Here is a 576,716-nt window from a genome sequence, read left to right on the forward strand (position 1 = left end):
TTCCATTACACTAGCTTTAGTTTTCTTTTTCTATTCATAATTCTTTCTGCCATATTCCCTTTCTTTTCCCCTTTGGGAAGGGAGAGGGGTTACTGGACAGCATCCACACTTGCTTAGTGGCTGTCCCAGCCCTAAGGCTTGACAGTCATGTGTATTTTTCACTTTTATCTGAGCAGTTGCCTGTGCATCGAGAGATCAACCCTCACAGCACTTACCAATTTGCATCTTAACTGGGGAGGTGTGCTGGAGGAGGCTTATCAAGAGATTGTTTTGGAGGCGTTGAGTGGGAACTGTCATTAACATGAGGTTCCCTGGAAAGGACAGGGAAACAAACAAGTCTCAGTACCTCCCCACTGATGGGGAAGAACAGAGACCATGCATTTGATGACAGGTTTGTATTTGGAAAAGAGGTATTTATACACACACAAAAAAATAATCCAGTTTCAAACCCAAACCCATTCTACCCATTTAGGTTTCATAGGATCATAGGATATTAGGGGTTGGAAGGGACCCAAAGAGATCATTGAGTCCAACCCCGCTGCTGGAGCAGGACAATACAATCTAACACAGATCACAGAGGAACACATCCAGACAGGCCTTGAAAGGCTCCACAGAAGGAGACTCCACAACCTCTCTGGGGAGCCTGTTCCAGTGCTCTGTGATCCTTACAGTAAAGAAGTTCTCCCTTGTGTTGAGGTGGAACCTCTTTTGCAGCAACTTACACCCATTGCTCCTTGCCCTATCACAGGGAGCAAATGAGCAGAGCCTGTCCCCCCACTCCTGGCAGCCTTCAGATACTTATAAACATCTATCAAATCCCCTCTAAGTCTTCTTTTCTCCAGACTAAAAAGCCCCAGATCCCTTAGTCTCTCCTCATAAGCCATGCCCTCCTGTCCCCTAATCATCCTCATAGCCCTCCACAGGACCCTCTCCAGCAGATCCCTGTCCCTCTTAAACTGGGGAGCCCAAAACTGAACACAGTATTCAAGATGAGGTCTCACCAGGGAAGAATAGAGGGGGAGGAGGTTTCAAACTACAGAACAATCTGACAGACACCCTGATTTTAAGAGAAAATTAATCTATAGATGGCTAGGCATCCAAACAGCTTTGGATTGGGTGGGAGAAAAGACAGGAACCAGGCATTTTATATAGACACAAAAAAATATATGTTTATATCTATGTAATATATAAAATATTATAGAGTATCTTATATTATTAGAGAGGATCTAATAAATGTTTATAAATGCATGAGAGCTGGGTGTCAAGGGGCAATAGGCTCTTCTCAGTTGCACTCTGTAATAGTACAAGGGGCAATGGATATAAACTAAAGTATGGGAAGTTCCACCTCAGCATGAGGAGAAACTTCTTCATTGTAAGGATCATAGAGCACTGGAAGAGACTCTGCAGAAAGGTCATGGAGTCTCCTTCTCTGGAGAATTTCAAGACCCATCTGGATGTGTTCTTGCATCAGGAATGGTGTGGTCAGCAGGAGCAGGGAGGTCATTCTGCCCCTGTACTCTGCACTGGTTAGACCACACCTTGAGTATTGTGTTCAGTTCTGGGCCCCCCAGTTTAAAAGGAATGCTGAGATGCTTGAGCGTGTCCAGAGACGGGTGACGAGGCTGGTGAGAGGCCTTGAGCACAGCCCTATGAGGAGAGGCTGAGGGAGCTGGGATTGTTTAGCCTGGAGAAGAGGAGGCTCAGGGGTGACCTTATTGCTGTCTACAACTACCTGAGGGGTGGTTGTGGCCAGGAGGAGGTTGCTCTCTTCTCTCAGGTGGCCAGCGCCAGAACGAGAGGACACAGCCTCAGGCTGCGCCAGGGGAGATTTAGGCTGGAGGTGAGGAGAAAGTTCTTCACTGAGAGAGTCATTGGACACTGGAATGGGCTGCCCGGGGAGGTGGTGGAGTCGCTGTCCCTGGGACACTTCAACGCAAGGTTGGACGTGGCACTTGGTGCCATGGTCTAGCCTTGAGCTGTATGGTAAAGGGTTGGACTTGATGATCTGTGAGGTCTCTTCCAACCCTGATGATACTGTGATACTGTGTGTGACCTGGTCTAGTTGATTGGTTAGGGCTGGGTTGGACTGGATGATCTTGGAGGTCTCTTCCAACCTGGTTGATTCTATGATTCTATGATTCTATGACCTGCACTGGATTCTATGGTCCTGCACTAGCAGGGGGGTTGGACTTGATGATCAAGTTAACTATGGGACAGAAATGTGCCCTTCTGGCCAAGAAGGCCAATGAGATCTTGGGGTGTATTAAGAAGAGTGTGTCCAGCAGATCAAGGGAGGTTCTCCTTCCCCTCTATTTTGTCAAGAGTTTTTTTTTGTATCCACTACCCCAAAATTCTTTCACGCTCTACTGCAGCAGTAGGGCTATTTTTAGGCTTGATGAATTACTGCTTTTATAAGGTCTGATGCTATTCTTGTAAATAATGTATCGATATCTGTGTTCCTAACTATAGCCCAAGAATGAAAAACATCCTCTCTTGCCATTTCATAAAACATACTCAGTTTTTCTTTGCTATGAGATAAAATGCATTTATCAGCCTGATAGCAATCTTGACAGCAGAACCAAGTTTATGAGTGCGCTCTGAATCACCATAAAATTTCTATTTACTGCTTTTCAAAATTATCTGGATTACTTTTTCTTCCCCCCCCCCCCCCCCCCCCTCCACCATCTCCTAATTCATTCAGCTTCAGATGTTCAGTACGACAGCATTATAAATGGATTAAGATGCTATCTGATTTTTTTGCTATGATTTTTGTTTGGTTCTATTTTCACTCAGGAATAATGTTCTGTGAGTTGTTGCAAAGATTTTTTTTCAGCAAAATAAAAAAAGCCAAAATAAAACCAAAACCCAAAACCAAAACATCTGTTCATGCCACAGCAACAAAATACAGGCAAAATGACATCTCTCATTCAACTGCATGACTTTGTTCTGATGCTAGGCAAGAAGTGAGGAACTGCTTTGTACTTTGAGATCACTTTTTTTGGCTGAATGCATAAGCTGAAAATGCATAATAAACCCCAACAGCCCCAAAATACTGATTTTTGGGGTCTTGTGACTTAGTACTTTGGTGCACACACAAGATAAGTTTAAATTAGTATGCAAGGCCTGATCCAAAACCTCTTCTAAGAAAACAGAAGTTGATTTAAAAGTGCAGTGCTTGGGACTTTACTGAGGTGAGGAGAAAGTTCTTCACTGAGAGAGTCATTGGACACTGGAATGGGCTGCCCGGGGAGGTGATGGAGTCGCCGTCCCTGGAGCTGTTCAAGGCAGGATTGGAGGTGGCACTTGGTGCCATGGTCTAGCCTTGAGCTCTGTGGTAAAGGGTTGGACTTGATGATCTGTGAGGTCTCTTCCAACCTTGGTGATACTGTGATACTGTGAAAAAAGGGGCTACACACTGAATCTGATATACAACTCACTTTCAGTTATGGTTATGGGCTAAGGGAAACCACCATGAAATTATGCATATTCTTATGTCCTATATAGGATCTAGAATGGTTTGTGTTGGAAGGGACCTCCAAAGGTCATCTACTCCAACGCCCTGCAGATCATTCCCCTGTACTTGGCACTGGTGAGGCCACATCTTGGATACTCCAATCAGTTTTGAGCCTTTCACTCTAAGAAGGACATTGAGCTGCTAGAGCATGTCCAGAGGCAGGCAACAAAGTTGATGAAGGGTCTGTAGAACAAGCCTTACAAGGATCAACTGAGGGAACTGGGATTGCTCAGTCTGGAGAAGAGGAGGCTGAGTTGAGACCTCCTTGCTCTCTACCTGAAAACAGGTTGCAGTCAGGTGGGGAGCGGTTTCTTCAGCCTGGTATCAGTTAACATCATGAGATGAAATGATCTCAATTGTGTCAGGACAGGTTTAGATTGGATATTAGGAAAAATTTCTTCACAGAAAGAGTGGTCAGGCATTGGAGGAAGTTACCTGGGAAGGTGATGGAGTCACTGTCCCTGGAGGTGTTCAAAGAAACGTCTGAACATGACACTCCAAGACATGGTTTAATGGCCATGGCAGGTTTTGGTTGACAGTTGAACTCCATGATCTTAGAGGTCTTTTCCAACTGGGACAATTCTATGATTCACAACAAACTTGTTTAGAATGTTTGCATACAGTAATGCAAAAGGGCTTTAAAGATGGACAGCAAGATAAGTACTCTTGGGAACTTCACTATTTTCAAACAGACCTTTTCTGATAGTGCATAGTGTAAGAATTATGTCATGCTGGTAACAGACTAAGAGGAAAAGAAAGAGATGGGAAGTTACTGCTCCCTGCTCTGTTTACTTGAAATTTTCTACCAAAAAATAGCTTTTAAAAATTCTTCTTCATGCAAAAATATTTATTTTACAAGCTTAGCAAACTGCCTTACTGCATAACAAACATCCATGTCACCAAAAATATCTCCCTAATGCAACACACTGTCTAACAGGTAAGCTGTTACTACAAAAACTCTTCAGGCTTTTTTAGAATCATAGAATCAACCAGATTGGAAGAGACCTCCAAGATCATCCAGGACAACCTAGCACCCAGCCCTAGCCAGTCAACTAGACCATGGCACTAAGTGCCTCATCCAGGCTTTGCTTGAACACCTCCAGGGATGGTGCCTCCACCACCTCCCTGGGCAGCCCATTCCAATGCCAATCACTCTCTCTGGCAACAACTTCCTCCTAACATCCAGCCTAGACCTCTCCTGGCACAACTTGAGACTGCGTCCCCTTGTTCTGTTGCTGGTTGCCTGGGAGACCAACTCTCACCTGGCTACAACCTCCTTTCAGGTAGTTGTAGACAGCAATGAGGTTATCTCTGAGCCCCCTCTTTACACTAAATAACCCCAGCTAAGTTTCTTCTTTCAGCTGCATTATTTCACAGAACAGCCTTCCAATCTATAAAATGGGGATTTTTTTCTTTCTTTCTTGAAGTAAAGCAATCAGAGAAAACACAATACACAAATATTTTAAGACATTTAATTACATTAAACCTGATTCATATCACTGTGCTTAATTTCCAGGTATATATATCAAATTGTCCAAAAGACATTTCACAGGACAACTCGTTAAGAATTGAGGTTATTCTCCTGTTAGCATCAGTGTAGCATCTGAGCAATAAGGGCTATCCCCTGAGGATGGCAGGGAGTGCGAACAAAGGTTTTCAGTCATAGCCTTCCGAGAAACTGTGAGGTTTAAGCAGCATCTAGTGGCTGAACTGATGTAGGCAGCCCGCTCAATTTAGCTCCATTTACTAAATTAGGCATTTTGGTATTAAGGGCAGGAGTTTATACCATCACTTTCGGAAAAAAAAGAAGAAGAAAAAGAAGAAGAAAAAGAAGAAGAAAAAGAAGAAGAAAAAGAAAAAGAAAAAGAAAAAGAAAAAGAAAAAGAAAAAGAAAAAGAAAAAGAAAAAGAAAAAGAAAAAGAAAAAGAAAAAGAAAAAGAAAAAGAAAAAGAAAAAGAAAAAGAAAAAGAAAAAGAAAAAGAAAAAGAAAAAGAAAAAGAAAAAGAAAAAGAAAAAGAAAAAGAAAAAGAAAAAGAAAAAGAAAAAGAAAAAGAAAAAGAAAAAGAAAAAGAAAAAGAAAAAGAAAAAGAAAAAGAAAAAGTGTGTTTACTTTAAAAAAATCATTTATATCTCATTCACTTTAATGCAAAGTAAGAGGGGGAAAGCACTGTGGGCTACTAATCACACCCTAAAAACGAGAACAGATTTATTATAGGAGAAAGACTAGAGAATCTTCAGGCAAAAAAAATGTAGGAATCAAGTTTCAAGTGCATTTTGCAAGGCCGTTTGGGCTTTTTATGCAAAGCAATCTCATCTCTTTCCAGTAAGAGCGAGAATTGAGCACTCTGTTTCTATGGGTGTTAGTTATAGAAGGATCCTGCACTATGGTAACTTTCATGAATGCTGCACCTCAAGTCAGCTAAGTGATCTGCAAGCAAATTCCTGCAGATCATGAGTCACAGAATATATTCAGCTGGAGGAGACCTCCAAGGTCATCGTGTCCAACCTTTGACCCAGCACTGAAGGGTCAACATTAAAGCAAATCTCTAAGTGCCAGCTCCACATGTCACTTGAACACTCACAGCGATGGTGAGTTCACACCACTGTCCTGGGTAGATCATTCCAAAGCTTGACAAACCTTTCAGCAAAGAAGTACTTCCTAACATCCAGCCTAAACCTCCCCTGGCACAGCTTGTAACCATTCCCTCCAGCTGTGTCACTTGCCACCAAGGAGAAGAGGCTCCAATCTTGCTCCATGCTCCAACCTTCCTTCAGGTAATTGTAGAGAGTGATAAGGTCTCCTCTCAGCCTCCTTTTCTCCAGGCTGAACAACCCCAGGTCCCTCAGATGCTCCTTATAGAACATGTACTCCACAGTATCAGTATCACAGTATCACAGTATCATCAGGGTTGGAAGAGACCTCACAGATCATCAAGTCCAACCCTTTACCACAGAGCTCAAGGCTAGACCATGGCACCAAGTGCCACGTCCAGTCCTGCCTTGAACTGCCCCAGGGACGGCGACTCCACCACCTCCCCGGGCAGCCCATTCCAGTGTCCAATGACTCTCTCAGTGAAGAACTTTCTCCTCACCTCCAGCCTAAATCTCCCCTGGTGCAGCCTGAGGCTGTGTCCTCTTGTTCTTGTGCTGGCCACCCGAGAGAAGAGAGCAACCTCCTCCTGGCCACAACCTCCCTTCAGGTAGTTGTAGACAGCAATAAGGTCACCCCTGAGCCTCTTCTTCTCCAGGCTGCACACCCCCAGCTCCCTCAGCCTCTCCTCACAGGGTTTGTGTTCCAGGCCTCTCACCAGCCTTGTCACCCTTCTCTGGACACGTTCCAGCACCTCAACATCTCTCTTGAATTGAGGGGCCCAGAACTGGGTACAGTACTCAAGGTGTGGCCTGACCAGTGCTGAGTACAGGGCAAGAATAACCTCCCTTGCCCTGTTAGCAAAAATCTCTCCACACGAGCAGACAAATGTAAGAGGAAATTAACACACATGATTCTGCAGAAAAGTGATCTGTCATACCAAATGTTTTCCAAGACAAAAAGGTTTCCCAAGGCACATGTGTCAATGTAACTGATCTTCCAAGACACAGAAGTTGATGTACCTGGTGAAGGATAACTAGTGAATTTTTAACTGAAATAAAACTCACCTTGATCTGTTGATCCCAATAAGGTTTTCAGCATTCAGATCCACACAAACTGCTCAAAGTTACTACAAAAAGACAGAGAAGGAGAATGTAGAACTGGAGGTAAAAATCAACCAAGGCTACAAACTCAAATACAGGCAGAAGCCATAGAAGGAATACATCACATTCCTGGGACCCAACGTATAACAAAATGGTGCAAAGCAACTGTGACCTGGGTTTTTTTGGTCCAGTTTTGCCTTCTGCAATCCAAAGAAGTCACTATAAAACCATTCTTTTGCTTGTGCTTCTAAGACTTAGGGATTGATTACACAAACACTCACAAGTCCATGGGCTCTGGTGAGATGCACCCAAGGGTGCTGAGATAACTGGCTGGTACTATTGCTCTGCCACTCTCCTTCATTTCTGCCAAATCATGGCAGACAGGAGAGGTGCCTGAGGACTGAAGGAGAGCCAATATCATTCCAGTCTTCAAAAAGGGCAAGAAAAAGGTTCCAGGAGACTATCAAACAGTCAGCCTCACCTCCATACCTGCAAAAATGACGGAGTGGCTCGTTCTGGAGGGTATCTCAAGGCACTTGGAAGAGAAGAAGGTTATTAGGAGTAGTCAGCATGGATTTACTAAGGGGAAGTCATACTTGACTAACCTGATAACATTCTATGATGACATAACTGAATGAGTAGATCCAAGGAGACCAGTGGATGTAGTCGATCTTAGTAAGGCCTTTGACACCATCTCTCATGACATCCTAGTGATCAAGCTCAGGAAGTGTGAGATGGAAGAGCAGACAATGAGGTGGATTAGGAACTGGCTGCAAGACAGAGTTCAAAGAGTGGTAATCAATGGTGCCAAGTCCAGCTGGAGACCTGCAACCAGTGGAGTTCCCCAAGGATTAGTGCTGGGTCCAGTGCTGTTCAACATCTTCATCAATGACATTAATGAAGGGCCAGAGAGAGTCTGCTCAGCAGGTTTGCTGATGACACCAAACTGGGAGGCTTGGCTGATGCAGCTGAAGGCTGTGTGGCCATCCAGGGAGACTTGGACAGACTGGAGAGCTGGGCACAGAGGAACCAAATGAGGTTCAACAAAGACAAGTGCAGAGTCCTGCATCAGGGGAGGAAGAATAAGCTGCAGTACAGTCTGAGAGGTGATCTGCTGGAGAGCAGCCCTGTGGAGAGGGACATGGGAGTGCTGGTGGATAACAAGTTAACTATGGGACAGCATTGGCCAAGAAAGCCAATGGGATCCTGGGGTGTATTAAGAAGGGTGTGTCCAGAAGATCAACAGTTTCTCCTTGCCCTCTACTCTGCCCTGGTGAGACCTCATCTTGCAAACTGTGTTCAGTTTTAGGCTCCACAATTTAAGAGGGACAGGGATCTGCTGGAGAGGGTCCAGCAGAGGCCTACAAGGATGACTGGGGGACTGGAGCACTGCCTTATGAGAAGAAGCTGAGACGCCTGGGGCTTTTTATTCTGGAGAAGACTGAGAGGGGATTTAATAAATGTATAGAAATATCAGAGGGCTGGATGTCAGGAGGTGGGGGGGACAGGCTCTTCTCACGTGCTCCCTGTAACAGGACAAGGAGCAATGGGTGTAAGTTGCAGCACAAGAGGTTCCACCTCAACACAAGGGAGAACTCCTTTACTGTAAGGGTCACAGAGCACAGGCTCCCCAGAGCAGCTGTGGAGTCTCCTTCTCTGGAGACTTTCAAGGCTTGTCTGAATGCCTTCCTCTCTAGTTTGAGCTAGATTGTGTGGTCCTGCTCTGGCAGAGAGGTTGGACTTGATCTCTTTGGGTCCCTTCCAAACCCTGACATCCTGTAACTGACTTCTTGTACACAAAGACAATGCAGGTTTATCTTCAGTCTTTTGTGTTCTTCGGAAGCTGGAATGCCCATTTTCCAACTGACAATTAAAAACTAATTTATGCAAGCACTTTGAGAGTTAGAAAGCCTTAGCAGAAGAAAAATCTACAAACAAATCCTCTTATTCATCTGGTTTGTTTAGCACATCAGTGTCAGCAGTACTTAAACCCCCTTCAATCAAAACGTGAATTTGCCTTTACTCACCAGAAAGAGACACTGCAGAGAAACTGCCAGGAGCAGTCAGTTACAACAGTTACAGCATTACTATAATGAACATTTTAAAGGGTAAATGGCCAAATCCAGACTTGTTTTCTGTTTGAGCTAAGGTAAGGGGAAATGTCAATGACTCATATGCTAGTGAGTGACATACCTTCAAGGACAATTTCTAATATGTAAGAGCAGACAGACAGACAGAAAGCTCTGGCCACACGTTGAAACTTGAAACGTGCACCATGATCCAGCTGTGGCAATAGCATACAAGACTCCTGTGTCTTTACCTACTTTCCTGGGCCTAATCAATATGACTAACTGCTTATGGATGGGTTTTACGTTGTGCATCGTCACACGTCAGTTTAATCAAGCTGTTCGCTTCCTCAGGTTTGAGATCTAGCATCATTAACATAAAAATGAGCAAAGCCCTCCCTTAAACAGTGCTGGATCTCACCTTGAAGAGTACTCACAGGTGTGCCTCTAAGAAACCTCAACCACATGACATTCAGTACATCCCTCCAATTCTTTTCCCAGGAGTACCTCAAACACCTACCTCTTTCCACCCTATTTCTTGCCCCATTCCTCCTGCTTCTTCTGTGGGATCCAACAGAAGTAATTTTGTATCTCAACACTTTTTCCATGATTAAAACTAAAGGAACTACACATGACACAGGAGAAAAAAATCTTCTGTTGCAGCATTTTCAAGGGCACCAAGTGTTTCAGTAACGCAGTTGAAGGAACAAAAATTCCACAAACAGCTTAAAAAAGTTTTAAGAAAATAACAAACTTCAGTGTGAAAAGGAATTCACTGTGCCAGATGGAAGCTAGCTAGAATGTTTTGGTGAGAAGAACTAGATTACAGGCTGTGAAACAATGGTGATGTCTACTTCACTCATAGGCTTGCTGAGATGTACAAGAACAGAAACATAAATATAGATTAACAGAGTCGCTTTCTGTCTGGGCTTTGGGCTGAATTTCTCTCTCCAACCTAATCTGCCATCTGTGACTAATCCATCTGCTTCCTAACCCCCCTGGCCAACCCTCCAATGTTCCTTGGGCATAAGGAAAAGTCTTGGGTAAGGTAGAGGGGTGGGAAGAAGGTGGAAGGGTGGTTGAGAGCTCCTCCTGGGGACTCAGGTTTCTGTGAGGGCTGTTGTGTTTCTGTATTGCTTTTTAACTTGTATATTCCTGTCTACAGCTGTATATATTGTCAATATCTCCTTGTTTATTGTGCTAAGATGTAAATGTAAAGCTCCATTCAATTTACAGAGCCCCTGAGTCTAGACTGGGTGATTTTCCAAAGTGTGGGGGGGCAGCTAACACCCAAACCATCACATCCACCATGAATTCAGAGCTGCTGAATCCACTGAAGACCATTAAGAAACACCTAAATGCCTACACACAGGTTTTGTCAATTCAAATTCTCTTTAAGGAAACTTCCTTCATGTGCTGCAAATCTCTTTCAGGGAGTTGATCTGTAACGTGGTCAGTCACACACATTCCATGTCTGTCACATGGAAGCACCAGTTTTGACTTGCCATCAGCTTTAAAATCAGTGGCTTCAACAAACACACTGTCAATACGCATTAAGATGAGGCTAAGAACAATTCAGTAGTAGAAGATTGTATTATTCATTACTATGCTTCATGTAAAACATTAAGTGTTTTAAGAATGGGGCTCTTCCTCCTTCTAGGGGGACCAGAAACTTAGAGTCTTACTCTTTTCTGGCTTGTTTGGTAGGTTTTGATTCCTCCTCCCTTTATTTGTTTACTTCTGTTTGTTCAGTTGGTTGTGGGTAATGCAGGGGGGAAGATTGTTGGGTTTTGGGGGGGAGGTTCATTCTGAACTTCAATTCCTAAATGAAACACATTCTGCTGTGGAAAGATGAAGACTGACTGCTGAGAAAAATAAAACGAGATTTAACAATTGCAGCCACCATGACCAACAGCCAGAAGCATGTTGGTGTGGGTCCATAACTCCTCCTGATGTAGGGAGCAAACACAGCAATGACCAATGTCACTGGGAACCTCAGAAGCACCTCACTTGTGCACAGTGTATGTAAAGGAAAGAAGAACTTACGGTTAGCAGACCAAGACTGAAGTTCAGGTAACTTTCAAATCTAAGTGCTGATGTTAATTGGAGTCTAAAAAAGCCTGTTAAAGGCTTTATTAAATGCCACTGGATGAATCTTATGATTTGGGCTTTTTTCTTCTCTACAGGAAAATACCTGTATATATTATAATCTCATTGTAGAAACCAAACATATTTTCCTGTGATAAAGTAATTCGAAGCTCTAATCTGTTACAATTTGTTTACACCTCCAGATGTTTAACCTTGTGTCCTGCTTTTGAGCCATGAGCTGCCCAGGGCTAAAGGACAGAAAGGTGTTTTACCCCTTCCCCAAAGGAGCGAAATAAAAATGCTCCACACATGACTGGAAGCTTAGAGGGAAAGACTATTCCCAAATATACACACAAAATGCACAAATCCATATTGTTTTGGCCTCGGGCCAGTCCTCCCCCCACCAGGCCAAACACCAGGCCCTAATACCCTCTACCTGCTTCCCCCCTGCCCCTTTACTAGGGCCAAACTGTGCAGCTAAAAATTAGCTTTCCAGCCAAGGTCAGGAAAAGGCTGCTCCCCACAACAAACCAAGAGGCCAGGGGCAGGAAACAGAGGGAGAAAAGGGCAGAACAGACAGCAATGTCTGTTTATATAGGGATGATGCAGGCTGACAGGAAATGAAAGAACAAAGGTGACACTTTCCTGTGTCTACCTCCTTGTACCCTCTGGTTGGAAGGTAGGAGAGCCCTGCAGAGGGACCTGGACAGGCTGGATGGGTGGGCAGAGGCCAATGGGATGAGATTTAACAAGGCCAAGTGCAGGGTTCTGCACTTTGGCCACAACAACCCCAAGCAGCACTACAGGCTGGGGACAGAGTGGCTGGAGAGCAGCCAGGAGGAAAGGGACCTGGGGGTACTGGTAGATAGTAGCTGAAGATGAGTCAGCAGTGTGCCCAGGTGGCCAAGAGAGTCAATGGCATCCTGGCCTGCATCAGGAACAGTGTGGCCAGTAGGACAAGGGAGGTTATTCTTCCCCTGCACTCAGCACTGGTCAGACCACACCTTGAGCACTGTGTCCTGTTCCGGGCCCCTCAATTCAAGAGAGATGTTGAGGTGCTGGAACATGTCCAGAGAAGGGCAACAAAGCTGGTGAGGGGCCTGGAGCACAAATCCTATGAGGAGAGGCTGAGGGAGCTGGGGGTGTTTATCCTGGAGAAGAGGAGGCTCGGGGTGATCTTATTACTGTCTACAACTACCTGAAGGGGCATTGTAGCCAGGTGGGGGGTGGTCTCTCCTCCCAGGCAACCAGCAATAGAACAAGGGGACACAGTCTCAAGTTGTGCCAGGGTAGGTATAGGCTGGATATTAGGAAGAAGTTCTTCACAGAGAGAGTGATTTCCCATTGGAATGGGCTGCCCAGGGAGGTGGTGGAGGCACCGTCCCTGGGGGTCTTCAAGAAAAGACTGGCTAAGGCACTTAGTGCCATGGTCTAGTTGACTGTATAGGGCTGGGTGCTAGGTTGGACTGGATGAAGTTGGAGGTCTCTTCCAACCTGGTTGATTCTATGATTCTACTTTTGGAGGACTTCAGAACCTCTATGGTTCTTAACCCCACAACAGCTTGCCAGAAATCTAACCGCTAAATGTAATTAATAAAGTCTGCCTTCTCAGTGAGCAACACAGCATGAAGGATTAATATGAAATATGGATTTCTGAATAACCACTGAAAGAGTGATTGTTTTGACAAGATTTTATTGTGAAACATTGCATTTAGAAAAGGTACAAAATGTCAATGGTCGGATGTGTGCCAGTACAGTATTTCAACAGTCTATACAAGTGGACAGCTGAACAGCTTCACCGCAGAAGGCGTGGTTAGACAGACCATCTAAAAAGGGGCTGCAATATTCACAGGCTTAAAAATACATAAATAACTCGAGCCAAAATGGCCATTACTGCTCAGTGCTAATCGACATCTGGAAACAGGCTAAAAAAAGCACAATACAGTACAACAATCTCCTCGCAGATCCACATTTAAAGAACATCAGTTTATTATGTCAATCACCTACAGCTCCGGGACACTATTTTCAGTACTGTGATTCAGTTGGCTGATTTACAACTTAAAAAGAGAGTTCATGTTAAAAATGAGAATATAGAAGAAAACTTGCAGGTGTTTAATTAGGACTAAATATCATGAAGGCCCTAAAAATCTTTTAGATTTGGATTTATAAGGGCAGTTACTTCTAATATAAAACTTCAGCTTGTTCCTTTAAAATGTCCTTTACTGCAGCTTGAACAGGTATCATTAAGTGATCTCAGTTCAAGCATTTTAGCTTACTATGCACTTCCACATTTTAAAACCGATTTCACCAGAGTTTCCATTCAACTGAAAAATAAAAAGCATTATCAAAATGCTAACACTGAAGTAATGGAAGTTACAAATTTGTATAATTAAAAAAACCCAGCCAAAGTATCCTTAAAGGACAGCAGCACTCTCTATCCCAGGCTAGCAATTTTAAAGAGCATTTATAAACATACAAGTTGATTTTTAGGGTATAAAAATACACATATACCACAGGAAATAAGATAGCTTCATTTTTCTTCAAATTATTCAGTAGTGTCAGTGCTGAAACTGACACTGAACTACTGCAAAGGTGTTCACAGTTCAGTATGTGGGTGGACAGCCAAGGGACCTGAGATAGGGGTTGGACTAGATGACCTTTAGAGGTCCTCTCCAACTCAGACCATTCTACAACTCTAGTTCTTTAATTAAAAAGCTGTGTAGCTTATCCTACACAATTAATCTTACAAGCAGGTATCCTGTTACCAATCAGTACCCAGAGCAGAACTAACCCTTTTTACTTACTCAGATCTACTTTATGCCAACTTTTAACTTACTTCTGTGAAAACAGACCTTAGGGTATACTAACTTAGATTTAATGGAAATTCTGGATACCACTAATGTCCATAAGCAGCAGAGCTAAGCTTAAACTGATGTAGTTTAGAATCAAAATCTACCCAAAACATTAAAACAATTCACCCTCTGATACCACATCCACTTCCTTAATTAATTTCAAGACCATTAGTTTTGGCTACTCTTTTCTTATTGCGCATCTTTACTAGGGAATGAAAAATGCTGCAATTTATTAAAAAGAATCACCATTAATTTACAACTAAGTACAAAAATCAAGACAGTGGGGAATAATTTTGCAAAAAAAACCCAAAACGTTGAATGTGTATCACTAAGGATGTAACATTGGGAGTACAATGTTGTGTGTGTATCACTAAGGATGTAACATTGGGAGTACAATGTTGAGTGTGTATCACTAAGGATGTAACATTGGGAGTACAATGTTGAGTGTGTATCACTAAGGATGTAACATTGGGAGTACAATGTTGTGTGTGTATCACTAAGGATGTAACATTGGGAGTACAATGTCTGCCATGGAATTAAAATCAGCGCTGTGCCAAATGGGAGAAATACATGAACAAATCACTGAACCCTGGTGTGGCAAAAAACGTTTTGTTTTTTGCTCAGGAAGTGGTTGGCATGAGCAGCACTAAAAAAATTCTACACTTCACAGACACAAGCTACAAAGGTTATCTAAAGCCAATACTCACTGTCCATCCATTAGCTAGCTCTTAATGCTGCTTCAAGCACTGCACTAGCCACTTTGATCTTTGTTTCAGATTCCTCTGTACACACATTTATATTTACATAAAACATTTATTAAACATGATCTTAAAACATAAAAACCTTATGTACAAAATACCAACATTCCTATAAATAAACAGTTGGAGAAAGGCACTTGCAAGAAAAATCTACAGTAAATCTTACAAAAAACCACACTGCCTCTGTTACTGTACAATAGATAATCTCTCAGAAAATCCCTATCACAAGAATGTAAAACACTAATTACTGGTTATAACTAAGAATATAACCGTTACAGTTGTATTTACACATCCATATATGCCTTTTTGTTTTAAGTTTCATTGAGAGCACCATGATTTCCATTCCAAATTTGTATTCTGATACAAAGTACAATGACAGTTGCCAGAAATCAGTGTTTAGTGTCACTGCAAATTCATAAACTTTTAGCTGACATCAGTGTAGTTTAAAACAACTGGTTGCTGCTTTGTAAAAAGTACACCTAGTTTGTTATTGCATGTTGTCCTTTTAGAGAGAACACTGCTATGCTCTCTATGCAATTGTTTAATACTATTGCTGGCAAAAAGTTTCCAGTATCAAAAAAATAAAAACATTCTTCAAGCCAGTTGAAGTATTTCATCTGAACAGTAACTAAAAAAAGCTGCATATTAATTATAAAAACATGTAGGAAACATGCCAACTAATCTGGTGTGCAAAAATATTTTTTCCACTACACAGGATTTTAAGGGCTCCACAGAATTACTCAAATTTACATTGAGTTGCAAACCTTATCAACAAGAAGTTCCTCAAGGAGATGTCAGTATACTCCCACTTTTGTCAAACTTTTTACCCTTTGACAATGCTGCAACCTGTTTCAGCAGTTCTCTGTTTTTGGCCTGCAACATGGATAAAAATAAGTTTTATGAGTTAATAAAATGTTTCAGAGTGTCATGCACTAACTTCCCATGGCAGCTATGAAACAGATTCTCAAAACACCTTCACTGAGAGTATTCAAAGGAGGTTACAATCACTTTTCAAACCTTTTACATGATTTTTGGTATGCACATGCCCTCATCAACAGAAAAGGTAAACATATTTACTGTACTACAAAATTTAGCACCTGAAGTATTGCACTGAGTATCTGCTCAGCCTGCAATTTGTACAGCAACTAATTCAGGCTTTTTTCCTGATAAACATGCTTTAGCTGTCAATTATGCTAACACTCAGTCTTTGAATCCGGTTAACAGCACACTGACAACTGATTAAGTATCTGACAAGAGACACAAAAATATAACAACCTTTGAGAAAGTATGTCAGGTAAGCCTCTAGCTCCTAAAGTTAGAAAGCAATTCTTATAGTGAATTTAATTCATAGGGAGAACATTGACTGCAGAACTGCTGCATCTGAACTTGAACATAAGGCACTACACTCTTGCTGTGAGTGAAGAGCATGAGTACATCATTCCATCTGAAGTATTTCTCAAGTATTGGTAAGCAGCTACTCACCTGCAACTGTTCCACAGTTTCCTTGTGAGCTTTCTCCATACTGTTCATCTTTGTTCTCAAGTTAGACTCCTGGTACTGGAAGTCTGCCTTCAGTTCTGTCAACTGAAAACACAAAACCATACTATGAAGATTCCTTAGACTGTTACAGTAAGCCCCTTCTAACCAATCTGTGAAATCTTTATGGAAGCCTCAGGAAACACTATTTACTTACTACTGTAGTACTGACAGCTCAGCACTTGAGAAACAGTTCAAAAAGTACTTATGTCTGCTTTATATGGAGAAAACAACTGTACTTATCTAACCATACTGTTTGTTCAGGAGTTGGGATAAAGAAGGTTAACCCTCAACACAATAAAGAAATTCAAATGATTTATATATTCTTAGATGTTCTTTCAGCTGTGAGATACTTATCACAATCTTCAGTTATATGGTACAGTAACACACAAAACATCTTACATACAAAGACAAGAGAAAGGACTTGTGTTGTTTCACGCTACAGTTTGTCCTAAAAAGAAGTAATATATTCCAGAGTCCCACTGCTTCTCAATCCACAATAGCAAATCTAGGTGTTATTATAAGTGTGTAATTGAAGTGACTTACAATTTAGTTCTGAGTCTATGGTGTAGTGTTGCTGTCACTGGGTCTCTCCTGAGACAGGCAGAGATCCAGATGGCACACAGCAAGGCAGGTGTTTCTGAACATATATTATCCTATCCAAGCAGCCAGATGCTTCTTCTGAAAGTATGTGCAGCTGCTTGAACTAACAGCTTGTTGTATTGGACAGAAGTTTTATGATCCTCCCCTTTAAAATGTTTTGTTCCTCAAAATATCCCAGATTCACCTGGGATTCTGAACCCCTCTAGTCAGTTGTGGTGGTTTGGCCCTGGCTGGGGGCCAAATGCCCACCAAAGCCATTCTATCACTCCCCTTCTTAGATGGACAGGGGCGAGGGGAAAATAAAACAGAAGCCGGTTATAAGATAGATTTATCAGGAAGTGAAGAGTCTCTTTGCTAGCAAAGAAGCCTGCCTACAACAAGCCTACACCACACATTCCTAAAATGACTACCAACACTGCTATTACCAACTTTATGATGTCTCACATCACACGTAGTGAAACAAGGTAGTCAAAAGAACTGTCACATTATATGGTCCTAAATAATATGCAGGTATCTTGATACGAGGACATGTACCTCACTACACACAGCCTGCTGCTCAACATATGAACTTATGGTTATTGTACAGGATCTCCTGAAATTTACAAAACCACATACTACAAACTAAGCATTTAAAAAGGATTAGTGATAGTACTGCACCACAGTAAATTATGCAGCTGGATGAGTAAACACCACTGATGTGCATTCAGCAACTTGTGGTCCCTTCCTAACAATCAAGTCTCAGGGGCCCACAGTATATCTTGGTGTCTCACTAATATTTTGTCCAGAAAGTGAAACAAGTCTAATACTGCAAACAATAAGTACTGGTAATAACATGGCTGAGATTCTGACTCATAACAAAAAATGATGAATGAGGATTGTCTGTACAGCTGTTGTAGTGGTTTGTTTTTGTTACCATACATTACACATTTCCCAAGTTTTCCTTTGGAGCGCTCCAAAATGTTCCAATTCTGTCCATACACAACACCGGGAACAAGATCCTAACAGGAAAATCCCACAGGCCTGCCTCGGGCATCTGAGTACACTGTCTTCACTTTCACTATCTTGCAGGAAAAAAGAAGGTGCAGTACATTCATCTGTTGTACATTTTTGAGCTGTGCAAACACTGTACAATGGGCTCAGCTTTTCTTCCCCGTGTAACAGCTGAAGAAAGTAAGTGACATTCTGAAAATGAGTAATTAATGCCTGAAGAATCCTTTAAGTTCAAAGAATTTTGAGGTCAAATAAATATTTTTAGAAGTGGAGATATTAAAATTATTAGATGCTTTTCCTATGGAAACAGCACAAACCAAGTTACCACAGTGGTTATGCAGTAGGTGACGTTTCCTCACCTAACCCTTTTGTTAGCTTTGCCCAGGAGATCAGACACAAAGAGATGTGAATTTTATTCTGACTTGTGATCTTCTACTGGCTTTACTGTCTGTCCTTTGCAGAGAATACCTAAAGAGACTCCATGATAGACTGTTCAGCTCTTTTACATTAACCACTTAAAGGCATGAAATTCCAAGTATTTCCAACACAAAGCACATTTTAACAGTCATATAAATGAAAAAAAGTTCAATATTCTTTACACAACACATTTAAGAGTAGAAATGAAGATAGTGACCTATGATTTACAGACACACGATGTCAGGGGATGGAAAAGGACCATGAAAGATCGTATAGCCCAAGCCCTGCCTGTCAGAGTAGCACCAACTACACCAGATCACACAGAAACACATCCAGGTGGGTTTTGTATATCTCCAGAGAGAGACACTGCACAACCCCTCTGGGCAGAAGTTTCACTGATGCCATCTGGGTCTATTTTGCTTCAATTTTGTTGACTGCTATGGATAGGGCTGGAGGATAGGTTGGACCGGATGATCTTCGAGTCTCTTCCAGCCTGGTTGATTCTATGATTCTATAATCTACTCCAAGCTAATCTCTGGTCCTAGTAACAGTGAACCAGAGAGATAGCTTTTAGATGTCTGATCTGACTCAGAGCTAAAGTTATGGGCTGCCCGGGGAGGTGGTGGAGTCGCCGTCCCTGGGGCACTTCAAGGCAAGGTTGGACGTGGCACTTAGTGCCATGGTCTAACCTTGAGCTCTGTGGTAAAGGGTTGGACTTGATGATCTGTGAGGTCTCTTCCAACCCCGATGATACTGTGAAATACTGTGAATACATTCATGATCCAAGTCTCAGACTTGTCCTTTACATGGTAAGATCCACCAAGTCACTACATAAAATACAATTGTATCTGATTTTAGTGGGCTTTTTCTCACCATTTCAACATTGTTAGGAGTCTACAAAATAGAAAGCAAAATGATAAAGTTCTTACTAAGCAGAAGCAACTTTTACCTTTTTATCTTTTTCTAAAATAGTCTGATCTCTCTGCTGCAGAAGACGTTTAAGTGACATTACTTCTTCTTTCAGCTGACTTATGAGGACAAAGTTATCAGTTCCTCCACTGTCTGCTGACTGATTTATAGAGCTACTAAAAATAAAAGACAATAGTTAGTTTCGACATCAGTAGGAGACAAAAAAAAAATCTTAGAACATTTCAAAATGGATAATTAAGTCCACAAACATCCTTAAGGTCTAATGCAAAAAAGTATGTACCTGACAGAAACGGATGCAACTGGCAAATTACCTTACTAATGGCACACATTACATACACCTGCAGAAATATAATTAAGTATTAGCTTTGAGGGGGACAAATATCTTTTGACTGAAGCAGCCACTTTTACTTTTATTCCAACTTTTTGGCCAGAGAGAAAATAAAGATTCAGTCTCACACATTAAGGTTCACATGACTTCTCTAGATACTAGATCAGCTTGAAGTAGCAGGTTCAACCCTGTATTTAACTGGCAAAACATCCAGGTCAGGGAATTTAGTTTCTTTAGTAATTGTTGCCTGTTGTTTATTCAATTTGGGCCCAAACAGCTCAAAAGCAAGAAAAGGGTGCCAGTTTTTTGCAAATAACTTTTTTTACTGACAGCACTCAGATACCACCCAATAATCATGTCTGGCAAGGCAGTATTTTCACCTCCCTCATTCCTCAGATAGAAAAAAAAAAATATACAACTGGCCACAAATGAGAGTTCTAATTGGTTGAAATGGCTCAGCTTTATGAAAATGTAACTTTACCTATCTCCATTTGATGGCTTGGATTCCAGTTTGGGTTTTTTCTTTGGAGTTTCATTCTGAATAGCTGCAGAGGATTTATGGCTGAAATCAAACAAAATGTAAACCTAAAGCCTCATACTATATTTACTCTCTAATATCACCATTCGCTACATGTAAAAGAACTAACTCATGCTCCTAGCTGGAATGCTAGAGACTAACCAGAAATGCAAGGAAAAAAGGAAAGAAAAAAAAATACTCGAGTTATTTAAATGAAAATTTCAACATAAATTAAAGGGAAATTAATAAATGATATATTTACCTCTGTTTCCATAGTCCCTGATCTTGTTCTGGACTCAGATTGCTGATTCTGAAATACATGACATGTACTTGGTAAGTGACCAAATGCATCATTAAATCCACATTTACCTGAATGGTTTCTGTACTTGAGAAAATCCTACTCTCCTTTGTCTTTTGATAAACAAAGTTCACAATTGTGAACTTTCAACTGGACAGTTGTATTATCTGTTGTATTTGTGACCACTCTTTACTACATCAGCTATAAAAACATTTCTTGCTTAAATGTTCACAATATTGCAAGAGACAATGGACAGACTTCAAGACTGATGGTTAAACCCTTTTGCTGGTACCTCCCAATGTTGTGAATTTTGTATTGCTAATCTTGTACTCAGCAAGCTGGTCTAAAGCAGCAGTCCACAGACTCCCATATGGCCACATGAACATGCATGAAGTGCTTACGTGGTGCCATTAGACCAAATTTAAGTTTTGGATCCCAGGAAATAATTGCTTTTCAGGTTTAAATATTTCTTTTCAATAATTTCAAACACAACTAATAAATAACACTGATAAAGGAAGAGTAGAACTTAGATGATTGCAAGGAACAAAGCAATTAATTGAATTGGCATTTCTAACTCATTGTCTCATCTTAAGACTAATTGAAATAGACAGGGGAAAAGTGTTGTATTTATTGGATTAGAAGCAAGGGACCCATGGCTGCCTACAGAAAAAAAATGTGTAAAATCAGGAACACTGTGGTTTGTAAGATGCTTACTTTTATAAATCATAAGAAGCTCCACTCTGTAGTAAAGAATTAACTTTTTTATTTAATCTATACTATATCCCTGCTACAAGCACTGAATTATATCTAGCCTGTCACAACTCAGTTTTCAGCAGATTTGAAAGAACAAGACCAGTACAATAACTCTTTGCATGACAACAATTTTCTTCTTCAACTTGCTAAAACACCAAAATCTTATTTTTCTGGATTGTTTTTTGTGTTTTGGTTTGTTTTTAAAGGATATGCATTCTCTTTTAATTTCCAGTATCACTGCAGCTTATTTTACTTCCATCTTGAAGCCATACATAGCTGGGCAAAATTCAATCTAAATGGAAAATTATGAGCACCAAAAAAAAGAGGCTTAGAAAGAGTTTATGTCTGGGGCCAGGGTCATTATCATGGTGGCTGCAGTATTTGCTATAAAATACAGTAAGTTAAATAAGTAGTTCTAAAGCTATGCTGCCATAAGCCTACCAATAAAAATAAGAATTGGGACTACTACTACACTGGCACAAAACCCAAGTAAATTCTGAGATTTACAACTAAATAAACTGGGTATGAACTTCAAAGTAGGTACACTGCATATGCCATGGCTAGAGATGGCAGGCTGAGAAGTTGCAGATGATAGAAGAAAAAACGTTTGAAATGTTACTTGAGAACCAGTAACTGAACCAACTGTGTTATTCTCCTGTGTCTGTATCACAGCCACACACAAACTACCTATTCCAGTATGATCTGATTATAAAGGCTAGCAAAGCTACCCTAGACTGAGGGTAGTCCCACACCATTGCTTCTGCTTCTCCATTTAACCAAAAGTATGTGCACACAAACAAGTCAGGGTGAAGTAAGTTAGGGTGGGGATTCTGAGCATAGCAGTAGTTCTGCTGTCACTGTGCAGCTTTTAACCCACAATGCACACCCACAAGACAGCAGCTATCACACAGCACCTACTGCTTAGAAAACCAAATTCAACTTTATTGCTAAGTAACTTGTTTCTGTAGCCATGCCCTGACTTTCTTTTCTAGGCTTGCTACCAATTTTGACATTGACTAGTTTGCTGACTATCAAGAATTTATGCTTTTAGCAGACTTCTCTTCATCCAAGCTAAGAATACAAGGATGCTGACAGATGATGGAAGAAAAACATTCTACTGATGCTTCTGATGCCATGTTTTAAACAGCAATTATTTCCTTTGATAGATCTCAGTGCTCACAGAACACAGAAGTGCAACCAACAGCTACATCAATTTCTGAAATACTTACTTATGATGACTGCTGCTGTGACGGTGATGATGGTGGTGATGATGGTGGTGGTGTTTTGAATGATGCTGGTCTTTCTCAGTAAGAGATGAGGATGAGGAGTTAGAATGTGAAGATCCTAGGCTCTTCCTCTGTTCTTTTGTCTTCTGTAGCACTCTCTTGTAGGACAGTGTGCAGAGCCAACACAACAACTTTCCATCAACCTTTTGAGAAATAATTCATAGCAGGTTTTTCCAAGTACAAGTTGCAGTATAAAAAAGATGTACTTCAATATTTGTAAGAAATGTTTGTTTCATTTCACCTGCTATCTTTAGGAAAAATCCAGATGTCTCTGGTATGAAGCAGCATGACCATATAAAGTGCACACACTATCTTTTAGCAAAGTGAACCTTATTCCATTTGTTTTTGCAATTCAGAAAGTAAACATTGCACTTGCTCTGTATTACAGAAGTGACATTTTTTTCTACAGAGAAATAGCTTTTAGTTTAAATATCATGTACCCTCTCTCAAACCACCTATGCCAGACAGAATGAAGATATCCTGCCAGTGTGTGACTTTTATCAAGCAATATCTTCTGTAAAACTGGCATTATTTTCAGGTTCAGGCAAGAGGCTTTTAAGGTCATTTCCTCAGCACCTTCTGGAATGTCAAAGTGGCACTTACCAGAGCTATTTAAGAGAACAAAACAGAAAAGACTGCTCAGAGCAGTCTATCTCTCTGGTGCTATACTTTCAGGCAAGGCAGGCAAATCAGAAGAGATGAAGTGACAGATTCAAGTTACAGGCATACACAAGGTGCCACAGAAAGCAGAGGAAAAAACAACAATACCATCAAAGCACCAGGAACTGTTGAATTGCTTAACCTCTGTTCTTTGTAGCTAACATAACAGCAAAGCTATAAAGTTTAATTAAAACACTGTGAAGGCCAAAACAACTTTAGTATTAGTAAACTTTTGATACATTCCTGTGAATCACTCTCCTATGAAGGAGGAATGTTGTCTGTCCTCTGCAGCTGTGGACTAAAGCCTACCTTCCTTCTTCCCTCCTCTTTCCGATCAAAAGCACACTGCTGTTTGCACTGTTCACATGTCTGTGGTGCACCGTACTTCTTCTCCGAGTTGGTGCAACGCTGACACTTTGTGCCAATAAACGCTGCAATAATGTTACAATACTGACAAGGCTTGGGCTGAAAAACAAGAAAGTTAAACTGAAGTTAACACATTTACAGTTTTTTTAAAGAATACAGGTGCTTCAACTCACACAATGATGCTTCTTAAGTAAGAAAGCCTCAAGTGAACTACCTTAAAGAACCTTTTCCCTTTGGATCAGTCTTCAAGACTAAACCTTTTCCCTAAAATGACACTCCTTCAGTGGTCAAGGAGTCTGGACTTCCTATGACAACCCAGGTTACATACTCAATGAAACACAAACAATACTCACCTTTTTAAAAGTTATGATGACATTTTCTCTTTGTTTTACTACATTACTAAACAAATTACCTAGACTTTAAAAGAAGAGCAATTGAGTAAGTTTTTCGACTGGAAGTTTCTCCCTTGCAATACTCAGGGATTTGACAACGCCACAGCTCCAGGATTAGTGACCTAATCTCTGCAATACTGCACAACTTAACAACACAATGAGGTTTGGTTATCAACTTTTCTATCACTTAGCTAGAATAATATGCTGCTGCAAAATTGCTGGCAGCTTTCAAAGGTTAGAAATGGCTTTATTATTTTCAATTCCATTTTATGAACTACTGATAAAAAACATTTAGATTGCCTTGTGCTTCATTTAGCCAGATTTTAAACTTCTGAAAGATGTCCTTCATTCAGTTTACATTTACATTCAGAAAATGTCTGACTATATATCAACTCAAAGTGAGCGTCACCTAATACGGTTTATGTCAAGCATGTAAAAGATACACACTTTTGTTCCACAACATTATCTTGATACCCTCTATAAACTAGCATTACACAGTGTTCAGAGACAATGTGTATAACCATATACTAAAGCAAACAAAAAAATGTTCCTAACAGAACTGAAGGTGAAATTCAGGAAGAAAAAATGCAAAGTAACATGAATACAGCTAATACTCTCAAAATCTTTCCTACTTAACAGCCAAATCAACATGCATTTAATTTTTTTAAGACTTACATAACATATTGTGATATTATTAGATTTGTACACTTACTTCTCATTAAAAACAGACAGCTAACTGCTTTTCTGCTACTGAGCACACACTTCTGACAACATGCAACGAATAACTTTACATGCAGAATGTGAAATAACGTAGGTTTTGCTATTAATAGTCATATTGCAGTTAGTCATAACCGTTAAACTATGCTCAACCACAGTGGATGTCAATTTGAAAAGAGAAACCATAAGCCATAAAGCAAGCCAAGAGTTGCCAGCAATTTTCATCACCTTTCCAAAACATCTTTTCCTTTTATTTTTAATCCCTCCAAAAAGAAAATCAGAAGTTTAGCTGCAAACCAACTTGGTTCAAGTGAAATCGTAAGAGCTAAGAGCCTACTCACCGTTCCAAACTGCTTCACGTTTTGGGCACACTTCTTGCATATCGTATTAGTTTTGCTAAAGATAAAATTGCATAATGTTGAATTCAGCGACAAACACACACCTTGAAATTCTTTCCCATGCAATTACTGCAAAACACACATGCAAACACATGCTGTGGTAAAAGCGGTTAACGGTAAGAGAACAACAAATATTTTGCTGCATTTATGCGACACACTCGTGTCGCCGCAGCAGGCAGGTTCTGCCCTCTTTTAATGTCTCCGTCGGAGCGAATTTCCGCCGTTACGAGCGGTCATGCCTGCGGACCAGCTGTTCCTCTGCAGGTCCACGGACCGCCTGCGGCAGGACTTCAGCAGGTCACGCACAGGGCGAGGCGGAAGCCTCTCGTACCTCTCCTGCTGGAACTCCGACCGGCAATAAGTACATTTCACGATAGGGTGGGCGATCCGGCACTCCTGGGGGGAGGGAGGAGCAACGTTACTTCTCTTTGCCAGAGCCATGAAACCCTCAAACCCACGCCACCTCACACTCGCGAACGGTGCCTCGCAAGGCGCTGCTAAGAGGCGTCCCGCCGGGCTGTCTCCCCGTAATAAAGCCGCTGCCGCTACCTTCCTCTTCCCCCACGAGAAGCCAACAGATGCGAGCGCCCCGGCAAGCAGGGGCCCCGTCCCTGCGAGCGCTGCCGTGAGCCTCAGAACCGCCCGCCTCGCCTCAGCGCCGCCATACCTTGCACAGCTGCTGCCCCTGGGAGAGCTCCTCGAAGGGGTAACGCTGGTTGCACTTGGTGCAGGCATAAAGAGCCGGGGCGGCCGCCGTGGCCGCCGCCGCCATCCGCGACGCGGCCGGCGGGGCGGACACGGAGGGGGGACGAGGGAGGGGAAGAGGGAGGTGCCGGGGCGAGGAACGGAGCGGCCGTCCGGACCGCCACCAAGGAGCCGCCGCCCCCCTCTCCTGCCGCCGCGCCTAAGGAGCGCTCCCCGCCGCCGCCCTAGGCCCCGCGCAGAGCCCGCGCCGCCCAGCTGCGTCCCCCTTGTGTCGGTGTCGGCATCAGCGTCACCCCCGCGCCCCCCGCCCTTCCCTCCGCCCCGGGCTCGGGCTCTAGCAGCAGCCAATCACCGCCTCGCGCCAAACCTCCCTTCAAAACTCGCCGCCCAATCACCGCCCCCGCTTCCCCCGCCGCCACCAATCCTGCCGCGGGCGCCCTTCCCTGTGCTGAGTGATGATTGGGTGGCCTCGCGGCTGCAGTCGTAATTGGGTCGCCCATTCGATTTCTGCTTTCTGATTGGTTGTAATGCGCAGGCTCACTTTGACAAAGATCGTCCTCTTCCGCCGTCTGCTCTCCGCGCGGGCGCAGTAGGAGCCTTGCGCCACACGAATCCCACGGCCGCTCGCTCCTCCTTGCGCAAGTGATTGGCCGCCGGAGGCCGCTCCGTCTCTGTTGTCTTCTGCCCTTCGATTGGCTGAGAGGGGCCCTTTTTGTGATTTTATTGGGTGTCTTCAATGTCATTCAAACCTGAGTCTAAGACGCGCGCTTCTAGTCCTTCGGGGTGGGACTGACCGTCTGCTGCTCCCCTGCTATTGGCAAGCCAGGGTGTCAGTCAAGCGGGAACCGATCGGCGCCAAAGGCGTTCCGGCTGCAGGTCTGTCAGGCCTTAAAGGGATATGCAGTAGCGTGCGGTGCACTGGCCGATATGGCGGCGGCCGCCTGCAACAATCAGTGTGCGGTGAGGCTTGGTGGCGGGCTCTGAAGGGGTGGCGGTTCGGAGCCGGGGGGGTGGGGGAAAGGCTTACCTATGGTTAACCACATGAATATGGGCCGATGGAACCGCTGCAAGTGTACGGCGCTGCGCAGGCTGGACCCTTTCGGCCGCGCCTCAGCCCGCCGGTAGCTGCGGGGAAGGGTGGGCAGTCCGGCTGCAGGGTCCTGGCGAGAGCAAGGCCGTGGTGGGCATGGGGGGGCAGCGTAGGGCTGGCGGCCTGCCCGCCTCTGGCGTGCCGTCAGCAGCGCAGACGGTGGAAGCTATCTTGCCTTTTAAATGCAGTATGCGTATTAGATTCCTCGTAAGAAATGCAGGAAAGAAGAAAAGGTAGTGCTGCTTAAACTGTATCTTCTGCTGTCCTGATGCCAGTGTCTGGGGAGCATATTTGTAAGTGGATAGGAATAAAACGTTGTAATTCCCTTTATTTTCGGAAATAATTTAGGATCATGGCTTGGAAGTCGCCTTTTCCGAGGCCGGGTGAGGCTCACGTAAACGTTTGGTTGTGGAACTAACGGGTCAGTTAGGCTAGCGCAGCAGGCCGTTGTTTCCCATTGGGGAGATCGTGGTGCATTTAGCCTCTGGTTGTTCCTATGCGTACATTGAAAACGTTGCGTTAAACTCAGGTTTCACTGTGGCACGCAGCTGTATCCTTAGGCGTGCGTGTGAGCACCTGGCAGATCTGGGGGCAGTGTGTGGGTGGTTGCTTGCAGGGAACTGGAATGTCCTCGCTCGAGGTGAGAGAGGCTGGTAACAGGTGACAAAGAAATGGAGGCTGATAGAGGCTGCTCAGCCGGAGTGAGCACAGCGTGCTCTGATGAAGGCTACTTGCCTCCATCAGGTGGTCGTCTGTAACGAGCTTCTGGAGATTCTTATCGGATGTTTTGGCTTGTAGTTTCTATCTCACTGAAATCACTTGGCTTTTTGGATAATTTTCGGCTTTGGGGGCTTTTTTTTTTGCGGTAGTTGCATGTTTTGGAACGACAGAGATGGTGAAGACAGTGCAGCATAATGGTGTGCAAAACGCATATCGTGAGGGTTCGGGGTTTGAGACTTCACTAGCTGTATGGTGAGCACCCAGCTTGGTTCTCTTTGCTGTATATTTCCTCCTCTGCAGCGTGGTCCCATGTTTACACCTGTACCAGCAAGAGTTACCGCCAGAGTAGTTCGAGCCTTTTATACTTCCTTACTGTTAGTTTTTTTTTCTAGCACGCACAGAAAAGGGTATCACAAAATTAGTTTTAGTCTTAAGTAGATGAATGTAACCTGATTAACTAATTTAGTTCATAAACCAAAACTTTTAGGGAATAAAGCTGCTCACTGAATTTTGCATTTCTAGGGGAAAAAGGGGAGGAGGGGGGGAAATGAACTTTATGTACTTTCTGAACTTGGAAAATAGTTGCTTTTAATTCATCTGGCATGCTACAGAAACGTAAAAATAAACCCAAAAAATACCGTGTTGTGCCAACACTTATTCCTCCCCCATTTAATATAATTACTTCAGCGTGAACTTTTCAATGCCAGCTTTTAACTGAAGGTGTTACTTAAGCTTAAAGTGCTCTTGGCTCAATCTGTGTCAGCGAGGCACAGAAAGCGCTTCTGTTGACCTCTGGGTGATAGGGACTATTCTTCCTTCCCCACTCCTGCTGCTTCGGTTCTACACTTTGTTTATAAATCAGCATTATCTTTACTGTCTAGAAATCTACCCGAATTCTGGAGGATGAGAAAAATACAGTGTGTGTTGGGTTTTCTTTTTTTCCCTTGCCGAAAACGTTTGGTATACTGCTGAGATCGATAGTCTTCTGGGAAGATTTCCACAATGTGCCGTATTTCTTTGCTGCAACAGAGAAGTAACAGTGTTATGGTGGATCATTTTTACTATCTGCACGATTTGCTTGGTTTGGAGGTGGCATCTTTGCTCCAAGTTGCCAATTCTTATTTTAAAACTTTGCATATGAGAGTATGTTTTAGTTTTTCTTTTTCCTTTCTCCACTGATTTTAGCCTTTGGGAGCTTCAGGGTGTTACTGCAGGTGACTGGTGTGTTACAGTATCACTGCACTGGGTTTTTGATATGCTCTTTGGCGTGCTTGAGTGAGCAGGTGATACAAAATGGTAGCAACAGTGGATTTGGGAAGGCAGTGTCTGCAGACCTGTGAAGGTTAAATGTACTTGGCCTGCTACCATTACATAATGCTGTTGGTGGAACTGTTAAGCTTCTTCCTTTGCTATTATGAGGCTTTAGTGTGGTTTAAGGAAGGAAAGACTACAGGGAGTACCCAGAATGAGAGATGATCTAGTCAGCAAATGTGGCCTATCTGAGATTCAGAACAAATATAAAGAGTTCCTTGATTTTTTTTTTTTTCTCATACATAACAGGGTTTTCTCAAACATTGCAGCATGATGCTCCCTGTGAGAATTCCTGAGAGCAGAAATGGAGTACTGTTAGATATTCTATTATATTTATATTGCACAGAGATACATAATATTCATTCAGTTGGAGAGAAATTGAGAAGCTCAGAGAATTGGTGTGATATTTGAGCCTAGGATTTGTGATGGGGATTTCCTTGATACTGCTTCATCAAATTTCTTGAATTTTTCACTCTGCTTACTTAGAGGTTGCTATTTGTGACATGGAATGCAAACTAGTCTTTTGCTTAATAATACAAGGAAAATATACTTGGTAGCAAGAGATTCTTTAGACTGAAGCAAAGAATGGCTGCCTATACAATAATATGTCAGCATAGTTTTTCATTACTTCAAGCTGATATCCACCCTGACTATCTCACTGTTGAAACTAGTGCTTGTACACTGCATCTGGGTGCAATTTAGAAGACCTGCAACTGCTGGAAAGCCTGGATTTCTTTTGCTTTGTGTAACTTGGTGTTCAAATGTTTGAGCATGATAGCTTTTTCTTTCAGTTAGTCTGCAGTTGGCTCGGAAAAATATTCTTATGCCAGTAAAAAAACAAGAAAACCTCCCATAGCTTATGTTAATTGCTTTTAGTTCATAGGCAAAATTTTACAGGAGAAACACAAACGCATCTAGGAAAGTTGTGATGCTGGCAGCCCTACTTTGACTTCAAACCATTTCCTCTTTTATGTTGACCATTTCATGGGATACCTTTGATAGAAGTCAATAGCAGATAGTATATTGATATTTGAATTGTTATTGACTGTCACCAATACTGTGGTTTGGGTTGCTGAGGCTCACCTTGCTGCTATTCACAGAATCGCAGAATGTCAGGGGCTGGAAGGGACTTGAAATATCATCCAGTCCACCCCCCCTGCCAGAGCAGGATCACCTGGACCAGATCACACAAGAACACATCCAGGTCGGTTTTGAATATCTCCAGAGAGGGAGTTAGTAGTGGGTATACCATTAAAAATGAGCATTCATATTTTAATTCATGTGAATCGGAAATTAATATTTAATTAATGAATTGGAAAGCTTCATGTAGCCAGTTTTGAGTCAAAACACAATATACCAAGTACCATGGCCCCTTTGCTTAGAAGCACCTTGTTAGAAAGCTTATGGTTTGATGGTATCCTGATGGCACAGTGTGTTGACAAGGCAGGTGGTTCCCTCTAGTCATTGCAGCATCCAAAACCCAGGGAATGTTTGGAAAGTTGATGTAGACTGTCAGGAGATCTGAGGTCTCTGTGGCTGTGGTGAGAACACTCTTGTTGCAAGCTGTTCTAAGAGCTTATTGCTGCTCAGAGGCAGAGGTACCTTCCTAGCCGTGGTCTGCTGCTGCTTTTCTTGTGCTGGTACCATTGGTGTCATATAAAGTCATTTAGATGCGTCTGTTGGGGAGGTTCACTCTATACATGGAAGGGTAGGGAAGACAAGTTGAAGTCAGTGGAAACAATGGGGTTGGGACTATACAGCTGGAAGGTTGAGGTGAGAAGAGAGCATGCCCCATTTACAGTCAGTGAGCTGTTGTGTTAGATAAGTGGATGTAGAACTGTGGTTCTGGGTGTGCTTTATCAGGTTTGGCCACCTTAGTATAGCGTCTTGTGTGCGGTAAGTATAATTGGTAGTTAAGGAGTTGGCTATTTTCCAACCAATTGTGTGTTACCTTCTCACAGTATAGCAAGAGACAGTACAAGTAGAAAACAGATATAGAAATTGGAAACTAGTGTGGAAAAGATATTTTCTTCCTGATGCTGTTTTTAGTGAAGGAAAGTTGGGTGTAAAAATGATACAGCATAAGGCTGTAAGGGAGGAAATACAGCTTTTGAGATACTACAATCTCCTGCAGCAATACTTCTGCAAATCGTTTAATTGGATTCTATTTTTTTTCCATTGTTGTTGTGACAGAGAAACAAATGTGCTGAATAACAATTTTGTTTTGTTTTTCAGGATGATCTGCAGAAAACTCATAACTCCATGTCAGCCACAGATGAACTCTCTGCAACTTCATTTATAGAATATCCAAAGCACAAGCCATTTATTAATTCAGATTTACTGCGCTCCCCACAGAAACCAGTAATTCCATATCCTGAAAGCAACAGCAGAGGTAACAGTTCAGCAAAGTTGCCTTCTCACCTGTTTCCAAATTGTGGAGAAATACTGTGTGTCCACATCTACAAAGTCTGTTTTGTCCTTTTACCACTTTATAGTATGTGCAGGTCAGCTGTGCTTTACAGTTCTCTTTATGAAGAAAACCTGATGTAAAACATAACCTTGCATCTGTAGAAAGGTGTTCCTTTCCAGTAGTAGAGCTGTAAAGCTGGCTGAGTACGTTATGAAATTGTCCTCATGTGTTTTCTTTGTCCCTCCTTCAATCCACCTTGTTCATTCCTATTCTGGGTTCACAGGTGAATTTGAAAGGAGCCTTTGGTCCCCAGAATGGTTTGGAGGAAAGGAAGAGGTTAGGTCCTGTCAAAATAAGAATACTTTAATGGACAAGAGTGTGGAGAGAGTATTTATCATAACAGTGAAGCTTTAGAGAGTACAAAACAGAGTTCAGTGTAATGCTGAACTGAGACTTCACCACTCCCATTTATTCTTTGTTTCTAGTCCATTCTTTCTCCATCCTTTCCCACTGTGGTCCTGGTGCTCCTCTCCAGATAAACAGATTGGTCTTGCTTGACATGAACAAAAAGTACTCTTGACTTCATTTTCTACTGTTCTAGTGAATTGGCTTGTTGTGCAGTGAGTTATTCTCCAGAGCAGCCTGCTATGCCTGGAAGAGTTTCCTTACAAATACTCCTGATGCAGGAGTGTGTTTGTAGATTGTATTGCATTAGTGACAATTTTTCATCTTACGGGTTTTCCTTTGGCAACTTTTTCAAGCAGGGGGTCTGCCAGCTCTGAAATAAATGTCTTTATATTCAAAAAATGTTTAAGTACATATGAGTAGATACTGAAAATTAAATCCAGCAAGCAGATGATCCAATCTCTTAAAAATGCAAAAATCCCCTAGAGTATTTATTTTCATAAATTGAAGGCTATGAGAATTAACTGCAGATGGTAAAGCTGATTTGGTTGTTCTCGAGGGTCCTTATTGTTTCTTCCAATCCTCAGTTAAAAAAAAATAAAGATTGAAATATCTTGAAATTGATAATATTAAATTCAGTTTGTTTTGGTTTGAATTGATTTGTGGTGTTTGTCTCAACATACATAGTTGGTTTTAATATTCTAAAATAAGGATGTCTGAACAATATTTGGGCAACCTTTTGGGTTTCACTTTTATTCATTGCTTGAATTTACTTCATTACTGTATTGTTAGTCAGTATTGTAACCATGCAGAAATATTGAGTTTAGCTCTAAAATACAATAACAAAGCTGTGTGTAGTTTTAGCTATGCCTACTTCAACTTAATCCTGATAACAGTAATATAAAAAGGGAAGAGGGATAAAGTTGGTGATTGATCTTGCAAACAGGGCCAAGTTATCTCTAACTTTCCCTTAACTGTGACTTCTATCACCTACTTATTTACTTAACAAGTACCTTAAAGCAGGTGGTTTTTAGTAATGCAATGCTCTAATGTGCTGTTCTGCATCTAAAGAGTTAAGTTTTTGTGCTGGAAAACTAGCTTTGATGATAATTATTCCTTTATTTTTGTAGTAATCTCATGCTCAAACATGCAGTCCCGATGTCTCCTGTGCTCATGGCATCCTCTAGTAAAGATATATTCTTTCTCTAGAGTGGATTTAAGCACAAAAGAGTGACCTTGCAGATTAGTCTGCTATATGAGCTGTTTGTACAGATGTGCTTGTGTTTTATTTTAATACAAGAGTGTAGGGGGAGAGTCTGTGGTTCCCTTTGCAGAATTGAACAATGCAGCTAAGAGGCATAATATGTCAGATTACCAGCAGATGGTCTAATTACAAGGTGACATGGGTTCTATTAGGACTGCTTTTCTTTTTGTGGTGATGAATAAGAGATTTTGTTGAATAATTACTAAAGTAGGGAGTGGAACAGAAAGAGGAAAAGTTGTTCATCATAAAGGAGATGCATGTCTGGGACATGAGTGGCATAAGGAAACACAAGTGCAGAAATGAGGGTAAACAAGCTTTCCCTAAACACTTGTACAGCTTTATTCTGCTCTGACCATTCATAGGAACATTGGGTTTGTGTATTTATTGTGCTCCTAGAGGAATAATAACATGGAGAACTGCCACTCTTTTAACTATGTAGCTGTGGCTTTGCATTTCCTTTTGATAAAGAGTTAGAGGGCTTGCTGTGTGCACTGAGTCTACAGAATATTTACATGTATTGTTCTGGGAAGTGGATTTATCTTTCCAAATGCTTCATAGAATCATAGAATCAACCAGGTTGGAAGAGACCTCCAAGGTCATCCAGTCCAACCTAGCACCCAGCCCTATCCAATCAACTAGACCATGGCACTAAGTGCCTCATCCAGGCTTTTCTTGAAGACCCCCAGGGACGGTGCCTCCACCACCTCCCTGGGCAGCCCATTCCAATGGGAATTCACTCTCTCTGTGAAGAACTTCTTCCTAATATCCAGCCTATACCTACCCTGGCACAACTTGAGACTGTGTCCCCTTTCAGATGAAAGTGTGCACCAAGGGCACATCTTTCTTTGAGACTAGTCTTAGAATCAGTTACGGTTTAAAGGGAAGCAGGTGTTAATTCCTGGAAGGAGTCTTGGATCCTGGGAAAGAACACTCTGACTTGCTTTTATAACAATGTTTCAAGTTCAGTATTATTTTGAAGTGGTGATTTAATGACATCTAACAGAAGGTGCTTGTTCAATTGCAGCAATATTTTCTGCTCTGAAGAATCTCCAGGAAAAAATTCATCGTCTGGAGTTGGAACGGCTTCAGGCAGAGGAGAATGTAAAACACCTCAGCAGGGAAACAGCAGACTACAAGAAAGTGCTGAGTGAACAAATGCAGCACAAAGAGCGTGTCAAGACTGAAGTGTCAAAGAAAAATCAAGGTTGTTAGCAAACTTACATAGATACCACAGAACATTGATACTTGATTTTTTTTAATCGCTGCATAAAGTTGTTTTAATTTGTTCAGCACATTTTAGTTCAGTGACATAAAGTTACAAAGAAATAATTTTAAAAGCATACATTTAAGGATTTGCATGCATGCAACAGTTCATTAGACTCAATCTGTTGAGTTTCTTTTGATGGTCCTTTTCTTGTTTCTGTTGGATCTGCCACGCACACTTAGAAATCCCAGAATCACGATGTGTGATTTCACTCTTCTGCTTTCTTTTACTCCAGAATTGGCTTCTCAGTTGGCTGCTGCTGAGTCTCGGTGCAGCCTTCTAGAGAAACAGCTGGACTACATGAGAAAAATGATCCAGCATGCAGAAAATGAGAAGTCACATCTCTTGGAGAAACAGGTGTGTTATCAAGATTCTCTTGAGGCTTAAACTGTGTCATGACTTTTTGCAGCGACTGTAAATGTTGAGGTCTTTATATACTTAGATGCAAATAATTTGTGTACTTGCATTTGTTAAAGGAAGTATTTACATCTTCATGCCTTTGTGAACCTCTCTCTAAGGCAATACTGGGCTCTGATATTGATACTAATTGTTTGCTTATGTTTGATTGGCTTACTTCAGTAGCTCATCCTTATCCCTCAGTGCTGCTTGAAAAAACCTCCCTTCTGTGTTCACACCCTTCAGATACTTGAGGATTTTCTTTACTGGTATTGCTTTTATAAAACTGGGGCTGAGATACTGATTCCATAGAAAACATAGTGAGGTTTCTGTTTCTCCCCATCAGTGACTTGTAAAATCTGCTTTTTATGCCAAACGAGCTTGAATTTTGTTTTATAGGCATATGGCTCACCTAGAGCTCTCTATTCATTGGTCTCTGTGGCCGTTCTATTTCAATCTATTAAATAGTTGCTGGAAAAAAAACCCTATCTGATAGCTGAGTAATGAGGGGTTTTATCACATTGGTTTCAGAGGAAGGCACTCTAGAATTCTCTTAGCTGAGGCTGGTTGAGTGTGAGGTTCCCAACATTGGTGGACCAGTGGCACAGTTGCTCTGTAACTATAGCCCTGTCTAAAATTTCACAGAGGAAGTAGCAGTTCCTTTGGCCTGTTTATGGGCTTCTTCTGTGCTGCAAACACAAGCCTTACTGTAGATAGTCTCGGGGGTCTGGGCTTGTGCTTATAATGCTTTTTACTTCTCCTTTTAAGGGTTCATTGGAGAGAGATCGACTTCTTGATCATTCACATGTTCAGTCTAAACTGGAAAAGCTGGACATGCTGGAAAAAGAGTACAGCAGACTTACCACGATGCAATCCATAGCAGAGGTCTGTCATTTGTGCTGAATACTCTATCAGGTGTATCTTGTTTTGTTGTAAATGTCTCTTTATAGGTATGTGTCAGTAACAGAGTTGAGTGAAACTTCATGCTGTAGAAAAGGGCAGCAACTAAACGTCTTAAAGCTGCAGTGTTGTAAAACTTGAAGGTGTTGCTGAAAGTCTACATGGCTACATAGGCTTTAAGTCACCACACACAAGTGCTGGAAGCTTTGTTGAGCCTTGACAGTATCTGTTGTGTTCTTTTGTGCTTAGTTGGAGCCTAGGCACATAGAATAGTGGGCATTCCTGAGCTCTCAACTTCTGAGTTGCCTCACATGCTACTGAATGCTAACAGTTACATTCTGTTTTGACCCACATTTGACTTGATTTGTGTGGGCTTGGTGTGTTTTTAGCCACTCCTGCTTAAGAAATTCAATTAGAGTTTTTTGCTTGCAGAATTCTGAAGCCTGACATTGCTAGGCCTCTGGTGCTGACTGTCAGTGGGTTTGAACCAATCCACTTCTCCTGGATTCATTTAAAATCTGTAGCTTTTAAAAGTTCATCATGACCATATTTGATCATATGTGTGATATGCTTTCTGTGGTGTTGGCTTGTGAAACCTGATGCATAGTCTTTCTCCTTCTGCTTGCTGTAGAAATACTACAAGACTCCCAATCATAGGCTTAACTAGGGAGAGGCTTTCACCCACAAATGTCCTCCATGCAAAAGGACCAGATAGGATTGTGATAGTGAGAATAGCTCTGGACTCTTGCCAGCTGTGGGCTTGCCACCTGGCACACCAGCTCTTACTAGGTGCTGAAAAAGGTGGTGTTTATCAGTGACCTTTAGAGGCTGTACCTATTTTTTGGTGTCTTTGACCTAAGGCAGTTGTTTAAGATCTTGACACTTCATTTTGATAAACTGCATTTAGGGAGTAGAAGTGCCTGGATCACTTACCTGGGCCAGGCTTTTCCAAGCCTGTCTCTTGGACCTTGTTCGCTGAAAGTCACGGTAGGTTCCTCCAGGGTCAGAGCTGAAATGACTGGTTCAACAACAGGACTTCCTTTCTCAAGGGCTTTTAACAGATTTTACTGATAGCAGCTGGAGTGTAGTGAGACTGAGTTGGTTCTCTTTTTGTGCTTGGCTAGTGAACATTTTTGTTCATTTGGTGTGTTGTTTTGTTTGGGTTTTTTTTTCATTCTCTTGGGTTTTTTGTTGGTTGTTAGCAGTTGAGAGGATTTTTTTTGTTTGGGGATTTTTGGTGGGTTTGGGGTTTTTTTGGGCTGTGTTCTAATTTGGTCAGGTTTTGTTTTGTTGGTTGTGTTTTTTTCCCCCAGACCAAACTAAATGTCTTTGGTATCTATAGAAATTGGTCACAATTAAATCTACTTCAGTGGAAATGTTGTCAAAATCACAGAATTTCTAATCGATTCTAGGAACTGCAAGAAATCTGAATTCAGATCTGACTAAAGGTTAGGTCTTTTGATAGTTTTGCAGTCATGAGCCATTTTCTGATCAACAGGTCTATCTGCCTCTTGAGCACTTGCAGAATTCTGGTTCTATGTGATCATCCATGTGCTAAGTGTTATCTTATGATCCTGAAAGGGTCACTTCACTCAAAACCACACCTTGAGTACTGTGTCCAGTTCTGGGCCCCTCAATTCAAGAAGGATGTTGAGGTGCTAGAACATGTCCAGAGAAGGGCAACAAAGCTGGTGAGGGGCCTGGAGCACAAATCCTATGAGGAGAGGTTGAGGGAGCTGGGCCTGTTTAGCCTGGAGAAGAGGAGGCTCAGGGGGGATCTTATTACTGTCTACAACTACCTGAAGGGGCATTGTAGCCAGGTGGGGGTTGGCCTCTTCTCCCAGGTAACCAGCAACAAAACAAGGGGACACAGTCTCAAGTTGTGCCAGGGTAGGTATAGGCTGGATATTAGGAAGAAGTTCTTCACAGAGAGAGTGATTGGCATTGGAATGGGCTGCCCAGGGAGGTGGTGGAGGCACCATCCCTGGAGGTGTTCAAGAAAAGCCTGGATGAGGCACTTAGTGCCATGGTCTAGTGGATTGGCTAGGTCTGGGTGCTAGGTTGGACTGGATGATCTTGGAGGTCTCTTCCAACCTGGTTGATTCTATGATTCTATGAAACAAGTTCATCTCTTGTGATTTCAGTATCTGTTTTAGTTGTGGCTACACCACAGGAACATTTGCAAATTTGATTTGAGGCAAGAAATAGACTACTTCTGTACGTAGTGTGCTGAAATCACAGAATGTTAAAGGTTGGAAGGGACCTCCAGAGATCAAGTCCAACTGCCTTGACAAAGCAGGATCATCCAGGGCAGGCTACACAGTAACACAATGGATAGGAAGTGATTGCTCACTCATGAGTAGTCATGATTTAACTGCCCCAGATTTTGGACACTCTGGATCACAAGTTATATGTGGGTCTCACTGATGCCATTTATTTTCAGGAGAACTAGTACCTGACCCTATGAATATCACCTTCAAGCAGTTTGACAAAGGAAATGCTGAAACTGCTGTGCCATGCTCTTAATTGGCTTTTTCTGGTGTGTGGTTACTGCAACTGTAGTCTTGCACTGCAGTCTGTGGACCGAGAGACCTGAAGATCTCTGTCTAAGGACAGAGATAGGGGATGAGGTTGTACCCTAAAGTTTCGTTTTGGGCTCTAGTTTTTGTCTGTGACCACATGGCAAGAGTTTGAATGTAAGTGTAGATGGCACCTTTTGAAGTGCTGTAGTTGATAGTAATCAATCTTTTCTTAGTACTAACAAAGAGACTTCATAAAACCCCACCATTCCATGAACAGCAGAGGTAATGAATCCTCACAGACTGTTGTGGCCCTTTACTACCTACACCTCTAGTATTTACTCTAATTGCCAGGTGGTGAGGGGCAACACCTGCCTTATTCCAGCTGGCTACCTACTGAATACATGTGTACTGTCAAGCGGGTGCTAATTTGCAAGGTAGCCAAGCACAGGGGTAGAACCTTTCTCCTCTGGTGGAACTAAACTGGATGATTCTTCCTGCAGTCAGTTTTTAGGAAATCTAGACATTCTGTATCTTTGAGGCCTCATACCTTTCCTGTTTGGTTGAAGTTGTTTGAGGGATGAGATGTAATCCAGAAGGACCTGGACAAGCTTGACAAGTGGGCCCATGTGAATCTCATGAGGTTCAACAGGGCCAAAAACAGTGCCCTGCACCTCTGTCAGGGCAAGCCCTGGTATCAGTACTGGCAGAGGGATGAATGGTTTGAGAGAAGCCCTGGAGAGAAGGACCTGGGGGTGCTGGTGTGTATGAAAAGCTCGACATGAGCCAAAAAGGTGTGCTTGCAGCAAAGAAAGTCAGCCAGCAAGTCAACAGGGGAGGATTCTGCCCCTCCACTCTGGTGGTACCCCCCTTCAGTACCATTTCCATCTTGAGTCCTCAGAACAGAAGGACATGGATGTGTTGGGGTACGTCTAGAGCAGGACTACAAAAAATGGTCAGAAGAGTGAAACACTTCTATGAAGAAAGGCTGAGGGAGTTTGAGTTCTTGAGCATGGGGAAGAGAAGTCTCTGGGGAGACCTTGCTGCAATCATTCAATGCAAAAGAGGCCTATAAGAAGTGTGGGCACAGTCTCTTTAGCAGGGTCTGTTGTGACAGGACAAGAGCTAATGGGTTTAAACTAGAAGATTAGATACAGGGAAGTCATTTTTAATAATGAGGGTAGTGAAACATGGGCACAGGTTGCCCAGAGAGGTAGTAGATGCCCCATCCCTGGAAACATTCAAGGTCAGATTGGGCCCTGCTCAGAGCAACCTGATCGAGGTGAAGATGACCTTGCTGACTGCAGGGTGTTTGGACTAGGTGACCTTTGAAGGTCCCTTCCCACCCGAAGGTCCCAGTTCTCTCATTCTATGACGATGTGAGTCTCTGAGCGAGGTGATGTCATGAGATATAATTTTCCTTAGAAAACAGGCAAAAGTGGACTTTAAAATAGTTTTATGTTTTTTTCATTGACTTTGGTTTTGGTGGCAGCAGCTAATGGTGACTGAGCAGAGTGGTTTAGGTGGCCCAGTGCTGGCCTGCAGCGCACTTTTTTGTGCTATGCTACCTTACATGATGGGCAGTGTAGCTGGGGAGCATCTGTGTTAGCAATTAGCTAGCTCTTTAGCTTCTCCCTCTCAGTGATGAACCTGTATTCTACATGACACTTTTTCTTCTAAAAGCAAGAATAAAAATTTCTTTTGAGACTGGATAGGTAATTTCCAGCGATGTCTATCACTGATGACACAGTAAGATCCACTCTCGCTGTGCACTGCAGCTAAACAGGTAGTTTTAGTGCATGCTCTTTCATTTCAGTGTAACAGCTTTGTCCCAGCTTTATCAGTCTTCAGGTCAAATGGAAGATTTACTTCAGTATTTTCATCTAAAAATTCTATCACACTTAACAGATTAAGCAAAAATCTTTGTCAGACTGGCCACATGGCACAATTCTTGATTTCCACATGCTGTGAAGGGCAGAAGGTTATTTTCATTTACCTGGAATATATCTAATTTGGCTGGAAAAAGAAATAGTCAAAGGAGTTATTTCATGCAACAGGAAAAGTTGGTTCCTTTATATAATATGCCTTTGTCTTCAGTTTTGATTCAGCATTTTGCTATTTAACACCATTTGTATAATAGCTGCTTACATTCATCTTGCAGTTAATGCTTAAGTAAAGCAGAGTTACTATCTCAGTGTAGTGGGTTTACAAGCAAACAAGTGTACAAATAAAGCTGCCACTTTGAATTATGTGCTTTACTGGCCTAAGTTTGATTAGTGGCTCTGTGAATAATTAGTCTTTGGGGGAAGAAAAAGAGAATTGTTCTGTGTCCTGGAGGTCTGGATCACTTTTTCACTCTGCTGTATAAAATTGGAAAGTTATTTGATGATTTTCACATTGGCAGTTTAAGCAAATCCTGCTCAAACAAAGTTTCAATCCCCTCCATAGAATCAACCAGGTTGGAAGAGACCTCCAAGATCATCCAGTCCAACCTAGCACCCAGCCCTATCCAATCAACTAGACCATGGCACTAAGTGCCTCATCCAGTCTTTTCCTGAAGACCTCCAGGGACGGTGCCTCCACCACCTCCCTGGGCAGCCCATTCCAATGGGAAATCACTCTCTCTGTGAAGAACTTCTTCCTAATATCCAGCCTATACCTACCCTGGCACAACTTGAGACTGTGTCCCCTGTAGTTTACAGTATTCTGGAGTGTTTACAAAGAAGTATGTGCCTTCCACCTTAGCTCTTTTCTTTGAGGAGAGCTTTCAAAGGACTTCTTACATGAATCATAGAATCAACCAGGTTGGAAGAGACCTCCAAGATCATCCAGTCCAAACTAGCACCCAGCCCTAGCCAATCAACTAGACCATGGCACTAAGTGCCTCATCCAGGCTTTTCTGAACACTTCCAGGGACGGCAACTCCACCACCACCCTGGACAGCCCATTCCAATGGCAAATCACTCTCTCAACATGCTTTTACCATAAAAAGATTAAATCACTTCAGTTTTGCATAAAGATATCTCAGAGGCACCACACAAACTTTTCTCTCTCTTGTTTGTGTGGGGCATTGCTGTATGTTCAAAAATTCCTCTCTTCTAAGATATTAGCAAAAGTATTGTTAGTGGTTTAAATAAAACAAGTCTTCCCTCAGCTTACAGTGATACATGAGGCATCTTTGTTAGTCCTTTTGTAGTACAAAATCTTTCAGGATATTCCACACAAATGAACTTATTGGAACCAAAGAGACAGGTGTGTATTTTATTTCTTGTAGGCTGCCACTTAAATTCAGGTTCCAAGTGCAGAAACAAAAAGAGAAAAATCAGTTCCATTTTAAGCATGAGCACTTGACTGCTGGATTTGTAGACAGAACGCTGGCAATCATTCTAGTGCTCAAGTCTTCACTTAGCTTTAAGTTGTGAGTTGAACTGATAGGCTTTTTCTCAAGCTCATAGTATTGTAGGCTTCAGGGGCAGAAAAGGAAATGTTTCATTAATAATGCTATTATTTTTATTCAACTTTGCCTAGAAAAAAATGAAACAGTTGGAACAGAAGCTTCAGGAGGAAGAACATGCGAGGAAGCTTGTTCAGGAAAAAGCAGCTGAGGTAACTAACAAGAAATTTCTTTTGTACTGCAGTATGCACTGCAATTAACTCTTCCTTTCCATCAACTTTTCAACTATTTGTGTTTTTCACTGAATTTATTTTTGCAGCAACTACTGGAGAGTTGCAGCCTTTGCTTTCAGAATTCTTCTGTTTTTAATATCCTTGTTTTGCCATTCTCGGTGTACTTTGTCTCTGATTATCTATTAATACAATTCCAGTAACTTTTTTCCTTATTCCCTCAAAGCTTCAGACAGGCCTGGAAACTAACAGGCTACTGATCCAAGCAGCGTCACCATTGCTTTCTCCAAAAGGAAGAAAACCTAGGAAGAAAACTAAGCAGCCAGAGAAGGTAATGTGGGGGAAAGAGAAGGGCAATTACTGAGGAGTTAGATATGGTGGTGTGCATGCAGTCAGGAGGGTAGGATGTCTCTCTTATTAGAAAGCAAAGGGAAAATGGGTTTCCTGTCACGTCATCTTTGATAAACTTTTCTCTCTTCTTTCCCTCCAGAAATGCTCTGTTACAAGCCGTTTCACCACACAGCCCCATTACAGGCTGTGTCTGGGTGACGTACCCTTTGTAGCTGGGAAGGTGAGCTGCTCATTTCCAAAGATTCACGTTTAGTAGCTGCAGCGTTTTTAAGTGGCTTTGGCTTGGTGCACTCCTGACACCCAGCGGTCAGGTCATGTAATTTTTTTCTTCCAGTTGGTCTTCAGAAGGCTTGTTGGCTATCAGCAGCTTGCTGGACTAGCGTTTCCCAAAGTGGGTCCCTGCTATGCTGCTTGTCTAGTGCATATTTAGTCAAGCAAAAAGTACATTCCTGGCAGAAAATCAAAAGCAGCTGTTTTCCAAATGTTTTCCATGTTATCTGGTAGATTGGTGGCAGTGCTGTTTACAACAAACCTTCTGCTTTTACTTCCAGTCTACCAGTCCCAGTCATTCAGTTGGCGCCAACGTGCAGCACGTCCTACACCTGATGAAACAACACACAAAAGCCTTGTGTAACAGTCGAGTGGTAAATGATAATCTGCTAGCAAAACCCACCAGTGCTGGTCATCCTGCCAGCAAAAGCAGAAAGTCATCTCTGCCAAAAGAATCCTCCTCATCCCAGGAAGAGCTCTCTGAAGTGCTGCTGACTTTACAAGATGAATTTGGGCAGATGACTCTGTGAGTTTGGCCTGTTCTCTGTTGCAGATAATGAATGCAGATGCTTTATAATTTTCCCATTGGTGTGAAATTGGAAGGTTTTGCCTGAAAAAGGAGTTAGTTCTGGGAAGCCTCTAGCATATAATCTCTTCACTTTGCTGGCTGGGGAGTCTCATGAACACTCTGGGCTCCAAACCTGTGTTTATTTATACACAGCTGTACTGACTTCATAAGGGTAGGGGAGAAGTGTGGTAACAGCCCCTGGTACAAGACACTAAAGGACAGCTTTAGTACTCATTTTGCTCGTCCCAACTGACATCAGTTGCTCATCTACTGCACAACTGCAGTAGATGGAGAAACACAAAACAGTGACTGAATCCAGGGGTTTATGAGGTCATTTTGAATGTGTGATTTGAAGTTTGAAGCTGCTTAAGTTACTGAGACTTAATGTTGCAGCAGCCTACCACCAGGATGTGCTACTGTACTAATGCTGCTAACCAACAGAACTGTTCTTGCTGGTTCATTGTGGCACATTGGCCATGTCTGGCTATTGATGCTGTCATCTCCTAGAAGCATTATTTCTGAACTGAGTGTACAAGCCAAGAGGCCAAGGGGGTTTGACACATGCTTGGTTCTGTTTGAATTCTATGCTAGTGATCACCAACAGCTGTCAAAGCTTGTCCAAGAAGCTCCAACCATTGCAGTGAGGGAAGATCTGGAGCGAGAACTTGAGGCATTACTAAGAAAGATGGAAGCAAAGGCAGACCAGATCAGCAAAGTCCAGAGGCATCGATTGCAGGTGAGTTACCTTTTAACTGTGTTCATGGCTGTGCAGAGTTTGTCTTAAGTTTTCTTTATATTATATCCTAATCTAGCAGCAATCAAATAAAGCAAAACTACTGTAGAGAAATAGTGCCCAGCTCTAGCTTTGGTGTCCCAAAGTTACTCTGCATACTTCCATCTTTCTATACCTGCATTTGTGCAGGAGCATCCTTCCTGTCACCCTTGTGCCCACTCTTCATCCTGTCCTGGGCAAAGCTTTCACATCTGTTCTTATATGTTTTTTCACACGCCTGTCATCCTCTGACTCTTTTAACAGTTTTCCTTTCCTGGGAATGAATGACTTGTTTTTATTTTGATTTGCTTTTTATGAAATCTAGAGTATCTATTTCAGCCTAAAGCAACCTTCTGAATGTTTTTTTTATGGTGTAGCTCTAAACCCTATTGATTCTCTATTTTCTCTAATTTTCCTTCACTTCAGTGAATTTCTTTCAAAAAGCTTAACCTCCTCCACATGTTTAATCTGGTTCAGTTCACATAAACCAAGATTCACTCCTTATTTTATACACAAAATCCATGCTGACAGCACTACAGCTGACATCTAGAAGAAATGTGTGATGTTTTTAGTTGGAGGCATTGCTTTACTCACCCTAGTTCCCAGTAGTAATGACTCTGAATATGCTGAGACTTCAGATTAGCTATTAGCTAGTTTTAGGAGTCAAGACTTGGGAAAATTGCTGTGCTATAAACTAGGAGGGAACACCACTGCCTGAAGACAGAGGAACTGTAGAAGCCAACTGTTCTGTGTTTAAAGAGATGAATGTGCCCACACCTTGGGACTGCCCAGTTCCCCATCCAGGCATGTGTCAGCTCAATCCTTGCTGTTGAGTGCTGAGTCTTACCTGCTGTGGTTTAGAGTGTTGTGTGTGGATACCAGCTCTTCACCTCAGCAGAGTTTTGATGTTCTTTGTAAAGCTACATCTCTGACAGTGATTGGTTTATTCAAATCATTAATATATAGATAGAGAAAAATAGTTTGTGATCACTGGATACTAACAGTGACAGATCAACTTCTTGCCATATGTAACTTTCTCTATTAGATTCATGGTGGAGATGTTGCGCACAGTCCATTTTTAAAAAGATAATCAAGTAGTTCAGCACATAAGGTGGAAGAAGCAAACATAGAAATGCTGTGTAGGGAAAATGACTATTTGGCATGACTTGGAAGCATCAGTTTGCTTAGCTTGGTGAGGTATTTGAGCTGTTTAGAAGAATGACCTGACATAAACTGAAAGAAGATCACTGCTTAAGGTTTTTTCTTGGGGTTTCTCTTTCAGCTGGAGAGACTTAGGAGAGAATGCAAGTCCAAAAAGACTTCTGCCAAACAAACAAAAGACAACAGGTTCCCTGTCAGTGAGGTTAAAGTAACAACTACAGTAACCACCAAAGGGAAGAACGCTGGTCCCATCAAAGTGAAACCTGGAGAGAAGAGTCGGAAAAACCTTCAGTTGTTGAGAGACATGCAGACCATACAGACATCTCTGCAGAAGGATGATATCAGCTGGGACTACTGATGCTCTCAAACCATCCAGGTTAAACTTTCTCTTGTTCTGGGTATAAAACAGCTGTCATTCTTGGTATATGAAAGAGACTACTGTATGCTAAGTGCACTTTTGAAATATGGGGACCTTAATCCTCCATGTCTGAGTATGATTGTATGTATAATGGTCTGTCTCAAAACACATTCTATTTTTAAGGAACCTAGCCACAAAATCTAACCCTTGGCCTCTACCAGTTCCAGCAGTCCCTCCATTTCAGCATCCCAGGCACTATACACGTTTCTGTGGGTTGGTGTGTGTGGAATGCCGGCATGATTTCACACTGTTGTTGAGCTGTGCATTGGGAGGCTTCTCAAGGTACATCATTTGAAAATGATGCTGCAGCCTAAGGGCTTTTGTCAGCTCAGTTTTGTGTGCAACTGCACTGAAAGCAAAACAGGTAAAGCATTTTAAAGGTGTTTTGTGGAGCTTTCCTTGTCCTTCTGCTACATTGCATTAGTCAGCATTAATGGCAGTGGGTGTTTGAGTACTCAAAAAGAGCAGAACTTTTCCAAGTTACTTTGCTTTATGCTTGAATTATTTGCAAGTCTGAAGAGTGATATTTCTCTATGGCAATCCTAGTTTGAGACAGCTATAGGATAAGGGATAATATCCTGTCTTCTAATTTACAGCTTTAGGTGGTAAAGGAGCGAGATAAACCACAAGTGTTTTTAAACTGTAAGTGCCTCAATCATGCCGTTCAGTCCTGGCCTCTTGCTTTTAACTTGAAGTATGTGCTTTGACCTGTCTACTTTGGTAGTGGTGTGATTCATTTTGCACTCTGACTTGCACAACTGAGTAAATGTTATTTATTATGTTAATAATGTAAAGAATTTCCTATTAAGGGGCTGTATAGAAGGCCTGGATTACCTGTTTATACAGTTGAAAAATAATAAAGCCAGCTTGCCTGTTAAGTGGCTTGTGGGAAAGCTGTGCATCCTCTGAATTAACTCTGTTTGCTGCAGCACTGTGCCCCATCCAGTGTGCTTCCTGTAGTGATGTGACATCTCCTTGGACAGGATGATGAATATGAGCTGCTAGCAAGGGGCAGGTACAGGTAGGCACTTTGTCCACTCTTGCCTATAGCTGAACAGGCAGGGAACTTCAGAGGATCAACACAGGCAGAAGGGCTTTGAGTTTTAATTACCTGTAGGTGAACCTTCTTGCATCCAAGCCATGGATGTGTTAGCTTTGAAGGGCGAAGTCAGAAGCTGTTAACCAGACCTGGAGCCTTCCTCCTTAACTTTGTTTACATTAGGGGCATGGGCTTCAGGTAGCTGGAGTAATGGATTGGAGAGCAGCTTTGTCCTGGAGGCTGTGGAAAAGAGCAGCTGAAAGGACACAGTAATTTCTCTTGGGAAGGACAGGTTGCTCAAAGATCAGTTAACTTCAGCACTACCTCAGGTTGACCTTACTGATACATGCTGAAGTCCTCTGAGGGGTAAAAGGATCAAGAAGCAGACTTTGAGTTGATTCCAAATCAGCTCAGTGAATTTCAGCTTGAGCTAAGAGAAACCTAGCCAGAGATGGATGCAGGTTTCTTGTCATTCTAAATTTTAGGGCTTGAATATTAGCATCTTTCAAGACCATCAGCAGAAGAATGAGAGGGGCAGATTTAACACACCACAGTTTCAGTGCTCTTTTACTAACATCTGCATGTCCTAGCCCTCCTTTGGAGAGCCACATATTTGAAAGCAAGAGCACAGGAACTTTACCCATTTATCAACTTTTATTAGTGTTAAGGAAACCAAACAGCCTTCATCAACAAAATATACACACAGAGTCAATCTGCTAATACAGAATAATGCTATGAACCATCCTCTGTAGTGAATGTATGTAAGAGCAAATCAAAGTCCTTGAGAAGGTGTTTTGCAGGGGTTCTTTGCACCATTGAACAGTAACATTTCAGGCCATGCAGTGATGATCTTCAACCTGTTCCTCATTCTCTCAGAAGTGGCTGTGCAGCTCAAAGTACTGAGACACTGATTGCAGTAGAGCAGGCAGGAATGATGACTGCCAGGGGAACTCCTTGTTACTGCCTCAGAAGGAACATGGCTTTAGAAAGGCAATTTCTTTCATGCAAATTGGTCCACTCTTGTACTCCCTCAGAAAATACTTCTCTATTGCAGAAGAGAGGTGAAGAAGCATGCTGATGAGTTGTTTATTAAACAGATGACCACAGTATGGGATCCTACCGTAACAGAGCAACACTGGAACCCAAGCAGTGTCCCTCTTTCTTAGCACAAAGGTGAGGAGTAGCCTGGAATAAAGATCCTTGCATATACATGACTACTTTTGCTGTAATCTACAACCCACACTTCTCTGTTTGGAATAGCACTAGGGCAGCTTTAAGTGTTTGTTTGTTGTTTTGGGTTTTTTTCTCCACTACTACAATAAAATTTTGTATTAAAATTGAATTTGGACTTTAGTTGGGTGATGCTAATTCTTGAAGTATGCTGTGAGGAAAAAGACCTAAACATAAGGCTCAGAAATTGGCTAAGCTGTTCAGTCTACCAGAATAACCTTAAGCAGCAGTTGCAGTGCAGGCAGAAAGGCTTCTTTGGTTGATACACAGTTGTTCCATCAGTTAACAAAAAACTGAACTACCTTAAGCATGCCACTATGGTCCTGCACAGAAGTATTAACATCACAAAAATTGCTCACCCAAGCAAAATTAAATGACGGATCTCTGCAGCTCATGCATGCTCCTTGATATTCCACTACCTTTCCCCTGGTAGAGTATGAGGCACTGGAAGGCAGCGGAGCTGCAGAAAGCCCAGGGGAGCCATGCTCTGCTTCCCCTGCAGACATAAAGGTGCTGAAGTTGCATCCTGGCACACCCAGTGTAAACGGTAAGCGAGACTCTAAGTTGCGGAGGTGGAAGTAAACTTTGTCCTACATACTCAGATTGTGTAGGTTGCACTTCTACCCCCATGGTTTATTGGTAGAAGCTGCCCTTTCGTGAAATAATAAGGCATCATTTACATGGCTTCCTATGCTCAAGACTGATGTGGAGGGGAAGGCAAGAACAGTGATGTGTTTCAGCTGCTATCGCTGTTGTCTAAGTGCTGGCAAACGCTGTCAGTAGCACTGCTACGCAGCCATTCACAGGGGAGGGGTTTGTGACTTCACAGCTGCACTCTGGGCTCCTGTATGAAGGCAGGTTTGATGTCCCCTCTTTGCAGAGGGGACATTTTTCCTCAGCAGTACTTCATTCTAGTGCAGTGTCTCTTTAAAGCCAAGTGATTTCCAGCACATAAGTGAACGAAGAGCAAGCTCTAGGTTTTGTTTAGGTGGCAAGTGCAATTAGCTTGTATTACAATCTAGCCACTGAAAAGGTTAATTGCATAGGGGCCCTTGTTTGGTTGGTTCGTTTTGCTTAGGCTTCCTCTAGTGCTACAGTACTAATAAATTACCCTGGAGAGAAATAAATAAGTTGGCATCTCCCAGACACCACACTGGAAATCCAGAGGGTTTCAGAAAAGCTGCCCTCGTGGAACTGGGAAGGTACTTGGCAAAGTCAGGCTGTATTACACAACTGTCTGTACGGGAGCAACGCACTGTGCGGGAGAGCCAGCTCTCTCGGAGGATGAGGTGGAACGGTTAGTGATCTCTCTCTGCAGCTCCTCCACTTTCTTCTGCAGCTCAGCACGCTTAGCAAGAAGCTCCTTGTAGCGATTGTGGACGGGTTCCTGCAAGAAAACATGCTGCTGAGTGCTGGGAGACACAGCACACTGGCACACAACTATGAGGGAAGGAGATAAGGTATGTGGATGATGGCACCCCCAGCCCGGGGCTGTGCAGGTGCTCTGGCTTTTGGATGGTCCTTTTTTACCCACCTTGCACAGTGCAATGGCAGCTGAACAAACCAGTGTGTATACTTAAAGAGGACAGTTACAAAAGTCTAATCTCTGATATTTTGGGGGCACATAGGTCATAGCATTTCAGCCTAGACCTAATTTTAGGACTTTGGGGAAAAAAAAAAGCATATTTAGGTAAACATTTTCAGATAGTTGAACCTGGATTTTTGTATCTAATGCCCCAGATGTGCAAAGTTCTGTTAACTATAGTTGGATGTTTAGGCAGTTCAAGATTTTTTGCCCCTTATCATAAGCAATTCCAGCTTTAGGACTGTGTTCAGATGCCTGTCTCAGGGGCCTCCCTGGGCAAACCCATTCCCTTGCAGTCAGGGCTGCAGTTGGACCACTGTGTGCTTCAGGCAGCCAAAGCAGGCATGGGGTGCCTTCTGCCAGTAATCTAAATGCAGCCCCAAAGCTCAGATGTAGAATCCCCAAGTTTCCATACTGGTCCAGCTCTGTTCAGTATCTTTATCAGTGACCTGGATGAGGGCACTGAGTGTATCCTCAGCAAGTTTGCTGATAGAAAACTAGGGGGGGAAGCCAATAGCCCATTAGGCTGTGCTGCCATCTAATGATATCTGGACAGGCTGGAGAGCTGGATGAAGGCAAACCTTATGGAGTTCAATACAGTCAAGTTCAGGGTACTCCATCTGGGGAGGAATAACAACAGGCACCAGTACAGATTGGGGGGTGCCCTGCTGGAAGACAGTTCCTTGGAGAAAGACCTTGGAGTCTTAGTAGACAACAAGTTCTGCCAATAATGTGCCCTTGAGACCAAGAGAGCCAATGGCATCCTGGGGTGCATCAGGAAAAGTGACCAGCAGGTCTAGGGAGGTTCTTCTCCTCCTCTGCTCAGCCCTGGTGAGACCACACCTGGAATACTGTGTCCAGTTTTGGGCTCTGCAGATTAAGAGACAGGGACCTGCTGGAGAGAGTCCAGCGGAGAGCCACGAGGATGACTGGGAGACTTGAGCATTAGATCCCCTCTGAAGAGAGACTGAGAAACCTGGGGCTCTTTAGTCTGGAGAAGTCTGAGAGGAGATCTCATCAATGTATACAATGTCAAGTGGATGGGGCCAATCTCTTTTTGGTGGTGTTCAGCAATAAGACTAGGAGCAAGGACTACAAATTGGAACATAGAAGGTTTCACAGTCACAGTATCACAGTATCATCAGGGTTGGAAGAGACCTCACGGATCATCAAGTCCAACCCTTTACCACAGTGCTCAAGGCTAGACCATGGCACCAAGTGCCACCTCCAATCCTGCCTTGAACTGCCCCAGGGATGGCGACTCCACCACCTCCCCGGGCAGCCCATTCCAGTGTCCAATGACTCTCTCAGTGAAGAACTTTCTCCTCACCTCCAGCCTAAATCTCCCCTGGCGCAGCCTGAGGCTGTGTCCTCAACATGAGGAGAAACATCTTTACAGTGAGGGTGATGGAGCACTGGAGCAGGCTGCCCAGAGAGGTTGTGGGGTCTCCTTCTCTGGAGACTTTCAAAACCCACCTGGATGGATCCCTGTGTGAACTACCTTAGGGGAACCTGCCTTAGCAAGGAGGTAGGACTCAATGATCTCTGGAGGTCCCTTCCAACCTCTAAAAGTTCTGTGATTCTGTGATCCTGCCTCCAAATAAGTATTTGGGTTTTAGGCAGTTTAACAAACAAGTCAGAGGATTTTGCTCCTATCCTAAGTGAGATATTTTCCATACCATTGAGTATCTTAACTCCCACAGATTTCACAGGACAGCGACGTCCAGCGGAGCATTCAAGTCACACCAGTCAGCTGCATTGGATTTTAAGGCTTTTGAGTTTAAATTTAAGCACTTGGTACATTACTTCTCATGCTTCAAAAGCCTTGAACTCCAAAACGACAGCTCAACCAGTACTAGCAGAGAAGGAGATAAAAGCAGACTCTACGGCAGAGGTGTTACCTGCGGTTTCATCCTGGGGTTCCAGCGGATGTAGTAGCCAACCCACAGCTCGAGGTGGCGCATGCTGGCCACGGGATACAGGACGTGGTTGGAGTAGCTGACGTACAAGGGGTTAGTGAAGTCCTCCAGCTGGCTGTTGATGTAAGACCAAAGCGATACAGTCTTTTTTGGAAGGCTCTGTAAGGCAAGGGGGTGGAGGAGGCTTTATTTCACATACGAATGCCAGCATTTATCTCCAAAGTGTAACAGCACATACATATGCCTGCCATTAACACAGAGCTGGGTGCCTGGTTGTAGCTTAAAAAAAACCCACCCTCACTCTTTTGATGTGGTTATTGTAACCCAGCAGATGGATGCAGGCAGGCACACAAGCACCCTGGCATGGAAACATCCCCTCTTAGCCCCCCAGCTGCCAACAGGGACCAGAAATTGCTACTGGCACAAGGGTATGCTGGCACGTGAACCTGCAACGCTTTAGTTAAACTTCACCACTTTAAAGTGCTCCTGGAGGACTTGCTGGAGTATTTAACTGCAAAGGAAAAAAAGGAAACATTTGACTCAGGCCCTGATGTAGTGTAATAATTAGGCCTGTGAATAGTCCCAGTGAAATCAGTGCTGAAGTGCTTGCTAGATTAAGTACTTTGCTAGGCTTTAAAAAACCCCAAACCCAAAACTCACATGCAAACTGCACACAGGTTTTCTTCTCTGGAGATTACAATTCAGTCCCTGTGGGCTCCAGAGAAACGAGGACCCCTGCAGTGCAGTGCTATCACTCCTGTGTTACAGCAAGTCTTTTTATAGCTGCATCAGGGCCACACAGCACTGTCCTCGGTGTACCTCTGATGTGAGGAGGCAACCTTTTGGTGACGAAATGCTTCTTTAGGCAGGTAAAACAGAATGAGTGACAATGCTTTTCCTTCTGATTCCAGACTGGGTCTGAATGGACACATCTATAGGCTCCTCCCTTGGCAAATAACCCTCTACCAGACTGCAGGGCAGAGCTGGCTGGTGGCCAGCATCCTTCCTGATACTCCTTTGTCCTCTCCCAGAATAACGCAAGCACAGCAAGAGCACGCAGCAAGTAGCTGGTCTCAGTGCAACCTATGTGTGAAGAATGACAACACACACTTGGTAGTTACAGCAACCTGACAGGACCACCTCATGGAGAAGGGAGGACAAAAAGGTGCCACTTCCCACACAGAAGGTTACATTAAACTCAAGTTCAAAGCACATATGCAATTCCAGCTGCCTGGGAGACACCAGGGAGTAGCTGAAAGCCATGCAGTGGGGCTGGCAGAAGGAAATGTCATTGCTCTGAAATGTAAAGTCTCCAGCAGAGAGCAGTTTGTGCAGAGTGAAATACTCCATCTCCCTGCTCTCAAGAGGGGGCTGTGCCATTACCCAGAGTGCTGTAACAGCATCTCTGGCAACATCTGGCCAACTAAAGCAATCACAGTACCAGGCCTTGACTGTGAAGAGAAGCTGTCTTACCTCCTTCACTCTCTGCTGCTCACTGCTGCACAGGAAGGTCCCAAACAAACAGCTGTACAGGTGATCCAGAATGGTTATCAAGAAGTACTCATTGAACTCAAATGCTGTAGGAAACTTCAGACAGACCAGAAAATTAGATTGGGATTTTAGAACAGGAAACACAAACTTTCTTCCTCTCTGTGGTCTTGGTAAGGAATTGGATTATCTTCTTGATTTCTAAACCAGGATTTTTCCCTGTTCCTTGCCTGTCTGGATATTTAGGATCATATTTGCTCCTTCCAGATGCAAGAGTTTCTGTCTTGGAGAGCTTGGAGGAATTTTGAGCAAAAGCCAGAGGTCTGAAGGATTTGACCACTGTGTTTATACACACTTAGTGCTGGAAGCTTGCTCTGTTATGTGTGACCCCCATGACAGATCACGCAATAAGACCACAAACAAAAGGCTGAAGCACATGTGAGATCATGCATAAAAAGAAATGGCAATCTCCCCAGGCCAAATGGAAATAACCTGTGTGTGTAACACACACAGCATGTCCCAGAGGGAACAGCAGAGAGGAACCTTGCAACACAGGGCAGCAGCAGGAACAGGTGTTTTTGTAGGGGCTGTTTGCTGTTGCTGTTCCGTGCAGAAAAGATCAGAACTAAGAGTGGGAGAACTGAACTCCACAAAGGGTGAGTAAGAACACATGCAGTGAACTAGAGAGACATGCTGGGGCACTGGAGAGGACAGTGGGAGGCTTTCCTCCCTCACAAACCATTCTTCTCTTCCCAGGCTGCTTTGGCTGTAATATCCTGACCTCACCAGCTGCAGGTCAGGATGCCTGCTTGCAGGAGCACAATAAAAATTACTTCTGATGATGACAAAGCCTCTCTCTTTCTTTGCTGGTATGGTACAGCTTCATATATAGTGGTATCCTTCTTTTCCATTTCACCTATTTTAATCCATGAGCCTAATTTTTCCAGTGACCTGCCTGACCATTGCTGACACTTGCCATGTGACACATTTTGTGTCACAGCAGGGAAAAAACCCTTCTAGGTCCCACGTAACTAGGGAAGAGCCTTCTAACCACGGGGAATCTCTCCTGAACTGTGCCTCTGCCATGACTGGTCTCACAGTGACAAACAGATGAATCACATATGAATCATGAGCCTTCAGAAGTTCAAAAGGAGCAAACGCATGTCTTGCTGCAGGTTTGATTATGGGATCAGTTTGAGCAGAGGCAACAAGGATCTGTCTGCACCCACCACTAGAGACTCAAGTCACTTATGCTTCTGAAGGCATAGTGGGCAGTAGAGGATGGCTGGGCTGCCTGTTCCTGCCCATGGCAAGTGAGTCAGCTGTCCCCTCTTCTTTCAGGGTGATGCAAGCAGGCTCACCTCTATTATAGCAGCACACAGGTAAGCAGCATCCACAAACTAGCTAGTCTGATGCAGGCCAACATCGTGGCCTTCCTGTGCCCCTGAACATTCAGGCTCTTTGCTAAACAGACTACCAGGAAATTTCCTGCCCGTCAAGAAAAGAGTACAAGCCCAGCAAGAACTTGTGCAGGTCAGCTTGGAAAGGATTTCTGTGCCCAGACCTATGCCTCTACGGACATATGTGCCACCCGATGATTTACCTGTCTTGTCATTTGCCAGACACAGTCAATAAACTGGAGGAAGACAGGAGAGCGATCTGCATCTGCATGATTCTTGTCTCCGTGTCCAACTCTCTGAAACAGAGCAGAACAAAGACTGTGAATTGCATAGGGTTTCACAGGGAAACTGCTGGGGTCTCCTTTCAGTCACTCAAGGCTTTATCAGCAGCCTTAAGAAAGTTCAAATGAATACTGACTTTGCTTTGTCCATATCAGTGGGTAAGGGAGTGAAGGACAGTTACTCCCTTTGCCTTTGAAGTGAAATTTCTTTATGGTGATATTTTCATGCTAAATTAAAACAAGAGTTGTTAGAGTAGAGGCTCCAGATGCTATGCTGGCACTGGTTTCAGTTAATAGCTGAAGTTCAGAAGGGTAAAAAAAAGAAAATGCTTTTTCCTTCAGTTGCAGCTGTCACCCTGGCTACTTCAGTAGTAGAGTGTGCTAGATCCGAACGCTACCTACAGGCACGGCCTGTGGCGAGAACCATCACACAACACCTCACAGCTTCCAAGCGCTGTACAAACACTAACCCAGCCCATCTCCTGCCACCTCAAGAGAGGCAGTAATGAAAGCACCCCTAGAAGCAGGCTCCAACCCCGACCGTGCTGCGTGGCCAAGACATGCAAGGACTGATTCCTTGCAACTTGCACAGTCCATTAGTGGTTGTATATTACCCAGAAGCCCTAAGCAGTGTATAAAGGCAGAACATGTTTTTGCTGCAGCAGGACCTCAGTTGCTTAGTGCCTCATCTTCACAGAATCATAGAATCAACCAGGTTGGAAGAGACCTCCAAGATCATCCAGTCCAACCTAGCACCCAGCCCTATCCAATGAACTACACCATGGCACTAAGTGCCTCATCCAGTCTTTTCTTGAATGAGATCAGGTGGCTCAGAGACTAATCCAACCTGACCCTGAATGTTTTTTTTCTTTCTTTACACAAAGAGAAAAGTAATTACTCTTGTAGGAAATTTGAGCCCTGAACAGTGTATATATATACATGTATTTCACTATACAAAGGAGATTCTGTAACAAATTTGTCTGGAGAAGCTCTTCTAAATTAGTCTGGTCAGCACTATAATGCATTGGGGTGGTGATAGTTGTCATGGTAGGCCTGATATTTTCCCCACCTTCTTCAGAGCACTTGACTATGAAACACACCATGTTTACATGCACGTGCTGCAAAGAGACCTTGCTCTAGCCCTTGCCAAAATTAAACAGTCACAAAAGAACAGCTATGAGCAAAACACAGTGGGAACAAAGACTGAAAGGACACTGCTGAAAGGCTCTCAATTCCCATCAGCACAGACCGTAACAAACTGCTGGGTCACAAGTTCCCAAAGCTGCCTCTGCCACTGCAGGGACACAACTGTGAGCCAGCTACTCTTGGTGAACTCTCAAACGGATGATCTTTCACCTGAACAATTAAAAACCTTCCCAGAAATAAAACCTGTGCCTGAAGAAAATGTGAGGTCAAGGCCACAGCCAAATTGCCCAGCCTCTCCAGCACCAAGGCATTTGTCAGATGATGGCATTCAAGCAGTCTCAGCAAATGGACTGATCTGGAGAGAACTATTAAAAATACCTCAGTGGCTTCTGCCAAGTCCCAGCAGAAATGCCTATCCTGAACCCAAAGCACACTGATATTTTAAGCCTAAGCATGGGAACATGATGTATCAGTCAGGCACCCAAGAGATTTAATACCACCTGTTCCTTGTATCTGACTGCTACTGTCTCCAGGGAGGTTAAGAGAGGACTGGAATTATAGGCAGAAAACAATAGCAGCAGCATTCACCTTTCTTTTGCGAGTTCAGCTGGGAGACTTCTCACAGGAAAGGCTGAACTCCTTTGAAATCCTTCAAGGTGGACAATAACTTTTTGTTCAGTGCCTTCCAAGGGCTAGTGACTCACCAGCTGAAATCTGTGGCCAAAGCTCAGCCACTCCTTCTCCACTAGCACTTCGAAGCCCCTGATTGTTCGGTAGTAGCTGTCTAACATGAGCAGAGAGAGAGAGGTGAGCTGGGCTGTCCGGTCCCAGCCATCACTGCAGTGTACAACCACAGATGTCTTCCCCGACTCCACCTTGTCAGCGATCCGAAGGGCTCCAGCAAGAATCAGCTAGGGGGAGGGGAAAAAAAATATATTAAAACATTTACTAATTCTCATTGGAGAAGAAAAAACAGATGGTGACAACCCAGGACAAAACAAGTGCTCTGCCTGCCTCCAGAACAGTAAATCAGTCCAACTACTTTACAGCTAGGATAGTAGATTGGTCAACACCTTTTTTGTTCCGGCAAGACAACAACACATCTAAACCGTGGCTTAGCACAGGTCTAGAAGAGCCCTTGCATTAAGCTCAGTGCTTGGGCAGGTCACAATTCACACACAGGAGCATTCTGTGTCTGAACACGAACACAAAATAGCCATTGTCTTGTAAGTGCCTCAGGACCAGCTTTGCCCCTGTTTGCAGTAGCAGGCTGACAATGTAAGCTGCACATTTTTAGGTGAGAAAGAGCTTAATTTGAAAACATATGTAGCAGCTGAAGCATTTTGCCCCACTTACTCTGACTCTGCTTGGATTCCTAAAGGCTGGCAGGGAACATACTCCCTAGCCTAATCCAGGCAGTAATGCCAGGATGCTGAGGATTCCCAGATCAAGAGCTTGGAGAAGCTGGAAGTCCTGTGCTTTGATGAGGGCTTTCACCGTTACACAGTACCCAGGAATACACTTTACTTCCAAAGCACCATCTTCTAGCATTTCATTCCACCCTCCCTGTCCCTCTTCCCAACTCCTCAAAATTCCCCATTCCATGAAATTGTGGGTTTAGTTCTCTATAAACTGAAAACAAATCACCTTCCAGTTTCTCGTGAACTGAAAATCCAGCACTGGACTTAGTTCTGGATACGCTTCCCTGCAAACAGACTGGTTTGGACTTGGACTGAGCCACATGCAGTGGATGTAGGCAGGCTCACCTTGATATGCTCTAGCCAGTGAGTTGACTCCAAGTTAGACAGCCAGTGAGTCTCCTCGATGCTCGGATACACAATTTCCTTCAGCTTTCTCAGCGACTCTCTCATGACATGAATGTTGTGAATGTCCAGGAACACCAGTTCTGCATTCTGGTAGGCATCCTCACTCTCATAGCCCCCTCCTTTAGCCTGGAGAACAAAATCCACAGAGAAATCATTCAGCAAAAATGTATTCTATACTTCATCTGAATCCTTTGTCCAGAGCAAACCCCAGCTGACAAAATACCACTGTGGTTGGCCACAGCAGGCAGAGAAGACTGAATTTATCTTATGATGGGGAACAAACATGTACGCGCCTGCATTTTGTGTCTCTTCCCTGCAAGACTTATTGAATGCTTTATGTTTTACCACAGAATATCACATTACAAGCCTTCTTTTGCTCTGTAACTATCATTTCTCCCCATTCAAGCTACTGGCTCACTGTTTTGTCTTTCACAGATTTCCCATGCTGTTACAGGGCAGTATCTCCCCCACACAAATTGCCTCTCCCAAGCACTGGGGGGGAAGGCAGATTTTAAATAAAAGAATATTTTAAAAAATTAATCATCATCTGCAGTGCAACAAAGCAGAACTACCACTAAAACAAGGCTTAAGTGTGATGGCATGAGACTTAAGTTTAAAAAGGGTGGAAAGGAGGGCTCTGAGAGCTACCCATCTGTCAGCCTCACATCTGTGCCTGGAAAGATCAGGGAACAAGTCCTAGAAGCTATGCACACGTGCCTCCCAGAAGCACAGGGAGGACAGAAGGGCTTTGCCAAGGGCAAGTCCTGCCTGACAAACCTAGTGATCTTCTGTGGAGTGACTCCACCAGTGGTGTCTAATACCTTCATCAGTGACACAGGCAGTGGAATCAGGTGCACCCTCAGTAAGTTTGCAGATGACACCAAGCTGAGCAGTGGGGTTGACAGGATGCTACCCACAGGGGCCTCAGCAGGCTCAAAAACCAGGCCTGTGTGAATCTCATGTGTATCAACAAGGCCAAGTACAAGGTCCTGAACCTGGGTCAGCATAAATCCTGGCATCAATGCAGGGTGAGGAAATGATGTGATTGAGAACAGCTCTGCAGAGAAGGACTTGGGAGGGTTGTACATGAGCCAAGAAATGTGTACTCACAGCCCAGAAGGCCAACTGTATCCTGGGCTGCACCAAAAGAAACGTGATCAAGGGAAGTGGCTCTGGCACTCTACTCTGGGTGAGACCTGACCTGGGCTATTCTATGCAGCTGTGGAATTCTCAGCACAGAAAAGATGCTGACCTGTTGGTGCAGGTCCAGAGGAGGGCTACAAAAAAAAATATTAGAGAGGTGGAGCACCTCCTTCCCTACAAGGAAAAGCTAAGAGAGATGGGGTTGTTCAGCCTGCAGGAAAGGAGGCTTTGGGGAAACCTTACTGTGGTCTTTCAGTACTTCAAGGAGGTCTGTAAAAGAGATGGGGACACACTTTTTAGCAGGGCTTGCTGCAAGAGGACAAGGGGTATTGTTCTAAACTAGCAGCAGGTACGTGTAAGGGAGAAATCTTTTACAATGAGAGTGGTAAAAAAACTAACACAGACTGCCCAGAGAGGTGGCAATGCCACACCCCTGGCAACATTTAAAGTCAGGTTGGACAAGGTTTTAAGCAATCTGATCCAGCTGTAGATGTCCTTGCTTACTGCAGGGCAGTTGAACTAGTTATCTTTAAAGGTCTCTTCTAACCCAAACTATTCTATGTTTCCATAACAGGAAGAACACAGCAACATTCCTAAACATTAAAGATCTTCATGGTGTATTTTTAAATTAAAGATCATAATGCTTAATTTTAGGAAGTGCAGCAGGGTTAACAGGGACAGGTGCTCTTAGAGGAGGCATTCTTTCCACCATGTGAAGTTAAAAATGGTGCTAAAGCCTGACTTCAGAATTACTAGGAATTTTTTCCCCCCATTCCAATCTCATTTTCCATTGTAGATTAATTCAAACAGACCTTCAGTAGTCACTTTACAGGTACCACTAGAGGTGTAAAAGTCTCTCTAGAGCATTAGGTCACTGCACGTGATTCCCTTCCCAGTGGAAAACTGTTTGTGGTGTTCAGGAATAACTTGAAATGGTGGTGGCAAGTATGTTTTAAATATTAGATTCACAGCTTTAGACCAAAGAAGTACCTGACCTTATTGGCTACAGCATTCACACTAGGCCTTGCATCAAATATGAAGATTTTATGGGACTGAGCATTAGAATCCATGATGGCTTGAAGGTACTTTTCATCTTCCTTGCTTCGCTTACCACTCACTCCCACCATTGGCTGACTACAGCGAGTGATGGTTGCTTGACTTTCTGGGTGAATCCATGACAACACCTTCAGAAACAACGAGAAAAACAAAGGGAAAACGAGTTTCTTTAAGCTAATGAAGTGTTTTACCTGTAACAGCTTGCTCTGGGATCTCACCCTCTATTAACTGGTTTCAGAAGGCTGGATTTTATTAAATCAGGATTGAATAAAAGACAGAACTCCTCTGTCCTTACTCATTCAGTCTGGTGACATTCTCAAAGCCTGAACAAACAAGGGGTGACTGAATAAGTTCAAGTCTGAGTTTTAAGCATGATGCAGACTGTTTCCTCACTGCTGTGTGAGTCACAAACACCTTCTCTCTCTGCAGTCTTTGGACTATGGCTTACACTGTTACATCACATAAAAGTTAAGCACTTTAGGAAGAAATCTAATTTTCTATAGACTCAAGAAGTAAACCAGTACATTTTCTGCTACTGCTGAAAGAATCATCACAATAATGTGTTCTGGTTTAATCTCATTTAAGTATGTTCATCAAGATCATCATTAAATGTTTATCTTCAACATCAGATCAGACCAGATGATTGTAAACAACCAAACGGTGCTGCTTTGCATTCCCCAGGAAATGAACTAAGATTTGGCTCAGGTTGTGCCAAGTAATCTTATCTTCTCAGTTTAGTTTAGTCTACACCTCTCTTGCAACAGTAGTTCCAGCAGATAATTTTGCTTTCTAACTCCTCAAATGTGCTGCAGTCTTTTATTACTTACTGACCATTTACTGGCTCCTTGGAACATACTCAGCCTGGTCTTGGTATTATTTATGGCCCAAAGGTATGTAAGAAAACCATATCAAAGGGGCTTCTTTTGTCACACTTACTGGTATGCGTCCTCTTGATCTGAAAGATGCTACTCTCTTTAGTTCTTCATCAGGAATGCTTACAGGCACAGCTAGAATGGCAGGGTAGGTATCACACAGCTCATAGCGCTCATTAATCTTGGTCAGCCTCCAGCTCTCATTGGGAATTCCCTGAAGAGGAAACAATAGCAGGTTAGTAAATCAGTTGCTGTGAGACTCCAGATCTGAAATTCAAGGCAACTTTTGTTAATAAAGGACACTTTAGAGCTGGAGCCTGGGACTGCATTATCTTGGTAACTTGCACGCCATGCCCTTCCTCAGGGAGGCAGGGGTCTTGCTTAGGTCACTGAAAACAAGGCAAAACAAAAGACCACAGGCAAGCTCACCTATGGTAAAAGAACAGTGGGGGCTGCAGATACAGCATCTCCCTGAGAACATCTTTAACATACCTCCTAGACTCATCATGGTGCTTACAGGACAGTCAGGAGCAGGACAGAACAGGTGACCAAGAGTCCTCACTCCTCTGTTGGCACTTAGCACAAATGTGGTAGATGGAAACTGAGGATGGAAAATGGAGTTACTACACTGGATGGAGGGGAAGAGAAAAGTTTTGGGCCCTGTTCAGTGTTTGTGGCACAGCTGTGCAATGCCTAAAACCATAGAAAACCTGATTAATTTTACCTTTCTGTCTGTGTGACTGCATGTGATCTGGACAGCGAATGTACAGCTCCCACGTTCCTCTCACACTAAGCTCTCCAGCTGAACTAGTCTGACTTGGGCTGGGAGAGCAGGGAATCTGTACTCATCACGAAGCTCAGCATGTCCCAGCGGGCAAGCAACTCAACAGCTTCCTAGGTGACAACATCTGAAAGACAATGAGGATGATCCTGACAACCCACAGACTTGGTCTGGCTTACGTTGGTAGTTAACAAATCAAAAAGGTGTGGCTGCTACTGAATGCCCTCAAGGAGAGATTTAAACAGCCACTTGCTGCAACAGGGGTGAGCACTAACGCAAAGCACCTCTGTGGGGAAGACATCCACTGCAGTGAACATAGAAGCATAGAATGGTGTCCCAGGTTGGGGGAGTTGCCAAAAAGAGTCCTGTCCCGGGTTTGGGCTGATCCCTCCCCCGGGAAGAAATTCACAACACAAACCCCCCTACTTTTTTGAAAGTCAGGGAAAGATGAAATTGTATTTTCTTATAATATAAGTATAACAATGTAAAGAGAAATAATAACTAGAGAAGGAAGGAAGGGAAAAAAAAGAAAACAATACAATAACCTTAAGGGAGATGGGGAGGGGGTCAAGCGGCGGCGAAGCAGCAGAAGCAGCAGTAGCCAAAACAGCAGCCGGGGAAGATAGGCGAAGCTGCAGCAGCAGAAGCCAGCGGGAGAAGGGGGAGAACAAACTGTGCTTCTAGACATTAAGTTCTTGATGCTCCAATGAAATTATATTAATTTATCTATTGTTGCCATTTATGTGGCCTATCCCTGGAATGTTCATCTCTCCCCTATGTCTGAGCTAGAGGATCAGCTCAAACGGCCACAAATGGTTTAGGTTTGAAGGCACCTCAAAGATCATTCAGTTCCAACCCCCCGCTATAGGCAGGGACACCTCCCACTAGAACAGGTCGCTCAAGGCCTCATCCAACCTGGCCTTGAACACCTCCAGACTTGAGCACAGAATCTGGTTTGGGGGAACATGAGCTCTTAAAACAATACACCCTTCTGTTCCATTCAACAGTACTTCCCTTTAAGGATGGCGATGGGATACTGATTATCACTGTCATGGCTGCCACAGGAAATTAATGACAAATCCAACACAAGTCAGACAAGCTGTGGTAATTACAGCTGACCCACACAGACTGCAGCCAGTTCCCCATCACAGTGGTGAGTCATACTGTCAAAATAGGTCACACTTGGAAATATGAGGAGAGGACAGATCTTCTGCCTAACACCAGTCACACCCTGGTCCTGGGGCCTGCCCTGAGAAGGAAATGTTGCTACAAGGAATCAGCAGAGCTGCCAGGATCATGTGTACCCCAAAATGCTAAAGGAAAGCTATTTTTCGTGCTGCCTGAAGCCAAAGAAGTGGCAGAAATGGGCAAACAGTGTGCACACATAATCCAAACTTAGTGATGGGTAAGACATACTCAGGTCCACCTACTGCATACAGCAAGAATGGAACCTCCTGGGTCCACCAGCCCTGCTGTCAATGCTATCACAGGAAAGATATGGACGTGCTGGAGTGTGTCCAGAGAAGGGCCACCAGGATGATCAGAGGGCTGGAGCACCTCTCCTACGAAGACAGGCTGAGAGAGTTGGGGTTGTTCAGTCTGGAGAAGAGAAGGCTCCTGGGAGACCTTATTGTGGTCTTCCAGTATTTGAAAGGGGCCAAGAAAGCTGGTGAGGGACTTCTTAGGGTGCCAAGTAGTGACAGGAGTACGGGGGATTGATCCAAGCTAGAAAAGGGTAAATATAGATTAGATGTTAGGAAGAAGTTCTTCACCATGAAGGTGAGACACTGAAACAAGTTGCCCAAAGAGGTGGTGTAAGTCCCAGCCCTGGAAGTTTATAAGGCCAGGCTGGATGTAGCTCTGGGCAAGGTGAACTAGTGGAAAGTGTCTCTGTCCATGACAGGAGAGCTGGAACTAGATGATCTTTGAGGTCCCTTCCAACCCTGACAATTCTATGATTCTAAATAGCAAAACTCTTGCTCTTAGCTATTCGTCAGCCATGACCAAACTGGTTACTGTCTGAAAGTGAACTAATGGCAAGTGACTGAACTGTTCTCAGTCCTGTCCCAGTAAGCACCTGATTGCACTGCAGTGGACCCCTAAGTAATGCTTGAAGATTTCATCTCTCCCAAATCCAAAACTATGCTGTTGGGACATTCCTGCCAAGCAAAACAGAGGCTAAGAAGCAGTTACATGGAAGAAAAGCTCCTTCTTGTCCTACTCTGCAACTCTACCAGTTCTCATTAAGAAGACAAAGCAGTGGCTGGCACTGTAAGGCTCTCACTTCAGTGTCAGACAGAACGGCTTCAGCACACACTGCTTGGTCCAGAACCCACACCTCCAAACCTTTGAGCCTTGAATCACAGCATCACTCAAAGCAGACTTGGGATTCAGATTCTGACTTTCCCTAAGCATTTGACATAAAGAGAAATAAGTGAAGTGTCCTAGAAGAGAAGCAGAATTTGCAGTGATGCAGTGCAGCTTCTGCATTTATTCAGACTCCTTCAGATTTGTGCTTTCTCCATCTGCACTCAATAGAAAAAGCCAAATGTGGTATCAAGCACATTGGTATTTCCTCATATAAGATGCATTTCACTGGTAAGTTCTAAGCACCCAAAACCATACTGCTGAGCCAACCTTAACTGTTACAGATGCAACTCATGAAGCCCTGCAATCTCAAGACTGGCTTTGTGGACGTGCAGGAGAAGCTCAGACTCCCTTTGCTATCTGCTGGTGGGCTTGTTCCCACTGTTAAGGAACACGGCTGCCAGGTGCCCAAATTAGTGGCCAGCACTTGCTGCCCTGACTGGTGCACAAAGTCTGTCTGCTCCAGATAAACCAACGCTGCCAGGAGACCTCGATTTCAGGAGAATTCACATGTTCAGTTGCTTCTGGAGAGCAGACAGGAAGATGAGACAGACATATCTATAGCCAAAATTATACGTGCCCATGACTGTTCTGCCTGAGACCAGATGGCACAATGCACCTCACACCCAGAATATTACTCATTTGACCTCAAAACTAGGCCCTACTGGGGATCCTTGGCTTGTATCAGCTTATGTACTCTGCCTGGGTTTAGAAGCAGGTGAGCTGACCTTGCAACCCTCCTTCTTCTCTACTCCCCAAGGCCTGACTGCCTTCTCAGGTCCCAGGTCTGACATGGCTGAGCTGCACAACCAGACCTGGACTGCTAAGGACTGCAAAGCCATGCCAAAGAGCTGTGTACGAATCTACAGAAACACAAGAAAGACAAAAAACAGAGAGAGGAAAGGGATTGTTGAGACAAGGACTGCTGGCAGCTCAAGGTGTCGAGAGGGAAAAACAACATCATGAAATGGTACAAAATTGAAAAGTGAAAACTGCAGTTCTAGTAGGCAGTCAGTAGTAGTAGGTGAGGGCAAGCAACTGGGTCATGTGTGTGCTGATGAAGATGGCAACAACCACCCAACTGACGGAGATGAAGAGGCTGATCCTCCTCCTCCTCTTGCTGGTGCCTGCCTGTCCAGGAAAGTCTCTTCAGATGCCTTCTCTAAGATGATGAGTACTAATGCTCATGCTAGTAGCTGATTAAATCTCAGCTATCTTCTTTTGCATGTTAGCCAGCAAATAATTGCTTCATACTCTCAGCCTGCATACATCTTGCTGGAACAGTATCTTTGTGTATGGCTAAAGATTCTCAAACACACTCATTCCAGAGAGGAACCATAACACCCTGGACTGAAGCTGTGCTTGGAACTTGAAGTGAAAGTGTCCCAGTGTTTGAGAACACTCCTTAAGACTATCATCTAACCTTAGGGACACAGTCTTTGTGTCATCTCCACACACAAACCAGGATTGGTTTCCCTCTGGACAGGTCTTACTTCAATGGCCTGTACTTGGTCATCACTTGACCTACACATGAGAGTTTCTTCATTTACAAGGAAAAACTTCTGAAAACATAGAACCATGGCACTGAAATCACCACCTTGCAAAGCACATGTTTAAGCTTAAGCACATGAAAATCTTTCACTGGCAGGAAGAAATCGTTTCCTTGCTGTAACTACATGTGGTCACATCTGCCTGCAGGATCCACCAATCTGATTCTGAGCTTAGCCACACAGGTACAAGTTGAGCTGCAGCAGGCAAGGCAGGGAAGAGTTACATGCTAGCAGGGCCTCTCTCAGACTTGGTTTGAACCAAGAGACACCAAGAGACTGAACACATTAGCTGAGGTGCATCCCTACACTGACACAGGATACAGCTGCTGGAGCCACGCTGATTCCTCCACTATATACTCAGCCCAGGTTGTGCCCACGCAGCACAAGACAGCTGTGATTTCATTTTGCAGTAGAGACATACCTAGCATAAACAGAGCCTCACTATGAGACATTTAACAGTTCAATTCCCATGTTCCTCCCCTAAGTGACATCCGAAAATCCATTGCGCAATGCTGTTCTCATGCTCCACCTTTTTCACTCTGCATGTGTACTAATACTGGGCACTTCTTTTATCCTTCTCAATTATTAATCTCTGTATTGGGGTGACCTCATTGCTGTCTACAACTACCTGAAGGGACGTTGTAGCCAGGTGGGGGTTGGTCTCTTCTCCCAGGCAACCAGCAACAGAACAAGGGGACACAGTCTCAAGTTGTGTCAGGGGAAATACAGGCTGGATGTTAGGAGGAAGTTCTTGCCAGAGAGAGTGATTTGCCATTGGAATGGGCTGCCCAGGGAGGTGGTGGAGGCACCATCCCTGGAGGTGTTCAAGAAAAGCCTGGCTGAGGCACTTAGTGCCATGGTCTAGTTGACTGGCTAGGGCTGGGTGTTAGGTTGGACTGGATGATCTTGGAGGTGTCTTCCAACCTGGTTGATTCTATGATTCTATGATTCTGTCTCCGAAAGCACCACTGACAGCCTATGCTGTGGATCCCTCGTACACTTGACCAGAGCATGGGATTGGACAACCATCACTTCTGTAAGGAAACATCACACACTTCCAGCTTCACAGTCTCTTGTAATATTTTCCAAATGCTTCCCACCTTGTTAAGGAAAATGAAAGCTTTAAGTTACTCCAAAGGCATCTCAAGGCCTTTTAGTTACAACTGAGTCTTATTCACTTTGCATTTCTGTTTTATACTCTGCCAGCCTGAGTGTAATAAAAATCAGGGAGCAATTTCAGTTTTAAATTTCATTTGCCACATGTGATTCCATTTATCAACTAAATACCAAAACTCTCTGATTTCCTTTTGTTCTCTACAGGTTGTTTATTACTCCCCATAGTTTCACACAATCACAGATTTTTAATGAGTTACATATTTCCATCTTTCCCAACAATGAAAAACTCTGAGGATTACTGAATATCTTTCCTAAGTGCAACAAACTCTATCATATCAACAAGCTCACAATGGCCTGAAAATAAAGCTATAATAATTAAATCATTCCATATGCAAACTTACCAAGTCTACCAGTGTAGACATAGATCCTACCCATGGATCCTACTCTATTCTAGAGCTATGAAAGTGATGAAGGAAATGGAACATCTTCCTTACAAGGAGAGACTGAGGGAGCAGGGGCTCTTTAGTCTGGAGGAGACTGAGAGGTGACATCATTAATGGTTATAAATATGTAAAGGGTGAGTGTCAAGAGGATGGAGCCAGGCTCTGCTTGGTGACACCCAGCGACAGGACAAGGGGAAACTGGTGGAAGTTAAGGCATAGGAAGTTCTGTGGAAACACAAGGAAGAATTTTTTTCACTGTAAGGGTGACAGAACACTGACACAGACTGCTCAGTGGGGTTGTGGAGTCTCCCTCTCTGGAGATATTCAAAGCCTGCCTGGACACATTCCTATGTGATCTGGTCTAGGTGATCCTGCTCTGGCAGGGAGGTTGGACTAGATGATCTTTCGAGGTCCCTTCTAGACCCTAACCTTCCGTGATCCTACTACAAAAGTCTTTTATGGATGCCTGGTAGTTGGCTTCTACTTTTGCTCCATTCCACTTCCTCTATGTTTCTTATTCCCCTGGGAAATGGCTGACCTGGTCTAAAATACACCAAGTTAACATCTGGCCATACCAAGGGCTGCATCATGGCCTAGGCCAGCTCCTCTCTAATAGATTTTTAACCAGTTCCAAAAGGTCCTGCAGACAGTGCTTATGTCCTACTTTTCTGTTTCTGATCACAATTCACACAGTCAGAGACAGGTAACCCCATTATCCGATTTGATGATGCCAGTTTTGTTTCACTGTTAACAAATCCCTGCTGCCATCTCAGGACATAATGCTGATTTACTGGAGTATTTGTTATTGCTTGAACAGAACCTGGCAGGATTAAGAAAAAAGGCTAAGACATTCACACAGATAAAGTGAACATCCATAGTTATAAAAGATGAAATTAAGTAAACAGACTGAAATACCTAAAAGTTTTGGAGGGGACATAAAGCTTCATGCTGCATGATCTAAATCTAACTAAAGGGATGAAATTCTTCTCCTGGCCAGATCACAACATAAACATGTACTACAGTACAGTTTGCCTCTTCTTCAGCAGCTGGTGTTGGTCACTTTCAGAGATAAGCTACTGGAACAGATGGATTGTGTGATTTAGAATAGGAGTGACCGTAGCCCAACATGGGTAAAGTTCAGATAGGCCAATGCTGTAATTAAAGAATCCTTGCTTGGATTCACTTCTGCAGTTACTGATCTAAGCAAATAACTGGGGGGTCCAGCATGTGGCCATTCATTTGATTTCCTGACATAAAAGGAGCCAGGCTAAGCTTTTTCTGTCTGTCCAAGAATGATACGAAAGTGGATCACAACAAAAAGAAGTACATGCTGCAGCAGTGGCTCAACTGTGACATGCTTTGCACACAACAGGGCTACCTTTTGTGACCAGAAACACAGACATCATGGCCATAGTATCATTTTCTGAACAGAAAGGCTGTGAAGAGCTACAAGCCACATATATGTAAAAATATGTGTCATAGAATCAACCAGGTTAGAAGAGACCTCCAAGATCATGCAGTCCAACCTAGCACCCAGCCCTAGCCAGTCAGCCAGACCATGGCACCAAGTGCCTCATCCAGTCTTTCTCTGAACACTTCCAGGGACAGTGACTCCACCACCTCCCTGGGCAGCCCATTCCAACAGCAAATCACTCTCTCTGGCAACAACTTCCTTCTAACATCCAGCCTAGACCTCCCTTGGCACAACTTGAGACTGCATCCCCCTTGTTCTGTTGCTAGCTGCCTGGGAGAAGAGACCCCCACCTGGCTGCAGTTTCCCTTCAGGTAGTTGTAGACAGCAATGAGGTCACCCCTGAGCCTCCTCTTCTCCAGACTAAACACCCCCAGCTCCCTCAGCCTCTCCTCACAGGGCTGTGCTCCAGGTCCCTCACCAGCTTTGTTGCCCTTCTCTGGACACATTCCAGCATCTCAACATCTCTCTTGAATTGAGGGGCCCAGAACTGGACACAGCACTCAAGCTGTGGCCTGACCAGTGCTGAGGCAATTAAAAAGGAATTCAAGGCCCTGGGGAAATTGATAGATGGGGCAGGAGCACAAGTGGTGTTCTGCTCAGTTCCCCCTGTGGCAAGGGAGTTCACAGAGAGGAACAGCAGATCCTATGACATCAACAGCTGGCTCAAGGGATGGTATGAGAGGAGGCACTTTGGCTTCTTTGACCTTGGGGGAACTCTTACTGAGCCAGATCTGCTTGATCATGATGGGGTTCAGTTATCTAAGAGGGGCAGGAGAGTCCTGGCACTGGAGTTGGCAGGGCTCATTAGGCGGGCTTTAAACTAGGTCTGAAGGGGGTGGGTGAGGCAATTACTCTCTCTGAGAAGGAGAGAGTGGCAAGGAAACTAGGGACAATTGGGGAACCCAGAGCCCAGCTGAAGTGCATCTACACCAATGCACGCAGCTTGGGTAACAAGCAGGAGGAATTGGAAGTCCTGGTCCACCAGGGTGACTATGATATAGTTGCCGTTTCAGAAACTTGGTGGGATGACAGGCATGACTGGGCTGCTATACTGGGGGGATATAACCTCTTCAGGAGAGACAGGCAAGGGAGAAGAGGAGGAGGGGTGGCTCTGTATATTTGGGAGTCACTCCTTGCCACTGAGCTTGAGGTGAGGGATGAAGGGGTTGAGAGCTTGTGGGTTAAAATCAGAGGGAGGACAAACAAATCTGACATCCTGGTTGGAGTCTGTTATAGACCACCCAACCAGGATGAAGAAACAGATGAGATATTTTACAAACAGCTGGAGGCTGTCTCAAGATCATCAGATCTTGTCCTTGTGGGCGACTTTAACCTGCCAGATATCTGCTGGGAACTTAATTCAGCAGAAAGGAGGCAGTCCAGGAGATTTCTAGAGTGCATGGAGGACAGCTTCATGACCCAACTGTTAAGCGAGCCTACTAGGGGTCAAGCTCAGCTTGACCTGCTGCTGTCCAACAGAGAAGGGCTGGTAGGAGATGTGATAGTGGGAGGCTGCCTGGGGTGTAGTGATCACAAGTTAGTGGAGTTTTCAATATACAGGGAGGTAGGGAGGCACTTCAATAAAACCTACACCTTGGACTTTCGGAGGGCAAACTTCAGTTTGCTTAGGAAACTTATTTCCAATGTCCCCTGGGCAGCAGTCCTCGAGAACAAAGGGGTCCAGGATGGTTGGACCTACTTTAAACAGGAGCTCTTGAAGGCACAGGAACTGGCAGTTCCCACGTGCCGAAAGATGAGCCGCAGGGGGAGGCGACCAGCCTGGATGAGCAAACAGCTCCTGAAGGAATTGGGGGGAAAAAAGAGGGTGTATCGCCTCTGGAAGGAGGGGAAGGCTTCTCCTGACGTGTTTAAGGAGATAGCCAGACTATGCAGGAGAAAAATTAGAGAGGCCCAGCTAGAACTTAGGCTGCCACTTCCGTGAAAGATAACAAAAAGCACTTTTATAAATTTATCAACGCTAAAAGGGAGGGCAAGAAGAGCCTCCACTGCTTACTGGACCAGGAGGGGAACACTATAACTGATGACAAAGAAAAGGCTGAGGTCCTGAATGCCTTCTTTGCCTCAGTTTTCAACAGTAAGGAGGGAGGAGTTCAGGGCAAGTGGCCTCTTGAACTGGGGGATGGGGTCGGGGAGCAGTGTGTTCCCCTGGAAATTCATGAAGAATTAGTTCAGGACCTGCTGAGTCATCTGGACACCCACAAGTCCATGGGACCAGATGGCATCCATCCCAGGGTGCTGAGAGAGCTGGCAGCTGAGCTGGTCAAGCCACTCTCCATCATTTTCCAGCAGTCCTGGCTCACCGGAGAGGTCCCAGGAGACTGGAAAATGGCCAACGTGGTCCCCATCCACAAAAAGGGTCGGATGGAGGAACCTGGGAACTACAGACCTGTCAGCCTGACCTCAGTGCCAGGGAAACTGATGGAGCAGGTTCTCTTGGGGCCAATAACTGCGCACCTGAGGGATGGCAAAGAGCTCAGGTCCAGCCAGCATGGGTTTCAGAAAGGCAGAGCCTGCCTCTCCAACCTGATCTCCTTCTATGATCAGGTGACCTGTTTGGTGGATGTGGGGAGGCCTGTGGATGTGGTCTATCTGGACTTCAGCAAGGCCTTTGACACTGTCCCCCACAGCAAACTGCTGGCTAAGCTGTCAGCCCGTGGCTTGGATGGCAACACTCTGTGCTGGGTTAGGAACTGGCTGGAGGGCCGGACCCAGAGAGTGGTGGTGAATGGTGCCACATCCAGCTGGCGGCCAGTCACTAGTGGTGTCCCTCAGGGATCTGTGCTGGGCCCCATCCTCTTTAACATCTTCATAGATGATCTGGATGAGGGCATGGAGTCAGTCATCAGAAGTTTGCAGATGACACCAAGCTGGGGGCAGATGTGGCTGGGTTGGAGGGCAGAAGGGCTCTGCAGCGGGACCTTGACCGCCTGGACAGATGGGCAGAGTCCAATGGGATGGGGTTCAATAGCTCCAAGTGCAGGGTGCTGCACTTTGGCCACAACAACCCCATGCAGAGATACAGGCTGGGGTTGGAGTGGCTGGAGAGCAGCCAGACAGAGAGGGATCTGGGGGTACTGATTGATACCCGCCTGAACATGAGCCAGCAGTGTGCCCAGGTGGCCAAGAGAGCCAGTGGCATCCTGGCCTGCATCAGGAATGGTGTGGTCAGCAGGAGCAGGGAGATCATTCTGCCCCTGTACTCTGCACTGGTTACACCACACCTTGAGTGCTGTGCTCAGTTCTGGGCCCCCAACTTTAGGAGGGACATTGAGATGCTTGAGTGTGTCCAGAGAAGGGCGACGAGGCTGGGGAGAGGCCTTGAGCACAGCCCTACGAGGAGAGGCTGAGGGAGTTGGGATTGTTTAGCCTGGAGAAGAGGAGGCTCAGGGGTGACCTTATTGCTGTCTACAACTACCTGAGGGGTGGTTGTGGCCAGGGGGAGGTTGCTCTCTTCTCTCAGGTGGCCAGCACCAGAACAAGAGGACACAGCCTCAAGCTACGCCAGGGGAAACTTAGGCTGGAGGTGAGGAGAAAGTTCTTCACTGAGAGAGTCATTGGACACTGGAATGGGCTGCCCGGGGAGGTGGTGGAGTCACCGTCCCTGGAGCTGTTCAAGGCAAGGTTGGACGTGGCACTTGGTGCCATGGTCTAGCCTTGAGCTCTGTGGTAAAGGGTTGGACTTGATGATCTGTGAGGTCTCTTCCAACCCTGATGATACTGTGAGTACAGGGGACAAATAACCTCCCTTGTCCTACTGGCCACACTGTTCCTAACACAGGCCAGGATGCCCTTGGCTCTCTTGGCCACCTGGGCACACTGCTGGCTCATGCTCACCCTACTATTTAGCAGTACCTCCAGGTCCCTTTATGCCTGGCTGCTCTCCAGCCGCTCTGTTCCCAGCCCATAGCACTGCAACCAAGCTCCTGCCAAGTTTCAGGTACAGTCAACAATATAAAATCTAGTGGGACAGAAAAGTTTGTATTCTAAAACCAGACACACCAGGATTAAGAATCTCCAAATTCTCAAGGGTCACCCTTCCTTATTTCCAGGTATTGTAAGACTGTCTCGTGTACTTCATTTTCCTAACTGAAACTTGGCTAGGTGAAGGCTGTGCCTTCCACTGGAGATTATTTTGATAGCACAGATATTCTTTCATCTTTACTCCAGAGTTCCCAGCCCTATAAAGACACATCTTGCCCATACTTCTTGAGCTGCAGATCCCTTTTCATAAACAAATCTTTCCTTAAAATAGCTACCAAAAAAAGAGAGGTAAAATCTAAATGAAGTACTAATAACTCCATTATCTGTTCTTACTAGGCTAAGGCAACCTTAGCTACAGCGAGTATCTCTAACTACAAATGATCAGGTTGTCTCTACTAGGATTTCAGATAATTGTGTCTCATTGCAAAACACACACTTCCATGGAAGGAAGACAGCAGAGGTAACATACATCTCACTTTCCATTAGCAGCCTCACAGCCAGTGATGTATCTTAGGCAGATATTTTATGCAGGAACAAATCGCCCCCAACAGTGAAGCGCTCTCTTCCCATCTGTTAATGACAGGCCTAGATAGCCAATTTAGAAGACATGCTTAGCTTTTAGAAGACTAGAGCTAGGAAAACGAAATCCTTAGGTTTTGGATGCCATGAATCTGCATCTAGGCTAGCAGAGAGGTCTGGTACAGTTTTGTCTTATGGGAAATGCTCCAATAAGCCTTTAAATTACATAGCTTAAAATCTGTTCATTTTACAAATAAAAAATGGGTTTTTCCTGGCAGATAAAGAAATTTACTGTGTCCAGGGCAAATGTGTCACTAAATGGTGCTCTTTTCTCTAATTGAGAGTTTTATGACAAGAATGATTTCATTATGAGAAACTAAATTCTCCCACCAGTGAAGTTTTAACCACAGTATTCCAGACTGACAGCCTGCCACTTCAACATCATTAATACCTTTGAGCAGCTTGCTCACACTACAACTCTGTTCCAACCTACTGTGCTAGTTTGAAGCAGGCTAGAATGTTTTGGTGAGAAGAACTAGATTACAGGCTGTAAAAGGAAAACAAGGGTGATGTCTACCTCCCTCACAGGCTTGCTGAGATGTATAGGAACAAGAAATAAAAACATAGATAACCACTCTCACTTGGGCTGCTGGCTGAGCTGCATCTTACTCTCTAACCTCACCCTCCATTTTGGACTAATCCACTTTGCTTCCTAACCCCTTGGCTGAGCCTCCATTCTTCCTTGGGACTGGGGTAAGGTTGAGAGGGGTACGGGGAAGGTGAAGAGGCGGTAGAGAGCCCCTCCTGGGGACTCAGGTTTCTGGGAGGGGAAATGTGTTTCTGTATTACCTTTTACCTTGTATATTTCTGTCTATAACTGTATATACTGTAAATATCTGCTTGTATATTGTGCTAAGCTGTAAATATAAGCTTCATCCATATTTCCAGAGCCAGCTGAGTCTAGTCTGGGTGATTTCCAAAGTGTGAGGGGGCAGGGAACACCCAAACCATCACACCTACGATTAAACATCACACTCTCTAGGTTGAACCCTATGCTGACACCTCAAGAAAATGAAGGCATCTGACACTTTTTCCTTTCCAAGTTCCTGCTTGAGACAAGAAAAACTGGAAAAAACTGCACCAATACAAGCAAGAGCTGAGATGTCAACCTCAGAAATGGGATCCCTGTACCTGCCTGTACCTGCAGAATGCATCATCTGTTCCTCACTGCCAGCAGTGGCTGATAACTAAACCAAAGCAATATTTTTTTCCCTACCAAAGCCTAAAGTCAGCTCTCTGCAGCCTGAGTTACCTCCATCAGTGGATGCCACTACCTCTAAAGCTGTACTGCTGTCTTCAATCACCACAGTATGGAGAATGATGTCTGAATTCAGCGAGCATGACGTTTGCCAGCACTATCATTCTCTGCTCCATGTGCTGTGCAGATCCTCACTTCTGAAGCAAGACAGGATGTAGAAGTGCAAAGCACAATACCCACCTGTCTTCTGTACTCCCAAGTGGGATCGTACACCTTCCATCCATTTTCTGGGAAAACTTCTTTGTACTCAAATGCAAAAAGTGGCTGAAAGAAAGAAAATGTATCACTAAGAGCCCACTCAGAGCCCATTTCCAGGATGTTTGATACTTCAAGCAGCAATTCATGACCAGTCTTTCTATTTTCCCCACCACATAACTTTTCATTTAGGGCTCTGTGAAGATTAAGATACTTGCTGGAGCAGGTAACTAGTTCAACAACATACTTTCCTCTATACCCTGATCTTGCTTGTCTGCTACCTAGTACTTCATGGACAAAAGGAGTTTATCATTAAATAATGAAAGAAAAGACAGCTTGGGTAAGAACACTCTTAGCTATTATATCCTTTCACCCAGTACCTGAAGTAACAATTGCAGTGTTGCAACACAACAGATTAACTGCATTCCAGATTTGGGGCACTGCAGTCATCATTAGCTGTAAATCTCTGATGGATGTCACTGTGCTTTGAGTATTTTCCCTCTGTTATGAGGTGTATCAGTAAGTCATACTACTTGCAGGAAGGAATCCAGCCTTATGGTAGAGGACTTTTCCTGCTTTCTAGATGATCTAAATTCCTACGGAATTAATTCTAAAACAGATTTAAATCCCAACATTTTTCTCCCTTCAAGAAAACGCACCCCATGTGAACACTCTATCAAGCAGATGGAAGTGAACAAAGCAGCTTACTGCAATTCTGTGCCTTTGGCAACAATTAAAAACAAGATACTTACTAAATTATTTGAAACTGGGAAAGCATATTTCATTAGGTTCTCAAATATGGATCGTCTTGTTCTCCCTTCTGGCTTATGAGCAAATCGCAAGTTTCGGATATCCTAGGAGAAAGAGGAGGGAAATCTAACTGCAGATGCCTGAACCACTTCAAATTCTAAAGAAAATCCAAAAGGCATTCAGAACAGGATTACAGCACAATGCTTTTATTAGTGCTGATTTAGTATCATACTTTGAAAACTTTCACTGCAGCTCTGGGTTTGGTTCAGCCGTTGTCTGCAGCCTCAAAGCTTGGCACAAATGCAGAGGAGCAGGAGGAGTGCATATGTGCACCTGATTGCAGCATCTTGCCTTTCTACCTGCAGGTCTCTATCTGCTGAAAGTCTATCAGGAAGTCCTGTGCAGGGACAAGCTATCTCTGATAGTCAGGACTTTGTGAGACAGACCTCCTAGGCTGTCACACAGAGCTGTGCCAGAAGACAGCTAGAAGGGATTGCCTCACAACGCACCTTCATCACAGATCTACTGCGCACGGGAAGCCCAAGCCCAGACACTTTCATAGAATCAACCAGGTTGGAAGAGACCTCCAGTCCAACCTATCACCCAGCCCTAGCCAGTCAACTAGACCATGGCACTAAGTGCCTCAGCCAAGCTTTTCTTCAACATCTCCAGGGCCAGCAACTGCACCACTTCCCTGGGCAGCCCATTCCAATGCCAATCACTCTCTCTGGCAACAACTTCCTCCTAACATCGAGCCTAGACCTCCCCCAGCACAACTTGAGACTGTGTCTCCTTGTTCTGTTGATGGTTGTCTGGGAGAAGAGACCAACCCCCAGCTGGCTACAACCTCCCTTCAGGCAGCTGTAGATGAATGCCATCTCCCTTTAAACCTTCCACCTCTCAAGAACATTCAGGATGTTTTTAAATTGGTAATTCCTCAACTTTGCACAGCAGCAGAATTCTAACCCAGGATCTCCTTTCTGTACTCATCTACAAAATCAAATTCAGAAACTAAATAAAGCATCTGTAAGATGCAAAGACTTTCCAGCCAAGCCTACAACTCAAACATTTGTGGAGAACAGCTTAAAAGCTACCAGCAGGAAATGAGCTATGGAGTTCTAGCATATGAAGGCAGTACATCAAATCAGAGAATGAGATAAACAGCTGAAGACTTAGCTTTCTCACAAAACTAAGATTAGCAAATTGGTTTCAGACAGAGAACATTTCAGGATGCATAAGCTGTAGCTCTAAGATTCTGTTGTTACTGCAATAAACTCCCTTGCATATCCTGGGCCAAGCAGACTGGCACATATATATATAAATATATATATCTATATATATATATCTCATATATATATATATATCATATATATGTATATACACACACCTCATAGATATATATACTCATGCCTCATTTTATATATATAGATAGATATTTATATATACCTCACATATATATATTTGGGTGTGTATATATGTATATATATATGCACCTTGTAAATGAATATTTGTGCTGTACAGGGCCAAGATATTCATTGTATAGTTTATGCCTGGGCTTCCCACCCAGAGAATCAACACTGTTGATCCATCCTCAAAACCTGAGTATGTGTGCAAACCTGGATATAGGAAGAATGGCAGAACTTTGGGAATCCAGATAGAAACAGGGAACAAATTAAGCTTGCCAGCATGAGCACTCCTATGTTAGCTAGGGAGCATCGTGACTGCAATAGGACAAGGGAGCAGCTGGATGATCTGGTACAGATTTTATCAGCTGCTCTTGAGTCAGCTCACCCACATCACAAAATCACAGAGCAGTTTGAGACTAATTTTCATTTCTTCTCTACCTGCCCTTATCCAGCAACTGGCATCTTTTCATCTTAGAGAGGGCTCTGACAAGAGCTGTAAGCAGTCTATGACCTACAAGGGTCAGAACCCATTTCTCCCCACATGGCCACAAAGGGGTCATGACATGGAGGAAAGCAGAAGTAAGGATTCAGGACTGGAGATGGTGGCTTTACCTATTCTGTGAGTCTATAATAAGTAGACATTAGGAGGTAAACTGTGATATTTTTTTTTTGCATTTCCAATGGTTCCAAGGGCTTGAGAGACCTCAAAGAAATGAAGCCTGGAGGAAGACTGAAGGCTATTTGTCAGGCCCTTACTTTAAAGAACAGCAACAGATGGACACAGGCTTATGACTCAGGGGGAAAGGTGCCCTTTTCTCAGACTTGAAATGCAGGTGGAATAGCCTGGTGGGCAATCCTGAGAACTGCATGAGTAGGATGCAGGCCTGAGCTTCCACTATGAAGAAAAGATATCACCTAGCATAAAATCCTGAATAAAGGTTTGGTTCTCGCCTTGAATGACTGGAGCTGGACAATCCCCCAAATTACTTTTAAATTCAGATGTTTTTTCAAGCATGTGAAGTCACACTGATTGAAATGCTCTGCAGAACTTCCTATAGCACTACACAGAAGAACTCCTAAAACATACAGCCCCTTTCCCCTGTTGTAGAACAGTGAGAAGTTTACCTTGCATACGATCTCCAGCCCATACGAATTCTCACCACGACTGGAAGCACCTCCAATTTTCTCCACTCTGTTGATTACACCTAAAGATGCATCTAGGACAAAAGGAGGGTCCTGTAGACAGTTGAAATTTGTGAGTTTATAGAGGGGAGGGGGGAAAAAGAATCCCCAGCTCCTACTTTCTTATGGCTATATTCCCAAACATATGACTCACACAGAGTTACTCTCAAAGAACAGTTAGATCTAAAGACTGAATAGCCAACAAAAGCAGATGGTTTCAAAAGCTTACCCGTTCCATGCTTTTAAAATACAGTCTATAATTGGTAACAGTTAGTGTTCCTCTGATTGCTCCAGTGAAGGGGCAGATGTAAGTAACATCCTTAGCTTAAAAAAAGAGGGAAAAAAAGTTGTTACTTTCATGGTTAATTTATAGGAGTAAAATTATGACAGCAACAATGTTTAAGGGCTCTGCTTTTCAGATGATGAAGTGAAAACAAGCTGGATCTGGCTTCTCGTCTACAGCTACCACGCAGGTTTCAGTTGTGTGGAGAAGGTAAGAGTCAGGGTATAAACTGAACTCCATCAAAGTACCATCACTGTAATCCTACATGTGCACAGAACTTCTTCCCCTGTAAAAAAGCCACCATTTAGCTGCAAACTGTTCACTCTTGCTGAGCAATGGATACATACTTCTGAAGCTGACAACAACCTGCATAAAAGCTAAGGATTGTCCACAAGCTGGCCTGTGCCACCAAGCACTGGAGAAAACGAGTTCTACATGTGGCTTCTAGGATGCTTGGGTCCTCCTTTGCATGCAGAGTTAGCCCTGGGATGAAGGCCCTGGTGTTAAAAGCCAGTGGAACTGCAGCAATTTGCATCATAAAATCACAGAATCGGTTCAGTTGTAAAGGATCTGCAAGGTCATCGAATCCAACCATTATCTAAGTCTGCCAAGTCTGGTAGCACATCTATGCTTCTTTTAAACACCTCCTGGGATGAGGATTCGACCACCTTTCTGGGAAGCCCATTTCAGTATTTGATAACCCTTTCAGTTCATGTTTCTTCTAACATCCAATTTAAAACTCCACTGGTGCAACTTGAAGCCATTTTCTCTTGTCCTATCATTTATTAATAGGGAGAAGACATCAACGTCTGCCTCACTCGAAACTCCTCTCAGGTAGCTGTAAAGAGTAACAAGGTCTCACTCCAGCCTTCTTTTCTCCAGAGCAATCAATCTCAGCTTCCTCTCAGCTGCTCCTCAAAAGACTTACTCTCTAGACCCTTCACTGCTTTGTTGCCTTTCTCTGGACCCACTCCAGCACCTCATTATCTTCCTTCCCCAAAACTAAATTCAGTACTGAAGGTGTGGCCTCAGCAGTGCCGAGTACAGCAGGGAAGTGTAGCAGCCATGAATCTGCACAGCACCCAATTGCTGGTGATTTTAAGTCTGAAGTCAGTGATCAAGTTACTCTGCAACAATTGAAATAGTTTTGAGTCTGAGTGGTGGTGACTCAAAACAGTCCCCCTCCCTAAAAGGCCTCAAACATTTCTCACTTGTTCCAACAAAAGGCAAGAGGCCCTGCTGGCTTTCTATAGCAAACACCTTCCCTAACTGCCTTTCTGTTTTACATCAATTAAAAATGGCAACATTTAAGTCATTCCATTCCTCTCCCCCCCCCACCATCCAGCAGTGACCTATCACATTTTCTGCCACTGAAGCAGCTGTCTGTGCTGTGGCAGTGGCTCACACTATCACCAAAACAACACTTTGAACACAGATCCTTTCAGAAGGAGACTCGCTGACCAGAGCTGCCCACTCCATAGAAGAACTCCCTGGACCATCTTAACATACTCAAGCCTCCAAAATCTAATAGGTTCATTTTGCAAGGGCTGAGTGAAGTCGGGAGGACAGCATGCCTCCCATGCAGGTGACAGCCACCATGCATGAAATGTGAGACTACTGGCCTGGCAGGTTAGGGAACTGAATTTCTTCTACATTTATCCTATGAGATTTAGCCAGGAGGAAAGAAGAAAGAGACTGCCTTACTCAAGGGCACTGGCAACTTGTATAACTGTATCACCCTCAAATCAGTTCTGCTTCTGCAGTCTTCATTGACTCTCCAAGATTTGGATATGGAGAAGGACCCTTAAAATATCAGGAGTGACTAGTTCAGAGTAGCACACACACACTAGCATTTACGTTATTTATTTCTCTCACTTGATATGCATTTATTTGAAGGACAATTAAACACAAAATGGTTTAATTAGAACTGGCCAAAAGCAAGTGTTTCATTATTGCCCAATTACTAATTGCTGCTTTTCAAAGATTAGCTTGATAGAGGTTTGAAAGCAGACTCATGAAGAATAATAAGGGTAAGGGCAGCCTGCCTGATTTTTCCATTAGAGTTCCCATTATCCAAAATGCAATTTCAGAATGTTTGAAAAAAAAGAAATAAAGCCAAACAGATCTGCTAAGAAGAGCAGTGTGCATTTACATGTGAAAAGGAAAAGGATTTCTGATTAAAGAGAAAAGGTGCTATAAAAATGCTTTCCAGGTAAGAAATCTCAGGCACAATCTCAAACGCTGCCAGCCTGTAAACCACATCACCTTTGGCATTTGCATTTTATTAGCCTGGTTTCCTAAGGAAACAATTTTACTTGATTATGTTGCACATGTACACATGCACCTACACACATAACTTGTCTGACCTTAACCTTACCACAGTCATATGACTTCAGCAGTCTCTATCTGATAAATAGGGATTGCCAAAGCATTAAGTTGCTTTGTTGTTTGTGGGAATGGATGCCAGGTAAAATAGAGGTTGTATTACAGCTACTACCAAGGGAAAGTCTAATAAGCTCAGGTTTTGGTAGATACAGGAGAGAGAAAGATAGTGGAAAGCAGGATTTACTAATTCCTCTGCTCTTATAGGGCAAATCTTACCCTAGATTATTGGGCTGGTTGAAGTAACTTTTCTTCCATTCCCTGTAAAATAATAATTTAAAAAAAGGACTAACATTTTGCCCTTTTTGGCAGTTTTAACATGAAATAATTATTGTTGAGGAATAAAAAAAGTATTTCCTTTTTGCTACCTTTAACTTCTTTCTGGACCAGGCAGCTGCTGTCTGGCCTACTCCAAAAACCACCGAGTCTTACAGACTTTTATGTGGCTCCTCACATCATTTCCTATCAGATAAAACAGTGGTAACTTTGATCTCTTAAACAATTTCCCAGGGAGCCCTTCAAAACACAGTCCTGCTTTCAGGGCTAACTATGCCTGTACAGTGAGTTAGATGTCAGTAGGCAGCACATGGCTGGAGTATAAGTCCAGAGTCTCTAGGAAAGGAGTAGAGAAAAGGACAGAACACTGAGGCAGAAGGATTTTTGCTTGGTTTTACATCATTTGGGTTCTTCTGTTGTCAGGTGGGTTGTTTTTTTTCTGAGATATTTTCAGTTTGGGTTTGGTTTTGTTTTTACTTTTAGGACTGAAGTTGCACTTTTTCCGTATCATTTTAAGAAGGTATCAAGAGGTGATGCAAAAATCTTTCACTGGAAATTAATGAGGAGATTTCATTTTGGAGTGGATCAGCAATCCTGTTCCATGTCAGAATGTTTAGATGATAAAGAAAAAGCCTTGTGTCCACGTGACAGCAAGATCTCTGCAACAGCACTGTATCCTTTCCAGCAATCTCTGACAGAGATTTGACACACAGTTGTGTTATGTCAATCTAAGAAGGTACCCTGTGGTGAGTACAGCCAGAAACAGTCAATCTGTGTCCACTCAGGAGGCAGATGTACAACCTACCTCATCACTCATGCTATGGTATGTTGAATTGCCTTGTATTTGCTACATGCTAAGAGAAGACATACAAAGAAGACATGCAGTTACTTTGACTCATGTGACACACAAGAACTTGATTAATGAAACAACTTGATCATGCTTCTCAACACATCAGCAATTTGCTGATGTAGGCCAGTGATGACCAAGATATTTTACTCTATGTCTGTTATTTGGTCAGCAACAGTAAGGAATTTCCTCTTCACATACCCATGTCTTTAATGGTTTCTCCTGGTAGCAAAGGTGGCTCTTCCATTTCAGCCAATTTATTGGTCTCCCTCAGGACCTGGGAAAAATATAAAGGTAGAAAAAAAACAATCTGCATGTTTTCATAAAACAAGAAGTTTATGCTTATCTGTAACAGATCAACAGTATCAAAGACAACAAATATTCAAAGATTTTGAGGTACTTATTGCCTAATGTCTCAGCCTCTGAAAGGTCAACATGAAGAACCTTCACATAGTCCTTAGGTATATCATTGGGAGGCACAAAAGCGTTTAAGGAAGGGTACTGGCAGTGGAGAATCTGTTCAAAACAGGTTCTGTGCTTTGGCAGCACACTTCCCAGGTGGCTCTTTCATGCTCCAACCATCTCCACTCCAGTCTACCATCACGAGTTAAACAGTTTGTCCACACAGTTTACACACACAATCAAAGGGATACTCTTTCCTGGCTGAAGTGAACATCTGTTACCATGATGCCATAAACCACTAAGTAGAACAACCTTGAGGGAAGTTAAAAAGGACATCTTGTCACATCACTATCTTCAGTGAGGGTCTGATGACTGTGAAGACCAAGCCTGATTTGGCTCAGGACTTGTTACATTTTAGGAAAGCACAGCTGCAAGTGTGAAAGCACAACCTGAGGTGACCCAGGTTAAGCTTATGTGGCCAAATGCACATAGGTTTAATCACATTGCCGATGCCTCGAACTGGCCAAATAACCACAACCACAGCAGCACACCAGTAACAAAGAGCAGTTAGTTCAGACTCTGCCTCATGCTGTGGCAACCACAAGACCTTGGGTTTTGAGTTGGCATGTATCCCACCTGGTGGAGACAGGCAGAAAGAGCTCGTGTCTGCTCACAATTGAATGTGCACTCACCCAGATGCCTGCTTTATCTTAACGTGAGGAAACAGAAAGAAATGTTTTAATTTGATATCAGGAAGTCCCTGCAAAGAATATTCAAAGACATGGCCTGAAGTGGCTCCCCAGAACCTGACAGACACATCTGTGGTCAACTTTCATTTAAGATCAAGTCAAAAGGAGAGCCTCAGGGAAGAAAAATTCTCAAAGCTACATGGGGAAAAAAAAAAAACCAAAACCCAACAAAACCACCAAAGCCCAAAGAAACTCCATCTCACAATAAAAGCACATTCCAGCATTTTCACACAACAGACTGACGTAGAGATGAAAAGATTAACAAGATCAAAGCCCTCCTGAGAACAAGATGTACATTTGAAAAAAAGGCATTCAAAGGGCTCTTAAAAAAAAAGAAATGAAGAATGTAGTAAGCACAGTCCTGGCTTCCTACCAAAAACCTCACAACTGCACCCACTTGGGCCAGCTGCAACCAGGGAGGCTGCCAGAGCAGCCAGACAGGGGTCTACAGGATGGGTAAAGGGAGCTCACAGTGGCAATAATGAACTTGTCAAAAGCTTCTCCTCCCCTGCGTCAGCAATACCCATAAAAACAAGGGTTTGCTGGTGTAACTAGCAGCAGTCTATGCTGAGGACTTCTTGTCAGCACAGCTGTCTTGGCCAAAGATCACACATCTAATGAAAACTCTGACTGATGGCCTCCCCAGCAAAAAGCCTGTGATGTAGACCCACTCTCAACTCCACTACGTTGACTCTGGCATTTGAGTAGCAGCCTTGAAATGAGCAGGGTAAGACCTGGATTATGCCAAAGGAGATGGAGGCTTCTGGCTAATTAGTTCATCAGTGGTGGTCATCTTTGTGGCTTTTTATCTTGAAAAGATGCAAATAAAAATACACTCTGCATTCAGGACATGATCACAACTTCTTTGAGAAGATCTGCACCCCGAGCAAGCAGGAGCTGCTTCTAGGATCACTCTGGTCAACAGCTGGACTCGCTGCTCTCCTGCAGATGTCCATGGGAGCACATCCAGTGGTAAACACTGGAGAACTGAGCTTTATTTTAAGCCAAAATAAATGTGAAGATACACAGAAAGCATCTGGTATGGCAAACAGCTGCTATTAGCACTAGGTGGGCAGCACTCAGGTGGATTTTAAACACTGTACTGTAGGAAGAGGAAAGAAGAAGGGAAGAGGCAGGCAACATGAAAGACAAGACCTCCATGTCAATACCACTCTGTACAGGGACGGTCGAAAGCTCTTTCAGTTTAGAAGCTGGCACTAATAAAATCCACTTGCTCAACTACACTCTCTGAGATGTGAAATCCCCAGAGGTTTAAATGGGGGAAGACCAAGAATGAAACCACTTTCCCCTCCTGCTGTGGGCTTGAATGGGGAACTGCAAAAGGCACCCTTCTCCCACTCCCACACGCGCATCAGTGGTGGGAAAGCCGGCGCTGGAATCTGGAACTGTGACTGGCTGGATTCTTCATGCCTGCTGGACACATTGTCTTGGAAAGAATTTAAACAGAGTGACCACAAAGTGCACGTGGGTCCATTGGGTACATTTTGATCCATTAGAGAGATTTCTCTGCAGCACCTGGCCCCAGCTCCTCCTCAGACTGGTGCATCCTGGCTTCCTGCTCCGTACCCTGTGCTGGAACGACCCTGCCTCTGCCATAAACCACTGCTGTTTGTAGGAGCACACCAGCAGTGCAGCTGCTCCTGAGCTGCCAAGGCAGTGCTGCTCCATGAGATCGGTCTTGTGGAAGCTGTGTCTACAGACCCTTTGACTTTGGTAGGTTCCATTTGCATTGGACTTCTACTGCGTGGTTCCACATTTGGACTGTAACTCGCAGTTTCCAGAGGCTGACACAAAGGAGATCCAGGGACTGTCTCCAGATCTCTACTCTGCCCTCATGCGTAAATCCCATGCTCTCTCAGCCTCTTCCCAGAGCTCTGGTCTGCCTCTGATTTCTAAGTGGGGTAAAGCTATCTTGTGGCTTAGCCTTTTTCATTTTCCAACTCCTAAATTACCAAAACTACCCATTCACATCCTTGTGAAAAATCCCGATCAAATTAGAACGTGTAAATAAAACATAACTAGTTTCCTGTAGAGTTTCAGGGTGGGGCTTCTTGGGAAAATTAAAATAACTGTATTTTTATAATTCCTGCCTCCTCAAATTAGTCTCAATCAAACAGGCAGTGGTCAGATGGCTTCCTGGAAGCACAGCATTTCAAGGTCGACAGCTTCTGCTCTGTTGCCTTCCACCACACTCCCTCCTATTTTTAAAAATGTCTTCTTTTTTTTGGTGCAGAGTTGAGAACTAAACTGATTTTAACCATTCCTCAACTGACCTCAGACACATGACCTACCTCTGGTAACAGCACCAACTACCTCCATGGCAATTTCAAAGTTGGCACAAGCACATCTCCCTTGGGTAACTATCATCATTCCCAAGAGGCTGATACAGACATGGTCAGAAACCCCAGAAGAAATACTCCTCTGGTGTGCTGGTCTTTGCAGCATTTGCTCAGCTCTAGATCTTGAGAGATCCTCCATCCTCCTAGTTAGAATGTGAGCACATGAAATCCATCCTGGCAGAAAGTGAGAAATGAATGGTGGGCATTTTCCTGAAACTCATCTCCATCAATGGCTCCTTAAAATTGATTCAGGGAAATGCAATCTGTCTGCAGCTGACAACACATGCAGCATGCACAGAAGACATCTGGGAGAGTGCTAAAGGACAGGGGTAGCAAGAGAGAGTAAAAGTGGGTGGACAAGGAAAGGAGAGTTTTGGAAACAGATCAAGGGGTAAGAATAGCATAGGGCAATGCACACAGAGCTCTGGGAGGAAGCCAGCACCACAGATGGACCCTCTGGCCCTTATACGACTAAAGTCTTTCCTATTTTACTGCCAACTCCCCCTCCTCCTCCTCAAATCCCAAAATGGTTCATGAAACTGTGAGAAAAAGCTTTTTTTGTGCATTAGCCTATTTTCAAAACTCTAAAAATAACACCCCTGGGCCCAGGTTTAGCCCTTTGCTAATCTTGCAAAATGAAATTATGAGCTCCATTGAGGCAAGGAGGCAGGTAGGGAGCCAGGGACACAACTGTGACAGCCTGGCTGGCAGGAAAGTGACGTCTGGCTACTGATGCATTAACGCTATATATATATATCTGTAACTGAAATCTTCCACCTCTGTGTGCCTCAGACTTTCAAATTGCTTGGTGGGAACAAAAAGCAAAAAGTGCTTAGAGATCTGCAGTGAAGGTCACAGCCAATGCTGAGCAGAATCTGCGTTACTTAGGTTAGGACCACGCTGACACAGAGCCACGCACTGGCTGTATCTATCTGCCACAACCACCACCAAGATGGGCTCTCTAAGAAACAAATGCAACCACCAAAAATCAACAGACTGCTTTGCCTTCTAAGCCAGACAAGGTCTTTCTTATCTTTTTCCTGTAAAACGTTGCATTCAGTAACTGAATCCTTTGGGAATTAAGAGTTTAGCTACACAACAGAACAGGTTTGGGTTTTTTCTGTCTTCTTTTACTGAGTGACATCATCTACCCATTCCAACCATTAGCAGCTCTGTCTCTAGATAAAACAGTTATCTGGGAGTACCTTAGCACCTAAATACAAGTCCTGCCTCAGCTCAGAGAGGGTGTGAGGACTGCATGTCACCACCTACCTTTGTTCTCTGCTCAAGCAGTGACTTGGCAGAGCAAACCCACACTTGGCTATATTTAACAACTGCTTCTCTTACTCCAGGTTCCACCTTGTGTTAGCTCCAGCCCACTTAGCCATGGCAGAAAGCACACAGCTCTCTCACACTCTCCCACCTTCTGCACCCAGGGCAGGGCAACCCTCATGCTCTATTACTGAAAACCCCCGGATCTGAGCAACAAAATGATCATCTCCTTCGTCTGCACGTATGGTGTCAGGAAGAGTTTAGATCCTGCTAAAACCGTACTGCTCCCTGCCTCATCCTTTACCTCCTCACACTGTGATTCAGGGTACTGCAGTTCTGCCAAGCCTCTTCATCCATGTGTGCACACTAAGTCCCAACACAGCAGCCAGCATGCTGCTCCAAAAATCCCACTCCTGATCCATGTCCCTGCATGACTCACGCACATACCTCATCCCAAGCAGCTACAGCCAACTCAGGCCAGTAGAGAGATGTGCTGTACCCCAAGTACATGGTCTCAGAGGTCTGTGCATTGCTGAACACCATCCAGAAGGACACACGAGGGTTCATGAAATTCTTTGTTCAGGGTTTGCTTTTGTGTGTGATGTAGTATATTTACCTTCTGTATTGCCTGTGAGGTGTTTGCCTGCCAACAGAGCTACACAGCCAGGATAACAACACACATCCTGCGCTGGCTGAGACCAAGCCAGGACTGCCTCCTCCTACCCACTGTACCAGTGTTGCAATTGCTCCTGCACCTTCTTCAGTCAAGATGCCTGCAGTCACTTCATGTCTCTAATTGATATTTTCTCATAACATGGATCATTTCTCCAGGACTGGCTTAGGGTGTGACTCCATGAATGAAGGTGTGGAAATCCAGGCCAAGGGAGGGAGAACAGTTGGGACTGACTAGAGACCATGACTTTGTCCCTGTCCCTGAACAATGTCTGCAGTTCAAGCCTTCAAATAGCAAAGAGGCATGAAGACAGCACCTGAGATCACTTCTAGCCATTTTTGCAGTTATCCTGTTCTACCTTCTCCAGAATATTTGAGACCTGAAACTAACAAAGTCAGAATTGTTTGCCTTTCTCCAACTTGAAGGGAGACTACAAGTTCGTGTTATTCAATCGCTGTGTAAATTTTCCCAAGTCTGCAAGAGAGTCTTCTATTGTGAAACACAAGCAGAATGAGCTGAAGACAGGGCCTGGGTTTAGACAAAGTTAAAAAGTACCCTTTTTGTGACTTTTCTTTTTCCTCCTCTGAGTTAATCCCTCCTTGATAACCTCCTACACACTCCAAATCATTCTGTGCATTCCAAACAGATCTGTTACGCATAAAGGCATAGTACTGGTGCAATATGTCCAACCTGACACTGTGACCACCTTGATCCTGCATTATCCCTTTCCCCAAACCCACATCTGCCCCATCTATTCAAAAAATGAGCTCTCCAGGCTTGCAGCTGCTTTTATTCCAGCTACACACAGTCCTGTTTTGAGTCTCTTTCAGCAGGAAGCCAGTCTCTTAACTGCTCTCTTGACATAAACATATATAATCTGTCCGTACAGACAAACTTCACACACACACAAAATCCCTTTGCAGCTGCAAGCCTCTGAACTCATAGGTTTGGCAATGGTCAGTAGCAACAGGCAGGGACAAGAGCATGCACGTTGTACATGTGTGTGTGCAAGAATACACATATAGAATTAGCAGCACTTAAAGATGTGTAGCTTTCCAAATTATGGCTGAAATAAGGATTTGAAAACCAACAGCTGAGTGAAAGATTTTATCTTCTACAGGAAAATATTATACTTCCAATTTTAATGGACTACCAGGGAATGTTCTGCTTGTAGTTAATATAGCCAAACTTTCCTTCCTCCTACACACCATTAAAGAAAAAAAGAAAAGCTTTTTCTCTCAAGGACTAGGACATGATTAAATGCACTCCTGAATCAGCACTCTTGCCACTGTGCCAGCAGGGTAGTCAGTAAAGTGCAGGAATATCTATTTCATTTCATCTGAGCTAGGCACTCTGTTCAGTCAGTGGAAAGAAAACCCAGAAGACCTTTAGGATGAGTGCTCATCTCCCCATCAAAGGCTGAGAACTACAGTAAGTAACTCTGATGTAGATATCCACACCTGGTAAGGCAAACTCCATTTCCAGTGCTTCACTGTGGCCAGTGCAGCAGTGCCTAATCTCCTGGACATTCCAATACAACCAAGTAGTCACAACCTGTACTTTGCAGAGAGATCAAAATTTTGTGCAGAGAGGCAGGGGGAGTATGAGCCAGTTCAGACTAAAGAAACAGCACAAACTTCATTAAAACAGGCATGACTCAAAAGTCTGCGGGACAAGTCTCAGCAGCTGAGTTACCAGAGACAGCTTTTAGGTTAGAGCTAGCTTCTTACTGCTGGAGAATCACAAGAGGAAAGTCATCTTTTATGGAAAGGCTAAGCTCTAGCATTATCTTTACAATTACTGAATCACAGAATGGTTAGGGGTTGGAAGGGACCTCTGGAGATCACTGAGTTCAAACCCCATGCAAGTGCAGGATCACCTAAAGCAGATCACATAGGAACACATCCAGCCAGACCTTGAAAGTCTCCAGAAACAGAGACTCTACCTCCTCTCTAAGCAGCCCATTCCAGTGTTCTGCCACCTACAAAGTAAAGAAGTTTCTCCTCATGTTTAGATGGAACTTCCTATGTTCAAGTTTATATCCATTACCTCTTGTCCCACCACTGGGGATCACTGAGAAGAGTCTGGCCCCTTTTTCATGACACCCACACCGTAAACATCTGCAAGCATTAGTAAGATCCACCCTCAGCCTCCTCTTCTCCAAGCTGAACAGACCCAGCTCTATCAGCCTTAATAAGGTATTTTATTTGCAAACCAAGAGCAAAACATCTACACTTAGATAACCAATCTTTTTCTCCTTTCAAATGCCTTTTGCTAGTCTCAGACCATGCTCACTTATTCCCTCTCCTGAATTACCATTGCCACCATCCCTTTTCTTTTTCACAGTTGTTGCTGTGAGAGTCAAAAGGACATTGCCACTATGGCAGGTGTATCAAGATGGATCAATAACTCCTCAACAGTGTAAAAACCTTTAAAACAAAACAGATAGAGATGATCTTTCCGTTCATCTCAAAAATAAACCCACAAAGTCTAATTCTGTCCAGCTGATGTCCACAGAAACTACACAAGTAGCATGAATATGTGCAGAATCAAGACCCATTTGCTTATTTGGGATAATTTTTCGTTAAGTACACTGGTTTCTTCTCTAACTATTTCTGACAACAAAAAAAGGGCACATTTTTCCTAGCATTTTGCTGCTTATATGCTGCTGCTGCCTTCTGGGTGCTCAATTAGGACTGCAAAACATTAGTTGTGTTTACGTGACAAATCCTCCTGTAGACTGCAAACACAGTACTGTTTTGGAGAGATTTTTCAGCTGCCATTTAGAGCTATTTGAAGTGTACTTTGAGAAAATTTATCTGTTATCAATCCTACTGAAAATGCAGTAATACACAAATCTAGCAAGTTAATGGATTTTGCTGGTGGTTTTTGAGTCATTAAGAATACCTCACCAAAATTACTACGGAAGAGGAGGACTGAGGCATGGTTTTTTTTCTGAGGACTATGATTTCTGAGGATGAAAAACTATATTCAGACCAGTGAAATATTAATTGCAGGGAAATGCTTTTGTGTCTTACTCTTTTAGGATATTAGAAGTTCAAAGGGGGAAAGACAAAGCACCGTGGGCGCATAAATCATTTCAGAATAGCACACAGAGAATTAAGTGTACTGTTCAAAGACCACATCAAACCCATCCAACTTCTAAGAGAGCACTCAGCCAAAGAAGGCTTCCTAGCTTGGTTAAAAAAAAAAACCAACATAATGCAAGAGGCACTGACTTCCCAAGAAAACGTTCTTATAACAGACCATCTATTCCACTGAAGATAATAACCACATAGAATGTACACTGCAATTGCCTTTTAACTGTGCTTTCCTGACACAACTAAAACAACAAATCACAAACTGTGATCTCTACTCACCATATACACTTTGTGAAAGTATAACCACAAACTGTGATCTCTACTCACCATATACACTTTGTGAAAGTATAACCACAAACTGTGATCTCTACTCACCATATACACTTTGTGAAAGTAGAATCTCAAACTGTGATCTCTACTCACCATATACACTTTGTGAAAGTAGAATCTCAAACTGTGATCTCTACTCACCATATACACTTTGTGAAAGTAGAATCACAAACTGTGATCTCTACTCACCATATACACTTTGTGAAAGTAGAATCACAAACTGTGATCTCTACTCACCATATACACTTTGTGAAAGTATAACCACAAACTGTGATCTCTACTCACCATATACACTTTGTGAAAGTATAACCACAAACTGTGATCTCTACTCACCATATACACTTTGTGAAAGTATAACCACAAACTGTGATCTCTACTCACCATATACACTTTGTGAAAGTAGAATCACAAACTGTGATCTCTACTCACCATATACACTTTGTGAAAGTAGAATCACAAACTGATCTCTACTCACCATATACACTCTGTGAAAGTATAACCACAAACTGTGATCTCTACTCACCATATACACTTTGTGAAAGTAGAATCACAAACTGATCTCTACTCACCATATACACTCTGTGAAAGTAGAATCACAAACTGATCTCTACTCACCATATACACTTTGTGAAAGTATAAAGAGGCTTGAAAAATCACTTTTTTTACTTACCACTGTCTTGAAAATCCTTTAGAAGAATCTGAAGACTAGTGTATTTAAAAGAAAAGCACTACAGACAGCAGGGTGACATGAAGGAACTGGCCTGCAGAAGAAAGTAGCCACCATGCAGTGTTTCCCTGCATTTTTCTACTTCTGTTTCTCACACAAAGTACTTCGCCTCTCAAACCCCAGTGTCCAGTGATGAAGAACAGTCTCTGTGGGCTGATGAATCTCCTGGGCCCTCACTGCACATGCACAAGGCAAAGCTCAGAAGCTCAAAGGAACACATTGTTGAGGGCCACTTGTTCAACCACGGCTGGCTTGTCTCTTCAAGTTTGTATGGCTTGGTGCCGCAAGACAATTCCCTCATTAGGCTCCAACAGAAAGTCGTCACTGACTCAACACAGCAACGTTCCCTGGCACAGAAGGTTGCAGATATTATCTATTCAGGCAAGTCCAACATTTTTTAATACAGGACTTTCTTCAGTGCCAAGGGTTCCACATACATCTTGAATGATAAGAGCTCTGTTTCATTCCCCAATGACTGCTCAAAGCTTCGGACAGCACACTAGCCTGCCTGACTTTGGGGTTTGTTTTTTTGTTTAGCAAACAATTAAGAAAATAGATGAAAGCTTTCAAGGAAAACATTAAACCAGTTCAGTGAAGTTCATATCAGCAGTCTTAAGTAACAGAAAAAAAACTATAATCAAAGAGAGTTATAAATCCTACCAACGAAAATAAGATTCTATGATTCTAAGTCACAGAAAACTCTCTGCCACCAAGAATTTCACTTTGAAGTTCAGTGATATGTTAGATAAGGATTCAAGATACAAGTAATTAGACATTTACAATGAGTAAACAAGCATGCATACAAAGATGGTAAAATTCAGTGCAAAAACATCTACAGAAAATCAAATCTTGGCAGGTACTGCATGCAGTCACAAACCTGCATGCTCTTTTTAAATACCATGCTTGTTCATTCCTGCCTGATTTGTGCTTCAATCTACAGAACCATGACTAGGTGGGGGGAAGTCACCTCTTACCCAGTTTCACTCAGCAAAAGAAGAATCCTTGCACTTCGTGGCTAGGAGAAATACGGCAGTCAATTAGGAAGAGCTGAAAATATTTTTGAGGAACATATGAAGGCCATTTGCTTATTCTCCTCTAGTTTTCCATGCCTAATAGATGGCAATCATAAATGCTTCCAGAGATTTCTTTCACTGTACAGCACTCGGGTACCTCTATACAAAAGAATTAGCAATGCTTGCTGTCTTTGCTCTCTTCTAAGCAGATGAGCACTTAGGGAGTATTATTTCCATGTAGAGGAGACAGAAAACTGACTGCATCTGGCTTTCCCTCCCCATCTAATTTGCATGAAATCAATATTTTGTAACTCAAAGGTTGGCTACTCTGTGGTTTTGTTTCCTTGAAAGGGGGAGGTGCAGAAAAGGGACCAAGATTTTCTACCTCTTAGGACAGTTTAAAAGACAAAGATTGCAATTCCCATGAAATATACAGCATTTACAATCATGGAAACTGGAGCCCTAGAAAAACACAGCAATGGCAGGGGCTAAATTCCAGTCACTCATGGGGCTGTCCTGGAATGACCATGCTCATGGACAAGGGCATCATTCATTCTCCAGAACCAGTCCATTATGCCTTTGTTCATCGACAGCTTAATGCTCCAGAGAGGAAAGGACATCCATTTCCAACACATAAGCAAGCAATTTGTAAGACCAAAATCAGAATTTTGAGAAGCTGAAAATGTTTTTCCCCTTAAGATTTTTCCTGCTTTTTCTCTGTCACTCCTTAAGTCTCTCTGCTTGATACTTTTGGTAATAGAAAGCATCACCTCTCCTTGGATTTGACCCCTGCTTCATCCCTGTGTGCAAGGGACCTGTGGAAATACTACATGCAGATCACATAATGACTACTACTGCCTGTACCAAATAAAACTGCACTCCTGTACACCCAACAAAAACATGAGGTGCATCTCTTTGTAAGAATACAACTGAGTCCAAAGTGACGATGCAGACAAGCATATGTAGCCAAGTCTTCACACAGTGACAGTAAAGAGATTAACTGTTTATTTAATGTCACTGCTGTATCACCAGTTCACATCTATCCAAGTCTTCTGTGACCACAGGTCAATTATATTCACCATCTGGTGGCTTGTGCAATATGGTCTGTAATTTAATAGCAGTCACAGTCCAGTGCTCTGGGAAGGAAAGCTTGCACCACACAAGACATGCATTTGCTGTGAACTAGTCTTCTTACAGGCAATCCCACATGAAGAGTCAAGAGCCAGTCCAAAACAGGAATACTTATCCCCATACATCATTAAGTGAGGGACAGAGCTGATTGGCAGGACAGGGAGTCTTCAACTGCCCTGGAGGTGCTCAAGCAGAGGGTTTTTTTTTCCCATGATTTAGTGCTTCCAAGCTAGCATAATTCACTAACTAATAAGCCCCTTAAAAGCAAAACTAAAAAAAACATTGCTTAAACAAGTGCTTAAAGTTCAAAAAGTGATAGGACTCTCTAAGCCCAGCTCTTGTTGAACATGTGTTACACATAACCAAAGCCTGACACACTTCCTGCGTTGGCAGGGAGATAGCAGTGGGAATGCTCACTAAGGCTACTTTTAGTGATTTACAGCATACTGGAGGAAAGGAGGGGGGATCACATCTTTCTTCAACATGTTTTTCTACTAACAATATATATGTTTTACATAAAACTCGTCTAAGTCACTTTGCACTAAGGCTAGAATAAAGCAACACAAAGGTGGTAAAGTCAGTGACTGGCATTTCAGTTAATCCTGCCCTACGTAACTGGAGGGACAGGATTTACCTCAATTTTAGGTCTACATCTGGAGGAATTACCATGAACTCCTCTCACAGTCAGAGGTGGCAAACACAGCAGATTTTCAAATGAGACAACACTGCACTGCACTCGAACACAGCTAAATCTGAGATCCACTCTAATAACTCCTGACCCTCAAATACAGTTCACAACATCCTGCAGCAAGGACCTCCCTATCTCACCTATATGATGTTCTCACCTAGTGTAGGCATTTCCTTAAAGTCAAGATAAATCAGATCACAAACAACCTGTTTCTTTCCATCAGCTGCAAAAGAATTGGGGTTGTCTAGCTTGAATGCAGAATTTCTCAAGCAGACTTCATCCAGAAGACCTAAGGAGACAGAGGTGCCTTAGAAGCAGAAGGCTCTTTCATAGACCTTTCGTTATGTATCAGTTAAGTAACTTACAAAATAAACTACACAGACTTGTCCACAATCTCCAACCATACACACCATGGATAACAAATTAAAGTTATGAAAGCAACTCTCTTCCCTTTTCTAACCTTCAAGTTCTGAGTATATTATGATAATGTTCTTTCATCTCAAATAGACCCATTACAAATCCACTAATTCCCTGTAAATCAAAGGAAAAAAATTATTATGGAAGGAGTACAGAATCAGGAAGGATGTACACATGCTTGTAAAATACTTTGCTGGACCTCAGAGAAATACTTTTGCCCTCAGAGAGAAGAGTAGTTTAGAGGTCATCAACAGCAATGCCAAGAGCAGTGATTTGAACACCTTTTCTAAAACTCACACAACTAAGCAGGTGACAAATGGGTCTGCTGAACTAATTTCCTTTGTCCACAGAATGGACTAGAAGCAAGAAGCAACATAAGAAAGTCAGCATAGGAGTTTCCATCCTCTGGTTCAGGCTTTTGCTGTTTACAATCCAAAACACAAACACAAAGGACCTTAACTCATTTTCAGGCAAAGGTACTGCTCTGAAGGGAAGTAGCAGCAGGCTTCGCTGGCCTCATCCACTGCTTCTTAATTGCAGATGGAAAAGACTCAACCCTCTTATGAGAGCTACTCCAAAGCTTTGCACACTGTAAACTTTAAGCATTATGCTATAAACCAACAGCTAAAAGTGAAAGTCTCTACTGATAAAAGCTAGAGCACTAGCAAGAAGACTTAACTATAAAATGCAGAGACACATCTGCCTAAGAGCACAGGAGAAAATACCAGCTACAGGACTTTGGAGCAGGAATCTCATTCTATGTTAATATTCACCAAGTTTCCAGATCTTTGAGATATATTTACACTCCTCAATCACGTTGGCAACGTTGATTTTAAGATGATTTAATATCTCACCCCAAATTACAAAGTATCTATGAATTTCCATCTTCCAGCTACTTGGGTTCTGTTCTGGCCTGATCTGTAACTTATGTTAAAAACATATGGAAGTGTATTTGCTAAAAATTGCCTCCAAAAGTGCATTCCCTAAATCCATTTTAAACAGCTTCAGATATGAGACCAGGATGGGGGTGGACAGGAGAATCTAACAGTGCTTTGTTGTTCTTCTTTTGGGGTTTGGGGGAGTTCTGCCTTTTTTTTTTCCCCTTATGAAGTTAACTAAATCAGCCAAAAGTTAAATTTATGAAGTGAAAATTCTATAAATTGTAGAGGAAAGGCAATTTATCTTAGTTCTAGATACTGAAACGTTCAATATACATAAGAAACAAATGACAAATCCTTCATAAAGGTGATCATTAAATACTTTGTGGAGAAAGATTTAGGAAAAATACTGCATATGCATTCAGTAGGAATCCCCAGTGGTTATCTCATTTACCTCATTACACACATACGTGCACACACAGGGAGTGTTAATTGCACTCCAAAAGAAAACTGCGGGCACAGACTGCAAGAAATGATGTGGGTCCTTCCCCTGGTTCCTTCCTCCTGATGAATGCCTACTATTCTCCTAAAAACCCCCTCCAGAGCCAGAGAGTGCTAATTGTAGCTATAACAAAGTGGTTTTGCCGTTGTTACAGAAATCTAATTTCTAAATCTGCCTCAATCCACAAGCAGAGGCAGAGACCAAGCAGAGGTAGGAGTGATGACAGAGCCACGTAGCAATTCATTCTAGCAGGGAAAAATTAAATACATATCAAGACCATAATCCCATAATTGGCAGATCCACTTAAAAAAAATCTTGAAAAGCATATTTGCAGCTTCTTACAGCTAACTGATGCAACACCTTCCTGTGAGAACACCATGTAGCACTTGTCTCCCAAACCACAGAGTTAACACAAAACGTATTAGTTCCACTTCAGGGCTTATTCTCTTACAGTTTTCCAGGAAGAATGTAAGGCTTCTTTTTGTTCTCAGGAGTGATAAGGTGCTTAGCTTAAAACTCAGTACCTGTTAAGACTTGGGGGCTCATTCTGTCTTGCGCCATTCAAAGCTGCACAAGATGCTCAGGCATGTAAGGAAAGGGCTAAAAGAGAAAACATGCTTAAGCTACTGTATCAGTTAATGGTATGACCTCATCTGCAGTATCAAAGGCAAGGCCACATCTCATAAGAATAAAAGGAAATACTAAAAACAATCAGGACCTTGAAAAATCTTTTACAGAACTGACTTTAAAGTAACCCTACAGAACTGTCACACGACAGAGATGTTAATTTGGAGAAAACTGGACAATGAATGATAAGCCCAGAGATAGGACATCTGTTCTCCTTGACTCAAGATCTGAAAGAAATTACTGCTAGCTCATCAGCACTCAATAGATCTTCCATTTAGGGGCCAGCACGAGGCTCCAAGAGCAAGCCTGGAGAGCAAATGGTAATGCATTAGCACTGACAGTGACTGATTAGAGAACAGGTTACAGGGACTGTAGCTGCACTGGCAATACCAAAACAAGAGGCTGTTCACAGGTAGAGGACAGATCTTCATCTGACCTCCCAGGCTTCTTTTCCAGCATGTTCACTCTCAGGAATGAAGAGGAAACTGCTAATGCATTAACTCCTCCAGGAGAGATAAAGTCAGCTTTTACTAGCAGATGCTGCTCCTTTCTTCCTCTACCCTAATACAAGCAGGACCACACAAACACATTTTTTCTAGGTCTTCTTGCCACTGACAATTGGTCACTCAAGTGTAAAGGTAAGAACTAACTTAAACCTACACACAAGTGGATTGCAGCCACTCACATCAACTCTGCAGGAGTGAGTTTCAGGTGAAGCATGCCAGGCTTATGCTGAATTCAGACCCCATAGAGCTGATGCAGGTTAAGAGCAAGAAGCATTCTGGCAATAGAGGCACGTGCTCACACTTGGCCTGCAGTGCTTTATGATAAATCAATAATTCTCTGCTTTACCATCTCTCCTTTAAACACTACTCTAAAAGGAAAGGGAAGCAGCGTTCATACCAACCATGACAAAACATTAGTCTGACTGGAAATGCTCAAAAAGGAAACAAAAGAAAAAAGAAAAGAAAGGGGGGGGGGGGGGGGGAAAGAGAAGAAAATCATACCAGGTTGGAAGAGACCTCCAAGATCATCCAGACCAACCTAGCAGTCAGCCCTAGCCAATCAAGTAGACCATGACACTAAGTGCCTCAGCCAGGCTCTTCTTGAACACCTCCAGGGACGGTGACTCCACCACCACCCTGGGCAGCCCATTCCAATGCCAATCACTCTCTCTGGCAACAACTTCCTCCTAATATCCAGCCTATACTCGCCCTGGCACAATTTGAGATTGTGTCCCCTTGTTCTGTTGCTGGTTGCCTGGCAGAAGAGACCAATCCCCAACTGGCTACAACCTTCAGGTAGTTGTAGACAGCAATGAGGTCACCCCTGAGCCTCCTCTTCTCCAGGCTGCACACCCTCAGCTCCCTCAGCCTCTCCTCATAGGGTTTGTGTTCCAGGCCTTTCACCAGCTTTGTTGCCCTTCTCTGGACACATTCCGAGATCTCTCTTGAATTGAGAGGCCCAGATCTGGACACAGAGGAGGGCAGACTGTGAAGAAATCATTCTGCAAATTACAGTATGGGCTTCTAATGGCCTCCAGTAAGCAATAAATATGCATCTTCTGCCTAAAAAAAACCATCTGTCATACAGCTAAGTGAACACTCCCCTGTAGACAGTATTTTGGATTGCCAGTAGGTATAGAGGCCCTGTTGGATGGGGAGCCAGACAAGCCCAGAAGAGCTGGAATCCCTGCCCAGACAGCTTACAATTCACACAGATACAGCAACAAAGGGCGGAAAGAGTGACAAGATGCAATCAGGGTTACAAGGAAAACACACTGAGTCAACTTCATCCCCAAGAAAGACAGACAATCTCAATTCTAGAAAAGAAATGTAGCTGCATTCTCTATTTCTTGGCAATTTCCAAGTGGCACAAAAATTGTGAAAAGACAGTTGTGTTGTGCATCAACACTGGAAAAAGAAACACACTTAAGTAAACAACAGTAAAAAAAAATTAAGTCTGTGTAACTTTTTTTTTATATATTTTTACAAACAGTTAGAGCCACAGCAGTATTTGCAGTCTTATGTACATTTACATATGCATCAATGAATCTCTTAGCCTGAAAACTATGGTGAAGCAACCAAACATGCCAATTTCACAGGGGAAAAATTCTTCAGGCACATTACAAACTTCCCTATGCATGTTCTGAAGACTACTTTTTGTGTCCACAGGTAAAAGATGTAAAATACCATTAGATTAAACACAAACTACTGATTAATTTTCAAATCACAGAATCATAGAATCAACCAGGTTGGAAGAGACCTCCAAGATCATCCAGTCCAACCTATAAGCCAGCCCTAGCCAGTCAACTAGACCATGGCACTAAGTGCCTCAGCCAGGCTTTTCTTGAACACCTCCAGGGACAGTGACTCCACCACCTCCCTGGGCAGCCCATTCCAATGGGAAATCACTCTCTCTGGCAACAACTTCCTCCTAACATCCAGCCTATACTTCCCCTGGCACAACCTGAGACAGTGTCCCCTTGTTCTGTTGTTGATTGCCTGGGAGAAGAGACTAACCCCACCTGGCTACAGCCTCCTTTCAGGTAGTTGTAGTTACACTAATGTTGGGCAATAAGCTACCTTTAGAAAGAAACACTCATATTCTTGCCATCTGTGAACAGGTGGACTTTCTGTTATTAAGTATGGACTATTAATTATGGGACACTGTAAGAAGGAATAATTGGTATGTGGCTGATTGGACTTAGGGCAACAGGCCAATAGTTGCCAGGTTACCAGAGATAAGACCTGAGAAGAACAGGGTCTGCGAGCTCTCAAGTGATAAAACTGAGGAAAAGAGAGCCTGCAAGTACCATCCCTGTAACCAAAGGCCGGAATGTGGTGTTGACTAAACAGCATGTGGAGCCAGCAATGACCTTGAAAGGCTCCCCAGAGGACAACCAGCTGCAGAGGGAGCTGAAGATGGTGAAGGATGCCCTCGCTAGGGCGCCACGCAACCACCAAAGCCAACAATGCACATGGGCAGCAGGGAAAGTCGTTATGTAACAAAATGTGAAATAAGGGAGAAGTTTGGTTCTCCTTGGTTAGGCCTTCTGGGACATACTGGCCACACATCACAGAATTCTGAGCACATATAAACCAAGAGCATAGGTGGCTGAGCAGTGAGCAGCACCAGTCTCAGCAGCGTCACAGGGGCTGGTCCATGGTGGGGACACCTGCCTTTTGAGATGGCAGCTGACCAGCTCTGCTATCTATGCATCTCAGGAGCTTTGCTGGCCAGTGGGATAGGGTGAGTATAGCCTGCCCTTTGAGCAATAGAGCTACTCAGGATTGTTTGTCATACCTTATTCAGCACTGTAGTTTCTCACATGTACCCTTCCCTCTATAGCTGTAGCATGTGAGCTGTAAGTATTGTGGTTTCCAGTATACCTTTCTCCTCATGGTTTTAGTGTTTAAGCTGTAATAAAGTATTGAAACTGTACCCTGAGGGGGGTACCCACGTGTGAGTGCATTCCCTAGCCCCAGAGAACTCATTGGAACAGACACAGAACTCATCATGGTTGTCAAAAGAACTTGCTTTGAATTTAGAAAATTTTGTGTAATTTTACTGTTTAGATTTTACAAAGACAATCACAGCTGCAAAGTGCTAAAAATCATTACTATCATGTACCAATAGCAACAGTTTTATACTTAGGGACATGTTTTTAAAGCACAGGTGTATCAGCAAAACCCTTGATTTCATAAGAGGAACATAAGATAGCTTTCAAACCTCCATTGGCACTGAACTATAACTCTGAATTTATAATTAACTGCTCTAATAATAAACTCAAAAGATTCTTGTTTGGACCTTTTTATATCAGAGCAATTTATTGTGACAGAAGATTATTTTTATCAGCTTGGAGATAGCAATCTCTCTCTGAAAGAAGATACTTCCAAGGACTTGGTGTTTACAAACCAGCAGGAGACCTCAATGAAGAACATCTCCTGTATACACACACGCAACAGGGGAATAAAATGATATACAACTGAGAGGTTGAGGATTTCACTTACTTAAAGCACTTAAAAGAAAATGGAGTTCCTTTGAAAATTCATCTCCACATGTGGGCTGTAGAGTCATCTTTTTGAAGATTAGACAACATTACAAAGAATAAAATAATATGGCAGATATTAAACTTCAGTTCTACCTGTTTGAATCCTCTTGTGCTCTGGCTACATAAAATCTGGCATTAGCCTGAAAGCTCACATCATTTTACCATATCCAAACTCACAGGAGTAAGAAATGTCCTCTGACAGAGGTCATAATGTATGTGTATTTCTAAGACAAAACGTACATACCCTTAAATCTGGGGAGAAGTTGTCTGCTGAGGTGGAGACCGAGTCAGATGATACAGCAGACACAGATTTGGTGTGAGTAGAATGGTCCGACTGAGAAGTGGAAGCACTAAAAAGAGAAACACCAGAGTCTGTCAAAGCCATGCTCAGAAGGCAGTAAGTAGAGCCCCTCTCCGGACACAGCCCTATCAGGCTTTTTTCACTATTTCCACCCTTGCCATTTGCAGCTATTTAGCCCTCAGCAGTGGCTTAAAAGAACCTGGTTCACTCACTGTTGCCATGGATTACCAAAGTGCATGCAATTCATTACTCACACTGAGCCAACGTTATCATGATCACACACTTGATTAAATCCTAAATCACAAAAACCAAGGGCCTCCATTTCAGGCTTTCAGATGGGAGATATTAGCGTGCTGCAAGGGGATGGAAACAGACAGACTCCTGAATGAATGCCAGCACAGCTCTAACCACAGCTTTACAATGGTGGAAGAAACTCAGAATAAAAACTCTTTCCATCACACATAACTTTCCTCTTTCAGGTATAAGTACAGCCCTCAAGAGACTTAAAAAGACTCTCTCAGCATACCTCTCTGGTGATATAAAGTGCAATTTGCTAAACAGCAATGCAAAACAGTTCTTTTACTTTTCTATACAGTTTTTCTAGTACATCTGTAAGCAATTAAAATAAGCTTATTTTGTAGTATTTTTATGCTGTAACCTCTCCTACAACCATAATTGCTTAAAATTAGCATTTGCTAATAATGCTCTTAAAACCCTTGATGACTGTAAAGGAAGTTCCTCCCTGGTACAATGCCACCCCCTGAAGCCATAGTAGAGCAGTGAAAAGTACCTGTGGCAATTAATTTCCACATTCTTACCGACCCCAGAAAGGTTTTATGTGGGTATAAAGACACTCTTAAGGATCAGCTATCAGTCTTGCAAGCCTAGTACTGGCCAAAGCAGAATACCAGCAGGAGCGTTACTGTTACTGCTTGTATTAATTAGACATGCGACAACTTAGAACCTGCTGTATCTGAGCTTCCAAAGAGTCTGGAGATCTGTTAATTATCTGAAAATTGTATGCTGCTGGTTAACAGCCACCAAAAGGCCAAAATGTTCCATTTCTATTCTTCAGAGTTTGGCAAAGTATTGCACAGGCAGTGTTAAAAACATGAAGGACTACGGCAAAATTGAGCTCTTGCTGGGAACTAGACCTTTCTCTCCAAGGGGTACTGGTGCCCATGTATCAGAAATTGAGACATGGAACCTTAGGGAACAGTAAAAAATTATTTAAAATAAAAGAAACTGGCGTGCCAGTTGAACAGCACAGTTCCACTGAATGCATTTGTTGTCTGCAGTTCAACAGCTAATCACTCAGCTTCTCACTTGCTCAATTATCACAGTATCACAGTATCACCAAGGTTGGAAGAGACCTCACAGATCATCAAGTCCAACCCTTTACCACAGAGCTCAAGGCTAGACCATGGCACCAAGTGCCACATCCAATCGTGCATTGAACAACTCCAGGGACGGTGACTCCACCACCTTCCTGGGCAGCCCATTCCAGTGTCCAATGACTCTCTCAGTGAAGAACTTTCTCCTCACCTCCAGCCTAAATTTCCTCTGGCGCAGCTTGAGGCATGGCCAGGTAGACACACGTGAATTTGGAAAGACAGACACAATGCTGCTAACACTGCAGCAGCCCCAGAATCTCCACCCCAGGAAGAAAATAATCTTACACTGCAATAACAAAAACTGAATCTGTAAAGCTTCCTGTTTCTAGACATCAAAGGCATCACATATACATGGAATCTGTGTACAGTTTCACATTGCAACAAAACTGATATGAAGTGTATGCTGCTGCTGAATGGGCTGCTCATGTTCCCTTCCTTTCCTCCTCTCAACCTGGGCTGCACTCTGCTGCCATCTCCATTGTGTTGGACGAGCATCATGGAATGCATAGTTCAATATGCTGATCTTCCAGGGCAGTAAACTATTAATAAACATGAAATGAGCCTTCTGTTGGATAACAGGGCTGCTTGGATTCATTACATGGCTGTGTAATCATCAGATGCAGCACAGGGAGAGGGAGGGAATTTGTATCTGGAGATGACTGGGAAGGCTGAGAGCACTTCTGTGTGCAGCAGCCTGCAGGCATGTTAAATTAGGCTTAACACTAAACCACATTTTTACATTACTTAAACGAGCTAAGACCCCTGGATGTGTTCCCTTGTAACTCCTTTCAGCCTGGTTTCTGCACAGTCAGCCCTTACTTTCCAAACTTTCACCTTCATGTTTGCAACTGTTGATTTGACTCTTTTTTTTTTAAAGGGAGGAGTTGGGGGAGAAAAAAAAATATTGAGTCACAGTTTAGTTGTTCCACAAAGCAGCCCAATTTACTACATGACAACCCATAAAAAGATAGTACCAACAAAGAGCAAGCAGATATTATAGAAGCCCTTACTGCTGGGTGATAACCTGCACTCATGTCCCTCATCTCCAGCGCTGTCACCTTCCCCTAGCACCGACTCCAGCCGGGGGAGCCAAAGGCTTAGAGTAAGCCTCCAGAGCCATGCCTTCTAGCTCCCTCCCTTGAAAGAGCTCAGAATTTTGTGTATTTAAATCCATTTCTTAGGTCTACAACTCTGCTGAGGACTAAACAACTAAGCAAGGGACATAGCAGCAGCTACCCTGGCCTGTGTGCACCACGAAGGACAGTGTACCCACCAAGTGACCACCCCTAAATCACCGAGCACAGTAATCTACTGGCAGAAAAGTCTGCATCAAGAGTTTCACATCCTTCAGTCATAGAAAGGGAAGCTGAAAAGGCTGGAAGTTTAATGGAGAATGCTAGATTCTCTGCCCCCAGGCTATGACAAACTACACCCAAACAACTTTCAACACCCGTCTAACCTGTTCTTACCAAACCCCAGTGCTAACAAAATGATCAAAATGTGACCGGTATTTCTACTTACACTTCTCTACCCTAATACATCCCAGTGGCTACCTAACACACAGGCAGAAATTATCTAATTATTCACTGTAGACCAACGATTTTTTATTAAATGAATTCATTTCACTTCCACAGGCTAAGAGACAAACTGCTCATGCACTAAAAAGAGAGAACCATACCCACAGCATGCCTGAGCTGTGGAAGTCTTGTGTTTGTTAATCATATTTGGCTTCAAATGGGTTCTAGTGAAGGAAAATATTTGCATTTTAGAAGTGAATTTTTGAGAGATCCCTGCACCAGTGTCCCTCTCCTTCCACAGAGGCCACTGTCGAAGCTTCTCTTCAGCAACAGCATCAGGAGCTTCTGGGAAGCGCCACCTGCACATGCAGCAAACAAAGGCGCTTGGGTTACGCAGCGCTGCGCAACGTGCACAGGTTGTGTGTCCTCGGCTCACTGCCTCTGCTCTCTACATCCATCACGTTCAGGGAGCTGAGATGGAATGGAGGAGCAGACAACCGAAACTCCCTCTTCTTACCGTTGCCAGGCAGTTGCACAGCTACAGCTCCACTGCTTAGCAAACTAATTAACCTAATGTCCCTGCACGCACATGAGAAGTTTATTAGCTTCAGCAGTTTAGTTATCTTGAACTCTCCTCTGTTGCCAATGCAAAGGGAAAAATCCTCAAACCACTATGGTTTCATATACCTTTGGATGGGGAAGACCAGAAGAGTATCACAGTATTATCAGGGTTGGAAGAGACCTCACAGATCATCAAGTCCAAGCCTTTACCATAGAGCTCAAGGCTAGACCATGGCACCAAGTACCACGTCCAATCCTGCCTTGAACAGCCCCAGGGACGGCGACTCCACCACCTCCCCGGGCAGCCCATTCCAGTGTCCAATGACTCTCTCAGTGAAGAACTTTCTCCTCACCTCCAGCCTAAATCTCCCCTGGCGTAGCTTGAGGCTGTGTCCTCTCATTCTGGCGCTGGCCACCTGAGAGAAGAGAGCAACCTCCTCCTGGCCACAACCTCCCCTCAGGTAGTTGTAGACAGCAATAAGGTCACCCCTGAGCCTCCTCTTCTCCAGGCTAAACAATCCTAACTCCCTCAGCCTCTCCTCGTAGGGCTGTGCTCAAGGCCTCTCACCAGCCTTGTTGCCCTTCTCTGGACACGTTCAAGCATCTCAATGTCCCTCCTAAACTGGGGGGCCCAGAACTGAACACAGTACTCAAGGTGCGGTCTAACCATATCCTAGAGTAGACAGGCAAACTCAGTGAGGAGATCTGCTCTTTTCCACCAGTCCTTCTGCATCACCTTGGGCGAATCATTTACACCTGCTTCTGTCGCAGCTTTTGCACATTATCCCATTTTTTGCCAATGTAGTTAAAGCTGTCTTGTAAAATACTTTTAGCAGCATGATGGGGTAACTTCTGGTATCAGTCTAAATTCCTGAGGGCTCCATCAAGGATGTTGTGCTCTCCTAAGGATATAGCCCCAACAGCTGTTTCAGTAAGACAACACAGAGCAAATCTGACAGATAGCATGGGCATAACAGAGAGACCTAACTGCTGTGTTCAAGGGCACCTGACATATACTTGGGAACACAAGTTTGGCTAGACTTCAGCAAGGGTTAAAAATCACTGGAGCTGTCCCAGCCACTGCTAGCTGAAGGTCTGGTTCAATACAACTCAATAAACATGTAATACAATGACATTATCTCTGAACCTCATTAAGGTTCTAGGAAATAACATACACTCAAGGTTCACAATACACTTTTGAGCAGGTCCTACAGGAAAGAGAGTGAGTGCAGATGTTCGTGTGAGGAACCTGTGAAGACTAAAGACCTCTTCCCATGCTTCAGGCTCAGGTAGCTTTACACTGTCCCTGCTGATGGATATCAGTGCTAAGTACCAAAACAGATTTCTACAACAGTTCAAAAGCACCTTCAAAGAAAACACATTATTCCTGTCATCCTCATTTTTGCTCTCCTTCCTTTCTTCCCATGCAGATGCAGGAAACAGGTTTAGGATGCAATTAACACTGATCTATGCCTTTCATTTTAGTGATTACTTTTATTATTTAAATGTGTTTCTTATGCCCAGATTTGGAATGATAAATGAGTCCAAATGAGGGCTGTTGGCACAATAGTCTTGTACAGCATCAACCCCTTGGCTATATGGAATACATATACGCAGCTAATAAGAGAACTATGGAAACCAAGCACAATGACTCAACTCCAGATAAAGTGTTCATTGTTATTATTAGGACTATCCCACAACATGCCAGATGGTTTTCAAACATAATTCAGACTCAGACAGATGCCCTCCAGTGATTCTTGTTCAGACAACTGAAAGGTATTACTGCATCCGTGGCAGAACTGAAGGTATGCCAGTGCACTTAGCTTAAACTGTCAACAAAGATGTGAAGAAGCTGCTAACAGAAGTGTTGGAGACATGCAAACCTATCCTCTTAAAATATGATAGTGTGGGGGAAAGCAGTGATAAAATCTTCAGCTACTCCAAAAAGTGCAATTAAATGGCATCTGCCAAAGCTGCCTGAGACAATGTCTCTACCTTCTGACCCCTGCAATATAAAAGGGAGCGTATGAGAAAGCCGAAGAAAAGAAATAAACACTTGCAGTTGTAATTTGTTTTGCCAACTGTTAGAGAAATAATTTTAAATTATTGCTTTTCTAGAAGAACAGATAAGCAACAGCTTTCCCAGGAAGGAGAAAGCACAAATACAGCTCCTGAACAGGGCAATTTCACAGTATCACCAAGGTTGGAAGGGACCTCACAGATCATCAAGTCCAACCCTTTACCACAGAGCTCAAGGCTAGACCATGGCACCAAGTGCCACGTCCAATCCTGCCTTGAACAGTCCCAGGGACAGCGACTCCACCACCTCCCCGGGCAGCCCATTCCAGTGTCCAATGACTCTCTCAGTGAAGAACTTTCTCCTCACCTCAAGCCTAAATTTCCCCTGGTGCAGCCTGAGGCTGTGTCCTCTCGTTCTGGTGCTGGCCACCTGAGAGAAGAGAGCAACCTCCTCCTGGCCACAACCACCCCTCAGGTAGTTGTAGACAGCAATAAGGTCACCCCTGAGCCTCCTCTTCTCCAGGCTAAACAAAATCCCAGCTCCCTCAGCCTCTCCTCGTAGGGCTGTGCTCAAGGCCTCTCACCAGCCTCGTTGCCCTTCTCTGGACACGCTCAAGCATCTCATGTGGGCCCGAGCACAATAAGGTGAACTCAGGTCAGGTAGACATATGCCTAGAGATGCAAAGGGCCCAAACCAAACTGTGAAACTCCACAGCTTTAACTTGATGCAAACAAATGCACCTTACCTCTGCCATGAGAAAATTAATGCAAGACTCTTTGTACCTCAAAAAGAGGATATTCTCCTTCCCTTTTCCTACCCTCTACAGGAGGAAGAACTCCAAGGAGATCTCTATGAAAAGCTTTCTGTGAACTAAAGATCACTCTATACAACCTCTTCTTTTAGGCCATGTGACCCAAGAATAAAGTCAATACAGCTAATTTTATGTATCACATAAAACTTCACAACTTCTGGCAAAACTTGAGACAAAGATCACAACATTACTTTAATGGATGGTCTGGCCAAATCACCCCAGCTTATAATTGCTGAGAAGGATCATTTCCAAGCAAGCTTCTTAAAAGGTGTGCCTCTTTCAGTTCAGCCAGAACATACAAAGTGTACATACATAGGCCTTGCTAAAGATAACAATCCTATGCAGAAAGCAATTGGATACCATGAGGGTGGTGAGACAGTAGAAGAGGATGCCCTGTTACAGGAATTGTCCAAGGACAGGTTGCATGGGCATTTGAGCAACCTGATCTAGTGAAAGATGTCTCTGACCATGGCAGATCAGCTAGGCTAGATGATTTTTCAACCCAAAACACGGGTAGCAACTCCCTGAGAAACTACTGCTCTTGTTATGAAGGCACTTGTTCAGACTCTGAACACTGAGACAGAGACTTCTGTCTTGCACAAAATAAAAACAGACAACAAAAGAAGGAAGGAAAAAAACCATGAAAATCCATGACTGGGAACCTGTGTCTGAGTTTAACACCCACAACTCTGCAAAAAAAAAAACAAACAACCAGATGGGACAGGAAGAAAACACATCTCTGGAAAACATGCCTTTTTTTTCCTGGTACCAACAACTTAAAATACTAGTCTGGCTCACTTTCATAAATAACACAACCAAAAAGCAGTCAGTGATGATAAAGCTCTCCAGCACCTTTATGAATATTCCTTTCCTGCCAGAACAAGTAGCTGCTTCACTGCTTGCAGAGGTGTGCCAATGACTCAGACAGTAATTGGCATGGCCTGCTCACATCATTTCTCCTGTATCAGACTGGAATGTTTTGTTTCAGTAGGCACTGAACTGACATGGAAAACAGGTGATAAAACCACTGCTGGGCAATACTCAGCCACAGATGTCATAAATGAGAAAAACACTGCAGAGGGCAAATTTCCATTTCCTCTGTTTTCCCTTTGTAGTAGTTCAGGGTTGGCTTAAGTTTCTCATTACACAATCAAGGTGAAAACCACAGTCTAATGGACTAGTGGAAAATGCAATTTAATTTGGAAGCCTCAGATACCAAAAGACCAGGATCCTCTTGGTTCAGATTTACAGCAGAGCCATGAACAGGAGCACCTGTGCCACTTAGGCACCTCTCTTCAAAGGGTAATGACAGACATATTAAGCACTCCCTACTCGCTTTCCAAATTCAGGCTGAGAGCTCTCCCTCCTCAATACTTTCAGCACTCCTGTTTCTTTCAGAGAAAGAAAAAGAAATACTGGAAAAACCTTCTGGGCCACAACAGAGCACAGGGGGACAAGTCAGTGTTTGTTCCCCATGCATATGACTTTGTCTTAGGAAATACTGATTGAACTGGCCTGGGAAATCCAGCAGCTGCCCACATCAGTCTCTCCCATTAAGAGCAGCTCTCTGTGGATCTGTGTTAAGTGGTCCACATAGTCCTTATCTGTATACATATACTCCTAAGGGTACTCAGAAGTCCTTACATGTCCCTCTTCAGGTACGCACTTGAAAGCACGGCTGGTATCTGACTGAACCAGGGTCCTGTGGCAGGAGCTGCGCACTCTGTGCTGGCTTTTACTCCACCACGGGGCTGTAACAGGCTCTGCTGCTGTAAATTAAGTTTTAGAAGCTTAACACCATCTCTCCTAAGGCATGGATCCCACAGTGCTTGGCACCACACATGCCCATAACAGGCAACCTCTCTCTCAAACAGCTTACACTGACAGACAAAGGACTATTATCTCCAGCAAACAGCAACTCAACTTTAATTTTTCAGAGTGAAACAGAAAATCAAAACATTCTTATTCTACTTAGACAACATGTACCAAAGGCAACGACCTATAACAAGCATGAGATGCACTCTTACTCTCTCCAAATATTCAGTGTCCTCTCTTTAGCCACACACAACACAGACAATTGCTACATTTCAGAAGTACACCAACTCACGACCCTTCTAAACATTTAAAGAGCCCACTTTAACCTCTGCTTGACCTGTAATAATCTCAGAGGGGAAAAAGGAAAAAAAAAAAAATCACAAAAACAGCAACAAAAACCCCAAACATAAACAAATATGCTTTTGAAGGAAAGAAAAGCACCAACTGCCAGGCTTCCTCTGGCATTCAGAGGCAGCAGACAGTTGTATAATATAATCATGCATCCTCTCCATTCAAAAGGGCTGGCAATGTCAAAGCTTAACAACATCTTAAAAAGAAGCCATTTCAGCAAACAAATCATTGTGCATGTGTGTGACAGACCTAAAATAGCCCCCCCACACCACTTGCCTGAATGAAAAAGATTCACTTCTGCTGCCAAGCACAGACGGGTCTCAGTCTGACTTCAATCTTCCAAGGAAGGAAAATGTCATGTTTAAAAAGTTGATCCTTCTAAGTAGCATCCTGAGCTGAATATATAGTACATGTTTTCCCACGAGCCATGAAGAGAATGTCCTATATTTTGACCGTGAACAAGCTTTTCTAGGAATTCAAATTTTGCTCTCAGTAGTTACACAATGGACTGCAGTGTCACAAGCACCGATCGTGCTCCATTAGTCATTCTTTTCTTAGTTTTGTAAAACAGAAATGACAAAAGGCCTACAGAGTGTGTAGAGCACTTGCTAAACAATAGGCTGATTGTTGAAAAGATTTGCAAGGTTCCGAGAATAGAAGGCCAACACCCAAAGACAAACCAGTGCGCAGCACATAATTAATACCAGCGAGCAGCCCACAGTATCGTGCTTTGATATGTCAAACAATCCAGAAGGTAAAAAACAGGAAGAACAGCTACTGCCAGAGGCCTCAACCAATGTCCTCTGATCAGCACATGGAAGATAACTACAAAATGGTCTGTATTCACCAGAGGAACAAAAGGAGAGTTAGGTTTCTAACAAGCTCCAGGCTGGTATGGGAGGTTGCTCAGCTACAAGAAGGAAAACAGGACGAGGTAAAAAAAAGAAATGAAGTATTTTTCAAGAAGTTATAAGGCTTCTGGAAGGAACTGACATTTTACCTCTGATTCACCAAGAGAATTTCAGAATCCAAAACTAGTTGCTACCTCCTGAAACAGTCAAGCAACCCACCTCCTCCAGGTGAGACATGATGGAAAGGCAAGCCAGTAATTCTGCTTCTGCCCTACTGCTTAGAAGTGTGGACACGGTGTGCTCCTCTGGGTCTGTGCTTCAGAGCTTTGGAATTTCCAATTACCAGGACAGACCATTAGTACTGGAAATAAACAAAGGCTATAAGGTGAAGAGTGGCTCAAAAGAACGTTGCTTACCATCAACGCAAACAAGGCTGCCTGCTGGAACACTGCTCTCATCTTCTCGTCTCTGTGCCCTCCTACACATTACATTATTATTATGCTTTTTTGGACCAAGGTTGTTTCCAAATGCAAGATATTGCAAAGGGCAGAACAAAACCTGGGGGTCAGTCTCTTCTGCCAGGCAACCAGCAATAGAACAAGGGGACACAGTCTCAAGTTGTGCTGAGGCAGGTCTAGACTGGATGTTAGGAGGAAGTTCTTCACAGAGAGAGTGATTTGCCATTGGAATGGGCTGCCCAGGGAGGTGGTGGAGGCACCATCCCTGGAAGTGTTCAAGAAAAGCCTGGCTGAGGCACTTAGTGCTATAGTCTAGATGACTGGATAGGGCTGGGTGCTAGCTTGGACTGGATGATATTAGAGGTCTCTTCTAACCTGGTTGATTCTATGATTCTAAATCAGTAGTGAAGAAAATGCCCCTCTCTGAGAAAACAGTATTTCTACATAAAAAAAAACATGGCTCAAGGAGAGAAGTTCCAGCACCTCAGGCTTCAGATGGCTGAAGAGGTGCTGCAGAGAGACAAATTCATTAGGGACGTCATTGACTGATGGGACACATGGCAAGTGACAAATCAGAACATGTCATGACCTGCAGTTTTCTCCCCTGGCAGACCACAGCCAAGAAGCAGTCCATGCAGCATGACTTCCTCTAGCAGGAAAAAAAAAAAGCCAAACAACCCAAGAATACAAATCAAAGTGTTTCATTGTGCTAAAAGACCATCTGTGCCTCTAAGCTTCATCTCTGGAAGATGGTGATTTTAAAGCTCAGGACATTTTGTAGCTTTGAGAGGCTAGGGCAGAAAGCTATCTCCTACATCACAGAGCAACTTGGAATTTACTGCTACATCTCACAGGAGAAGAAGGGCTGGAAACATCCACAGATGTCTACATGTACTTTGAACACAGAAAAAACTCAAGATGGAAATCCTGCATATAGTTCAGTATCACTCTTGCAGTTTACCAATACTTGTATTTACCACATATATTCCCATTCCTTTAAGATATATTACACCAGAGAGAAACATACAAGTAAAAAGTTACCATGATTTGTATGCAAATTCAGACAGTCCCATGATAACTGCAGTAGTAACTTCAGTATCTGAGAGCAAGATGGAGCAGAAAAAAAACAGAAACCAACATCACAGGATATCAAACCTTCTGCCTGTTAATATTTGTTTGGGGGATTTTTTTTCTGTTAAATAAAAAATATGAAGGTGATCAAGAAGAAAAACAGAAGTAAGACCTAAATTACTAAGTACTCACCTTAGGAGAGAGAGGAGAACTGGATCAAAAGACAGATAGAAGAGAACTTACACTTCTCTGTTCTGACAAGAGCCTTAGTTTCTAGTTACATACTAAGAACCAGTTACGTGTAGTTTCACCAAAAAAATGTATACTTCCCACAGCTCATGTGCTGTCTCAATTTTCCTTTAGATTCCTACCTACCTTTGTATTTAAAAAACATCTCATTTAGAATGTAACACACATAAACATTCTGATTCTTTTAAAAACACACCATACAACCCCCTCACCTCGATAAATCAAACACCCACAGGAATTATAATCACCAGCAATTTATTCATCAATGACATTACCTGTTCCATCCTCAGAAAAAGCAAAAGGAGGAGGAAAGAATAGATAAGTACAGCCAAACTGGAGAGTCCTGTATCACTTAGCAAAACTGATGTGGTGCACCAAATTGATAAGCTTCCACAAACACTACACAGCTATGTGCTCTGCCAGACTTAGCTCAAAAAAAATCACTGGACCTGCTGGCAGCCCATGCTCCTGCATGCAGTTGGTTCCTAGCAGAGTGTCAAGGCTGAAGTCAAGTGTTCAATAATTTGGGAGCTTTATTTCCAGAAGTTCAAGCTACTGCCACACATTTTCAGAAATGCTGAGCACCTGCACCTTGTCACAGTATCCAGAGAGCTCAGCATCTCCAAAGATTGTGGTCCATCAGTTAAAGACCCCAGGTTCAGCAATCCTACTTGGGCCCAGGTCTCCCTACAAATGCAATCCTGTTTATTGTCTAAACATAAAACCCAGTTTCCAAAGTGCTCAGCAGACATTGATTTCTATATGGCCCAGATTTGCCAAAGGGCTCTGTGCACTCATTCACCCTACTGGTGTTAGGGCACAAAACCAAAGCTCTTTCCAATACTTCCACCTTACAATGACATGAGGCACATCATATTTTCAAGCTCATCTGAATATTTCATCTCATGCATCTGGAATGAGAACTGATGTTCTAAGATGATCACCACAGACACTTCTGCTTCCTGAAGCAGAACTCAGTGTATGAGAAAAACAAAGTTAACTCAAAGAGGAGCAGGATCAATGAGGGCTGGATATCCTCAGTGGTAGATACAAGGTGTCTATACTCTCTCTTCTTCAATGGAAGCCCAGGCAATGGGAGAGTGAATTCAGCACTTCCACATTGGACACTTTTCTTTGTCAGGCTGATTCATTTGTGGAGTGTATTGACTCCTCTGAGGATAGTGAAATTTTACACATATGGCAATCTCAACTAGATCCTGCCCTGGTTTCAAGAAGATGAGTATCTTGTTGCAGGAGTTTATATTTGCCTTTTGTTTTCAACTGAACATGGCCTTTTACAGACACCAGAGAATCACAGGAAAATTAGTAAATGCAAAAAGAGGATATATAATATATTCATATAATACATTTTCAAGGCCTCAGGACTGAGGTTTGTTAATTTTTGCTTTCTCTGAACTTTTCTTGGCCTTTCTACAGCTTTATTTTATTTGCTTTAGTTGCCTATCTCTAACTGGCCAGCTGTCTGTATCTGCTTTGTTTGTGTGTGTAGTACAGCTACAGTTGTGCATGTTGGCAGTAACAAGCAGTTATCCTATACAGAAGCAGATATTTACTACTAATGTAATGACTTTGCACAGGGAAATACAAGAGCTGGGTATGATAGCAGAGGTCTGGAGAAATGGAGACAGGATGCAGCATAGTAGGTTACAGGCAAAGGATGAGAAGAGATAGGGCACAGGCTTGGTACTGGAGGTCATGGCTATAAACTCACCAATGGTCAGTTAAAGAAACGTAGTCCTGGAGCTGTACAAAACTGGTTTCAGGAGTAACACAGAGAACAAAGAAATACTATCTAATACCCATAAAAACAGCTACTTATAGCAAAAATCAGATATAATGTGGAATTGTAGACCAGTGAAGGCAAGGTGGGGATTGGTTTCCTCTCATGTGCAACAAGAGGCAGAACAAGAAGAAACAGGCTCAAGTTGTACCTGGGAGGTTCACATTGGGTATTATGAAAGATTTCTTCACAAAAAGCATTATCAAGCACTGGAACAGGCTGCCCAAGGAGGTGGTGCAATCACCAAAGATGCATAGATGTGGTGGCTAGGGATGTGGTTTAGTGGTAGTGGCTTTGTGAGTCATGGCATTGCAAGCTCTAGGTAAGCAGTTGAACTTCATGGCATTGCAACCTCTAGGTGAGCAGTTGGACTTCATGATCTTGAAGGTCTCTTCCAACCTCAACAGTTCAATGATTCTATGAAGACAGAGATACACAGGAATAAAGTTGTTTAATCAAATACACCAAAGCAATCTCAGATGGATCCTACAGTAGGGAAAGAAACCACCAACATGAACATCATAATTCTCTCATCAAGAGACTCCAGCTGCTGACAACTTGCTGTAACAGGTACCACCAAGGGAATAAACCTGCAACTCTGGGACCCAGAGAAGCAACAGAGGGGTGAGTATAAAGCCAGGAAGAGGGGTAGGAGCCAACAACTGTATGTATGACAGTTTTAACTGCATTACTATTCTTTCTTTCCTGTAATAATTGCCTTTAGACTTTCAAAGTTTCAGTAACACTAACAACAAATTCTTTGTTATAAAGCTGCACTGCATTTTTAGCAGCCATTGAACACAATTTTGAGCTTTGTACAGGCATGTAAGTCTCTTCCCATCACAGTAAATAAATCCAGATAAAAATATTAAAATGTTGTTTTATTCCAAGCAGGTTGTCAATCTTCCCAGAATAAAGAAAGAAAAAAAACAAACCCACAAACTCACATGTTTTCTGACTAGTCCTGCAGAAATATGATCACACACCTAAACCTGACCCAGATCAAATTTGAACCATTGAGTGACCTAACAATAGAGATGCTGGAGCCACATTCAGAGGACTATAGAAAGGCCAGACATCTGAAGTGGAAGCATTTGTACAGAGATGAAAAAATGACCAGAATAGCACCTTGAAGGGGTTATATACTAGAAAACTGCTACCATTGTCTCTTCATCAGATATATCAGGGTTTAGAAAGCAATGGAAAAGAATTCATGGAGCAGAAAGGCAAGAGACAACCAAAGAAAAGAGCTACCTTGAAAATCACTGGAAAATTACTGAGTGAGAACATTGTCTGGCAAAAGAAACTGCAGATGGTAAGAAAAGGAAAAATAAATACTTGAAAAGTTCTACCTTTTTTGTCAATGTTTTTCACCATTTTTTTCCTTCAATCAGCTCCTAGTTACTGGGGCTATAAAAAAGTTAGGTGGTTTTTAGTTAAAAGTGAAAATAGGGCTAATTATTGTGATGGTTACTCTTCTGTGTTCACTTGCCTGGGTTACCTGAAACACCTCCACAAACCAAGCACTTCATTACATCCCCGTCACCCTCTTCTTCATAGTGGAATATGCTTCCCATGGACAAATAACAAGACCACTTTTTCCATGTCCTGTTTCACAACGCCATCTTCTATGTAACAACTTACCAGAGTGACCTCTGGAAAGTTTCCAATGCACTTCTAATGTATGCTTGCTGTCTTTTTCCTCAACTAAACTGTCTGGTAATGTAAGACTTTTGGTGGATGCAGCAGGTCTCTTCTTACATTATCTGATACTCTCAGCAATAAAAAACCTGTAACAGTAAAGCAGGCCATCAGGAAAAGATTAATGAAAAAAGAGATGTGGATTATTGATTCTGCTGAGCTATTCAAGAGGTGTTATGACCTTTCCAAATACAGTTCTTGCCTTTGTACATGAGCTATAAAACAATTAGCAGAGGAATAGAGGCAGTAAAACATCAGAAATTGATAACATAATACATTCAAGACAGGTGTTAACCTATAACTGAAGTCATCGCAGGAATACAACCGTGTAACAGAAATTGTGCAATTCGACATCCAATCATCCTCAGCCTTTAAAAGTCAGGTTCTGTAACTGTGTCTCTGTTGTAAATACTCTGTAGTTAAAGAACTATGTGCACAACTCAAAACTGTCTAACAGATAGACTGTTAGCCACAACACTACCATCTCTCTTCAGAAAACTCAATGCTTGATGGGACCCAAGGGAGTCGTGTTCTGAGCCTAGCTTTACTCTTCACCAGCTGTCAGATCTTGCCTCATCTATCCACAGCAGTTTTTCATCTCATCCTTAGACTTTCTTACTCTTTGTCCAACCTCTCAGCAAGGAGTCTCAGCACTCGACCGCACATCCAAGAGCTTAGTGAAATTACCCATCAGGCATCAGTAAAAACAGAAGAGCTGGTCCCTGGCTCTTCAATGCAGAAATCATTGCCTTCCGTATCTGTATAGCAGTTAGAACCATGGCATCCCAAATTCCTCTGAGGTTTTTAAAGAGCAATATAACATTAATTACAATACAAGAAAAATTTAACTGCCAATTGTATTTTATATTCTCAAACTGAACATACACTCTCTCTTCACAGAGAGAGTGATTTCCCATAGGAATGTGCTGCCCAGGGAGGTGGTGGAGGCACCGTCCCTTGAGGTCTTCAAGAAAAGACTGGGTGAGGCACTTAGTGCCATGGTCTAGTTGACTGGACAGGGCTGGGTGCTAGGTTGGACTGGATGATCTTGGAGGTCTCTTCCAACCTGGTTGATTCTATGAAACAAACAAACAAACAAACAGCACACTTTTGCTGAATGGCCAGAACCTGGACAAAGAGATGTGCATGTACTTGACAAAGGAAAACTAACGCTGAAGGTCGCACGGTCCGAGAAGGAAGAATGGTTTCTGCTGAGTGCAGGAGCAGAAATGTGCATATCAAAGATTGCTATTAAAAACAATTCCTGAGTTCTTCAAAGACAATGGTTTCACAAGTGTACTGTGTAAATTAAAAGCTCCTAAGTCTTTTCAAATGAATGTTATTTTCATTATTTTCTGCCCCAAATCCTCAGACTCTACTAAAAGATTCTCATCACTTTGCAAACATACATGTAGGCAAAACTGCTCTTTTTCTTCACAATTTACAGTACATAAAAAAAAAAAAAAACACCAAACTGTCTCAGAATGGACTTTGGTTGCAAGTAAGTGTTATAAATTATCATTCACATATTAAAATTAATGATAATGAGCCCATCTGGAGTTGCTAATTGGTTCTAGGCATAGTGTTAAGTTGCTTATATGCAAAAACCCAATTCATTATCAACACTCAGACAGCAATGTATTTGTCTTTAACAGCAACAACTCTTGAGAAATCCTGCTTCACACATATAAGAAATCAAATGCATGAAGCACTCTCAAAGCCCATGAGGAAAATGACAGCTACTCACATTTCACTGAACACCACAACTGGCAAAAAACTTTCCTTTTAAACTCTAACTTCAATGAGTCATCACAAAACAACTCAATCAGCAAAGCTCATACATCTGGTAGCAATGTGGTGCTAGCAAACCCTCCTGAACCAAGAGCTTAAAGACACAACTCCTTCCAGCATCACCCTCACTCCGGGGAAAGAATTCCTTCAGCATAGCCTTAAATCAGACCAGGTATTGACAGAAGCTTATTTGACGTGAAGCTCATGGAGCTATTGCTTCAACAGAGCTTGCTGCACTGATTTACACAGAGTTTTTGTTAGCAGAGTTATCCCTGTGAACATAAAGACAAGGAGCATGATTACTCTCATATGCTTCAGTAAAAGTGCAATGTATAGGATCCACTGTGTCTGCAGATTTCTGTGGATGATAACCACCAGTGGAGAGGTGGTAACAAGCAACTAGAAAGCGACAACATCAAGCATTGCTACATTTATGCTGGCAGGAAACATCTGCCCACTGCCTCAAGTCTTTCCTTTTATACTGAGGCTGAGATATTGATGACATCTCCCAAAACAGTTTCCTTACTGCACTATCACCTCCACACTTTTGCACAGGCAATAAAAATTTACCTTCAGCAGAGCTAACAGAAAGCCTCTCAGATATCTTATCAGACTGCTGTTCAGAGTGGACTGTAATATGCTTTTTCAGATAACATCTCCGAGGAATAAAAAGATATACATTCAGAAACTATGGCACATAACTGCACAGACTGCAAGACTAAAATGCCTCATCAATTCAATTAAAGGTGACTGCCACCTTTCTCCTAAAATCACGTGTTCTGCTAAAGTCATAGATGACTTTATCTGGGTTTCCCTTCACAGAAGGAAAGATTGTTATAGAATTTTGTTGGCTGTTAAGTCAAAGGCAAGACTGTCCATATGCAATAAAACAAAAAACAAACAACCAACAAAAAAATCCAACCAAAAAAAACCCCACAAAGCACAAAACCCACCCACAACTCTACCTATAATTTTTAAGAGTGGTCTTTGAAGAAGTCTAACTAGTGCAGCTGAAATGTTCTTCTCACCCACTCAGCCAGGATCTCTAGGCAATTTTACAGGTACAAAAACAGTATATAACACTGAGTAAGGCTTGCTCTTCTGGACTTAACCATGCTGTAGCTCATCAAATGTTAGAATTAGTGGTTTACCTCACTCCTTTTTCTGTCTCATGAGTTGTTCTGGCCTCACCCTGCAGACACTCAAGCGCTCCTTGCAAGCTGCTAGTTAAATTACCAACACAACTGTTTTCAAGAGTAGTTGGCTCACGGTCATCCGACTTCCACAGAAACAGGATGCGAGAGGAAATTCCATCCTAAATACTGACCTTTGGTAACGACAGAGATCTGCAGAACTCAGTGCTGTGCCACCCAAAACTAGCACTGGGTGAAACAGCTTAGACTTCAAAAGCAGAACAGCTGTTTCAGCACAACTATAAGGGCAGCTGAGCTAATTAGCTGTGACTTGCTCATTTGAAACTAATTCAATAGTTCCAAGCAGAGCTGGGGATTTTTTGCCATGTACAAACAGCAATGCAGATTCACACACTGCATTGGGTTGGAAGGGACCCTCAAAAGTCATCTTGTCCAACTCTCCCTGCAGTGAGTGGGGACACCTCCAACTAGATCCAACTCAATTCTATTAGTCTCAAATAGTTTATCAATTATTTTTTCTAGCTGGGTCAGAAAGGAAGAAGCACTTTTTAGTTTTTCCTGTGTCTTCCTCAGGCAGCACAGATACTGCAGGTTACTGGAATCTACTAAAACAATTTTCACTGTTAAATTTCACTATGGAGATATCTCACATGCATTGCTGACAGATAAATAAACACATATATGTTAAGGCACTTATTCATGTCAGCAACTTACAAACAAGTAAATTATCAAGCTTGTCTTGCAGAGAAGATAGAGCTCAAGGATCTCTAGAAATATGAAACTCACTTGGAGATGGAGTTGAAACAATCCAAAGATGCCTTGCTGTATGTATTTAATATTAGCACCTTACCAAGTCTTCTAAATCTTACATAAAACAATCCTGTTTAACTGTAACTCAGTAAGGCTTCTCATTGCCAGGCAACAGAATCTGGGATGAGTGACATTCTACTTACTTTTTTTGCTGTTGTTGCTTTTACATAAAAAGGTTTATAAAACCTGGTAACAGCACTCTCGTGATTCATTGTGCTCCTCACATCACCCCCAAAGCTCACTTTTTCTGGTTAAGCAAAATCACATTGCCAAAATGCATCACATCTCTATAGTCACAGGTTAACAATTCAAAGTTGATCTAGATATTAGACTACACAGAGATGACATCTTTCAATGCATACAAATAGATCCATTAGCTTTAAAGAGATTGTTCTGGTGTATAAAGTTAGGCTGCAGTGCAGCTTTAATTATATATATATAAAAAATATTTAATTCTTCACACTAAAAATGGATCTGCAGCTTAATCCCTGGGAAGAAATATTTACTTAGAATCATAGAATCAACCAGGTTGGAAGGGACCTCCAAGATCATCCAGTCCAACCTATAACCCAGCACTAGCCAGTCAACTAGACCATGGCACTAAGTGCCTCATCCGGGCTCTTCTTGAACACCTCCAGGGACAGTGACTCCACCACCTCCCTGGGCAGCCCATTCCAATGGCAAAATCACTTTCTCTAGGAAGAACTTCCTCCTAATATCCAGCCTATACTTCCCCTGGCACAACTTGAGACTGTGTCCCCTTGTTCTGTTGCTGGTTGCCTGGGAGAAGAGACCAACCCCCATCTGGCTACAACTTCCCTTCAGGTAGTTGTAGACAGCAATGAGGTACGAAATTTAGGCTTGAGGTGAGGAGAAAGTTCTTCACTGAGAGAGTCATTGGACACTGGAATGGGCTGCCCGGGGAGGTGGTGGAGTCGCCGTCCCTGGGGCTGTTCAAGGCAGGATTGGACGTGGCACTTGGTGCCATGGTCTAGCCTTGAGCTCTGTGGTAAAGGTTGGACTTGATGATCTGTGAGGTCTCTTCCAACCTTGGTGATACTGTGGTACTGTGATACTGTGATTCTGCGGGTCACTAGGCATCTCTCATCACCAGAGCACTGCTTTACTTTTAATTTTGCACTAATCTTAACCAAGCTTCAAAGCACACACCAACTGTAGTTAAAGGAGGTTTTATTAATAACTGCAGATGAAAAAGACTTACCTATTTTCAACACCCAGCAAGGGAAAGATCTATTTTATTTGGTGTATGTAAAATAAGTAAATAAAATTGGCTAGTCTTCTTCTGTGAGTTCTAGATTTTGGAGCAGAGATATGACATTCTGAAAGCTTTTGGTTTTTTTATATCCTAAGAAATCTATTCAAGACTTGGTCTTTTCAGTACTTGGAGGACACAGCTTTGTGCATGCCCAGCAGAAACAAATTAATAATCTTGATCCCAATGGTTACACCTGTGCAGGGCATGCTGCTAAAGGATAAACAGGAGCTTCATTGTAGCCACTAGCTCTTCACAATTAAGCTCTCTTTTGTGTCCACAGGCCTGTGTCTCTTACAGTGACTGGCCTCCAGATGGGTCCCAGTTGCCTGAGCTGATGCAGAGGGGAAAAGAGTATATTGGGTCAGCAAGGTAAGGGAGGAAATAGGCCTGTAGGCATCTGGCAGGACGCAGGTAAACTACACAAGCAAACTAGTACAGAAAACAACAGAACATTTTGATGGAGGAGTCGTGAAGAACTCAAGAAGGAAGGAATTTGGGTGCAAGCTGGGCACTGCCTGCCTGGGGAGCATCTCTGCAGGAAAGGCCTTGGGGGTCTTGCGATGGAAAAACTAAACATGGGACTAAAGATGCTAGCAGCAAAGAGGCCACCAGTACCCTGAGCTGTAAAGGAGGCAGAGTCAAGGGTATCCAGAGAAGTATCCCACTCTACTTCGTGCTCATTAGAGTGCTTCTGGAATATCACATTCAGTTTAGTCCTCCAGTGTAGGAAAGACATTGATAAGCTGGAGGGAGTTCAAAGAGGCAGTGCTGAGATGTTCCTCTGAGGAGTGTCTGGGAGAGCCTGTAACACAGATTGCTTCAGACCAAAGAGCAACCCCCTATGTGGAAGGTATCCAGGAGATGCCCAGAATGGTAGTGCAGTCTCCATCTTTGTAGGTTTTCAAGGTCAGACTGGGTAAAACCCATGAGCAACCTAATCAGATCTCAGAGCTGTCCCTGCTGCAAGCAGGTGGCTAGACTGAGGGACACTGAGATCCTTTCATCTTGAGCTATACTGTGATCCTACAACCTGGGCATAACAAGACCAGCCCAGAATGGAATAGAATAAACTTCAGCCATCAGGTTATCCTGATCTCAGGTTCCATCATGAAACCCAAGGCCACCTATGCCACCACCCCTATCCATCAGTCAACATCCTCCCTTGCTATCTTTGAATCATAATCAACCAGGTTGGAAGAGACCTCCAAGATCATCCAGACCAACCTAGCAGTCAGCCCTAGCCAATCAACTAGACCATGGCACTTTTCTTGAACACCTTCAGGGAGGGCGACTCCACCACCTCCCTGGGCAGCCCATTCCAATGCCAATCACTCTCTCTGGCAACAACTTCCTCCTAACATCCAGCCTATACTTCCACCGGCACAACTTGAGACTGTGTCCCCTTGTTCTGTTGCTGGTTGCCTGGGAGAAGAGACCAACCCCCACCTGGCTACAATGCCCTTTCAGGTAGTTGTAGACAGCAATGAGGTCCCCCCTGAGCCTCCTCTTCTCCAGGCTGCACACTCCCAGCTCCCTCAGCCTCTCCTCATAGGTCTGTGTTCCAAGTTATTCACCAACTTCATCATCCTTCTCTAGACACGTTCCAGTACCTCAACATCTCTCTTGAATTGAGGAGCCCAGAACTGGACACAGCACTCAAGCTGTGGCCTGACCAGTGTTGAATACAGGGGCAGAATAACCTCCCTTGTCCTGCTGGCCACACTGCTCCCAATCCAGGCCACACTCTTACACGAAACACACATCTCAAGTGAGAAATGCTTAGAAATCAGAGAGTTTACACTGCACCCACAGTCTGTAGAAGGTGAGACAAACAGGAAAGTCTCCTTTCAGCTTCTGTGGCCTAAAGACTTTGGTAATTACCCACAGAGCATCGAAAGTCCTTCAGATCACAAGCCCTCATAAAAAACCCCTGCAAGGACACCACCAGAAATGTTCAAGCCTCTGTTACTGCAGAAGCACAGGATGAGGCCTTGCCTGGGCACAGCAGTCTGCAGGAAAGCACCTAATGAACCTGGTGCCCTGCTCTGTCTTTCCAGCAAAATCCCACCTCTGCTGCTGGATTCCTAGATCCATTCATTGCAAGCAGTGCAGCTTTGGGTATTCGGAGAGGCTCTATCAAGAGGCTGCTGGCGGTGGCACCGCCTGCTCTGACTCAAACACATGTGGAATAAGCCAGCCCGGCCGCAGTCGAGCAGCACCCACGCCGGGCAGCGTGAACCGTGGCCCCGAAGCCGCCCCGAGCACAGGGACCTCCCGGCACGACACACCGGCGGGCAAGACCCGGCGGCGGACAAACGCCAGCGCCTCCTTCCCACGGAGGGGGGAAATCGCACCAGCTCCATCCCCTAGGTTTCCTTTTCTCTACCGACCCTTCTTGGCCTTCTTCCTCTCCCCCACGCCCCGCCGTGGCTCTTGATTGACATGGGGTCCCTCAAGCCGCCCAGCCCCACGGCCATGAGGCCGCGACAGCCCGGCCCTGGCTCCCGGCGGAGCGGGGCGATGGCGCGGCGGCCGTTACCTGGAGAGGGAGTCGCCGCTGGGCGGCCGCGCCGCCGCCGCCCGCCCAGCGCCGAGGCTCTCGCAGCTGGAGCTCTCCTCCATGGCGGCCGGCGGGGCGGCCCCGGGGCGGGCGGCAGTCTGTCAGCCAAGCGGCGGGGACGCGGCGGGGCGGCAGGCAGCCATGTTGGCGCGGCGTGCCGCGCGGGCGGGGCGGCGTGAGGCGGGGCGGCGGAGGGGCTGAGCTCGCCGCCTGCGGGGAGCGGAGGCTGGGGAGGCTCCGCTGCCGCCGGGTCCTGTCCTTCAGGCGGCCGTCCCGGCGGGGAGGCAGAGCGGCAGGGGCGCTATGCGGCTCCGACGCTTTGCTGGGCGGGAGGACGCAGGGGAAGGCCGCTCCCCGAGCTCGGCCACCTGCGGCAGGGGAAGGGAGTCACGCTCGGCTCCCCCTCGCCACACCCCCGCCGCCCTCCTGCGCAGGAGCCTGGGGGCTCCTCATCCCTCGGGTCACAGAGCGGGCGACAGGAGGTGGTACACAGGGAAGCCAGGCGGCGTTTGTTCGTATGGGTACAGGATTGGCCAGGTTCTCCCTTTTCTGGCCTCCTGAAGACCAAAGAAAGGCAGCAGGTCCCGAGTTCCCACCCTGGTGCACCCTGGTCGCTGCTAAGAGCAAAGAGCTGGTCTCTCATGGGTGCACCTCGAAGTCATCTTGTTTGTGCTAGGCTGGGCCGCTCCAGAGACCCTACTCTTGTCCTGAATGTGTACCCGTAATGAAGAACAGCTGTGTCCCTAAAGGTTTTCAATCCACGTGTCTGCTCAGGAGTCCCCATTGAGATTATCAACTGGATGGGCCAGGAGCCCTGGAGCACTTGGGTCAGAATCGCAGCAGCCTGCAGGGCGCTGGCGTGGCTCGCCCGTGTGCTTGCAGGGAGTGAAGTGGCTGGCAGCCGCTGTGCATACGTGACAAGTTGTGCCCAGGAGACTTTGTAGCTTGGTGTCAGATGTTCTCCAGGATAAACCGTGGTATGTGCAGACCCTTGGATCAATTTCGTGAGCAAGAGAAAAGCTCTTGGCGCGGCTGATGAAGGCTGGGGTACTGCGTCTTAAGCCTCCCATACCCAGCACGAAGGTGTCTTCCAGTTACACAGCTGTTCTGGAAGAGAATCCATGAGACAAAGAAACCCTGGGGACATTAGTATTAGGCAGGTGGATTTCCAGTAAGGCCTGCTTGTTGGTAAAGAGCGTGCCAGATGTCAGGAGCATCAGTCCAAATGGACCTTCTGGACTGAAAATCTTTTAAGACCAGCATAAATTCTCAATCTTGTAAATAGCCTGAGTACTCCGTGGCTGTAAACTGCCTACTGAAACATCATCCCCCTCCCTGTGTTCCAAACAGTGAATTACTTGATTTATCTCTTTCTGTTGTTTCCCGTTTTGTTCCTGTCAGCAGAATGTTACTCCAGAGCAGTTTAAATCATGCAGAAGCCTGCAAACACAAGCAGGGTTGTAGTAACCCTGCCTGGGACTGCACAATGGAGCTGTGAAATTGCCTCTGTTGCTCTTTCCTTTAGTGTCTGTTGGCTGCTGTTAACACAAAGTTGACGTGGGATGGTTTTGAAGCTGGTTTAAACTTGAAAACACAGCTTTGTCTAAGCATGGTGAGGGTTTTTTTTTCCCTGTATTTTTTATTCAATCTTCTGAGCAAAACGTTTTCTAAATTGGCAAACGAGTTTGCCTAGTAGTGGGGAGCTTTTTTCTGTTTAGAACATTGAGTTTATGGAGGCTTTTCTGAACTGAAAGCTCTCTTTTCTGGTTAGAAGAGTTTTGTTTTTAAAACTGAGGTACTTGCTAGTGATTTATTGTGGTGTTAAAATCCAAACAAAATGCTTTGGGGTTATTACACTGAAAAGATGGTGCACCTGTGCTGGTTTTCTACCAGCTGCAATTCTCTTTTGAGCCTTGATTTTTAGTTGTATTTTGAGCCTTGATTTTTAGTTGTATTTCTCTGGTTAGGGGCAACAAAACTTTGATAAGTACCATTTCACAGATGGAAAGTTAGATACTAATGTGATATTCTGTCATCTTCTCTTTAGCCCCATCCTTCTGCTGATGGGGGAAGCAAGGGCGGGAGGAAAACAAAGGCTTGGACCATTATGTCCCCTCCCAAAGTGATGAGCAGGTACCCACAGGTGTTTAAGCACTTGTGAGTGTCTTGCCCAAATAAGAGTAAGCAAGCCTTGGTTTGGCAAAGTGGCATTCTGGTTGGTGAATCTCTGTGGACAAAGGAGCCATTACACTTAGGCAAACAATATAAATGGAGCTAAGTTGCAAGCAGTCCGTGCTCTGCTCAGACAACATGCTCTGCTTCATGCTTCAGACCGGCTTAGCCCTGATGTTTTGGAGCTGAACTACCTGGAAACTTAAGTGCCTCAAATTTACCCAGAGAAGGCATTAAGTGCCTCACGATGTGGTGACAAGTGCCACCAGCATCATGCCCTCTGCACACCTGCAAGAGTGCACCTGTGCTGAATTTCCACCAGCTGCAATTATCTTTTGAGCTTTGATTTTTAGTTGTATTTCTCTGGTTAGGGGCATCAAAACTTTCATAAGTACCATTTCAGTGATGGAAAGTTAGATACTAATGTGATATTCTGTCTTCTTCTCTTTAGCTTTCCATCCCCACCTATGTTTGGGTGAGCAGCCGGTGTCTTCTCTAGGACAAGTGGACAGGGGGTGCTTTAGAAACAGTAGTTTTGCATTCCTGATAAGCACTCACCCAGTTTTTAGTGGCCTTTTCCTCCTAGTGGCTGCTTTCCCAGCCTTTCTGAGGATGGAGTTCCTGACAGTAGTAATCCATAGGAGATACCAGTGCTGTAGAATTAGCATGGAGCAGTGCACTTCTCCTTTTTATATCTTGTCAAATAACCTGTGGTGTTGCCTCTACTCCCTCTGCCAAGCATAGTTTGACAGGGGTGCAGTTTTTAAACTTAAAAAAGTCAAGCAGGATAAGAACAATACATAAACTTCCTTGACTATTTGAAAGTATTAGAGTGCTCTCCCTTCTTCCTAATTTGCCAGTGGTGTGGCATCTCTAAGTAGTTTATTGATGAAGTGCTCTATTTGCTTTTCACTGCCCTGTTTTGTTCTTGGCCTCATCCTCAGGGCCTGCGAATCTCTTTAGAAATTCCCACTGGTGCTTTGTAAATGAGAACAAAGCTAATCACCTCCTGCATCTCTCCTGCTGCTGAAAGTAACTAGCAGTCTGCTCAGTGAGTCTTTCTGCTCAACAATACCACATTTTCAAAGTCAGTCGGAATTGTATGTCTCTGAAGTGACTTACCTCAGGGCTCTTACAAGCAATGGAGAATTAAATAAAGGCCTTGACATAACCAAACCCAATTAGGGACAATTCACAAGACTGTTTTATAGCTGATGCAAAATAAGTGCAGTTCAGTCTGTTAGTAACCTACTTTTGCTTGCCGCGTCCCTTATCGTTATCTTACAAGTAGCATCATTTCTGTGAGGGAATGTTCTGCTGGTTTATGATTTAAACACAGGCAGTAATGGAAAGTTAATGTAATAGATAAATAATAAAATAATCTCTGATCATCTTTAATGGCATGTGGCTGACAAAGCTGAGGTAAATAATATCCCCAAAAAAAGAGAATGACAGTAACAGAAGTGTGGAAGATTACTTCTAAGTAACTCCAATACTTATTGAAATAGTACTTGGTTACAATTTTTATTTCTAGCATATAAGAAGTTTGAAATACATAGCCTGGCTTTCTTTGGTCTGTAGAGGCTGTCAGAGCTTTGGTGAAGACAGCACAAAGAGGATGCCATGGAAGGTTAATAGGCCTAAAACATGTCCTCACCCTTCTGATGAGGGAGGCAAGGGCAGAAGGAAAACAAAGGCTTGGACCATTATGTCCCCTCCCAAAGTGATGAGCAGGTACCCACAGGTGTTTAAGCACTTGTGAGTGTCTTGCCCAAATAAGAGTAAGCAAGCCTTGGTTTTACCTAATATAGTTGGTTTGGCAAAGTGGCATTCTGGTTGGTGAATCTCTGTGGACAAAGGAGCCATTGCACTTAGGCAAACAATATAAATGGAGCTAAGTTGCAAGCAGTCTGTGCTCTGCTCAGACAACATGCTCTGCCTCATGCTTCAGACCGGCTTAGCCCCGATGTTTTGGACTTGAACTACCTGGAAACTTAAGTGCCTCACATTTACCAAGAGAAGGCATTAAGTGCCTCACGATGTGGTGACAAGTGCCACCGGCATCGTGCCCTCTGCACACCTGCAGGAGATCCTGCCTGCGCTTCTGCACACCTCCCGTGCCAAGAGGAACCAGGATCATCTGCCTCTTTTCCAGTACCCTGTTAGAGCCTGGGAAGATCTAGAAGCTGCTCAACAGCTATCAAGACACTGACAGAATTCCCATTAAGTGTTTGGGTGCTGTCTGGAAACTGTAGTTAGCCCCAGGAATCCAGAGATAATACTTTGTGAGTAAATATTTGTAAGCCTCTCTAGAACTGAATTCTGTTGTGCTTTCTGCCTTAGCAGAAAGGAGCCTCTTGGGTCTTCCTCGAGGGTGAGCTGCATATTGGCTGCAAGATTCTCTTTTCTAAATAGATTAATGGTTTTATATTATTGCTAGTATTTTAGAGTCCCTGTTTATTTCCCTCTATGTAATACTTTCCATGACTGTGCAAAGAACTGTTATTAAAAACTATGGTCTGTGGTGAGATTGCTAAATACCAAAATTAACAAACTGTATTAATTTGGGAATAGAGCCTGCCCATACCATTACAGAGGATAATTTTATGTATCATAAAACATGATTGAGAGGAAGCAAAACTTCTGCCTCAGTCCTTGGGTATGAAAGAGGAATAGTATTTTGTGTCATAATTAAACTACATGTCTGTTGAGTAGGGGGCTCTTTAGCTCTGTATGTAGTTGTGCTAGTTTGAAGCTATCTGGAATATTTTGGTGAGAAGGATTAGATTATAGGCTGTGACAAGGAAACAGTGGTGATGTCTACTTCACTCATAGGCTTGCTGAGATCTATAAAAACAAGAACACAAATATAGATAACACAGTTACTCTCTGGCTCTGGCTGCCTGCCTTTTTCTCCCTAACCTGCAGTCTGTGTAACTAATCCTTCTGCTTTCTAACCCCCCTGGCCGATTCTCCAGACTCACTTTGAACATAAGGCAAAGTCTGGGATAAGGTAGAGGGGTGGAAAGGAGGTGGAAGGGTGGTCGGGAGCCCTTCCTGGGGACTCAGGTTTCTGGAGGGCTGTTGTGTTTCTGTATTACTTTTTAACTTGTGTATTTCTGTCTATAGCTGTATATATGGTAAATACCTGCTTGTGTATTGTGCTAAACTGTAAATACAAAGCTTCATTGCAATTTCCAGATCAGATGAGTCTAATCTAGGTAATTTCATAAGAGTGTGAGGGGTGGGTAGCACCCAAATCATCACAGGAGTCCATAGATCTGGTGTACAATAGATGAATATGACAGACATTACAAATCCAGGTGTTCTCATCCCTAGAACTCCCTGGATTTGCTGCTGCACAGCTAAACACAGGCCTGTCATGTCTCACACTGAGCACAGTACTTCCAAAGCTGGGGACATGCCAGGCATCCTGGCGCAGCCTTCTCACAGGGGTCTTATGGGGGTGTTCAATTTTGGTCTGTGACACCTTGATTAATCATACCTGGAGCATCTGGTGCTGGAACAGAGGAGGAACCCTGCTTCTGCTGTGGTCAAAGGGTGAACTATGAAGCAGGATCATGTGCTCCAACGATTCTTTCTAAGAAAGCATGCTCCCCTGCAGCAGTCTGTTGTAAACTGCCCTTACATGGTACAGCTTATCCGACATTCCCCTCCCTCCTCCTTTTCCCTGTCACACAACCCAGTGTGGTTATTTAAAAGGACTATAACAAGGGAGTGAGAGCCATAATCCCTTCTTGAAGTTGCTTTGTCTCCTTCACTCCAGACCCAACATTAAAATCCATACATGCCCTAAAACTAGCTCTCCTTCCTAGAGCTCAGTGGATCTCCCATATTTTCCCCACTATTCTCCTCTATCCCTTTGCCTTGTTAGCCAGCAAATTAAATAATACATGACAACAGCAGCTTCACACACTGTGCCTTCCTCTAGTAGTCCACATCAGTTAGTCCAACACGTTTGCAGCATGACTCTGTCCCATAATTGTTCTGAAAGCCACACAACCAGGGACACCCTTGTTTATCCCTTTGATTCACTGAAATGGTTCTCAGATTTATTACATTTTCTTGTCTTCTTGATGTACAGCTTAAGGGCAGTGGGCAGCCGATGAAAGATTCTCAGTGCCCCGGGAAGGATGGATTGTCACTGGTGAGATTCTACTGTGATGTACAATCATCAAATCACACTGGAAGTGGCATGTGTTCCCTTTGTCAAGCTCCATCAGCTGATAAAGTATGAGGTCAGAAACAGCAAGAGCTTTGGCACATGTGAAGAGGCTGATGAAGAACAACGTGCTGTGGCTGTGATTTGAAGCTAGAGCTGCCTGTGGTTGCAAGAACATCTGTTACAAGATGGTCATGAGGCATATGCATGGGTTCAGTCCTGCTGATGCATAATGCCTGTGCTGTCAAAGCTGGAAACTAATCAAAACCAAGAGAGGGACTTAAAACTGCACTAAAATTGTCACCATGTCCCCCAGATGCCTGTACATAAGGTTAACTTGATTAGAGTGGTCAGCCTAGCTCACTCATGATGTGGTTCTTTGCTGGCTATGATGGCATCCTTATAGTGCCTTTACCTTGTGCCACTCGTGTCTGATAGAAACAGAAGCTAATGGTCAATTTAGCCTCTGATATTTTTTTGTCACTTGATTGCTTTTTTTAATGCATATATTAGTGCTGGGTGTTACAGATATGGAGTTCAGAGCTTGACCCAATCCTGCATGCTATGGCTTGCTACTTGTTACAAAGCACTTCAGATGGACAGAAGATATATTCTGCATGTTGGTTTGCCCCCCTGTAGTGCTTTCCTGTCCTCACTCCCATCACCAGCCCATGGCTGATCACAGAGCAGTGAGGCATTCAATAGCAGACAGGATCCTGAGCATGTCAGGATCCCAGCGTGCACAGATGACTGCTGGGAGTTGGGAGTTTCACCCAGCTCTTCTTTGCCTTATGCTTTTAATTTTTAATGGCCTCTACAGATGCTGATTTATTGCACTGTGCTGAAGCATGCCTTTGCTTGTAGCTAAGCAATGATACCAGTGCAGCCCAAAGATGACAAGGGAAGTACTTTAGAGCTGGAGCAGACTCTGAAGGCTGAAGGTGCAGGCATCCTGTTTTGGAGGATGCATGGCTGCCTCATCTGTTGTGTGCAGTGTTCCTTGTGCTTTAGGGATAGGACTTCTAGTACACACTGCAAAACAGTCTAGAACAATTTTTACATCACTTCAAACAAAGTAGCATAGTATTTTTCTCATGCAGTACCAAATACATCACAGGAGCTGTCTGGCTGTCTACAGGTTTGCGCTGCAACACTTGAGCAGCTCCTTGCCATCTGTGTAATGCACTCCAATCTGGCAAACATGAAGTAAGAATTACAGGAGTTGCATTTGAAGTTTCTGGGGCTTGTTAAACTACCACTGAACTGGGTTTGAATATTCCCAGCCATTAGAAGGGTCATTTTCTGAGGTTTCAGCACTTGGCACTGAGCAGTCATATTAAGATGGGGATAGGTGTTCATATGCAAGGTCTCTGTACCTCTTGGGTCTCCAGTATTTATTTTACAGTCCTAATTTATACAGCAATTTCCAAGTAAATGTTTTAAAGAGAGATAATTTTACATCTACATTGTCTGTCTGTGTCTATATGTCTATATGTATGTGCACAGTGAGCTCTTCATCTGCAGCTGCTCTGTTTAGTAGCTACAATCAGGGAAATGTTTAAGAATACTTGATTTTATCTATTTTATACTTGAGTTTCCTATTAAGGGAGATGGGCATTTGTGATAGTGGTTTAATAAAACACAATAAAATGATGATGTTAACATCTGGGGATGGTAGCAAAGATGAAAAGGACACATCTAGCATATAAACCAATAAGAATTAATTGTGGTTGTCCTTTTATCGGGTCAAATTTCCACGTGGAAAGATCATACATTTGTCTGATTTTCTTTTAGAGGCAATAAGGTGTTCAGCCCTAATAACAGAAGGGCTGGGGAGGCACAGGGTTTACAGTGAGGGCACTAAAAATGAAGTATTCGAGAGAGGTTCTATGTAAGTAACCTGTCTGCAGTGAGTGAGCTGTGGAAAACATTCAGGAAGCAACTGAAGACATATTAAGCCCTTGGATACAGTGAAGGAGGAAGCTTTCTGCCATCACCAACAGTACCATAATTTGGATGCTGTGGATTATGAGGTTGTCAATAATGCCAAATAAAAGTCACAAGGAACAGTATTAAGTGGTGGAGCCTTGGTTAATTACATAAGTTACCTGGAATTGGAAGACTGCTTCAGTCTGTTGCCTTCAGGGCAGCTGCATTGCCTCTGGATTTAACACTGGGTAAACTACATTTGAAATGATGCTTACCTCGGAGATGGTTCTCAAAAGGTGTTGTGCGATGGGACTGTGCCAGGTTTGGCTTCCTCTGGCAGAAATTTTGACTCATGGCCAGCATGTCTCCCTGGTCACTTTGTATTTAGCAATGTCAACCTACCCAGAGAGTTCTTTCTTATTGCCTCCAAGGCCATCATGCACCTGGACACTGGTCAATGCTTCTAGAAGCACCAGACAGCTGGAAATGGACTGTGTGCTTCTCCCAAGAGGGTGGCAATGAGTGTCTGATCAGGGAGTTAAAACGACTGCAGGGGTGTGCAGTGTCTTGCAAGTAGCCTCAGACTTAAACATGTTGGCATGAGCTAAAAGGTCTGATCCCTATTACTATTCTTTTAGATGTCACACTCCTATCAAAGCTATATTTAGATCGTGGAAGTAGCAGCCACCTTGTGCCTATCCTGCCACTTGTTTTGTGGTCAAGACTTTGTAGTCAAATTTACGTTGCGTTCAGCACACCAATGCATGAAAGAAGCATGTAGGTTGTGATGCCATGTCTACCAAAGGATGGGAAGCAACTGGTTTAGATTTTGCTCTGTGGGAAAATGGAGTCCCTCTGGAGTCCTCACTACAGGAAGGACATGGACCTGTTGGAGCAAGTCCAGAGGAGTGCCATAAAAATGATTAGAGGAATGGAATACCTATCACATGAGGAAATGATAAGAGAATTCAGCCTTGAGGAGAGAAGGCTTCTGGGAGACCTTATTGCAACTGTTCAGTACTTCAAGGAGGCTTACAGAAAAGATGAGGACAAACTTTTTAGCAGGGTCTGTTGTGATAGGACAAGGGATGGGTAGTTTAAAACTAACAGAGAGTAGATTTGGACTAGATATACAGAAGAAACTTATAATGATAAGAGTGGTGAGACACTGGAACAGGTTTCCCAGAGAGGTGGGCAACCTGGATGAACCTGCTTTAGCAGGGGTGTTGAACTAGATCATCTTCAGAGGTCCTTTACAACCCCTGCTCTTCTCTAATTCTGCCGTAGATACCCATCCCTGGAAACATTCAAGGTCTGGTTGGACAGGACTCTGAGCAAACTGATCTAGTAGAAGATGTCCCAGCTTACTGCAGGGAGGGCTGGACTAGATGGCTTTTAAAGGTCACTTCCGATGCAAATTATTCTGTGATTCTATGATACAACCCAAGTGGATCCCATTCAGACATTCCATCTGTGTGCTGGATGCAGTGAGGGGTCAGGACAAAAAGCGTGATGGAGCCCTGTAGTTAAAGTCAGCCTGCACATAAGCGTGGCTGAAGTCAGGTTTCACAAGTGGTTCCAAAAATGCCCCTCCTGACCATATTCCAGCATTTGGATGTCAGCTTTTCTATCCCACCAAGACTCTGATGCAGTACTCATATGTAAACTCCATCAATTTGTGAAGGCCAAAACTAAGCATTAACTCTCTTATGCAAATGTAATGTCACCTTACTATCATCTGCAGTCAGTGATCCCTGAGCCTTCAGTACTGTAAGTCTGTGACTGTGATGATCCTGATACCCTCAGTCCTCTGTGCATGTCCATGTGATTTGGGTCTGGGATGTTTAAAAGGATCACTGTCTTGTGTGTTTGGTTCAAAAGATAAAAAGAAGGAGTACAATCCCGTGTCCTCTTTCCTGCCCTTGAAGGGCAAGGAACTCACGTCTCTGCAATTTGTTGAAGAGATTGAGCAGGACATACACTGCTGTTGGGGAGATTATGGGTGGAAGGTGATAGCCTCATTTTTCAGCTAGCAAATTCTTGCCTCTGAAAATGAAGAGGAAGGATGAGAAGTAAGTTTAGTGCTGGATCTGTTTGTGTTACTGTGGAGGGAGAAGAAAGAAGCCTAAGGCAACCTCTTTTTTTTATCCTGCTTGGTGATACATCATAGGGGGCCCAGAGTGGTGCGATGAGACTGTGACATGAAGTGCAGAACTCCACCATCTCCCAGCTGCAGCTGCTCTGGCAGCTTAGCAATGTCTCAAGGCAATGTCTGCTGCTGCTCTGCCAACAGATTCAGCCCATCCTCAGCATGCTGATAGACAAGCTTGGGTGGTTCAGGGCGGGAGGCAGGTTGGAGGCTGATGCTTTGTCTGGGACATATTTACTTTGGCCAACTCTGTTACATAGAGGGGAGATGCTTGTGGGGTTGGCAGTGCCTCAAGGCAGCAGGAATTCAGAATGAGCCCTGGCTTGAACCATCCACGTGTGCCCCACAGCCCCCTCAGACATTGCTGTTGTGATGGAATGTTGCTAGCATGCTGAGAAGTGAAGTAACATAGGTTTAACATTAAATGTCCCAACCACAGCAGAGTGGAATTTCCCAAGGCAGAGATACATCTTTAGCCTGAGAGCATTACCTGTGCCGAGTATAAATACCTGCTTCCAAAAAATGGAAGTGTGATCCCTTCCCAGAGAAGGGTCACGAGAATGCTTTGTAAAGGTGAGAGTTCAGTGATGTTAATGTAGGGTGGATCAGTGGCCTCAATAAGAAACATTAATTCACTTTTAGAAGGGAAAAGAATGACAGGAAAGAAATGTCCTTGTTCTGCTCAAACATTTCTTCATGGACAAGATTTAAAGCCATTGGCTGTATGAATGTCTGTTAGCTCAGTGCCATTGTGAAAATGCCAGGATAATATTCTATAGAGCACATTCACACTCTGCTTAAGCCTAACACAATACTGAACACATTTCAGATTTATACTGTGGTGACAGTGAAGATGAACAAAGTTATTTCCTTCCCTGTAAGTTCTGTGAAGTCACAAGTAATGCAGCTGTGTTAGGTGATGGGCAGCTTAGGAAATCAGGACTCTGTTTGCTCAGAGCATTTGCTGTTACAAAGGATTTCTTCTTCATTCTCTAAGGAAGATTTCAATTTCTATTTGTCCAAATCAACTGCTTCGGTGATAACATCTTTCAGAGAGATAGGCTGGAGCAGGAGATGGGAAAGATATAATGAGCAAGGTTTTCACCTTTCCTCTACCCCTTCTATAATGAATAAAAGAAGAAGAGCTCCAAATGCAGCTGGAAGAGATGTTCTTTTGTGTAGAAACCAGCCATCGGTCTGCCTTCTAAAGAGGCTTTCAGAAGCACTGGTCCTGGTATTTTGAGAAGATGTTGCTGGAGGCAGAAAAGCCCCAGAGCAAGAGCTCAGCCATGTGCAAACCAGAACTCTGGTGTCCGGAGGGTAGTTGCAGTGGGGTGTGTGCCACAACTTTGCCAACGTCCTCAGTCATCTAAGATATGCAAAACTGGAATCAGGAACATGCCAAGTTAGTTTACGACCACTTTAGCTGTATTAGAGGAATTGCAATTTTCTCAGCTCAGTACAAATCTGATGTAAAGCCATGACTTCCCTGAGGAAGATGTCTCTTTAGACTTTCATTCCTTTGCAAGCTAAGACACTGGGTTTACTTGATCCTTGCTAAACCTTCCTCCCAGAAAGCACCTACTGACCTCAGGACCTCATCAAGTGTATGTCTGTCTCAGAGTTGCTTTTTCCTAAAAGATTATAGATGAAGTTCCCTGTTTGGAAACTTAAGAGCTCTGATTCTAGGTGCAAGGCAGATTTAACAGCAGCAGCCAAAGTGGTGACCAGGAGAACTGCTTCTAGGAGGGACCATGGGCTCTCTGCTGCTGGCCTCGCAGCCCAGTGCAGCTGGAGAAACTGAAACCACCAGCCAGGATGCTTGTCTTTCCTGGAGAAGAATTTCGATCTGCCTTTTTCTGTCTGTGCTGGGGACTGTTTACTGGTATTTACCATTTTGAACTTTATATCACCATTTTACTCTGCACTCGTGTCCTTCACCCATCTGATAAGAATCATCCAGCATCTCTGTGTACAGATCTCTTAGGTCACGCCTGCATTTCCCAGCTATTGTCTTAGGAATCCCTTCCCGGTATTTAAGAAAGGGAAATGTCTCATTTCATAGCATCTTCCATCTCTGTAGCTGTGCTGAACAACGAAGATAGATAAACATTCAATTCTCCCTTAATCCTTTAGATATCCTTACAAGCACATGGTGTTCACAGACTGTTAACCCTGTCTCCTGCAGCAGCTCCACATCTTTTAACTCTGCCTTTAAAGCCTGCAGCTTCAACTGGGGTGGAACAGGAGCCCTCGGTACTTCATCCCTTGGTGGCTGTCTTTCTGGGTGGTATGGAGAGGGATGGTTTTCCATAATAAAGCCATTATCTGGATTGAATTGCAGATATCTAATCCTCACACAAGCTACTCCTGTTTGGTTTTGTGAAGTGAACAAAGACATCAACTTAGACATGCTTCGGGCTGGATTCAGGTATCTCTGGAACCTTCTGATCATTCCAGCGATTAGCAAGCTTGCCTTGGTAACTGTAACACAAAAGAGCAAGCAGAGAATAAAAACCTTTTGCTAGAGGAAAGAGGCTCAAATGGAAGATTTCCTTCACTTCACTCCGCAGGAAAACAGACTGAAGGGGCAGACAAGAAAGTTGGGACAAACTCAACTCTCTCAGGACTCCTGCTGTGTTTTTATGGTATGGGAACGGGTGATTTGAGTAGCTGCATTACCAGATAGGGGTGGGTGTGGGTGAGGTTGATGTGAATTGGTGAGTATTCATTGACTTGAGGTACAAAAAAAAAAAATCTATTTAGTGGCTCTTTTATTTTTCTTTCACTACACAGAAACCTTCTGCTTGTTTTGTACAGTTTTTCTGCCTTCCTGTGAGCACCCATGCAGACATCTATTCTATTCCCCTGGCTGTAGACAGATAAAATGCACCAGTATAATTTCTGACGGGAGCCTAACCATGTCTTGAGGACCTTCAGATGCCATACCCTCTTCAGGAAGTCCATCCTCATCCTTTCTGTTAAACACTTCCATCTGGCAGCTATCATGAACCTGTCATTTCTTAGCCTGCGTCAATCGATGTAGAGGCTCCTATTCTTTTCCCCTGGCCGCAACAATTTATCTATTCAGGGGCTCTTTATTCTGCTCCCACTCAAACCATTTTTTTTCCTGGCTAAACAACTTCAATTCTTTTCTATGTATTTTCTAGTCTTCTGATCATGTACATTGTTTATTTCTGCCCAGAATACATCACGTTACTGAAGTGCCCCTATTCTGCAAGCAATTGTGAGGCTAAAATCCGAGGGCGTTTTGATCAGTGTGGGCATGGGAGCCAGACTTTGGGCTCCTTTATGAAAGTCTTGCCTTTTATCAAAGGCTGTCAGAGCTTGGTGTAAGCATTCTCTGATGAAAGCTTGGACAGTTTAATATAAAGTAGCATTTCTGAAGCTAATCTGCCATCCAAATGCACAGCTATACAGTGTCGCAGTGTTGGTGGTCATTGGGAGGCTTTTCTTTATTGCGTACTCTTGCTTAGCGAAAGCAAAACCCCATCTAATAGCAGGAGGCTCTGGAGGCACAGCAAAGTGCACGAGGAGGACACTATTGCATTTCTTTAGAAAGACAAAACAAGAAAAAATGAAAAAGAAAACCAAAATAGACCACTACTGAGGCTTAAAAACCTGGTGTGACAAAAGGACATGTCTAAGGTTTTGCCCTGTTTTGTCACTTGCCGAAAAAAAAACCACCAAACTAAAACCTACTCAGAGCTGAGAAGGTAATGAAATGTTCATTACCTTTTACTTTTTTTTTTTTCTTTTTTTAATGTTTTTCTTCTTTAAGAGGCACTAACTGGTTGGCATTTCAAGGCTTCTCTTTGTAACAGCCTGCAAAACTCCAGATATTCTCTACAAGAAGGTTTTAAACCCCGGTATAAACAGATGTTCTGTTGATACTTGTATGTCAGAAAACAGCAGATTATATTGTAAACCAGGGTGGACTAAATTTGGGGGTTAAAGTTAGTAAGATTACCAAGTGATGGCTTTACAATAGTGAGATCCACACAATTTATCAAGACTGTTGTGGCACGTTATCATATAAAGGTGCAGTGTAAATATAGGGAAACTCCTGTGATTAGTGGATTTGTTTGTTAAATGAAGAGAAAGGTTGGCTTTGAGGGAGCATTAGGCATTAAATGCTGATTTTTAGCTGTACTAATGCAGTTAGCTTGATGCTGACATAAGCAGTGACACTACAGAGCCCTGCTTCTTTGATCAGCCTTTTGGGAACACCCATGCTGTTCCTGCCTCTGCTGTAGACTTCCTGTGAATCTGGTTAGCCAACACAGCAAGGTTAACAGGTTCACACAAAGGAAACTGCAGGAGAGAGTACATAATCTTCCATCCGAGCCCTCTTCCTCAAGTAGAAAGTTTTTATTCAATGTTTGTTCTTTGTGTTAAAGTTACCAAGGCAAACTTGTTAGTCGCTGGAATGATCAGAGGGCCCCAGAGATAGATTTCAGCTACTCTTAGAGCAGTAAATACATGCCAGCTAGAGTTCTTCCTGGAGGACAAGTGACATGGGAAAAAAAGCAGGATCCTTAAGAGGAAAAAAATGAACTCAAGAAAGGAGTAAAAAGTAATTCCACTAGATGGATAAAGAGCTGGCTGGATGGCTGCACCCAAAGAGTGGCTGTCAACAGGTCCATGTCCAAGTGGAGGCCAGTGACAAGTGGAGTCCCTCAGGGATCAGTCCTGAAACCAGCCTTGTTCAGCATCTTTGTCAGTGACATAGACAGAGGCACTGAGTGCACCCTCAGCAAGTCTGCTGATGACACCAAGCTGTGTGGTGCAGCAGACATGCTGGAGGGTAGGGATGCCGTCCAGAGGGACCTGGACAGGCTGGAGAGGTGGGCACAAGCCAACCTCATGAGGTTCAACAAGACCAAGTGCAAGATCCTGCATCTGGGTCGAGGCAATCCCAAGCACAAATCCAGGCTGGGCAGTGAGTGGCTGGAGAGCAGCCCTGAGGAGAGGGACTTGGGGGTGCTGGTGGATGAGAAGCTCAACAGGAGCCAGCAGTGTGCACTTTGAGCCCCGAGGGCCAACCAGATCCTGGGGTGCATCAGGAGAAGTGTGGCCAGCAGGGCCAGGGAGGTGATTTTTCCCCTCTACTCTGCTCTGGTGAGACCCCACCTGGAGTACTGCATCCAGTTCTGCAGCCCCTATTACAAGAGGGATGTGGACATGCTGGAGTGTGTCCAGAGAAGGGCCATGAGGATGATCAGAGGGCTGGAGCAGCTCTGCTTTGAGGACAGACTGAAAGAGTTGGGGCTGTTCAGTCTGGAGAAGAGGAGGTTCCAAGGTGACCTTCTTGTGGTCTTCCAGTATCTGAAAGGGGACTACAAAAAAGCTGGGGAAGGACTTCTTAGGCTATCAGGTGGTGACAGGGCTGGGGAGAATGGAGCAAAACTGGAGATGGGTAGGTTCAGACTGGATGTGAGGAGGAAGTTCTTCAGCATGAGAGTGGTGAGAGCCTGGAATGGGTTGCCCAGAGAGGTGGCTGAGGCCCCATGCCTGGAGATGTTTAAGGCCAGGCTGGATGAGGCTGTGGGCAGCCTGATGTAGGGTAGGGTGTCCCTACCCATGGCAGGGGGTTTGGAACTAGATGATCCTTGTGGTCCCTTCCAACCCTGAGTGATTCTATGAAATCCAGTCCTCAAATAACAGGAGTGCAGCAATGTTTAATGAAGATCACCAGTCAGCTGGTACTCTGGAGCCCTAATGAGTGCACTAATTTCATTTATTTTTTTAAGTTTTCCAGGCCTCTAGATTTGGAATTCTCTGTTGCACTCAGCGACCAGGTCAGCACAAAAAGCAATTTGAATGCATTCCCTGGTTTTATTTTCAGCATGTCACTTCAGCATAATGATGTCCAGGGCAAACTGAGCCTGTGTGGTATCTAATAACCTTCACAACAACCAAGGGCCTTTCCTTTCATGTCAGATAGGTACTGGGGGATAGATTTTGTCATCATATCAGTTAACCTGGATGTGAACAGCATGTGTGCACCAACACTCAGAATTGCACCCAACCTGAACAGCGCCACTCAATTTCCCCAACGTTTAGGGGCATGAAGGCTAACACAGAGCAAGAGTGTCCTGTAGAACAAGGCACTCCAGTCAGCCTGAGCTGAAAACATCACAGGCAGCTCTCCAAAAACACATTGATAGAGCATCTTTGTTGTCTCAGGCCATGCAGAGGAATGCAAAACATGTCTGGAGAGAGAGAGCTGCACACCAGGTATATGCCAGCACATCAAGTGAGGCTTTAACTGTGCTGCTCCAGGAGACATGGACTGGCTCTGCTGTTGCACATCCTGAGGATGATTGAGGAGCTCATCTGAAGGGTATATCCAGGTCTCTTCAGCCTGGAGAAGTCTTCAAGGAGACCTTATAGTAACCTTACAGATCTGAAGGGGGCCTACAGGAAGGCTGGGGAAGGATTATTTACAAGGTCTTGTAATGACTGGGCAAGGGGTAGTGAGTTTAAACTGACCGAGGGGAGATTCAAACTAGATGTTAGGAAGTTCTTTCCGGTGAGGGTGGTGAGACACTGGCACAGGTTGCCCAGGGAGGTTGTGGAGCACAGAATCACCCAACGTGATCTTTGATCACGTTGGGTGATTCTGTGCTCCACAACCTCCCTTGAGGTGTTCGGGACCAGGTTGGATGAGGCCTTGAACAACCTGCTCTAGTGGGAGGTGTCCCTGCCTATGGCTGGGGGGTGGAAGTGGATGATCCTTGAGGTCCCTTCCGACCTAAACCATTCTATGCTTCTATGACTGTGCTCTCCAGCAACTGCAGTGGCTTGCTTGTTGGTGGCAGCTTGCCTTACCTGTTGTGTAGCATAAGGATCTGTATTTCATGGGGTCAGTCCTCCAGTAAGACAGTAGCAGGTGGCCGAGCTAGTTTAGCACTAATTTGTGAACTAGAAAGAAAGAAAAGGAAATGAATTTTGTATTTTGTTTAAACGGATACTTGGGATATGATTTGGAACCCTCTTAAAGGGTTCTTGCAGCTGCCGGACCTCTGTGCCGCCATGGGAGGGAGCAGTGCTCTTGGCTGTGCTGCCTCTCTGAGCTCGGTAGTGCTTCCCGCCAGGCGATTCGGATGCGCTGGGAAAGGTCAGACCCCGCCTGGACCGGGTGCGCTTTCTGCTGTGCTGCATCTGGCTGGGTAGGGGTAGTACCAGCTGCCACCCCTACCTCCAGCCCTCCTATGTGGTCTTGCTGGCTGCATCTCCCTGGGCACAGGAGACAGATTTTCTGGTCACACGGAACAGGGTGACTCATGTCCGTATTATTATACCCTTTTATTCTTCATCCAAAGTGGGAATGGCTCTTGGTCGTGTGACCTGTTTGGGACGGTGGTCGTTGTACCCACGCTCTACCACTGGGGGTATCTGACTGCAGATACTACCACTGGGGGTATCTGACTGCATCTCACTGGGGGTCTCTGACAGTATGGGGATAGGGGCTCATATCTCCAGGACATGATCCAGGGCAGGGCATGGGACCTGGCCAGCCCTTTTAGGATAGCTTGGTCATGGGGTACCCATCTCTGTTTTAACATCAGTGGGATCCCAGAGCAAATTACTGTGCCTGGAGACTACACCCACACATTCACCAGGAGCTAAAATACCACATGTCGTTTGTTAACCCTTGCTAGTAAAGAAACCACATCTTCAGTCAGTAGGAAACCATCATAGCTCTCTTGCAAAGAAGCAGTCTGAGCTCCCAGAATCTGCCAGATGCACATTTTTCTCACCCCCTGTTAAATTATCGCTGTGATTTTAATTTACTCAGATGAATGAGCAGTTGACTAAACAGACATTCATTATAAAACTTCATTTTAAGAAAAGAGACACTTGGGATAATTTTGATTGATTTACTTGGCAGAGTTTTGATAGCTACTGAAAAAAACATACTAGTCATGTTTAGGTGAAAAATAAATGGAGTCAAATAAGTGTCACTGCATAGTACTAGGAGGTTTATACAGCCACATGTAAAAATGCATAAACACAAACATTTCTGTACAGCAACTTTTCCTTTCAGTCTGTATAGAGAAACACTGGTTTATAATATGGGGAAAATATAAAGCAGACATACATGCAACGAGGACATGACAATTACATAGGTCCCACCTGCTTCCCAAGGGTTACAATAATAATAACAAGAATAAGAAAAGCCTTTTTCAGGGAAAGGAAAAAAAAATAAAATTGAAACCTGGAATGTTTTCATGTTGAGGTTTCCAGAAAGCTTCAGATGTCAAACATATCTGAAGGTAATTTAAAGGCTTCATTCAAAGCCCTGTGAAGGCAGCGGAAAGACTCCATTGGTTTCAGTGAGCTTGGGGTCAGACCCAGCTGTTTAACCACGCTCCCATTCTGCCCTCCCCCAAAACCCGAAGGTGAAGTCCGCAGATAAAAATAAACAATCATCTCATACAAAACTTTGTATATAGAATACAAAAGGTAACCATTGACTTGTTTTGTTTTGTTTTTTGTTTTTTGTATAAAATACAACTTTTGGATAGCATATTTATTTCACATATGTATAAATATAACCCAAATAACATGATGCTTATTATTCCTACCAAAATATTATTACTTTTTGGTTTGTTTTTGTTGGTTTTTTTTAATGATTTTTTTCCCTTTTTAGTTTTTTTTTTTTTTTTAGTTTTGTTTTTTTTTTTACAAAAGTTTACAAAACAGAGAATTCTTTATATTTACAACCCAATACTGCCAAGAGTGCCTGGTCAAGGATGAAAAATAGACTATTCAGGTAGTGCACTTAGCCGTTGCAAAGAAAGAGGAAAAAGACATTAGCTCTATTCTGCTAGAAGTGTTCAGATGAAATGAGACTGGATTCAAGTTTCGGTTGCGAGAGTCTTTCACAAGCTCACATTTCAAATGTGTCAGGCACATCTTTACAGGGCTGCAAATGGCCTCTACCTTTGTGGAATTTACTTAAGAATGCAATTTTGAGCCTGGGGATGACACTCACAGCCCAGTATCTTCTTCTCCATTTCAAGGTGAGACCAATGGGCGAAAGCTCAAGATTGAATCCACCAGGGATGATATCCTGAAGTCTTGGGACCAGCTCCTCAGCTCACTAATTTGATTTTTGTTTTACATCACTTGAGGATTTGGAAAACAATCTGGTCTTAAAATAGAAACCGGGGGGGGGCTTTTTCAATGGTGTGTTAGTGCCGAGTGCTCATCGTGACACTAACTCAGTCTCAGCCTTAGTGGCATCACAGTCATCTGCTGACCTGCTCATGGATGAAGTGTGTGCCTGTGTGTGAGACAGATGAACCCATCTTCTATCTGCTTTAAAGTTAGACAGGTACTATTTCACTCTAGTTTTGCACAATTTATAGGGGACTCCTTCACTAAGCTGCAATTCTGTCTTTCCAAACACAGAAGGGATGCCAATGACCTGGGCTGAAAAGCTCTTTAAAGACCTGAAAAATTTTGTACTGGCATATCAAAGGGACTGCAGGTACCCCAGCCAAAAATGAAGAGAAGAAGGAGCTTTCTGGGCAGCTGAGCCACCACATTACAGAATGCAGGACTGAGCAAATATCACTAGCTAGGGCAGCAGAACGAACTCTTCAGCAGGCTTTCTCAATTCTCTTGTGAAAAATGTCTGGGAATGGATCATCCCACCTCAACTGGCATATCTAGCGAAATGCCCACATGACACCTTTGCTGGAGGTGTTGGTGCTCGGTTTTGTGACGATGCTTCTTTAAACATCATGAGACATTGTGCCCACACGACACGGCAGGGTGAAATGACAGGAAAAGCCTTATTAAAAACTCTCTTGAGAAATAGGTCAGGGAAGTGCAGAGGCTATTGTCAGGTAGTCTACTCATCCCAGTGCCACTAACAAGGATGACTAAAGCACTTGCATGGGGCAGAGCAATGCCTCTTGGCACCGAGTGAATGTAGGCATTGTATTCTTTTGCCACATCTAGTTTTAGCTAATTCAGAGGAGGCTGTGAAACATGTTGCACCACATCGTTCTGGAGAACAGCATTCTGATTTGAATTACAAGATATGTTCCCTTCCCTGAATCCTGCTTGACTCCTTCTGATGCTCTCCCAGACCCAGTCTGTAGAAGAAAATTTAACATGGTAAAGACTATTCCCAAGCACCAAGGTCATGCAGTGTGGAACGACTTGTATCCTTATGGCTTTGGTCTATTAGTCTCCAAGGCAGGGTGGCTGCAAACTATGGGAATAGTGCTTGCCAGAGGTTAATTCCCTAGTGATGCACAGAGATTGCACAGGACAGTGTTAGCTGGGCTATCTCCAAGGCCAGAATGAATATTGTATGCATTGCACAGAAATATTCCCCAAAACTATTTTATTTACAAGCACATATATGGGTGGAGCTTCCTACTGTGGTTATAACTGATCTGCATACTAGTTTCAGGGGAAGAGCCTCTTGCACTGTGCCTGGAGGCTTTGGGGATCTGGACCATCCCTGGCCTTCTGTCAACTTCTGCCATATGGCAAAGGAAAGCAGGATGGAGCCAAAATGCTATGCAATCCAAATGGTAGCCTCTTCTCAAACAATGATGTTGGGAGGTGGTGGAGGCACCGTCCCTGGAGGTCTTCAAGAAAAGACTGGATGAGGCACTTAGTGCCATGGTCTAGTTGATTGGATAGGGCAGGGGGATAGGTTGGACTGGATGATCTTCGAGGTCTCTTCCAGCCTGGTTTATTCTATGATTCTATGATTCTGTGATGTTGGCATTTCTGCTGGCGTAAAGAGGACTGGGTTCAACTACCCAACACTCACTGTGGGTTAAGGTGAAAATGAGGACAGTGACTTAGCTGAGCCACTTCATGCATTTGACCTTCTCTAGGCTGGACTGGGAAAGTAGTTGATGAAGGTCAAATTGTAAGCACCCTTCTCACTTAAGTTGTCCATTAAGTCACTGGAGTCCCTGGGGCAGGGCAAGGTGGCAAGATGAGGATCCTGAGCTTTGGTGTAGCTCATCTCCTGTTTCCCTCAATGCCCAAAATGATTGTGCTGCTGGTAGGACAGTAGTGTCCTGTGATACTCACTGCAAACACTGCTGACAGGGAGAATGTGAATTCTAGAACACACTGAGCAACTTGATATGTTTCTTTCTTCCCTTTGAGGAGATTGCTTACCCTTTGTGTGCTATGAAACATGAAGGATTTAAAACAGAATAATTGGGAAAGCAAATGTGAGCTTTGTACTGTTTAGAAGTAAACAGTTTTTGTAATGCAATGAGATTTACACAGTGCCTGATGCTGTCAGGGCTGAGTAGTCCCGAGGAAGTTAAGGACTGCAAACATGATGACTGAAGAGCTCTGAATCACCTGGGCTCTTATTTGCACTCAGAGAAGTTATGTTCCACAACCTATACCACAGTCCGGTGCTGGTGTGTGGGGGAAGCTAAGCAGGCTTTTCCTCACAGCCCTTGTGAGAAGAACTGGTAGGTTTGCAATGCATTGCCCACTGGTGTGGGGAACAGACCCTTCACTCGTTCTCACTTCTTTGTGGCTGGCATGAATATTGCTTATCCTATCATTTCATAAGGGGAGACTTCAGTTTTGGCCCTAGAGCAGCTCTTCAAACAGGGCAGTCACCCTACATGGTATTTCAAAGGACAGCCCACTTACTTGGAGTGTATCAAAAGCAGGTTGCTGGCATCTAAAGAGAAAGCTAATGTCCTTACTGCTTCTTCATCTGGTTCACTGTCACTTATGAGTGGTTCCCCAAAATTTCATCAAGGTTGATGTCTTTCATCCAGTCATCATTACCAGGTTCTGTTTTCAGTAAAGAATCTATAAAGTCTGAGTCAGTGTTGAGCGCAGGTCCTATACTGTCACCTTGCTGGTTCAGAAAGTCAAATGCTAGGTCATTACCATGGTCACTTCCTTGGTAAACTCGAGAGTTTTGGTTGGTAGATGTGAAACTGGTTGATGGCAGAGATGATGGAGGTGTCATACTTGTTCCTGGCTGATTCACGGTAGGCACAGTCTGTCCTCTGAGCTGGTTAGGTCTTATGCTGAGACCTCGTAGTGAGCCAGCAGATTGTCCATTTAGAGTCTGGTTCATCTGGTTTAGAGGAGGCCTCATTTGGACTCCTGCTGTTAACTGATTAGGAGGTGCCACTGCACGCTGAGGAAAATGCTGGTTGCCCACACTGCGTTGCAAAGACTGGTTAGGATACGGAGTGCCAGTGGGGAAACGGACCCCTGCCGCTTTCAGAGTGTCCTGCTGCTTCACTGCAGCTTCTTGTGGGGCCCAGTTCTGAGCTGTGGCAGCGGCTGTGATCATCACGTTGGCCGGCCTTTGTGAAGGGACACCTGTGGCTCCGTGGTTCAAGCCTGGCCTTACTTGCTGCGAGGTGACCACTGATCCCGTCCCAAAAGCCGCTGCATTGTTTCCTTGTGGCATGGTTTGCTGTCGAGACATCATGGGGTTGTTCTGACTGGGCAGGACTTGATTTTGGTTTCTGTGTGGCTGCATTTGGTTCATTCCTGAAGTTACATTGTATGCATTTGGTTGGCTGCAGGGAAGGTTCCCATAACAGCCCAAATTCCTAGTGGCAGGAGTAGAAGGCATTCGGGTTCCAGCAGAGGTGGACATGAGGCTGGAGCTCTGGGGCATGATACTGTGAGTTGAAATAGGGTTGGATAAGGACATGTTGCTGGAGCTAATACTCACAGCTGGTGAACTACCTGGAAAGGAGAAAATGGAATTGTTAAAACAAACGTGATCACGTCAGTGTGTGGTGCCATTCAAATACCAGCTTAAATATCCAACTCTCTACCAGCAAAATTGCTTGAAAAAGAAATTTTAAGAGGACTTGCATGAATTTGCTAAAGACCTTAGAGATGCCTATCACCCAAAAGATGGTTTTGTACATATGAAGCCATTGATGGTCTTTCCATCCCTTCAGAGGACATCTGATAAGCTGAAATCAGTGCTCATTGTAAGGTAAGTATTGGAGCAGGAGTAGGGAACAGACAGAACCACTGGGCAAGAAAGAAGATTTTTCTGCTTTTTCACAGAACCACTAGACACCTCAGACAGGACAAAACTTGTCTAGATGAGCAGAGGCAGAAGACATCAAGAACTTTTCTTCCTTAGAGGGCATGGCTCATCCTAGCTCACTCTAGAGACAATGAGGAGTGACAGGCACCGTCACCAGGCCCCTTTTCCACCCTTGTTAGACACCTGCATTAGTGGTATCTATTCTTCCTGGAAAGGTCTGTCCCAGGTGATCGCAGGAGCCAAGACTGCATATCACACATATACAGCAGCCAGGTGCTGGAAGGGCAGCTCAGCCCAGCCTATGCTATGTTCCCAGCTGGGCTGTAGCCAGTTGCCCCTGCAGAAGCAGACTCACCCATGAGGGAGCGGAACAGTAGCAGATATGCAGGCACCTACTGCACATGAACATCACTTTTTGTGTATCAGGTAGCCAGAAGTTATGACTTGGCACAAATCTATCACTTGTGGCTAATTCTGCACAGTGGAGGATTTTCCTGTACCTGACATCCTCCATTGGATCACAAGCCTCCAATCCTTGACACAAGCTTACTTCTGTGGCAGATTAGTGGCTACATGGTCTCTGTTTTGAAGCCATAGTATGTCACTTATGCGATGTAGTCTGATTACTTTATGGAACGAAAGGCTGAGAATGAATCCCTGAGCGTCTGGCTGAAGAAGACCAAAGATTTTTGAAATGTGACCAGTGTAGCTAGCACTGTGGAGTATACAAACAGTTGCTCCACAGCTCAATTCCTTTTCCTACAGTGGTTTCCAGCCCAAGTCCCACAAGAAGTGCAGCTAGGTTCAAGATAACCAAAAGGATTTATTCTTCACACAACATGTGGGTCAGCCAGGGAATTCTTTGTGACACGGCACAGCACAAGCCACACCTTGGTGGCTCCCAAGGTGTGAGAGAAGCTGTAGAGTGGGCTTGCCTCCAAGGTACCACCACATTTCAGGAATTTCTTGAGGCTCTCCCAGAGGAGGAAGAGAGGCATGTACAGATCCAGACCTTTTGCTGTTTCATAAGTAGTAACTAGTAGCAATTGTTGGAAGTGGGGCGCTGCCTTGGTTTGATCCTTCATACATACACAAAACCCAGACTGAATTTGACTAAATTTGACTTCTTCATTGAATCTTACTGTGTGGTTAATTTTATGAGTTGGATGATCATAAACTCCTTCTCACAGCATAAGTGCTTCCAGACTGTGAGCAGGCCTGCAGCCTTCTCTAGATACATCAGTCTCAATGTGTGATTTTCCAGTCCTTTGGTCCTTCCAAGTTCTTTCCAGAACTTGACAATTTTCAGCATTCTATTTCAAGGCTGCACATCACAGCTGGTCACAGTAATAGCTCTTGCACATCTCCAACACAGATGTAAAGTGAGCTGATTTCTTTGTCTTCAGCATCATCTCAGGATGCATTTGTCCTTTTGGTTGCAATGGCACAGCCCATTTGCAGTGATGTCTGGAGACCTACCAGCTATTTCCTTATGTGCTATGTTAATGTTGTGTTACTCTGGTTTCTTAACCATAACTGACACTATAAAGTCAGACGCTTTAAAGGACATTACCTGACCTTTATGTAGCAGGTTTGAAAAGATTCTTTTACATCAGCCCATGTTGCCTGGTATTAATCACATTCCCTTCATAATTGTATTATTATTCAGTCTGTATCAGTTCCAAGTAGTTTTGCTGAGCTCCACATTATGTCATGAGGTATGCAATTACCTACTTACTCTTATTTTTTGTCATGGCATTAAGTATTCTTTCTTGGCGTTTCAAGACCAAATGAAAAGTGACATTAAAAATCTGGAGAGCCTCACAGCCAGCACTTTTAAAACCCTTGAAGACAAATCATGCAAATATCTATTTTAAAAGTCTATGTCTAGGAACAGCTGTTTAATATACTGTTCCTGTTGAAATTTCACCATAATGATGTTCAGTTCTCTCAGACTGTAGCCAAACTAAAAATTATCATATATTTCTGTCTTTTTCTGCATTATTTTTAGACATATGTAATTTCCATTTAGCAACAGATGTAAATAATTCCTTTCTTTCCCCTTAAGTACTTAAAATGACTCTCGTTCCAAATCATTATTGACACTGAGCATGACTCAACAACCAGAGCTGCCTGTTCCAAATCAATATAAACACAGATACCTAAACTGAGCTCACATTACCCTGCAAGGCAGGCTTTTCCACAGACTGGCTCTAAGCAAGAGACACTTGATTATAGAGTATCTTATTATTGTCCTAACAGTTACATTATCCTGACTTAAGCACCTAAATTCAGTCCCTGTGCTGGGCAGTCATAGAATCATAGAATCACAGAATCAACCAGGTTGGAAGAGACCTCCAAGATCATCCAATCTAACCTATCCCCCAGCCCTATCTACTCAACTAGACCATGGCACTAAGTGCCTCATCCAGTCTTTTCTTGAACACCTCCAGGGACGGTGAGCCCCTAAGCACCCATTTCAATGGCAAATCACTCTCTCTGTGAAAAACTTCCTCCTAACATCCAGTCTATACTTCCCCAGGACAGGAGATGCTATGAGGAATATACCTCATTTTAGCCCTATAGGGACAATCACATTCTTCTACATGTCCCCTCAGGGAGCCCCTTCACCGAATTTAGGTCTGGAAACAAGAGGAGAAAATCAGTGCTCAGCAGGCAACTTGGAGACTAGCCCCACCTTTGGCTTTGTGAGTTGTCCATTGCTCACTGCTTTTTGGAAATGCTGTAAAATCTATTTTGCAGGGGTGATAAAGGTGGAGGACATTGTTCTTCGCTCCCTTATGCAGGCACTAAAGAGGAGGACTGGCACAGAAATTGGTGGCATTTCAAAACACCTGGAACAGCCATCTGATCTACAAGTGGACGGGACATGGGTTGCACTTGTTGTGCAAAAGACAAAGCTTCCTCTTTCTCTGTATTGCTATTTTTATCCTTTTATTTTTTAATTCAAGTATTTTTCCAATCTGATTTCTTCCAGATGGGAAGAAATGCCTTCTCTGGCAGCGCTGTGTACAGCTGCTGGGCACCCCAGGCTGTGGCCATTTGGAGAAATGCTTTCACTGCCCAATTCACCTGTTCTTCTCTGGGGGTTTCCTGCCATGCCATGGCACTATGGGGAAAAGCATAGAGACATAAAATGTTAAACTGTGTGTCTCCAAGTCTCTATATTGTTTTATATAACTTTTATTTTTTTTAATTCCCTGACCTGAGCAAAGCTATTCCCAGAAAAAAGGAACAGATTCCCTGCTGTTTCTGCCTTATGCAAGAGTTTCCTAATCGCTCCATCTGGTAGCTTTGTCCCGAGCTCCCAGCCCAGCCCTTTTCTCCCAGGCTTGCCTGAAAAGCTGTTCTCCTCCCCTGACTTGCTCAGCAGGGACCTGAGATTTGGATGGACAAGTGCTACCAATCCCACATGTTTCAAAGCAAGAATATGGGACTCCAAGTACCACAAGACTGGCAAAGAGTCCATCACATTAAGAACAAGAAAAGTCACATAACAGTGGTGATCTGCTTATTTTGGAGCCTTTCACAGATGTGGCTGCAGTCATTTCCATTTTCTCTCTTGGGCTAGAAATGTATTGTTCTAAAGTAAAAGCCAGGAATCTCAGTTAATCATTTCATTCCAAGAATGAGCCTTTAAACAACATACCAAATCACAAACTGCTGAGGTTGCCAAAGCATTTGTTTTATGGGCACAGGAGATATGAAGGCAGCACACAAGCCTCTCTTTGCCCTGTCGCACTGCCCTCACTAGGGGTTATTATGCTGGCATCAGTGATGCTTATGCATATTTACTGAAGATAACAAACAGGCCCATTAGAAAGCATCACTTTCTAAACAGCAGCAAGCTTATCACTGCTACAACTTGTAAACAAATCAAAAGGGGTACCTTAACATTGCCTGAGCAGCTCTTCTACACAAAGCAGGGCTGTTGGTGCCATGGCCAGCAGGTAGCAAGGGAGCAAGCTACACCTGGAACCTTGTTAAAATTGTAATACAAACTGAAAATGTTTTGCTACAAAGGACAGGTAGGAAGGAATGACTCGGGTCCCTTACTGAATTTTTTGACCCAACAGTTACAGAAAACCAAACAACTCCAAACATTTTTTACTTCCTCAGTGTGTTGAACACAAAGATATACTAGAAGGCAAAGAGTCCTTTTGATACTTAAATGTACAGATGCTTTGCACTGTAAAGAATATCCTTTGATCCCATCTGCTACATTTCCCCCAATACCTCTCTCTCCCCAGATTTAGATTGGCTATTAGGAATGAGATCTTTACCATAAGAGTGCACTAAAACATGTTACCCAGGGAAGGAACTGAGGCCCCATCAAGGTCAGGCTTGATAAGGCTCTGGGCACCTGATCTAGTGGAGGATGTCCCTACTGACTGCAGGGGGGTTGGACCAGATGACCTTTGGAGGTCAACTCAAACTATTCTATGATTCTATAATTCTGTGATCTTTTCCTTATTCTATCCTTGGTCTTAGAGCAGGCTCCATCTAACTAGCAAGGTGAAGAGCAGGAAAAGCCAAACAGGCAGTACTATGGTCCCCAAACTGGACTCTTCATAAGGTGAGGGCACAAGAGATGAAACAGAGGACTAGTCCTGAAGTCTTGGGCATTTTCTGCCCTGGGCAGTTCTGGCAGAAAGGAAGGGCTTTTACCCTACTGCTTGACTGATCTGTTGAAATGCTGCTTTTAGAGCAGCAATGAGGCCATGACTGTAGCATATTTAAGATGCCAAAAATTGAGATGGTAGCTCTGGTTGTCTATGATGGTATTATGTGAGGAGATTAGTATGAGGGTCCTCATGTTGTACATGAGCTGCCATTCATAGGCAAGGATGGTTCTTATCTTAGACTTTGAAGCAAGATGTACCACCTACTTGAGAGCAGCATCTGGATGGAGAGATGTTGTGTGATCAAGAGACACTTCTGTATCAACTATTTGGGTGCCCATCTGCCTCAGGCAGTGCTACCGAGGCAGATGGTACTAGGCCCTTTTTCCCCTTGTCTGAGAGATGCAGCATCAGCCTGGATGAAGTACCACCTGATTCTCCAGATCATACAATAGCACTTCCCAATGACAGAAGACAGTATGGTAAATAGCAGATGAGGGCACCACTTTGTGGTGATATAAGTGGATACTCAGAAAACCAGACCCTGGTCATCAATGGATGCATGGCTCTCCTGAGTGGTCTTCCAGATGGAAGGAAAGAAACAGTTTAATTTAGTCCATAGGCACCTACCAGGATATTGGTTCGCTTGTTGCATGTTGACCACGTTCCTTCTTTGGTCTTTGTAATCTGGTGGTGGTCTTGTCAAGTGCCTGTTCAGTTGATCTTGTGGAGTTATTTTCTCCTAGAAGATTAGAGTAGAAACATATTAATTTGCTTTTCTTTCTGGTTCCCTGGGTCTGTGTTTTGCCTAAATATTTCCTTTCTTATTATGCACAAAGCTGAAGTGTTCCTTCCTTCCACTTTGTCTCGTCCACAAGGACATATGTGATGCTGTGCCATCACCCACTTAAGTCTGCGTGGAAGCCTTTCTGCTGTTTGCATTGTGTTTGTGTCTGGCCTAAGTTTCCTTAAAACCATGGTCAGTTTCTCAGCCTCTGAGAACACTGTCTATATCTTCCTATGTTCACACTACCAGGGACTGTTTATTGGACAGACGGACCTGGTGGTTCCTCATGGCTCCCTCCCTGGCTATGCAGCTGGCTTTGCTTTCTGAAAGAGCACAGGGATAGAGCAAACACCCAAGTCTAACAAACTCAAACACACAGCCAGGATGCAGCTGGGGAGCAGCGAGGGTCCAGACATACATCCCCTAGACTGCATCAATGATCATCAGTCCGTTTCACCCATACGGGACTCTCAGTGTCCACAACTGGCAAAGACAATTTCAGCTTGCCATCCCCATCTGCAGCAATGTACATCCCTAACTCTCTCCTTCCTCCAGTACCATAGGTGATCTCACAAAAATCAGCAAAATCTTTGCTTTGTCCTCCCCTGTGTCTCTCCACACCAGGGATGCCAGCAGGAGGCAATGAGGAACAACTTCTCAGGATATGTGACCCATGGTAGGAAAACATGTGTCTGACCACCTTAGACATTGCTAAGTCACTACTGGTGCACACGCAGAGTTGTGCTTACTGGGCAGCTGCTGGCAGGCCTCACCCCTTCTCTGCAATGTGCTCGAGGTTTGTATTAGCTGCCAGAGAGGCAAATTGGCTTCTCAGTGTGAGTCAGGCCTTGGTTGGTGATGGATCTTCTGTCTGAAAAGAGCATTCAAATGGACCTTCTCATGAAAAATGTGGGTTGTTTTGTTTTTTTCTTTTCCAGTACCACTTTAAAGCACTGGATAAAGAGCTTTTCGTGTGACATTTAGGCACTTCCATAATGCACTCTGGGAGTGAGGAGTCTGATTAAGATTTATGAGGCTCATTTTACTGCATCACTCAACCTGAATCCTTGTGAAGAAGAAAGACAAGTTACCTCCCAGGAAATCCCTGTAACACATGTGAAAACTGTGGGCAGGCTTTGTGTGTATTTCTATGCACATGATATAAAGCAAAGGCAAGCTGATCAAGACCTCACATTTGTTCAGTGACTTTAATTTCTATTTTATTCATTTTTAAGAAGAGCTATTTAGGCAATTAACTTTTTGTTCTGCTAAAAATTGTAACAGAAAATGGCAGCTTGTAGAGTTAGCTCAAAACTCCAGGTTTCTTCTACATAAATTAAAAAGACAACAAATATTTCCCTTACAGAACAAAGGAAATCTTTAAATTCAAACTCAAGCTTTCCAACTGTATTTTTGGAATGAAAATAAATTTGTAAACAAAAACATATTCTCTGTAAAAAAAGCATGAATGCTTTTCCACTTCTATGTTGTTCTTTAGTTATCAAATGGCATGCACTAAAATGTTTCAGCATTTCTGAGTCTACATCTTTAGAGAGAGAAGAAAGTTTTGAATTCAAAATATCAGGCCAGCATGAATGGGTCTGCCCTGTAAGCTGAGAGTTTCAGGCTGAGATAAATAGAACCACAGAATTTTCTGAGCTGGAAGGGACCTCAAGGATCATCTAGTTCCAACCTCCCTGCCAGGGGCAGGGACACCTCACACTAGATCAGATTGCTCAGAGCCTCATCCAGACTGGCCTTAAAGACCTCCAGGGATGGGGCTTCCACCACCTCCCTGGGCAACCTGATCCAGTGTCTTACCACCCCTCATGGTGAAGAACTTCTTCCTAACATCCAATCTGAATCTACCCACTCCTAGTTTCACTCCATTCTCCCTAGTCCTGTCACTACCTGACATTCTAAAAAGTGCCTCACGAGATTTCCTGTAGGCCCCCTTCAGATACTGCAAGGCCATAATAAGCTCTCTTTGGAGCTTTCTCCTCTCCAGACTGAGCAGCCCCAACTCTCTCTGTCTGTCTCCATAGGAGAGGAGCTCCTGCCCTCTGATCATCCTCATGGCCCTTTTCTGGACACATCCCAGCATGTCCATATCCTTCTTGTAATAGGGGCTCCAGAACTGGGTGCAGTAGTCTAGGTGGGGGTCTCACCAGAGCAGAGTAGAGGGGGAGAATCACCTGCCTCGACCTGCTGGCCACACTTCTTTTGATGCACCCCAGGAAATGGTTGGCTTTCTGGGCTCAAAGTGCACATTGGTGGCTCATGTTGAGCTCATTAATAAGTTACAGTCCTAGAGTCTGCTGTCACTGCAACCTAGAAAATGCAAATGAGTTGGTTCTGTCTCCTCCATTCTTCTCCTGAATCATCCCTGCAGCCCTTTCCTAGTTGCTACAGGAAACACACATTGTTTTCTCTCTGTCTCAAGAACATGCCAAACTCAACTCATCTTCTAGAATTTTTCTCTTTGCTGTGCTTTTGCAAGGAGGACTACCAAGGAACAGTGAATACAGGGATGCTCTGGGCAGCTGTGACTCCCTCTCACTGCACTGGCCATGGGAGATGGGCCATGAAGCACCTTCAGGTGGCTCACTTCATGCAATATCAATGGCAATGCCAGTTTACTGTAACTTTACTAGTGCCATTTAGCACTTAACACTGCCAACAAGGCCACAACCTCCATAGCTCATAAAATGATGAGAAGCTACCAACTGGTCTCTAATTTACCAAGGGAGAGAGAAGAAATGGTCACAAATATCTGGAAGTGCAAAAAGAAAAACAGAAAGAATGACATATGAATTCTCCCAGCCAAGCACACAAACTTGTACTGAACACTAAATTAGTGTACTTGATCCTCATTTACACACAAGTGCTTTATACTTTGCTGCCTAGGTCACAAAGCCTGGAAGTCAACTCTCCCCTGTGGCTGAAGTAGCATAGCAGTGAACTTCAGCTTATTTTACAAAGAAAACCCACAACAATATTCATATGCCTCAAATTAAGCATGTTCTTAGATTGTTCTCCTAGCAAAACCACAGTAGCTTGGATTCTTGAGTTGTTTTGTATAAACTGACGAAGGTTTCAAAAGAGCTTAGCAAAGTGCTGAAAAACAGGGGGCACACTCTAGAAGGTCTAGGCATTGCCAAAATGACCTCAAAGTTTTGGAGGCTTTCCTCCCCAATACTTAGCTTTCTTTTCTATTGTTTCTGTGATAATCTTTTCCCTGTAAAATAAGGAATTAGAAAACTCACAGCTTCCACCAACATCTGCTGCTGTAGAAGGAGTTGTTTTTGCTCCATCATTTGCCGCTGCAGAGCCTGTTTCTTTTCCATCAGTTGCTGATTCAACATTGATTGCTGGGATGAGTTCATGTAACCACTTCCAGTGTTTGGATTTGAGCAAGAACTGGAGTTTGGAGCAGGGCCAGCTCCCTGGCCTACCACAGAGTGTTGATCCTGAAACAGAAGAAATGGCTCGTGAAGGATGAAAATAATAACAAGCATCAAGAAAAGGAAATAATCCTTTTTAACCAATTAGCTCAAGCCGAGGACACAGCCCAGAGACTTTCAGAACAAGTGACCTGTACAAAGGCTTTGACAAAATAAGAGGATTGGGTAACTTCATCACTCATGGAAGAGTCTGAAAATGTGCCAGGTGGTTCCAGTGGAAAACCTCGATGTGGTACCAGAGGCTTGGGAAATGTTAACAGAAGTAACAGAGCTGTCCTGGGGATCTCTCAGGAAGCTTGCATCAGGCCACGCAGCAGTTTGCTTGACCACACGGGAACAAACTCAGCATCTGCTGGTTCCTACCATCTGGCAAGCAGCAGTGAGAAGTTACAGACTCATTGCTAGAAGTGGCATCTATTCTTAGAAAATACAGAAGTGGTAAATTGTTACTTCGCAGTGGGATGAATGTTGCCATTTTCATTCACCTCATCACCTCCCTGACAGGAGCAATCTCAGAGATTGCTGTTTGACTCCTATTAGTAACAGGATTAAATAGGCTTAGAGTTTATCAAATCCCTTGGTAGAACAAGTGTGTAACTAGACAGGACTTGGAAAAGTGCTTTAGGATTTCCCTGGTCTTCCCTTTGTGCAGCTTCAACATGAAGGGATGGCAAAAAACAGTAATCTCAGTAGGCAATGGGGAAGGTACTTGGGAATTCAAACTAGGTACATACAGGATGAGAATGAACACGGGATAGCAATGGTTTCCCTCATCAGCAATGTGTTTTCTGTTTACTTGCTCCATTAACACTTGGCATTCGGTCCCTTTAACGACTCTGTGAAATCTCTTTCTCAGTCCACACACAGAAATACTCAGCCTATGCTGGATCACTTGATAGTCAGGTATTCCTTAGCCACTGTGATGGTTTGGGTGTTCCCCGCCCCCCCACACTTTAGAAATCACCCAGACTAGACTCAGTCGGCTCTGGGAATATAAATGAAGCTATTTATTTACAGCAGCACAAGCAGATATTTACAATATATACAGTTATAGACAGGAATATACAAGGTAAAAGGTAATACAGAAACACAACAGCCCTCCCAGAAACCTGAGTCCCCAGGAGGGGCTCTCAACCACCCCTGCACCTTCCTCCTGCCCCTCTCAACCTTACCCCAGTCTTAAAGAAGAATAGAGGTTTGGCCAAGAGGTTAAGAAGCAAAGTGGGTTAGGCCAAATGGAAGGTTAGGTTAGGGAGTAAGATGTTGCTCAGCCAGCAGCCCAAGCGAGAGTGAGAGAGTTATCTAATGTTTTCATTTCTCCTTCCCATACTCCTTAGCAAGATGGTGAGTGAAGTAGACATCACCATTGTTTTCCTTTCACAGCCTGTAATCTACTTCTTCTCACCAAAACATTCTAGCTAGCTTCAAACTAGCACAGCCACCCAGCTACAGAGAAAAGAGGATACACTGTAGAGGTCACAACATTCACGAAAAACATCAGTTCTGACTTCACTTTGTTGCAGTTCACCATAGGAGCCTAATCACATAATTCTGTATACCTAACATGAAGCAACCGTTTTGCCCCACAACACGAGTCCACAGCTGGAGTCTGATGCTCCCTGTTGCAGCAGTTCATAGAATCATAGAATCATAGAATCAACCAGGTTGGAAGAGACCTCCAAGATCATCCAGTCCAACCTAGACCCCAGCCCTATCCAATCAACTAGACCATGGCACTAAGTGCCTCATCCAGGCTTTTCTTGAAGACCCCCAGGGACGGTGCCTCCACCACCTCCCTGGGCAGCCCATTCCAATGGGAAATCACTCTCTCTGTGAAGAACTTCTTCCTAATATCCAGCCTATACCTACCCTGGCACAACTTGAGACTGTGTCCCCTTGTTCTATTGCTGGTTGCCTGGGAGAAGAGGCCACCCCCCACCTGGCTACAATGCCCCTTCAGGTAGTTGTAGACAGTAATAAGATCACCCCTGAGTTCTCCCAATACTGGGCTGTACTGGTAAAGCTCTGCTCCACAGCCATTGCCTCCCATGGAAACTACTGGCCCATAGTGAAAGAAGGACTGGCCAAGTGTAGCCTACCCATGCTCTGAAGGCCATGGAGCACTGATGCTCACCACTTTGCAGACTCTAGGGAAGCTCATTTCTGTGCCTTAGCTTTTGCACAGACACATCCCCCAAATCACACACACACACAATACAAGCTAATCTAACTTATCTTTTCCACCATCTGGCATGGGAGAAACACAATGATTGCTATGAGTATTTCTATTTTTAAATAGTTCTGTGGCTTTTAGATGGGACTACACGAGTGAGTAGCTAGCTAAAGTATTTGATGACTTTTACTGAAATAAACCCCACGCTTTTCTTCTGGAGCCACCTGCAGCCCCCAAGGCAGTGTTACAAACCGCCCTTCAAAATTTATTGGGCTCTTACACAATTATATCCTGCACACTTTCTTTCAGTTCCAGAAGGAATTTGGGATTGCTCGGCACTGCCACATTTTTCAGCCCTTATGTTAGCTGCAAGATAGAAAATACCTCCTCTCGACAGGCCTGCTTGCCAAGTTGTTGCGCAAACTTTTTTGTCTTTCTTAAAATATTTTGAAAAGAAAAATATGTTAACAATAAATTGGCTTTGACTTCTACATTCAAAAGACATCTCTAGCTTGAACCCAGCCACATGTTACATCCATTAATAGAAGTCATCTGTTATGCTTTTTGCACAGATAATAATACAGGCTCCCTGCAATGTGCTTTCACGGTCCTGCATAAAACCCTAAACAACAAAGCCCAACTTTTTGTCTCTCTCCTCCTCTGCCTGCCCATGTAAGCTGTGGGGAGGGGGTGGTTTGTTTTAGGATAAACTCTGTAGTGTCCATTCGTGATACCTATCAAAGAAAGCTCTTCTGTAGTATCAATTGGCACAAAACACCAGCTGCTTGGCAAACAGGACCTGAGAAAACAGTGTAAATCAGCAGCTTGGAGCCAGTTTGGTTTTTTCCCCTTTGGTTCTTTCTCTGCTGTTCATGAAATGTCAGTGTGAGTCTATGAATCTACGATGTATTACTTCTCCTGCCTGCTGATCTTCCACTGGCAGTGATGCAATGGCAATAGGAACAACAGTTGCCTAATAAATCAGGGGATTAGCTCTGCAGCAGTTTGACCCTTCGTGAGCCACTGTTATTGAGCCTTACTCTCCCTTGCACTTGCATCACTGAAAATCAGAAGGGCTACACCACTGCAAGGGACATTGGGGCTCTGCTCCTGCACTTGCACAAATCACATTCTTTGACATCCCTGCCAAGGAAAGGCAGATTTGAGTTGGAGCTACCCTGCTTTCATTGCACTGTTTCCCACCATGTGCTAGTTTGAAGCTATCTAGAATGTTTTTTTGTGAGAAGAACTAGATTACAGGCTGTGAAAGGGAAACAATGGTGATGTCTACTTCACTCATAGGCTTGCTGAGACGTATAAGAACAAGAATATAAATATAGATAACACTGATGCTCTCTGCCTGGGCTTTGGGATGCAACTCTCTCTAACCTAACCTGCCATCTCTGTGATTAATCCACCTGCTTCCTAACCCCTCTGGTTGACCCTCCAATCTTTCTTGGGCATAAGGCAAGATCTGGGGTAAGAGAGAGAGGGGAGGGAGAAAGGTGGAAGGGTGGTTGAGAGCCCTCCTGGGGACTCAGGTTTCTGGGAGGGCTGTTGTGTTTCTGTATTACCTTTTACCTTGTATATTTTGTATATAACTGTATATACTGTAAATATCTGCTTGTATATTGTGCTAAGCTGTGAATATAAAGCTTCATTCAATTTCCAGAGCTGCTGAGTCTAGTCTGGGTGATTTTCCAAAGTGTGTAGGGGAGTGGGTAACACCCAAACCATCACACCCTGCTCTAAGCGTGGCTTTACTGCAGCTCTACTATGATTCCACTTATCTGAGGTTGCCAATGGCCTTTTGAACTTCATTCCTGGATTCCCATTCTTGTAGTTTATGCTCTTCACCTTTAGAAACCTTGACCAAAAAAAGCCTACAGTGGGACATGCATGTTTCCTCACCCACTGATGACTCTGCAGTGTTCCTCCAGCCAAAGATGCCTATATGCATGCCTGCACGGTGACACCATGTTGCTTCCTTGCATGGCCAAGGTGTCTTTCTTTCCACTTTGTCTCTAAGGAGGTGATGCAACCAGGAGTACATCCCTGCAGCCAGCTAGGTGTCAGGGACAGGCTGGAAGCATTACACCTCCAACAGCCACGAGTAACCATCCATGTTCTCCCCAACTCTTGCTCCACTTGCTGGCTCTGTTTGTGCATGCTGCATCCTTCCAGCCCTGCAAATGAGCTCTTTGCAGGGCTGTAACCCCTGCCAGCTAGGGCAGGGGTACCAGTTAAGGGCTGAGCTAGTGTTCACCAAGTACCACAAACCCTCATCTGCTCTGCTGGTGCCAAAGCTCCAGCACAACAGGGCTCTGGGTGCAAAGCAGGTTTTACCCCATTCTCTGATATTACAGTAAAATATGAAACCAACAAAAAGCAGAAAGAGAGGCAGAATCAGTGGAAGCTCCTCAGAGATGGCAGCACAACTGGAGTTTTGCTCATAAGCATTGCAAAGAATATTCTACTCAAATGCTTAAATCAACAGTAAATCAAAACATTGAAGTCTGCCTTTCACTATCCCTGCCACAGCTGAATTTTCCCACCTTTCTGTTCCTCTGTGAGGCAGCTCATTTTATGGCCAGTGTCAGGTCAAGAATGGCAGCACTGACTTCTGCTCTCCTTTTGTGCTAGTTCTGGCTTAAAGAAAAAAAGAAGTACAGGAAAAAAGGAAAAGGCTTCAGATCAGAGCAGGGAAGCCTGGTCAGTGATGGATGCCTGCCTTAACCAAAAACCTCTTCTGGAGGAAGAGCTGTGCAAAGTCACCACATCTGTGCATGATGTTCCCACTCAAGATGTTTGAGTTAGTTGTGTTAATTGGCATCACTGACTACTCACAGTGAGGGTGGTAGATATCAAGGCACCTCTGTGGATTTCTTCAAGGACCAGAGGCTGTGCTGACCCTATGAGTTTCTCAAGGGCATTATTTTTTGGCTGCAAACCACTTTGGACACCTCCTTGGAGGAGAAGGACTCCAAGGAACAGCTCAGTGAAGTCCTGTAACTTTGTTTCTCAGGGTGCTGCAAGGCTGGTGGCAAAGCCCAGACCCCCATGACCTCCTGGTATGAACTTCCAGTGCCTCAGCTGGCCTGCTGTTTTAAACAACCAGAAATTGAGGATCTCGATCAGCCCCCCGGTGCCAAGCACAGGGTAGTGCCAGGCTTACTGAGAAAAGCCAATCACTTGCAACTTGAATAAGCCTCAGGGGACAATGTGCTCCATCATAGCACCTGCAAGCCCCCTTTTGAGCTGCCTGTTTTCTACTACATCTAATGCAAGCAGAAACACCCCTTTCTGCTAAACACTGAGATTTCCATGGACATCTGAACTCCACTCACTGCCTGCTTGTACCCTTGCCTCAGACAGGAAAAGAAAATTACAAGACCATTTCAGAGTGACTGTTGGGTAAGAACTCATTTAGCTATAGTGAAAGTTAAAGAGTTTTCTTATTTTTAGGAATAACTCCCACTCTTGACTGGAGCGTAGAGAGCTGCTTTCTGTGCCAGTGTACACTGCAAGAGTCTCAACTAGTTCCTGTGGTTATGCTGATCTGCAACAGCTGAGGATCTGATCTACGTATGAGAGCTGGAAATATCACAGACTGGGCAGAAACAGAGCCAGACTGATTCCTCCTTTCTTTATTGCTTGTTCAGACCAATGAGACGGAAAAGTGCCACCTTCCTGAGCACCTCAAAGTCATTCAACCTTTTTTCATATCTGAAACATACAGCATAGAAGTGAATCTCTAAGTTCAGGTTTCTACTTAAAACCCTGGATCAGATTCTCTCTAAACTGCCTGCTGGAGCTCTCCCTTCACTATACTGAGGGATGAGGCCGCATAATTAGGCTTTAGATGCCTAATTTAGACAATTAAGTTACGAGCTCAGATTAGATGATAGGAACATTCTCTTACACTTCTCATTTTAGATGCTTCTAGTCACACTTGAGTAAGATGCCTGGGGGAGTGTGAACACTCCTTGATGTGCCAAGCACTAGCGGGCCACTTTCTAAGGATGTTGTATAGAGAGATCTAAAAGCTTCTCAAGTTAATCATGCAGAAGATACTGCTACACAGTTGAATTTCTCATTGCTGGAGAATAGTTTTATGCATTCCAGCACAATCACTTTCATATGTATAAACAGCATTTGAAAAATTTGACTCCAAGACCTGTATTTTCTGTGTCTAGTATCCAGAGACACAGCTGGGTGAAAACTGCAAAATATTTCCCTTCAGTAATCTTATAGAGTGTTTGTAAGGAGTTGGCTTAGCTGTAGGGAACTACCTTCTGTATTCTTCTCCTGTGAATATCTGAGCTCTCAAAAAAAAAAAATTCAGGGCCAGTCATGTTTCCAAGGCACATAGACAAGGAATCATGGACACTAACATTTGTAACTTCACAAGCCCAGGCTGTCTGACAAAAATAATTGTGCCTTCATCCAAGCAGAGAAGGGAAACAAATGCTGTGTCACTCCTCCAACTGAGTGACAGAGCTTGAAGAGGAAACACAGATGAATCCCTCCAAATGGAAATCATCATGACAGTAGGGAGCACACACCTGACTTCTGCAGCCTTCTGCCTGTGAGTCACTCATTGGAATGGCAGGTTTGGATATCAAATGCTGCAGCAGATAGTCAGTATGCAGAGGGTAAGTATTTCAGCACACTCAACTGCTGCGACTCTCACTGGGAAGTCCAAGGAGGCCAGACTTTTTAAAAGGTCAAAGTTTCTTTGACACACTGAAATTTAAGTCGACCCCAGAACCTTTTTCAGAAATAGGTAATTCTCCAGATGTTGCAAAAGTTGATACATAAAAATAGTAGAAAAAGACACTGTGTAGAATATCCTGGGTAAAGGAGATGAGTGATGAAAGGGTCCAGTCCTCAAAGTATCCAATCTCCATAACTGGTGCAAACCCACAAACAACAGACTTTGGCTCATAGTTAGTTGTGTAGTTCTTAACAGAAACCTTTTATAGCACTTTGCCTTTTAAGTAGCAACAGGGAAGATGCTCAGTTCTCAGATCATAGAGTCATAGAATGGTTCAGGTTGGAAGGGACCTCAAAGATCATCAAGTTCCAAGCCCCTGCTATAGGCAGGGACACCTCCCACTAGGACAAGTGGCTCAAGGCCTCATCCAACACGGCCTTCAACACCTCCAGGGAGGGAGCATGCACAACCTCTCTGGGCAACCTCTTCCAGTGTCTCACGACCCTCACTGTGAACTGCTTTGCAGTCATTAGTGGTTTATTTGTAGCCTCACCGTAGTCCCTTGGCAGAAAGATGCCTATCCCTAGAGCCACTAGCGGGCACTCTTCTAACAACGTTCCCACCCCAACTCCTTAAACTTGGGCAAAGAGGGAGCTGCATCTTGCAGGGCGCAAGGCTCAGATTCAGTGCTTGCACAATCACATAGCAACAGACCCAGGAACAGTGCCTCATTACGAGCCTTGTCCAACAATCAAGTCTTTAACGAGAACAAAGGTTGACAGTGATTAATCATTAAGACATTTCTTGTTCCTTGCTGCACGTGTTGGAGCAGCCTCCTGCCGAGGCAGTCTGGCAGATTTCCTGTCTGTGCTATAGCAGGGCCCGTGTCCGGACACACAGTGGCGTCTTTTCCCAAAGGCAAGCGCACAGATGAGCGTCTTGTCTCCATTCCTGAGCACGGCAAATTCGGAATGCGTGTGCGTGCTGCAAAAATAATAAACCCTCAGCTGTACAGCTGATTGCTGTGGATTCAGGCAAGACATCCTAAAGGGGATTTGTTCATGTCAGAATTTTTCCCAGAGACTTCAGGGATGGATTATTAGTATTTTACCAAGTGCACCGTGATGAACTTTTAATGTGATGCTCTGGCATAATGTATCTGTGAGGTTCTTCGTTTGAGAAGGAGTTTGTTTATTTGTAATGAAAGTAACATGCACACGTTGAAAGTTCAACAGAGGAGGTTATTGTGAAACTTCTGCATCAGAACAGGAATGTTGGCTCCATCCGAGTTGATGGCAAAACTCCAGTTGACTTCAGCGGGGTTAGAATTTCCTCTCAGGTCTCCATCCAGCCACATGGGCACAGGGGCACTTTTGACTTGGAGCAACCTCAACTTACACCTTCTGGACAGATATTTACCTGGTTCAGAGAGAGGCACCAGTGAAGAGCCTCCACTTAATGTACCTGGGCAAAAATTATTCTGAGGTCCATAGGGAGCTCTTGTTTTAAATGCCTCATGTGCTCTAACTTACATTGAAATAAGTATGTCAATAAGCATGAATGGTGAAGACCAGGGTTTGGACAAGATCACACATATAATGGTTTGTTCTACTTTGGCATTATCATTTGCAATAGCTGTAATGTGCAATGCCCACGTTGCAACAGGCCCTTAAGTTTCTCATCACACAACTGCAGGAAACTGAATTAGGGAGGTTTAAGAAACTGCTGCTCTTCTAGCTAGAACAAGAGCCGATGTGAGTGGAGGCTGGATGTTAGGAAGTTCTTCACAGAGAGAGTGATTTCCCATTGGAATGGGCTGCCCAGGGAGGTGGTGGAGGCACCGTCCCTGGAGGTCTTCAAGAAAAGACTGGGTGAGGCACTTAGTGCCATGGTCTAGTTGATTGGATAGGGCTGAGTGATAGGTTGGACTAGATGATCTTGGAGGTCTTTTCCAACCTGGTTGATTCTATGATTCTATGATTCTATGACAAGGTGTGTGCATGCTCTGTGCTTCCTCCAAGAAACAGCAATTTCCAGCTAAGGCAGCAAAAACTTTCTAAGCTCATTGAATGGAACACTTGTGATTGTCTATCTGCATCTTTATGTAGGCGTGATTAAATGTGTCTTCTTCATGTAAATGTTCTTGCCTCATTGCCTGGATGTGTTCCTGTGTGACCTACTCTAGGTGGTCCTGCTCTGGCATGGGGGTTGGACTCAATCTTTGACATTTCTTCCAACCCCTAACATTCTGTGATTGCCACACATTTATTTTATTTCCCCTGAGGTTGACACAGAGGTTGGAAGATTTCAGCCTGCTAGAAAATCTGTAGGCAATCAAACCCAGGGTCTTGCAATAGGAAGCACTGGGTGAATTCAGTAATTGGTAGCACCCTCATACCTACATGCTTGCAACATAATTTTTAGCTTGTGCTACAAATGACACTAAAGTCTTACATAGAACAGGTTTACATATAACATGTATCTTTTTTGGCATGTTACCCTGCTGCCTTCTAGTCGTGTTTCTGCCGATGCAGTAACTCTGACAATCCCACTGACCCAAGGGCATATAGGCACCATACAGGGCAGTGTGGTCCAGAGGTCCCTGAGGTTGTGGAGATCAGGGCTGCTAAGATTGCATAGAGTAGTGCCAAGTGAACTACCTAAGTGTGGAACATTTATTGTCAAAGGCCACTACTTATTCTCAAAACAAACCTAACATGCTGAGGGACATCTTACTGAAGGACATTGAGCTTAGGAGGATGCTGTATGAATGCAGCCATCTTCCAGACCTGAACCTGCCTAACATTGTCATGGTAAGGTCAGGACAACACTGGTGCTGTGTTTGCAAAGCTATTACTTTTGAATAGATCAAATGGAAATAAAATAAAACAGTCTGTACCTTTTCTTCTTAACTATTAACACTGAAGTAAAATTCTATAGGATATTACTACATGATTTTCTTATCTTCTTGATATTCAGGGTATTTTCTCTTTTCCTCAGCTTTTCCCACTGGCACTTATCTAGGTTTTCTTTGCACTTTCCATATCCCTCCTCATAGGATCCACTCTCCCTATTAATGATCTGAGTTTAAACAAATTTAGGCCACTTCCGAATAACAACCTCAGAAAATAAAAAAAAGAAAAGATGATGACATAATGTGAAAACTTTGCTCAAGCAGTAAAACCAAGCAAAGCAAGCATCATGAAGCTCCAGTTGTAATGTGCTAGTTTTTCTGCAGGATGATATGAGGGAGTAGGCAACCTGAACAAAATACTTCATGAAGAAAGAAAAAAGCAATGAAACACAAGAACAATAGCTACAGAAAACCCGCACCAAAGAGACCAAACACTTGAATACAAATGGGCACAACATAGGTGACATGACTGTCAGAGAGGCATATATTAAGATCAAAGCCCTCCTGCTGAGAATACACAACAGGAACATGAGTATTCTCAAACTGAAGCCTCCTGAGATGTACTTTCTAAACCAACAGCTCTGAACTCTGATGGAAAACATGCAGAATACTGAAAAACAATATGTGAAGAATGGGTCTGACCTGTTTCTCATGTACACTGATTAAACTCAAGAGAGATGTTGAGATACTGGAACATGTCTAGAGAGGAGCGACTGAGCTGGTGAGAGGCCTGGAACACAGCCCTGTGAAGAGAAGCTGAAGGAGCTGGGGTTGCTTGGCCTCAGAAGAGGAGGCTCAGGGGTGGCCTCATTGCTGTCTACAACTACCTGAAGGGGCATTGTAGCCAGGTGGGGGTTGGTCTCTTCTGCCAGGCAACCAGCAACAGAACAAGGGGACACAGTCTCAAGTTGTGCCGGGGTAGGTATAGGCTGGATGTTAGGAGGAAGTTCTTCAGAGAGAGTGATTGGCATTGGAATGGGCTGCCCAGGGAGGTGGTGGAGTCGCCGTCCCTGGAGGTGTTGAAGAAAAGCCTGGGACAGGCACTTAGTGCCATGGTCTAGTTGATTGGACAGGACTGGGTGCTAGGCTGGACTGGATGATCATCCAACCTAGTTGATTCTATTATTCTAAAGCCTCCAGTAGGATACTTGGTGGGGCTGGACCTCTTTGTTCCAAGTTATCCATCCCCAGACAACAACTGATGCTAACCAAAATCAGCATTTGTAATTGAGGCCAAGTGTCAGTGGGCACAGAAGGGGTGGGAGGGGACAAGAAATAATTTCCCTGTTGGGGCAGCCATTGGCACTGGTGTAAGCGCACAACACAACATTCAACAGAGCAGATATGACTGCCCATCTACTTGGATTTTTATTGAATCCCTAGCACGCAACTGCAGCCTTCCCTCTTCTTGCTGGGAAAAGACCTTCCTCTTTCTTTACAATTATCATTGCCTTTGTTATAAAATAACTTAATTTGCAGGAACTGACATAAAACTTGCCATCCTTTCTCACTCTCTTGATAAGCGTGATAAAATGGTGCTGGTAGCTGCAGCAGCCTGAGGGTTTGACAAATCTGCCTATCCTTCATCTGTCTGTGCCAACAGCAGTTTCATTAAAATGTGAAAACAGCAGGTTTCCTGAACAGCACTCCTGGGGTTTGCCTCATTTTTCACTAGGAATTCACAATGTAGGAAGCAATGTGGTGTTATCAGGATCACAGCAGCTCTGACTATTTCTCTGAGTCAGGCAAAGACTAAAGTCAGTACCTTGAATTTTAGGAAGGGAAAATTCTAGCTCTTCAAGGAGTTAGTCATTAGGATCTCCCTGGGAAATGGCCCTTAAGGACAAGGGAGCAGAACAGAGCTGTCAGATATTTAAGGTTGCTTTCCATAGAGCACAAGAGCTCTGATCCCCAGGTACAAGAAATCAGGCAAGAAAGGCAAGAGAACCACATGTCTGAGTCAGGGATTGCTGATAGACCTAAAGAGAATGAAAGAAATGCACAGGCTATGGAAGTAGGGACAAGATGCTGCCCAGTTGTGTGGGGATGGGATCAGGAAGGCCAAGGCACAGCTGGAGCTGACCTTGGCAAGGGATGCAAAGAATAATAACAAGGGCTTCTATAGCTATGTCAGCCAGAAAAAGCCAAAGAGCATACCACCCCTGCTGGTAACAACAGATGAGGAGAAAGCTAAGGCACTCCAAAACTTCATAACCTCAGTCTTCACCAGCAACCTCTTTCCTACCTCTCAAGTAGATAGATTTAGTGGGGGAAGCAAAGTCCTCCCACTAAAAGAGCAGATCACTTTGTGACTATCTGAGGAACCTGAACATACATAAATCTATGGGATGTGATGAGATACACCTCAGAGTCTTGAGGGAATTGATTGATGTATTTGCCATGCCACTCTCAATGATATTTGAGAAGTTATGCAGCCAGCTAAGTCCCTGGTGACTGGACAAAGGGGGCACATTGCACCTATTTTTTAGAAGGTTAGAAAGGAGTACCCTAGAAACTACTTACCTGCCAGCCTCACATCTGTGGCTGGGAAGATCGTGGAATAGGTCCCTCTGGAAGATATGCTAAAGCACATGGAGGGTAGGAAGGTGATTCAAGACAGCCAGCATGGTTTCTCCAAGGGCAAGGATTGCCTGACCAACATAGGGAGTGGCCTTCTAAGACAGAGCAACTACATCAGTGAACAAAGGAGGAGCCCTGTTTTCTGTCTGGGCTTCTATGAGTCTTTGAAGTGTTAGGGCTAGACAGAGCTTGCCTACTCCTTTCAGCCCTGCAGAATTTAGGTCTTTGCCCAGCCTTGAGAGTTTGTCTGCTGCCCCACTGCCTCTCTGGTAGCATTACTGGACAAGGCAATGCTACAGAATTGTTACTTTTTTAGTCTGGCTTCAGAAAAAACAGTGAATCAAAGGTGACAGAGGGTCACTACCACACTGTAATGGCACAGGCCCTTGAAGGACACCCTGGCATCTCAGTGAGCTCAAAGAAAAGTGCAACAGTACTTGGACGTAGTGAGCTGTTTCCTCTGTTCTTTAACCTTTAGAAAGCTGAAATGGAGCCAGCTACAGAGGTCAGAATAGCTCGATCTACCAGGGACTGCTCTTGCCTCGGACAGCACGCCTGAGAGGAATTATCTGACAAAAGGTTTCATATGAAGCGAAAAAGAATTACACTTGTGGCATTTGTTTAAGCTATTTACTGCCCAAATCTTGCAGTGTGGGAAAGAATAACAGGCTATCCAGGACCTGATCTATTCCAGCTATCAGATAACGTGCCACTCTAGAGAATGGGAAAGCTGGTGCCAACAAAAACCTTCTTGGACTTCTTTTGCTCATTTTGCAGTATTCTTGTGCAAGAGCAGTGAAAACCTGTTTTGCATCTCTGTTTTCAAGTAGAGCTTACTCATGTATGAAAAAGACCAGGTGGGCAGAGTATTACTATGCTGTTTTCTTTCTCTGAGAAGGGGAAATGCAATTGCCTATGTCTACAATTCATCCTCAAATTATGCTATGGCATTTCCTACATTTGGGAAATAACAAAAGTCAGTACTACATCATGCAAGGACTATGGGTCTCTAGTTTGCCTGTTCCACTCGTGCTGTCTCTGTCTGATAAGCACTGGGCTTTGCTGACACAAACACAGCATTGTCTTCTGGCAAGGCCTTTGACAAGGCATCAGGAAGACTCAAGTCTTGTTTCTATCTTCACATGGAGGAGTATCTTGGTCCATAGTTTGAAGAGTAAGCTGATCTCTCTTTCTCTTTTCCTTTAGTCAATTACAACTTCTTAATTAAGTTACAAGTGATAGAGAGCACATCCTGGCAACAACCAGTTCTCTTTTCTGCTGCTAGATGTGGCCATAGCTAAAAGTTTTGTTTCAGTTTTCCATGTTTTTGCTGTTCTGTCTGAAGAGATCCTTGGATCTTTGTTTCATGTGCAGATGAAGAGAACTTCATTATGAGCTATGGCTTTGACTTGCTGTCAGCCTCTAAAATGTCCGTGGGGAGGAATTATGTCAACACCCTTCTCACTGCTGTTGTGTTCCCTACACAAGTCCTTTTCTTCTTAGTCTTGTTGAGCACTCTATAGTAATTTCTTTAGAAGCAACTAATACAGAAATCCTTTGTCAACATCACATTGCTTAGTTTTGTTCCACCGTATATAATCCATGAATATAATCCACAAGTAAGAGCAAGAAGGCTTGAGACTGAAGATGTTCAGCACCCTGATGGTCACTGCCATACAATGTACCAAACACAAAAAAGGACTCAATTTATTAGTATCAGGCTTTCCAGGGGACAGAGAGTATCCTTCTCACAGTTTAGTGGCAGAGATGAGGACATAAAAGTACAGTATGGAGCCTTTCATAGGTATCCGCAGTGCCTGCTGAGATGTGTTGAAGCAGACAGCTCAGACAAAATACTGAAGTAGAGACATCCAGCTGGCCACTTAACTGTGCTCACTGCAAGAGAAAGCAAAAGGAGGAACTGCCTGAACTACATGGGCTTGTAACACATTCCATAAACACTTGGTTAGACAACACAGAGGTGAAAAAAAAAATTATTTGGCTTCGTTTGATTTGGTTTGGCCTGTAGAGGTCATCCCTTCCCTGTCCTGAAGAGTATCAAAACAGAGGGAAGTTTTCATTTATTGGAAGCTTGGGGGTTAGATACTCTAAACCTGCATATTTGCTCTACAGAAGAAATACCTTGATCTGTGACATCGTTTTCCCTGTCATAAAAAGCCATAGAGAGCACATGCCTCCTTTAACTTCAAAAATAAAGTTTAAATGGGATTTGCTTGGCTCACTGGTTTGTACTATTGTGCACAGAAATACACTTTACCCAAAAGCTGCTTCGCAGGCTTCTCCTGTAAGCGACCTTCCCTCTGGGCCACAAACAAAATCTGCTAAGTTTTTCAGATGTTGCAGGCAAGAGAAGAATGCCAAGTTGGAGGCTGTGTGGAATCAAACAAGAGGAGAGGACTCTGACACAGGATTCACCTGCATTTGTTAATCAGGGTAAGACATAAATCTTGTAATGTATTGAGCTGCAGGTCCAGAATATTCAGAATACGATGATGTGGATGTGAGGAAGGCTGCGGATGTAGTCTGGGCCCAATCCTGGTTAATATCTTTATTGATGACCTGGGATTGAGTCCACTATTAGTAAATTTGCAGATAACAGCAAGTTGAGAGCAAGTGTTGATCTGTTAGAGGGTAGGAGTACTCTGCAGAAGGACCTTTACAGGCTGGATAGATGGGCAGAGCCCAATGGCATAAGATTCAACAAGGCCAAGTGCAGGGTTCTGCACTTTGGCCACAACAACCCCATGCAGTGCTACAGGCTGGGGACGGAGTGGCTGGAGAGCAACCAAGCAGAGAGGGACCTGGGGGTCCTGGTCGACAGCAGCTAAACGTAAGCCAGCAGTGTGCCCAGGTAGTCAAGAAGGCCAATGGCATCCTGGCCTGCATCAGGAACAGTGTGGCCAGCTGGACCAGGGAAGCCATTCTGCCTCTGTACTCAGCACTGGTCAGACCACACACCTTGAGTACTGTGTCCAGTTCTGGGCCCCTCAATTTAAGAAAGATGTTGAGTTGCTGGAACATATCCAGAGAAGGGAACCAAGTCTGGTGAGGGAGCTGTAGCACAGCCCTGTGAGGAGAGGCTGAGGGAGCTGGGGCTGTTTAGCCTGGAGAAGAGGGGGCCCCATGGGAGACCTTATTGTTCCCTACAACTACCTGAAAGGGGGTTGTGGCCATGTGGGGGTTGGTCTCTTCTCCCAGGCAACCAGTGACAGAATGAGGGGACATAGTCTTAAGCTGTGCCAGGGAAAGTTTAGGCTGGATGTTAGGAAGAAGTTCTTCACAGAAAGAGTGATTGGCCATTGGAATGGGCTGCCAGTGAGGTGGTGGAGTCACCATCCCTGGAAGTGTTTAATAAAAGACTGTAATCCTATAATAAAGGTTTGATACTGAGCAGCAAGAAGTTCTGAAGTGACTTTTGTAGGGTTTGACACCAAAGCTCTTGATAAATTGTCCTCGGAGTCTTGATAAAACATCTCTGCTGTGCCCCTCTTTTCATAACAATGTGACATGATATGATACATGATATGACGTGACATGATAAGATATGATGAGATGCGGTGTGATGGGAAATAATGTGAGTTTTAACCAACATAAAATACTTCAAGTGTGTCTTGAATTATGCATGATTATGTATACTAGATCACTTGGGATGTGATCCTACAAAGGGCAGGTTTACAAAGTAATTGCTTGACATGGTAAAGAACTCTTTCCAAGTTCACATTGTTCCCAGACCAAAGGATTTTTAATTCCAGAGGATAGCCCCTTCCTAGGTAAGGTCTTTCTGTCAAAATGCTTCCTTGATTTTAATATTAGGAAAGTTAGCTGTACTTCTTAACCTTTGCCATACGTCTCTGTAATAATTTTTGTGTGACTAATCAGAGCTGAACCTAAGGAAAAGAAAGTGTTAATTAAGCTTTATCTAATCTCAATCTAATCTGACAGCAGCAACCCACATCTGCTGCTCTGCTGTGCACTCCTATTCGGACCACCTACGATACACGGATAATTGGATGTCGCAATTGTTATGGCATCTAAATTCAAGAGAGTGCTCAGTGATTCAGACAGCCATCTTAATAGCCAGGCCTACCAGTCTCTGCCTTGCTACACACAGAATAGACTGGAGTTACTGTATTGTTCCAAGAATCAGAAACTGATTCATTTCATGTTATTAGAGAGTCAGGTATCTGTTTTAATCCCCTCCCTGTTCCCCGTTTTGGGGCGCCAAGGTAGCTGTAGTTATCTCCCTAAAACGGAGAGCCATTTGATGAGACGAATGAGGCACAAACCCTGGTGCTGCTCTAGCAACAGAATCCCAGAAATGCAGAGGGCAGGGAATCTCAGAAGTCTTCTCAGTAGTCCTTCATTACAGCATTGATGAATCTCTAGCATTACAGTCTCAGAGTCCTACTTACAGACAAAGCAACTAACAGAGTCCCTTGCAGAAGTCCAGAAGCCTTTAACAGAAGTAGCAGCTAACAGAAGTAGAAGTCCCGAGAAGCATCCTGCGGTGGGTTAGGAACTTCCACCCCTGCTTTCCTCACACTACTGAAACTTACCAGACTAGCTGAGGTGGTTTGGAAGTAAGACAAAGCTATATTTACAGCAAAGCAAAATGTACAAGTATATATACGCAATATATTTACAGCTATTCACAATTACACAGAAATAAGTAATCAAACAGGAATCCAAACTCCCTCCTGGACAAAGAAACTACCCAGAAGGGGCTCAAAGCTACCCACTCTTTCTCCTTCTCTATCTCCCTTCCCAGCCAGAAAAAAAAAACCATCAAAGCTTACATTGTTTTCTGTTAGCTGAGATTAGTGGAAAGATATTAGAGTGGAGCTAAGAGGAAGTGAATAGATGCAGCGACATGGAACAGAGTGGGAGCGATTATTTACATTTTGGTTTTTTATTCCTCCCAGCAAACCAATGAATGAAACAGACTTCATCATGATTTTCTTTTCACAACCAATGATCCAATTTCTCTCATTATTCTAATTAGCCTCAAACCAGCACACATCCCTACACCAAAGTCCTAACTGAAGATCCCTAACTGAAAAACGACTGCCCAAAGTACCTGATTTTTATATATGTTCTTATATTACACCCAACCAGTAAAACCCAACCACATATATAAACTGAAGCATGCTCCCAATGAATAGCATTAGTATGGCAGAAGAGTTGGCTCTGCAGCATGCTCCAATCAAAAGGACACATGGAATGTTGTTCTTGGCACACATGGAATGTTACTGGTTTTGTCTTCACAGCGTGCAATTGGTCAGCTAAGGAATCATGCACTCTGCATGCATCCAGCAGCTGTTCACAGAACAGTGGCTGCAGCAGGTATCGAGCTCAGTTATCCAGGCTTTCCCTGTTGTTCCTAGTGTAAAGGCAACTCATTGATTCCAGAGGATTGCTGGTCAAGTCTAACCTCTGAAACTGATGGGGTGAGTCCAAAGGCATCTGTGTTCTGCTGAGTGAAGGAGCATGGAGGGCTAACTTGGACATTAGACTATACATTGAAATGAGACAATTCTTACCTGATGGTAAGAAACCTGAGTAAGAAATTGCACAGTCACTAAGGCTGTAGTAACAGATCTAGGACCCAAATGCAGATGCATTGGAAAAATCCCACTGGACATTGGACCAGGCTTTTTCATAAAGACAAGGCCAAGACTGCTCAGGCCACACCTTGAGTACTGTGCCCAGTTCTGGGCTCCTCAATTCAAGAGAGATGTTGAGATACTGGAACATGTCCAGAGAAGGGTGACAAAGCTGGTGAAAGGCCTGGAATACAAACCCTATGAGGAGAAGCTGAGGGAGCTGGGGTTGTTTAGCCTGGAGAAGAGGATGCTCAGGGGTGACCTCATTGCTGTCTACAACTACCTGAAGGGAGGTTGTCGCCAGGTGGGGTTGGTTTCTTCTCCTAGACAAGCAGCAACAGAACAAGGGGACACAGTCTCAAGTTGTGCCAAGGGTGGTCTAGGCTGGATGTTAGGAGGAAGTTGTTGCCAGAGAGAGTGATTGGCATTGGAATGGGCTGCCCAGGGAGGGAGTGGAATCGCCCTCCCTGAAGGTGTTCAAGAAAAGCCTGGCTGAGGCACTTAGTGCCATGGTCTGGTTGACTGGCTAGGGCTGGATGCTAGGCTGGACTGGACGATCTTGGAGGTCTCTTCCAACCTGGCTGATTCTATGATTCTATCTGCTATTATATGCTTGAGGAGAAGCAGGTCAAAAGATGAACAAAAACACTGCACACCTTCTCTTGAAATAAAGAAGGAAACAAACTGTAATACAGAGAATAAACACTCTGTAGTACTACCCTTACTTGCATTATCCTTTCTTTCAAAACTTCTTTGTCCTGATATTCCTTCATTTGAGCTTTGCTAGAAAAAGATACTATAATGTTATAGTATTGATTAGAAAAAAGAAGGGTTTGTCTTTAAAAAAAAACAAAGTAAAATAGCACTTTGTTACTCTGCTCCCACACATATCAAAGGTAGCAATCAAGAACACGATCCAACAAGGTATTGTTTAATTTCCTCATCCTGATGCCAGAGGTATATCACTGCAATGCAAAGAGCTCATTGTGGTTACACTTAAAATACAAATTTTCACAGTTCTGAGTATTTGCAGTGTGTTTACATAAAGATATTCCCACTGTTTGTGGTAAAGTCCTTTTCCCAGCTCTGAGGAGAAACTTAAGTTCATTCTGTTTGAGATGGTCTGATTGAAAGCTGGTTCATCTTCAGAAGGGAGGAAGACTATTGGATGATCTCAGAGGTCTCTTCCAATCTGTCTGATTCTATGATTTTATGAATCTGGGCTGAAATGTCACCTTTTCTGCCTTTGATTCATGGAATCACAGAATGGTAGGTGTTGTGGTTTTTAAGAGATAACCAACAGAAATGAAGCTCTCCAATGAAATTGGAGAAAAATATTTGGAGAGAGACACAGAGAAGACATTACAAAGCAATAACTGCATCCCTGGCAAACCCCCTTGAATTTTTCCCCAACCCAAAAAACTAAATCTATACTCCCCAGTGCTCACATCCTCCCCCCACTCCAATGCCTCCACCATCCAAGAGGCCTAAACAAGCCTCTGGAGGCCCCAGATCAGGCCTACTGCTTACAAGTTCTTCCCAATAAAGTGGCTCCCGCCAGACACAGGGCAGGAGGAGGAGGAAAGGAGAAGGAGCTGGTCTTGCTGTGAGTTTATAAAGAGATAGCAGAACTATGAGATTGAATAACAATCTTCTAGTCCCCAGAAGATTTTTTAACCCTGTAATTCCCAACCTGGGACAGTAGGTTTGTAAAGGACCCCTGGAGATTGTCTAGTTCAATTCCCTTGCCAAAGCAGGTTCATCTAGATCAGAATGCACAGGAATGCTTTCAGGCACATTTTGAAAGTCTTCAGAGAAGAAGACTCCACAACCTCTCTGGACAACATGGTCCAGTGCTCTGTGACTCTCAAAGTAAAGACCTTTTCCCTTATGTTTAGGTGGAACTTGCTATGTTCCAGTTTCTGCCTGTTGTCCCTTGTTCTATCACTTGGTATCATTGAAAAGAGACTGGCTCCATCCTCTTGACATTTGCCCTTTAGACACTGATGAAGACTGATAACATCCCATCTCAGTTTTCTCTTTTTGAGGCTGAAGAGGCCCAGGTGTCTTAGTCATTCTTCATAAGAGAGATGCATCAATCCCCTTACCATCTTTCTAGTCCTCTTGAACTACTGTCCAATAGTTCCTTGTCTTTGTTCAACAGGGGAGCACATAATTTGGCACAGTACTACTGATGTAGTCTGATTAGGGCAGAGTAGAGGGGGAGGACAACCTCCCCTGACATCATCATACTCTTCTTAATGCATTCCAGCATACCACTGGTCTTCTTGGCCACAAGAGAATGCTGCTGGCTCATGGTTAGCTTGTCCATGAGAACTGCCAGATCCTTCTTCGTGGAGCTGCTTTCATGGAGATCAACCTCCAACCTGTACTGGTGCATGGATTCCTATGGGCCCCATATAGACAACATCATTACCAGACAGGTGGGCTGAGCAGTGATTATGAGTCATCAGAATACAATTTTCCACCCCTTCTGCTTTTGAAAATATTAACTTGTTAGTAGGAAAACAAATGCATCCCTAATAGCTTTGTTTAGCCTGCAGAAACTCTGGTGCTGGCAACCAATTTTGGGCTCTAGAGACAGATGTAGACAGGCTGGATTGATGGAGAGAGGCCAGTTGTATGAGATTCAGCAAGGTCAAGTGCCCAGTCCTGCACTTGGGTCACAACAACTCCATTAAATGATACAGACTTGGAGAAGAGTGTCTGGAAAGCTGTCTGATGGAAAAGAACCTGGGATTGGTTGATAGTTGGCTGACCATGAGTCAGCAGTGTGCTCCAGTGGCCAAGAAGGCCAGCAGCATCCTGGCTTTTATCAAGAACTGTGTGGCTGGCAGGAGGAGGGAAGTGATCTTACTCCTGTACTCAGCACTGGTGAGCTCATACCTCAAACACTGTGTCCACTTTAGGGCCCCTCACTACAAGGACACTGAGTTGACAGAGTACATCCAGAGAGGGGCAATGAAGCTGGTGACCTCCAAATCCTAACACCGTCACAGAGAGATGTGTTTGCTTCTGGTCTGCGTCTCCTGAGCACTTCTCAGGGAGTTACTTCTACTAATGTCCATCTTGTACCCACAGCTATTTTAAAAGGATAAGGGATGATCCAATGTATTTTCCTTCCTTGCTCAAATCAGACTTATCTAGTCTTTGTCAAAACCACGCTGCATGACCTGATTTTCCTCTCTGAGATAAGTCTTCCTAAGCTGCTAAAAGCTGGTCTGAAAAGCTAGCTCAGAGGTCAAGTGGACAAGATTACATGATTTCACTGGTCTACCAGCATTACACATAAGATGGGCACAATGAAATCTTGCAGTGCTCAGTCTACTGGTGGAAAGCACATCTGCCTTGAGATACTAGTGGTCTACTAGCCAGGGCAGCTATGAGTTTAGGTAAATAAAAACAAATTAAAAAGAAAGAAAAAAAAAACATTTAAAAAGTCCTAAGGGCCAGTCTAACACCTTACAATCTGGTGTAAGCAGAGGTTTCCGGAGAGTCACCACGAAGACTTTACCATTTTTTTTTTTGGGTGATCTCTGGTAGGGAGAAATTCTCTGCTGAAATTAGGGGTAAAACTCCCCCCATCTTAAATGAGGCCTCCCCAAGAGTTTGCACAGCTCTGCATGTGTAGCAATCCCCAGCCTCTGCAAGTGTAGCAATCCCCAGCCTCTGCAAGGAGCAGACGTTTAAAAGCATGGCATACTGAAAATATGTGGCATAAATGGCACAATGGCTTTATAGATAAGCAGACAGCAGCTGATATATTCCTTCCTAACAAAGAAGGACAGCCCTCTTTACAGCTGAGAGCCCTATCAGCATCTTTGATATCATTGTTCTTGGGGGAACTGTTGAATAAAGGGCCTCTGTCTTCTTGAGCATAATTGCAACTGATTTTTTTCTCCTGATAAAGAATGTAGTCATTGAGCCATAATGACATTATTTGATGACTTAAATTCATCCTCTAATCCCTCCAAAATGGTATAAATTATTGAATAAATCACTCAACCCTATGAAAACACTTTAAAAACATTTTGTTCAGTACAATAATGATCAGAAGGAATGTAGCAAGACTTACAGTAAATTAGACTCATGCTCTGAGCTGGCTGCCACTCAATATACTCAATGCTAAATTCTCACCTACTGAGTAAGACACTCTGCCATGGATAAATTAAGACATAGTTGGTTCTAAAGTGTGATGGCAAGGACCTTTAGCTCCTTCCCATTTTTAACAGAGCACATCCATATGATTTCTTGAGGTACTATCAGAGCTGCATGATGTTTGCCTTGGACTAGATGTTGTGGTACCCCTGAGCAAGCTCAGTAACAAGAAAAATCAGTTTGGTTAAAGCTAATGTTTCCAGCAAACCACTTCCAACATGTAAATTAATTTCTCAGACACTCCCACTTTCTTTGCTGCCAGCTTCAAGAAGTGCCATATGTTAACCCTAAGTTGCCTACACTTGATACAGAGGTGAATCTCCCTACTTAGGAAACCATGTCCTCCAGCATCAGAGCCACTCCTGCTCGTTCTTATGCTGTGAGATAAGACTTTATCCTCAAATCCAAGATCACCAGCAATGAAAACCTTGCTGCATGCACCCTGTCTCATCCTATCACTTCACATCTCTTATATGGTGATGCCACAGTAAGGCAAGACCTTGTGATTTTGTGATTACTGAGACAGCAAAGTGGGATCTTCATCTCAGCTAAGATCTCTCACAAAAAGGGTATAATTTATGATTGATGATAAAATAACAACTTTAAATACTCAGTTGAGAGCATGGTTTGACAGCACTAGTAATCACACAAAATTGGTTAGTTTCCATTACTAGTATGTGACAAAATTATTCATGATGCTCCTTAACACAAGACATGTTGGAGTGTTACCTGTGATGACAATAGATCATGTGTAGCAATAATTACAACAATGCTGCTGTAATTTCTACATTTCTCTGAATTGCTGATAGGTAGCTGACAACTTTATAATGCCAAAATGCCTTCACTAAGTGTCACCATGTGATTCCCTTTACTACTGCCTAGTAGAGTTGCTATAACCCTTAGACTTGAGGCATAGTCAAAGACTAGGAGATACTTCTGAATCCTGTCCATTATGAGGAATTTGACCTGTCTTATATAACACTGCCTAGGTTTGTTCCTGTGCTGGAATAGAGAGACAGTATGCTTGGAAGTCAAAGCCAAAGCACTAATTCTGCCTAGTTGCCAATGTATTCTGGGAAATTTCTGCCCACAATCTAAACTTTGGCTTGTTTCTCTTCATCGTAACTGATGCCTCAGCAGAAACTCTGGCCTGACCTCCCCTGCTGCCCTTAATACTGAGCAAAACTCAGGGATGCATCCACAATTCAGCAAGTTCCAATACAAATTTCCCATACAAGTTATAGTTGGTTGTAACAGCTTTCAGTATTCTATTCTATATAAAAAAGCATAAGAAGTTGCAAACATCATCAGTTACCCAAGTATCCTACAGCAGGTGGTAATAAATGCCTGGAGTACAGGGAACGGAGTACAAAGAGTGCCTCTCCATTATTTTCCATATCATTCATAGCTGTATGTCTCTGTCAGGTCTTCTCAGATTGCTCATGTTCAAGCTGAAGAGTGCTGTACTCTTTAATCTCTTTCCAACTAGAGACCATTCATACCTTAATCAACTTTGCTGCCTTTCTCTGGATCCTTTTCTAGGCAGAATGGAACTGCAATGCAGCAGTCAAAATATGGGTGAATAATGGTTGAAACATTGGGATAATGATGTTTTGTAGCCTGCTTTTTGTTCCATTTCTAATACTTTGTGCAGGCTGTTTGCCTTTCTGATAACTGTCAAGTCTGGTATTTTCAGAGAACTACTCATGATAACTCAATATATCTCTCCTGAACAGTGACAGCTAAGTCAAAGCTCATTATTTTGTACATATACACAGAATTGTTTCTTCTAACTGTCTCTCACTCTGTATTTATAGGCATTCACCATGTCGTATAGTCATTTGGTTTTCAGAAACCTTTTCTCCAGTTTTGCAGATGGCTTTTGGTTTTACATTGAATAATTTGTGTTATGAGCAAACTTTAGCATTCTGTTAGCACATCTTCTAGAACTATGTGTTGGTTGCACATCAAAGATCAGCCTTAACCCCAATAATAAAACTCCTCTATTAAGAACCTGACCACTGATCTCCACAATATACTTCCTGACTTGATCCAATTTTCTCTTTTAGCTCACTGATAGTCTGAACCTTGTCAGATCTCCAAATCTCCTTATTTACATAACAGAACTGAAAGGAAGTGGAAATTCCTTTCAAGCAAGATGGGGAATAGAAAATAGGTATCTGTTAAAACAGACCCAAAATCCATCCACAGTGGAACTCATAACTACATTCTTGGCTGTACTTTTTGTAACCAAACAGAAGATCTCCAGTTCCAAAACCAAGGATAAAACCTAAGATTTCCCATACCCTGCATTCTGCCTTTTAGAAATGCCAAAACAATTCTACATATGAGCTAAAGCATCCTGAAGTCTGTTCTAATCTAGGCCAGCTAGAACAGTCCTGCAGGGACTACTGTCTCTGGCCAAGGTCTCCTTGCATGACCCCATCCATGAAATGGTCCCTGTGCCTGCAAAGCAATGGAAAGCCTAAGTCTGGTTATGATGGTTTTCTGCCTGTACCTGAAAAAACTCATCTGCTCTTTGAGGACAAATGTCCACAGTTTTTATAGCACTGGAGTTACACATTCAATAATCTCTGTCCTCACCTTCTGCCTTAGAAACCAACATGAGAAAATCTGATACAATGGGCACAATCCCAATGTTCCTATCTTGGGAAGAAATAAAGCTACCATATTTGGATTACTGCCTTATGATTTGGATTGTTACTTTATGAGTCCTTACTACCACAGGCATGTTTTAAGAAGTGAGGGTAGTACAAGGATCATTGAGAAGCTCTTATCATCATGGCCTCTCCCACACTGTCCTGGAGCCTAGAACTAGCATGTAGCTGTTATCTATCAAGGAAAGATACAGACTGGAAACTGAATCAGGATCACTTCTGTGAGCTCTTATATGGACTTTTTTCCTTCCTGAATAGCTCAGGCTGGAGCATCTGCTTACCAAAGAGGGGGCTGGACTGTATGACTTTTAGAAGCCCCTTCAACCCAGACTATTCTATGATTCTATGATCACTATTTTAGAGGAAGAGGTGAAAAAAGAGAGTGCAGATTTGTAGGAGATATGGAAGATCTGGATTCAGAAAAAGCATCCAGTGACAGTAATAACAGAGGAAACTTTCTGATTTGCTTTCTAAGACCTCCCTGAGCTTTTTCTCAGAAAACAGACTTCCATATTTCAATAACATCACAAGATCAAGCAGCATCATTCCACACAAGGCCAGGGTTAACCTGACAAACACTTCTGCCAGATATGGCTAGCACAACAGTCTGTGTGACCATTAAGCCTTCCTGCTTGTTGCCAGAGAGCTTCAGACAGATTTGCCAAATGGATTTGCCCAACTCTGTAATCAGCAACATGAGCCATCAGATGGCAGCCCAGAAAGCAAATCATGTCCTGGGCTGCATCAAAAGATGTGTTGCCAGCAGATTCAGTGAGGTGATTCTGCCTCACCTGGAGTACTGTGTTCAGGTCTGGAGCCCTCAATACAGGAAGGACGTGTACCTTATGGAGGGGGTCCAGGGAGGGGCCATGAAAGTGACCAGGGGGTTGGAGCACCTCTGCTACAAAGACAGGCTGAGGGAGCTGGGGTTGTTCAGCCTGGAGAAGAAGAGGCTTTGGGGAGATCTAATAGTGACCTTACAGTACCTGAAAGGGACCTATAAGAAGGAAGGAGAGAGACTGTTTACAAAAGCCTGTAGTCATAAGACGAGGGTCAATGGCTTCAATCTAGAGAAGTGTAGATTTGGATTGGATGTTAGGAGCAAATTCTTTACCAGGAATGTGGTAGAGAGCTTGAACAGCTTGCCTAAGGAAGGAGTTGAGGCCCCATCCCAGGACATATTCAAGGTGAGGCTCAACAGGGTTGTGGGTGACCTGATCTAGTGGAGGATGCCTCTGCTGACTGCAAAGGGGGTTGGACTAGATAACCTTTGGAGGTCCCTTCCAACCCAGACCATTCTATGATTCTATGATTCTATACTTTTCCTCTTCCATGGCTTTTCCTGGAGTTGTGTTGTCTCTGGCTGATGTTTTTGAGCTGGCAAGTAACAAACTCTCTTTTCATTCCTTCTCTGATCTTTTGAGATACCCATCAGTAATGCTGAGAGAGGGAAGTGTGAATCATGTGAAGCAGGGACGGAAAACTGGCTGAAAGTTCTCTTTTGAAGACAGAAGTCAGCTGACCTGTTGTGCTCATCACTGCTTTCCATCTCATATCCTTTCCCTGACAAGTTGTGAATATTCATCACATTTAGATGGCAGAGGATATGTCTGGTGGGATATTCCCTGAAAACTGAGCTTTGCTAAAGTCCTCTGTGCAATAGCAGCACTCCCTCCCTTTCGAAATGACTCAGAAGAGTAGGCCCAATGACTCAGTGGTTTGGACAGCTTAAATATCAAGGGAGTATTGAACAATAGCCTTCCCTAACTTCAATAAGGATTACCAATCTCAGTGCTTTGGGACTGAAAGATTCCCTCAGCACCTTCCCAGCTCTTTAAGTTGTTTGTACCCTCCCTCCCCTGCATTGAAAAGGTATAATCGGGTGGCACTGATGAGAAAATGGAAATAAAACTTCTTTCTTTCCTGTGGCTGGGATCTTCAGGGAACAGAGTCAGCATAAAGAGATCAGCATTATGCCATAGTTTTTGACCTCATGAGACCCAGACGTTCTTTAGCATTTTCTCAAATTGCACCTTCTCTGCCACTTTTCTCCAAGAAAAAGGAATATAAGCACCTAAGATTGTTGCCATATTTCCACTAAAATGCAAAGGACTCAATTGCTGGAAAGCCTCTGGCCTAACCAGCAATGGACATTTGAGGGCTGCAGATGAGAGCAGCATGCCCTTGTCACCATGCCAAGTCCTCCCTCCTGTCCTCCACAAGGAATGCACCTGGCAGCAGTAGGTTGTGCTAGCAAAGAGAAGGCAAGAGAAAAACAGACATTTCCAGGAGCTGAAACAGTCTGAAAAACACAAAATGGGAGAAGAGAGACAGAGCAAAAAGAGAGAGGCTGCTAAATGGATGAGCACCCAAAATAAAACATTTTTTCCTGAAGATTTTTTATTGATTTGCCTGAATGTCCCTTTCCACATACACATAGGAAGCACTTAGAACCACAGTGACCAAAACAAAGATGCTATCCAGATAAATATGTGTTTACACATTTGCTTTGATGTAGGTTAACAATAAGGAGTGGAGGGGATAAAAACATTCTCAAATAATCATACTCTTAAAAGATTATGTTAAGCTTTGATACATCCAGACAGGAAGAAAAGATTATTTAAACTGAATGTGATTTTTACATATGTAAGTAATTTTATTTGTGCACATTTTTGGTTCTGTTTTCTCAGGGAAGGAAAATGTGATGCACTGTGAGTGCCTAAAAACTTCATTTGACATTTATCTCATTCGTTGAAAACAGATCCCTCTGAGTTGATTCAATAAAATCTCCAAGTGCCAAGTTTCCTTCTTGGAGTAATCATTTTAAACAATAAATTAAGGTATCTTGGTACCCTTCTCCCTGTTTTGCTCCAACTTCACAAAACCACCATTTTTTTAAAACTTCCAAACGTTCAATCTTTCCATTATTTCTTAAAATATTTTCAAGTTGACCATGAAATTGTGGCTAATTTTTGTTTTGTCCTAAATCTTGTCCATTCCTTCTCCTGCCAAATTTATAAGGAACCAAGTGAAGATAGGAAAGAATTAATACCAAACTTGTTTGGAGATACTTAGCTTTTTGGCAGTGTGTATGTGTTTAAACACATTAAAAGTAAACAAAACATTTGTTGTACATAATGGCAAAAAGCTACCAAGTTTTATGACATTAAGAAGGCAGCTGTCTAACTGCTCCCTTGGTGCTCCAGATAGGATTTGAGAGCTTTAGGACTGACTCAAGCATCATTTGACACATTTTGGATTGGGACAGCATTCCCTATTTTTCGTTAAGGAGATGATGAAGACTTGCATGTCTGAGAACAGCAACACTGCTCATAGGTTCTCAGTACACACAGAATTCTTGAAATGGTAGGATGTGCAACTTCCTTTCATCCTCTCACTACCATTATTATTGGTGTTGTTTTTAGTATTGTACAAGTTTAACTAAATTACATTGGGTGTATGATTATATTCTGACAGAGAAGTTCTCACACAAAGAAAACTTTTCAGATAGAAGAACTACATTCATGAAGCTTGGAGAGCTTTGAATTTCAGCAGTTGTTGAACATGAAAAGATACAAGTTTGTCCTTCCTCCTCTTACCAGAAAGCCATTTTGGGAGCAATCACCCAAATGATGTCTCCTTGTTTCTCAAAGGAGCCATCAATGACGTTTCCAATACCACGGATATCCTCTGGAGAAGCATGTCCATCTGCTCACCCCAATCAGAGAAGTAGGTGAGCCCAAGCCTAAGGGTGGGGTGCTTCATGGAATGACACCTTATAGAAACCAGCATAAGAGCTGCAACTAACTGCAGATCCTTCAGTGGCCAGTTTCAGGATCCAGGTGAGGGAGATAAGATCTGAACTTTGAAGCAAAAGTCACTTTGATAAATCCCTGGAAAGCTGCTCAACTGATTGGCCAACTACACACCCATCTACACAGCTACTTATGTGACTGCTTATTATTTTCCCATCACCATTATGTCTTATATCCTCAAGATCTTTGAGATATGATCTTTGAAGAACTTTGAAGATTAAACCTTATGAGTCTCTAACAATTTACAGGTTTCCAAGTCATAACTATAAGCTATTGATTGTTGACTGTGAAAGGAAGACATGGAACTATCAAACTGAATTAAGCTGACAACACAAAACAGATATATGATGCATCTACATTTTTGTTCTCTCTTTTCTCTGTTTGTGTGCTCTCTCCCATGCTTCTCTTCTTCACCCTGGCCATTTTCTTGCTATTTCTCACCTCCAAGACCCACTGCAGTATGATGCTAAGGCCTCCTGCCACTAAGATCCATGTTTCATGGTTCCCAATGGGCTTACCATCAGCCTTAGAGTCTGAGTGAGCATTTACTGGTACTTGCCAATTCCCATCCACTCAGAAGCAGAATTATGCTGAACCTATCAATTTTCAAATGCCTCCCTGCAAGACTCTGAGATAAATCTCAGGTAGCAAATGAAAGCAGAGCCCCGCAGCAACTGATATTTGCATATGTTCTATCTCTAAAGAAGGATGCTTGAGACTATCATTTAAAATTCCTACCAGTATGCACTATGAGGTAGCACTTCTCCTTTTCCATGTCAAACTGACACAGGTATCTTTGTTACTGTCAGCTCATCCAACTCCACTTTACAGAGAACTTCCCTCGTGACTGCTGCTCAATGAATCTGATTCAGATAGGCTCCCATCTGTGTTGTGCTTGTTTCCTTTCATTTTTTTAATCATCTAGCATAGCCCCAGATATTTCCTGATAAATCATGTCTAATGGCTGCCTTGCTGTTGTCTGATATGAACAACAACAACAAAATAAAAATTCAAAGTGGTAAAAAGCAATATTAAAAACGCATTCAGTGCAATCACACACTAGAGGCACATGAAGAAGGCACTAAGCTCTACCTACTTCTCTACAACCACCTTCAAAGTTTCAAAGTTACCTTGAAAACACAGTGAGTTGTAAAATAAAGCAGTAATGAGAATCAGAGGAGTAAATTAAAAAAATAAAACAAAACAAAACTAAACCCCAATTTTATTCTTGCTATGCTGTTTCCTGCTTTTAACTTAATTTTATCTTGATCACTTGGGCATTTGCATGAGTGCTTAACTAAGATGTCAGTGAAGTTGAACTCAGTGAAGTTGAACATATTGCTGGATTAGAGACACACATTTATCAGTCTCCATTGCTGACAATTATTGTTATTGCAGTTGCTGCTATTAAAAGCTTTCTCTTCCAAGGGAGCTTCTCTAGGCTCTTTTTTGCTTCCTGCTTACATTTTTAACCTCGTATTCGCCTTTATACTCACTCCTGGTGATTGTCCTAAATCTTTCTATTTGACCTTTTAATCTCTTCCCCTCCACATGTTCCTTCTCAGCCTCAAGCAACAGCAAAGAGCAGTGGTGGCTGCGATTCAGCAGCTGCTTGGCCATCAAGAGCTGGACAACCAGCCCACAGGGACAGGAGCAGCAGCTTAGCACTCCAAGCTGCGGAGAAAGCAGTAGGTGGGATTCAGCCCTAGCTAGTGTCTGCTCATGAATGCAGAGTAGTAAATGCAATCATCTGTATCAATGGGTCACAGCTGCTTTCAGCTCTGCTTCCCCTTTTGACAATGTCCAAACTTTCCAGCAGATGGCATCTCCTCCTAACTTCTACCGAAGCTCACCATGTGCCCTAAGACGGGCTGAAACCACTTTCTTCTAACACAACCGACTCTGCATTCTATCTGTGCAGGAAATGTGCTGAGGGAAAGCACAAGTAGGAATGTCTCTACATCATTCCGCGTTAATTTTGCAGCTTTAGTTAATGTGCTTCTCTCAATGTTCAGACAATTATGGGGTTTTCACTGCTGGAGCAGAACCAATGTTCATTTGTGACTATTATGAAATGAACTCTAAAATGGAGTATAATCTATTACTTAATGAAGCCAAATGGAAGCAACAATAACAAAACCTTCCCTTCTTAAGCAACAGTTGCAGAGCTGGAGCAGTTGCAACTCAACCATCAGCTGGATACTGCATGAACACATGCAGTAGGAGAACATTCCCTTGTGCCCTTCTGTGTAGCTGCATACCGTCTTTTCTTTTCACCTCTGAGAACAGTGTGAGCCTGACTCACTGACATTCAAGAACTTTGTGATTTGATAAATTTAGATAAGGAGGATTTGGATCAAGCTTTACCTAGCACAGCCACAGCAGCACTGTCAAGACTACACATTTGTGAGTCCATCTCCAGATGCTTCTCAGAGGCCGATTCCTTTGTAAGTCATGAGAGAAACAGGGAGGGAGAGGGGACAGAAAGTTGAGGACAATATCTCTTCTTGGAACACCATACTGGCTAAGTCCAGCTCTATTCTATCTCCAGTTGGGCCTGCTTCGCTGACCAGTGAAAACCAGTATACTAGAAGGGTACAAGTCTTTTTTACTTTTCAATCTTTGCTGTTATGGCTACAAAATGAACAAAGAGCAATAATGCTGCTGGGCTGTTGTGACCATGTATAATTAACTACCACAAATCTACAGTGAAACACTAATAGAATTCTTCAGGAACAGTCCAAAGTTTGAAATGTGCCTCCAGATGAAATAAAACAATGTAACTACGTAACTATCAGCAATCTGCATCAATGCCCTACAAACAGAAAATGAGAGTAAGCATGTAGAGTAAATGAGTCACTTTTCAGGTCTTACTTTTGACAAGATGGTCTTTGTGAATTCAATCTGCTGAGAATACCATTGAGTCATGATCATAATTGAAGAAGGACATAAACCAACAATCACAGAAGCTATAGTAAACAAGAGAAGCTGCATCAAAGCCTTCTTTTTGACCTTCATTAAGGCTAAAAAAGTGTGTTCATATGAAACATGATTAGCACTGGCACACTCCTCATGTTTGTTTTATCTATGACTGTTGTTGAATTGCACCATTTGTGTGCACTGTGCTGCAAAGATGATGATTTTAAAGTGTTTTCAGCTGCAAGTTGACCTAAGGCTTTTATAATCTGAAGCCTCCCTGTAGAAATGACAAAGTCAAGTCAGAAACTAAAGCTGAAAAACAACAAAAAAAAAAGAGTATATATAATTTAATTCAAAATCCAGTGTAACCAAAACCTGAATGGCTACAACGTGCTTGCTGGTACTCTGCTCTGTCACATTTCTAGATTGAGATTTCTAGAGTGAGATTTACTAAAAGCTTTCAGCCAGAACTTGTTCCTGTTGAGATCACTAATCACTTTTTTAGTTGAAGAGTGGCACATAAACTTAGGTTGTTTATTTCTGAAATAACCACTCTGTCATTTAACTACAGTGGTCATTTCCCTTAACATTTTGGACATGAATTCCATTCCCAAAGAGAGAGCAGCTCAGTGGCAAAAGCCGCTAATGCAACATGTGCCAGTATCACAGTGTCGTGCAGCAGTGCACTTAAAGTGGCTGACTAAAGGCCCCTGAATTTCTGGGAAAGCTGTTTTGGTGGGGACTGTTAAAACAGGACCTAAATTATTACTTCAGTTACACCGTGCCTTTTTCTCTCCTTTAAATGTCTTGTTTGAATTTTAATTGCTTCCACACATCTGATTTCAAGCACATAGTAAATAGGCAAGAAGACATTTGCTGGGCAGTTCCCCCCCAACCCCCCCTCGGGGTAGTTGTGTGCCTTAGGAAAAAGTCAGAGGGGAAGATTAGTGCACCACGGGATCCTTTTTGATCCTCCAGCAGCACAGCAGGAGGTGGTGACCTGGTGCCTGGGTCCCTGAAGGGACCCCAAGCTGTAGCAGGGACCTTCGGGAAGAGAGACCTCGGGTAGGTTTAATATAGAAGGTTACAGTCCCCAAGAAGACTCCGTGAAAAAATCACAGATTTCAATCAGCTCTTGGTCAGGGCTTTTATAGGACACGGAGAAGATTCCTTCCCTGGACTGGCATTGGGCTGAGCAGCTCATGCAAGAGATAGGGTAGCTGGAGTCTCCAAATCCAAGGGATGCCAAAGTCAAGCCAGGGGCTCAAATGAGACAGCAGCTGCTGAGCAAAGGATGATAGATAGGGCCGAACTGGAGTCCTCGCTGCTATTTATGCAAATATGTGGGTCCACAGGATGCTCTCAGTTCCTTACCGAGAGAACAACTGAAAGCAGGGCGACACAGAGGCATGTGGGGGTGTGTGTGTGCTGCACCAGAACAAACTCTGCATCTACCCCTCTCTAAGAGGGGTTAGGAAAGATCTGAAGGGCTTGAGAAGGAAGGATCACCGCAGAATCTTAGGGTTGTTTTCTTTTTTTTTTCCTTCACCAATCACTGGCTAAAATCCAAAGACACGGCTTTGCTTTCACTCACAGATGTGGTGGAGACCATGAGGATTTTCAGTCTTTGACAACCAAGATACTCTTCTGCCCATTCACTGAGTACAGGCTGCTCTGAGAAATGCCTTTGTGCTGGGCTTGCAAGGGACAGCCTTAATTATTCCCATTCCTCTTAAATCGTCTCTTTGTGCAGTGTGCTCAGTCGTGATGATTTTTCATTTGAGAGGATTGCATCGCATCAGACATGGGGGGGCCATAAATCCCCCAGAACGAGCAGACGAGTGACAGTGCTGGCCTGTTTTACAGCAGGGAAGTGTAAAGTTTGTCATTTTCAGAAGTGAAGTGATTTTAAAATTACATAACCTTAAAGAAAATAATAAAGACATACTAAAAGCAACACTGCAGAATGTCTTACCCAAACAAAGTGACCAGGCTATGGGAAAGGGTGGGAGTGGGTGTGTTGGTAGAAATGGCCAGAGATGAATGAAAACAGGAAAGGAGAGCAGCTCTGATGTGGCTGTGATAGCCTGCACACCTTAACCCTTTGGTGTCCCTTTCTGACACTTGTGTGGGTTTGAGCTGCCTTGACTCAAAACACAATCTGACCATCATGTGTGTGCTCCATCACAGACGGGCTCAATCATCCTGGGGCACATGGCTCTCAGGCTGTCCCTTTCCTGGGCACAGAAGAGAGCCAAGAGGCCCTGGAATCACACTTTACTTTGAAGAAACATTTGTAAAGAACATACTGAGATTTGGAGGGAGGGACAGCAAAGAACAGTTGAAAGATTTGGCTTGGCTTTGTGCTGGTGCAGTGTTTCAGATATATGGGGGAGGATTTTTCCCATGTGCTCTGCACTGGCCTTGTGCTGTTCCTCTGAAGCCAGCAGCACCCACTCCACACTGTGAGTTTTGAAAGCTTCAACCTGGGGTTTTTTGTTTTGGTTTTTCCCAGCCACACTGGATGGAAGCACCTCTGCTGTCATGTGGGATTTACTGAGTTACCAAAGTGGGAAAAGAAGTGCCCCAAAGAAAGGCAGGAGACAGAAAGAGGAACTGAGCCTTGGTCTGCATGTCCCAGTGTCACCTTTAGCAGGGAAATTATATGCTTATCCGGAAAATGATGCAAAGGCTCCCTCCTGCTCCTACAAAATTTGTGTTCAGCATTCAAAGCTCCTTTGTGATCATAATGCCAGAGCAAAGCAGACTGAATGTTTCTAAGGAGTGGCCAGAAAATGCAGACTGGCAGCCCTGGAGGACAGCACATAGGTCAGTCTGAATTAGTGAAACAAGGCTGGGAGGTCTGCAGGGTGCCCTGCAGCTCAAAGTCTCCCGAGCAGTATTTGAAGATAATGATGGTTATCAAAAAAGAGCCTGTACTTTGTATGTCTGGAGAGATGGAGCTCTGCACAGAAGTATTCCCAGACTCTACTTTCAGCCCATGCCCACTGAGCACATAACTGGTGTGCTTTTGTAAATCAGGCTCCTTACTTGGTGCCGTTCTGTCACTTAGCAATACATCCCAAACCCGAGCAGTCTCCAGTTTGCAACTGTTGGGTTAAATTTTCAATTCAAAAGTACCTACAAATTCAGGTCCCTTCTCCACAGTGCCAGCCCCAGTGCCTCCCAAAGCTATGGCATCTAGTGAGCCTAACAAAAGGCAGTGTATGTCTTCCTCAAAATGCCTGACTTCCACACTCAGTGTTTCAGTAAGTTACAAGGGGCATTTCTGTTCAGACAAATGCATTTCTGCAGCCAGCTGCAAATCCATCTAACAGTAATGTTTCTATTTCAGTAGGCAAGTCTATTATGTCAGAAACTGTCTAGCCACAATCGTTCAGAGCACAAAAGCAATCACATAATCCCCTTACTCTGTGTGAGATAAGCAAGGCTCCAATAAATGGAGCACTTCTTCTCCTGAGGATTTAATCCCCATTTGAGGGTTTTTTATTGTTATTATTATTCTTTCTAATCACCTAGGAGTAAGCAAGGATCTCAAATGAAGACTGCACCTAAAGGTTTCCACCTTTATGTACACATACATATATGTAACAAATATGCATGCATGCACACACACACACATACATGGAATTTTGTGTATATATTTCACTGAGTGCATTTGTAAGATTCACAAGGACTTTTATTCTTATTCCACAAGTGGGATCCCTTCCCAGCAGAAATATGAAGTGCTGCAGCTCTGTGCCAGTGGTTTCAAGTTGCAAGCTTTAAGCTTTCTTTGACCTTTGTACAGAATTTTAATTCTTTCTCCTCTTCCTTGCATTTCTAGCTTGAGGGTGATGAAGGAGACCTATTGCCTCAAAGGAGTCACATCACCCCAAAGAGTAACTGAAAAGAACAAAAAGTTGTGAGCGTCACAGGACTCTTCACCCAGCCAGCAAGGTAAGTAAGAAACTTTATGGAAAATATTGAATGAGATTTATCTTCTGTTTTGACAGTAAAAGGGGAAAACAGATCCTTTAGTAACAAGGCATCTGCAACTGGGAAAAGACATCACCTTCCCAGTTTGAATCAGGCTGTGGGCTTGAACAGCATCTGTTGAGACTCTGCATCTGACACTCAGTAGAAAACTGCTGGACTTGGTTGTCCTGCCCATAGGCCTGGGAGAAGGAAAAAGCAGCTTCATACCATTTCCTTTGGACTAGAAAGAACTTCTTTTTAAGGATAAGTAGCTGACTGTTACTTCAGATGAGGAGTGAGATAGAAGAATAAAAAGTCTGGAGATGAAAAAATGAATCAAGTTTACAAGAAACCTCTTGGTCATGAATGATGAAGTGAAAAGATTTTTCTTCTGTGTACTAATGTCTCACAATTAATGCAGCATTTAAAGGATACTTAAGAGAGTATATATATAAATCAGCTCTTACTGGGAATGCTTTGTCCTGGGCTCAGCCTTAAACCCTGACATAGCTTTGCTTATGCATGAGATGTCTGGCAGGAAGACCCTGCTTGCTGATCAGAGCAGAAGTATCAAAGAGCCAAAGTCCAAATCAAAAAAAGGGCAAAACACTAAAAGCTGTAGAGTGCCCAGGGCCATTTCTGGTACTAAAAGCAGGAGCATAAAATGAGGATAGTCAAAACTAAGTTATTCATTCTCTTACATGAAGGTTGGGACATGCTCAGATACATGAGAGGGCATGGCAACAGCTGGGAAGTATCCTGCAAGGGCTTCCGCTCAGGTCACAGACAGATAGTAGCAAGGGATCAGCTTGGCAGTGTTTAAGAAATTATTGTCCTCTCAGCTGGGTGCCATCTGAGCACTGGCTTTAATGAAGTGATTTTATCTCGCACTGCAGACTCCCAGCAGAGATCCTGGGCTCGTGCAGTTACTAAATACCAGCTAAGAGATCAGGTTGACGAAGTAAAAATACTATTTCAAAACTGAAAAATATCAACTTCCAAATTTGAAAGCTGCTGAGGAGCAATCTTTGAAATTGTTCTGACTCATCTTACAGCTTTGTATAGGTAATAATAGCAACTTTTCTTGGATACACAACAAAAATGCCTTTGGGACACTTCTCACTAAAGCAATGTATGGATGAGTAGATCTAGTTATTACTACTATTATTATTGTACACACACAAAATATCACAATAATGTGTCACAATTTGCAAATGAGTCAAAGCACATGCATGAATTGTAGTGCACAGGCTGCAGTTTGCTTTACTGTTGAGTGCACTGAGGACATGTCTGTGATCTTGCTTGCCTTTATCTGCTTTTGCAACAGAAGTATCACAGGATCACAGTATCACCAAGGTTGGAAGAGACCTCACAGATCATCAAGTCCAACCCTTTACCACAGAGCCCAAGTGTGGCATAACCTCCAACAATTACTTCTAGTTATATTGCAAATGAAAAAATTATGATAGTAGTTATTCTTAGGAGTAAAATCAGGCAAATGTAGAACTATTAGCATGAAGGTATTATATCACAAGCTTCCAGCCTATGTGCACTGATCCCTAATTCACCTATGTCAATGGGAGAGATGAGTGTCTTGCCAGATTCTGGGCTGCTACAAAAATAAAAGTCCTGCTGCTGTAGGAGTGAGGGTGCACATTTTGAAACGTTCATGTCTGCTAGTTTGAGCCTAGCTAGAATGTTTTGGTGAGAAGAACTAGACTAAAGGCTGTGAAAAGGAAACAATGGTGATGTCTACTTCATTCATAGGCTTGCCGAGATGTATATGGACAAGAACATAAACAGAGTCGCTCTCTGGGCTTTGTGGGCTGCACCTCTCTCTCTAACCTAACCGTCTGTGTGACTAATCCATCTGCTTCCTGAGGGTCTGGCTGACCCTCAAAACTACCTTAAATATAAGGCAAGATCTAGGGTAAGGTAGAGGTGTGGGAGGAAGGTGAAAGGGCAGTCGGGAGCCCCTCTTGAGGACTCAAATTTCTGGGAGGGCTGTTGTGTTTCTGTATTACCTTTTACCTTGTCTATTTGTATATATAACAGCATATACTGTAAATATCTGCTTGTATGTTGTGCCAAGCTGTAAATAAAAAGCTTCATTCAGTTTCCAGAGCCACTAAAGTCTAGTCTGGGTGATTTTACAAAGTGGTGGTGGGGGGCAACTAGCACTCAAACCATCACATCAAGCATATTGTTTTCAAAGCATCAGTGCTTTGTAGAGACATTGCCATTTCACAATGTTTTGGGGGTTTTATTGGCTTTTATTATTGTTGTTGAGGGGTTTGTTTTAGTAGTTTTGGAGGGAAATCCCTAGTTTAAATTAAATATTTAACATTGAAATGAAGAAAAATTACAGAGTGAGATCTTAATTTCTCATTCAGATAGGAAGAAAATTTTTGTTTATCTCTGCTACATGTTAAAGTTGCCTCCGCATTCGATAAACCTTAGGAGAGATCAGACTTCATTGGATGTTTCATTTTGCTGGATGACAGAATGAAGTCCTTCACTGAAACACGACTTTTGAAAGATATAGTTAGAATTACCCTTAAATTCCAGAACCAAGCCATGTTCTCCCTGTGCTAGAAATCTTTACTATAACTAAACAAATTGAATAAATACAACAACAAGAAATTACAGAGCCAGAGTCCTTGAAGTCACTGGAAGCGTTCCCACTGACTCCAGTAGGTCAGTAAGATAATACTGCAGATTTCAGTGCATTTAATTGAATAAATTAAAACCTTCCCATTAAACTAAACTAAATCATTCACAAGATAAAGCCTGCCCTTCAAAGGGACTTACCTAAAGAGTAGGAGATTTGCCTGAGGTTCACTTCTAACTGATTTTTCAAGGAGCTACTGGAAGCCTTTTCCCTCAAACCGTTAATTCAATGGATGCACAGCATGAATCCTCCCATCCCTCCTCACTCCACTGCCAGAGGTCTGGCATTAGCTGAGGAGGAACCACGAGACAATAATAGTGACAGGAAATGATAAATGCCTTTTGTCTTCATCCCTCTGTTTGCCTCAAGGGCAAGACTTTTTATTGCAGCCTGGTAGTTTCACCTCTGCTATGTGCTGGCAGCCTGCTCGAGAGCAATCTACATTGGGAGTGTATCCTAGCGAGTGTAAATAAGTAAAGCATGCACATGAACAGCCCTGTGAAAACTGGAGGGAAAAAAGATTGCTGGCACCAGTATCCATTCACATACAACAAACTTATGGAAAGCTGAAATGATAGAGGTAGGAAAATGAGTACAAGCATAAAGTTCATGCAAGACTGGCAATGACTACACCAGTTTACTGCTCTGGTTAAATGGAATCTGTTTTGGTCAGGAAGAAATATGAAACAGATTAGACAGTGTGAAATACATTGCCAATGCCCCCATTTAGCTAGTCTATTTGGTTAAATCTTGTTTTCCAACACTGGAAACAGACTGGAGTGTTTGGCCCTCAGGCTGTTAATGCAGAGTCACGCCACAAGTAGGAGATCGAACAGGCCTTTTTTGGCATGAACTTCCTCAGCTAACAAATCAACCAAGCAGTTACTTTATAACACGGCCCAAGTCTAGCTAAGGAGATTTTCTTGGGGAGAGGGAAGAAGACAGCCTCCCATACCATGTCCCAGCTGGTGCGATGAATGGACACCTGGTTTGGGGACAGTAAAATTCCCCGGTTTTCATGTGGTCTCCTCTTTTGCCCCACTGCCTTCTCTTTCAGCTTGTGGGTGAGTTTCTGTATACTCAAGATCACACCTCTGTCCTCAAAAAAGGGCATGGAGTAGGGTTTACTATGGGTAAGATCTGTCCCTCAGTTTCTTATTTCAAGCAGTTTTCTGATCTGTCCGTGAGGTTTTATACAACCATGCTTTTGTGTGGTGTCTGCTGTGAACACGGGCACTCAGTGGGCCAAGTGCATGCTTTCTTTCCATTGTAAAACCCCTCATTTGTGTCTTCTGTCTGCCAGGTCTGGGAACACTAACACTACCTGAGGCCTGAATGTCAGGCTGTGCATTATCACAGCAATAAAAATGTAGTTAACTTTTCTGTCAATGATCTGAGAGTCAGAGCTGTCAGTGCTATATGTTGCTAATAGGAAGGGAAAAAAAGAGTAAAAACTTGTTTCTGTTAGTGAAATAAGCAGATATGACTCACAGTGCACACCAGGGACTGAGCAGTTGAGTAAGAGGGTATCTTTCTCATTCCTCTCCTTTCCATCCATAAAAAGTGACACTTTGGCCTCAGAATGATTATTGCAATAGCACTAGATATAGTCAAGAGCTCAGTTTAGGTTTTTTTTTTCTTTTTCAAAGAAGTTGAAAGGCAAATGGATATTTAGACAAGACAGATAACATTTTTTTTTCTCCTGTTCCTTTATTTTATCTACTTCCTATGCTTCCAACAGATCAGAGTCTAACTACAAAGTTGTTCCTCCTTCCAGAGGTGACTGCATTGGGTTTTGCTAGAGAATTGCTGCCAAGGGCTGGAATAAAATGGTGGTTTAGATTCAAAATTCCTGTCAGCTAGGATCATGGAACTTTTCTAGCCTATAGGACAAACCCCTCTCTGAGGCGACTTAAGTGAGGTCTAAACTAAGCTAAGTGCTTAGGCAGTAGCAAGTATTCTGTAGCCAAACACCTCTGTAGCAGTTCTCAGTTACATGAACTAATCATTCCTCCACCCTTTCAAACCATAGGTACTCAGCATCAGATCTGGAATGACAGACACCAGCAGCACTGTATCAGCTTTTCAAAATCCCTCATTTTTGACTTTTGGCAACAATGTCTTTGAAGAGGTGGATATGGCAGGTACAGGCTTGACTGCTAAAATCAAATTACATAAATCTGAGAGACAGCTGTCAAGTGAAGAGCTCTAGAAAGCTCCAGCATGCCTAAGCATCTTTATAAAAAAAACCATGCTGGCTGAGTTCCCACTTTTGCAACCTTTCAACACACAATGACTCTCGTGTCTTGCTCCTTTCACCATTAGATAGCTCTACAGAGCTGAGTCACACAGGACTCATCTGGTGTAGTGGTCACACGCCTGAGTCACATGGAAGGAGATGGCTCATAGCAGCAACCCCAGCCACAGACATAGCTGACAGCACCAACCCTGGCCATGGAGACAGTTCACTGCAGCAGCCTACTCCACACAGATGCCTATAGAGTCAACCCAAGCCATAGAGATGGTTCATAGCACCAATTTATGCTCTGCCATGGCCTCTGGCCCAGCTATTGGAGCAGATAAGCACATAGCAAACCTATAGTGTGTTGCTTGCCATCAGCAGAGCTTCCCCATGGCTTCATTTCTGCATCAAACCCTCTGGCCCACAGTATACATAGTTCTAGAGGAATCACAAATCCATTTGTGAAGCTTTGCCAGGCATGGGCTCTCTTGAAATGTGGTAGAAGTCAGCCCACTGCCTGAAATGGAAGCCTGCTTCCAAGGAAATGTGACACAGAAGCTCATGAGACTTGTGAGGGCTGATTTTGGGCGTGTCTGTGACTCTGATAAGATGCTGCAAGTGCTGTGAACCAGCTGCCTGTATAACTCCAGAAAAGAGTCCTGTAGTCCTGAACTGGATTGGGTCCTAAGAAGGTATTTAGCAGCTCCATTGCATGGAATCATAAGCTGCTCAGTATTTCTGCCATGCTTTGGCTGAGTTAGATTTATGCTAAGGTAACTTCAAAACTCTGTGTTGTGTAAAGGAGACTTTACATAGGGTATGGTACAACCAAGCAGTGCTATAAAGCTCCTTCAGGATAGCAGAAGATCCAGGCCTGTTAACACCAGGATGTTTCCTTCACAGCAGACAGACCAGCATAGTCCTCAGCAGAGATGCACCATATGCTGACACAAGTCCTCCTGCTGGCAGCTTTACTGCTGCTGAATGATATAAACTAAGATAATAACACATATCTGTAAGCATAGCTGTATCCAGCACAGTGCTGCAGCCAGCACTGTGACCAGCAACGAGAAGGGATGATGTTAGACACCCACTTCTGCAGTTGGCATTGCTGTGCTGTCCCTGTTGAGCTGGAGGTAAGGCCACTGTGTAGTTGAATTTCATGTTGCTGGACTTTATATACACTGTAGCATTTTCCTATCATTCTGAGAGCACCAAGAAATTTAATAGGAGTGACTGATTTCTACAACCAGCTTAATGTCCTTGTACGTAGCCACTACAGCAACATCAGTGAGGACCCAGTCAGGCACATTCATGAATGAGTCATAGAATCATAGAATCATAGAATCAACCAGTTGGAAGAGACCTCCAAGATCATCCAGTCCAACCTAGCACCCAGCCCTAGCTAATCAACTAGACCATGGCACTAAGTGCCTCATCCAGGCTTTTCTTGAACACCTCCAGGGATGGCAACTCCACCACCTCCCTGGGCAGCCCATTCCAATGCCAATCACTCTCTCTGCCAAGAACTTCCTCCTAACATCCAGCCTAGACCTCCCCTGGCACAACTTGAGACTGTGTCCCCTTGTTCTATTTCTGGTTGCCTGGGAGAAGAGACCAACCCCCACCTGGCTACAATGTCCCTTCAGGTAGTTGTAGACAGTAATAAGATCACCCCTGAGCCTCCTCTTCTCCAGGCTAACACCCCCAGCTCCCTCAGCCTCTCCTCATAGGGTTTGTGTTCCAGGCCCCTCACCAGCTTTGTTGCCCTTCTCTGCACACATTCCAGCACCTCAACATCTCTCTTGAATTGAGGGGCCCAGAACTGGACACAGTACTCAAGGTGTGGCCTGACCAGTGCTGAGTACAGGGGAAGAATAACCTCCCTTGTCCTACTGGCCACACTGTTCCTGATGCAGGCCAGGATGCCATTGGCTCTCCTGGCCACCTGGGCACACTGCTGGCTCATCTTCAGCCTACTATCTATCAGTAACCCCAGGTCCCTTTCCTCCTGGCTGCTCTCCAGCCACTCAGTCCCCAGCCTGTAGCACTGATTGGGGTTGTTGTGGGCAAAGTGCAGAACCCTGCACTTGGCCTTGTTGAATCTCATCCCATTGGCCTCTGACCACCCATCCAGCCTGGCCAGGTCCCTCTGCAGGGCTCTCCTACCTTCCAACAGATCAATGCCTGCTCCTAGCTTGGTGTCATTTGCAAACTCACTGATGCAGGACTCATGTCTATATGTCATGCCACTAAGAAGTTTGGATCACCTATAAAAGGTTCTCAAGTTGCAGCTAGTAATGAGATGAGCAAGAACAAATTCTCATCCTCCCTCTCTGTTTATGATAAGGAAAATATGCCTTTTCTCCAGTAAAAAGTGGAATTTTCCACTAGGAAGATAGTTTGTGTATGTCTGACTATTTCACACGGCTTTACTTGTCATCAACTGTACAAGCTGACGAAACTCACCTTCAAAGTGAAGATTACTTCTTAATTGCATAAGAATTATACATTTACATGATAAATCATACTGCAAAAGAGACCAAACCTTCCAACCACTATTTCGTATCTCATCCTGCTCCAGTATCTATTTCTTGTGTCTTCCATGAACCTAAGCTCTTCAATTTTCCTCCAAACACATGGTCACTGGGCTGCAAATGGGACCTGGTGCAGCTCCAGCTGGCCTCCTGCCATCTACATCTATGGGAGCAGAAACAGCCCTGTCCATGACCATGTTTCAATGCAAGAGATACAGTATAGTATAATTAGAAAAGATTAACACATCACTCAATCCTAAAGTGTCATATAATCATTCAGGACATGGGAACAGTGTTGGTTCCTGATTTAGAGGCCTCAGTTACGGATGTGACATGCTAGCTGTAAAGTAGCAGGCAAAAAATTCACAGTGCAATCTATCTTGCCTTCTGAACCAGAACTGCCAGTACTTACACAGTGAAATGTCCACCAGAACATGTAAAATAAATGTTCACCAGACCATACCAGGGTCCAGTGCTTTGACTGTGCTGTGGTTTCATTTCAGTTATCTGAAACAATACAGCCAAAGGCCACCCCAACTGCTGTTACACCAATACTGAACTAAGGGCTACAATAAGGATTTTTCCCATACCCTGCAAACGAGGTAAGGACTTTTTTTCCCTCTCCAAAGACAATGTGGTCAGAGGAATGTTTACAAGACCTATCATTTTCTGGCAGATGTACCCTTTCTCCTTCAGACCTCTTAAATCCATAGTTTTCAGTGTAAAGTCAGATGCCTGGGAGTCCACACATTATTTCTAAGGGTCAAAAGGTAACTAAAGAAAGCAAGGATTTTTGCTCTACAGGATCTGTGAATTTCCTTGGAATAATGTGGGTTCACCGGCTGGAAGAGGTTGAAGAGCAGCACATAGAACAGCCTGTTGCAAAGCCAGAAGCTGGAGGAAAGTCAGGGAATGTCCTCATTCACAGTAGTATGTGCACCACCAAGCTAAATGCTAGAAAATGCATCTTTTCAGGATGTTCTTTTGCCATGAAATAGGCAAAGAGAAATTTCCCTCACTCCTCATATCCAGTCCATAGAAACTCACAGTGAATCATAAACGAAGTGGGTGGTAAAGGAAAGAAGACAGAAAGAGAAAAGAAGGAAAAGTAACAGTCTGCATTGGATCTGTTATCTGTGAGTAATAAGGGCAGTTAAAGAGAGAAAAATGTTCATGCCTTGCAATTGCTAAGTGTACCTTTCATCTTGATCACAAAACTTTGGTAATGAGATTATGCCATTTGGCTGTGAAAAACATCGTTTTAGCTCTACTGTATCCTCTCTCTGTGGATTTGTGCAAACATTACCTCAAACTTCAAACACACATGTTTTAATGAACTGTATTACTCTGCCTTATATTAAATTACAGTTCAGAACACCAGTGTTAATGAGTTCTCCCCATTTCCCATAGACATAACTAGGAAAAAAAATGCTTTTTTGCTGACAGGGGGTTTGAAATGATTTGTATTTAACAAGTCAAACAAAGCTGGTCTTATTTTCATATTCATTTTCACTGTATGGCTTGGGGGATGAAGCTCAGTGCTGTCATCAGTGAAGCCTTCCTGTTTTTCCAGTAGAGACCATCTGCTGTGCTGTGCTGTCTTGTGTGTGCAGGTCAGACTCTTACGTATCATCGCCCCCTGCAAAGTGCAAGTTGATTTCAGTGCAATTACTTTGGATTTGCACCCAGGTGTAAGTGAAAGCAACACCCAAACATTGGAAGGAGCAAGCAGCAGTTGGAGGCAAATCTGCTGAGGTTCAAGGGCAGGGACACCCAGGCAGATCTGCAGGCCTCACCTCAAGCAATGCTTGCTGCATCATCCGGCAAGTGCCAAGCTGCTCCTTCATCCTTACAAAGAGGCTGCCACAAATGCATGATCAGTCCTGCTGTCTGCTCTGACTGCTCACAGCAGCTTCCTCTGTTCCATCCAAACTAGAATGCAGTCCCATGGGGGAGCTGAGGCATCTTGGTTTTGGCAAAGAACCTCATTCCCATGAAAGAAAGTGCAGCTTTTACACCACTGTTTAATAACATGGCAACATTCTCATGCATTAGACTCATTTCCTCACTGCCATGACTTGAGAAATAAATACTGCTGTAAAGCAGCCTTCTAGAGAGCAAAGCAGTTTCTCAAGCTTGCCTTCTCCTCTGAGACAATGTTTTAAATAGTACTCAAACATACTTTTGTCCACACTGTTTAGCATCATTGCAAACTTTGGACCCTCCCACAGTATACACCAGACAATGTTAAACAGCTTATCTAGAGAGGAAAGATTTCTGAAAAGCAGCTCTGGTTAGCATGAGTCTGCCCGAGGCTGCAGGACTGCAGGCACATTCACTGAGCCTTGGCTGAAGCAGAAGTGGATAGGAACAAGTGAGCAAGGCTGTTCAACAGCATAGCTGTAGGACACGAAGCAGTGTGCAAAGTTTTGTCCTGGTCAAAGGACACAGCCAACAGTGGGAAGAGTTCATGTGCACAGAGAGGAACCAGATTGCAGGAGACTAACCTGGGCTTAAAAGACTGCTCTTGCTGGTCTGAGCTGCAGTTTGAAAGCAGCCTGGGAAATGTGTGTATGTGGAGATGTGTATAAGTATTGGAGGGGTGGGTGTCAAGTGGATGGGGCCAATCTACGATCCAAGACTTTGGGTGTGCAGACTTTGATTGCTTCAGGAATCTGCTAGCCAAAGTATCATGGGATGAAGCCCTAGAGGGAAGAGGGGCCCAGGATAGCTAGCCAGTATTCAAGGATCACCTCCTCTGTGTCCAGGAACAATGTATACTAACAAAGAGGAAATCAGGGAAGAATTCTAGGAGGCCTGCCTGACTGAGCAAGATACTCCTGGATGTGCTGTCACACAAAAAGAAACTCTATAAGGAGTGGAAGAAAGGACATCTAGAATGGAGTGTATATCAGGAAGCTGCCTGGGCAGCTAGAGATCCAGTTAGGAAACCCAAGGCACAGTTTGAATTGAATCTAGCCAGGGAATACCAACAATTTCTACAGGTATACTAATGGTAAAAAGAAGACTTGGACTTGATGATCTGTGAGGTCTCTTCCAACCTTGGTGTTACTGTGATACTGTGATACTACGGAAGGTGTGGGCCCCCTCAGAAAGGAAACAGGTGAAATGGTCACAAGTGACATGGAAAAGGCTGAGGTTCTCAATGACTTCTTTAACTCAGTATTCACTGCAAAGGCCTCCAGCCACACTCCTGGAGCCATGAAAGATAATGGTAGGGACTGGAAGAAAGAACTGCTCATCATAAGTGAAGATCAGGGTCATGATCACCTGAAGAACCTGAAAGTGTTAAAAGTCCATGGGACCCGACAGGATACACCCACAGGTGCTGAGAGAACTGGTGGATGAGGTTGCTAAACCCCTCTTTATTGTATTCCAAAAGTCATGGCAGTCTGGTGAAGTCCCTGCTGACTGGAAAAGGGGAAACATAACTCTCATTTTCAAAAAGGGTAGGAAGGAGGAGCTGGGGAACTACAGAACAGGCAGTCTCACCTCCATGCCCCGTAAAATCATGGAGCAGATCCTCCTGGAGGCGCTACTGAGAGAAGAGAATAGTGAATAGTGACTGGCTGGAGAGCAGCCCTGGGGAGAGAGTCTTGTGGGTGCTGGTGGATGAGAAGCTCAACATGAACCAGCAGTGTGCACTTGCAGCCTAGAAAGCCAACCAGATCCTGGGCTGCATCAGGAGAAGTGTGGCCAGCAGGTCGAGGGAGGTGATTCTCCCCCTCTATTCCATTCTGGTGATACCTCACCTGGAGTACTGCATCCAGTTCTGGAGCCCCCATTACAAGAGGGATGAGGACATACTGGAGCGTGTCCAGGGAAGGGCCACAAGGATGATCAGAGGCCTGGAGCAGCTCTGCTATGAGGACAGACTGAAAGAGTTGGGGCTATTCAGTCTGGAGAAGAGGAGGCTCCAAGGTGACCTTCTTGTGGCCTTTCATTATCTGAAGAGGGCCTACAAAAAAGCTGGAGAGGGACTTTTTAGGATATTAGGTAGTGACAGGACTAGGGGGAATGGAGCAAAGCTGGAGGTGGGGAGATTGAGACTGGAAGTGAGGAGGAAGTTGTTCAGCATGAGAGTGGTGAAAGCCTAGAATGGGTTGCCCAGAGAAGTGGTTGAGGCCCCATCTCTGGAGGTGTTTAAGGCCAGACTGGATGAGGCAGTGTGCAGTCCATGGCAGGGGAGTTGGAACTAGATGACCCTTGTGATCCCTTTCAACCCTGAGTGATTCTGTCTTTTTGGTGGTCTGCAGCAGTAAGACAAGGAACGATGACTACTAACTCAGTATGATTTCAACATGATTTCACCTCAACAATGAGGAGAAATGTTTTTACAATGAGGGTGATAGAGCACTGGAACAGGCTGCCCAGAGTGTTTGTGGAGACTTTCAAAACCCACCTGGATGTGTTCCTGTGCAGACTACCCTAGGTGATCCTGCCTTGGCAGGGGGGTTGTACTCAACGATCTCTGGAGGTCCGTTCCAACCTCTAATATTCTATGATTCTGTGAAACACCAAGATGTGGTGGTTACACAGTCTATGCTGGCTGCCCAGGTCTAAATTTAAGCTTCACCTTTGTCAGAACAGGATGGTTTGAGACCAAACTCTCAGTGTTCATTGATGGTTGCTGGTTGTCAGGCCTGTACTGAGTGACAAAGAACTGGAGACTCCTAAAACAAATCAGAATCACCAGCAGAGTAGGAAAAGGAAAGAAGCAGCATATGAGACCAGGCAAGGAAAAGGCAATCCTAGAGGACATAAAACTAGTGATACTCATTGTGGGTTGCTGAAAGGCCAGGCTTGTGGTCACAGCCTGGCCCCACAGCTGAGCTCATGCCTGCCTGTATACCACCCTGATGGGGCCATTCACCTCACATGCCTCCAGCTCTCCAGATCAAGGTGAGCCATGGCATCATTGCCCCCCTACCTCCGCTACCACCACACTTTACATCACCTCTCTTGGGCACCTTCCAGGGACAGAGTAGTTCATTCCCAGGAGGTCCTTGTCTCCATTGACTGCTGAGGTAATGAGGTTCACAAGCATAAGCAAAACCCATAATTTTATGATAACTATAGTCCAGTGAGGCAGCTGGGAAATGAAATGATTAGTAGGTAAAATTCTTCCTTCAGGCTTTTTATATCATATTCTCTGAAATGCAGGAAATGCCACAAGAGACCTTCACTTGTGGAGATGAAAAAGCACTGCATAAAGGTTCCTGCAGCATCAGACCTTTCTGTCAGCATTACAGTGTATTAACAAGTTTTAGTGATTTTTATATGTATGGGATATAAAATTAACAAACATAATTTATTACCCTCTCACACTGGAGCTGGATGTTTTACACAGAGGACCTATTCATCACTCTGCAACTAATGCAAACAAACAGGGTTCCAGAGTGTTGACTGATGGATATATCAGGTTTCTTTACTGCTGCTGCTGGTCATGCTGCTCTTGAATTAATAACTTAGAGTTTGCTTTGCACATTGTTGTCTCTCTTTTTATAAAGAGCATTTGGAACACCTAAAACCTGATTCTTATTAACACTAAACCCCTGTTACACCAAAGTGGCCTGAATTAATTTTTTTCTTCTATTAAGGGCTCCTTCCTATGGTCACAATGATATAAACACAATTTTTTTTTTGCTTAGGAACTCGTAATAGCAGGGAAGAGTAAAGAAGTTTCATTGTCAGTATTTTCCACAGATCACCTCAGTCATTGGCAGAAGTCTTTCAAACATAATGTAAAAAACAGGCATTAAATGTAAATTAAAACCAGTGTATGTTTCTCCTTGAAAGGGATCCTGCAATAATTAGTTTAGAAATCTAATTTCCTCTGGGTTTTTTTTTGTAAGAAACTTCTGGAAGTGAGCAAGGCTAGTACCTTAACACTATTGCTTTTGGCTCCTCCACAAAATGCCATTCCAGTTTGGATCAGTTATAAATGGCTGAAAATCACCATTTCCCTTTCATTTCTTGTGTTTCTAGGACATTTCTGCCACCCTGTGAAAGCAATTATTAAACTTGTCTTAAAGGCAGCAAACAGAAGAAGCACATACACCAGCAGAAACTGCTACAGGGTGCTAAACTCTCCTACAGCTGCCATCTTTAGAGAAACCTATTCCAAGAGGCATGTCTCACTATCATATTGCTTCTCTTACAGCTGAAAGGCAAACAGTAGATCCACCTTCACAAAGCCTGGGGCTGCTGAGTCAGAATGGGCCAGGTCATCAACAGAACAATTGGCAAAAATACTGCCACAATGAGGGGCTGGTAGTCTAGGTGATCCTATAACTCTTTGGGATTCTGCTGGAGAGAGTACAGCAGAGAGCCTTGAGGACAACTGAAAAGACTTGAGCATCTCCCCCATAAGGAGAGACTGTCTAGTTGGGGGAAGAGAAGACTGAGAGGAGATCTCATCAATGTCTATAAATACCTGAGAGGTGGGTGTTAAGAGGATGGGGCCAATCTCTTTTTGATGGTCTGCAGCAATAAGACAAGGAACCATGGCTACAAACTAGAACACAGAAAGTTTCATCTCAACATGAGGAGAAACTTCTTTACAGTGAGGGTGACAGAGCACTGGAACAGGCTGCCCAGAGAGGTTGTGGAGTCTCCTTCTCTGGAGGCTTTCAAAACCCACCTGGACGTATCCCTGTGTGAGCTGCCCTAGGTGATCCTGCTTTTGGCAGGGAGGTAGAACTCAATGGTCTCTGGAGGTCCCTTCCAACCTCTAAAATCCTGTGATTCTGTGACTTGGGCAAGGCACAGCTAAGGGGAATTTCTCCAAACCAGGAATAATTTCTGGCATTCTTTGTATTAATACCCTTTTCTGCTAGCAGCATTATTTCTGTGGCTCCAAACAGAACTCTGTGCTACAGTGGTCATGTCCTGAGTGACCAAGGGGAGACACTCAGAAATGGACTACAGGAAGAGAATCATTATATGCTGGGGCTGCATCCACTTTATCTTCCACCTGCTGCCATTTAGCAATTTCGAGTGTGACTTTGCACCTACACCTTGCTATCTGGCTGCATGTGGTAATTATTTCTTCCAAATTTGCCAAATTCCAGTTGGAATTTTGGTAGCCACCATGCTGGGCAGTAAAGAGGCCTACAAAAAAATGTTCCCTGGTGTTAGGATGCCTTCCTCTTGCTTGTTTTGCTGCCTGATAATTCAATAGGTGCCTACAACTTTCCCGCTAGAATTAGTGATTAATTCTTCCCTGTTTGGCTTTCTCCATGTCACTCATGTTCTCTATCTCTATTTCTTTTCTCATACCTTCTCATAGTCTGAAAACCCTCAGATGAATTACAAGGAGGGTGTTTCTTCCCTTGCATATGTTGCCCAAGAAGGATGTACACATTGCAGGTGATGTTTGGTATGCAAACACCTAGTGGTATAGTGGCATTATGCCATATGCAAATATATGTATGTGCGTAGGTGCTGCCCACTTTCACCACAGGCACTCCTAGCATTCGTTTTGCCATTCTGGACAAACTTGGTGAGAGTATTTCAGGTCAGTGCAGACATTCACTACTAAGCCTTGTCTTTCTCACAAGACCTCAGTAGCATTCTGAACTGATGAGCAAGACTTGAATCTCACTAAGGAGCAAAAAGATGCTTTCCCCAATCACTGAGAGCACTGTTTGGAAAATTTGAATATTTAATTTAAAAAAATGTTTATATAACCTAGCAATTATGAACAATATTGCCATTTCAATAACAACAGAGTTGCCCTCTGCATCATCATACCTGAAAATAGATTTACCTTTTCACAGACTCATAGAATCAACCAGGTTGGAAGAGACCTCGAAGATTGTCCAGTCCAACCTAGCACCCAGCCCTAGCTAATCAACTAGACCATGGCACTAAATGCCTCATCCAGGCTTTTCTTCAACACCTCCAGGGATAGCAACTCCACCACCTCCCTGGGCAGCCCATTCCAATACCAATCACTCTCTCTGCCAAGAACTTCTCCTAACATCCAGCCTATACCTCCCCTGGCAAAACTTGAGACAGTGTCCCCTTGTTCTGTTGCTGGTTGCCTGGGAGAAGAGACCAATCCCCAACTGGCTACAGCCTCCCTTTATGTAGTTGTAGACAGCAATGAGGTCTTCCCTGAGCCTCCTCTTCCCCAGGCTAAACACCCCCAGCTCCCTCAGCCTCTCCTCATAGGGTTTGTGTTCCAGGCCCCTCACCAGCTTTGTTGCCCTTCTCTGGACACATTCCAGTATGTCAACATCTCTCTTGAATTGAGCCCAGAACTGGACACAGTACTCAAGGTGTGGCCTGACCAGTGCTGAGTACAGGGGAAGAATAACCTCCCTTGTCCTACTGGCCACACTGTTCCTGATGCAGGCCAGGATGCCACTGGCTCTCTTGGCCACCTGGGCACACTGCTGGCTCATCTTCAGCTACTATCTACCAGTACCTCCATGTCCTTTTCTTCCTGGCTGCTCTGCAGCCACTCAGTCCCCAGCCTGTAGTGCTGCTTGGGGTTATTGTGGCCAAAGTGCAGAACCCTGCACTTGGCCTTGTTAAATCTCATCCCACTGGCCTCTGCCCACCCATCCAGCCTGTCCAGGTCCCTCTGCAGGGCTCTCCTACATTCCAACATATCAACACCTGCTCCTAGCTTGGTGTCATTTGCAAACTCACTGATGCTGGACTCAATCCCCTCATCCAGATCATTAATAAAGATATTGAACAGGACTGGGCCCAGCACTGATCCTTGGGGAACACCACTTGTGACTGGCTGCCAACTGGATGTAGCATCATTCACCACCACTCTCTGGGCCCAGCCCTCCAGACAGGGCCCAGTTCTCGACCCTTATCAGAGTGAATCTGTCCAAGCCATGAGTTGCCAGCTTTGCCAGGAGCTTGTGGCAGATGGTGTCAAAGGGTTTGCTGAAGTCCAGGTAGACTACATCCATAGCCTGTTCCTTTTGCATAAATGGACATGGAATCATTGACTCATAGAATTCTCAGGGCTGGAAGGGACCTCAAGGTTCATCTAGCTCTAACATTCCTGCCATGGGCAGGGATGCCTCACACTAGATCAGTTTGCTCAGAGCCCCATCCAGCCTGGCCTTAAAGACCTCCAGGGATGAGGCTTCCACCACCACCACCCCAAGCAACTTGTTCCAGTGTCTCACCACCCTCATGGTGAAGAACTTCTTCCTAACATCCAATCTGAATCTACCCACTCTTAGTTTTACTCCATTTCCCCTAGTCCTGTCACTACCTGGCATCCTAAAACATTTGCCAGCTTTCCTATAGGACCCCGTCAGATACTGCAAGGCTACAATGAGGTCTCCTTGGAGCTTTCTCTTCTCCAGACTAAGCAGCCCCAACTCTCTCAGTCTGTCTCCATAGGAGAGGAGCTCCTGCCCTCTGATCATCTTCATGGCCCTTTTCTAGACATATTCCAGCATGTCCATATTCTTCTTGTAATAGGGGCTCCAGAACTGGATGCAGTAGTCCAGGTGGGGCCTCATTAGGGTAGAATAGAGGGGGGGAAATCACCTCCCTTGACCTGTTGGCCACGCTTATCTTTATGCAGCCCAGGATCTGATTGGCTTTCTGGGCTGCAAGTGCTCTCCAGTCGCTCATGTTGAGCTTCTCATCCAAATCCCTTTCCTCAGGGCTGTTCTTAAGCCAGTCACTATAGTTGAGATACAAATTCAAAAGCCCTGGTGTGAAATAAATTCCTTCTGTGATCTGCATTTGGAAGTGCAGATCTTACCTTGCATCTATTTGCCATTTTGTGAAGTGTTAAGATGCTACACTAGCATATGTGAGGTGATTTTGATCACACATGAGTATTCACACATACAGCATGCCTCAGTATGGAATGTAAACTTCTGAGTTTTTAAACTGGCTTAAGCAACATATATTTAAATATTAAATAAAATTCTGTCTGGTTTGATTGCTGAAACCTGTAAGTCTTTAAAAGAAGTTTCCTGAAAATACTCATTGACATTTGTAGGATTCTTTGCCTATCTGAATTTTTGATGGGGAAAGTGCTTGGCCAAAAAATTTTGATTTGGAAAATTTGTAAGAAGTGCAACATTTACACTAACTCTTAATCCAACCCTGTTTTGGAAACTGAAATTAAAGCTACACTTATGCATCTAAATAAATAGCCTGGTTTCAAGAGAGCTGATCTATTTCATCTCTCCTTGACTCAGCCACTTGGCACCAAGACATCTATTTAGATGCACCCCATGTATTTCTAATGCTTTAACTCTACCAGCTGTGATAGAAAAAAAAAATGTTAATCTCACCATCTCAATTTTTAACCTTTACAGAGAACAGTTAACAGTTACTCAGTTCCCAGGAGCTTTATGGGTGAATTAATGTGTAGGAAACAATTAGCATATGTTACATAATTTCATTACTTCTGCTATCGATGCTATCTCAGTGTCCCTACTGATATTTGTGTGTGAATTTAATTTGGTTTAGTCTTTGCTTGTAGCATTCGTGTGGCTAAAATAATACATTAAATGGGCATTCTACATCATAGAATCATAGAATCATAGAATCAACCAGGTTGGAAGAGACCTTCAAGATCATCCAGTCCAACCTATCACCCAGCCCTATTCAGCATCATTTTTGCTCACTAAAATTTGCAGCCTAATTCCAGCTCCTGTATTGTTTTGTTGCCATAAAATACTAGAGATGTAAGAAAAACTTAGGAAAAACACAATAAAGACTGTCCCAAGTTTTCACCCTTGGGGATGCAAGAGACCAAGAGGCACCTTGAAAACGTCATTCATGAGGACAGAGGGCAGCAGCCATTCTCTTGCTTCTTGCCCTGAGAATAACATACTATGTTGCCCAGATCTATAGACACAAATGCAAATGCCAAGGCAAAGTCATCTAATTAGCAGGCTCACAACTGCCTCTGGGTTTTGTATGTTGTTTTTGCCAGGCCTGATTTTGCATAGTACTGTCCTGTGTCTGAAAGACTATAATGAAGGTGATTAAAATGATTCATTAACATTGTGCCCACTTGAGCAAACAGTCCAAACATTTCTATATTCCCTGCTACAAGCGCAGTGATCTTCACACAAATGTCCAAAGGTCTTTTAGCCTTTCTTCTTTTTTCCATGGCTGGACTTTAATTAATGATTCATGTGCACATATATATACAATTACTGTACCAACCGACTAGCTTTCGATTTGCTTTGGATTCTCTGGGAGGAAAAAAGGGAGAATATCCTCAGAGCTTGTGACAACAGCACACCATATATTTAAAGGAATGCTACAGTTAAATGTCTGTACATCTGTCTAGTTTCCCTACCCATGCCTTCTACTCTACTTTGCTTAGTAATGGCCTATACAGCTCCCCACTTGGTTCCTTCAAAGAAAGGGCCCCATGAGGTGGAAGCTAGAGGAATAGTTTGTATTTATATGAAAGCTAAGAGATCTTATTTCTAAACTCAATGCCTTGATAGGACATATAATTTAGTATTTAGTCTAAAGTTTAGCTTTAAAGCAGATAGGTTTTTTGGCCACCAGCACTCTTCTTGGGAAAGCCAAACAATTTCTTCAATTGCTGGAAATGTGCTGCTAATTTACAGCCTAAATCTACTTATGGCCAATTTAAAAGCTGCTTACTAGGTGTACTGGTTGGAAAACTTGTCAGAAGAATAACAGGAGTGGTTATGTTAAAGTTGTGTGGTTTTTGGACTGACATCCTCTAGATCTGCATAAAAAATTTGGCTACAGACACATTAAGTCCTGCTTTGCAGCTTTAAAAAGCTCAGGCTTAATAAGGAGATGAATGATTGTATCTCCACAACCCAAATTTCATTAGTATTTTCAGGTGGTGAGTCCATCATTCCAGAAAGCATTTCAGAAGGATTAAAAATCTGAAGATACCTTTTTAAGTGCAGTGTATATATATATATATATATATATATATACACACACACATGGCTATGGAAAATTCTTCTGAAGAACTGCTCCGATGCTTCCTGAAGCCCTGGAGCTTGTCCCACAGAGAAGTGCTGCTTCTGAAAAAGGCCACTCTTGATAGAACTTTGAATATCAAGCAAGCTATTGACAACACAGTTTTACTTAGCCCTTGAAGTAGTGTTCATGTTTTCTAAACAGACCTATGATTTGTGGATCAAGAGTTATTAACTTCTTTTTAAAATAAAATCCTGCAGTGAAAACTCTGTGTGAAGAAGAGAAGATGCCAAAATCATGGACTGTGACACATTTGGGGATCCTGGATTGGTGTGATGGATGCCATTGTGTTCAGCAGCCCATGTGGCAATGAGATATTTTCCCCTGCAGTTGGGTGCTAAAGAGAAACCAGGGCTGAGAAGGGACAGTTACTGGGGTGGAAGTATAAAAGGAGGGCTACAGCATTAGAAATAATCATAGAAATCACAGAATCACAGAAACATTCTGCTTGGAAAAGACCCCCAAGATCATCAAGTCTAACCATTATCCCTGCTCTACAAAGTTCACCCTTAAACCACATCCTCAAATGCCACATCCAAACGACTTTTAAACATATCCAGGGTTGGACTCAACTGCCTCCCTGGGCAGCCCATTCCAATGCCTGACCACACTTGGTGTGAAAAAATATTTCTTAATGTCCAGTCTAAACCCACTCAGTCACAGCCTAAGGCCATTCCCTCTTGTTCTATCACTGTTTACCTGTGAGAAGAGATCAACAGCAGCCTCTCCACAACATCCTTTCAGGTAGCTGTAGACAGCCATAAGGTCTCCCCTCAGCCTCCTCTTCTTCAAACTAAACAGCCCCAGTTCCTCAGTCGTTCTTTTTAAGATCTATTCTCTGAGCCCTAATGATACAGCTGATAGGAAGGCAGCACTCTCCTTGTGCCATAAGGCATGTAAGACTCTGCACCCTACTTCTGCCATAGGGCTGGCACTGCACAACAGGCCAAAATGGAAGAGGAATTTGAGTATCAAATGCTTTTGGCTTTTTTCGTTAAATCCTAGCCAAAGACAAAAAAAATAAAGTCAGTCTGTATGCTATTGGTAGGAATATGTTAATAAAACAAGTGAGCTGGTCATGCAAACAATTTGTTTGACAGAAAGCAAACAGAGTGGAGAAGGTCATGCAAAGTACAACAGCTATGACTGGAAATGAGGCACTCAGATTGTTTTGAATTTGCTCTGGTTCAGTCCATGTAGCAGATTAACAGTTAATGCAGCCATTACAGAACAAATGCAGCAATCAAAAACCAACAGGAAAAGGCCATCACTTGCCATGATGTGAGTGAAAGTACTACACAGAATGTCTTCCCTGCTGGGAAGTGGCAATAGCAGATAAAGCAAGAGGAAAAAAGGAGTATTTTGGAAAACTCTCCCTGCCCCAAACTTGTCTCTTCCTGATGGAAATTTTGGAAGTCCAGTTATTACTGTTTAGCCAGGTTTGTTCACAGGAAAAAAACAAAACAGAGGATGATGCAGCTGAAGGAAAGCTCAGTTCTCATTCTGAGAAATGCTCATAATACTCATTTTAGAGTTTGTGGATCACATGGACCCCATAGGGTAAAACTCTGGAGACAGAAGGGCAGGTTCATCGCTGGCATGCGGCAGAAAGGGTTAAAAAGGGTCAGTTCATCACTCTTCTGCGTGGTGCTTTGGGAGTTGTCACAACACCAGATGTGTGGGGAAAAAGAGGAAAAAAAAAAGAAGCAAGCAAGCAAAGAGAACACTAGTAGACATCCTGGTGCCCTGGAAGCAGTTAAATTAACACCCAGCAGGGACAAATTTGCAGCTTTGGGAACAAGCTTAAAGTTAGTCTGTTTTCATTCCTGGAGTGAATTTGCAAGTGTATGACAGCGAAGTATGGCCTGAGAAGGAGCAGGCAGCTTTGGATTAAGGACAGATAGCTAGAACTTGCTCCCATCATCCCTCCTCCCACTCTGTTTCACACTTCTGCTAATCCCTAAGTCTTCCCACGTCTTTTACCAGTGTAAATAGGGGGAAAAAAGAAGTCTATTCTTCTCTCTTCTTTTTTTCCCATTCTAGCTCGAACCAGTCAACATTGGAGTCTCCCCATCATAGCCTGCTTCAGCTGGGATTGCACTTCACAGCCATTTGGAGAAAACTAGTTCTGTAACGGATAAAGTTGGATGCTTTTATAACCAGAACCAAAGCACTAAATCCTTTAGTAATTCATCCCTCTCTTGGAGTCAGGCTGTGGCCCGGCATGCAACCACTGCAAATCATAGAAAGCACTGGAAAAAGAGGAGACTGGGAGAGTACATCTAAAGTACCTTCACAGAACTACAGAAAACCCTCAGAGTATCTCTCCCTCTTACAGGTTACAGAACAAAGTGACTCCACAGAAATACCTGCTTTCTTCATTTTCACACCTTTGCCTTTGCAACTACTTTGGTATCAGTCAGTCATGGGGAAATTCTGACCAAGTTAGACTACACAGCTTCTTAGGAAGGCCCAAGAGGACCATTCAATCTCCATCCTTATTCCTCATGTGCATCATTTTCAAGTCAAGATGAAACTTCAAACCCTGCAACAGGCTTCCTAGACAGGCAGCCAACACTCCAAGCCTGAGGGTGTTTAAGAGGTATTTGGAAAATGTCCTTAATAACATGATTTAACTTTTGGTTGACCTTGAAGTAGTTGGGCAGTTGGACTGGACAAGCATTGTAGATCTCTTCCAATGGTAATGTTTTCTATTATTCTATTCTGTTCTGTTCTGTCCTGTTCTATACATATTGGGTAGTCAATGGCTACACTTGCATCAGGAGATGGTAAAAGAGCTGCAGGGACCTCTGAAAGGAAGAAAATCAGAGAATGAGATTTATTCACTTTATTCCAGTGAGACAAATATGCTGCTCATTCTGTCCCTGTGATCGATGGAGACTGGCAAGATGAATATCTACTGAAATATCTACTGTGCCTTTTTAGTTGACAATTAGAACTGCTCAGAGTGAGGCAGGTCTGGAAAGTTGCATTTTCTGCCCTGTCCTAAAGACTTTCCACAGAATCTCTGGACATCAAGGCCCTTATGCCCCTTCACTTATTCCTGGCGTAGGACACAGAAACAGTCAGCTTTTAAGTGCTACCAGTCTTCCATTCTTCTCCTTTGCAAAGACCATAGGTGCCTGACCCCTGCACGTCAGTAGTTTTTGTTCCACCCCATGTCCTCCCACACTATCACCCACTCTTGGATACCCTGTCCTCATCTGCCTGCATTCCTACTCATTCTCAGCTTCCTCCTTCTGAGATTCCAATCATTCTCCCTCATTTCCCCCTCACCCAACCCAAATTTCCACTTTATCACTGCCTTCCAGACTTCTTTTTAACCTCAAATCCTCACTCTTCCTGCAATTTACTCCACCACTTCCTCTCCCAGTCTCTGTCTGCCCCATCACATTTGTCTTACTCTGGATCCAGAGTAGGCATCAAAAACAACAAAACAAGAGGCATCAAACACAGTTGCAACTGTTTCTAAGGTCTTCCCTGAGGAACTGCCCAGTCTGTGAAGGATAAGAACTGTGGATGTTTGGTCTATAGAGAAGACTCTCAGAGTAAGGAGCAAAGGGCAGTCAGGTCAAGATAAGCAGATGTGACTTGATAGGTTCAGGCACTATGCTAGGACACAAGAACAGTGCCACTGAGACTGACGCAGAGTCTGGTTCAACTCCACACTCTGTCAGAGAATTCCCCTGTGACAGTAAATGTGTCCTTATGGGACAGCTCCATTGGATTGATTGTAATGACTTTGAACAAGAACTTATTTCTCTCTTTCCCAAAGTACATAATAATATATAAACCATACAGTAACATTTCATCTTCTCAAAGTTTGATATTGTTTGCTTGTTTAGATTATAGGTTGTTCAGGGCAAAAGCTGTCTCCTGCCCTGTGTGTGTGCACTACCTGAAAGAAGCATGCAGCAGAAGAAGCAGGCAGATGGTTCTGCAATAGTTCTGTTGGAGCATCTGGCTAATTTTCTGGATCAGCATCACATGGAAATGGTAAATTCACCCATGAAAGCTCATGTTAAAGGAACATTACTAGGTCTGTTGCTGTCTTAATGATATTCATCTGTGGCCTGGGGTAGGTTTCTACCATAAAACACCAGCAGCTGAAGTGGCTGAGTGAAGGAATAAATATTTGTCATTAAAATATTCCATCATTTTGAGCCCCTAGACAGACAAATCACTGGAACTTGCTCTTGAGGACTTTGGGGAATTGAAGTAATAGGAAGAGAAATGGGAATTGGTGTTTGTTATGTTTTTTTCCTTGATTTCTTAAGGTATTCATAAATTGCCTACAAACAAGCAAACACTTACAGGAAAGAGAGTTTCATCATGCCAGCTCCAAATGGCTGTGGAATTATTGTTTTTCCAGACTGCTTTTCCAAAATCCCTGCAGGAAGTTGACTCAGGGCTTGACTCTGGCCTCAGATGTACACACAGCATTAGCAGAAATCCTCACTTCCACCAGGTAAGAAGCCCTTGCAGATATCCCATCTTTACTGGTGAAATCACAGGTCACACTAACTTGTTTAGTAGCAGAAAACCAGACCTGAAGCATCCCTGACCCCTTTCCTCCCAGTCCATCCCTTTCCCCTTCCTACAGTTCCTTATCTCAATCTCGTTCTGTTACACCTCCTTTCCAGTTAATCTAATAAGCACAAACTTATGTCTGGCCTTTGGTGATGGTTCCCTGCTTTACCCCATCACCCCAAGCCTGTTAACCACAATCTCTGCCACCTGCACTGCAGATAGACCTACTCACCTGCTATCTCCTCCTTGCAGCCACCATCATCTTCTCTTATGTACACACCAGGTACCTTGGCTGTCCTGCTGCTTTCCTAACCTAGCCCATGTTGTTCAGGTGGCAGTGCAGTAAAATCAGAAGACTGAAGCAGATAACTTCTGTGCCTCCTGTCTCAAATGGCCAAGACAAATGACTGGTTCATGAAGTGCCTTCTGGATGACTGCAGCCTTCAAATCAATATCTGTACATGCAGGTGGGTAGATGCTAGTATTCTTCAAATTCCTTCTGTAAAACTCATCCTTCCTTTGATTCTTACAGAAGCTAGCTCAACATTGTCCCTTTGAGACAGATGCTGTTTTTAGTCCCACTTCATACAGTTCTTCACAGAATAACATTTTGACCTACCAGTGGATCTCCAAGGCACTTTAATAATGCTAATAAATAATACATAGGTATGCTGACATTAGTAAATAAATCATCCAGGCAAGTGCAATGATAGTTTTTATTGGTATCTTCATGGAAGTACCTTCAAAAAGCAGTCTAAATTAAACAAAAGGGACTATCTCAGCTACATCCCAGATTTCCAAACCCAGAAGGATTTGGCTTAAGTGGCCAATATTCGGCTATTCTGCCAGTGCAGGTGCTTCATGCAAAGAGTATGAGAAACCTGACAGAATTGCCAGTATCTCTGAGCCTTTGAACTACAGTGCCCTGAGGGATTGACATACACAGTGTGATTGTCTATGTAAGTCATTCAGCAAACTGAGCATGAATGATATAAAGCGCTACCAAGACAACTGTCAGCTATGACAACAGAGGAACTTATCACATTTTCTTTCTGGTTTTGTGTTCATCAATCAGCTATGACTCTGAAATTAATGGCAGTTTTCAGAACATATTCATTTTTTTATGCAGAATATTTAATTCAGAAGCCATTGCATGAAGGAATGAGACCAATAGAGCTATCACGATATGGGCAGTGACTGGCTGGAGAGCAGCCCTGAGGAGAGGGACTTGGGGGTGCTGGTGGACAAGAAGCTCAACATGAGCCAGCAGTGTGCACTTGCAGCCTAGAGGGCCAAGCGGATCATGAGCTGCATCAGGAGGAGTGTGGCCAGCAGGTCGAGGGAGGTGATTCTCTCCCTCTCTTCTGCTCTGCTGAGACCCCACCTCCAGTACTGCATCCAGTTCTGGAGCCCCTACTACAAGAGGGATGTAGACATGCTGGAGCGTGTCCAGAGAACGGCCATGAGGATGATCAGAGGGCTGGAGCAGCTCTGCTATGAGGACAGACTGAAAGAGTTGGGGCTGTTCAGTCTGGAGAAGAGGAGGCTCTGAGGTGACCTTCTTGTGGCCTTTCATTATCTGAAGAGGGCCTACAAAAAAGCTGGGGAAAGACTTTTCAGGCTGTCAGGTAGTGACAGGACTAGGGGGAATGGAGCAAAGCTGTAGATGGGTAGGTTCAGGCTGGACATGAGGAGGAAGTTGTTCAGCATGAGAATGGTGAGAGCCTGGAATGGGTTACCCAGGGAGGTAGTTGAGGTCCCGTCCCTGGATGTGTTTAAGGTCAGGCTGGATGAGGCTCTGGGCAGGCTGACCTAGGGTAGAGTGTCCCTGCCCGTGGCAGGGGGTTTAGAACTAGATGACCCTTCCAACCCTGACTGATTCTATGATTCTAAAAACTGTCATCCAAACATTATTTTTATAACAAGCATTGAAAGAAAAGTCACACTGTTATTTTCTTATACCATGGAGCACATTCTGCTCCTGCAGATTCCAAAAGCTTGGAATCATTGTTATTTATGATCTAAGTAAAATTTAAGTTCTGGTTTCTACCAATTACTGCAATCCATTCTAGGTTTTCTCTTTTCATTTTACAAATACTTGCAAAATAATTCCTCCACACTGGAAAACAGAGAGCTTGCCTCAGCTGAAATGTGCTTTTCTTTTCTGCTTTAGTTGTAAACAGAAAGATCTAGGAAGATATTGGTTTTTGTATAAATCACCTTTCTTTGAGGAATTTCAGAGGCTAAATTACAGGTGTAAGTTATCTCTCAGCAGTGAACCATCACAAGAGTTTTTATATCTGCACTTTCAAAGAAGCCATTCAATCTTTTGCTCCTGGTGCTTCCTCCTCACATAGCACTCTAACAATCTGACAGTTTAACATACACTTCTTATTAAATTGGTATGGTGCCCATGCTTAAAAAAAAAGGCAGAAAGACATATTTTGCTGCTTTCTATGCTGCTGTAAGTCCAATTACACTCTCCTGAAAATAAAAGGAAATTACCCTGGGTTTACAGTGGGAAAAATGAGAGGTGAATCTGTCTCAGCACCTCTGCAGAGATGCCAGATTAGTTCAAACACCATCTCTATCCCTTGGAAATATTTAAGAGTGATGCAGGAGTGCACCATCAACAAGTTTGCAGGTGACACCCATCTGAGTGCTGTTGTCAATATGCCAATGTCATCCAGATGGACCTGGACAAGCTGGAGGGGTGGGCCCAGATGAACCTCAGGAGCTTCAACAAAAGCAAGTGCAGGGCTGGAACAATCCTTGCTGTTGATGCAGACTGCAGGATGAGATGAGAGTAAGCAGCCCTGTGGAAAATTACTTGGGGGTGCTGATGGATGAGAAGATGGACATGAGCAGACAGTGTGAGCTTGCAGCCCAGAAGGTCAATGGCATCCTGGGCTGCATCAAAAGATGTGTTGCCAGCAGATGCAGGGAGGTGATTCTGCCACTTTGCCCTGCTCTGGTGAGACCTCTCCTGGAGTACTGCATCCGGGTCTGGAGCCCTCAATATAGGAAGGACATGGACCTGATGGAGGGGGTCCAGAGGAAGGCCACAAAATTGTTCAGGAGGTTGGAGCACTTCTGCTACAATGACAGGCTGAGGGAGCTGGGGTTGTGCAGCCTTATGCAGAAGAGGAGACTCAGAGAACACCTAATAGCAGTCTTCTAGTACCTGAAGTGAGCCTAAAAGAAAGATGCAGAGAGACTGTTTAAAAGGCCTGTTGTGACAGGACAAGGGACAATGGCTTCAAACTAGAGAAAAACAGATCTAGATTGGATGTTAGGATCAGGTTCTTTGCTATGAGGGTGGTGGAACACTGGAACAGATTTCCCAGGGAGGTGATTGTGGCCCCATCCCTGGAGATATTGAAGGTGAAGCTTGACAGGGCTCTGGGCAACCTGATCTAGTTGAGGATGCCCCTGCTGACTGAAGCAGGGGTTGTACTGGATGAGTTTTGGAGATGTCTTCCAGCCCAGGCCATTCTATATAGGAGTTAAGCACTGATTTTCTGGGCATTCAAAGGGCTTCTGTAATGTAGGGTGCCTGCAAAGTGGAGGCCACCTCAGCATTCCTCTCTTATGAGCACAAACTCCTCACTGATGGGTCTTCCCCTGGCACAGAGTTGCACTGTGTCCTTCCTCCAGCCAAATGCAGCCATGCTGTGCCCCTGGGTTATGAAGCACCTGAAAGATTGTTGGCCACATGACACAATATACAAAGACTTCTTGTGGGATGGAATGAAGCAAGAGGCATGTTTGGGACACTCATGTTTGGAACAGGTACCAGAGAAGAGACTGTTCAGTATTCAGTAGGATGGGAAACTGTTTGGATTTGAAAGAAACTTGCTAGGCACCTGGTGAAGAAAATTAGCTAACTAGGAAAAGCAAAGGCAAAAAAAGGTCCAAGCTGCAACTAATTGCACTGCAGGGTTCTTGGGAAAAAAAAAAAAAAAAGGAGAGAGAGAGAAAAGAAAAAAAAAAACTGGACAGGATGCTCCCATCCTCAAAGAGACCACATAAGAATAGGGACTTATAGGGCTCTGATGAATATATGCATATTTCCTTATATGCATAAGGAAACACTTCTGTAGGTTGTAACTACACAGACAACAACAACACTTCCAGAACCTTAAAACTAAGAGTGACTGTTTGGGTAAAGTGGAGGCTGAAGATCTAATGATCCCTTGTGTATCTTTGCATCCAAAGCCAAGACTAAACAGAGCATGTGCCCACATGGAACAAATAACCTTACCCTACTACAGTTCCCATTATTATGAGCTTAGCCTCCTTTTTCCCGTTCTCTTCAGTGGGTGAAGTTAAATAAAACAAAATCTGGAGAAAAAAATGAGCTTGGAAACTTTTGAGTTTAATTTGACTTTAGGTCATAGAATCATAAGATAGATGCTAGGAAATACTTCTTCACTGAAAGGGTTGTCAAACAGTGGAATGGTCTGCCCAGGGCAGTGGAGCAATCACTATCCCTGGGGGTGTTCAAGCGGCATGTGGACCTGGCACTTAGAGACATGGCTTAGTGCTGATCCTTCAGTGCTGAGCTGAGTGCTGGACTGGGTGACCTCCAATCAAATACACTCTGTGAGATATTATTAGACTAGTTAATTGTTGGTTGGTTTGTTTTTTGTGAAAAAGCCTTATTTCAGAAGCATCTTCCACTGAGAGGACTACATTTTTTCACAAGGGAAACTTCAAACTTATACCCAAATCCAGTTAGGGATTTTCCCCTCACCAGCCCAGGTCCTGTATAAGTCTTGCAACCATGATTAAAACTGTGCAGATTTTGGAGCCTCTAATTATTCCCTAAACAATTCAACAAAAGTTGATTTTCTAAGAGTTTTTTCACGACTGTGCAAGTGTTGCATCCTGTTAGATAATGGAAAGGTGAATCCCACAACAATGGAAAAAAACAGATCAGTCTTCCAGGAAACCAGGATGATTTCCATCATTTTTATGACTATTCCCTGGAGGCAAAAGAGATCTAATTAGCAAATCCCACTCCAAGTTTGTTGTAGTTTGACACAAAGTGAATGTGACAAGCAGAGAAATGACAAGCTTTACATTCCCAGTTAGCAAGCCTGGGCTGATAAAACAAGTTCTAATATTATTTGGGGATCTTGAAGCTTGAGGAGGAAAAATCCAGAGGGTGAGCTGGTTCAGCTAAAAATATGAATTTATGATGTTGCAGTCAGTATTATCTGAGAGCAATGTCACAGCAGCCCTTCATAAATGTGCATTCAGATTTCCATCTACAAAACATTCCAGCCACGTATTAGATGGTTCTTACAGTCCACAATTATAATGATCTGAGGAGGAGGTGAATGATATCAAGCAGAATTAAACCTTGATACCTCCTGAGGAAACAGAGCATGAGTAAAATAAATATTATCAATGAAGTTAATTAGTAAATGCTGATGATTAATAATGCATTACTGTCAGTGATGTGCAAGAATCTTTAGAGCTGGGAGATGGTCCTCCAGAAATAAAGACCATGCAGCCTAAATGAGATGATAGCTGCCCAGGGTGGTGGAAGAGTTTTCATCCCTGGAGGTGTTCAAGAAGCATATAGATGGGGGAGCTTCAGGTTATAGCATAGTGAACATGGTAGCTGTGTTACAACTACACTTGATGATTTTAAAGGTCTTCTCCAAACTTAATGATTCTATGTCCCCATTGATAAATCAGTGGGAGTTGACCCTTGAGGTTGCTTTGCCCTTTGCTGTTTTCACAGGAAGAGAATATTAGCAGTGTCTCCTCCCATTCAGTCTGGATGTAAGAGTCAAGAAGGCCCTGCCCAAGAGGTTGGTGGGTTCTTATAGCTATGCAGGCTGGCTCTAAAGGAGTCCATAGAATGCATAAATGCTGCCAGGTGAACAGTTATGTTAAAACCTTTCCAATACTCTGTGATTTATGAGCCAATTGTAGTTGTAAGTATAATTCCAGCACCTATAGAATACTCTACTGAGAATGACATATCTGATTTTCTAAATTTCAGAACTTTGGGACAACTGCTAAGAATCTCTGAAAAAATCCAGTTATCTCTTCAAAGTGTAGAAAAAAACAGCACTCTTGCTGCAAAAGCCCCATAATCTGCACCTACAAACCTTCTAACCTTCTCAGCTGTGCCTTGCATCGAGTGGCCACATCCTGCTGACCTAACTTCAGAAAGTGGTCAGATGTCAAGAAACATTGGAAAGTCATTTCCGGAAGCCTGTGATGACAGGCAAAACTCCCTCCTTGGTGCAGTATCTAAAACTTAGCACAAAGTTCATCTAGGGCAAGTTTCCTGAGTCAAAAGATCTGATAGCTGCACAGGTGAGAGATCTTGTTACACTTGTGATAAATCTTGCATGTGCTACTACAGCCAAGTTGCCAAGCACCATTGCATTGGCTTGCCTCCCTGAGCAGCAGCCCCAGAGGACACAAAGTAAGGAGCTCAAATTGCCTCTAGAAGAGATGCTCTCAGTGTTTTTATTCCTTTCCAGAATGTGACCTTGCATATTTTTTCTCAGAAAAAGAGTGTTTTCCAAAGTCCTGCATGTCTCCCCTGTGCTGACAGATTGCTGGAAGCTTCACCATGGCTCAATGAAGGAACTGTTAAAATTCATCTGTCTGCCAGTCTATTAAGAGAGAGGGGAAACACACCCAAAAGGAGAGCACATGGTGGCCCAAGCAGAGAACAGCCAGCTAAGACTTCCTATAAAACAGCAAAGTTGAACTTGCTGCCTACCAACAGTTGTTCTCCAGCATCTTCCAACAAAGCAAAGTCTCCCCACCCGATGCTACCCAGAGGTTTCACCTGGTACCTTTTGCTAAGAGATTTTCTGTTGGAGAAAGTGATGGTTAGTCAGTCAGGGGATTTAAAAGAGTTAAAAGGAGAAAGCTGTCCATGCTTACAACTATAATTCCTTTTTTATAAAACATCACAGTGTTCACCCAAACTGTTTGGCAACAAAATTCCAGCTCCGAATGATGCATTTGTGATGCTGCTTCTCTGGGATTTTGTGGAAGACTTAGACTTTCACTTTGCAGTAGCTTCTCACAGTTGTTTTGCACATCCACCAATTATCTCTACACCTATTTTGCCATTCCATACCTTCAAATGTGTTAAGCTCCAGTCCCACCAAAACTTCCCAGAGTGATTTAAACAGTTCCCTTGTTTTGTACCTAGTTTCCACTCTCCAGGGAAGGCTGCATATTCAAACTTTGACTGGCAGGCCTGAAGATTGCAGTCCTGGTGAGCAGTGACTTGGCATAGCGTAACTGAGTTATAACAACTGCTTTTGTCTGAGCACTGTCTTATGATGAGATAGTGGGAGCTGGCCACATGGTATAAAATTGTAGACATATCTGTGGCAACCTTCACCTTTATATCTAAGCACACATTTTATCCACAGAATATTCCCAGAAGTGTGATAGGTGTTTATAAAGCTCATAGATATGTCTTAGCTTTCCTTTGCCAAACAGATAACAAATGTGCAAACGGTATTTCTGTCACGTCAGTCAAAAGATATCTAAACCTAGAACTTCCTAACCCTGCCTCCCTGAGGAAAATGTTAGTTGTAAAATACATTATCTAAGATAACATAGGAATTCATTAATATTTTGCCTTTCAAAAGAGCCATTTTTTTAAAGCTAGACAGTGGTCCAAAATAAGATTGTATGTCCTGCTAGCTCACCTTCCTGACAAGTATCTACATGATATATAGCAGTGACATATTCACTCCATTGCATTAAGGAAAAAAATCACATCTTTCCTGAAATTCTTGTAAATGTCTACATCCATAATACATGTGAATAGGTCCTAAACATGCCATGACCAGCTTTGCAGAAGTATATGCTGAAATGGACATTATCTAACACCAGTAAACATCTCCTGGAGGAACAAGGCTGGGCTGGAAAAGCCTTTTTACTATTCAAACCTGAAAGAGACTGTAACAAATGAGGAGAAATTTGCCTTACCTGTCTGTGCTGCTGCTGGGAGACAGGATACTGCAAACCTGAGATTTGCTGGCTTTGCTGCATTTTCTGAAGCAACATTTTTTGCTGCATTGCTAGGGGTATACTAGGTGGCCTTTGCAGAGATTGGTTTGGGAGAGGCTGAGCAGGCTGCGGCTGTGGCTGTTGTTGCTGCTGTTGCTGTGGCTGTTGCACGGGAGCCGAACCCTGTGCCTGCTGAGTGTAGTGCAGAAGGGCAGGCTTGTTTTGGGAACCCAAACCTGAAGGCATCTGCTGGTTTGTTTGCTCTGAGTTGAAGTGAAACAAAGGCTTTGTGTTGTTGTGATGCTGCTCTAGTGGTGGCTGAGCACTGTTGATAAAGTTTCTGTTGAGGTCCTGAGGCTTCTGTTGCATGATTATGTCCATGGGATTGCTCTGGGGAGTGGTTGCTTTATAAACATAGTTGTTCATCCCTTTTGACTGGTTTCCGTTCACCGGTACCCCAAGCATTGCTGAGCTCTGCGGGCTGAATTGCTGCTGGCGAAAAGAAGGACTAGGGATTTTCTCTTGCACAAAGGGTCCAGGGGAAGGTCCTGATGGGGACAGAGTGGTCCAGTTGGCTGTCTGGTTCTGCTGCTGTTGTTGCTGCTGAATCAAGGCATGTTGCTGCCGGTTGGCTGCAATCTGTTTGAGCTGCTGTGCATGAGACACCTCTTGCCAGTTAGGCAATGGCCGACTGGACGCAGAAGAAACTTGTGATACCTGTGTTTGACTCTGAGGCACAGAAGGGATGGGTGAAGAGGTGGACATGGCAGTGGTGGCCATAGTGAAGGCTGGGCCTGTAGAAGAAGGCCTCATCTGTGGGGAGCCCACAGGAGCCTGATTCATGCTTGGTGTATATTCACTTTTTATCACCATCTTATCCATCTGCAGAGATCTCACAGGACCCCTCTGGCTCTGCTGCCCAAGGTCAATGTTGAATGGCTCATCTTGTTTTATTGTGGCATTTATCATATTCTCTAGCTCAAGATCACTCATTGGCGGCACTGATATATTAGTGAGTTCATTAAACAGTTCCTGGAGCTCCAGATCCATCATTTGTTCCCATGAATCTTCCCCATATCTGTTAGGGAACATGTTCTCATGGGTTGTCTGGCCATCTAAGTGTTTGCTGCAGGACATTGTTTCTCCTGGTTCTTTCTTTACCTCTTTCAAAGTCATATTAAACATGCCATTTCCACTAGCATGTGTATTGTTTGCTAAGTTGCTTGCCTTTCTTTGTGGTCCTTGCCCCACAGACATAGTTCCTGACATTGACTGGCTTTGGCAATTGTTAACATGTTGTCCACTTTGTCCCACTGAGATATCACCAACTCTTATTCTCTTAATGTCAAGGAAAGAGCTTTCAGAAATACCATTTGGTCTCTTGTTGTTGACAGGCGACAGATTTACCACCAACTTTCTCTTCAAGGAGCCCTGGAGCTGAAAGAAGTGGAAACCAAAGAAACCCACATTAGGTGACACCAAAAAAATCAATCTGTAGTCTCTTTGCTAGAAGGACCTCAAAAGGCAATAGGCAAGTAAGCATTGCTTAGTACAGGAAGCTACTCTGGGCTTTCTCAGCCAATTGCAGAATCACGGAAACATTTTGGTTGAAAAAGACCTTTAAGATCATTGAGTCCAACCATTTTCTTACTCTACCAAGTCTGATGCTAAACTTCATCCCTTAGCACCAGATCTGTGCATCTCTGTGAATTCCCAACATAGATGGGGATTCAACAGTGTCCCTGTGAAGCCTATTCTGGTGTTTGATAACCCTTTCAGTAAAAACATTTCTTCAGATATCCAATCTCAGCCTCCTCTGGTGAAACTCGAGGCCATTTCCCATCCTCCTATCACTTAATGCTGGGGAGAAGACACCAACACACACCTCACCACAACCTCCTTCCAGGTAGCTGAAGAAAGCAAGATGGTCTCCCATCAGCCTCCTTTTCTCCAGACTAAACAACCTCATTTTCCTCAGCTGCTCCTTGTAAGACATGCTTCATTAACTTTCTTTGAACACATTCCAGCACCTCAATGTCTTATACTGAGGGGGCCTAAAACAGAACACAGCACTCAAGATGTGGTCTCACCAGTGCTGAGTACTAGGGAACAATAACTTTCCTGGTTGTGCTTGTCACACTGTTCCTGATACAGGTCAGGATGTTGTTGGCCTTCTCGGCCATCTGGGTACACTGCTTGCTCATGTTCTGCTGGCTGTTGATCAACATCCCCAGGTATTTCTCTACTGGGCACCTTTCCAGCCACTCTTTCCTGAGCCTGTTGCACCGGGTTGTGACATGGCACTTTGCTGAATCTCATACAACTGACCTCAGCCCATCAATCCAGTCTGTTCAGGTCCCTCTGGAGAGCCTTCCTACCTTCAAGCAGATCAGCATAGCTTCCCAGCTCAGTATTATCTGCCAACTGAAGGTGTATTCAATCCCTTCATCAGGATCATTGATAAAGATATTAAAGAGAACAATGAAACTATGAAGAACTGTAGGAAAACACGCTGTGAAAATCTCTCTGCCATGACCACCTCTGTCCTTGTAGCCATGGGTGCTTTTTGAGCACCACTGGCTTGTTTGGATCAGAAATCTTCCTCACCCATGGCTCTGAGTAGAGGGAGGTGACCAGAGTTGTAGCTGGCATAACTGCCTCAGATTTGCTCCCATTCAACTATGTTAGCTAGATCTGAAGTATTTTTAGATAGTAGTAATGAAATCTGCCCTTGTGCCTATCCAGTGTTCTAGGATTTCACTCTCACAACTTTGGCATATGATCCAATGTTGTAGGAGACATTTTAATAGCACACACAAGATCCAGGCATCCCCATCTCACATAGGCTTATACTGGCCAGAGACATGTATAATTAAAGCTGTCAGATATTAACTTGTTCAGAACTGAAAACGAAACCACTGGAGTCACATCAGGCCATGTCAGCCAAGGGTCTGGCCCATGATGTACTGCCAGATTATTTTTCAGAGGTGTATATTAATACATTAAGCCCAAATTGTTTATATCCTGAAACATCTGCTCTAAAGCACACTGTACACACAGCACTGCTCTGAGAACTGTAACTCTGTTTCCTTTTCCTTGAATATTTACGGTGATACTTTCATCTACTTATGAGCCCTGTGTGCTGACAGAAGGAAAAGAGGTTCACAGCTCTGTTCATCTGATCTACACTCATCTGCTGTGGCTGTACAGACAAATTCCCAACTCGTGCACACAAAAGAAAGATGTAGTCATATGAGCTGAACATTTCAGACTTGCTGCATATGCGCTCAAGTAAGGTGCAGATACCCTCAAATGGGGTATCTTTGAACACAGTTCATAAAATGATAGAGGCTGTGGCATCACTGCTTGGGTACATTAAAGGTGCACACACTGAGCAGTGAACAAGCACACAGTCACTCCTTGCACAGTCAGCACACACACAGCTGAGCAATGCCAGAGGACTCTGCAGGGAAACGTGGCCCATCATCTCCCTTGCTGCACCTGGGCTCAAGTGCATCGGTCTCTTAGGCAACAGGGTAATATCTGCTGACAAATACCCGTGTGTGCCAGTGAGAAAACAGCACCCATACAAACTGTGATGCCTTGGGAGGCTATGATGGGCAGAGAGAACATGGTGCACTCTAATGTTCCATTTAAGTGAGGAAAGATGACCTACAAGATACTCCAGTCGCATTATTTGTGCTGTACCATCTCTTGTACAGATGCCCATCAGCGTGTAATACTTTATTGTGACCTCTCTTCCCATTGGCCTTATCTACAGGTAAGAGCTCTTCCCAGATACCTCCAGTTGTGAAAACTTTTATTCTGGTGTGAATACCAGTGAATTGTCTGGGAAAAGCTCAACTGAGAAATACATATTTCCTCCATACCCATCTATCCTTCCATTGCATCAGCAGGTCATTGAGTTTAGCCCTTGAAAATAAAGCTTGCAATTTCTCTCTCTGACATAGTACATCTTGTATCTCAAGTTCAGTTTCCAGCATAGCTTTTGAATCACAGATTCAGGTTTTCATTTCATAAGGACAGATGTGTTGATGCCCAGTCATACAAGTCTGAAGGCCTTGTGTCTTCAAGAGTAACAAATTGCCTTTGGATGTCCCCGGGAGGGCCATCCAGCCAGCGCATGGACTGTCTTTGGTTAGCATGTTCCTTCTGACACATGAGTCACTGTACTTTCCTTTGCAGTAAGCTGCACTTCCTTTTACCATCACCTTTGCTGTCAATGTGTTAGAAATTCTAATGCCCCTGAATTCATCTTCCTGGGAAATGGGGAAGTCCCCAGGTCATCAGAATACATTACTTGGCAGCATGTTTCGCTTTCAGATGTGCTGTTGACAGAAAGGCTGAACAGAAAATTAATAAATATCCTCTGCATATGTATATGCTTTATGTGCTTAACCTGCCTTTCTGAGTTAATATTGCTTTTTGTTTGACACTCTGAGGCAGAGGGAGCTGTTTAAAATGTCTTCACATTTTCAGAGCACCTGGACCAGGCTTTTTGATACAATTAAAATGCAGGTGTTGCACTGTGCTGTTTTCTTCTGCTTTTGAACTAGCTGCTAGGAGGTAAGGGTGAGCTGTGAAGCGTTTTGCCTGGTGATGCACACAAGCCAGCAGCAGAGCCAGGGAGAACACCACCATCTCCAGACACATCCCTTAGCTAAATGCTCTGTGCCTCAACATGATCTGGAGGACTCCAGGTTTCATAACATCTGCTTTTCTAAAGTGCCTACCAAAAGCGGTACTATGCGTTTCTAAAGATGGGGTAACACTACTGGCTCGCCACTTCTCCCCAAAACCTTGCAAACACTGCCCTCGGAATGCTGATTATACCTTGGTCAACCTTAAAGCAGAGGCTACAAAGGTGCAGGGTACTCTCAGGGAACTTCACTGAGGCTGTTGGAATGACTCTGATTCCACATACCCCATGAGTCCGGGATGTGGAAGGAGAGGGCATGCAAAGGATATGAGCACTCCACAGGTATGAAGCCTCCTCCTCCTCCTGGTGCCAAGCTGTTGTCAATTATATGTCAGGGCTGTTTGCAGAGGGCTGGTCTGTGCTTGTTCAGCAGTGTCCATCACAGGCTTCTCTGTCTTGCCTTCTACAGAGCACTGCTGCCCAAGTGTTATTCCTGTTTTGTTTACAGAGGGGAGCAGACTAGGGTTCGATCACTCAAATCTTTGCAGTTTTCTAGCACATTTTTCAGTTACTGAGTGAAAGCCAGTACTTGAGCCCTTTTCCCCCAAGCAAAGCACAAGCTCTGAAGAGAATTTTGCCAGATTTCAAGCTCCATCTCCTCCAGTTTTCAAGGCAGGATTGTTTTGGGTCAGTGAAAGTAAAGCAAAAGTTGCTATAACACACAGCCACAGTCCTCAGATCAAATGGGCTCATGATTACACATCTCAAACCTGTGTAATACTGAAAGGCTCTGTGATGGGAAATAAGTGACATGACAGTAAGTGGGAGAGGAGGAAACCCTCCATGCACAGCTCCATCCCACAGGTAGGTGGGCAGCACTGTATGAACCATCAAATAGTACAATATTTCCTGGCAGCCTGTGTTATTGTAAGACCTTTTGCTGTGCAGGCTCTGGTGAGTCAGCATGCATTCACACACTTACAGCAAGGGAGTGCTGGATACATTCATTTCCTGAAGTTAAAACTGCTCAGGCTAAGCCTCTGGAGATCACGTTGGCAAGGTAATGCAGTGCTGTATCTGACTAAACTGCTCAATAATATTAACAGCAGAGGGAAAAACTCTAGAGATGACTTGGTCTAAATGACCTGGTCTAAACATCATGACCTGTACAGAGGGACAATTAATTTCTACTTAAAACTTATTCTCAGTCTTAAATGAATTTAAGAGAGGCAGTTACTTCTCTAAGGCTCCCTGACATCAGGCCAAATCAGCAGGAGTTTCACTAAAATAATAATTAGAGCTCACCAAAATCCAGTATCAAATAATTTCTCTTTTGGCAAATAAAACACCCAACAAACAACCCCAAAAGGCTTTTGCTTCACCTTTCTTCTGGTTGAAGTTTTTAAACAAGTATAAAATGATAAGATTTTGCTGAAAATGTATTCATTTTGTTCTGACTAAAAAGCTTTTCCAGAAAATGGAAACAAACACTTCTTTGATGCAGTACAAGTCCTCAATGAGAAATTTTTAGAGTTTGCTTTCTCAAAAATATCCATATTCAACAATATTTTAGTCAGATCTCTGATCCTTTTCTGACACTGCCCATGTGCATTCACTTTGTATTCCCTTCCACAGGAACTGTCCAATATGGCCAAGAAAGTAATTTGTCTGTGGCAGCAAGAAATGATAACGAGCATCTGGTTTAGCTTTCATTGAAAGCCTTGGGTTTTGTGTGCAATATGCAGCTCCTTCACTTGGACTTGCTTTAGAATTTGCTTTTTACTTTAATTTAACAATGTGTAGGATCACAGTGTTTGACAGAAGTCCTAAGTTAGCTATGCAAAAACCTTGAGCTTCACAGCTCTCAGGACAACTGAAACAGCCTGTCCCTCTGACTTGCCCAAGTATTTCACTCTGTGCAGAGCTCCAAAAATGCCAAATTCATTTCCCAGTGCAGCCCATCTTTGGTCTTGTACAGAGATGTTAGTAACACATCTGACTGTCATCTCAAAATGTTTATAGACAGACAGTTAAGACTGGACCAAAACATCAAAATGCTGCAAGTGAAATACAGAGAAAATAAGAGAGTGTGACAGTTTGAAGTCTCCATCAATCCTTACTAAGCAAAGACACAAAGCAAAGATCTGCTACCAGTTCTGTTCTCCTATCTCCCATATTATCCTGCTAAAGTGTGCAGTTTTTCTTAGTTTGTGTGGTGGAGCAACAGGGACAAAACTTGTAGCATGCTGCTAACTTAAAACCCAAGTGATTATCACACTTGGTGAAGCAGGCAGCATGGCTATGTTAGCGATTCATCTGAAGTAATACTTTTGATGCTAAAAAAGCAGCTTTGGATTTTATGCTTGTAATATAGAAACAGCAAGCAAATCCACTTTAAATGGATCCCTTTTGGATTTCCTAGACTTTCTCACAGTATGTGCTGACTGTATCTATGGCTGCACTGTAAACAAAAGCCTTCATGTGTCTGTGGAGGGGAAAGGGTAAAGGAATTACATGAAAAATAGGGAAAATATTCAAACAATGAAGTGGTTAAAAAAAAATCCAAAGGAGAGGAAAATGCTGACTGCTGCTTCTTATTTATGCTGTGAAAGCACCTTTGTACCCTAGGGCTGGACCCAGCGAGCCACTTCTGGGACTTAGGGTCTGATAACAAATGACAGCAGCTCTCATTTTTGAAACTAGTTTGCAGCATTTGCTGCCACCCTTCCGGACTGCCATCTCCTGCAGTGTCCTGAGCTGATCTGAGCAGGGGAGTACCTCTCCAGGAAGTCTGGGGTTCTCCAGAACCAACTTGTTGCAGGCATCTCACCAGGATGCAGAAGGCCCCTCTCCTTGTTTTGTTACCACCTCAACGACTGTGTGAGTTGTAGTGACTCACACCAAGTCCAGCTGCAGAGCCACTGAGGTGCCCCAGGGCTGACACAAAGACAAGGAGGGGTCACTGTTCTGAACTGCTACCTCTGAAATCTTCACTGGTCCTCATTCATTGATCACACATGCACCCTCATGGCCCGTTTCTGACTACAGACACAGATTTTAGAAACAAGGAAAAGGGCTCCCATTACCACTTCTGTATATGTCCTGAAATCTGGTGGCTCTGCTCCCATTACCACTTCTGTATATGTCCTGAAATCTGGTGGCTCTGGTGTTCCCTCTCTTCCCTGTACCCAGAGCATAACACTTCTCATGAAGATCTCAATAGCATGGTCCTCTTCTGAGCACCTCTCCCCAGCCCCTCTGCCTTGCACTTCCTCTGCACAGCAAGAAGGTATTTATTTTTAATCTTTTGTCTCCATTTGCAACTCCAACATGGCTGAGAGTGCAAGCATGACAGCTGTCTTCAGAGAGATTTTAGCACTCCAAGTTCAGAAGATCCAATCTGCTGCATGATGCTGATCTAGGAAACACCATTAATTTTTCATACAGGACTGACAAAAGAGAGGCTTTGGGCACACTGCACAGCGAGGAGCAGTGCTGAGAGCTGGCATGTCCTCACAGCACCACACAGCACCGAGCTGGAGTCAAAACACTCCTACCATGACTGCAAAGAGCTGTGCAAGAGCAGCAAATGCTGTTTCCCAGTCCAGCCTGGTTTGCACAGGCTCAGTTCCAGGTGACTCCTGCCACCCTTTCTGTGCTCGCAGAGAAGAGATTAACCACTCTCTCTGAGCAGTGAGGAGAAGGAGGTGCAGGTGCCTTCAGCCTCACACTGAGAGTGAGCATGGCAGCTCAAGCCAGTACACCTCCACTCTGTCTCATGCCTCTCCCATTTAGCTAATCATCTCCTGAGACACCACTCTGATCACAAGAAGCAAGATCTGCTGACATGGTATTTTTGTTATACACATCCTAACCCTTCCCACTGCCCATCCCTGTCTTTCTGAAGCCACACATGGTCAATACAGGGCTCCTTGCACTGGCACCCTAGCTCTGGATGATCCTGAAGCATAAGAACCACTGTAATTAACAATGCTGATGGAGAGTTAACACAAGGCTTTCTCCCTGTTACTGTAGTAAGTGCCAGTATGACTGAATTTATAGTAACAAAGAGTGATGCTCCGTGACTGACATGTATCCACTTAATTCTCATTAGCTGGAAACAAGGCTGGAATAGTAATCAGTATGTCAAAAATCCCACAATTTACCTTCATTTATGGAAAACTGCATGCCTTGCCAACTGAACATACCAGCCTAAGAATGCATCATATTGTTCACAGTGTACTGCCTAGAAATATAACATTGGGGCTTTGGTCCAAGTTGCTGAAGCAAAATAATTATATTTCTAATGCAGGTTTTAAATCTGATGGATTATAAAATACCATGTCTAGCCACAGTCTTTTAAAAGAATAGGAACACAGAGAAACAATAGCACTTTAACTAGGTCAAGATTGCTAATCAGAATCTATCAGTCATTACTGTGTGCAAAACAAACAGGCATGAAAGATCTGTATTTTTCATCCTGCAAGCTGTGTATTTGTCTTCTGGAGAAGACTTTCCTGTTGGCTTTTTTCTTCCCCCCTTCCTATCTCTCTCTTTTTTGGGCTTTTTTTTTTTTTTTTTTTTTTTTTTTTTTTTTTTTTAATCCTTTTCAGCTATGAATAAATTAACAATCACTTTATGTGAAATCTACAGAAATATATGTCAATGTTGATTACCATGAAATGTGGAACAAAGTATAATGCAACCTGAGCTGTGGGGAATGCGACTGCTTAACTGATTCCATCCTGATGAGAAGGAAATATCAAATGCATTATAAATGTTGACAGGATGATCAGGCATGTAAAAGAGGTCATCCAACACCATCCTCCACATTGTTTACCAGTTTCATAAGTCAGCTTAAAGTATTAAAAACACATACTGCCTTGCATAGGAAGCTCCTAATCCTTAAAACTGTGGCTGCTGTTATTTGATTTGCCTTTTAGAGATAATAACATGGCAGACTGAACCTAGGGAAAGACTGCTGAGACCAGTCTGGACCTCGTCTTCTGCCGGTGGAGCACCTGGGTGAAATGACTCTTTGTTCACCAATATACATCCTGGCCTGCATCAGGAATGGTGTGGTCAGCAGGAGCAGGGAGGTCATTCTGCCCCTGTACTCTGCACTGGTTAGACCACACCTAGAGTCCTGTGTTCAGTTCTGGGCCCCCCAGTTTAGGAGGGACATTGAGATGCTTGAGTGTGTCCAGAGAAGGGTGACGAGGCTGGTGAGAGGCCTTGAGCACAGCCCTACGAGGAGAGGCTGAGGGAGCTGGGATTGTTTAGCCTGGAGAAGAGGAGGCTCAGGGGTGACCTTATTGCTGTCTACAACTACCTGAGGGATGGTTGTGGCCAGGAGGAGGTTGCTCTCTTCTCTCAGGTGGCCAGCACCAGAACGAGAGGACACAGCCTCAGGCTATGCCAGGGGAAATTTAGGCTGGAGGTGAGGAGAAAGTTCTTCACTGAGAGAGTCACTGGACACTGGAATGGGCTGCCCGGGGAGGTGGTGGAGTCGCCGTCCCTGGGGCTGTTCAAGGCAGGATTGGACGTGGCACTTGGTGCCATGGTCTAGCCTTGAGCTCTATGGTAAAGGGTTGGCCTTGATGATCTGTGAGGTCTCTTCCAACCTTGGTGATACTGTGATATGGTTAGATGGTCATAGTCTGCTTTATTTCCATGATGCAGAGACTTATATGCTCTCTTGCAAGAGGCGTGCTCCACCAAGATCGGTTACATATAGAGGGTACAGGGTTACATGTGAGGCATGGATAGGGTAATACACCATAACAATCTGAGGGTCAGCCTCTGGGGCTGGCTAACTCTGCCCACATGCAGCTGGCACTGCACCCCCTGCAGCTGCATGTGGGGGGTGCCACCCAGCGCCTGGTATCTTAACTCCCAGGATGGGCCCAAGGACACTTCCCAGCGCGGGCTGCTCATGTTTATCATTTCATGTCCTGCCAGCAAGATATTCTCCAACAGCTTTCTGACCAGCACTGCATCCAAACTGGCTGTGTGAAGTCTGTGTAGCTTCGTTAGAGGACATATCCATGGCATCTTTTATTACCTAACGTCGTAGTTTGAGGGGTCTCAAGTTCCCCTAAGAAAACGACAGGGACCAAGACCCACCCCAGGGGACAGGTCAGGGTGTCCCGGGACGTTGTAACGTTGTTATTCCATTCTGTTTTCTGGTATCACAGCTTACAAGCCAGTGGCTGGTTGATCTCGCTCTCTTTCCCTCCCTGCCCCTCCTCACCTTGCCTCTGCTCCCCGGGAGCTGCTCCGAACCTGAGGGTCAGTGTGGGGCAGCTGCTGCTCGCTGACAGGGAATCTGCAGCTGCCTCATGCGGCCTGCTGAGGCCCTGCAGGCCCGCGGTGGGGGAGGAGCAGCCGTGGCCTACTCTCAGGCCTGTCAGGAGTGGACTGGAGATGGTTTTAGTCAAATAGACTGGGCTCAGCTTGTGGCTGTACTGTAGTCGAATAGACTGGGCTCAGCTTGTGGCTGTATTGTAGTCGAATAGACTGGGCTCAGCTTGTGGCTGTATTGTAGTCGAATAGACTGGGCTCAGCTTGTGGCTGTATTGTAGTCGAATAGACTGGGCTCAGCTTGTGGCTGTATTGTAGTCAAATAGACTGGGCTCAGCTTGTGGCTATATTGTAGTCAAATAGACTGGGCTCAGCTTGTGGCTGTATTGTAGTCGAATAGACTGGGCTCAGCTTGTGGCTGTATTGTAGTCAAATAGACTGGGCTCAGCTTGTGGCTATATTGTAGTCAAATAGACTGGGCTCAGCTTGTGGCTGTATTGTAGTCGAATAGACTGGGCTCAGCTTGTGGCTGTATTGTAGTCGAATAGACTGGGCTTAGCTTGTGGCTGTATTGTAGTCAAATAGACTGGGCTCAGCTTGTGGCTGTATTGTAGTCGAATAGACTGGGCTCAGCTTGTGGCTGTATTGTAGTCGAATAGACTGGGCTCAGCTTGTGGCTGTATTGTAGTCAAATAGACTGGGCTCAGCTTGTGGCTATATTGTAGTCAAATAGACTGGGCTCAGCTTGTGGCTATATTGTAGTCAAATAGACTGGGCTCAGCTTGTGGCTGTACTGTAGTCAAATAGACTGGGCTCAGCTTGTGGCTGTATTGTAGTCGAATAGACTGGGCTTAGCTTGTGGCTGTATTGCAGTCAAATAGACTGGGCTCAGCTTGTGGCTATATTGTAGTTGAATAGACTGGGCTCAGCTTGTGGCTGTATTGTAGTCAAATAGACTGGGCTGAGCTTGTGGCTATATTGTAGTTGAATAGACTGGGCTCAGCTTGTGGCTGTATTGTAGTCAAATAGACTGGGCTCAGCTTGTGGCTATATTGTAGTTGAATAGACTGGGCTCAGCTTGTGGCTGTATTGTAGTCAAATAGACTGGGCTCAGCTTGTGGCTATATTGTAGTTGAATAGACTGGGCTCAGCTTGTGGATGTACATCATTTCACATGATTGCCTTTTGCATATGTGCGCTGGTGAGGGGCCTGGAGCACAGCCCTGTGAGGAGAGGCTGAGGGAGCTGGGGGTGTGCAGCCTGCAGAAGAGGAGGCTCAGGGGGGACCTCATTGCTGTCTACAACTACCTGAAGGGACATTGTAGCCAGGTGGGGGTTGGTCTCTTCTCCCAGGCAACCAGCAACAGAACAAGGGGACACAGTCTCAAGTTGTGCTGGGGGAAGTATAGGCTGGGTGTTAGGAGGAAGTTCTTCACAGAGAGAGTGATTGGCATTGGAATGGGCTGCCCAGGGAGGTGGTGGAGGCACCGTCCCTGGAGGTGTTCAAGAAAAGCCTGGATGAGGCACTTAGTGCCATGGTCTGGTTGACTGGACAGGGCTGGGTGCTAGGTTGGACTGGATGATCCTGGAGGTCTCTTCCCATCTGTTTGATTCTATGATTCTGTGTTTCTAAATAGCATATCTCTTTAAACTTCCAATCAGTGTGCAGTGTTTTCATTCTTACTCTCTAGAAGGAGTAAGAGTCACTCCTGTTGTCCAGTCCTGGGTTGCTCATGGCCTCAAACTATGACACCTAAGCATCTCTCTCCTTTGCAGCAGCCAGCTAGCCAGCCAGCCTTGAAAGGTAGGAAATATTTGGACTGTTTACTCTATCTGCAGACCAATGCATCACACAGGACACTCATGCTAACTGTTTGGCCCTGAGGTCTTCTGCAAGGTAAGCTACAGTTCACAGGAGATATAGTCAGCACTTGCAGATTGGAACAAAAGATCCCTTCAGCACATTACCCACTCATGCTTCCATCATCAGACTCTGACAGCAAGAACAAGGTGGTTCTATTTCAAAAAGAGCTGCCTTCCATCACTGCATCAACTAAAACTCTAGGCAAGCACCTGGCAATATGGCTTCTTCTTAGGTGGGAGAACTCCTGATCCTCTGCCAGACACTTCAGCAAAGTGATGTTTAGGATCAAATCCAGGACCACAGCAAGAGAACATTTCTAGCAATGTTGTTGCACTTTCTTAATGGCCGGGTTTGACCTGTATTAGCATCTTCCTTCTGCCTCTAACCATGATGCACACTCACTCCATTAAGAAGGACATAGAGTAAAAGCAGTACTTAATAGCCATTTTCAAAACCTTCAGTTTAAACATGCAGTGTCAGGCCAGGCCAGGCGTACCTCAACAACTTGACCACTATGAGCAAGCAGGCAAAATTTTACAGGGTTATGGAGACAATTAACAACAATTATGTAAGAGCTTTGAAGATACTCCTATAAAAAGACTGGACAGAACAATGGACAAGTAGAAGATCAAGAAGGTACAAGCCCTGTGAGGAGAGGCTGAGGGAGCTGGGGTTGCTTAGCCTGGAGAAGAGGAGGCTCAGGGGGGACCTCATTGATGTCTACAACTACCTGAAGGGACATTGTAGCCAGGTGGGGGTTGGTCTCTTCTCCCAGGCAACCAGCAACAGAACAAGGGGACACAGTCTCAAGTTGTGCTGGGGGAGGTATAGGATGGATATTAGGAGGAAGTTCTTCAGAGAGAGTGACTGGCATTGGTGTGGGCTGCTCAGGGAAGTGGTGGAGTCGCTGTCCCTGGAAGTGTTGAAGAAAAGCCTGGCTGAGGCATTTAGTGCCATGGTCTGGTTGATTGGATAGGGCTGGGCGATAGGTTGGACTGGATGATCTTGGAGGTCTCTTCCAACCTGGTTGATTCTATGATTCTATGATTTACTAAACTTGAATGGCAGTAAGTTCAATCCCAATGAAAGGATAATTTGTTTCTTCCAAGGTAGAAAGAATCTGAGGAACTACATGATGGATCTAGAGTTCAACAAAATATAGAGAGGGACTCAGCATTTGTATGGACATGGGAAGATACTGAATTATGATAAGTGATGATAAACTATTTAGAAGAGGATTTGAAATATTAAACTTCAAAGTTCAAACTAGTTCATGGGGACTGGCCACAGTTATCAGCAGTAAGGGGTAGGAGTGCTGTTTTTTATAGGCCTATCAAGATGATCATGTATCTTCCCCTGCTGTATTTGTCATTGCTATCAATGAGATGCTGCAAGGGTTTGGAAAGGACACATATTTGGCAATGTCTCATAACTTCTGTGTAACCAGCAGTTTAGAAGTCTGAAAGAAATCTGTAATAGGAGTAATTTGAGGAGTGTCTAGTTTACTACTAATTGCACTCCCAAGTTTCAATTTTAGCCTGATAACACAGGGTCATAGAAATGTTTCTGAGACAATGGAATTTCATTAGAAGGTTACAGGACCCCCAGATGTGTTGTTGGTTTCAAATATCACATGTTATTGTTCATGATAGTACAGAGCATCTAGCAAAAGCTTGTCTTCTGCAAAAAATACTTGCTTTGATGAAAGCAGATGACATTACAGCAGGGTACCTCTGTCTCAAGAACTGTTGATTCTGCATCAAATGACATAATCACATGTCATTTGTGACTCTGAACGGCATTACACTAGTCACTGAATAGGTAGGAAAAGTACATGAAGACCAAATCTGGTGCAGGGAAGTGATAGAAGAGGGAAGGAAAATGTGAGAGCCATGCCTTGTCCTGTCTATGGAAGACAGCAGCCCTCAGATGGATTAAGGAGAAGCTCAAGAAGAATGCAGGAAGGCAGGACTTGCAAACGTCCTCAGTAATGAGGTGACATGGTTTGCACACTGCAGCCTTTCAGCTCCTCTCTTGTGCCCCTCTGAGGCAAAGTCCTGCTGTTGAGCACACACTGTGGTTTGTGGCTTGGAGCAGCAATGCCACTGACTAAGACTGTCAGTGCAAGCTCCTGCTGTGGACTCTCACATCTCTGCAGCCGTCAAGTTTCCAAGAAGTCTTTATCCTGAATGCCTTTATCCGAACTTCAGCTTTCTTGAAGGAGATCATTCCTTCTAGACTCATCAGTGAGTGCCATGAGACACAGTGTGATGCTAAGCAGCTGATGAAGATGCTCTTGGTAGTTCTGGACAGGAATCCATTCCCACCACCTATGCATTCCATCCTCTGTGGTGGTAAACCACAAAGGGTCACCACAAAACTTTCAAGTATTTTTGGCCACTGTGGTAATTTTCAGTGACTGGGACAGAAATGGATTTTACTACAGCTGATGAATCCTCTATTTCCTATGTTCAATGTGCACCAACCACTTGTTGAGAGAATTAATGTCATAGAAATAGCACTGAGGATAACTGCAATCTCAGAGTTACATTTACTACAAGAGCAGACTAGAGTCTGTTTCTACAGCAAATGGTGATGGATGGCTTTGAATATGCAAAATGAGAAGAATTTCCTATTTGGTAGAATGAGTGGAATGGCATCTTCTCCTGACTCAACACATTATGACAAGGGGACACACTCCTGCCAGACTCGACACAGGTACCACAACCATCACAAGAAGCAGCATTCTTTCAGCTACACAGTAAAAATGACTCAGCCAAAGACTCTAAGTAAGCAAGCCAAGGACTACAGCTGAGCTTCGTTGCATCAGTGCTACATGGCTTCTGTAGCCTATGCATCAATGATGCACCAGGTGTGGCCAGAAGCAGAACTCTTCAGCTTCTCTGCTAACTTGGTTAAAGGAGTCCAGGCATGTAGAGTAAGACTTCACCAAGAGTCATGTGGTGAAAACCCTCTGCAGCCACATGGCTCCAGGACTGAGTCTCTAAAATTCTGTCTCTGCAGACCACAAACACAGTAGAAAGAGAGTTCATCTGCTACTTGTCCATTTATCATGCTGTTCACAGAAAGAAAAGCATTGTGGCAAGGGTCCTAGTGAAGAGTTCATCAGAAGATCTTTAAGATCACAGTATCACAGTATCATCAAGGTTGGAAGAGACCTCATAGATCATCAAGTCCAACCCTTTACCACAGAGCTCAAGGCTAGACCATGGCACAAAATAGCATAGCTGTGAGGATACCTCTGGTGATCACGTGGTCCAGGCCCTGCTGAAATTAAAGCTACTGAATTGAAAGTCACATCAGATTGCTTAAGACATTTTTCAGACAAGGATGAAGACTCCACAACTTCTCTGGACCCCATTCCAGCTCCTTACTGTTTCCTTATGTCTAGTTAGCAACTTGGGTTCCTTGACACTCACCCTTTTGATGTTCACATCTAAGACATATCTGGTATGTAACGGAAAACTTTGTAGAGCAAATGGAGGAAATGTATAAATTTGACTTGTCTCCAAGTCAACGATATATATGATGAGAGAGGAGGAGGAGATGAAAGTCATAAATGACAACGCACTTGAGAAATGTCAGTCTCTGTTTCTATGCAGATTCCTTCAAGGAAAGCATCAGATCAGTAGCTTTTCAGTGACATAAAAATCCAAGGTTTGACCAAGCAAACTCATTCTGTGTCAGATGAATGTGAGTTGCTAAATGATGCTTCTCTCTAAGCCCAATTTGAAGCCCATTGACTTACCTAAGACTTTAAATGGACCTTGCTGGACTTTGTTTCTCTCTCCTTGATTATAAGATTCCATGACAAGGACTTTATCTCTCTCTGTTTTTCTGAAAAACAGTCTTCATGCATGTAGACACTGTCAAACACATTAATGATGTGCCCTGCTTTCCAGCTAAATTTGCAAAGACACTGATGCGCATTCAGCACCTCTGAAAAGGAGAGAGCTATTTGGGGGTCAAAATATGGATCCAAAACATTAGACTGGATAAAAAATAGTTTTCCATTTTGAGAACTAGCCTGAGCCTTTTCACCTTCACAGCACCAGTTAATTGCTGATAGAAATCATTATAGTTGAAAGGCTGCACAGCAAACAGCTGTATGTGAAACTCTGGATGAAGCAGGGTGGTTCCTACTGGTGAATTGACTGCATCATTCTTGGTGCTGATTATTTCCTTTCACTCTTTGTATGCTCCTCTTTATTTCAGAAGCTGTATCTAGGAAGCTGTGGGTCAATGTGCTCAGAGAGCACTCGCCAACTTTACATTTTCAGAAAGACTGACCAAAAACTCAGGGTTATCAAAGCACTTCAGCGAAACTTTGCTAGTGTATCACCTAGATTAGACTTGCTTTGGTAGATATGTGTTTATTCTTATTTATGGTATGGGGATACACTTTTCACAGCCTATTAAAATACCTGCAAAAAAACCAGAGACCTCTCTCTAGAAAAAGAGTCCATTTGCACTCAAGATTTCTGCCTGTGGTGGTCTGTACTTAAAAGAAGTCTTTGGAAAGGTAGACCATGAGGTCTTACTTCTGACATGGACCAAATCTGAGCAGTCTCCAGGGCAACTGTTGTTCTGGAAGGCATGGATAAGTTAAGTCTTTAAGCCATCAATCAAGCACCTTTCATAAACACTTCAAAAAGCAGAGGTGGGAAAGTATTTTGCCATGTTCCCAAAGCAGAATTCAAATTCCAGGGACTTTATATACGCTGATACTTGTCTCCATACATGTCCCTGTTTGTGAATCTGTACCAAAGCACACTGCAACAGTGAGCCAAATTTTCTATTGCTGTAAACAAATGCAGCTACTCTGACCTGTATCAGTGTTCTATTAACAACCAGCCCTGGAGCCTGAAATCTGGATTCCGAACCAGCGTTTACTGGAAGTGCAGATTGCAGCAGGAACTTTTGTTGGATGTCTATTGCAACAGACTCTTTGCTTCTTTTTAAAGTGCCTCTAGTGTTGCAGGCTTTTTACTAAGGGAACACAATGGAGCTGGCAGGAAAGCAACAGCTCTTCACCATCCGAGAAGAGCGAAAAAACCCAGCAGTCCTTAAGGATACAGCACTGCTAGGTAACTGGGACAATGAATTAACAAGGGCTGACTTTTCCCTCCCTCTGTTTTCAAGGATAGTAAGTAACAAAATCTGGCAGGCTGAAAAGCTCCGGCTGGAAGGAGAGAGACAAAGAGGCAGGGCTGAAATTCATCGTGTCAGTTTAAAAAGGCAGAGTTTTGCATTTACACAATATGCCCATTCTTGTTCTTGACTCATGGAAAAATATTGAACATCAGACAAGAATGTAGGAATGTGTCTGGTGTCTGATCTCCACAAAAATCTAAATGCCGTTTGCATTCATGTAAGAAATAGAGAGCGGCTGTGCAGCCTCCCTTCATGTGTTAAGAAAACAGCAGCAGTGATAGCAATATCGTTGTAATAACAGCAGTAATATGATTTTTTAAACTGGCTGTGTAACTAGCACAAATAAAGCACAAGCCTGGACGCTCCTAGCCCTTCATTCCACACACAGCTCAGCAGAGCTCGCTAAACCATTTGCCTCTCACAAGCGTCTCCACCGACGGCATCTGAAGCCACTGTTTGTTTCCCCGAATAGCAGAGGTTAAAGATTTTATTGGGTTGGTTTTTTTTTTTACTTTAGATGCTATAATAGTTGCAGTGCCTATATTACCATCTATGGCAGACAGCCTGTGTGTCTGCCAACTGTCAGGCAGCCTATTCATCTCCAGTTGCCTTTTGCCTACAGAGAGCAGCAGAAGAATTTCCCTCCATTTGATTTCATGTGCTGGAGTCCTGTTCCTGCCAACATTTCTGCTGCTCATTTTTAAACACGGCCTGACTTCAGGCCTTGGGGGTAGGGGAGCCCACAGCCCCAGAGAACCTGTGGCTCCTATGTCACATGCAGCTTGCTAACCAGCCTGCTATGGCTCTGGGGCTGGGTAACATCTTATAATTGGCAGCATGCAACTAGGGGTTGCTGGATAAATCAAATCCTTGACTGGAGGAAGAAGCAAGCAGTGGAATCACCATGATCCATCGGTGCAGGATTCCTCAAAATGCACTCCTCCTTCTTGTCCCATGACATTGCTGTGGAATCTGGCTACTCATCCTCTGCCTAAAACCTTCTCTCCTTTCAACTATCCTTCTCATTTGTCCAAGGCACGTGGTCTGTGTGGTGAAGATATTGGTACACGTCAAGTTTGGCCACTCCTGACCCAGGTGTTCATTTGGAATGGAAATTCCCTCAAGTACCTGCCAAACATCTGTTACTGTGGTATTTTACCAAAGCTCACTTAGCAAGTAGGACTATGTAGGAAAATAGGATTGGCAGGGCATAAGGTCCAGACCCTATCCTGTGCTATATCATCCTTTTGCTAAACAAATCATGCTCCTGCTTAAGAGAGCCCCTGAAATGAAGAGAGGCAGTTCTGATATTTGCTGGTTGCCTCTTTGTCCTCCCCAGCATGCTAATGATCTGAAAACCTGCAGACCTCCATATTTCTTGACTCATGGCACAAGTTAGTGACTTAAAGGAGGTGGAGGGAGGATGAAGAGCTGTGCCAGACCATGTGACACAGGTGAAAGAGATCACTGACTTGCATGAGGCTTGTCAAAGTGATGTGTTTATTTTATTGTTTTACTAAGTGTGACCTAGCTCATGGCCTCCTTACCCAGGCTGTGAGAAGCCTCTTCAGATTGCGCTTAAAATCCTAACCCAAGAGGATCAATCTCATAGGTCACAATTATCAAGCTCTGAGTCATGGGTTGCTCTTCCTGCCATTACTGTGGTATGAAATTTCCTACAGAAAAGAAACAGCACCTTAAAATCCTCCCTCACACGCCTCAGCCAGGAAGCCCACAGACAGAGGCATTTGCCTACCTTCCTCTCCTCCCAGAGCAGCAGAGGTCTGCAGCTTCCGAAGTCAACAGAAAGACTGTTGTAGACATCAGTGTGTCTTGGATCAGGCCCCAGCTACCCAAGAGAAGAGATAGGCTTTGCAGCCCATCCAGATGGTTAACAGCTTTACCATACAACCACTGCCTTATTAAATCTACAGTAATTAAATGAACACTTAAAGACACTCAACTGAAAGTGATGTTGACTACGGTAATTAAATCAAAATCCCCAATTATCCACACCAGAATAGGAAACAAATATATCACGAGGCACCACTCTGAAGAGTCTGAGCCAGTAAGTTTTTGTCTATGCCTTAACTTGGGCTGAAATAATTTTAAAAGGAAGTTTATGATTATTTAGACACATATTTATATAGCATATGCATATATATGTCTCTATATGTGTCTCTGTGTACACACACACACACACACACACACACATATATTACGCTATTATGTTTAAGCCTTCTGTCTGGGCTCTTAGTCTTGCACTGGCAAAGTCATACTTTTAATTCCAGGTCAGTCACCATCTTCCAAGATAAACTTGCACATTATTAAAACATCTAAATCAGAAGGATTACAGATGTCCCGTAATAGACTTTTTTTTCCCCTTTATTAAGAACATTTACATGAAGGTGTCTGCGGTTTCAAAGCCATTTCAGACTGAGGCTGAAGTGAATGCTTTGCAAAAGCTAAAAAAAAAAAAAAAAAGAAAAAAGAAAAAGAAAAAGAAAAAAGTGAGTCCCTTTTTTCTCTCTGTTTAGCCTGTGCTGTCAGGTCTCTGCCTGCTGTTCTAACCACAGTAACCCCAAAGCGAAAGTTTGTCTTTAATTAAGACATCTAAGAGTCAGGATTCTTAGCCTCTGGACCGCTCTCTCTTTCCTCCTTCCCTTTTTTATCAATCAGAAGTGGAAACTTTATCTCACTTACAAAGGTACAGTTTGCCCAGCTGCTGATAGATTGCAGTGATAAGCCTTCACTTCCTCACTCCAGGCAAGTTTACTGCTGCCCCCAACACATGGCTGCTTTGGGGCTGCCTCAGCTCGGAGAGGACCCAGGCAAGGCCATAGCATGCTGTTCTCCCAGAGATGTGCATGACGCTTGGATTTGGCCTTTGTTTGGAGGGGAATTTGCTTTCCACAAGTCAGCCTTGTAACAGCAGCACTCAGAATGACAAAAGGCCAAATTGGGTTACAGTCACTCAGTTATTTGGGTAATGGCAAGTGTCTACAAGCCTACAGTCCTTAACCTTCAGTAAAGAAAACTTACAGTCCTCAGGATGCAGTAGATCCTGAGGGAAAAGAGATGCGAAGGGGTAGAAGATGTCTTCCAAATTTGGAGGTTTGAGTAAGGAGCACATTTCCATCCATTTTTACAGCCACTTCAGTCATCCTGGCATTGCCCCTGGCTTGCCTTGGTGTGATAACCAGGTCCTGTTCCTGCCTGGCTCTCCCAATGGCTCCAGTGTCTTGACACCTAACGGACAAAGCTGAAGCAAATAGCTCTCGCTGATGAAGTGGGAGCCTGCATCCCTATGGGATCATGTTCAGAGGGTCTGAGCTACTGTCCTGAATTCAGGCTGTGGAACTGGGGAAGGCAGAGGTCACCCTCTCTTCTGTAGTGTTTTGGAGAGGCCATGCAGGTACTGTTTCTGTAGATCTTCTCTTTGCTATGGTCATGCCTCCATTTTGGACACTTCCATATGTTTTCTGGACCAAACTGATCTCTTATTGTTTCTGTCCTCCTAAGTGGAATTGCAGCCCCCGTGGCCCTCTGCCACTGTTTATGCTGGCGAAGACCAGTGGATATTGGCAGAGAAACTTGGATGGGATTCACATAGTGAGAGGGCAGGGAGGGAAGAAAGGGCACACTGTGGCCCTCAGTGCCTTTGCTTGCCTTTCAGAGAGCATGCCCATAGCATATGGAAAGGAGGTGACAGATGGGATGAGAGCTCTCCTCATTGGTCAGGAGACCAGGCAAGTTTTAAAATTCTTAGATCTGAAGGGTACCTTAGATCTTGTCAGACATCTTTAAGATCTATTCCCTCTCTGTGGAAGTTGCTAAGTTGGCCCCAGAAGCTTTCTTCTATCTGTCTGATCATGCTTCTAAATACATCATACTGCCCACCCTACCTTGTGAAAGAGAGGTCATAGAGCCATGTACACAAAATGGTGGAACAAATATGCCTCAGGTTTCAGGCTTGAGTAGCAGAGTGAATTAGCACTGCGTGGCCTTTCCTCCTTCACGCTGCTGCAGAGAGAGGCAGGAGAAATGAGGCTACCATTGACCAAGGTGGACCACCCTTATGTGTGTGAGATGCCCAATTAAACAAACTCTGTCTGGAACCAAGAGAAAACTCATATTGGGCCCCAAGGCCAGTCCTTGCTGCATCAGAGCTTAAAAGAAGAAAATGGGCCAGACTGCCTGGCTACTATTCAAAACAGCTCTTAGTTATAAAGAACAAATTGTAAGTTCTCATGTAATGTCCCTGGCAGAATCAAACCTTATAAAAGAAAAGCCTGTAAACATCATTCCCACTCAGGAACTGTATGGTGCTATTTTCTGACCCCGATGCACTTTGACATATCACAGAACTACACAGGTCGAATCTTACCCTGCCAGTCCCAAACGACACATTTCCAAAGGCTTCTCCCCTTTTCTTTGCCTCACTGTCTAACACAAAGAAACATCTCATTTCGATCATGTGGAGCAAAAAGAGATGACACAGAGCTTAGAAACTGCTTCAAGTGCAAGGGGGAGATTACGAGCAGAAGCAGTTGACGAGCTCCGACTCTGCATTTACCTGCTGGGAAGCCAGCAGAGAGGAGCGGATCTCAGCCCTGCGGCTGTGTGCGAGGCATCTGTTTACATGCAGGAGGAACAAAGTCATGTCATGGAAACTCTGCAAACGGCATTGCTGAATTTTACTTGTGCATTTTCTACCTCTTAGTTGAAAGGAAGCACAGTGTCTCCAAACCTGAATTCTCCTCTGCTGGTGGATTATTTATTAAACACCGATAGTAGGCTGAAGCTGTTTTCACTTAAGAACAGTTCGTACAAAGCCTAATGGAGAAGTAGAGTTGCCATAGCTACCTGAGCAAGCCCTCAGCACAGCACAGTCCCTTCCTACAACCCAAGAGTTTAAAACAACTCGAAAGTTTGTCAGATAAAGCTTAATGCTTTGCTATAGCACGCAAGTGACTTGCATTTATCAAGCTAGAAGGTGACGTGCAAACCACCGACAGGATTGCCCCACACCTTTTTTTTCTTTTCTGCTGGTCCAAGAGGCCTGTGGGGTTCACACCAGCTGGAAATTCTGCAGGGCATCCGTACAGCTGGGGAGGAATTTGGAGTAAAAACACATTTAGATCTTGGCACTAGGTTTGGCCTCCCAATCCAGCCCATCATTAACAGCTTCTGTACAGCACTACTCTTCCTCTAGGGGCTGTAAAAATGAACAAAACCTTTGTTCGACCTAAACTTCCTTTCCTTGTCTGCTGTTCCTGCAGACTTTCCATTCTAGTGGTCCTATTGTTTCACTTGGAAATGTCAGAGGGCTGCACAGCATGCCCATTTTATAAGGAGCATGTTCCATTTTAGGAGGCCAAAATCATACACCATGTTGTTCCACAATTAATTTACTTGAAATTTGCTTGGGCACACTATGGCTTGTCTCAAATAGCCTAAAGAAGGTCCTTCCTTCCTTCCTTCCTTCCTTCCTTCCTTCCTTCCTTCCTTCCTTCCTTCCTTCCTTCCTTCCTTCCTTCCTTCCTTCCTCTTTCCTCTCTTTCCTCTCTTTCCTCTCCTTCCTCCCTCTCTTCCTTCCCTTCCTCCCTTTCTTCCTTCCTCATTCCCTCTCTTCCTTCATTTCCTTCCCTTCCTCCCTCTCTTCCTTCCCTTCCTCCCTTTCTTCCTTCCTCACTCTCTTCTTCCTTCATTTCCTCCCTCTTTCTATCTTTCTCTCTGCTTTTCCCCCCTTTTTTTCTTCTTGTTTAAGGTCTTTGTATCTGCATTTAGATTGGCGGCTACTGCAGCTTTGCACCTGAACAAATAGGATTGCTGAGAACAAGATTAGCTCCTTTGTGCTGGTCGAAATGGACACTGGGCATCTCAATGAATGGGCATTTTGCTTTTGAACATCCCTTACTGGAAGCATTAAAAAAAAGAGTAAATACTCTGATTGTATCATCTGTTAAGTGGGTCATTTCAACAAAGGGGACTGGAAAATCTGCCTTCCTACTCAGTTTCCTTCAGTTCTCCTTGCTGCAGCTTTGGGGAGAGCAAAAGGGAGAAGAATATGCACAGAGACTTAACTCTCCTGAGAAGCTGGTGAAGTTGGGCAGTCCTATATCACCCCAAAGCCTAGGTTTCCGTATTGCTCTGTCCTTTCCCCTTTTGGCTTCTTTCTCTATTAGTTTTTTATCACCATTTTCCTATCAATCAGCACAAGTGCAATTTAATTAGTAAGCACTTGATATGAGAACAGAAAAAACAGCCACACACCCTGGCCAGTTCTATCACTAACAGCATAAGTTTTGTAAGACTACATTGGTGGGTCTTGCTAAGGGACTGTGATGTGGGATGGATAATGTTGCTGACTTAAGACTAGTCTCAGAGGGATTTAAACCCCCAAATACTGCCAAAAATCAATGAGGATTATGTGTCAACTGAGCAGCTGTCTAAACTCCCCTGGAAGATCTGAGGGTAAGTTATAAGATGCCCACTCGAGCACTCCACTTCCAGAGAGAAGAGTACCAACCAAAAAATGAATGACAAAGCAGGAGATAAGGATGAGAAGGAAACAGGATGGGTAGAAAAGCAGAAAGAAAACAGAAGGTGATGGAAGGTGGGACACTGAAGGAAAATTAATGTTGAAAGGACATGAAAAAAGCAGGGAATGACCCACCTGAGAGAATGAGGAAGGGAAGAATGACAGTGTATGAGAACAGAAAACTTTGAAGAAAGAGATCTCCAGCAAGATCCCAGAGAACTAAAGAAAAAAAACCAAACCACCAGAGTGAAGGAAGCAAAGGAATGAAGGATGGCAGGCTCAGGAGGTTGTTTCTCTGTACTGCAGAGGCAGGTCTTCACTGCCCTAAAGTTTTAAGGGAAGGCCAAATGTGAAGTAGTTTGTCATTAGTGAACCTTTGCAGGACACTCCCATGTTTTGATCTGCTTTTAAGTATGACTGTTATATTAAAATAGTGTGTTCCTAGCTGGATGGTTGGCACAGGGGACATTTACTTGCCAGAGACAATAAGGATGAGAGAGAACCACACCACTGAAGTTTTTGTTGCATAGTGTCTTTGCTTTTCCCTTCTCTCCCTGTCAACATTGAGCCAATTCCAGGCAGATCTGACAGACTGGCAGGAGACACAGAGAAGCAAAGCTCTTACACATTGCATAAAAACTAGCAGCTGGGATGAGAACTTCCAACCCAGGGTGCAGACAAGGGAGGCTCTGGTCGAACCCAGCCATATTTGTTCAGCAGAGGCTAGCACAGTTACAAGTTGACCCAGATGGCACCCAAACATCTTTTGCCTGGTGAGGATGTTATATGACATAGGAGAAAGAGCTGCGTACATTGTGGTTGGTAAAAGAAGGGAATGCAAAGGCACAATGACTCAAATCTGTCTTTTTCTGTTTCTTTACCATTTTCAGAGGTAAATTACCCTGGATGATTTCGGCCATAAAAGCTTTTGAGTCATTTCACTATTTAGCTGTGAAAGATGAGATAGTTCAGTTCAGATCACTCATCTAAATCCATGTTAAATAATTAACAGTATATGGTCTGCAATGCTATTTACCATCCCATGGGGCTGCTAGTCCTCTGACCTTGTAGCAGCCTTGTTTCATAAACAATGCTCTGCAGGATTGCACGCTGACAGAACTTCTTAAAATAAGGAACTGTAATTCAATATCAGCCTGATCAATATACGTGGTGGAGCAGGTAGTTTGTGCTGGCTCTTTTGGGCCTCAAGTAAATAGAGTGAGTTAAACAATAGGCAAAAGTGCAGTGGAAAGAAAGGGAACGCAGCATACACCAGTGCCAAAGTCTGAATATATTCATACCATGTAGTAAACTAAGGTCACTGCCTTTGTTAAGAAAATCCTGGCAAATTGCATCTGCTGTAGAGGTCAGGCAATTATGTTCAGAAGGAAACACAAACTTGCACTTTATTTAATGTTTCCAGCCTCTGTAGTGCAGCCCTAAGTCAGTTTAAATATACAACGTCCCCGATGAGTAACAGATACTGCTGAACATGCTGCTTTCTTACAAGCTCAGTTCGAACACTTACAGCAAAGCAGCCTTCTCACTGTGAAAAGAGCAACCTCTGAAATGGAAAAATGTTGAGAATGACTCAAAGAAAAATGGAGTGCTTTATTTTGCCTCTTTCCAAGTTTTCTGTTTTATGCCAGTCTTTATTTAACTTTGCTTCAGGTTTACTGCTCGCTTTTTTGTGTGCATGGTTTCATTTCAGGTTGCGCAATGCTCTTAGCACAGGTCAGTCTCTGTGCCAAGTGTCCTTTATCACAGTATTTGTCAAAGAGCAAAAAGATAAACTTGCAGATAATCACTAAATGTTATAGGCTGACATTAGCAGCAACACAAAATGCCAGGTCATTCAGAATCTTGCAAAACTAAAATATTTTTCAGGGGAAAAAAAAAATGTCCTACTGTTATTCCAATTCAGCTTCACTGCTAAACACAGTGTGCAGCTTTGGGCTGAAAAAGATCTCGGCATCAGAAAGCTGGAAGGTGGCAAACAGGGCAGCGCTTCTTTTTTTCTAGGGGAAATGCAGATACCAGGCAGAAAGTATATATTAAACAACTGTAAAGCTTTAGGTGACACCTGGGTAAATAGGACATACTAGAGAAGTTCAGCTCAGCTTTTGCAAAGGAAAGTTGTGCTTCACAACTCGAGTAAGGTTTTTTGGAAGCAGATAACAAGCATGGTAACAAGAGGAATTCATTTGACACAGCTTAACCGGAAAGTTTGTGCCCAAAGGCGCTCAGCAAGATCATTTGTTAGAGATGCTTAAAGAAATTAAGCTGGTGTGGGGTAAGAGGGAAGCTCTTCAAATTGCTTAAAAGGCAGAATGGAAGGGTAAAAGCAGATTATCAGTTCTCTCCATAAAGGGATATTACCAGCAACTAGGTGATAGAAAAGAATGTGAAATTCTGCATAGACAAATATAAAATCCAGTACATAAGAAGCAGTTCTTACTCTACGTACTGTGCTGGGCCCTAAACTCAGTCTTATTGCTTGGGAATGAGATCCCAAAGTCAGAACAGACAGTGCTATAAACAGCATCTCAGTACTCAGAAGCACAAGCGCTCAGACAGCAAGCTGAATGCCAGCAAAGGAATAGAGAGCAAAGCAAAGACACATCATGCTGGCTCTATTTAAATTCAGCTCCTGTCTCAAAAAGAACCAAGGAGAAAGAAAAATATGCAGAGAAGGGCAAAAAAGACACTCAAAGCGAAAGACAAACTTCCACAGAGGAACCAGTTAAATAGAGATTTTTCATCCCAGGAAAGGAAAAATTGAGGGGGGAATATGATGCAAATGTATAAAACATATTTCATGGAGTAGGTGAACAGAGATTGATGAATCTTCCAATGCAAGAGCTGGAGGACACCATGTAAAATGAGCACATGGCAAGGTAAAAGCAGACAAGGAGGTCCTTATGTGAGGCACAGCTACGGAACTATTTTTAGCAAGATGTCATACATGCTCAAAGTTTAATTGGTCTCAGAAAGCTACTGGATAAATTCATTGAAGAAAAGTTCATTCAGACTATGAAATGTAAATACACCATTTACTGATGCTTAGCCAAAGAGGGTTGGTGGCTTTGACATCGTCCCAGAAAAGGCTCATGTATGCTTATCTGGTTATTGTGCTCTTCCAGTAGTAACCACTAAGAGTGACCACTTACCGAACCAGACAAACATCTAGTCTTTAACTCATCCAGGCTTCTTATTTGTGCTTGCTCTGAGATTTAAATCACAACATTTTTATGTGTGTATGAAATTAAATGAAAAATTGCCCTTTTTTTGGATAGCTCTGTTCACCTCAAACTGCTCCCCGTTTGGGGGTGAGCATTTAAAATCCACAAGAAACTTTTAAAGGTCTCATGCCTTCTGGCCTGCAAATGTCATTTGTGTATATATATATATATATATTCTTGTAACAGCCAGGAAAATGGAGCTTTCATGTGGGAGAAATCATTGGGTGCTAGTGTAATATAACAAACACTACCGAATGCTAAGGAAGGGATCTGTTTCTGCAGACACAAGTGATTCTGTTCCATACCATTTAAAAGCAAGCTTCCAAACTTCTCTCTCCAAATTTATTCATCACAGCACTGAAAAAAGACACTAGGAAACGTAAGCACTGGCTTGTGAGAAGCATCTCCCTGCACAGCTCCAAGGCTGAATCCACAGTGCTGCAGTCTTTGACTTACAGAGATCAGCTCAGCTATGACTTTCAGAAAAAGCTGGAATGTCCTTGATCTGGTGAAATGGGTGGGTATGTTGTTACTGGATATCCCAGGGGGACTAAGATTTTTCCTTCCAGTGCTTAAGCTTTGAGAAGACCGAATGCTTTAGTTGTAGTTGTGTAATCTTGAACTGGAATCAAGGGATGGATGATCTAAGTACAGGTTTGTCATCTCTAGTCAGAAAGAACTAAGAGGTTAAGCATGAAGCCTGGGGAAAACATATTAGTGCTCTGCACTAAAAATGACCAAGTAGATTGACTAGGAGGGTGATCCAGCCTGACCCAGTCCTTGGATCTCCCATGGTTTTTCTAGCCTCAGTCCCTCCTCTTGCCTCATGTTTTCATCCTTTGCATTCCCTGTTTCTCCTGATAAAGTTAACAATGCCATAGTTGTTTTGCTCTTTGCTGCTGCCGAGGCCTCTATTTTTAATTGCAATTACTGCATGGGCCAAAACAAAGCAAAACTTATCTCTCGCCGGCATTGTTTGCAAAGGGGTTGTTTAGTCTGAGGTCACAGGGCAAACCTCTTGCCAGGCCATGCTGCAGCCTCCTCAGAAGTCAAGCAATGCTCAGGGCCTGCCTGACTCCTGCCAGTGAAAGCCACTTTGCAGGTTTGTTTCATACACTATGATTTTTTTATCATTTGAGGCCTTCTGAATATTCTCTGCAGCCTGATGCCCTCTGTGCAAGTGTGTGGCATGGTGTGGATGGATGCTGGGAAGATAGCACTGTTTCTTGGACTGTCTGCCACTGCTGTGACCTTTCTGGGCACCTTGAGTGCTGTGTCCAGTTCTGGGCTCCTCAATTCAAGACAGATGTTGAGGTGCTGGAACGTGTCCAGAGAAGGGCAACGAAGCTGGTGAGGGGCCTGGAACACAAACCCTATGAGGAGAGGTTGAGGGAGCTGGGGTTGTGCAGCCTGGAGAAGAGGAGGCTCAGGGGTGACCTCATTGCTGTCTACAACTACCTGAAGGGACATTGTAGCCAGGTGGGGCACAGTCTCAAGTTGTACAGGGGAAAGTATAGGCTCGATGTTAGGAGGAAGTTCTTGCCAGAGAGAGTGATTGGCATTGGAATGGGCTGCCCAGGGAGGTGGTGGAGGCACCGTCCCTGGAGGTGTTCAGGAAAAGCCTGGCTGAGGCACTTAGTGCCATGGTCTAGTTGACTGGGTGCTAGGTTGGACTGGAGGTCTCTTCCAACCTGGTTGATTCTATGATTCTATGGTTCATCTGAGAGGAAGGATGCCTTACATAGACCATGGAAGTTTCTCTCCTGACCACGGGTTACCTGGGCCAGAATCATGCTATCTTGACCAACAAGAACTTCATGTCCCTGACCAAAAGGGATGAAGATGGTTTACCTGAAGCAACAACTAATGTATTATGGTGCCTAAAAACAACAGCTGATGGTTCTGAGAGTCCCTTTCCTTGTGTACCAAAGGCTTATGAATAAGCCTCAAAGCATCACAGCATATACAGTGAAGCAGAAATCTCAACATCATTGCAGCTTAGGAGGAGCTTCAACTTTCTCCAATTCAGTGTGTAGCTCCTTTTGGTTATTGTGTTTAAGCCTTTCTTATCTACCTGAACAGTTTTGAATGTAATAAAAGAAATGGCCTACCCACAGCCAATGTCCTTCACAGTCCTTCAGTTCACCATGCAGGCTGGTGGCTTTGGTGCTGCACCACCTGAGCAGGCAGCTGCAGTATGCCCTATGGTGATCTCGGGAGAATCATATTATTTTCTTTGGAACTTTTCTTTAGGGTTAATTCCTAAACTGCTCATTTATCTAATTTACAGGAATTGGTTACCTTCCAATTTTGCACACAATGAACTAAAAAAAAAACTTAATTTCAAAAGACCTTGCTTATCAAATGCATTTGTCATAGACAAGATATTTGTTAAGCATTAGTGTATCAAGCTGGTTTTCCGTGCCTGTGCCAAGAGCCACTTTTCCCTGAAGAATCAAATGCATTTGAAATATTTTGAACCCTCACTTTTTTGCTTCACTTGCTAAATAATTTCACATTTCCTCCAAAAGCTGATCTTCTTTCATCAGATAACAATTCCTATTATTATGACCTCTTGGAAAAGAGGAATGCTACTGACAGAATGAACATTTAAATACAGAAGTAATTTCATTTTTTGCTTATTTTACTCCAGGAAAATGCTAAATATGCACATTTCTAACCAGCATATGTGTAGATGTACTCTTTGCTCAAGCTGTCCAAATGAGGCTAGGTTCTACAAGCTTGCTTAACTAGTCCACTAGTCCTCAGGGTTATTTTTTCCTATTTGCTTCCAACGTACCAACAATTCAACTGAAGCTTTTGCAAACGTCCATGCATTCAGGTAACCACATGTAGATTTGAAAGGCATGTAAAAATGCAGAAGGGAAATGTTATTAGAGAGTGTCTAGATTATTAACTACTTGCAGCTTTCCTATTAAGAAACAACATTATCAGACCGAGAAATACCCAAGCTGGTTACTAAAATGGCAAGGGACTAAAGCTGTCTGCTTAGTTTAAGTATATATTTTGTTTGAGCAAATGAAGTGAATAAGCATGTGTGCAAATGACCTGACATATTGATTTGTGTGTGATTACTTAAGTGAAAAGTTTAATTTGCATAACTGGATGCAAATTAGGTCCAGAACTGCAGGCTAATGTGAAGCATGCCATTTGGCGCCTGACAGTTTCAAAAATCAGACTCAGAACCTCCATGCTCAGTGTAACTAAACCAGAGCAGTGGAATTCAGCACAGCAGATATCTATCACTTGATTCTGCTTATGATGATTTGCCAGGAAGGCAGGATGACATGTAAACAAGCAGCAGAACTAGGAATCTGCTTCACTTTCTATCTCTCACAGAAAAAAACTGCTATTCTGAACTTCTAGCATACTCTCTCATGCTTCATATTCAAAGAAAAATCTCTGATGAGGGAAAACCTACAACTGTAAGAGGATATGTAAGGACTCCCTTAGAATAGCTGCTTGGTAGTTGTTTTGGAAGTGGAAGTTTTCCACTGTACGTGGTCCTCAAATTATTTTTAGCTTTGTTTGTTTAGAGTCTGGAATGACATATTCAATGTGATTTGATGTTTCCTAGTATTCTTGATCCACTCTTTTCCAAGGGAAGCTCTGGAAACTCTATGATGTAGTAAACTGAATGCAAGACCTCATAAGAGGAAAATACATGTAGAGAACAATCTGATGAGGACCAGGAGCTGAACTGGATGATCTAACGGGCATGAAATTGATGGAGTCTAATGATTCAGAGTTGCAAAACAGCAAAATGGCAATTCTAATACTATTTAAGAGCACAATAGGGGGTTTTGGTGTATTTGAAAAACTGTCTGACTGTAACATACAAGAAAGCACACAAACTTGGCTCAGGATGTCTTTTTATAGTGTGCATAGGTTGATTATAAACCCAAACATTTCATAAACCAGTCTTGGAAGAAGAAAAATAGTCAGAACATCAAACTGTGGGTTGAAGAAATCATAAGATTACACATATAACCCATGTGAACTTACAGTCCAGCTGAGACTGCTGTTGAATGTGGAACTACTGCCTGTTTAAACTGGGAACTTAGAAAGAAATGCACCCAAAGTTCCTACAATCTCAGAGGCAAAAGATACAGTTAAAAACCACAATGGCTCCAAGAGCCCCAAAACTACCTGATTTTGCAGGGCTAGTTAATGGTTTATGAGTGACTGAGGTTGGCAACTCAGAAGAACTGCCTCATGAAGACTTTGGTTTCTCCATCAAGGGAGAAAGCAGCTGAGGGAAATGTCAGAATTGCCCCTTGGCTGTCTTCCACACAGCAGGAAGAGCCCAATGCAATCCTGCAGTTTGGTGCATAGGGGACCAGGAATGAAGCATCCCCATGGAAAGCACCAGTCTTGCAGCACACACTTGGCCTTGAAGACCTGCCAGTTCACTGCCTACGTGGAAACTCAAGGTCTTTGCATGTGCCTTGTCCAGATGATGGCTCTGGCTGTGCAACCACTAGAGGAGCAAACATGAAGGACCTTCAGACAAAGGCATTCTCATTTTGCCTGCTAGGCTATCTCAAGTCCTGCGTATTAATCTTCTGAGAAAAAACACAAACTCTGAAAACAGAGATGAGCTCTATTTATTCAAACACACCAAAAGTACCTTTTGCTATGCCATGCAAAATGTAAAACATTTAAAAGAGACACAAGCATTAATGATGTGTGATGGACAAGTAGAAGAAAAGTTTTCATATTGACCATGCAGAAGCATTTCTGGAAACACACTGTAAGTTAGCCTGCAAATCCCCCTGCTTACCCTGGTGAAACACTACTAATATCAAGGGCAAGCATTGTTTTTCAAAGTGAACATAGCTAGATAGTCTGTTCCTAAAGAATAAAGATTATTAACAACTGTGATAGTGATGCAGATATGTAAGGGAGAAGATTAAGTTAGTGGAATCACACTTCATTATAATTCAACTAAGAATTTGACTCTATGTTGATACAAGATCAGTAGTAGATTCATAAGGACCAATACATGTTTACACATACACCACACTTGACCTCCAGACTGATTTGTCTGAGTTCAGCTTCCAGCCATTAAAGCCCATTCCAGTTCTGTCTGTGTGGCTGTGGGGCTTTCTACTCATCTGTGGTAGCTCAGGCAGCCAGACAAAGATGAACAAAGTCAGTCCTTGCCCTCCTCTTTCATAAAAGAAACAGACTTTCAACTCAGGAGCAGTTGTTTCAATTTGGTAAGACCTAGCACAGATATGCTGGTTCCCCTCTGGTAGAACATGTCCATATGAGTTCAGACTCAATTCAGATTGACATGTTGGCATCTGTCTGCTCAGTCATAGCAACTCAGGCAGTGTGTGTTCATGTGTTTCCATGTGTTCATCATCCCTAGCAAATGGGATGTAACTCAAGTAATCTTAAACTAAATTATACTTCATTGAGAGTGGGTTATGCTAAGTCAGACTTCAATGTATCTGCCAGGAACTGAGAGTAGGCACATGGACAGCTACCACTGGTAATCAGAGGAGCACAGTTACTGCAGCTGTGGTAAGCTAATCGAGAAGCTGAACTCTATCTATGTACACACCAGGCTGCAGAAGAGGCATTGGTTGACACAGGTCAGGTTTCCCTACCTTTCCTTGATAACTACTTCATTCCTTTTTTAGTGGTACTACGTAAGTCTTCCACAGTTGCCGAATTCCAGCAGCAACTGTAACCCTACTTACAGAAAAAGACAAAACTATTTCATCCAGGAACTGATAACTGAAAGAGCTCAACAGTTTTGATATTCTTAGTTAGGATTTATAATCCTAAGGGAAAACCACAATCAGGATTTGCAGCACAATGTAAGTACATAAAAAGGCAAGTAGATACAGGAGGGAACTTTTGCAGACTGGACCTGCTGAAGTGCTGACAGCTGCAGGGACTTGCAGGCAAGAGGCTTACAGAAGAGCATGAAGAATATAAGCTGTTCAGGTGGGAACTGACAGACAGCCTAGGACACTTAGAAAGAGCAGGCATTTTCAAGTCTTAGGTTGTAGCTCTGTAGGGAAAGTATTCCTATTTAAACAATAGCCACCACTGAAAATGATCCTGCTCCTCCCACACTGCACTGGCATTTTTCTGGCCTCAGATGAGCTGGGTTAGAGATCTAAGCCAGCTGACAGCACTCTGCTCATTCCTGTAGGTTTAGTTTTCTGCTGATTTAGCTTTCTGAACAGGTTTGCTGGTGGGGACAGAAAATTATCAGTGCCAGCAGAAGGGGAGCAGCGGGGGGCACTGGCAGGGGAGGGGAAAGAAGCAGAGCTGTCCTTAGCTGCAGCAGCTTTGCATTAAGTCCATTTAGTGTCATTAAAGTATGACACTGTTAGCACTTCTGTCACAAAAGGAAAAACAAGTGATTCAACTTTAATTCTTAGGGCTTTGAATCTGATTTTTCTAGCAACTCTTTTATTTAATGATAAGACAGTTTTACTGCAATAAGCTTAATGCAAGTAGCATTGGCAGATGATGCTAACATGGGACAGTGTTTTGAATCTTTCTTCTCCCTGAATCCTCACAAACACAAACTGTCCCTGCCCGTATTTGTGTAAGCCCTCTGGAAACAGGGTGTTGTAGGGGAGAGACCAGCAGCCAGTCCTACATATGGAAGCATTTGCATGCCCAGGGCTTTGCTGCCTCTCTGAGATAAATTCACAATAGCCCAGACCACCACAGAGAATGATGAGGAAGCAAAGGAGGACACAGGGAAGGAGAGGGATGGGGCCATGGGACTGTGATAAGAACTCAGGCATCCTGACTGTTGGACAGTGTGTCCTAAGGCTGCAGTGTAGACAAATGCAAAGGAGCTGCACTGCAGACCTGCCATCTCACAGCAACGGTGTCCCCAGAAAGCAGCTTGTGTGAAGTCTGAGCCAGTCAGTCCAAACACTGTTTTACACAGGTCCAGAAAGCATGGGAAGTGGGCCAAAACTAACCAAAACCAATCAGGTGGTAACCATCATTCAACTCTTCCTCAAGCTAAATGAATGTAAATGCTTTCTAATTAAATTTCCAGACACCTAATACTAAATAAACATAAAAAGCAGCTTCAGAAACATAAAGGCTGCAAATGACACAAGGCATCTGGAGGTTGGGTTTATGCTGCTCTCTTCCCTGTGCTGCCATACTGTCCTGGTCTGACCCCAATGTGCACACAGTAACTTCAGAGGTGACAAGACTAATCCATTAGTGCTGCACAACGTTTGTGGAGCGGTTACAACAGGGTGAACTAAGAGAACATAAGTCATCCCTGACACAGCACCTAATTAAACCAAGGAGAGCAAAACAGCCTCAATGATGAAATGTAAGAACAACCTAGTCTCATTTTGACGCTCCAGGCTTGTGAGGTCTTCTCAGCTTCTGAAAGCCTCCGCATCACAACAGATTTTACACAGAGCAAATGGCACATCAGTGCCCACACATCCAACAAACATAAAAATGGAGAACTGAAAGGTCCCAAATCCCCAGTCTGCACTTTTATCCTCCCTCTATTGCCCATCTCTCAGGCTTTAATACTACTTTTTGTTATCATCTAGTAATTTGCTGACCTCTCCCTTCTTCCTAACAGCTGCAGCTTACAGACTTTGTCTAACATTATTCCAATGAAAATTTAATGAGATCTTTGCTTTAAATAACCTAATGAAATAAGGGTACCAATTAATCCCTTTGGGCCAAAGTCAGTTCCTCTTTATTTCTGTTCTCTAAAAGAGGCTGTAAAAGTCCCTCCTGCAGAGGGGTGAAGATTAACCCATGAGGTTCAACTGAAACTGTGTGGTGGAGAGTTGGAAATTTTCAGTCAAAACCGATTTTCCATTGCAGAAATGTTGATCTGTCAAAACCAATATATTTTGTGCGAAGTATTTCCATAGAAAAAGCATTGCAGAATCTCAGTGCTACAAGAAACCTAAAATAGTCTTCTGAAGTAAAACAAAGCCAAATGTTAAAATATCAAAATTCACCATTGCATGGAAATTTTGAGTTTCAGCTGGTTGAGCTGAAACTTTCAGCTCTACGACTGGCTCAGTCTCCTCGAGTACTTGTCAACATGTCCTCAACAGCATCCACCTAACTCAGCTACAAAGAACTCCTGAAGCCAGAAGGTGATCTTAATGTAAGATCTATGTCTGTGAGCAAAGTGAGACACAGCATGCCACTCACTAGCTTGCTGAGATGCTGCAATATTAGCTATGCCTGCTCTTGAGGACTCTGACATGTGCTATGCCTCTGATGCAGATTTCAGGTCAAGCACTGGGATATTCGGTGTAGTTAAATGCTTTCTGGACAGCTGGGAATGGCTGAGCTGCAGCGGCATACACCACTGGGCAGGCTGAGTACTATCAATCTGGGATCTCCCTGCCACTGCTGTTGGATGGCTTTTATTCTGTGAATTACCTCATTTAATGTTCATGTATCTCAACATTGTGCTGTAATCTGCAGTGTAGACAGAACATTATTTCTAATCTAAATTTATCTAGCTTCATTTTTCAGCCACTGGATTCTGTTATGTCTCTGTCTATCCATTCTAAAAACCTTCTATTATTAGAAATAAGCTACAGAGTTGAAGAGATCACATCCATCATTGCTTTATGATCCTCCCACTATTTTCCTCACTTCTAAACCACAATTTCCATTCTTTGCATTTGGTCTCCTTTCCTCAGGCTCTGTTTTACAGTAGAAACAAGTACAAGGTTGCAAGCGTGGATGTGGCTCTCACAGGAAGAGGGCAAAGAAGACTTGCAAGAGCATCTGTTGTATTGCAGGGTACAGCAGCACCACAGGCATGCTTGCATTATGTCAGTGTCTTACATAGTTGGTGGTGCCTGAAAGAGTATTCTGGCTTTGGCTTGATTTCTCCCGGATAGGTGTTCAGCTTCTGTTATGCCTGCTTTGTTCTAACAGTTATATGCCAATAAAACTATCTTCTTTTCTCCTTCCAACTCTCCCCCAAACCTTCAAGTAAAGAAAGCATGCTGCATAAAACAGCCTCCATCATTCACAGGGCTGTCAAATCACGATTGCTTTTGGGGAGAGCTCAGATATGGATCTCATCGTGCGAGATCAGGTTCACCCACAGCGACAAGGAGAATCCTTTGTCTGCAAAAAAGCAGTTTGCAAAGTTCAGTGCAAGTTCCCTGCACGGTCCTGACGTTATTGCTCTGCCCACACAAACGAACTGAGCAGTGGACTGTGGGAAACATTCCTCTGCCACTCTCGCCGAGCTGCCAGAGCGGGATGCAAAGCTAGGATTTATGGAGTTAAGAATTACACAAGGTTATACGGCTACATAAAATGCAATTAAGATGCAAAGAGTATTTTATAGCCTGACTGCATCAGTGTCATAGAATTTCATAGCTGGCTGTGTGTTTTTCCATTTCCTAGAGCACTCTTTAAAAGCTGAAGGAAATGTATTAAAAGCCAACGAGATTAAATTATACATAGTTCCTATTACTTCGCTCTTATAAAAGGACCTCACATGGACACCTCAACCTGCAACGCAGGAATGATGAGGTTATTTTTGCCATAAGCCAAACATATGTCTTTTAAGGTTCTGTAAGAAATACTTGTGGTCCTCAACGATGTTGTCAGAATGTACATCACATATTAGATTCCCAAGCACACAGAAATAACCCTGCCATTAAAGCTAAACAAAAGGGGTCTAACGGGTTGGACTAATGAATTTCAGGAACTGATTATCCATGGCAGTATGATACTGGCTGACGTGTTAAAAACAGTGAAATAACATAGGGCCTTGCCTAAATAAGATTTATACATAGTGCCAGCTAGCTGGTAAAAAATAGCAATAACCTTTTAAAACATTAATTTAGGCTTTTATTAGAATACAAAGAACCTCCAGTTTTTGAAAGCAGGCATTGTCTTCCCTTTTAATTTCAACAGCACCATGGCTTGAATACAACACAGCAGGGTGTGTGTTTTCTAAAGTTGGGTTATTATCAGAGTGCTCAATGCAGTTTGCCAATAAGCCTTTATTTGGCAAAGCTTAAAACTGCTGACAAATGAGATTCTTCCTACAGCAGTAAAACAAGGCACAGTTAAATATGCCTAATCACAAAAGCACACCGAGAACCACTGTGAGGTATGTACATAGCTGAAAAATCAAATGATCTCTGCATCACAACCGAGTGGCTGGCATCCCAACTCCATCAAACCACCTAGGTTAAAATATATGTAAATCCAAGAGATCTGGGGATATGCTCCTGCCTGGCTTATGCCTGATGCAACACCATCACAGCCAACCGACCCTTGTCCTGCCCTCACTCAGACTGCAGTGAGCAGCTTCCATTAGGCACGCTGCTTCTGCTCCTGCAGTCATGCTGGCTTTAAGAGCCTTCTAACAGCAAAATCAGTGTTCCCTAAGATCAGAAGAAAGTTCAAGCATGCAGAGGGAGAAAACTGAAAAGAAATTTCCCTTGCTGAACCCTAGTGTCAGGTTCATTGAACACTGTCTACAAACAAACTATTTCTCTGCTTATTCTTCTGGACCTCTGCTACTTTCTCTCCATAGATGTGAATGCTCCCATGGAGATAAGACTGAACACTTGAGACTAAAGAATCCCACATCTATTTAAAGTGCGGTAGATCTTCATATCTTTGTCCAAGGTAAGACTGCAGTACTAACAAACTTTTGTTTTTTCCCCTCTAATAGTATAGGGTAAGGTGTACTTTGAGTTCAGATGTGAATCTTACTTCAAGACACTTACACATAACACTGATGAACCCTTCTAACTCCAAAGGAATTGTACTGTTTTGCAGGAGCCTAATTTGCCCACTTGGGCTACAGGTTGTTTCTAATGCATCTTTTGAGTAATGCACCTTTCATCCAACAGCATTTCAGCAGCTACCTGTACTCAACACTGGTCAGGCCACACCTTGAGTGCTGTGTCCATTTCTGGGCTTCTCAATTCAAGACAGATGTTGAGGTGCTGGAACATGTCCAGAGAAGGGCAATGAAGCTGGTGAGAGGCCTGGAGCACAGCTCTGTGAGGAGAGGCTGAGGGAGTTGGGGGTGTGCAGCCTGGAGAAGAGGAGGCTCAGGAGTGACCTCCTTGCTGTCGGCAACTACCTGATGGGAGGCTGTGCTAGTTTGAAGCAAGCTGGAATGTTTTGGTAACAGAACTAGATAATAGGCAGTGAAATGAAAAACAATTGTGTCTACTTCTCTCACAGTCACGCTGAGAACTCTGGGAAGAAGAAAGACTTATTCTCCATTTTTGTTTCTCACTCTTGCTTTTGCCTTAGACCTGGTCACATCTCATTAACCCTGCTCCTACTAACCTTGCTCCCTAACCTCTTGGCTGCACCTCTTTTCGTCCTGAGAACTGGGGTAAGGTTGAGAGGGCCGGGGGGAGGTGTTGGGGTGGTTTGAGAGCCCCTCCTGGGGACTCAGGTTTCTGGGAGGGGAGTTGTGCTTTTGTATTGTTTATCCTTTGTATATTTCTGTATATAATTGTATATAACTGTATATATTGTAAATAGCTGCTTGTAAATTCTGCTAGCTGTAAATAAATTGCTTCATCTATATTCCCAGGGTCCGTCTGAGTTAGCTGGGGCAAATACAAAGTGTGGGAGGGGCGGGGTAACCCCCAAACCTTCACATTTTTAATTGGCTTTCCCAACGTGGGGCTAGATATTTCAGTGAGTGGAAATTAGCTCTGGGAATTAAGATGAAGCTAATCAAGCAGCTATTGTATTTGGTTGGTGCATTGCTCTGGTCTGGTTTTGTTTTCTTGGTATTTAGTTGGTTAAAAGCTCAAATTGTTGCTTATTTCATTGATCTGGCTTATAATAAGGCTAAAGCTAAGGTTTCAGATATGTTCTGGAGCTGGGGTGATTTTATTCTTGGTTATGCTGGTTTTAATATCTCTGAGAATATTACCAAGGACATTACAGGAGCTCTGGTCAATAATGTGACAATCAATGGAAATTCTGCTTTAAATATGGCTCTAATGAGAGTTATTCAGCCTAAGACAGGAATTCCAACTGTTTGCCTAGGTACATGCTCGTGTAAAACTGTTTTTCTTCTCACAGTTTTTAATATTTGCCTCATGATTTTAATATTCATATTAATTTTGGCATTATTGGTGAAAAATTCAAAACCAGCTTCTGTAAGAGCTAGGAAAATTTCTGTGTCTCAGAAGCAGTCTCTTTCACAGCAAAACAAGGGAACACAGTTATCGGCTTCCCCCTTGCCAGCCTCTCCACCCTCCTCTATAGGTTCTGGGAACACAGCCAGTGTTCCCACCACTAACGTAAACACTGATAACAAAAACAACAACGCCACAGAGTCCAGACAGGAATCGAACTTGGGACCTTTTGCACGGCAGGCAAGCACTCTACCCCAGAGCTACCTATAGAGGAGGGTGGAGAGGCTGGCAAGGGGGAAGCCGATAACTGTGTTCCCTTGTTTTGCTGTGAAAGAGACTGCTTCTGAGACACAGAAATTTTCCTAGCTCTTACAGAAGCTGGTTTTGAATTTTTCACCAATAATGCCAAAATTAATATGAATATTAAAATCATGAGGCAAATATTAAAAACTGTGAGAAGAAAAACAGTTTTACACGAGCATGTACCTAGGCAAACAGTTGGAATTCCTGTCTTAGGCTGAATAACTCTCATTAGAGCCATATTTAAAGCAGAATTTCCATTGATTGTCACATTATTGACCAGAGCTCCTGTAATGTCCTTGGTAATATTCTCAGAGATATTAAAACCAGCATAACCAAGAATAAAATCACCCCAGCTCCAGAACATATCTGAAACCTTAGCTTTAGCCTTATTATAAGCCAGATCAATGAAATAAGCAACAATTTGAGCTTTTAACCAACTAAATACCAAGAAAACAAAACCAGACCAGAGCAATGCACCAACCAAATACAATAGCTGCTTGATTAGCTTCATCTTAATTCCCAGAGCTAATTTCCACTCACTGAAATATCTAGCCCCACGTTGGGAAAGCCAATTAAAAATGTGAAGGTTTGGGGGTTACCCCGCCCCTCCCACACTTTGTATTTGCCCCAGCTAACTCAGACGGACCCTGGGAATATAGATGAAGCAATTTATTTACAGCTAGCAGAATTTACAAGCAGCTATTTACAATATATACAGTTATATACAATTATATACAGAAATATACAAAGGATAAACAATACAAAAGCACAACTCCCCTCCCAGAAACCTGAGTCCCCAGGAGGGGCTCTCAAACCACCCCAACACCTCCCCCCGGCCCTCTCAACCTTACCCCAGTTCTCAGGACGAAAAGAGGTGCAGCCAAGAGGTTAGGGAGCAAGGTTAGTAGGAGCAGGGTTAATGAGATGTGACCAGGTCTAAGGCAAAAGCAAGAGTGAGAAACAAAAATGGAGAATAAGTCTTTCTTCTTCCCAGAGTTCTCAGCGTGACTGTGAGAGAAGTAGACACAATTGTTTTTCATTTCACTGCCTATTATCTAGTTCTGTTACCAAAACATTCCAGCTTGCTTCAAACTAGCACAGAGGCTGTAGCCAGGTGGGGGTTGGTCTCTTCTGCCAGGCACCCAGCAACAGAACAAGGGGACACAGTCTCAAGTTGTGCTGGGGGAGGTCTAGGTTTGATATTTGGAGGAAGTTCTTCCCAGAGAGAGTGATTGGCATTGGAATGGGCTGCCCAGGGTGGTGGTGGAGTCACCATCCTTGCAGGTGTTCAAGCAAAGACTGGATGAGGCAGGTAGTGCCATGGTCTAGTTGATTGGCTAGGGCTGGGTGATAAGTTGGACTGGATGATCTTGGAGGTCTCTTCCAACCTGGTTGATTCTGTGATTCTATGATTCTATTTGAAAGCAACATTCTCTGATGAGAGAATATAAGCAATGAGGAACCATGGTGAAAATATCTGAGGAACAGAAAATGATTAACAACTGTAAGGACTGAGGAACAGAGCCTATTTAGTTGACATAGCAGTAAACTTTCAAGTACAAAACTCTCTTGACCTCAATTTCAGAATGTTTAATAGTATTCCCAGGCAGAACTCAAGACAAACAGGAATTAATCAGTACAGTTAGAAGTAAAATTGATGTTTCGTGTCTATGCTGTATTTTTTGCCTCTTTTAAAGACTCCATATTTACTAGAAATACTTAGAAAAGCACATTAGGAACCACAAAGAGAAACAGTCTGTTACAGTACAGGCAAGTAGTCAGTAAAAATGCCAGAGCCTCACATAAAATGTCCTGTAATGTAATGGAGTGTCTCACTTGTTACCATGTCCTGTGGATTCCTTCAGCTACAGAGTGTCCCTGAGTAAGAATTTACAGCAGCTGCCACAGTGTGTTTCAGTCACTTAGACTGAGACTCATATTTAAAGTAGAATTTAAGGGTTTTGTGCTTATTCTCACTACTTTCAGGACCAAATCATCTCAGTTTCCAGCATAATTTCTCTGAGCATTCCATCCCCAAACTCAAATTCTAATTTGAAAATTAAACTTGGCACTTTCTCATTTCTTCAGTGCAAGTGGAGGCCTGACACATTTGCTCCTAAAGAGCATCAGAAATCTTGTTAGAAATGCCTGAAATACCTAAGGAATATCAACTTCCCTTTCAAAAGCATTTAAATCGTAAGGGAGATAGAGAACCAGTTCATTTAGGCTCCCAAACTCACCAAGTCATAGAGTCATAGAATAGTTTTGGTTGGAAAAGACCTGTAAGATGATCAAGTCTTTTAAATACTTCTAGAGATGGGGATGCAACCACCTCCCCTGAAAGCCTCTTACAGTGTTTGATAAAATTTCATGAAGAAGTTTCTTCTAATATCCAATCTAAACCTGCCCTGGCACAATGTGAGACCATTTCCTCTCATCCTATCACATCTTACCAGGAAAAAGAGACCAACACCCACCTCACTACAGTCTCTTCTCAAGTGGTGAGGTTTCCCTTCAGCCTCCTTTTCTCCATACAGGTCATGTAAGCTCCTTTGAAAACTTTACATGCCAGCTCAAATTCACCTTAATTGTATCAATAATATGGTTCAGGCTGAAATAGGATTCCTGGGAATGAAATGCAACCAAAAAAAAACCCAAGATCCCAATTTCATTGTGAGATCCAATGTTAGGCTTGCAGAGCTGGCAGGGCAAAGAGAGGAGATCATATATGATCTGTAGATAATTGAGACCTAACAACAGAGTTCTAGATGTGTATCTTTCTGAACAGGGCAGTTGTTAAAGGGATGGGGGGAAATGTCAGGAGAACAATACACAGTATATATGTCTGGAAATTAACAGCTGCCCTTAGTGGAATCAATATTAGACTCGTGGAAAATGCACTGTTTGGGTCTATCAAAGCTACACTTGGACCTAAACTAAACTCCTGCTTGTGACGTGCTCGTAAAAAGCTGCGATGTGAGCACATGGAGCAGTGTGCTGAGGTCCCCAGCGCCAGAGGAACTGGGAAACTGCAGGAAATTCAGAAGGCAGTAGCAAAAGAGGTAAGACAGATGGTTACCTGATCAGATCATGGTTCACAGGATCACAGGATATAAAGGGTTGGAAGGGACCCAAGGAGATCTTTGACTCCATCCTCCCTGCCAGAGCAGGACCACACAATCTAGCACAGATCACACAGGAACACATCCAGACAGGCCTTCAAAGTCTCCAGAGAAGGAGACTCCACAACCTCTCTGGGCAGCCTGTGCCAGTGCTCTGACCCTTACAGTGAAGAAGTTCCCCCTTGTGTTGAGGCAGAACCTCTTGTCCTGCAACTTACACCCATTGCTCCTTGTCCTATCATAGGGAGCAAGTGAGCAGAGCCTGTCCCCCCACTCCTGACCAGCTCTCAGATGTTTATATGCATTTATTTCTTCTCCAGACTAAAAAGCCCCAGGTCCCTCAGCTTCTCCTCATAAGGTATGCCCTCCAGTCCCCTAATCACATTAACTATGTACAGCTTGCCTGAGCCCTGAATTAAAATGCACGGATAATATGTCTTGGAAGATGATTTATTATTTACAGAGGTGTTCTAAACCAGATAACATCAAAGATGGACTTAAAAACTTGGACACATGCAATACATACTCCACTTGGCAAGCTAATGTGTGTCAGCAGAGCCACAGTGATTGTTTACCTGTGCACATGTAACCCAAAAGCTCATTTTACCCTGAACTGCCCTGATATAGGTTAGAGAGAAACTGCATTTGTTGTGTGCTAGGACAAGGCATACAGATAGCACCAGAGCTGAGCTTAGCTGGGATAACTTGTTTATGAGATGAAGTGTTAAGAAGAAAACTACAGAAAAAGTCTTCTGGATATCAGCCAGAAAAAAAGAATTCCTGACTCTGAGATCTACTGGCTGCTGCTGTTGTGTCTCTGGGAAGAAGCAGAAAGCTTACTGCTTGAGTTGTTTGAAATACAGGACAAAATAAAAGACAGTGTGCTACAAGAAATAACTCTGAACCAGCAAGGATATTAGAAGTCTCAATTGTCTGCTCAGCTTTCTACATCTGTTATTTCTGTCACTTTCAGATGACTTTCTCTAGCGTATTGGGTGAGTCTAAACAGACCAAAAGCCTCTCAACTTGCCTTTTGTTCTAGGATTCACTTCACTGGACCATGTTTTTAATTTCTCTGATGTTAGAATAGAAGTTTTCCCACTTGCTGCCTGAAACTGGGATTGACAAAATGCCCCAAGAAGAGATGTTCTCATAGCATTTCCAGTTGAGACAAGATGTAAAATTTGCCCAAAATTTCACGAGGAAGTTTATTATCAAGAGATTTCTGACTCCATCTTTCAAGGCTCTGCTCAGGGCTATGATATTGACAAAACTGATTACAAGTACTGCTTCCCTTGAAAGCTGTCCATCACTTCCAGCTGCAACATTAGGCACAATTACATCTGCAAGCAGTGTTAGTGTGGGCATGGGCAAGTATTCCCCAGAAAGCAACAGTGAGGCTGGTGAGAGGAACAAGCAAGTTGGGAAACCCTACAGTCCTCCTAGAATTGAAGCCCATGGTTTAGCCCATGCCATTGCACAAAACCTGATCCCAAGCGAAACATCTCTTAATGCATATAGATGTAGACTGAGGGTTCTTGGCACCCACAGAACCCCTCAGTTTCACCACATCTCTTGCTAATCCTTGCTAGTAGTCTGATCATTTGCATTTCTGTGCATGCAAGCACTTCAGTGATGCTACCCAGTTCTGCCTTACTTCACAGACTTTAATGAATCATAGAATCAACCAAATTGGAAGAGACCTCCAAGATCATCCAGTCCAACCTAGCACCCAGCCCCAGCCAATCAACTAGACCGTGGCACTAAGTGCTTCAATCCAGGCTTTTCTTGACCACTTCCAGGGATGGTGACTCCACCACCTCCCTGGGCAGCCCATTCCAACAGCAAATCACTCTCTCTGGGAAGAACTTCCTCCTAACATCCAGCCTAAAATATAGTCCTAAAGGTCACCTTCATGGCAAGTGCCTTGAGTTCTTCAAACAAAAGACAGCCTGAAAAAATATCACATAAAAGCTGCAATTAGTACTGAAATGACTTAGGAGCCTGGGAGTATCTCCCCTCCATGATACTCCTTACAAGTACGTGTGTAAGCCTGGAGGAGGCTCAGGGGTGATCTTATTGCTGTCTACAACTACCTGAGGGGTGGTTGTGGCCAGGAGGAGGTTGCTCTCTTCTCTCAGGTGGCCAGCACCAGAACAAGAGGACACAGCCTCAGGCTGCGCCAGGGGAGATTTAGGCTGGAGGTGAGGAGAAAGTTCTTCACTGAGAGAGTCATTGGACACTGGAATGGGCTGCCCGGGGAGGTGGTGGAGTCGCCGTCCCTGGGGCTGTTCAAGGCAAGGTTGGACGTGGCACTTGGTGCCATGGTCTAGCCTTGAGCTCTGTGGTAAAGGGTTGGACTTGATGATTTGTGAGGTCTCTTCCAACCTTGGTGATACTGTGATATATATATATGTACAAACACAGACACACACACACACACACATATATATAAAATATGTTAATCCAAAAGGCAACTATTATCTCCCAATTGTTTTCATGTTTAGTAGAATAATAAATCTCCTTTTTTTTTTTTCAACATTAAATGGAAAAGCTTTTGGTCTTCACGGGTTTCTTCTCACACCTCTTTCTCAGAGATAACATAGGGAAAAAAAAACGAGAAGAGAAGAGAAGAGAAGAGAAGAGAAGAGAAGAGAAGAGAAGAGAAGAGAAGAGAAGAGAAGAGAAGAGAAGAGAAGAGAAGAGAAGAGAAGAGAAGAGAAGAGAAGAGAAGAGAAGAGAAGAGAAGAGAGGAGAGAAAGGGGAAAAAATAGGTGGATGAAGAAAGTTCATTTATCAACTTCAGATTTTTCACTTTTTATCTAAATAGAAAATGTAAACAAGCTTTTTTGATAAGATTTTCACTCTTGCAAAAGGCCTTTTTTCTTAAAAGATTTGCATATACATTAAAAAAAACAAACAGCTACATACAACACACATCCAAGGCCTTGGCCTTGGGGCTCGATAGGTTTTAGTTTACAAGCTTGAGAAGTTTAAACACAGGACTGTAAATGTCCTTTGATACTGAACTGATTGGAAAAATCCCCAAAGCCTTGAAGTGAAGAGGAAAGATGTACAGTTAGAATTAGCAAGGAAAACAGTAATTAAATAAACAATAATTAAACTATTGCAACGTAAAGACCATGATGTTGAAATCTTGCATCCACTAAAAATCATATGAAGAGTGCTTTATTTTTTTTTGACAAGCCCACAATGCTCAGGATATGACTGAAGTCAGACAGGATGATGTAGAAGAAGACTGTTTTATACCCATATTATTCTAACTTCATGATGGTGCAGTGATTTAGTTATAACTGATTTAGCTGGAAATGTACTGGCTTAAAGCTATGAGCGTGGTAAATGAGAACCTTTTAGGTTTTATCTCCTGATAAAAGTCTGATGGGCCTCATCCCTGGCTCTATGGGTTTATTCTGACTTAAACCACCTGCAAACCCTGTCCACTGTATTTTTTATCACTTTACTTTAGTCTGAGGCTGAAAAAAATGATGATCTATGTGACTGAGACAGACAGTTACCTGTAGAAAAATCTGAGAAAAAAAATAAACCTTCCCAATTCTATTTGAACTTAGAATTTTAGCAAACAAAAGTAGATTTTCTTGGCTCTGGGCCAAGCAGTCTTTGATTGCCAGCTATGGGAATGTGCAGGTGTTGAATCACCCACAGCAGGGCTGCCCCATGGCTCCCTTCAGGCAATCTCCTGCTCTTTGATCCCTCCCCTGATCTCAATGGGAGTTCCTCCCTCCTCGGGTCCAGGCGGGCCACAGGAACTGGAAATGTTCTTTCTGAAGATGAAATCTGCCTTACAGATACTGTGTCTCAGCACCACCTCTTCACATGAGTGAACTGGAGAGTGCAGAACAAGGACTTTCCCCTGTTTTCCAGAGGTGAAACATGGCATCTGCCCAAATGCTTGAAGACTGGTGTGCCATGGATGGGCAGCGGGAAGGACATGCCTAGATTACCTGTGTAGTACGGGTCAGGACAGCTGAGGATATAAATTGCCACACTCCCACTGTGGGCTTCATTTTGTAGGTCATACACACCTTTTGTAACTGTTCTTCCCTAAAATGATACCTACATTTGAAAAGTTTGGACATAATTTTTGATTTGATGGATTCTCCTAATACATACAGACAAGTTCCCATGCTCACTGAAGGGCAGTGTTGATTAGGAAGGTATCTTGCAAGACTACATAGCAACTTTATTGGAGCCTTTGAAAGAGCCCACATCCAACTCCTTGGAAGGCTTGTGCAGATCACTACAGAGCTCAGACTCACACTTCTGAACTATTCATTCACACTATACTACAAGTCAAATTAAGACTGCCTTTACAGTACATCTATTTGAAGAAATTCAGGAGTTACCACACTTGCTACTGTATTAAGTTGTCAAGAGATGTGGGCCTAATATGTCCACACAAGAGTCAGGAAAAAGAGTGCAAAAAAGGATGCATCTTAAGCTTTTACAGAGACCAAAACATCAACAGACTCAGCCTGTACAAAGTGCTCAATGGATGTGGATCAGAAACACAGAAAGGTCACTGACCAGTAGTCAGTATGGAAGACACAGGTGTCTATGGAAAAGGTAAGACCTGTATATGCCAGATAAAGGATGCAGTATGAGAATGGCCAAGTCGATAGCTCAACACAAGGGGGAACTTCTTTACTGTAAGGGTCACAGAGCACTGGAATAGGCTGCCCAGAGAGGTTGTGGGGTCTCCTTCTCTGGAGACTTTCAAAGCCTGTCTGGATGTGTTCCTCTGTGATCTGTGTTAGATAGTATTGTCCTGCTCTGGCAGGGGGGTTGGACTCAATGATCTTCTTGGGTCCCTTCCAACCCCTAACATCCTGTGATCCTGTGATGGGCTGGGCTCTCTGGAACCTCTCAAGATCTGCACTTTGTCTTGTTTCTTTTTCATATAATAGCAGTGCACCAATAGCTGCAAAAGTGTCTCCAAAACGTCTGAAATAACTCCATGCTCAAGGATGAAAACAATCACCTATGCAATGGGCTATTGCCATTACCTTGAGTGCTCAGAGGACTACAAGACAATACAGCATGAAAAGATGAAATGAAGTCAAGGAAACTGAGAAGGAGAGCGAGGAGGAAAAACATTTTCACATACTTTGGAGACATTAAAATTATGCCCATTTTTGCACTGATAATTTGGAGATGAATGCAGGCATATATTGACAGCCCATGAGATGGAAAAGAAGTCAGGAATATCAGCATCAGTACTCATCAGTGCTCTTTAAATAAGTTTGATGGTCATCACAGAACAGGAATACCAAATGTCGACACATATCCATTCTCAGACCATGTTTTAGTTCTTATCTTTCAATTGTCGTTCCTCTGGATTGGAAAGAAGAACTGATCCAGTCTTCTATCCCTGAATGTAACATCTTTCATGGCAAGTGATTCAGGGGCTTAATTCTGCTTGTGACACTACGATGTGAATGAATGCAGGTACCTGTTGCAGCATCCAATGCAAGGTACCGTTTGGCAGGCTCACTCATAACAGTCTACCCTGAAGGTTATTGGGTTTGTTTGTTTGTGCCTTTTCCTGTAATACTTTCAACAATCACTGTCACAGAGAGGATGTTTCGGTAAATGACTGCTCCCCTGAATTAGTAGGCTAATTTCTAGGCAGTAGGAAATGTTCTGATGAGTGTTCAGTCATCACCACAGCACTAGCAAACAGCAGCAAAAAAAAGCCTGATAAACTACACAGCCAAAGACCCTGGAGTATTTTAGAAGTACGTTGAAAACCTCCTGGGCCAGATCCTCCTTTCTCATTTACATTCACACAGCAAACCACATCCTGTCATTGAGAACTTGGTGAAAGAGAAAGTTCAGCAAGCAGAAGAGCTGCGTGCAATCTTTAACAGCTCCAAGCAGTGACCTTACGTGGCTCCTGCCTGAGCTGGAGAAGGGAGAATCATAGAATCATAGAATCAACCAGGTTGGAAGAGACCTCCAACATCATCCAGTCCAACCTAGCACCCTGCCCTATCCAATCAACTAGACCATGGCACTAAGTGCCTCAGCCAGTCTCCTCTTGAACACCTCCACCACCTCCCTGGGCAGCCCATTCCAATGCCAATCACTCCCTCTGGCAAGAACTTCCTCCTAATATCCAGCCTGTACTTCCCCCAGCACAACTTGAGACTGTGTCCCCTTGTTTTATTGCTGGTTGCCTGGGAGAAGAGGCCACCCCCCACCTGACTACAATGTCCTTTCAGGTAGTTGTAGACAGTAATAAGATCACCCCTGAGCCCCCTCTTCTCCAGGCTAAATATACCATGCATGAGACAGGTTACAGGATGCTACTGTGAGAGCAAAGCTGCCCTGGGGTACATATAGTTTGAATGTGGGAAAAGACAAGAAATGCCTTTTTTTTTTTTTGATACTTCAAAACACAGAAATGCCTTTTTTGATATCATAGAATCATAGAATCAACCAGGTTGGAAGAGACCTCCAAGATCACCCAGTGCAACCTCGCACCCAGCCCTATCCAGTCAACTAGACCATGGCACTAAGTGCCTCAGCCAGGCTTTTCTTGAACACCACCAGGGACGGCGACTCCACCACCTCCCTGGGCAGCCCATTCCAATGCCAATCACTCTCTCTGTGAAGAACTTCCTCCTAACATCCAGCCTATATCTCCCCCAGCACAACTCGAGACTGTGTCTCCTTGTTCTGTTGCTTGTTGGAACCCATCCTCATCTGGGAATACCATAGAAATAGCCATGCAAACCAGAGGCAAAGGGATTGATATGCAGTGGTACAAACTGACCAGGTTGCAAGAACCCAGCTGACTGATGCTTTGCAGATACCCATTTATATTTTTTCTGAGAAATTTAACACTCATTATCACATAGTTTAGTGAGGAAATTTTCCTGCCTTCCTCTTCCTTCTCTAGCGAATCAGACCTGGACTACACACAAAGGGTTTGTACACACAGGAAACTAAGTCAAATTACAGATGTGAATTTAAAGTAGATTAGTTAAAGCCCATTAAATCCTTATATGGAAGGTTTCATTCAGAAATAAAGTAACTGTAATTTGCTTTAGGAATGAATCAAGCAAACTAAAGGCTCCTTTATGTCTGAATAAAAGCATCCACCCAGGGGTTTAATAGGTTTTACCTCAAGCACTTTAAATTCACATTTTAGTTATTTCACTCTATCTTGCCTGAAGATAAGTCCAAACAGTACCACTTTAACTGAGGTTTTGTTTCAGGTGCTAGCATCCACTCTTAAACCAAAATATGGGCATCTATACAAGGCTTTGCACTAGCTTTCCTAAACTGGTTTGCAATATAAACCTAAATCAGCTTCTGTGTAGAGATAAGGCCTCGACATCGGAAAGAATGGGATTTATAGATAAACGCAGAGGGATGCCATAAAAGCTCCATTGATTTCTGGCTGTGCTTCTGTTCTAAATCCCATTCTCTCCTAGTCTGCTGCCTCTGTTGAAGGCTGTTGAATCTGTCTTTTTCTCTTTAAAACTTCAGCTGAGTTTCAACTTGCTTCACCAGACTGACAATGAAGACTTAATCCCTCTTGGAATGTGCAAGATGTAAAAGGCTGTGAGTTAGTCCGGCTTGACAGGGCTCTGATGGGGAAATTGCATGCACTGTTTGCTGGTACAGGTTGTTCCCATTTAGCAGAGCCATCCCCATCTTCAGCCAGTATTCTGCAGATCCAAAGTCGTTAAAAACTGGGGTGATAGTGCCTGGGGCAACAAGATCCTTCCCCTTTGCATATGAATCCCATCTCCCTTCAGCTTCTGGTTAGAACATGGCCACAATTTCACCTCCACGGTTTGCATACTCTGTACTTTTCAGGAAACTACTCCAGATTGACAGCACAGAAGCTTGGTTTGTTTTTAATCAGTAGAATAAAAACACTAGGAGAAAACAGTCTGATCCCCATTCAGATGCTTTGGTCAGGCTTGGTAGAGATGAAGTTCTCACTGGGAACGACATTGCGTCTGGTGAAGCATTTAGGAGATGCTAGCGGCTAACAACAGTGACAAATACCTTTCAGGAGGTCGTAATATGCAATCAACTAAGGCAAATATTTATACATGCCACTATCACTTCCTGGTGGGATTATTGTAATCCATTATTTGCAGGCCTCCCTGCTACCGTACTTCCTTCAGGGATTTGAATTTCTGCAGAACTGTGGCTCCAAAATGCTCATCCCAGCCAAGATTCATTACTCACATTACAGGGAAAGCTCCACTGACTTCCTCTGCACCACAGAACTGACTTCAAAGATTTCTTGCTTACACAGAGAATAAACTGGTCATTAATTTATCATAGCTACAGTGCAAAACTGGTTTGGGTCTGGATTGCAAAGGTAGGCCATAGATCCCTGTCGTCTTACAGAGCATCTGAAGTTTGACTCACAATCTAAGCATATTATGGACCAAAATCAGTGTTGGCAACACAGAAGTGGTTTCACTAGCTGTGACTGTAACCCCACCTGGAGTACTGTGTGCAGTTCTGGAGCCCCCAACACAAGAAGGACATGGAACTGTTAGAGCGAGTCTAGAGGAGGGCCATGAGATGCTCAGAGGGCTGCAGCAGCTCTGCTATGAGGACAGGCTACAAGAGATGAGGCTCTGCAGCCTGGAGAAGAGAAGGCTTCGAGGAGACCTTATAGTGGCCTTCCAGTATCTGAAGGGGACCTACAGGAAGACTGGGGAGGAACTATTTACAAGGTCTTGTAATGACAGGACAAGGGGTAATGGGTTTAAACTGGCAGAGGGGAGATTTAAACTAGATATAATGAAGAAGTTCTTCCCAGTGAGGGTGGTGAAACACTGGAACAGGTTGCCTAGAGAGGTTGTGGAAGCTCCCTCCCTGGAGGTGCTTAAGGCCAGGTTCGATGAGGCCTTGAGTGACCTGTTCTAGTGGGAAGTGTCCCTACCTATGGCAGGGGGTTGGAACTGGATGATCCTTGAGGTCTCTTCCAACCTAAACCATTCTGTGATTCTATGATTCGATGACTGTAAAAAGTGTCCAGAGCCCTCTCAGGGACTTGATTAACTCAGAAGTAATTGCACTCTGAAAATTGGTGAGTAATTTCACATTGGTGCCATTTGGAGACTGGCCTCTGTTCTCATTTGCTTTAGTGCAGACAAATGCTAAGCTCACAAGTTTCCACAGATGTCAGAGGTTGCTGCTCAGCACTCTGCAAGACCACACTACTCCCCGAGGTGCAGTTGTGTGCAGCTTCAGAGCCATGAGGCTTTGAGTCACAGCCACTCAGCACACAGTAGCAGGAGTTGCAAGATATTGCCACCCAGCTTTTCTTATTCCTCAGCCACAAACTACTGCCTCCATGACAAAGCTGGCAGACAAGTTCACAGGAGGGATGTTCAGCCAGAAGGAGAGATGAAAGCTGGTCTTACCCAACTACTGAATGGTGCACTGCAAAGACTGAACCAGAGGCTCCATCCTGCCAGTACTGATCTGGGGCCAGGGCAGGAGTCAGCAAAGAGCTGCAAGTGAGAGATGCTTTAATTTTTGCAGCAAACTTCATCAGGGTTTTGTCTGTCAATACCTTGATTTCTGCAAAACTCACCCTACTGGAATAGCTGATGTTGGGTAAAACAGTCCTGATTTTTCATTCTCCTTGGCACAGGCCTACCAAGCCCCACTGTACCACCTCACTGCCTCCCAGAAGAGTCTTTGACAAGGCATGCTGCAAGCTAAACACAGAGGGGTTAACTTCCAGGCAACCTCCAGAGACAAATATGAAACTGTCATCAGCTCAGTGCTAAGCAGACGACTCTGAACACATTAAAACGAAGACACATTTCTGCAACAGTAGCAGTGGGATAATAGCAGTAAGGGATCACCTTTAAACTGTAAAGCATACATGACAAACATAACAATTTTTGGAACATCCTTGCTGACATTTGCTAAATTGGGATGAAAACAACATCACTCATTATAACAAATTTTGACTGACAGTCCCAAACTTCATTGCTCCTGAAGAACATGTAATTTTGAGGCTGTGTAATCATTAGTTGCACAACAGTGTGATAAACAAAGTTCTTAGTGCAGTCACTGCTGCCAGCTCTGCACCACAGAGTAGCTTTGCATGGAGTGCAGGTCTGAGGGTAAAAAAGAGTCCTTTTGACAACTTTATTCCTCTGAAGGATGCAGTTCCTTACGCAAGCACATCTCAGCAAGAGACAGTGCTTACTCCAGGTCCAGTCCATCGTGTGGCACAAGCACTCCCAGCAACTATCGAGTATCACAGACCTCACCACATTCTGCTCCATGAGCAGGATGCCATTCTTCAACCTAATCTTGGATGGATGTTTAATGCCCATGCTGGTATGCACATTAAACAAACATAAGTAAAGTCCTTTACAAGCTCTCAATCACAGATACTTCTCCTGGAAGAGGCTGGCAGAATAAGTAGCATGTATCATAGAATCATAGAATCAACCAGATTGGAAGAGACCTCCAAGATCATCCAGTCCAACCTAGCACCCAGCCCCAGCCAATTAACTGGACCATGGCACTAAGTGCCTCATCCAGGCTTTTCTTGAACACCTCCAGGGACAGTGACTCCACCACCTCCATTCCAATGGCAAATCACTCTCTCTGGGAAGAACCTCCTCCTAACATCCAGCCTATACCTCCCCCAGCACAACTTGAGACTGAGTCCCCTTGTTCTACTGCTGGTTGTCTGGTTGTCCTATTTACACTACACAGTACCCAAAGGTGGTCAGACTTGATGAGAATGAGCACACGACTGGTAAGACCTGCGTAGAGGCAGAGATGGAGCTTAACTGATTTGTGAGTAGTAGTCATGTTCTGAAGTTTACCAAAGTCTAGCTTAAGTCCATCTCTTTCTTCAGAAAAAGACAAAAAAGGGAGACAGACCAAGACACCCAAGGGCTACTGCTACTCAGTAAGAAAGATGAAGCCGTAATCAAGCTGACTCTAGCAGCATGGAGAGCTGCATAGCTGCCTCTGTTTTCTACACAGACAGGAAAGGTCAGATTTCTAGCTACTAATCAGTAGCTAGAAAGCAGCCTCAGGATTTGGTCTTGGCATCATTTCTGGAAAAGGTTAAGAAGTCAAAGTTTATTATTGTGACATCCTCAAATCATTAACTTATGAACACAGCACGTTTTTTTATCAAGTGTAAGCTTAAAAGGCATCTTCTTGTGCACTCAGCAATCCAGGAGCCATAGAAGAGTCTGGGAAGTAGTTTCCTCTGCTTTGGTCTAGCAATATGAGACTGAGAACATAAGGAAAGGGAAAGAGGCAAGGTCTCTTCTGATACCTGGTGAAATAAAGTACTGGAAGCTTAAAAAAAAGATAAATCCCTCTCTAGAAAAGCGGAGACACTTTGCAGACACCTTTTTTTCCCTGAATAAGGCAATGCTACAGGCACTAGTGAGAAATGAGTCCTCTTTCAAAGGTGAATAAGACATCAAACTTTTATTCCCAAGGGAGTGCAACTTTGTCTCATACTTAGAGGAGCTAAGTAGCCTGCAATGGAGAAAGGACACCATACAGAGTGGCAAATCTTAGCTCAAACAGCATGAAAGAAATCAGTGGCTGTAAGAGGAATTTGGTATATTGCTTTGAGCCGTTTTTGCAGCCCTAAAGGCTTCCTCTGCGTTCCTAGGAGCAAGTTGGAAGACTGCTATCTTGTATTTCACTAAATACAGCATTTCCTCTTTCTTTCAAAAGCATAGCTCGTGTATTGTGTGCATCTTAAGGCAGAATTCAGCCAATGGGCTTGGGGTAAATAAGATCTGAAAGTGTTTTCATAAGCCTGTTTCACCCATGACTATCTGGCACAATGATGACAAGGAGGTCTTTAATCATTACTTCTGGTTGCTGTCATTGCTGTAGTCAGTGACTCAAATCTTCTCCTAGGTGAAACTTGACAGCAAAGCAAGTTGGAGGATGATTTTTCTGTGGAAAACAGCAGGGGGGCATAGAGTAAGGTTGTGTATCACATAACATTAAATCATCTCCTGGTGGCAGACAGTGACTCTGTCTCATGTAATAACAGTCTGTTTGGTCTTAAATCTTGATGAAGCAGTCAGCTGTGCTGACAGAAAAAAAAAAAACCAACAAAAAAACCCAAGAGGGCAGGTGGAGCAGAGCAAAAATGTCTCAGGCTGCCTGAAAATGAAGCCCATGCTTCATGAAAGCAACACGAACAGTCAACACACAGCATCGCTTCCTTCTCCCTGTTGCTCTTGACCTGGTAGCCAAAAAACACAGCACACATGTGGTGAATTTGATCTCTAGATAACTGCGCTCAGTAGAATTGTAACAGTGCATTAGCATGAAAAATAACATACTGCACAGCTGGGTGAAAGTGGATCTGGTGCTTGTCACATATATTTTAATAGAAGATGCCTAGAAGGTGATCTCAGCACAAACATGTGCAAAAGAAGGAAAGGAGAAAAAATACCCCCAAATCTCTCTATGTTCTTAAAAGGGTTTTGACATACAAAGTGCAGGTTTACAAGAGCTGAAATAAAATTGTTTCAAGCTAGAAATCCTTTTTACTCAGTGAACCTCAGGCACTGAGGGCTTTGACAGATGGGCTCTGGTGAATCTTGCTGGCGTAGTACAAGGGAAGAATCTCACTGGCACCCCATCCCTTCTCTCTATCAGACAATGGATGGAAATGTGGGTCGTTGCCTCGCCATCCACCTCACAATCTGGTATCAGGGGCTGAGCTCACTCTTGTTGAGGAACAGGGGGCAGGAGGTAGGAGAAAAACAATTTCTTCTGTAGGCAGGACAGTCTTTCCAGGGTGGTGGTGAGGATGGCTGAGGTGGCAACAACTTACCCTCCCAGCAAGATTCACCAGACTATTAACAGCCTTAGGGAAACAAGCCCACTGGACTAACCTTGGCTTAGACTAATCTAATCAGAGCCATTTATGTAGGAGCTTTTATTTCAAATTCTTACAAAGTGATTCCTCCCTTGTAAGAGAAAGAGGAATGGTAACTACGTGTAAATAATAAATATTGCCCTGGCTGCTTATCTGTGGAAGGTTTCAACCCCAGCCACCTCCAAGGTCTTCCCAGCAAATATGTTAGAGCTGTATCTTTCCTGCAAAACCTTGCATTCCTGAGCTGTTTATTGTTCATGTGTTGATAACCTTGACAGTCTGTTTTAACAAGGTCTCAGCTAAAATTTGGAGTGAGGTTGGAGATCCATGTGAGCTTCCCAAAACTGTTGTTTTCCACACTCATCCATTTTACAGCATCACAAATCCCTGGTTCTTCAAAAATCCCTTGTCATTAGTATTTTGGCATGTTTCACCCCAAGAAGAAGCCAAGCTGAGAAATCTCAGTGATGACACTATTAAGCTAGACAGGGAGCACCTGAGGATTCCAGCTCATTTGCAGTATTAGGAGAGGGTTTATTTTATTGAATGCCACCAGAGTATTAGAATGAATACTTCTGTTTGCATCCCAGAAAGCTCCCTTGACTACCAGACTATTGGATAAAACAAAAGCTTTACCCAGCAACTTTAACTCAAGTCCCAGTAAATATTTTTCATGGATAGAAAACTAAGTGTAAATGACAGATTTAGCTCAGGGGAGTTATGGTCAGGCCTGAACTGTACTGACAGAGCTCTTCTAAGAAGCCTGAATGCTGCCTGTGTATAGCCAATGTAATCAGCCTTGTGACCTTCTCAGTTCCTAGCATCTGACAAAGAGAAGAAAGGACTGTATGAAAAGCAAAGGTCTAAAATCCAATCCATTTTGCTTTCCTTAGGGTGCATGTGCATATGCCCTTCCTAGGCTGATGTGGTAGGATATCAACCTTCCCATATGGTTTCTCCCAGGGATGCACAGATACTGGGGTGCTGAGTGGCCTCTTTATTGAAAAAAATCAAAACAATAATCCCCAAATCTGAAGTAATTCACCCCATTTTTCAGTGTTTCCTGAAAGGGCCTGATCATCTCCTTTTGCTCAGGGAGATGGACAGGAAAGGAAGCTCTTCCCAGGAGCAGAGATCCCTTGCAGAAGACATGATGGGGAAGTGTCCTTCTGTCCCTAGCCCTTCCTTTTTTTCCACAAAGAGAGGCTGCATTCACTGATATTTCCACGGGAAGAGCAAAAAGACCTCCAGAGCAGTGTTTGTGAGGGAGAAAGAGGAATTGGTAAGAGACAATGTGAGGGGAGGAAGGAGGCAGCATCTCCTGCCTGTACCTGTAGTTGCCCCCCTTTGGGGAGGTCCAGCCCCCTGTCAGACTGTCAGCATGACTAGAGCTGTCATGCTGGTTCTGTGAGAGCCGGCAGCTCTGAGCAGCATGCAAGTCCTGCCAAACCTATGCCCCTCTAGGGCATGAAGTCTTTGAGAGCTGGACCGAGCTCACATGCCGGACTGGAAAGGCCCCATCCTGCGTGATGTGGAGCTGGGTAGCCTTAGGGAGGGTTTTGCTCTTTGGAAATTGGACTACCATGATGAATTTGGAAGGAAAGCCTACACTTTTCAAAATGCTGCAGGAGAGGGAGTGCAGCCAGGCTGTGGTACTGGCTGGGATCCATGGCCTTGGATAGCCCAGGAGAGTTGGCTCTGCTGGGGACACTGGCACAGCTGGAGAATGAAAAGGGAGAAGGCAGGGAATTCACCACACTCCAGCAGAACCATGCCAAAATCAAAGCCTCTTCACAGGACTGCTCATGTTCACTGAGCAAGCAAAGTTCAGCAGACAAGCACCATTTCTTGTGTTTGCTTCTGACCCAGCCCAGTGCTGAGCTCCCTCACCCCGAAAGAAGTAGAATAATTGAATCATAGAATGTCAGGGGCTGGAAGGGACCTCGAAAGATCATCTGGTCCAGCTCCACTGCCAGAGCAGGATCACCTAGAGCAGATCACACTGGAACACATCCAGATGGTTCTTGAATATCTCCAGAGAGAGAGACTCCACAACCTTCCATGGCAGCCTGTTCCAGTGCTGTCACCCTCACAGTGAAAAAAATTCTTCCTCAGGTTCACATGGAACCTCCTATGCCTCAACTTCCACCCATTGCCCCTTGTCCTGTCACTGGGCATCACCAAGAAGAGGCTGGCTCCATACATGAATGAGGCCACTCCTTAGTCTCCTCCTCTCCAAGGTAAAAAGCCCCAGCTCCCTCAGTCTCTCCTCATAAAGAAGATGTTCAACTTCCTCAACCATTTTCATGGCTCTGTGCTGGGCTCTCTCAATCAGGAAAGTGTCACTTGTGCCCTGGACCATGGAACAGTGCAGAAAAACAACCAGGGGACAGTGTGGGAAGATAAGAGCAAAGGCATTGACAAAAGAGCTGGTACGGAGGTAAAACCAAAGAGAAGATATGAGTGGTACTCCTGGAAAATCAGACTACTGAAGGCCTTGATTATTCACATGCTTATCCCTTCCTTACACAAGGAATGAATATGGTGCCAACAACCACCACAAGTTGTCCAAGTGAGAAAAATGTATCATAAAATGAACAGCAAAATCACAGCATGGCAATAAGTGTGGCTGTGCAGGGGAACCTTGTACTCCATCTGAAAACTTAGGATGGGATCATCTTTGAGAGCTGGAGGACCAATTTTCCACAGCAGTATAACATGACAGCAGATATCCATGGTGCCGATCCTCCTGGCAACTTGGACTCTTAGTGAACCTCCTGGCAACTTGGACTCTTATTGTAATCATAAACAATATCACAGTATCACAGTATCACAGTATCACAGTATCACCAAGGTTGGAAGAGACCTCACAGATCATCAAGTCCTGGCACACTGCTGGCTAATGTTCAGGCGGGTATCAATCAGCACCCCCAGATCCCTCTCTGTCTGGTTGCTCTCCAGCCACTCCGACCCCAGCCTGTATCTCTGCATGGGGTTGTTGTGGCCAAAGTGCAGCACCCTGCACTTGGAGCTATTGAATGCCATCCCATTGGACTCTGCCCATCTGTCCAGGTGGTCAAGGTCCCGCTGCAGAGCCCTTCTGCCCTCCAACCCAGCCACATCTGCCCCCAGCTTGGTGTCATCTGCAAACTTGCTGATGACTGACTCCATGCCCTCATCCAGATTATCTATCACAGTATCATCAGGGTTGGAAGAGACCTCACAGATCATCAAGTCCAACCCTTTACCACAGAGCTCAAGGCTAGACCATGGCACCAAGTGCCACGTCCAACCTTGCCTTGAACAGCCCCAGGGATGGCGACTCCACCACCTCCCCGGGCAGCCCATTCCAGTGTCCAATGACTCTCTCAGTGAAGAACTTTCTCCTCACCTCCAGCCTAAATCTCCCCTGGCGCAGCCTGAGGCTGTGTCCTCTCGTTCTGGTGCTGGCCACCTGAGAGAAGAGAGCAACCTCCTCCTGGCCACAACCACCCCTCAGGTAGTTGTAGACAGCAATAAGATCACCCCTGAGCCTCCTCTTCTCCAGGCTAAACAATCCCAGCTCCCTCAGCCTCTCCTCGTAGGGCTGTGCTCAAGGCCTCTCACCAGCCTCGTTGCCCTTCTCTGGACACGCTCAAGCATCTCAATGTCCCTCCTAAACTGGGGGGCCCAGAACTGAACACAGTACTCAAGGTGTGGTCTAACCAGTGCAGAGTACAGGGGCAGAATGACCTCCCTGCTCCTGCTGACCACACCATTCCTGATGCAGGCCAGGATGCCACTGGCTCTCTTGGCCACCTGGGCACACTGCTGGCTTCATCTATGAAGATGTTAAAGAGGATGGGGCCCAGCACAGATCCCTGAGGGACACCACTAGTCACTGGCTGCCAGCTGGATGTGGCACCATTCACCACCACTCTCTGGGCTCGGCCCTCCAGCCAGTTCCTAACCCAGCATATATCTTATCCTCCAAAACTGAACCTAAGCTACTGCACAGTAAGAGTTATTCTACAACTTAAAGTATTCATATCATTGCCTTGTGCCTCCTGCCTTCCATTTAAATGCCCTGATTTCTTTCTAGAAGGCATCAGGGAATCCTTGCTAGATGTGTATGTGGTGACATGCTGTATATGCGTGCTGGCACTGGGTTCGTTTAGAAAACAGGGATGATTTCAAAATCAGGCTTCACATTAAGCAATAGCACTGATGAAGGACAAAATGTGGGAGAAGGGGTCAGATCTGTGTTTGCTGAGCACACCAGCTAAAGCTATGTTTGCTGAGAAGCTCAAAGCTTGCACTCAGTTCTGCTAAAGTTCATTCCTGCTCCACTTAAACAGAAGAAGGTGTCAGGAGCCCCGCAAGAGCATGTCTAGCTGTCTGCACAAAGTGGGACATGTCCCTGCGTTGTACATGCACTTTTGGAAGTGTGCCACCTCACAAAGCACGTGGAGCCCAGCCCTGCAGACAGTACTCAGGCCAGGAATTGCTCACAGCTCAGCAGCACTCTGTCTCATAGAGAAAATTTCGCAGAAGCAGGTCCTGCAGAACAAAGTGGCATCTAAAACTATCGTGCAGCTGTAACACAGCAGAGTAACAAATAATTTCATTTCAGAATAAATGCAGAAACTGTTTCTGGAAAGCTCAGGCACATATCCTGGTGTAGGACATGCCACTGACCTCAGTGGGAGAAGGATCATGCCCTTCTGAACATTTATTCCCACCCCAAAGTGTACAAGCAGGCAGTGTCAGCCCCAAGAGATGATGGCTTTTGCAGTTCTTCCTCCCATCAGGAGTCTCCTTCTCTGGAGATATTCAAGACCTGCCTGGATGCTTTACAGTGTGATCCTGCTCTGTCAGGGGGGTTGGACTTTTGAAGTCCTTTCCAGCCCCTAACTTTCTGTGATTCTTTGACTCTGTGATCAGTGCCTGCTGCCCCATCTCTGCACAGCAGGAGCATCTACTTAGCTGTAGGCAGCACAGGCAGCATCAGCCTTCATCACTACAGGCTAAGTGTTACTGTGCTCAGTGCAAGGCTTACCAAAGTCATCTCACAAAATCTCATTAAGCTCTGCTCAGTTTACTTTAAAAATGAGGAACTGACTGTGGAGACTTTCAGATCCTTCAGACAGCACAAATCAGACCCTGACTCAAACAAGCTGGAGGTCTGTCTCACAGATTTTCAGGAGGCTAAGCACAAAAGGCAGCAAAGCCCAAGTAGAAATTGGTTGAAGGATGCCATGGTACCATTGCCTCAAGAACACGTGGATAAGCAAGCAGTTGCTGACTACTGGGCTGCACACCAACACAACCACCCAGGTTAGAAGGGCTGCTGGGACTAACAGCAGCTCTGCTAGGCCCATGAAGATCGGCATAGACTTGTCTCCTCAGCAGCCAGACAGCCCCACAGGTTAGCACATAGCTATCCCAGCCACCTGAATGGTCCCCCCTCAGGTCATGCCCAGATAGCCTTTTCCTGCCACAGACAGAAATAGTTTTTATTTAAACAAAGGTGGATTGCAATGATTTCTGAGACAAAATAGAGAATAAGTGCAACACAGCACCCAGCTCCAAAGTAAATCTAAGTCACTCCATCTGCTTCTCGTTCAGAGAAGTTTAAAGTGGGGCTGCATTTTAAAGTTATTCTGTAATTAGTAATAAATTTGTAAGTGACCCAGAAAAATGGAGAAGTTAATCTCTTCTCTTGAAGTGTGGGAGGAGGGTATCAAGTTCTGGGATTTTCACATTTTCTCCTCACCTTATTGCATTCAAAAGCGACAGCTTTAAAACACAACAGTGAAAAAGTTGTGCTGTTCTGGTGTCTTCTAAAATAAATTTCACATGAAATACAGTATGTGTTAAAGGCATTTGGATTCCCAGGGTGTGTGGGTATACATTTCACTTGTCCTGTTACAACTTCCTATGAATTTACTCAGCTGGCTTCAATTAAAAAAAAAAAAAAAAGAGAGAGAAAGAAAGAAAGAAAATAAAAAAGGAAAAATCTGTGGGAATCTTTCTTTGTGTACATTACGAAGCTACTAGGCCTTTACAGTGATAATTTAACACCAGCTAAGCACATGTGCACAGATGGGAAAATCTGAGTAACGTGGTTTCACGTGCTCTCCAGCTTCTTCTGCAGAGATGGACTCTGAGCCCTGCCTGAACGCTGAACTCCCAAGTGCATCTGGCAGCCTCTTTCCAGGGACTTAGTGCTCGCAGAAGACAAAGCTAGGCTGTGGGTGTGAGTAGAACTGTACACTCCCATGACAGGACTCTTCTAGGTAAGGAATCCACAGGTTGAAAACTAAGGTTTATTTCTTTAAGTGATCAGCTAGATGCCTGGCACAGGTGCACCATAGAGTCACGTCCCCAACAGTGCTCACCAGCAGTGTTTTGCTTTTGCTCTCGGATGAGTTTTCCAGTGAGGCAGCTGTTGGTGCTTGCTGTGATGGGGAGCATCCCTGCCTGCCTACTCTGGCAGGAAGCTAACACGAGTAAGGCCCCTTTTCTGAGACCCAGCTGACTGGCCTAACGCTACAAAAGCTGCTGAGTGATGAGGTCTCATTTGCAAAAGGACTTTTCAGTTTTGACTCATAAACTCTGCTAATGCATGCAGAGCTACTTTAGCACAGCTAGCTGTCTGCATGGCCCTTGAGTCAGCAGCCATGGCTCTGGAGCAGCACTGGTGTGCATGCCATTTGACCAGCCCAGGCTCAGCCCAGGGGTTTCAACTACTCCCTTTATACTAACCTATGGGCAGTGAGCTGGTGATGCTGATGCATGCTCAAGGTTGAGTTTAGCCTGAACAGCTGAAGGGGTGACAGTGCCCAGCTTCACTGTTGCTGCTCTCCAACCATGTCCACTAAGTCACATAGGCATCACGAATTGCATCACTTAGGCATATAGAGTCAGACTTAAAAAAGATGCAAGGACCTGGAATGTAAATAGGCAATGCCTTATTCTTCTTGTCTGGTGTCCATGTCTCATTGGCTTCAACAGACTTAGTCTTTACAAAAGCTGCTTGCCTGCTGGCACTCAAATTCCCTTGGTGTCAACATGATTTGGCTGAAGACCTCTTAATCCTAGTTACTCTCTACACTTTTGGGAAACTGAACCTCACTGCAGATCTAGGCTGGAGGAGGTTAAATCTTACTGAGGGGGTGTTGAACTGGCTGTGGAGCTGATGTGGCAAGGACACACCAAATTCTGTGGCTGGTGGCAGGCCCAAGTGCTGTGGTTAACATCATGTTGAGTGGCAGCTGATTCTATGCTCCTAATAAGGAGGTGCAGCTGGGTTAATTGGAGGCAGCTTTCAGCACTGAACAATGCTTGAACGTGCTCCATGATAGCTGCAGTGAGACAGCAAAACTGCTCCGCCCCATGCCATACTCTGCGTGGGAGAGAGGGGTTACTAATATCAACGTGAGGAAAAATGGTCAGCCTACTACAGGGCTTGGTGGTGAGGGTTCCTGTGGCAGCTGCCACCTTGCCAGCACACTGAGAACCACAGACGTCCAGAGATGAAAGTGGGAGACAGCAGTTGTGTGAGACATCAGACTGAGTGTCTTTTTGTGGTGGCAGCAACTTCATATGGGAAACTAGAGTGTGCACCGTCCTGGCAGCAGGCTGGTGGTGTTCTGAAATGACCTCTAGTAATATGTTTGCAAAGGGAGAAAGCACATCTGCAAAGTGGCCTGGTTCTGTGCTGTGGTCCAAAACAAGCTGTTCAGCACCTGGAGCTCTTGAAGAATCACATAACCAGGTACTAAGCTCTCATTTAATAATTCTTCATGCCGTAAAAACCAATTTATAGGTCTCCCATTTACCAAATGCATCATTTCATTACATAGCAGGATGTCCACTTGGTCATTCTCAGCCAGCTCTTTTGACCTGCACAACTGTTTCTTCAGTCCTAACCTTTATGTAAGCTTGAACAGAGGGGAAGATCATTCCACTTCCTCTGATATTTGTTGCAACATTCATGAAGTCTCTACTCTTTTTGGGCCTTACCTTCCATTCTGGGAGATCCCTGAGGCTGTGCTTTTGGAGATAGCACTACTGCTTCTTGAGACGATACAAAAAATCAGCTTGTGAACCTCATCACATTTTTCTAGCATCTTAGTGAATCACATGCGAGGCTTATGCTGACTTTCTGACTAAGTATTGTATACGTTAGGAAGACAATCTCACATGCTACAGAACTGTAGGGGTTGGAAGGGACCTCTGAAGATCACCTGCCACAGCAGGTTCAACTAGTGCAGGCTGCACAGGTCTGCATCCATATGGGTTTTGGATGACTCCAGAGATGGAGACTCCATGACCTTTCTGGGCAGCCTGTTCCAGCGCTCTACCACCCACAAAGTGAAGAAGTTACTCCTTATGTTCAGGTGGAACTTCCTATGTTCAAGTCTGCACCTGGCTCCAAAGTAAAAGCATGTCCCAAAGGAAATGATTCCCAAATCTTCAGATCTGACAAATTCTGAAAAAAAAGCTTCTTCTCTCTTTTTAAACAAGGAACATCTCAAGAGAAGAGTAAGAGCCTTTTCCTTAAACAATAATAGAAAGAAATACAAAAGAATATTTACTGTCCATAAAGCATGGTTCTGAAAAAGACACAACAAACAGTATGCAATGTGCAGCCCCTTTTAACACCTTACAGAAACAACAGGAACTAAGTCTTCCCTACATCTCTGTCTTTCTGAAGTCCTTACAGTGCTGTTTTAGTTGTTTGCTGAATTGAAAAAAGCAGGCTTTGACCAGGGGCTGGGTGGTGTCACTTGTCTGGTTTCAGATGTCACAGCAGGAGCCAGATTTTCACTGCATTACCACAACAGGGTTCAAACTGCATCTAATTAGTGGGCACCAAATACTGCTGCCTGGCATCTCTTAAAAGCCCAGGAAAGAGCTATGGGTAAACATTTCACCAAAGTAACACATGATGAAGTTAAGTTCTCATCAGCTACCTCAGCTGATCCCTGCACCTACACCTGGGCCAGCTGCACACTTGTTGCTGGGGCAAGAGCCACGGTGGCCACGCTGAACATGATGGGTAGGAGCCAAGCAGGTGACTCAACAATTTTGTCTTTCACAGCTTTCTGAGAGACAGAGACTTCCCTCCTCACTATGTCAGAGAATAAAGAAGCTAAGGGGGCAACCTCCATATGTTTGCTGTTCTCATCTTTCCATGAACACCAGGCAGTCCCTGCTGTCTCCAGGCTCCCAGGGGAACCTGTCTACATCAAATTGCTAGCACTTCTAGGGGCTTATGAAATGTAAGTTATGAAGACAGTGACCTGAAGCTTTGTAGAGGAGTGAGCAGTGTTCAACCACATTATGCTAAGTGTGTTAACAAGTTCAGCCATTATATATGATCCCCCTCCCTCAACTGCAAGAAGTGGTGTTGTGTGAAACCTTCCAGCAGAAGAGCCAAAACAGAACCATGGATAACTTTTGAAAGGTAACACCTCTCTACTCTGGGAAGCCACCCCCTTCACCCACATGTGGAGAGAGCAAGAGCAACAAGGCAGACAAAGAGATGGAAAGGAAGGAAACTGGTGGTTTTCAGTTTTCCTCATGGAAAAAAGGCCTGGGGGTATGTCTGCCAACAGTATCCACAAATTGGCTTGAGGAAGGCAGGACAGGTACAATTTCTGGTATGTTGGGGTTTGGTAACATAGTGCTGGAGCTATAAGGCTGGTAACCTTAAAGATGTATCTTCGTACAAATAAAACCCTAAAAGCAGTAGCAAGAGTTTCTCTGCGGCTTAACAACTGCTGAAGCCTCATCCACAGTGTCCAGTGAAGCCTCATCCAAAGTGTCTCACTACCAGCTAAATCTTCTGGAGCTGTTTCTGCAGGCCCCTGTGAGCACTTCTCTCTGTGCTGCCACCCTCCCCCTTCAGGAGGTGCAGCCTTCCTCAGCCACCCCTCCAGCCATGTCCTGCACACCTTCCTGCGACTGTCAGTTCTCACAGAAGTCCTGTCCCTAAAAGAAAAGCTCTCCTCTTGAGAGACTTCTTAACAGCAAACTTCCACTTTGGGTCCATGCTAAGTAGGAGAAGGAGTCCTCCAAGTAATCATCACCAGCTACAGATCTGACACAACTGGAAAGCTGCTTTCACTCCTATCCAGTGCAGCCATTGGAGGATGTGTCCTCAATTTCCTGAGAACACAGCTGATGATTTCCTGAAGAGAAGTCCATTCAACCCCAGGCTTACTGACACAGGAGGGCTGGGGGTTAGTCTGAGAGCCGTAAGCAAAATAACAGCAGATGTTGGCAGAGGATATTGAAGCAGTTTCTTGGGTAAATCTGAAATTCTGTAGTAACCACGAGAGGGCTGAATCCTCCTCTGAACACCTTCTGGTCAAAATCCAGAGATACTTCAAACAGCACCAGGTAGGGAAAAAGAAGAACTTCATATATTCCTAATCAGAACCTGCTTTCCTGTAAGTCTGAGGTTTTCCAATGACAGCAGCACAGTAGTAATTCCAGATAACTGAATGTACTGCCCTGCAGTCATGTACAGGGTGCTACAGCAAGCACAGCTATACTCACGCTATAGTATCAGCAGATGTTTCATAGCAATCAATGATTAGAAAATCTGCCTCCCAGGGCTGTTGCAAGCCTTAATGTAACCCTTTAAAACCTCAGAGGAGAGAGGTTTTACAGTGCTGTCATCCCTTTAGACAAAGTGTGAAATAAACCCCCAAGTAGTGAGGTCATCACCTAATATTTTTATCTGGAAGTGAAACCATTTGGATTTTTTTCTGTCATGCATGTGCAAGAAAAAAACCAGTATGCACATGTACAGTCCCTTAATAAACCCACAAGCCACCTTAGAATGCTCATGATCTACCCTGTGGCCATGACACTACAAAATGTCACAGTAAAGAGATATATCAGCCATATTCATGAGAAATAAAACCAAGCAACAGTGCACAATGTGGGTCTGATTATTCAGTTAATCTGTCTGCAATTGACCAATTTTCTGCCCCTGAACAAGAAACATACAACTATTTTTAGGTCAAACATTAACAATTGGGGCTACCTTATATTATGGGTGGGAAGACAACAGACCAGCTTTTAAGTGGAGAAAATAAGAAACTCATGTTTCAGTCACATTGTGAATCAAAGCCAAGAGAAGCCAAAAAACTCAAGAATATTGGCTAGCTTGCACAAAACTGCTTGAAAAGCCAACTTTTGGGCCCAAGTGAATTTCTTCAGTGAGTTATAAGTCCCTAAACTTGGCTTGTAAATGTTACTTGCTGACACAATCACGATGCTGCAAAAGCTGTGTATACATAACAATAATGTTAAACAAAAGGTTTCTAGTGCTCAGAACTTTTCAGGACTCACACAGACACCCAGATCTGAAATCAAATATTTAGGGAGGAACAATTTAACTTGGATATGGTGACCAGAGGTAGTACATGCAGCAGTTGTTCTGTCTGCATATTGAATAAAAAAAGTCAAAGATCAAAATCTGCAGAGTAACAACTTAGAGAGTCATAGAATCAACCAGGTTGGAAGAGACCTCCAAGATCATCCAGTCCAACCTAGCACCCAGCCCTAGCCAATCAACTACGCCATGGCAGACTCAGTTCTGATGAGACAAATCACAGAATCAGTCAGGGTTGGAAGGGACCACAAGGATCATCTAGTTCCAACCCCCCTGCCATGGCCAGGGACACCCTACCCTACAGCAGGCTGGCCACAGCCTCACCCAGCCTGGCCTTAAACATCTCCAGGGATGGGGCCTGAACCACCTCCCTGGGCAACCCATTCCAGGCTCTCACCACGCTCATGCTCAAGAACTTCCTCCTCATGTCCAGGCTGAATCTCCCCACCTCCAGCTTTGCTCCATTCCCCCTAGTCCTGCCACTCCCCGATAGACTAAAAAGTCCCTCCCCAGCTCTTTTGTAGGCGTCCTTCAGATACTGGAAGGCCACAGTAAGGTCAAATGTCTGCCCACCTCCAAAGTTCTGTCAGTTAAGTGCTAGTGCTCAGAGCAGGACCCATCTAGCAAAATGTTTAGGGTCTTTCTCAGTTTCATACAGTTCTGTTTCCAGTGCTGGAAATAATTATCAAATGCTCTGAAAGCTCTGCTTTAAAGGTCTGAGGCACAAAGCATTACTGGGATAGACTGACACTTTTTAAAAGCTTAAGAGATTTCCCCGGAACAAATAGACTGTCAGGACAGGATTTTCTTCCCTCCTGAACAGGACTGAAAAACCTGCACTCTGTTACAGTGACACTCTGCCACTGACAGAGCTGGGATTTGCATGGTCATACAACCAGGGAGAGACTTTGCACCTCAGTGTGGATGCTTTTCTGTAACAGAGCAAGGGGGCACAGTCTCAGGTTGTGCTGGGGGGGGTATAGGCTGGATGTTAGGAAGAAGTTCTTCACAGAGAGAGTGATTGGCATTGGAATGGGCTGCCCAGGGAGGTGGTGGAGTCACTGTCCCTGGAGGTGTTCAAGAAAAGCCTGGATGAGGCACTTAGTGCCATGGTCTAGTTGACTGGCTAGGGCTGGGTGCTAGGTTGGACTGGATGATCTTGAAGGTTTCTTCCAACCTGGTTGATTCTATGATTCTATGATTCTGAGCACTCTCAGACTCCTGGGACTTCACTTGGGTCCCAGTGCCCAAATACTTCTGACAATCAGGCTTCTTTTTAATTGTACTGTTGCACAAAACCATGGGAAAAGCAAGAGCTGACAAAAAAAGCAACAACTTTTTCTCTTTTCACTCTCTCGCACATTGTTTGGATAAAAAAGGTTTAAAGCTAAAATAAACTTCTCTGCAGCAACGTGCAGTTCCCAGACAATGGTAGCAGCTGCAGATAGCAGAGGTTCATTCCTGTTTATTATATTCATTAAAATTGAAGGCAGAACTGTGGCAGCATCATCTTAATGGTCATCTGAACATAATTATTAAAAAAACATTGTTCTTTGGGAAGAAGCAAAGTGTCAGACGGAACTGCACGCCCTTGTCATAAAAACCTCACTTATTTCCTACCATTAATTGGAGAAAATGGGCATTGTAGGATCAGAGGTGGAGGGAAATGGGTTAATGAGCATGTGTAGGAGGCAAATGACACTGGAAACTCAGTCATCTACAGAGAGTGGGCAGAGGAAACAAAATCAGATGTGAGCGAATTTCTGGAAGGGAATGGAGTTGAGAAAACTCATGAGACAGCACTTTGTGTTCTGATCATCCTTGAACAGTATGAAAAGCAAAACTCTGGCCAGTTTGCACATGTGTTTCAAACAACAAGCTGAGAGAGAAACAAAACCAGCCATGAATCAACGGCCTGTATCGACAGCCACAAAGAGAATTCCTTTTGGAACCCTGCCACATCCTTGCACACTACAGTGTGCATCGTGCAGGCGTTCACTTCTGCTACCATGAAACTCCTCCTTCCACCTGGCTTAAAGCTGGGGCATGTCCTCTCCATAGGCCCCAGCAGGCCCCTTCAGGGTTATCTGTCAGTTTGTCTTTGCTTTAGTTGCCCTTCTCTTTTCCAGATCAGACAACCTTGCAATGGTTGTCTGATACTAAATGTAGACTCAGTTCTAGCTGCTCCCCATAAGCAGGCTTTGATGCCAAGAGCAGCATGTGGGCTGGGCCCCATCCCCTCGACATGCAGGTTGTGGGCAGAGCTGCTCTTCAGGCTGTCTGGGGTTGGTGTGAAAGCCTTTGTGGCTGCCCCTGAAACCTGGGTGTCCTTCCGCAGGCAGGCACAGATGGTAACCAATTCTGCAGCCTGTAGGCCACCTCTCAGGTTTTCCACTGGAAAGCACTTTCCAAAGGGTATGGTGGGTGCATCTACAGGGCAAGCAGTGTGCAAATGCACCTCCAGACCAAGTGCAACACCACTAGTCTGTGCAGACCATCACATCCCACCCTCCATGGTTCAAGATCTGTGCATGAACTATGAAGTCCATTCCACACCCTTACCAGCCCAAGTGCAGATCTGCAGCACCTTACGTGCCAGAACATTGAATGGAGCCACAAGCTCAACCAGGAATTCTGCTCCCTTTGCAGCCAGGACCCCCACTGATTTCTGTGATTGTTTTACTCTTCAGGGGAGGAACTGTTGAGCTGTTCCTAGGCTGTAAAACTTATTTTCCTTAACTGCTAAAAGAAAATGGTCTTCAGACTTGAGCCAGCCAACCCCCATTCCATAGCTATTCCCAGTGTTCATTGATATATAACTGCAAAAGCAAATTATTGCACCCTTTGGAAAGAAAAATACATTCTACCTTTCAGCAGAAAGAACATCAGTGTTTTAACAAAGTGTACTCCCTTTCTCTGAGGCCAACCTTTCTTTGTACACAGCTGTGAGTCTTTTCCTGTAAATACCAGGATTTTTTGATACAAGCATAATTGCTCTCTCTTTTATTCTTACATTAGCCATTAATTTACTTTTTGCTTAAATTTACTCCTATTAGTCCTCAGCATAATCAGTTTGTGCACCTATGTCAAAGACATCTGAAACTCACTTCTCCAGCCTGGTCTCCCACTGGAATAACATCTGTGTGACTGTGCTGCCCATCTGCCTGTCTAAATGCCTTTTCATCCCATCTAGGAGCTTCAGAGCAGCTGGTTGATTTCAGTTTAACTGGTGGAAGTCTCAAAGGTCATGGCCAAAGATCTATGAGGGCTTCTAAGCCCCTCTGAATGACCACTGTGGTTCCTCCTTACACTGCACTGAGATAAAAACCTACGCATGCATCATTCCCCACTTTGCTGATGATCCCTGAGCTCTGCTGCAAGGCCAACAGGCTGTCCCCAAACAAGTCCCCACCAGAAGGTTACAGAGCCAGGACCACAAGATGGTTACTTAGGTGCTTTAGAAAACATGATCAAACATAACTTTTGAATCTACATTTGACTTTATCTCATCCAGCAGTTCACATTGCAGGGACAAAACTGTTTGCCCCAGCAATCCAAGGGAGGAGGATGCAATCCTCCACTCAGCTGGAGTTACAAGGAACCTAGCTGGAGTCGCTACTTTTGGCCTTCTCACTGGATCTCAGGAAGTCATTACATGTTATACAAGTAATTAACTGTGCTACAAATGCCGAGTGATTCCTAATTCCTTGCTGTCTTTTGCTTACTGAGTTGGGTGTTGACAGTACTTGGAGAAAGAGAGCCACACATAGAGCGTAAAACTAAACCAAAAGCTCTGGTTGAGGTTCAGATCTGAGGAAATTTTAAATTGCAGCCCAACATTTTGTGCTCTGAGCTGCTCTGCAGTCTGTGTTTCACAGTGCAGGGTAATAAGAGTTTTGCCATTGTTCTTTCATACACGAAGAAGTGGGAAATTCACCCCTCGGTCCTTACGAAAGCACACTCTGTGCTCAACACACCAATTAGTGCCTCTGAAGGCAGCAATAATGCAGGAAAATTGCCAGTAAGGTTCAGAGAAGGGCATCACCTGTAAAACAATTTCACAGAATTACAGAATGTCAGGGGCTGGAAGGGACCTTGAAAGATCATCCTAGATGCTAGAGGAAGATCCCACCAGAGCAGGATCACCTATATCAGATCACACAGGAACACATCCAGGAGGGTTTTTAGTATCTGCAGAGAGGAAGACTTCACAACACCCCTGGGCAGCCTGTTCCAGTGATCTTGGAGGTCTCTTCCAAACTGTCTGATTTTATGATCCCATGATTTGTGTACCTTTTTTATCCTTCTCTTTATTCACATAATGCTGCTGTTCGAGTCCAGTTTAAATCTCTTTTGTTTTTCTTTAGGACTAAATCTATTTTACATGATATTTACATTTTGGACATATTTCACATAATAACTAACCAATCTACTTCTGTAGTTTAAATTGAACACAAAGAGTATTCAGGCAGTGCATGCTGTTACTGAAGTGTTAAGAAAATAAAACAACAGGCTTTGGGGAAGTCACTTGCTGAGCACCTGGAACAAGAATTTGCCGAAGTGATGAAACAGCTCTTGACAGCTGCAACTTGTTCTGCAGGTGCAGAAAGCACTTCTTCCTCTCAGCTCTCTCAGCTTAGCTCAGTTCAATAATTACTTCACTCAATGCTAAGACCCCACTTGAGAATTAACAAGAAGAAAAAAAGAAAGGCAAAGCAGACCAAGTTTCGCTCCCTAGTCTAGGAATAAAAACTGCATGCAAGAAATTTTCACCCACTAGTTCAAAGCTGAAGGAGTTGATGATCTGAAATAATTCATCCAATCTCATTTTTAGAGATAGTTTTGCTGTTGTTTAATAGCTCAATTAGGCTTTCAAACAATAGATGAGCTTTGACATCCTCATTCTCGAAGTATCTAGTGTATTCATTTAGTAACAAGCAACTTCATGGCATGAACTTCCAATTTAGTTTTGTATTCCGACTCTGCACACAGGCAATTGGATCCGAATTACCACAAGTATCTTGACAATGAAAATGGCTTTATTTTACATCACAATAGGTGATGATAAAGGTTGAATATATAGGTGCTCAAGTACGCTATGCCTTTGATGTGTATGTATTATATACTCTCTAAATGGTTAAACTCACCTCAATTTTAGTGTAAAACCCATTTATAGTTGCAATTTGATATATTTTAGTTGTTGTGAAGCAATGCATTCAACTTTTCCTTTAGAAAATTCATCTAAATTATACAATGCAAAGCAAGACTTAAAAGGATTATTTAAAGTTATTTACTTGCTGATTTAAAGCACAATTTTGACCAGCACTTTAACTCATTCTGTCTGTATGCACACATTAATCAAAGCATACCTTCAGCTCATAAATGAGCCCAGATTTCCAGTACAGCCAATAATGAAATTTACTAAGAAAACAATAAAATGAGCTTGGAATTGTTGTGCCTTTCTACCACTAGTTACAAAATGATTTTGTAAGGTATTAATTTATGCTAATAATGGAAAATATATGAAGAATAAAAATTAAATGATTGATTCTATGTCAAAGTTTCAAAAAAAATCATATGCAGAACAAGGGGGAAATAATGATTCATATATATTTGGGGAAGGTGGGGATGCTGCTGCAAGGAAAAAAAAGCCTCTGCGTGGAATCTGCTTCTGTTGCACAGTATTGAGAGTCAGCTCACACAGGAAGAGAAGGTGGGGACTTCAAAAATGATTCTCCACTAACAAGCTTTATAACCTAGAAATGTGCTCATAAGAATTTGAAGCTGCTACACCTTTTGCTTTCACTGTTTCATAAATTACTTGGCTCTGATCTCACAAATATTTCTTGCTTCCTTACAACTTGCAGCACATTATTTTTTTTTTCTCTAGTGCAGCTGCAAAATCTCTAATGCCAAAGTCATCGAGGAGCTGCACTTTGAGGGGCGAGGGGGAGGAGGGAAGAGGAATCCGTTTGCTTTGAAGCCCTGTGCTCCAGAGGATGTCATCCCAGTTCCTCGCTGGCCTATCTCTTAAGCCTGTTAAAGGGTACTAAAAGAACTGTCAAAACTCCCGTGCAGTGTGGCAGCACTTCTTCCAAATCCCATGAAAGTAACTGGTCTGGTGTGATAAAACGAGCTAGAAAAGAAATGCTCTTAGTTAAATCGAGCTGAGGTTGATGACGCTTCACGCTGGCCCCTTTCCAGGCCACAAACATGACAGCCTTTCCTGCAAGTACTGGTGATTATGAAGACAGCTCTCGAATCACCTAGTTTGATCTTCTGGTTTATCATTGCCCAGATCCTCCTACAATGACCCCAGTTCTCTGGGGTCCTCAGAGAAAGATCTGCGTGTGCCTCCGGTGGAGATCAGAAGGAAGTTGGATGCTGCTTTCAGTGACTCCTAAAATGACACTTCCCTCGTGACTGCATGATTCAAAAAGCCACTTGCACCCTCTCAGGATTGAGCATCAGATCTGAATACCATGGTATCGTTTTCACACATCTCTTTTTCTCTGTTACCATGTCACATATGCCAGTTTGCAAAGTGGTCTCTATAGCACTCGGCAGGTACATTTATCTAGCACACAGCTTAGCATTAGAAATAAAGCATTGCATCATGAACAAGCAGCATCTAGCAGCAAGGTGGGGAAATCCATTGCAAGGGAAAAGTTGCATGGGTTAAAAGTGGGAATATACTTCCTCTTCCAAACACATATGCAGAAGTGCCCATCAGGAATGCAGAAAAGGAAATGCATGGGCAGATGCAAGCATTCACAAGGCAAAGGATAAAGCCTCAAAACTCAGAAAAATTCATAGGAAAACAAAGGTGGCTGCAGCACAACCAGCTTAGAATCTTTTTACTGGCCTCCTGGGATAAATTTGCACAAAGATCAAGTTTAGGTCATGTTTTGCCTCCTCTTAATTTTCTCAAAACTTCTAACTGCAGTGATGGACAGGAATCAAAAGCCTCGTGGCATACTCTGTACATGCATGTTTCAGTTCTGATTTAGAGTCAGGATTTTGTAGGTTCCCTTTGCTCTTCACACCTCCCTGTGGCACCTCCAGATTAGATAACAGCAGACTATGCCAACATGAGGCTAACTTAAAGGCAATGTGAAGATGAAGCATTGCCTGCATTCCAACACTCAATGCAGCATGATGAGCAGTTCAGTATGTTTTGGGATTTCAAAGCCTCAGTTTCTCATGGAATTACCCTAGGGATTGGAGCAAAATGCTACAGGCTTTAGGATTAAATCCCAAGTGCTGACAACACCAGCATCTGACCTCACTTAGGAGTGTCTGCCAGAGGAGCATGCAGGTCCTCAGAAAGCCATAGATGACCACTGCTTTACTTTAGTAGCATGTAGCTGTGTTTCAGCCCCCCCATGAATAACTAAAAGCAATTATATGCTCTCCATAGCATAGTATCATGTTGGTGTTCCTCCTCACATTAGATAACATTTTAGGCAATAAACATTCAATGTTTGCTAGCTGCTGGATGGCAGACTTCCACCTTGATCAGCAGGCAGCAAGACACTCTTGGGGATGCAGCAGGCCACACCTCAGCACAGCGAGACTTGGGGTTGTAAAGTGACATTAAATTAACTAATTAAGGAGGTGCTTTGTTTCATTTCATGGAAATTTAGCAGGGACCTTATCTTTCTGCAAAGCTGGAAATATGCTCAAAAAAGAGATAGTGCTGGTATCCCTGTATTAAATAGCAGATTGGCCATAAAACAAAGAAATCAACGAATCCTCCACCTTTTTATAGGGGAAGCAGAAGTCTCTTAAAAGTGCAGTTAAGAGTTGTGGGGAGGGAAAAAGGGTGGGTTTACCACTGATGTCATTGCCAGCATAAGCCTTTTATGGTCACGACTTAATAGTTGTCTCTCTGCTTCAAAATCAACAAAGAGCACAGAAAAAAGACTCGCTTCCTCCTTGGGAAATGGTGTACGTTCAGGGAGGAAGCTGTCTTCCTGTTTTCTCCATAATTGCAGCTTTGCATGGTTTTAGCAAGTTCCACGACTTTAAGCCTCTTCCATATGGAACATGTTCCTCTAAACATCTGGCTCTTTTTTTATTGCAGTGATAAAACAGATTTATTTTCTACAAGCCACATAAAGTATTACTTTCTCAGTGTATGATCTACTGTGCCTTTAAAAGTAAAACATATACAAAGAGATCAATAGACTTGCATGCTTTTTTTTCTTTTGCTAGTGACAAAATGCTTTCCTAAACACAACTCATGGATTAATTCTGAAAGTGAAAGTTTGAACACCTATATCTTATTAACTCTGTGTTCTTTGATGCAAACCAATGATACAAACTTCTATCTAAAATGAACTATAAACCCTGACAAAATGCATCGCTTAGATCCAGGTCAAATTCAAGAGTGTAAGATTGTTTTGTAGCCTATCATACATATCTCCTTTTGACTACCACTGGAAGAGAAAAAAAACTGCCTTGGTTAGTTTAAAAGCCATCTTTCTAATATGCCTGGATGATATTAGAAAAGAATAGCCCATGCCAAGAAATTCAGAGGGCTGCACTAACCAGGAGAAGAACATTCACCGATTATCTAATGGCAGTCTGGCTGCAAAGTCGAATTTCAGTGGGCAGGGCACTCAAGCAATAAACCAGGAAAAAGCCATTATAAATCAACAGATCATCTTGGCTCCCCATTCCATTAGCTGTTATTTTTAGATGTACTGCATGCATGGCTAAGCCACAGTGCTGCAGAGTGCTCCTCCAGAAGTTTTAATCTTTTTCTCTCTTGAGCATTTCACCTGCTATTGCCTGAAATGATGCAAGTGTTCACTGTCTGCAACAAGCCTAAAACTGAGCTATAAACAAGATTGTGAAAGAGCTGGCCAGCGTTCACTACAGGGATGTAGTTCAACAGTAGCTTCTTTAGAGAAGTAGAAAAACAAAAGAAATGAGTCATTTTCGAGACGCTTTGACAAATCCTAAACTGAGCAAAGTCTGGCTTCGTGCATCAAAAAATGGTGATGCTTTATACCTCTGCTTACAGCTTTATGCTACTACCATTTCCAGCTTTTTGCTGCCTGCAAAACCCATCTGCCCCTGTGGGAAATGCCCAACAAGTGGAAAAGTGACTAGAGGTGGGGGTTACACATTTGCCAGAGGGGTGGCACTGAGAAATAGTGAGAAAAAGGGGAAAGGCTTCCTAAGACACAAAAGCCATATGAACAGTGCTGTTTGAAGGTCCTTGTGGTGTGTCTCTGTGCCAGACCTACACAGCCTAAATCAGGACAATCAACCCAGTTGGTTTACCTCACCATACCACACATGCTAAACATGCTTCTGCAAGTAGGAGGGCCAGGTCTTGAATGGCTCTCACAAGCAGGACAACATGTGGATGGGAGGATCCTGTCAGTGCCCTTTCAAGGTCCATCTGCCCTAGCAATCCACCATTTCCTAACACAAAGTTTGCTGCAATGTGTTAGTGACAGAGAACATGGGTCTTAATTTAAATGAAGCCTTTATCCTTGAACATGCAAAGGTTAAATTTGCATCTTGTGAGTCTACAAAGTCAGATTTGGGCCACCTAGAGACTGACTGAGAGATGAAGTGAAATAAACTGCTCTGTACAGTTGCTCAACTCAAGAGAAGAGTAGAGTAATCCTAAAGCAGCTCAGGAAGAGCTAAAGAGAGCCTGTAGTCAGGTGGGAGTTGGTCTCTTCTGCCAGACAACCAGCAACAGAACAAGGGGACACAGTCTCAAGTTGTGCTGGGGGAAGTATAGGCTGGATGTTAGGAGGAAGTTGTTGCCAGAGAGAGTGATTGGCATTGGAATGGGCTGCCCAGGGAGGTGGTGGAGGCACCGTCCCTGGAGGTGTTGAAGAAAAGCCTGGCTGAGGCACTTAGTGCCATGGTCTAGTTGACTGGCTAGGGCTGGGTGCTAGGTTGGACTGGATGATCTTGGAGGTCTATTCCAATCTGGCTGATTCTACGATTCTAAATCCCATGTGAGAGGCACAAGTCTCATCACTGCAGCTGAACCAAGCATCTGTCTTCATATCAGATGAGAATCTGTACATTTTTAGGGCCCAATGGTGGCACAGCCATGTCACCAATGCTCCTTGAGCTTCCCTATTCTTACTGCCCTAGTGAAGGGAGGAGACAGCAGAGACTCAGCTTTGTTCACACACCATCATGTGCCAAAGAAGATCCCTAATGACAGATGACAAACTTGTGGCCACTTATGCCCCTACCTGGAGGTATCTAAGCCTCCTTCCTGTATTTCTGACCAATAACTAACTCCAAATCAAACACAACATAATGATTTATTTTGGTGAATACTCTTCTTTTTTCTTCTTTTTTTTTTTTTTTTTTGGTATCTAATAGCAACATAATGTGAAAAGTAATCCACTTGAGGTAGACTTCTCCTAGAAAATGGCATTTGCTACTTTCTCCATATAACTGTCTACCAAACTGAATGCATATATTGCATGAAAAACTTACTGAAAACTATTAGATGACCTCTTACTAAACACACTCATATTAAAAACTACCTCAAATTTACTTAATTTCTGAGTACAATTTAGGAAGCTGCTGGGAGAAAATCACCAGATATGGAGAGATCTCATCATGATTTTTGCACCTATATTTATTGTAATCATTTTAGATGTCCACCATATCTTCTGATAAAGGTAAATGCACGATACCCAGAAAAAAAACACCCTTATGGTTTAATGGTTTAAAGGCTTAGAGCCTTGTTTCCATGTAAAATAAATGACTGAGTAAAACCACTCATAAGATTACTCTCTGAAATGCAATATCCTATAATTTCTTTGAATCTGGTCCCAAGCCACCAAAGATGGAAATTTATTAAGTGCCACAGGATAGGCTGCTGTCAGAGGAAGTCAGAGGATGAGCAATCTCATTGTTGGGAGATTTGCAGGAACAGGCTGTATAATTAACTGGTTCAGAAGTTGATGATCCTGTCCTGATATAAGATGGGAGAAGCTGGACTTGAGTCTTCTTTTGAGGTCCTGTCCAACACTATCTATTATTCTGAGTGAGCAGCTCTGTTTAGGTTGATAAAGCCCACATGCCACATGTCACAGCTAAAAGCATATGTCTAAGCACTTTGCCAGAGTGATGCACAAGTGCAAAGCAGATATTGTAGCTCCCATGGCTTTAGAATACACCCTTTGGTTTTCTAACATTCAGACTCTCCCACAGCAGTAAGGAGGCACAAGTCCAAACAAGCATGGCTGTTGGAAGAGCAGCGTCCTTGCACTCGCTACCCCTCGCTGGAGAGACAGTGGGCTGAGAGAGATTTCCATCTGCTGCACCGAGCATACAGCTTTCTCAAAACCTGACTCAGAAACCTTCACTTTGATCAGAAAGGAATCACCTGGGTTAATGTCTGTTTTGGGTTAGACTGCACAATTTTAACTGGCAACTGGACCAAAGAGGTAGCACCCATGCTCCTGACTCGCTCTCAAAAGCGGATGTGCATGCTCCATTTAATTAACAAGAGGTATAGATTTAACTCCTGAACTTCCCCTTCTCAAACCAGGGAATTTCCTGAAGTGATACAAATCATTTCCTATCTGACACGGAGCTTAGATCCCAAGAGAAAGCCCAAGTCTTCTTTTTTCCTCTCCTTTGTCCTCAAAGCCCAGAATGACTCCTAAGGTGGTTTACACATTGCAGATGCAAAACTATATGTTTTAATCTGAGAAGAAACCCAAGAAACAGCTTGTCTTGGCATTGCAGTTGCTAGATACAACTGCAAAAGATTTGATCAAGTAGATTAAAAATTATTTGCCTAAACATTAGTAGTATTACCACAAAACCCCAACCAATCAACCAAAACCCAACCAGTAAAACTAATGCAGAGTAATATTTCTGTGTCTAGTTGTGTTACTTCAGTTGAGGCAGTTTCCAACAACTGTGGACAAGATAGGTGGCATTTACAACTCAATCCAGCTTGCACAGGGTGAATGTGGGCAGGCCTTTTAGGTTCTCCATGTCTCATTTTACATTTTGGCAACCTTGTGCAGAAAGGTGTCACTCTGATTATCCCATTAACATTAGCAGAGAGCTTTGTATTCCTTGGATAAGATGACTAGAGAAGTGGGAGGATGCCATTATGTGCTAGTTTGAAGCTAGCTAGAATGTTTTGGTGAGAACTAGATTACAGGCTGTGAAAGGGAAACAATGGTGATGTCTACTTCACTGATAGGCTTGCTGAGAGGTATAAGAGCAAGAGTAAAAACATAGATAAGGCATTCAGGCACTGCCTGGGCTCTGGGATGCATTTCTCTCTAACCTCACCTACCGTCTCTCTGATTAATCCACTTGCTTCCTAACCTCCCTGGCTGACCCTCCATTCTTCCTTGGGGCACAAGGCAACATCTGGGGTAAGGCAGAGGGGTGGGAGAAGGTGGAAGGTCGGTTGGGAGTCCCTCCTGGGGACTCAGGTTTCTGGGAGGGGAGTTGTGTTTCTATATTACCTTTTACCTTGTATATTTCTGTATATAACTGTATATACTGTAACTATCTGCTTGTATATTGTGCTAAGCTGTAAATGAAAGCTTCATTCACATTTCCAGAGATGGCTGAGTCTAGTCTGGGTGATTTCCAAAGTGTGTGGGGGGGGGGGGCAGGTAAAACCCAAACCACCACATCCTTTTATTTCTCTGGGTAATGAATAGACAGTCCTCAGCTGGTGTCAGCGGTAGAGATGAACTGGTATGTGTAGAGCATCCCGTATATAAGCCAGATCTCAGAAGCCTGTAGAGTCAGATGATAGAAATCACTTCACTATATTTGAGAATTCTATTTCAATTTGTGTTCAGTGAAATGCGGGTAAGGAATTCATTCTCAAATGCTGGATCCTGAGTCTTTGCTGTAAATGCAAGAGAAAAAGCAAGTATTTGTGGAATGAAGCCCTCCACTTTGCTCGTGCTTCATGCTTCCATAGAAGCAGAAATGGTGAACTGGGTTTTAAACTCAAGTGAAGCAACTTCCTGAGACTGATTACTGATTATGTAGGAGAGTTTTGATGGACTACGAGTGGAAACTCAACTTGTGAGACACTACTGAGTTGCCCAAGTAACCACGATATTACTGCATGGAAGAGGTCTTTGAGACCTGTCACAACCTTTGCCTGCTCTAGGATCAGCATTGCCCAAGCTCCTTTTGCAAAGCAGATCATGGGGGAAGAGACAGATTAGCACTACTTCAGGAGGAGTGGTCGATATGGGTCTCTCTGTAATACAAGGAGGAGTAGGAGTCAGATTTAAGGATACATGCTCCAAAAATTTTTGAGAGGGCTACAGAGAAGGTGTCAGTGGGGAGGCTTGTGTCAAGCTTTGTCATCTTGGTGTCCTTCTTTGCTGCTTCTCAGTTCTGTTTTCCATAATTAAATAGCCCTGTAGGGTGTGCCAGGATCTTGCATGAGATTCAGCCTCCATTCTTGCCCTAGGACTACAGTCCTTCACTCAGTGAGGAGAGAAGCATCCCCACTCAAAGGCACTTTTTGAACAAGTATAACTCTTTTCCACTGGCTGCAGACAGTCTAGATAAGCAGCTGTGCCAAATGGCCTAAGTTTCTAATCACTAAAATGAAGCAAATGCCACTTCCTAGAGATGCTGAGTGAAAAATCTGGCTTCACTGAAGTTCATGCAGTTGCAATGGACAGGGATTGCTTTCATCTCTGTCTGCCACTCCAAATTTCATTGCTGTTAGAGTTTGACTTAAATCAAATGAGCTGTATTCTGTGCTATTGCAGGAAATGACTTACTACAGTTTTACCAATTTCTTTCCCTAGCAGACCAAAAGCTTTTATCCAAAGTGCTAAATCCCTCCTCAAATCAGCTCATTTGGTGAGGAAAAAAAAAACAAACCAAATGAAAACCAAACCCAAAAAAGCCTTTTTAAAAAGACAGTCTAGCATTTTATAAATGTAATCAAATTAAGGCACCTCAGCAACGAAGCCTGCAGAGTCTACAGGAAGCTGGGAAGCCAAAGTGTCACACACTGAAAAGTTGTGTTGTTCAGTTTTTTTCTGAACCACTTTTCTAGTTAATCTTCCTGAGAACTGACTGATATTTACTCACTCCACGAAAAGAGTGGAGTTGTCAGGAATCCAAATGATACTAAGGGATAAGGTTTAAGGAATTCTACCGTTAGTCATCAAATGGGAGGAAGTGGCACAGTTCTTTGGTGATGGGCTGTGGATTTCTGCTCTTGTAGATGTTATCTGAATTTCTTCATGTTAAATAGGGAAATGTTATTAACTGTTTGGGAGGGAAATGAATGACAAGCTCAAAGAATGATTCCCCCATCATTAAGACCTAGATGGCCATCATGGTGCCAAAGAAAATTACAATGTTCTATTTGAAAAACATCATTTTCTATTTTTCTGTTAGAAAAATAATGCATGGAAAGGGACAAACATCACATTTTCCATACTATCTTCCCCTGATGTTCTCATGGCTTTCAGCTGGCTCCAAATATTACTTCATGCTGTTCCATGGAGATTCACCAATACAGATCTCCAACAGCCTGGGCACCACTGCCTTGTACCTTTCTCACAGGGGAGGAAATTCTGTGGCTTTTTCCATCTTGCTACAAGTTATGCTTTGTTTCCTTCTCATCTACTTGCCCAGGTATGTTAAACTGCTATTAAAGAAAGGGTTTAGATAGCACAAGATCCGAGTTAATTTCCTTGCTCTGCCCTAACTCTATGTGCAATTATACAGACAATCCATATACCCACGTCTCTACTAGGACATTAAATACCCCTGGGGTCATTCTCTGATGCTCAGAACCAATTACACACCACAGACCACATCCAAACCATTACACTCTTCTAACTTACGGAGTAGGGTCTGACACATTTAAATGATGTGTTGGGAATGGTGAGCTGTGCCAGCTCAGTGCCTGAGTTGGTTTCAGGCAGAGATCAGCCACAGGCCATTTAAACAGGTAATCACATCTGTAGGGACTTGATTGTGTCACCACTTCTTGTGTTGTTGGGACTGTGACACTCTGCACTCTGTCTACCAGGGAAGGATTGTAGCAGTTCTTTCCCTGTGATACGGAATTAAGATGTCATTTCTCTGTGTCATAAATAACCACAGGAAAGATCAATACGAGTGTAATCTTATTAAATGCTGTATTCCTCCAACATGCCTCTGATTTATTCTATCCACTGAGTCAACAAAGGCTGCTATGCATGCTGCAGTTTTGATGCCAGAGGTGCAGAGCACTGATAGTACCCAGCCCTTTGGAAGCAGCTCAAATGAAAATAAGAGTGCTCTGACACAGTACTTCACATCTCACTGTCTCAGGGTATTTGATACCCTTATCCAGGATGTATATAGTCTTGTTCCATAAATGGTCCCCGTGGAAGTCAAGTGACATGCCACACATCATGAACAGGCAGCTCAGAGTTTCATCAGGCTTTAACATGCACAATATGCTGAGATGGATGAACAGAACCCTATTCATATATAGGAAAAGGCAGTGCTTGACCAGCTGCATTGCTCACAGGACTCTACCAATTGCATTGCCTAGGTCTCCATTGAGTAAGGAAGGAGTCTAGACACCACAATGATGTGTCTGCAACCTGGAGCTGGCCACACACGCCATCTGAGCCATGGGATATTCACCTTGCACATCCATGTGAGGACTGCAGCAAGCTATGCTGTCCTAGTTTAGCCTGTAATTATCTGAGGCTGAAATAAGTCTTTCACATTGGCTCCAGGCTAAGAGTGTGCATATGCAAATGGGGAACTCCACATCTCAGCTTAGATGTTGTGGCCTCAATCATGGCAGGGCCTAAATATGATCATAGCATCTTTCAAACTAGATTCAAGTAGAAATGGCCTTGCATAATGGGTAAAGTTTTTTCCCTAAGTACTGTGGAAAATAAATGAGACTTGCATTGATATGTTTCATGCTCACCAAGATTTATCCTGCTTATTACCATTTCATTGCCTTCCACAGAATTATTAATTCACTGTAGCGTGTCAGAGAAAAATCGAGAGTGCTGCCTTCCTCTAACAGTTCCCAGCTGCTAAATAATTGATTTTAAACTCAGAAAGGTAAGAAGTAGAGAAAATAACTGCTCTGTGAAGAATAATCTCCTTGAGGATATCCATGTTTCATAGTCCCATTGAATTTTAAGCGAACCTCGAGTAAACCAAGATAAAGCACCCATTTAAGTCATGAATGTAGTCCAGTCTGTATGAAGCCTGTGACAATTCAGGCAGCTCAGTCAGTCTTTTTTGGTACTCTTGTTGCATGTGTATGCGATGCTCTTCCACAGGTCTTTGCTAAAGCCAAACAGTGTTTTTGGGCATGCATATAAGGCTGTGTGAAGTGAGGCCTCTCCAAACAGGGTGGATGGGAGCCAGCTCTAGTCCAGAATTACACTTTCAGCTAATGCATCCTGCTGATCTGCTGACAGCAAGGAGGAAATAAATAGGAGGTGAAAAAGAGAAGACCAACAGAGCAAGGAGGCACTGGAGAAGGAATTCAACCTTTGAGGCTGGTTACACTTACAAGTTGCCCCTCAAGCCAAACCAACCACCTGGACAGAGCTCATCGACTTCCACACACCTATGCTTGTCTAGTGCTCTTGAAGAGGCAAATAACAACATGGTAATGAGGTATGCAAACAAGAGTACTGGATTCTGCTTTTCCATAGCACAGCTGTGGAGACATTTCCTCTGCACACAAAATCAGCCAAGGTTCCCTTTGGAGAGAGAAGGGAGAAACCCCCATCACACTGACACGCACAAGGTCTACAATGCAGGCAACAGCCACCTTTTTAATGCACACATCAATACTCAGATCCTTGGTCAGAGGGATGGACAAGAAGTGCACACCAAACTGTGTGGTACAGTGGGAAGTCCAACATAGGGACACAGTGAGGCTGCCACCTTGTTAACTTCACACAGCAAGGTAAAACAAGTAAGTCTTGCTGCCAAATGTATACAGAGGCATCCTTGGCTCATGAAACCACAACACAGCGTGATCATTTTCCTCTTAGCACTCTTGACATCACCCCACACCAGGGTTACCAAAAGCACCCACTCTCTGCACTCCACAGGTCTATTTAGAAAGGAGCCCAGGGATTCATCTCAGAGCATCACGACATGGTAAACAACTGTTACTGACTCTGAATACACTGTGGTGGAGCTTGACATTGTCTTTTCCAACTGTCTTGTCTTCTTTTCCTCTATTTCAGTGAAGGCAACCAGCTCAACCTCATAATGATGAGTACATCACACTGATGACATCATCACACTGATTACATCACCACACTGACAAATAGAGTTATCCTTACAATCTTCTGTCAGAGTCACTGCTTGTCCCACCACACAAAGTGGACTCTGCATGAACATCAACAAGTGCTTGGAACAGGTTTTCCCTGCACAGCTTGGCTTTCATACAGCTGTGGAGAAAGAATTTCTGTGGTCCCTTGCAGGGAAGCAGTGTTCTTCCAAAATAAACAAAAACCTCAAACCAAATGAAACCAAAAAGATGGTGTTTTTTTCCTCTAAGTAAACCCCAAACTGCAAACTTACATTGTCATAAAACAAGTGCTGACTGGTTCCCAAGCAGGTAACAAAAATGTTTATCCTCTGGTAAGCTGGATCATTTTGATCGCAGAGCAACACAGCACAGCGTGAAGTTGTTCTCAAGGTCAGGTCCTTCCCTCCAGCATATTTCTGCTCATAACAGGCCCCTAAAATTTCCAAGCTATCTGAATGCAATGGAAAGGCAAATACTTCCTCATGCTGGGGTCTGTCTGGCAACTGGCATGTTAAATGAGAGGCGTGGTCCTGCAGAGCATCAGCCACCTCCCTGCAGCTTCCCACACCAGGGACACACAGCTCTCCTGGATGCACGGGAAGACTAGATTCAGCTTCTCAGCTTGCCTCTGGCACCCCTTGGAGCAGGCCGTCAAGGATGCAAAGGTTCTCAGCTCTGTGTCCCATTTTCCCCGCCACGTACAGCCCTGACTCCGCTGTGCATCAGCCTGGGCGCTGCGGCAGCCGGTCAGGCGGCTTGCATTGTAAGGGCTGTCAGCGCTGCAACCAGTTCCAGCGACTCTCTTTTTGATTTACATTTTCTACATCCTTTCTGAGAAAACTCAATTGTCTATTTAATCCCTTAGCACTGGAGCAAAAGCATTCAGCTCTGCAACCAGTATAGCAGGCGCAAATTTGATACCCATTAAGGCTGAGGAGTTACCAAGCATAAAAACCCATATGGGGACAGTATAATCCCTGGTGTAATTCCATTCATTTTCATGTACTAGCAATGAATCTGACACAGAAACTGGGATTTCCATCTCACACCAGCTTCCCACACCCCTCTAGCATGTTTAGAATGAGCAATTCCAGCTTGCATTTACATAGGTGTGAGATGAATTAGGTTTATTGTGCTGGTGTTCTCTCTACAAATTTTTTCATACCAAATAGATCCCTTTGCAACCACAGCATTTTTAACTCCACTTGATTTCAGAGCGAGACAAGAGCTGGGTTTAAGGGCAGGCACCCAGGGCAATGGCATGAAACGCTGAACAGCTCAACCTCGGTGAATGAGTCAAGCACCACTCTGAAAGGAGCAGAAATGTGCTTCAAAGGACTGTCACAAAGTAGCTACAAAGATGACACCACGGGTCTTACGGTTTGTAAGACATCACTGGGTGCAACTGAGTGTGTGTGTGTGTGTCTTACAACGTTTCATTGTCCAGCTAACAAATTACACATCAGGATGCATGAAAGTCAGAAGCATTATAGCCTCACTTTATAGGCCTGGCATTAATGTATGTATCTGGGTTTAAAGTACTTTCTGGCAAGTTAAAACCCATCCCTGTTAAGAATTGGTGTAATTCAACACTTCCTTTGAAAAACCTCCCATAGGAAGATTAGAACAATCTTGGTGATTACAGTCTATCTGGGGTCCGCAGATGCCAGTAATCTATGGAAATTGTGAACTCGAAGGATTTATGTCTCAATGTGATTTAAAATCCACTCCCAAATCTCCATCGTGGTGGGCTGCGGGTTTTTTTTTTTTTTTTAGTATTTCTTTCTCCTCTCTCTCTTCCTTTTTCCTCCCTCAGACTGAATTTCTGTAAGTGGCTGTGATGTTTGTCTCAAAGGCAAACGGGCACAAGCCAAACAAGCCCCTGCCTCCTTTGTTGCAGCTGCTGCCTGTGGTGTGCAAGCAGCGTCCTCCACGGTAGTTGCCGCAATTGCCCCAGACGGAGGCTCGGTGCTGGGGTCTGTCTGCAGCCATCTCCCTGATGAAAGGCAGCTGTGGACGGCTTCAGTTTATTCCGTTTAAAGATCTATCACGGACTCCCACGTGAATGGGAATGTAAAGAGAAGTCACAAATCAAACCTGAACCGTGCAGTCCACTTAGGCGGATGCTATTTGTGCCATATGTTTTGCAGGTTCGTTTTGTTGGAATAGTAAATTAGTCTGAAATTGGGGCCAGATTTTGGAAGGTAGCACCAAAGATGTGTCCACCGAGCATGCATGCATAGGTCACTCCCAGGCTGCAAAGAGGCAGGGTAAATGGCCACTTATATGCAGGACACAGGAATGGGCATATCCTGAGGCCTTTGAGCGTGAGGTGTTTGTGTGCAGCTCTTCCAGGTGATTCCTTCCTCAGTGCCTGTTCTCAGGACTCTGACCCTGACACCAGCACTTCCCTGTGTGGACACAGTTTTTGCTTTCCAGCACTGGGTACTTCACATACTTAGGTGGATATATATCCACAGATCTTTAGTGTAAGCTTTCCAATTACAAGGCTCTCAAATAACAATAACCTTGTCTTCCTAGTCTGTTCAAATAAACCGTAGCAGATTAAGGGCCTGAGTTTTGGTCAAGTTTAAACAAATACGTAGAGCATGAGAGCTCTGCGGTATTACATTCCCGTGACAGCCAACTCCCAGCAGCTCTCCAAGCCACAGCCACACATCGATAGGACTGCTTGCCCACCAGCTCACTTCTCACCAGTACAGAAGATGCAAATCCAGAGGGTCCTTAATCCAAACCAGGGTTTTGGTTTTACAGCTCTGGAATAAGGAGCTTTTGCTTACCCCAAACCTGGCTTCAATTTTATCTCATTTCCATAAATAGCACTAGGAACCTTTGCCACATTTTCAAGTGGAGGACAGGGAAAGACTTGAGGCCAGTGCTATATAAGGGTATCTGAACAGTTTCTCCTGCCTCTTTGCACCCAAGAGTCTCCCAAGCCTCCTGCCCATATGTTTTATCCTCTTCTGTTTTTTCAGACCGTATTTTCGAACTGTCATTCCCCTGTGTTTCACCTAATTTCCTCCCAGTTTCCACCTCCATTTTGTCACTTAATCATGTGGGTCTCTGTAGCTTCTCATTTGCTTGTGGTAAATCTGGCATCTCTATTAAATCCAGACTCTTTCACTCAGGGGGCACATTTACAGGTAAATCTCCTTATAAGCAGCCACCTCTGACTCAGTAGTACATTTAATCCTGCAGCTGTCAAGCAAAAGGTGACAAATCATCTACTTCTGATCAAATAAATCCCTCCTCTTTTTGTTCAACCATGGCACTTCTCCCATATTACTGAGGACAGGGTGTCGGCTTCAAGCTACAGACTGAATTTTTCAATGCTTAAAGATCAGGTCCCTTGTCTCAGCAACATCTAAACTATTTGTTTAGTTTGTGTAGAATTGGGTCCTGGAGAAAGGTTTGGTTTGTTTTTCCCTTGGGTGGGTTGTTTGTTTGTTTGTTTGTTTCATTTGTTTGTTTGGGGGAGTGGGAGATTGAGGAGTTTGGGGAAGTTTGGAGGGTTTATGAGTATTTGGAAGTGGAGGGGTTATATTTGTTGGTTGGCTGTGTCCTGATGCTGGAAGAATGAAAACAAACCTAAAAAGCACGTTTGGCTCAAATGTCTGCTGTAGACTAGGAAAGGGTTAAAGGCAGCCCGTCTCCATCCTAGGGAGTGAATCAGGAGGCTGCTCGGCCTGGGCAGCCCCTGCCTCCATACAAAGCCCCATTGAGCAGGGCAGGAGCAGGGCAGGAGGGGTTTGCAGAGCAGTTGTAACTCCACAAGCCCGCTCCTTTCACTGCAAAGACCCAGCAAGGCCCGTTGGCAGCTCCCGCCAAGTTTGCAAGCTCTGCCAGCCAACTGCTCCCTGTTTGTTCCTTTTTCTTAAAACAACAAGGCACACAGGGAAAATAAATACAAAAAGGCCCTGGTATGTGTGCAGCATTAAGCTGCAAGAGCCACTGCTCCAGCCCAAGGATTTCAAAAACCTGGGGTTTCTTCCACCCTGCTAATTTGATCGTGTTGCACCTGCAAAGTATTTTTTATTCCAGCAGCCTTCTGAAACACAGATGTACATGCTGAGCAAGAAGCCTTCTGAAGTGCTTTGTGTTGACTTAACTCTTTCCCTCTGGGCTCCAGCAACTTCAGCAAGATGACTTCACAGTATCACAGTATCACAGTATTATCAGGGTTGGAAGAGACCTCATAGATCATCAAGGCCAACCCTTTACCACAGAGCTCAAGGCTAGACCATGGCACCAAGTGCCATGTCCAACCTTGCCTTGAAGTGCCCCAGGGACGGCGACTCCACCACCTCCCCGGGCAGCCCATTCCAGTGTCCAATGACTCTCTCAGGGAAGAACTTTCTCCTCACCTCCAGCCTAAATCTCCCCTGGCGCAGCTTGAGGCTGTGTCCTCTCGTTCTGGTGCTGGCCACCTGAGAGAAGAGAGCAACCTCCTCCTGGCCACAACCTCCCCTCAGGTAGTTGTAGACAGCAATAAGGTCACCCCTGAGCCTCCTCTTCTCCAGGCTAAACAATCCCAGCTCCCTCAGCCTCTCCTCGTAGGGCTGTGCTCAAGGCCTCTCACCAGCCTCATCGCCCTTCTCTGGACACACTCAAGCATCTCAGTGTCCCTCCTAAACTGGGGGGCCCAGAACTGAACACAGGACTCAAGGTGAGGTCTAACCAGTGCAGAGTACAGGGGCAGAATGACCTCCCTGCTCCTGCTGACCACACCACTCCTGATGCAGGCCAGGATGCCACTGGCTCTCTTGGCCACCTGGGCACACTGCTGGCTCATGTTCAGGCGGGTATCAATCAGCACCCCCAGATCCCTCTCTGTCTGGCTGCTCTCCAGCCAGAGGCTGAAAGCTTTGAAAACCCCTGCTCTCAGGTGCATGGCCTACATGCTCCAATTTGTGTGCCTACACTTCAGCTACCTTTATCTACCTTTTGACTTCCAAATATAGTTTGAACTGTGCAGCCCATAAGTCCCTTGACTTCAATAAGGCTGTTTGGTACTTAGAAAAAATCAGGCCACTTGTTTTGAAGTGCCCAGACATGGATTTAGGCCCTGTATGCTCAAAAACTACAGCTTAAATTTAGATATCTGCATCTGTACCACTGGCAAAGTGTTTTTATTTTTGGAAGCACTGAGCCCCAGCAGCTCCTGTTAATTTCAGCAAGAGTTGCTGGGAGCAGAGAGACTTGGAAACCTCTTCTGGGGAAGCTGTGCTAACATTAGACTCTTGTTTTCAGAAGCACTGACTTGAAAAGAAATCAGGAGGAAGGAAAATATTTGTTTAGCCTTCTTATTTAATAAAGTTGTTCTATGAGCAGTGGATCTGGTAAACTCCACTTTCTTGAGGGCTGGTGTTCAGTGCACTCAAAGTTTGACCATCAAACAGCAGTTCACTCAACTCTCTGTCACGTTCCCTGCCTGTCTGGAGGGGCAAACTGCTGTAGTCAGGTCCTGCTGGCTGGCTCGGATGTTGGTTGCTGCCACTGAAAACTGAGTGACAGCTACCTTTCCTCCAGTGCCAGCTTAATTTCTTCCTCTTTCTTCTAATGACACCTATTTTCATGGAATCTGCAGGAACTTATGTGCTGCACACCCTTAACCTTCTATCAGATTTGGCTGAAAAATTGCTCAGAAGTTACTATGGACACGAAACACGATCATATGAAATTTGTTTCCTTAGGAGTCTAAGTTAAAAAGAAAAAAATAAGGAGATACTTGGGGATATCTGAAAAAAAAAAAAAAAAAAAAAAAAAAAAAAAAAAAACCAGGCTAGGGAACTGAGTAAAAAAAAAAAATATAAAAGACAAAGCCAAAACCATTTACAAGGCAGTGAGACCTCTAAAGACAACCAGAAGTCTAAATGCAGGGACAAAGCGGAAAAATGCATACAACAGACAATGTGTGGCATCTTCTTCCATTTTCACAGTATCACAGTATCACCAAGGTTGGAAGAGACCTCACAGATCATCAAGTCCAACCCTTTACCACAGAGCTCAAGGCTAGACCATGGCACCAAGTGCCATGTCCAATTCTGCCTTGAACAGCTCAGGGGTGACCTTATTGCTGTCTACAACTACCTGAGGGGTGGTTGTGGCCAGGGGGAGGTTGCTCTCTTCTCTCAGGTGGCCAGCACCAGAACGAGAGGACACAGCCTCAGGCTGCGCCAGGGGAGATTTAGGCTGGAGATGAGGAGAAAGTTCTTCACTGAGAGAGTCATTGGACACTGGAATGGGCTGCCCGGGGAGGTGGTGGAGTCGCCGTCCCTGGAGGTAGTTGTAGACAGCAATAAGGTCACCCCTGAGCCTCCTCTTCTCCAGGCTAAACAATCCCAGCTCCCTCAGCCTCTCCTTGTAGGGCTGTGCTCAAGGTCTCTCACCAGCCTTGTCGCCCTTCTCTGGACACGCTCAAGCATCTCAATGTCCCTCCTAAACTGGGGGGCCCAGAACTGAACACAGTACTCAAGGTGTGGTCTAACCAGTGCAGAGTACAGGGGCAGAATGACCTCCCTGCTCCTGCTGGCCACACCATTCCTGATGCAGGCCAGGATGCCATTGGCTCTCTTGGCCACCTGGGCACACTGCTGGCTCATGTTCAGGCGGGTATCAATCAGCACTCCCAGATCCCTCTCTGTCTGGCTGCTCTCCAGCCACTCTGACCCCAGCCTGTATCTCTGCATGGGGTTGTTGTGGCCAAAGTGCAGCACCCTGCACTTGGAGCTATTGAACCCCATCCCATTGGACTCTGCCCATCTGTCCAGGCAGTCAAGGTCCCGCTGCAGAGCCCTTCTGCCCTCCAACCCAGCCACATCTGCCCCCAGCTTGGTGTCATCTGCAAACTTGCTGATGACTGACTCGATGCCCTCATCCAGATCATCTATGAAGATGTTAAAGAGGATGGGGCCCAGCACAGATCCCTGAGGGACACCACTAGTGACAGCTGCCAGCTGGATGTGGCACCATTCACCACCACTCTCTGGGCTCGGCCCTCCAGCCAGTTCCTAACCCAGCACAGAGTGTTGCCATCCATTTTGACTTACCCATGTGTGAGATGGGCAAGAGCAGTGGTATGTGTGGTTCATTTAATATGGAAAGCACATGGCTCACATGAAGCATATGGCTCACATGAAGCATATGACTAAGTGTCACACGCAGGTAAATCCCTGAGCAACATACAGAAGTGTCTACAGCTATAAAAGCAATTAATTCACATCAAGTCAAGGATCCCTGCCTCATGTGCCACAGCAGCCACAAAATGTGAGGTGCCTGGGGAAGAAGCAGCCTAACAGGAGTTTTTGTAGATGACATTTGCCATGCTTTTACAACAGCTATAAATACAAGCCAAAAAGCCATAAATTCCATCTGTGCTCACAGCTGAAGGAGACACCAGTAACTCGGTCTCCTCTTCTGTGAGACAGGAGAAAATGTCAAGAATGAACACTGTGATTTTCTAGAAAGTAAGATAATGTGGAAGAGAAGCCAGAGAATCATAGAATCATTTGGGTTGGTAAAGATCTCTAGGATCACTGAGTCCAACTGTCAACCTGACACCACTGTAGGCATTAAATCATGTCCCAAAGTGCCATGTCTACAAGTGTTTTCAATACCTCTAGGGATGGTGACTCCACCACCTCAGCAGGAAGCCTTTTCCAATACCTGAGCACTCTTTCAGGAAAGAATTTTTTCTTAGTATCCAATCTAAACCCACCCCTGCCACAACCTGAGGCCATTTCCTCTCATTCTATCACTTGATGCTAAGAAGAGACCAACACCCACCTCACTTCAACTCTCCTTTCAGGTAGTTGTAGAGAGCAAAAAAGCCTCCTCTCGATTTCTTCTCCAGGCTAAACAACCCCAGTTCCCTCAGCCACTCCTCATAAAGCTTGTTCTCTAGACTCTTCATCATCTCTCTGGATGTGCTCCAGCACTCAATGTCCTTCCTGTAGTGCGTGGCTCAAAACTGAACACAGTACTTGAGGTGTGCCCTCACCAATGCAGAGTACAGAGAGACAATCACTTCCCTACTCCTGCTGGCCACACTGTTCCAGATAGAGGCCAGGATGCTGTTGGCCTTCTTGACCAGCTGGACACTGCTGGCTCATGTTCAGCTGTCTGTCAGTCAGCACCCCAAGGTTCTTTTCTGCCAGGTAGCCTTCCAGCCACTCTTCCTCAAGCCTGTAGTTTACCTGTGGTTGTTGTGACAAAAGTTTAGGACCCAGCACTTGGTCTTGTTAAAACTCATACAGTTGAATTCAGCCCATTGATCCAGCTCGTCCAGTTCCCTCTGCAGAGCCTTCCTACCCTCAAGCAGATCAGTACTCCCTCCCAGGTTGGATGATGCACACAGTCTCCTCATCCAGATCTTTAGATAAAGATATTAAAGAGAACTGGCCCCAGCACTGAGCCCTGGGAAACACCACTTGCGACCATCTGCCAACTGGATTTAACTTTCACTATCCCTCTTCAGCCCCATACATCCAGCCAGCCTTCTAGCCAATGAAGAATCCACCCACCCAAGTCACAAGCAGCCAGTTTCTTCAAGAGGATGCTGTGGGTTTGCCTCATCTCTGCCCACATTACTCACCAGGCTGCATTTTAGGGAGAGACTGTGGATAGCCTCCCAAGCTTTAACACTCCCTGAAACCTTTCGTTCTGCCCAATGAACTGTTAGGATATGGCAAAAGGCAGCCTGGGAGTGCTGGCTCCCACAGCCAGGGCTCCCTACTCGAGTAAGAGGTTGTCCCATCTGCAGGAAGCCAGCAAACTCTCCACCACTGCCAACCAGATGTCTTTCCTAATATCCTCTTATGCTCAGTGCTGTCCTGGTTTTGCTGGGAGAGAATCACAGGCTGCCCATGGGCTGCAGGCCGTTAGTGGTTCTGAGTCAGCCAACCTCACAGGTCCATGAGCACCATTCTTAGAATAAGAAGGAATTTTGCTGAGGAGAGGGGGAAGCCTTGCTCTCACCCTCTTCTAGAGGACTGCCTTCCTGTTTAGCATGACTGCTGCACCTGACTATAATTTTATGTGTCTTGTACTGACATTAGTATTAATTTGGCTCTTTCATGAAATCCATTTTCATTTCAACCTGTGGGTCTCCTCTCCTTTCCCTGATTCCCCTTCTCTGCTGTGGAGTGGCCATGGGGTGATAGAGTAACTGCTGTAGTGTAGCCCCAGATACATGCTAAATGTAGATAAGTGCTTGAACTGACAGTAAGCCCCCAGCAGATCTCCATCCTTCAGTTTCAGCAGCTGGCATCTCCAAGTTTTAGGTTGGCAAATTTCACTGGAAAGCAGGTAAGGACACTTTCCCCCCTGCCATCTTCTCAAGGCGGTGGTGGTGGTAGACAACTAAGGGAGATCTGTCCCCCTGAGTTTTCCTACCTGCTTGTGTTTGATGGCTACATGGATCAAGCTATGGCCAGTCTCAAGTGACTCACTAGATTGCCAAGAGCTGTTCTAAGAAAATAAATGAAGGAGGAGACAACAGGAAAGCATTCTAACTATGGCAGTGGATTAATTCTGAGATGGGTGCTGACGTATCTCAAAGTAGAAAAAGGACTCTACAGTGATAACACATGGCAGTGAATCGTAGAGGTTTTACCTCATTCTGCTTCTGTAGGCTGTTCTCAGAAATGCCTAAGGTAGGGTTAACAAAGAGCACTCTAATACAGGCTGATCCCTTCTCTTGCTGGAGGCCTGCACCCTCCCCTTCTGACTTGTTCCTTATTCACAGAGTGAAATATCTCCTTTCAGAAGGAAATATATCAGATCAAGGACTGGAGATTTTCAGTATGTGTATTCTGCACACTTCTGAACACTAACAACAATGCTGCAACTCTGTAAGGATATACACATTTAAACCAGCATCAAAACTCCTTTTTATGGCCAAGATTTAAAATGTTGAATGCATTAGAGGAGAGAAACATTTGCACTGTGTTTCTTATTGTTGGTTGGTCTTTCTGTAAGTGCTTTCAACACCACCAAATTAGTCCAGAAGTGGTTCAAAGCAGCTAAAGGGGGCTTTGGAGGACTTGGTGTCAGCTGGCATTCTAATGAGAATTAGACAATCGGAAATAGACAGCTCTGAGGCCAAACAATTAGCCAGACAATTAAAAGGCTCTACTGTACAGGGTTTTATGTGGGATAGGATAATGCATCCGCAATATTTGTGCTAATAAGGTAGACGGATAAGAATGAAGTTAATTTCCCTTCTCAGCAGCTAAATGAACAGATCACTCCATTTTAGTCAAGCCCAAAAGGATGTGATTTTCTTTCCCTGATTGGGGGAAAATGAAGGTAAAAGTAAGAAATGGAAATGGCAGTCTCTGGCTTTGGAAATAAAGCTGGATATTCAATGGATATGTGACCTGCAGAAGTCCAGTGATGCCTTGCTCTGCCTTGTCTCCTGCCTTCTGCAAATGCCACTTTCACGTGTATTGTGGCTAACTCTCTTCTCATTCTCAGTTTGGATTTTTTCCTATGTACAGGATAAGACCATTATACCAATTTATTTTAGTGTTTTTGATAATATGTTGCTCACTGTGGGTCAGAGGTATGAGAATTTAACGTAGAAAATGAAACCAGGGAAGAATGTAGACATGAACTGTCACTAGTGCAAAATACACAGGTAATTTTCCTGCATTTGGAGAAAATGTATGATTCAGCACACCATGCAGTGTAGAGGGTGAGCCTGACCCTGGAAAGAAACCCTTCCTGACCAGAGTGTCCCCCTGAGAATGAAGTACAGTGAACTATGGAAGAGACACAGGCTGGAGGCCAGAGTGATCCCAGAAACGTGCCCAACTCCAGAAGGCTTATTTTCCCCCTATATTCTGAAATCCTATACCTCTCTAACCCTACAGCAGAGCCATGCCATGCCAAGAGGCAGACAAAGATCCAAATCCCATTACCCATTCAGTTTTGCATGGGGCTGGCTCTGCAGCATCTTGTACTAGTGCTTGCAGTCTCCCTTATGGCAAAACCCTTTGAACTTTAACATCCACCTGGGCTATGCAGAAATGTACCCAAGCCCCACAGCAAAAAGCAGATGCTACCAAATTGGTGCAGTGGACATGGTTCATTCACCTGGACGTGGCCTTGGGCAGCTGGCTATAGATGACCCTGCTTGTGCAAGGGGGCTGGACCAAATGACATACCGAGGCCCCTTTCAGCCTTGACCACCACATTAGTGTGTGGCTCTGTGATGTGATATGCAACACTGTGATGTAAATCAGTGGCTTCAAAAAGGCTTCAAACACTTTCACCTCTGGGAGGAAGGGAGGGCTTCGAGCTTGCAGAGATGTGCCTAAAAGCCCCATTCAAAACACACACACACACACACAGAGCCATTTGAGGTTTCTGGTTCCCTGTACTATCTTCTCCTCTCCTTCAGACAGCACAGCTTGCTGCCAGAGCCTGCTGTCACGCTTTACATTAGGTTACTGGCTTCTGCGGTGTACCAGCAGTCATGTGTTGCTATTTAGCAGAGAGCACCACCAAACCAGTGAAAATGTGCTATTTTGGTTTGGTGTCTACTTGCAGTTACAGAAAAACAGAAGGAAGTTGTCATACATTGAATGCTCAGGAAAACAAGCCACATGGAAAATGAGCCACTGGCCCATTTTACAGTGGAGCACACTTTTTTTTGCTGTGATTGTAGGGAGTTTTGTATCCTTAAGGTTCATCATCTATGCATGGGATGGGTCAGACATGGTCATCTTTCCATGCTGCCCCTTTGTCTCCTCCCTCTTGCCCAAAAAAGCCACCTGAGTGGACTCAGTATCAGACATTCAGAGGCAAATGCATTTGCAACACATCGGCATGGCTCAGTTCAGTCTATAATTACCACATTATGGCTTCACCCAAGCTATTTCTCCCGTAACGCCCAGATGTACCAATTACTTCTCCTCTACAATGAAAATAGATGGGAAACAGGTGACAAGCCCTGTTTGTAGTAGAGGGAAGAAAAGAAGGTTTGGGCTAATCAGAAAATGGCCCTGACAAGAAGCCTGTATCAGAACAGCGTGATGAAGGTGCCTGGCAGTCTCCACTGTCTGGCAGGTCTGACGAAGAAGATCACAGAGCTGACTATCAATTTGATATACTGCATCAGGCATCCTTACTATTAACCAAAAGATCTTCTTGGCCACTGGAAACTGGAAGCATGTGTCTGAGGCTGTATTTCCATCTTGCCAGCCCTGGCACCATGAACTGTGGCCAAGTTCTTCTCTATCAAGTGCCTCACTTTCCAGAGCAACCCTGAGCAGGAGGCCCCTTTGGAGGATCAGGTGTACACTGGAGTCCTTACCCTTCCCTACTCTGTTTTTAATAAGGCTTTTTTTTTTTTTTTTTTATGTTTGCTCCCTGTTTCTTGCTCATTCTCTGAGCAAGCACATGTGGAGCTGAGGATCTCCATGGTGCAAAGATGACTATTCAATGGGAGCCTTAGGGGCTCAGCTGCCTCTTTCTTGGGCACACAGAGACCAGGGCAGAAATGAAAGATGTAAGTAGCATCTCTCTGGATGATGGGAAATTGCATTTTTGACCAAAAAAAGCCTTTTCCAATGACTGCTGTATCCGAATTGGGTAGGTGAACAGTTCTGTTCAAAAATTCCTGACTGTGCCAAAACCCCATGGAGAGCAGGCAATGTTTTCCTCCATTTGAAATAATTCTGCACTCACAAGCAGCAAATAGGGAAAATTTTACCAGGTTGGCATGCAGAAGGCTGATATTAGTACTAGCATTGCTGCTTACAAGCTGCAGCACTAGTTACACACAGCTACATCAAAGGGCTTCAAGGATGCATTCACCCTACCTGACATACAACTGAAAGCCACGTAATTTTGTGCTTTGTGTACATAGCATCCTCACTAACAAGAATGAAGCAGACTGTCAGTGCAGTGGTGGGAAGGTTAACAGAGTTACAGTCATAAAATCACAAAACTGTCAGAGCTGGAAGGGACCTCAAGGATCATCTTGTTCCAGCCCCCCTGCCGTGGGCAGGGACACCTCACACTAGATCATGTTGCTCAGAGCCCCATCCAGCCTGGCCTTAAAGACCTTCAGGGATGGAGCTTCCACCACCTCCCTGGGCAACCTGCTACTACATAAAAGAACACATTCTTAAGCCCCATGTGCAAAAGCCACTGCCTCACAGCAAATACATTTAAATGTGAGGGCTTTTTCTGCTGTGGCATCATTACCATTATGAATGATGCTGTAGCACTTCTACTAGTATGTGGAGAAGTGTCACTCACATATGACTAACAGACAGCTGTTAATCATTTACACGATTAACATGTTGGTGCATCCCCCACAGTGACTCAGTCACATTTGTCAACTTGCATTTGTTTGTTTTATTTTAAGCAGCTCTAGCAACAAGATGCATGAAGCCTCGCTGTGAGTTAGCAGTGCAGTTATCCAAAGGACTGAATCATGAGTCCTCTGTGAGCATCTCTGAAGGATTCACTGGAAACGTGGCTGAAGAGCTCACACAATCAGCAGTGGTTTCTGGATGGGTTTTGACATGCTGCCTGTAACCAGATGAGACCCAAGTCCTCCTGAAATCAGTGGAAAAGCCTAAATGGTCATAATTTTACCCAGTAAGATCCAAAAATGCCTACTACTCAAGGATATTTACTACAAAGAGGGCCAAGCTCCCCAGCTTTTGTTTTCCCTTAAATTTAGCTATCATTGCCTAGGTTTCCCCATTGTGTGGCTTTGGCTTCTGAGCCCATCTGCTACACTTCAGGGTATGTTTTCATTGTGGTGCGTGGGCTCTTGGCTCATTAATGTGGTGTTAATGGAATATGGCAGCTAGAGCCTTCCTCCACTCACTGATAAGATGTGCCTTCCGCAAGGAGGTTTGCCCACAGCAGATTCAGCAGCCGAAGCATTTATCTGCCGTGAAGTGTGTTAATAACCATTGGGTTATAATTACCAAATCTCAATATTTACAAAAAACCAGCCTCTCTATTGTGCAGCTAATAGCACAGTCTTGAATGTACAAAATGCCAATTTGCTATGAATGAAGAGCTGCTTGCTAAAATTCAAAAGCAATTAAACTGTAAGCAGTAGCTGACATTTAACAATTATAACTGTTTACCAAGGAGCTGCCACTTACTGGGCACAGTTCTGGTGGTAAAGATGCTCTGTAGGACAAAAGGACATTGGGAGCCTCCCCCCACCTACAGAGAGGATTAGGGCATGCCGTGCCTCAGTTGGAAGACAAACAATTTTCAATCCTCTAGCTATAAGGAGGATTTTTTTTATGATGAGAGTGGTGAAACACTGGCAAAGGTTGCCCAGAAAGGTAGTAGACGTCCCATCCCTGGAAACACTCAAGTCATGTTGGATGTGGGTCTGAATCATAGAATCAACCAGGTTAGAAGAGACCTCCAAGATCATCCAGCCCAACCTATCCCCCAGCCCTATCCAGTCAACTGGACCAATGCATGAAGTGCCTCATCCAGTCTTTTCTTGAACACCTCCAGGGACGGTGGCTCCACCACCTGATGTGGTTAAAGCTATCCCTGCTCATTGCAGGGGGTTGGACTAGATGATCTTTAAAGGTTTCTCCCAACCCAAACTATTCTACAGTTTTATGATTTGAGTTGTCTCAAACAACTGTCTGGCAGCAGATCCCATCTCATCTTCTTCAGCTGCTCTGATATGGGATCAGGTTGTGTGCTGAACAGAGGAGATGGCTCCTCTCTTTTCTACAACTAAAGAGAGGGAAGGCACTCAAAATGTTTAATGTGCACATCATTTAATGTGTTATGTGTCTTTACTGCAAAAGTAAGAGATTTGTCCCTCCAAAATTGATATGCTACCTCACAGCAGTAATTCTAATTACTATTTACCCAAATAAACAGAAATGGGCAAAGATACTTTTTTTATTGTTACTCCTTAGAAAGCTTTGGTGTTGATGACCCAAAGTTCCATTTTTTTTTTTGTCATCCTCAAAGAAATAAAAAGTTCTACTCAACTTGGGTCAAATAGAAAGTTCTTCATTCAACTTAAACTGAAACATTTTTGTTTTCCTAGAAGGACTCTTCTTTCTTACTGTTCTTTACCATTACAAAACTGAGACAAATTTCAACCCCAAACTTTTGTTTCCTAGTAACAAAACCAAGCACTTCAGTGATTTAAAAAATGTCAAGATGTGTCTGCTCTGCCACCACCAAACTCATTTGTTACATTTCATGAGAATTAGTAAAAAGCTTTCATTGATCCAAAAGTGGCAGCAAGGATTCTTGTGCCTTGGAATTTCATGTCAGCCTCCAGAAAGAAGCCTTAATCTGCCTTATCCCAGAGCACTCTGGAAAAGGTGGCTGTAAGGCTTCCCCCAGTGGATTTATATAATGGGATGGTCACCTGTAGAAACTTTACACTGAATTAAATGCATGAGCAAAAGGTGTCCTGGCTACCATGGCAGACCTATGGATATTGTTCTTACCCCAAAGATCTGCACAGGAGACACTTGGTGCAGGATGGGACCCAGACCCATCCAGCAGCCAAACCACGCTGACTATACAGAAGAGGAAACCTGGCAACCTTTAGGCCCTCACCTTTCCTCCAAAAGCCTCCCCAACTGGGATGTAGTGCCATGGGTATCTCTGCATACAGCTTATCCTGATTATTGTTTCTCTGCTTCAGTCAGATCCTGCATTTGCCCTGAGAAGTGCAAATCCAGGACTATGCCTTTGGGCTTTAGGCAGCTTTTGAAGCCCTTCTTTTTCCATTTTCCCTACTCCCATATAGCCTGCAGCACAGTGCTGTGTCCCAGGAGCACAGCCCAGCATCTGACCTTTGCTGACAAGCAGTGGTGTGAGCATAAGCTGTTCAAGACAGTTCCGGTGCCTACTCTAAGTTTTTGGATAGGAAAAAATCCACTTTTGTTAATAGTCATTACAGCTAGGGATTAAGTTCTCTATCTCTCGGCACATTTGGTAACTATCTACTTAACAAAATGGTGAAAAAGAGAAGCCTCAATTCTCCAGAGTTGCCTCCCTCAGCTTGTTTATCACTGTGTTGCAATGGCTCTGTGGTTGTGAAATCTCAAGCCGAAAACTCGAAAGGAAATTTCTAGTGACAAGCTTTCCTTGAGGCTGTAAGCAAAGAGAATTCACTAGGAGGAGGAAGGAAGAGAAGCAGAAAACGTCAAAATTAACACGTGTGGCTTGTGCATACACTCACACTCACACACACAAACCACTCACACACGCACACACGCTGCTCTTACAGAGCTGTGCTGAGGGAAAAAAAAGGGGGGGCAACAAAAAAAGCCCCAGGGATTTTTTTGCATGGATAACCATCTTGATCTAATGCTCCCTACAGTCAGGAGTTTTCTCAGACTGCAACAGAAGTCAGATTGTACTTTTATGCAGTCCATTTCATCTGCTGTGCCCTGAAAATTCTTTACCCTTTCTACACCTGCTTGTGCAAACTCCAAAACATGGCTCTCTAGGAGTTCTCAGATGTTTGCTAATAGGCAACATATTCGCTTAAAAGAAAAAGAATGAATAATGAATTTAAAAGAAACCTCCGAGCCAACCGTACTAATGGCTTTTTACCTGTAGCACCAAGAGCTTGTATATTCTGGCTTCGTGTTAAAAAGCATGCTGATTAAACCATAATATTATGTTTTGATCTAGCCCACAGCTGAATGAATTACTGGCAGGAAACGCAGCTCATGAATTCAATCAAAAATCCTTTCATTTGTCACAGCCGCTTCCTGTCCGTCTTTCAAACATCTGCTTCTCTTGTTCGCAACAGAAAAAGTCTTTGTTAAAATAATAAGTATTCGCCAATCCCTTCCTCAAATAAAGTGAGCAGTTTCTCAATGAAACATGAGTTCCTCCCCAATTCGAGTTTGTTTTACCTATCTTTAATAGCTTCCTCGTACCCCTCTCTTTCTTTCCGCTTTGAAATTCTGGCAAATCTCAAGCTGACAGAAGAAGGCACTTCCAAAGCATGAGCTCAGGCTCCCCTCGGCCTTTCTGCCAACAGGACCCAGCGTTTGGGATACTTGGTTGCAATCCCTGCCAAGAACCTCTCCAGCTCCTTAAATGGAGTCTACTTCCTCCCCGAGGAGGCCAAGCAGCCATCCAGCATCCCAGGGCAGAGGTTTTTCTCCCGTGCACAAGAAACTGCAGCTGGATGAGCATGCACTTGTGTAAATGTCACCAGCTCTTTTTCATCAGCCTTGGAGCAATGCATGTAGCTTCTCCTGGTCAGACATCTGGGCTAGGAGAGAAACCAAGAACTTCTTTCTTAACTCTCAATTCTAGTCATTGCAATGACCGCTGGGTGGTATCTCGGATCTAGGCTACTCAGTCAGCTATTTGTGCAAGTGATAGATATCAGCTGTCCTTAGATGTCTCACAAATCCACAATCAACACCCTGGTGTTTATGTGCATGTTTGGTGCTATCAGCAACTCCACATTTCTTTACAATCTTCTGCAGAGAAGAAAAACAGTCTTCCAGTGCATTTTTAAATCCCTGCTTTGAAGTAAACCCCTTTCTTTGCTATATACTTCTTAAGAGGTGATTGATTATTTGCTCTCTGTAACTCTTCTGAAAGCACTCAGTGTTTCTAATACTTGACAATCCATTCCCCAGCATCAACAAGCAGCTAACTCGAGGATGAAGTCTAATAGTTACCTAATAAACCTTCATAGCAAACAGAAAACCCACCAGTGCAGGTTTTAGGCTGGCAAGTTTAGGGCCGGAGAAGAAGCAGCTGCATTAGAAAGAACCAGTAGTACCTCCATGGGTCTGCCTGCAAGATTGTTCACAACGTGTGCCAACCCTGTACCTCTTCCCAAAGCTATTGTAGTAGTTTAAGGCTTATTGGAATCACAGAATCACAGAATGTTGGACACTGGAACGGGCTGCCTGAGGAGGTGGTGGAGTCGCCATCCCTGGGGCTGTTCAAGGCAAGGTTGGACGTGGCACTTGGTGCCATGGTCTAGCCATGAGCTCTGTGGTAAAGGGTTGGACTTGATGATCTGTGAGGTCTCTTCCAATCCTAATAATACTGTGATACTGTGAAAACTCTAGGAAGAGAGATCAGAACTTTCCTGAAAGTTCAGTGCAGAATGTCAATAAATGATAGCATTGGTTGTCTGTATCATCCATTGGTTTGCCAATTGGTATAAAAAGCCAATATACAAATCATTTTGCTCTCTTGGCTTTTGGGCACTGGCTCTGCTGCTGTTCTTTTGCCTCTCTGACTCCTCCACACCACGTACTAACCCTTTTCCAGATAACATGTGAGCTTTGCAGGTTTTTTGTCTGTGGGGGAGAGATGAAGATGGCATTGGCTCCTTCTGGGCTTTCTTTGTCCAGGGGAGAAGACTGGGATTCTCTATTATTTCTAAATTGCATATAATTGAAATTCCATGTGCATATATTTTATATATATATATATATATATATATATATAAATATATATATATATATATATATATGCTTGTACATTTTGCTTTGAGGTAAATCTAGCTTTATCTTACTGCCAAGCCATCTGAGCTGGTCTGGTAAATTTTATTGGGAGTGGGGGTGAAATTTCCCAACCCATCACACATCCTGAGTGACTGAAGTGGGCAGAGCAGGGCCAGACAGCTATTTTGTGAGAAGCAGAGCTGAAGTATTCTTCCACATTTTGAGGAAGCGGAAAAAACAAGCCAGCCCAATTAGCACTTTCTCATGGTGTTTTGCATCATGTGAACTTTCAAAACGTGAGACACTGCTTGCAAGTGACTGAAAGCTAAGACTGCATGTGAAATAGTCTGACAGCAGACAGGAGCAGAAAATGTTTAGGGATACTTGGATGATCATCTTCTAGTATTCCGATGACTACTCTTTTGCTTTCTAATTTTCCACTGTGTGCTTTTTAAAGAAACAAAAAGTAATTGTTTTTGAAATAGAGATTACTTTTCTTGCTGGAGAACCTTTTACTTTATTGATGACCTGGATGAGGGGATTGAGTCCAGCATCAGTAAGTTTGCAGATGACACCAAGCTAGGAGCTTGATCTGTTGGAAGGTAGGAGAGCCCTGCAGAGGGACCTGGACAGCCTGGATGGGTGGGCAGAGGCCAATGGGATGACATATAACAAAGCCAAGTGCAGGGTTCTGCACTTTGGCCACAACAACCCCAAGCAGCACTACAGGCTGGGGACAGAGTGGCTGAAGAGCAGCCAAGAGGAGAGAGACCTGGGGGTACTGGTAGATAGTAGCTGAAGATGAGCCAGCAGTGTACTCAGGTGGCCAAGAGAGCCAATGGCATCCTGGCCTGCATCAGGAACAGTGTGGCCAGTAGGACAAGGGAGGTTATTCTGCCCCTGTACTCAGCACTGGTCAGGCCACACTTTGAGTATTGTGTCCAGTTCTGGGCTCCTCAATTCAAGAGAGATGTTGAGGTGCTGGAATGTGTCCAGAGAAGGGCAACAAGGCTGGTGAGAGGCCTGGAACATAAACCCTATGAGGAGAGGCTGAAGGATCTGGGGGTGTTTAGCCTGGAGAAGAGGAGGCTCAGGGGTGACCTCATTGCTGTCTACAAATACCTGAAGGGACATTGTAGCTAGGTGGGGGTTGGTCTCTTCTCCCAGGCAGCCAGCAACAGAACAAGGGGACACAGTCTCAAGTTGTGCCGGGGGAAGTATAGGCTGGCTGGACGTTAGGAGGAAGTTCTTGCCAGAGAGAGTGATTGGCATTGGAATGGGCTGCCCAGGGAGGTGGTGGAGTCACTGTCCCTGGAGGTGTTCAAGAAAAGCCTGGATGAGGCACTTAGTGCCATGGTCTAGTTGACTGGATAGGGCTGGGTGATAGGTTGGACTGGATGATCTTGGAGGTCTCTTCCAACCTGGTTGATTCTATGATTCTGTACTATGATACTGCTTCACCTCACTGTGTCTAAATAGAAGTGATGTAAATAAGGATTATCCCAAACTCTAAGAATTCCTACAATGAATCAGCCAAAAAGGTTTCAGTGTCCCATCTCCAGCCTGCACTGACAACAGTGGGGGACAGGATGGGAACGGGGTAAACATATAGGTGTATTTTTTCCCTGTATTTTCCACCAACTGCCAGCTGTTTGTAGCTTAGGAATCTTCACAGAGCTGGGGTATTTGCACTTCATGGCTATCAATGTATTTTTCTTCCTGAGATACATTTAACTCTTTTTTTTTCACCTTGCAGATTTTTAGCATCACACAGCGAAAAGTCCCCTGGTGTGGCTGCCTGTCTGAAGCCTGGCACCACCTCATCATGTTGAATGCCTCGTGGGTCTTGTATTGAAAGAAAGAGCCTAAACTGCTTCCTGCTGACTCATGAGAGGGCTCATGGTTTTCAGCATCTCTGTTGTGTTTTCTCATTTATTCCCTTTTCTGACAAAGACATCTCAAACATCTAGACTTTGTCCTATTCTTTGGGTTATCCTTGAAGCTTTTGTACATTTTCATTTCTAATACGTCCTTTCTGAGAAGGAAAGACAGAAATAGTGAATTTGTATGGCTCTGGTTTGCTTCTTTTTTTCCTAGTAAGTCCCAGTGTTTGATAAGGCCTACAAAGTGTGGCTGAGGGAGCTGGGGTTGTTCAGCCTGGAGAAGAGGAGGCTCAAGGGAGAACTCATTGCTCTCTAGAACTACCTGAAACAGGGTTGTAGCCAGTCAGGTCTCTTCTCCCAGGCACCCAGTGACAGAACATGAGGACAGTCTCAAACTGCACCAGGGCAGATTTAGGCTGGACATTAGGAAGAAATTATTCACGGAAAGAGTGATTGCCCATTGGAATGGGCTGCCTGGGGAGGTGGTGGAATCACTATCCCTGGAGGTATTTAAAAGGAGGCTGGATGAGGCACTTAGTGCCACAGTTTAGTTAATTAGAAGGGTTAGGTGATAGGTTGGATTCAATGATCCTAGAGGTCTTTTCCAACCGGGTTAATTCTGTGATTCTGTGACTGGGTTTTCAGGAACAAGTTGCTGTTTTCCCAGAGCTATTACAGTTCTGAGATCTCATTCCTGAACAGACACAGCTAACTCAGTCTATCAGCTGGCATCTACACTTAGTAGTTTTTCCCATGCACAACACTTCACATTTATCTAAATTAATCTCGTCTGCTCTTTTATTGCCTCACTCCTAACTCTAGTGAGTGCCTTCTGCAAGTCTTCACAGTCAACTTTCAGTTTTATTACCCTTAACAGCTTACTATCAATAGCAAACATTGCCACTTCACTATCCATCCTCTTTCCCAGATCACTGAGAGACAGGAGACTGCTCCAGTCCTGCGCCCATTTCTCCCCTCACCCCAGTCACAGCGATGAGCCCATGCTTCTACTGGTAGGACTTGTTCTGCTTGTGGAAAGAGGTTTCCCAGTACTGGTACAGTTTCACCAGATGTGTCCACATTGGGAGTACTTTGCCAGATTAATCTGTTGGTATATTATAATAATAATAATAAATTTCTATATTATCTCATATGGTTTACAAGCATTCATTTGACATAGGATGAAACATGGGGTTGGAGTGCATGCTCAAAAAAGTAGCAGGGCAGTTTAAGTAGGGGGACATCAAAGTAATACGTAACTGTGGATATTTAACCTTGGAGTCTACATTTCTACTAGTTGATGAGAAAAGAACTCCTCCAGGGTTATAAATTAAGAAAGAAAAAAAAGAGCTGACAGTGAACATATGAGCATAAATTTTTTTCTGTAAGTAAATAAGCAGTCAGTTACTGTTGGAGCTCCTGCTGCACACCCTCATACAGACACATTAAGATTTCTGTGGTGGCCCATGCAACTGTAGTAGTAAATTTTAATAGGCTTCTCAAAACCAGTTACTTAAGATCTAGAGTATCATTCTGTTCCAGCTGACCCAAGCTGAGACGCTTCTTGAGCATCTCATCTTCCTGCCCTCTGCTTTATTGGGCCTTCAAGGGGTGCAGGGCAACTGACTGTGTGCAAATACATGCACATGAAAAAACACCAGCCAATATCAACTTAACTAGAAGCTAGAAAAAAACAGTGAGAGACAGGATGGACCAGGATGAGATCCAGAGTTGCTGCTCATTCATTTGCTGAACTGCAAAAGAGGTCTTGGGTCGGGGGGGGAGGGGTCTGGTGATGTTTGCCTGCTGGATGCTGCCTGTGAGAAGATCACAGTTCACCAGATAGTGTCAGGGCAGGAGGCTGAGTCAGGCAGTAAATATGCAAGGTCAAGCATGAGCCAGCTGCATATGCCTTGCACTCAGGCACCTGTGATGTGGCAGGTTTGGAGCCTCCTACACCTTCAGTTTTTTTTTTCCCCAAAAAGGTCTTTTTATTAAAAAAAAAAAAGGTGAGGGGAAGTGTGTGTGTGTGCACATTAAATGCAGTTATCAGGCAGCAAGTTTCATGCAAACCAAAGGAAGCAATTTTCCATCCAGTGGAAATTAAACAGTGGAGCTTACTTCCATCAGCTGTTGCAGAACCCAGAATTTAAAACAGCAATTAGCCAGCCTTGTGTAGAAAAAGCTGGCTGAAATTGGTAAACACACAGATATTCTTTCTGCCTCAGGAACTCTGTGATTGTGCTAGGAAAAGGACTATGATGCCTCCAGCATCCACTCCTGGCCAGAACTACGACAGGATCCTGGGAATAGAGCAGAACAGAATAGAACAGAAGGGGCAACAATCATCTAACTGAACTGCCTGACCACTTCAGAGTCAACCAAAAGTTAAATCTTGTTATTAAGAGCACTTTCCAAATGCCTCTTAAATATGAACAAGCACGGGTCATCAACTACCTCTCTAGGATGTCTTTTCCAGTGTTTGACCACACTCTTGGTAAAGAAATATTTCCTAATGTTCAGTTTGAACCTTTCCTGGAGCAGCTTTGAACCATTCTCATCTGACATATCCCCTTCAGACCCAGTGTGGTTGTTCCTCACCCATATGCAAAAGTCCTGAAGCTCATTTTAGAACAGTATTTTAATTACTCCAAGATCTGCCTTTTGGTTTTGAAGGCTCAGCTAATACACAAAGGCAAAGTAAGCTCCACAAAATCTGATCTGTCTAATGTACAAGTTCCTAGATATATCTGTCCTGCCAGCATTTCTTCCTCCTAACTGTTCCTTTGCTGAGCTATCACCTGATTGAGAAAGGCAACGCAATCCACCAGATTGAGCACAGTGCAGCACTGGAGCAAACATGGGAGATTTAGGACATACAAGAGCCTGGCCTTTAGAGGTGACTATTAAGACTAAAGAATTAACTTCTCTGGTCTCTCTGCTGAACAACCCTTTTTGCCTCACACATCGTTAAGTGGCAGAAACTAGTTTTAAATGATCTTTAATATCATGTGGTTTTAAAAAGACTGTGAAGCTCCTACGCTTTAGAATTGCAACCTGACACCCAATTCCCATCTGTCTCCTATTAACAAAAACAACCCAGATAATCTACAGTCTCATGTGGAAAGAGAAAAATCTGATGAAGATGATACAGTGTGGACCACCAAGTAGGCAATACTGTACTCATCTCAGCCACTGGCTAGCTTGAGGAATGAGTGAATGAAGAGGAGATAAAATGAATGGATAGTGCTGACTATGAACATTGACAAAGTGAAACTCCATTTAGTAAGGTGGAAAGGGTGACTTGCTTCAGTTCAAGGCTATTTCAAAACTTCCTATCTTTATACAAGGCATGAGCAGTCTTGGCCCCAGATGCTTATCCTAAATGCCTGAATTAAAAGACAGAAGTTGTGCCAGGAACAGTTTGGAGGAGAGAGGACATGTGTACGTGATAGGTGCAGACTGGCCTATCATATGCACTGCTGCCGTGCAAGTCTGCGTTCTGGCAGGGAATTCAGGTGAGCTTTATCAATGAAGCAAATGTGAGCAGCTCCTAGGATTTCCTACAGCCCTGAGCTTATATGGTCTGGGGGCTGTAAGTGCAGGTAGACTGCAGCTCAATGGCTGGGTCGCCTCAGAAGTAACCCTGAAGGGTAGTTGCTGTGGGCTTGGATGACAACCAGGGATGTGGTAGAAAAGGCCTGAAGTCAAAAGGCTCAGTGACTTTCAACTGCCCAACTGACTTCAGGCAACTGGAAAAAGCTTTTGCACTCCTAGAAGGGCTCCTACCATCATGTGTCCACACAACCCAACACAGAATTTGTAGAATCATAGAATTCTACGAATTCTGTGTTGGGTTGCCCACAGAGCTTTGCAATGCCCTTCCCTACAGGCATCATGATACACTGACTGCTGAGGGGGAGAACGAGAAACCTGTACAGATGAATAAGTAAAGGCTGGATTTCTGCTCTGCAGCTCCCAGAAGAAATGGGACAGAGAGGGAAACCAACCACAAACAAAAGCTGCTGCTGAAGCGCAGCACCTTGCAATATTTTCCATCAGGAACTGTGGAGCTCACTTTGCTGTTGCTAGGGCCCAGGGTGCCTGCTGCTGCTGTTGCTTCTATAAATAAAGTTTCCATTCCAGGATAAACTAAGCAAGCAGTGGTAGCTTTTTAGGGAAATCTCTCCTTCATTCCCTGAACACACAGAAGGACAAAGGACCTCTACATTCACTCGCCACTCGGCTGGCCCAAAATCAGTGAGAGATTCTGTATGGTGGAAGGCAAGCAATGAAGAGCTAGCTCCTTAGCAGCAGGCAGGGACCATCCTTTGATACAACCTGAGGCTGCCTGTCATCAGAGAAAGTAGCAGCTTTCTGTAGGCAGCCAGAATGTTCCTCACATTGGAACAATCATGTGGATTTTGTGTTTGGAGAATTCTACTGTGTATAATTATTCCTTTGATCATGCTAGAAGAGCAGCCACCATGTGCTTTAATTGTGGCTTTGCTGTGAATTAGCAACTTGGACAGGGAAAGGAGACTGTGAGAACAGTCAGTCCAAGGAAAGGGCCTCTCTGACAAGTTCCTCTTTTAATCTTCTTCTTCTTTTTTTTTTTTCTTTTTTAATTTGTACATATTTCAACCAATCTGTGCTGTTGTCAGGACAAGTAAATGATTTCAGGAACTGCTTTCATTATCGTTAGTAAAGTGGAAGTCCTGTGCAGTGTTTGCTTTGGGTCCAGGCAGCTGCCCAAAGACTGTACTTCAAAGGTTTCTCCTCACATCACATCACAGCACCATCCTGGTTTCCCAGCCACAGTATCCTCCAGCCTGAGACCTGCTTCTCCTTTGGTTTAGGCTCACCAAACGTAAGATGGCTCAGTCATGTGCAAATATCTTGCAGCAGAAAACAAAATGTCTAAGGCAGCTGATTTTCATTACCTCACTGAGTCATTAATCCAAGTGGCAAGAATTGGGTTTTACAGAAAGAAAAGATGGACTTTACTGGAGAATAAGGAAAGCTGCCTTCTGGGGGTATTGTCTGATGTCCAAAAGACTCAAAGTCAGACAAAGGTCAAATGCTCTGCATCCAACCTAGACAGAAGTCCCTAAGTCCTATCACCACCTCATGCTGTGATCTACTCCAAGGAGAAACTGAGACAGACAAAGATGAGCCTGGCTTTGGTCTGCAGTGTTGCATCCCACACCAAACCACACTATCCATCTATGAGAAAGAGAAGTCAGTGGCTCTAGTTCTTAGGGCATACCTGGTAACCTCATAACTGATGTTTGTATTACCAAAACTTTCCTCTGACACACTGACACTCACTGCACCCACACAATGGACAAGACTAAACCAGAGGTATGCGAATATTTCAGCTTCAGCATGCCCAAATGCTGAGCTCAGATGGGTCTAACAAAGTAGCACAGGCTTCATCAAGTTATGCCAGGGGGTTCAGAGGCTGCCTTCACTTTTTGCTGCCTACTGACCCCACCACTGTGGGACATGAATCTGCTTTGTGCCCTTGTTTGAGCACTTGGCATCCCAAATGTCAGGCAGTCCCCTTGGGCTCATGAGTACATGAGATATAAAGTCACTATGGTCTCTGCTACAGTCAGATCACTACAGACACTGCTGTGCCAGCTCCCAGCTTATACTGACTGCAATAATTAATTGCTTTTCCTATTTTTAAATCTGAAAAGGCTTCTGTTTGGCTGTCAAGTGCAGTTATCACAGGCATGAAAGAGCCAGTTTTCAGCTGAAATTTAGCCAGAGGTTTGTTTGGGACTTGCAGAGGAGATCTAGCAGCTACATTTCTCTCCTGATCACACAGTTCCTCTGGGGTTTCATGTAGATTTGCCAAGTCTCATACAACTCCAACCTTCTTTTCCGTTTAGGGCTGGGAGGGAGTGGCTGCAGCCTTGAGTGATACCTTGGCTTGGGCTAGCTGCAGTGCTCTTGCTGGCCTTGAAAGGTGGATCCTCCCTATTCATAAATCACATCTGCTGGAAGGGGCAAAGTAGGTGCATTTCCTCTCTTTGTGCCAAACTCCACTTGAGGGTCATGAAGGCATCACGCTCCTGATCTGGGAAATGTCTCAGCCATGGGGAAGCAGCACAGGTCCCAGCTGATGTCACAGCAATACCTGGTTGTCTTAACTAAAATAGGATCACAGCTGCCTCTAGGGACAGAGGTTTAAACTGGGTTTGGTTGTTTGTTGTTTATTTTTTTTAGTGAAATATTGAAGTAATAGTATTAGTGAGGCTAGGCTTCCAGGGCAGTGTAGGAGCAAGGTAAAGCCTTCATAGCATCTCCCTCATTGTTGCTGTTTATTGACAGTGCTACTCAGCAACTGGGTAACCACAGAATCACAGATTGATAGGGGTTAGAAGGGACTTCTGGAGATCACCTATTCGAATTCCCCTGCCAGAGCACGTTCACCTAAAGCAGGTTGCTTTAGTGTGTCCAGGAGTGTTCAGGAGGGCTTTGAATGACTCCAGAGATGGAGACTCCATCCCCTCTCTGGACAGCCTTTCCAGTGCTCTGTCACCTTCAAAGAAAAGAAGTTCCTCTTCACGTTTAGATGGAAATTCCTATGTTCAAGTTCATGCCAACTACCTCTTGCCTGGTCACTGGGCACCACTGAAAAAAGACTGGTCCCATGCTGACACACACTCTTTAAGTATCTGTAATCATTGATAAGACCCCTCTTCTCTTCTTAAGGCTAAAAAAGACTCAAGTCCTTCAGCCTTTCTAGTTAAATGTATTTCTGTCCTGTATGTTAAAACACTAGCAAGCCTTACCTAATTTTTCAGTTGATCTTGACTTCCAAAGTGAGCTGACTGTAGACTAGCAGGCTGTTTTCCCAGGCTAGTGACAAGCTGAGTATCTTTGCCAGGATGAAAGCTGACCTCGCTGTGCTGCTGCACAGGAGCACACTGGCTACAGCCACAGGATACTGCCCTCTGAGCCATGGGGTTGGCAGAAGCCACGGTGCTTGATAGGTTAGAAACCATCAGCTGATGGTTCATGTATCTGAATCTGCTTGGGTCACATCAAAACTAGCAAGTACTCTTTATCAGGCTGTTATGCTATGTCTCACTGTAGTGACAAAACCAGCTTCCACTGGCAAGGTTTTGTAGTACTAGCCAGGTCACTCTATGGACTTCCATCTGACACCACCTTTCAGCTGGTGGTGTTCTCTCCCACCCATTCATTAGCTAACATGTCTTTCTGGAAGCAGCTGCAAGTGACTACCTACACCAAGGCAAAGGCTGAGGTTCAATGAGGTTTGCTCAGTGAGGTTTGCCTAGCTCATGCTAGCCAAACTTGAGGGAAGACTGACTCACTTTTGGCAAACAGTTGTGCTTGTTTAAGGTATATAACCACCCTGGGCATTTCACTCTATCAGAATCACAGCCCATGTGGCTGGAGAAAACAAGTGAATGTGCCTTGGGCTACCCAGATCACTGCCTGGCATCTTAGCAGTGAAGCTGCCTCCACATGTTCATCTCAGCTCCAGGCTGTGGCTTGGGTACATGTTGCATTCTGAGAGGCTGGAGAATAATCTAGCAGAAAAAGAAAGATGGATAGCTTTGCAGCATCTGGAGCCAGACTTTCACAGTGAGTATAATAGTTGAAGGGCAACTCAAGACACCTTCACTCAGCCTAGTGTTAGGGAGGAAAACAGGCATCAAAGCCACAGTTGAGCTATCAGAAGGTCACAGGACTATCCATGGTCTGCACAGGTACTCCCCATTTGTGTGTGTGCCATTATGATTCCCCAGAGCAGACCCAATGTCTCACATTGACCAGAGGAGGTTCCAAGACTCTCTCAAGGCTTCTGCAATATAGAAGGGGAGAAATCCTCCTTCCTTTCTGGGAAACCTGGCAGCAGGGATAGGACTCAGACGTGCCATGAAATTAGCAGCCACGTAGTTTTCTTAATCAGGACTTGCTTAGTAAGAGCTTCTGCAGGCTCCTAGATTTACTGACTGTTTTAAGGGGCTGGTATCAGTGTTGCTCTGGAACCTGGAAAGAACACCCAGTAAGTAAGATGGGTGCATATATGCTTCAGTTACGTGCAACACAGAGGGTGTCTCCAGTGTCACACTGTGTGGTACCTCGCTCTACCTCTGCACAAACCATGTGAGACTCCCATACCTGGCAGAGAAGACTCACAGGCTCTCATTTGCTCTTTGCCTCACTCCGTCTAATGAGATGAAGCAGGCATTGAGATAGAAGTCCTTACATTTTTTCATTGAGCTGAACACTTCCTTTCCAAGACACTTAAGCATCAGCTCCTACAGAAGCCAAAGCCAACAGTGTAGTAATACCTGTGTAGCAGTGCTCAGCAAAAGGTCAAAATCAGGCTCACCATATTACTCATGCTCTCTGTCTGAGGAACTGAAGGTAGTCTTAGAGATTATGTTAAGGCTTTTGAAGATTTATGATATAATTCCAGGCTGTCTGTGGGCTTTCCCTCCACCTTGCCTAGCTGCCTACAAATTACAAAGAATTGGAAGCACTGAATGTCTGGATATTTGATATCCAGCATCCCTGACACAGCAATGTCCCATGTTAGGAGTTTCAGCTCTCCAAGTGAGTAATGTCAATGTGTGTGACTGTGGTCCATGTGTCATTGTGCCAAAGACCCAGTTACAGTGACTGGGGACAAGAATATACTAAACCCCAAAGTTTTGATCTTGGATGCATTTCTCTACTCCAATTTCACAACGTTATGCTATTGTAAAACAGGAGAGCTCGCTCTAAGGCCTGGAGCCTGTGATTCTGTTATTGATCTGCTCCTCCCTCTCCCCTCATTGGATTTTTTACTGGAAACATTACCAGAGTTTTGTGAGGTTTATAAGCTATGTATTTTATGAACCAAGTCATGCACTGTGCTCTGCTGTCAGCTGCACCACAGTCATTCTGGAGTGCTTCAATTTCTTATTCAGAGAAAGGGCAGAGAAACCACAGAATCACAGAATATATCAGGTTGGAAGGGACCCTTGAAGATCATCTTGTCCAGCCCCTGTGCAGGCACAACTCCAGCTAGATTCGATTGCCCAGGGCCCATCGCATCACTGCAATCTCTGGAATTTGGTTCTACCTTTAGAGCTGCAGCATGGTGGATTTCACAAGTAAGAGGGCTGCACCTAACACAAATGTGAACTCTGGTGAGAGAATTCAACCAACTAAACAAATTCCCAGCAATTGATGAGGACTGTGAGGTATCAGCATGTGAAAAAACTACCGTGCTCCCACACAAACAAGAGTGATATATTCAAACATGATAGCTGCATCTGAAGTTAACAAAAACAAAACACAAAAAACCAAGAAACCAACAACCTCAGCAGCAGCAGCAGCACAAAACATCCTTTGTTGCCGGACGTGAGAAAAACACTACAGTTCTAAAAAAAGCCATAGGAAGGAAGTGGAAGAACCTCAGAGGCGAGTGGGAGTGCGAAAGGAATGCGGCTGCATTTTTCCCCTTCCCTGCATGTAAGCTCGCTGCTCGCAGGCGAAGGGAGAGCTGCCGGGGGAGTTCTACTGTTTGGAAACTTCACCGTTGAGAACCGCAGGGCATGTTAAGGCAATTGACTCTTCCATGTTCTCTTTCTAGACTAAAACCCCAACACTCTAAAGGACTAGCAGGTTTAGCATCCAAGTTTTGTTCTTGGTTCTACTTCTGTAAGCTCAAAAGGATCTAATTTCTGAAGGTTACTTTTATTCTTGCACTGAGTTTTACCATCCCAATTCCTCTACACTTCGAGACTCCTTGGTGCATCCACAACCAATAACACATGGGAAGGAGCAAGCATTGACAACTTTGGCACTGAAACAGTCAGGGAAGATCTGACTTAGATTCCTTGTAGCTCCCAAGCTCCTGAGATTGCAAAAAAACAAGTAGAAGAAAACAGAAGAGTCATTTGAAAACAATGTCATGAAAAGGAAATCAATTTCGTATGCATTTCCAAGATTAATGACCTGCATAAAAGAGAAAGAATGTGTGGACTGCAGTCTTAGGAGGTCTTCATGTCACGCTATGGCAGAGACTTACAGGCAGATTAACATGTACTCTCTACCTGCAATTTTAGAATATTTAAATGGACCACAGGACCAGGGCTCAGTGGCCCTGAATAATGAATTACTTGCTAAGCCACTGCCACTGCTGATAGTGCATCTCCAAGAGCCACACATTTGCTGAGCAGTGCTATATGGGCCACACTTGCTCAACCTGAGAAAACACCTTATCTCCTCAGCACAAACGTGAATGCTCTGGAGAGCCAGCAGTAAGAAAGAAAATGAGAGACTCTGAAGAGAATAAGACAGTAAAAATCTCAATATATAAGACATCTCTTTGTTAATTTGTTAGTGATATTTGTCTTCCCACTGCCTGACTAAACCTGTAACTATGAAATAGCCTAAACATTGTTTTATGGGGGAGTGATGTAAACTCTGGAATGCTTCACCTCTCACACTCCCTCTTTGCATTGGTGCAGTGCATTCCCTCTCTTCCCAGTCAGAAGCATCATTTATATTTAGCATTTCCCTTCATTTATCTCCATTATTAATGAGGTTTGCACAAGAACATACTTTCTGTTTTGTTTTAGAGCTTGTTTGCTCTTCTGCACCTGCAGATGCTGTGCATCTCCTTACACTGCTGCAGAGTCAAGGAGCAGGGGAAGCACAAGGAGTAGTAGTGATGATGCTCCTGACAAGCCAGGCTAGCCAAGGTCTGTCTCTCCCTTTCAAGGAAGGTGAAGGGGAAGGCAATTTTCCTTCTTCATAAAAGATGTGATAGAGCCCCTATATAACCCATAGCTACTGTGACAGCCATGCCTCACATTCCTTGTTGCTGGAGACTTACTGTTATCTCAGTGTTAATGTGGAGGAGCTTATCGCTGTGTCCAGCACTTCCTGTGGGAAAGCACGGACCTGACTGCTGCTTCGTATTTAGCAGAACTCCTTATGCCAGTGCAAAACAGGTGGAAAATTATGTCCTGCTAAAAGACTTCTTAGCCGCCTTTGTACAACAGTGGGGAATGGGAATATCATGTTTTTTTCTTGTCATGGGCTTCCTTCCAAGTACAGAGACCAAGGAGGGGTCCCAAAGATGGCTTGCTCCAGAGGACACAGCCTCAGGCTGCGCCAGGGGAGATTTAGGCTTGAGGTGAGGAGAAAGTTCTTCACTGAGAGAGTCATTGGACACTGGAATGGGCTGCCCGGGGAGGTGGTGGAGTCGCCGTCCCTGAGGCACTTCAAGGCAAGGTTGGACGTGGCACTTGGTGCCATGATCTAGCCTTGAGCTCTGTGGTAAAGGGTTGGGCTTGATGATCTGTGAGGTCTCTTCCAACCCTGATGATACTGTGATACTGTGATACTGTGTGATACTGTGAATATTTTAAAGTTACTTGCATGAGCAACTATGAGAGCCCCTGCAAATTGGAATGAGACATCTCTCTTATGAGGTAATGCCTCCATTTTACACAGGGGGACAGCAGATAAAGAGAGCCAAAAGATGTGTCTAAAGCACATGTGGGAAGTCTGTGGCAGACCAAAAGATGCTATGATTCTCAGACTTGCAGGATAAGCCCTCTCCAACACAGACCCTTAATCTCATCCCCGTAACAAAGGTCTGACTCAGGCTCTTGGCTCCAGGTGCTCTGCACTGACCCACTCTTCACCCAGACTTTTCTCCAAGGGCAGTCAGAGCTGTTAAATTTTTGTGTGGACGTCTCAGTGCTGATAGCTGACAGCAGGTCAGGGCATATCAGATGCCAGAGTGATGAATGCCCTCAGAACATGCCAATAGACAGTTCCTGTGGTTCTACTTTTTTGTTCATGCATGCAAACCAGTGCTGATGACTCTTCTTCAGCTCCTTCTGCAAGGAGGAACATCTGGAGCCCTGATGGCCAAGGAGAGCCACGGGAGGACAATCCTGGTGGCACACAACTGAGCTGTGATTGAGGAGCTTGGTACTCAATCCTCTCTTCATCTGAATAAACCTCAATGGAATTGATCCACAGCCCCTATGTTCCCTCTGGTTGCCTTCAAAATATACCAGGTCAGGATTCAGGTTTCTCTAAGGCTATGGGCCACAGTCCTGACCACTGCATTCCATCACCAAATGCAAGAGGAGATGCAGACTGTCTGCAGATAGACTGTTGGTCACCATACCATTAATGAAGACAGACTGTCTTGACAACTAACAAGCATTTCTAGTGTGCAACCTGAACGTTGCCTTCAGTGCCCAGCTTGATGTACAGAGCAGCTCTTTCTCCTCAGTTCTGCAGCTCTTCGAGGTAGGATCTGTCTGCTACAGACTGCAGTACAGCAGGGACTCCCTCTGGGGCGGGGGCCTACCATTCCTGTTGCAGTAGTGAAGGTCTTAACAGGACACCGGCTCTGTGGTGGGAGGCAACACCCACACCCGCAAGGAATGATGCTGGGAAAATTCCTCAGCACTCCTCCCACGGCCCATGTGCCCCAGCTCTGCCAGCAGCTATCTGCAAGGGGGCCCTGAGCCTTCTGTGCACTGCCTTCCCTGTAGCCCCTCTTCTCCCACCGCTCCCTCCATCATGCATCAAGACCAGTGCGAAGTGATGATGAGGATGCCACTACGATGGCACAAGGGCTGCTCTGCATTGCCTGCTCTTGTAGGCTTGACAGCAACCAGTCGGGACAAGACTGTTCCCAGAGATCATTCTGCTCTCACACTAATGAGATCACGTTTTATGAAACAGTGTGAAAAGCTAGATCAGATGTGTTTTCCTCTGTGAGAGAATTGCTATTTGTCATTCACAGGATGACAGTGCTTAGAGCTGCATGCACTCTTCCCCTTCACTTTCTGTCTCCACGCTTGGGTGAATGGGATGTTTTCCTCGTGCCTTCCACCACCACCACCAGAGTTTATTTTTAACCTACTGACTGTCACTGTGTCTGTCTGGTGACTTCTACTGCTAACAACAGCTTGGAATTGGCTGTTGCAAAGCTGATACTCGAGTTAGTACCACTCAGTTTTTGGTTCCTGCTCAGCAGTGGTGAGCAAGGTGAGAGTGCTGCAACCCATTACCCAGCCCCTGAGTCAGCCCAGGCCAATTTTTTTCCTGTTTGTTTTCTTTACAGCAGTCTCTTGAGTGGTTGCAGAAATGCAAACAGAAAGCGCTCCTAAGAGATTGAAAACAATTAGGAACATCTCGGAGTCACTGGAGCAGAGATTTTGTTATGATAATAAAGAATGTTCTTTGCTGGTGTATTATTTTTAAAGGAGAAAATTAAGAAGAAATATATCATGAAGGAGCTGACAGTGCTCAAAACCCACATCCTGTTGTTATTCATGGGCCTGGTACTACATATCGCTGGCAGCTGTGAGATGAACTTTCCCATTAGGCCCCTTCCAAATCCTTAACCCTGACCCAAAGGGACCTTCTTTCCCTATTTTAAAGGGAGAGAGAGAAATCAATCTCCCTGCTGATTCAGCTGCGGGCCTCTTATGTCCAAAGAATATTAGCACTGAAAAAAGAAGGGGGGTGAGGGGGGGAAGTGCAGATTGAGATTTTTTTAATGATGTGGATCAGTGATATTTATGGACTAAGGTTCCTATCCCTGGGACCCATTTGATGCAATCAAGTTACTTTCATAAAGCATCAAAGACTCAGATTTTAAAGTGAAAACCCTTGTTTGCTCTTAATTCCTTCCAGCATACTTAGAACTAATAATTTTTGAGACCAGATTAAAGGCATGGGTACTACTACTCGTAGCTCTTGTAAACTTCCTCCTGCAGGACTGTCTTGCTTGAGAACCACAGACACTTTTCTCAGGATTTTTAACAGCTACACACATGTCTTTTTAATTTCCTAAGACAAGGCTCATTCCTTTCAAGATGTTTCTCTGGCTCACTGCTATTACTGTCAAAACTTGCTTGCTCTCTGTCTTTTGTCTGTTTTTTCTCTGCTTACAGGTTTGTAGGAATACATTGAGCTCTATTATTTAAAGCAGCAGTGTTTCCTTCTTCTTAGCTGCTTTGTTTGAAAAGAAAAAGAGAGAGAAGAGCTCAGAAAGAAAAAGGAGTGTGAGAAAGGGAAAGAAAATGAAAAAGAAAAGAAAATTAAAGACAAGAAAATTATGAGAAAGAAAAGAAAAGGAAAAAAAGAAAAGGAAAGGAAAAGGAAAGAAAAAAGAGAAAGGGAAAGGAAAATAAAAAAGAAGAGGAAAAGGAAATGGAAAAGAAGAAGGAAGACTCCATAACACTTAACCCTGAAGTGCAAATCTTTCCAATCTTAGTGAAAATCTAACAGTGCCTCATTCAGAGACAGAAGTAAAAAGTTCACCAGAAATGCCCCCATCTGGAAACATTTACTGGCTTAAGGTATCTCTGTCTTTTGCCATGTTTCTGTGAAGTCACATTTACCAGCTAAGCCAGCCTTTCTGCTCACATAGTCAGGATACAGAGGCAACGTAAACTTTAGCCTAGAGCATGAGGAATACTCATACAGCCCTGCAATATGCCACTGTCCAAAAACTCGTCTCAGGGTAGCACTGTCTGCAAGACATGCTCTGATAGAGGAGAACATAAGACATTTCAGGAGATCTCAAACCCAGCCAGAGGTCTGTGTCTTGTCCTACAGACCCACAGTGTCTCCTCTGAAGCTATGGAGAACACGTTTCAATGGTACCTTATCTTCCCCCAGGATGAGCTGGGGTAGGTTCAGGAAGAGAAGCTGGAGATGCACAAATGGGGACAGCTCTCTGGAGAGTTCCAAATAAGATAAGAAGCCGTGACCGTTCAGGGAACATCAGCAGGCTAGCAAAATCTCAGGGTTGTCACACAGATGGATCAAGGAGTCTCTGTTCACAGCTCTTGTCCCTACCATGGTGCCCAAGTAACTCAGTTAACTTTGGCAGGTTTCACATGGGTCCCCACTGTCCTTACTGTGCCCAAGCTATTGTTTTGGTTTGTAGCTTCATGGTAACTCTCACATCTCTGTGTACAGATGGTGTCCATGGACAGGGCCAGCTTCTTCAGGAGCTCTGAGAGGCAGGAGTGCAAGCCTAACAGAAAATGTCTCTGGAGCTGAAGGTACTGAAGGCTCCAGTATCTCTAATTCTTTTGCCACAGTCCTGGACACAGAATAGAAGGAAGGACAGAGAATGCTACTATCCTGTGTGGTGAGAAGCCCTCCCTTCGGTAGAAAATATCTACGCAGCCTCCTCTTAAGCCTTTCATGGATAATTCTAGTGGTGGCAAAGGAGGTGTCTGGTTGGTGTTACCAGATTAGAAGTAAGCTACTGAATTCATCAGTCTGGTTAAATACAAAATGAATCCAGGCAATTCTCTGTTACTGTGACAGTAGAAGGATGGATATGCTTTAGACCTGCTATATTTTTTATGTTATTTCTAGCTTTGGTATCTAACATAAAGTATCCAGGTTGGAAAAAGCTAACCTAAAGGTTTTCTCCATTTCATCTGTGAATCAATTCAGCAAAGGTTTTCCTGGCTTGGATATAAAGTGGTGAAATTTAACTCATTCATATGCCAAAACCACTTTAAGATCCTTGGTGATGAAGCATTATGGAAGAGCTGAGTGTTCAGAAAGTGTGACTCAGCTTTTCCTCTCTCCTGTCTCACCCCCAAAACTTACAATCACAAATTGGCTCAAACAGTGCTAATTATTAATATATTTTCAAAAATAATTAGTAATGGAGGACTCCCAGGCTTGAAGTCACTACTCATCTTTCCAAGCTCTTCTCCGCTCCTGAAAAAGATAACTCTGAGTATTCTTCCTCTTGGTGCACGCAGATCTAGATATCACATACAGGATGTGACCTAGGAGGAGCCACAGCAGCTCCAGCAGCTGGATAAGGGATGTACAGTCTGTGTCTCCTAAAGTACTTTCTCCCTCAGCAATGCAGCTTCATTTCTTTTCTGTGAGCACTGAGTGTACCACAGACCAGGGGTGAGCTGAGTCTGATGCAGGGACCTCAGAGAGCAAGTGAGGCTGTGGAGGTCCAGCTGTAGAATGGAATGGGACATGGTGGGAGACCTAAACCTCTGACTCCAAGGTCCCTGGGACCTGGAGATTGAAGAGAGACCGCCCCCCAAGGGAAGACTGCTACTGCAGTTAGATGAGCACGCAAGTCGGCAATGATAAGCTGTTATCGTCATTCTAATTAGCTACTGAGCTATGATCTCTGATTTCATCATTTTGTGGAGCACACAAAGAGGACTCCAGAGGGAAAAAGCCTTACCACAATGTGCACTTTCAACTCAAAAACTGAGCTGCCAGGATCACATCATCTATTGGCTTACAGACTTACGCAGTGGAGGATAGGAATGTGCTGAAAAAGGAAAGCCCTCTCTACTTCTGAGTAGCCCATAAGGCTAGGGATGGGACAGAAGCTTTGAAGGGATGAAAATTTAAAATAACTAGCTATTTGTTAAAAAAAAAAGGGGGAGGAGAGGAAGAAAAAAATATAAACATGTATAATCACCTAATTGTGTGTCTAGTTTTCTGTTGCCATCAGAGATAGAATTTATGAAGAGGAGACTTCCATGTATCACAAGCCTAACAAAAACTATTATAGGGAATTGGAAGAACAGGTTTCTGTAGGCTTCACATTTAGAGAGAGGAGACCTAGAAGAGAGAGCGAGGAGCTGGTGATAGCAAGGGCAGTCAGAGTTGGAAGTTACAGCCATGAAATGTTGAGACCTTTCAGGCCTTAGATTTCAAATGAACCTTAGCAAAACAATACTCTGTCCAGAAGGCCAGGCATGTTAGTAATAGGGTCATGTCACATGAAACATGAGAAAACTCAATGTCAGATGAATAGGAAGCAGTGAACTCTGTGGCTGGCCTCATCAGCACAGCTTCCCACCCTAGGACAAGCTCTGGTGTCTGTCACCACCTCCTCAGACCTACGTTCTTGTTCATGGGCACTCACAGTTCCGGCATGGATTCAGAGACATTTGCTCCTCTCTTTTGCACTTTCTTGCCTTGTCTTAAGTATAACCCATGTCTGTAAAATAAAACATTAGCATAATCCATATTCTCTAGAGATTGTCTTGGGAGGAAAATTAATTTTCTGGAGTTATGCAGATCTATCATCTTATAGGTCGTTATGTACCCAGTAGAGCTTTTTAACCCTATGTGTCTTTCCTCCAGAAATCCTAGCGGTGGCTCCACAGAGACAGAGGCACAGGGAATACCTAAACTGGAGTTGTCTGCTGCTCTACCTCATAGTTGCCAGAGGCTGAAGAAGGAGTCTTACAAGAAGCTCTTGCTACCACGTAGAATCAGCTATTGTAATCACCAGCAGCTGTTTAACACCAAAGCTACAGGTAGCTCTTATAAAGTGCTTGGGAATAACAACCCTTTCAGTGGGGAAACTGAGGGATGGAGAGGCAGAGAGCTGTCCCTGGACACACAGACAGCAAGTGACCAGACTCCAAGCTCCTCCATTGATGTCAGCTGTGACTACCTCCCCAGGCTATGCTGCCTGCTACCAGGAGAAAACAAGCAGCAGGTCTGCTCTCTGGCTGCTTACAAGACTATAAATATAGTTCAAGGTTGTGATGATACAATAATAATCCACAGGAGTGAAACCTGAGCCATTTATGTGTGTATAACCATGGCTGGGAGATGTGTTTATTCCACTGCTCAGAGATTTCCTCTCTATTATACTTTGAGCAAACACATACTGTGATGAAGACAAAATACTCCATTTGTCTGTGTTTTCTTGGTCTTTTCTTATCTTCCAGATACAAGTTTTTTCCTTTCCCTCCTTGCCACTTGCTTTTATCCTTGCCACCAAAATCCTTCCTTCCTTCTGCTCCTGCCTTCCTACTTGCCTGGGACAACAGGAGCAGAAAGTCAGCAGGTTTGCCCAGCTGGTAGTAGCGCAGACAGAGTCCTCTCTTGCAGAATCAGTAGCCTGATACAGAGGAGTAATAGCAAGTGTAAAAGAAAAGAAAAAGCTAAAAGCACTAAAGCATAGTCTGGCTTCCAGAATGCTGCCTGTGAAGTCTCTAAATTGTATGGCTGATGTACAGGTGTACACCAAACCATAACCAAGAACATGGAGTAAAGATGAGGACTTGGAAACTGGACCCTTGTCTCTGAAGGTCTCTTAGCTTTTCCACACCCGTTGGCTCAGCTCCTTTCCTTCCCAGCCCACCAGCAGTTCTGGGAACAGCAGCTACACCTTGATCGCTGGCAGGAATTGACCCAAACTGCTTTGTGCCCCTCCAAAGTATGGTCTAGTTTGGGATGTGTTCGTGTTCTATATCCTCATATGTCCTCCCAGAGGTGCTGGGCAACTCAGGGCAAAGCCAGTGGGCACCAAAGTGGCTTAGCATCCTTAGAAATATGGGAAACACCAACTGAGTAGCACCCCATCTGAGGGGACAGATTAGTCTGTAAAGTCTTACTTAGCTCCATAGGGAATCAGCTGAAATCTTTAAGTGAAGGTCATAACTGGTCACAGTCATGTTGAATAAGTGACTCCCACAAGCACAGTTTGCACCAACTGATTCAAATGCATCACATTCCTACTCTAATCACTGATTAAAGGCAAAGAAACTGCACATAAATTCTGTTATTGCATAGGCTGGACTTAAACTCCTATCAGTTCAGATCTGGTTGCAACCATAAATCTTCTTCAGTGACAGCAAGCTTTTATCAAGAAGTAACCATATTTTCCTAATGCCTGGCATCTGGCCTAAAATCCATAGTTTATAAAACCTCTTTGAAAATAAGCTGTTATATTTGTTACATATATTTCTGTAAAGCCATAGGGTTTACAATGCAAGAACTGGATGACAAAGTCATGAGACTGGCTAAAACTCCCTGACAATCCAGGAGATTTAAGAAAGAAAATAATGAAAAGAATCAAACATTTATTCACTAGCAACTTTTGGAGGCTATAATACACACTGACTAGAGGCTCACAACATTATTTTCCCCACAGTCATGATGGGGTCAAAAGTTTTTGAACAAATTTGAGATCACTACTTTCTTTCAGGGGCTGCTGCTTTTCTATGCTGCATGAATTCACTGCACAGACCAAACCAGGCTGGGCATTATGGAGCAAAGCTATGTGCTAGCAATGACACTGACTATGATGGAATCATGCCAGAATTCTGATGCCATTTTGGTTAAACTTAAAACATGACATTGTCCCAGGGATACTAGCAGACATTCAAATAAGCTGTCATAGTTGGCAGTAAAGCAAGACCTGCCCAATCCAATACATTCCTCAGCTGACGAAATGGACCAAAATGATACAATGGGATTTTCATGGGCATTAGAAGAAGTTGGAAAGGGTGAGGCAATTTGGCAGGTGTAGAAATGAGATTGGGAAAAAACAAGATAAATATTTTCCCTGTGAATAATTGTCCACAAAATGGCAAATGAGACAATAAACCCAAGCTTACTGGAATAACTCCAGCCTGTGAAAGAAAAGGTTTTGGTGAAGATGATGCAGAACGCTAAGAGCAAAGGAGCACACTTTACAAACACAGATGTGAGGCAGCAATGTGTGAAGGCAGGATGGCTTTGGGAACACCAGTGTCTGGCTAACTCACATATCCTGTTGAGTTGTGGAAGTGGAATAGTGCAGCCAACAGCTTCTACTGGTTCCTCCAAGAAAGGCAGCAATTTCTGGTGTTTGTACATGGTGTTCCCATTACAAAGGGTACTCATCTTTTAGGAACATTTTGGACTGTAGTGAGACCACCTACCCTGGGTATCTAATGCAGCACCCTACCACTTTGGTACCTAAGTTTAAAAAGGGGGCTTGTGTTGTTTGCTATACACATTGCCTGGTTCTTGGCACAATCATCTGTTCACATGGTAGCTTCTAGCTGAGCTAAGAAATCCACCTGCAGTGATAAAGCTTTGGTTGGATGGTTCAAGGACTTGAGTGTAGAAAAAAGCCATCTAGGAATCATCTGGACACTAAAATAGGCACAAATCACAAATGGTCTCTTGTTATCCTACTCTTTCACTCTGCAGACTGTACAAAGAGCTGGAGCAAGCCAACCATACCAAGCAGGTTGTTTGAAGTATCACTAAAACAATGCCTGCCTGTAGTCAGCCTGAAGATTACCATTTTATTATCTGCTTGTTAAATGATTCTAATTATTTTCATGTCAAAACAGATTAGCAAGTGCCCACACACCTCTGCTACAACTGGCATCTCAAGATGGATAAAGGGGGAAAAGGGACATACTTTTTTTGAGAAATACTGACTTGTGTACTTGCAGTTATATCAGTGTAACTTCTGAGCATCATTTGGCCTTAAGTGGCTGGCTGGGGCTTGAAATAGTTGTTAAAAAATGCACTAAAACAATCCAAATTGTGAGATGACAGTTGTGTAGCTCCCCTGAGGATGCTGCAGCCCTGTAATCAACACAGCCTTTGTAAGCTTTTCTGGAAAGGTTGAAGCCCAAGCAGAAGGAGAGTCTGGCCCAGGTCTATCTGGAGTAGATGTGCTCACTCCTGAGCAAGCAGGAGTTCTCATCTCAAAGAAGGGAGCACTATCCTCCAAGGGCAGTTCTGTGGAGTCCTGCACATCTTCCCCACTCTGCTGTGTAATGTCACAAAGGCACACAAGCAAAAGTAAGGATTTAGATCCTACAGGAAGCCTTGAAACCTGTACTGGAAGTGTTTCCTGAAGATGACACAGTTATGAACAAACATATTGCAGGAAGCACATAAAGAGAGTATTATTGCCTAGTTAACTACAAAGGATCTGGGACTCTCTTGATTTCACAAGGTATGGAAATGTTTACTTTACCCAGTGTATGACGACAGAGGATTTGGATACTTGGCCATATTTAAACTGCTTTACTTTTGTAAATAATTGATCAGAGAAGAGGAGAAAATTGCTTTATAAAAGGTTCTGGTCAACACCAATGGTCCCCTCTGCACATTCAAACAACAAAAGAAGAGAAATTTATAGAATGCTGCTGCACCATGAAGCTAGCCTAAACATCTCCTTTGCCACATGTAGATGAAGGAGGTCACTTGCAAATTTTGATTCCCAAAACAATAAAACAACCCAAACTCTCTGCCCAGAGACACTGATAAGCACGCCATGGAGTGCCTGCATGTACACAGATGGGAGAGGTTCCTCATCCAAGCTTCTGGTCCAGCTGTGCCTTGTGGTGGAAGGAACAGTCTGAGCATGCTCTCCTACTGTTCAGGGCTTGGGAAGGGGATGGATAAGTGCTGCCTTGTTACGTGATGGAAGCTGTGAGACTCTCGTGGGTTTAAAGCAAAGAATTTCTCAGGGAGCAGAGATAGCAGGGTACATGACTCTACTACGTAAGACTGCTCTGAACACCATCTCAATTGATGGCTAAAATTTTGTTACATCCTCTTGGACACTGGTAAGGGCTCCTGGAAATGCTGGATTTGAGTCAAATGCTAATTATCAAGGTTTATCCTGCCCTCTTCTCACAGGGAAGCTGTTGAAATTAAATTGTGGGTGTGGGAGGTGGTAATGCAGTCACATCTTTCCTCATCTTCCCCTATCTCGGCCCCTCTTTCAGAGCTTTGTTTTGATGGATGTGCCTTGAATTTCCTCTGCTCTTTGGGAGAAAAGAAAGAAAGAAAGAAAGAAAGAAAGAAAGAAAGAAAGAAAGAAAGAAAGAAAGAAAGAAAGAAAGAAAGAAAGAAAGAAAGAAAGAAAGAAAGAAAGAAAGAAAGAAAGAAAGAAAGAAAGAAAGAAAGAAAGAAAGAAAGAAAGAAAGAAAGAAAGAAAGAAAGAAAGAAAGAAAGAAAGAAAGAAAGAAAGAAAGAGGGAGGGAGGGAGGGAGGGAGGGAGGGGAAGGAAGGAAGGAAGGAAGGAAGGAAGGAAGGAAGGAAGGAAGGAAGGAAGGAAGGAAGGAAGGAAGGAAGGAAGGAAGGAAGGAAGGAAGGAAGGAAGGAAGGAAGGAAGGAAGGAAGGAAGGAAGGAAGGAAGGAAGGAAGGAAGGAAGGAAGGAAGGAAGGAAGGAAGGAAAAGGAGATCCTGCCCTTACAAGAGGAGGCAAAGAGGGAGAGAAAAGACTCTTCACCAATGTATCCAGAGCTCATGCTCACCCACAACCTGTATGGACATATTCTCTGTTCAAGCCAGCCCAAACACAGAAAGAACTCCCAGGAAACTCCACACTTCTCAGCAGTGTCACTGGAAGAAGCATTTAACAGGTACTCTCTAAGACATGTAGGGTCATCATTTTGATGGCTATGCCAACCTACAGCCCTCCTCATCTCTGGGGATTTTGCTCTGTGTGTTCCAGTGCATTAGCATTTCTGTTACCTAACCCTTTGCTCACCAGGGCTTATGCATTCACTGCAAAACTTCCTTCTGATATTAGCTCTGCAGTTTATGCCTCTGCATATGCTTTTAATAATTGAAAAGCAGTTACGATCTCCTCATCTGAGTGGCATTTTGTAGCACATTTGTCCATATTGAGAACTATGTCTGCTTAATATTTGAAAACCAAGATAAACAGAAACAAAAGAAAGGAAAAACAATTTACAGCTTTCCAAGGCACACAAGTCCAGCAACATTCCTCTCTACCAGCAAATACATCACAAACACATAAGGCCAAGAGCGGCAGATGTAAGGAGTGCCAGATCTTTGAAACGGTTTATTTTACAACCAATTAGACAAATTGTCCACAACCTAAAAATTCTCTAAGTTGGCAGTCACACCAGGGAAGCAGAGGCCTCTGCTAAAAAGGCATGCTAAGATGTGGATGTAAACATCATTGTTAGGTTTGTTCCTTTTCCACAGAAAAGGGTAACATCTGGTTAATTTGCTCATGGAACTCTTGTTACTTTTTTTTGTCTAAATGTACTCACCTGTATCATGTAACAAGCTGATCACTCTATCTGTGTACACAGTGAAAGGCTTGGGAAGGAAACTCCCACTTACACAATCTGCTTGACCTCTCTAAGTTTCCAAGTCCCTGGGAATGGAGCTGCTTTCACTCAAAGGGAGCTGAAATGCATTTCTAGAAAGTGTTCACTGGAGCCCCAGTTTCTCCAGAGCTTTTCAGTGATGCCCCAGGATTTGCAGCTCTCACACACCCTGAAATTATCCTCACTCTCCTGAACTCCTGTCTTTTCTTAGGCTTTTTTTATCATCTTTCATGTGATATTATCATTAAAAAAAAAAAACTGAACAGAGCAGCAACCTACCCAAAACTGCTCCTTTTGCACTGTCCCACAAGGCTGCACGAACCTGTTGAATGTGGACTAGCTATCAGGGATGGCAGAGGCAGGACAAGGAGGAGACCATCATGGTCAGCAAAATGGGAATCGTTCTTGGCTTCTTTGTGGTTGTTGAGTTTTGTCTAAGCATCTGCTTATGAACATTTTACAAAGGGTTCAAAGGTAAAGGGAGAAAATTTGCTTGGTGTTTGGTATATTCGAAAAATCCCTCCCCTAAACTGCAAAGAGACTTCCTTGAAATTTCAGTTAGTGGACAAGGGGCCCACTATAAAATTCAGTTAGTGGCAGCAAATCCAGAGTAGGTGAGGAATGACCAGAGGCCCCATGAAGCAGAGGCAAGTAGCTTATGTCTGGTGTGAAGGTAAAGAGGAAGTTGGTCGCAAGACAAAAAATGGTGGTGTGCTTAAAGCAGTGAGTGAGGAGAATTAGCTTTTTTGACATCTGTTTGAATGGATGAGGGAAAGGCTGCAGATATTGTCTGCCTGGACTTTAGTAAAGATTTTGACACTGTCTAAAACAGCATTCTGCTAGTGAAGCTGATAGCTCATGACTTAGACAGGTGTACTCATCACTGGGTTAAAAACTGTCTAGAAAGCCAAGCCCAAAGAAGTGTGATGAATGGACTTAAATTCAGTTGGTAGTCAGCCACAAGCAGATGTCTAAGGAGTCAGTTTTGATGTCAGTCTCATTTAATATAGCTATCAAGGACCTGGGTGAGTGGACTAAGTGAACCCTCAGTAAGTTTGCATGTGACACTAAATTGAGTGGTAGTATTGAGCTGCTCAAAGAGATAGGAAGGCTCTGGAAAGGGATCTGGACTGGCTGGGTCGATGACCCAAGGTTTGTCATATGAGGTTTAACAAGGCCAAGTGCCAGGTCCTGCACCTGGGTCACAACAACCCCATGCAACACTACAGGCTTTGGGTAGAGTGGCTGGAAAGCTGCCCAGTGGAAAAGGACCTGAGGGTGTTGGTCAGAAGCCAGCTGAACATGAGCCAGCAGTGTGCCCAGGTGGCCAAGAAGACCAACAGGAATACTGGAGCCAGCCCGGAGCCAGCAGGAGTAGGGAAGTGATTGTTCCCCTGTACTCAACACTGATGAGGCCACACCTTGAATACTGTGTTCAGTTTTGGGCACCACAGTGTAAGAGAGAAACTGAGTTGCTGGGGCATAATCAGAGAAGGGTAAGGAAGCTGAAGGACCTTGAGAATAAGTCTTATAAGGAGTGGCTGAGCGAGCTAGGATTGTTTAGTCTGGAAAAGAGAAAGTTGAGGGGAGACCTTCTTGGTCTCTACAACTACAGGAAAAGAGCTTGTAGTAAGGTGAGCATTGGTCTCTTCTCTCAAGTACAGAGGGATAGGACAAGAGGAAACGGCCCCTAGTTGCACCACAGGAGACTTAGGGTGGACATTAAGAAAAAAAAAATTAATGGAAACACTTGTCAAGCCCTGGAGCAGGCTACCCAGGGAAGTGAGGGAGTCACCATCCCTGCAGGTGCTCCAAAAATGTGTAGACATAGCAACTTGGTACGTGGTTTAGTGGTCATAGTAGTATTAAGTTGATGTTGGACTTGATGATGTTAGAGGTCTTTTCCAACCTTAATGATTCTATGAATAAATTTCTTTGCTTTTCTGTTCACACTGCCTTTACATTTGGAGGCTTTCTAGAAACGAGTTTGCAGTGTGCACTCTGCGCTCTCACCTTACAGTGACTATGAATTACTCTTTTAAGACTGAACTAAGGTTATACACAAGATTTTTAACTCACACCTTTGCCAAGTTTTCAGATATCCACTCTCCAGGCCTGAGAGTCACACAAGGTGTTCCAGATTGAATAGCTTGCACCAAGAAATGCCAACCAGCAGAACTTAGGCTGTATATTAAAGTTCAGAATTGTGAACAGCGTTAAAAACTGAAGCTATCCCCCAAGTGCTCATGGTGTGACTGGCACTGGTTTTACCAAAAGTTCTGACTTGCTTGCAAGACCAGAAACATTCCCAGGAATGCACATCTAGTGTACATTAGTCACTGCAGGGCTAAATAGCAAAACATGCTGTGTATTTAATGAGTTATCCTCAATTTAAGGCCTACAAAGAGCCTACTTTTCCAATAGATCTTTTTTAATTTAGCCCCATTTGCTGAAGATCGCTCATTTAATGCAACACATCATTATGTTTTTATTGTTAGATTTTTATGAACTGTACCAGATTAGCTGCAGAGAATTTACTCTGGGTGCCCTAATTAGACCTTTATAGGTAGCCATAATTTTCTTTTCATGTACCCATAAAGACTGATAAATTAATCTGCAGGAACATGAACTCTGTCATCTTTTCTCCCTCTTCACTACTAACTCCTTGTTCTGATAAAGCCCTAATGAATCCACTTGCACAATTCCCTTCTGTTTTGTTTTCCTTTAAAGGCTAATTTCAACTAGACAATTCAACCAACTGCAATGTTTTCCATATATGATGCCAGAGAATAAGCAGCAAGCACGATCCTTTCTTATACGATTTAATCATTTCCATTCTGAGCAGAAAACAATCCATCAACAATGGGAAACAAAGAGGTGTGATCCATAAGGTTTGCTTTGAAGCATTTATCTAACAGGGGGGAAAGGCAGGCAAAGTAATAAACAGTAAATCTCTCAGCTGCTAATTGTCAGTTAATTAGCAAAAAAATTTGTCAGAGTAGGAATAGAATCTCTCCAAAAAGCACAGCAACGGAAAGAGTTTTCTCATTTACAGTTTTGAATATGCCTCTCACATAGAAGACAGCACTCTCAAAGGATCCAGGCTCTCATTCAGCAAAAAATCCCACATTTTTAAGCAGGAAAATCTTTACAACTTTCTTAAACACTTGCTTAAAACTCTGCCAACTAGCAGTGATTTGGGGGTGAATATTGGATAAGGTTGTTTTGCTTTAAATGGGATACCAATCTACTTTGCCTATCTGAGCCTATCTGATTTTTGAACGATCTCCTTGTCCTTCTCAAGACAAAAATCAGTGAAGACAAAACTCATGGTCTATTTATTAGTGCTGCCACCCACTTACAAGCTGAAGACCCTAACTTTCGCTGCACTGAGTCCATATCAATGGTTTCAACATTGGCTCAGATCCATCAGTCATAGAAGGGGACTGCTGCATGTGTTTATATCTGCAAAATGGCTAACTGTACTCCCAAACGCATGTACAACTTCCTTCTCAGGCATTAGAATCAAAGGCTCTACACTAGCAGCATCAGACATCAGATACAAATGTGGGAGCAGTGTGCTTGCTAATGAACTGTTCGAGATGTATCAGGTAAAAAAGTGAGTCTGGGCTATTAAATGAACTAAAGTTGTATTAGTGGTCTCCACTGATGGAATGTGGTTCTTAAGAGGTCTTGGGCATGTTTCAAAAATGACACTACACCAAAGTGTACTCCACTATACCAAATGCTAAGAAAAATGTAATTAAAAAAAAAAGAGAGAGAGGGTTGGGATGATTCACTACACACAGCGAGTGGTAAAGGAGGAGTCATTGCTGGTGCTCCGTGGGATTAGTGTGTGGAGTAAGTCAGGATGAAGCCCTCATACACCCTGGAACCAGAAAGTCCCACCACAAGGCTCTCCTTGATACAAAGCACTGTAGGTGTTTTTGGCCTCTTCTTTTAATAGGGTGGGATTTAGGGGGCTTGATTTTCTAAGGAAAAGCAGCACACAGTCCTAAACCAGGTGCATTTATTTGTGAGTACTTGTTATCTGCCCAGCCTTAACCTCTAATCTTTATATTTGCTGGACAGATTTAACCTAACTCTGAGATATAAACAAATCTTAAAACATTTTAGGTAACTATATGGCTACTGACAAGAGGTAGACAGACAGAGAAAGTGTATTCATGATCCCAATGAGGCAAAGGTACGAGATGACAGATCCCTTAGTAGACATCAGTGAATCCACTCAAGGCAGCCAAGACTCACTTGTCCACAGCCCATGGAACAACTAGACTTGTTTCAAGGGATTGTTTCCCTCACACTGACTGCAATAGTGTAAGTCTGGCACTGCAATGTGACATCATGAGGCACTCAGTGACATGGTCTAGTTGACTGGCTAGGGCTGGGTGATAGGTTGGACTCGATGATCTTGGAGGTCTCTTCCAACCTGGTTGATTCTATGATTCTATGATTCTATGATCAGGACCCAAGCCCACCCCAGGGTCAGGTGCCTAACTGTGAGACATCCAGCTAGCCTCTAGACCTGTAAGTCTCCTGCACCAGTCGAGGACAGGGGGTGCTCTTCCTGCCTCTGCCCCTCTTGCACCTCTCTTCTGACTCCCATGTCAAGGAGGGGGCGACTCACACCACACTGAGACCCTCATTCACCACACAGTGTTGTCAGGTGCTCATTTCCAGCAGATCTCAGCAGATCTGTGCTAAGCAACCAGCACCTCAATTGTTAGCAACACTGCAAAATTTAAACTTCTCAGATCCTGCAATTATGGATCAAGCAACCTCACTCTTAATTTGTTCCCCCTGCTTAATAACTTCTGATAATTTTTAGCCAAAACAACATAGATAAAAAGGAATAACAGAAGAAATGCATGAAGAAGGGCATGGGATGGAAAACACAGTTCAAACTCCTTCTAGATACAACTGTTCTAAGAGTGTAATGAATTTTACACCAACAACCAGTCTTGCCAGCCTCATTTAAATACAGGGCCATATACATAATCCCATCAAATTAAGTAGTTAGGGACATGGTTTGGCTCCTGGACTCAGCCAATATCTTTTGAATACACTGGGGGAAAGAATATTAGGGCTTTGCAATAGCTATAGCCCACGTGTGATTTTTCACATTATTACTGGCAAACACCCAGGACATGTTTTTGCAAATACTCACCAAATAAATCTGAAAGACCTTTGAAGCTTTTAGGAAAAAAAAAAGTGCTCCTCATTCCCATCTTAAGGATAATTCTGAAGGAGGTTTGCTCAAGTGAGGATACATTTCCAGTAAATAAAGGACAGAAGATATTTTAGTAGTGCTTGCATGCATGGCATCAGTGCCTGATCTACCATGTGCTCTAGACAAACACTGGCATCACAGTGAACAGCATCATCCACCGGGCGCTGACACTGTGTGAGTTTCCAGGCTCCCAAAGGGAGCAGGCTCCTTAGCCACGTCCTCTACTGCTATCATCTTCCTTTGACTAAATCCAGAAACAGAAAAATACCACCCTGACAAACAATGGTTACTTCTGCCCTCAAAGGCTGGCATTGTTTTCTGTACCTGAGACATCATAACATGCTCAACCCCTCTCTATGTGCCACTCAAACCATATGTTCAGAGTCTCTTTTGGGCTGGCCATAGACTTTTAGAGGTCCAACGGGACCTGTTTGGCTCACAGCCTCACTTGGAGCTAAGCACTGCATCCTATAGCAGCAATTCACACCACACCTGTTTCCCCGGGCAGCACTACTGCTTAATCACGGCAATGAACTATGGTGCCCAAAAGGAGTACTTACACAGTCTTTGTGAAACACCCTAGTTCTGAAAGGTGCAGATGTGGCTTCTTAGGAAGTATGAAACCTCCAGGAGCTTAGCACCATCCCTAAAGGGACAGAACGTTCACAGGATTCGACATAGAGCCTACGTTGTGGTCAACTCAGTTATTTGCCATGCATACCAAAAAGCATTAAAATTTATCTTTATGGATTGCATGGGATCTACTCAATGTCTTTCCTACTCAGCAGGAACAAAAGTGTGATCCATATATTTTTAAAGCAGGACCTGCTTTAAAGCACTACTATAAAAAGCTAAATCCTTTTTGTGTCAGAAATCCTTCAACAGAGTTGGAAATATCAGCAGTATCTCAAATGTAACAGCACCACTCCCCAAGCATTCAAAAATCATGAGTCAGATGGCCCCCTTCAAAAGAAAAATCACACAATTGGCTTCAGAACATGCACATTAAAATGTAATCAATTCCAAATATGGTTTTGGATTTCTCAGGATATCACTAGGGTCATGTTTCAACCATTTTTTGACACCAAAAGCACTTGAAATTTTCTTTGTTTTTCAAATCAGAACTGGGAGACTCTCACACAATCCATTGTTTCTAGGAGCTGAGGTTTTAAGCAAAATAGCAAACACTGGCTCAAGATACAATCACAGAGCTGGCAAGGCTGCTACTGTGATACTTTTTCTCCCACCATTAAAAGCCTGGCAAGAAAGGGAAAAACATTATGATGTTAAAAAGGCTCTGAACAAACTCTCCTTTTGCATAAAAACCATCTTTTTTTTCAACCTCATCTTTGTGCATTAAAGTCAGTAGGGATCAAACTCTTTTTATTAAACCATCCATGCTGACCAGCACAGTCATCTCTGCATCGGGGACCTCTTTTTGTGAAGCCTTCAGTGCTTCTCTAGAGGTGTCACTGGGATATAAGGACATGCAAGTTCCAACACCTCCGTCCTTGGAAGTGTTCAAGAAAAGACTGAATGAGGCACTCAGTGCCATGGTCTAGTTGATTGGACAGGGCTGGGTGCTAGGTTGGACTGGATGATCTTGGAGGTGTCTTCCAACCTGGTTGAGTCTAATCTATTCTGTTCTATTCTATCATAAGTTCAAGACACTGGGATAGATCCTGAGCAGAATACATGTCATTTACCCAAAGGAAAAAGTACATATAGATCCTTGCAACAGGAAAATCAGCCTCTGTGGCACCTCCTCTGCTTATGGCCAACAGCAGGTCTGACCAGGAGCTTCAGGCCACACTTCCATGCAGTCTTCATTGTAGTGTAAAGTGCTCTTCTGTGTCATGCTCTGTGGCCACTTTCTGTCACTTTGGATAGCACAGAGCTTGTCTGGCCATGCACTGTGGCATGCTGAGCCACAAGGCAAACCCAAGCAGGTCATATCTCACAGGCTTTGGATGACATGTGGGCCCGTGAGTGGGTCCATGACTTACACCTGAACCTGATGTCAGCACAGAGAGTAAACTTTACGTGCTGCCTTGGAGCCTGTTTGACTTAAATTGTAGATGTAGCAAAAAAAACTGTTACCTCTGTCTTAAATGGCCTTATTTGTCTTTCTCCTCCTCTGACAACCACTCAGGGGCAGGGTGCATTTCACCTATTCATAGAGCTCTAGGCAGAAGCAATTCTCCCTAAATTCTTTTGTTACTATCATTCAACAGAAAAGAGTAAACATTTCTCAGGTATATTTTTTCCTGACCTGTTTCGGATGCTCACAGATCAAATCCTCCCCAAGACATTGCTGTTTTTCTCAAACAGGTCACAAAGGGATTCGAGCAGATCAGCTCTGCTTCTTGCTGTACTGGGTATTCTGTCAAGGTTTGAAGGAGTCGTCCATAGAAACAGGCAACCTGTGTCACATCTGGGAGGACTGAATGGCTGCAGGAGAACACGTCTCAGCACACGTCCTGAAGTGACTTCTGTCCAACATGGTGTCTTAGTATGGACCATGATCTTCACAGTATCACCAAGGTTGGAAGAGACCTCACAGATCATCAAGTCCAACCCTTTAACACAGAGCTCAAGGCTAGACCATGGCACCAAGTGCCACGTCCAATCCTGCCTTGAACAGCCCCAGGGACGGCGACTCCACCACCTCCCCGGGCAGCCCATTCCAGTGTCCAATGACTCTCTCAGGGAAGAACTTTCTCCTCACCTCCAGCCTAAATCTCCCCTGGCACAGCCTGAGGCTGTGTCCTCTTGTTCTGGTGCTGGCCACCTGAGAGAAGAGAGCAACCTCCTCCTGGCCACAACCACCCCTCAGGTAGTTGTAGACAGCAATAAGGTCACCCCTGAGCCTCCTCTTCTCCAGGCTAAACAATCCCAGCTCCTTCAGCCTCTCCTCGTAGGGCTGTGCTCAAGGCCTCTCCCCAGCCTCGTCGCCCTTCTCTGGACACACTCAAGCATCTCAATGTCCCTCCTAAACTGAGGGGCCCAGAACTGAACACAGTACTCAAGGTGTGGTCTAACCAGTGCAGAGTACAGGGGCAGAATGACCTCCCTGCTCCTGCTGACCACACCATTCCTGATGCAGGCCAGGATGCCACTGGCTCTCTTGGCCACCTGGGTACTGGAGAACAGGAATGACTCTTACCCCTTTTAAGGTGTAAGAATGAGGATACCACACACTAAATTCTATTTAGAAGAGCATATATATACAAAGTAGTCAGGTAGAATAGGTACAAAACCTACTAAGCCCAAACTGGCCTTCTAGAGTCCTCCACCCCTTCCACCTGCAGATGGCCTGAGGGTAGGCCGAAACCGCCCTCTCCAGGTGGGGTGTGCAGGGCCTCAGTGGCTCAACTCCCTGCCCAGCTGCCTCCCCCACGAACCAGGAGACGAGAACGTGCGCTCCTCCAAGAGACAAGCCAAGGCAGGGAAGGCAGGGAAGAGAAGGGGGACAGAACAAGTCAGCTGTGATACAGGAATATAGAATACAATAACAACACTACAATCATAGAATCATAGAATCAACCAGGTTGGAAGTGACTTCCAAGATCATCCAGGCCAACCTAGCACCCAGCCCTAGCCAGTCAACTAGACCATGGCACTAAGTGCCTCATCCAGGCTTTTCTTCAACACCTCCAGGCACGGTGCCTCCACCACCTCCCTGGGCAGCCCATTCCAATGCCAATCACTCTCTCTGGCAAGAACTTCCTCCTAACATCCAGCCTAGACTTCCCCTGGCACAACTTGAGACTGTGTCCCTTTGTTCTATTGCTGGTTGCCTGGGAGAAGAGGCCACCCCCTACCTGGCTACAACCTCCCTTCAGGTAGTTGTAAACAGCAATGAGGTCACCCCAATATCCTGGGATAAGCAGGTCCATCCCCCTGGGATGGGCCTCGGTCCCCATGGTTTTGTTAAGAGGGACCTTAGGATCCCTGAAACTACCACATTCCACCCTTCACTCATAACAGCACTGAGCTCAGTTGAAAGGTTGTCAATACCCACTAAGAAGAAAGCTTTTAAAGATGCACTGGGAATTCAGTGGATACATTTCACTTGAGAGTCATAACCCTGCATTTTTCAGCACTTCAGTTCCCTTCAGAATTAAACATGAAGGTCAACTCAGATGTGAAGACTAAATAATTATTCTGACGAGGCCAAGACTGGATTTTGTGGCAGCAGGAAGATCAAGATATAGAATCATAGAATCAACCAGGTTGGAAAAGACCTCCAAGATCATCCAGTCCAACCTAGCACCCAGCCTATGAACGATCTTGCTTTCCAGAGAGAGGGAACTGACAAAATACTCATAGAGAATGCTAAGGCAGACCTTGAATGAAATGTAGTTGCTGTTCTCAGTACCCCAATACTGGACTCAACACCATGGCCAACTGTCCTACTCAGCAGCTTCATAAAGCCATCAGTGAACTTGGTAATGGATTGACTAAACTGCTTGAAATTCTTTTTGCAGTCAATTTAAAATGTGAAGGAAATGAAAGACCAAAGGAAAGCACAGTACTGCTTTTGGATCCCAGATTGGTTTTAGTGATTGTAATCTTTTTATATCTAGCTACTCTCCACAGTAAAACAATAAAAACTATGTCAAGACCTCATAATTTGCTAACCATCTAGAGGGAAAAGAAAAGCCAAATAAGAGACAGCATAGGTTTAGAATGAGTGTCTCCTTTTTTTTTTCCCTTTTGTTAAAACACACACACTATTACCAATGGATAAAATCTCAAAGGAGAAATAATTCAGTATGCCAGATTAGGGGCACTGTGATGTGGCTTGAAAGCTGGCTGAAGATTCATAACCAAAGGCTAATTCTCATGTAAATGTAATGAGTTCTGTTCTGTAAGGCAATGCATGAATGTATTAATGTGGATTTTTTTTGTTGGGATTTTTGTTTTGTTTTTTGTTTGTTTTTTTTAGTACTAACTAATGATCTTAAAAGACAAAATAAAAGTTCAGGAATGAAATCACTGACTGCTAGCTAATTGGAGAAACTACAAAAAAATCAATAAAAACAGGAATATTGCAAATAGAAAGAAATCTGCAGCTACAAAGTGTAAGAAGTGATTTGCCATTGGAATGGGCTGCCCAGGGAGGTGGTGGAGTCGTTTGTCCCTGGAGGTGTTCAAGAAAAGCCTGGATGAGGCACTCAGTGCCATGGTCTAGTTGACTGGATAGGGCTGAGTGCTAAGTTGGACTGGATGATCTTGGAGGTCTCTTCCAACCTGGTTAATTCTATGAATAAGTTGAAATTTAATTTGGAGGAAAAAAAATGGCACTTTACTGTGTGTTGAAAATAGTTCTTCAGCTTACATAGCTCAGCAAAGTGGAGTCCATGTGCAGATTGTAAGATGAGAGTACAGAGGAAGAGCAGATGTGTACCATCAACGTGCAAATGCACAGTCTCAGAAATACCCAAGCTCTTGGCTCATGTTCTCTTTTACAGGTGGTAGGTGCCTCTGGCCCAAGAAATTTGTCCCATGGTACAGTGTCACTGGCAGAGTGCCTTAGTCCACAGGTGTGTTAGCACAACACACCAACAGCTGGCTTCCAAGTCTCAGCACTGCTGTGCCAGGAAGAGACAGGCAGAAGGAAGAAGCATGGACATAAAAAATGATTTTAAGTGGGGTAATCCCCTCGATGCTGGGCATCCTCATCTGACAGCAAGCTGACAGGGCTGCCCTGCCTAGTGCTGATATTAGGCAGGGTTGATCGGATGCAGCATGTATGCCTTCAGCCCCGAGGGCTTTGGCTGGTTCAAAAATTACACTATAGTGAACAGAAGACAAGGTAAGAGGGATTAGGATGGTTCATCCCCTAGCAAAAGCAGGATAAAGAGAGGTGATTATGCCCAGGAAGCAAGATGGCACAATTTATGTGGAAAACTGAAGAGCTATATGGAGAATCAGAGAGGAAATAAGCAGGAGAATTGAACATGGATAACGACTGCAAACTGCAAATACTTAAAAGGTATAAAAACCAAAGAAATCGTGGCCCACTTTCCACAAAGTGTTCAGCCTCCTTTAGCTACTTATTTACATCTGCCCTTCCATCTTGCAAGGAAATGGGAGCTGAGCCTTCTGAAAACTAGTTACATACATGTAATGAGAAATTGAAACAGCAATTAAGTCTATGCTGAGTCTCAACAAAAGACACTCTGATGCTATGGGATGGCATCCCAAGGGACGTTTCATCACTCATGCCTTTTTCAGCTGGACTAAAGAAAGCATTAGCATTAGTCCTGCAGGTAATCTGAGCTACTTCAGGGAAAGAGGTAAGCTGTTTGCACCAGCAGGTATTTTCCTCATCAGGCTTTAACTTTTAATTAGGCAGCACAGGTTCACTTTTGGGCATGTCACAGGAAAGAGCATTTTGAGCCCAATGCCATAGTTTCCCAGCCTCCCTGAGCCCTCACCCATTTGCAAACAATTGCGAAGGTGGAAGAATTCAGTGAACAGATGTAGTCTGCCCCCCTAGTCCCATCTGTTCACATCAGAAAACCAACAAGCAATCTGGCAGAGAGAGCTCTCTCCACTCAAGATAGATGCTGGCCTGGGCTGGGAGGGGAGAAAGAAGGAGGGAGATAGGGAGAGGTGGTGGTCATGGGGTGGATTGAAGAAGCCCTGCCAGTGCTGTGTGGGAAGCTTGCACAACATCTGCCAGTACCATATTTGGCTCAAGTTGGAGCAAAATCCTCCAGCAAAGTCTGTCAAAACATAAAGCACCTGCATGAAGCTTGTCACATCCCCCTTCAACCACAGCTTCCACAGCACAAAATGCCACCACAGATAGGAAGTATCTCTCACCCCCTGCCCATCCACAAAAGGCTTGTGAGTTTGGGCATGCAGGCATGACTGGATGTGCCAAATGCACAGTGCTGAAGGAAAGGTTGAAGCAAGTGGATGTTCAAGAGTGCAGATGTGAAGGACAGTGGAATACGGACTGCAGAGCACTTGGATATTCTCTTTCCTGCTCTCATTAACAGCAGTGGTTGGCATCCCTGAAAGGGATAACATCCCAGTAATTTGGGAGCCTCAATGGCACGGACTTAGCTCCTGTGTACCCAGTGGTCCCTGCTTCTCCCTGAGTGAGGACTCAGGGCATGATTTGCTCACCCTCCCTTTCATCACCATGTTCTCCTGCAGAACTTTCTGCTTGGCTGGAGCTGCTCCAGGCCACTCGGGAGCACACAAGGCAGCAGCGAGGTGATGAAGCTGCAGTGTGACAGCCACCCGCGCTGGGCAGACAGCACAGACCGCTGCCAGTTCATGCTCCTCCCAAGCCTCCTCCTTCTCCATCTGCGGAAACAGGCTGAGAGCACTTTACTCCTTCTCAAGGGTGTTGCAAAGACCTACATTCATGAAGCATCTAGCTAGTGCACCATTAGGCTAGCACTTAAGCTGTGAAGCAGCCACAGCACCGCTCTAACGAAACCATCTTTGGGTCCTACACATGACAAAAGTAGCATAAACTCAGCATGCAGCCAAGGTGCAGGGTTAACAATGAGAAACGTACACAGCCTGCTTCTAAGGAAAGAGAGAGACACAGCATCAGTGAAAAGCAGCAAAGCTGTTTCTCCTCCACTGTTGGCATAATTCAGCACTTCACACATAAGATCACAAAATATTAATGGGAAAAGACAAAGGCATAATACTCTTCCACTACTGATGGCTGAGGTACAAACTATTTTAAGCTGCTTCTTTCTTTTCTTTGTTTTTTTTTTTTTTTTTTTTTTTTTTTTTTTTTGTTAATAGATTTTTTTGCCTTGATGTTTGGGGGTGCTTAATATCCTCTGGGAAAGATAAACATCAGTGATTATTTTAGGCCTGCATGACCTTGCTGAGGAGTAACATGACTCCGTACAGAGCTGAGAGCAGACTTGGCAGAGCCTGGTTGTAAGGAAGTCCTCTATTGTGCAGACTTGCTTTGCCTGTGAAGCAATATGTTTTTTTGTCTTGTAGAGTGAAGCTCGGAGAAAAGGCTCAGCCTGCACCAAACTGTTTCAGAAAATGACTGATTCATTTTCAGAAAATCAAACAGAATCACAGGAGGAAGTAATAACTGGCCTTCAGAGCTGAACGCTTTAAAACCCTGCTCTTGATTCACCCTCACAATGGCAAAGGAAGAAGATAAAAAAATGACGGTGGCAAACAAGGCACATTCTGTTCCATTTCAATCAATCTTTGATTTACGACAGGTTTCACTAAGTCTTTAAAGAATCCCACCCTAACATCTCTGGTAATGTTTTCTCTTAAACTAACAAAGCAGCATTTCAAATTCCTGACCACATCTTGGTTGGCCAACAGCAGAGCCTCTTTCCTGAACAAAATGATTTGTTGTAGCAGAGAGTGGAGTAAGCCACAACAGCTGTAAATCTGCGTTTGCTTCTCCGCACAGCCCTGCTGCACCTGCAGATGAACTTTCAGTTCCGAGGCTGAAACAAACAGCCCTTGCAATAAATGAATTTATTAGCTGTCACATGTCCAAAATACTGCAGGGCACTTGAGTCACGGATGGCGTTATGAACAAAAGACAGGTTATAACCAAAGCAGCAAAACTCAATTATTTTTAATGCTGCTCCCATCTTGTCTATTGCTCCTTTTAAGCCTTCAGCAATTTTGCTAGGGAAGCCCAGGGCACTGTAGTGGTCCAATCTCCTTTCCCTCTACCCTCCCAGTCACATATAGCTGTATGTGCTGTGTACACCTGTGCCGTGTAGCATGCAGCTGTGGTCCTACACAGCATCTTTTGCCCCTTCCCACCCAGCCAGCTGCTGCACCTACACCTTAACAAAAAGTCACCCATTTGTGGTAAATGAGTGCATCTGTGAGCTAGCCTAACTATACTTAGCTTTCAGCACAGCTGGAAGTTCTTTTTGGATCAATTAAACTTAAGATCGTGGTTTGGGGCTGAGGGTCTGGTTTTAGGCAGCATAAAAAAAAATGCAGGCCTGGTGTAACTCTCCCTGAATTCAGCAATCTCTGCAATATCCCAAGTGAAGAATGTTGCAGGATCTAAAGAGCTTTAGTTTACATGTAAGTCAACCTCTAGGAAAAAGCTCTACCAAACAGCTCGAAGAAAAAGTCCCTAGGCACCCAGAAGCTTACAGGATATTCACTTCATGAGCTTGCCTTTGATACCTCCTCTCCATTAGAGGAACTTTGGTGGTCTCAAGGAGGCAGAAAATCTGCCTTGCTCAGCAGCAGATGGCCAAGAGAAGGTGCTCTCTTGCAGCTGTGTTGACATGTAGCAGGAGTTATTCTGCCTTCATAGACCTTCCTCTGGCTGGTACAGGGGTAAGGAAAACACTGTAGGAATTCACAGCTCTTGCAGAAGTTTGTAGTAGCCTTTTGGAGGAGCAAAGCACTGTTAGGGGGAGGCTGGGGAATACAGATATCTCCTCATCCTTCATCTCCACAGTCCCTCCACACCATTTGCAGCACCCTGTGTTAGCCCCTGTAATCAGTCTCTGCCTAACCATGACCTTTACTTCTCATGTGGCCATACTGAAATGCTGCTAGCTGGTAAAAGGTAACTATTCAGTGAGAAGGCAGAGAAGACATCAGTGTGTACAGGAAACCATTGTACACCACTGCCTAATTAAAAAACAATAATCAGGATGAGGATGCAGTTAGATTTGAAATGAGTTTACAGATTCACCCTATCTTCCTCTCTGCCCACCGTCCTGAAGCTCAGACAAGCCTAATGCAAGCAAAGTGGATACTTTGGGGCCAGAGGAAGGAGTGTGCTTCCCTTTTCTGCCCATCTCACCCCAGTTCTGCCAGCTTTCCTTCTCTGATGCTTGCAAAAAACCACATGCACCATTGACCCCAGTATCTGGTGGCCTGGAAACAGCATAAGCTAACATCTGTTGCTAGACATTTCCTTAGCTGGGCCTGGCTTAATAGCCATTTTTGCCTTGAGGATGGAGAATAAAACTGGAGCCCTGGAAGTTAACCTCCCAAATTTCTCTAACACCACAGAATGCATGACCCCAGAAAATTGCTGCTGCACTTTATACTAAACGCTCCTCTCTGGCTAGTAGAGGAAAAACTGAGAAATAATAAGATCCTTAGAGAAGAAAATATCAGTAGTTCCTCAAATGGAGCAGCATACAAAAGAACATGTGTTTTCAAGGCATGGTTCTATTTAAGAATGACTCCTTGAAAGATAAACAACTTTGTGGATATTTTCATTGTACATTTAGCAGAAACTTTTCCCTTGGAAAACAGTAATGAAACGGGGTCCAAGTGTTAGTAAGAAGCTCAGCCTTCATCAACTATTACAAACAATCCCTTCATTTCAGAAGACTTTGCCACTTTTAGATTTATCTACATCTGTTGTTCCCTTGGTTTTGTTGCTGAAAAGACTTGGAACAAATTATCCTGTGATCTGTGATCCTATGATCTCCTGGGGTGAATCGGTGCATCACAGCTGAAGTCTGTAGTGCTGCACCAGTTTGCACCAGTGGCAAATCTGGTGCGAGCCACACAAGAATCAGGAAGTTGAGGTTACAGAAAGGGTTATTTGCACTACAGGAATGAATGACAGCACAGTTTCAGTTTCCTGTGTGCATACATTTCTCGTGTACCTCACTTTTGGTCTGTTTCACACACTGCATCCCAAGCACAGCATGCTGTGAAGATAAAACCATGCTGCAGATCTCATTGATCTGGAGTGGCCCTGGACCGGTAGCAACTACATTATGCAGGGAAGACATGAATTTCTGTACTGAACCAGCAATGTTACAAAACAGTGAAGAAGAAAACAAAGAGGTAGATGAAAGCCACTTCTCCAAACAAATTGTTATCTTTAAAGCAAGAAGCTTCCAACTCCTTAAGTCCTCTGCTGGCATCGACTGTCAAAGCTCCCTCAAGCCAAATTATTTATACCAGTTGATTTGTTCTGCTGTATTTGGAGCACAAGGTTGATCCACTTCTTGTTGCACCAGTGGTAAACATCTTGAGACATCACAGCCACCAAGTGACTGGACAATCAGTTGCCAAGATAAAACCTGTCAAATGCAATGAGATACAGCCAGGAGGCAATGGATCCATGCTCAGACCTTTGCTGGATCTTATGGTGATATCTAATCTTTAGACCTTCTCTAGATGACAGTGAAAGCAATAGGAGTTTCTGTCAGCTCTCACGCTGGCAAGAGCTAGAGCGTCCAGCTAGACCACAGCATACTGCAGGGCAGTCTAACATCAGAGACTGTGATGGTACACTGGCAGTCTTTTACATTCAGAAGTAAACAGATGATGCTGTTGACTGCAGTTCATAGTAGTCTCATTGTCCAAGGTTTTTCAGGACTCACCTCTTATGTATGATGACAGGACCACAAGCACAAGTTTGTCACTGACTGCTGCAGAGCCAAGATTTCCCTGTGTGTTCCCTGACCAAATCCTACAGAAAATCATTTTGTTTTCTTCTGTTCTTACAGAAAGCAGTGCTCTTCTAGATGACAATTTATGATGAACATTTACAATACTTTTCCTTGAGAAGTGTACCAGCATTCCTAAACACATCTATTATATCACTGAAGAGTCAGGCAGGAAATTCTGATTAAAAAAAAACAACCAAAAAACCCCCAGAAAATTACCCCCACAGCAGTTCTTTCCTGCAGCACACGTTACTTTAAACATCCCGAAGGCCTGAAAGCAAAAAGAGCCCAAAACAAAACTCTGACATTTCCTACCTCCACAAATACAACCCAGGAAGAGGCACGCAATACAGCATGAGAACATGGCATGGATGGGGTTGTAGGGAAAACTCAACACTTCCAACAAATGAAACTACTTTAATACTTAGGAATAACCCTGACAAGCTATACCTGGTTTCTGTACACTCAGAGGGAGAATGGTAAGAATTCAGAGGCTAACCAGGGTTTCAGGCAGATTCTAGTCTACTAGATGAGTCCTGCAGCTCCAGTTACTCTTTCTGTAACGTGGGAGTATTGATACTGGCTGCTTTAGTAAACTGCTTTGAGATCTGCCCATAGAAAGTGATCTGTAGGAAGTATGCATCGCTATTAATTCTGTCTGCAGGGAATAATGGCACTACTCTGAGTATGGGAAGCTCAGTATGTAGAGTTTTTTGCTCGACCTGGGCCTTGATTCATTTTTCCATGTTTACTCAATGTATTTACTTTTTTGCACTTCATTCAGGATAGATAATGAGCACAGTAAAGTCTGCTTCCACTTTTGTCTCTGGAACAGATCAAAGAATGTAATGGACTTGGATGCATCAGAACTCTAAATGCTCCTTTCTGACCAGATACAGCCAATTAAATGGCCCTGCTGGCTTCCAGGAGGATTACTTGAGATCTCATTATTTGCACTGGTCCTTAGAAGAGAATGGACACATTCTGCCTACAAAGAAAAAAATGTAGGAAATAGCAAAGGATTATTTTAAATTTTTTTTGCATCTCGTGTATTTAATGCAATCAGCTTCAGCAAAAAGTACACTGTATTCCTTCTTGTTAAAGCAGTCCTGTCCTCTTTTTTTTCTCCCTTGCTACAGAGGGATAAAGTTCTGCACGGCTCGCTCACTTACACAGTTGTAATAAGTCAGAGCAGGTTGGCTTCCTGCCCAACAAAACACAAACTCCCCCGAAGTCTCCAGCTTTTCCATAGCAACACCACAGTCATCAACACAGCAAACAATCGCTCCAACCCCTTCTACGTCTCCCCTCTCAGCGCCGGGAAGGACAGCATTGCACCCAGCTCAAGGACCTCTGCTAATTAGCGGGCGTGAAAGGAGATAGGGAGGGAGATCAGGTTACCCTCTGCATGGAGCTTAACGTGGCATCAAAGGAAAGAAAAAGCACCGAAAACACTCAACATTAGTGTACTTCTGCTTAAAATAAAAGATTCTTGCTGCTTGTAAAAACCATGAAAGGCCCCAGAAGTGTCGGTATATTGTGACCTACTGGGGCTGCAAACAACATGACAAAGCAAGAGTCTAACGCTGCGCAGAGTGCCTCAGCCCAAGAGAACTGCATGTCACTGCAAGGTGGCTAACATTCTGATCCTTGCCATGGTTATCAATGTGTACTTCTCCTGGGCTAGAGCCCAGTTTTCAGAGGATAAAAGCAAATTGATGGTTCTGCAATTAGGATTCTTCTCCAGCTCTATGCTGAGCAGCACTGCTCAAGATCTGCATGGGGAGGCAGTGATTACAGTGCTTTGTCCTGATCTACCACTGCTTCATATTGGATTCTTGCACACCTGTCCAAATAAGGGCCAACATCAGGACTGAGCACCACTATCCTCATCTGGTAGCATTTTAGTTTCACTTTGGATAGGTACATAAGACCTCACAAGCGGCAAGGCAATAGAAAATGAGGCCCCAAAGGCCACAAAATACCCTATTTAAACTAAGAGCTAGAGGTTTTCAAGCTGTGGTCCGCAGACCCATGAGGGTCTGAGGACTACTTCTGAAGGGTCTGTGAAAACTATGCAAGAAAAGCAAATCAGTTGTCACGAGGCTTAAGTTAGTTGTAAATGAACCTTCATATGCACTGGAGAACTTTTAGAGGATCTGCAATTTGTAAAGGATTTGACAGCTATGTCCACAGGCTTTACATTCCCCTGCAGACATGGCAAGAACCAGCTCTGTGCAAGGAAAGCTACCTGGGTTGTGGATAATTTGGGGGTATCTGTGACAGTGTTGATATGATTATGGGCAGTTCTCTGCCATTAAACTTCACCAGTGTAAACTCAAGAGAGAATATAGTTTCCCTGACAAAAACAATATTTTAATTCCTTTGCACTATAATTTTGCTTGTTTAGTTTTAAGGCCCTCATTAAAGTAAAAAAGCTTTGTAGGCTGAAAATGCCACAGGCCAGCTAGCTTCTTGTGAACAAAGTCAAAATTTTAAGGCAAATTGGCCCCAAACCAGCCATTTCCAATTCAAATCCTGTTGGGGGAAAAAAAAAAAAAAAAAAAAGATAAGAAAGGGCCTTACAAAATTATTTAGCTATTTTTATAACATTTGAACAAAAAAATATTTGTCAGGAAAAAGCTCCAAATGGAAACAATACACCAAGCATTCTGGCTTAAATGGAGGCTTAGGTAGCACTCTACTTTCAGCGTGCCTGGACTTGGAGCGAGCCTGCCTTAAGGCATGAACCTCTGCTGCTGGACCTGAGTGTCAGTCTCCATGGCAAAATCCCACCACTGTCAGTCTTTCTTCACCAACTAAGGCATTGAGATCCATGGTCCACCACACAGAGGGTCTGCATTTTGCCTTGGTCCGGTACAACCCGTGAGAGAATTTATCCATCCTTTGTGGTGAATGATGCAAACAAAACCACAGTATCACAGTATCACAGTATCACCAAGGTTGGAAGAGACCTCACAGATCATCAAGTCCAACCCTTTACCACAGTGCCCAAGGCTAGACCATGGCACCAAGTGCCACATCCAACCTTGCCTTGAACTGCCCCAGGGACGACGACTCCACCAAACCCATGGATTTTGGTGCATTAAACTCATCGGTTACATGGGTTTCAGTTCAAGTTGGTGCAGAACTGCTCTAAACCATTAGGCAGATTAACTTGTTCAAATCTACATTAGAGATATTTTGGTGTGGATAGTAAATGGCTTAAGCAAGAGGGTGAGCTTCCTACATGACAGGCATACATAAGGCTCAGGTAGGACTTGCAGCAACTAGCACCGAGCTGGCTACCCTAACAAACACTGAGTTTAACTCTATCAGCAGTGTGATGAGGTCCTCCTGATGATATGTTTGATGCCATTTTAAGATTTCTTCACCCTGGCTGCTGAGTTGTATCTACATATGTTCAATGCCTTTTAAAGACTGCTTTACCCCAGCTTCTGGGGTACATCCGCATCTGTTCAATGCTGTTTTAGAATTGCTTCACCCTGGCTGCTGGGTTATAGCTGCATGCTACAGGTGCCAAAACATAACCCACTGGTCAGTGTGCATTATGCATGTGTTTCTGTGGCTTATCCACAGAGGAAATGAGTCTCTCAGCTACTACCCTAAAAAAGCTGGTTCTGCAGCCCACACTATGATAGCTTGTAGATTTAATTCTAGAGGTCCCTGACCTCTAGAATTTGGTGGTGCCAAAATCAGTGGTTAGCATGAAAGTCTCTGTGTTAACACAGACAAGGACAAATAAGATCACAGTTACCCTGTGTGTACTGATGACCTGAACAAAGTCAATCAATATAAGCTGTGTTCTACTATAAAAATTATTTTTTATTTCATTTTTCCTTCTTATGAATATAGGATTTCACTTTAGGCTTGGGTTTGGTCCTTTTTTCTTCAGTGGAAACCTGAGCACTGTCTTCTCTGTGAGCAGTGTCACTAGCACAACCCCAGTGGCTCGTACTGAGACAAAACAACATAATTCCCTCCTGAGACTCCAGGGACATTGTGATCCACTGCCACAGCAGTCTCAAAGCCTGCAGACACAGAAAAGCAATGTGGAGCCTTGGGTTAGTCTGCCTCAGCCACTCGGTTCCCTTCAATAGGCTAGGGGGCCTAAGGATGAAGGCAATGTTCCCCCTATCGCTCCCTCACGTGCCAAGGGGGGGTGATAACTGCAGAGTCGGGATGTGAGCCCCAAGGGGATGCCTCAGGCACGGGAGATCACAATGGATTCCAGCAAGACCGAAAGAGCAAAGATCAAATGCCTTATTTAACTAAAGATGAAATTTCAGCCTTGGTGCTATCAGTACAGATTCTCTTCTTTCTCTTACCAGTGTTAATCAGAAGAAAATAATGAGACTGGATATAAAACTGAAAGGTTCTGCTTTAGCCAAGGGTCCCCATATTCACATTGTGCTTTGTACCCAGTCATTCTTTTCAATGAAAAGCAATTCTGTCAGGCCTTCTCACTCTTCAGCACTAGGAACTCATTCTCTTTCCAGACTGATGGGGCAAAAGCTCTCAACCATCTTCCCAGCATTCCTGTTCAGACCAAAGAATCACTCAGCCCACAATGGGAAAACAAATGTAAAATCTTCCATATCATCATCATACTTCACAGTGTAGCCCTGCTCACTTCACATCAAAGGTGTCTCTTGCCATTAGCCACAACTGCTTTGCATGTCTGCACCTCCCAGTATGTCACTGTACAACTTACTACTGGTCCATAGACTTTATACACACCTATGGACAGCAGAACCGATGCAAGGTGAAACTGCTTAAATAAGAACCAGCCACTCTTGCTTAATTTTTGTGTTCTCTTTTTCAGAACAGTGTTCATGGAAAAGCAAAGCTTCTGAATGCTGTAGCTGAGAAAGGCACTGATTGTGTCTCCTGCTAAGCAGCCCATCCTGGCTACGGCTTGGCACCCTGACCTGGCTAAGAAGCAGAAAGCTTTGTGCATCGGTTCAAGGCCATTCTTTATTTCTGATACTGTGTCCTAGGAGTACAGTCTCCTGTTTGAAAGAGCCTGAGGGCTTTACTGGGCTCTCATAAGCACCTCTGGGTGCTGACCTGCCCTGCTTGGTTTGGAAATCACCTGTATGAACCACGCATCTTTCTCAGCATTTACTCGCTTGAGTTTCTAATGCAGTGTAACTAAACAGTCCTTTGCTGGAAGTGTTTCTGAATTGCAAGAGCAGACAAATAAATGGAAGCAGGAGGCATCGAGGAGAAGAGCTGATTAACTGGAGCATCCCAACTAAGGAGTGCTACAAATAAAAGTAACTGGCTATAAGCACAGACAATAGCTGTAGCTCGTTCCCATCAAGCAAACCAATTGAAATCCAAGGATGCAGAAACTGCAAGACCTGTTCAGAAATTTATCTCATTAATAATGTTTCTGAATGAATGACCAGAGGTATTACTGACACCTGTGGCCTTGCATTTGAATTTTGCTGGAGAAACCCTGTAAGATATAGAAAACCTTTGAACAACCCATTTCTGAGCTATAGGGTCTCACAGCCTCCAACATCAAACAGGCTGTGAAACCAGTTTCTTGCCACCAGAAAGTCAGTGGGATGGGGGCAGACAAGAGGGTCTGTTTGCAGTGCTCAGTGCCCTGTTTGTACAGCTCATTTAACCTTTGTTCAGCAGTATGTCTTATTTCTGTCTCTTTGCCTCATGCTTTACCAAGGCCCCAATCTCCTTCCTGTCATTCCTTGATAAGAAGGTAATAAATGCAGTAAAGACACTGATATGTTAGATTAGATAAGAGAGGGTTATGAGAGACTCTGATCAGCACAGTTGTTCATGCAGGACTTCAATGTGTTTTGCTACAGACAACTTTGTTTTGCTTCCAAGTCCATTGCTCCTGCAATTCTGTGCTCTTACAGACTGTTTCAGAAGCTAAGTCCTAACAGCTACTTGCTCCTGTGAGAAGCAATGGCTCTGAAATCCCCTACAAAGCACTTACAGTAGATTGGTGCACTCAGGAGCTTCAAATTAATCATATGGTTATGTTTGTGAGGCAGGAAAAGGTGATAGCTAAAGAAGGATTTAAGAGCTGAGAGAACAAGTCTGATCTGATGAGACAAAAGGTGTCAAGAAAAAGAGGCACACAAGTTTTAGACAATAATATTTTGTAACAAGGCTCATAAAAATGAAGATCTGGCCATTTAGTGCCTGTTGCACTGTTACTGTGAAACTGGTCAGATTTGATTAATGTGGGAGTTTTTTCCCCTGAAAAACGAAAAAAAAAAAAAATTAGCAGGAGTCAAGTTTTCTCCTCCCTGAAAGGATGATTATCCTGATTTTTACCAATTTGGCTTCCTATTCTCAGGGCAATTTCCAAGGTTCCTTCGCTTACAGATCCTAACATTGTAAAAGAGAGAGACATTCAGGCACTGGCAGCAGAATTTCACTCTCCTGTTTTGCCCTTCAGCTCCGCTTCTGCCCTCAGTTCCTTGCACTGGCCTCTAACACCATACTAAGATCAGTGGTTACCACATGTGCTGGGAAGTTCAGGCACCCCTGCTCCCAGCAAGGACTGAGCACCTGTGAGAAACAGTAAGCCTGTGAGATGGAGTTTCAGCATTAACACTGAATTTCCTGGCAGGGACCTACCTACGTATGACATGCCTAGAATCACAGGATCGCAGGATGCCAGGGGTTGGAAGGGACCCACAGAGATCCAGTCCAACCCCCCTGCCAGAGCAGTACCATACAATTTAGCTAAGGCCACAGAAGAATGCATCCGGAGAAGGAGACCCCACAACCTCTCTGCGGAGCCTGTTCCAGTGCTCTGTGACCCTCACAGTAAAGAAGTTCCCCCTTGTGTTGAGGTGGAACCTCCTGTGCTCCAGCTTACACCCATTGTCCTTGTCCTATCACAGGGAGCAAGTAAGCAGAGCCTGTCCCCTGCCTCCTGACCCCCATCCCTCAGATATTTATAAACATTTGTTAAATTCCCCTCTGAATCTTCTCCTCTCCAGACTCAACAGCTCCAGGTCCCCCAGCCTCTCCTCATCAGGCTGCACTCCAGTCCCCTAATAATCCTTGTAGCCCTCTCCTGGACTCTCTCCAGCAGATCACCGTCCCTCTTAAACTGGGGAGCCCAAAACTGAACACAGCACTCAAGATGGGGTCTCATCAGGTTCCATCCACCCCCACCACACGCACACTAATCCTATACAGATAAACCCCTTTTTAATAGATTATTCCCTTTATTTTTTTAAATATATCTTCAGTAATATATTTAAATAATAAAAAGCCAAAATGGTAGGAAAACAGAAGCAGTGACAGATCAGAAGGCAGCAATGATAAAATAGCAAGACAGGGTTCTTTGTAGGAGCAACATTTACATCATTGCATAAAAAGCAACTGGACAGTCTCTTAATTTGTTTTTTTTTTCCTAGCATATACTAGCATAGGAAGGAAATTGGTCTTTTATGTTTGCTCTCTAGTATCTCTAACTTTTAAAGCAACTACCAGGCCTGTCTTTATACAAGACTATTTACACTATTTACAAATTTTTGCTGTACAGCAACCCAAAATGTCATGTTAGTACTGCAAGCATCATTTCAGAAAGTAAATAGGGAACTACTTCTTGGGTAAATACAAAGAATACTTTAACCTCTGGCACTGATGGATGGCTCATTGACTAATGCACTGATGTCACATGTTGGTTGGTGTGTTGGAGGTTTTTTTGTGAGGAATGGCTCAAGTCTACATTCTTGACTCAAGTGAAATCTCCTAGGGATAAATTTCCCAAAGCACTCCAGAGATTTTTAGGCTGGAATCCAAAAATACAATTAGGTGTCCAGTTCCCATTGGTTTCAGTTCAATACATAAAGGATTAGATGCCTACATGTTTTAAGTAAAAAAAAGATTTGGACTCTTAGCTGTACTCAGACTGATCATTGGGAAGCCTGAGGGGAATACAAAGTTATGAAGGTCCAACTCACCATCAAGCAGTCATAGAAATATTGCTAACTTTGTATGACTATTTCCTTTCTAAGACTTAATTGCTCTTCATTGAATTGTAATTGCTTTAAATAATCTGCACATGAGCACACAACACAATTACATTACAGAGCACTACAATGGCATGAAAGCAGCAGCACTACTAAAATGTAGAGTTCAGAGATGCTCCAATTCTGGAGCACGAATGAAAAGGCAAGGGATAAGCAGAAGAGGCCTCCACATTTTCTGCCTTGCCCACACCACCCTGCCCTATTTAGAATCATTTAAAATACAAGATAATGGATTCTTAACACTTTAGCATACTCTTCAACGCTTTCCCAATCAGGACAGTAAGGGTTCTTTCTCCAGGATGGAGTCCCACTTCAAGGAAGCTGCACTCAAACTGAAAAGTGTTTAACCATATGTTTAACTTCACATGTATTCAGCAAGTATTTTTCTGAACTGGAGTCTGAGCATTCACATCTGCAGGTCTGGACTGTGAGCACCCATGGCCTGCAGTGAGTGGCCAGAGAGACTACAAGTGCATTGTGAACTCTCAGAATTTTCTGCTCTGAGTTTCTTGTGACAGTGAGACAGGACCTTTGAGCCCATTCTCCATAAAACTAACAAGAAAAGGAAAGAATACTGTCGTGGTTATTACATTTGCAGTTGAAGCTAAGAGAAAAAGACAGCTAGAGAAGCAGTATGAGGGAAGATGAGGAGAACATGTGGAAACCATGTGTTCAGTATCTCTCTGTTAGCCTGGCCCTCTGGCCCTTCCAAGCTAGAAAAACAACATTACCAAGTAGTGTCAGGGCCATGAAAGGAAAGGAGGGAGGGCAAGAGCCAGGTGAGAGCAGGATGAATGTGGAGGAGGAGGAATGGCTAATAGCTTTGGGAAGTGGAGGAGGGGAAAAGTAATGAAGGACTTTACCAGGAGAAGGGAATGAGTGTGAGTTCTGTGACCAAAAGAGGCAGTGTGAGGCTGTGGTGAAGAGTCCTTCTGACCTGTGTCAAAGAGTCTGTGCTTTGATGACAGTCTGAGAGACGCAAACACAGACAGTATGTCCTGGGAGAGGGCTCCAAGAACCACATAATGGACCTTTTCAATAAATAGCTCTTTCGACACGCTGGTCATCCAAAGGCAGTTACCCTTCATGGGCTTGACAGAGCGAACATACATCCAGTACACTGCGAAGGGGGTTGCTGACCTCGCTAGCCGTTCTGGCTCTATCAGGGCCCCTCAGATGTATTGTGTGTGATACAAATGTGTGTCAAAGGCCTTACATATAGTTGGTATACATAGGAAGTTTTAGAAGTACATACTGTTTACTCAAGGGACTGGATTAACTTCTGCAGAGCAATTCCAGTCCACCTGTGAATAACACGGACTGAAGAGCCTTATAAAAACAACTTACTGTGTGCTGGGAAATGGCACCTTTTAAGACCCATCTTATGAATGCTAGGGTTTTGGGTTGGTTTTTAAGTACCAAAATTACACTATCAAGTTATACAACTACTGGGTATCCCTTTTCTCTTTTCTTTTCTTTTCTTTTCTTTTCTTTTCTTTTCTTTTCTTTTCTTTTCTTTTCTTTTCTTTTCTTTTCTTTTCTTTTCTTTTCTTTTCTTTTCTTTTCTTTTCTTTTCTTTTCTTTTCTTTTCTTTTCTTTTCTTTTCTTTTCTTTTCTTTTCTTTTCTTTTCTTTTCTTTTCTTTTCTGTTCTCTTTTATTTTCACTTCTTCTTCTTCTTCCTAGTTCAAAGCTGTTTTTTCCCCACCAACCCCCTTGGGCTAATAAAGTGCCTGTTAAACTTGCTGTATGAACTACTGCTGGGAATTACCCTGGTCAAAATGCCTTTGCCTAGATGAATAGCAATGTCTGTATAAAGCCTGACCAAAGTGACGAGATGGGTGAGGACTGTGCTGCTCCCCACCATGCTCACACAGGTGCTTCACAGACTTCATCCCAGGTGTGCCTAAAGCTTCCTAAACTGCCAAGTTTGTACTGATCACATCCTAGGAGCTCTAACATGGAGGATGGTCACGCATAGTCTGAGGAGGCCAACGTTCATGCTGCACCTGGGTCTGTGCTCTCAGGTTCACCATCAGCACAGATGGCAGACTGGGCCTTCAGGTTGCCTCAGAGCACCCCTTGAAGGACAGCCTAGATTTACCCAAAGAAGTGGCTCAGAATAAATTAGTCTGGAATCAGCCATTGTCTCTGTTCTGTAAACTCATAACTCTGATGGAAAGCAAGAGGATTTTGTGGTGAAATGAAAAATGCAGGAAAGCAGAGGGATGGGGCCAGAGTGTGTTTGCAGCTGCTGGCCATCAAATTCCAATTCAATCAACATGACTGAGTTCCAGCTCCTGAGAAAGAGAGCTTTTGACGACATATTGACATAGCTTGAACTACAGTGGTCCAAGTGGCACTGCTATAATTATAAGGATTATATTTAATATTTCACTTGGAAATGGAAGTTTGAAACACTGTGACTCTGTGACTCCCTCTCTCCCTACAAGCTGCCCAGAATATGTCCTAGGAAGCATGCTGGTAATACACAATTTTGGTAGGAAAAAAGAAACGTCGGAACTGAAATCATTATGAAAGGGGATCATGTGGCTGGCAGCTCAGGTCTGCTGGGAGTTGAACAGTGAGCAGGAAAAACGACTGTGAAAGGAAGGGCAATTGGATTTGTAAGAAAAATGGAAAGCAGTTTTTAAAAGTACAGAATTAACTGGTTTAAGGAAGTAAGTCAATTGATAATTGATCCACTACTTACTTTTGAAATCAGTTTCTTTTTCTAGCATGTCATGGATTTCGGCCAGACTGAGGTCTGTTTGTTGAACAGAGACCAAACTCTGCAAATACTTCTAGACTTGCTTAATTCTACACATCTTGATTTCAGTGAGCTTACCCATGTGTGCACAATTAAGCACATACATAACTGTTTCCAGGAACTGGGCCATAGAGGTATGCAGCCCCATCTTGAAGACCAAGTGTATCTAGCTTGGAAAGATGTTGAACCAAAAGCTTCCAGGGAAGCAGAGAGAATGCATATCTTTGGAAAACAAAAAACTGACTGTAAATTGGCATGATGACCAGAAATTAAGACCCTGATTCTGCATTAGGCTGATGCTCCACAGTGCTATGTCCATAGTGCTTCCCATAGGTCTTTTCAGGAGGGGCAAATCAGATCAGCTGACGCTGAGATACTGCAGCAGTGCAGAAAAGGGGTAAAAGGTTGGGAGAAGGAAGAAGAGGAAAAGGGAAATAAAGGGGAAATAAAATATAGGGAAGGGGAAAGACAAGGAGAAGGTAAAGGTAAGGTGAAGGGGAAGGGAGAAGGGAAGAGGAAACAGAAGGAAGAACAGGAATTCGAGGGAAGGGGAGGGAAGGGAATTGGAGTGTCTGGGGGTGGTTTCTAAAGCAACAGAACCCTAAATAAATGCTCTGATTTTCCAAACTGAAAAACAAACTGAACAGCCCATGCAGCATTTTTGCCAACTGTCACTGGGGTGGCATTTCTGAAATCTGGTGGAATGACTCATCCCAAAACAACAACTGTTGCCAGCAAGGTCTTTCCTTCAGGTCTAGTTATTTGAATGAGAGAGCTGTAAAAGCAAAACAAACAGAAAAATCAGAGGTAATTCCTTCTGTTGGGTTTCAATTATGAAGCTTCCTGAGAAGCTATGTACTCTCCAAGGCACCTCCTCAACCCACTGATCAGGAATTCTCTGGTCCAAGGAAAGGACTGACCCTGCTGGAGTGAACCTCTTGTTCATTAAAACAAATTCTTTCTTCTGCACCTAGTCACCACCTCTCACACCATGTATATGTGCAGGATGCATCCTCCTGAGTCATTCTGCATTAATGATTTCATATGGCAGCAAACATTACCAGAGGAAGCAAGACCCTGCCAATAGGTAGCACAGTTCTCAAACAGTTTGAAGCAGACATCCCAAAATTTGGCGAGAGCAGACCTGACCCAAAGAGTACACTGTAGTGCTGTAATTAAACACAGCTCCACCAGCACTGATAAGCATCCTTGTTTGGCTAGTACAAAACAGAACCATCTCAGAGACTCTTGCTGAAGCGGCGCTGTTTTGCCGAACAATTTACATCCCTGAGCCCTCTGCAAATGAGCAGCATACACTTTAGCTCTGCAACAGCTATTCAGTGGAGACAGTGCACATTCTGTTCAATAAGCTCATTGCTTAAATGCTGTTGCCATGACTATAAGAAAGTGATTACACTATTGTTTACAAGAGACTCTCAATAAATCATTACCACAGTAGCTAGAGTTTTGCCTCAAGTCAAAATTTCTGGGAAGGAAAAAAGAATCTCACAGGTATAATTAACTTTGTAATCAAGATAATTCTGTTGAAAGTCTTTGAAAACTGAATACATAGTACAGCAAGGAATGAAAGCAAGAATCAGAAATGTCTCAGGACTGTTGTCTCTTAGGTTTTCTGACCGTCTCATCGGTAAATTCCACGGAGAAGAAAAGCTCCATGGAGAAGATGATATCTATATAACTGTTGAAACTCATTTTCACAGAAAAAAATAATTCATAGGGCAAGCACCACTGTAAAAGTTCAACTGTGATGAGTAACTCTGTAAAACCAAACCACTCTGTACACAATATAAGGGAAAAAAAGATTTTAACAATCAGACTTGGAAGCAACAGTTGAGATTATGAGACATGACTTTTCAGTGTCCTGGAATGAAATTGATACCTAGAGCACTTTGCTCTCAATCCTCTAGTGCATATGTCCAGTACATGACCTCTTTATCTCAACAGCATGTTGATGATCAATAGTTTCCAAAACTAAGAAGCAACTCTAAAGCTGTCGGAAAGTCATCCTCACATTTCCTATGGACAGTAACAGGCCACAGAACACAAAGCAAAGAGATGATTAATAGAGTGCTGGACTAAGAGTCAGGAAATCTGGGCTCCGTTCCCAGCTCTGCCACTGACCTGCTATTTGACCTTGGGCAAGACACTTGACCTTTCTGTGCTTCTGTTCCTCCTTCCATTCTTTGTCTATCTTGTCTCTTGAGGCCCTAAGGTATGCAGGGAAGGGCACAGTTCTCACTGGGTGTTTGTATAACACCTACTCTAGGGAGGTGACTGCAGAGCTCTGTAATAAAGCCAGGGTACCACAGAGATGACTCTTGCTCAATAGCATGTTTTGTTTCAAAACAGAATAGCCATGATGAACCTTCTTGGGGTTTCATCTGCTAGTCCAGGATCCCATCAGGTCTTTCAGCCAGCTCCAGGTTGAAGCAGCAGGTAAATAGGTTTCTTCCTCAATGTCTCAGAAGCACTTTTATACTGATTTCTTATTGGTACTAAGATCTCTGCACCTTGCTTCAGCTGGGTTTGCAAACACCTCAGAATTATGACTTTATGACACAAATGAAAATAGAAGATGCAGGAGCCATTTCTGAACAAAAGGAATTTATTCAAGAAAACACCAACACCTATATGTGAAGCCACAGGTGTGAGGTATAGTCAAATTAACCCCCAAAATAAATTATCATTTTCCAGTAAGCGTGTTGGAATTTTGTATGTACGTTATTCAACTGAGAACTATTTCTGAGTCTTTCTCCCACTCTGAGCTGTAAGTATGATTCTTCCTCCATTGCTACCATCTGGGAGGCAACCAACACATGCAGGACAAGGTGGCTCCCACCTGCTAGTGCTAGGGCACAGCTGCAGCCTCAACATAGTGAGTGACTTGTGTATAAACTCTCAGTTCCATTCCCACTTTGCTCCCTGTTTGCTGGAGTAAGTGATTGAAGTGCCTGCACACAGAAGACTTAATTGAGAGGCTAATTTGATTACAAACTGATACAGAATCAAGAGGAAGTAAAGCAAGAAAATAGGAAGCATACATTTCTGACTATGAATTATAGGTTGGGAAATGCTTTCTTCTTCTAAAATCAAGGGACACTGCTACATTTTGCACTTTCGTTGTGGATCATGGCAGTGTGATGCCATAAAAACCCAGCTCTGGAATTTATGAGATTATGAACACTCTCTGATTCTGTGTAAAAGACTCATATGGGTTTGTATTTCCAGCACTCATACTTGTTGGTCAAAGGCTGAAAAGGTGATTTAAGTGCATCTCAGAGGCTCAAAACACAGAAGTCACATAAGAAGAATCCATCAACTTGTGTGCATTGCCTGCAGTGTTGCCAAAACAAACATTCAAATACCCTGTCTTAGGATCCATCAATAACAAATTTGTATTCTATATCCAGACAACTCATGATCAGATCTCAATACACTTTACAAGGGTGATATACATACATATACATATATATATAGAGAGAGAGAGAGAGAAAACTGCCACTTATGGAAGTGAAATAACAGGAGTAATCTGTGGAACAGATCCTAGAGTCAGAATAGAAAGTTTACAGTATGCTTACCTAAGAACTGTTGCATGAGTGTTGCAGGTATTTTGTGTCAGCTTTCCTTGTTGGCACCATAGTACAATTATGGATTGATAATCTGTATCTAGCAATACTTTGGAAGAACTTGACAAGGTATGACAAATTCACAAACTGGCTCTCAAGTGGCTATAGGAAGCTTTTAGTGGGAAATATGGAGCATAGTTTATGCTTTCAGATGAAAAAAAAAACCAAACCAAACCAAACCAAACCAAAGAAACCTCCAACAACATCCTCCCCCCAACACACACACAAAAAGGAATCTCTTAATACTGTTAAGCTTGAAAGGTGATTCAAATCTCACTTGGCACCAACTCCTTTTCTGCAGCCAAGACCACTGCCTCCTTCACTGCTCAGAAATGTTCCAAACTGTATTAGTGGTAAGATCCTTTTCAGGTTTACAGCCACTGATTCAGATTTGTGGAAAACACAGCCCTGTCATGAATCCTATCAGCTTCATCCTATGACTGCTGGGAATATCATCACTGGGAAGTCATACAGAGGAACACTGACATGAAGACACCAGAGAGAGGCCAAAGACTAAAGACCGTATTGTTGTTCTTCTCTTCAGAGTGGCCAGGCACCTAAAGCTCTTCTATGTACCATGTAGCTGGTTGTGTGCCCTCTGAAGTGTTGCACAGTGGTTTCTTTAATCACGTTCCTGAACTCCACAGAAATGGTGGTGTCAGGTTATTATCACACAGAGCTGGGTCCTCACTGGAGCCCAGGGTCCCATGTGCTAGTCAATGGGATGCTACCACCTGAGGAACACAAGAATAGGTGGGAAACAGTGGCACAACAGGAGACATGAGCAAGGCCACAGAGATGCTTACTGGAACCTCTATGCTTGTGTTTTATTAGCTGGAGCCACTTGCTAACTTCCAGCTCCTCCTACACCACGTAAGAGCATAGTATAAATGATGCTCTGGAGGCACTGCCCTTCCCAAAGTTGTCAAAGAGACCAGGATGAATCTTTTCTTTTCCTATAATGAGACATGGGTGAAGTTTTGGTTTCATAAACCAGCAGACTTGTAAGAAAGATAGAGTACAACTGGCCTCCAAAGATGATACCTTGATAGAAAGGACTGTTGAGAACAGTTAGAAAGAGGAAGAGAGGCACGTTATGACCTTTCTTAACCTCCTAACCTAGTTGCTGGGGTTTTTTTGGTCACTGCAAGATAATCAAATCTCACATACACCTTCTGCAGACAGTATTCTTTGCAAGGGGAGAAGTAATAATGATAAGTCAAAGTTTTGGCAAAGCAGCCTGACTCAGACATGCCTTCCTTAGGTTTAGATTTCCCCATGAAGTGGGTGACATCTTAGCTAGAGTCACACTTCTCTGTGCAAAAGAAACAGAAGCTGTTTTGGTGCTACAGACAAGGGACTCAATTTGAGAGCTCTGTCGGAGGGTGTGCCATAATAGTCAGGCAAGCTAAGAAGCCCATGGGTTGGCCTCAGAGGGTATGTCAAGTCCAGGCAAAGAAGCTGGACTTCTGCTACAGAAATTTTAGTGGTGGAAACAGTCTGTTATACTGTTTCAGAATGGAGGAAACCTTCACTAAATGTACTTTAAGCTTAAAAAGCTGCAAAGGAGGCTCGGACTGAAAAGGCTCCTACACTAGCACACATTTAACAAACTCCCTGACCTTTTTATTAAGTATGGCTTTTATGCAACTTCCAGGGTGTCTTCTTGATTTTGGTTCAGAAAATTTTCTGTCAGCCAAATGAACAAAGATTTTAAATGGTACCCATGCACGTCCTAACCAAATGGCTCAAAGCAGGCCAGAGGGCCCATAACAGCAGATCAAAGTTCTCTACTGAGAAAGGCAATGTGCCTTACTCATTCTACCTGACTTGGCTACATTAGCTGTCTTTATCAGAATCCAGCTTCACTCCTGCAGAAGCACAAGGAGCAGACGGCAGTCCTACACCTCACAAACAGAACATTTCATTGTCCTATACCTCACAAACAGAAGGTGTCATTGCTTTGGCACCAAACTTTGTCCACCAAAAATCCCACCCCAGCTTTGCGGAATGCTTTGTCCTTTAATGCACCTGTGCTCAGTGTACTATTACGTTGTGTCACACTTCACAGCTGGTCATCTTATGTTGCTTGCTGCAGAGTGCTTCTAAAAGTTACGTACATGTGGAACCAGAAAATGCCGCTATTTCTGCAGGGTACACTAGCAGCCAACTAGCAAACTAAGCAAACCGGTTGGAAGATAGGGAAGTGTAAACGTGGGCCAAAGATACCAGAGCAAAATCCCTCCTTTTAAAATATGTTACCATGGGGGAGGCAAAACCTCAACAAGCACAATGTGGACTATTGAGAAAAGTCATTAGGAAACTAAGTCAGGGCTTCTGTGATCATTGAAGGATGTCCACACGAAATAACTGCCTAAACTGAGGTTCTAGAAGCCAGACTTGGCTACTGGCTCTTCCAGATTAGTACTGATATTGATGGGAATTTAGGGAAGAAAGAGGAATTAATTCATTCTTCTCTTCCTTGGCTAGTGTTGCCTTTATGGGACTGTTTCCCCTTTTCAGCTGCTTGCAAACTACATCTGTGTGCAGGCTACTTTCACAGTTGCTCCTCAGAGTACAGAAAACATTAATGTATTTAATTACTATTTTAAATTAATCCTAATAATGATAAATACAGCACAACTTTGAGATGGGTGAAAGTAGAACAGGTCACCTGTGACTGATGACAAACATTGCTTAACGCACTCAGAGCCACTGGTGTGATGGCAATGAAAGAACCTGACCAGAATAATGCCCATAAAACAGAGTTCCAGGCTCGTACAAAGCTAAATGAACAGTGCTTAAGCCTATGTCAGGAGAATGAAGGAATGAGTCGGCCACCAGAGTTTTGAAACTGCAGTAACACTTTGGTATTACTAGTTCAATGCTTAAACCACTGAGGAATGCCCTCCAGAGCTAACTGTGTATATATAACATAAATAATATAAACAGCTAAGTGCTGGAGGGCATATACATACAAATACATGTATATATAAAAGAAAGACAGGGCATTTTATCAGTTCTACTCTGCACCACAAGAAGTAACACCACCACATAAATAAACAAATGTCAGCTCTTGGGAAATGCAAGGAGGCAAAAAGCACAAAAGCTTTCCTATCTATGTCCCAAAGAATAAATTTCTCCTTCACGTACGCCCACATCCACTGGCCCAGCTAAAACATCTCTAATTAGAAAATTCTGCAGCCAAAGATGCTTTCTCAAAATTCAAAGTAATGCTGCCAAATTAAGCCAAAACCAAGCTCCACTAAAACCACTCTCTTCTGCCAGATTTAAGGTATCTGCTGGGAAAAGATAATTGTCAAATAATAGTATCAACAAAGTCAGATAGTAATTTCAAGCTCTTTGATATGTTCAAATGTTATCGAGTGTCAAATATTTACTCTTGAGTCCAACTGTGTAAACAACCCATCCAATGCCATTAAACATGGCAGACACACTTGTTATGAGAGCAGCACGGCTTGCAAAGCAAAGGAAACAACCCAGCTATTTTCAGGACAAGTGTGGGGACAATCTTGGGTTTGCAAAGGGTGTCCTGATAGCCAGAAATCCTCCAAAAGAGTTATGACTGCCTTTGCATTTATCTGTGTAGCGTTTTTACTTGCGGACCTACAGCAGTCAGAGATGTGCCCAGTCTTGCACAAATGCTCCTGCCTTGTGTTTGTCTGTGTCAGAGCTCTATCTGCCCCAACTAAAGATCAGAGATGTTCCTTGTTCCAGGACACTGTGGACTTCAGATGTGCTGTCAGCAAAACATCTGAAGTTGGCAGAATACTGCATATAAGGCTTCCACTGGATTTCCTCTTAGGAAACACTGTAACAAATGAATTCTGCTTAAAGATGGTTCTGTTCCTCCATCTATATATAAAGCACAGGACAAAAGACTTAGTTTGCTCTGTCTTTCCTCTTCAAGTACCTTTAGAAGAACTGGTAGAGCAAACTCCCCCTTTTGCTATGGCTGGATTGAAAACAAGACCCCATTATTTTCTGGTCCATCCCTGACTCCTTAATTTTCTAGAACAGGAGCACAATGCTGTGCTACCTGCTGTATGACCCTCAGTCACCAGAATTCATCCCACTAAGACACTGTGGTTTCCTTTTTAACGTTTGCAACAGTGTTCGATGGAGCTCTTGGTAACGGCAACATGTGTCTCCATAACACAGAGATGTGACTTTGAACCAAGGCCTTTCTCTGCTCCTTAGTGAGGCAGTCCTACCAGAGTGGCAGAAGAGGAATGTCCGTGTCAAACACAGAGTAGGAGGACCAGCGATGTGCAGTGATACAATTACAACAATGCTGCTTCATGAGCCAGCATTTCTTCTGTGTCAAAACACGGGTTAGAGCCCCAAACATCATGCTCAGTGAAGTCATGCACCTTGTCAGCAGGCTTACCAAACTCCAGCATACAAAAATGAGGGGAACTTAGTCACATCTTCCCCCTGTCAAAAACACTTATGTGTGGAGTTAACTGAGAGTACGCAACACAGGGCAGGGGCTGTGCACAGCGTTCTCCAGCACAGAGCAGGTTAACAATCATCAGCAGTATTTCAGAAATGCATACAATCTCTCTGCCTTTAAAAGATTAAAATCTTTCTATATTTTCTTTGGAGTTGGTTCATTTTGCACTTTCAAACAGCTGCCTCTATCTATTTCATAATAATAGTAACAACTGGTAAGAAAACGTGTAAACAAAAACAAAACAGAACCAAACCTCACACAGCCTTGTTCTCTGATCTCAGAAAGTTGATTTTTCCAGAACATACACTATTAGGCAAAAGTCTTTTCTTTCTTTTTTTCCCCCCCATAAGACAAAAGCAAAGCATTTCATTAATACACACTGGAAAAATAAGATAATGGCTTTCTTGATTGTGATGAGGGACGTGGAGAGATTTAATCTGAACACTGAGTCAGGTCGAAGTGCCTAAACTCCCCTCGGACACAATGTTATCGCATTAACACTTACATCATCACCCTGACGAATGATGCTGAGTAACGCAGCACTAAACGTCGATCCACGCACTACTGTGAATTCCCAGGTAAGAAGGGAGAAACAACCACAAAGGTCCCATTTTAGCATGTGTCAGGCACCGAGAAAAGGCAGATTTGATATCTGAAGTGGAAAGAGCAATCTATTTTCAGCCATTAAAATAGCAGCCGCAGGTCTATCAGGACATAGTCACACCTCTTAATTATTTTGCACGTGTGCTGGGAATTAAAGAGTTGGAAGGCAGCACAGTGCAGCCAGCATATGCCTTCAAAAGCATGGCGCAGTGAGTGCTTGTAATATAGTAACAGGAGACAACTCTTCACCTCCTTGACATGTTCAGAGCAATTTCTAGATGAAAGAGGTCAGCATTACTATTTACAAAGCAACAGTGCCTGAAAAACTCTTGTAACTGCGTCGTGAAGCACACTCAGTAGTAACATCAAACGAACCGCTCCTGGAGAAGCTGCTGCTTGAGCACTGGGCACAAGACGCCGTCACTGTACGCTCCCACCTAGCACTGCGCCTGCAAGCACCTGCAGGACCCCGAACTGCACGCATTGGGCTCCCGGTTCTCAGCACTGCCTGTCTGCCCCGTGCAGAAATGCTGGCCGAAGGACACAGCAGCAAACTGCCACCTTGAGTAAAAATAGCTGTCTGAAGCCTTGACAATTGGTGGGGGCAATGTGAGCATGGGCGATACTTTAGGACTACTTTCCACCCCTGCCTGGGGATGGATCTGCTGACAGTGTCTGCAGGCAGTGGCCCTCCTCAGAGATGCCTGCTGTCGCCACCTCAATGAGGCGATGGCAGAAGCACACAATGCATTTTTTAGGACCACAACATGGTTTAAAACCATCTCCAGAAACCCCTTCGAGGGAAGTCACATCCTTCAGCTGCCCTACTTCGGGCCTGGCAATCCTACCCACTGCTCCTCACACCCTTGATGCCACCCTGGGGCCCGGCACAGGTAGGGACCATGGCAGAGGGCAAGAGGCATAGCGAATCGAGCCAAGGACACCCCACCACAGGACTGCCCTCGGGTGGGGACCGGCTTCGGCCTCGGAGCTAAGCCCACCTCCAAGCCTCGCCAGAGGGAGGGCTGAGGGAAGCAGGGGGGTGCTCTGACGGGAGGGAACGGAGGAGGAGGGCTTCTCCTCACGGTCGCGCATGGCGGCCCCTCCCTGCCGGCAGGGGGCGCTGTGACTCACCGCCAGGAGGGCCGAGGCGCGCTGCTCCCCCGCCGGCTGCTCCCCGTTGATGCCGCCGTTGCTGAGGAGGTGCTGGTGGTAGTCCGGGGGCGCGGCGGCGGCGGGGGTGGCCGAGCCGCCGGCAGCAGCCGCCTTGGGGTGTTTGCCGGTCTTGCGGGCTCCTTGCCCCTGCTGCACGAGGTGGAGCAGCTGCAAGGTGCTCTCCCGCTCGCGGTCGGAGCTCTCGGCGCGACCCCGCTCGTAGCGCCCCTCGCAGCTGAGGTGGTGCTGGCGGCAGACGGCGATGCGGGCCCGCAGCCGCTCCACGATGGCGCTGTGCACCCGGGGCGCCGCCGGGCCCCCCCCCAGCAGCCCGGCCCCCAGCCCCGCGGCCTGGGGGGGAGCCGTGTCGCCCATCGCTGTTTGCCGCTCCTGGCCCTCCGGATGGGTCGGTCCTCACTGCCGCATGGAGGAGGCGGGGGGTGGGGGGGTGGAAGGCGGGGGCAGCGGCGGCGGGAGCCCGAGCCCGGGGGCTGGCGGCGGGGCGGAGGGCAGTCAGCCTCGCGCCCCTAGCCCACCCCTACCCGGCCCCCGGGCGGTGACGGCCCTGCGGGGGGTTGACAGATCGGGGGTGGAGTGGAGGTGGGGGGAGCGCGGAGCGTCCGGCGGCTGCTAGGGCTGTGCCAGCATCGGCCGGGCGGGAGGCGGGGGTCCGGGCCGGGCAGCCCCCGCCCAGGGGCTCTGTGGGGAGGAAAGGGCGCCCAGGAAGGAGGGGTGGGCTCCGCCGGGGGAGAAGGAAAAAAAGTCGTCGAGCCGCTGCCTCCAAAATTAATCCCTGGATGAAGGAGATCTCCCTCGGGAATGAGTGAGACTTGGCAGGTTTATTGATTTTATTTTATTTCCAGGGAGCGGGGCGAGTTATTCCTTGAAGTAGAAATTTAAGGCATTGTCGTGCTCGGTGACACGAAGAAACCCCCCGGCGGACAAAAAAATCTCGTATAATTTGGCAGAGTGGGGTTTGGGGGTTGAGCTTGTTTGTTGTTGTTGTTGTTGTTTTAAAGTCTTTAGTAAATGTGCAAATAAAGATCAGGGGAAGGAGGAGGCGGCTCGGATTAGTTTAGTCTTTGTGCTTCTCGTTTCTCTTGCCCGCTCTTTGCTGGCCACTCTTCGGTTTATTACTGTGTCCAACTGTCTGCCGCTAAACTGTAGTTCCTCTAAAAATAAGACGAATCCCCCGGTCCGGAACAATGTCAGTCAGTGAACTTGCAGACCACGCTTTCGCCTTCAGTTAATCCAGCCACTGGATAGAATCCGTACTGCTTTCAGCGCTTATTTCCCCCCTTAGTAATAAACCAGCAATTTACGAACCCAAGCAAAGAACTCCTCTCGCATACTTTCCCTTATATCGATATCGAATAGTTTCAAGCACAGTTTCAAGAAAAGCACGGGAAATTGAGGGAAGGAAAAAAAAAAAAAAGCCAGCCCCTCTTCAGACAGTAATTACAAACGAAGAGTTGCACTTACAAACTTCCAGCATTTTGCACCCAGAACAGTCCAGCCACTTATCCTTTGTGGGTTTTGTATATTCCATTCCCGACCCGCCGGGCTGGGTGGTTGCCGGTAGGTTATCGCCGCTGCCTCTGCCGGACGCTGCCGCCGCCGGGTGTTCGAGCTGCCCGTTGCTGCTCCGTGCGGTGCGGAGCGGAGCGGAGCGGGGCGCTGCGGGGGCGGGAGGCGGGTGTCCGCGATAGCGCGGCCGGGGAGGCCGGAGCGAGGCGCGGAGCCTCCCAGCGGCCGCGAAGGGGAGTCGGGCAGCCGCCGCTCCCCGGGAGGTATTTGCACGGGAGGAAGCCAAGGAAATCCCCTTTTACCTCCTCGTTCTGTACCTGGGTGCCGGGCTGGGGCGCGGGCGGGTGCTGCGCCGCCGAAGCAGCCGCCTAGGAGCGCAGCCTCCCGCTCTCCCTCCTCCCCCGGCGGCGAGACCTTCAGGCGGTACGAGGGAGTTCTCAAATAAATCACGGCGCTGCGCTCCTCTACCAGCTGGATTTATCTGGAACAAACGGCAGAAAAACAAGCAGTGCCTTCTGGAGCGCTTTCATGCACGGGGCGAGTGCACGACACTAAGTGAGGCTTGGGATGTGGGAGCCCCGGGCTCTTGTCATGAGTGTCTTAGGTGTCCGGGGCAAGGACACTGCACTTTGATTACTCCCTGAGGAAGCCACAGCCTTGGTGCTTCTCCTGCCAGATTCTTCTGTTTAGAACCGGAGTGGCTAACTGGGAGAGCTGGCTGGTACTAACTGAAAGCCATCAGGTCTTGCATGTTGTTGTAGGTGAGCTGTGAAGGGAGATGCAGAAATAGGAGGGAGCTGGCCGGTTCTGTTAAAGCAATACAAGTGTGCTACCATGGCTGTATTGTCAAATTCCCCAGTACCTCTTTGGAAATGAAGATGGCCCCCAAGCATGCAGACACACATCCCTAATGGAAAAGTTTAAGGTATTTTTTGGCTTTTCAGCCTCTAATACAAGGGTGCATCAGCGCTGCATTTATTTCTGCAGTGGTTCCAGTCTGAAAAAAATGCACAAATTTCATCACAACATACCATGAGTATAACCCTTTCAAAAGGCAGGTTTATGCCCTCCCAAGATCATGCACATAAATACTTAGAATGCCAATGATGAAATGATTCCTGGAAATTCCCCCCCAGATACATAAAAGGCAGTGCTGGACCTGTGGGCAATATGAAAACCCCAAATTCATGCCCCTCATGTTCTCTGTGTTGTAGCAAACATCCCCATGTGTTTCCAGGACCTGAATGTATGACCACTAGCTAGAGTATGCAGCACATTCAGACCATGTTTGCCCCAGCAAAAGATTCATTTCTTTGCTGATAGATGAAGGCTGGGGAAGCCAGGGTTGTGGATGTGCTACCTTCCAGGGAAGGCATTACTGCTAATGGGAAAAGAGATTTTTGTGTTTGGCCCAGGACAGCTGAGGAAGAGTGAGTTATGATTTGACACACAACAGCAGCATGGGTCTGTTGAGAACAACGGGCTGATACTGCTGGAAAATAGGATTTAATGTTTGTGAAAGAATGGACAATGTTACCTTGGCTTCAAGCCTCACTTATTTTTGTTCTTTATAGCTCAGATTGCCACTGATGTGTTTCAGAGAGGCAGTCACAGTGCACACGTGTAACAGTAACACACGAGAGAAGAAGCACGAGTGTTTTTAAACAAAGTCTGCGCTGATGTGTTCAGAGCTGCTGTGGGCACAGGGAATCAGCAGTGTCGCTCTGGAAGATACACAAGACAGCTGCAGGAGTTCTCTCTCCCTTACAAGATTTTGTAGAATCCAGAGAATAATCTTTCAAAACAATGATTTTTGAATGTTAAGAGGCTTAAGGTTCGCGTTTTGCCAAGCGTTGTGATTTGGCAGGTCCTTTTAGGGGCGAGGGACAGCCGTTTGCAAGGCTGCGCTCCTAGCCCCGGGCGCTCAATCCGCAGCGAATGCTGCCCCCCGTGTTTCAGAGAGGGAATTGCCCTGAGTTCATCCCTTAGCTTTTCCGAGTTTGGGCCAGAACAGGCTGCCGAATGTTTCTAGCCCCTGGATACCTCGGTGATTTTTGAGTTGGCTTGTGGCCAGTTTTTTAGAAGTAAGCGGCTCTTAACAGCATCGTGACATCAGCTGCCAGACAGGTCTGAGGTGTTCTAATAAACACAGGCAACAAAACATTTAAGAGATCCTGAATAATTCTTTTCCTTCTGCCTACATTCATTTGTGGCCTTTTTACGTGATACTGTAATCTCATGTGAGCTCTCATGCTCAAGTAATTTTTCTGTGTGAATTCACTATTGCTGTCGAAGTTCTGAGTGCCTGAAGTCAGCAGCCCCTTCCAGATCAGTAAAGCAATTATTTTTGCTGAGTCCACAGCCAGGAATTCTCACCATAAGCATCCCATTGTGCTAATAACTTTCCAAAAATGGAACAAAGAGACTTGTACTGAACCTGTGTCATCTACAACTTGAGTACATCTAGATGAATACCTCATTCATCTGTGTTTATAAATCATGTATCAAATTACTTCTAAATAGTATTAACTCCTCCAGAAGAGCAAGCACATGCTTAATATCAATACTGCAGAGGATTCTCCAAACTGGAGCTTTGAATTTCCATCCATTTCCATTTGCTTTTCAGTGAGGGTTCTTAGCCATACGTGTGTTTCTTGGGGTACCTCCAGTGTGGCAGGCTCATGTACCATGCTGCTCACCTGATGAAATGTTTAACTTTGGAGCACAGTCTGCACCTGACTCAAGTTTTCATGTCCTTTCAGTTTGAGCACAAGATGCATGCAATCACTGCTCTGTTTAAACTATAAAATAATCCATCTCAAGCACACACCATTTTACACACACACACACACATATATATATAATTCTCAGAACAATCTAAAGAAGCTATGTCTACATCTTATCGAATAAACAACAGGGAAAAAAACAAACAAACCAACAAAACTCCCAACAAACCAACACCACCAAAACCAAAACCAAACAACCTTCTGCTATCACTTAATACGTAGAAAAAAACACCAAAATTCACATAAATTATTCAGGGAAGTGGAGCTTCTGTGGGTGGTTTTAACAGGATCCCTCAATACCATTCCACATATTCATGTGTTATTCCTTGTCTGGTAGATTATAGTTTCTTATATTCTTTTGTCTCACCTCTAAATTCAGATTAGAAATTGGTAGTTCATATTTCTCAAAGAAGAATCAGAAAAATCAAGTGAAATGAAGTCTATTTTGTTCATACTGAGTATTTCTCTTGGAGTGGTCTTTTATTTACATGTGTTTGTCTAACACACTCACTCTGTTTATGCAGACAGACTTAAGGAAGGGCCAGGAGGAAGCTCAGGGGTGACCTCATTGCTGTCTACAACTACCTGAAGGGAGGCTGTAGCCAGGTCGGGGTTGGTCTCTACTCCCAGACAACCAGCAACAGAACAGGGGGACACAGTCTGAAGTTGTGCCTAGGGAGGTATAGGCTGGATGTTAGGAGGAAGTTCTTCCCAGAGAGAGTGATTTGCCATTGGAAGGGGCTGCCCAGGGAGGTGGTGGAGTCACCGTCCCTGGACGTGTTCAAGAAAAGACTGGATGAGGCACTTGGTGCCATGGTCTAGTTGACTGGCTAGGGCTGGGTGCTAGGTTGGACTGGATGATCTTGGAGGTCTCTTCCAACCTGGTTCATTCTAGGATTCTATGATTCCGTAAGTCTTTAGTTACCCAATAAAAAGTAGACTAGAGGAGCAAAGCCTAGGAATTGCCTGTAATTGCCTACTGAACTGCTAGAAATAGCTGCTTTTTGGAAACAGAAGCCTTCACCATCGAAAAAATGACAGTAAGAGCTATCTACTGTTAGCAAAGTTACCATCCCAATTGATCCACATACAGAATCATAGAATCAAGCAAGGACCGTGACTCCACCACCTCCCTGGGCAGCCCATCCCAATGCCAATCACTCTCTCTGGCAAGAACTTTTCCTAACATCCAGACTATACTTTCCCCCAGCACAACTTGAAACTGTGTCCCCTTATTCTATTGCTGGTTGCCTGGGAGAAGAGGCCACCCCACACCTGGCTACAATGTCCCTTCAGGTAGTTGTAGACAGCAATGAGGTCACCCCTGAGCCTCCTCCAGGCCCTTCCTTAAGTCTGTCTGCATAAACAGAGTGAGTGAGTGAGGTTGGGAGTGAGGAGGGGGCAGCCAGCAGGACAAGGGAGGTTATTCTGCTCCTGTACTCAGCACTGCTCAGGCCACACCTTGAGTACTGTGTCCAGTTCTGGGCCTTGCAGTTCAAGAAAGATGTTGAGGTACTGGACCATGTCCTGAGAAGGGCGACAAAGCTGGTGAGAGGCCTGGAGCACAGCCCGGTGAGGAGAGGCTGAGGGTGTGCAGCCTGGAGGAGGCTCAGGGATGACCTCATTGCTGTCTACAACTACCTGAAGGAAGGCTGTAGCCAGGTGGGGTTGGTGTCTTCTCCCAGGCAACCAGCAAAAGAACAAGGGGACACAGTCTCAAGCTGTGCCGGGGTAAGTATAGGCTGGATGTTAGGAGGAAGTTCTTGCCAGAGAGTGATTTGCCACTGGAATGGGCTGCCCAGGGAGGTTGTGGTCACCGTCCCTAGGGGTGTTTAAGCAAAGCCTGGATGAGGCACTTAGTGCCATGGTCTGGTTGACTGGATAGGGCTGGGTGATAGGTTGGACTGGATGATCTTGGAGGTTTCTTCCAATCTGGTTGATTCTATGAAAGTAGATAGCTCATACTTCTCTGGTGAATGACGAGAAGTTGAGAAACATGATCTGGGAGATATAAAAAAATGAAACCCAAGCAAGCCTAACCAAAACCTAATCACTGGAACACTTTATCACTTTTAATTTTCAATCAAAATGTATTTGTGCAATACTACCAGTAATCAGCAATCCAAATTTTCCCAAACTTATTTTTATCTTGGTAGCAAACAGTTATGATGCAGCAAAGTGAGAAAATAATTCACCTTGATAGATAAACTAAAAAAAAAACCTCACCCCCCTCAAAAAAAAACAGTTTACCTTGTTTTCAGAATCCAGAAGGTAGCAGAAATTAAGACCAGTCAGAAAGGCTCCAACAAGGCATTATGTTGTACAAAACTAATTCAGAATGGTTTTCCTCTGTAAGAATAAAGTTACTCTGCACCTAAGAGTTGTTTTACATTTCTTGAGAAGCCAACAAATGTGCACAGAGATTTTGCTAACAGAAAGAGCTGGGGCATCAAGAGGCTTTTTTTTTTCTCTCAAGGGGATATATGAGATGAATTCCTGAGTACTTTCAGGTTGATGAATGTGTTCCCACCTATATTGTCAGAACAGGGATGAAGAAGAAAAAGAATATATTTCCTTCAGCCTTAGTAACTAGAAAAAGAGGTATAAATATGTAAATATTCTGAGAATTGATAAAAGTAATAGTTAAGGTATAGAAAGAATATTTTCAGTGTAAGTTTACCTGAGAGAAAGCCTCAATCTGTTTAGTTGGATTTTTCATGTTGGTTTATAAATCTTCTGTCTGTATGTGGTACAAGAGAGAACTGCTGATATTAGCTTACTCTAACAGCATCTAAATCATTGCTCAATTTCAGTGTCTTAAAAAAGCAGTTCATTTCTTACAATGAATGCTGCAACTGATTCACAAATCTAAGATGCTGTCCCTCAGGAAAAAAGCCAACAGATGTTCACCATTAAGTGATACACCTGGCAGCAGCTGTCCAGCCAGTCAGCCTGTCTGTTCCCAGTAGAGTGGCATAATGAATGTGGGCATTTCTTATGGACAAAGAGAGAGAAATTAGGTTATGTTAGTTTTGCTTCTGGAAAGCAGCTTTTTAAAAGAATCTAGAGTGTTAACATCTTCCTTTCCATTAAGTTGCTCAGCCACTGAAGAATGATAAAGAGTATGTGCATACAGCAGGATGCAGAAACAGTTCCTAACTAGATTCAAAACCTTGCACCCTGTACCTTATCTTAGGCTACATCTAATTAATTTCATATGCAGCACCAAGTGCAGGGACAGAATCATAGACTGGTTTGTGTTGGAAGGGACTTTTGAAAACCATCATGGCCAGGTCTGCCTTCCACTAGATCATGTTGCTCTAAGCCCTGCCCAACTGACCGTAAGCACTTCCAAAGATGGGGCACTCACAACTTTTCTAGGCAACCTATGCTAGTGTCTCACCACCCTCATCATAAAAATTTCCTTACTTACATCCATCTACACTACCCTCTTTCAGTTTAAAGCTATTACTTCTTGTCCTATCATGCCCTTGTAAAAAAGTGTCACAATTTTTTTTACAGGCTCCCTTTAAGTACTGAAAGACCACAATGAAGTGTCCTCAGTTTTCTCTTCTCCAGGCTGAATAATTCCAACTCTCTCAGCCTTTCTTCATAGCAGAGGTGTTCCAGCCCCCTGATTATTTTTGTAGCTTTCCTCTGTACTGGCTCCAATAGGCTTGTGTCTTTCCTATACTGAGGACTCCAGAGCTGGGCACAGTACTCCACCTGCCATCTCACAAGACTAGAAGAATAGAATCACCGCCTTCAAATTGCCAGCCATGCTTTTTTTAAAGTAGATCAGGAAACAAGGGGGTCTTTGGGCTGCAAGTGCACATTGCTGGCTCATATCCAAATATTCAGAATGGAGAGGCAGTACTTAACCCTTTTAACTCCTCAAAATTCACTCCCCTGCCCCCCCCCACAAACTCTGATTTGGGCTTCAATTCAGGTAAGCTGAACAAGAGTAAAGTAACTCCTAATCTGTGTTAAATTACACTGGAAGAATTCTTGCTTGTCTTGCCTGACCACATTAATCCATTTTAGAGTTACTGCAAGTTGTGGCCATTATGTCTGCACAACTCAATTTGATGTTTAATATATCAGTAAATTGCCCCAGCTGCTTATCAGAGACAGTATTGTGGATCAACATGTTCATTTAGGTAGCTAAGCTGAAGTCTCTATGATGCCTCTACTGTGACTCATCACCCACTAAGAGAGGAATGACTATTGTGCTGCAAATGCAGCTAGGACTGTAAAGCATTTCCTCTGCTGTCTTGCAACAGTCTATACCGGTTCCCCAGAGGGAAGGTAGATCATTGCATTTGGTGCTGCTTATTTATCATTCTAAAAGGTTGGACTTACTTGCACATAATCAGCAACAAGTACGGTAAGATGAAAGCTACATGTTGTTGTACAACAAGAACCTCTCAAAAAATACCTACTGCAAAAGGTGTCCACATCTCCTACTTTCCCTATGAAGCAACTCAATATAAATAAGTGGAAGTTTATCTCACAGATAAACAGATATTGATGTTATTTTTCTGAACAGAAGGAAACTTAAAGTGACCTATGCAAGTGAGACTGGAAGGGCTAATTGGGTAAAATTTTAGGTTATTATTGACACAGACAACAAAAAAAAAAAAAGTACAACACACTCTCAAACAGTAGTTTAAAGGCTTATGAATTTAACATAGCCTAAAAAGAAACACAAAGATTAAGCAAACAAAGTGCATGTAGACAAAGCAGGTCATTCGAATTTTATATGTCTTTCACATGACTACTTAATCCATTTTCTCTTCTTGGAAATTGTCTGCATCACTCATGAAGTCTTCAAGATCACCATATCTCTGCAAATAAAATAAAGCCTGTATTATTTTATCAATGTTTAGTGCATGAATTACATAAAGGCTGGGTTTTTTTTTCCTTTTTTCTTCAATACATTCTTGTTAATGTCTGTAATGATTCAGAAGCAATGATATCTGAAAGCTTGCTAAATACATTTGTGGAAGTGGTCTTAAAATTGTTTATGAAGTGTTTCTGAATAATTCAGAGTACTTCAGTGTAAAGAGAAGAATAAAATAATCTTGCTGTGTCTCATGTAGGGGTTTCCAATCTTTCCAAGTTACAGCTTTAGTTTGTTGTGTTGCTGCTTTCACGTGAAACTAGAGCCTGCCCACCACAGCTCAGAGATTACACAGCTGTCAAAAAACTTCGTGTCAAATGTTGACTCAAGCTCTGTGTGAACACAGAAGCAAAGCACTGTTTGAGAGACTGAGCCAACAGAGGTGGACGAATGGTTAATCCCAGTTATATTATAGAAGCCCAGTAATTCAGAGCTGATTAATTAAATCAGGCATTTTATGGTCAGACATTATGGAAATGGATACCTCAAATAACTGTCATACCTTCTGAATCCACCCACTGTCTTCCAATTGGCTGAAAAGCCGATCGACTGTGTCTTTGACTGGTTCATCCACAACACCATCCACCTCAGCAATGGAGCTGCAATCCATATACAACTTGTATTTGAAGTGCTTCAAATTATGATAAACTCTTGTACGATCTGCACACACTTTGCCAACCTTCAGAATCTAGGCCAAAATGAACAAATCATTCTCTCTGGTAGAACTGTGACAATACAAAGAACATTTAAGTCAGTTTATTTGGTTAGTGAGTCTAGGAAGAGGTTTTTTAGTAATGAAGTAAACAGAATGACACTACATGCATAAATTCTGTGCAGGACCACATAGTTTTCATAGTCACCAAAGAACAATTTTTGAGCCAGCAGGCAGCCAGGTGCAATGGCAGCTTATCAGTAATGCTTCCTTGCAAACACAAGCACGTAAAACCAAGCTTGTTCTACAACTGGTGAAACTCTGTTACAACAAATCACTGACATTTTTAGACAATCATCATATTGTGAAAGCAGAGGAAAAGAAATTATGATTGCTTTTGCTTAATAAGTAGTAATTCCTAGAGACGTGAAATATCAGTTCTAGTATTTTGTAGGCTGACTAATATTAAATATTGCTTCCAGAAATGGATATGAATACAAACAGACACATGCCTAGAAACCCATATTTAATAAGTATGTAAAGACATTTGATTTCATAAAATCAAAATATAAACCCAAGGCTTCATATAGTCCAAATGCTACTCTGCAACTATCTGGGTGGTATAGCTAGGCAACAGTGCTGTAGAAATCAAAGCCTCTATCTTCCACTTACTGCAAGGTCTACAATTTCCATGCAGAAAAGACAGAGCTGTCATATTTAAAGAGGTTTATTTACAGCAGTATTTATAGATCAACAATTGGTAAATATATAATCAGAGCATGGATTACAATAGATTCATTATCATCTATCAGCATTAACATGATGTACAGCAAATATTTGCACTCATCATGAACTCAGATTTTAAGCAGTGAAAGTGTTTAGCAGAAAGCACTAGATAATATATAGCTTGCAATAATCTTTGGCAATACTAAATCTTTGCTAAGAGTATGTGAATTTGAAGCTGTAGGGAGGGAGAAAGTCACATTTCATCTTGATTGAAGGACATTCTGTGTTTCACAAGAGACAAGTTTTGTTCCTTTTCTACAAGAGAAGTAGCTGAAGTACATATGACAAAGATCAGAAGAGGAACCCACAGGTACACCAATGGATTGGCTTTGTCTCCAGCCCATGGAGACAAAGCTTATCAGGTAAGAAATACACATCTGGCTCATTTTCAAAGGCCAGGTTTTCTACAATAAACTGCAATATAACAAACATAGGAGTAAAGAAGTTCAGCTCCTGATACATGCAGGAGAAATTGATTTAGTTTTACTAAAAAGAAGACCCATCACAGAATGGTAGGTGTTGAAAGGGACCTCTGAACATCACCTAGTCCAACTCCCCTGGTCACACTTGAAGAAGGTCACACCTTTGTGAGTAACAAGCAGGTTAACAGCTAAAAGTCAAATTTCTTTGCATCAGTAAGAGAAGCTGCAATTGTGTTGCTATTTCAGACTACACACATGTATCAAAAAGCCAGAAGTGTTCTGTGTTGCAGAAGAATCTCTTCTGAGCCACAACAATGATACCGTTTATGGCTGTCACTGGTAGTAAATGGAATGCTCTTTTAAATTATGAGAAGATTAAGTTTTAGTAAGTGCTTTTAACCTGCATTTTCAGGAAGCTTTTCCTAATGCATCATCAAGCGTCTCAGTAACTGTGAGCAACAGTTTCCCAAAGTGACCTACTTGTACAACCTAGCACTAGCAGTATCTACTGGTAAATGTGCTTTTCTGTTACTGTCATTATAAAGATTATATGAATGAAATATATATTTTATTAAAATATAGGAATATACTTAATTCCTTAAATTTATTAACCAGCAGCTTGTGCTGGCTTGACTTAGAACAAATCATGTTCGGTGAGTTTACTTTTCAGCTCAGTCTCTCCTTAGTCACTGCACTTTCTGCAGTTAATGGCATGTTTTCACAGACACTGTCTGCTTCCAGTAGTGATAACACTCAATGCTTTTAGCTAGTATCAAGGGTTGGTATGCAGACCAAGGTCACTGCTAAATCTTGTGTACTATGTGAGTGTGCAGAATAAAAGGTCACACCTACAGAGAGAATGAGACAGTTCAGGTGACCCTAAATTGATCAACAAGGAATTCTATTCCATATAAACCATTTTCCATAGAAAGCTGAAGGTTAGGCTTATTTTTTCTTCTTCACTTCCTCATCTTCAATGGCCAGAATCCCAGGAGGGCTCTAGTCATTCTGCCTTTGATCCCTATCCATAAGCTCCTGAATCCAGTTCCAGAATACCGTTTCTGAATCTGGTTCCCACCTGCTGCTGAGTTCAGTCTGGGGCTTCTGTCACAGAATCTGTAGTGATGGTGGCTAACTGCTATGAGGTAGGTGGGTTCAGTGGTGACTTTGTTTATATATTTGATTTTTATTCTTGTTTTTTCCCATTGAAGCTGTTTTAGTTTTTCAATCTGGAAGTGTCCCTTATTCCCTTTATCTTTCCACTGGGAAGGGAGAGAGGCTGGTAGAGACTGTCATTTGTTTAGTGGCCAGCCCAGCCCTTAACACAGCTCAGCTAACAAAAGCTCAAAGCAAAATAGACACATGAACTCAAAAGAATTTTTTATCTGACCTACAATAGGCTAGTTTTGAACTGAAATTTTAAACATCTTGAGATAAAAAAAAAAATCAATCCCATTACTACATTGCAACTCTCTACTGACCATGTACATGTACCTACATACAACTCCATTTTCTTTTCTACCCGAAACTGAAAAGCTAAGGTTTGTGTTCAGTGCTACAGGTTCTTCTGAAGGACAAGGCCTACAAAAAAATGCATTCAAATTCCCAGAAGTATCATTTTAAGTATTGAAACAATCAAGAACTGAGCTGTGGTGTTTCACAAAGCATTTCATAACTTTTCCAGTACCCTGAGAAATAAGGTTTTGCATCGGGAACATTATGTGATGTAACATAGGAGATACCATATTACATCAAACTTATGGCTCGGTTCTTTCCCTGACAATAGCTAGCAGGAGATAATTAGGAAGTTAGTGTAAGAGGCAAGATGAACACCAGAACGATCACAGCTTCCATCAGTCAGCACCTAAGAGTCTGTATCATCCCAAATGTCATGTTCCAGAGTGTGGAAGAAGGTTCCCTAAGAACCTGTCTAATCTCTTTTGGGACCCACTAACACTTCTCACATTCAAAATATCTTGTGGCAATGAGTTTCATAGCTGCCTTATGTGCAAGGTGTAAAGCATTTCTACATTGGAAAAATGGCACAGCAGACAGTTAAGTACCATATAATATCATCGTGTACTGTGCTTTTAAAGCAAGAATGGTTATGTAAAAATACAATGTTATTTCACAATGCAGCTTTGGAAAGAATCTCAGTACTGTACTGCTTCTAATTTTTTCCTCTCACAGGTCTCAGTGACTCTGTTCTAAGGATTAACTTATCTGCTCAAGCTGGCCATATCAGCCAAAGTTGTGTTAAATCACTTTGTATGGAATGCAGGAACATAGCCTGACAATAGCACAACATGTAATGACTGAATCCGTCTCCTCTAAGCATGATAATAAATGGAAGTAGAACATTGTGCCTGAGTAGAAAAGAGTTTATAATCCAGGCAACAGAGGAGCACAGAAGTGTGGGGGACACCTATGTCTCTGAATCGTTTGATTCCCCTGACCACAGAGGAATGAGAATTGGCAGCTACTCAGAGACAGTCGCTGCAAGCCTAAGCAAAACCAAACAGCTGTTTCTCTTCTCTTTCTACTGGTGAAGCAGAATACTTCAGAGATGAGAGAAAATGAAAGTTTTATGCAGAAGAAGAGAGTTGGAGGTCTGGTTTTGTTTTCTCCATATCTACCTCTCCCAGGTAATTTCAAATAAAACTTCAGAAAACAGTCCAACTCTGTGCTTTCATTCAACCTGACCTGCCAGTGATGAATTGCCTTCTCTTTCAGTCAATCAGGTCCTCAAAACGCCAGTTTTATGTAGCTCTGTGTGCCTTTTTTCCTTCCCTTCTTCCTTTTTTTATCTCAATTGGCAGGAAAAGTTGATCGATGCACTGCCAGAAGAGTTTCAAAGACTAGTTGAAAACTGTACCTTTAGTGCAATAAATTATAGGTCACCAGAATAACAGGAATGTTGCACTGCAAAGGCACTATCAAAACTTACTGGAAAGTACTCAAAACCCACCTCTCCTGGGTATGTTCTACAGCCCCTGAGTTATACTGCGTATGTACATGGCAGGCACCTCACCAGATGCTGGGGTACACAGGGTAAAAACTTTCATTTTCTTCTGTGAGGAGGACAAAAATGCACTGGCAAGTTAGTTTGATATGCAGTAAGATATTTCAAGCTTTTTCTGAAGTTAAAAGTAGCCAATGCTTTTTGTAGGACGTTTGGACAGCAGTGAAATAACTGCTACTGCTATCTCCACAGTTAGGTTGGAAGCTGAAAGAAAGATTAGGTTATTGTGCTAGCTCACTTATTATTTCTTGTTAGGTAAGGCACACAATTCTCATGAAAAACTGAAGACTTTTAAATTACTGATCTACATTTAGAGACCCATACGGGTGCTGATGGACTGAAGTTATCAGTGCTCGTACGACTGCCAAGGACTTACTGTTTTGCAGCAATAAACTAGGGGAAAAGCCTTGCTGGAAATGCCTAGACCTCTTGACTATCTCATGCACAGGCAGTCTTATCAAAACAAAGTCTTAACAACTGTTACTCAAAGGCACTGTGATCTACTGAAGAAAAACTAAAGGCACAGATTTTGCTAGATTCTACCTGACATGCAGAGCCCAATATGATGACGTAATGACAATCACACTGACACTCCTCAAATCTCTAAGCTGGAATATTCTATTTGCAAAGATCCAAGCACCACAGGCTTGAGCTTCAGTAAGGTGTGCTAAGGTGTACTTCTAGTTTGATGATGGTTTCACCTTGGTTTTATGTAAGAAATCCTACTATTCTGCCTTTCAAAATCTACCATAGATACAACTTGCTTTGGTACTTTTTTGTTTTCAGCACATACTTTGAGGAACTTTAGCTGTGCTCAGAAAGTTTTGTATATTCACGAAAAAGAAAGTACTTTCTACACTTCCTAAAAGGGACTAAAAGCAGAACCTGGATAGCAGCCTGGTACACAGTTGTAGCAATATTTTACTCTTTACAAATTGTTTGCTTTGAGTTTATCATAACAGATCATTAATTATCTTATTTAAGAAGGGGTTATGCACACCTAAGTATAACAACCCATACATTTGAATGGAAGATCCCTAAGTATGAAAAATCAGGTTCCTAAGAGTCAATGGCTTCAAATGTCTCAGCTGTAAAATATAACAAAATCTACTGCCTTAGTCATCTAAAATGAATGTAACAATATGAAAGATTTCCTTCCAGAAATATAATTTAATCCAAAATGTCCTAGTAGAGACAACTGAGAAAAAGATGCAAGACTACTTAAATTGAATTTTTGTCTAGTTTGGACAATTAGTTCTGACAATGCAGTAAGAAAAAAGTAATTTAATCCAAAATGTCCCAGTAGAGATAACTGAGAAAAAGATGCAAGACTACCTAAATTAATTTTTTTTCTAGTTCTGACAATGCAGTAAGAAAAAGGCTGTAATAAAATATTCTGAAGTAGTAAAGAACAAATCTCAAAAGTAATTTTAAGTGTTAATGCAAGTGAGATGTCAAGATAATCTGTCCTGGGTAAATAGCTACAAGGGAAACAGCAACTGTGAAAAATTCTGAAGGAAGATGCAGTAAATTCTGACTAAGCTGTACTTCAGCTATCAGTGACAGTAGCATTATTTCACTTGGTGCTCTGACCTAGAGCAAACAAGAACTGCTGAAGTGTGCATGGACACTCCAACAGACAGAGGTATAGTAGGCATAAAATTAGTGACCCTAGTGACTCAGCGTCAAATGTCTTCAACAAAACAGAAGACACAATCATTCAGTGGAGGTTGTTGTCCGTTATACATAAAGTTACTTTTATAATTACTTTCTAAAATATAACCAATGCAAGAGTCCTGCTGAGAAAGCCTTAAGGGCATTATAGGTGCACACAAAAGTAAAGGGATTTCAAGTGGTCCAGTTTCAGTGAAAAGGTATTCTGACACTTAAAATACGTGTAAATCTGAGGCAAATGCTGTTCTTGATTTAACCTCAGACTCCTGGCAGAAGGAGATCAGATCTATTCAGGATTGTTGTAGTATTTCTCAGGTACTTGGTGAAAATCAGGAATGCCAGGCATGTTCAGAGCTTCACTCACTCATGCAATTTCTTTACTATTTTTCCTTCCTTTAGGATATGCATCCACTTTAGGATTTTCAATCTTTCACTAACTGTTCTCTGACAAAACAAAAAGCTACTTTAAAAATAACTGGTTGAGTGCTCACATTAGAACTTTGGTTAGTATGTCAACCTTCAAGTGTGCTGTCAGCCTTTTTAACAGAGTTTCAGACTGGCTCCCCATGCACCACAAAATACATGCATTCTGAGCAGGATGTGTAGAATGCTATGTACTTAGAATTTCCTTCTTGACCCAGATGAGACTCAGACTGTAGAGACTTGAAGCAGAACAAAAACTGAGGCACATGTCAATCTTGACTTGAGGGCAAGAGTTATCAAGAAACCCTAATGTATGTCTTAGAGCCATTTTATCTTTTTTGTCATGAAGTGCAGCTTATGCTTGAGTCTACTTATCAGTGCTTACCGCACTGCAAGTACATGTGCTGCATCAGGTGCTAATATTAAGTGGCAAAAATAGGAAGGAGACCTCTCATTGTGATGCAGGAAAAATCAAAGCTGATGTAAAAACATCAGACTTACTTTCTTGAAGGAAATATTTTTCATGACCTCTTTCCCAACACATGAAGAAGGATGGGGGTTGGAAGCAGAGGAAAACACCTCTGTTCATCTATTTAAGTTTCACAGGAACTTCCTTTGTAATTTCTAGCTAAATACAAGACTATAATCCTCCAAATTGCATAAGAGTCCTCATATTAAGAAAAATTAACACAACAAATGAAAGTACAGCAGCTTAACTCTTGACTCTAGCATTACAGATATTAGATGTGTTGAAAGGTTTTCTCTGACCTCCTGTAGCACTAAGCGGAGCTTAAGAATAATTATATAGGGTGCCTGTTTGAAGTTACCTGCTTGTCATCTGACATGAAGTCATCCACTTCCAGTGTTGTGCTATTATAAAGCTTTCCAGAGAGCAGCACATTAAACTTGCAGTACCGATTCATCTCACAGGCCTGACAAGACACCAGTTCTGAATTTTTCATGACTATGCGAACATCTGGGTAACAATCTACACGCTCCTGAAAAACAGATTAAAGAATCTCCATCCACTGAAAGATGTCTCAAATAAGCTGCTGACTACTCTGTACTTGCACAGAATTAGTGTAAAAGAAATCAAGAGGTTCAAAACTAAGACTTTCACTGCAGTTGCAAACATAAAGCTTCTCAATCACTTTCCAACATTTCATTCAGTTTTAGTTCATCAATTCTTTCTTTTGGCTTCAGATCTAAAGAATGGCTCCTCCACCCTGGTTATTTTATTTTCTCTCATCTCTTTTGGAGGGGGCTTCAAATAAATACACTGTATCTTTCCACTGCCTAGGCTTCTCCCAGGCAATCACCCATAGAACAAGGGGACACAGTCTCAAGTTGTGCTGGGGGAAGTACAGGCTGGATGTTAGGAGGAAGTTCCTCCCAGAGAGAGTGATTGCCATTGGACTGGGCTGCCCAGGGAGGTGGTGGAGTCACCATCCCTGGAGGTGTTCAAGAAAAGACTGGATAAGGCACTTAGTACCATGGATTAGTTGACTGGATAGGGCTTGGTGCTAGGTTGGACTGGATGATCTTGGAGGTCTCTTCCAACCTGGTTGATTCTAGGATTCTATGATTATTAGACCACCACATCTATCACATTAATGTTATTCTAGTGATTTGCATACAACTAGCTAATTGTACATCGACTTCTTTAAAGTAGAATAAGGTTTATGGTTTATCTTTTTGTGAGTGGAAGAAATTGGTTGTAACATTTAGCAAGTGACAGAAAGTTTCTCAGCCATCTGCTACAGTTGCCAGCATAAGCCTTTAGGTAACTGAGGACAGATTCTGTTCTGTTACCTGAATGTTTATCTGGTTATACATACTTTATGCGTTTATAACTATGAAGAGTATACACAATTATAGCAATTACTGTAGCTTTACTAAGAATTATAGTATTAAAAAAAAAGATTTGGAGTCCACTTCACTATTTGAAGAAGAAGCTACATACCTTGTATCGATCTTTCCAGCGACTTCTAGAGATTAAGTTCTCAAGACGAGGCCGAATGAAGCGGTCATCCAAATAATGAAGTGAGAGCAACATATCTTGTGCGTACTTCTTTTGTCTTGTTCCATCTGTTCAGTGAAAATCATTATTAATTTGCTGGCCACCCCAGGTTGCACAAGTTTCTTCAAATAAAATTTCCAAGGACATTCTGCCTCTGCTTACTAAGAGCTGTGAATGATTGTAATAAATTATTGCTGAATGCATTTGCTGTTGTTACCCCTAAGTGATCCATACATCTTTTATAAACTGGTATATTTAATTATTTTAAAAGTCTGCATCACAAGAGGTGCATGAATACTCTGCAATCAAGGTTAAAGTGAAAAGCTGTCTGCCCAAATGGACAGCCATTCATTTGATCCCATTTATAAGAATGGAAAGAGGTGAGGGGAAAATTACCATGACGTTGTCCAGTTTATATAAGGTGTTCATAATGTACAAAGGAGGAGGCTGCAAATCATGAAAACAAGACTGCTCTGAGCTGCTTTGCAGCAGAGATTTTGACAACTCTCTTCATCACTTATGAAGAACATAGAGAAACAGACCTTTACACTTTATTGGCACAGTCAGATGCAGTGTAAGTGCTTCCAAATGCTCATGCAAAATAAATAAGTATGAGGATGCGTAAAATTATCATTACTCCACAACTGTCTCCTTGTCCTGGTTTCAGCTGGGATAAAGTTATTTTTCTTCCCAGTAGCTAGTATGGTGCTGTGTTTCAGATTTGGTATAAGAATATTGTGAATAACACGCTGATGTTTCAGTTGTTGGTGAGTAGCACTTAACCTACATCAAGGATTTTTTTATTTTCCCATGGTATTCCAGGTGCACAAGAAGCTGGAAAAGAGCATGGCCAGGACAGCTGACTCAAACTAGCCAAAGGGATATGCCATACCCTAGAAATCATGCTGGGAGGGTCTGATCACTGCTCAGGGACAGACTGAGCATCAGTTAGTGGGTGGTGAGCAATTGCACTGTGCATCACTTTTCTTGGATTTTACTTTTCTTTTTGTTATATCCCTTTTCATTACTGGTATTATTATTATATTTTACTTTAACTATTAAACTGTTCTTACTTCAATCCATGAGGTTTTTTTCCCCCTGATTCTACTCAACATCTCACCACAGCAGGGAGGAGCAAGCGAGCAACTGTGTGCTGCTTAGTTGCCAGCAGGGGTTAAAACATGACACTCAAATGTGTGCTGGACTTCAAGAATTAAAAAAGACTTTCATAGATGCAGGCAATTTACACTGTATTGAACTTCACATATACAGACATGTAAATCCACTGAACTATCTTCCCTAGTCTTCTAGTAATTCTGCTGTCGAAGAAATATGACTGAGGAGGGTCACTGAGGACCTAGTTTTCTATATGAAACCACTCAATTGCCATTATCATCGTTGCCACCATAATTATAATTAATTAGTTTTCCATATACACTTCACATAAACATTTCATATACACTTCACATAAACATTAAGTCAGATGTAATAAAATCTTGAAGTGGCTGTGCTAGACCATAGAAAAAAACCTTCACAAGAAAAAGCAAGTCTGAACTCTAATAGTTAAGTAGGTGCTCAAGCCACACTAAATAAAATTCAATTCCATTAACTCAGAAAAATCCATTCTGTTACAAAAATATGTATCTTTGTAATATTACTCTATGCCCATACTATGCAATGGTCTTCAAAAAGACAGAATACAACCTCCAAGCCACTTGCAAAGCTGATCTACTTCCAGCACTGGCATAAGTTGTTAGGTCTGCAGAGCAGAAAAATTTTAAAATAGAAGTACGCTAAACTGTCAAAGTTTACTTACTACTTTTCAGAAGTTTGTTTACACTTGACAAAACAAAACAAAACTAACACTGAAAGAACTATCAGCTACAGATGAAAGATACTTAGTGCTCCAAGAATAATTTATTCTGAAGTCTGTGGTCTGATTCTGTTTCCCCATTTCCTCTTAGTTCCTGATGACACCAAAATTTTTGACACTTTGGTGACTCCTTCCACAACCTGACACTGACAGTCCTCTCATTAATCCTACTTTTGGTACTTCTGAAACTACAACTGAAGTTGCTGCTCAACCTCATTAGACCAAATGCCAGAGTACCTCCCCAGCAATAAAAAGACAAATACTGCCTGCAGTTGAAATTTATCTGAAAGCATAAAATTAAAAAAAAAGAAACCAACAAAAATAATGAGAGGCGGAGTAATTCCATATCTACCAAATCCCTCAGAAAAACCTACAAAGCAGAAAACATTTGGACAAAGTGATCCACTTTGAACTTAATTTCACTGATCAGTAACAGAGGAATACCTCCCTAAATCTTAGAATGTCTTCTAGGTTTAAAAGATTTAAGACAACACATTTCAGACATCTGTTTCAGACAGACTGCCTTCCCCTCCCACTCACAACGCTACAGAGCAGCAAAACCAAGGACAGATCTCAGTCCCATACTCTAATTAGGAGATACATCTTTCCTTAGAACAAATGTTTTTGCATAACTTCAAATACACTATTATATTACTTAATATAATTCACTTACCATATAGTGAGCTCAGAAAAGTGTCATCAATTGCATTTATGAGGAAAGCCCTTACTATTCTTTGGAAGTGCACATAATGACTGCAGCGAGGTACTGGGAAGAAAGCAACAGAACCAGAAGCTACTAAATAAACAATTTATATCAATATTAAAAGCACTGTAAAAAGAACTAATTTTGTTTACATTGTTGTAAATCAAGAATTTCAAAATCACTTAAACATGCATTTTAAAATAATTCCAATGTAAAATATCAGTACCCACCAGATCTTGCCTTTAAAAAGTGTTTCTCATCTCCATGATCTTAAAGAATTCTAGCATCCTACAGTCACTTTTCCTTTCAGCAAGGAGAACCCACAGAAAAAACTACAAACACTAAATAAATTATTTGTTCTATGAATAATAGCAGGAAATACTGCAAACCAGAAGGCTAAGCTTATGGGATTTTTGTAGTTTGTTTGGGTTGTTTTGCTTTGTCTTGGTTTTTATTTTCCTTTTTCTGCTTTCAAATACACACAATTCTTGTCAGATTTTTACTGGGGAAGAAATACCACAAATGCTCATGACCTTCTACACTAGCACCAACTGTCTAGTCTGAAGAACAAAATATCTAAGAAGATAACCAGCATAAAGTTCTGTTTCAAATCTCTCTAGATAACAGTTTTCACAATCAGCTTGAAAAGTTTTCTCAGTGCTGTTCAGCTGAAATTGCGTAACAGATTCAGTGACCCCTACAGATTTGTGCTCCCAAGTCTCAGCACTATGGAATAAAAACACTTTAAAAATAATACCAAGATCACAAAATCTAAATCTCATGGCAAAAAAAATTATCTCTCTGCCCAGAACAAAATTTGGCCAGAATTAACGTGGCTACTCTTAGCATGTATCACAAAATGAATAATGCTTTTAGGTTTCGACAGGAATGACTGTATCACAGGTAGCCTATTTCATCCTAAATCAGACCACCTTATAAAAAATAGATCCTAGCAACAGAGTTTCCCTTCCTTCCTCCCCAAATTTTATAGTCCTCTCAATAAGGTACAGGGAGATTGCAAAAGTTTTCTGTGGAAATTAGAGGACTTCCACAATAAATTGAAGTCTTTCAAGAATCTGCTTTTAAAATATCATATCCAATTACATAGTATTTTACTTACAGTCCATTAATATTCATTATAGCACTACCAGAAAGTTATACATCTTACACTGTGGTAAATAGTGAGCCAGCAACTCGCTATTTGATGTATTTAGTAGTTCCTTCTGTTGTGTCTGGTGTTCGCTCTGTGAATGTTCTATGTTGCCATCATCATCATCATCTTCCTCTACTATAAAATCTTTCATGCTGTCACTGTCAGTTTCACTACTTTCTGTTGGTGTGTGGAGCAAGTGACAAAGTGGTTCCTCTTCTGCTTCGTCATTAGAATCCTAATTAAAATTTAAGAAGTATTTCAATCACAAGAATTTTCACTATTTGCACTCAAAAAATACTGCATATAATGGGTAAGATTTTTGACCTTCTAATATTTGTTCAATTAACAAGAAATGATAAGTTTCAAAACAATGCATCATCCTGACTAGAAGACAGCTTTAAATCAGCCATCTCCATGTACCTCTCTTCAGTCAAGTTGTAGGAATTAAGCTAACTTGAGATCTCTAAGATACTTTGGCAGCTATCTAGTTAATGTATCAACTGTTAGATGTGGCAGAACTACTCATTTGTCATTACTAAAGCTCAAATCGAGATAAATAAGAACAGTGATTTATATAACTAGCCTTCACCTTCCTCTACATTATTTTCTCCACATGAATTTCAAAGGTAAAATCCAGACCTCACAATTTTCACTGCTGCAGGATCTCTGAGTTGCTCTTTGTCTTGCAAGGTCTTTCAATTTTGCAAACACGTTCTGTTTCCTACTAGTAGAAGTGTTTTCTGCTTTAAGAGGTTGCTGCTCCACAGAACTGTCATCTTCATCCATTATGCAGTGACGCTTAGCAAAAACTTTTCGAACAAGTATATCACTGCCCTCACTTTCATCACTGTCATATAAGACACAGGAGTTCAACCTTTTACGTTTCCCAGGCATGATACATTCATCCTCACCATCTTCTGTGACTTCCCCACCGTGGCTTTTTTCTTCCTGATCTGAAAGGTTATTCTTCACAACAGTTTCATCTTTTTTGTCTGCTTCATCTTCTGATGTGGTAGGTTCTTCTTCCTCAGAAGTATCTGAGGATTCGTCATTGCTGTCAAGTAGTACGAGCTCCCTTTTGGTACGCCTCCAATCAACTCGGGATTTGGAAGACGACACTTCTGCTCCCGCTGTCTTATTTCTTGTCTCGTATCTTCTGACAACTGCTTTTATCTCCATTGTCAGGCTGTAGCAAAACATCAAAATAAAAATTGTTAAAACAAAGCACACTTAGCACATGATCTCATTCAGGAAAAAAACGTAAGAGCATGCCCGCGTTGTTACATATGCATGGCTTAGGAGACACATGCCGAAATCAGCATCAAACACCACCAGGCATGAGCTGCAGCTTCTGAAGAGCATGCACCTTACTGAAAAACTGTAGGAGAGCAGAACTGGTCGCATCCAGCACGAATGAACTGAATAAAATCAGGTCTTAAATTCAGCCTCTGATTCCACAATCCCCACCACTGGAAGCTTAGGACCGACAGGCCACCGGCCCTACCCCCACCTGGCCCCCTGGCAGAAGGGCCCAGCGCGACACAGGCGCCCCGACAGGGCTCGCACTCAGCTGCCTGCAGAGCCCGAGCCAGTATTCCCGCTCACCACCGCGGCCATGACACAAACAAAAGCCCCAACCTTCAGCAACCCACCCGCAGCCGTTGCTTTGCGGTTAACGCTCCCGCGCCTCCTCGCACAGCCGCTGAGCAAAGACCTCCGCCCCGGCGCTGCGGGCGCCGCCATTGGCCGCGGCGATGTTTGCGGAAGTGCAGGCAGGCCGCAGGGAGAGGGGAGCGCTGTGTCACGTGGCGCGCCTAGGCGCTCGGGTTGGCGCGCAGGGCGGGAGTGCCGGAAGTGCGCGTTCGAATCCGCTGCCGGCGCGGAAGGGGGTTACACGCTGCGCTCGCCTCCCTTCCCCGCCTCATCCAGTACGTGCCGGGCAGTGGTACTGAGCGCTGGCTCGGCTGTGGGCAGCTCCCCGGCGCGGAAGGGGGTTACACGCTGCGCTCGCCTCCCTTCCCCGCCTCATCCAGTACGTGCCGGGCAGTGGTACTGAGCGCTGGCTCGGCTGTGGGCAGCTCCCCGGCGCGGAAGGGGGTTACACGCTGCGCTCGCCTCCCTTCCCCGCCTCATCCAGTAGGTGCCGGGCAGTGGTACTGAGCGCTGGCTCGGCTGTGGGCAGCTCCCCGGCGCGGAAGGGGGTTACACGCTGCGCTCGCCTCCCTTCCCCGCCTCATCCAGTACGTGCCGGGCAGTGGTACTGAGCGCTGGCTCGGCTGTGGGCAGCTCCCCGGCGCGGAAGGGGGTTACACGCTGCGCTCGCCTCCCTTCCCCGCCTCATCCAGTAGGTGCCGGGCAGTGGTACTGAGCGCTGGCTCGGCTGTGGGCAGCTCCCCGGCGCGGAAGGGGGTTACACGCTGCGCTCGCCTCCCTTCCCCGCCTCATCCAGTAGGTGCCGGGCAGTGGTACTGAGCGCTGGCTCGGCTGTGGGCAGCTCCCCGGCGCGGAAGGGGGTTACACGCTGCGCTCGCCTCCCTTCCCCGCCTCATCCAGTAGGTGCCGGGCAGTGGTACTGAGCGCTGGCTCGGCTGTGGGCAGCTCCCCGGCGCGGAAGGGGGTTACACGCTGCGCTCGCCTCCCTTCCCCGCCTCATCCAGTAGGTGCCGGGCAGTGGTACTGAGCGCTGGCTCGGCTGTCGGCAGCTCCCCGGCGCGGAAGGGGGTTACACGCTGCGCTCGCCTCCCTTCCCCGCCTCATCCAGTACGTGCCGGGCAGTGGTACTGAGCGCTGGCTCGGCTGTGGGCAGCTCCCCGGCGCGGAAGGGGGTTACACGCTGCGCTCGCCTCCCTTCCCCGCCTCATCCAGTACGTGCCGGGCAGTGGTACTGAGCGCTGGCTCGGCTGTGGGCAGCTCCCCGGCGCGGGAGAGGGTTACAGGCTGCGCTCGCCTCCCTTCCCCGCCTCATCCAGTAGGTGCCGGGCAGTGGTACTGAGCGCTGGCTCGGCTGTGGGCAGCTCCCCGGCGCGGGAGGGGGGCTACACGCTGCGCTCGCCTCCCTTCCCCGCCTCGTCCAGTAGGTGCCGGGCAGTGGTACTGAGCGCTGGCTCGGCTGTGGGCAGCTCCCCGGCGCGGGAGGGGGGCTACACGCTGCGCTCGCCTCCCTTCCCCGCCTCATCCAGTAGGTGCCGGGCAGTGGTACTGAGCGCTGGCTCGGCTGTGGGCAGCTCCCCAAAAGGGCTGCGGGTGACTAGGGCTGGTGACCGCTTGCTTAGGAGCGGCTTGACCTGAGGCTCACTGCGTCAAAGCAGCTTCTTCAGAGCTGCCAGCGCGCTTGTTCTGGGAGCAGACCCGCTAGTTTAACCGCCTTTAACTCCCAAACGATGCGGGCCAGGAAAGCATGTTGTGGTGGTGTCGGTGTCTGGGGAAGCCGCTACCTTCTCTAATCCTCTTACAGAAATCAGCACTTTCTTTGGAAAACGATATTTGGGGTGTGGTGCCAGCAGCTTCTCAGGCTTCTCGGTCAGAAGCAGAAGTGTGCTGAGGGCTCTAGTTCTGTGCAACTCATGCTATACCCACTTGGAAAATCAGAGGCCGAGTGACAAAAGAGAGATCTTACTAGTGACAGGGCTCAAAGAGAGATCTGCCATTACAAGGTTCTGGGTTTGGTAATACACTTTGAAGCATGCACTGAATCACTCAGCACTCTAAGCTGGGGCTGGCCTTTATGGGGAACACCAGAGATGAAGGTTAGGATATTGGTAGGTAACCTGAATGTTGTCTTAGACACAGGGGAATGTGGTAATATTGCAGTGGAGGAGTTTGGGAGCTGGAGAAGACAATACATTCATTAAGGAAGTTGAACTGCTTTTGCTGTAAGATATTAACCTACAGTAATGAGTTTCTGTTGTTTTTTTGCTTAAAACACCTGTTCAGTAAGGTGCTGGATTGAGTTCAGTGCCAATACAGATGTAAAGACAGTGCTAACGAAGACAAAGTTCTTGTCTTTAATTTGCTCTCCTTTGCCTGGTCTGTGGTAGAAAACTGCTGCTACCTCAGAACTCATTCTGCTGACATTTTTTGTCCCATTTTAACACAATCTTGTAAATGTCTTCATGTATGTCTTTTGAAATAGGGTGATAATGAAACCACAAGGAGAGGAAATACCTGGAAATGAAAGGCAGCTCTTTTCCCACGTGCATAACGTCGCTATGGATTTCATATGGCAAAGAGGTATGAACAGGTGTTTCTGTAGGTGGCGGGTTGAATTCCCACCAAAAGGTTTATATTGCAAGGATTAGGATGCTTATAATCCAAGGATCATATTGCATTAAGGGATTTATAGCCCTGGGCTGACATTTCTTTTAATTGCTTTAAATTTAAAGTCAGCACGTTCAAATAAATAAACGGCTCAAGGTTTCTGCAGGGTTGAATGTTGTTGAGTAAAGGCCGTGGTGGAGTTAGCCGTGCCGGGCTGCTGCCCTGTTCCCTGCTCTTGGTCGTGTTTCTGGCTTCTGACGTCGCCACCTAGTGGCGTAAGGCGTGAAGGAAACCTTGGAGCTAAGCTCCTGAAGCGCAGGAGACCGAAATAATTACAATGAACACAGTGTATGCAACTGAAGAAAATACCAAATAATTTATTTTTGGCTTTTTTTACTTAAACGACATGAAGCATTTCGGTGATAAATTGTGGCTTCTGACTGACAGCGAAGAAGTTTTTCCTAATGTGGATGCTGGAATATGTTGTCTTGATTTTTGTGATGATTTTTTAGGGAAGTCCCAGACCCAGTGTGAAGTCATGCTGTGTCCTGAGATTTCAGAAGTGGACTTCCAGGCAAGAGGCACAAGTTTTCCAAACAGGCCAATTTTTTTCAAAGCTCTAAACTTTGAAAAAACATTCCCTACACCAGCTCATCTGTCAGAGGTTGAGGGAGCTGGGCCTGTTTAGCCTGGAGAAGAGGAGGCTCAGGGGTGATCTTATTACTGTCTACAACTACCTGAAGGGACATTGTAGCCAGGTGGGGGGTGGCCTCTTCTCCCAGGTAACCAGCAATAGAACAAGGGGACACAGTCTCAAGTTGTGCCAGGGGAGGTATAGGCTGGATGTTAGGAAGAAGTTCTTCACAGAGAGAGTGATTTGCCATTGGAATGGGCTGCCCAGGGAGGTGGTGGAGGCACCGTCCCTGGGGGTCTTCAAGAAGAGACTGGATGAGGCACTTAGTGCCATGGTCTAGTTGATTGGTTAGGGCTGGGTGCTAGGTTGGACTGGATGATCTTGGAGGTCTCTTCCAGCCTGTTTGATTCTGTGATTCTATGTAACAAATAAAGGCAGCTCATTTTCATAGGTACCATAGCCTTCTTACTGGGTTTGTGGAATCACTATGCCTTGTGATGGCTACGGCATCTCCCCTTTACTGAGTTTTCTATTTTACTAGGGATAATAGAGGAATTAATATATTGGAAACTCGAATTTATTTTAAGTGGCAGCCTCCACTAGTCACTCCTACTGCTGTCTGCTTTCACTGCTGAGTTATTTGGTGTGCTGCTTTCCAAGTGGAAAGCCAGTTGTCTGGCTATTGCTCTGCATACTTTGCAGTTTCTTTGAAGCTTGAGCTCTTCCAAGAGTTCAGTGATGTACAGGACTATATGAATGCCCTTTCTATACAATAGACCCTTCCTGCCTGGGATATTCTCTTTCCCTAAGGTAAGTGATGGGAAGCTTGGAGCCCAAATTTCCCAAGGACTGTTTCCTGCAGCATTTGCAAACCTGGACTCCCAGGCGTACTGAACATTAGGGTGGCTCAAACCCAAATAATAATGCTGGAACTTGCCCTCTCCAAAACAAGCCAAACCAAGAAAAAAACGACTCTTTTTAATTTTTTTTAAAAGAGCACACACAGATTTACAAGAAGCTTAGACCTGCCTGGAACTGGCACAGCAGCCAACATGAGTGACTCTCGCTCTCTCACAAATAGTGATAGCTCAGCAGCTTGTTAGAGCCTGAATGGCAAGCCACTTCTGAGTTTGACAAGAGGCAAATGCCTCTTGTCAAGGCAACCCACAACAAGGAGCTCTAATGCTTTTGAAATAAACTTTCAGCCAGCACAAAGTTTCAGCATTGCAGTTTCTCAGAAGAAACTGTTCTTTTTACTGTTCACCAGCATATATCACACTAGGGACTCGCTGTGCCTTCACCAAACACACTGCTTAGTCCATTTATGTCATGCATTAAATAGTGATGTAACTTAACCAGACAATAGCTGGTTTATCACCAGAAAATGCTGCTTGGACTCATGGTGAGACCTCCAAGTAAGACTATGCCTAGAGAGCAGAAACTGAATACATAGTCATCTTGCTTTCTCCCATTCTTTTGTCCCGTCTCTTATTCTTTCTCTCTGTTGAACTCGGCCTCCTACAGGGTACACAAAGAGAATATTACAGAGATTTGCTATCTTGCATTTCTCTGCCTCCTACTCCTTGTCAGTGGAAGACCATTTCCCTGATTGTAGGGAGAATCCCTGTGAATGCTGAGCCTGCCCAGAAGACTTGGTAGCTGCTGGCTGACTTTGAGTCCCTTTCTGCTGTCACTGTGTAGCAACAGAGAAATTGAGCTTAATAGTTAAAATTTCGTAGAAGATTGTAAGATTCTGTTTGAATGCATGTTTTAAAGAACATACCTCTCCATCTAGAAGAAAAGTTTTCCCAATAATTTAAAAAGTTTTCTAGAGCATTGAGTGTTCAAAGTAATTCTAAATGTTGGGTTTGGGTTTTTTGGTTTGGTTTGGTTTTTTTTTTTTCCCTCCATGCTTTTGTTAATAGTAAAACTTTTCTCAGGGACTGGAATTCATTTCTGCACAGAAGCCTTTTTAACAAATTAAATAGGGTTTATGAGATCCTTAATCCTGATTCTGGCTCTTTGTGCATGGTTGAATTTCATAGAAAGAGTGAATTTCAGACAAAAGAGGCCAATGGAGTTAACATTTAATCTCTTTTTGAAACACTGAGAGCTTTCTGGTCTCATGAGATTCTGAATTCACGTTCCATATACAGAAGTTTTCTTTGTGTGTCTTGTGGACTGGATCACAATTACTAGATGACTTGCATGTTTGTGTTGTCTGCAGTGCCTTTGGGAGTTCTTGTTGTTCCTGCTATCAAAACGTCCTAGTTATTGATAAAATGTGTAGTTTACCTTGCCTTTTGTGTGTGTAAGTTAAAATCTCCTTATCTTCAGTGCTTGAAGTATATACAGTCTAAGAGCAGGAGAGTACAATGATGAATGTAGTTGTTACTCTTTGAAGATCACCTCTATTTTGCTCCAATTATACCACAGTAAACCTCTATTTATTCTATTTCTCACTGCCATAAGATTTCAGTCTTCCACAATCCTTTAAAGTATAAATTACATCCATCTCTGTTGAAGTAGGACACTTTCAGATTTTTTTCACCTTCATTTTGACATTTCTTTGAGAACTTAGTTTTTGCTTTTCTGTGGTTTCATTTCTTTTCGGCACAAACAGCATACAATCACTTGGCAGCAGTTCTGGGGCTGGAGTAGAAACTTTTGCCAGGAAGAATGTGATGAGTCATGAAGTGTAACTGGAATAGCTCTGCTACTAAAATTGCCAAGAGTAGATGGAGTTCCACCCATAAAACTATGCTTGGCTACTCTTAATATATATGACCTGGCACAGCAGAAACAATGAATGTTTAGAATAACCTCTTGTGGCAAACCCATTCATCTGCTTGTATAAACTTCATCTATACTAACTTTTTACTATGGTAGTCTGCCACAGTCTCTATACCTGTAAAGTCTTTCAGCTGTAAAGTTAGCCTTCACTTTTGGCCTGGCTTGATTAGCAGCTATTGAAAGCCTTGTTGTGTGTGATGGTTTGCACTGTATGTCAGGAAAAAAAAGCATAAATCATAGAATCATAGAATGTCTCAGGCTGGAAGGGACATCAGAAATCATCTAATCCAGCCCTCCTGCTATGGGTAGGGACACCTCTCAACTAGACTTGGTTGCCAAAGGCCTTAAACACCTTCAGGGAGAGGGCATCCACAACCACTCTGGGCAACCTATTCCAGAGTCTCACCACCCTTGTACTGAAGAACTTCTTCCCATGATACAATCTAAACCTCCCCTCCCTTGGCTTAATACCATTACCCCTGTTCTAATGAAGAGACCACTTGACTGGTTAACCTAAGTACTAAAAAGAGAGTACCAAAGTATATGTAAATAAACTGACATCACTGCAAATAATTCCTTCGTGTGCCATTTATTTCTTATTTAATTAAGGGAATGAAGGTAAAGTAATCCAGTTTATAAGGAGGTGGCAATTTACATGTTATAGTTGTAAAGGTTAGAAATCTATTAAATTAATTTACATAATTGCAAAGTCAAAATAAAGGATTGTTTTGTCCCAGGGCTAGTGGTTCTTCTTCAGGATTTACTATCTGAAAGGCAGTGCCCTTCATTTGAAGTTATTGTTTGTACTCAAATCCTTGGCATAAAGAAAAGATACAGATACCAGCACAGCTGCAGACAGTTTGGGGTCTTAACCTGCTACCAGTGGAGCCAACAACTGAAGTTCAACTGGCTCACTCCCACAGACTCATACTCTGAGAGACCAACCCAGGGAAATCAGATGTGTGAAGAGATGCATAAGAGAAATAGAGAAAGCCTTTGAAATAGATTATATATTTTGAAACATATTTTTAGTTCTAGACTTGCACATTTGGCCTAGATGAAAAAGTACATCATATAGAGAGTTCTGTCACTTAAAAAGTAATTAAAATAACAAATGGATTTTAACTTTAGGTATTCAACTCTGAAATCCATTTTTTTTTTCTCATTACTGTGATATTTCCACGTTTGCTCTTGTTTGATATTCTCCCAGCTTCTGCTTATATGCTTATGCATCTGTGGGTATCTCTGTGGTCTGTTGTACCTCAGTGTTGAATTCTTAAGCACAGGTTCCTTGTAACTACGATAACTCCTTGCTTTCTTAACAAAATATCACAGAATCACAGAATGATCTGGGTTTGAAGGGACCTCTAAAGGTCATCTAGTCCAATCCCCTCTGCAGTCAACAGAAGCATCCTCAACTAGATCAGGCTGCCCAGAGCTATATCCAGCCTCACCTTGAAGGTGAGAACCCTCACTAGTGGTGTCCCCCAAGGATCAGTGCTGGGCCCAGTCCTGTTCAATGTCTTTACTGATTATCTGGACGAGGGGATTGAGTCCAGAAGCAATAAGTTTACAGATGACACTAAGCTAGGAGCTGTTGGAGGGTAGGAGAGCCCTGCAGAGGGACCTGGACAGGCTGGATGGGTGGGCAGAGGCCAATGGGATGAGATTTAACAAGGCCAAGTGCAGGGTTCTGCACTTTGGCCACAACAATCCCAAGCAGCGCTACAGGCTGGGGACAGAGTGGCTGCAGAGCAGCCAGGAAGAAAGGAGCCTGGGGGTACTGGTAGATAGTAGCTGAAGATGAGCCAGCAGTGTGCTCAGGTGGCCAAGAGAGCCAATGGCATCCTGGCCTGCATCAGGAACAGTGTGGCCAGTAGGACAAGGGAGGTTATTCTGCCCCTGTGCTCAGCACTGGTCAGGCCACACCTTGAGTGCTGTGTCCAGTTCTGGGCTCCTTGATTCAAGAGAGATGTTGAGGTACTGAAGTGTGTCCAGGGGACACAGTCTCAAGTTGTGCCAGGGGAGGTATAGGCTGGATGTTAGGAAGAAGTTCTTCTCAGAGAGAGTGATTTTCCATTGGAATGGGCTGCCCAGGGAGGTGGTGGAGTTGCCGTGTTCAAGCAAAGCCTGGCTGAGGCACTTAGTGCCATGGTCTAGTTGATTGGCTAGTGCTGGGTGCTAGGTTGGACTGGATGATCTTGGAGGTCTCTTCCAATCTGGTTGATTCTATGATTCTGTGATTCTGGGCTTCAAGCTCACACTGTCTGCTCATTCCCAGCTTGTCCAGCAGCACTCCCAAGTCCCTTTCCACAGGGCTGCTTTCTATCACCTCCTCCCCAAGTCGGTATTGGTTCTGAAGGTTGTTCTGTCCCAGGTGCACAACCCTTCACTTGCTCTCGTTGAACCTTATGAGATTCACCTGGGCACACCAACAGGTGTGTCTTTGTGAGACTAGGTGGTTTTTTTTCCTCTCCCTAACTCTGTATTTAAAGTTTCTCATCTTTTTTAATGTATGTGTGTTCCTTCCCTCCAGAAATAGCCTTTAAGTTCACACAAGCCCACCTACATGTTATTGAGACTGAGATGTGGGCTCTGGTAACCAAATGGAAAACCTAAATCAAAGTGTGTTATAAAATCCTCCTGTCTTGAAATTCTACCTTGAAATTATGCAAATCACAGGACAGTAGGTAGAGGCCAGTATGGGATCTCAGCTGCTGTGGTAATCCACTTCCCTTGAGATTCTATAGATCAGAAATATGTCAACCTCACCTATAAACATTTTCAGCAAGGTGAAATAGGAGTGCAGTAAACCAAACACTAAGTAAGCCTTTACAGGCTGGATTGCCTCTGAATACTGCAAATGATGAAGTAATTTGGTCATGTGAAAGGCCTCAAAGCCCTGTGGTCTTAGAGGTCTGGGCTAGATTTTTATCTCAGATTTCTTGGGCTAATGCAGTTTCCAAGTTCCTTTCCCATGACTTTTCTGTTTCTGATGTTATCTAAGCATATGTAGCATACTTTCAGATCTAGGGGTACATAGTTCATTCGCTGGTGTCTTACATTTTAGCTACACAACGTGCTTAAGAATTGTCATGGCTACTTTTTAAGCACATGAGGATATTGTGGCAGGGAGGGAAAGTTCTTGGTGGGGAGTGTTGGGAAAGTTGCTTTTATTAGATGTGGATGTTTGCCAGTAGCTTTACTTTAAACCTACTGCTGACTGTAGTTTTCATTTATTGAAAGAGTTTTTACGTCCTCCTTCTCCTTCCCCTACCCTTTTACTTTGTGTAATTTGGCTGCCCAAAAAAAAACCCCAAACCCTCTGATTCTTACTTTAAAAATAAATTTCCATAAAAGATTTAAACAACTTTCTTCTGTCTGAAGAGAAGTCTCTCTTTCTGTCCCAGAAGTTGAAAAGGTATCTATATAACCTTCATGTAAGGTGCCTGCTTCAATACTAGGCCATAACATATTTTAAGATTATGCTTTACTTAACAGCATTTATTTTTTGCTCCATTAAACTTTAGCACTTCACATTTGAAGTTGCTCAAAGGGTGGTTAGATTACATGCTAAATAATACACGTCACGTTTTCAAAGCGCTTAATATTGTTTGTAAACAGAAGAGCAGAGAGCAGAACATCAGAATGCAATTGGAGGACTGCTGAGTCTTTGTTTTGCCCATGTGCTAGTATAACTCAAACCACAGTGACTTGATGTTAACCAGGTTCAGGAGAGGCACAGGAAAGGTATTTCACTTTCAACTCCCTGTTGCTATTCCAAGTATTCGTTACTTGTATTAGAGAAGCACCTACCAGTTCACACATAATCCTGCAATGTTGCTTGATTATTGTGTGAAGATGGTCTCTGTTCCTTAGAATGTACAATTTAAGGACGAAGTAAGAGACAGAATGTGGATAAAGAATACTAACAGGAGCAGAGGGACACAGCCAGTTATTTACGATTGCAATGATAAGCCGAGGTCACAGAACCACAGTTTTGTAAACACTATGAATCAAATCTCAGAGAACTTTGGAATTTGATTGTTGTTTTGGCTGAAAACAATATTTCTCTAGCCTTAAGTTACTAAATCATTCCTTCTTCCTATGACAGTGCCAGACAAGTAGGAAACATGGGCAGTTATCTCAGCTTTTTAGCTGGGGAGCTAAAGGAAGTAAAAAGGAGTTGAGAGAAGCACTTAAAAAATTAATACATGCAGGAGACAACTGCTGCACTTACAAAGATTTTATGCTAAATATTCTTGCTTTTATGTATGTGTTCAGGCAAATTAGGAGTGGTCACTTACTCCTGTTGAATGTGATTATTGCTGATAGTAATTCCTGGAGTTAGAGAGTATGCTCCTAGCTGGCAGTTTGTGCCCTCCTTTAGACTCCTAGAGTATTTTGGTTAGTTAAAATTGACAGTTTAGTTAAGGTTCTGTATAACCAAACATCACTCTCTTCTAGATCTGTGACTGATCCTGTACCTGAGTGTTGTGTTAATGTTCACTTGGGTGGCGTCTGTTGGTGGGACTGGCTTCTACTTTTATTCCTGATTCTTGGAGTTAAGTAGACAGAGAAGAAAACTATATGAACTGTAGATTGATGAGGTCTGTCTGTGACTACCTATCTTCCCCATCCTTGATACTGTATATAACCTTAGTGTTAGTGATTTCAAGCTTCTTACTTTTCTCTGCTTCTCATCTTCCACTAAATACTTTGAGGCATTTTGGGTCTTAGGGCTCCAAGTTTAGGGGGAGATGTAATGGACACATCTGATACCTAGATAACAGCAGCAAAGTTGGTCATGAGTCTGTTCAGATATTCTAAGACAACTATTTTCTGTCTGCACTTTGTAATAGAATAGCTCATGTTGCAAATGCCTCCTTCCACCTCAAAGAAAATCTGCAGATTAGTTATATAGGAAGAATAACAATTTCCTTTCTTCTTCCTCTGGAGGCAAAAGGAATTAAATACTGCAAGCATTGTTTCTTAGGAACTCTGATGTATTAAACAACTGAAGAGTGTTTAAAAAAACTCTACATTCACTGCTTTTTTCTTTTGAAAAATGAGATGTTAAGTTCATTAGGCATCACTCCATATTTGTCAGGGACAGGATTTTGTGTATTTGGCCCTGAGTAGGTACTTTACTGTCATGAATTTCAGTAAAAATTGTATGGTTTAATGTTTCTGAGATTCTGAGTTTTGCTTCCTATAGTCTTTCTATATATTTTGGAGTGAAAAAAAGCCTTTTCTTCCACTGTGACAACAAACAGAACTAAATAGCAGAAATAGAGGCATGGTAATTCCCCTCTGATTTGGTTGGCAAATTAATTGTTGAGGCAGGAAGTATAAAAATGCAGTTATTTTTATTTTTCCTGAAAAGCCCTGCCCTCAAAACATATACCAAACTAGTTAAATTTTATTTACAGGCTCTAATTCAGTTGGGAATTTCCACAAGGATGCTTAGGGGAAGTTTTGAGAATTTAGGAAAGTCAGAACATGGAAAAGGCTAAGCCACAAGATAGCTTTACCCCACTTAGAAATTAGAGACAGAGTAGAGAGCCTAGGGAAAAGCAGATTTACTCATGGGGTTGAGTAGCACTTTAGAGATTGTCTCTGGGTTTTACTTTGTGGCAGCCTGGGGCACTTCAAGGCAAGGTTGGACGTGGCACTTGGTGCCATGGTCTAGCCTTGAGCTCTGTGGTAAAGGGTTGGACTTGATGATCTGTGAGGTCTCTTCCAACCCTGATGATACTGTGATACTGTGATACTGTGAAACAGCAAGTTATAATCCATGTGGCATTAAGTCCAATGTGAATAAAACCTGCCAAAGTAAAAAGTGTCTGTAGACACAGCTTCCACGAGGCAGGTGTCGTGGAGAGGCAGTGCCTTATCAGCACAAGGAAAAGCCGAACTGCTGGCGTGTTCCTGCGAGCAGCAGTAGTTTACAGCAGAGGCAGGGTCCTTCCAGCAGGAAGCCAGGATACATAGGTCTGAGAAGAAGCCAGGTCTGGGTCGTGCAGGCAACTGTCTTGAAAGGACCTAATGGACTTGCTGGACTTGCAGACTTGCAGGACTTGCAGAATGAACTGTATAGAATGAATGAACTCGAGAGGACCTGCGCACACGTTCTCGTCACTCCATTGAAATTCTTCCCTAGCCAATGTGTCCAGTGCCAATGTATACTGGGCACGAAGAATCCAGCCAGTCGCCAGCCCAGATTCCAGTGTGGGCTTTCCCACGAGTGAGCACATGTGTCAGAAAAGGGCACCTTTGGCTGTTCCCCGTTCAAGCCTGCAAGGGGTGGGTGAAAAGCAGTTTTGTGCCGCCTTCTTCCCCCATTCACAGTATCACAGTATCACAGCATCACAGTATCACAGTATCATCAGGGTTGGAAGAGACCTCACAGATCATCAAGTCCAACCCTTTACCACAGAGCTCAAGGCTAGACCATGGCACCAAGTGCCACGTCCAATCTTGCCCTGAACTGCCCCAGGGACGGCGACTCCACCACCTCCCCGGGCAGCCCATTCCAGTGTCCAATGACTCTCTCAGTGAAGAACTTTCTCCTCACCTCCAGCCTAAATCTCCCGTGGTGCAGCCTGAGGCTGTGTCCTCTCGTTCTGGTGCTGGCCACCTGAGAGAAGAGAGCAACCTCCTCCTGGCCACAACCTCCCCTCAGGTAGTTGTAGACAGCAATAAGGTCACCCCTGAGCCTCCTCTTCTCCAGGCTAAACAATCCCAGCTCCCTCAGCCTCTCCTCGTAGGGCTGTGCTCAAGGCCTCTCACCAGCCTCGTCGCCCTTCTCTGGACACGCTCAAGCATCTCAATGTCCCTCCTAAACTGGGGGGCCCAGAACTGAACACAGTACTCAAGGTGTGGTCTAACCAGTGCAGAGTACAGGGGCAGAATGACCTCCCTGCTCCTGCTGACCACACCATTCCTGATGCAGGCCAGGATGCCACTGGCTCTCTTGGCCACCTGGGCACACTGCTGGCTCATGTTCAGGTGGGTATCGATCAGCACCCCCAGATCCCTTTCTGTCTGGCTGCTTTCCAGAGCAGCCAATACAGAACAATCTGGGCTTTTATCAGTTCAGGATCCAGAGCCAGTCCTGCTTATACTCTTATCCTGAAGGGATGTGCTTGCTAGAGGCCCAAAAAGAGTAGAGACTTCATGAATGTTGCAACAAATATCAGAGGAAGTGGAATGATCTTCCCCTCTGTTCAGGCCTACATAAAGGTTAGGACTGAAGAAAAAGTTGAACAGGTCAAAAGAGTTGGCTGAGAATGACCAAGTGGACATCCTGCTATGTAATGAGGTGATGCATTTGGTAAATGGGAGACCTATACATTGATTTTTAAGGCATGAAGAATTATTAAAGGAGAGCTTAGTACCTGGTTATTTGATTTAATTAGGGCCATGTGCTGGGAGTTCCCAGGGAGCAACTTTTGCTTTATTTAATGGATTGATCCTTCCTGGTTCTGGGCAGAGGTGAAACAATTGGAAATCAGACTCAGAGTCATAAAACGTGAAAAATACTTACTCAGAAAAGCCAGATAGGGCTATCAGTCAGATTCCAGTCCACAGCCTGCAGTGGATAGAAAAAATCCTACTGAGTGCAGTGCACTTGCAGTGCATAGCTGCTGCAAGGACAAAATTGTGATACCTTCATGTTTCTTTTTAGGCATCTTTTTGGTGGTTTTAAATAGTTTTAAGTGCTGTGACTTCTAATAATTATTTGTCTTTACTGCACAATGTGTCCTATTTCAAGATGGCCTCTTTTTTCAGGTGCTTGGGAGTGGTTTTCCTGACATAAATCATGTCTGTGCTCTGTGCTGTACTTACACTGGATAATGAGTTTCTCTCTTTAGTGTTTACAGAGAACTGTGTGCAGGTATTTCTACTTTAAACCTTTAATATCTTGTTATGGGCAACTCTGTCCCCCAGTTCAGCAAAGCAAAGCACTTGAGCACTGCACAAATCCTGCTGACTTCTCAAGACAAAGTGAAACGTTTTTAAAAGGTTTCCTCAGCTTGAACTACTGCGGGAAAAGTGCTGAGAGCAGAGGAGAGGGGAAAAATGCAAGCCCAGGAGTGTTTATCATTTTACAGCGTGAGATTTGCCCAGTAGATGGCATCTGAAGCCCGCACACTGCAAATTGCTCTCCGCTGAATGTTAATGCATCTCAATTTTCCTTGCTGAAGTGATTTTTAGTTAACGCATACCCTATGCTTTCATTAATGCTGGCTAAATGAGGTTACTTTGACCTTGATTAATAAGATGTCTAATCGTTTTGGAAATATTTGGAGCCGGAGACCTGCCAACTGCTTCCCCCCACCTCGGCTTGTGCAGTGATCAATACAGAAGGATCTAAATTGCAAATCACGCAAAGTGGATTGCATTGCACATCTCCCTCTTAGCCTCCTTTCCTGCCTCCTCCCGCATAATTTAATCCATCCTGGAAATGATTTGCAGTTGTCAGTATAGGGTTGAGGAAACAACAACCCAAACTTGCCCTTTCTGTTTACTTTTCAAGGAGAGTAAGTGGTGCAACCGTGCAGAAAATCTCTGCTGCCACCACAGGCGGCGTTAATGAAAAGCCCACCGAGAGCAGTGCCCCTGCTCTGGCACAGCCCCAGGGCAGCCTGCAGACCTTCAGCCGCTTCATGTAAAATACTCCTGAGCCTGAGCCACCGCCGGGCGCGGATGCTGCAGTGCAGCGCGCAGCCCGCAGGCGGCGCTGTTGCCCCGCGCTCCGGGCCGGAGCCGCAGGCAGGGGCAGCCCCGGGCAGGTGCGAGTCTCCGCGCCCCGGGCGCCCGCAGTCAGCCTCGGCCTGGGGCGCAGCCTGATCCCCGGCGCCGCGGGCACCGGCACCCCCCGGCCTGCCAGCACTCCGGCGCCCTGCGCACCGGGGCGCGCCTGTGCCCCAGCTCACCGCGAACGGAAAGGCAAGCCCGAGAAAAGTGCCCCTGGGACCTCAAACAGGACCCCATGGATGGCCTAGGAAAACAGAACCTAACAGAACAGCAGACTGGATCGTAAGAAAGCAGATTTATGCTGTTTTTTCCGTTTTAAAATTAAACAAAGTATGCTTTCTGTATGGTGTGAGGAGGCAGCTGTGGCTGGTTTCGTGGCTTATCAAGTTCTCAATTATCTGTAATTTACAATTGGCCTATATTTAATGCTTAATTTCCATTGTTCTGTAGCAAGCAGGCCCATCTTGGAAGCAGGTGAACTCTGTGCCTGTTCTGCATGTGGAGTCTCTTGTGTTGTTCTCTAGAAATCCAATGTCTTTTTGGTGTAAGGTTGAAATATGTACTTAAGAGCTGCACCTAAAGCCATAATGGCCTGGATCAGGAGCAGTGTGGCCAGCAGGACAAGGGAGGTTATTCTGCCCCTGTGCTCAACACTGGTCAGGCCACACCTTGAGTGCTGTGTCCAGTTCTGGGCCCCTTGATTCAAGAGAGATGTTGAGATGCTGGAACGTGTCCAGAGAAGGGCAACAAAGCTGGTGAGAGGCCTGGGGAGCTGGGGGTGTTTAGCCTGGAGAAGAGGAGGCTCGGGGGGGACCTCATTGCTGTCTACAACTACCTGAAGGGAGGTTGTAGCCAGGTGGGGGTTGGTCTCTTCTGCCAGGCAACCAGCAACAGAACAAGGGGACACAGTCTCAAGTTGTGCTGGGGGAAGTATAGGCTAGATATTAGGAGGAAGATCTTGCCAGAGAGAGTGATTTGTCATTGGAATGGGCTGCCCGGGGAGGTGGTGGAGTCACTGTCCCTGGAGGTGTTCAAGAAAAGACTGGATGAGGCACTTAGTGCCTTGTTTGGCTAGAGCTGGGTGCTAGGTTGGACTGGATGATCTTGGAGGTCTCTTCCAATCTGGATGATTCTATGATTCTGTGATTTGCTGTTACTACTCCTGGAAATGTGTTCCATGGTAATTCTGTACTTGTGTCACCTCTAGGTTTCTGCTTGCTTCATGAGTAGAGCAACAAAGCTGATGAAGGACCTCCTGGAGAACAGGGCTTATGGGGAGCACCTGTGGGAACTGGGATTGTTTGTTCTGGAAATGAAGAGGCTGAAGAGAGACCTCATTGCACTCTACAGCTACCCAAAAGAAGGTTGTTGTGAGGTGGGTTTTGGTCTTTTTTTCCTAATACCAAGTGATAAATAAGAGGAAACAGGCTCAAATTGTGCCAGGGGAGGTTTAGATTGGATGTTAAGAAAAATTTCTTTCCTGAAGGAGCAGTCAGACATTGGAACAGGTTACCAGGGACATGGTGGAGTCAACATCTCTGGAGGTGTTTGAAAAATAGACACAGCACTTCAGAATGTGGTTCAGTTACCACAGTGATGCTAGGTCAGTGGTTGGACTCAGTGGTTTTAACGGTCTTTTCTAACTGAAACAATTCTATGCTTCTATGTATCTAATGATAATTAACTGATCTATAGAGTGCTTGAGCACATTGTTAATTCCAAGTATACAAGCAACCCCACTGAAGTCAACAATTCTGTTCAAGCATTTGGTGTTTTAGGTTAATCATGTATGTGGTCTTTCTTCAGTCACTACGTCACAGTGTTTGCAGAGTAACTGTGAAAAATAGTATGATTAAATATGAGTTAAGGGAGTCTAAGCTAAGATCAAGTTCTGTGTCTCTGGAATAAGGTAATGCAGTGAAGGAGGTCCTGCTGGATGCAGGGTGCTAGATTAGGAGATCAGTGCTGATGTCAGGAGTCTGTCTATAGATTAATGGCACTGTCCTGCTGAAAAGGCTGTCACAGCATGTTGTAAATCCACTGTCATGTGGTATGTAGGCACTAAAGAAGCTGCAAAATGCTTTCACAGAGCCTGGATGTACACTAATGGCTGATTTTTAGCACGGGATTCCCTGCTTACATTCCTTCTGCAGCTTCAAATACCATCAGACTTTGTGTAAGCCGATCTGAGTATAAGTCAGCTGACATTGATTTAAAAGGATAATCTCTACAATAAAGTATTGACCTCTGCATATGAAAGACCTAAAAAGAACAGCAGGTAACTCACTGTGTGAAACCAGCTCCTGAGGCATTCACAGGCTTTGTATTGCCTAAACCTAGCTCCTGCTGTGCACTGAGCCTACACCAAATAAACGACCACCTCCTATCTGAATGTTGTAACATTAATTTTGCAAAGCCTTGGCCTGAATTATAATGTTCATATGTGCAGATTTTGATGAAATTGGCCAAACATGTGGATATATGGAAAAAAAAGAAGTTCAGATATTGATAAGGTAATGGAATATGCAGAAGATAACAGTAAATTTTATCTGTGGTATTAAGCAGCGTAGTAGAATCTATTTCTCCCTGCCTTAGAGCTGGACAAAACATGACGATCCTTAACTAGATAGTTGGAGCAGAGAGTCAGAACAGGCTAAAGTCCCTCCTTAGTCATTTAAAGTTATTATTTGGGCCTTGGCAGTTTCAGTAATAACAGAGAATATTTTTCTTATGTACATATGATAGTTTACATCTTAATCTAATCTAAGTTGAGCTGGTGGCTGTTTGCAAGTGATATTCCCCAGGGCTCATTACTGGGGCTGGGTCTCTTTAATATGTTTTAACAGTCATCTGAATGAGGGGCCTCAGTATACCCTCAGTAAGTTTGCACCAAGTTAGGTGGGAGCATTGATATGCATGTGGGTAGGAGGGACTGGTCATCCTGGATTGATGGGCCGCACCAATTATGTGAGTTTCAGTGAGGCCAAGTGCTGGGTGCTGCACTTAGAGCATGCAATGCTACAGGCTTGGGAAGGACTGGCTGGAAAGCTGTTTGGCAGAAAAGGACTGGGGGTGTTGGTTGACAGCTGGCTGAATGTGAACCGGCAGCATGTTCAGGTGGCCAGGAAGTCCAGCATTATCCTGGTTTGTATTAGAAGCTGTGTGACAGGCAGGGCCAGGGAAGTGACATTGGTTAGGCTACACCTTGTATACTACGTTTAGCTTTGGGTCCCTTGCTATAAGAAGGACACTGAGGTGCTAGGGCATATCCAAAGAAGAGCAACAAAGCTGGTGAAGGAGCTACAGCACAAATCTTGCAAGCACAAGCCTTAGGAGGAGTGGCTGAGAATACTAGGATTGTTTAGCCTGGACTAAAGGAGGCAATGGAGACATCCCTTTCTACAACTACTTGAAGGGAAAGACACCAGTGGGAGGCTAGTGACAGTCTCTTCTTCAATGTAACTAAGTGACAGGACAAGAGAAAACTACCTGAGGCTGCACCAGGGAGGTCAAAGTTGAATATTAAGAATTTTTTCTCTGAAAGGGTTGCAAAGCACTAGAACAGGCTGCTCAGGGAAGTGATGTAGTCACTACCCCTGAAGGTTATTAAGACATGTTGGTGTGGTGTTTAGTAGCATGGTTTAGCTGTGAACCTGACAGTGGTAGGGTAGTGGCCGGACTTTGTGGTCTTAAAGGTCTTTTCTAATGATTCTGCGGTTATATTGGATGCTCTTGAATTTAGTCAGGGACAGACTTCTGGTAATCACCAGTAAACTCATTATAAAGCAATTTATTGCATGTTGTTTTCTGCTGCATTTAAGTTAGCTCCTAAGTGAAATTAGAAACAGACTTGAAATATTTTGCTTTGTAGATATACACTCAAATGCTAAATAGCCTTAATGAATATATTCTTAGCAAAGCTATTGAGTGTAGTCTTGTGATTGCAGTGGATAGCTCAGAATTCACAAACCTCACTTTCTGCTTCTGTTTCTGGTTTTGACATAATATTTTCTTCAGAAAATGCAATCAGATTGTTTCTCTTTCACATACCTGAAAAGCCAAGTCAAACTCCTAAGGGAGTTCATTTCAGAGACATGCAAAGTGACCAGAGCCTTTTGTTTATTTTTAGTTTAGTTTCAAGGTGGTACAATATGCAAATCGGTCAGAATACTCTGGAGAGTTTGTTTGGGGAGTTTTCTGGAAATCTGCAATGTCTCACACCTTTGATTTCATCCTGGCTGCAACTGCATGTGCAGCACAGTGCTACATCCTCTCTCCTTCTGTCTGGCTGATATTTTTTAACCTAACTCCAAGCATCTCCCTGGCAGGGATACCTTTTTTTTTCTGGGCTGACCTATCCATGCCCCCTTTCTAGTTGACAAAACAAGAAAAAGTAATTTCTAGGGCATGAGTCATCTTACTGTAAGGTACACAACTAAAATCAGTTAGAATGCTTTTGATTTAACAGGAAATGTGAAGTGTTCCAGGTTGAAGGCATTAAAAATAAAGCAATAGTATTTCCTCATTCTAATTTCTTTCTGAGAAAGGCATGTACTTCACTATTGCTTCCTTATAGTTGTCGAAAACAGTTCATTAGTAACTGTGAGGTGTTTGTAAAGTGTGGGTCATACTGGCTAGGTAAGTACAGAGATGTCTAGGCAGCAGAAACATTCATCATGAGTCTGTGTCAAAAGTAAGGTCCATTAATCTTGGAACTGAAATTAGACTAACAGTCTGATTTTAGCAGTATCATTGTCATTTATGTTCTTTCCTTGTGGACAGGTACCAAGACAGCCCATCTTACCAAGCCATGGGCAGTCACAAACAGAAAATGCTGGTTTGAGATCCCAAAGTTCTCCATGATGCACACTGCTGGCAGGATGTTAGCAAGCCATCATCCCCCATACTATATGGGGGAAAAAAACAAACAACTCCCCCACATCATTGAGCCATAAGATCAAACAGTCTTTTGGGGAAGATCTGTGATAGAATCATAGAATTAACCAGGTTGGAAGAGGTGTGTCATGAGATCTGTGATCTCTTCCCACTTCTCCCTCAAGTCTTGTTGACTTATATTTTCAGATATGAGTGATTAGAGTTAAGTATCTAAAGCTATAGACAGAGAACACAGACAAATGACTACATTTTGTTAGGGCTGTTGAGTCACTGAAGCAGACTTTGAAAATTAAGCCTGTAATTCATTAATGTTTGGAATTTATGGAAGTTGAAGGTACTGTAGAAGTATCAAGAATAAATTAATCCATAAATGTAATTTTAATGCCTCTGAAATCTCCTTGAAGTGTTATGAAGCCACGAAAAGACAGCTCAGCTAAACCTGGAGTGGTTTAGCCAGTAAGATGTGCAAAGTCTGATTTCCTGCAGATTCAGGCTTATTACAGCCCCAGCTAACTCATCCATTGAGAATCTCACTTTTCTGGCCCACCTGGTAAAGCTGCTGTATGTAGACCACAAAACATCCCAGAGCACATCTCAGTTGTTCTTAATGCGCATTTTGGCCAGCACAGGGGACCACTCTAATTGGTTAAGTATGTTCTAGTGTCTGTCCACCAGCTGCCAGACACAACATTGTACAGTGCTGCCTTAATGCTGTTTGTTACAATCAGTTAATTTGTCTGGATTATGAACTCTTCTGCCATCAGGAAGAGAAAAGCACTTTAAGGCTATTTCAATCTGTCTGCTCTGCCTTCCCCTGTCAAAAGTCTAATTTGCAATTAGGAATTTCGGCAGCACTTTCATGTGCTCAGAAAGCAGTGGAGCAAAGCTTCCAGAGAGATTTATTTCCCATAGAAATAGAGGTATCAGCAATTCCCAAGAAGCTGGTCTTTATCAGAACTTAGCAAATTGTTAGTGTTGTCATCGTTTATGGAGCTATAAATGTGCACAGAGCCAAGTCGTCTGGAGACCAGCCCTGTAACCAATGCCTTATACTACTGCTTCCTTTCTCAGGCTGAGCTTGGCAACGAGGCAGGAGGTGGCTGCACTACTGAGGATGAGGAAAGCTCTACTGGGAAGCTCCGAGCCCAGGGTAGTTCCATCTGCTATAATGCCCTAACATGTGAGTTAGTGTAAAATAGGAATAAAACATGACAAATCCTTCTTGCTTCCTGTGGGACACACTGTCTGGCTCTCCCTGTGCTCTTGTAGCTGTACTTTGGCTTTTTAAGGTATGATTCTTGTAGCAGAGCTTCTTGATTTATAAGGCTGTAATTCAGAAAGATTCTGAATTACCTCCTGGAGAAGTGTTGATTTTCTGTAATTCTCATCTATTTCTTTGGAAACCAGAAATACCTTTGAAATTACAGCCTTTGTTTATTAGTTCTGTTATTACTGGTACAGTGAAAAGTCTTTCCAAATGAGTGATCTGTACTCATGAGTACTGTTTTATAATTAAACCCTGGGGCCATGCTTCCTAAGGGATTTCAATCCGTAGAGTAAATTATTCATTGAAATAATCTGTAAATAAAGAAGACCAGGATACTGCTTGGAAACAGAAGGTAGGAGTTATATTCTGACAGTGATTTCCTATTGGAATGGGCTGCCCAGGGAGGTGGTGGAGGCACCGTCCCTGGAGGTGTTCAAGAAAAGACTGGCTGAGGCACTTAGTGCCATGGTCTAGTTGACTGGCTAGGGCTAGGTGCTAGGTTGGACTGGATGATCTTGGAGGTCTCTTCCAACCTGGTTGATTCTATGATTCTGTGATTCTAGGTAGGAGTTATAATCTCACAGGTAGGAGTGCTTGTAACTGTCCATGTACATTTAGCCTATGTCTGGGGTAAACTCAAGCAGTTGCTATACCACCTGAAAACCTGTTTTCAGCAGAGAAGAGGAATCAGGAAAAGAAGACCCACAGGTTGAAATGAAAAATTTATTGAAAGAGCATCCTAGCAAATGTGCTACAATTCTCAAGAGCAGTAAAGCTCACACAAGATGCTCTAGGAGGAGACTCCACACTCTATAGCAGACTTCCTCCTTTATACTGAGTGTAATGCTCATGGTATGGGATACACATGTGAGCCAACTCAAGTCATCTGTCCTGTCTGACTCAGAACTGCTAATGGCCCCAGCCCATGGCTGGTCTGTGATTCTGTCCCAGCAAAACCAGGACACTGTCCCTCTTTGAATTAGATGCCTTAAGCTCTTTACAGTCAGTGGAGGGAATTGAGCTATTCTAGGGTGCAATTCATGTCAACCTAAAGCAGACATCTAGAACATGTTGGATAATTCATCTCCTAGATGAATTTATTTTGTTCCAGTGGCTATAATGGGAGCCCAGGGTGACTAGATCAAATGTACTGTAAGTACCTGGAGTGAAGTGTAATGAAACTTATGGTGAGTGTGTTTGGTGGAAAAAAGCCAGTGTCTTCCCAGGTTACAAGACACCTATGAAAAAAATCCAGTGATAAGCCCCAAACTCTATTAACTGCAAAATTAAAGTATTTCCTCCTTTTCTCTCTTTTTGTGCTGTCCTTCCCTCTGGGTTTTGCGATTGGCAGCAAAGGGGCTGGAGGGGTGTGAGTAGCCACCATTCCCCCAGGCAGTTTGATGGCTGAAGGTTTCTTCCGCTGTTTGTGGTCAGTTTGAGTTTACATTTGTCTGTTTTCTTAATATGGACACATATTACATGCTGAATCATGTGGGCTTTCTTTAGTTCTCAGTTACTTGGTTTTGTGGTCTCTTTTTTGTATCTAAACTGGTTTAGATAATTACATGCCTACAGTGGACACTGGCTGGCCACTGGGATTTATGTTTACAATCTTGGAATCTCCAGTATTATCCTGTGCTCGCATTCTTGCAAACTATATTTCGTTCTAGGATTGTGGTTAAATTAATCTACACAGAAAATCTAGTTGTTATCACTATAAAGTAGACCTAACTTCTGAACATTTCCTGCCCTAGCTAGACAAAGCAAGCTAATTATCAGCTTAGGCCAGAACAAGCCCAACAAATCCTGACACTCTTTGCTGTCAGGTCAATAAAAACTGTGTGGCCTTCTACTCGGAATAGCAAAACCCTCATATTTACTACGTTACACCAAACACCATCCAGAAGCTGTTTGGCTGTGTTTGCACAGTACTGTGCCTCATCTGTTCTGCTCTAGAAGCTGTGTAGCTCTGTTGACACTGCTGTGCTAATACAGCTATACAACTGCTGAGCAGCATTTAGCTTGCGTATGTCCGACTCAGCACACAGACAGAGAGAGCTTCCATCTGTCTCCATTCATCTTTAGAGGCAGGTGCACAGTCTGTCTGTCTGTTAGAAAAAAATGCAAGCAAGTAAGCAGACAAAGATGGCTTAGTGTTTAGGAAAGCCATCTGAGTGATCAAAATTCCTGAATATTTGGAAACAGCTGAGCATCCAATGTCCTGAGCTCTGTCCACCTTGAAAATGTTTTCAGTCAGGCACTGGGGAACTGAGGAACCACAGATCACTTGTCTCTTTAAAAAAAAAAGACTCAAGTATTATGTGTGCTCCCAGTTATTCATTAGCAAAAAATCAAGGAACCAATATAAAATTAGGTGCACAGCATGTTCTTTAGTAATGATAATTCTCAATGTCTTGGCATGATATTTTTAAAATGCAATTTTAAGATTGCTCTACTGACAAATTGGAATCTTTCTAATTGTTCAAATGACTCCTCACCACCAATCAGAACAGAATATACACTCTACTAAGTTGATAATTACCATATATTTGGGTATTTTACAGGCCACTTAGTCTTCTGATAGAGTTCCCTGAATAACCTCCCTCTCACATTGCTTTCTGTCTGGCAGATTGTTTTAAGAAATGCTTTAACTGCAGAACAGGTGATAAAATATTCCTGGTAATCCTTTAAGGTGAATTATAAGCTTCTACAAAGAAGGCTTGTCTTTCATTCCAAGGACAAAAAGATGGTCAAATTCAACAAAGACAGGAAAGTAACAGCCACCTGACACTATGTAGACAAGGACATCTACACCAATGGGAGTTTCAGCTGACTACGTACATAGGTAACTACATTCTAGCTAGTCACTTACGTTCTCTTTCAGGTCAGTGTAAAGAAATGGTGGCTCTTAAGGTTACAGTCATCATGTTGTGAAAAAGGCTTCTAAAACAAACAAAGCAAGTCAGGCTCCACATGATCCTTTTTTACCCTTCACTGTCATGAGGGACTTTGGTGGCTACCGAAGACGTAGATACCTACTTTATTGACATAAAAAGTTAATGAATCCTATACACATGCTAAAGGAACAGCCTCATAGCTAGAGTTTTCAGTGCTGAATACTGAGTCTCATAAAGTGATGAACACATGTGATACTAAAGCTCTGGTGTACAACTTCACTGTAAAACACTGAATCAGATGAGAACACCGCAGGTGTATGGTGCAAACACAGAACTGATGCACGCTCATCCTGCTAATTCAAATGTAGTGCTTTTTCCTCTTGAGGCAGTGGACTCCACTGCAGAGCAGAAACAGACTTATGTCATTCTCCTTTTAAGATGGTGTGGGTATTGACTGTTTGTCTCAAGTGGCAAGGAGCTGATGTAAGTGCCATATCATTTTTTTCTAACATGACAGAAATGCAGTCATGTGCTCTTGTCTGACCAAGATCAAACTTTTATTCTTCAGTAATGCACATTCTGGTATCAATGAAGGTGGAATGAAGGGTGTGCTGTAAGGGCTTTTATTCCTGAGCAGTGACATGCTGCCATCTGGCTCATATAGCTGATCTGTGCTGGCAGACCCCATTTTGAAGTAAATAAAACTTATCAGGCACACACGTATTTCTGGTCATTGATCACAGTTACTTGCTTTACTCTCTTATTTTGCCATTTGACACATCTTTCAGACCAAGGAGAGACTCTTTCAGTTGATACATCAAGAATAGGGCTAAAAATGTGCTGACATCTTCCAGTGTTGATACTGGTTCCGTATCAAGCTTTGTACTGTGAGATGGCTGGTAGTTTGAAGGCTTTATTGTCCTGATATAAATGTTTCTAGCTCATGCTAAATGGACTGTGAGCTTGATCCAGATGGCTTGCTAGATACAGCTTTGAGGTCAAATGCTCTTGACATTTGAGCCAGCAATGTGCATGAGCTACAGCATCTGAGATCAAAACCATAATTCTCTTTTTAATCAGACCAGGCCTATATTAGTTTGTGGTGGCTTTGCAGCATGGATTTCTCACTTGGTATATACACTAGCCAAATGGGAACTACTTGTGGGTGATAACATGAAATAATTGATGCAGAGAAGACCATTAGAAAATATTCTCCCTTTCTCATTGTCCTTTGGACTCACAAAGATATCTGTGTCAACAGCAAAGCTGAAGGAGCTCCCAGTAAATGGATGGTGCCATTTCTCATTAATGCTGAGACAGATTTCCCAGAGTTATATGCATTTTTGAATCAACTGGGAGATTTGTATTCAGACAGAATAATAAGACAGCACTCTTGAAAATAAAATAAAGGAGAATATAAAATTGGGCCAGGAGACCTGATGTTGTTTGCTGTCAGATATCATTTGTTTTGCCAGAAGGGAAGATGTCATGCAGAGGTTTGTTGAGGACAGTAGAAATATTAACAGCTTTACTTTGTGATTGCACCTTTCTTCAAATGCTCTAACAATAGAATGCATAGACAGTAAGTGCTGTGAGACAAAATATTTAAATCAGATAGCAAAGAACTTTTGCAAAGTACAATTCCTATTCATAGTTCTGTGGTTGCATAACAGGAAGCAGTGTGGATAGTGCATCCTTCCTGTCTGGGAGAAGAAGCAGCTTTCCATGTGTCTAGCGAGTCGTCAGAATAGTTCACACTTCAGATATGAAAAACTTATTAAACTGATTTAGTGAGGGGGAATAAAATTTCTTGGGAAGATTAGACAGTTGCGAGGAGTGGCCTTTTTATTGTTAGTGCTGCAAAATCTTGCCCCTTTTTAAAAAGACCCATTAACATGTCTAAAATGTCGCTTTTAGCTCTGCACTGTCCACCTTTGTAGCAGCTTTTCAGGGCTACAGGACATCCAAATACCAATCTTAAAATTTGAAAAAAATCAGCAAAGTCAACCAAGTTATATGTGTCTCAAGCAAGAATAGTTAGAAGGTCCATAGAGATCATGACATTTTTGCTGTTACTAAGGATATGTGGAAGATGATTTAAATATTGCAGTGTACAGTGATAAGATACTGAAATTACTTCAAGGAATGATTTTGGCTGTATCTTTCCAGTCTGCTTTAGAAATTCATGGTCTACTAAAAATGAGATGAACAGACAAGGTGGTTAAGCAAATCATTCATTGGCATTTTTTAATGACACAGGAAAACTTAGAAAACTAAGCTGGTTATCCATTATTTTTTGATCTTGTAGCATCACATAGGATATTTGGTTACCTGTTATTTGGTGATACTGGAATTAGTCCATAGGTGAGCCATGAAGATGATCAGAAGGCTAGAGCACCTTTCCTATGGAGACAGGCTGTGAGAGTTGGGGTATTCAGCTTGGAGAAGAGAAGGCTCTAGGGAGACTTTATAGCAGCATTCCGATATCTGAAAGGGGCCTGCAAGAAAGCCATGAAGGGACTTTTTGCAAGGGCATGTAGTGATGTCTTTTTCACTATTTTGGCAAGACATTAATTCCACAACTAACACTATTGGCAGCAGCTTCAGAATTAAATGGTGAGATAAGATAAAATGGCAACAGTGAGCAAAAGAAATTGTTTCTTAATTTTGCTCTAGGCAGCCTTTCTGCTTTTCCTCTAAGCAGAAGCGTATTAACCTATGCCCATTTTTCCTTCAGGTACAGCAAAAGTAAATTGTGAAATGAACCTGTGATGATTCTCCATTTGCTTGCCTCCAGACATACTGTTTTCAGCTAAATATCCAACTTGCAACACAGAGAAAAGAATCAAGTTGTTTTGTACTTAAAATAATGGTCTTTGTCACGGCAACTGAAAAAGAGTTCTGTATTATAACTACAACTGGTTATAGCCAGGTCTTGCAGTAGTTTGCATACACAGTAAATTGTGTTTTACACACTTTTTTTTCCACTGGGAGAGACATTTTGTTCTAAATCATGTTTATGAATAATCCCACTGAAATCAATAGCATTAACTGCCTGCTTCAGATTAGTCTTGTTTGCAGATGCATCTTTAGATGGAGCTACCACCTTGCATAAGCAAAATGACTCTTGGTTATTTTGAAGGTACTATATCACTATTGACTTCACTTGTCAGGGAGGTAGAATGATCTTGTACTTAAATACAGTGATGAAATAACTGAGTCTTTAGTGAATACAACCCCCTAAACATTAGAACTACTCAGACTGTGGTGGGAGCTTGATGAGAAAAAAAGGGCATTGTTTCTGTTTCAGGCACCCTAGAGAAAGCCCAGAAATAAGGAGTTACAACATACAGCTTGTATTACACATCTCCCTTCCAGCAGAATCGTAGATGACATCCTCTCCAATAATTGTAGAGCATTAGTCCTTGGATCTAATCACAGATTAGATAAAAAGATCCTCTTGGATCAATCATAGCAACTCCTTTGCCCTGTCACAGCACTCCTGACTTTCCTTCAGGCACCAAATGCAACTCACTATCTTTCTTTGGGTCTTCTTTCTCATAGTCTGCAAAAATTTTTATGTCCTCTGAACTTTTCTAAGCTTCATATTTTTGGCAGGAGTGAGGCTTTCCAGATCAAAAAATCGGATTGACTTTATTCTCCTACACATAGTCTCTTAGCTGCACACTGAGGTGGGGAACATGTGCTAGGTTCTTCTCTTGGGATTCCAAAACTTGGACTTGGTTTTGCACCTCCTCAGTGTAACTAGTGTTCTTTTTTTATTCTCTCAGATCCTCAAATTGTTACACTTCCACTTTTCATAGGCTATCTCCCAAGAAAGAGAGTCTTACCTGTGCAACAAGGCACTTTATCTGTGTCATTCCTTAGAAATGTGGATTAAGAGTCCAATAAAAAATACCAATTACTATTTGCCCCTCTGAGCTTAATAAACTCTACTCATCATCAGCATCACCATAAACCTTCCCAGGGGTCAGATACTCAGCTGAAGTATTTTTTTAGTGTTTTGAGGGCACCCATCAATAAAGAATAACAACTTTCTTAGCTCCTGAGTTCCTCTATCCATAAGTAGTTATTCATACACTTTGATGCTTTCAGTGTGTCCTTCATTTACCCATTTAAAGACATTTGTTTCCTTTGGTTTAGAGTGTTTCCATCAGTTTAGTGTGAGGATGGTTTTCCTAGACTGTAGACAAAGGTTTTTGTTTGTTTTCTCATACTGTAGAAGTAACACCTTTGCTGACATTTGAGAACCTCAAGTGGAGCTCAAGGACGTGTCTTGGGGAAAGGATCTGGCTGGTCAGCAAGATCTGCCTCTCAGCATTGCCTCACTGCTAGACCCTGGTTCAGGTGGAATCCTCTAGGAGGGAGAGCTTTCAGACTTTCAAAGTAATTTGACATCCTCAGCTTGGCAGAGGCAGATTGCTGAGGAGAGTAAACAGAGGCGGAGAAGGGATAGAAAAAAAAAAGGCTTTCCTTAGAAACAGAAGAAATATTATGTTATCTGTTGCAACCCACCAGGCTTGCTGGATTAAGAGTCAGTATTCAGGAAGGTGGTCACTGTGGGAGAAGGGGACAAGAGGAAAGTCTGCCTTGTGCCCCATTTTCATTTTTATTCTGCTGCCCAGTGGAGCTGGGTTTCCTTCTCCTTTTTGGTAATTTCAGTGCTCTGGAATATGTTCTAACAGAATCTGGTTAGGACATTTAGAGTCCTTGTGGATCTCCCCTTTTAAAGGAAGAGGCACAGAAACACACACCTTAAAACCTCATTGCAGGGTAGCTTGTTGATTCAAGCCAAATTAGATATCTGTACAGCATCAACACCTCAATTGATGTAGGCAGACTTGGCCCTGTTTAATCATTAGGATGCTGCTAGTCTGTGTCAAAAACAATTGGATCACTTAATCTGTATCACTTGAAAGAGATTTAGTGTTCTTCATACTCCTGGTGCACTGTCAGCAACAAAGGACATTACTTCATAAATTTCCACTGTGTTTGATTATATTCTGACCTCTAATATCCAGCTTTGCTAACTGTAGGAGGTTGTGCCTGGAGGAGAGGATGTCTAGTGGCAGGAACCATTCCTCTGATGACAAGGGACTGTTTTCTGAAAACTGGAAGCTTCTCATCTGATAGGAAATTCAACAATAGGAACCATCTCTTCATCTCCAAGTTGGAAAGAAAATTGCTAAAAATTGAAATTTAATGGGAATAAAGCTATCACATTGGTTTATTTGTCTCAGGTTTAAAGAGTAGGCTATACTTGATAATGATGTAGAAACCATTTTCAAGCAATCATTTCAAATCATACACTAAAATATTTTAAAGAATTGTTTGGATTTCTTTTCAAAAGAAGTTTGCTAGGGAGTTCTCCCAAGATGTGTTAGCTTAAAAAAAAGCATTTACCAAGGGAGAAGTGCTCCATTTGGGGTTTTTTAGTCTGTCTGCTTGTTTCATTTTGTCTTTCACTAAGTGTGTTTTTCTTTCATGTGATCTGTATTTCATTAATTTTGAACTTTGGTGTTTCTTGTTCAGCCTTAGCTGTCCATTTTAGTGGAGATTTTTATCTAGCTGTTGTAGATGGCACGTAAGTGTAACAAGTATTTCGGATGTAAAATAAACATTCATTTAATTCCTACTCACTCGTGGTAGGAACACATTTATATTCATGGTTTCTAAATTCAAAGTACTGTAATATCTAGATCTGGATGGCTGCTTTCAGAGGGGAATGATAAACAGCATTGTCCCTTGCAGTTGTAGCAATACTTGAGAACAGTCTATTCAGCAACAAATCAAAAGATTTATAGTAAGGAAGAAAGCCATATTAATCTTGCCTGTGTTGCATCAATGTATGAAACTTAACTTGACATAGAAGGTAGAAACAGTAACCTATGAAAGAGTGTGATTACACTTCAGCCCAGAGAAGAAATGATAACGTGGTGATAGAAAAGCAACTGGAGCTATTTTTTTTCTTCTGCATTGAAACAGAAAACTTGGTATCTACAATAACTGACTAAAGGGATGAGCTTATCTGATACCGAGCATGTATATTGCTTCATGGAAGAGACAGAATACACGGGAAAAGATGCATTGCAGTGTGCAAAAAGTCTTTGTCAGATATAGAGTGCTTTTGATCTTGGTATTTTATCTTCTGTGAATTTTGGTACCGTGTGACTTTCATATATTATATATGGCACAGGATAGTGTTTTTTACCGATAGCGAAGGAAAAAATGAATATCTAATGCAGTGTGATAAATGAGCTGGAGATATTTTAATATATACAGCTATTTGTGGACTTTGTGGGGTCTTTTTAAAGGCATGCCTGAGTGCAGAAGAGCATATAAAAATTTGTAGCTGATAGCTAGATTTTTAATTTTTGTTTTTAAACTCACTGTTTCATAGCAAATACAGATAAGCAGGTTTATGGGTGGTTTCCTTAGCGTCTCACAAGTTCAGTTACCTTGAAATATTTTTATGGGACCTGTGAACCAGAACTTGTGAGATTTAGGTTAAACTTACACTTCTGCCACAGCTTAAGGGGCATGACCCAATATCTTCATTTTCCATCTGTAACACAAATGAAACAACTGAGAGCAGTATCAGATCAGCCATAAATGAATCTACCACACATCCGAATATGAACTGGATGACCTCTTGAGGTCTTCTGCAGCCCTGTTTTCTGATTCTTTTTCCCCTGCCTCTTCCATTTAAAATGCAGTGCATCTAGATTGTTCAGATCAGTCAGTATCTCTTATCCTGTACATATGTAATTCCAACACAATGACATCCAGTGCCAGCAAAGGGCTCCCAGCCCTACTGCAGTACAAATAATAATGAAAAAATACAACCTTGATGTGGGTTGGTTATTACTACTCACAAGCAACACAGCATATTCCTACAAACTGCTTTTTATCTCCCAGGAAGAAGTTTTCACTGAGACAAAGGGAGAGGATTATCACTTCACAAATAAACAACTGCAGAGAGTTTGCAGATAAAAAAGCAGACATTACAGGAGTCAGATAATTTCTTTCATTAAGCTGCTCTAAAGGACATTGTGTTCCTTGCCATTGTACCTTGAAAAAATATATTTCTCCAGCCATGGAGAAATGTGTTTTTTCAACATGGTGAGTTATGGTGGTGTTTTCAGAGCTGTTATGAATCTTGGGAAGGAAACATGGGAACTGTTTTGATATATGGCAGATGTAGTACAACTGCTGTGATGAAAACCACCCAGGGAGCTCATAATTTTTCTTTTTCCTCTGCTGTGTTCAGAAAACCCTTTGGTGTGTATCATCAGTCTGAAGTTACAGAGCTCCAAAGCTGGATGTCAAAAGATTCAGAGAGCATCACTGGTTCCAGTTTATCCCTCATGCAACTCCATGGATTTTGGGTGAGATTATACCAAGAGTAAGCTGAGACCAGTGATCTTCACCGAGCCTTCTTGACTTCATTAAATCTAGCATTATGATTTGTAATGTTTAAACTGACAGTAAAGGCCAAATAGTTGGGTAAGTGGAGTTAAGGAGTTAGGAAATGGGAAAGAAGAAGAGAAAATAATGGGGGAAGAGAAAGCTGATTTCAAATAGCTATGAGTTGCATCAGGAATGGTGTGGTCAGCAGGAGCAGGGAGGTCATCCTGCCCCTGTCCTCTGCACTGGTTAGACCACACCTTCAGTATTGTGTTCAGTTCTGGGCCCCCCAGTTTAAAAGGGACGTTGAGATGCTTGAGCGTGTCCAGAGAAGGGCGACGAGGCTGGGGAGAGGCCTTGAGCACAGCCCTACGAGGAGAGGCTGAGGGAGCTGGGATTGTTTAGCCTGGAGAAGAGGAGGCTCAGGGGGGACCTTATTGCTGTCTACAACTACCTGAGGGGTGGTTGTGGCCAGGAGGAGGTTGCTCTCTTCTCTCAGGTGGCCAGCGCCAGAACAAGAGGACACAGCCTCAGGCTGTGCCAGGGGAGATTTAGGCTGGAGGTGAGGAGAAAGTTCTTCACTGAGAGAGTCATTGGACACTGGAATGGGCTGCCCGGGGAGGTGGTGGAGTCGCCGTCCCTGGGGCACTTCAAGGCAAGGTTGGATGTGGCACTTGGTGCCATGGTCTAGCCTTGAGCTCTGTGGTAAAGGGTTGGACTTGATGATCTGTGAGGTCTCTTCCAACCCTGATGATACTGTGATACGGTGAGTTTTGCCTATTTCTTTGCCCTTTTAGTTGTTGTAGGCTTGTTTGCCATTCTTTTATTCATCTCCACAATTGGGTTATTTTAGCCAGCCTTTTCTCTGAGGTGTTCGTTCAGTTTTTTAGCACCATCATTTCAACAGCTTTTAACAGCTACATATATTAACCAAGTTACAGAGACCCCTGGGGAGACGTGATTCAGCATTTTAGCAGCGCTCAGATAATCTCCTTTACTCTGATCCCATGGTGCTCTGCATATGCTTAGTAGCAGAAAATAGTTGTGAAAAAATGAAAAATTTTACTTCTGTAGGTCTAATGCAGAGCAGGTGGAGAGCCTGGGCTGTGAATCTACATAAAATGAATAAACTCCACGGAATGAGCAAATCTGGACTGGTTGCAGAGTTTACTGATACTTGCTAATGTTGTGCTGTTGCAGTTGTTATTTCACTGTTAAGCACATTGCTGCAGTGCCCAGGAATCACAGTTGTGAACTACAACTTGTGCCTGCTATACACACTGGCCATAAAGCAGAACTCTTTTTTTCAGGGAAGGCTCTTCTGGATGACGATTATCTTTCCCAGGTGAGCTGGGGGAGGGAAAAAAATGTAGTTCTTGAGTTTCTTTTATCAGTAGGTCTTGGTTACATTTTCAGGAGCAGATAGGAACAGTCAAATTAGAAAGCAATTGGAACTTTCCAGTCTGCAGAGATACTGGATTTAAGCCCTTGTCTGAGTTATGATTTTGAAAATATTTTAGAGGAAGTATCTCTTTAAAAGATGCCTGTTTGCTACTTGAAAACGTAATTTGCAAGATAAATCTGTTACGACATTGAATGGAAACTCCTTCTTCAGTGAGGACTTTCAAGAGCACAGGACAAAAGGTGAATGAAGGCTTTTTTGTATTATGTTCTGGTTTTTAACTTCACAATGATGGTGGCTATAGTGAAAGATCCACTTCTAGGAATATGAGGCAAGCAGAGTGATCTGTCAAAGACTTCTTCTGCTGTGAAGTCCAGAGGTTAAATGTATTTGAGGAAATAATATCTAATAATACATAAGGAGATTGGTTATACAGGTCCCAGTGCAGAGAAATATCTGTGTGTGGTTTGAGAGGTTATCTTATTTCCTCTAGGAAGAGGCAGTTTCTGATTGTGCTTCTAACAAAACAAATGAAATAGCTTGGTAATGCTGGAGACTGTACATGGAGAATGAGTATGTCATCTTTGCCAGTTGAAGTATCACCTGAATATTTTCTCTGTGAAGGCTGAAGAATACCAAAAACAAAATAATCTTGCTAGCATTACTGTATTGGTTGAAGGCACAAAATATTCTGCTTTAGCCAATGCTTGGATTACCCATGTATTCAGTATTTATTCTCTCTGACTATATATATGTGTGTGTGTGTATACATAAATGCATTTTTGTTGAAAACAAGTTATCAATCTGTCAGACTGCTTCTATGAGACTCATTCTCTGTCAAGAGCTTTATTGGGCAACATGTAGCTAGAAGTAGCTGATTTACCAAAGACAGATAATTTTGAGGCAAAGTTGTCATGACAACTTTAACTCCACCTCTGCCTTTTCTTCTACATGCACAATATGAATGAAGGGGTGGAAAGATTGTCAAGGGCACCTTGATTTCTGTGATTTCAGAGTTTGGTTTAAGCAGTGTTTTTATTTATTTTTAATAGAATCTTTGTGACAATTGTGATTAGTTCTGAATTTAGCCTTTTAGGGTATTTGAGGATCTTATGGATGAATGACTTGAATAATATGCAAGAAGAAAAAAGAAAAAGACAAATACAGTAGGACTGTTAGAGCAGGGTATTAAACCCCTCTTTCAGCAATACTTCCTATGAAGTACTCTGTACTCTGCACTGGTTAGACCACACCTTGAGTACTGTGTTCAGTTCTGGGCCCCCCAGTTTAGGAGGGACATTGAGATGCTTGAGCGTGTCCAGAGAAGGGCAACGAGGCTGGGGAGAGGCCTTGAGCACAGCCCTACGAGGAGAGGCTGAGGGAGCTGGGATTGTTTAGCCTGGAGAAGAGGAGGCTCAGGGGTGACCTTATTGCTGTCTACAACTACCTGAGGGGTGGTTGTGGCCAGGAGGAGATTGCTCTCTCCTCTCAGGCGGCCAGCACCAGAACGAGAGGACACAGCCTCAAGCTGTGCCACGGGAAATTTAGGCTGGAGGTGAGGAGAAAGTTCTTCACTGAGAGAGTCATTGGACACTGGAATGGGCTGCCCGGGGAGGTGGTGGAGTCGCCATCCCTGGGGCACTTCAAGGCAAGGTTGGGCGTGGCACTTGGTGCCATGGTCTAGCCTTGAGCTCTGTGGTAAAGGGTTGGACTTGATGATCTGTGAGGTCTCTTCCAACCTTGGTGATACTGTGCTTATTCTAAATACAATGTCCATGCTTTTGATTTCATGGCAGTTTTACCTTAGGATAACACCACAGAACTAGATGACTCGTTCTAATTCACAGCAGCATAAGTAAAGCCAAGTCCAGGTAAAGCTGTTCTTTAATAAACAGAGTTACCTTTCTTTTTTTCTTGTATAAACAAAGTAAAATAAACACAATAATTTGACTCTGAGCAATCACTGAAGTACTAATGGCAATCATAAATGTAACCAGGAACCATCTTCACTTAGTTCTCGGTGTTTGTTACAGCTAATTCTGGAAGCAGCAGGGATTTTGGATGTCCAACTTGTTTTGTCAGAGCAAAAACTGTTCCAGAGTAATTTAAAACAGTATCTTAAGTGAGAAAGTAACAGATGGATGGCTCTGTGTCTTTGCTGGTACTAGCAACAGTTAAGTGTGTTTACTAACACTGTTTTGGAGGAAGCCAGTGCTGCTTGTGATCCACAGGGATCTTCAAGCCCACCTGCTCTCTGTGCATCCAGATGACTTGTGAGGGTCATTTCCAGTCTATCCCTGACCGTGCACTTCCCAAAGAGCCTACCTGGCAGCTTGCAGCACTGCGGCTAGGACGCGGGAAATTTGGCATAGCATCCAAATGAATGACGCTACAGGTTGGAATTAAATTGATGAGCTGTTTCATTTCATTTCAGTGTTCAGGACTCTTCTGTGTAGGAGAGAAATTGCTGTAGTCTCTAGTGGTTCAGCTGGACCTGAGCTTTAAAATTTGGGCCAGATGTTGGTACTAGCTGATCTAAGCAGTGTGGAGCAAAAGCTGCTGGAATGCAAGAATTTGAGCATGAATTGCAAACTGAAGAAGTACCAACGAATGGCTTCAGCAATAACTTTTGGCTACAGATATGTAGGGTCCATCTGTGCTAGGAAAATGGTCAGCTGCTGACAACTGTTGTTAACAAGAATGCAACAATGGCAGGAAACTCTCCAGGGCAGGATTAAAGTGCAGGCATTAAGAGGAAGATTTCCCTGCTGTTGCCCTGTGAATTTACCTTTTCTGTGGATAAGAGGCTTCACTGCTGTAGTGCCTTGCCAAGGGTGCATTTATAATATTGCAAAAAAGAGCCATGCTAAGTGGTAAAGCTGATAGAAGCCTGCACAAAATTCTTCAACAAGCTAGGAGGAAGGATTACCACGCAGAAGCAGGTCTGCATTTTGAAATAACACCTTGGGAAAGACTAGTCAAAGCTAGACTCCTGGACAAATTTGAAAAGCCTCTGCCTGTGTCTGTGAGGATGAATGGTTGTGACAATCTGCAAAGTAAACATCTATTTCAGGAGGGTTGGAAGTACAGTTCTGAAGAATGCAAGCAGGAGCAGCACTTGTGAGCTGATTTGACGGGGGCAATGGATCATAAATTGAAACTTATAAACATTTAGGGCAAGTTTCTTGTGGTGGTTTGGCCGTGGTTGGGGTCCAAATGCCCACAAAAGCTCCTCTATCACTCCCCTTCTTAAATGGATAAAGGAGAGGGGGAAATGTAACAAAAGGCAGTGATAAGATAGAAGCAATTTAACAATAAAAATAAGCAGAGCAATAGACTGCACAGAAAGCAAAAGCAGAGAGAGATGTTAGTCTCTACTTTCCATCAGCAAATGATGCTTGGTCTTGGGAAGCAGGGCTCTCTACGCTTGCTGGTTACTTTTGAAAGACAGATGCCATGGACAAATCTCCCCCAGACTTCCATTCACTTCCTTCTTATATCTGAGCTGATGTCATATGGCATGGAATATCCCTTTGGCCAATCCGGGTCAGCTGGCTCAGCTGTGTCCCCTCAGCGTACTCTCAGGGTGGGGAAGTGGAGGAACCAGATGAGGTTCAACAAGGACAAGTGCAGAGTCATATCACAGTATCACAGTATTATTAGGATTGGAAGAGACCTCACAGATCATCAAGTCCAACCCTTTACCACAGAGCTCAAGGCTAGACCATGGCACCAAGTGCCACGTCCAACCTTGCCTTGAAGTGCCCCAGGGATGGCGACTCCACCACCTCCCCGGGCAGCCCATTCCAGTGTCCAATGACTCTCTCAGTGAAGAACTTTCTCCTCACCTCCAGCCTAAATTTCCCGTGGCACAGCTTGAGGCTGTGTCCTCTCGTTCTGGTGCTGGCCACCTGAGAGAAGAGAGCAACCTCCTCCTGGCCACAACCACCCCTCAGGTAGTTGTAGACAGCAATAAGGTCACCCCTGAGCCTTCTCTTCTCCAGGCTAAACAATCCCAGCTCCCTCAGCCTCTCCTCGTAGGGCTTGTGCTTGAGGTCTCTCACCAGCCTCGTTGCCCTTCTGTGGACACGCTCAAGCATTTTGATGTCATGCATCTGGGGAGGAATAATAAACTCCACCAGTATAGACTGGGAGATGATCTGCTGGAAAGCAGTCCTGTGGAGAGGCACCTGGCGGTCCTGGTGGATAACAAATAAACCATGGCACAGCAATGTGCCCTTGTGGCCAGGAGGGCCAATAGGATCCTGGGGTGTATTAGGAGGAGTGTGTCCAGCAATCAAGGGAGGTTCTACTCCCCCTCTACTCTGTCCTCATCTGGAATACTGTGTTCAATTTTGGGCTCCCCAGTTTAAGTGGGACAGGGTTCTGCTGGAGAGGGTCCAGTGAAGGGCTACGAGGATGATTAGGGGACAGGAGGGAATGGCTTATGAGGAGAGGCTGAGAGACCTGGGGCTTTTTATTCTGGAGGAGAGAAGATTTAGAGGGGATTTGATAAATGTTTATAAGTATCTGAAGGCTGGCCAGGACAGGGGGAGCTCACTTGCTCTCTGTGATAGGACAAGGATCAACGGGTCTAAATTGGAGCAAAAGAGGTTCCAGCTTAACACAAGGGGGAACTTCTTTACTCTAAGGGTCGCAGAGCACTGGAACAGGCTCCCCAGAGAGATTGTGGAGTCTCCTTCTCTGGAGACTTTCAAGGCCTGTCTGGATGTGTTCCTCTGTGATCTGTGTTGGATAGTATTGTCCTGCTCTGGCAGGGGGGTTGGACTCGATGATCTCTTTGGGTCCCTTCCAACCTCTAATATCCTGTGATCCTGTGAAGTGTTGGAAAAGCACAGCTTGGGTGCTTGGGTCAGCAGTAGCCAAAACACTGCTGTGTTATCAACACTCAGCTACAACACTGCAAAGCACAGCACTAGAAAGATGCTTTGAGGAAAATTAACCCAGCTCAGCCCAAACCCACTGCACTTCTGTACCTACTCTGGTCTGTGGGCGTTCCTTTCCTTGTGGCAGATCTCTGTGTGCTATTCTCACTGACACTGAGGAAGATCAGCTTGAAGTAATGTGAGTCAGATCTCAATGTGTAAGTCATCCACAGTGAAGGTGACCCTCCCTGTTACCTGGGTGAAAAGAGGCCCATGCAGTGTTGCTGACTGTTCTCGTTGGGTGGTGTGTAAATGAACTTTAAATGGCCACAAAGCTATTCCTAGTTCAGTAACTGAAAGAGAGAAGAAAGACCTATTATGACAGATTTTACTGTCTTAAGCACAGAAGGTCTCCCAGCAACTTGAGAAAAATAATTAGACAACTTGCCCAAATAAAGAAAGGATTGGGAGCCAAGCCAAGAAAGCATCACTGGCTCAGTGCCAAGCATTTGGAACAATAATGGACTGAAATTGAAGGATTAGAGCTGGATATCAGGAGTGTTGAATACTGTCACTGGTTCAAGATGCACAGCACATGAACAGCACAGTGATAGATACATACAAGGATCTAATAATGCATACATTCTAGAGATATAAAAGTGTAGAAGTGTGCTGATGCATAGGAGAAATAAGTGAAACTCAGCTTTTACATTTATTGGCTGTGAACACTTCACTAGAGAGGCTTCATTACCTAGCAAGAGCTGGCTTGGAAGCTCCCTATATTCCTACTGGCTGTGAACACTTTCCATACAATTGGGACTTGTAATGTCAAAGCAACAGAACTGTTTTGGACTCTTGACTCAAGAAGAGTGGTCTCCAGGCCATAAATTTTATAATTTCATAGCTCACTTGGAAAACCTCATTCCTTTCTCCTCCCAGCACAGTTTTCTAGATGTTCATCTGGGCCATTTAGCCTCTTCAGAAAAAGGGATGTTGAATGATTAGTTTTTCTTGGCAAAAATGGGTTGTGCTGTTCATACCTTGATTCTGGGCAGAGCTCTGTGGCATGTGAGAAAGATTTCTGTCCCCTTTATGGACTTGGCCTTTCAAGATCAACATTTTTGAATGTATGCACACTTGCTTTTGATGTTGTGTATCCCACTAGTCTAGCATCTTTTCTGGCCTCATTCTGCAGATTGTTGCCTGGTTTTGCTAACTTGGGGGGATCAGTTTTATCAGTATGACTATATATATGTGCTTGAATAAAAAAAATTGAGGGAAGGCAGCCTTCCTTTGTTCTCCTTTAAAAATACCAAGAGTAAAGGTTAAAGCTCTTGCTTTAACCAAAGAATCAAGTTTGCTGGTGATACAAAACTGGGGGTTCGTGGCTGACACCCCGTTAGGCTGTGCCGCCATCCGACAAGACCTGGACAGGCTGGAGGGTTGGGTGAAGGCAAACCTCATGAATAAGGACAAGTGCAGGGTCCTGCACCTGGGGAGCAATAGCAGGAGGCACCTGTACAGGTTAGAGGTTTGCCTATTGGTCTGCAGCTGCTTGGAGAAAGACCTTGGAGTCCTAGCAGAGAGCAAGTTCTCCACGGGACAGCAATGTACCCTTGTGGCCAAGAGATCCAATGGCATCCTGGGCTGCATCAAGAAAAGCGTGTACAGCGGGTCTAGGAAGATTGTTCTCCTCACCTACTCTGCCCTTGAGAGACCACACCTGGAGTATTGTGTCAAGTTTTGGGCTCCCCAATTCAAGAGAGATAGGAACCTGCTAGAGAGTCTGTTGGAGAGGTATGAGGATTATTAGGGGACCTGAGCATTTCCCTTCTGAAGAGAGACTGAGGGACCTGGGGCTGTTTAGTCTTGAGAAGGCTGAAAGAGGATCTGATCAATGTCTATGAATATCTGAGGGGTGGCTGTCAAGTAGATGGGGCCAGTCTGTTTTCGGTGGTGAACAGTAATAAGGAATAATGGATGCAAACTGGAACAGAGGAAGTTTCACCTCAACATGGGGAGAAACTTCTTTACAGTGATGGTGACAGGGCACTGGAACATGGTGCCTGGAGAGGTTGTGAAATTTCCTTCTCTGGAGACTTTCAAAACCTGCCTGGATGCATTCCTGTGTGAAGTCCCCTAGGGGATTCTACTTCTGGCAGAGAGGTTGGACTCTGGAGGTCCCATCTAACCTCTGACATTCTGTGATTCTGTGATATGTCATTAAATCTAAAGATCACAGCATTGGGTGGGTGCATGGGAATTGGTGAAAATGCCTTGAGTTTGATATGTGTTATGCAGAAATTCCCCCCCTTGTAATGTCTTGTAGGCTTATGGCCAAAGATGTAATTGCAGCTAATCTGGTCTCACTGTAAAGTGTTCATCGACCTGAACAGGGAATCTGTGAGGCTGAATCAGAGGGGCAAGAACTGACTGTTCTGTATAATCTAGCTATTTTGCTTTGATAAAATCTTCTGCAGCTAAGCCACTACTGGCTTCACATACCCTTTTTATTTTCCATGCAGTCAGGCATACATTTACCCAGTAGAAGCTTGGCTATGCAGCTTTTCAAAAGCAGTTTGATGTTTTTATTTGCTTGACCTGCTCTTTCCCTGATTTACCATAGTGGCTGAGGTATAGGCTGGAGTACCTGTTCTAGCATGGGCATTAAGAAATGCATTTATCTGTTTTATTTTAATAGAAGAAACACCAATTCTGAGATTCTTCCACCCCCTGATTCTAGCTAGCTGTTAAGGGTATCTTGAGGTCACTCCCAGAGGTTCATCCTTGTTACAATGAGGGAATGAACATTTCTCCCAAGTGCTTAACTCTGTCCGACATTAGGCACAACTGGAGCAGAGAAGTGGAGAAGAAAAGAGCAAGCAAAAGCCTATTTCAAGTGCACAGTGAAATGCTCTCCCCTCTGAGCAAGACAAAATAGAAACCTGTGAATTCTTCCTGAGGCACCTTCCTAATGTGGCATAGCTAAATGTTACCCTCTATTCAGAGCTGTGTCTGAGTGTCGCTGTCAAGCCCTAAGGAGACATTCAGAAAACCCAAGCAATACCTGCTTTTGTGCCTGCAGACTGTAATGTTAATTGCCTGATTTAATGCAACACAAGAATTTCATCAGGAGATGGTTCTGCTCTTCTCAGGCTGTGTCTTAGTTTTCTTTTCCTTTTCTGTAATTAAGTATCCTCTATAACTCTGATTTTTTTTTAGATTTGTCAGATACTTGTAGATCAAACAAAACAACATTTGAATGCAGAATTTTTAATATATATCTCTTCTTATGTCTTATTAATGGAATCAGCCAGCTTAGGAAAAGTATGTCAGAGATAACAAACCTGCAGAAAATATTCTTTATTCCTCCTCTCTTTCAGAAAATATAGGTTATGCTTATGAAGATTAACTGCTTGCTTTGGTAGCTGGAGTGGTCTATTTTTATGCAGGTGAGGTAAAATATGTACAGCAACTCTATGTCTTTTATGTCCTTCAGTGCCTAATTCTGTCAGGTGCAGAGCAACATGGCCCCACAAAGCCTGAGCCTGGCACAAGCAGAGCCCAGGACATCAGGAAGTAAAGCCACTTAAAAGTGTGGATCCAGGAAGGAACTTTGGTTGTTCTGCAGGTTTGTGGTATGGTTTGTGGGGGACATACAGCCTTCTTGCACCTGTTTTTGCCCTCCACACAGGCAGGAGGTTCTAAAGGGTGATGGACAAATCCCTCAAGCAGCACAATGTCATTCACACTTTTGAGTGGTACCTGGTGAGGAGAAGAGGAAAAACATCTCAGACTCTGCACTTGCTCTCATTTCTCCAGCTGCATTTTTGTCATGTGATCTAGAGCACCTTCATGGCAATAAATAACACATTGATTTCTTTTCTGTTCTCCTGCATGTGTTCAACTTTTGCACAGGAGCTACTGAGACTTGACTAGGCACCTTGTGACAGTTCAACAGACCCAAAGTTAATGTCTCAAATATTCACTAAAGAAAATCAAAACTTGGGAACAATTTTAAATAAAACTAGGAAGATGTGGTGAGAAAAGGGGGCTCCATGAAGGTGTAACAGCACTTTTCTGAAGTCATTTTTCCTTATCTTAAGCAACTATACAGGGAAGGAAAGGACAACTGTCCCCACAATGCCTATGCCAGACATGTGAGAAGCTAGTGATAAAAGACTGTTTCTGCAGTGCCTGTGCTGTGAAGAAAGGTCGGACAGCTGTCACACCAGCACGAGAATGACTCCCAGGACCACTGACTCATTTCTAGGAAGATTCTAGAAACTCACGCTGTGCATGCCTAGACCCATGGACCCGTTTTCAAGAAGGGTTTAGAAACGTTGACTGTGCATGGCAATTAATTAGCATATACCTGGCCAGAGGAGGGACAAGGCAACCCATAAAATGATGGAAATCAATGCCCTGGGCTCCTCCTTCTGCTGTGGGTGGTTGTACCTCTCAAGGCCAACTGATGTGTTGTTGTGCTGACTATGCTGTGACTGGTTAGAGCTGAGGTGAGCAATTAGAGTTATCTCTGTATCATGCCAACACTGCTGTGAGTAATTAGTTGTCTCTGGTTATACCCACTTTGTTCTCAACAGTTGAAGTAGCTAACCAAAGTCGTGTTTTGTACATTGAAGGATCCCTGGGGTTCTTTCACCTTAGTCCTACACATAAGAATCAATGAACCTGCTCACCATCCTGAAAGCATCTTCATAACAGTGTGCTGAGGATTTTCAGGATGGAGCCCACACTAAAATATTTACTCTTTCTGGTTGCATTGTTGCATGACATGGTTCTGCACCAGCATGGCCTGATGGTTGTGAGGATGAAATGCAAATACTGCTTCAGTTCATCTGGTTTCTCCTACAGTTGATCCTTGCTGGAGTAGTATTTTAATTCAAAGTGTGCTAACCCAGACCTATGTTATAAGTGCAGGAGAAATAAAGAGCCCATTTTCTGCTTTTGATGGGTAGTAGCTTAAAGCACATCCATTCTAGAGCTCTTTGAATAAATACTGAAGCCATGTTTGCAGCAAGGAGGTATGAGGATTTGCAGTCTGCAAACTCATAGGCAGTTATTAGTTTGTTAAATGCCGTTCAAAACTGGCCTGGCTTCTTTCTCAGCTCTGAGAGAGATCTTTAGGCAAATGTCCTAATACATTCACCACATGAACAGTTTGTAGGTCAGTGACTGTACATCCAAAAGTGTTTTACTCAGCAATAAAACCTTCATCACGGTTTCATTACCATAAACACGTGGTGGCAAAAGTACTTCAGAGCTTTGTATCACATGTCGGCGTTAAATTAATTCTTAATTACAATTCTCCTGGGGTTACCCACAATGACTCAAGGTCTTGCACTAATTGAACAGGAGGAAAAAATAAAATTAATGGACTGCAAAGGTCAGCATGTGGCTTCTGACTCATATTGTAACTTACTGTAAATACATGAGAGTGGCTGTACAAAGCTGCATGTAGTTGGGTGGCAGCCTATAAAGATCTGGCACCTGGGGTCTACTGCTTTTATTTAAAACCCCCCAACCTTGTTAGTGCTTTGGGTGTTCATGATACCCTTAATTTCTCCTGCTTTGCTTCTATGACATACTGCACCTTTTGTGATTTTAGTTCTTGCTTAAAAAAATCTATAGTATGTGTGACCAAAGGTCTTATAGCCCAGTGTTGCCAGCAGCAAATGCTCAAATTAGAGGAAACTGAGCAATAGTGGTGTATTTTTTCTCAGTAAGCTGTCTTGACTCCCAGTTCAAGTTTGGTAGAGGCTGTTACAAGTGTTACGTGTTTGGCAATGCTTATGTTGTTGGACTAGTCTGGATTGTGAGGGTCTGACCTTGGTGGCTGTTCTGGTAGGGCATAAATCCTGCGAGGCTGCTTTAACTCTTGCTCTCCTCCTCTTGTAGCAGGTCTGGGAAGTTGAGTCAGATGAGCAAACAATAAGGGTTTGGCCCAGCAAAGCCTTGAGCACTAGGGGCTTAGCACCATGTGTCAGGTGTCTTGTGCTGCCCCTCAGAGTGCCTGCAGGTAGCTTTGAATTCATTGGCCAGAACAATGGTGCTAGTGCCTACTGGCCACTTTCATTTTCAAAGTGAAGTATTTAATGGGGGGCGATTTGGAAACTGCCTTTTGCGTTTGATCTCTCTGCACTGAGCCTTTCTGCCTTTCCTCATTTGCCTCACGTTAACTGGGAATCAAGGTGGCCATGTGCATGCAGCTAGCCCTTGTAGCTCAGCAGCAACTTCTCAGTTTTTCCTTCTGCCTGGAATTTTACCTCGGGATCATTATTGTGAGTTTTGAATGCATCTTTGCACAGGAGACTTACTCAGGGACGCAAAGCGTCGTGAGTATGCTGGAGTTAATGCTAAGACTCCATAAGCATAGTTAGAAGTTTTCCTGGTTTTGTGTTCCTATTTTCCAAGTTCTGATTGTTTAAATGTTTAATTCTCTGCAACTACTTCCTGTCAACTGAAAATTGAAAGAATCTCAGGAATTTCCTATTTTTAAAAAAATATTAATAATACAATTAATATGCATGCAAAAATAGTATTAATAATTTGTGATGGTTTGGGTGTTCCCTGCCCCTCCACACTTTAGAAAAAATCACCCAGGCTAGACTCAGCTGGCTCTGGAAATATGAATGAAGCTTATATTTACAGCTGGCACAATATACAAGCAGATATTTACAGTATATACAGTTATATACAGAAATATACAAGGTAAAAGGTAATACAGAAACATAACAGCGCTCCCAGAAACCTGAGTCCCCAGGAGGGGCTCTCTAACCACCCCTTCACCTTGCCCCTACCCCTCTCAACCTTACCTCAGTCCCAAGGAAGAATAGAGCTTTGGCCAGGGGGTTAGGAAGAAAAGTGTCCAAAATAGAGGGTGAGGTTAGAGAGTAAGATGCAGCTCAGCCAGCAGCCCCAGTGAGAGTGGTTATCTATGTTTTTATTTCTTTTTCCTATACATCTCAGCGAGCCTATGAGGGAAGTAGACATCACCATTGTTTTCTTTCCACAGCTTGTAATCTAGTTCTTCTCACCAAATCATTCTAGCCTGCTTCAAGCTAGCACATAATTCATAACAGATCATTACTTTCCAATCCAGTGGCATACAAGAGTCCTTCCAGCTCTTGGGTCCCATGATCACAAACTTGCTGTGGCATGGATGATGCTTGCTGTAACCACACTGTAGAGTGGCTCCAAGTATTAGTAAAAGAATCTATGAGATAGAGAGATGTTATAAAAGGCTCCAACTGAGGGAGATGCATTTATCATTCTCTGGGATTTTTTTGTTGGACCACAGCAATTGAGTCACGAGATAGAGATCTGTAGAAGACTAGATTCAGACATTAAAAACATGCTTTGTTTTCAGACTGTTCTGTCATTTCCCTACAATGTTCCAAGTGCTACTCTTGAAAACACAGAAAAAAATTAAAAGCATTTTCAAAGCTTAACAGGGTAAAATCTGGACCTGGTACATTTCCTAGGTCTCTAACTGAAATAATTTACTAATGCCAGCTGCGGCTGTGATTATTTGTCCACTGGAATGAAACTAGTCATTAGATACTAATGCCTTCTAGTCACTAATGACCTGCTCGAGGTTTGAACCAATAATTTACAGGTTAATTACCTCAAACCCTATTACCAATGTGCATGAGACTGAAAAATGTGGAGCAAGAGGGACTGAGCTACTTAGTAATACTTGTTAAAACAGTAAGAAGCCATTTTCTTACATAAGAATTGCCTTTGAAATGTTCAAAAGTGATTGTACAAACTTTAGAACTTAATTCTACCTGTGGTCTCCTAAGTACCAGGAGAATTATGTTTTTCCACACATGCTGAAGTATCATCTGGAGCCAATAGATGAACAGAATCATGATCAACTAAGCCATTCTAGGTCCCTACCCGCAAAATTTGAAAGTTGTTTTTGAACATCCGTGGTGGCTGTGCAAACAATAATTCCAGTGTGAGTTGTGTTCCTATGAAATTCCATCTCCTGGTAGAAAATTTGGGTTCATGTTTCTGACTTAACCCCTATTCAGCAGTGTGAGCCGTGGGTTGAATGAATCTTGTGCCTGTGTGGTGATGGATGGAGCAATACATCACAAACTCATTCCACTGTACCTGTATGGCTTTGCTTGTTCTTACAATGAATGGTTTCCATATCCTGGGTCTTTAGTTCCTGTTCCTGAAAGTTATGAAAGATGGCATTTGGATGAGAATGGGCTTTTACCCTAGGTGTTAAGGTGAGACCCTTACTGCAGCTGGTACATTCTTAGGTATAGAAATTTGTAAATCATATCTAGCAGTATATAGAGTGTGAACAAGACTGTGCATGTGTTAAGGCTCCAGAATCAAGGAAAAATTAGTATTTAAAATAATCATAAGTCAGAAGACTGAGAAAATGTGCTAGTTTGAAGCAGGCTAGAATGTTTTGGTGAGAGAAAGTAGATAATTGGCTGTGAAAGGAAAACAATGGTTATGTCTCCTTCCCTCACAGTCTCGATGAGAGGTATGGGAACAAGAAAGTAAACATTAGATAACACTTTCTCCATTTTGTCTTCACTTTCTGGCTGGCTTCTGGACTCAGCTGCAGCTCCCTAACCTCACTGCCACTAACCTTGCTTCTTAACCTCTTGGCTGAACCTCTATTCTTCCTTAAGGACTGGGGTAAGGTTGAGAGGGGCAGGGGGAAGGTGCAGGGGTGGTTGAGAGCCCCTCCTGGGGACTCAGGTTTCTGGGAGGGCTGTTGTGTTTCTGTATTACCTTTTACCTTGTATATTTTTGTATGTAACTGTATATACTGTAAATATCTGCTTGTATATTGTGCTAGCTGTAAATAAATAGCTTCATTTATATTCCCAGAGTCTGGCTGAGTTAGCTGGGGTACCTTCTAAAGTGTGGGGGGGCGGATAACAGCCAAACCACCACAGAAAAACAAGATGAAATAAGAATGTAAATAATATCAAGGGAAAGTGTTTGAAGCAGTGATAATTGCTCCAGTATCTGTGATAGGAAGCCAAACTCATGCAAAACAACTCATGCTGGACAGGAGTCTTCTTTGCCAAGAGAAATTGTGAAGGCTCCAAAGCTCATTCTTCTTGTCACCACTCAGGGTGAACCCTGAATACTGCAGGGCTGCTATCTATCACCTCATTTCCCAGTCTGTAATGATAGTGAGGATTGTTCTGTCCCAGGTGCAGGACTCTGCACGTGGTCTTGTTGGACCTCATGAGGTTCACCTGGGCACACCTCTCCAGCTTATCTGGGTCCCTCTGAATGGCATCCCTTCCCTTTGGTCTGTCAACAGCATCACTCACCTTGGTGTCATCTGCTGATGGTGCACTTGATTCCATTATCTATAGCATTTGTAAAAGCATTAAACAGCACAGGTCCCAGTACAGACCCCTGAAGTACACCACTTGTCACTGCTCTCCATCTGGACTTCAAGCCATTGAGAACCCGAAAACAACCATCTAGCCAATTCCTTATACATTGAACAATCCATCCATCAAATCTGTATCTCTCCAGCCAGTAGGATATTGTGGGGGACTGTGTCAAAGGCCTTGCAGAAGTCCAGATAGATCACATCCACAGGTTGTCCATTTTCCACTGGACTGGATGAATTTGCAGTTCTCTTCCAACCTAGTTGATTCTATGATTCTATGAAAGGCTTAAAGTAACAGGATGAGGAGCAGGGATTTTAAATTAGAGAAGAGTAGATTTAGGGAGTAGATTTAGGTTGCATGATAGGAGGAAGTTCTTTACCATGAGGGCAGTGGAACACTGGAACAGGTTGCCTGGGGAGGTAGTTGAGGCCCCATCCTTGGAGAGGTGAGGCTTGGCAGGGCTCTGGGCAACCTGCCCTAATAAGGAATGTCCCTACTCATTTCAGAGGTGTTGGAGTAGATGACCATTGCAGGAGATACGATCTCAGTGCTTGTAACCACAGAGGAATGAGAAAAAAATCAGAGACTGGATGTAAGGGAGAGATATCTTTTGGCTTGAAAATAAAAGCCCACTTCCCTGTCTGTATGGCTTTGACTTGAGTTTTGCTGTTTTGCCTGGCACAGAGGAACCCTGCTGAGATTACTGAGCCTATCACAGTTCTTGCTATAGCTGCCTTTACAAACCCCACATTGTTATCCCAGTCCTGGAAGGCACCTGGTGATTTGTTGGAGTTTATAAAAGGAATCTGCAGCAAAGCACAGAACTCTGGCACAGCCCCAGCCAGCTGGTTGTCTTCCTCTAAAAATGCTCTGAAATAATTAGGGGTTGGAAGTAAGTGGGATAATAAATGGTGGGGAGATTACTGATCTACTAGTATGAAAATTATGTGGTAAACTTAATTAATGTTGAACCCAAACTAATCCTACATTGCTGCCAGTCGTGGAATGGCCTGGTCAAGGTGTTAGCTTAATTCTTGCCTCCACACATCACTTTGACCAAGGTTTAGTTACTTTGTTTAGACAAGAACTAAATTAAATCTTTTGAGATAAAGGACATATGAAAGTTATACTTTTTAAATTATCTTCTTTTAAAAATTTTGAACAAATGCAGGCCTAGCATTAAGAAAGGGACTGCTAAATTATGGTACTGAAGTTTTAGGAATTGTAATTATAGGTCCAAAGATATTTAGTGTGGAAAGAAAAAGCTTGCTATAAACTATTAAAGTGTTTTATGTCCAGAGATGACTGACACAATGCATTATGGGTCTAGCATGAACATAATTGTCTAGGAAGGAATAATTGAAAATAGTCCTTTAGATGTCAAAATAAAGCTATACATCATATGAGGGTGTCAGCAGTTACTACATATCTTTGGTTGCATAGACAGGTTTCCTTGGGGGCTCATAATTTATGCTTCTAGGTAAACAAAAGTGCCATTAGTTATTTAGGACTTCTGTTTCAGCATGTCCATCTGGGCACCACTGGACTGCTTGAGTTTCAAGTGGCAGCACATTTTGCCATTGCCCTGCTGGAGTGACTGGACTCTTTGAACTATGGGGAGCTGGGACACCTTTGAGTCTGCTTGCTGGCCCTGGGTCATTCCTGGTGTCTTGGCAGTGCTGTGGGCTGGTTGGGAGTGTGGGAAAGGTGTGGTAATGCCTCTGGCAGCATAAGCACATGTGTGTCAGGTGCAGCCTTGGATGAGCTGGTGTGCACATCCTCCCTTCCCTGAAAGGGCTATGTGTGTCTGCTCTGCAGAATGGGAAAAGTACTCAAACGTGAGAAGTAACAGTTCTGGCTGGGGTCACATTCACATCTCAGGGTAGAGGGGCAGAGCTGCATATTCAGCAATCATTTCTAATTAATGTTGTCTCTTAACTGAAAAGAAATTAATAAATATGTGACTATCTTGATCTTTTTTAAAAGCTAAGAGTCTTTGAGTGAGAATAATAACATGTTTTGCATTTGGGTTATGTTAATTACTTCAGTCAGCTTGATGGTAATTAGCAAAGTGTGTTTTGTTTGTGGACAACAATAGCAATGTGCCACACAGGAACACCATGAGAGTTAATTAACGTTTGGTAACCAATCTGATATTCTTTGGGTGAAAGTTCTGTGCAAGCTGATTACACTTGCTGTGCAGGAGAGGCTGTGCTACCTTTGCTCAGGCACACCAGGGACTTATTTTGTAAGAAAGCCTGGGGTAGAGCTTGTTGAACTTCTTTCAGCAGCAGTGACATATACTAAGCATAAGTTAACTCTCCCTTCTTAGCAATTAATACATTTTTAGTACCATGGCAGAGAAGAAAAATCATACTAATTTTGCTTGTATGTGGCTGTACAGTTAAAATAATACAAAGCTAATCAAAACTGTAATACATATCTCTATATGAATGCTGCTGTAAAAAGTGTGTTCCACTTTAAACTGCAAATCACATGTAGGCTATGTAAGATGAATGCTGCTGAGCTGTATGGTACATAGAGAACTTTGTAATAATTACTCTCTCAGTGAGGATCATGGCTAGACAGGCTGAAGGAGAAGGAGAAAGTAGTGGAAGAGGGCATAGGCTGCTGGAAATGCTTTTTAACAATAGGTTTAGCATCTGCTGATGGTTTTCATAGCAGGTTTTGCTAAGTGACATAGAGAGAGACACATTTCTGTGTATGTGTGTATATATATTATATAAATACACACATGAGATGCAGTCTGTAAAACAATGTGCTTTATGTCACAGTTATAATTGCAAGAGAAAAAGGAGACATGTCTCTGCTTACCTGAGTGTCCTGGAAGTGATTAGAGGACTTTTGAGAACATCTGGATAAAGGGGAAAATACTGAAAATATAAGAGTGGCTAATGAAAAGCTTTACAAGAGATGATTTGATGAGGTAGGAAAGTAGGTGAAGTGTGTTTAACAGTGTGAGGAAGACTGGTAATGGTGGGAGCCAAAGAATAAAAAATCCCATGGAAATAGGAGCCCTGATGGACATCCAGCTATGGGTTTGGAAGTCTGTTAGAAACAGCTCTTTCTATATTTGTTTTGATTAAAGTTGAAAGAATTGTTAATATAGCACTGTTCAAAATCAGAAGGGATCTGCAAAAAAGCTGTCCCCAGAAAGTTGTGACTCATAATCTTACGGGAGAGAAGCAGCCTGGCAATCAGCTTTGTGGATGTGGAGATAAGAGGATACTTCATGTTTTCAAAATCTGTGTCAGAGTGCTGTTTTGAAGTCACATTAACTTGAAACAGGCCCAGCAGAGAAATTTGACCTATTAGAAGAAGCTGGAGGAATTGTCTTGTCAAGAAAGTGAAAGAAAAGTAGAGAACAGAACTGGAACCTTCAACCATGTCGAAGGGTCTAAGAAGACTGGTGATTAATAGTTCTCTAGGTCCATGGAGGGTAGGACGAGAAGTAATCAGTGTAATTTGCAGCAAGTGATATTTAGGTTAGATATTGGGAGAAACTTTCTAACTATAACAATAGTTAGGAACTAAACCAGATTGCCTCAGGAGTCTGTGTGGTTCCAGGCACTGTCAGCTTTTAAGAAAGATCCAGTCTGTTGGAAATGGTCTAAGTCTGGCAGAGCTTGTGTGAAAGCTGCAAGAGCTGATGGCCCCTTAAAACTCCTTCCTTTCCCATGCTACACTCATATATATTTTATGTAGATAATGTAATATATAATGAATAAGTTCTTCCATAAAAGTTGATGGGTTTGCATCTTATTAGCTATCATATTCAGAAGATCCTTTTAAAATCTTACAGTGGAGGCCTTCACAGGATGGGGAAAGACATATAGCAGTCCTGGGACCTTTCTGGGATTGGGAGGTACCTCAGAAATATGAATCTGAACAGCTCACTGCATAATTTTGTATTGCCAAGCTGAGTCTCTTCATATTAACCTTTCCAGGAATTAAAGTGTAGTGAAGCACTGATGGTTCATCCACAAGACTTCTGCCTACTGATGGGGGCTTTACTGCAGTGCTGTGCTTTACAGTGGAAGTGACTGGGAAGTGTCATGCACCATTACTGGGTAATACCTTTTATTTTCTGTAAAGTAATTGCATGCTGCCTCTGGGAAGCAGGGCCACAAACTCAAAATTAATAAAAAAGTTCCCCAGTCTTAACTGAGGTCCTGATTCTGCAATCTACTGTTTGGAAGCCATCTGTACAGTGAATATTTTTTCAGATGCACAGGAAGGAAAAGAGTAGGTTAATTTAGGTAACCTCATCCTAGATGAAATGATGTAAGGAATCAGAAAGGATGAAAAAAATCAGTATCTCTCCAGCTCAGTATATTCTTAATCAAAGGTGATTTGGCTGTACTTTGATTAAAAGCAGCTATATTTAGATTAAAATCAGTTTTCTTTAGTTCTAGCAAAGTTTAGGCACAGAATCATAGAGTAGTGAAGCTATACAGGCTGGGAGGTACAACCTGTAGTTCAAGGCCTTGCTCACAGCAGGCCCAGGACCCTGCCTAGCCAAGCTGTGAGTATTTCCAAACAGGATCCCCAGCCTCTCTGAGCAGCCCACTTTTAGCCACCTTCATGATCAAAATATTTCCTGGTGCCTAATTGAAACTTCCCATGTTACAGCTCATGACTGTTACCCTTAGCCTTTTTGCTGTCAGTCTCAGCCTCTAAGAACCATCTGCCTCTGTCTTCTCCACACTATCTTGTTAAGGCAACCAGAAGATCCTCACTGGGCCTGCTCATCTCCAGCCTGAATGAACTCCTTTCCCTCACAGAGCAATAACTCCTGCCCTTCACTGGGCTTGCTACAGCTAATTATTTCTTGTACAGATCTGCTCATACTCCCTATAAAATCTTATGAGCACTGAGTAGAAGGGAAGGATCATCCCTTTCAATCTGCCCAGGAGGCTGTTGGCCTTTTTTCTGCAAGAGCACATTGCTGAATCATGTTATTGTCCACCAGGACCGTGAAGTGATTCTGCAAAGCTACTTTCCAGCCAGTCTTCACTAAGCTGGCACTGTTGTGTAGGATTGCTGTGTCCCAGGGGCAATTTTAATGGCAGATGCTAGATTTGAAATGCTCTGAAGCTGTGTTTACACTGGTAAACTAAAATTAAACTTGCCATATGCCTAAACACTGAAAGCCCATTGTGCACATCGTTAAATTATCAGTGTAACTGCTGGCATGGCTCTGACCTTATCTATTAGCATGATAATACTTGGGCATGGTGTGGTGTTTGTCATAGATCAGCATCCATTCCTAGTGTCCAGCTTGTATCAGAGATTAGAAAATTGGTTGGTATGCACTTGACCAGGACACCATCTCAAGTTGTGCCAGGGACAGTATAGGCTGGATATTAGGAGGAAGTTCTTGCCAGAGAGAGTGATTGGCATTGGAATGGGCTGCCCGGGGAGGTGGTGGAGGCACCGTCCCTAGAGGTGTTCAAGAAAAGACTGGATGAGGCACTTAGTGCCATGGTCTAGTTGACTGGCTGGGGTTGGGGGATAGGTTGGACTGGATGATCTTGGAGGTCTCTTCCAACTGGTTGATTCTATGATTCTATGATTCTATGGTGGCCTCAGCAGAGACACTGCTCTTTGGTTCATATTGTTTCTTAGTTAAATACACCTTGAGAGTGTGTTCCGGTTTTGGGAGAAGGATCCTTCACCTGCTAGTGGATCAATTGTGTGCCTCAGTGCACAGGCTAGTAGCGTTTTGGGCTGCCTGTTATATGAGCCCAAATAGTTATATGATTTCTGGTTTTATAGCTCTAGCTGAATGGTAATGTCAATTCATAAATGAACACTACTAAACATATGATATGAATCTGAGGTTTACTTAAGGGAAAAGGTGTGTGCATAATATCTGAGTAAGTAATTATGAGTTGCTGGAGAATGAGAGGTGTTAATAAGTACTGAGTGAAAATGGAAGCAAAGCTCAAAGAAACAGTTCAAGAATGTTTACCTCTGTTTTGGAGCATTTAGGATCATGCCATCCATGGTCTACATAAACTAGTTCAAGATAGGCAAGGAGCAGATGCTGTTGTGTTGCACTTTATCTGCTGTGGATGAGGAGCTGAAGGCCAAGAGAAGCAGGAATGTGCTTTGTCCTTGTTCTTTATCACACAGAGAAGTCATCTTTCTGCATGGGGCTAGATGGTCATTAGACAGCTAGGACTATTGAGTTTTAGATGTTTTGGTCTCTGTGAGGAGGTGCTGGACATGGTGATCCTGGCTGCACCCAGCGTGGTAGGTGTAATGCGGAGCAGATCTGGGGTTGTTGTTTCTATTTCATCCCTGTTAACCTCAGTGACTGAAAAGGAAATATAGACTATTCCCTTGCTGTGCTATCCACATGAAAGAGTCAGGATACTTGATTTCAGGTTTTTAATTTTGCCTTACAAGCATAATTGCAAGTTATTTATTTTTAGAAATATTAGGAACACTTGCTATGCAATATGGATGCTTAGCAATTACTGAGAGAGTAACAGAAATAATTAATCCTCTGGCTCTTTTACTGGCTTTCATCCAGCCAACAGAGTGGAGCTTGTAAGGTAGAAGGAATATGAACCTGCTGTGGCCACTCTCACAGTGCTTCAAGATTAGACCCTCTGAAGTAAATTGTTCTTTTCATGCTGTTATCTCACAGTTCCTCAGTAAAGGCTTTTTTGTGACCCATTCTGAACACTGGGAATGGCAGGAGGGACCTGCATCTGGAAAGACGTGGTGAAAGTTCTCTGTCCATCCCACCACTGGAGTTACAGAGTGTATTCTCAAGGAGCTTGGTTAGACTCATTCTTGGAGCATGCTTTCCTCTCTACCCTTATTGTTTCAGCAAACAGTTATCTAGTAGGATAGTTGGGAATCATATAGATTCATAGAATCATTGAGATTGAAAAAAGACCCTTGAGATGATCAGGACTAACCATTTACTCTACCAAGTTCACCACTTAACCATGAGTGAAGTAGACATCACCATTGTTTCCCTTTCACAGCCTGTAATCTAGTTCTTCTCACCAAAACATTCTAGCTAGCTTCAAACTAGCACACCATATCTCTAAGCACCACATCTAAACAACCTTTAAACACATCCAGGAAACATTAAGCCCTGAACCTAGTCCAGAATAGCCCTCCAGAATGGTGCAGACTGTGTGTAGACTGGATGATGAAGACAGCTCTCTTTCTACAACAACTGGGGAGTTCTTATAGACAACAAGTTGAACAAGGGTAAACAACATGTCCTTGCAGAGAAGAAGGTTGCAGAACCACATCCTGGGCTGCGTTAGTGAAAACACAGGTGGCAGGGTGAGCGCCATCATTCTTTCCTTCTATTTGGTATTTATGAGTGACACCCAGAGCACTGCATGGGATTTGGGGCTCCTGAGTAATCTGGAATATCCCTCTGCACCTTCATTTCTCAGATGACTTCTATTTTGCCTTCTACACATGGTCTGCCTCAGCTGAGAGAGTTAGTCACAGCTGAAGCTGGGTTAGTGCTCATATAATAGGAGGTTCAAAAAGGCTTGGGCATTTAAAAAATACAGTTTCCTCTGATTTTTAGTAGTAACAGAGCTGCAAACACCCATGAGCCCATTTGACAATCACATGTATGCTAACAAATATTGAAGGCAGTCCTTGAACAGAGACAAAGGTCTCTGTGGGTAGGCTCTGCAGGCAGAGGAAGTAAAGGCACAATTATTATCTCCATTAATAATTTTGTTCAGTTTTGAGTTCACCCTGGGATTATTGTTGCACCTTGAGCCTTAAATTCACCAACACTTCCTGCACCACAAGGCCTCGAATGTAAGTTATGAGAGAATAAAGCATGTAACGAACTCCTGCAGAAGCCATAGGTTTGGGGCTATTTAAATTACAGTTGGGAGAGGGGAAATTGTGTAAAATCTTTAGGGGAGTACTTGCTCAAAGAGCTGGAAAGATTCAGCACAGTTTCTCTCTTTGGGTTTTATGGCTTCCTCACTCAGATGCAACAATAAAAATGTTCCACCGGATTAGCGCTTGTCTGAACTGTGATTTCTCTGCAACACTTTTTCACACTCTGAAAGCCTAATGACAAGCAATCAAGAAAATGTTAATTGGGACGATTGCTGCTAGGAGGCTCCAGGGTCCTGGGAAGTTGAAGTTTTTCATGAATTGTGTAGGGCTGGCTGCAAAAAATATTGTTTCTTATCCCTTGGAAATGTCTTAGCAATGGGGTAAAATATGAATTTCCAAGTAAAGGTAAAGTGCCCTGACCTTTTTAGTGCACCTCCTAGAGGGTCTTTTTTAACATGGTTTTGTCTCCAGAGCTTCCTTTGTCTCTTGATGGTTCCTCACAGACTTTACTGAGTGGGTATTGGGGTTAAGAGGGTAATTATGCTGCTACTCAGTGCCTACCCATCAGTTCAAGCACATTGAAGAGCAGCTGGTCACCAAGTCTTTGCAGATGTGTAGCCACAGCACAGTTTGTGACTCCAGGAGCTGGAAGTATAGCAAAAAGACATGCTGTGGATTGATTTAACTTTTCTTTTTTCTCTCTCTCTTTTTTTTTTTTTTTTTTACAAACCTCATTGGAAATAATTGAAGAGCCTGTCATTTAAACTGCCATCAGTAAGCTTGTTTCAGGTCGTTTAATCGACAGCCTGCTTGGCACATCTTGGAGTTAGTGCCTTGGCTTCTTTGCCGCCAGACTCTGGGGCTTTGTCTAGATGAACGTCTATACCTATGCAAAGTAGGTGGCTGGCTGCTTTTAGGGCTGTTTTGTAGCAGTGTCTGCAGGAGCTGCAAAGATCTGGAGAAACAGGGGCACGGTGTATGTCTGAGTCAGCAGTAGGTAGCCTCTTTTCTTCTGTAGGTTTGTAAGATTCATATGGATTTCTTTAGAGATGGGGCAGCTATTTCCTATCAGTAAAAGTTAATGTACCAGGGGAATTTAGAGGAAAAATGCATTTAGTTAAGAGTTCATGGCTGCTGAATCCACCCACCCATCACTCAATGTAAGTGAATTCTGGCAACAGAGGTTTTATTATTGCCATGGCTTTGACAGATGATGATGTTTGTCTCAGTAAACGCTTTGTTTCTGAGTGCCTCATTACCATTAGGAAAGGAATCAGCTGCAAAAAGGGCAGGGAGTTCTTACCCTCCCAGTGGTGGCAGGTACTATGGAGCCAGTGAGCCTGAAGTGACCTCTGTGTTGAGGAATTTCTGAGAAGCAGTGGAGCAGCTCTCCTGCATGACGCCTCAAGAGGTCCAGTCTCAGGGGCATCTCTCTGGCCTGAAACAAGCCACTCGCCCTATCAACTGCACACTGAGGACCACTAATAACCTTTTGCTACATTAAACATTACTATTTTCTGTATCTGACTGGTTTTATGAGTCTTCCAGGAAGCTCAGACACCACGGTTCTTTTCCTGCAACACGAAGTGTGAGCCTGCTCAGTTATTGTAGTAGCTTGTGCTTATCCAGCAGATGTGCCTTGTGAAAATGAGGCTCGTTTGGCTAAAGTTCTTGGCTAATACGATGAGTATTCCTCGGGCTGTGCTACGTGTTGTTGAGTGTTGCTCTGTGTTCCACCTCTCCTCTGGTGTGGGATGGACTCGTTTGAAAATCAGTGCAAAGCTGAACTCCTGCAGGGTTTGCTTTGGTACTTACTGCTGTGTTGTATTCTTCATCTCTAGCTTGCTTGTGGGTTTTTAACAGTAAATACTGCAGATGAGCAGACTGACACTTCACTGGGGTCACCCAAGAGTGGCAGAGCAGGCATGAGAGCTCCTGCCGAGACTTCACAATCTCTTTTGTGATCCCTGGGACACTGTGCCTCTGAGTTGCACAGGAATAAGCCCTTTTATCTTTTAACACAATTCTTCATGTGGTTTGGTTTCCCAATTCTTTATTTTCCTCCCTGTAACAAGTCTTGGTATCCTGATGAGATGTTCTTGCTAGGTCTCCAGCAGCCGCCACCATTGACCACTTCTGCACATTTCCGTGTTTCCTTTGCTGCCTCCCACAGCTTTCCTGGGTTGAAAGTGAAAACCAGAATTGGAACATGTAAATACAAATTCGTGTTATCATTTTTTAAAAACAAGCTACAGTAAAAGAAATGTAAATCAGAAAATGCATCTATATCTCAGAGTTTTCACATACACCCCTCTGAAGCCTGTTTGGTAAAAGCAAGCCAATCAAATGCAAGAAAAACAGAACTCTGAGAGAGAATTTGGATATTTTGGATCTCATGTGAAATACTAAGAAAAGCAAAGTTTCTACCTTGGCTAGAGAGCACTGACCAAGAGCTGTGATGTATTTTTGCATTTGTATGTAATTATCATGGTGTCACAGCCAGTAAGATGATTAGACCTGTGTTGACAGTCAGGCAGGGTGGCTTTTGCTATCATCAAAGTGCAGATCTGGATCAAGATTCGGATCAGCAACTTATCTGCTGTTCCCAGCTTGCGTTACTGGGAGTGTACCTTAGAAAGGTAGACAAGGCAGTAACGTGACCCTGAGCTCCTACTACAGACACTGACATATTTTCTGACTTATCCCACACCTGAATGCCTTCATAGATAGCTATGCTGAACAGTACAGATTCAGAAGACACATTCTGGGTGAAGGCTTTATGTTGGAGCCTGGTTCTTCTGTGCACTGCTGAGGAAACGATTGTACAAATGTTAGAGAATTGCCATGTCCTGCCTGTCAGTTTTATGTCCCCATACCATGAATGTTTCTTCACTCTCCCTTTTTGCACTGTCTATTGCCTCCTGTAGCTGATGGTTTGCATTATCTGCGGAGTTGACCTGCAGTACATAGTTCAGGGTAGCTCACCACCTAGGCTCATGTATTGACTTAATCAGACATGCAAGTTACCCTAAGACTCGGTAGCCTCCTGCTGTGCTGAGGTAGTCTTTAACCTGCGAGGTGCATGAAGCTTGCTCACTGATCTCGGAGGAATTTAAAGGATGCTTTGCTGAGCTGCAGTGGGTCTGTGTGCTGCAGGTGCCTTGTTACTCCTACCTGCATTTCAAAAAGAGTCATTAACATCCTCTGTGACTCAGAAACACTTTGTAGATGAGGCTGCTGTCAAGAAATTGTGCAAGCTTAGCACCCTACTGCGTGCACCTAAGCTGTACATGTGTGTGAGCTTTACTCACACCCGCTTTAGTGCAGGGCTATGGGTACAGTGGAGCCATACTCAGGAAGGAGTGTTGCCTCTTTCTTAACTACAGTTTTTATTACTCTGTTTTAACTTCACTGCCTTTTTTTTTCTTTTCTACAATACTCTGACTCATATATTAGTGGGGATGTGCTACATCAGAGCTGCAAAGCAGCCAGCAATTCCCCAGGTTCCTCTGTAGTTTTTTATGCTGGTGCATCCATAAAGGAACTCCAGTCCTTCCAAGTTTGCCCCGTGAGAGCAGAGTAACACCTTTCCTCTGGAAACACTGTAATAAAATGAAAGGGATACAACACTCCCATTATGGAGATCCTTTATCATTTATCAAAAGGAAAAGGTGTTCTTGTAATATCTGTTGGAACTGCACACAGGGGAGGCTGCTTGGTGGAGCACATTAATAAAAAGTCAGAAACCTGAAAGATATGTCTTTCTGCAGATTCACAATTGTGCATTAATTTATTTTTGTGGCTTTTTCTCAATAGTCCAGTGGCTTCTCTCATGAAGAAATTTCATTAAAGCTTTGATCGTAGTAGTAATATAAAGCCAAGCTTTCTGTGAAGGCTTCATTGCCCTAAAGAGTGTATAATTGGCCAAATGTCTTAGAAAGTTTTGCTTGGTTTCTCCAGAGCACAAGTAAAAATTAATTACCCCAACAGTAGCTGCAGTGCCATCATATAAGGGTGTCAAAACTAGTCTTTCCAAATGGCATATTCTAACAGAGCAGTAGATATGAGACTTGCCATAAATGTGATTTGTGAACATCATTAATGAAGTACTAGACCTAATTGACTTCTTCTGGCTTTATGATAGCATAAAAAGAGTTCTGCACTACCAACGATATTTCTTTTAAACTTCTGCAGCTGAATCCCTGATGCTGCAGTCTCTTAAAATACAGCTTTCAGCAATATTTATTTGGCAAAAAGGAAACTGACTCTCAGACAACATTTCTCGTTCTTGAGAAATAATGATTTTGGAACAGTTCTTCCACTTCAGAATGCAATGAAGATGTTCTGCAATTATCCCTGAAGTCCCAAGCACATTAGGGAAGATAAGCTGAGAATATTTGCTACCCTGATCATTTAACTCATTCACAGATGAACAAAGTCAGGCTGAAGTCCTTGTGATTTGATTCAGGAAGTTGAACTTCTCTTTTGCATTTCAGGGAGAGATTTGAAATCACAGCCATTACATTTTTATCAATAATGATCATTCTAGCAAGATACTTTGTTTTTCCAACCATTTTTTGTTCAGATATATTGAGGTCTGTGACAACAAATGTCACTGTTCCTACTGGTACTTGCAGTAAGATATTATAGTAGTTTATATTTTGCTAGAGGTGTAAAAAGGCCCAGTCCAGCTTTGGCTTGTATTTCTCCAGGGTAGTTTGTTATTTTATTTTATCTGGAATATGAAGCTTGGTGTTATAGTCCTATAGCAGATATTACAAAGTGAACAATAATCTGAACAGTACAATTCAAGTGGAATGAAATGGTAGACTTCCAAGTATTTGCTTGAAACATTTGAAGATTAACATTTTGGAGGTCTCTTCCAACCTGGTTGATTCTATGATTTCACAAATTAAACCTTCACTTAAAAAAGGAAGTTGATGAGCTGTCATATGTGCTAAGCATCCCTAACTACCTCTTGACTTGATAAACATTGAAGAAGGGCCTTTGAGTTGATTATGAATGATAAATTCAGTTGATGTATGTAGTTAATCTAATTCTCTGTTGATTAATCTTGCTCCATTTTTTGTTGGTACTCTTGGGTAGAGATGGATGAGGCTTTCTATAGGTCATCTGGCCCACATTCTACTTTGGGTTTCTTCTAGTTACTCTAAGGTGTCCCTTGCACTACATCAAAGTACTTCCAGGAACGTCAGAATGCATTTGACTGCCATGTTCATCTTTCCCTTCCTGCTTTCCTCCTTCAGTTCCCCAGTTGTGTCTGAGTTTACAAGACCTGTTATACTTTATTTTGTGGAGTTTGATAAATGCACAGTCAGCTGCAGAAACTGAGATTCAAAGGTGGGAATTTCCCAAGCCTTCAGCATCTGCAATTCATTGATTTGACTGAAACTCACAGTGACTGTTTTAGTATTAATAATAACTCTATTGTCTTAATTGCTTCAAATGAGATATTATGAGGAAGCTAAGGACAATTGTAGGGTGACTTCTTGAATGTTCTTTAAATCATGAACACCCTCCTACAAACAGGACATGGCTTCAGCTTGTGAGGCTTGATGTCACTGGTGACCAGATATATGTATTTGCAGCAAGGTGAGGAGCATGAGCATCAGTGGACTAACTCCCTAACTATTTGTAAGCAACAAGCATCCTGAAAATGTTTTCTCCAAGTCCTAAAGATTTTTGAGGTTCAACTTTTTACCCCAGAAGGACTAATCCCTGAATCTAATTTTGGGGAACTCTTCCATTATGAACTGTGATTTCAGCTGTTCAGCATCTCTGGGTTATGTTTGTACCAGCGATAGTGTGGAGCAATAGCATCAAGCAGTAGGGATGGAATAGTGGAGGGGTGGAACAGTGCAGAGGTCCTGACCTTTATGCTGTATGTATTTTGGACCACCCTGGGATCCCAGTGTCCACTAGTGATTAATATGCAGGAGATGCAGCTCACTGCTTAGCACATTTGGCAAGAAATCCAGCTGCTATCTGAGGCAGCTCTGCCATGCAAGCTGAAGCCTGGAGGTGAAGGTGACTGCTTCAAGCTTCTGATTTGGATTAAGACACTAAATCGAGGCAAAATTTGAAACTGTTAAATTAGAATACTCCTAATCTGCTTCGAGGATAATTTCTGCTCTCTTACTTCTGTACCAAGGAGATTAATTTAGTTGCATCTGTGAAGTTACATTTAACGTTTTGAAATCCCTGTGGCTTTGTTGGCACGATGCAGAAGTTTGTCTTCTGGTTACCTCCCTGCCATGTGCCATGATTTGTGATGTGAACTTTCTTCCATCGTTCTAATATTTGCAGCTGGAGTATTCCGAACGCATTATTTATGCAGTGCACTTGACACTGAACTACACTGTGCTGCTTCCATGGAAACATCTGGCAGAACATTACTGTCAGGCTTGACAGATACACAATACCTCATTTTCCCTATGTCAGTCATCAGAGAAGTCCTGCTATGTCAGACCAAAGGTCTGTCTACCCAGTATCTTGTCTCTAACCATGGCAAATGACAAATGACTGGGGAAAAGTGTTAGAACAGGGCAAGAATATATCAATACTGGTATAAATCTGAACTTTCATAGTTTTTGAACTTGAGGAGTAAAATCTTTAATGCAAAGGCCTGAAGTTTTCTCTTTTCTTTTTCTTGACTTTGTCAATCTTTGGAACTGTGTAATTAACCAAAATGGGCTTAGAGCAAAGATTAGTTTATGAGAGACATCAGGAGGCCTCTAGTCTAGCCTCCTGCTCAAAGCTGAGTTAGCTATGAGGTTACATGAGGTTGCTCAGGTCTTTATTCAGCTGTGTCTTCACAGCTTCTAAGGAGACTACACATCTTCTCTGGGGAAATGTTTTTTTTTTTTGGTTGTTGTTTAGGTTTTTTTATTCCCCACTGAGGTGTTTATGTGTAAGAAGTAAAGCAAACTTCCTGGGTAAAATTTCTAGTTAAGTCCCTATTTGGTCAAGACTAATGAAGAAAAGCAGAGTCAGTGTCTTGTGGAAATTATTAGTACCTCTCTTGGAAAAGACATAATCCATTTAAGGTACTTGATGCAGAAAAAGAGTAGTAATAAAGTGTGTATTTCTATGTGTAGCAACTGAAGAGGACAAGAAGGGTATTTGGAGTTTCTGAAAACCCAATTGCCTGTTTTATCATGAAATGTAGATGGAGGATGGTAGGTCATGGGAAGTTGTGGAGTTTGGAAGGGACACCAGGAAATCAATTTATTTGCCCCTGACGTGCAACCTGGCACAAATAGTGGTGTCCCTGAGGAAAGTCTCGTTGAATGAAGCTACTTTGTATTTTGGTAACCTGGATGAGAAGCCATCTGGTTAAAGGTAATTGCCTACATATGAAATTGTATCCTTTCTGAGGAGCAGGGAGAAGTGGTTGTTTTGAAGCCTCAATTCATCTCAGTCTAAAGATGCTTTCTAAAATAGATCAGATAAATCATATGCTGAAAAAGTCTTCTCATTGAGTACAGTGGGACAACAGAGTGGCTGCCTCAGATGGCACTTTCAAACTGTGCACATCTAACAGAGCAATCTCCTATTGCCTAGCATAAAACCCCCACTATATCTGATGCATTGGAGAAGCCTGCAACTTCTACCTTTACAACTTATTTTCTGTGTCTTTTCTCTCTTTTATCTCTAGCAATAATTGAAAGAACCTTTTAGTTTGCCTCTCTCTGCTAGATTCTATCATTTAAAAGTAATTTATCTGAAATATTTTTCACTTTACATAGTAGATTAAAAGAATTTGCAGAGGCACTTTTTTTAGGTGGCCTTTGAAAGACTATAAACTTGATGGGAAATCCCCAGCTTCATTGTTTCAGAAATCAGGTGCTGGGAAGAAATTTGTTGTAGGTTTTGGTGTGGAAGCATATAGGAGGACAGAAAAGTAGCTGGTTGTAGAAAAGAAGTCATTCAGTCAGCAAGTTTTTTCTGGGCTGTGCTGGGGATTTGATGAAACCCTGTCTTTGGCATTCAGTTAATCCCCAAAACAGAGATTAGGAGTTTGTTCTCTGGGTGCAAAGCATGCGCAGTGTAATGTGGGCTCACAAGGTTTTGTGACTGCTCAGTGCTGAGAGTACCACATGACAGCTCCCTTCTTCTGACCCCCATTTGAATTGGTTCTGTTTAACCCCATGAGTTCTGCAGCTCAGATTGTTCAGTCAGAGGGAGAAAGGAAGAAAGAAGGGATGGTGAGACCTTTTTCCTTCCCAGTAATGAGAATGAACAGCATGACAATGAAAGCTGTTATTTTCACACACCTGGCAACCTCTCTGAGTTGTTTGTGCTTAGAGTTTTACCTTCGGCTGAATGCTGTCTCTTTTCCTTGTCTCTTCAGGCCCTTTAGGACTTCCAAAGGTCACTTGTGCTGGGTGAGTGGAGTGTGTCCAGTGTAATCTTGTTCTCTGCTATCAGTGTGGTGTGCATTTCAATATTAGAAGCAAAAAGCAAAATAAATAAATAAATCTCCCTTTCTGATGCTGGACATTGAATTTATCTTGTACTTGCCTAGGCTAGAGGAAAGTCATGCACACATTTGATTTTGGTTTCTTGACTTCAGCAAAGATAAAGATAACATTCATATACTTCATCCTCCTTAGCTGTTTTATTCATAGGTGGCAAAAAGCTTCTTTATGGAATCTTTAATTAAGTTTATTTTGACACCACTTCTTGAGTTTTCAGTGTTGAAAATTGAGCTGTTTTGTTGGTTGGTTTTTTTTTTTTCTTGCTTTCACAGAGAAAGAGCTCTGAAACTCTTACTTTAAAGAATTAGGAGTCAGGAGGTGTTACCTGCACCAATATTTAATAATATTGTCAGAATATGCAATGTCACTGGAGTACAATTGTCACAATATGAGACTTCCATTGCAAACAGGATTGCATATACTGGATCACTCCCAGATTGTGCTAGTTTGAAGCAGGGTAGAATGTTCTGGTGAGAAGAAGTAGATTACAGGCTGTGAAAGGAAAACAATGGTGAGGTCTACTTCCCTCACACTCTTGCTGAGGAGTATGGGAACAAGAAATGAAAAGTTTAGATAACACTCTCACCATTTTCTCTCACTCTTGCTTGGGCTGCTGGCTGAGCTGCATCTCTCTAACACACCCTTCCATTTGGCCTAACCCACTTTGCTTCTTAACCTCTTGGCTGAAACTCTATTCTTCCTTGGGACTGGGGTAAGGTTGAGAGGGGTAGGGGGAAGGTGAAGGGGTGGTTGAGAGCCCCTCCTGGGGACTCAGGTTTCTGGGAGGGGAGTTGTGTTTCTGTATTACCTTTTACCTTGTATATTTCTGTCTATAACTGTATATACTGTAAATATCTGCTTGTATGTTGTGCTAGCTGTAAATATAAGCTTCATTCATATTTCCAGAGCCAGCTGAGTCTAGTCTGGGTGATTCCTAAAGTGTGGGGGGTCAGGGAACACCCAAACCATCACACAGATCATAAAAATATTTGCTAGGTAGCTTTCCTTTGCAATAAACAGAATGGTTGGGTGCAGTTGAACATGGCTTTGTTATGATCTTTGAAGAATGCTAAAAGTTAGCACTATAAATATTTTATTATTAAATTGTTTTCTAGTTGTATGCCACTTGCCTTTTTAGCTGTTACAGAGAAGAAATATTAGCAAAGGCTGTGAATTCAAATGTTGCCAATATAGGTGAGTTATCTTCTCAAATGACTCATTCAATCATATCCCTCAAGATAACTGCTTTTTCTTCCCTTCTAAAGTAGTCTGTGACAAAGGTGTGATAGTTCTTGGCTTTGTCCTTTCTTTTATGCTTTTAACCAATTTGACTATCAAAAAAATAATCTGTGTAGAGTTTTACTGATTGCCTTCCTCTTTGTTTATGTTCTGGGCATTTCCTGGCAGTTATTAAATCTTGCAGCCACACGTTTTGGGTTTGTGTGGTGGGATTTTGTTACTGAGGGAGGAGCTACAGAAGTGGATTCTGTGAGAATCTCCTAGAAGCTTACCCCACATCCAATAGTGCCAGATAGCTCCAAGGTGGAGCCAAGGCTGAGCCCTTCAGTGATAATGGTAGTGCCTTTGGGATAACATCTTTTAAAATGGAGGGAGAATATGTGAAACAAACAACTCTGCAGACACCAAGGTCACAAATAAGGAGGAGAAGGAGGAGGATCTGCAGGCTCTGAAGCAGAGATTCCCATGCACAGATATTGAAGACCATGGTGAGGGAGGCTGTTCGTCTGCAGCCCATGGACATTAATGGTGAAGTAGGGATCCACCTGCAGTCTGTGGAGGACCCTACACTGGAGCAGGTTGATGCACCTGAAGGAGGCTGTGACTGTGAGAGAAATCCATGCTGCACCAGTTTGTGAAGAACTACAGCTCATGGGAATGACTTATGGTGAAGAATTTAATGGGGGATTGTCTCCCATGGGAGGAACATCATGCCAGAGCAAGAGAAGAGTGTAAGGAGTCCTCCTTCTGAGGAAGAGAAGCAGCAGAGATAACATGGGATGACCTGACCACAGCCCACATTCCATTTGCTGTCCCCTTATGCCACTGAGCACAATTAGAAAATTTGGATCAGAGTCAAGCCTGGGAGAGGCTGGGGGAAGGTGATGTTAAGACTTGGTTGTATTTCTTCTCATTTTGATTAGTAAATAGTAGTGTTGTTGTTTAACTGAAAGGGATGTTTCTTTTTCCTGAAGGTGAGTCCTTTTTTTTTTGCCATGAAAACAATCAGTGTGTGATCCAGTTTGCTATCCATCCATCATCCCCATAAAGGCATTGGCTCCAGCATAACTGGGGCAACTCTGCCTGGTAAGAACTGGTGGTACCTAAAAGAAAATGCTCTGTGTTGAGCAATGTCATGCTGCCAGGGGGGGAGGAAAAATCCTTCTTGCTGTCTGCGTGAGAACACAACCTTTCTGACTGGCAAGCTCAGAATCTCAATGTGTGTAAATGCTCAAGCATGCATCTAAATGTCCTTGGAATTTGTTGAGCTAATACATACTTTCTCTATAGGGTTCTAACAACCTCAAGTGATATTTACAATATTTAAGCAAAATAGCCTCTCAGTTCTAGAGTAAATACCTTAATATGGCAATTCTTAAGGTCGCTGCTCCTCCTTTATATTTTGCTATTTGGAAAAGGAACATTTGTCTAATGCCTCATTTAAGATTGAGTGGAATCTTCCTTGCTTCAGTAATTTTCCTATTAAATTACGTCTATTAACACTCATTCCTCACCCTAAAGGAAACCAATAAAATCACCCAAACTAATGAAGTTGTTTTCAGCAGCAAGCACCTCGTTACAGGGGTACTTCTAATTACTGTTAAAATGAAGTGGAACACAATGCCTCTAGAATGGGATGTCCCAGAGCTATCAACCCAAACCATAAACATCTGTGCAACTCAAAGCCTCTTCATTTAACCTTTGCAATAGCAACACAACCTCAACTAATTTTTAAATGCTGATAGGTATTAAAATAAATAGATATGAAAATGTCACTGACACATTATAAATAGAAATTTAATTTATGAGTGTTGCCTTCAAGTGAGGAATTTGGGGATTGTCTTTAAAAAATAACCATGCCACCTGGAGTTTATCTTTCTCTTATATTGCCTATTCTGTACTAATTTTTTCTCCCTTCTGCACTAATTGTTATATTTAGATATCATCGCCCAGAAGACTGTGTTGAGGAGTGATTAGGGTATAACTTACATATCAGAATGCATGAGCTAAGTAGAAAAGCAAAGCTTCAGATCAGATTTAATTAAGATAGCTTACACTCTCAGTTCAGTTTTCTGCCTAAAGCAAGGAAAAAAAATGAAGACTAACGGCTTCTTCCAGAAGCACCATACTCCTGGGATAGGAATTTAGAACTCCATAAACAGAGTAGCTTTCACTCCTGTGACTAGTCCTCCTGAAATCAGCATAGCTAGTTATGTGAGTAAATGGTACTCTGCATAAATGAATAATGCACAATCTGGCCATATAGAAATCCTCATTCTGGCACAGATTGCTAATCGTCTGTGAGTCATTCAGGTAATGAAAGAAGAAAAATAAGTGATATTCATATGGATGATGGCTTGTTGGACTTTTTTTTGTTGTTTCCCATGTCTGTAAAAGCAAAGCTTTAATACCAAGGTAAATCAGACTGGGAATCATCAGTTGGAGTTTGCTAAAGGGCAGTGTCTGCAACTCATATTGCATTCACCTCATTACAGCAACAAAGGGGATTTATCAATACCGGCAGCTTAGTCTATAAACAGCATGTTGAAGCTTCATGCATAATTGCAATCACCATCAATTAACTACTTATATTACAGGACAGCTAGAAGGTTCAGAGCAACTGAAATCCACTTCCATAAACAGCAGACAAGTAAATAATGTAAGTGACTGCACTGGGCTATCTGTTAACTTTCATTTGTAGATCATCTTTAGGCTTTAATGTTATATAAGGGAGCATGAGGCAAAATATATTCCACCCCTTGCTCCTGTTGCTGAGTGCTAAGTGCTCTGCTATGGTAACTAAGAAGACAGAAGGTTTTTATGAACATTGGAAATACTAAAGCCTAATGTCCTTTGGATTTGTATCTTTTGACTGATCAAGGGAAGGGAGAGGTCAGACCTGAGAAAAGAACATAATCTGAACCTTTCCCTTCTGGGTTCTACCGTCCCTGGGGCAGTTCAAGGCAAGGTTGGACGTGGCACTTGGTGCCATGGTCTAGCCTTGAGCTCTGTGGTAAAGGGTTGGACTTGATGATCTGTGAGGTCTCTTCCAACCCTGATGATACTGTGATACTGTATATACTCTATAAGCTCCTGTCCTTCCCTTTGGCTGGAGAATGAATGGGATCCTTTCTCTGTTTCTGGCCATCCATTTATTGTCATGAAATTTGTAGAAATCTAATTATTTTTCAGGCTGATGTCAAATTGCATTAAAATTAACCTATAGATTCCAGTCAAACACAAAGACTAAACACATACCTTAATTTCCACAACAAAAATACACTAAAATAGCGTTTCTTGGTTTTGGTGGGGTTTTTGTTTGCTTGGTTTAGTTTGGACATTTTTGTTTTGTTCTTTTCCCCAGTGAATTAGATGGATAGGGTAGAGTGGGACTATTCTGACTTTAAGATTGATAGAGATGTTAACAAAATGCTGTCTTTTTACATAATCTGGTTCTCAGTGGGAAAATGTCCTACAAAGCCATAGAATCCAGTCAGAGGTGATGACTATGCTGGATGCTGTTCAGGTAGATAGAGACAGTTCTGTTTTTATTGCATTGCATATGACCTGTAGAGAAAGGGGGGGAAAAAAAGGCAGACAAAAGGTTGAACAAGACCATACTGTTAATGAAAATATATACCTTTTTTGTTTACCTTTTTTTAAAATTCCCTATCACTCTTTGAGCCTGAATATAATAGTTGACAGAAGAATATCTGTGTCCTGATGAACTGATAACCTAGTGACCTGAAAAGTTCCTTGGTTCCTAAAGTGTTGTTCTCAAAATGGAGAAAATTATACTAAAAATAAGTGCAAAAAGTTCATAGACTCATAGAATCACAGAATCAACAAGAGACCTCCAAGATCATCCAGTCCAACCTAGCACCCAGCCCTATCCAATCAACTAGACCATGGCACTAACTGCCCAATCCAGCCTCTTCTTGAAGACCTCCAGGGATGGCAACACCACCACCTCCCTGGGCAGCCCATTCCAATGCCAATCACTCTCTCTGCCAACAACTTCCTCCTAACATCCAGCCTAGACCTCCCCTGGCACAACTTGAGACTGTGTCCCCTTGTTCTATTGCTGGTTGCCTGGCAGAAGAGACCAATCCCTACTTGGCTACAGCCTCCCTTCAGGTAGTTGTAGACAGCAATGAGGTCCCCCCTGAGCCTCCTCTTCTCCAGGCTAAACAACCCCAGCTCCCTCAGCCTCTCCTCATAAGGCTCTGTTCTAGGCCCCTCACCAGCTTTGTTGCCCTTTTCTGGACATGTTCCAGTACCTCAACATCTCTCTTGAATTGAGGAGTCCATAACTGGACATAGTACTCAAGGTGTGGCCTGACCAGTGCTGAGTACAGGGGAAGAATAACCTCCTTTGTCCTACTGGCCACACTATTCCTGACACTGGTCAGGATGCCGTTGGCTCTCTTGGCCACCTGGGCACACTGCTGGCTCATCTTCAGCTACTATCTACCAGTACCTCCAGGTCTCTTTCTTCCTGGCTGCTCTGCAGCCACTCAGTCCCCAGCCTGTAGTGCTGCTTGGGGTTGTTGTGGCCAAAGTGCAGAAGCCTGCACTTGGCCTTGTTAAATCTCATCCCACTGGCCTCTGCCCACCTATCCAGCCTGTCAAGGTTCCTCTGCAGGACTCTCCAACCTGCTCCTAGCTTGGTGTCATCTGCAAACTTACTGATGGTGGACTTGATCCCCTGGTCCAGATCATCAGCAAAGATATTGAACAGGACCAGGCCAAACACTGATCCCTGGGGGACACTGCTAGTGACTGGCTGCCAACTGGATGTGGCACCATTCACCACCAACCTCTGGGCCTAGCCAGTTGTTTAGAAACCTCTTCATCCAGTCTGGAAGAAGATACAATAAGTGTTGTGAAAGAGACAGACAAGTGACTGACATCATTGTTTGCATGGAGCAAACATGGAACCAGGAGAAGGGACAAGAGCAGCAGTACCAACTGGCAGAAATGTACCTGTGCCAACAGAAAAATTCAAAACCTGCTCAGGGATATTATCCTGCCCCACATCAACACAGACTCTGAGATGAACTGGAGATGCTAGGGGGGTTCACAGAGACTTACATATTTTTTTCTTTTCTCTTTTTAGGTAATTTTAGGATTTTTGTGGGTTGTTTGTTTGTGTTAAATTATGGCCAGCATTAAAACAGTTTGTGGTTGCTTTGCTTTGCAGTTCATGTAGGTTGCTTGAAAGCCTCTGGAGTTAAAGGAAACAGCATGGCTACAGAGCCCAACAGGGCTAGAATGGACTGCTGAGGTGGATGGAGCTGTTCCTGTTAGTTGTACCTGGAAAGGTTGCAAGGAAGAAGGCAGCTTTGAAGCTTTCTGTCAGATAGTCACATTCTGGATTTGTGCCATTTTCTCTTTCTAAGACATACAGGTGACAGCATGTGTTGGATCAGAGGTGAATCTGGGGGCTTTGTCCTGTGTTTGATAATGGTCAGTAGCAGGATAGAAAAGGATAAGAAGCCTACATGTGTACAACAACCTGCAATTCAGAAAACTACCTTTAATAGGATGTGGTGAATTTTTCTTCCATTATCTCATGTACTGTCTTTTGGAATGCTTCTACATAGTAGGACCCAGGAGGTCTTGTGTTTTCTTCCCCACAACACACCCTAGCCGGTTTACACTAATTTTTTGAGCTCTCTGATCTGCATTTCTGGGAGCTGGGCATAAACTGGGTAATTCACAGGTCTGTATTTGTCCTCATAGATCTGATATTGATACAAGGAACGCTGAAGTGATGAGAGTCTAAAGTAATTGATTTCATTGTCATGTCACCATCTGTCAAGGAAGATGTCAGATATTTCCTGCAATACAATAATCCAATTTGGACATGACAGACCAAGGGATCTTTATACTCAGAAACATGGTTAGGAGAAAAGACAGTTTCTTGGATTTTAAAGATACCAAGGTATGTGTTGAGAACAACAGGAAAAGTCTGAAAAAATGGTATGAGTCTTCTCTCAGCCCAAAATGTAAGCTTATAAATCTAAATACAGGGCCTGAAGCAACAATTGGCCTGAGACAAGCATGTGTGACTGAAAGCTTTCTTTGTTGTTTTTAATCTCAGGTCTGCTAAAAGATACAACTTCCTGCAAGTGATAACTCACATAGATCAGGAAGATGCAGTTCTGTCAGTCATTTGAATGCTGTTTGTAGGTCCTGATGGAATCTAGCCACGGGACATGCAGATGACACTAAGCTGGGGGCAGATGTGACTGAGTTGGAGGGCAGAAGGGCTCTGCAGCGGGACCTTGACCACCTGGACAGATGGGCAGAGTCCAATGGGATGGGGTTCAATAGCTCCAAGTGCAGGGTGCTGCACTTTGGCCACAACAACCCCATGCAGAGATACAGGCTGGGGTTGGAGTGGCTGGAGAGCAGCCAGACAGAGAGGGATCTGGGGGTGCTGATTGATACCCGCCTGAACATGAGCCAGCAGCGTGCCCAGGTGGCCAAGAGAGCCAGTGGCATCCTGGCCTGCATCAGGAATGGTGTGGTCAGCAGGAGCAGGGAGGTCATTCTGCCCCTGTACTCTGCACTGGTCAGACCACACCTTGAGTCCTGTGTTCAGTTCTGGGCCCCCCAGTTTAGGAGGGACATTGAGATGCTTGAGTGTGTCCAGAGAAGGGCGACGAGGCTGGTGAGAGGCCTTGAGCACAGCCCTACGAGGAGAGGCTGAGGGAGCTGGGATTGGTTAGCCTGGAGAAGAGGAGGCTCAGGGGAGACCTTATTGCTGTCTACAACTACCTGAAGGGTGGTTGTGGCCAGGAGGAGGTTGCTCTCTTCTCTCAGGTGGCCAGCACCAGAACGAGTGGACACAGCCTCAGGCTGCGCCAGGGGAGATTTAGGCTGGAGGTGAGGAGAAAGTTCTTCACTGAGAGAGTCATTGGACACTGGAATGGGCTGCCCGGGGAGGTGGTGGAGTTGCCATCCCTGGAGCTGTTCAAGGCAGGATTGGACATGGCACTTGGTGCCATGGTCTAGCCTTGAGCTCTGTGGTAAAGGGTTGGACTTGATGATCTGTGAGGTCTCTTCCATCCTTGGTGATACTGTGATACTGTGACATTAGAACCCTGTCTCTCTGAGCTGTGAACAAACCCTTCCCAAAAATATTTTAGAGAAGAATCAGAATGTTCAGTCTTGCTGAAATGAGCTACAGTCAACAGCAGATTTTTGAAGACCTGATCTCATGGTGGCTTTCTGACATGTTACCTAGGGAACTGGCTTACTCTGCTGAAAATGAGAAAACCAGTTTATTGTCATGGATATGTTGTGGGTAGTTAGTTGAGCTCACTGAAAATCGAAAGAATAACATAGATTTTTTGTGCTTTGATCACCTTGAGATACTGTTTTGAGCAGTGAAATAGAAGTGTTTGAGATGTTCTTCCTTGGAAAGATCTTTTGCTTGTTTTGTGATTTTAAGGTTTTCTATCTTTTTGTGACCCTGAAAAATTCTAGTTCTTTTACCATGCTTCTCAAAGATTGTGTTTGGTTTGCTGTATTGTTTTGTTGGTGCTCGGAGCACTAAAGGCCAATTGATAATGGCTATTTTGATGTTTTGTTATTAGTATTTTTCAATAGCATTAACCTTCTGTGGCTGTTTGAAGTTAGGTGCTTTTAAGACCCCCACAGAGTTACAGACCTTCAGAAGCTAGAAAAGTCCAGGAGGTGTACCAGAAAATGTAATCTTTGTATTTCTTCCCATCAATCCTACTTGCCTATAAAAGTTGACTGCAAAGTCAGTTTCTTCCTTTTTCCCTTTCTTTCTCCTCCCACAAAGGACAAGCAGGTTCTTATCTTCTTAGTTGGGGGGTAAGACCTGATCGGCCTTGGCAATGATGCCAGTTAGGTCAGGAGTTGCCTAATTGGGGCCTGGAGTTGCCTACCTGAATTTTGTGCTGTTTCATGAATGGAGTGGTATGGAGGGTAGGGAGCAGGGCATGGAAGCCTGGGTTTTGCTGGCCTGGTATAGAAGGAGGTTTGTGTGAAGCTTTGGCTTAATGAGGTTCTGTGTTAAACTCAGACTATGGATTTCTTTGTAGCATTGTTGTATATGAATTGCCTTTCCATTTAAGCTTTCCAATTCTCCAATCCTGTGTGTGAGTGGTTTTCTTTTGCCCCTTTTGGAAGAGGTAAAAGAGCTGCTTTAAACCGTGACACCTTCCCATCAATTTATTGCCCTTACATACAATGGACTAATCCTAGAGAACAACTGTTTCTTTCTAAATACATCCTTTTCTCTTAGACAAAAACATGTGAAAAACCAAAACATCTTTATTGTGACTTACCTTTCCCCCTCCTATTTCATACTGAAGTCATACAAATGGAAGTGTGACAGAGTGCTGTTGACTTTGTTGATGGCATTGCTTTGCTGCAATATGTGACTGGTTTTATTTTCACCCTGTTATTCATCTCTGAATGATGTCTAGATGAGCTACTCTGGAATAACAGCATGCTGAAATTTTGGAGCATCTCAACAATCTTTACAAGATGGTCCAATATGTCAAAGGAAGATCGTTTCCTCTAAAATTCCTTTAAAATAGAGGGATAGTGATACAGTGTGCTATTTACATAAGGTTATGTGAAAGCAAACCCTGGATAGCGAGAAGAAAGTCACTGTGGTGGAAAGTCCAAATTATACCTGAAATACATATCCCAGACATGGCCTAAACACCTACCTGAATACTTACCTTGCCCCTCCCCCTCTCCTTCTTCCCAGGTGGAAGAATCATAGACTCACAGAATCAACAAGGTTGGAAGAGACCTCCAAGATCATCCAGTCCAACCTATCACCCAGCCCTACCCAATCAACTAGACCATGGCACTAAGTGCCTCATCCAGGCTTTTCTTGAACACCTCCCTGGGCGGTGACTCCACCACATTCCTGAGGAGAGCAGACAAGTCTTAGTGCCTCTCAGTCTGCCACAGAGGCACCATGTTTGGCCTTGTTTGGCACCCTGCTTTGTCTTTGGTAAAGACAGATCATGGATGCTGGGCATGTGCATGTCCCTTTTATGGTGATACAATGTAGGATTGGTTGTAGGGGTGTTTTTATCTGTTGCTATTGGTCAAAGACACTCGCCAAAATGATTAAAACCTAGCCAACTTGTTGGGTTTTTTTTGCTGCTGCTGCCTTTGTTTTGTCCACTATCTGTTTGCCTTGTGTGCCTTTGACACAGCGTGTGGCTGGGGACTTGCCTCCCCCATGAAAGGAGGACCTGACCTTGCCTGTCTTCCACACTGAGCCAAGGGACTGAAACGGCTTGCCCTGTGCTGGGATACAGCTGCCCACTTGAGCTCAGCCAAGCCTGAGTCCGTTTCCCTCTGGCCAAGTCTAGGTAATGACCTAGCGACTGCCTAGCAACGAGTTGTGACACCAGGACCTGCCGGCCCAACGCTCCAGCCTGAAGGCCAATTCCTTCGCTGTGCACAACACCCAATGGGACTGCTCCAGCCAGCACCCCTGGATCCTGCTTCACCCAGGTGGCTGGCTGCACCAGTGACCTCCCGAGAGCCACGGAGGATTTGCCTCTCATCTGTGGATCTTCTCAGACATGCTCAATCTGAGCTGCACAGCAGCAAAACCCCACAGCATCATCTCCATGTGGAAGGCCACCACGTGGCTGGGACTATATTTTTCCTCATTTATGCTTCTACATATATTTTTCGATTACAAATATTGCGACTCTGACCAGTGAGTAAATCATACTCTCTTTTCTAAAGTCTGTGAAATGTTATGCCTCTGGAGCCTCCACTACAAGAAGGATGTGGAGATGCTGGAGCATGCCCACAGGAGGGCCACAAGGATGATCAGAGGGCTGGAGCACCTCTGCTATGAGGACAGATTGAAAGAGTTGGGGCTGTTCACTCTGGAGAAGAGGAGGCTCAGAAGTGACCTTCTTGTGGCCTTCCAGTATCTGAAGGGGGCCTACAAAAAAACTGGAGAGGGACTTTTTAGGCTATCAGGGAGTGACAGGACTAGGGGAAATGGAGCAAAGCTGGAGATGGGTAGGTTCAGGCTGGATGTTAGGAGGTAGTTGTTGAGCATGAGAGTGGTGAGAGGCTGGAATGGGTTGCCCAGGGAGATGGTTGAGGCCCCATACCTGGAGGTGTTTAAGGCCAGGCTGATCTAGGGTAGGGTGTCCCTGCCCATGGCAGGGAGGTTGGAACTAGATGATCCTTGTGGTCCTTTCCAACCCTGACTGATTCTATCATTCTATGATTCTAACCCTTAAGCTGCAGTTTGTACTGAAGAGGAGGCTCAGGAGTGACCACATTGCTGTCTACAACTACCTGAAGGGAGATTGTAGCCAGGTGGGGGTTGGTCTCTTCTCCCAGACAACCAGCAATAGAACAAGGGGACACAGTCTCAAGTTGTGCTGGGGGAAGTATAGGCTGGATGTTAGGAGGAAGTTGTTGGCAGAGAGAGTGATTGGCATTGGAATGGGCTGCCCAGGGAGGTGGTGGTGTTGCCATCCCTGGAGGTCTTCAAGAAAAGCCACTTAGTGCCATGGTCTAATTGATTGGATAGGGCTGGGTGCTAGGTTGGACTGCATGATCTTGGAGGTCTCTTCCAAGCTGGTTGATTCTATGATTCTATGATTCTAAGGCTCTCTCCAGTTGCTTAAACTTTCTAAAACCTTTTGTAAAATCATTTAAATCAATCTGATTGTATCTATACATTCTGCAAAAATATTACTTTTACCAACCACATAACAGAATCTGTGCCTGTTAATTGTAAATAAGTCTGGGGGCAATTTCTTTATGTATTTAATAAACTATTTAATAATTTTTATGTTGGCCTCGTTACAATTCACTTGTAACCCAGATTCAAACCCTTCTTTAACAGTCACAGAAGGGCAAGAGTACTGGGGCAGTTTGCTACCACAGGACACTCATGGTTGTTATTAAGAATACTTATTTCCAAAGTGTGTTGTTTTCTTATGAACTCGTTATGTGAGTTTCTCATGGTGGAAAGATTTATCTGAGATTAAAAGTTGTAAGCAGCAATGTTATGAACTAATAAGCACGTCTAATTTAGATGTTGTTAGAGCATTAAATGGAATTAGTGACAGCATCATTTAATTTCATTTTGTTAAGGGTTATTATCACCTACATACTCCTTCCATGAAATGAGGCCATAACTATTTCAGTGACTATAACGAGGTATTTCTTTCTTTCTCTTTTTAGGTCAGCTATTGCTGTTAAGTAGTATTCATCATTAGGAAGGCAAAGTGGTCTTTTAGAGGGAGGATTTTTCCTCTGGTGACATAGAAAACCTTGGGTGGTCTTTTGTTTGCCCATGTGAAGGCACAGGGAGCATGGACCAGGATCTACATGTTGTGGCAGGTAATTTTCCGTTGTGTCCTGCTGGCAGCTCATTTCAGAGGAGACAGAACAAGCCCTCCATTTTGCAAAGCTTACATGCCATGGATGACTCAGATTCATGGTGGATGTGCTTCTGCACCTCCCAGTTTTTGAATGACTTCTACCCAGGGCTGCAGAGAGCTGCAGCATTTATCAGATAACTTCCCTTCTTCAGGTCTTCATTCACAATTTTGATCCTGTGCAGTGATGCCCAGGACAGCACTAATGAGTTTGCTGAAGTGCTGGAAGCAGGATAGCCATGCTTTTGTGGCTCTTTGCCCAGGTTAATCAGCTCTGCTTCTCAGCAGTGCTAATTAGGTGAAGCAGAGAGCTCAGTGGCAGTGAGTATATTTGTTCTTATGTACAGTTATTTCAGGCAGCTTAATGTGGTATTGCACTGCACTGATAGATCTACTCTCAGCACCAAGGACATTAAGAGGCAAGCCTGTCCAACAGCTCACAGGCTTTCAGCTCTCTCTTCTTCCTCCAAAAGCATTGCATTTTTTTTGTCATAAATTATCTGAGTGATAGAGACAGATCTACTGCCTGACTGAAATACTGCCCTCTGATATGAGTAGCAATACTCTCATTGACTCAAAGAGGATAAAATCCTGACTCTTAAGTGAAAACTGTGAAGTAAACTTGTCTGAAAAGCTGAAAATGAACTACCTAAAAATTGAGTGTTGGACACTATCCTGTTGAGTGTTCTCGACTGTTGTCACTTGCCACCACAGGCAAGGTAGCTTTGCTGGCAAGAGTAAGGAGATTGTTTAACTGTCCATGCTTGATGGGTACCCCTCTGTGCCTTGCAGCTGTGGAAATCTCCACTAGAGAGTATGGGAATGCCATACTCAGAGTGAGTGACTGCTGAACTGTGCCTGGATGCCCTGAGAACAACTTGGGGAGGCCAAAGAACTGAAATGCACATAAAAATTATTAGGAACAAAGAAATAAAATACTAGTTTGCACTGAGGGGTGACTGGGGCTCCAGCTCCTACTCTGAGTTGAATGAGTCTTCTTGGGTGCTTGAAGCTTGGTCCTAATTTCTCTTCTGTAATAGCTTGTCCCTTTCCTCTTCTTCCATAGCCAACACTATACTTATTCTTTAAAGACAAGCTCCTTTGTACAACATGTGCATAATAATCAATGGTATACCATGTGGCACATCCTAGGCAGTGCTGCACATCCATATTTTGCAAGTTGCAGTTGCAGGAGACCCCCCATTGCTCATCTTTCCATGGTTAGTAACAGTTGGCCTTTGCCTGCATCAGTATCTCCAGTGCTTGTTTTTTTCTCCTTTCCTTCATAGATCCAGAGGCCATGGGGGGGGCAGCCTGGGGAGTTTGCCAATCCAGATCCCGTGAGGTGAGCAAAGGTGGTCAGAAGTGAGGACTCTATAAGGTGTGAGCATCTCCGAGCTGATGCAGGGGGGAGCTGTTCCTGTCCTACCCTTGAAGCTAAGACTGACTCCCAGGAGTTGAGCCAGGAGCAGTGCAAAGTAGGGTGAGTTTATCCCCTTTTCTGTGGCCTTGTTGCACACTGACTGGTTCATACCAAGGAGGGAACAACAATGGACCTCATAACCGGTCACTGGATTTTCCCAAGCTGCATTTCCTTGCTCTGTAACTCCAATTTGAAAACTGCTGCCTGAGCATAGTCTGCAGGTAGTGTTTTGCTATAAAGATGTGCAAATGAAATAAGAACTAGAGTGAGGAGTTGATTCTTTTTTTCAGAAGAAACTGATTGTATCCAACGTGCTCAAACCATTGCTCTGCCCACCTTCTGCTTGTTCCACTGACAGAGCCTTCCCCTGCAGGTACTGACTGCAAAATTAACGTGGTGTACAAGACAAAGGAATCTGCGAGGAGGCCCAAAGGGAGGCATGTTACAATCCAAACTACAAGCCTCATGATACTTTGTTCTGGCCAATGCTTTCGTTTTAAAGCTGGCATGATGGCAGCATAGTATTGAACACCCATTAGCAGATTCAATTGGGTAAACCCATGACAGGACAAAATGCTTCTGGGAAGAGTGTTTCACTTCTGAACACACACACACACATACACACACACACACACATACACACACACATGACTGTTTACAAACTTCACCCATAAGAATACTTTTTGTGGCCAGGAGGAGGTTGCTCTCTTCTCTCAGGTGGCCAGCACCAGAACGAGAGGACACAGCCTCAGGCTGCACCAGGGGAGATTTAGGCTGGAGGTGAGGAGAAAGTTCTTCACTGAGAGAGTCATTGGACACTGGAATGGGCTGCCCGGGGAGGTGGTGGAGTCGCTGTCCCTGGAGATGTTCAAGGCAAGATTGGACGTGGCACTTGGTGCCATGGTCTAGCCTTGAGCTCTGTGGTAAAGGGTTGGACTTGATGATCTGTGAGGTCTCTTCCAACCCTGATGATACTGTGATACTGTGATACTGTGATGTTCTCAGCCAAGACAGTATCAGAGCATTGCTTTGGTTTAATAGAAGTTTAACTTCACAACGCCCTACTTGTAAAAGCTCACAACAACCAAAATGTCATGCTTGCAAAATCAGAGCCAAGTAGCATTTCAAAAGTGTGCTACTTCCAGGCAAAATTCTCTCTTCTTCTTCTATTTATTTATTTATTTATTTAAAACAAATAATATTATGCAGGCCTACTTGAATCAGAATGTACTAATTGGATTATTTATGCTGCATTTGATCAAATAATTGAAATGAATTGATGGGCTAATGATGACTCACTGTTTTGGTGAATCCCCATGGAATAAATGGCCTTAGCAGAGAATTAGCCTGTTTCCTAAAAACATTCTCTGAAATTGTGGTCTTTGATCAGCTCTCCTACCTAGCAAATTGACACACTAATAATCATAAAATCAGTGTGCAGCAACAGAAACTGAGTTGCTCTTTTAGTGGAACAAGAGCATGCCCTGTGGGTGCCATGAACATTTTTTCTCTCTCCCATGACATTTTTTAAACCTGTTGACAGGACTAAAAGAGCATATCCCCCCCTCAAAATGGGACTGCAATGTAGTCCCTTCCCATAGCTGTGGCTCCTATCTTCACTTCCAGCTTCCCACTCCTTTTCTTGCTTGGTGCCCCACGGACATCTGCTGTGGCACTGAGGAGCACTGGGTGGATGTCTGCTGCAATCCTGAATGCTGTGTACTCCCCAAGCACCTCCACTTTGGAGTCTTCCTTGCCTGCAGGGGTAGCCATAGAGCAACAAACAAAAGACGAGATCACCTCTCCCTGCTGTCCTTCCTTAGCACTTGTCCCTGCTCACCGGTTCTGCGGTGGGTGACTAATAGCAGTCGGCTGCTTCTCAACGCTCTCTGTCAGGACAGGGCTGAGCTCTGCCCTGCCATGCCTATGGCCAGAGCAGTGCCAAAGATAGTCTGAACATTTGCAGTCTATCCTGCAAACCACAGTGAATGTAACATTTAGCCTGGAGAAGAGGAGGCTCAGGGGTGACCTTATTGCTGTCTACAACTACCTGAAGGGTGGTTGTGGCCAGGAGGAGGTTGCTCTCTTCTCTCAGGTGGCCAGCACCAGAACGAGAGGACACAGCCTTAGGCTGCGCCAGGGGAGATTTAGGCTGGAGGTGAGGAGAAAGTTCTTCACTGAGAGAGTCATTGGACACTGGAATGGGCTGCCCGGGGAGGTGGTGGAGTCGCCGTCCCTGGAGCTGTTCAAGGCAGGATTGGACGTGGCACTTGGTGCCATGGTCTAGCCTTGAGCTGTGTGGTAAAGGGTTGGACTTGATGATCTGTGAGGTCTCTTCCAATCCTAATAATACTGTGATACTGTGATACTGTGATAACAATATGGGAAAATAGCACTAAACACACACTGCAATCTGTCGGCTTTAAGGATAACCAAATTCACAGAGGTAGGGAAAAGGTATCAAAACAAACCCTTGACTCTCAGATGATGTGATGTGTACTGTTGGAAGTAGAAGTTCTGATAATCAAGAAACTATTCTACTATATCAATATACTCAACAAGCTAAAAAATAGCTACAAAATTTCATGAATATTTCTGTGTAGATTGCATTTAAATTAATGTCAGTGCTTCCCCTTGTAGATTCCAAATTAGCAGCTATTCTTCTGTGAGTGTAAATTTAACTTGTTGATGTTGTTGTTCTCTACTTTTGTACTAGCTCTATTCCAGCAGAAGCTGAAGCACAAACTTCAGAAGGACTCTTATCAAAGCGTCCAGATGGCAACAATAATTATTTATTATCTTTAGCTACCATGATTATGTTGCCCAATCTGTGATATTGTAAATCAGTTTTCAGATGGTCATAGGAGTTGTAGCAAGTCTACATGAAAAAAAAAAATCACTCATTATACATTTGTTCAGAAGGACTGAGCAATCAGAGGACTGCAGGCTCTTTCAACATAAGTAAACTGATATGGAAGTTTAGATCTAAAAGCAACTCTGATGGTGGAGAGGCCAGTGTGCTGGGATGCACACAGTGAGGAACACATCATTTATGTGGCATGCGTGGATTCTGGGATGCTGTGAAATCCACACTCCCAAAGTGGGTTCAGTCAAGGGATGTGCTGTATTTGTTTTACTGGAGCCAAATTAGAGTTCAAAATGAAAGAAATCTCTCTGGGCTACTGCAAAAGTATGGCATCCTGTTGCAAGAGCAATGAGACTCTGACAGACCCAGCCCCAATGCAGTTTTGGAAATCTGTGTGGTTTTATTGCAGGCTTACATAGGATTTGCCCTCCAGAGTTTATTTTGCCCCTTACCCTAATTCTGTCTAATCTGTCATATTTTCTTAGCAATGTTTTGAGGGCACTCTCTTTGTTTTGTTTTGTTTTTTTTTTTTTTCCTTGCTGGAAAGAATTGTCTCTAACTGATCTATATTTGCAGGGTAGTAGTGACATTGGAGTGAAGGGAATGACACACTGATTTTCAGCAAGGCTTTCATAAGTTGTCTCCTTAGATTTATGATATGTCACTTGATTTGCAGCATTCTGGTTTGGTTTTTTTTTGTGGATGACTTATCTGTTAACATTTCTGTAATAAGCCTCTTGGTTTTAATTTTTATTAGCCTCTTGGAGGCTAGAGAAACACATCTTTAAAATTGTATTTTAAGATTTGGATAACTTGATAGTCATAATTTCTGATTCTTAATAAGAATAGAGTTTCTTTTCTTCTTGAGCCCTTGATGCCTTTGCTTTTCATCTTACAATTACTGTTGAAGCAAAAAAGAAGGCAACTTAAATTTTAAAGACTCTAAACCTTACTTTGACAAATAAATCTGTCTTCTGGTATGCTCAGAACTGCTCCAAAGTTTGCTGTATTTTAGGCTCCTCAGGGTCTGCAGGTTTTTCCAGAAGATGGTCAGTGGTCAAAGGTCCAAAGTTTCTATTTTCTCAAGGCATGAGAATTGAGTTCTTCTATTTCTATAATGAACCCACTACAGTATTTTGATTGGAGAGAGTTCAAGGAGATTTTTCCCCTTGCATCCCTTCAGGCTGTGTGCTTATGGCAATTAAGAGTCTATTTATGGTCCAGAGTATCACTTCCCACACTGCAGTATATAAATGCTATGCAAGTGAGTGCCTCTTCCTGCCTGCCTGCATTACCAGAGCTGATCTTGCCACCATCAAAGATAGTATATTAATAGGTCACATTCTGCTTCCAGCTCTCTGGTGAATGAACCACCTTCATGGCTGTCTTTAACCCCTGTATTCACAATTACCTTCCCAATATCCTTGAGTTGGCCCAATACCAGGAGTGTAATGTGATAACCAACAGCTTTGGAACTATCCCAAATCATGGCCAGTATTGACTTTGGCTCTCATATCCACACTCCATTCTCCACACTCTTCACCAGCTTCGTTGCCCTCCTCTGGACATGCTACAGCATCTCAGTGTCTTTCTTTGTAGTGGGGGTCCCGAAGCATAACACAAGACTCCAGTTGTGGCTGCACTAGTGCTGAATACAGGAGGAAAGGGCAGGATGCTGTTGGTATCCAATCCTTCCTGAAGAATGAGCAATGCATTTGCCAGTCTCTGGTCAGCTGGGACCTCCCCAGTTAGCTAAGACTGCTGGTAAATGGTGGAAAGTGACTTAGTGAGCATTGTGCTAACTCCCTGAGTACACTCAGGTATATGCCATCCTGCCCCACAGACTTGTCTAAGTGGTCCAGCAGGTCACTAACCATCTCTTCTTGGATTATGGGTTTTCATTTTGCTCCCCATCCTCATTTTTCCAGCTCTGAAAGGCTGAGTGTCCAGCAGATAACTGGTACTGCTACTAAAGACTGAGACAAAGAAGGTATTGAGTACCTCTGCCTTTTCCTCATCCTTGATCACTATATTCCTCCTGAGATTGAACAAATTAATAAGATTCTCTTTGGTCTTCCCTATGTCTGTCTTGGGCAGATTTCATATGGAGATCAAAACAAGGACTGTACAAGATGCCTTGGACAGCACTGCTGAGGAAAAAGAACAAATGTTGTGCAAGATAAGAAAAGAAAAAGGAGAAAAATACATTTCATGTCATCTTGCAACTGTTGAATGAAAGAGCTTACATTTAAGACCTGGCTTGTTGAGAAATATGACAACATCTGTTTTTGCAAAGTGTGCTTCAATTCATTGAATAGAAACAAACCAAAATGTTCCTACCTATATGACAGCTGGACTCCATGCACAAAATGACAAGGATTTTCAGGCCATATGAAGCATATTACCAGTTATTTGCTGCCAAAAGCTATGAAGCAAGATGCAGCACAGAATTTGTCACTGAAGATGATTGTTTGTCTAACTTTATTCCTGGAATCTTTTTCTGGAACCTCCTTAATCTCTCGTTCACGAAGGTATTGACTGCTCTTGAAACTTTGACTGTTATCCTGCCCAGCTGTCCCTAGGTCTCTACTGCAAGGCTGAGTAGAAAATCAGTGGAGGTGATTTTAGAAAGCCACGAGAATGGCTCTGGTCTTTCCATACCTCTTTCATGAATAATTGGGCTGTCCTTCTGTGGGAAGTGGATGTGGAAACCTCTTAAGTTTTTTCAGCTGTCCTAAGAGGTAAGATCATTAACATAGTCAAGCATAAATGTTATTCCTATTAAATTTGCTCTTAATGTTTCCTGGTTATTTAAAAATCTTAATTTGGAATTTCTAGGTGTTTTCTGAAGTAGAGAAGCACAAGAATTCTGTGAATGAAATAAAACCTGGAAGGAGGACATAGCAAATCAGATCTCTTTCTGATGATCGGTGGTGGCTTGTGCTTCTGTCAGGGTACAAAAGATACACAAAGTTCAAAAGTTTGGCAGGTAGGACTCAGAACTTCCTTAAGGAAGAGGAAAAACTCTTCTGAAAAAATAACCCTTCAGACAATTCACTTTTTCTTCCCTTCAACTTGAGAAGAGTAGCTGAGGTGCAGTAGTAGCATCGTCTGACACAGCTGAGAGCAAGTCTGTGCATGGTAATCGGTGGGAAAACACAGGGACCAGGATTGTCTTTTAATTTATCCATTGCCTAGGGATGAAAGGAAACTGCTGTGAGTCACAAAGTGCAGAGGAAGACATTCTAGTGTGCTTGATACTGGTAAAGGGGCTCTGGTATCCCTCCAGTGATCTGTGAGTAATTTCTGACATAAAACCTCCAAGTCACTTGCAAAGCCAATTTGAGAGGGAATGGTAACAAACATTTCTTCCAGGAGTTCTGGAGAAAAAACTTAAAAGGTAAGAAAAAGTCCCTCCTGTCCTTTATTTTGCCTGGTATTCTTGGCTGTACAAATGTCATTAAGTGACATTTCTCTCCTAGAGGCCATCCAGTATATATGAGGATTATTATTCCCTCCTTCTCCTCTCTTCCACTGCAAAACAGATAGTGGCTGACAGTTAATGAGGGGGACTGTAATCTGACAGCACTATGAAAGCTGCTGCCAGAAAAGATCTTGATAATGGCATAAGAAATCCTTTCTATCTCGAACTACCATTAAGATGCCTGTCTGCAGCTGAGAAGTCAGGACATTTCCCTCTAATTGAAGCTTGTTAGATCTGTCTCCTCTTGTACTTCTGCGACCTGTTTCAGTGGAGAACCCAAAACAGTCATAAGGAAAATAAAAACATTCGAAATACAAAGACCTAGTGAGATTAAATTCCTAAAAGGAAATGTGTTGCTTTTCTTCTGCACTCAGCAGTTTAAGGCAGATTTTGTTTTCAGTTACTACATTATCCCATTGTTATTCTTTGTGCATATATGTATATATAAATGGAGATTTCACTGTAAGAAGTACCATATATCATATGGGACTTTCTGAACTGGAGAACCTGCTGTCTAAATTTAGATGTCAGACAACCTCCTCATGATTTTACATGGTACAAGCTGGTTTTGATTACCTGCTCCTAGACTATGTGGCATAAACAGAAGTTGTCTCCTCAGCCCCATGCCTTCAACTCCAGATGACCACTCTGTGGGACAGAGACTGAAGTTTCACTGGGGTGACCCCAGAGTATTTCAGAGCAGATGCTTGTTCTAAATAATTGCTCAGTCATAATTTTTATTTCTAGCCCTATGCTACTGGTGTTGGGGAGGATGCTTCTGTCTGTTGAAGATGAGCAATATCCAGTTGGACACAGCTATTTTATTAAGCTCATGCAATGATTTAACTTTTAAGATCTTTTACTGTGCATGAAGAAAGGGTTAATATAGACCTAGGTTGGAGGGTCTGAGAAAGGCATTGGTGAGAAGTGCAGCAAACAGTATGGCTAGAGAATGTAAAACCAAAGATTTGTTTTCAGAGCCCCTGAGGAATTTTACCATCAACTTTGCAACTCGTTCACTCTTTTTTGAACTTTTCCAAAGAGCTGTTCCCTATATGTGCATTTCAGTGAAAAAAGAAACACATCTCTTTGATGTAGATCATCTTTCTTTGAGCAGAGAACAGGCCATGCAGGTGCTCAACCCTTCCTAAGAAGAGACCTTGAACAAGGCAGTCAGTTTACCCAGCCTGTCCTTGTGTTTTGTAGGATTAAGGTTCATGCATTCTTGGAAGTAGCTTTGATCATTTGTGAAGATGGCACATCTGGTGCATGCTGTGCCCTCAGTATAATTTTCCCCCAGCATATTGTGTGAACACAAAAAGTTATATTTCTATGTCCTTTTCTCCAGATATCCCTACTTTTCTTTTTCACCTACACATGCAGTTTTAGTGGTGCCATCTGGTTTCAATCTGCTTAACATTATGTTGTGGTCTTTAATGACAGAAGATGCCAGGTGCCAAGGTCCTTATTTTATTGCAAAGATGGCACTCAGACCTTCTTTTAAAAGGTTCCAAATCATCTAAAGCCCCTATTTAGATGGTTTCAAAGGCAACCTGAGGTTATCAAGCTTCTACTGCAGAGCTTGATAGCATGTCATCCTCTTCTAACAGGTTAGGGTTTTTTAAAAGGCCTTTCTTTTTCTTTAAGGTTCTTTGATTTCATAAGTGTTCACTTTTGCCTACTTCAAAGGTAGGAAGTGTCTCTGTATATATATATATATATATATATATATATATATATATATATATATGCACACACATATATTAATATCAAAATTGAATCCACCATTGTCCTAATTAGTCTTGCAAGTAGTTATATGACCTAAAATCCAGGGAAGAAACTCAGCAAAAAACATATCTTATAAATACATGAAAACATTTTTGGCATTTTCACACTCCAGCCTGAGATATCTTTAAATATTTCATGTTTTAAAATCTGGAGTCTTGCTTTTATTTCTGGAGAAGTGACTGAATCAAAATACTGTAGGCCTTCAACTCAGGAATTTGATCTTAATTTTGGAGTGTTTGCAGCTGCTGGTATTTAAGCTACCTTTCACTTCCCCAGCTTTGATTATGGGAAATTTTTATGTAGAGCAGCTTTCTGGGGTGTAGTAAATAACCTCCATGAGTGTGAATCTCCACACTTGAGTCTTCTCTGATTCTGAGATATATCTCTGTACTGACCTGGAGAAAAGCTGCCAGATGGGACAGACTGTGCTGAGCCTTCCTTTTCCTCAGTGTATAGATGTGGTCTAATACATGCAGAAGTGCCATGCTTTGGCAGTGCCTGACTTGTTCCAAGTGCCTGTTACAATAAGAAAGCCACATCATGTACAGCTCAAGTCTTATGAGGAGCTGCTGAGAGAACTGGGACTGTTTTGTCTGGACAAGAGAAAGCTCAGGGAAAGGAGGTTGTAGCGATGTGGGGACTGATATCTTCTAGACAACAAGCAACAGGATGAGAGGATACAGCCTCAAGTTGTGTCAGAAGAGAATTAGATTGAATTAGAAAGAATGGTTAAGCATTGAAACTGGATGTCCAAAGAAGCAGTGGGATCACTGTCTCTGGAAGTGTTCAAAAAACATCTAGATATGGCACTTAGGGATGTGGTTTAGTGTTGGACTTGGATGCATTAGATTAATGGTTGGACTCAATGATCTTGGAAGTCTTTCCCAATCTTAATCATTCTATGGTTCCATGATAACTTGGCAAGTGGCAGTAAAAAAAGATTGTCTGCACCAGATTAGATTACTTCTGCTTTTTTTGTAGACACAAAAAACTGATTTGCTCAGGCAGATTTCTGAATAGATGTCTTATTTCCTTACGTTTTAAACTCTAATTTCTGCTTGTGTATAGGTCTCTTATGGAGGTGTTATAGGTCTCTTATGGAGGTCTTTAAATCCCAGTATATATGAGTCTTCATCTTTAGCCATTGTAAATATCCTTAGAATGTTGTCCTTCACTTATCCATGGGGAGATTTATCTTCAGCAGAGGCTAAAATTCTGTATAGGAATACCTCTGCCATACAGAATCATAGAATCATAGAATCAACCAACCAGGTTGGAAGAGACCTCCAAGATCATCCAGTCCAACCTATCACCCAGCCCTATCCAATCAACTAGACCATGGCACTAAGTGCCTCATCCAGTCTTTTCTTGAAGACCTCCAGGGATGGTGCCTCCACCAGATACCTTTCTCCACAACACTTGTAGAGTGGTTCTGCTAATATCCCCAGATGATTTCACAGCAAGGTTCAATTTCTCTGTTGCAGTCTTTATGTTTACCCAAAAATCTAAAAGAAACTTCTGCTTTTCTTTTTATTTATTTATTTAGTAATCAGAAAAGTCTAATTGGAATGAACAAAATGACATTATTAAATACCAGAATGAAGATCACCACAGCAATAATCTAACTGATGATACTCTAATGTTAGCTCAGTGCTTCTAAATAATCAGCAATCAGAAGCTTGAATTAGACTGAGATAGATTGTGCTAAGTGCTCGACTATTCAAAGTGAGTGCAAGAGATTTGGTGGAAAGTTCAGTTCAGTCAGGAAAAAAAATGTACTGCATTAAATATTCAGCACTAAAGAAATCATGCATCTTTTTTATTTTAAGTAAACACATTTTCTTTTGCTATATCTTAGTCTTTCTTCACGTGAATCTTGAATCATGCAGCACTTCAAGCCATGATTAATATTCTTAATTGCACTCCCTTCTTTGCTCTTGCAGCTGGCAGATGGAATGCTACAGATCAGACGGTGCAATTATCAGCAGTGCTTATACTGCTTGTGAGCAAACCGTGGTACAGCCTGCGTGTTTATCCCCTTTGATCCATAACAATTAGAACAAGGTGCAATAATCAAGACTTGCCCCTTTTCTTAGAAGGAAATAATTAAAAAATCTTTCCTGTGTCTCTGTTATTAACCCTGATGGGAGCAGATGACAGGACATGGCTACAGCCTTGGAGAAGAGTGGCTGAAAAGTCATCATCATAGAATCAACCAGGTTGGAAGAGACCTCCAAGATCATCCAGTCTAACCTAGCACCCAGCCCTATCCACTCAACCAGACCATGGCACTAAGTGCCTCATCCAGGCTTTTTTTGAACATCTCCAGGGACGGTGACTCCACCACCTCCCTGGGCAGCCCATTCCAATGCCAATCACTCTCTCTGTGAAGAACTTCCTCCTAACATCCAACCTAGACCTCCCCCGGCACAACTTGAGACTGTGTTCCCTTGTTCTATTGCTGGTTGCCTGGCAGAAGAGACCACCCCCCACCTGGCTACAACCTCCCTTCAGGTAGTTGCAGATAGCAATGAGGTCACCCATTGAGAGTTCATTTTGTAAAGTCCACATTGGTTTGTTGTTGCTAAAATTAGCATTTTATGTAATCAGCATTGCTGTCATAATCTGTGTGTTTGCTATGAAAATATTTTTTCCTAAGACAAGGCATTATGCTATGCATAATTAGGTTGCTTTTTAGACACAGGAAGGTTTGTGTGTTTTTCAGTTAGATTTCTAAGAGGATATGTTTTATCTAGCATTGCCTAAGTCTTGTGAGTGCACCGTACAGCGGGGGCACTGGGGTCTGACCAACGTGACGGGAGGGGATTGGTTAGAATTTGGTCATCTGCTTTGAGTATTCCTTTTGTTGGAAGAATGTCAGTGATCAAATGGCCTCCTGTGATTGTTTAGGTAGGACTGAAAGTAGAAAGAAAAAAGATGTGTAGCATCACAGGTAGCATGACACCATCACGTAGCACAGTAGCAGAGCCCCTGAGTTCAGACATTGCAATTGCTTATCAGCTATTTCTCTGGAATGCTTTGAGACTTTGGCATGAGAAGGATTCTGTGATTAAAAGAACAATGTCAAATTGCAGAACTTGAAAGAAATGTGGATAGGACAACATGGGATACTACAAGACATCCATTTAATTACCAGGAATAGTCTGAATGTGTTTCCATTTCGGATGCATCGGTTCCACCCTGGCTGCAGCCTTGGGTGTCAGTGCAAAGCAATGCAAACTCATCTCAGTAATTTCTATAACTACCAAGTGATAAATTGGAAGTCTAAGTAGGTTCCCATGCTGGCATACTTAACATATACAGCATTTTCATTTCCTTATATTTTCAGCTTTGGAATTAAAGTATATCTCAGTTTGTGTTAACCATTCTCACTGGTAAATCTGAAGGGGCTCCTGTAAGCTGCAAATATCTGCTTACAATTCCCTGGATGTGCCAATGGTTCTTTCCATTGCCGTGGCTGTCACTGAACTAACATTTTTGTTGCACCGTTTGTCACACTGCTAAATTCTCATAGCTGCTGCATAGGTGGTGTGAAATGTTTTATGCATTCTGTGCTGAAAACCAAAGCACTGTGGACAGTTATGTGTTGTACCATCACCTTTTTTATTTTGAACAAAAATGCACCATCCTTTCTTTTTAAACACCCACCCACCCACACCCACACACTATCTATAACTAAATTGCTTAAGAAACAATGCAATAAAATTTGATGAGATGCTTCCTGTATCTAGTGGGGTAAAAACATGTCTTTGATTTGATTTACCACCCTGATGTCGACAGGGCTCAGTTTTCCCTCTGGCAATGTGTGACAGTTGTAACACAGTTCACATTCCAGGCAGGTTCCAGGCTAGAAGAGAAGTGTATTGGAGAAATTGTCTGGTACAAATTGGTCCAGCTTTTGCACTACAGCAAATCAACAAGCCTAACGTCTGCAAAACAGGGTTTTTCTCCTCCAGGCATCCTATCATTGTTCTTCTTCAGCATCTGAACTTGAAGTGAACTGTCTGTTCTAATAGGCTTCATCTTCATTACAAGGTAATATACTGTATAAGTGTAAATAGGTAATTAGATGCTCTTGGAGTGTGATTTATTAGGAGGAAATTAAATTCAACTAAAACAAATACACCTAGGTTTGAATGTTGAAAGAAGATGAGTAGGAAATATGTTCATTCCTTCTGTGTTTAAGAAGTGGCTTCCTAATAAAATTAGATACTTTAAATATCTAGATTTCTAGCTCAAGCCTTTTTTGACATTTCATTATCATATGAATTACATTTTTAGCTTGGCAAGTTTAGACATAAACCTCAAGCATTAAGTACTGTGTGAGAAACTGACTAGGAGGATTACAGAGATTCTAGTATCTCAGCGTTTTCTTTGCTTTTATTGATCATGGCAATCCAGCTGATGTGTCAGCAGCCAAAAAGCATTCAAAACACGTTGATGTATTAAAAATGATACAACTCTTTATCTAGATTTATATTAAATGCAATCAGGTGACAGAGCACTGTGATCTACTTTGTGACTTTCAAAATTGGTTATGTCAAAGTCGAAGGAAATTGGACTGAATAATATTCATCTTTCAGTGCTAGTTGTGCTTATTTATTCAGGTATTTATTGTGATAGAGTGTCTAAAAGTCATTCTGAATGAAAGCCTAGAGACTTTATAACTGCCCTAAAAAATGAAGTTTTCTCACAGAAAATGGTTTGCTTTTAACTCTAGTGTATGCTTAGGTGATGCAAAACAGTTGCATTGCCCTAGCTATCATATTTTGGCTTTATATAGTTTTTATGGAATTATATCCTGAATATTACAGAGGAAAATCACTCTTAACAAATCTGACAGTTTATATTAAGACTTTTTTTAGACTTGACTAGTTTAAATTGGTTTTATTTGAAACATGGTGTATCATGTAATAATCTGAGTGAAAGCAAAGTGAACCCACGTTACCTAAGTTATGTATGCTAAAAAGGACAGTGAGTTTTAGTTGTTAAAAAATGCATGGACAGGGAGTTTTAGTTGTTAAAAATGCATATTCTTGATAAAACTTTTAGCAAAACAAGAAAAAAAAAGACTGAGGATTTAAAAGTGATATTTAACAAAGAGGGAGTTCTGTTTTAGAGTAATTCACAGCCATGTATAAATTAATTCTGTGTCTGCTGATACAATTTTCATTTTTAACTGCTAGAACATAGGGAAGGCAGGTGGATGAACAGCCATGTAGATGCAAAACCGTTCCTTGTACTGAACAAGATAAGTTGCTGAAGGGAAGTGATCCAAGGAGAGATGGGTTTCAGGAAGAGATGGACTGAAATTTCTGTTGTGATAGAAACTTCTCTTGAGGTAAGCAGGGAAAGACTAGGAAAAAAAAAAAAGAGTGTATGTGTTACCATTTTCAGTGGGTCATAAAATTCTGAGGGGTGTTGTACCCCTAAAGAGAGTCTTGTGCTCTAAATTTCCTGTGTTCCTAAATGGGGTTTCTTGAGCTTTTGTGGTTTACAGCACGTACTGAAGTCACAGAAAACACAAACATTTGTTTGCTTTCTGCAGTCTGGAAACAAAGATCATTGCAGAGGGCAGCCCAGCAGTTTCTCTCCTGGAAACCTCTAAGGAGGAAGAAGGTACAGAAAACAACAATATGATTGGATTGCTACATAAGGAAATGCAGGGAAAAAAAGTCACAAAGAAGGTTTATTTCCAGGCTGTATCTCTTTCAAAGTAGCAGAGTGAGTAAAAGGTAGAGAGAAAAGATGTTGATGAAATAGTAGAACGAAAGTCAAAAGAAAGAAGGTGTAGTCTTACCTAGGACTCTAAGGGACAAGTCTGGAAACCGAGGACCCATTGGGTCCTTCTGCTGCTTCTTAATTTTCTGCTTTGATGAAACTGCATTTTTGGGAAAAAGGAAGTCTAATTTTAAAGAAAACCTGATTTGAGAGGAGTGTATGCCTGGTGATTGTTTCTTCACTCTTGAGGTGGATGACACATATAAGCTTTGTTACTTCAGAGGTGTTATTCCTGATTTGACATCTATAGTATTAATCTAGACCACCGTATCTGTCCAGTCTTTTCTATAGCAAAACTGCAGAGGCCAATGGGATGAGATTTAACAAGGCCAAGTGAAGGGTTCTACACTTTGGCCACAACAACCCCAAGCAGTGCTACAGACTGGGGACAGAGTGGCTGGAGAGCAGCCAGGCAGAAAGGGACCTGGGGATACTGATAGATAGTAGCTGCAGATGAGCCAGCAGTGTGCCCAGGTGGCCAAGAGAGCCAATGGCATCCTGGCCTGCATCAGGAACAGTGTGGCCAGTAGGACAAGGGAGGTTATTCTTCCCCTGTACTCAGCACTGGTCAGGCCACACCTTGAGTATTGTGTCCAGTTAATGGACTCCTCAATTCAAGAGAGATGTTGAGGTGCTAGAAGGTGTCCAGAGAAGGGCGACAAAGCTGGTGTGAGGCCTGGAACACAGCCCTGTGAGGAGAGGCTGAGGGAGCTGAGGTTGTTAAGCCTGGAGAAGGGGAGGCTCAGGGGTGAGCTCATTGCTGTCTACAACTACCTGAAGGGAGGTTGTAGCCAGGTGGGGGTTGGTCTCTTTTCCCAGACAACCAGCAACAGAACAAGGGGACACAGTCTCAAGATGTGCCACAGGAGGTCTAGGCTGGATGTTAGGAGGAAGTTCTTGAAAAGCCTGGCTGAGGCACTTAGTGCCATGGTCTAGTTGATTGGACAGGGCTGGGTGCTAGGTTGGACTGGATGATCTTGGAGGTCTCTTCTGACCTGATTGGTGTTATGATTCAGCAGCAAAGCTGGTCTTAAATTTATCCACCAGGTCACTCTCTGACTTTCACCTTTAATTCTGAAACAGACCATTTATTTTGAATGCTAGCCTCTATTTCTCTTCACATTGTACCACAGAAAGTACTCAGAACACATCTGACTTTGAGCTGAGCTCTCACTTTGAGCTGAGCTCTCCTTTGTCTATGGTCTTGTAATTTCAGCATGTGTCAAATGCACAACCAGAGGCATGCATTTTCCCCCTTGCTATTAACTGCTTCTTTCTTTGTAGGTAAGGGTTTTCTTCAAGACAAAAACATTATTAATGCAACTAAGATGAAAATACTTTTTTTCTACATGGACATATTTATAGTATTCTTTTCTAGCAGTAGTTCAGCAAGGAAAGCAAAGAAATTTAATGTTGCTGCCGAGCTGAATTATTTTCCTGACATCTAGTCTGTCCATTGTATCCTGTTACAGCAGGAATGTAGATCAGGTTAGCAAGATCCAGTGCAGCATGGTGGGCTTCAATATGTAGTTTACAGAAGTCTCCCTGCTTTGTCAAAGTTCTTTTTCCTCTTGTTTTTAGTAGCCCATAGCCTCTCGCTATTCTCCCTTGCTTCTCTGTTCTGCTACCATTTTCAGATTGAATGTGTGATCTTCAGTTGCATGATCCTGACCACAATATCCCAGTGTCTTTTTTAGCTCCTGTTTCTCCTGCTCACTCCCTCTCATGCTGCTGACATATTGCACCATCAGAACTAAGGGACATTTATCAGGACTGTGCTACACTTCTTCCAAATCAGCCCTTCTTTGAGAGCAGGGTAGGTGCTACCTTCTCTTTAACACTGTTGGCCCTTGCCCAGTTTTCAATATCTGGTGGGAGGATTTTTATATTTGAAAAGTGAGGCTGTTGTATGCTACCAGAATTAAAGACCTTTTTCTATTCAAGGCAGAGCTTAAGCATTCTCTGCTGAAGTATTCCTGCCCTGCTTTACCAATTCTTCTTGAGAAGCTACAAGTTGTGCAAGCTGCTATTTTCTCTGACCTTAACCACAACAGGAAGCCATTGTGGAAACAATAGAAAATGACCATTGTCTTATTTATAACAGGCTGTAAAAATATACACTGTGTTGAAGGTATATAAACCCCTCAGTGGCCAATAAAGCCAGTTCATGGAGCTGAAGCCTCTGATAGCCTCTGCAAAGGGAACCTTTGGGTCAGTCCCTGCTGTGAAGGAGCTGAGTGCTTTCCACACAGAAGAGGGTACTTTACAGAAGGAGAAGTACAATGGGTTTACTTTTAAGTAGCTTAGATTGAACAGAAAAGGGCAAGCAGAGAGTTATGAGAACATTGTGTATAAGGATAGCTCTCTGGGACTGGCCTTAGGAACATAGAGAAACCTCTAGACAGTTGGCAGTGTGGTTGACGCTTTCCAGATGAAAGAGAGATTGAAGAGAATAGGGGTAGATGTGGAAGACTGGAATGATCTTGAAAACTATCATGGGAAATATCTTAGCAGTCACTTTCTCTTCTAAGGTGCAGGCTGAGAAGAGGGTTTAGTTTCTATGCTGAAAAAAGAACTGTATGTGCCACTTTGGAGGGAAGCAAATACGCACAAAGGAGGCTGATAGCTGGAGACTAGAAACCAGCACACACAATACAAAGTGAGGACTGTGTATATGGCCTAGAGGGAAATGTCTAAGTCAGGTGAAATTGCTTTCTTTAATCTTTCTTAAAGATTTTCTAGGCTGTCTTGTTCAGGGCTGTCAATTTGTACACCATTTTTGAGTGCATGCCACTTTTTCCTAGCTTTCTTTCAGATGATGAAGGTGTTTCGATCCTGCACCATACTGGAGCTGTGGATACTATGCTGTCTCTGGTGCAGGTGAGTGGTTCTCTATTAGGGTTACCCTCTGGGAGAGTTTGTTGCAATAGGGCATGACAGGGATGCCAGATTGCCCTGATGAAACCACTCTCTAGTCCTGCCCATGCAATTTATTACATTCCTGCTTTGCTACCATGCACCATGTCTGTTTGTTTTCTTTCTTTTGTAGAGAGCAATACAGAGGACTCTCCATTCACCCTATAAAAGTCTTTCATGTTTGTGCTGAATGCTTGGCAGAGGTGTGGAAGCTACAAGCATATTCTTGTAGGGAGTCAGAATAATGGGACCAGTGTGCTTTTATGGATGTGATTATCATAGAAGCAGTTACAGTTGGAAGGGACCACAAGGATCACCTAGTTCCAACCCCCCCTGCCATGGGCAGGGACACCCTACCCTAGATCAGGCTGGCCAGAGCCTGAGAGTCTGGTCTGTGTGCTCTGGGGTCTTAGTGACTTAAGTTTTGTATCAGTGAGGCTTTAGCGACTGCAAAAATTACTTCCCAACTCATATAATCCTAAAAGGGATCAACATCCATCTCAGACATGAGGTATCAGCTGCATCTTCATGCATCCCAGGTGACCAAAAGAAGAGACTTTATGTTGGTGGAGTTCCACTGAAGTGAGACCATATCTTTGGGAAGATCAGGGCTGTGCACCTTGCATAGTTCCTCTGTCCAGCGTCAGTGATTTCCACAGCAAAACTGCAACCAAAATTATAATTGCTGGATTGCACAAGGAGTTTGAGTATGTGCATAGTTTACATTCCTGCAAATGAAATCATTATTCACTGAAGTGATCCATTAATGATGTGGTTTCAGTTAAATGAGACATTACCCCTCTCCACAACAGGAAGGGGGATTGTGAAGGTTGCTTTTTCATACTGCAAAACATGACTAAAACCATCCCTTACTGACTCAGATTGCTGGGGTCACTCTTCATATCTGAAGCTTAGTCTTAGCTTTGTGTTGTTCAAAGTTTCTCTGGAATGAGAAGTGAAGAAATGCAATTCTAGGAGTTACTGGGAGCAGGAGCTATGTTTATCAAGGCTCTCAGAATCACATTATTGGTCCATTTCTGACAGACCTGTGCTGTTTAGTGTTCTTATTTATAGGCCTGTTAACAAAATACTGATATGAGATATATACTTTTTCACTTTAAGAAAAAAAAAATCACATTTGGGCTGGAAATGTGATTGTTTAAGCTGTTGCTCATTTTGCACTGAAGCTTTCACATCTGCAGCTGGAACTGTGCCAAGTCTTTGATGGCGGCACAAGCAGATGGACTTGTAACCTTTACAAAGGGTATATTACAGCAAAGCAAATGGGAATTAAATTAGTGAAGCCATTCATTCAGTCATTTTATGTGAAAACAGGGAAGGTTCAGACATATCTTTGTATTGGAAACAGTTTTGTGTTTACCTGGGGTTTATATTTTTTATATTTTTAATTTGTTTTTTTATTATTATTATTTTAGTGAGAGGGAAAGAAGGAGTTTCTCTGCCACAGTGGGAAAGTAAAAGAAACCATTATTTTGTTCCAGACACAGACATGCTAATGGGATTTGGAGAAAACACTAGCATGGTATGTAGAGCTGAGATTACTGGAAAGCGTTGTGGTTTAACCACAGGAGGCAGATAGTCACCACCCAAGTGCTCACTCAGTACCCACCGTTGAGGCAGGGGAGAGAATAGGAAGTGTGAACATTTACAGGCTGAAATAAAGACAGTTTAATAGCAAAAGCTCTGTACATAATCAAAGCAAGATAAACAATTAATTTACCACTTCACATTGACAGGCAGGGGTTTAGCCATCTCCAGGAAAGCTGCCTCAGATGTAACGATTATTTGGGAAGACAAACACCATCATTCTGAATGTCCTCTCTTCCTCCTTCTCTCTAGCTTTAATGCTGAGCTTCATGTTGTACACTCCTTTCGATCAGCTTGGATCAGCTGTCCCAGTTGTGTCCCCTTGAAATGACTCATGGAGTTCTTAGACAACCATGCCCTGTGAGAAGGACCCCATGGCAGAGCAGTGGAGGAGCATGAAGAATCCCACACCTGAGAGGGAAGGAGCAACAGAGACAGCCTGGGAAAACAGAAGGGGTAAGAAAAATGTTTTAAGATTTAGTTTTATTTCTCATTACCCTACTCTGATTTGATTGTCATTCAATTAATTTAATTTCCTCAAGTCGAGCCTGCTATGCCTGTGATGGTAATTGCTGAGTGGTCTCTTCCTGTCCTTATCTTGACCTGCAAGGCTTTTATTGTATTTTCTGTTCCCTGTCCATCTGGGACATGATTGATAGAGTTGCTTTGCTGGGCACCTGGTATCCGACAAAGTAATCCATGGCTCGGGCAAAACCAGTATGAAAAGAAATACCTTAAAGCCAAAGGTAAAGACATTCATGGGAAATGAAACTGATTTAGGTTTTTTTTCTCTCTCTTGTGGACTACAAATGATTCAGAAGAGCAGGTACTGGTTCTGCTTTTTACATTCACTTAGGGCATTCTCTTTAGATTCAATATAGGAGATTATTAAGTGACACTTCTAGACGTAAGAGTCGAGTTTGAATAGTGATGTAGTCTGTCTTCACCACTCACGTGTTTCACTGGGAACTTTGTTTGGGATCAAAAGTTCCTGCTATCATTGCTCAGTGTCAACAATGTTTAACAAAATATCTTGGAAATGTGGCAAGCAACTCAGGAGAGGAGTCTTCTTTAGCATCCTGTGTATAGAAATTTATTTGAGGTAGAATATCTCTGCTGCTTTTGCAGTCAAGGGAAGTGTCTCCTCTTCTGCTTTCACACTGAATAGAGCAAACCAGACAAAATAGCAGGAGTAGAAGAGAGGAAAGCTCACACAGATCGTAGTTTTTAGGAGCGCTGTCCTGGAGTCCTGTGTACCCCAAAATCCCTCTTCCTCTGTGGTTTGAATGGGAGAGGAAAAGGCATGAAAAGCCTGTTTCTCCCCCTGCCCTGCAGGCGTGAAGGGGGGGAGCAAGGGGCCCTTCCGACACGAGGGGTGCCTGTGCAGTGCCCACGCTGGGATCGGGCTGGGATTGGCTGTGGTCTTCGCGCCTAGGCAGTGGTAACTCTGCTCTTGGTCTAGGGAGGGTATAAATAATGGGGGACTTCCCGCCTTGGGGTTCCCACCTTAGAGTTCTCCCCCACCTGCATAGTTCCTGCAGAAAGAGTCCCTTGGTGCTCCAAAGGACAAGCTCCTGAGGGACAGGACCGTCCCTGCTTTGGATGGCTTCCACCATAAGCACCCCTTTTATGCCAGCTTGATAGGCCTTAACGAGCCTCGGAGTCTTTTGAAAGAGAGCAGGGGATGAGTGTCAGGACCAGCCTTTCTCTCAGCCAGCCTGGCTCACCTGTGAGTAAACTTTTGGCTTAGCCTGATTAATAGTGAGGAATGCTATATTTAGTAGCTTAGCCTTTTCCAACTCATGACTTCCAAAATAGTCAAATTTAGCTATGGCATCCTTGTAGATCTTCTCAATCTGACTGAATCTGCTAATTAAAACTAAATTAATTTCTGTATATAGTTTTGGGGGTGGGTTTTGGGAAAATAAAATAATTCTATTTTTATCTATATTCCTGACTCGGCCACATTAGTTCCCTGCCTCCACAACGAGCACAAGGTTAAGAAGCTATCAGAAAGGTTGTTACCAGGGAGAATTAAGCACACATTTAGTAGCAAGTCTCCAGTCTGTTTGTCTTCAGGTTCAGAGGTGCTGCCAATGTGCCTCTGGATAAAGCAAAAAACTTGATTAAAATGTAGCTCCTGGTGATTCTTGTAAAGGCAACGTTAATCAGAGCAGATGATAGCAGTAACAAAAAAAGCACATGTCTGTTCTGTTGTCTGATTGGCAGCTCCATAATAAATACTACATAACATGCCAGGAAAGAAAAGAGAATAGGCCACGGAAACACAGTGCTCCTGCTCTTTCAGTGAGCTAGGCTGCAGCCAGCGGTGTGCTTTTTAACATGGACAAAGATAAAGTTATGAAGATTATACCAAGGATCAAATAATGACTGGGTTGGAGGGCAGAAGGGCTCTGCAGCGGGACCTTGACCGCCTGGACAGATGGGCAGAGTCCAATGGAATGGGGTTCAATAGCTCCAAGTGCAGGGTGCTGCACTTTGGCCACAGCCCCACGCAGAGATACAGGCTGGGGTCGGAGTGGCTGGAGAGCAGCCAGACAGAGAGGGATCTGGGGGTACTGATTGATACCCACTGGAACATGAGCCAGCAGTGTGCCCAGGTGGCCAAGAGAGCCAGTGGCATCCTGGCCTGCATCAGGAATGGTGTGGTCAGCAGGAGCAGGGAGGTCATTCTGCCCCTGTACTCTGCACTGGTTAGACCACACCTTGAGTCCTGTGTTCAGTTCTGGGCCCCCCAGTTTAGGAGGGACATTGAGATGCTTGAGCATGTCCAGAGAAGGGTGACGAGGCTGGTGAGAGGCCTTGAGCACAGCCCTACGAGGAGAGGCTGAGGGAGCTGGGATTGTTTAGCCTGGAGAAGAGGAGGTTCAGGGGTGACCTTATTGCTGTCTACAACTACCTGAAGGGTGGTTGTGGCCAGGAGGAGGTTGCTCTCTTCTCTCAGGTGGCCAGCACCAGAACGAGAGGACACAGCCTCAGGCTGCGCCAGGGGAAATTTAGGCTGGAGGTGAGGAGAAAGTTCTTCACTGAGAGAGTCATTGGACACTGGAATGGGCTGCCCGGGGAGGTGGTGGAGTCGCCGTCCCTGGGGCTGTTCAAGGCAAGGTTGGACGTGGCACTTGGTGCCATGGTCTAGCCTTGAGCTCTGTGGTAAAGGGTTGGACTTGATGATCTGTGAGGTCTCTTCCAACCCTGATAATACTGTGATACAGTGTGATACTGTGACATGACTACAGGCTGAGGGGATAATGTAGTTTCAGAGCAAGAAACTTGAAGAGCATATGGGATACTAAACATGCTGTGGCTGAAGGGAGTATTTTCATTCTTAAAAGCATAAAAGCCCAGAATTGTTAATGGGAGAGAGAGATGATGATATCCACTGTGAGTTTATCAAGGCTTTTGACACTATCTCTGAAAACTTCCTTGTATCCGTGTTGGGATATTATGGGCTATGGCCAGGCTATGAGATTGGGTAAACGAAATGTCTGGGTCATCAGCCTCAGTAATTAGTGGGTTATACTCAGTGAGCATGATCTTCAAGGTCCCTTTCAATACAAACCACTCTATGTTTCTATGATTAGAAATATCTTCTTTACTGAGTGGGTGGTCAGCCACTTGAACAGGTTTCCTAAAAAGATGGTCAAGGCTCTCTGCTTATCAGCATTTAAGAGGCATTTGAAAAGTACCCTTATTAACATGCTTTAACTTTTGAGCAGCCTCAAAAAAGTGGTGAGGCAATGGGACTAGATGATTGTTGTAGGTCCCTTCCAAATTATTTTTCTCTTTTCTCTCTCCTCTCCTGTCCTTGAGAGAGGGCAAAATTTGGAATAGGAAGATACTGACAGATGGAAAGTTTTTTGCATCATGGTAACAGTCCAGAGATTGTAATATGTGCTTGGAGGTTTTCAAGGCCCAGCAGGATAAATCCCTGAGCAGCCTGATCTGAATTCAGTGTAGTCCCTACTTTCAGATTAGTCTACACCCTCTTCTGAGTTATTCTCTGGCACTGTGATGTTTGCTGCCAATCTTGCTCCTGGAATTTATGTAATTCTGGTATTACTAATCAAAGAAAGAAGTATAATGGTGTGGAGTTTCAGAAATCCAGAAGGGAGGATTAAAAACCCCTTAGAAATATATCCCTCGCTATGGTGCATGACTGATGGTTCATCAATCACGTTACACATTTAAGCATGAGCAAACTCAGTAGATTCTTCACACTGTAAGAAGATTACTTGGGCTTGTTTAACTATTTGTGAATGAGCACACCACTTTATATGTACCCTTAAAATCAAACTTGAAAATCACAGAATTGTAGAATGCTGAGGTTCAAAATTGTGCATCTAATTACATAACACTTGTGTGTGAAGTAAGTGCCAAGGATGCCAACAAAGATAGCACTGCTTAGAGAGAAAGGCCTATAGAAGTCAGTAAGTAAACCTGTAGTCACATTTATCTAGTTAGATTTGCAGGTTTCCAAGCATTGCTGAGAGAGATTGCATACTTGTGTGCAAAATGTCAGAGACTAAGGAGTAGCTGCAGAAAGTATCAAAGCAATCTGTGGCTACAGTGCATCAAGGCTGGCATCTGAATGTGTAGCTACTCTCCGTTGATGAGGGCTATTGGTGCTTACATTTGCTCTTGTTGAGCTCTGCAGGGCTTGAAGCAAGGAAGTGCAGACTCCTGGTATACACAAATTCAGCTTAGTCTGTCACTATAAATCCTCTGGCCACGCTGGCAGGGCCAGGGGAAGCAAGTGAGGGCATAGCTGACAGGTCTGTGAGGAGACTACAGGCACAGTGTTTTGGAGTATCTTTTGCTGGTTGAGTGGAATATGGCCACTGCAACTTGTCGACTTCCTAACTGTGAGGCTATTCAATTCTTATCACTGATGGAGGGGGTTAAAAGCAAGGCTGCTGTCATTTATTATTCCTTGAGAGACATCTTAATTTCTAAAAATTACCACTAAGCAATTATGTGCCTTTAGCCAGTACATAAAAGGACATAAAACTTCTAAAAACTGTGCTGATGATAGGATACCACAGAAATAATTCCTTTACGCAGATAAGCAGCACTTTACAGCTACAATCCATCAAATTCTTGCAAGCTCTGTAAGTGCACTTCACATTGCAGATGTATGGTGCTGAGCTTACTCTTCATTCATGAGCCTCTTCTGCAAATATTGAGAGTAGCTTCCATGGTTATGCCTATACCTGTAAACTAAGCAGCATCAGGCCATGGACATGTGCAGGGTTGTGTGCCCAGCTTCACTGGTAAGTTAGTCCAGTCATAGCAGCACTTTGGCTTGCTGTAACAAGCTTGCTTCCCAAGCAAATGCTCAGGCAAGGCTGGGGAGATAGCACAAGCCAGGGACAGTGCCCAATAAACAGCACTCTGTTTTTGAAGATAAGAGAGTTTAGCCAAACAAACAAAAGTTGTGCTATGCCAGTTGGCCTCCAAGCTGGAGAATGGTCCCTGACCCATTTAATTTACTAGAACAGACATAGCCCTGCTTGTTGTGTTCACAGATCTATCTTTAGCAATTTGGGACTCCAGCGGTGGTTTCGTCTGCTGCTTGGCCACCTCTGGCTGTTAGTACACAAAGTTGGGAGTCCTGAGAAGGGTAGATGCTGTGCTGCATATTCTCTTCTTTGTGTAAGTTGATGCTATTACAGCATGAGAGGATATCCTGGGCTGCCACCTGTGCAAATGAAAACTTGTTCCAATTAACACATATAGAATGAACATGGCACCAGATAATTACAGGAAGGTATCTTTGGAAGGATAAAAAAAAGTATTCTTCTTTGGAAAACCAATGTCCTCTCACCCTGCCTCTTTAACAAGTGTTCATACCTGTCATCATAGCCTTCCCGATGAGACCACACATCCTCCTCCCCGGGCCATTAGCTGTCTCTTTTCATTTGTGTTGCCATGCCATAAAAAATGAAAACAAACACTGTGGGATCACAAATGTGGCCATAATTCTTTATCATGCAATTTAAAGCAGAAGCTAATCACGAGGAAAAAGACAAATACTTGAATAGGTTGCTGTATATACAAAGAGTGCAATAACTGTCTCTGGGTCTGAAGAAAAAGATAATAAAAATGTTCTGCAGTCCTCTTTAATTGTACCAAAAATTGATAATCAAGACTTTATTGCAGAAAAAGGAAGCATTAATCTATCTGAGGGCCATTTTCTGGAGAATGCTTCCTGGGGAGGTATGGTGATAATTACTTATCTGTAATAGGTTTCTGGGGTGTGGAACCAAAATGTGGTGGTGAGAGTGGTATAGGGGATATTGATGAGGCCCTAAGCCACCATGCTCCATTACATCCCACATCTAATGTGACTTACAGGTCTGCATTTTTAGCATGTTTGTTTGGGTCCCTCTTAGCATCCAGCTGTTGCAGGATGAAGAAAATGGGCTAGCTGAGTCATCCTGCAATGTCACATGAATTTGCTTCTTTCTCTGTGAAGCATCATACTGGCAGCCCAGGGTGCAGAAAGAACTGACAAGACATAATGATGGGCATTGCTTACAGGAATCTGGGAGGCTCTGGAGAAAGAGAGGTGCAAAAGAAGTTACCACAGAGTGCCAGATCAGAGTGACCTTGTGACCAGATTAGGAGCAAAAAATGGGCGGGTAGAAACTTGGCTAAAACAGTCTAGCAAGGGGAACCAAGGGGAAGTTGGTTTAAGCAGAGTAATGGAGGAGACTGAGCTCTCTTCCTGTTTGAAGTCAATGGCAAAACTCTCATTGACCTTCAATACCACGAAGGGCTACATTATATACTATAGTTTGTTTTTGCTAAAGGGTTCACAGGATCACAGGATGTTAGGGATTGGAAGAGACCTCCATAGATCATCGAGTCCAACCTCCCTGCCAGAGCTCAGGTCACACAGGAATGCATCCAGATGAGTCTTGAAAGTCCAGAGAAGGAGACTTCACAGCCTCTCTGGGCAGCTTGTTCCAGTGCTCCATGACCCTAACATTAAAATAGTTCTTCCTCATGTTGAGTTTAAATTAATCTGTAAGCTAATCACCAAACAAGCTAGCTTCTTGATTTTTAACTTAATTTGATAGAAGTCACTTATTAGCATCCCTTTTTATCAGGACAACAAAACACATATTCCCTGCTAACTATTGCCTAACTTAGACCAGACAGGTAATTCTCTTTGCTCCCCAGGGGTCCCAAATGACTTTAATTTTCCTCAATGAGTATCAGAATTCTATTTAAATATAAGTGTTCAGCCTTCTTCCTATACTTTGTGTTTTTCTTGTAATTATTCCACATTCTTCAGAATAATTCTTCTATCTCCATTTATTGTAGATATCCTAGTATAACCTCTAAGTTCAGCTGACAGCCCCTTGAAGCAAGTGAATGGTGTTACAGAGCTTTCTTCATTTATTGACACTTTCTCTCGGAGGATTAAAGCTCAGCCTTTCAATCCCAAGCAAAACTGTGTAGATTATTTCGTTAATATGAAAAAGCCTGGTCTACTGAAAAGGAAACAGTTGCTCTAGAGAGACATGGAATATTGCTCACAATTTTCCCCCCCCTTTCAGTGTGCCCAGGTGGCCAAGAGAGCCAGTGGCATCCTGGCCTGCATCAGGAATGGTGTGGTCAGCAGGAGCAGGGAGGTCATTCTGCCCCTGTACTCTGCATTGGTTAGCCCACACCTTGAGTCCTGTGTCCAGTTCTGGGCCCCCCAGTTTAGAAGGGGCATTGAGATGCTTGAGCGTGTCCAGAGAAGGGCGACGAGGCTGGTGAGAGGCTTTGAGCACAGCCCTACGAGGAGAGGCTGAGGGAGCTGGGATTGTTTAGCCTGGAGAAGAGGAGGCTCAGGGGTGACCTTATTGCTGTCTACAACTACCTGAGGGGTGGTTGTGGCCAGGAGGAGGTTGCTCTCTTCTCTCAGGTGGCCAGCACCAGAACAAGAGGACACAGCCTCAGGATGCGCCAGGGGAAATTTAGGCTGGAGGTGAGGAGAAAGTTCTTCACTGAGAGAGTCATTGGACACTGGAATGGGCTGCCCGGGGAGGTGGTGGAGTCGCCGTCCCTGGAGCTGTTCAAGGCAAGGTTGGACGTGGCACTTGGTGCCATGGTCTAGCCTTGAGCTCTGTGGTGAAGAGTTGGACTTGATGATCTGTGAGGTCTCTTCCAACCTTGGTGATACTGTGATACATTTTGGGACATGAGCAGCGTTAGAGGGTAAGGTAGCATAAAGCGAAGGAGCTTGGAAAATTGAATGAGCCACTGACCCTGCTGAGCAGTCTCTTGGTTGGGTTTTGTGGTCTCACTTTCTTGTCCACACACTTTCCTAATGCATCCTTTTATATTGTTCATTATATGCTATATTAGTATATTATATCAAATAATGAGAACATAATAATAATAAATAATTATCAATTTATCTTCATATTTCATAGTTCATCTCCTTCCCTGACTTCTGCCAGAGAGAAACCAGTTACTTTAGTGTGGATGACTAGAACAATTTGGCCTCAGGAGGAGAAATGCACACCAGCCATAGTACAGATGAACTCCTATATTTGAATAACTTAGAATCAAAGCAAAGGTTCTTTTTTCCCCCTTTTTATCCTGTAGCTATTAAATATTGTAATTTATCATTGTTAGAAGTATTTAATGACACTTTCAACATAATTTATCAGTAAAAATCTCTAATCAGAAAGCACAGATGGGAGGCTAGCACCTTACAGGCTGATCTGTGGAAGAGTTTGATGTATGAACATAATGTTAATTTCTACAATGTGATTACTGGAGGTTTTTGGCTTATTAAGGTAGTGGTGCTAACTGGAGTACTTAAATGGTAAGGCTAAAACATAACAGATGCTTTGTTCTATATAATGACAAGTCTCCTTTGCCAAGTCATACCTGTGTGAGCTGCATGCCAGTATGTACTGGGTGTATGTGAAGAAACCCACACTTCCTTGTGATTGACCATCTGGCATATGTACCTTCACATCTTCTACACTTCACTAGTTATAAGTATTCATGTTGTAATAAGTAAAAGCCCTTATCCTGGGCTCCAGATAAATATGGACTATCCTTTCAATACAGACTAGGGTAACAAACCATACTGTGCTATCCTTCTGATACTGTTCTTTGTTTCCTTCATGACTTTGAAGAGCTTCTGTGAGATGGAGAAGACTCAGGGCTGAATATGGTTTGTGTTGGTGTGGGCAGAAAAAGCAAGTGGTGATGGAAAGAACACTTCAGATGTGATATGATTCTCAGGATGGGGATAAGGAGCAGAAGGGAGCAGGACTCGCTGGAGTGAACATAGAGTAGTTTGTATTGAGCAACCTCTAGTAGATACCCAAAACTCACTATGAGAAGAACTAGCAATGGTTTAACTCCTGTGACCATGATGATCTGGGATGATACCAAACACATGCTTAGCAACTGTGTTCTATTATACAGAACATGCTTCTCAGGGGATGCTGTCAGGTCAGAACAGTTTGCAATTGCCCAGTTGCCACTGTTTTGCAGCTACAAGGCTTTGGCAGGAATGATAGAAAAGGTGTGAGATGTTGCAGAGAACAAAGATGACTCCCTGAAAACATGTTGTCAAGCTAGAGGAGAAGTGAAATTTCATTTCACATATCTGTATTTGACTATCTGTGTTAGCTCCTCCAGCAGACATTGTCATTTGCTTTCTTTTTTCCACTGATTTAGCTGTATCTTTCCTAGACATATGGTGAAGGTTACCACATTGGTCTTTATTCACTCACACCTGACCAAACATCTCCACATTTTTCCCACTGAATTTAGTAAGACCAAATCTGAGATGCAGAGAATATAACAGATTATGAGCCAACTCTATGATCAGGTGTACTCAGAAACTCCTTATACACGAGATGCCACTTTGCCTCCTAGCTGCTGTAACCTGATTACTGCATTACAACTCTTTAATAATATAGTGACAGTGAGATCAATGGTATCTGTAGGATATAAACTTTATCACTGAAACTGCACAGAATTCAGACATCTGTCTCTCCAAACAGATGATCTCTACATGGATTTTTCATATTTTTTGCTTCTAGTATAATTTATTTTTTAATCTAAAAGTCATTACAGTTACAAAAGTTACAATCCTTTCCTTTTCTGTGTAAACCAGCACAGTAGTGGTTTTTTGGGGGTTGTTTTTGTTTTCCATTTGGCTGACATTGCAGATGACAGAAGTTGAGTATGTTCCATTTAGCTTAGATAAGGGTTTATTTGAGACCCTGTAGAGTCCATGCCACTCATCAAAAGCCAGCAGTGTATTTGTGCCTGTTGCTGTTGCAAGGGAACTGAGCTGGATTTACATTTGGACAATAGCAGACAGCTGGTAGTATTCACCAGCTGCGGAGCACTTTTCATGCCAGCAAGTTTTGATTGGTCCTTGTCACTACCTGCTTCCGCCTTGCTGCAAAGTAAACTTGCACTAACTCAGTTGTTAACTTGATTGCATTCATGTTGCATTCCCTGGTCCACTTTAAATTAGGCTAAAAACTCAGGCAAGGATTTGGCTTCCCTGAATTCTTTTATGTTTGGTACAGCCTGACCCTGGTCAAAACTGAGACCTGTCTTTTTATGACTACTGCTAATTGTAGCATTACTCTGAAAAAAAAAAACCACCAACCCCCCAAAAAACCCAACCCAAAGCATCACTGGCATCATTAGAAAATAAACCTCTTTGTGTGTTTTAGCACTGTTGACACTCAGCTGATACATAGCTACATTAAGCCACAGTAGTATTATATTTAGATGTCCTTGTTAGTGCTAGTTGAATGATAATATGGACCTTGATTCTCATCTGCTTTTATGAATTGATTTGGCTCTTGTTCAGAGATCAAAACAGGTTATCAGAGTTATCTATAAGTGTATGTACTGTCTCTACCTTACTGGATTTTGAATGCAGAAGTATAATAGTTAGATCAAATAACAGCACTGTTGGTGAAATAAAAACTGTTGGCAACAAGCAGCTAATGATCAGAGCAGAAGCATTTAGTGCATATGCTTACTCAATTGCTTTTTCATTGCATTGTGACTGCAGGTTTTAGAAAGAATAAATTGCATACTTTTTCAGATCAAACTCACATAGTGGATGCCCACCTTTGCTTCACTTACTTGGTGGTTGGAATTGCATCTCATTATGTCTGCATCTCATCTTCTGGTCCTGAAGAAAGTAATAGTCATCTTAGGTATTGTCCATGTCATCCAGTCTATCTACTGATTTACAAGCCTTTAAACAAATCTAATTGCTATGTGAAACCTCTTCCCAAACTTTTGCAATGTGAATTCCCTTTGCTAGAGCATGTTACTCTCTTTTTGTGGAACATATTTTGGTGTACCATTTGATAGAGTCTACCAAAACAAAACCAAACCCAACCAAACAAACAAAACACCCACCCAAAACAAACACAAATCATAGAATCATAGAATCATAGAATCAACCAGGTTGGAAGAGACCTCCAAGATCATCCAGTCCAACCTATCCCCCAGCCCTATCCAATCAACTAGACCATGGCACTAAGTGCCTCATCCAGTCTTTTCTTGAAGACCCCCAGGGACGGTGCCTCCACCACCTCCCTGGGCAGCCCATTCCAATGGGAAATCACTCTCTCTGTGAAGAACTTCTTCCTAATATCCAGCCTAGACCTACCCTGGCACAACTTGAGACTGTGTCCCCTTGTTCTATTGCTGGTTACCTGGGAGAAGAGGCCACCCCCCACCTGGCTACAATGTGCTTTCAGGTAGTTGTAGACAGTAATAAGATCACCCCTGAGTTCTCCTCTTCTCCAGGCTAAACAGGCCCAGCTCCCTCAACCTCTCCTCATAGGATTTGTGTTCCAGGCTCCTCACCAGCTTTGTTGCCCTTCTCTGGACATGTTCCAGCACCGCAACATCCTTCTTGAATTGAGGGGCCCAGAACTGGACACAGTACTCAAGGTGTGGTCTGACCAGTGCTGAGTCCAGGGGAAGAATAACCTCCCTTGACCTACTGGCCACACTGTTCCTGATGCAGGCCAGGATGCCATTGGCTCTCTTAATAACCAACCCCTCCCAAAAGCAAACCCCAAAATCCACCCAAAACCAGACCGAACAAACAAAAAAGGATTGAAAACTTCTGAAGGGGAAAGATTTGGCATGAACAATTTTTAGCTCCTTGCGTGGTCTTACTGTTTTTGAAGGTAGGATGTTTTATTAGTAACTGTGGTCAGCTGAAAGTGAACAGAGTGAATTTCAAATGGAGCATCAATCTGCCTAGTTTTGTGCTTCCTTAAAAAACTATGGTCCTTGATCTCTGTGAGGATAACACAGCTATAAAGATTTTGCCCACATGTGGTAGCAATACTGCCAGTGCCAAGCTAAGATCACTACCAAGATAGATAGACGATTTTTTCCCCCAATAGTTAATGTTATCAATAGGTTCTAATATTTTACTACTAATTCTGCTTTAACTTACATTTGTTCATCAAATGGAAGAGGTTTTGATCTGCCAGTGATGGCTTTAGTTTCTGTTTCCAGTGAGACCTATGTCCAGGCTGAAAGCGTTAAAAACCAGCCCCAGAAATGAAGTTTCAGGTGTTTCCCTTTCTGCCTCTCTTCAGAAAAGCAGACTGAGGATGTCTTAGTCCACAGTCCTTGAAGAGTGTCCTGTCTTGGACAACTTTTTTGACAGACAAATGGACATGAAGTGTTTTATTCACACTCACGGTGTACAGCCCTTGTACAGCAGCCTTTAGTTGAGTCTTGGCTCATTATGAACCTATTCAGTGATGATCCCACTTCAGCACCAGACAATGCATAGAATCATAGAATCATAGAATCAACCAGGTTGGAAGAGACCTCCAAGATCATCCAGTCCAACCTATCATCCAGCCCTATCCAATCAACTAGACCATGGCACTAAGTGCCTCATCCAGTCTTTTCTTGAAGACCCCCAGGGACGGTGCCTCCACCACCTCCCTGGGTAGCCCATTCCAATGGGAAATCACTTTCTCTGTGAAGAACTTCTTCCTAACATCCAGCCTATACCTACCCTAGCACAACTTGAGACTGTGTCCCCTTGTTCTATTGCTGGTTGCCTGGGAGAAGAGGCCACCCCCCACCTGGCTAAAATGCCCCTTCAAGTAGTTATAGACAGTAATAAGATCACCCCTCAGCCTCCTCTTCTCCAGCATGATTAGTGAAAAAATGAAATGATGTATGAGTACAAGATAGAAGAAAATGGTGCTAAAGTGAAGAGCTTCCATATATGATTGTAGTAAAAACAGTGTGTTTGTAAACAATAGTCAGATAGATGAGTGGCCTAAGAGTATTGTGGTACAGATTTCACTAAGATGACTTTTTAATCATCAGTTGGGAAACTGAAAGTTAAGGCTAAATGAACAACCCTCTTTTGCTTACATGGTAACATGCAGTGAGAATGTTGCACTTCTTTTGGTTAACAAGGATGAGAAAATAGAATAAAAAAGATCTTTACTGGGCCTGAGGGAGTAGAGATGTTTGAATTGAAGAGAGTTTCTATTGTCTTTTTATTGACTTCCCAGATCTAATTTTCTTCTCCATTAAACCACTTTTGCTTCAGACTTAGACCCAAACATGTGAAGTTGTTGCTGTAAAATACCCATTTGGGGAAGTGTTTTATATTCTGTGATTTCTGGGTGGGTGTTCAAGATACATCTTTTTCTGCTAACTTTTGAAGAAGTTTATCAATATTTAAACCGAGTTTTATTTGCTGTCAGCACAAGTTGCCAGATAGGTTGTATGTGAATCCGTAAACAAACTGAGCCACATAATAAAATAATGTGAATATATTTATACTAACACAGCTAGGAAGGATATAGATAAGACCATAAGACTGTACTGGTAGATAGTAGGCTGAAGATGAGCCAGCAGTGTGCCCAGGTGGCCAAGAGAGCCAATGGCATCCTGGCCTGTATCAGGAACAGTGTGGCCAGCAGGACGAGGAAGGTTATTCTTCCCCTGAACTCAGCACTGGTCAGGACACACCTTGAGTACTGTGTCCAGTTCTGGGCTCCTCAATTCAATAGAGATGATGAGATACTGGAATGTGTGCAGAGAAGGGTGATGAAGCTGATGAGAGGCCTGGAACAGAAGCCTTATGAGGAGAGGTCAAGGGAGCTGGGGTTGGTTAGACTGGAGAAGAGGAGGCTCAGGGGTGATCTCATTGCTGTCTGCAACTACCTGAAGGGAGACTGCAGCCGGGTGGGGGTTGGTCTCTTCTCCCAGGCAACCAGCAACAGAACAAGGGGACACAGTCTCAAGTTGTGCCAGGGTAGGTCTAGGCTGGATGTTAGGAGGAAGTTCTCCCCAGAAAGAGTGATTTGCCATTGGAATGGGCTGCCCAGGGAGGTGGTGGAGTCACCGTCCCTGGAGGTGTTCAAGAAAACCCTGGCTGAGGCACTTAGTGCCATGGTCTAGTTGACTGGCTAGGGCTGGGTGCTGGGTTGGACTGGATGATCTTGGAGGTCTCTTCTAACCTGGTTGATTCTGTGATTCTGTGACCAAGATGTTTACTATTAAATTTCATAAAGGTTGATATGAAAAGAGGGGAAGGGCTTTCTCAATGTCAAAGAATAACAGAAGGTAGGTAGAAATTACGTGAAGAAGTATCTGGAGTTTGGAGTTCAATCAGATTAAACATATATATATATATATATATATATATATATGGAAACTTGTTATATATATATATATATATATATATATATATATATATATATATATATATATATATATATGTTTGGAAACTTGACTATCCAGACTGACAAAAAGCCTTGGCACAGGGGAGGATGAACAGGTTAATGCAGCATGTGGTGGTATATGCACTACCTCTGTTTCAAAATTGCCATTCTGTGGTACTTTATCTTAGAGATTAGAAAATCAATATTTACTTAAATATATGGTGCATTGCTAGCAAATAAAAGTAGACCAGTTTCTTCTTCTTTTTTTTTTCTCTCCTCAGTGGGAAGTGACTGGTAATTAGTCATTTCGATGGGATCATGGATGGGAAATCTATGACCACAGCTTCTTTAGGCTGAGACTTGTGGGCCTCCATAACCAAGTGGCAGACAATAAACCAAGAATCTGTTCTTTGTAGCTTGTGAATCCAATTAGTAAGAAGACTATGGCATCATCAACATGCTTCAGAGTCCAGTTTAGGAAAAAACTTTGCTCTGTGGGGAAGTGTCTGTGATGGTTTGGGTGTTCCCCTCCCCCACACACTTTAGGAATCACCCAGACTAGACTCAGCTGGCTCTGGAAATATGAATGAAGCTTATATTTACAGCTGGCACAATATACAAGCAGATATTTACAGTATCACAGTATCACCAAGGTTGGAAGAGACCTCATAGATCATCAAGTCCAACCCTTTAACACAGAGCTCAAGGCTAGACCATGGCACCAAGTGCCACGTCCAATCCTGCCTTGAACAGCTCCAGGGACAGCGACTCCACCACCTCCCCGGGCAGCCCATTCCAGTGTCCAATGACTCTCTCAGTGAAGAACTTTCTCCTCACCTCAAGTCTAAATCTCCCCCAGTGTATCTTGAGGCTGTGTCCTCCTGTTCTGGCGCTGGCCACCTGAGAGAAGACAGCAACCTCCCCCTGGCTACAACCACCCCTCAGGCAGCTGTAGACAGCAATAAGGTCTCAGGACAACCTGTGACAGTGTATATACAGTTATAGACAGAAATATACAAGGTAAAAGGTAATACAGAAACACAACAGCCCTCCCAGAAACCTGAGTCCCCAGGAGGGGCTCTCAACCACCCCTGCACCTTCCCCCTGCCCCTCTCAACCTTACCCTAGTCCCAAGGAAGAATAGAGGTTCGGCCAAGAGGTGATGAAGCAAAGTGGGTTGGGCCAAATGGAAGGGTGTGTTAGAGAGATGCAGCTCAGTCAGCAGCCCAAGCAAGAGTGAGAAAAAATGTCGAGAGTGTTATCTAATGTTTTCATTTCTTCTTCCCATACTTCTCAGCGAGACTGTGAGGCAAGTAGACATCACCATTGCTTTCCCTTCACAGCCTGTAATCTACTTCTTCTCAACAAAACATTCTAGCTAGCTTCAAACTAGCACAGTGCCTTTTAAAAATGAAGCACTAATAAAATATTCCATGGTAAACACATTTTCTTGCTCAGAGGATCGCAGAATAGATTAATTGGTGCTTGCATTGACTTTTAGGGCTATATACTTTTAGTACTGATTTCACAATGGTTATGATAATCTAATGATAAGAATTTAAATTAGACTTCCAACGGTGAACAATTCTATCCAAGCTAGCTGGAAAATAGCTCCTCTGCAGTATTCTTAATTTACTTAAATAAATCTGTCATCATTATATATGTGCTACACAATTTCTTTATGTACTGTATTATTACTAGTTCCTTAATATTTGTAGTGATATTAGAAGTATCTTTGCACACTTATAGCTGTGCATAACAGTAAGCAAGAAATGATGTGATAGGACACTACCTGTCAATGCACTTTTCCTATTTGGGTCCAAGAGACTTGGAAGCATAATGGATTTTTTTCAGAGTTAGTGAGTTCCGGTGAAGTTCAAGGTAAAATACAGAAGGACTGGTACTCAGGAAGCTGGATTTTGCTTGTGAGTGGTTTGGGCAAGGGAGAATTTTCTGTGTACCTACAGAGAGGATTTTCTCTAATTCCTTCAAATTCTTATGGAGAAGAAAATTCTCAAAGCAGCTTGCACAGAACTAAGTTGAGTCTGAGAGAAGAAGAGTGACAACCTATCCAGTTAAAAACTACAGGCCACAAAATTCTAAGTTATATTTATGGATAGGCTACTCTGCAGAAGCCTTTTAAAAGGCAAAGCAGATCAAAGGACACATCTAGAAACATACTAGAGTAAATGCAGTCAGAATTAAGACTTTGTCAGAGCATGGGATAAGTGTCAGCAGAGATGCTTTGTATGGGTAAACTGCAATTGTTTGGGATGTAAAAACAAAGGCAATGCAGGGCTATCACAGAATGAGTAGCATATAAAATGTAGGACACTGCAGACAGAGTAGCTGAAACTTGAATTCTTCAGGCACTGCCAAAGTGAACATGTGAAGTGCCCTTGTCTATCTCCGACAGCAGTGGCAGAAGATGCTATCAGGGCTGCACTGGGCTTTTTGTTATCATAGAATCATAGAATCAACCAAGTTGGAAGAGACCTCCAAGATTATCCAGTCCAACCTATCACCCAGCCCTGTCCAATCAACTAGACCATGGCACTAAGTGCCTCATCCAGGCTATTCTTGAACACCTCCAGGGATGGCAACTCCACCACCTCCCTGGGCAGCCCATTCCAATGGCAAATCACTCTCTTTGTGAAGAACTTCCTCCTAACATCCAGCCTACACCTCCCCTGGCACAACTTGAGACCATGTGCCCTTGTTCTGTTGCTGGTTGCCTGGGAGGAGAGACTGACCTCCACCTGGCTACAGCCTTCCTTCAGGTAGTTATAGACAGCAATGAGATCACCCCTGAGCTTCCTCTTCTTCAAGCTAAACGAGCCTATGCTCTTTCCTCGTAGAATAGCTTATGTTTGAGTGGCTACTATCTCCCTCCTTATTTATAGGGTCTGCCTTGGTGCATGGTGTGGAGGTGAGTGACTGGTAGGTCGTTCCCGTTCCCTTCAGAGCTGCTCTCCAGCTGGGAGGCAGAGTGGCAGCTGGTGCACTGCCAGCCCAGCAGCTCGTGGCTGCTGGCAATGGCGCGTTGCACACTTTGGCTAGCACTTCTGCAATTTCGCGTTTGAGCTCCTTCAAGACTCGTGGGTTAACACCATCTGGTCCCAGTCATTTACTGAAATCTAATCTGTCTGCTTCATCTGAGACTTCTGTATGTTTACTTCAAATTCATCTCACTTTTCTGACTAATCCACTGCAAAGGTGTCAGGTCCTAAAGCTCCCCATCATCTTCAACAGTGCGAGGAAATTACAGAGCTTCCCTGTTTCTCCTTTATTGTCCCCACATGCTTCTTTTACACCTTTGCCATCAATCAGCTGTAGCAGTTCCCTGCTACAGAACTGATTTTGACTTCAAATATATTTGAAGGAGTGCAATAATTTAAGGAGAGCAATGCATTACTCTAGTTTTTTGCTCACCATCTCTATTTCCTCTTTACAGTTGGCCTGCCATATTTTATGAGCTTTTCTGTTCTACCTATTTGGATCAACTTCCTATTTCTTGAATGCCAACCAATTTGTTAGCCTCCTTACGTGTCCTATTGAGCTATGACACTGATTTTCTTGACCTGCTTTTTCTTTTTGAATTCTGGTGTGTTTTGCCTCCATTTTTAATGCACTACTTCTGTGTATTCTTTGAGCTTCTCACAGTTTTTCTGCATTTTTGGTCTCCTCTCTGCTCCTCTCACAACCTCCATTCCTTGTCTGGCTTCACTCATTTTTATATAGTTCTATCTCTTCAAGCTGAATATCCATCTGCAGCATATTGATTTTCTGCTCTTTGCTACTGCTTGAAACCTGCTGCAATGTGACTTCTCCATGGGTCCTTCAGCTAGATCCTGTGCACAACTCAGTATCAAGTCCAGAGTCGTATCAAATCAGAGTAGATTAATGAGAAATAAACAGAAATCATATTTCCATCCCTCCCTTATTCCTGGGCTCAGCTTCCATCCCAATTTTCTCTTCTTCCTCCCCATGAGTGACTTAGGGGAATGGGGAATAGGGTTTGCAGTCAGATCATTATGTTTTCTCTGCTCTCATGGTGAGGACTCCTCACACTCTCCCCTTGCTTTTATGTGGATTCCCTCCCAGAGGAGACAGTCCTCCATGACCTTCTCCAACAGGAGTCATTCTGGTGGGCTGCAGTTCCTCACAATCTGTTCTGGTGTGATTTCTTCTACACAGGGTGCAGCCCTTCAGGAACAAACTGATTCAGCATGCATTCCCCAAAGGCTCACAAGTCCTGAAAGCAAACCTGCTCCAGTGTGAGTTTGTCTCTCTTGTGGTTCACAGGTTCTGCCAGGAGTCTGCTCCAGTATGGGCTTCCCACAGTGTCACTGCCTGTCAAGACAAGTTCCTGCTCACACTGTGAACAAAATCTGATAAATATTTCCTTTTTGTTTATGCTAAGAACAAGAAATGTTTATGGTTTTTTTTGAAGCTTGTGTGAGCTTAGCTTCTTTGAAGGAGGATTGACATTATACTTGCTCTTATTTTAGTGAAACCAGTTAGCACATGAAAGAAAACAACTAAGACCTTACAAAGAAAACTGCAGGTGAGCTCCTTGTGCCCATTGCAATACATGTCCTAAGAGCAAACTGCCATTCCCTGCATTCCCTTAGTCACTCAGCCACTACCTGCTAACCTTGCCTGGGTTTTGGCAATGGTCACTTTCTCATCAATATCAAAACCGCTGCCATCCCAGTCCTATTTGCAGTCTGATAGCCTTGCTTTTGAATGGCAAACATGCAGCAGACCCTCAAAGCAGCCTCAGCTGTGCCAGGCTACTCTCACAAAGTGTCCAAACTTGTGGTCCACAGCTTAAAGAACAACCTTAATCATAAAACTCCAAACTCCCTGACCTCTTGTACTTCACTATCCCCAGTCCCCAAATCATCTTCCTTTTCCTGCCACTCTCACCAAAAACTGCCCTCCAGAGTTTGCTATTTTTCTGTTTTCTGTGCATACTCATCTTTTCTGCTGCTACAAGTGTGACACTTTCTCAGTGTCAGGGCTATTGTACTCATGCATTTCAGCACTTCATGTATACTAGAGAACAAAAACCTTCTGGTCATCACCGGTATTAGCCTTCATTTATTTACCTCCTGTTCACATATGCTCAACACCTTTAAGCTCAAACTGTTGTGATTTTTTTTTTTATTCAGAAGCATTGCCTAACATCCTGATGCAAGGTTCTTGTCTTTGAAACATGCATATCCTGATAGTGTGATTTGACTGGACTACCAAGACTGTACAGGGCTCCATATGCCAGCCGTACTACATATACAGCTGGACGTGCTGTCACGAAACAACAAGTGCAGAATTGCTTTACATTAAATGTTACAATTAACAATGAGTCTGGGCAGTTCAGTAGTTAAGCTCTTATAATGAGTAAGTTACAATTAACTATGAATCTAGGCATTCAATAATTAATCTTTTATAACAAATATCACGGTATCACCAAGGTTGGAAGAGACCTCACAGATCATCAAGTCTAACCCTTTACCACAGAGCTCAAGGCTAGACCATGGCACCAAGTGCCACGTCCAATCCTGCCTTGAACAGCTCCAAGGATGGCGACTCCACCACCTCCCCGGGCAGCCCATTCCAGTGTCCAATGACTCTCTCAGTGAAGAACTTTCTCCTCACCTCGAGCCTAAATTTCCCCTGGTGCAGCCTGAGGCTGTGTCCTCTTGTTCTGGTGCTGGCCACCTGAGAGAAGAGAGCAACCTCCTCCTGGCCACAACCTCCCCTCAGGTAGTTGTAGACAGCAACAGTTATAATTAGCTATGCATCTGGGCATTCAGTAGTTAATCTCTTATAACAAATATGTTAAATAAATCAGCAAAAAAATAAATACAAAGAGCAGAGGTCTACAATCACCCTTTGCAGTCTCTTCTTCTCCCTGCCCTTTAAACATGCATCACTCTTTTTTTTACACAGCCTTCATTAAATTAGCTCTTCATTAATTGTGAAGTTCCCCCTTATTGTCTGTTTCGGCCTTGTGGCTACATTACCCATAGTGCTTCCAGTACTAACACAATTATCTAATAATAAAAACGCTGATCACTCTAATCTCAGGTGTTAGAAAAGTCCCACAGGTCAAGTTCACCTTTAGTGTAACCCCAAAGTTTCCCAGGGACAAGTTTGACACCCTGCGTAGCAGTTCATTTAGTTATCAACCTTGTGCATTGCTACTCAAAGGGAAATGTGATTGTTTAGATCATTAGTTAGGCAAGCGTTACAGTAAGCCGCTCTTCTTTCTTGAGCTACATGCTCATTATCTCCCAACCAATATAGCTGTTCTGACATTGAAAAAGCAGCTGGGGAAGGTAATTTTTATCATACATCCTAATACTCACTTTAAAAGCTTCATTTATTTGCTTGGTGTCATTCTGGTGCTGAGAAAGTGAGTATGCATAATAGTGTGAGAATGAACCTCTCGAAGTTCCTATCTGAGAAGGTTTGCATGGTCAAAATGAAGCAGGCTTTTTTTTTTCCTTTTCAGAATCTGACATTGTAAATAACAGTTAAGTCACAAGTATGTGCTGAGTTATAACCATTTTCAACCCCTCATACTGGATTTAGTAACTATATCTGATCTGAATTCTAGCTTGTTGTTGCTGCCTCCAAACTGTATGTGATGGTTTGGGCTCTTACCCGCCCCCCCACACTTTGTATTTGCCCCAGCTAACTCAGACGGACCCTGGGAATATAGATGAAGCAATTTATTTACAGCTAGCAGAATTTACAAGCAGCTATTTACAATATATACAGTTATATACAATTATATACAGAAATATACAAAGGATAAACAATACAAAAGCACAACTCCCCTCCCAGAAACCTGAGTCCCCAGGAGGGGCTCTCAAACCACCCCAACACCTCCCCCCCCGGCCCTCTCAACCTTACCCCAGTTCTCAGGAAGAAGAGAGGTGCAGCCAAGAGGTTAGGGAGCAAGGTTAGTAGGAGCAAGGTTAATGAGATGTGACTAGGTCTGAAGGCAAAGGCAGAAGAAAAAGACAAAATGGAGAATGCTTTACTTCTTCCCAGAGTTCTCAGCGTAACTGTGAGAGAAGGAGACACAATTGTTTTTCATTCCACTGCCTGTTATCAAGTTCTTTTACCAAAACATTCTAGCTTGCTTCTAACTAGCACACTGTACTGTAGTTTCATATCACAGGATCACAGGATGTTAGGAGTTGGAAGGGACCTCCAGAGATCTTCGGTTCCAACCTCCCTGCCAGAGCAGGACCATAGAATCTAGCTCAGGTCACACAGGAACACATTCGGACAGGTCTTGAAAGTCTTCAGAAAAGGACACTCCACAACCTCTCTGGGGAGCCTGTTCCAGTGTTCTGTGTGATGAAATTCTTGACGTGGAACTTGTGTGCTGTAATTTACATCCATTGCCCCTTGTCCTGTCACAGGGCACACATGAGAAGAGGCTGTCCCTTCCTTCTTGACACCCAACCCTCATGTATTTATATACATTTATTAGATCCCCTCTTAGTCTTCTCCAGACTAAACAGTGCCAGGTCTTTCAGTCTTTCCTCATAAGGCAGTGCTCCAGCCTCTTAATCATCCTTGTGGCCCTTGGTTGGACTCTCTCAGGTAGATCCCTGTCCCTCTTGAAATGGGCAGCCTGGAACTGGATGGAATATTCCAGATGGGGCCTCACTATGGCAGAGTAGAGGGGGAGGAGAACCTCCCTCGATCTTCTGGACACACTCTTCTTAATGTGCCCCAGGATACTGTTGGTCACAAGGGCACATTCCTGTACCATGGATAACTTGTTCTCCACCAGGACTCCCAGGTCCCCCATTGGGCTGCTCTCTATAGATCACCTCCCAACCTGTACTGGTGCAATTTATTATTCCTTCCCAGGTGCAGGAGTCTGCACTTATCCTTGTTGAACCTGGTCTGTGCCCAGCTCTCCAGTCTGTGCAAGTCTCACTGAATGGCACAGCCTTCAGGTGTGCCAGCCAAGCTTCCCAGTTTGGTATTGTCAGCAAACTTTGCTGAGTAAACCCTCTGTCCCCTCATCAATGCCATTGATGAAGGTATTGAGCAGGACTGGACCCAGCACTGACCCCTGGACAAATGTATGGATTAGTAATCCAAATCTGAGTGCTAGACACACCTTCTTCTTGATAATGATTAAAAGGAAAAGCTAAGCCAGTTTTGATGGAGAAAAAACTTCTAAAAGGTTTGAGAGAAGGTGTAGCTGCTGTCACATACAGGTCACAGGAAGCAAAATTTCAAGATGAAATGTGTTTAGAAACTTGTTCTACTGAAAGCAAGTAGGGAGTGGGGTTAGTATCACATGACTTAGGTACCTAACAGTTAGATTTATACAAGATTCTTTATCTGGACAGAGAAATCAGTGTCTTCATGATTTGTCTTATCTGAAGATAGGCATCAAAGTAGACCAGTATTAGCCCATGGAGTTATTTTTTTCCATCCACTTAATACTCACTGTCAGGGGTGGATAGCTCCATTTCTGAGATTTAACACATAGACTTTTGTAGTGGGGTGAGAGGAAGCTACTCACATGTCTCTGAAGTAGTGCTGATAGATCTTACAACCTCTACTCCCTGCACAGGAGCTGGTGGCTGTTCCCAAGGAAAGCCCTGGCACAGTGCAGCAAAACCTGGGGTCCAGCTGCTGTTCCTCCTAATGCCATGTCACATCAATGCTGGTGTCAGCCCATGTCCCATCTTCACCTTGGTGCCCATAGCTGCAAACTTGCCTGCCTGGCTTTGGGCTGTGACTGACCCCATTCACTGTCCCTGTTCTCTCTCTCTAACTCTGGCTAGGTACTGTGGGATGATGCTCTTTTGGGTAAGGCTCCCATAAACCTGTCTGAGGTTTCTGAAATATTTTCATGTGTGCCATGCAAAATCACTGCTTATGTGAAGCAGGGGGAAATATCATGACTGTAATGCTGGAATTGTTTTAAAACCCTAACTTTTACTTCAAAGATCTGAGATTTTAAAGAAATCATTAGAGACTTAGTATTCCTAATCTGGTACAATTTAGATATGCTTCATTAGCATATCTAATGGCTATGCCTTATTCTTGGGAAATCTGGCCCTTAAGCATGTCTCAGAAGCTGGTCACTCAAAATCAGATTATTGTAACTATTCAGTAATTTCTTTAAAATGTTGGCCTTCAGAAACAGAGAAATAAAGTTAGTAGCAGCTGCAAGTGGTTAGTGGCTCTGGAAAAAAAAACAAACCAACAACCAAAAACCAAAATCCAAAAAGAACCACTGAGGCTGATGCTTAAATATGAATTTCTGTTCCTAAATTTAGACAGCCATTTTTGAAAATATTGGCTAATATCCATATGACCTAAATAAGTGTCCTGATTTTCAGAGATGCAGAGACTTTCTGCTCTCATTAAAATCAATACCTTGAATAATAACTGCTACTCTTTTGCAGAATTATTTTGGATGCTGAAATATATATATTTGGGTCTTTAAACCTAAGGCAGATAATCATGCTCTTAGGTGTGCTATTTATTCACAAGCATCTGAATGTGGGGGAATTTGACTTGAAGGACTTATACTGTGGCACATTAAGTACTTCTGACTTAGAGAAACTGAATTCAATCTAAGCAGAAATAGACAGAAACCATGTGGGATGTGATCTTCTCTCTTCTCTCCTCTCTCCTCTCTCTCCTCTCTCTCCTCTCTCTCCTCTCTCTCCTCTCTCTCCTCTCTCTCCTCTCTCTCCTCTCTCTCCTCTCTCTCCTCTCTCTCCTCTCTCTCCTCTCTCTCCTCTCTCCTCTCTCCTCTCTCCCTTCCCTTCCCTTCCCTTCCCTTCCCTTCCCTTCCCTTCCCTTCCCTTCCCTTCCCTTCCCTTCCCTTCCCTTCCCTTCCCTTCCCTTCCCTTCCCTTCCCTTCCCTTCCCTTCCCTTCCCTTCCCTTCCCTTCCCTTCCCTTCCCTTCCCTTCCCTTCCCTTCCCTTCCCTTCCCTTCCCTTCCCTTCCCTTCCCTTCCCTTCCCTTCCCTTCCCTTCCCTTCCCTATGCTCTTTTAGATGAAAATAACATGCCTATGTTTGTAATCTAATTTTCATTTTTAGTTTGTTATCTAAAAAAAAAATAGTTTGCTGTGTTTTTTTAAGACCAAGTGAAGGTCTGAAGTTGGAATGGTGAGAGGCTCTTGTTGCTACAATGCAGACAGGAATGTTCACTCTTCAATATTTGTAATATTCAATTTTTGCTAGATAAACACTAAAAGAAACCAGAAGACAAAAACATCTGTTACAGCCTAAGGACATACAGCGAAGCTGCTCAGCATTACTGCTGGCACATCAACTAATCATATAGACATTGTTAAAACAAAGATTGTTTTTAATCCTATAGAAGCATAGTATAATAAAAGCTTAAATAGCCTGCAAACATATCTGACATTGACATACAATGCCAATATATAAGAGCTGTACAATAGACTGTGAACTGCAGATGGATGAGCAGAAATGAAACTCATTGTAGTTTTCTATCAGCCACCTGCTATTTTTGAAGCAGGAAACAATAAAAGTGACCTAGTGTTTTATTTTCTGTAACAAAAGAAGTCTTCTTCAGATATTAAAATAAAATGTATTGTAGGGAAATGAATATTTTATATTCATACTGTTAGCAGGTCATGGAGCTCAGATGGATTAGAAATTATGCTGCATCAATTTTTATTCAGAAGGTCCTTGAAGCTGAGCTGTGGGTATGATCTACTACTGATAGAGGATTAGATGTTTTGAACAATAATGAGTACCCTGTCCTTTATCATTACATTTGATTTTGTTCACCAGTCCATGGCAGAGCCTACAATTGGTATGTACATACTGCACTGTGTGGACAGAAAATAAATTATTTTCATTAAATACATAGGAATAATCAAACAGATTGTCCTCAGTGACACTGACTAACTATGTTTGCATACATTCATTTCAAGATTTCATGTTAAAGCATCCTGATTACAGTAATTTCCAGAAGTGCCACTTGGAAAGCTAACGTTATTTCCAGTAGTTTATAGGAGAGATAGGTACTCTCTAACCAAAATGTTGTTGCTGGCATGAAAATGTATATACCCTTAGGATGTTTTTCTCAATGATGCCTCACATTGGTAGATTCAACTGATAGAAGCTTTGTGGTGGTTTGGACCTGGCTGGGGGCCAAATGCCCACTGAAGCCGCTCTATCGCTCCCCTTCATAAATGGACAGGGGAGAGGGGAAAATGTAACAAAAGTCAGTGATAAGATAGGAGCAATTTAATAATGGCAATAAACAGATCAATAGACTGTGCAGAAGCAAAAGCAGAGAGAGATGTTAGTCTCCGCTTCCCATCAGCAGATGATGTTAGGTCTCAGGAAACAGGGCTCTCTGTGCTTGCTGGTTGCTTTCAGAGTACAGACGCCACAGACTAATCCCCAAACTTACTTCTTTCACTTTGTTCTGATGTCATGTCATGTAGCATGGAATAGCCAGTTTGGGTTAGCTGTCTTGGCTGTGTCCTCTCAGCCTACTCTTGGCGTGGGGAGATGTTGGGAAAAAAAGTGTCCTGGGTGCTCAGCAGTAGCCAAAACACTGCTGTGCTATCAACACTCAGCTACAGCACTGCAAAGCACAGCACTAGAAAGGTACTTTGAGGAAAACTAACCCCAGCTCAGCCCAAACCTACTACAAAGTTTAAATACCAGAAGACCTCAATTAGGAAGGGTTAAGAAATTAATTCAGTGGGAACTGAGGGAAAAAGCTTTCTCAATTTTTTACAAACTGAGAAAAGGATTCATGGAGCAAAGCTGGAGGTGGGGAGATTCAGACTGGATGTAAGGAGGAAGTTGTTCAGCATGAGAGTGGTGAGAGCCTGGAATGGGTTGCCCAGGGAAGTGGTTGAGGCCCCATCCCTGGAGGTGTTTCAGGCCAGGCTGGATGAGGCTGTGGCCAGCTTGATGTAGGGTAGGGTGTCCCTGGCCATGGCAGAGGGGTTGGAACTAGATGATCCTTATGGTCCCTTCCAACCCTGACTGATTCTATGATTCTGTGATTCTATAAAAGAACACTCTCTCCCACACCTTTCCATAGTCTCCTTTGACTCTGCACAAATGTTTATTTCAACTATACAAAAGTAACAGATTTTTTTTTGAATTGGGGCTGGAATTTCTTACAGGAAGTGGGCAATAATACAATGTACAAAGCATTTTACTGAACCCTTGCTAAGGGATGCTGGTACTTATAAACAAAACTCCCATGCCAAGTACTTTCCAGTGATTAAGGTATTTACCTTGGCAAGGATTAGGAAGTAGTCACTTTTACAGCTAGAAAAAATTTGGCTGGATGCTGAAGGCCCTGAGAATTTCACAGGAGTGTCTCAGACATGTATCCTTTGGCAGTGCAGGGGACATGGAGCCCTGGGACAACTCTGGTTACACAAGAGTAAGCAAACAGGCATACTGTCTCTCTTGCAAACCCTACAGAAGAGGCCATTTTAGGGTTTGTGTGATGAGCAGTACTCTATGTTCTGCCTCTGTCTGATATCTTTCTCTGCAGGTCCCTATCTGTCTTTTAAATCAGTGATAAGAACGTGTAAGCATGTAAGGTTTTCTACTGTATCAATATGAATTACACAGGCAGAACTATCCAAGTCCTGCAGGACCAGATGCACAACTTCATATGGCATAAAACACACTGAAATCTTGTGGTACTTGACCATGGCTTGCACTTTGTTAATTTCTTTCTTTTTGGTAATAGTAGTAGCAGACAAATACAAGATCAGAAGTTAATAAGATCATCACTTTTAATCAATTTAATGTGATTTTTACTTGGAAATTCAAAGCTATACAGACCACCTTACTATGTAAACCAGTGAATGGGTTTTGGGTCACTAGCAGCTGTTTCAGACAAATGTGCTTAATATTTAAACCACAGTGACACTAGAGGAAGTTGACTACACTTTGCTATCTTCCAGTGTCAAAATCTGGACTGAAAGACACAAAAAGAGCAGACAATATTTACTTTTCATATCTGCTCTAAGAACTCTTTTATTTTGCCATTATTAATGTTAGATCTGCTTGGAAATTTCTAAGAAGAAAAAAATCATGAGTCAAGGTCAGTGTTCCATTTTACAGGTTTGTAATGTGTTGAAATTTGCCATTCTGGATGATATTTATGTAGGGATTCAGACTTGTTAAGGATTTTTGCTGATTGTGTGAGTCTTATAGAAAAGAGGTTTTAAATGGAAGTATGAGGCAAGACATTCAATTGGTTTCACTCTACTGTGGTAGCATGAGAGTGAGACATCCATTTGCCTTTCTCTTAAATGCAATTGCAGCTTAAGCATATGGTTAGTAGTTCTGGTGGCTTGTGGATCAGTTCTACTCTGCACTGAATTTGATCAGAATGACAGCTTTTAGGGACTGATCAGACTGAAAATATACATAGAAATTCAGTGGGTTTGCAAATTTGCTGGTGCCTGTCTGCTGGGTGGGTGTACAAAATAAGGTGGCAAAACACACCTTCCTCCTCTGTGCCCAATAGTCAAATCTATTCCAAATTACTGCATTCCTTCAAGTTGTAGGATCACTCCTTTCTCATTTTTCTGTGAGTGTATATTACCTGCCAAGGGATATAGTTTTATAGTCAAAAGGTCACTTGCAAAGTGGATGCTGCACGCAAGCTCCTAAAGTCTTCTTTATCCCATTCAGAGATGCGATGGATTTGAATAAAACTCAGTCTTTGCTCTAAGCAGTGGAGCATGGGAGAATGGATGCCTCAGAAGCATTCCCAGAGCAGAGGAAACAATTACTCTTCAGCTGCATTTTCATAACTGAAATGAAAAACAGAAAAAAACAGTCAATAGGTCAGTTGTGTAAGCAGCATCACTTAGCCTAGCCTCACCGACAACTACAACATTTCAGCGACTTAAACCGATCCTTCACACTTATTTTTAGGAGCCATCTAAGGTGTGTGATGTTAAAAAAAGTGTCCCCCGTGGAGTTCATCATAACAGCTATTCTGAAGTGCCTTCGTTTTTCCCTTAACACATCAAAACACATTTCCTGAGAGGAATCCTGTTTTCTCTTTTCAGCAAGTATGCTGTATGAAATGCAAAACCAAAAGTTAACAAAAATACCCTCTCTCCTCCTGAGAACTGGAGTAACATGCATGCCATTTCTTACTAGTCTGCCAAGCAAATTTGCAAGTAGCTCTGTGGTGCTCAGTGAATTCAGCTCCAACAGATTTTAGGTTAATATCATCACAATATTTTACGCTACTGGATGGTCTGGAAGTAATATGCATGCTTAGAAACAGACTATTTATGGACTTTTTGTGTATGTGTGTGTGTGCTTTTTGTTACTGTTGTTTTGGTTTGGTTTTGATTTGTTTTTGGTTTGGTTTTTGTGATGGTTTGGATTTAACAAGGCCAAGTGCAGGGTTCTGCACTTTGGCCACAACAACCCCAAGCAGTGCTACAAGCTGGGGACAGAGTGGCTGGAGAACAGCCAGGAGGAAAGGGACCTGGAGGTACTGGTAGATAGTAGGCTGAAGATGAGCCAGCAGTGTGCCCAGGTGGCCAAGAGAGCCAATGGCATCCTGGCCTGCATCAGAAACAGTGTGGCCAGTAGGACAAGGGAGGTTATTCTGCCCCTGTACTCAACACTGGTTAGGTCACACCTTGAGTACTGTGTCCAGTTCTGGGCTCCTCAATTCAAGAGAGATGTTGACATACTGGAACGTGTCCAGAGAAGGGCAACAAAGCTGGTGAGGGGCCTGGAACACAAACCCTATGAGGAGAGGCTGAGGGAGCTGGGGTTGTTTAGCCTGGAGAAGAGGAGGCTCAGGGGTGAGCTCATTGCTGTCTACAACTACCTGAAGGGAGGCTGTAGCCAGGTGGGGGTTGGTCTCTTCTGCCAGGCAACCAGCAATAGAACAAGGGGACACAGTCTCAGGTTGTGCCAGGGGAGGTCTAGGCTGGATGTTAGGAGGAAGTTCTTCTGAGAGAGAGTGATTGCCATTGGAATGGGCTGCCCAGGGAGGTGGTGGAGGCACCGTCCCTGAAGGTGTTCAAGAAAAGACTGGATGAGGCACTTAGTGTCTAGTTGACTGGACAGGGCTGGGTGCTAGGTTGGACTGGATGATCTTGGAGGTCTCTTCCAACCTCATTGCTTCTATGACAGACTGAAAGAGTTGGCACTGTTCAGTCTGGAGAAGAGGAGGCTGCGAGGTGACCTCGCTGTGGCCTTCCAGTATCTGAAGGTGGCCTACAAATAATCTGGGAAGGGGCTTTTTAGGCTATCAGGTAGTGACTGGACTAGGGCGAAGGGAGCAAAGCTGGAGGTGGGGAGATTCAGACTGGATGTGAGGAGGAAGTTGTTCAGCATGAGAGTGGTGAGAGCCTGGAATGGGCTGCCCGGGTGGGTGGCTGAGGCTTTGTCCCTGGAGGTGTTTAAGGCCAGGCTGGATGAGGCTGTCGCCAGCCTGATCTAGGCTACGGTGTCCCTGGCCATGTCAGGGGGGTTGGAACTAGATGATCCTTGTGGTCCCTTCCAACCCTGACTGATTCTGTGATTCTCTTCTATGATCTTATGGCCAATGTGCTATTTGATTAAAAAAAGAAAAAAGAAAGCGAAATTAATCACTAACAATTCAGTTTGCTTACCTAAGTGAGTAACAGTGGATTCAGGAATATAACAAATACATAAGCAAAGTTAATTTTAAAAGTACCCTCAGAAACTTGGCTTGTTAGAATAAATCCATGGGCAAACAGTTGCTTGGAACACATTATAGAAATGATGGTGTCATTTTGCCATCTGGATTTCCCCTCTGTACACAGGTGATGCAGCTAATGGTGATGCAACTGAATGGTTTCATTTGGTTCTTGGAGTGGTACTTACCTGACTAATTGGAGGGGACTGCATTCAGACTAGACTTGGTTTATAGTCATTGTAAAGAAAGAGACAGTTCTGCATACAGTCTGGTTCATCATTGGATATACTGGTCAAACACATAGAGAAGAATAGGTCAAGTAAAATTTACCAAAAGTGACCTAATGCAGATGCAAATTGATTTCTAGTCTGTTCTTGGTGCATACTGAAATACATGTTCTGTCTGAAAAACCCATCCAAATTATTATTAAAATATTCTGGAGGACTGACCTTGGTAAGTCTGATCTACATTTGATGCTGCCTCTGCTCTGAGCAGGGCTTTGGACTAAACAACCCTGTGTCAGTGTCCAGAGATTGACAATAGCTCTGTCCAGAGGAGCAAGATCTGTTCTTATGGATTTCTGTGTTGTGAAATAAAGGTGCAAACGAGACCATGTAGCACCACCAAACTGTTTATTAAAGGATAAAGTTGGACAAAACGGGGGGGAGAGAGAGAGAGAGAGTTAAAGAGAACGATGGAGAAGAAGCAGGGAAGGAAAAGAGCTGGGATCATGTCACCCTCAGTCGCAGAAGGGGGAGAGAGAGAGAGAGAGAAAGAGACAGGTGGTGGCCCAGGGATGATCTTCTGTGGAGTTCGTCAGGGGTTCTGCTGGTGGTGGCGCAGCTCTGGTGGTCTGGTGGAGGTCTGCCCTTGGTGGTCTGGTAAGTGCACACCTGGCAGTCTGGTGGGAGTGCCCCCCTTTGGCAGGCATTCTTCCTGCCTTTTATACCCTTTTCTGCTCGGTGTCCAGCTGCAGCTCCCCAGGAACTGTTCCTGTGCATTCTCCTGCATTCGCAGGGGTCCGGCGCCACTGGGGGGAGGGCCTGCGCCCCTCCCTGGCTGTACCTGTCCATACCCTGCATGCACAGAAGCCTTTTCTCTTTGGGGTAGCTGAGGTAAGATGTAGGCATCCTGAGCATTCCAGCCAGGCTGAGGTCCAGGAGTTTCCAAGGCGTTGTCTGTTGGTTTGCATCCCTGAGCTTTAGGCCAAGCACCTGATCTGAGCCCCGGAGGCTACCAAAGGCAATCTGTATCTTTGTTGATGAGTAAGAGAGAGGACTCAGACTTTCACACCCTGTAAGGTTCTTTCCAAGATAACTTTTTCTTCAGTAATCTAATAATAACATTTATAAGAATTGGGAAATTAAAATTGAAGCTTTAAAATGCAATTCAGCCTGCTCCTTTAGAATCATAGAATCATAGAATCATAGAATCAACCAGGTTGGAAGAGACCTCCAAGATCATCCAGGGCAACCTATCCCCCAGCCCTAGCCAGTCAACTAGACCATGGCACTAAGTGCCTCATCCAGGCTTTTCTTGAAGACCCCCGGGGACGGTGACTCCACCACCTCCCTGGGCAGCCCATTCCAATGGGAAATCACTCTCTCTGTGCTCTCCTTATGACGTCAGCTTTCAAACTAAACCACTTTAAACTGTATAGGCTAAAGAGCCGTGAGAAGCTGATAGGGTTGGCTGGCCAGGTCTGCTTTGTAAAGCTTTCCTTGTTTGAGGGTAGTGAATACTCTTACAAGAAAAACTCTGTGGATGCTATGTTATTCAAGCTCTATATCCATCCTACCATGGCAATTGTAATGGGCCTGAATCTAAACTTCTCCCTGGGGCAAAATTCCTCTTGAAAGAAGCAAATGCTGCTGAACTTTACCCTCAAAGAGATTATAGTGTCAGAACAATCTCATGCTCCTGGAAGCAGCCTGAAGAAAGTCTGTGAAGAATTTCAAAACCCATGATTAATTCAGCCTTAGAGATTTCAGCTGCTTGCTTACTCATACCAGAGTGGCACAGAAGCCTGGAGATTAAAAGCTGTGTTTCTTTGTCTCTTCTAACATGACTGGGTAGGGTGAGAGATCTGGATACCTAAATAGAAGGATTACTGCTAGCAAGGCATGTGGTTCATGCCAATCCTGCTGGTGTACGTCCATTTAGGTTCCCAACATATACTGGCAGAGGACAGAGCAGGTGTTACCTATGGCCTGGTTGCCCTTTGGGTCTTCTGGAGGCTAAATTGAAGGTAGTACAACTCTAATTGACCTTCCCTCTCTTCCAAAATTTCTTAGGTGTGTGGCAACAGGTGTAATCAGTTAATGAAAGCAACCTGGAAACCTTTCTGCCTGATTTTGTGATTGGAAGCTTATTCTAAGATAGGATGGCTGGAATTTAGAGTCTGTGATAAACAGGTCTCCCTGAACAAAGATGAAGATTAAAGACAGAACAAATTGCAGTGTCTGCAAAACCTCTTTGAATAACTTCATTGAAATGGTTAATGTTTGTCTCTTGAAACATGAGGAAAAAACCCTAACACATACCAACTTGGATCACAAGCCTCAGAGCTCTAAATTCTCTTGGTGGTGTTCCACATCGTGTGCAGTGGGTGACACAGAAGAATTTCTGAGTTACTCATTCTGTAAATTCTTTAATCCATGCTACTAAGACTGCAGTACTGCTAAAACAACTTTAGGTGGGGAATTTTGCCAACAGAAAGAATTTTGCTGAATTTAGGTACAGAAGATTTCAATGGCTGAGCCTGAGTTATTCACACTAAGCTCCTTTCATTTGATCTGTTTGAGATTCAATTTTAGGTTGGCATGAACAGCTTGAATCAGTGGCCTAGGTATAAGCACTTAGAGCCACTTGAGATGCACTGGAATCTCCTGCCAGGGCATAGATTTACTGGTCCTTTGAGAGATTTCCATCGTTTTCTGGATGTCTCGGATATCTTTGGAGAGTTCAGGTGGCACTGGGCTCTTATTTGTGGATTGTGAAAACAAACCCTACAGCTCACGCTTGACATAATAAAAGCTAGGAATTAAAACATCCAATGTTGCTGTCCATCAACCAGACGCCTAACTTGGAGATAAAAAATACTCCCAGATACCCCAAATATTCCCATTCCTTCTAAGCTGGCTTAAGTAATAGCCTGATGTGAAAACTAAGCCTACTGAGTCAGGATTTGTTTTAATTGATAGCTATATCCTTTTAAAAATCTAAATGCTATTGATTCAAGTGGATTTAATTTATCACTGGTGCAACATAATTCTTTTCAAATGATCCCCTGCTGTTGCCTCAGGAGCCTGACAAGCCAGCTGACAGAAAATCATTTAGTTGAGAAAAAGAATATTTAGTGTTGCCTATAGATTCAGCTCAGGTTCTTGTTTTAATACATGTTTTTAATGCTGAGTGATTGATAAAGGGAGTTGGAAGCAATGTTGAGGCTGTTGAATCTGGTGTGATTATGAGAAAAAGCATTTGCTTGGTGACTGAGGGGAGGGGATAGGAAAGCTGAATCGTTGGTAATCAAACTTGAATGATTTCTTTTCAGTTCCTTAATGCAATGGCATTTGATTCCCCCTCCTCTCCTATTTGCTGGAACTGTTGTAGCTCAGTCAGTATCAAAGAGCTGAAAAATCAATGCAAGGCACAATGTCTATGAAAGGTCAGAAGTGAAAAAGAGTTCAGCCTAATAATATTTTAAAGTCCTATCAAAAGGATAATTCATAAAATATTAAAAAATCAATTGAACTTTCATAAAGCTTGAGTTTATTATCAGTACTGAACAGGAGATAGCTAGGGAGGAGATGTGAGTGAGGCACTCGGGCTTTTACTGCAGTTTCCTTTATCTTAAGCTGGTTTGTGTTGCCCTGAATTGGCTGGAGAAGTGTGCTGTCTTGGAAAGCTAGAGAGATTCTAACTCCCCTCCTGATAGAAATGTCTCTTCCTAATTTATTAGTTGTAAGTATGCTGCAGTCATTTAAAATGCTGTAGTTTGCAAGCAAAGGCCTCCTGCTGCCTCACCTTTCAGTTCTAATGAAGCACATCAGTGCAGGAGGAGAAGATTGCACACTTCTTAATCCATTGCTTACTTTTGGCTTCATTAAATTATCTCATATTGTGCCAAACTAATACATGTGGTTACTTCTCAGATGCAGTTCTGATTATTAAAGAAACTAATGACTAGAGGATCAGAAAACATTGCCTAATTTCAAAATGTAAAACCTTAATGGCCATTGTCAGTGCAGCTTTGTAGCCTTTCCATCATAGCAGTGATTTTCACAAACCACCCACATCTCTCTAGTCTGGATTTCACTCCTTCAGTTATTTGTCTGTTAATAGAATAGTCAAAGCAGCTGATGTTCATCCAGTTGGTTTAAATTTTTATTGCTTTGTGCTAGTTTGAGCCTAGCTGAGATATTTTGATGAGAAGAATTAGATTGTAGGCTGTGAAAAGGAAACAATGGTGATGTCTACTTCACTCACAGGCTTGCTGAGATGTACAAGAACACAAACATAGATAGGACATTTGTTTGCTCTCTGTCTTCGGGGCTGCACTTCTCTCTAACCTAACCTGCTCTATGTGTGACTAATCCATCTGCTTCCTAACCCTCCTGGCTGACCCTGCAAACTCACCTTGAGTGTAAGACAAAGTCTGGGGTAAGGTAGAGGGGTGGAAAGGAGGTGGAAGGGTGGTTGAGAGCCCTTCCTAGGGACTCTGGTTTCTGGGAGGGCTGTTGTGTTTCTGTGTTACTTTTTAACTTGTGTATTTCTGTATATATTGTAAATATCTGCTTGTATATTGTGCTAAGCTGTAAATATAAAGCTCCATTCAATTTCCAGATCAACTGAGCCTAGTCTGGGTGATTTTACTTAAGTGTGGAGGTGAGTAACACCCAAACCATCACACACTTCATTCATATTTTCACAGTATCATCATCATCAGGGTTGGAAGAGACCTCACAGATCATCAAGTCCAACCCATCAAGTCCAACTTCATAGTTTTCCTTTGCCACCTAAGCAGTGCCAGATTCATTCTCTGAAGAGTCCTTCTGTCACTTTATTTTGTCCTTTGGGAGTGGATTATTCTTAGAAAACTTTTTATTTCACTGGGAATTTTACACTTGATGTGGCACTTTAAAATGTTTGGGAATACAAATGTCTGCACAACTTCTTCAACTGAGCATGTGTTATCATGAACACTGGGCCATAATGGAATTGCTGCAAATCGTAATATGGTCACCCAAAAGCTTTCAGGAAAGTCCTGCCAGGGTTTTATCCAGGCTTCCAGTTTCTTGCAGGTTGCTTGGCATACTTTAAGCCAGACAGAAGTGATTGCTTTGGTCTGCAAATGTGAGCTGAAAAACTCTTGTTTAACCCTCTAGACATACACCTTGTAAGTCTTCATTTTTCAGAAGTTAAACTCCCCAAACAGAACAGAAACCACACTGTCAGGCCTGAACAGCACAGTGTCAGTGTTTCATCTCAGTTCATTCAAGAACATAGGCTACACATCATTTTGGCTAAGTAATGTAAATGGATCTAGTCCAAGAGGAAAGCTCTGCATATCCAGCAGCTGGAGTAACTTCAGCAGAAAACTCAGATATGTTGGCTCTTACCACTGGAAAATGGAAATGATGGTGGCCTTGGGGCTGGAAATGGTTTGTCTCAGCTGGGGTATTTCAGCTGAATTTCCTTCTCTGCTTTGGTGGATTCAAACCTTTGTAATTACTAAGCTCTGCAAGGAACAGCTGGAAATCCCTAAATAGTCCATACTTCTTCAGGGCAGTACTATACTAAATAGACTTCTTTTGACCAATACCTGTTTGGTGGTAATTTGTCTGAATTAGACCTGAGTAAACAGTCAAGGATGTAACCCAATGCTCAGGCTGAAACATATTACTTACCCTGTGAGTCAAATCCTAGGCTGTGCAAGGGACCCAATCCAAACACCCAAACTGGTCAGGAGGGTCCTGATTTTCTTGGCAATCAATCTATGAGGTGTCATGGTCATGACATCCACAACATCATGCCACCATTACTTTTCTGGCCTGGTACAGATACGGTGCACAACGCTGCAAAATTACTCCTAGGATATGTTGTTCAGGGTGCATCAGGATGCCAGGATCTAAACCTATCTCAAGACCAGACTTCATCTTGTTATCGTTATCAGCAGTTGTTGTCATGTTATCATACTGATTTACAACTGCAGTCACTTGTTTATTACTGTTACCTAAAATTTTGTGATTTCCTGACAATATATTTAAAAGTTAAATACTCAAAGGAAATAAAGGACAACCAGGAAGTTCCAAAAGTTTAATTATTCCTCTGTGTTTTCTTTTAGGAACTTTTTAGTGTGTTCTTCATCTTATACTAATGTCCAGAAATCAATATGTATACAGTATTTCAGGTAACATAAAGTAGGCCATGAAACAGCAGTAAATGTGATTGAAATAGGATACAAAATGGAGTATTAGCTAAGGGTTTAATTTCATTTATGCTCTGGAGTAGTTATTAAAGGAGAGGACATTTCAACCATTAGTAAATGAACAAATATTTACTATACTTTAATGGAGAGAGTAATAGTACCTTACTCATTGATGCTTCACTTCCTGGATGATGCTGTTATTTTTTTATCTTTAAGTTCTCCAAGTCTAAGATGTTTAAATCCTAAAACCAGATCAAGGATAAGATTCTTCAGAAGAGGAGAATGAGAGGAGACCTCATTGACCTATAGAACTACCTTAAAGGCAGTTTGAGTGAAGTGGGGGTTGGTCTCTTGTGACATGCAACAAGTGATAGGACAAGAGAAAAAGGCCTCAAATTGTGACAAGCAAGGTTCAGGTTGGATATTAGGAAAAATTTCTGCACAGAAAGGGTTATCAGACATTGGAACAGGCTGTTCAGGGAGCTTGTGGAATCATCATCCCTAGAGGTATTTAGCTGTATGGATGTGGTACATGGTTTAGGGATACTGGTTTAGCCATAGTTGTGGGATTGTGAGCTCTGTGCAGGTGGTTGGATGTGATGAGCTCAAAGGTCCTTTCCAACCTTGACAGTTCTATGATTACAGCACTTTTCTGGTTGCTTTCCTGGAGGTATTTAGAAAAGCATCCCTGAAAAGATGGCATAGTGTAAAAAAGCAGAAATTGTGGAACTAATGGAGAATTTTCCTTGTGGCACAGGATTGCTGACTCTAGTCTGTAGGCGGAGGAGACCACAGCAGCTGCCTTCCTAGACATCACTGAGAAGATTGCTGTTGTATACATAATGTTGAGCCACATAAGAGCAGCTGGCAATGCTCTGCTACCTTGCAAGCCTGAGTTTTTCGCTTTTAATTAGTTCCAGATATTAACTATTTCAAAGTATGGGGGAAAAAATGTATAATTGTTCCATTTTCTGCAGACAATGATTCTGTTTCAAATAGCCCTTCTTCTAGTGAGAATGCTTGACATTTGTTTGCTGTTAACTGGATTTGTGTGACTGGATGTGATGGTTTGGGTGTTACCCTCCCCCACGCACTTTGGAAATCACCCAGACTAAATTCAGCTGGCTCTGGAAATTGAATGAAGCTTATATTTACATCTTAGCACAACAGACAAGCAGATATTTACAGTATATACAGTTATAGACAGAAATATACAAGGTAAAAGGTAATACAGAAACACAACAGCCCTCCCAGAAACCTGAGTCCCCAGGAGGGGCTACCAACTGCCCTTTCATCTTATCTTTCTCCCCCCGTCCCCCAACCTTACCCCAGTCTCAAGGAAGAATGGAGGTTTGGCCAGGGGGTTAGGAAGCAAAGTGGATTAATCAGGGAAATGGCAGAGAAGCCAGAGAGAAATGCAGCTCAGGCCTTATCCATGTTTGGATTCTTGTTCTTATACATCTCAGCAAGCCTCTGAGTGAGGTAGACATCACCATTGTTTTCCTTTTCACAGCCTGTAATCTAGTTCTTCTCACTAAAACATTCTAGCTAGCTTCAAACTAGCACACTGGAGTACCTGACTGTGGTTGTGATTATTGCACTGGAGAGGAAAGCAAATGCAAGTCCTCTTGCAAGCGTCTACCATGAACAAGGATATCATAAAGATGGTTGAGTCTCCGCACAGGTAAATCCCAGACACACTTCTCTTGAGCCCCTTTGCATAATCAACTGAGATATTAGCTTAGATAATAGCACCATCTATTGAAGATTTGCAATAGTATTTAAAGTAGATTTTAAAATACCATTTAAACTCACTTTTGTATGCACTACAAATGTAAATGTGTATTAAGATCATAATCATAGCATCATATCTGACATTAGCTTGTAATTAGCTTGTGATTTGCTGGCTAAGCTGTCAGCCCATGGCTTGGATGGCAACACTCTGTGCTGGGTTAGGAACTGGCTAGAGGGCCAAGCCCAGAGAGTGGTGGTGAATGGTGCCACATCCAGCTGGCGGCCAGTCACTAGTGGTGTCCCTCAGGGATCTGTGCTGGGCCCCATCCTCTTTAACATCTTCATAGATGATCTGGATGAGGGCATGGAGTCAGTCATCAGCAAGTTTGCAGATGACACCAAGCTGGGGGCAGATGTGGCTGGGTTGGAAGGCAGAAGGGCTCTGCAGCAGGACCTTGACCGCCTGGACAGATGGGCAGAGTCCAATGGGATGGGGTTCAATAGCTCAAAGTGCAGGGTGCTGCACTTTGGCCACAACAACCCCATGCAGAGATACAGGCTGGGGTCGGAGTGGCTGGAGAGCAGCCAGACAGAGAGGGATCTGGGGGTACTGATTGATACCCATCTGAACATGAGCCAGCAGTGTGCCCAGGTGGCCAAGAGAGCCAATGGCATGCTGGCCTGCATCAGGAATGGTGTGGTCAGCAGGAGCAGGGAGGTCATTCTGCCCCTGTACTCTGCACTGGTTAGACCTCACCTTGAGTGCTGTGTTCAGTTCTGGGCCCCCCAGTTTAGGAGGGACATTGAGATGCTTGAGCGTGTCCAGAGAAGGGCGATGAGGCTGGTGAGAGGCCTTGAGCACAGCCCTACGAGGAGAGGCTGAGGGAGCTGGGATTGTTTAGCCTGGAGAAGAGGAGGCTCAGGGGTGACCTTATTGCTGTCTACAACTACCTGAGGGGTGGTTGTGGCCAGGAGGAGGTTGCTGTCTTCTCTCAGGTGGCCAGCACCAGAACAAGAGGACACAGCCTCAAGCTGCGCCAGGGGAGATTTAGGCTGGAGGTGAGGAGAAAGTTCTTCACTGAGAGAGTCATTGGACACTGGAATGGGCTGCCCGGGGAGGTGGTGGAGTCGCCGTCCCTGGAGCTGTTCAAGGCAAGGTTGGACGTGGCACTTGGTGCCATGGTCTAGCCTTGAGCTCTGTGGTAAAGGGTTGGACTTGATGATCTGTGAGGTCTCTTCCAACCCTGATGATACTGTGATACTGTGACTTGTCTGTGAATTTATTAATGAGTATTAAGTAAATCAATTTGCCTGTTAGTAGTAAGTTTGCCATACTGATCCAGAAGAAACTCTTCTTTTAAACCTTTTTTTCTCTATTAAGAAAGTGATTTTCCACTTCCCACATTTTGATTGGACAAATAGAGCAATCCATGAAGTTATTCTGCCCTCCTTTTATAGTATCTCATAATTCTGGCAGCATTTAATTTATATAAATGCCTAATCTACAGTTGTAGCAGTCTTGCTCTACCCATAGCCAACACTGTGTTCTCTTTGTTATTGAATAGTTCCTAATGTTTGTATTAAAATTGTCACAGATTTGTAGACAGGACTTTCAAAAGCATGGAATACTATTAGTAATGCTGGCACTGAGTATTCATATTTACAAAGCCTTTATAAGAAAAACAACAAAGAAACCTGTATGTGAGAAAGATTGATATTGTTGAGGTAAAATGAAGTGTTAAGGAGATGTGGGTACAAATTTGTCCTTTAGAGTTTCTCTGGTGAGTTCTGAAAAGTTATTATAGCTTCTTATCTAAAAAATGGAGCTAGGAAGCTGGAGAGGGTTCATAGAATCATAGAATCAACCAGGTTGGAAGAGACCTCCAAGATCATCCAGTCCAACCCATCCCCCAGCCTTGTCCAAACAACTAGACCATGGCACTAAGTGTCTCATCCAGGCTTTTCTTGAACACCTCCAGGGAAGGTGACTCCACCACCTCCCTGGGCAGCCCATTCCAATGCCAGTCACTCTCTCTGGCAAGAACTTCCTCCTAACACCCAGCCTAGACCTCTCCCGGCACAACTTGAGACTGTGTCCCCTTGTTCTGTTGCTGGTTGCCTGGCAGAAGAGACCAACCCCCACCTGGCTACAGCCTCCCTTCAGGTAGTTGTAGACAGCAATGAGGTCACCCCTGAGCCTCCTCTTCCCCAGGCTAAACACCCCCAGCTCCCTCAGCCTCTCCTCATAGGGTTTGTGTTCCAGGCCCCTCACCAGCTTCGTCACCCTTCTCTAGACATGTTCCAGTATCTTAACATCTCTTTCATTCTCACAGTACTTGCATTTCTATACTTTTAGACTGTTCAGGACATGGATGCATTATTTCACTGATCTTCAAAACCTGAACTTGTTTGTGTATTGGAAATTAAACATCATATGAATTATGATTATTATTTTCTGTACAAATATTAATTTTTATTATTAATATTCAAAAATCAGGAAATTTCTCTGAGGTTCTTTGGGTTTTTGGTCGACAGGAAGTTATTGCACAGAATTAAACAGTTTAAAGAATCAGAACTTGGAGAACAGTAATGGAAAATCAGGAAAAATTCTAACTATGCTTACAGAGTCTTGGCATTCACTCCAGCATATGTACTCAGCGATGCTTTTGGTCCCTGAGTAAGTCTCCTGTATCACAGATGCTTTCAAACTCGCAATAATGATCCCAGGGTAACATACAAAATATTCCAGGTAGAGGAGAGAGATGCTGCTAAGGTGGCAGGCGTGAGCTGCAGACACGTGGCCACCTTTAATGAGCTGCAAGTGAGGAGAGGCAGAAAGGCAGGATGCAGAAAGGCACAGCTTTGTAAGTCATCTCCCTTTAAATACTTCGTTTTGAAAATGAAACTGGCCAGTAGGCACTAGCACCGTTGTTCTGGCCAATGAATTCAAAGCTTCCTGCCTCCTTTGACTACATAGGCATGGTGAGGGCAGCACAAGACACCTGGTGCTAAGCCCCCTAGCCCTCAAGGCTTTGCTGTGGCCAAACCCTTATTTGCTCATCTGATTTCACTCCTGGACCCTGGCACAACAGAAGGAGGAGAGCAAGGATTAAACCAGCCTAGCAGGATTTATGCCCTACCAGGTCAGTTCAGCCTCTTGGCACAAAATTAACAGATGTGGCACAATGTTTCTGTGAGTTTCCTTCTTCCAAAAGTGATATTTTTCCTAAGTTTAAGTGGGTTTGGTTTTAGAAACCATATTTACCTGTGCTGGCTGTCTTTATTGAACAGCAAACAAAGTCTTAAAGCAGTTTTGTTTTCAGCATTAATTTGCAAGAAACTGCCACACATAACATCCCTTTCTGCAAGCTCCTGTTTATCTCATGAGCCTACTCAATTCTGAGGTGACATCAGGAGCAAGAGATTGTTCCAGGAGCTGCTTTATAAGCAGTCCATTAAACTGAATGGAGTCTTGAATCTATTTCCCTGCTGAGCGTGGAGCTTGCTCTTTCTGGATATTACTAATCTCACAGGCCAAGAAAACTATCCAGAGACTCTTTAAGATATTTATGAGAAGCAACACTGTGAAACTGAATATGACTGCAATCAGCAGCAACTTCCAGAAGTTTATCCTATCTATAACAGGGTCCCCTGACCTTGTCTTAATACATGTGTGAAATGCACTGCAATATAGCTAATCACTGTAGGATGTTTTATTTTTATAGAGGAACATTAATCAACATTTGCAGACAGTCTGATTTGTCTAAGCATTCCAAATGCTGCTTCAATAGCATTGCTTTGTTAAAGCAATAAAAGCAGTAAATACAATTACTGCATGCCTGTCCCCTTGTTTCTGCAAGGCAGGCACAACAGAAATTTATTTTGGGTGACGATAAACCTGTTGTCAGACATTCCTGTAAAATATCTGCAGTGTGCCATGGCTGTCCTGTCTGTTTTTCTGGACACTGAAGTTCACCAAGTATGAAAAAGGAAAGCACATTATGAGAAAAAAAAAAAAAAAAATCTGCTATCTTTTTTCAAGTGTCTCAAACCAAGTCTAAAACTGCTAGAAAAATGCTTGCTAGGAAGCTGTCAGTAGCAAAGTTAGCTGCTCAGTGTTTTGTGCTATTTCTTGTCTCTTTACCATTCCTTTTGCCCTGTTTCCTCTCTGTCTCCTATTGAACCACCTCATCATTTTAATGGACTTGAGAGAGTGAGAGCTACTTGACATTGCACTAGTACAACTCTCAGACAGTTCAGATAAGTTTGCTTGGTTATACCTGCAGTGTAATGTGCAACATCTGTAAGCGTGGGTATTTATGGGTCCCTAAGTGTGAAAGGCTGACAATGAGACCCTTTGTTCTTCAGCCAACAAAGCTGAAATTCCCAGCCATAGACCAAAGGAAACAGCATTGTTTTGACATTGCAGCAGTACATATTTGAGGCCTTTTATAGACATTCATTATCTTTATGCCCTTTCAGAATCCCATATCCCAATACGTAAAGGCAATCTGACATACCTGAATAAGTACCAAAGTTTCACTAGGTTCAGTATCTCCACTTCAAATATATTTGATAACCCTGCTGACAAATTCTGCTTTTGGTTGCTTGCAAGACATGCTATTTGTTGCTTTGATTTCTGCATTTCTTCCTATTCATCACAGCAAATGTGGACAGTCTTGCAATATCAAATGTATTTAAGTGCTGGTCTGAGCAGAATAAACTGAAGGGTGTAATTCAGAGACTGGTTGAATCCAGGCCCAGTTGAGTCTAAGTGTAAACAACTTCTGTGTGTTATCTCACAAGGTAGCTTTATTAATTCTCTTGCTCTAAAGAAATTTTGTTCTCTCTGCCTCAGATGATGAATTTCATGCATGGCTTTTGTGCTGTTTAAGTAGCATGAAAGAAATCACTTGGATTTTTAGCTGGGCTGTGATCTGTCAGAAATCTAGCAGAAGTGGGCAATCTAGATTGCTCCTTTTCTGTTGTCAACTAATAACATTCTTAAGGAAGTGTAGCTGTCTTTGAACAATGTGTGTAGACATTGTGTGTCACGCATGTGTAGACTTATGGTGTGTTGAAAGACAGTGTCAGAAGTGAATACAAGGTTTAACTTGCCTGCTCCCCTAACACAGAAGTGAGAGAAAAGAAACACAGAACTTGGGTTTGAGATAAAGAGGTAAGAGTTTACTGAATCATAGAATCATAGAATGTCAGGGGCTGAAAGGGACCTTGAAAGGATAAATGAGAATAGCATAAATGCACAATTACCTTAGCTAATAATCTAATTAATGATACAATGCACAATTACCTTAGCTTAGCCTAGTTGCAGAAGAAGCAAAGCAAAATACAGAAAATAAACCAGCAGAAAAGAAAACCAGCATGCTGCCTCACTCACACTTGTCTCACCACCATCCTTGCAGAAGAGCCAACAGCCCCAAACCCAGAACCCGCAAGCAGCAACTGGAGTAGAAAGCCTCCCATGTTATGATCTGAACTTCTAGCCCCATAATACTTTGTTCCAGCCAGTGCATTCATTTTTGAAGCTAGCAAGACTGCAGCCTGGTATGAGTAACAGCAGCATATTCAACTCAGCCCAAGACAGAGAGTCTCATGGTTGGGAGATTTATTTGGAAGCCCAGCATATCTGTGTCCTGTCCTTTACTTGACTGGAGACTTTCTTGGTGACTCTGAGCAAATCCCTTCCTGGTACCTCAGTTTATCTGTAAAGCCTAAGACATATGAAGATAATATCCCCGTAATGGTCATTGAAGGTTTCTTGTAATATGAGAATAAAGAGTTCAAATAAAAGGCAGTTGATCTAAAATTAAGCAAAAGGAAGCACTCAGCTAAGTTGTAGAAACCTTTGCCACAAAATGCTGGAAAGGCTAAACCTCACCTGAGTTCCAGAAATGACCACACAAATTTATGGTTCATTAAAGTCTACTAAGCTTATATTTATTGTTATGGCTTCAGACTTAGTATATTCTCTCACGACAGATTAGCAGAAGCTGGGTAACAAAAGCAGGAAAGTGATCACTCAACATTTCCTTCCTCCTTAATATCTTTTGCTGCCTCTGACAAGTCAAATTCACTCTGGTCTGACCTACAGTATCTGCTTGTGTCCCTAACAACGTTTCAAAGACAGGAGTTCAGTTTTAGTCCTCCAGTTTTTTTTCTACTCCCCCTTGATCTGCCTCCTGTTGTCCTGGAGTCCTGTATACCCCAAAATCCCTCTCCCTCTGTGGTTTGTATGGGAGAGGAAAAGACATGAAAAGCCTGTTTCTCCCCCTGCCCTGCAGGCGTGAAGGGGGGGAGCAAAGGGCCCTTCTGGCATGAGGGGTGCCCATGCAGTGCCCGCGCTGGGATCGGGCTGGGATTGGCTGTGGTCTTCGCGCCTAGGCAGTGGTAACTCTGCTCTCTGTCTAGGAAGGGTGTAAATATTGGGGTAATTCCTGCCTTAGAGTTCTCCCCCACCTGCATAGTTCCTGCAGAAAGAGTCCCCTGGCGCTGCAGAGGACAAGCTCCTGAGGGACAGGACCATCCCTGCTTTGGATGGCTTCCACCATAAGCACCAGGGCCCTTTACGCAGGCTTCATAAGCCTTAACGAGCCTCGGAGTCTTTTGAAAGGGAGCGAGGGGACAAGCATCTGGAGCGCCCTTTCTCTCAGCCAGCCTGGCTCACCTGTGAGTAAACTCTTGCCTCAGCCTGATTATTAGTGAGGAATGCTATATTTAGTAGCTTAGCCTTTTCCAGCTCCTGACTTCCAAAATAGTCAAATTTAGCTATGGTATCCTTCTAAGATCTTCTCAGTCAAACTGAATACCGTCCCTGGAGGTGTTCAAGAAAAGCCTGGATGAGGCACTTAGTGCCATGGTCTAGTTGACTGGATAGGTGCTGGGGGATAGGTTGGACTGGATGATCTTGGAGGTCTCTTCCAACCTGGTTGATTCTATGATATTCTATGATATTCTATGAATCTGTTGACTAAAACTAAATGAATTTCTGTATGTAGTTTTGGGGGTGTTATTTTTGGAAAATAAAATAATTCTATTTTTATATATATATTCCTGACTCAGCCACAACAACTGTCTGCTAGAACTTACACCTGCCTGACTTGGCATACTATGAGCAGCACTATTAAGCTAAATGGACTCCTTGTTGTGGGAAGTCGTCTCACACACACACCTGCTGCGGTCAGCCTGAAGTGCTAGCTGGGAAGCTATGCTGCAGTTCTTTGATAGAATTTCTTATGCTATTTTAATTTGTAGAGAGCCCCAGAATACTGGAGCCTTGAGATGGTCTGGGACTTCTTGCTGCTGCCTTGGTATCAATTATTAATGTTAATGATAACCAGTAGTAATGGAATAATTAATTAAGGAAAATGTACTGTCACTGGGTGGTAGCAACATTTCACGTCTCAGAGCTTAGTATCTATTGAATTTTCTGATCCTCATCTATTAGGAAAAGGCATCCTGTATTTCACCACAAAAGTGAACTACATCAGGGCACAGAATTGAAAAAGACCTGTTAGGCTCAGTCCCCTGCTATTTCAGGTAAATAGTTCATTGAGCTTTCATAAACTGATTAAGGTAGTCTACTTCCACCCACTATTCCTTCTTGAGATGTCTTCTAAAGTCTCATTTTTCTCCTGGTTTGAGTCTTCCAAAACACATTAACACTATTTTGTTTGGTGTTAAAATCATGCCTTCATTTAAATTGTTCTTTTCTAATATTTATGCCCCTGAAGTATATGTCCTTACTCAAGCCTTATTCTATTAGGCTAAACATGTCAAGTATGTCTAATATTCACTAATGAGATGGTCTTTCTGTTCTCTAGTAACACCCATCTAAGCCTATCTTTATTAAACATTTCACATGCTCACCCAGATGAGACTTCATTAACTCATCACTCATCTACCTCTGGGGACATGTCACTGCTATGAGCAGTACATTTTATTCTTCTGGTGTTTTAGGGACTGCATGAAAGACTACTGACTGTTAGAAATCCTTCGCCTGACTTAAATAGCTAACACGTTTGTAGTTTCCAGGATCATCAGATTATTGTTGTGTGGGCATCCTGTGATGAACTGATGTACCAAGACCTCTCTCTGCCATTTAGAATTGATGAGCACCTATTGTATAGCTAAAGTTCAAGTGAATAGTCCCTAAGGGAATGACCTTGCTCTTGGTATTATTAGATTTCTTCTTACTGTTATTCCAGTTCGCATGGTCACACAGTGCTACTTCATGAGTATCATAATTCTACATTGACAGTCATTCCCAGCTTTACTGTCATCAAATTTCATGAACATAGCTCTATAAAATTCATTAATGAAAATATTATTTATTTTTTTATGTAAATTATTTTGACAGCAATTCTTTAAGTAAAATAATTTAATAATCTATTTCCAGGACTAATCCTTGAGGAACTGTGATGGTTTGGGTGTTACCCACCCCCCTACTCATATGAAATCACCCAGACTAGACTCAGCTGAGCTGGAAATTAAGATGAAGCTTTATATTTACATTTGAGCACAATATACAAGCAGATATTTACAATATATACAGCTATAGATAGAAATATAATAGTTAAAAAGTAATACAGAAACACAGTAGCCCTTCCAGAAACCGGAGTCTCCAGGAGGGGCTTCCAGCCACCCTTCCACCGCCTTTCCGCTCCTCTACCTTATCCCAGACTTTGCTTTATGTTCAAGGTGGGTTTGAAGGATCAGACAGCAGGGTTAGAAAGCAGAAGGATTAGTTACACAGACAGCAGGTTAGGGAGAAAAGTGCAAGCAGCCAGAGACACACAGCCACTGTGTTATCTATGTTTATACTCTTGTTCTTATACATCTCAGCAAGCCTATGAGTGAAGTAGACATCACCATTGTTTCCTTTTCACAGCCTATAATCTAATTATTCTCACCAAAATATTCCAGCTAGACTCAAACTAGCACAGGAACTGTACTAACAACTTCAACCCACTTCAATCTACTTCAACTTCAACCAACGTAATTCTTTGCTTTTCTAACTTTTTTTGTGTTGCCTGCAGTGTTTTGTATTAATTCCTAATTCCGTGTACACTGCTCCATGTCTCATCAGAGGATATGTTGTACTCAGCTTCAGTTAGATGGGATTTATGTTTCTTCTTTGTCTTGATAGACAGTTAGAACTGCTGTATTTCACATGTGTAATCAAGAAGTGATGTTACAGTGAAAGAGCACTCAGTATTTTTCTCAGTACATTAGTGAGTAATAGTTACTTAAAGTATCGCATCAAGAACTGTAAGCTATAAATGGCATCTGGAGAACAGCAAATAAGTGACAGAAGTCACAGTTTGGGAATGAGCTGGCATTACCAAGGAGAGTGGTGTGTATACCCTTAGGATGTCAACACAAGCATTGATTCCCTGACAGCAAGAGTATTGCTTGTCTGATGTAACAGCCCTAATATAAAGCTAATGATGCTTTGAAGGAGATAAATAGGGCACTAAATTCTTGCTTAATTCCTGACTTCAAGTACTGTTGCATAGTGTTGCGTACTGTATGAAGAAGATATGAAGTTGTTGTAGTACAGAAACTGATAATGGTTTGTCCAAGACATAAATTTGCATCACTTTGTGACCTAATGTCTAAAAAACCTACCAACTAAGTGTCCAAAGAACTTTAGCAGAATACAAAAAGTGCATTAAATGAGGCAACCTGTCATACCATTGTCAAAAAAGTTACTGCTGACTTGACAGAAAATGTGGATTCCCCTTAGCTGGAAGCTGGTCATCTTGCCTCTGCATCTGAGAACTCACAGCAGGTGGAGATATCTTCTATATGAATGAAAAAAAATAGTTAGTGATTTTGTGTAAATCGCAGAGAAGTCATGAATATGCTAAACTTCAAACTACCATTCATCCTTTTCAGTGTTGTACAGTATACTCTTGTACTGGAGATATAAGAGGGAGACTCTTCAGGCTTCCCTGGGCTCTGCTGAATGGTTTGACAGTCTTTGGTACGAATTTGTATGTTTATTTATTTTATATATAAAAAATGTTGTAGAAGAGAAACATGTAGAGCTAAAGCAAGAGTGAGAACAAGACTGAGAGTAAAAACAAGTGGAATTCATTGTTTATTAGACTCTAATAATACTCTCAATTTACATCTTTAAAGTTCTTCAGGTATAAGAAGACACTTAAAGAGGTCTTCTAATTCATTCCTCCTCGGACAGGATTCAATATAGAATCACAGAATCATAGAATCATGTCAGCTGGAAAAAACCCTTAAAGACCATTAAGTCAAACCATTATCTGACTCTACCAGTTGTGGTGCTAAATCACGTCCTTAGTACCGTGTCTATGTACCTTTGTAACATCTCCAGGGTTAGTGATTCAACAGCCTCCCTGGGAATCCTATTCCAGTGTTTGATAACCCTTTCAGTGAAAAAGTTTCTTCTGATATCTAACCTCAGTCTCCCCTGGTGCAACTTGAGGCCTTTTCCTCTTCTCCCACCAACTGTTACTAGGGAGAACAGACCAACACTCACTTGGCTCCAACCTCCTTTAAGGTAGTTCTAGGGAATGATAAGATCTCCCTTCAAACTTCTCCAAAATAAAGAACCCCAGTTCCCTGAGTCACTTTCCCATCTGCGCTTCAGACACTTTACCAGGTTCATTGGTCTTTGGATCTGCTCCAGCACCTCAGTATCTTTCTTGTAGCTAGGGCTCAAGAACTGAACACAGTAGTCAGATTGTGACCTCACCATTGCCAAGTACGGGGGGATAATCAGTTCCCTGGTCTTGTGTGTCACACTGTTCCTTATACAAGCCGGGATGCTGTTGGCCTTATTGACCTCCTGAGCACACTGGTGGCTCATGTTGAGCTGTCTGTTGATCAACACTTTCAGATCTTCCTCTGCTGGGCAGATCTCCAGCCATTCTGCCCCAAGGCTGTAGCATTGTGTGGGGTTGTTGTGACCAAAGTGCACAAGAACAAGAGAGAAAAAAAATCTCTGCCATCTTCACAACACCTTTTTACACGGTAAGAAGGCTGCTATCATGTTTTAGCTACACTTTCCACCTGCTGGCAAAATGCAGGCTAATTCCTCCAGCTTTTCCTTAAAGGTCACATTTCCTGAACTTTTTGGCATTATTTCTCTCCTAGAAGATAATGTTTACCAAATATCTTCCCTGTCCCAGATTGTCTACATATCTCTTAAGGTGAGTCTCACAAGAGGACAGTGTCTAACAGCGCTTAGTAGGATAAGCACATTTCATCAAGGGACTGTCTGAATACTTCTGGGCTAGAAAGAATTTTTGCAATGGCAGGTCATTGGCAGCTGATTGAGTCTGTGATCCACTGTGTCCCTGTGGACAGATTGATCAAAACTTTTTGCTGCAGAAGTGTCCAGGTCCAGAGAAGAGAGACTAACAATATCTCTGCCCAGAGGAGCAAGATCTGTTCTTATGGATTTCTGTGTTGTGAAATGAAGGTGCAAACGAGACCATGTAGCACCACCAAACTGTTTATTAAAGGATAAGGTTGGACAAAACAGAGGGAGGGAGGGGGAGGGGGAGAGATGATGAGAACGATGAAGAAGAGAAGAAGCAGGGAAGGAAAAGAGCTGGGATCATGTCACCCTCAGTCGCAGATGGGGCGGAGAGAAAGAGACAGGTGCGTGGCCTGGGGATGATCTTCTGTGGAGTTCGTCAGGGGTTCTGCTGGTGGTGGTGCAGCTCTGGTGGTCTGGTGGACATCCACTTGGTGGTCTGATGGAGGTCCACCCTTGGTAGTCAGGTAGAAGTGCACTTGGTGGTCTGGTAGAAGTGCACACCTGGCAGTCTGGTAGAAGTGCACACCTGGCAGTCTGGTGGGAGTGCCCCCCTTTGGCAGGCATTCCTCCTGCCTCTTATACCCTTTTTCTGCTCGGTGTCCAGCTGCAGCTCCCCAGGAACTCTTCCTGTGCATTCTCCTGCATTCGCAGGGGTCCGGCGCCACCGGGGGGAGGGCCTGCGCCCCTCCCTGGCTGTACCTGTCCATACCCTGAGTACACAGAAGCCTTTTCTCTTTGGGGTAGCTGAGGTAAGATGTAGGCATCCTGAGCATTCCAGCCAGGCTGAGGTCCAGGAGTTTCCAAGGCGTTGTCTGTTGGTTTGCATCCCTGAGCTTTAGGCCAAGCACCCAGTCTGAGTCCCAGAAGTTACCAAAGGCAATCTGTATCTTTGTTGATTAGGGAGAGAGATGCAATCTGTGTCTTTGTTGATGAACAAGAGAGGATTTAGACTCTCACAAGAAGACAATTGTTTCCAAACTGTGAATAGGAAGATCATTTTCCTCTCAATGTGCTTCTTGCTTCCCCTTTGGAAATAATTCCTGTTTGCTTACAGTCATCTTCATTCCTTCTCCTCATTGTTACTGAAAGCCCAAGGAAAGCATTCATTTTGTATTGGGCAACTCCCAGGCTATCTTTAATATTTGCTTGTAACAGGGCATGACTGGTTTCATTGGAATTTCTTTCCTATAGAGGCAAAACAAAACAAAACAAAGGGTTCTGTTTTTCTGGTTTGCTTTGGTTTTTAATATTCTCTGAATGAATAATTTAAAGACTTGACCTAAATGAGATAAAGAGAAACCTGACACACATTATTTGCTAGATTATTTATTTTACAGATATTGATTTAGCAGGAAACAACTATGTCTGCGGAAGAGGTTTTCATAATACCTCAGTGTTTCAAAGGAAGAATGTTTGTGGCATTTCTTAAAGTACTGTAAGGTAATCAGTCCATTAACTAAGAATCCATTAACTAACATCAACTGTAACCTTTGTGTAGTAATTTGTGATCATGATTTACTGATAATTTTATTGTATACACTTCATATGTTGTGGACAACTTTAACCGCACAAGTCAGTGTTCAGTAAGAAATTATGGGGGGTTTATTAGTCATTTTGCAGTGCAGATTACTGCACACATGTGACTTTCTACTGCAAAATTCAACATACTTAGATATAAATATTAAACTTCCCAATAATTTCAGATATAAATTACTGAATCACAGAATCTTCTGGCTCCATCCTCCTGGCACTCATCATTTATATATCTATAAACACTGATGAAGTCGCCTCTCAGTCTCCTCTTCTGCAAGCTAAAGAGCCTCAGCTCCCTCAGTCTCTCCTTGTAAGAGAGATGTTCTATGCCCTTAATCGTCTTTGTGGGTCTGTGCTGGACTCACTCAAGCAGTCCTATGTCCTTCTTGAACTGGGGTCCACACCTGGGCACAGTACTCTGGATGCAGGCTCAGCAGGGCAGAGTAGAAGGGCAGGAGAACCTCTCTTGATCTACTTAATAGATCAAGATTAGATGCCGCAGTCCTTCTAATACACCCCACAGTGACCTTGGCCCTCTTGGCCACAAGAGCACACTGCTGGTTCATGGTCACCCTGCCATCCACTAGGACTCCTAGATCTTTGTTCCCTTCCCTGCCAGTCCCCAACCTATACTGATACCTGGAATTGTCCTTTCCCAGGTGCAAGACTATAGTGTTAGTTTTTCCTGCAATGTATTTGAAGAAGCCCTTTCTGTTATTCTTGAAGTCTCTTGCAAGGTTGAGATCCAACAAGGCCTTAGCCTTTCTAGTTACCTCCCTACACCCTCTGACAACAGTCCTAAACTCCTCCCAAGTTGCTCGCCCTCCTTCTATGGCAGTCTGTAGACTCTCTTTTTCCACTTAAGTTTGCTTAGCAGTTCCTTACTTAACTATGCAGTTCTCCTGGCTCCCTTTCTCGATTTCCTACTTGCTGGGATGCTCTGACCTTGAGCTTGGAAGAAGAGAGATTACACCCAGCAATTGCTTGAAAAGGCCAAAGTTTGCCCTTGTGAAATCCAGGGCTCTAGTTCTGTTTGGAATAGGAAGATTCAATTAGTTGAGATATAAAGGTCTATTGCTATGATGGAAAGCCTAGGTTGTGATCATGTCTGCTCAGTAAGAGGCTGGGATTGCCAATACTGGTCAAATACAATTGACAGAAGGATGGTTTAAGTCATGAACAAATATAATGAAAGAATGGCACCTTTTTATCCATCAACTCCTTTTGGAGCTCCTGCTGCAGCTCTAATACTGGACTGAGGCAGCAATGCTTATTTTTGTGACTGTAAATTTTATCCTCTTCAGAGCCATCAGGGCACAATGCTTATGCCAAGTTTTCATCATCTTAGTCATGCTGAAGTGGAGGAAGTCATCCATCACAATCTTCTCTGACAGACTGGCAATGGAAGAATTGGTTCCTATAGTTGTGTCTTCCTTCCCACCCTCAAAATAGCTTTTGTCTGTCTTTCTCACTCTGTTCCTCTCTGTATATTTCTAAGCAACTTTTGGTTTTGGTTTTATTTTGTCTTGTTTTGTGTACAGGTAAAAAAAAGTCCTGGGTTCTACTAATAACTTCAGCATCTCAGCTAGTACTTTCTGCTTACCTTCAAGCAATTTCTATTTTATATAATCTAAAATTTTGGGCAAAAGATGCTGAGACAGGCTTACATGCACAAAACCTTACAAGGTTGTCCATGGCTGATGGCAGACATCAATTCTAACAGTGAAAGTTACAGTGCAGCATATGATGACAATGAAGATGACACAGTGAATTTTCACAGAGCACACTGTCTCCTGGATAAAGCACTGGCTGGGCAGGAGGGCCCAGAGAGTGGTGGTCAATGGAGTTAAATCCAGTTGGTGGCTGGTCACTAGTGGTGTTCCTCAGGGATCTGTGTTGGGACCACTTCTTTTTAACAACCTTGATTTAGCCATAGAAAGTGTCATCAGTAAGTTTGCAGATGACACCAAGTTAGGTGGCAGTGGTGATTTGAATGAGGATAGAGAGGCTCTTCAGAGGGACTTGAACAGGCTAGATCAATGGGCCAACATTAATGGGATGAGTTTCAACAAGGCCAAATGCCAGGTCCTGCACTTGGGTCACAACAATCCCAAGCAACGCTACAGGCTTGGGGCAGTGTGGCTGGAGAGCTGCCTAGCAGAAAGGGATCTGAGGGTTGTAATAGACAGGCAGATGAATATGAGCCAGCAGTGTGCCCAGGTGGCCAAGAAGGTCAGTGGCATCCTGGTTTGTATTAAAAATGCTGTGGCCAGCAAGAGTAGGGAGATGATTGTCCCCTGTACTCAGCTTTGGTGAGGCCACATCTCGAGCACTGTGTTCAGTTTTGGGCACCGCAATACAAGAAAGATGTGGAGGTGCTGGTATGGGTCCAGAGGAGGGCAACAAAGCTGAGGGAGGGCTTGGAGAATAAATCTTATGAGGAGCAACTGAGGGAGCTGGGGATGGTTAGTTTGAAAAAGAGGAGGCTGAGGGGAAACCTCATTGCTGTCTACAACTACCTGAAGGGAAGTTGTTGAGAGGCTGGCGCTGATCTCATCTCACAGGTATTTGGGGACAGAACAAGGGGGAATGGCCTCAGGCCAAGACTGAGTAGGTTTAGATTAGATATCAGAAAAAAGTTTTTCATGGAGAGAGTGATCAGGCACTGGAATATGCTGCCCAGGGTGGAGTCACCGACCCTGGAGGTATTTAAGGGTCGTTTGGATGTGGTGCTTAGGGATATGGCTTAAGGTGAATCTTGTAGAGCAGGGTTATAGGTTGGACTTGGTGGTCCTGAGGGTCTTTTCCAACCTGCATGTTTCTATGATTCTGTGATTCTCTAGCATTATATATTTTGACAGAGAAGTAGTCACACTTTCATTTGAGGTAATCATAGAATCAACCAGGTTGGAAGAGACCTCTTCTAATATAAACTAAAACCTATGAAGGAAGGAATTAAGAAAAGTAAGAGGAAGAAGAGATGAGTTTCATTCAGTTTCCACTGAAAGACCTGGTAAAACAAGAGCATTGGGGTTTACAGATGCATGACTATGAGAATAGCAGCCTGAGAATAACAGCAAGAGAATAAGGCAAAGCCCTGCCACAGAAACTTGGATGAAAGGCACAGAGCTGCAAGTGAAATGCAGGGCACAGAACTGCAACTGCTACCCTGTGCTTTACTGCATGTAAAACACTGTGCAAGAAAAAGTTTTCCATGAATGCTTTTTCTGCAACTCAGTGGAAGTGGAATAAGAGTATTGAGGATGAGTGTCTCAACTGCTACTTTAGTATTTAAATAGTAGACTCATTAAAGAAAACCAATTGTTTCTAAACATTGTTAAATAACTGTAGAGAGATATGCTTCAGTTCCCACTCTTCACAAAAGGGATGGAAAAAGTCTCTTCTTCTAGATACATTGTACTTGCTTCTAAAGATTATTTATTTCCCTACATGTCTAGTTAGCTGTCCCCTCAAATCTAACCCAATCCACTGCACATAAATAAAAGGGAGGCTGTAGCCAAGTGGGGGTCCATCTCTTCTCCTTGGCAGCCAGCAATAGAACAAGGGGACACAGTCTCAAGTTGTGCCTAGAGAGGTCTAGGCTGGATGTTAGGAGGAAGTTCTTCTGAGAGAGAGTGATTGGCATTGGAATGGGCTGCCCAGGGAGGTGGTGGAGGCACCGTCCCTGGAGGTGTTCAAGAAAAGCCTGGATGAGTCACTTGGTGCCATGGTGTAGTTGACTGGCTAGGGCTGGGTGCTAGGTTGGACTGGATGATCTTGGAGGTCTCTTCCATCCTGGTTGATTCTATGATTCTATGAAATAATATTCATAACACTATCCTATTCAGAGCTTATTTCCTTAGTTTACTCATAAGATTCCTGTATGGTACAACACCCAAAGTCCAGATATTTCATAGCTGACATTCTTTCCATTCAAGTGAGCCATCAAATTAAGTGATTCTGATTTTTCTTCACAATTACATGTTGTCTGCTTTGTATGTGTGAAGTGTTTACAAATTGATGGCTTTATAGTTTTAGCACATGATTTTTCTGAGAATGAGTGTTAGGCTAACAGGTCCATAATTCACTAAGTCTTTTCTCTCCTTTCTTGTTTATACAGAGAGCTACCATGATAGCTAATTGGCAGTCCTCTGGGACAACCCTCATTTTTCTTGCATTTTTAGAGGTAATTATTAATGATTCAGAGATTACATTTGCTATATTCTTAAGTAGTCCAGGGTGAATTGCATCAATTCCTGCTGAATCGCATGCACCTAATTTATCTTAGCGTTCATTAACCTGTTCTTCCTTTGACTTGTACTACTGCCACCTCGTTTATACTCGTTTAGCTAAATATCTGTTCATGCTTCATCATTTTTGGTGAAGATTGAAGACAAGAGGGTCTCTGCCTCTCTTTTTCATGTCCTTGTTTCTATGAGTGTTATGATCTGTTAGATGTTCCAGTCATTAGAAGTGCCTTAATATAGCTGATGCAGCTAAAATATTTTTTCCTGTGTCTCTTTCCTCTGGTATAATGATGTTATTCTGCCTTTTCACAGTCTCTCTCAGAGATAAATGAAAATTATTGTAATTTAAAGCTGATTCAACTTTTGCAACTGTTTCCTTGCTAGAACTGTGTTTAGTTTCTTAAATATATGCTTTAAGAGTATTTTGAAGTATTATGGCTATAGTTATAAGCAGGCAGAAGTTTTGCTAGTGGACTTGTTCGTGTTAATACTAAATGAGTGATGGGGTTTATGTTATGAGATAAACACATTTTGTTGCAATTTAATATGTATTAGAGCTTTGGCTGTGGAAAAACTTTCCCTGTGGAAAGTTTAATTTGTTTGGCAAATGTCTGCACACTGGAAAAAAAAAGAAAGAAAAGAATCACAGAATGTTAGGGGCTGGAAGGGACCTCTAAAGATCATCCAGTCCAACCCCTGGAGGAGGTGACTCTCCCCCTCTACTGTGCTCTAGTGAGACCCCACCTGCAGTACTGCATCCAGTTCTGGAACTCTCATTACAAGAAGGATGTGGACATGCTGGAGTGTGTCCAGAGAGGGGCCATGAGGATGATCAGAGGGCTGGAGCAGCTCTGCTATGAGGACAGACTGAAAGAGTTGGGGCTCTTCACTCTGGAGAAGAGGAGGGTCCCAGGTGACCTTCTTGTGGCCTTCCAGTATCTGAAGGGGGCCTCCAAAAAAGCTGAGGAAGGACATTTTAGGCTATTAGGGAGTGACTGGACTAGGGGGAATGGAGCAAAGCTGGAGGTGGGGAGATTCAGACTGGACTTGAGGAGGATGTCTTCAGCATGAGAGTAGTGAGACTGGAATGGGTTGCCCAGGGAGGTGGTTGAGGCCTCATCCCTGGAGGTGTTTAAGGCCAGGCTGGATGAGACTCTGGCCTGCCTGCTCTAGGGTAGGGTGTCCCTGCCCATGGCAGGGGGTTGGAACTAGATGATCCTTGTGGTCCCTTCCAACCCTGACTGATTCTGTGATTGTAAGATTTTATGAATCCCCTGCCAGAGCAGGATCACACAGGAATACATCCAGGTGAGGCTTGAATATCTCCAGAGAGGGAGACTCTGCAATCCCCCATGGCAGCTTGTTCTAGTGTTCTGTCACTCTCACAGTGAAAAAAATTTCCCTCATGTTTCCATGGAACTTCCTGTGTTTCCACTCCTTGCCTCTTGTCCTGTCATTGAGCATCACTGAGAAGATAACGTTCGCTTAAAATACTACAGTGTTGTTGTGTGCTCCCAATCTCTGTGGTAAATTGCTATTACTAATTTCAGCTCTTGTGAGGGACCACAGGCTCCTTATTGAGGACTTACAGTTGACTGTCATGTGAGAAACAGAATATGCTGATAATTATATATATAAAAAAGGGAGAGATGTTGTTTAAGCAATCTCCACAACCTTCTAATCAACAGTAGGTTTGGCTGCAATCTGTTAACCCTCTCTACCCCTGGCACTTGCTACTCATCCTCTGGCCCTCCCTCTCCTGAGATATGTATCTGTGCTCTTAGATTTGCTGAGATTGCCTCTTTTTCCCCAGAAAGGAGACAGCCCTTCAGATGCATTCTCAGCCTGAGGTGTATTTGTAGCACTATAAATTATGATGGCCTGTGACATCCCACTGATTGTCTTCATTCTGACATACAAAGCAATAGGCAACCCATAGCTGAAAGCTGAAGTGGCATTTGAAGATTTCTGGAAGGCTGTGTTGGACAACACCTTTCAGAAGAAGGATAACCATCTTTGTTGTTATTTTCCAGCAGGATTCATTTTATTGAGGGCACAAAATGAGGCCTCTCTGTCACTGGGTAAGCAATACCTTCATATAACAGCTGAGGAGGGAGTTAGAGGTGGCTGATCTTTCCCAGGGCCCATATTTTGTGCCACTGTCTATCAATAAAAGAGTTCAACACTTTTATTAGGCTTTCTGATGAATGGGTTTAGGATGTGAAATCACTGAAGGCCATACTTTGATCAAACTGACAAGTAAAACAATTGGAATTCTTGAGGACGGGAGGGAGGAGGAGAGAGACACAGTCCCATTAAAGAAAATAAACAGGGAAAATGTCCCTCTGCAATCTGGATGACACCACAGTAAATCAGCAACATTAATTCAAACTCATCAATTTAGGTAAGCACGAATGTTTCCCAGGTATAGCTAATTGTTATGGGTGGTTTTGATTTACAGTAAAAGCTTATTTTGTGTACAATTCATTCCCATCTCCTTCCTCTTCCACATAATGATGCTAGAAAACATAACCTGATATGACTGTTGTTTTCATAACATTATTACGGTAACATATATGGATTAATGAGTGCTTTGCTTGAGTAAGAACTGTAGCAGTTGGCCTTTAAGATTTCATTAAATGGAGTCAGGAAAGGGGGAACTAATCCAAAGGGAAAAGTTTTCTATAATTTTAAACATGTATATTGCTGGGAACTCTGTCTCTGGTTTAATGCAAAAATCAATAGCATAGCAAGAAAATGATCAAAGAATGCAAAATACAATCAGAGCACATGGGCAGGAAGCTATTTCAGAAATAGTCTGCCCTCATTCAGTATGATGCAAAGGATTTGCAAGCCAGTGTGCAATGTGTTGAGAAATACAGGACCAAATAGCTTTCTCTATATAAAAAAAAAACAACCAAACCAACCAAACAAAAAAGTATTTTGGGGTTTTGGAGGTTTTCTTTGGAAGAAAACATTTCTGTCTAGGGGAATAGAATCATAGAATGATTTTCAGTAGAGCCTAGAGATTCTCATTGATTCAGCTGCTAAGTCATAACTTTGTAAGGAAGTTGGTTTCCTACAGAGTGAATGGTGAACTGTTTTTGAATAGTACAGGATCACAGAATGTGAGGGGTTGGAAGGGACCTCCATAGGTCATCGAGTCCAAGTCCTCTGATAGAGCAGGACCGTAGAATCTAGTGAGGGTCACACAGGAATGCATCCAGACAAGTCTTGAAAGTCTCCAGAAAGGAGACTCAGCAACCTCTCTGGGGAGCCTGTTCCAGTGCTGTGACCTTTACAGTACAAAAGTTCTTCCTCATGTTGACGTGCAACTTCCTGTCCAGTAGTTTATACCCACTACCCCTTGTCCTGTCACAGGGTACAACTGAGAAGAGTTTGTCTCCTCCCTCTTGACCCTCAGCCCTCATATATTTATAAACACTGATTAGATCCCCTCTAAGTCGTCTCTTCACCAGACCAGAAAGCCCCAGATCCCTCAGCCTCTCCTCATAGGGCAGTGCTCCAGCTCTGTATTCATCTTTGCAGCCCTCTGTTGGACTTTTTTTAGTAGATTCCTTGTCCTTCCTGAACTGGGCAGCCCAAAACTGAACACAGTACTCCAGGCTAGGTCTCACCAGGCCAGAGTAGAGAGGGAGGAGAACCTCCCTTGATCTGCAGACCACAATCCTCTTAATGCACTCCAGGATCCCATTAGCCTTGTTAGCCACAAGGGCACACTGCTGTCCCATGGATAGCTTCTCGTCCACTAGGACTCCCAGGTCCTTCTCCACAGAGCTGCTTGCCAGCAGATCACCTCCCAAACTACTGGTGCAGTTTATTGTTCCTTCCCAAGTGCAGAACTCTGCACTTCTTGTTGAACCTCATTAGGTTCCTCTTTGCCCCTTGAAAGAATTTGGCATTTAAAAGAGGACACAGTCTCAAGTTGTGCCAGGGTAGGTATAGGCTGGATGTTAGGAAGAAGTTCTTCACAGAGAGAGTGATTGGCATTGGAATGGGCTGCCCAGGGAGGTGGTGGAGGCACCGTCCCTGGGGGTCTTCAAGAAAAGCCTGGATGAGGCACTTAGTGCCATGGTCTAGTTGATTGGATAGGGCTGGGTGATAGGTTGGACTGGATGATCTTGGAGGTTGATTCTATGATTCTATGATTCTATGACTTTGTTTTGCAAAAGAGTCCCTTTTGTCACTACAGATAGGTGTCTCTTTTGGATCAGATCTCCAAATTTTGTTTCCAAAAGAGAAAAAATATGTATTATTCGTTCCTTTAGAATGTTGTTAGAGATTTCTGATGATTATGTTAATACAACAGCGATGCATCCATATATGTTAACAAACACATTAATGAGTTAGACAAATTATTTCAGTCCTCAGCCTGTGAAAATCTGAGTGTCCTTCTCCTGTGTGCACAGAGACTAGCATGAACAATTTCAGCTTGAGTTACTGATGAAGGTGTATCACTTTAAAAGGCAAAACTAAAAGAAAAAGTAAATATTTTTCTTCCTCACCCTTAAAAAGCAGCAAAAAGAGTTTGGTCTGGGCACATCTGGCACTGATTTCGTGTTCACTGTCATGTTCTGTCAGTTTAAAGTGATGCTTTTGCACTGTCTGCGGGGAGCAATGATAAATACAATAGGCTGCCCCAAGTGACTTGACACTGCTGAATAGTCAAACTGTGGGACCCTAGCAATTACACGGCTGCTTTTCCTTGGCAGACCTGTGTGTTAATTTGTGGGTATGAAACTGTCAGCACAGCTCTGATGTGAGATCTATAACACAGAGAGAGCTTCCCCCAAAGAGCAAATATCATACTTTTGTTTTTTTCAAGTGGCACCTCACGGCATGCCCGGTGTGCCACTGAGTTCATAGACTAAAACCTGAGTAGGAGACAGAGATATTAAAAATGCAGAGGACTATCTGGTGCCATTGAGCATATCTTTGTGCAGAGAGAGGGGAAATAAAGAATAATATTGAGCTGTGGGAGTCTGATCACCTTGACAGACCCCCTTGCTCTTGCGATGGACCCTAGCAGCAATATGAATTCCACAGTAGTTTCAGTGCTGTAGAAATACGTGAGGAAAAGAGGAAAGGAGAAAATTAGAGGAGTCTTAGGAAAGAGGAAGAGTGAAGGGAGAATAAATGAGGCCTTGACTAGAGGATATTTAGGCTGGAAAGTGCTGAGATGAGAGGGTTAGAGACACTTCATGGTATATGCTCTAGAGGTGCAGAGATTCTAGGTTTGTGATGTGGGATTCAGGGGAAGTGGGGAGATATCAGCAGTCTGAATGGATAAAGAGGTCATTGAAGCTAGGCAACTAAGGAAGATTAAGGGGAAAAAGAGAATGAAAAATGTAGGAAAAAGATTGGAAGAGCACAAAAGAGAATGAAAGATTTAAAAATAATGTGAAGTTTGGAAATCTGCCTCAAGTGGAAAACTGAAAACTAAGGAAGACTTTCCCCAAGTGCTTTAGGAGTGAGCCTCTGATGGTTCCAATTGTTTGACTCTGGGAAATAACTCAGAGAAACTCATTTGGACAAACACTTTGATAGCGATTTATATATTCCTAAAACCCCCCCACTTGTTTCTTTTTAAGTTCTGTGAGCCTCCCCAACCTTTCATGCTGAACTGTGAGATGTCCAGTCAGCACTGGGTCAGTCCAGAAGAGGTGTGCCACTCAATCACTTCAGACAGCCTCAAGAAGAGGAGCCAGTTTAAAAAAATGACATTGGACTAATGAAATTGATTCTCTCTTAGTTTAATGAACAAAAAGAAGGCTCTTCTTCTCCAGGCTTAACAATCCCAGCTCCCTCAGCCTCTTCTCATAGGGCTTGTGTTCCAGGCCCCTCACCAGCTTCATTGCCCTTCTCTGGAGATTTTACAGTATCTCAACATCTCTCTTGAATTGATCCAAGTCTGAGTAGCACCCAGAGAAATAGTCCTGCCCTCCACATACTACAGCATGATCGTCCCCACCTCGTTTGTGTCAGCTCCAGCTTTGGTTTGACAGGGTGATGAGTCTGCACAGGGATATGACTCAAATGAAAATTAGCTGTATTCTTCTGTAGGGTAACTGTTCACTTAGATCTGCTCCTGAGCCATCAGTAACACAGCGTCATGGTCAACAGTGTTGGCTTTCAGGAATAAGAGGGAGTACAATGTACACATTGACCATCATGAAAGTATGGACAGGTCTGAAACCACACCTGTGGACAATGACTTTGTCTTTCAAGCAAACCAGGTATTGTGAAACAAACCCTTCCAGAGCAGCTGCTTGCAGGAATGTTTTAACCCAGTTTTATGGCATATGACTTCAGGCCTTACTGAGGCACTTAAGCTAGAAGCACTCTCTGCAGCTAATTGAAAATTAGATTTCTGCAGAGTGTTTTGTATCAGGAGTAGGTTGACAGAGGGATGCTTTCTCTCTCTCCCTCTCTGTGTTAGCTGCTCAGGAAACTTAACATGACCAGTCCTCTAACTTAGATACCTGATGTAAGGACATACAGAAAACTTTAATAATAAATCAAAGGCTTACTCTACCTTAGGACTGTTATAAACATTTTGAAAGTGACTAGCTGAACCAGACAGAGGAGGAGTAACTGAACATAGGTCATGATCTTGATCTGGTGGTGGTGAAAGAACAAGTAATCCCTTCAATTTCAAAAACATACTTTAGGACAGTTTATTCTAAAAAAAGATATTCAGGACAATGCCTTCGTATTGAAAAGCCCTAAATTACACCTTTTTTACCATCAGAGTTAAAGGAAAATAGTTGGGCTCCTCGATTCAAGAGAGATGTTGAGATAGTGGAACATGTCCAGAGAAGGGTGATGAAGCTGGTGAGGGGCCTGGAACACAGCCCTGTGAGGAGAGGGAGCTGGGGGTTGTTTTGCCTGAAGAAGAGGCTCAGGAGTGACCTTATGCTGCCTACAACTACCTGAAGGGAGGCTGTAGCCAGGTGGGGGTTGGTCTCTTCTCCCAGGCAACCAGCAACAGAACAAGGGGACACAGTCTCAAGCTATGCCAGGGGAAATATAGGCTGGATGTTAGGAGGAAGTTCTTCCCAGAGAGAGTGATTGGCATTGGAATGGGCTGCCCAGGGAGGTGGTGGAGGCACCGTCCCTGGAGGTGTTCAATAAAAGACTGGATGAGGCACTTAGTGCCATGGTCTAGTTGATTGGACAGGGCTGGGGGATGAGTTGGACTGGATGATCTTGGAGGTCTCTTCCAACCTGGCTGATTCTATGATTCTGTACTTGGAGATATATATTATATTTTCAGAATGAAGAATAGAAGTGACTGTAAGGCTCCCAATTTTCATTGGGAAGCATATATACTCTTCTTACAAAATGCTCTGTAGAGAGAGCTTGAACCCTTCTTCTCTGCTGTAGTAAATTCCTACCCTGCAAAGCTGTACGTAATGTCATCCCTGCTGATGTCCCTGCCCTTGTCTCTTATTGTAAAGCATCCACTACTAACAGGGCTTCCAAGATAAACTCAACTTTCTGCCTTGAAAGTCAAGCTGGGCTCTCCCTGGGCCTTGTTTCAGTGTTAGCAACAAGGACTGCAGAGGCCACACTCTGGGTTCAGCTGAGTCCCACTTGTTTTTTTCATGGGAGTTACAAGGTATGACTGCAGGCAGAATCTCACTTTGTAATTGCAGCATAAATTCTGTTTATGTTGCACAAAATGGAGCAAAATTCAAAGTCGTCTCTCTTAACTGCTTTGGAGCAGCAGGATAACAGGAACAAAAAGCAATAAAAGAAATTTTAGTTAGTGGAGTAAGCAGTTGACTCCAACTATATTAAGTAAGTAGAATTGTTCCATAAGAAATTGCCCTATTTGCCTGCCTGCTTTTGAGGCAGAAGTGTTCAATTCTTTCTTTTCTCCAGTGGCATTTGAACTGTGTGGAGGGTTCCATGCTGTTGTGTTGCAAGAAAGAGTACAGTATTTGCTGTCATCAGCCCTTAATGGGAAAAAGCAGTAAAACAAGTAAATTATTTTTCAGAGGGCTGAAAGATTTGGAAGGTTTTTTAATGCAGGTGACACTTAGGTTGCAGCTAGTCCTTGGCTTTCCAGGTAAGAAAATGAAGTCCATGTGTTAGTTAATATTCTTGTGAGTCAAACGCAGCAGAGAGCATGTGTGTTTGAGCAGCTACACCTGGTACTGAACTGGGTTCCTCCCCTGCTTTTCTGATGAGCATGCTATTGACTGAGCTGGCAGGAAATGTGGTGCATCAGCTGCATCTAAAGGTATATAGCATTACAAGGGGTGTTTAAAAACTTTGCAAGTTAAACCACTAGAAGCATACAAGCTCTCAGCTCTTTGTACATTTGTACTGTCTAGTTGACAGCTGGCAAATACTGACAGTGTGTGCCAGCTTGCTCTCCTTTCCATTCTGGTTCTGCACCAGCCTGTCTTGGGCTTCAGCAGAGTTGCTGCTCATTTGCACTTGCCAGAGATCACAATTAGTACTGTTACTCCAGACAACCTTAAAAGAGTGATTGCTTATGCCTAAACGCCTGGCAATGAGGAATAGACCCTTTCTACATCAGTTCATTTGTTTGAATCAAAGGTGGCAATGGCAGGAAGTCACTGCTGTTTGATAGCTGGTCATTAGTTGCCTTTAGACTACAATTTCAGCTGTTTTCTGCCCTATTTGAGATGAACAGCCCAGCCTCCCGAGGGAGTGGCATTGCTTTGGGAGCTTTGTATTGCCAAGGCAGCAATTATTAGGGCAATATTGAGGGAAAAGTCAACCTAATTATTCTTGCAGCATCATGTATGTGATTTCCTGGATGCTAACCCTCCCACCGTGGCTTGCCACCAGAAAGAAAAGATAACCCCAGGCCACCCATCAGCCGGCAGATACTATGGATAATAGGAGGCTTCAGTGACAGTGAGTCTTTTCTCCAAAACGAGAGCAGCTGGACACGGGTCATACAGTTGTGGGTACTTGTTACAGGCCCAGGAGGAGGAAGTGGATGAGTCCCTCTACAGGCAGCTAACAGCTGCCTGGCAGCCACAGGCCCTGCTTCTCATGGGGGGATTTTAACCATCCAGATACTTGCTGGAAGGGCTCAGCCAGCCACAGTCCAGGAGGTTCCTCCAGTGCATCAATGACAACTTCTTGATGCAAATGGTGGAGAAGCCAACTAGGAGGGGAGCACTGCTGGATCTTATCCTCACCAACAAGGAGTGTCTGGTTGAAGCAGTGAAGGTTGAGGGCAGCTTTGGCTGCAGTGATCATGAGATGGTGGAGTTCAAGATTTTGTCTGGTAGGAACAAGGTATCAAGCAGGACTACAGCCCTGGATTTCAGAAGGGCCAACTTCTGAAAGCATTTGACAGTCTCCCACAACATCCTTCTGGCTAAACTGAGGCAGTGTGGTCTGGATGATCAGGTAGTGAGGTGGACTGGGAGCTGGTTGAAGGGAAGAAGTCAGAGAGTTGTGGTCAATGGTACAGAGTCTAGTTGGAGGCCTGTGACTCGTAGAGTCCCTCAGGGGTCAGTATGGGACCAGTTCTGTTCAATATATTCATCCATGACCTGAATAAGGGCAGAGAGTGCACTGTCAGCAAGTTTGCTGATGAAACCAAACTGGGTGGGGTGGCTGCCACACCAGAAGGCTGTGCTGCCATTCAGTGAGACTTAGACAGGCTGGAGGGTTGGAGAGGGAGAAACTGAATGAAGTTCAACAAGGGCAAGTGTAGAGTCGTGCACCAGGGAAAGAACAACCCCAGGTATTGGTATAGGTTGAGGACTCATCTGCTGGAAGGCAGCTAACGGGAAAAGGATTTGGGGGTCCTAGTTGATGGGAGGTTCACCATCAGCCAGCAGTGTGCTCTTGTGGCCAGGAAGGCCAATGCCATTCTGGGGTGTATGAGAAGAGCTGTGGTTAGTAGGTCGTGAGAGGTGCTCCAGCCCCTCTGCTCTGCCTTGGTGAGGCTGCATCCTGTGTGGTCTGGTATAGGTGATCCTGCTCTGTCAGGGGCCTTGGACTGGATGATCTTTTGAGGTCCCTTCCAGCCCCTAACATTCTGTGATTTTGTTATTTTAGATAGGTAGATGCTGAGCTGTAAACAGGGACAGACTTGCAAAAATCATCGAGGAACAGATGACCTGCAGAGGTTCCTTCCAACCTCAGCCATTCTGTGATGAAGAAAATAGATAACAAACAAAATGTGTAGGTAATATTTTAATTCCCCAAATGCAACAATGATCACTCTTAGGGCTACCTCATTTGCATAGGGTGCAATTCCAGGGTTTCAGCAGAAAGCAGTGAACCTTCTAATTGCCATGGAAAAGACAAAATCTGTAGTCTCTAGTGAAGCACTTGGATATACTTGCTGATGCTAAAAGTACAGAGCTTTGAACTCCAGAATATATAATGCACTTATTGAAATTAGAAGATATTCAGCTTTCTCAGGAATGGCAAGGTGTATAAATGTTTTTTTTGATGGACTCTACAGCTAAATAGCAAATAAGTAGGAATTTAAATAAATGCACCTTTAAAGAACATTGTAGTTCTGTTTTCACATTTCCATTATCTGATGGCCTTCAACAATATTACAGCTGATCTTGTGATGAAAAGTGATGTCTGCAAACATAAATGAGTATCAGATAATAAGTACTAGGAAAAAGGTTTCCAACATAAAAGTAATGCAAAGATGTTGACAAAATTAATGTATTTTATTTTTCAACGCATGCATGTATACATTATACATGAATGTGCTGGACTAAAAGTAATAGTTTGAATGTATCTGAATCCATGCATATTTATAGGTCTGTTAAAAGAATGTGTGCTAGATAACATTCACTTTCACTTGATACAGAGAGCTTACGCAGGCTTTTGGATTGTTAAGGCTCCAAACAGGAACTCTTTAGCAGGATTGTGCTGGATTTGAGGTCTTCAGTTCTGTGCTGTTAATGCAAATCAGCAGCTCTGTTGGCTTCAATATTTTATGCTGCATCAGCATAAAATCAGTATGTTTCTTTAAGCATTTTCTAACTTTTTACAGGCTGTTATTGCTTCCCCCCCCCCCCCGCCCTTCTGAGTGTTAAACATGAGGGCTTTATCATTATCTTAATGCATTCTTCCAATAGTCGACAAACCCCAACAGTTAATTTGTTGACTAAAAAGTTGATTTGATTAAAGTATTTTTAGCATTAGAAATTTTGTTCCTGAATCCTTTACTAAGCATAATCCGAAATTATTTTTTTTTCAATCAGAAGACCTGAAATATTTCTCATCCTCTTCAAAATGGGAGACTTTCCACTCAGTGCATTATTCATTTTCAGTCAAACGTTGATTTAGAGACCTTTCCTTGAAGAATGGACTAGCAGATTTTTTTCATCCACTCAGAAAAATGGCTGGAGAAGAGAAACTGTAGCAATGAAATAATTCACAGACAATCTTTAGATAATCTGTCTAAAATGATTATTTTACGAGCTAGAAACAGGTTTTCATGAAGCTTTAGAAAAAGTAAAAATCAACACTGGAGAGTTTGTAAACAAGAAAAAAGGGTATTTCTTCCCCAAATTGGCTGTCAGAAGATGTTGTTAACCTATAAATTATGTTGTGTGAACCAGTTTTGAAAGAAACTTAGAAACCTACCTGTGGGTCACTGTTTTCTTGGTCCAGTCTTCAGAGTCTTTATTTTGCCCCAGAATTTGTCTCATAGACTAGTAATATTTGGGAAGAGCAGCCTTTCTTCTCCTTCAGAGTGAAATATCAAAATGCTTTTTCTATTTAATATTTTATTGTATTATAAATATTTCTATTCATAGAAATATTTCATATTTCTATTTCATATTTTTATATGGAAAATAGAATTCCAGAGACAAATTTCTTTCTATTTTATTTGCTTAGAATCATAGAACTGTATGGACTGGGAAAGTCCTTTAAGATCATCAAGTCCAGCTACTGACCTAACATGGCAATGGCCATTAAGCCACATCCTAAACTGCTGTCTACACATTTTTTGGTATATCTTCAGGAGCATTTACTCCACCACCTGCCATTGGAAGCCTATTCCAATGCCTGACCACTTTTTCAGTAGAGAAATTTTTTCCTAATATCCAATCTCAACCTCCCCTGCCACAACCCAAGGCCATTTCCTCTCATTCTGTTGCTTCATACTAGTGAGAAGAGACCAATGCCCACCTGACTACAACCTCCTTTCAGATAGTTGTAAGAGCAAGAAGGTCTTCCCTCAGCCTCCTCCAGACTAAACAACCCCAATTCCCTCAACCTCTCCTTAATACAGCTTGTTCTCCAGACCCTTCATTAGCTTCATTTCCCTTTTCTGCATATGCTTCAGTAACTCAGTGTCCTTCTACTGAGAGTCTGAAAACTCACCACAGTATTCAATGTGTGGCCTCACCAGTGCTGAGTGCAGGGGCATTTTGGTCCTTTGGAAAAGAAAAATAAATGCTCTTATGTTGTTGAAAGTATCATTAAAAGAGAGGAAAAGAGGCTACTACATTTATTTATTTAATCATAGTAAGACTGCAATCTTTTTTATACCTTGATAATTGCTATCTTTTCACCATTCATAGAGAAGACAAAGTCTAATAAAAGATGACAATGTTTTTCACCTAGAATATGTTAGTCATTAAGCACTCAGTGTGATGTTAGATATTAACAAAATATTAAACTAATGTACTAATTGCATGTTACTTCTGTGCAAGAAAGAGAAAAAAAAGAATGCCTTCAGTTCCAGGCCATTGTAGAGGGCCCATGTGCTAGTTTGAAGCAGGCTAGAGTGTTTTGGTGAGAAGAACTAGATTACAGGCTGCAAAAGGAAAACAGTGGTGATGTCTACTTCACTCATAGGCTTGCTGAGAAGTATAAGAATGTTAAGTCAAAACATAGATAAGACACTTGGCACCACTCTCGCTGGGGCTGCTGGCTGAGCTGCATCTCTCTAACCTCACCCTCCGTTTTGGACTAATCCACTTTGCTTCCTAACCCCCTGGCCAAACCTTTACTCTTCCTTGGGACTGGGGTAAGGTTGAGAGGGGTAGGGGGAAGGTACAGGGGTGGTTGAGAGCCCCTCCTGGAGACTCAGGTTTCTGGGAGGGCTGTTGTGTTTCTGTATTACCTTTTACCTTGTCTATTTCTGTCTATAACTGTATATACTGTAAATATCTGCTTGTATATTGTGCTAGCCGTAAATAATAAGCTTAATTCAATTTCCAGAGCCAGCTGAGTCTAGTCTGGGTGATTTGCAAAGTGTGGGGGGGTGGGGAACACCCAGACCATCTCAGCCCA

The 576,716-nt window shown here is 43.4% G+C and overlaps 5 protein-coding genes and 2 long non-coding RNA genes across 17 annotated transcripts; 3 read left to right on the top strand and 4 right to left on the bottom strand.

Annotated features, from left to right (window-relative positions):
- Nucleotides 1-13,037: 13,037 nt before the first annotated feature.
- On the bottom strand, nt 13,038-26,141 carry FAM76B (family with sequence similarity 76 member B). Of its 3 annotated transcripts, none has more exons than XM_064170240.1 (10): nt 25,830-26,141; nt 25,494-25,558; nt 25,106-25,160; nt 23,599-23,754; nt 22,573-22,772; nt 20,555-20,602; nt 20,257-20,337; nt 19,467-19,599; nt 16,454-16,555; nt 13,038-15,844 (listed from the first exon to the last, which is right to left on the bottom strand). In XM_064170240.1, exons 1-10 carry the CDS (start codon nt 25,932-25,934, stop codon nt 15,755-15,757), a joined length of 1,035 nt encoding a protein of 344 aa, XP_064026310.1. In that variant the 5' UTR covers nt 25,935-26,141; the 3' UTR covers nt 13,038-15,754. The 3 variants fall into 3 exon arrangements, with proteins under 3 accessions (XP_064026310.1, XP_064026303.1, XP_064026322.1); XM_064170233.1 differs by having other exon boundaries at nt 19,467-19,602; XM_064170252.1 differs by lacking the exon at nt 20,257-20,337 and having other exon boundaries at nt 19,467-19,602.
- Nucleotides 26,142-26,627: 486 nt separating this feature from the next.
- CEP57 (centrosomal protein 57) lies at nt 26,628-47,691 on the top strand. Of its 3 annotated transcripts, none has more exons than XM_064170303.1 (11): nt 26,628-26,743; nt 31,224-31,380; nt 34,092-34,271; nt 34,567-34,688; nt 35,496-35,612; nt 41,675-41,752; nt 41,997-42,101; nt 42,261-42,341; nt 42,673-42,917; nt 43,551-43,695; nt 45,014-47,691. In XM_064170303.1, the coding sequence occupies exons 2-11, from the start codon at nt 31,251-31,253 to the stop codon at nt 45,248-45,250; spliced, it is 1,440 nt and encodes a 479-aa protein (XP_064026373.1). In that variant the 5' UTR covers nt 26,628-26,743; nt 31,224-31,250; the 3' UTR covers nt 45,251-47,691. The 3 variants fall into 3 exon arrangements, with proteins under 3 accessions (XP_064026373.1, XP_064026364.1, XP_064026382.1); XM_064170294.1 differs by having other exon boundaries at nt 26,743-26,827; XM_064170312.1 differs by lacking the exon at nt 26,628-26,743 and adding an exon at nt 30,126-30,192.
- Nucleotides 46,985-122,763, bottom strand: MTMR2 (myotubularin related protein 2). 4 transcript variants are annotated; one of them, XM_064170261.1, is made up of 15 exons: nt 122,582-122,756; nt 100,355-100,460; nt 81,388-81,463; nt 77,628-77,722; nt 77,342-77,452; nt 74,813-74,914; nt 74,046-74,129; nt 60,360-60,509; nt 59,363-59,551; nt 57,165-57,350; nt 56,103-56,309; nt 54,175-54,267; nt 52,557-52,670; nt 51,066-51,242; nt 46,985-48,966 (listed from the first exon to the last, which is right to left on the bottom strand). In XM_064170261.1, the coding sequence occupies exons 1-15, from the start codon at nt 122,662-122,664 to the stop codon at nt 48,805-48,807; spliced, it is 1,935 nt and encodes a 644-aa protein (XP_064026331.1). In that variant the 5' UTR covers nt 122,665-122,756; the 3' UTR covers nt 46,985-48,804. The 4 variants fall into 4 exon arrangements, with proteins under 4 accessions (XP_064026331.1, XP_064026354.1, XP_064026339.1 ...); XM_064170284.1 differs by lacking the exon at nt 122,582-122,756 and adding an exon at nt 113,462-113,538; XM_064170269.1 differs by lacking the exon at nt 122,582-122,756 and adding an exon at nt 109,157-109,311.
- On the top strand, nt 48,787-53,420 carry LOC135189694 (uncharacterized). The gene is made up of 2 exons (XR_010308233.1): nt 48,787-49,039; nt 51,995-53,420. It is a non-coding gene; the product is annotated as an uncharacterized LOC135189694 (long non-coding RNA).
- A 20,383-nt stretch (nt 122,764-143,146) lies between the features above and the next one.
- On the bottom strand, nt 143,147-390,386 carry MAML2 (mastermind like transcriptional coactivator 2). Its single transcript, XM_064170370.1, has 5 exons — nt 388,186-390,386; nt 222,557-224,014; nt 154,795-154,998; nt 151,368-151,483; nt 143,147-145,778 (listed from the first exon to the last, which is right to left on the bottom strand). The coding sequence occupies exons 1-5, from the start codon at nt 388,579-388,581 to the stop codon at nt 144,800-144,802; spliced, it is 3,153 nt and encodes a 1,050-aa protein (XP_064026440.1). The 5' UTR covers nt 388,582-390,386; the 3' UTR covers nt 143,147-144,799.
- Nucleotides 335,358-345,905, top strand: LOC135173583 (uncharacterized). The gene is made up of 3 exons (XR_010301383.1): nt 335,358-335,543; nt 342,921-343,006; nt 345,090-345,905. It is a non-coding gene; the product is annotated as an uncharacterized LOC135173583 (long non-coding RNA).
- Nucleotides 390,387-394,569: 4,183 nt separating the features above from the next.
- CCDC82 (coiled-coil domain containing 82) lies at nt 394,570-412,028 on the bottom strand. 4 transcript variants are annotated; one of them, XM_064170342.1, is made up of 8 exons: nt 411,803-412,028; nt 410,790-411,336; nt 410,166-410,385; nt 408,968-409,060; nt 406,365-406,489; nt 405,229-405,399; nt 397,925-398,110; nt 394,570-397,366 (listed from the first exon to the last, which is right to left on the bottom strand). In XM_064170342.1, the coding sequence occupies exons 2-8, from the start codon at nt 411,327-411,329 to the stop codon at nt 397,301-397,303; spliced, it is 1,401 nt and encodes a 466-aa protein (XP_064026412.1). In that variant the 5' UTR covers nt 411,330-411,336; nt 411,803-412,028; the 3' UTR covers nt 394,570-397,300. The 4 variants fall into 4 exon arrangements, with proteins under 4 accessions (XP_064026412.1, XP_064026421.1, XP_064026403.1 ...); XM_064170351.1 differs by having other exon boundaries at nt 411,789-412,028; XM_064170333.1 differs by lacking the exon at nt 411,803-412,028 and adding an exon at nt 411,517-411,569.
- Between the last annotated feature and the right edge of the window lie 164,688 nt (nt 412,029-576,716).

Source organism: Pogoniulus pusillus, chromosome 3 (assembly GCF_015220805.1).
Source record: "Pogoniulus pusillus isolate bPogPus1 chromosome 3, bPogPus1.pri, whole genome shotgun sequence".
Classification (NCBI taxonomy): domain Eukaryota; kingdom Metazoa; phylum Chordata; class Aves; order Piciformes; family Lybiidae; genus Pogoniulus; species Pogoniulus pusillus.

Coding starts and splice junctions, on each gene's coding strand:
- CCDC82 (XM_064170333.1), bottom strand. CDS start 411,554: ATGCGACCAGTTCTGCTCTCCTACAGTTTTTCAGTAAG. Junction 409,061..410,165: donor GGCTCACTATTTACCACAGT/GTAAGATGTATA, acceptor CTTTCTTCCCAG/TACCTCGCTGCAGTCATTAT. Junction 405,400..406,364: donor GCTGGAAAGATCGATACAAG/GTATGTAGCTTC, acceptor TCTGTTTTTCAG/GAGCGTGTAGATTGTTACCC.
- CEP57 (XM_064170294.1), top strand. CDS start 26,795: ATGGCGGCGGCCGCCTGCAACAATCAGTGTGCG. Junction 34,689..35,495: donor CACATCTCTTGGAGAAACAG/GTGTGTTATCAA, acceptor TCTCCTTTTAAG/GGTTCATTGGAGAGAGATCG. Junction 43,696..45,013: donor TCCAGAGGCATCGATTGCAG/GTGAGTTACCTT, acceptor TTTCTCTTTCAG/CTGGAGAGACTTAGGAGAGA.
- MAML2 (XM_064170370.1), bottom strand. CDS start 388,581: ATGGGCGACACGGCTCCCCCCCAGGCCGCGGGGCTGGGGGCCGGGCTG. Junction 224,015..388,185: donor GCGCCTCGGCCCTCCTGGCG/GTGAGTCACAGC, acceptor CACTTCTTTCAG/CTCCAGGGCTCCTTGAAGAG. Junction 151,484..154,794: donor AGCAGATGTTGGTGGAAGCT/GTGAGTTTTCTA, acceptor CTAATCTTCTAG/GAGAAAATAACTCCACAAGA.
- FAM76B (XM_064170233.1), bottom strand. CDS start 25,934: ATGGCGGCGGCGGCCACGGCGGCCGCCCCGGCTCTTTATGCCTGCACC. Junction 22,773..23,598: donor AAGAGGAGGGAAGAAGGAAG/GTAGGCTTTAGT, acceptor ATTTCTCAAAAG/GTTGATGGAAAGTTGTTGTG. Junction 15,845..16,453: donor AAACTGTGGAACAGTTGCAG/GTGAGTAGCTGC, acceptor TCCATGTTGCAG/GCCAAAAACAGAGAACTGCT.
- MTMR2 (XM_064170261.1), bottom strand. CDS start 122,664: ATGGAGGAGAGCTCCAGCTGCGAGAGCCTCGGCGCTGGGCGGGCGGCG. Junction 77,723..81,387: donor AGAAACCATTAAAGACATGG/GTATGTGAAGAG, acceptor TCTTTTTTTAAG/CTAAGGATGTTACTTACATC. Junction 56,310..57,164: donor ACTGGCTAGAGCATATCAAG/GTGAGCCTGCCT, acceptor CCCTCCCCCTAG/CTGATTCTTGCTGGAGCCCT.